Here is a 576,716-nt window from a genome sequence, read left to right on the forward strand (position 1 = left end):
CGGAGGCAAGCCTCACAGAGGGTGCGGAAGGAACCCTACAGACACTCTTCCAGTTGGGGGCACGTCTCTGGGCTGAAGGAGTGCCCCTCTGATGCGGGAGAGGATTCCTGAGAAGCAGAGTGAGTGGCAGTGTCCTGAGCCTGGTCAGGTGCCCGCCAGCTCTTGGGGCGGCAGGGGACACTTCAGGTATGTGACAGGAACCATCTCTTGTCAGAGCTTGGGGAGTTTTTACATCTCTGAACTAAATGTAAGCAAATACATACAGCTCTATGTTTTTTTTAATTAACTGTTTTTCTTTTAAAAATAATATACGTGGGCTTCCCTGGTGGCGCAGTGGTTAAGAATCCGCCTGCGAATGCAGGGGACGCGGGTTTGCGCCCCAGTCCGGGAAGATCCCACATGCCGCGGAGCGGCTAGACCCGTGAGCCACAACTACTGAGCCTGCGCGTCTGGAGCCTGTGCTCTGCAACAAGAGAGGCCGTGATAGTGAGAGGCCCGTGCACCGCGATGAAGAGTGGCCCCCGCTCGCCGCAACTGGAGAAAGCCCTCGCACAGAAATGAAGACCCAACACAGCCAAAATAAATAAATAAATAAATAAATAAAAATTTAAAAAAAACAAAAACAAAACAAAACCGTGGTCTTCAAATTAAAAAAAAAAAAATCTTAAAAAAAAAGTCTCCTTTCCCCCCAAAAAACTAATAAAAAGGTAAACTATGTATTCTATATTAAAAAAAATATGTATATATACGTGCATGGTTAAAAAAAAAATGCAAACAGTGCACAAAGGTTTACAATGAGAGGTGGGTTCTGTGCACAGAGCCCCAGGCCCCCTCACTCCCCCACCCCATCCCTGCATCCCAAGGCATCCACTACAACCAGTTTCTAGTGCATCTTCCAGAATAGTCCATGGATATATGAGCACCTACAGGTTAGTACATATGTATTTTGATAAAAGGACACATCTTTGTCATTTAGTCATAGAGTTCATTTTGTTCATGTTTTCAGAGCAAACTCTTTGAAAATCTGAAAAACTCAGAATTGGTTGTGGACTCAGACAACACCACCAATTCTCAAAACCTCCCTGTCATACCCTCTTTGCCACATTCCTAACACTTTCTCTCTCACTCGGTGACAGAGGCCTTGGGATGAGTTGAAATTCTCAGCTGTGCTCAGAAAAGCCTCAACCCGGCAAGCGATCTCACAGGTGAAAAAAGGACTAGCAAGATCCAGCCTGGCCCGCCTGAAGCCCATCTGCCGTTTTAAGCTAATTTTATGTTCAGAGAAGGCGGGATCCCGCCTCCTCCCTGCTCACCAGAAACCGTCTCGGTCCACAGGGGGATGAGAATGATGACCTGTACTGTCGGACCTGCAGGCAGTTCTTCAGTTCCCTGCATAACAAGCGAGAGCACCTGCTGGGGAAGCAGCACCTGCAGAACCTCACAGGTAACCAGCCTCTGGTCAGTGCAGCTCCTTCTCTGCACCATGCTTGCTGAGTGGGCTGGGGCCAGTTACCTAACCTCTCTGTGCTTCCACTACCTCATCTGTAAAGTAAGGTCGAAATCGCCCGCCTCACAGGGCTCTTCTGAAGATGGATATCAGAGCCGTGTGCAGGCCTGGTTCAGCTGAGATGTCACCTCCCCCAGGAAGTCTTTCCTGGTTTCAGACATGGGGTGGGGGGCTCCTGAGGGTGTGACATGTACCCTTTGCTTAATAATTATCATCCCCTGCTACTGTCACCATCACCCTGCAACATGTGTGTGTGCACATACATGCAGAGACACAAGACACACTCACACACAGTCATGACTGTACGTGCACGTGCACACACACACACACACACACACGTCTGTTCTCCTGGAAGGAAGGAGCCATGTGGTTTAGGACATATCTCTTACCCATAGTAGAGTCTCAATAAACATTTGATGAGGGAATGCACACATGTACAGGAGGCTCACCTTTGTCTGGGGTTTGTAAGGAAATAAACTGTCTTCAGTAATGTCTTGTTGAAGGTGAATAATGGCAATGAAAGTAAAAATGAATCTCATTACCTGAAACTGAGTATAATGTGTGCACTCCATATGCCTAGAGTTATACTGTGTAAATTACCCGCTGGAGAGGATTACGGCTCATTTCAAAATCTATAAAATCATGTACTGGGGGACCATGAGGCTGTAGATACGTGTGGCTCTGATTCCATGTAACTCTCTGAGGGCCTTTGCAGTTATTTAAAGGGAAACAGACATGGGCACGCCTTGCTTCGTCTTCTCCCTAAACCGCCTACCAGTTTTATGTTAACAGGCTCTCAAGAGCGTTTCCATGTCTGCCTTAATTGCTGTGATATTGTTGGAAAGCAGGGCTTTGAGCAGCTGCGGTATCTGAGTCTCTGGGTCTCTGAGTCTCGGTCCTGATGGGAGGGGGCATTAGCCACTCATCCTTTCAGAGCAGGATCTCATGTGGCTCTCGTTGCCTGGGATCCCCCCAACCCCTCGAGATGAGAGTGAGCCCAGGGACCGCCTGCTCCTGCTGTCACCGCCCCAGAAGAACCTGAGCGGTCCCCTCCCCGGCTCTCCACTCCCTCTCAGCAAAACCAGGGTGGGGAGCAGGCATGCGGCAAGGTCCCAGAGCTCTTTGGTTTAACAGTGTTATTGAGATCTAATTCACACACCATAAAACTCACCCACAGAAAGTAGTTTTCAGTATATTCACAGATATGTGCAACCACCACTGCAATTACGTTTAGAACATTTTCATCACCGCAACAGAACCCATCCCCGTGAGCAGTCACTCCCCATTCCTGGGCAGCCACTAGGGTGCCTTCTGCCTCCATAGGAGGCTCTGGCAGTTTAATACTTGATGTCTCCTTTCTGTGGTGACAACAGTCATCCCCGCCTTGGTGACATCTTAGGTGGGCAGCACCCTGTCACCATTAAGGACCTGAGTTTGAATCCCTGCTCTGCCACTTACTGCGTTTATCACCTTGGCTGAACTCTCTGCCCACTGCCTTCATTTTTTCAAGTGCAAAATTGGGAATAATGATAATAATACTGACCTCACAGGGCTGTCATAAGGAAATGAGTTAATCCTGTGATGCCCGGCACACTCTGGGTGTCCACTGTGTTATTATTATGAGCTTGGGGGCTGTAGTGGATAAGCAACTCCCTACCTCCCCCCTTACTTTCCAGGAATCTCAAACTGCTAATGGTTCCCTGTAGCTCCCTGCTCTGCAATTTCTTTTCATCTCCCCTCAAGCTGCCCTTCTCCAGGAATGGGCTTCCCACCTCTGTGTACTGGGTCTCTCTCCTATTCATCCTTCAAAACCCTATCAAAAAGGTGAATAATAGCAAGTGCTGGGGAGGATGCGGAGGAATCACATCCTGATTCCTGCTGGTGGGAATGTCAAATGGGGCAGCCGCTTTGGAAAACAGTCTGGCAGTTCCTCAAAAATTTAAAGTTACTATATGACCCAGCAATTCCACTCCTAGGTATGTACCCAAGAGAACGAAATAGATATGTTCACACAATATTATGAATGTACATGACAACATTATTCTTAGTAGCCCCAGAGTGGAAACAACCCAAACATCCATCAACTGATAAATGGATAAACAAAATACGGTCCATTCGTGCAGTGGAATATTATTCAGCCTGAAGAGGAATGAGGTACTGATACGTACTACAATGTAGATGAACCTTGAAAAAAACATGGTAAGTTAAAAGTCCAGTCACAAAGGACCACAGATTGTATGATTTCCTGTATATGAAATGTCCAGAATAGGGAAATCTGTAGAGACAGAAAGCAGGTTTGTAGTTGCCTAAGGCTGAGGGAGGGTGGGGGACGGGGGGGTGATGGCTAAACGGAACCAGGGTTTTCTTGGGGAGGTGATGCATATGTTCTAAAACTGATTGTGGTGGTGACTGCACATATCTGAATATACTAAAAACCATTTAAGTATATATTCTTAATGGGTAAATTGTATGGTATGTGATTTAGATCTCAATGAAGTGGTTTGGAAAAAAGATACCCGTCTCAGTCAAGGACCCCCTCCTCCAGGAAGCCTCCCTTGCTGCCCTCCATCTGGCACTGGTCCCAGTACATTCTTCTTGTACATCTGGGGATCTGGCGCAGGGACTGGGGTTCGGAAGGGACGGACTTGCCCATATCTGGACAGAGGGCCAGACCCAGAGGAGCCGCTCATCATATGCTCAAGGGGCTGACCTTTGACACGGGATTTCTTTGCTTTTTAGGGGAATTTGAAAAAGATTCTGCTGAGTGCTTGAAGCGTCTGAAGCCTCTGGAGGGAGAGGTAGGTCAGAATTTGAACAAAGGGGACTCAGAGGAGGAAGCTGAGTGCCCTGATCCACTTCCACTCAGAGGCCTGATTCCAGAGACGAGTTTTGCTTCACTTGACTTATGTTTCTTGCAAGAGTTCATCTTTAAACTTCTGAAAAGTGAGTAGTCAAGTTCTACAACTCCCTAGTAACTTTGGTGACCGAGGGTTTTATAATCCTAGTAAGAGCACATAATAGGTTATAATATTAAGTGGAACAAAAAAAAAAAAAAAAGAAAGGTTGCAACTACGAGAATAACAATAAGTAAAGATAATAACCAGATGGGAAATAACCGAGGGCTTCCGGTAAGCCAGGCACAGGTCTAAGAAGTTTATACAAATTACCTTTTAATTGTGAGGTCGGTTATAGTATCACCTCCTTTTAAAGATGAGAAAAGTGCAGCATGGGGAAGTTAAGTAACTTGCCCATGGTTGCATAGACAGTGAGCTGAGATGGGATGGGTTCCAAGACCCATGTTCTTCATAACTTCCCTACAATCTCAACTATATTTATAAAACTATGCATATGTGAATCTGTGCCAATGTTAACAGTGGTTACCTCTGGCAGGCAAGAGGAAGGTGCTGTATTTCTTTATTCCTTTCTTTATTCCTTTCTTATTTCCCCCAATGGATAGGTGTCCTTTATATTATCAGAGAATGAAATAGGCAATATTAAAAAGGGTTTTGAGGACGCCCTGTACATGTCAGGGTCCCAGCTGTTGCCTGTGTGAGGTGCAGTTCAAGCAGAAGGGGAGGTTTTGATGGAAAGAACAGATAAAAACGGCCTTCTCTCCCCTTTCCTCCCAGTCAAAGAATTTGAGCTCAGAGAGCTGAGGAAGACTTTAGAAAGAGCTCAAGTAGAGCAGGAGGCCCTGCAGAGGCAGCTGCTGGAGTTCCAGGTGAGGCTCTCGGGAGGGAAGCGCCCAGTCCCATCTCTGTAGTCCCATTGCTCAGCTCAGGGCCCCACCTGGTGGGGTCGGGAAGCAGGGGAAGAAGACCGTGTGGTCCGATTGAAATAACGCATCACAAACCAAGGTGCTACTCGCCTCCCCACCATTCCTGCTAGAGCATACTTGTTATATATTCTTGTAAAATACGGAGTGTTTGTGTTTTCGATGTAGAGAAATTGTGCTGTGAGCCTTCTCGTGCTGCATGCTTGCTTCACGCAAGGCTCCGTGTTCATCCACGCTGCCCCGTGGCATTTGGCCTGCTACTTCTGCACCCACTGCATGCCCCTGGCCCACTCCCCTCGTTGGGGGCCCCGGTTTGCACCAGCTTAGGGTGTGACGAGCATCCTTGCTCGCATCCTGTTCCATGAGAGGTGGTCTGGACCACATACCGCAAGGAGGGTTGCCTTGTGTGGATTGTGAATAATTTTCAGTTGGCAAGTGTGTGCACATTTATGCATTGATGGGTGGTACCTGTTTTGATGAAAGCAAAGAGAAGATGAGGTGAAACCGTGCATAAAGTCACAATTTTTAAATGTGTTATTTTATTCTGATTACAAAATTAAGTTATATTCCTTGAAGAAAATTTTGAAATTTCAGAAGAAATTTTGAAATTTTTCAGAAAAATGAAATCCAATCATTAGAGAAGCATCATTAACATTTGAGTAGCATCTTCTAGTCTTGTTTTCCACAAATATCTAAATCTGTTTACATAGATAAATATATTTGTATATTATCTATATATTTATGTATCTCTGTATTTATCTAAATAGGTAGAGATAGGTAGGTAGGTAGGAAGAGAGACAGAGACAAAGGAAAAATTGGAATAAAAACCACACAGTTTGATTCCTACGGTTGCCATTTCATTCCATGGTAGGTAAGCATTTTCACATCTCCTTCCACGTCCTTGTATGAATTGCCTCTCGTGGCTGCAAAATATGTCATTATGTGGATGAACCATAACGGATTCCCGTTTCCCAGTTGGTGGGCATTTTGGCTACATCCAATCATTGTATTATAATAACGCTGTGAACACTCTTGTCAGTCTTTACACTCGTCCTTGAGCTCCCTGGGGAGGGAGTCCTAGAAGTCTGATGCTTACTTAACAAGCACAAGCCTTAAAGAGGTCCAGAAAGGAGGTGGCATCTGCTGTGGTTCCGAGCACAGGCTCTCGGGGTTGGAATCCAGGCTCTGCCCCCAGCTGTGTGCCTCGAGCTCCCCTCTTCATTTCTTCACCTCCCCGGTTATCAGTCTCTCCATGCGCCACTGGGGGGAACAGTAGGTCTGCCCCGTGGGGTGGTTGTGAGCGATTAAATGAGCTGATCCACCTGGCAGGGTACCAGTGGGCATCACAGCATCGCCCTCTGGGGCTGTCCCTTCCCATGCCTCCAGCAGACTCTTCATCCCACACTTCTGTGCACCCCAAAGTTCCACCGCCATTCCTGTTTCATTTGAGTGTAGTTTTGTTAAAGAACTTTGAAGAACAGTGAATGGTTAAAAAAAAAAGGAAATACCCCAGTTATCTGAAGCCATCGTGCAATGACCCCCCTGACATAGGCCCCTGGAAATCAGCCCTGCCAGGGCTCCTCGCTTAGCAGCCTGGGCGGCAGGGAGAGTGTGTGCCGGGGTGGGGAGGGGTGTCCCTTACTGTCCGGGACCTCCTTAGTAAGGCATCTCACTGAACTCCCAGCCCACATCTTAGAGGAGGACAACCACGCCTGCCTCCCAGGGATGCTGGGAGGGGTCGAGGGCAGGGCACACAGTCAAGCTTTCTTCAGGGTGGGAGCCCACCCACTGCACACACAGCCCTTGCCCTGGGGCTGCCCCATGTCATCCAGGCCCCCAGGGCCCTGCAGATGGCAGCATGAGAAGGGCTGGCTCGGAAATCAGGCCCAGCTGTGGGTCTGGGCTCCCCTCCGTGGTCAGGGGGCTGGGGCAGGCCACTGACGCCCCGGAACCTCGCTTCCCAGGCGGGGACACATCCTCAGCAGGAGGGTGAGTGAGATACTGAGCGATATGAAGGGTCCAGCACGAAGTAATAGGGTTTTTAACAAGTGGGGGCTGTGTCGGTGGGGTGGCTTTTTTACTTATTGGAGGTGGGGAGGGGAGATGATTGACTGTTTTCATGAATTCTGTGTGTGCCCTACAAGAGCAGCTGCAAGACCCTCCTTGTTTAATTGTTTATTTATTTGATTACTTATCTACTTGGGGCCTATTTACTTATATACTCATTTACTTTTAATTGTTTATTTACTTGTTCATTTACTTATTTACTTTCTTATTTACTTATATACATATTTATATACTTATTTATTCACTTGTTCGTTTGTTCGTTCATTCATTCATTCATTCATTCATTCCATTGGAAAGTCTTGGAGCTAGCTGCCTGAACACTTTGGTGTTCTTTTAGAACCGGCAGCAGAGGCTGGAGGTGGAGCTGGCCGGCCTGAAGACCTACGGGGTCGTCCTGGAGAAGGAGTTTGAGAACCTGAACATGGTCCTGATGCTGTCCCACTTCGGCCTGCGAGTCATAGACACGAGTGAGCCTGCCGTCTGGGGCTGTCCCTTTCCCCCTGTCCCCAGGCCACGTGCATGCTCCCTCCAGGTCCTCGCTGGTCTATAAAACCGAGGCCCAGAGGTTCCTGTCCATTCACTTATTCATGCCTGCGTCCCTCACTTCTTCACTCAGCATGCTTCCCGCATGGCCAGTGCGTCCAGGCTTGGTGCTGGGTGCTGGGGGATGTACGGAGATGAACGATGATACTGTGATCCTAAAGCCAGCACCCACTGGGTGCCAGACCCTGAGCTGGGCACCGCCAGGGGATGAAGAGGTGGAGAAGTCCCTGGTCTCAAGCTCTAATCAGGTGGACAGACCCTCAGTCACTAGACTGTTGGGGTACAGTGTCCCAGTGGGGAGCTGCCCTCCATGGACAAGATGCTGTGGGCACTCAGTTGGGAGGCAGTTCCCTATCTATGGGAGGTGGGCTTCTAGAAGGACTTGACAGAGGAAGGACCCAAGAGGACAGTCCCAAACTCCTGAGGCAAAGAAGGGGCCAGAGGCACAGCAGGCAGGGAGCCCCGTGTGTGCCAAGGCGGTGAGGGAGGGCGTAGAGCACATACGTGGCTGTGTCCTGTGCAGGCCTGGTGCAAACACTCTTCTCTTTGAAGAAAAAGTCATGAATACCATTTCATTGTAAAATGTTTAAATGTGACCTTTTGGAGAAACATAAAATGTGAACATTCCCCTTCACTCCCCACTCCCCTGCCCGATCCCTTCCCTGCCCTCCCTAGAAGCTTTTACTGTTTGCATCTTCCTGCATCTCCTTCCTTCCAGCCATTTTCTCTCTGTTTATGAATGGGGTAGTGTTAAAAATCATTAACAACAGGAATTTCTTGAGACATGGCTGGCCATGAGCTGAGAGCAGGGTCCCTGGGGCCCCTGCTGGACCAGGCCTTAACCCCCTTGGTTGCTGGATTGGGCAGCTCCTGGGCAGTTAGGGGCCCTTGGGCAGTGGCTGTTTACCAGTCAGTCTGGCAGATGTCAGTACTTTCAGACCTGGTATAGCCTCCCTGGTGCACTACTGGCTGGCCACCAGCACTGTGCAGGCGAGAATCAGATGGATTTGTTCACTGACAGCTTGTCTGTTTGCTACGAATGGGACAGCGCCCCAGTCCCCTGCTGATTCACGCTGGCTGGGACACCTGGGGTTTCACATCACGGTGAAGCAGTGACTCCAGAACACGTCACATCTGGGCACAGGGTGGAGCATCCCTGCTCTATAAATAGCGAAGCCTCAAGGCCAGGGGCCCCGGCAGTGAGACGGATGGAGCAGGTCCTGCTGCTGTGGAAATCTGGAGACCTGTCCTCTTTCCCTCCCGTGCCCTCTCCTCCCCATCCTCGCTTGAGAGCATTGGCCCTGGCCAGATTCCATGTGAATTTTTATACTTACATAGTGTAAGTGAGACTAGGGAGAGGTGGCCAGGCTTGAGCGCTCCTAAGAAAGGAGGATTACACAGGCTCAGGTTCCTACTGGATGTGGGAAGCAGGTAGGAGGTGTGTTCTCCAGTGTTGATAAGCCCATGGGCCCCAGCTCTCTCTCCCTCCCTGTGGCCTCTTTCTTTTCGTGTGAATTGGATCCATTTACTGCAGTCATGACACCGGCAGCTCTGGGGAGCAGACGAAGGATGCTATGGGAGTTGGTTAATGCCCACGTGTTTTCACGTGGTGTCCTTCTCAGGGAAGGCATGATGGAGGGCATTGGATGTGGTGCCTGGGCAGTATAATGTAAAGGAAACCTGGCTTTTAGAAAACATTTACTGATCATTGGCTCCAAATTTATCAATGCATCTGGTGTCAAGTAATGTCCAGAAAGTGGTTTTGCGGGTTCAGCTCCTTCTCTGCTCCCACCACCCTCTGTTTCCTGTGGTTCCCCTCAGCCCACTCACTTGGTTCACTCCATCCAGAGACATCCTCTGAGCCCGGGGCTCGGTGCTGGGAAGCCAGAAATTCCCGGAGACATTTTATGACCTCACAGAGCTCCAAGTCTCAGAGGGTGACACTAGGGAATAAATTGGGGCTGATGATGTGACCCAGCCATCCTGCCTAAGCCTGAGTCGTGTGCAGTGGAGCACCAGGTGGGCCCTCCTCTCAGACCCCCTTCTGCAGGACCCTGTCCGAGTTCTCTGTCCGGGACCAGTGCACAGTTGTCTCTGCAGGAGTGTCTGAGATGAGCAGAGCAAGCATGGATCATGCTTCATCTGAAGGAGCCCTTGGGCTCCATAGCTTTTTCCTGGCAGTAAACTGTCTGCTCTCCCTTTCCAACTCTGCAGCATAAAGCAGTGCCCACCCCTGCACCGACAGAACCCCAGGACGCATTCTGGACACACGGGGGTCAGCTTCCAAAGATGCATTTCCCTCAGTGGAGGAAGAGTGGAAGATCCTGGGGTCCTGCGGATGGGACAGCCAGGACGGCTCTACTGACCCAGGAAAAAATAAATTGTGCATGTGTGTTTGCAAAACAGATTCAATCTGTCTTTTGTCTGGGGCTTGGCAGTGTCTGCCCTGTAAGTATTCCTTTTACGGACTAAAAGTTGAGCAGCTTTAATCTGGGAAAATGTTGGTGGAGTGTGCCTGCCTCTGCAAGCACAGAGAATGAGTGCAGTGCACACCTGCTCGCAGAGCACACTGGGCCCGGGCAGCCCTGAGCCTCTGGCGCACTTTGAGCAGCCCCTCTCCTGCTCGGTCTCTTGGACACTTTGGTTTCCTCTGCTGAATTATAAAGGCAGTAGTGCTGCCCATCAGCCTCAAGGGATGGGATGAAGATGGAGTAACACAGTCAACTTGTATGAATTTAGGTCCCCTGGAAGCTGACCTTGAGATCAGGACCTGCATGAAGCAGGTTGTTTGGGAGGTGATCCCAAGTAGGGGAGTGGGGAAATGAAACAGGGAGGGGAGGACAGACATGAGAGGGTACAGTGTATAAGGAAGAAACTGTGGCTGAACCCCCGGGGAAATTCTGGGAGCCAGGGAAGGACCCTTACCTGAGAGCATCCCACCCAGTGGCCTGGAAGGTGGGGTATTTATCCACCAAGTCCCGTCCATCAGTGCTGGAGGATGGCTTCCAGGAAGGGTCGGTTCCTTTTCCTTCCAGCCTGCTGTGCAGGTGACAAGGGGTGGGCGGGCACAGGAGGCCAGAAGAGCCTTGAGCAGGGAAATGTACGCTGCAGTTGGAATGCTGGCCAGTGTGCCCCCTGGGGTGGCAAGGACAAGGGATGTGGGTAGGGCACCAGCAGTGTCTGTTATGGGGCTGTCGTAGGGCTTTATAGGCTATTAATTGATATACAGCTACAAAACGGGGGCAGGGGTCATGGTGGGTCCTGTACACACATGGGTGTAGACATCAGGGACCAGGTCTGCCTGCCTGAAGCAAAGACCCGACCACAGTGGCTTCACCACGTAACAAAAGGTCCAGCAGTGAGCAGCAGGGACAGGGACAGCAGCTACCCAGAGGGGCCCAGGCACCTCTTTCTACTCAGTTCCCTCCAGCATTGGCTCTTGTGTGTATATCCATTGCCCCCAGGGTAGCTCTCCAGCCTCCAGCATTGCTTCTGCACTCCAGGCATGGTGGGGGCAAAGGGAAGGGCAAAAGGGAGGCTCCAGCCGGTCAGCCTCCTTTTACAAAGAGCTTCCAGAGAGCCCCACTTTCTAGAAGAGTTTCCAGAAAGCAACTTCCACTTGTATCTCGGGGACCAAGATGGCGACATTTGGCCAAGACAGCTGCAAGAGAGGCTGGGAAATGTATTTTAGGTGAAAACAGGACCACCCAGAGCAAAGTGGTTTGGGTTAGTGAGGAAAAAGGAGTTAGAGAAGAAATGGGAGGGCAGAGGGCAAGCCCCAGTGGACACCATTTCTAGAGGAGGAAGCCAGCTTGTTGTGACCCTGTGGGGGTCTGTGTGCAGTCTGGCCGGCGTCCTGTGGAGGAGCCCAGCGTCTCTCTGCTCAGCAGATGATGATGGAGTGTCTCCGAGCCTGTTTATGGCAGCATTCAGCTGGGGTGATAGCCGCTACTCTAGTGCTGTTGAAAGCCTGCTCTGTACCTGGCGCTTTGTACACATTTCACTTAATGCACCCAATGCCCTTGCAAGGCAGCTCTGCTTGAGCCACTTACTTACTGATGGAAAGACAGGAGCCCAGTAATTGGCCCGAGATGAGATGCTGTTGGCAAGGGGGCCAGATTTGGTTTCCATCACAACTGTATCCTATGGAAATTCAGCGCTTTGCTTTAACTGCATGGGCCTACAGGACTGGTAGCTGCTTTGCAGGAAGAAGGTCATCTGTCTCTTTCCAAACCAACTCAGTCGCTCCCTCCCTACAGTCACCCTGTCCCACATTTACCTACAGCTCAAAGCCACACTCCCTGAATCTTGCTGAATAAGAACACCCAGATGATCCAAATTAGACCATCAAGAGGACTGCCAGATTTAGCAAATAAAAATACAGGACACTAGTTAAATTTGAATTCAGATAAACAATGACTTTTAGTATAAGTATGTCCCATGCGATATTGAGGACGTACTGAAAAATCGTTCAAAAAATTTTAACCGGACACTCCATATTTTATCTGACAGCCCTAACACGAATGCCTCGCTGGCTGTGTAACTCACAAAGCTCAGCCCCTTCATTTTATCGGCAGGAGAACATGTGGCTTTCTCCCAGGAGGATGCATGGCACATTGGTGGTGGCGCCTGAACTATATCCAGGTCCCAGGATCTGAGACCCTGACTTTTTCACCAAACCAAGAGAAGCAGGCAATGGCAGGTCCTAAGTGAGGCAGGGCGGGCCTCCTCGGGTGCAGGTGGAAACTTTACCCATGGATGGTGGGCAAGTTTGATTCTAGCCTCAGCTCTGCTTCCAAAACCCTGCGGGGCCTGGAGCCCATCCTTTCATTTCTGTTTTCCCACTTCCTGCAAGGGAGCTGGACTAGCCCGAGTCTAACACTTCAAGTCTGAATGCCCAAACACACCCTGACGTATATTATCTCCACTTAGCAGCTGTGGGATTCTGAGCAAGGCGTTTCCTCCTGGAGCCTCAGTTTTCTGCTCTGTAAAATGGGGATGTCAACACCTGGTGGGGTCACTGCCAGGACCAAGGAGCTGTGCCGTATAAGGCATCCTGCACAGGGCCTGCAAGCTGCAGGGGCTCTGGACGTGGATGTGCCTGTTGTCTCTGACAACCGCTCTGCCAGGATCCGTCCTGGAACTCATGGTGACAATAAGACCTTGACTGACCACCTGACAGGTGCTGAGTGTGTCGCCTGTCTCATGCTTGTCCCCGTGGCCGAGCCTCTTTGCTGAAGTGACTCCATTCACCAGGCACCATGGAGTCTGGCTTGGGTTTAGGTTTCTCACGCCCCTCCAGGGTGCTGGCAGTGCAGGACCCCATGCCACTGTCCTAGGTGGGGTGCGGGGCTGGGGTGGGGGATGATGCTATTGGGGTAGTCCTGATGCAGAGAGGTCCAGATGCAGGAGCTCAGTGGTGCCTCCTTCTAGGTGCCCCGCCCTCCTCAACCCAAGTCTTGGCCCGGAAATCTGACTCCCTCCAGATCCAGTCACTGAGGCCCTCCAGGAGGGTTGCCTCCACAGCTCCAGGCCCAGCCTCTGCATGAAGTACCCCAGGGAAACCAAATCACTGGGGGTGATGGGGCTCACAACGAGACCACGGTGCCCTCGGACTGCAGGAGTGACAACTGTACTGGGTATGCCCCCTGGCCAGCAGAGCTGAAACGTAATTATCTGAGCTGGACTTGCGTTCAAGGAGGCACAGAAAGAAATAGAATTGATGTGTGACCCAGCACACACAAATAGAGTTAAGACCAAACTCATGCAAAACAATAGTCACTCTGCTTCAGGGGTACACTCTGACACTTTGTCTTCTTTTCTATTTCACATTTTAAAGCGGTTGGGCACAGCCCACCAAATTGATTTCAAGACTTCCTAATAGGTCACAGCTACAGTTAAATAAATCTTTCTTGGGCATCCTCACTGCAGGCCCCTTAGGTATGATTACCAGAATCTATGACTGAGCAGGTTGGAGTTCTGGCCTGAATTCTTTCCTCTGTTCACTCTGGGAGGCAAGAAACCTGGGCTGGGCATCTAGCTCTGCCTGCCTGCAGGGACGGGCTGTGGTGGGTGAGACACTGAGGACTCTGAGAGTAGAGGTGGTTGATAATCCTCCTGCTGTAGAATGAGGTAGAATGTACAGCTGAGCTGTTAGGAGCACTGGCTCTGGAGCCAGACTGGGTGTGCAGACACTGCCACTTGCTAGCTGTGTGACCCTGGGTAAGTCACTTTACCTTCAGGACGCTCAGTTTCCCCATCTGTAAAATGGGGATGATAGCAGGACCTCATCGGATCGTTGTGAGGATTACATGGGTTCCTACACCAGGTCTGGCGTGTGGGGGGTTCAGTAAATATTAGCCAGGGTGGTCATCACGGCTGGCTTCACAGGTGTGCAACCTGTCAAGTCTCACAGAGTCCCACTCTCAGAAGGACTTCGTTTAATGCTTTGCTGTCGCCATCTTGAAAGTCTTAGTAATTTTTTCTTTGAACTTGTGCTTTGTAATTGACGTCTGACAGGACAACAGAGTATGCACGTGGGATGTGCCAGGTTGCAGTGCACACAGGCACAGTGGGCAGTGCTCCAAGCAGTTAGCTTGGTTGCTGGGCTACGTAGACACACATATGCCTGGGGTGGCCTGGGGCACTGTGGGGTCCTGGATAGGGGGTGGCCGGGGCTGGGACCTAGGCCTGGGTTGCTGGTGGTGATGGTGGCAGCAGTGAGAGACACTAGGAGAGATGAGGCACTCTATCCCTGGAGCCTGTCCTGGGGGGACCTACATAAATATTAACTCTCAGGCCTGAGGGCCAGGGTAGGAACTGCAGGGGCTCAGGCAGTAAATTATTACAGAATTGAAGTGCACACATGGACATTGCAATACAGCATGCCAGGAGTTATTAGAACTCTTCAGTGAACTTAGAATCTCTGGTTTTGAAAGCTATTGTAATGCTACAAATATCCAAAGGCTTATAAATAGAAATTAAATGTAAAGATTGTCACATTTGATGGTAAAAAACATTATATCCATATCAAGCTTTGATGAACCAATGATTAAAGAGGAAGACAATTTCAAAATAAATTTCCCTTGTAATTCAAGGTATAGTGAAAGAATGCATAAATAGGTGATTGAACTATATACAAGTCATGAAGCCACTTTTGGTTTCTGGTATAACCTCCACAAGTTACAGGAAATGTCAGACAGTAAACATTAAAATATCATTGTATACATTGATACATTTACAATGTATCATTGTATACATTTACATTTAAAACTAAATTCAGGCTTACATGAAACTGATTTGTATGAAGAGTTAAATCTTTTTAGAAAAAAACGTTCTGAGAGAATCATCAGCTCTAGATGTACTAGAATTTGTATTTCAAAATAATTTATCAGAAATGTATCCCGATGTGATCACAGCTTGTAAAATACTCTTAACAGCTCCAATAATGGTTTTATCAGCAGAAACTTCCTTCTCAAAATGAAAAATTATCAAAAATGTTTTGTGATCGTGCATTTGTCAAGAGCAACTGATGTCACTTTCCATTATATCGATTGAAAATGAGTTGCTAAAAGTATAAATTTTGATGAACCTAATACACAAATTTGCACAGAAGAAGCCAGGAAAATCTTATCACCAAGCTATCATGTTAATAAGATATTATTTGTTGTATTATATAAATTATGACACCAAAAGTTTATTTTTACAATTTGCAAGTGTATGTTGTTACTCGTGTGTGACTATTGTCCTTATAATATTGTGTGCATAATAAAATAGTCTAAAGGGAAACACTTTATATTTAATTCTTTTAACTGCACTTTTTCCCTGTTTTTGAAACAAGGGGCCCCACATTTTTATTTTCCACTGGGCCCCACAAATTATGTAGCCAAGTGATGCGAATGCAGGTGAAAAGCACTGTATAAACTGTAGTAAAACCAGAATTTAAAATGCATTCAGTTGACCCACTTAAATTTGGTGTGTTTTATTCTTGTCATTTTTTTTTTCTTTTTTCTGGTAATCTTTTTAACTGAATTACTAACCCGATGGAGAGTTCTACTCCTATTTAGAGACTTATACTATCTTATCTTTCTGTCATTAGGTTCACTTAATTTTTTATGATGCTTAGTTTGTATTATGACAGTAAATCCAACCTGATGGAGTTCTTTAAACTTTCCTAGGGTATTTATAAATTTACTTTGTTCTTGAAATACATAAATACTAACAAGGCATTCTATTTTATATTATTTTTATTAAATTAACTTTGGAATAAAAAGTCATAGGAAACATCTGTAGTGAAATCATATATTTATTAACTCCTTGGTTCTGTGTAGTCTCCACATATTTGTACCTTTTAATTTTTCTCTCATGTAAGACTATTCATTAAAAGAAGCAGGCAGGTGATGGCAAATCAACTTTTTAATGAAGTTCTAATCCTGCTAATTCCACTTTCATTTTGTTTGGATCATGGCGAGTAAGTACTTTAGGTCCCAGAATGCCAATAATTAGAGCTCCATTTGGAGCTGTGATCAAGATGGCTAGAAAAGCTATTGTCATCACATCCTTCGAATATGGTTCCAAATGGGGTGCACTGATTCTTGCTCTTTCTAGAGCCAGAGGACCTAATACAGCCTACATTTAGAGGAGAAAAAGATGAGGCATAAAGAAAAATGTTAAATGGAGTTAACATATAATAAAAGTAAATAGCCCTGTTAAAACAAATAACACCTAGCACTAGACTACTAGAAAAGAGACAAGACAAAGTGTTGAGGAATTTTCATAAATTACTCATCAATCCTATGTTCTTCCCAGCAAATATATCTGGAAGGAGAGTGAAAAAGTGACAAACCAGTGTGCAGACATTTGGGGGCTGTTTTTGTTTTCTTGTCATCTCAGCTTTCCCCTGTTTAAATATATTTTTTGAGTGCTCACATTATTTTCAGAACCTTAGGAGTTCACCTGAAACCAGAGATTTGCATATTTGCCTTTACCATGTACCACTAGGTTCCTGGCTACAACGAGACAACACAAAATGCTAAGGTTTCTTACGGTTCTTTAGGATTTTGTTGTCTGTCTTCTTGTTCTTACTACTGGGAGGCAGTGTGATACAGTAAAACTGACAAGAGGTTTGGAATCTATACACTGGGCACTGAGAGGTTACAAAGTAACTTGCCTAAGGTTATAGGCAAGTAACATGGTATTCAAAATAGGCAGCCTGGTCCCAAGGACCTGCTTTTCTAACCATGACATATAGAGGGTTTTGTTGCATGGAAACGCACAAGCTTCTGTTTTGGAATAACAATGGAGAAAATCTCAGGAAATCAAGACATTATATTGTCAGGTTAAACAGTCTGACTATAAGTAGCAATACCTTATCACTGAATCAGAGAGCAAAACTACAAGGTCTCCCTTTTCTCTCTCTCTTTCATTCATTCATCATTCATTCTTGTAGGCATGCAGTGCTTATTTATTGTGTACCTCCTGCATGTTAGGCACTGTGTTAAGTGCTAGGGGAAAAGAATAACAGAAAAAACAAGCACTGTTCCTATCCTTCCTATATAATCTAGTGGAGAGATTCAGTCATCAATCAAATAGTCATACAAATTAAATATATAATTAAAAATAATATATGTGCATTCATGTATGGTAGAGTGGGTGGCAGGCATAGGAAAGATATATTTTAAAAAGAATCAACATGTCTCTAGTTTAAAATCATAACACTTAGCTCTACAATATTCAGCAAAATGTAAAAATTCCAATTTTCAGATATACTCTTTTTTTTAAAATCAAAAAAAAAGGTGTTTTCTTTTGAAGATTTAAACAATGTTTTAAATATAATGCAAATCTGCCACCTCACACTCTGATACCTAAAGGAAAAGCGCTCCTCAGATCATCCTGCAGCCCCACAACCAGCCCCTCCCCGTGCACAAAGTTGCTGCTCCCTCCCCCCCACCCCCAAGTTCATTCACTTTCAGGGGCTTCTCATGTGATTTTGGACTCACAAATAAGTTGTAAAAGTAATACAAAGACTTTCTATATACCCTTCATCCAGATTTCCCAAATGTTAACTCTTGTATGACCACAGTACAATAACCAAAAATCAGAAAATTAATACTGATATAATATATATTATATATATACACACACACATACACTAATCTAGAGACCTCATTCAAATTTCAACAACTGTCCAACTAATGTCCTTTTTTTTGGACCAGGAGCCAACGCCTGAACTAAATCCACTGCATTTAGTAAGTGTTTCCTTGGTCTCCTTTTATGGGAGACAGATCCTTAGTCTGTCTTTGTCTTACATGACCTTGACACTTTTGAAGAGTACTGGTCAATTAGCTTGCACACTGTCTCTCACTTTGCTTTTGTCTAATGTTTTCTCATGATAAGATTGACATTATGTGTATTTGGCAGGAACACCCAGAAGTAATGCTGTGCCCTTTTCAGCGCATTCAGATATACTCTTATTTTATGTCTTGGGAAAATAGAAAAATGTTTTTGTAAGTTTAGGAAGTATTTGTCATTAAAACCACAATTTTCAATTTCAGAAAAATTGCTTTTAAAACTGAGTTTCTTAAAGATTACATTAATTTTAATGAGTAGTGACAATCAATCAAGCATTTTAAAAGTAAGATTAATGGCCCATATTTTGTGACTGGATGTTTTTTTCATTTAGAATTTTTTTAAAAAATCAACATTAAAATAATTAGAATGACTTAATATGTTCTTACTTGGACTGTAGCTTTGGGCATCCATGATAAAGCAATAAATATTTTCTCCTTAAAATTAAAACCAGCAAAAGACATCAATACAAATGTAAAAGAAATTCGAACCAATAATGCCAAACTCAGCGTAGCAACACAAATGCCTACAACAGATAAAAACAAACATAAATAACACAATATTTGGGAAGTAGTGGTTCTTTATGCCTAGAGATATGATTTGTAAATGGGTTGAAAGCATTTTAGGGCTAGTGTCTCTGTATATCTTTATTTTTTTAAGCAAAAACAATAATCATAAAAATACAAATATGATTGAGGCTTCTATGTAAAGTGCAAGAGATACTATGATGGTGGAAGTATGATGAAAAATAAGATAAATTACATTTATTTAATTCTGAGCTAACAGACGTTGAACTTTTACTATAAATGAAAGTATTCAAAAGGTGCTAATGGTATCCAATATTTTCCCTCAGAAAAATTTCTAATCCCCATTTCCTCAGATCACTCAGGGAAGATATTCAGGGTTGTCTTTGGTTACAAAGAGCATACAGGATAAAGGAAGAACAAATGTATGTTACAACATGTGCTTCTGAAGAAGGTCCTCGTAGCAGTCAAAGACATGTTGTAAATAAAAATAAAAATTATTCAAAGTTTTCTTAAATATTTTCAAATCTTATATTTTTGTGCCTCTAATCATTCTTACCAATAGCATTTGATTTAAGAGATGTGACAGATACTTCCGCTCCAACCAAACCGAAAAGAAGAGGTTGAAAAATATTCCATGCAGTTCCAATAATTTTTTGGACTCTAATCTGTAGAAAAGGGTAATAAATTTTCAGTTATTGTGACACATATAAGTATTTGCATTTCAGAAGTTTAAAGTCTCTCTTAACATTTAATAAACTTAAGATATTTTATTTGTAGAAGAAATGTTAAAACAATAAAAATTAAATGAGTAGGTTAATTCTTTTATACAAACACTTAGGTAGAATTTGATTAAAAGAAATCTACAAAGAGTAAAATAAAAATATTATTTGGTAATTCTGTCATGGAACAAGTAAGGTCTTTGAAGTTCCACACATGTTCTGATGGTACAGTAAGAGTTCTACCTTTTGTTTGTAAGGCAACTGAACAGAGATAGAACTACATCATGCCTGATGAGAACATACTCAAGATCATTCAGACATTTCAGCTCTCAAAAATGAGTTGGGGGGATTTCCCTGGTGGCGCAGTGGTTAGGAATATGCCTGCCAATGCAGGGGACGCGGGTTCGAGCCCTGGTCCGGGAAGATCCCACATACTGCGGAGCAACTAAGCCCGTGCGCCACGGCTGCTGAGCCTGCGCTCTAGAGCCTGCGAGTCACGGCTCCTGAAGCCCGTGTGCCACAACTACTGAAGTCCATGAACCTAGAGCCCGTGCTCCGAAACGAGAAGCCACCACAATGAGAAGCCCGCGCACCACAAAGAAGAGTAATCCCCGCTCACCGCAACTAGAGAAAGCCCGCGTGTAGCAACAAAGACCCAACGCAGCCAAAAATAAAAAAATAAATAAATACATTTATTAAAAAAAAAAAAAATGAATTGGGAAGACTTCCACTAAAAATTACCCTGGGACCGAATCCCATGAAAGTGAATCCTGATAGGTCCTAAACAACTAGGAAAAAAATTCTGGTAATCTGTTAGGCCTGCTTCCAAAGGACCCATATTGAAAACATCAAAGTTATTTTCTCCTTAAAACCAAACCAAAACATTTGGTTTTAAAACCAAACCAAACCAAAACATAGATTCTAACTTGGTTGCCTGCCTGGCTTCCCTTTCCGGGAATGAACCCCCCCAGTGCTGCTTCCACAATTACATGGTTATAGGAAAGGCCCCTAGTGACATCACAGTACTCTGGCTCTTTTCCAGGAATTTGGATGAAGAGATTTTAGTCTCAGTCTGGGTTTATCTTTTTTTACAGGTGGAGATACATAAAACTTTAATATCCTTTGTTTGAGGCATAAACTATCTTCATAACTACTCCCCTTACGACTAGGTTTTCTGGTTGCCGTTTATAAAAGTAAGTTTAAAAAAGGAAGTAACAAAGGAAAACCAATATTACTCCTTCTTCTTTGTAGCACATTATCCTATTTGTTACCTTTAATCTTTAAAATCTATTTATTCTTTACTTTTTGATTTCCTTTATCATGTAAAAACACTAGTAGTTTTCATTTATTTGTAATTTATTATTAGTGATTTAATTTCTCTTATAATTATGAATTTATCAGAATACTAAACAAAATGCCCATATGATTTTTGGATAGGGAAGTTCTCAAGCTGATTCTAAAATTTATCTAAGAAAGAATATGGGCAGGAACAGCCAAGAAATAATTTAAAAATAGGTATAATAAGAGGGAATCTTCTAAATTAGATTTTGAGACATAAAACTACAGTGATTTAAAATAGAGTGGTATTGGCATAGAAATAGATAAGTTTAAATAGATTCCAGAAGTAAATTTATATATATATATGAGTTTAGCACATGTTAAAAGAGACACTTAAAAAGTCATTGAATAATTAATGGATTAATCAATAAATACTTCGGCAAAAATAGACTATACACTTCATATGCATATATATATTAAATGTATGTATATATATATGTATGTCTATGAATACATATATATAAACACACACATGTACATCCTTACCTCACATCATTCACAAAAATAGATTCCAGCTGGATAAAAGAACTAAATGCAAAACAAAACAAACTACCAAAGTATTAGGTGATAATATATAAGATGTTATAATGTTTATAATCTCATAATCTTGGGTGAAAAAATCTTTCTTAAACAAGATGCAGAACCCAAAACCAAAAAGGAAAAACTGACATATTTGACTATAGGAAATTTTACTGCCATACAAAAGACATCATAAACAAAGTTGAAGATAAGCAAAAATTAACATGCAACATGTAGATAACAAAGAATTAGTGGCCCTAACATATAAAGAAACTCTATAAATTAGGAACAAAAAGGCCAATAAACCAATTTAAAAAATGGGCAAAGAATATGAATAAGTAGTTATAAAAGAATATATGAATAGAAGCTTACTCCACTACTAATCAGAGAAATATAAATAAAGAATAACAACGTAATATAGTTTCTTACCCATCAGATTGTTAAAAAAAAAAAAAGAACAATGGATAATACCCAAGATTGTTGATGGGTTTAGGTATTAGGGACTCTCCTACACCGTTGGTAGTAAACGGTGTAAATAAAATCCTTTTAAGGGATAATTTGGCAGTACCCATCAAAATAGAAATGTACAATTTCTAAATCCAGCCATTCCACTTCTAGAAATCTATTCCTTCAGAAGTACTCATACATTTGCAAAACCACACGAGTAGGATTGTTCATGGAAGTACTGTTTGTAATAACAAAACATGCAAGTGATCTAAATGTCTCCAGATAGAGGAGTGATTAGAGGAAATGATCTGGGAAGGGGATTTGATATTTGGCAATGGTGGGGGAAAGGGAGTCTTTTACATTGTATTCCACATGTGGGCCTTCTGTTTTATTTATTGATTTAATTTTTTTAAAAAAATAATTTATTTATTTATTTATTTATATTTGGCTGCATTGGGTCTTCCTTGCTGCGCGCGGGCTTTCTTTTAGTTGAGGTGAGCGGGGGCTACTCTTCATTGCGGTGTGCGGGCTTCTCATTGTGGTGGCTTCTCCTGTTGCGGAGCACAGGCTCTAGGTGCGTGGGCTTCAGTAGTTGTGGCATGCAGGCTCAGTAGTTGTGGCTCGTGGGCTCTAGAGCGCAGGCTCAGTAGTTGTGGTTCATGGGCTTTGTTGCTCCGTGGCATGTGGGATCTTCCCGGACCAGGGCTCGAATCCATGTCCCCTGCATTAGCAGACGGATTCTTAACCACTGTGCCACCAGGGAAGTCCCCTTCTTACTGTTTTAATATTTTATGAGCATATTTGCATGTATTAATTGTATAACTAAAATTTTAATAAATAAAATAATTAAATCAATAAAAGTTATATAATCATATTGCATTAAACTTGGGAAAAAGAGAGAGGTCTGGTGTGATAACTCAACTTCTGACTGCATTTTAGTCCTTCTAAATATTTTATTTCCTTGACTGATTCATTCACTTCCTTGAAGATACAACCTTATGGAATATCTTCCAACTAGAGTGCGATTTCCTAAAATGTCCATTATAGATGTAAAAAAATGCAGTTATTTTATCTTTTAATAAATGGTGTATTAAAAATATTCACCTTTTCTTTGGACCAACTTGTCCCTGCGACGAAACTCAATACTAGTGTGCATAATCCTCCAGCTGCATGCAAACCAATGCGATGGCTGCCTAAGACAGCAGAAACACACATACTCAAAATAAGAAATGCTCTCTTCACTGCAAGTTTTCCCTAGAATTTGATAGATATTTGGAAATTAATTTATGTTAAATATATAATACAATTACCATATTATCTATCATTTATTATTGACCCTTTGATACCATGTCTTCATATGTTGTATCAAATAATGTCTAAAATTTTGACTTTCTCACCACATATTTTAGCAAACTAGGTATCAAGTGACAAAATTTGCAATTACTGAGTTTCATCTTCTGCCATATCTCTGATACTAACGTCAGTAAAATGGTTATAATACTTTAACTGTAAGAGAAGAAGGAAAGAAAAGAGACCCATATAACCTGTAGTTCCATATAACATAACCAAAGAATTCTTAAAAATAAATGTCTGAATATCTTTTTAGCTAAGACAATAATTGCAGGGAAATTAAGATGGAAGTTACAGAAATCTAAGAGTAATGGCACATCCTTTAGGGCAGGAAAGGGTTGAGTTTAATAGTGTTTCCTTGGTCAAAGGGAGAGGGAGTGAATTTAAGTCAGAAAATATGCAGAGATAAATGGGAATATATTTCTCCAAAAATGTTCAACGTAAAGTTTGAGGGAAAAAGATTTTTTTTTTAAATGTCAGGAGTCAACAGGCAATTTAATGAAGAAAGGAGTGGGATGGAATGGAGAAGGTACTCTGAATTAAGTACATTTTTCTGATATTCCTTATTTGCCTAATCAGGAAGCCGGGACTTCAGTTAGGGCCACTGACCTGGATCAATCACAACTGTGCTCAGTTTTAAGCAGAGTAGGCATTGGAGGCCTCTTTTGGAGAAAGAGAACTAAATATTAAATTTATTATTTCATGGATCTTCTAAAAGTTCAAATTTTTGAAAGAAATGTCTTTTGAAAGAAATACTCTACTTCCAAACAATAGGTTATTTTTTATTTACCTGATCTCTACTTGGAAAATATCGAGTAAACATTCCCAAAACAATTCCTACCAGCACACCAACAAGTACATCCCGAAAAGCAGACAGGAGGTTGCTAAGTACACCACCTGTAAGGGCACACAATAAGAAAAACATTTCATACAGAAGTGTTTTCACATACCCAACACATTGGAAAATCAAATGTAGGTGATTCATAAAGAAAGGTATGTATCATAGAATAAATATACAAAAATGGACCTTTAATGTTCAAACACATGAAAACATATGCACATCTACTTGATAAACTGAATATGTACTCTCCAATGATTTAATACATATACACAACTCAGAAATGTTCATTGAATAAATAGGCCAGAAAACAAAGCAGTAATAAGCCACAATGTGCTCCCCTTACACACCCAACCTAAAAGACCAGGTGAGGTAGAAGAATGCACAGAGACTGGCAAAGGAGAACCTCTGGCACCTAGCACATGGTTGGTAATGTTTACCTCTGATATTCTATAATGATAAACAAATGATTTAAACATAAAAAGGACAATTTAATAACAACAACAACAACATAAAAAAAAGATTTAACCCAGGGTCAATCCTAGGAATATTCAAGGATCAACTGATTTTTCAATATAATGTCTCATGGATACATGTAGTATATTGTAATATGTTTTAAAAAATATCCAGAGTCACACAAAAAAGTTCAGCTATGCTCTGTGTATTCAACTCAATAAGGTATGTAAATATACATATTTTAGAACTATTTTCCCATTAAAAATAATAGAAGTGGAGGGTGACAACAGTAGAAGGTAGAATGGGAACCCCAGAACCTTGATCCCCTACAGAGACACCCATTTAACAACAATATACAGTCCAAAAGGCTTTCTGCTCATTTAAAAAATTACAGCAAGAGAAAAGCAACACATCATATATAAGAGAGCGTCCATAAAATTATCAGAGGCTTACATAGCAGGAACCTTATAAGAAGGTAGGATGATATATTAAAAATGTTGAAAGAAAAAAAATGCCACCCAAGAATACTATCCCACAAAATTGTCCTTCAAAGTGAAGGCAAAATTAAGACTTCCTCAGATAAACAAGGCTGATGGAGTTCATCACCACTAGACCTGCCTAACAAGAAATGTTAAAGGGAATCCTTCAAGTGGAAATAAAAGGATGTTAGACAGCAAGACAAAAGCATTAAATATAAACCTCCAGTAAAGGTAAATAGATGAATTCAGAATCCTGTAATACCTTAATGGTGCTAAGGAAATCACTTTTAATTCTGTTTTGGAATTTAAGATAAAAGCACAAAAGATAACTATAAAACTATGTTAATGGATACATAATATAAAAAATGTAATTTGTGATACTGATAACATAAAGTGAGGAGGCTGAGAGGTAAAGGAGTAGAGGAGTAGAGCTTTTGTATGCAATTGAAGTTGTTATCATTTTAAAACAGATTGCTGTAACTTTAAGGATGGAAAAAGATATTCCATGCAAATGGTACCCCAAAGAGAACAGGGGTGGTCATACTTATATCAGACAAATAGACTTTAGGTCAAATACTGTCACAAGAGGTAAAGAAGGACATTACATAATGGTAAAAGGGCCAATTGACCTGGAAGGTAAGGTTAGATCTCAATATCTACTATATTCCAAAATATAGACGCTTTGAAGATCTAATGCGTAAAATAAAACTTTAAAAGTCCTTAAAATTTTAAGAGACAGTTTACATAGTTATGTGGTGGAAGAGGATTTTTAAGCATGTACCTGCTTGGTTTCCACTTTTTCGGTCCTCCTCAAATTAGGTTTGGTCTCCTGTAGCATGTTCCCCTAGCATCTTATGCTATGTAATATTTATTACATCTGTAATTATTTGTTTCATATAAACCCCTTGAGACCATTGGCCACATGGTCTTCTCTGTCTGCTGTGTCGGGAGGCAGGATAGAATAGTAGTTAAAAGTGTGGGTCTGGGGTCAGACTGCTACGTTTGCATCTTGGTTCCCCTACTTATTAGATCTGTGACTTTGAGCACATAACCTCTGTTCCTTAGTTTCCTTATCTGCAAAATGAGCATAGCACTATTGTGACTATTGAGTCAAAACATCTACAGAACTTACAGCAAGTACAAAGCAATTACTCAATAAAAACTAATATTGTTGTTCACTGTTGATCCTCAGTGTTTGATACAGTAGCTGGTACAATGGAAGAGGAGCACAAAAAATATTTTTTGAAAGAATGACTGATACCAGTCATGAAGGAAAAGATGGCCAGATCTGACAATAAAAAATTTAGGACTTCTGAATGGCAGAAAAGAGATAAAGTTAAAAGTCAAATTACAAGAACCATAGGATATAAAACAAATGGTTATCATTCTTAATTTTGTGCAGAATCTTAACAAATCAAAAGAACAAATGATGAACACACCTATAGGATATAGACGAAATATTTCAAGAAAAGCAATCTATTAAACATTCCAAAATGCTAATGGCCAATAAACATGAACATTTGTTTAACATCACTAGTATTCAAAGTACTTCATTTAAAGAGACCTCACTCTTCACCTGTCAAATTAGCTAAGCTAAAAAGGACTAGTAAATACCTAATTTTGAAGAAGGTGAAGAGAAAGTGGCATGCTTGTGCACCCTGGTAGGACAAGATATTGTGGCAATATATTTCAAAAATCTTAGAATGTTATATACTTTTTAACTCAATAATTTCTCTTTTAAGATTAAGAAAATATTGGGACTTCCCTGGTGGCGCAGTGGTTAAGAATCTGCCTGCCAATGCAGGGGACACGCGTTCAGTCCCTGGTCCGGGAAGATCCCACATGCCGCGGAGCAACTAAGCATGTGTGCCACAACTACTGAGCCTGCGAGCCACAACTACTGAAGCCCGCGTGCCTAGAGCCCATGCTCTGCAACAACAGAAGTCACCTCAATGAGAAGCCCACGCACCGCAATGAAGAGTAGCCCCTGCTCACCACAACTAGAGAAAAGCTTGCGTGCAAAAACAACCCGACACAGGAAAAAATAAAACATTTTTTTAAAGTATTAAAAAAGATTAAGAAAATATTAAGATTAGGTACAACTATTTAGCTGTAAGATGTTCGACCAAGCATTATTTTAATAGTAAATATTGGTGTCAACTTCAATTTTCAACATGTTAAGTAATCATGATGCAGCCAATCGAATACTATGCAACCATTACAAATGTCATAAAAATGTTTACTGAAAAGGACCATGTTTGCAATACACAGGTAACTGCAAAACAACTCAGGTTATAAGAAAGTATGGTTAATATTCAATAATTTTATAAGAATATTGGGAGGGAGAGAAAGAGCTAGAGATAGATGGGGATGGGGGAGAAAAGGAGAAGTCTGGGTGAATTTACATCAAAAGATTCACAATTATTATTCCTGGGGGTATAACTATTACAGACTTTATTTTTACCTTTTCCCTTTTTTCCTTCTTATTCATTTATATCTTATGATTTTAAGAGAAACTATATATATAACTTTTCAACTTTAAAATGTTTTCGTGCTTTAATAATACAGAATATTGAAATTCGAACACTGGAAGATAATTAATGCATTATTAAATGTGGAATGTTTACTTTCACAATTTCTGCCAAGTGACATTCAAGACCAAATATCACCTTGGGATTTAGAATTGGTGCAGGATCTTGTCCTATCACTGCCAAAAAGACACACACTTGTCCACACTCTATATATTTAAGTTGGCTTAGTAACGGAACAACCAGTTATTTACAATGATGGCCAGAAAGGTACATCTCCAAAATATCTATTCGATATATTAGTAGTACTAATAATATTTCTGCCTAAATTTTTCTATTGAAAACTGTGATAAAATTCCAAAGCAGCAAGAGCAAATAAATGGTAATAATATGGGTTATCAAATTAATTGGAATATTTGGTTATTAAAAGGAAATCATTTGTGTTAAGTAGTGGTATCTTAACCCATTGAAATTCCTTCTCTGGTCTAGAATGAGCTGTCTATGAAGAATAAAAAGATGTTACATAGAAAAGTCTTCATTAATAAATGCAGAGGCAAAGCCACAAACCTTGTTTAAAGAATAAAAAAAGCAATGAATTATACGGTAGCTGTTGTATTTTTTTGTTTACCTGAGGAGAAGACTATGCTCAAGCATGTATTGAATCCAGTGATAGCTACAATGTCATCCAAACTGCTGGCAGCTATTAATAAGGTTGGAATGCCTTTCTCAACACCATATCCCTTTTCTTGCAAATGTAGCATGGAAGGGACAACAACAGCAGGAGAGACAGCACCGACTACAAAACTGAGAGAAAAATCTTTGAAAACCAACTTAAAAACATCCTTTTAACAAAACTGTTTTATAGTAAATTGTACAACAGATATATTAACCTTTACAATGACTTTTTTATTGGAGTATAATTGCTTTACAATGTTGTGTTAGTTTCTGCTGTACAGCAAAGTGAATCAGCTATATGTATACATATATTCCCTCCCTCTTGGACCTCCCTCACCCCCCTTCCCACCCATCTAGGTCATCACAGAGCACCGAGCTGAGCTCCCTGTGCTACACAGCAGGTTCCCACTAGCTATCTATTTTACACATGGTAGTGTATATATGTCAATCCCAATATCCCAATTCGTCCCACCCTCCCTTTCCCCCTGTGTCCACATGTCTGTTCTCTACATCTGTGTCTCTATTCCTACTCTGGAAATAGGTTCATCTGTACCATTTTTCTAGATCCCACATATATGTGTTAAATATACGATATTTGTTTTTCTCTTTCTGACTTACTTCACTCTGTATGACAGACTCTAGGTCCATCCACATCTCTACAAACGACCCAGTTTCATTCCTTTTTATGGCTGAGTAATATTCCATTATATATATGTACCACATCTTCTCTTTACAATGACTTTGAATGTAAAAATTCTGCTTTTGAGTGAATGTCATTTAATGGTGGTAAAAATGTTCACACATTCTTTAGTGCTGGTTAAAACGCTATAGAAATTTCATTCAAGATGTTGGGTCAAGCACAAATTGCAGCCTTTACCTCCATCTCAAAACCATTTGAAATGAAGACATGAAAATAATAGGAGTGGGAGGAACCAAGATGGTGGAGTAGAAGGACATGCTCTCACTCCCTCTTGTGAGAACACCAGAATCACAACTAGCTGCTGGACAATCATCGACAGGAAGACACTGGAACTCACCAAAAAAGGTACCCCACATCCAAAGACAAAGGAGAAGCCACAATGAGATGGTAGGAGGGGCGCAATCACAGTAAAATCAAATCCCATAACTGCTGGGTGGGTGACTCACAGACTGGAGAACACTTATACCACAGAAGTCCACCCACTGGAGTGAAGGTTCTGAGCCCCATGTCAGGCTTCCCAACCTGGGGGTCTGGCAACGGGAGGAGGAATTCCTAGAGAATCAGACTTGGAAGCCTAGTGGGATTTGATTGCAGGACTTTGACAGGACTGGGGGAAACAGAGACTCCACTCTTGGAGGGCACACACAAAGTAGTGTGCACATCGGGACCCAGGGGAAGGAGCAGTGACCCCAGGGGAGACTGACCCAGACCTACCTGCTAGTGTTGGAGGGTCTCCTGCAGAGGCGGGGGGTGGCTGTGGCTCACTGTGGGGACAAGGACACTGGCAGCAGAAGTTCTGGGAAGTACTCCTTGGCGTGAGCCCTCCCAGAGTCTGTCATTAGCCCCACCAAAGAGCCCAGGAAGGCTCCACTGTTGGGTTGCCTCAGGCCAAACAACCAACAGGGAGGGAACCCAGCCCCACCCATCAGCAGTCAAGCGGATTAAAGTTTTCCTGAGCTCTGCCCACCAGAGCAACAGTCAGCTCTACCCACCACCAGTCCCTCCCATCAGGAAACTTACACAAGCCTCTTAGATAGCCTCATCCACCAGAGGGCAGACAGCAGAAGCAAGAAGAACTACAGTCCTGCAGCCTGTGGAACAAAAACCACATTCACAGAAAGATAGACAAGATGAAAAGGCAGAGGGCTATGTACCAGATGAAGGAACAAGATAAAACCCCAGAAAAACAACTAAATGAAGTGGAGATAGGCAACCTTCCAGAAAAAGAATTCAGAATAATGATAGTGAAGATGATCCAGGACCTCGGAAAAAGAATGGAGGCAAAGATCGAGAAGATGCAAGAAATGTTTAACAAAGACCTAGAAGAATTAAAGAACAAACAAACAGAGATGAACAATACAATAACTGAAATGAAAACTACACTAGAAGGAATCAATAGCAGAATAACTGAGGCAGAAGAACGGATACGTGACCCGGAAGACAGAATGGTGGAATTCACTGCTGCAGAACAGAATAAAGAAAAAAGAATGAAAAGAAATGAAGACAGCCTACGAGACCTCTGGGACAACATTAAAAGCAACAACATTCACATTATAGGGGTCCCAGAAGGAGAAGAGAGAGAGAAAGGACCAGAGAAAATATTTGAAGAGATTATAGTCAAAAACTTTCCTAACATGGGAAAGGAAATAGCCACCCAAGTCCAGGAAGCACAGCGAGTCCCATACAGGATAAACCCAAGGAGAAACACGCTGAGAAACATAGTAATCAAATTAGCAAAAATTAAAGACAAAGAAAAATTATTGAAAGCAGCAAGGGAAAAATGACAAATAACATACAAGGGAACTCCCATAAGGTTAACAGCTGATATCTCAGCAGAAACTCTACAAGCCAGAAGGGAGTGGCATGATATACTTAAAGTGATGAAAGGGAAGAACCTACAACCAAGATTACTATACCTGGCAAGGACCTCATTCAGATTCGATGGAGAAATCAAAAGCTTTACAGACAAGCAAAAGCTAAGAGAATTCAGCACCACCAAACCAGCTCTACAACAAATGGTAAGGAACTTCTCTAAGTGGGAAACACAAGAAAAGAAAAGGACCTACAAAAACAAACTGAAAACAATTAAGAAAATGGTCATAGGAACATACATATCGATAATTACCTTAAACGTGAATGGATTAAATGCTCCAACCAAAAGACACAAGCTTGCTGAATGGATACAAAAACAAGACCCATATATATGCTGTCTACAAGAGACCCACTTCAGACCTAGGGACACATACAGACTGAAAGTGAGGGAATGGAATAAGATATTCCATGTAAATGGAAATCAGAATAAAGCTGGAGTAGCAATACTCATATCAGATAAAATAGACTTTAAAATAAAGAATGTTACAAGAGACAAGGAAGGACACTACATAATGATCAAGGGATCAATCCAAGAAGAAGATATAACAATTATAAATATATATGCACCCAACATAGGAGCACCTCAATACATAAGGCAACTGCTAACAGCTATAAAAGAGGAAATCAACAGTAACACAATAATAGTGGGGGACTTTAACACCTCACTTACACCAATGGACAGATCATCCAAAATGAAAATAAATAAGGAAACAGAAGCTTTAAATGACACAATAGACCAGATAGATTTAATTGATAGTTATAGGACATTCCATCCAAAAAAAGCAGATTACACTTTCTTCTCAAGTGCGCACGGAACATTCTCCAGGATAGATCACATCTTGGGTCACAAATCAAGCCTCAGTAAATTTAAGAAAATTGAAATCATATCAAGCATCTTTTCTGACCACAACGTTATGAGATTAGAAATGAATTATAGGGAAAAAAATGTAAAAAAACACAAACACATGGAGGCTAAACAATACGTTACTAAATAACCAAGAGATCACTGAAGAAATCAAAGAGGAAATCAAAAATACCTAGAGACAAATGACAATGAAAACACGATGATCCAAAACCTATGGGATGCAGCAAAAGCAGTTCTAAGAGGGAAGTTTTTACCTATACAAGCCTACCTCAAGAAACAAGAAAAATCTCAAATGAACAATCTGACCTTGCACCTAAACTAGAGAAAGAAGAACAAACAAAACGCAAAGTTAGCAGAAGGAAAGAAATCATAAAGATCAGAGCAGAAATAAATGAAATAGAAACAAAGAAAACAATAGCAAAGATCAATAAAACTAAAAGCTGGTTCTTTGAGAAGATAAACAAAGTTGATAAATCATTAGCCAGACTCATCAAGAAAAAGAGGGAGAGGACCCAAATCAATAAAATTAGAAATGAAAAAGGAGAAGTTACAACAGATACCACAGAAATACAAAGCATCCTAAGAGACTACTACAAGCAACTCTATGCCAATAAAATGGACAACCTGGAAGAAATGGGCAAATTCTTAGAAAGGTATAACCTTCCAAGACTGAACCAGGAAGAAATAGAAAATGTGAACAGACCATTCACAAGTAATGAAATTGAAACTGTGATTAAAAATCTTCCAACAAACAAAAGTCCAGGACCAGATGGCTTCACAGGTGAATTCTATCAAACATTTAGAGAAGAGCTAACACCAATCCTTCTCAAACTCTTCCAAAAAATTTCAGAGGAACGAACACTCTCAAAGTCATTCTGTGAGGCCACCATCACCCTGATACCAAAACCAGACAAAGATACTACAAAAAAAGAAAATTACAGACCAGTATAACTGATGAATATAGATGCAAAAATCCTCAACAGAATACTAGCAAACAGAATCCAACAACACATTAAAAGGATCATATACCATGATCAAGTGGGATTTATCCCAGGGATGCAAGGATTCTTCAATATACACAAATCAATCAATGTGATACACCATATTAACAAATTGAAGAATAAAAACCATATGATCATCTCAATAGATGCAGAAAAAGCTTTTGACAGAATTCAACACCCATTTATGATTTAAAAAAACCCTCCAGAAAGTGGGCATAGAGGGAACCTACCTCAACATAATAAAGGCCATATACTACAAATCCACAGCAAACATCATTCTCAATGGTGAAAAACTGAAAGCATTTCCTCTAAGATCAGGAGCAAGACAAGGATGTCCACTCTCACCACTATTATTCAACATAGTTTTGGAAGTCCTAGCCACGGCAATCAGAGAAGAAAAAGAAATAAAAAGAATACAAATTGGAAAAGAAGAAGTAAAACTGTCAGTGTTTGCAGATGACATGATACTATACATAGAGAATCCTAAAGATGCTACCAGAATACTACTAGAGCTAATCAATGAATTTGGTAAAGTTGCAGGATACAAAATTAATGCACAGAAATCTCTTGCATTCCTATACACTAATGATGAAAAATCTGAAAGAGAAATTAAGGAAACACTCCCATTTACCATTGTAACAGAAAGAATAAAATACCTAGGAATAAAGCTACCTAGGGAGGCAAAAGACCTGTATGCAGAAAACTATAAGACACTGATGAAAGAAATTAAAGATGATACCAACAGATGGAGAGATATACCATGTTCCTGGATTGGAAGAATCAATATTGTGAAAATGACTATACTACCCACAGCAATCTACAGATTCAATGCAATCCCTATCAAATTACCAATGGCATTTTTTACGGAACTAGAACAAAAAATCTTAAAATTTGTATGGAGGCAAAAAAGACCCCGAGTAGCCAAAGCAGTCTTGAGGGAAAAAAACGGAGCTGGAGGAATCAGACTCCCTGACTTCAGACTATACTAGAAAGCTACAGTAATCAAGACAATATGGTACTGGCACAAAAACAGAAACGTAGATCAATGGAACAAGATAGAAAGCCCAGAGATAAACCCATGCACCTATGGTAAACTAATCTATGACAAAGGAGTCAAGGATATACAATGGAGAAAAGACAGTCTCTTCAATAAGTGGTGGTGGGAAAACTGGACAGCTACATGTAAAAGAATGAAATTAGAACACTCCCTAACACCATACACAAAAATAAACTCAAAATGGACTAGAGACCTAAATGTAAGACCAGACACTATAAAACTCTTAGAGGAAAACATAGGAAGAACACTCTTTGACATAAATCACAGCAAGATCTTTTTTGATTCACCTCCTAGAGTAATGGAAATAAAAACAAAAATAAACAAATGGACCTAATGAAACTTAAAAGCTTTTGCACAGCAAAGGAAAGTACAAACAAGACGAAAAGACAACCCTCAGAATGGGAGAAAATATTTGCAAACGAATCAACGGACAAAGGATTAATCTCCAAAATATATAAACAGCTCATGCAGCTCAACATTAAAGAAACAAACAACCCAATCCAAAAATGGGCAGAAGACCTAAACAGACATTTCTCCAAAGAAGACATACAGATGGCCAAGAAGCACATGAAAAGCTGCTCAACATCACTAATTATTAGAGAAATGCAAATCAAAACTACAATGAGGTATCACCTCACACCAGTTAGAATAGGCATCATCAGAAAATCTACAAACAACAAATGCTGGAGAAAAGGGAACCCTCTTGCACTGTTGGTGGGAATGTAAATTGATACAGCCACTATGGAGAACAATATGGAAGTTCCTTAAAAAACTAAAAATAGAATTACCATATGATCCAGCACTCTCACTACTGGGCATATACCCAGAGAAAACCATAATTCAAAAAGACACATTCACCCCAATGTTCATTGCAGCACTATTTACAATAGCCAGGTCATGGAAGCAACCTAAATGCCCATCGACAGATGAATGGATAAAGAAGATGTGGTACATAAATACAATGGAATATTACTCAGCCATGAAAAGGAACGAAATTGGGTCATTTGTTGAGACGTGTATGGATCTAGAGACTGTCATACAGAGTGAAGTAAGTTAGAAAGAGAAAAACAAATATCATATATTAACGCATGTATGTGGAACCTAGAAAAATGGTACAGATGAACCGGTTTGCAGGGCAGAAGTTGAGACACAGATGTAGAGAACAAATGTATGGACACCAAGGGGGGAAAGCCTCGGCGGGGTGGGAAAAAAAATTCAAACTACCTCCTCATCCTCCTCTCAGTAAACGTGGACTACTATTTAAGATTCAAAATTATTTCCTATTTTGTCATTTTTAATCTTTAATTATTAGAATTGTGATGATATTTAATACAATTTTGAAATTCAAACAAACAAAAAACAGCATGTATGATATAACCCTAATTTTATTAAATATATATTATTAAAAAAAAAGGAAAAGAAAATAATAGGAAAGCCCATAACCTAGCTAGAACACAAAAGGGGAATCCTCAGTGGACAAGAAACTAAGTGTATACAGGAAGATTAGAGACAGACAGTTTAGGATTGAAAAAGGAAACCATGAGCCAAAAAGCATATAAGATTGCTACAAAAGATATGGTGTACTTTTAAAAATGTCCCAAGCCCAGAAATGGCAGATGCTGGGAGTAGGAGGCACCTCTGAGGAAATTAAATGGTAATTACTTAGAGCACCGACATAAGAATGGCCAGTCAGATGTAGTCTCCACACCATCCCTACCTCTTGAACAAGTCAGTAAGGAAGACATCTGCCCAAAAGAAGGAACAATGAGTGTGGGCACCTAAGTCACAAAGGCAAATGAGAAAATTTCTGGGGTGGTTGATGACACCCCTGAGGAATGGGGACATTCCTGCTCAGAATACCTTCTGTTGGTATATCCCATCCAGAACCTTGCCTTGTCTCTTCCACATTCACCTTCTAAATGCTGCAGTAGTGACGCGCGTGGTCCCCACCAGAACCCATTTGCCGGGCCAGTGTACATGTGCCCCAGCTGCTGCTTGTCGCCTGCTAACCACTGACAACTGCAGCTTTCTGGGAGCCTTGCCCTGATAACAAGAGCTTACCTGTGGATGCTAAGGAGGTTCACCACTTCCCCCTTCCAGACAGCTCCTGCCAATGACTGACTGATGTGAGGGTCTAACAGTTTAGCTCCTTTGCCTCTGGCTGTACAACCTCTCTGGTGCAGTTTATAATCAAGATTTCCCTAGGGACTCAAGAAGAACCTAGAATTCTCTGAAAACACATATTTGCCCAGTTCAGTGGTTCCTGAACTTTACTGCACATTGGAACCACCTATTTATCTGTTGCTGCTTAACAAATCATGCCCAAACTTAGAAGCTTAAAACAACACACAATTTATTATCTCACAACTTCTGTGGGTCAGGAGTCTGGGTATGGCTTAGCTGTATGCCTCTTCCTCCTCAAGGTCTCTCATGAGGTGGATGGGAGAAGATCTGCTTTCAAGTTTACTCACATGGCCGTTGATAGGTTCAGTCTCTTGCCATGGGGGCTTCTCCGCGAGGCTGCTTGCAACATGGCAGCTGTCTTCCCCCAAGACAAGCAATTAAAGAGAGTGCAAGAGAGAACAAGGAAGACAGAAGCCATTGTCTTCTTATGACCTAATCTTCTTAGAAGAAATATCCTATCACTTCTGCGGTATTCTGTCCATTAGAAGCAAGTCGGTAAGTCCAGCCCACATTTAAACAAAAGTTTAAATATCAGAAAGCAGGGATCACTGACAGTGATTTTACCATGTACTTGGGATTTTTAAAAAATACTAATGCCTGGATTCACATTCCAAGACATTCTGATCTGATCTAGGATGAAGTTTGACCTGAATACTGGGATACTGTAAAGTTTTTTAATTGTTGTAAAAAACACATAATATAAAATTAACTTTCTTTATTTTTAAGTGTACTGTTCAGTAGTGCTAACGATACTCACATTGTTGTATAACATATACTTAGAACTTTTTCATCTTGCAAAACCGAAACTATACTCATTGAACAACACCCTTTTCCACCCTCACCCAAGCCCCTGACAACCACCATTCTACTTTCTGTTAACATCATTTTGACTACTCTAGATATATCAGTGGAATCATACAGTATTTGTCCTGGCTTATTTCACTCAACATAGTGTCCTCAAGGTCTATCCATGCTATAGAATGAGACAGGATTTCCTTCTTTTTTACAGCTGAATAATATTCCTCTGTGTGTGTGTATGTGTGTGTGTGTGTGTGTGTGTGTGTGTGTATGTGTGTGTGCATCCCACATTTTCTTTATCCATTCACCTGTCCATGGATATTTGGGCTGCCTCTACCTCTTGGCTATTGTGAATTATTTTGCAATTAACATGGGCGTGCAAATAACTCTTTGAGATCCTACTTTCAGTTGTTTTGGATATATACCCAGAAGTGGCATTATTGGATTAAATGGTAATTTTACTTTTAGTTTTTTGAGGAAACTCCAAACTATTTTCCATAGCAGCTGCCCATTTTATGTTCCCAAAAGCAGTGTACGAATGTTCCAATTTCTCCACGTCTGTGTCAACACTTGTTATTTTCTAGCTTTTTAAAAAACAGTAACCATTCTAATGGGTATGAGGTGTTATCTCACTGTGGTTTTGATTTGCATTTTTCTAATCTTTATAAATGTTGAGTACTTTCAGATGCTTGTTGGCCATTTGTATATGTCCTTTGTAGAAATGTCTATTCAAGTCCTTTGGCCATTATTTAGTTATTTTTTAAAATCTGTTGAGTTGTAGGAGCTCTTTACATACTCTGAATATTGATCTCTTTTCAGATATATGGTTTGCAATTATTTTCTCCCATTCTGTGTGTTGCCTTTTCACTTTGTTAATTGTTTCTTTTGCTGTGCAGAAGTTTTCAAGTTTTATGCAGTCCCACCTATTTTTGCTTTTGTTGCCTGTGCTTTTAGCGTCATATCCAAGAAATCATTGTCAAATTCAACGTCATGAAGTTTTTACATGTGGTTTGCTAGATATAGTAGTCTTGGTTGGCCATTTTTTTCCTTTCAGCATTTTGGATGTATCATCCCATTCCCTTCTGGCCTGCAAGGTTTCCACTGAGAAATCCAACTATTATCTTATGGGAGCTCTTGCTTTTCTCTTATTGTTTTTAAGATTCTCACTTTCTGTGACTTTTGACAGCTTGAGTACAATGTGTTTCAGCATAGATTTCTTTGGTTTTATCTTAATGGGAGCTTTTTGATCATCTTGAATTTGTATGTCCATTTCCTTCCTCAAATTTGGAGGTTTTGGCCCATTATTTCTTCAAATAGGCTTTCTGACCATTTATTTCTCTCTTCTCTTTCTGAAACTCCCATAATGCATAGGTTGGCCCGTTAAATGGCATCCCACAAGTCCCTTAGGATCTCTTCACTTTCCTTGTTTTTCTTTTTGCTCCACTGATTCTATAATTTCAAATAACCTGTCTTCACGTTCACTGATTCTGTTTTTTCATCCGATCCAGTCTGCTATTGATCCCCTCTAGTCAAATTTTCAATTTATCATATTCTACAGCTCCAGAATTTATTTTTGGTTCTTTTTTTCATAGTTTCTATATCCTTGTTGGTATTCTCACTTTGTTCATGCATCATTTTCCTGGTTTCTTTTAGATGTCTGCAACATCTTTGAGCTCACTGAGCATTTTTATGATGGTTATTTTGAATTCTTTGTTGAGTAATACATTTCCATTTGTTTAGGGTTGGTTTCTGGAATTTTATTTTGTTCCTTTGATTGAGCCCTGAGTCCCTGTTTCTTTGTATGCCTTGTTATCTTTTGTTGGAAATTGTATATTTGAAAAAACAGCCACCTCTCCTGGTCTTTATGAAATTCTTCACTAGGGAAAGACCTTCACCAATTATCCCAGCTAAAGATTCTGGGAGTCTCTCAAACCTTTCTGGAATGTGCCTTCTCCAGGCTTTGGTGAATTATCTCCAGCTGGACTTCGGCTTTTTCCTACTCCAGAGTAACCCCAGGTATCTATCAGCATTACTGCAATCAATATCTCTGGAGTATAGCAATGCACACGACTCACCTTTGTTCTCAGTGGACCTCAGGCATCTAAAATGTGCCACTCTCTTAAAATGTGCCACTCTTTTTCCGTCAATGTTCCAAGTAAGATGAGACAGAAACCAGTGCCTTGGGCAGCCTCTTAAAAAGCCAGAATATAAGACACATGTTCCAGCTTTTTCTTTTCCTCCTGAGGGAGAACTCAAAAGTTGGGAGTTTCCTCCTGATTGCCCTTGCTCAGTAGGAGGGACGTGGGGTATGGTGGGTAAGTGCAATGGAATATTCTAATTGCTCCATTGTGCCTCTTCCTGGCATTGTGCTTGCATGGAATGCTATAACCTCTCAAGTGGTTTCTGGAGTTACCATAAAGGTAATCTGGTCCTCATATAGTTATGAGAGCGTCTCCATGTGGGAAAGTGAGCCTGGAGTTTCCTATTCTGCCAGCTTGCTGACATCACTCCTCTAATTTCTGGGATTTTCAAAAACTCCCCAGGTGATTTTAATGGGTAGCAAAGTTTTGGAACCACTGACTTTTCCCACACTCCTCTCTGGCTTTCTTCACTCAGAGGTTTCTACTGAGAGCTCCCTTAATAAATCATTTGCATAAGAATCTTAGGGAATTCCCTGGGAGTCCAGTGGTTAGGACTTGGCACCTTCACTGCTGTGGTCCAGGTTCAATCTCTGGGTGGGGAACTAAGATCCCACAAGCCACGAGGTGTGGCCAAAGAAAAATCTTAATCTCAGCCTGAGCGTCTAAGAAAACTTGCTTGGTAGCATGATTGGCCTATTTCCTGCAAGAAGGCAATAGCAAACAGATAAAACAAAACACAGGTTAATAGGAAGTTTCAATTAAAAAAATGAGTACCCATTAAAGTATCACCAAATATTTGGGGAAAGCCAACACTTTGAATTGAGGCACCATGTTCATTAAATGGAATAATTTATACCCAAGGAAAGAGATATACTAAGAAGAGAACAACAAGAACATGACTTCAGAATAACTAAATATCCTCAGAATCATGAAAGTGTACTGTATCTGTTCATAACACTTAACTATTGTTCTTAGAAATTAACAATTAATTGCCAAAGTTAAATAAATAAATAGGTGATATGGACATAACTGTAGAGTGAGTTAATAAGCTAGAGAACTGAGCAGAGAAAATTTTCCAGTGTGTACTGCAAAGGCAAGCAGATGAGAAGTATAAAGAAAAACTTAATAGATATGGAGGAGGGAGTTACAAAAGGACATAATAAAAGAGAACTGAGGAGAGATAAAAGATATATTCAAGACCTGGACAAAAACTGGATACACAATCCTTTGATTGATTCAAAGATTCCACCAAATACTGAGTAGATCAAAAAATTTTTTTAAATCACCTAAGGATAATAAGAAATTGTTAATTTAGTTAGAAAATGCACTTATCTTTTAGAAATGCACATGGCATCCACTGGAATGGATAAGTGGAGGCAAAAGTTAAATGGATTGAAAAACGAAAAGAAGCTCAGGATATAGAGATAATGATTATAGACTATTATTCTGAGGAATTTGGACATGAAGGGAAATGGATGGCGGATAATAATAGATGGGACATTGGATCTAGGAAAATAGCGTTTGCTGTTTTTTGTTATAATATCTATATCTATACAAAATATCTTTCATATATAATACATATATTACATATAATAGATACAGATTTTATATCTATGTACATATGGTGTATAAGGAAGAAGTCATTACGTTAAAAATAGAGATAGATTACAGTATAGGAGGAAAAAATAAATTGATGACGTGAATTATCTTGGCATTAAACATTTAGAGACTATGAATATTTGTTAAGGATACAGTGGATTTAGGACATGGCTCTGTTTCTGACCAACTGATTTCCAAGATTTTCTACCACTGTGAAAATAATTTTAATGATAAGCTTGTCTATACAATATTCTGAATATTTCAATAATTTAAAACCAAGAATTTTAACTGAATATTTTCATAGAGAAAAATGAGAAAAAGTTACCCTAATAGAAATCCCCATTGCCAGGGAAAATTCATAAGCAAGTGGGAAACAACAGCAGTTGAACATGCCTCTATGAGGCAAGGACCCATAGACAATCTTAAACAAACTCCTTTCAAATGCTTCAAAGCCTGAAATATAAACATAGTCACATTTAGACAAACCTATACTGGCCAATAAGAAAGTTATTTTAAGCAAATATTGAAATACATTCCAGATGTCCCACTGGGCTTTAAATGCTAATGCAGCTCATTTTATATGTCATCATATATTGGATTATAAACTATTTCATAGTTTATAAAACACTTGTATTTTAATTATTAAAAAAGACCCATTTCTCTGTGATTAAATAACTATTTCTGCCTCCCTTATCTTCTTAGTAAATAGTATAATGAAAGGATCCTATAGGTTTATTTCCATCAGTTAACTTGTAGAGATGAACTGTTTGATTAGCGGTAATAATTATGCCAAAAGAGAAAATCATTTAAAAACTGCAAAATTAACTGACAGGGAAAACTTTTAAATTTTCTTATTGGTTCAAATTTTCTACTGGATAATACAATAAATTATCACTGTCTATAATTATTTATGCTCTTAAGATACTTCCACCAGTCTTATATATTTGCCACATTTGTTATATCCTGAATAGCTGGTATATTCATGAATATCCATCTTTAAAAACCCAAATAGATTTATGATCCCTAGACAGTAATATTTTAAGAAATATTTGAAAAGATTAGCTTTTACAAAAATGTAAAGATAATCAGGAACATAGTTCTGTGGGAAAAATTCATGAAACAATAATATTATTGAAATTCTTAATCATTCTGAGAAAACAAAACAAAAGCAATAACCTTTTACAGGAGGACCTTATCCTTTGTTAACCGAAAAGTAAATAGTTCTCCACAGAAGAGCCACAACTCACAAATGATACAAATGTTGCATGCATAAGGGACATTTATGTCTATGTAAATAATTAAAGATTATCTCCAATAGAGATCTTATATCACAGAGATTTCTTTTCATATCAGTAATATAACCAGAAGTAGAAATTAAGGTGTCAATATTTCTGCAAAATCTTTGTTCTTTGTCTTAGTTTTGCTCTACCTGGAACAGCAGTAAGAAAAATTTTGCCTCTTTTTCTTTTCCACCAGCCTCTAATATTGAAAATAACTATACTCAAGGTATAATTGGAAATCTACCTGTGGATCGAGTCCAAGCCCAGCTTGCACTAGAATAATGGTAAGGGCAGTGTTTCTTAAAGTTGAAGACATTGTGTTACTAATATAGACGTGATCACTGAGGAATGGAACATTCCTAACGGTAAAACCAGCCAGTAACATCCCTTAGAAGAAAGAAAATAAACCATGTCTGATTCAGTTCATTTTCCCAAGAGAGAAAACAGAAATGCTTAATTTCCCTTCTTCAAACACACTATGTCTCTCGCTACTTTGGTGAAGGGCAGGTTACATGCAAGTAGAGGAAACAGCATAAATGAAGGAATGGATATAAGAAATGATATATGTCAATGGGGTGCAACAAGCAATTCAGTATTGCTGGAACATAAAGGACTAGGATGGGAGTGGGGAATGGGCTGGAGGGGCCAGATCATGGAAAGCTACCCCTACCCTCTACCCTCCCCTGTTTTGGCAGAGTAAGGCACCATGGGAAAGTTTTAGGCAGGAAGTGAGATAATGAGTCTTGTATTTTCTATGTGATGGTCTTGGCAAATTAGATAGACATAAAACTGAAGGAGAGACCAGACAGAAGGCTCTGCCGTAGTCCATGGAATGGTTAGAAACAAAGAGGCTGAGCTAGGACAAAAGCGGAAGTTTTGGAGAGGAGGAAAAAAAGATTCAGTAAATACTTGGGAGGTGCTGAATGGGTGTTATGAACACAGAAAGGGTGTTAGAGATAAGCGAGAGTGATTACCTCTATTGACAGTAACTAAATACTTGAATGTATTGAATACTTAGAAGATATAATACACCTCTGATAGAAGTTCTTCCACTAATTTTCCTCTACCTGGAGAATTATATAATAATGGTGATGAAGAAATAGGGGGTACCATTGTTTAGGCAGATGATGCATTGATGACTATACATAGTGGAGATGCTCAAACAGCTCACCCAAAAACTATAAAACCTTTTGGTGCCCTAGTCACTATAACATTTGAATCTTGTAATTGTATTTGAATTAGGTTATCTACAGAAAAATTCAGTTTTTTTCAAATTTTTCCTTTTCTACAATATATGTAAAGTTAAGTAAAAAATGTCCTATTAAATGATAAAGCAACCAGAATCATATGCTAAGTATATTTAAAGTATTTAAAAATATATTTCAGGAAAAATCTGTGTGTGTATAGAGAATAAATACTTCTATAAACAAGCTATATATACACATACATAATAAGTACACATATAAAAAAGCTATATAGATCATATACATTGAAATAGTTCTAAATTATATCTACTCTGACTAGAATATAGTCATAATTTACATGTAGTCAATGACAAAAAAATGAGAGCTAATTATTCACTTACCAAGAAGAGGGGGAAGTTGAGGCACTGAAGGTATTCTAATGATTTCCAAAAGTTTCCCGCCAATAACAGCACCATAAAAGATAATTAACAGTCCAAATAAACTTCCATCAGGAAGAACTTCAGGGCCTGAGAATGACCAGGTTACACACCATATCATAAAAAGTATAGCTCCTGAAATATAAAAAAGTGCATGTCTATATATCTATCTAGACGTAGATATATACATATAAGAGAGGAATTTGATTTCATCGAATATATTAATAGCCAATCCTATATAATGATACATAATGTACACTAATGTTGCTTGCTAGTGTAGTTAAAGAAATGTCTGTTTAACATATATTCCAAAGTCCTTGTCAATCTAAAAAAAGTATTTTTATTAAAAAATATTTTTAAACTATCTGTGAATCCTTTAAAGTGCTAAGCTTTCTCATAATATATGACATTTTAAAAATGTCATGGCAGTATGAAGAGATTTACTTCATTTTATGTTTTAAAGTAGCTTTTTCACCAGGAATAAGATAATTTGTTGTGATAACAGTTCTCAAATTTATTGAAGATCATAGTGGCAGTGTGCCACTTTTTTTTTTTTAACATCTTTATTGGAGTATACTTGCTTTACAATGGTGTGTTAGTTTCTGCTTTATAACAAAGTGAATCAGTTATACATATACATATGTCCCCATATCTCTTCCCTCTTGCGTCTCCCTTCCTCCCACCCTCCCTATCCCACCCCTCTAGGTGGTCACAGACAGTGTGCCACATATTTTAATGGCAGCAGACTAAATATTTGTATTGAAAGGATAACTCAGTTGATGTTTGGGTATAAATTATTAAAGGGGACAAAGGCTGAGGAAAAAGTAAACCTGGTCTTCGGGAGAATGTAAAGTATCTTAGATTATGTATAGGAAGTAGAGGTGGACAGGATGAGTAATGATAAGGTAGTAGCCATATTATTTCTGTCAACTAGGTACTAAGGAAAGTCCCTACTCACAGAGGGAATTCATAGATTTCTGTAAAGGACAGAAGGTTATACTGCAAACTTCCATCTTCAAATTAAATAGCTACCTTCATTTACTATGAATCATAATTTCTAATGTTTTTTTTTCAGGTCCTTAAAACAGCTTAAGTGTATTCTTTAGCTGTGACTCCTTTTTGGTGGCTCCAATCTGCCAAGGGTGAAAGAGGAGAATTTTGACAAACTCAGGGAAGGAAGTTAGAAATAAGATTCTTGTCCCCTCCTCTCTGACTATAACCACTCCACAAAATTGGAATACTTAAAGGACTGAACTCTTACTAAAAGAACGAACCAGAAATTATCATTCTACTGATAAAGGGAGAAGACAAGGCAGATTGTTTGTCTTAGCTGGTCTCCGGGTGGCAAAATCACTTCTGAGAATTCATACAGGCCTCAACTAACTTATGTTTTGGGCTCAAATTTACATGATTTGTATGGTTTAGGAACCCCCAAACCCTGAATTTGGCATAAAATGTATCTTCCCATGGAACTATTCCTAGGGCACTTGGTAGATTCTAGTTCAAAATATCCCTAATAGACACTCCTGATTCCAGACTGCATAAAGTCTCAAAGACAAAAGCCCACTGAATCTGAATTTATAATAAAAACTTACAAAATAAGAAGTAATCCCCATGAACAAAAGTTGATAGATACAACAAAGAATGGGCTTAGATATCCAAAAACTTCAGCTAACAGAACCAGTAGATAGACAATATAAAATATGTATTTTCAAAGAAACTCAAGACAATTAAAAAAATACTTAAGACATAAGAAAAGAAATACCTGGAAGCATTGTAAAAGACTCAAATACAAATTTAGAAAGAAACTATAATTACTGAAATTTTAAAAATCACTAGATACCTTAAACAGCAGGCTAGATACAGCTGAAAAGAGAAATATGGTAAACTGGTAGATATGAGGAAATTACCTAGAGTGTAGCATAACAAGAAAAATGAGATGGAAAATATGAGATATTTAGATTTTGGAAAAGATGTAAAATATATCTAATAGTAATTTCAGAAACAGAATAGAAAGAGTGAAAAAGAGACAATATTTGAGAAGAAAATTGGCTTAACAAATTTATAGAATTGATTAAAACCATAATCAATTCTGTATTGATTTGGACGCAGGACGTAAAATAAATTCTCACCAGGATTAAATAAAAATAAATAGATACTTAGACACAATGTTGAGAAACTACAGATCACCAAAAACAAAAATAATGTCTTAAAGAATCTAGAGGGAAAAACATAGATTAGTCATAAAGAAATAAACATTAGAGCAGATCCTCAATTCTCAACAGCAACAACAGAAGCTGGAAGATAATGAAATAAGGTCTTCAAAGTACAGAGATAAAATATCCAATGTTGAATTCTACAGCAAGTTAAACTATCATTCAAGAAAAGGACAAATGAAAGATATTGTCAAGCAAATATATCTAAGAATATATTCCATTTTTACTAGGGGAAAAACTATTAGAAGATATGCTTTAGGAATAAGGACATAGGACTATAAAGGAAGGAAAAACGAACAAAAAAAATTGTAAACATGTAGGTTGGTCTAAACAAGTGTTTGATTGTATAACAAATACCTAATCAAAATTGTTAAATCAGGGGATATAAAAATAAGTTGGATATGGGATTTCCAACAATGATAACATGAAGAAGTTGACAGTTTATTTCAATAAAAAAGTCTACATATAAAACTGTATAAAATAATAAAAGCAACCATTTCAGGACCTTGAAAACTGACCAAAGGCAGTTATCAAATTGAGAAGCATTTATTCTTGAAAAAAATGCTAGAGTTTTGGGTAGGATCACTGAGAGTCTGAGGCCTTCCCGCCTGGGATTGCTACCATTCCTCTCATCCTTCTCCCCCGCTTCAGCTCAGTTGGGAAAAACTAGTTATACCAGCATGGAGTTGGAAGTAAAAACCAGCAGCTTTCCTGCCAGAGGAGGTGGAATGGATTTGATATGGAGTGGAGGCAGAAAACCCATGACCTTGCTGGCTAAAAGTGGCAGACTGGTTTGGGAATGGACAGAGAAAACATGTAGTTTTGCTAGTTTGAGGCTGCAGTCCAAGTTGAGGCAAGTGGCAGACCAGCCAAAAATGGGACTGGGAGATACTGGATATGAAAGAGGTATCGAACAGTTGAAATAAGTTCTCTACATATCCATGGCTAATTGGGCAAGTATGCAAATGCAGGGAAGACTCAAAGAGTATGGCAAAAAGTGAAAAACGATGTGAGACCTGAGTACTAGCAGCAACTTTAAATGCATTCTTCAACCCATCTACAGATCACCTGGCAGAGGGTGGAAGACTTATTGGCCTGAACACAATGTCTCTCCCAAATCATTAGGTGACTACTAAGCTATGCAGACAAAAGGGAAACCACTGGGAAGATAGTCTAACAACAAAAAAATAAACAAACAAAAAATTGATAAGAACCACTGGCTGCTGCAAACCATGGGGCAGGTAAAAATCCACAGTTTAAGTACATGTGAATTACCAAAACAACAATAATAATAATAACAAAAACCCTAAAAAATAAAACTGAATTCAAAGTTGCAATAATGTGTAATTAAAATGTTTAGTTTTCAACCAAATTTTCTAGATGTGCAAAGAAACATGAAAGTATGATACCTACTCAGGAAAAAAGCAATCAATAGACATAGAGTGAGTCCAGGTGTTAGATTTACAAAGTGTTCAAAACAGCTATTATAAACATGTATAAATAATTAAAATATGATAAAAACTGTGCCATTTAATAGAGAATATCAATAAAGAGATAAAATTTACTTTAAAATGAAAATGGGCATGGGAGAAATGGGTGAACTGTTTTTGTTTTTAGTTTAAATAAATTGAATTTAAAAAATTATAAGAGATTATCTAATGCAGATCCATAACTTTAGGCAGGCCAACTTCCATTTTTTTAATAAAAAAAAAATCTAGAATTGAAACATACAACAACTGAAATGAAAAATTCACTGGAGAGGTTCAACAGCATATTTGAGCTTGTGAAAGAAAGTATCAACAAACTTGAAGATAGATCAATAGAGATAATCAATATGAAGAACAACAAGAAAAAAGGAATGAAGAAAAACATAAACAGAGCCTCAGACAGCAATGGAATACCATCAAGAGTATTAACATACGCATAAGGGGAGTCCCAGGAGGAGAAGAGAGAGAGATAAAGGGGGAGAAAATATTTGAAAATATAATGTCCAAATTTCCAAATTTAATGAAACCAAAGACAGCCAAAGACAAAGCAAAAATCTCGGGAGTGGCAAGAGAAATGACTCATTACATATGGGGACAATAATACAATTAATAGCAACATTTTCATCAGAAAAAACGGAGGCCAGAAGGCAGTGAAGTGACATTTCAGAAGTACAGAAAAAAAAGCAACAACTGTCAATCAAGAATCCTTTATGCAGTAAAACCATCCTTCAAAATGAAGCTTAAATAAAGACATTCTCAGACAAATAAATAAATAAATAAATAAATAAACAGAATTCATCTTTGCTGAAGAAACACTAAAGAAAATCTTTAAGTTGAAAGGAAATGACACAAGGTAATTTGAACCAATAAGAAAGAATAAAGGGCACTGAAAATGATAAATAAATGTCCAAGTATAAAAGATTGTGTATATATGTTTCTCTCATTTCATCTCAATTTTTTTAAAAAAAGCTTAAGATTTTTAAAAGCAATAAGAATAACAAAATATTGTTGAGTTTACAGTATATAGAGGTATATTGGCTCAAAGCTGCTATATAATACCAAATTACGTCAATATTAAACTGAAGTAGACTGTAAAAAGTTGAAGGTGATTATGGTAATTCCTAGAGAAACCATTCACACTAAAGCCTCTAAAATACAGCTAAAATAATAACAGAGAAATTGAAATAATACACTAAAAATACTTGGTTAAAACAAAAGAAGCAGTAGAGTAAGAACAGAAAAATAAAAAGATATGACAAATAAATAATGCAATGGTAGACATAAGTCTAACAATATCAGTAATTATGTTAAATGTGACTGGACTAAAATCAAAAGGCAAAGATTGTCATAGTGGATTAAAAAAATATCCAACTATATGGTGTCTATAAGAAACACACTTCAGGTGAAATGAACAGGCTAAAAATAAAAGGATATAAAATATATATCATGCAAATGGTAATCATGAATCAAAGAGGTAAACACAAGGGGATTACAACATGTCTTAAAGTGAATAAAAATGAAAACAGAATATATTAATATTAAAGGAATGTGATGTGTGAAGAGGGAAATTTATAGGTTTAAAAATATATTAGAAAGAAAGAAATAATCTAAAACTGACAATCACATCTATCTTAAAAAGTTAGAAAAAGATAAGTAAGCCAAATCAAAAGTAAGTAGGATGTATGAAATTAAAAAGATTGGAGTAGAAAATAATAAAATAGAAAATAGTAAAACACTAAAGAAAATCAATGAAACAAAAAATTGATTATTTGAGAAGGTCAGCAAAATGGATAAAGTTTTAGCTAGAGTGACCAAGAAAAATGAGAAAAGACACAAACCACCAAAATCAGAAATGAAAGAGGAAACATCACTATAGACCCTACAGAAATTAAAAGAATGTTAAGGAAATATTATAAACAACTTCAAGCTAAAAAATTAGACAACTTAGATGAAATAAACAAATTCCTAGAAAGACATAAATTACCAAAACTGATTCAAGAAGAAAGGAAAAATCCAAATAGACCAATATCAAATGTTTGCTATTTAAAAAATAAGAGTACTGTATACAGAACAAGTTTAGTTACTATGTTACTGGGAAGAGGGAGTAAAATAAGATGGAATTCAGTTGATTTAAGATCCAAAGATTCTTTGATTTTATGGTGTCCACCCAGATTATATCTGAGGTGATAGAGAAATTTGGGCTCTAAGGTTACTCATGAAATTGCAGCTCAATTCCTGAAAGAGGAAATAAAGGGGGTATAGTACAGGAATGATCTTCTAGGAGATGGATCAAAAATTTTTTTCAGTAAAGGACAAGACAGTAAATATTTTCGGCATTGTGAGTCATATGGCCTCTGTTACAAATACCCAACTTTGCCATTTTAGCACAATAGAACTTTATAAAACAAGTAGGGGACTGGATTTGGTCTATGGGCTGTAGTTTCCCAGCTCCCATTTTAACAACAAATAAAAAATTATACCTGGATGTAAGTGAAGAGCAGACTGCTTCAAGCAGAAAATTACTGTAAGGGACCTATGATGATTTCTTGGGTTCTATTCTTCCTAACATCTTTCTTCCAGCAAGGCTACAAAATTTTTCTCTGCATCATACATTTTTTCCTAAAGTTAGTAATATTTCATGAAATTTTACTAACCAGATATTTATTAGCATAACTAAGCACATTGTTTGAAATTAATCTTTTTGCTGTCTTGCCCAACACCAACCTGAGAGCTGATAAACTAAATGAATGAGAGTTTTGATTAAGTGAAGGAAGAAAAGGACATAAGAACAAAACCAAGCTAGTTCAAGATGGCAGACAGGGCACATAATGCTTAACTGAAATAAAAGTATAGAAATATAAAAAGGAAAAAACATATCACCATGAAGAGAATTGGGGGAGAAGAGATAGTGGTTGTCACACACTTCTGGGAGGTGAAAGCAGATAGGACCAGGTTGAAGGATGGAAACAGGTAGAGAAAGCTGCAGCCTTAAATATGCGAGGTACCTACAAAAGAAATCCATTTGACAATAGAAACTGGAGGAAAATCTGAGCTTAGAAATAGTATACAGCTAAAGGAAGGAGTGAGAAAAGGGGCCTAAAAAGGGGAAATTAATCAAGGGTTTGTACATGGTACAACAGCATCAGTCAGCAGCTCTATTCCTCTCTCCATTCCTGTGCTTAGAAACTGCTAACATTTATCATACTTTTAGTCATTGAATGGATTACCTAAGGGAGAGCTAAAGCTTTAAGAGTGATTGTTTGAGTTCCAGAGTGAAAACAACTCATTCTGGTATGTGGAAAGCCCACAACTTCATAGTCAGCTCTATGTCCATTGACCACAAACTAAAGCCCATCAGTCAATAAAGCTTTGTCCTGCCCTGTCCCAGGCAGAAGATAGTCTCAGAGCGGGGACCTGACAAGAAAACAGTCCTACCTTCACAACAGCATAGTATATCTGCGTAAGCTATTGAGACCTTCCTTCTTAAGTATCAGACAACCGAGGATCATTAACATAAAACAAAACTCAGCAGCAAGAAAAGGAAAAGTCAAGCAAAACAAACTGAAAAACTGTCCTCAGAAGAAACTGATAATTCAGGGACCAGAATGAAATAAAACAAAAATTTTAAATTATATTCTCAGAGATTTGAGAATGTACATGAAATAGGAATAGAATACCATATGAAAGGAACAATTAGAGAACAAAAAGGATTCTTGGAGATAAAATAAATATGATTGCTGAATGGGCTTCCCTGGTGGCGCAGTGGTTGAGAATCTGCCTGCCAATGCAGGGCACACGGGTTCGAGCCCTGGTCTGGGAAGATCCCACATGCCGCGGAGCAACAAGGCCCGTGAGCCACAACTACTGAGCCTGCGCGTCTGGAGCCGGTGCTCCGCAACAAGAGAGGCCGCGATAGTGAGAGGCCCGCGCACCGTGATGAAGAGTGGCCCCCGCTTGCCGCAACTGGAGAAAGCCCTCGCACAGAAACGAAGACCCAACACAGCCATAAATAAATAAATAAATAAAATTTAAAAATAAATAAATAAATAAAATAAAATAAATATGATTGCTGAAATGAAAAACTGGAAAAATGAAAGACTGAAAATGAAGTAAAGGAAATCTCCTAGAACAGAAAGCAACATAAAGTGGTGGTAAATATGAGATAAAAACCAGTCCAGGTTGTCCAATATCTGACCAGAAAAGAGAATAAAGAAAAAAAAAAGGAGGGGCGGGGGGAAATTATCAAGGAAATAATATGCAACTTTTTTAGTGTTCAGGTTGAAAAGGTCAACTAAATGCTCAATACGAAGCATGAAAAAAGATCCATACCTACACTTATCACTGTAAAATGTTGCAAAAGCAAAGATATAGAGAAGATGCTAAAATCTTCTAGATACCTTGAAAAAAGCCATTTCCAAATGAATTATAAACAGATTTATATACTATTTCTTAGCAGCAACTCTAGATACTAGAAGACGGCAGATAAACCCTTCCAAAATTCTATGAAAAATTATTTCTAATCTAGAATTATATACCCAACTAATCAGATGTGAGAGCAGAATAAAAACGTTTTCATATATGTGAGGTCTCTGAAAGTGTAGCTGTCATGTATCCTTTTTTTTTGGCACTTCCTTGAGGTTGTATGCTAGCAAAACCAGGAGGAAACCAGGAAGGATGAAGGATTTTAATCTTGGAAACAGTGGATCCAAACCAAGAGGGCATTGAAAGGAAGTTCTAGGATAACAGTCTTCCACAGACCTAGAAAACAACCACATAGGTGGAAGCAGAAAAGGAGGTCTCTGAGAGGAAAGTCTCCAGGAATAAAGAGGACTTCTTAAAGTTTATAAAACTATGAAGACAGTAAAAAAAAAAATCAGTGATTGCCAGGGGATTCCAGGAGGAGGGAGGAATGAATAACCAGAGCACAGGAAGTTTTTAGGGCACTGAAACTATTCTGTATGATACTGTAATGATGGATGCATATCATTATAAATATGTCAAAACCCACAGAACACAAAGAGTGAACCCTAATGTAATTTATGGACTTTAATAATAATGTATAATATTGGTTTATCAATTGTAACAAATATACTACACTAATGTAAGGTGTTAATGATAGGGGAGACTGTGTGTGTGTATGAGGGGGTAAAGGGTTAAATGGAAACTCTCTGTACCTACCACTCATATTTTAGGTAAATCTAAAAAATTGCTTTAAAATGCTATTAATTTTAAAAGAAAAAACCTATGAAACAATATGAAATGGTGTGACATATGTATAATTGAAGTCCCAGAAGAAGAGGAGAGAGAGAATGGAGCAGAATAAATATTTGAAGAGAAGATGACTTTTCAAAATTGATGAAAGACAATACACAGGTCCAAAAAGTCTAGTGAAGCCCAAGCAGGATAAATACAAGGAATAGTATGCCTAGTCACATTATAATTAAACTGTAGAAATCAAAGATGAAAAGAAAAAGTTTAAATCATCCAGAAAATATAGTCAAATTACATTTAGAGGGACAACAATAAGAATTATGCTGGCTTGTCATTAGAAATAAAGGAAGCCAAAAGACAATGAAAGAACAGCTTAAAAGGACTTAAAGGAAACAGGGCCTGTGAACTTGAAGTCTATACCCAACAAAAATATACTTGAAAAATAAAGGTCAGAAAGAAGAACAAAGGAGGTATCACGCTTGCTGATTTCAAACTATATTACAAACTTATTGTAATCAAATAGTATGGTATTAGCATAAAAACAGACACATAGATCACTGGGTCATTTGTCATTCTGGAGCCCAGAAATAAACTGATATATGGTCAATTAATTTATGACAAAAGAGCCAAGAATATACAATGGGGAAAGGACAATCTTTTCAATAAACGGTATTTGGAAAATTGAACGGTCACATGCAAAAGAAGGAAGCTGGACCTCTATCTACACTATACACAAAAATTAACTCAAAATGGATTAAAGACTTGAACATAAGACCTGAAATCATAAAACTTTCAGAAGAAAACATAGGTATTAAGTGTTGGTATTGGTGATGAATTTTTGGATTTGACACCAAAAGCAAAGGCAGCAAAAGTAAAAAAAAAAAAAAAAAAAAAGAAGGGCGGGGGGTGTGGACTACATCAAACTAAAAAGCTTCTGCACACCAAAGGAAACCATCAACAAAGTGAAAAGGCGACCTACCAAATGGAAAATATTTGCATACCTTATATATGATAAGTGGTTAGTGTTCATAATATACAATGAACTCATACAACTCAATAGCAAAAAAACCCAGACAATTCGATTAAAAATTGGGCAGAGGATCCGAACAGGCATTTTTCCAAAGAAGACATACAGATGGCAAACAGGTAAACGAAAAGATGCTCAGCATCACTAATCATCAGGGAAATGCAAATCAAAACCCCAATGAGATAACACCTCACACCTGTTAGAAAGGCTATAGCCAAAAAGACCACAGGTAATAAATTTTGGCAAGGATGTGGAGAAAAAGGAACCCTCATGCACTGTCATTGGGAATGTATATTGATGTAGCCACTATGGAAAACAGAATGGAGGTTCCTTAAAAAATTAAAACTAGAACTACCATATGATCCAGTAATTCTACTTCTGGGTATTTTTCCAAAGAAAACACTAATTCAAAAAGATGTAAGCATCCCCATGTTCATAGCAACATTATTTACAACAGCCAAGATATGGAAACACCTTAAGTGTTCATCGATGAATAAATGGATTAAAAATGGTAGATACATATACATATATATAGTACTATATATAGTATATATATGTATATATAATGAAATATTATTCAGCCATAAGAAAGGAGGAAAATCTTGACATTTGCTACAACATAGATGGACCGACCCTGAGGGCACTAGGCTAAGAGAAATAAGTCAGACAGAGAAAGACAAATACCATATAATCTCTCTTATATGTGGAATTAAAAAAAAAAACAATCAAGTTCATGGATGTAGAGAACAGATTGACAGTTGCCAGAGGCAGAGGGTAGGAGGGTGGGTAAATGGGTGAAGGGGGTCAAAAGGTTCAAACTTCCAGTTACAAAATAAGTCATGAGGAGGTAATGTACAGCATGGTGACTATAGTTAGGAACACTGTATTGCATATTTGAAAGTTGCTAAGAGTAGATCTTAAAAGTTCTCATCACAAGAAAAAAAATTTTAACCATGAATGATAGACTTACTGTGGTGATCATTTTGCAATATTTACAAATATCAAATCATTATGTTATGCACCTGAAACTGTTATATGTCAAATGTACTTTAATTTTTAAAAAGGCCAAATTAGACATTTTCAGACAAATAAAAGCTGAGAGAATTAATTACTAGCACAATTACACAACAAGAAACATTAAAGGAAGTTTTTTGGGCTGAAGGGAAAGAATCCCACATGGAAGCCCAGATTGCCAGAAAGAAATGTAGAGAACCAGAGAATGTAAACATGTGAACAAATATAAGGGAATTTTTTTAAAACTTAAAACAAAGACTTTTGGTTTTTTAAAGCAAAAATAATAAGAATGTAGAAGTAAAATATATGATAAATCTAGCACAAGGGCAGAAGAGGGATAAATAAAGTCATACTGTTGCAAGACTTTTCTGTGTCATCTTGATGTGAGCGATGGTTTTTGACAAATGTATACATTTGTCTACATTCATTGAGCTGTGTACACTTAAGATCTGTGCACTCTGTGGTGTGTTGACTATAATTCAATAAAGCACTATTAACAACAAAAATTTTATGAGATGATGGAGTGTTTGGAAAAAAAACAGGAGTATGATACAACAAACAGTGTAAGCAACCCCACCCCCAAATTTTGGCAGTTATGGACAAAGCTGCTATAAACATTTGTGTGCAGGTTTTTGTGGGCATAAATTTTTAGCCCATTTGTGTAAATAATACCAAGGAGAGAGACTACTGAATCGTATGGTTAGAGTATATTTAGTTTTGTAAGAAACTGCCAAACTGTCTTCCAAATTGGCTGTACTATTTTGTATTCTTAGCAGCAATGAATGAGAGTTCCTGTTGCTCCATATCCTCACCGGCATCTGGTGTCAGTGTTTGGGACTTCTGGCCACTCTAATGGATATGCAGTGGTACTTTGTTGTTTTAATTTGCAATTCCCTAATGACATATGATGTTGAGAACATTTTTATATGCTTATTTGCCATCTGTATATTTTCTTCAGTGAGGTGCCTTTTAAGGTCTTTTGCCCATTTTTAATCAGGTTGTCTGTTTTCTTATTGTCGAGTTTTAAAAGTTCTTGGTATATTTTGGATAGTTCTTTATCAGTTGTGTGTTTTGTAAATAGTTTCTCCCAGTTTGTGGCTTGTGTACTCATTCTCTTGACATTGTCTCTCACAGAGTGGAAGTTTTTAATGTTAAATAAGTTCAGCTAATCAATTATTTCTTTCATGGATTGTGCCTTTCCTGTTTTGTTTTGTTTTTTAAGTAATCACCATAACTAAGGTCATCTAGATTTTCCCCTATGTTAACTTCTATGAGTTTCACAGTTTTGCATTTTACATTTAGGTCTATGTCCCACTTTGAGTTAATTTTTATGAAGGGCATAAGGTCTGATCTAGATTAATTTGTTTTGCATGTGTATGTCCAGTAGATCTAGCACCAGACTACCTTTCTTCCATTGGGTTGCCTTTGCTCCTTTGTCAAAGGTCAGCTGACTATGTTTATGTGTATCTATTTCTGAGCTCTCTATTCTGTTCCATTAATATATTTACATCCTGTTCACCAAATTATACTCTCTTGATTATTGTAGGTTTATAGTAAGTCTTGTAGGGGAGTAGTGTCAGGTCTTCAATTTTTAATTTTTCTCCTTCAATATTGTGTTAGTTATTCTTGGTCTTTCGCAATATCTATATAAACTTTAGAATGAATTTGTCGACACCATGAAACAACATGTGGGGATTTTAATTGGAGTTGCATTGAATCTATAGATAGAGTTAAGATGAACTAATTTCTTGACAATATTGAGTCTTCCATGAACATGGAAAATCTATACATTTATTTAGTTTTTAAATTTCTTTCTTCAGAATTTTGCAGTTTTTCTCATGTAGATATTGTACATATTTTGTTAGATTTATATGAAGGTATTTCATTTCGGGGAGTACTAGTGTAAATGGTGATATTTTTTCATTTCAAATTCCATTTGTTCATTGTTAGTAAATAGGAAAAAAACCTGACTTTTGTATACTAACCTTGTATCCTGTAACCTTATTATACTCACTTTTTAGTTGTTGCAGGAGATTTTTTTCCCTAGATTATTTGGATTTTCTACAGAGACAATCATGTCATCTGTGAACAAAGGCAGTTTTATTTCTTCTTTCCCAGTCTGTATGCCTTTTATACCCTTTTCTTGTCTTAACTATATTAGCTAGGACTTCCAGCACAATATTGAAAAGGAGTGGTGAGAGAGGGCATCATTTTCTTGTTCCTGATCTTACTGGGAAAGCTATTTCCTCACAATTAAGTATGATGGCAGCTATAGATTTTTAATTGATGTTCTTTGTCAAGTTGACAAAGAACTTGTAATTTGCTGAAGTTTTTATCATGAATGAGTATTGGATTTTGACAAATGCTCTTCCTGCATCTATTGATATAATCATGTGATTTTTCTTCTTTAGCTTGTTGATGTGATGGATTACATTAATTCATTTTCAAATGTGAACCAACCTTGCATACCAAGGATAAATCCCACAAGGTTGTAAAGTATACTTTTTTTATATGTTGTTGAGTTCTATTTGCTAATATAGAGAATTACAACAAATTGAGAATTTCTGCATCTATGTTCATCAGCGATATTGGGTTTTTTTTCCCCCTTCTAATGTCTTTAGTTTTGGTATGAAAGTAATACTAGACTCATAAAATGAGTTGGCAAGCTTCCCTCTGCTTCTATCTTCTGGAAGAGATTGTAGAAAATTGGTATAATTTCTTTCTTAAATAGTTAGTAGAATTCACAAGTGAAATCATCTGAGTCTGATACTTTCTGTTTTGGGAGGTTATTAATGGTTGACTCAATTTCTTTAACTGGTATAGTCTTATTCAGGTTACCTATTTCTTCTTGTGTGCATTTAGGTAGATTGGGTCTTTCAAGGAATTGGTCCACTTCTTCTAAATTATCAGATTTGTGGACATAGAGTTGTTTATGATGTTCCTTTATTATCATTTTAATGCCCATGGAATCTGTAGTGATGTTCCCTCTCTCATTTCTGATATTAGTGATTTGTGTTTTCTTTTTTCTTAGTTAGCCTAGCTGGAGACCATCAATTTTACTTATCTTTTCAAAGAACAAGCTTTTGGTTTCATTGATTTTCTCTATTTCTTGCTTTCTATTTTATTGATATCTGCTCTAATTTTTATTATTTCTTTTCTTTTGCTTACTTTGAATTTATTTTGCTTCTTTTTCTAGTTTCATAAGGTGGAAACTTAGATAACTGATTTCATACCTTTCTTCTTTTCTAATATATGCATTCAATGCTATAATTTTCCCTCTAAGTACTGCTTTCAGTGCATCTCACAAACTTTGATAGCTTGTATTTTCATTTTCATTTAATTCAAAATGTTTAAAAATGTCTCTTGAGGTTTCTTTTTTGACCCATGTGTTATTTACAAGTATATTGTTTAATCTCCAAGTATTTTGGGATTTTCTAGCTGCCTTTCTGTTAATAAATTATACTTCTAAGTCCATTGTGGTCTGAAAGTTTATGTTGACAAATCCCCAAGCTCAGATTCTTTCCTCAGCTGTGCATAGTCTCCTAATGAACCCATTGAAGGCATTCATTTCTGTTACAGTGTTTTTGATTTCTAGCATTTCCATCTCTCTGTTTACATTACCCATCTGTTCTTACATGTTGTCTACCTTTCCATTGGAGTCCTTAGTATATTAGTCGGAGCTGTTTCAAATTCATGGTCTGATAATTCCAACTCCCTTGCCATATCTGGGTCTGGTTCTGATACTTTCTCTGTCTCTTCAAAATGTGTTTTGTGCCTTTTAATACATTTTATATATTTTTGTTTAAAAGGGAACATGATGTTCTGGTAAAAGGACCTATGGTAATGTGACGGTAAGTTGTAGGGGGAGAAGAAGAGTTCTATAGTCCTATGATTAGGCCTCAGTCTTTTAGTGAGCCTGTGTGCCCTGGGCTGTAAATTTCACAAGTTCTTTTTCTTTTTTCTTTCTTCTTTTTTCACCCCCTTAGGTTGTATGGGATGGCTAGAGAGGGCTGGAGTTGGGTATCTCTCTTCTCCTTAGTTGGTTAGGCTAATAAAGTTCCCAAAGGTTATACTCTGATAAAACAGTTTCTCTTGAGGGCAGGTTTTATTAAGAACAGGATGCTCTGGTGTATCTCACGGTGGTCACCGTTTCTCTCTCCCCGACAGATGGCTCTTGGAGGTACAACTCACAAAAGGATGTCCCCCAACACCGTGACTGGGCTCCTCCTGTAGTTTTTAACTCTCAGACTTGCCCACACTGAGCTTCCAGCTAACTGACGAATTTCCTACCCTCGCTACTGGTTCCCGCAGAGGTTTCTGCTCTAACTTAGGATTCTCTGCATCAACCTGTCTCTAATTTGGGGGGCAGTAATTTGCCCTGTGACCTCACTTCTTTGATGGAACTACGAAGAGTTGGTGATTTTTCAGTTTGTTCAGCTCTTTATTTGTTGTAAGGATGGAGTGATGATGCTGGACCAGAAACTGGAATTGTCTGGGATATTATTTTTGAGCTCTAAACTTCCAAGACTGCTTACTTTATGAAACTAGTGGTAAGATTTTAATGGAGAAATTTGGTTCCAAGATTATTTGAAAATCATAGTTGGATGTATAATAAAGCTTCCCTTTCACTTATTTAAAGGAAAAATAACTTAATGGAAATAAGTTAGTACCTTTATTCAAAGTAAACTGAAAAGAAACAAAAAAGTTAAAACCTAAACTTATTGCCCTAGAGTATCCATTTCTTTGCGATTAGGGAAGCCAACCTCCAAGTAAGATATAAACAGTGTGATTAAAAGTGATGAGACTGATTTCTACATGTGGTTGAAAGTTTAGATTTCTTATTTAATTTAACCTGTGTACACTGCAGGATTGTTGAATTAAACATGACTTGTTGACAAACCGCAGCTCTATTTCTTTCTATTATCCAGAGTATACACTCTTTTAAGAGTTTGTTTAGTTTGAAAATAGGGTGTGTATGTGAGAGGGGGAGAGACAGAGAGACAGATTGAAAAAGAGAGTACAAGAATATAGACCCCCAAGATAGAAACATGAAGCTCCTTAATTTCTCTAAATTTGCAAAATCAAAAATGAAGGAAAACAAAGGGGGAAACCAGTTAGAAGTATCAAAGTTTGTTGTTATAAAACTCCTCAACTAGTTCCTGAGCAAACCACAGTCCTCAACCTCAATGGATAATCTTTGGTGACCAATACATTTCCCTCTCTTCCACATGCACCGGCCCTACTTCTAACATCTGCTGCATAGAAACTGCCCCCTAAATAAGGTCATGGGGATGTGTATGTGAGACCTATGTGCAGAAGTTATATTTACAAAGGAGTCCAGTCACTTACATGGGCAGATGTTCAAGTTTACTTCAGATTCAGAGCCTTAAAAATACTGATTTTAATTAAAAAGCAACCTTTGCTAAATGAATTTACTACATCAATTAATAAAATTTTCAAAGTTTAAAGTTAGCAAGCAGCAAAGAAAAACAATGTAAACTTCAAATACTAATCCTTCATCATATTTTAATCTAATTTTTATTCTCTGTGAGATCTGTACTTCTAGAGGTCAAACACTCTCTCTCTCTCAAGTTTAATCATATAGAAATCTAGGGGAAAAAAAACCTTCTATAAATATTTGGTGACAATGAGATGCTTTAAAATTTTAGTGGGAAAGCAAGTTCTACACAACTCTTTAAGACAGCCTAAAATTTGGGGCTTAATTTAAATAAGAACCTTAATATTGGCAAAAGTATAATGTTCCTTCTAGCTACTTAAAACTAAATGTCAAAAGTAGGTTTTAAATAAAAATCTTTCTATCATTCTGTTTCTAATTTCCAAAATTTAACATAAAAAGTCATGAAAAAACATTAAAATATAGATCTGTTAAGCAATTATTATTTTTGACAGATTTAAGGAACTATTTCCTCTTTGTCCACATATTGCTTGTAAATAGGGCTGCTCATCTGATCTGGTGTATAGATTAAGCAGTGTCTCTGTTGGCTTGTATTTTAATATTTGTCAAATATATTTCTCATTTTCTATCCATTTACATATCTTATTTCACATACCATTTGTAATAGCTTTATTCAGTGTTCCTTGTGGAGGACAAGAACCCTTCTTTTCCATCTGTGGTTTTGTTTCCTCTGTTTTTGCCAAGACAGTTTCCTTAGTTTCTTCATGTTCATTAGTATCACTAGCTTTGAGGATCTGAAGTAAAAACAAGAAAGTCTTTTAAGAAATAGACTTGTACAATTTTATGAATGTAAGAGACAACCAAATCTCGTAATTAAATTCATATTATTACTGTGAACATGGAGAATTATACTTACAAAAGAATATTCATGCTCTATATCAATAGGTATTTGGGGAGGTAACAACAGTGTATTTTGTAGGGCACCTTGATTTAGCCTTTTGTAGATCTGCCTCCCTGCCATATTCATTTGTGATTTATGTAAACTGAATAAGTGCGCCTATAGTGCAGGCAGAATAATTAAAACTGTCCCTACTTAGTCTAACTCCCAAAGATCATTCAACAAAACTTTTGTAGAATTAAAATGCAACTAAATTGGAAAGGAGGTGAAATATAGTTGGATTCATTTCATTTGAAAAATTATATAACAAAGAAAAATGAGAAAAAACAGATCAAGCTTTCAGAAATTCAAGGTTCATGCTTTTTCCACTACTATTTATAGATAACATATTTAGATGGTTTATGGGTATACCTCAGTCTTCCAGTATTTAATGGTAGTTAGTCTAATAATGAAAACTGCTGATTTAGGGGGAAAAAAGACACCTTTAGTTTGTGAGAATATTGAAAGGCTTCTCCCAAGGTAAAAACCAAACCAAAACAAAAGATTAAAAAGAAACAGAACAGAATAGTTAACCATGGTATAGCGATATTCAAACATCCTTGCTGTTATCATGATGCATGTGTGTGTGCATATGCATGTACGTGTGTGGACATGCAGGCCAACGCTTTGAGTGTATTGATAATATTTTTGAGTGCAGTGGAGAGAGAACATCACATTGTCACAAGAAATGGTAACAAAGGCTAGAGAGCTTGGACAGATTAAGGAAAGGAAGAGGAAGCATTTAATGACTCGGGAGACAGACGCACCACAGCAGCTGATGTAAACGAATTATGTAGCTCTTTAAAATCAAAGTTCTTTAAACTGGATCATGATTAATCTGTTGGAGTTCTGATATAGAGACCTTTTTCTGGAAAGTCTGTCACTATACAAAAGGTCCAGGGTAAAGACACAAAGGTGAGTTTTGATTAGGGTGGGTGAAAGGTCATATACAATAAAACCATATTATTTTAAGTTTTATTATTTCAGAATTTACAATAAATTGACATAGAGTAAGATGAAGTCTTTACAGATAAAGTAATTAGAATCAATGGTGAATATTTTAAACATTTTTTAAAAAGGACTTTTTTGGCCCTTAAGAACCGTAGAAACCTCTATTTAAAAAATAAACAACTTATAATTCTAATTATGAGCAATTATTATTTAGTAAAACTAGGTCAACAAAAGGTCTAATGACTTACTCTACATACTTGCAAAAATAAAAACCTGGGTCTCCTTCGAATGTACAGCACAACATTTTAATTAATTTAGATTTTTCTTTACCTCTTGTACTCTAAACTACTAACTTTATTCTGGACATGGCAAGAAATAGTAAGCCAAATTTTCATTATTCCTAAAATCTGCCTCTTTGGTTCCAAAATAATCTATGGTCACCCCTTCCATGTTTTCATTCCTTTTGCCCATTTCCTGGGACATATTAAAACTAGCTATTTTAAAATGACCACTTCGTTGTGTTTTTTTTTAGCATGAATCGTTTATTTTTTAAATACCCAGATAACACATGATCATTTTAGAAAAACAAAAAATATAGATAAACAGAAAAAAATAAAGTCATTCCAAATCCCACTATTCGGAGTTAACCATTGCTAACATATTGATATATATTTATCTAGAAATGTGTGCATGTATGTAAAAGAGAGAGGGAGACTGAGAAAGGGAGAGAGTATGTGTGTTATTTATTAATAAAAATGTAAATATACTAGTGTTCCATAACCTGCTTTTTTACTTAATATGTCATGGATATCTTTCACATTCAATAAGTATAGGCTATGAATTCATTTTCTATGGTTTCATAGTATAAAATGACCACTTCTCACTTTTAAAACAAACATATAAAAAAACCTATTAAGTAAACTTTAAAAATAAATTTTAGCATCAGATGGTTTTCACATCATATGTTACAATATAGTTTTAATTTTTTACCTGAGGAGTTGTACATGACTGGATGTTTTTATCCTCCAAATGTTCATTTTTTGGATCTGTGATGTACATGCTAATGTTTAAAAGTAATTTGAAAGAAAGAAAAAAAAAAGGACTATAAGTCCATCTGAAAACAAACACGGTTAAGTGGGATTAATTTTTAAATAATTTTTTAGCATAAAGTTTCACCACAGTCAAGTCAGATATCTTTATAGTAAAAACAGTCCAAATATTCATTTTAAAGTTATTAACCAAAGTCATGTGCATAAATTTAAAAAATCATTATCACAAAACAATTTAATACTTCTCAGTAGTTCATAATCCTGGGCCGTATCTTAAAAGCATATATCGGAAAACTTAGTTCTTTATTTCATGCACTGAAATAATATGTCTGAGCTAATTTCCATCATTGATTTATTCTACTCAGTCAACTCCTGAATAAGAGACTCCAAAAAAATTTAAAATGAAATGTGATCAACTACATTAAAATCTACATCTATAAGCATGCTGTCTTTATAAATGGCCCATTAGAAAGGTCTGTGGGTCCAACACTTAAGTAAAATAAAATAGGTTTTATTTTGAAGAAGAATGAACTAGGAAAAAACAGTGAACTAGAACCATATCAAGAGGAGAATTAGTTCTGGAAACATTTATTTTAAAATATCTGTTGTTTCTACCTTCTCTGTGATCTTTGCTGCCTTTGAGTAGAGGAAGAGTATCTTTGCCTTAAAAATATCTTTCAATTCTTGAGTTACTGTTGGGGACAAAATTAAAGATTTCAAGTTTTAATTTTTAAGTACTTGATAATAATGTGTTTCAAGTATCTATATTTTTTAAAAAGGCAAGCAATTTTAATAATGAAAGTTTTTAATGAAAAGTAACATTAATATCTGAGTACCTACCATATGCTGGGTGCTTACATATATTGTCTCACTTTACGAAGTAAAATATTAGTGTGTAAAATCCTATAAGGAATCATAACTGAACTTATGATATTAAAACAGAAAATAACATTTATTTTTCAAAATTTGATGAAAAAATTAGATGTCTAAGTCCTTTTAAAGTAAAACTCCATTTTAGTTAAAGGGAATATCAGAATTATTAGAATGACTACCTGTTAGCTGTTAGACCAGAAGCTAAGTGTTAGTAAGCCCTATGAACAAGGAATGTGGGTGAATCACGTAAGCTGTGTCAGGTTCTGAAGGGACAGGCTGAGGGTTAGCACCATTAAAAAATCTGAATGCTAGTACACAAGAGTCAGGGCACAAAGTTCACCTACTCAGTAAGTTCTGAATGCCTACTCTTCTGGACTCTGAAGATAAAAGCAGCAAAACAAAACGGGAATATAGGTTTCTACTCTCATGGAGCTTATATTCTTGTAGGGGTGAAGGGAAAGACAATAAACAATATTTTCAGACTGCAATTAAATACTGAAGAAAATAAACCAGCATGATGTCACAGTGATCAAGGGGACATTTCAACTGCGACTTGAATGAGGACAAATTGTGAGTCATAACTAGGCAGATGGATTAGGAGCATGCAAACATAACATCAAGAATCACACAAGGAGAGGGCTTCCCTGGTGGCGCAGCGGTTGAGAGTCTGCCTGCCAATGCAGGGGACATGGGTTCGAGCCCTGGTCTGGGAAGATCCCACATGCCACGGAGCAACTAAGCCCGTGAGCCACAGCTACTGAGCCTGCACTCTAGAGCCCGTGAGCCACAGCTACTGAGCCTGCGTGTCTGGAGCCTGTGCTCCGCAACAAGAGAGGCCGCGATAGTGAGAGGCCCGCGCACCGCGATGAAGAGCGGCCCCCGCTTGCCACAACTAGAGAAAGCCCTCGCACAGAAACGAAGACCCAACACAGCCATAAATAAATAAATTTAAAAAAAAAAAGAATCATACAAGGAGAGATATCAAGAAACCAGGCAGCATATTTTAAGATCTGCAACTATGTCATGATTAGGATGGCAGGACTTGGGATCCAGGGGAGCAAACAGTGCATTAGAGCTTGAAAACCTAGATAAGGGGTCTGAATAATAAATTTAATAGGTTAGGAGCTATAAGAGAAGCTTGATAGTGTGTCAAGCAATATTTGTGACTGGCAATTACTCAAAACTCTCTTTACATATTTGCCAAAAGTGGAATTGGTAGGTGGTATGCATAGTAACTAAAAGCAAGAACTTTGAAGCTGAGATAGAAGTGATTTACTTCCCTAGGCCTCAATTTCCTTATCTGTAAAATAATGATATAATATTGCTTAATTTATTGGTTATTGTGAGGATTAAATGATATAATAACAGCTGACACAACTTGGACTGTTAAACACTTAACATGAATTATCTCATTCGATTCTCACAACTCTATGAATTATTTACTACTATTATCCTTATTTTACAGATGTTGAAACTGAGACCCAGGAATTTTAAGTAATTTTCCCAAAGTCACACAGCTGGCAAGTAGCATAGTTGGAATTTGAACCAAATACTCTTTAGTATTATTCAAATCCTTATTAACCTTGGTATCATCTGTCTTCTTCCTTTTAGTTATTCTGGTGATACTGCATTATGGATTTAAGTTGCATTTTCTTGATGACTAATATATTTCATATATTTATTGGCCATTTAAATATCTTTTTTAGTAAAGTATCTGTTTAACTCTCTTGCCCATTAAAAAAAATGTATTGGCTGAATTTTTCTAATTGATTTGTTGGGAGTTATCTATTCTAGAATGGATCTTTTCTTGAATATATAAATAGCCAATATCATCTCCTACTCTGTGGCTTGCATTTTCACTCTGATGATGTCTCTGAATGAACAGAAGTTTTTATTTTAATTTAGTCCAATTTGTTCTTTTCTTCTTTTATGGCTGGAGTTTTTATTGTTTTAGAAATCTATGCCAACCCTGAGATCATAAAGATATCTCTTTACATATTCTTCTGGAAGCATTAGTGTTTTGCCTTTTACATTTAAGTCTATTATCCATCTGGAATTGATTTTTATGTATAGTGTGAGAAAAAGATAAAAATTGATTTTTTTCCCATACGATATCTAATTGACTCAGCACCATTAATTTAAAAAGACCATCCTTTACCCATTGCACTTCAGGGTCACCTTTGTTGTAAATAAGGTGACCACATATATGTGAATTTATTTTTGGATTCTGTTCTGGTCCACTGGCCTATTTTTCTATCCTTATGCCAACATTACATTAGTGCTTATATAATAGGTGTTGATAGAGTTGGACTGACTCTTTGGCTTTTTGTATTTCCATATGAATTTTAGAATCAAGTTGTCAATTCACAAATACACACACACACACACACACACACACACAAAACCTGCTGGAATTTTGTCTGAAATTGTACTGAATCTACAGATCAATTTGGGGAGAACTTGATATCTTAATAGTATGTCAATCCTTCAACATTGTATATCCTTCCACTTATTTAGATTTTCTTTATTTTAATAACGTTTTATAGACTTCTAAACTGAATTTAGAGGTCTTGCACATCTTTCATTAGGCTTATTTCTAGGTAGGCTTATTTCTAGGCATTGATACTTTTTTGGATGTTATCAAAATAGTATCATTTAAAAAATTCATTATTTGTTTTTGCTGATATACAGAAATACAAGTAATTTTTGTTTATTTATTTTATATGCAGGCCTTAATAAGTTCACTTTATTCTAATAGTCTGTAGATTCTTTTGGATTTTCTAAGTATACAAGTAAGTATACAAGTTTTATTTATGCATTTAATCTCCTTTTCTTTCTTTACTGCACTGGTTGTAACCTGTCTTTATAGTTGCTCAATATACTTGATGACCTTGGTATCGTCTGTTTTCAGTATTTCTTTTACTATAGATCTGTTGACAATAAACCCTTTCATTATTTATTTGTCTGAAATGTGCTAATTTCACCTTCACTTTTGAAAGGTATTCTCACTGGATACAGAATTCTAGGCTAGAAGTTATTTTCTGTAAGCATTTAAAAAATGTTCCATTGCATTCTGGCTCCCATAATTTCTGTTAAGAACTTAATTATCATTCTTACCATGACTCCTTTGAAGATAATACATTTTCCCTCTCTTTGACTGATATTAATTATAGTTACTAAAAAAATTTTTTATTTTGATAAAAGATGCATGACATAAAATTCACCACTTTAAAGTGTGCATTTCAGTGGTATTAAGTGCATTCACATTGTTAAGCTATCATCACCACTGTCCATCTCCAGAACTTTTTCATCATCCCAAACTGAAACTCTGTATCCATTAAACAATAACTCCCTATTCTCCCCTCCTGAAACCCCCTGGTAACCACCATTCTACCTTCTGTCTCTACGATTTGACTACCCCAGGTACCTCATATAAATGGAATCATACAATATTTGTCCTTTTGCATCTGGCTTATTTCACTTAGTATAATGTCTCCAAAATTCATCCATGTTGTAACATGTATCAGAATTTCCTTCCTTTTTAGGGCTGAATAATATTCCATTGTATGTATATACCATATTTTGTTTACCACTTCATTTGTCTTTTTTTTTTTAGTGGTTCAATATTAATAATTTAATGATTAAGTGAGATAATCCAAATAAAATATTCAGCATAGTCCCAAGCATATGGTAAGCACTCCATAATGGTAACATACTCAGAAAGGAAAACAGAGTTGCTTAGCTAGTTAAAGGTAGAGAAGTCAGGAGGTCTAACCCCTGGTTGAGTGGCTTACTTATGATTTAGATTCCCATCCAATATGTAGCATGGAGAATTCAAATGGAGAAAAGCAGTCAGTTGCAGGAAAGAATGCTGATTCTTTTATTTTGCTTAGAACAAGTTAGAGATTGTAAGATTATAAGCTGGCAACATACTATAGTGTTCATTTACAATTTATTTTATACTCAGAACACATCTTGTTATTTATGTTTTTCAGATAGTTGTTGAAATCCAACAATGCTATGGAGCAATCTGCATGGTAAACATTTCTTTTAGGATTATCGCCTTTCTCTGTGTGCCCTTTTCCTCTTTTGCTTGTAACCTGTGCATTGTCCACTAGATGGCAATACACCAACATAAAATGCAAAGGAAATAGCCATACCGTAGCATCTTATTTACTCGATTTAGTGGGAGATGATCGTTTTCCTGGAATATTAGCCTGCAAGTAGTGGGTTAGGACTACATCCATGCTTCCTATTGTGGAATTAATTAAAACCAGTGCTGATGAATGAATAGATGCTGAATGAATAAGTACAATCATATATTTAGTGCTTACAATGTACCAGACCCCGAGATAGGTACTACACACATGATATGTGTCTGCTTTCCTCATATCACCACCCCCTCCCCCCATTGAACAGATGAGGACTCTGAGGATTGGAGGGAGGGTCAGTAGCTTTCCCAGGGTCATACAACTAGAGAGAGATGAAGCCAGGACTGCCCAGTGGCAGGGGAAGATGATGAGTTTGAAGCCAGTGGTCACATCCAAGTACCAGAATGCAATGGAAACATGGAATTCTACCTTAGGACTGGGCAAAAGCTATGAATTTAATCCCTTCATTTGTTGATGGACATTTGGGTTGTTTTCACCTTTTGGGCTATTGTGAATAATGCTGCTATAAACATGGATGTACAAATAACTGTTCAAAGTCTGCTTTCAATTCTCTTGCGTATGTACAAAGGAGAACTGCTAGATCATATGGTAATTCTACGTTTAATTTTTTGAGGAACTGACATACTGTTTTCCACAGTGACTGTACCATTTTATATTCACACCAGCGATGCGCAAGGGTTCCAATTTCGCCACACACTTGTTGACACCTGTTATTTTGTTTTTTTGTTAATAGCCATCATAATGGGTATGAAATGGTATCTCAATGTGGTTTTGATTTGCATTTCCCTAATGATTAGTGATGTTGAGAATCTTTTCATGTGTTTATTGGCCATTCGTGTATATCTCCTTTGGAGAAATGCCTATTCAAGTCCTTTGCCCATTTTAAAACTAGATTGTTTTTTGTTGTTGAGTTGTAGGGGTTCTTTAAATACTGTGGATATTAATCACTTATCTGATATCTGGCTTGCAAATACTTTCTTTCATTCTGTGGGTTGCCTTTCCACTCTGTTGATAGTGTCCTTCAATGTGCAAAAGTTTTTAATTTTGATGTTGTCCAATTCATCTATTTTTTCTTTTTGCCTGTACTTTGGGTGTAACATTCAAGAAATCATTGCCAAATCCAAAGTCATGAAGCTTTCCCCCTATTTTTTTCTTCAAAGACTTTTATAGTTTTAGTTCTTACAATCATAGTCATCTTAACATCTTTGTCTCCTAACTCAAAAATCTGGGTCATCTTTGAACATGTTTCTATTTTCAATTTTCTGTCTTGGTTTGTGGTCATAAAGTATTGTCTAAAAGCTAGCATGGCTAATAATTTTTATTGAAAACATGACGTGTAAAAGAAATGATACAGTCTCCAAATGTTATCTTCTTCCAGAAAGAAATGTGTGGTGGCGGGGGGAGTGCTAATCACTTTAAGCAAATCAGAGACTGAGCTCAGTTGAGATAGATTTGTAACACTCAGTTTTACCTCAATTTGTTCTGGCTCCTAGGGAATAGTTCTCTAGGAATTTTGCCTTAGATGATGCCCCCGACAAATTACAATAACCTCACTTGTTTTTCCCAGATCAGAGATACCTTATTTCCCCTTGGTTCACTCCTATTGTCTATGCTTTCCTATCCCGTAATAACTGGGTAACTTTTCCAAGGTCACAAAGGTATAAATAAAGGAGCTGGGGCCAAAATCAGGCAGTTTGGCTCCAGAGCCCACACTCTTAAAACTAAGGTGCTTATAATGTATCAGACATTGTGTCAGACATAGACAAAGCTCTCACAGGGTTTAGATGCTAACGTTTAGAAAATGGCCATTATAACTTAAATCTGTTTTTAAAAAAGAAAAGAAAATCTATCAAGTATCTATCTAACTTTTTGGTTTGTCTATTTTAGAAAAGAAAGTACTAAAAATAAGTGCCTTAGGAAAAACTTGAAAATAGGGTGTAAATAATGAATAAGTCAGAGAAGGCTAAGATTATTTAGAAATAGCTCATTGGAAATCAATTATAAAGGTGTTAAGATCCCTCTACGTGCCTCTTACCCTCCAACCCCTTTCACTGAGCACTCTGGAACTTCTGCTAGAATTATCAAACTCTCAACCTCTTATATTCTCAACCTCTTCAGAGCATTCTCTCAAATTCTGTGTCCTATCTGAAACCAAGCCCTTCCCTTAAGCATACTACTTCCCCTATAGTCCTCTTTCATAATAGCTGTTTATTTGCTTACTTCCTTCTGACAACTGCTATTTATATACATTACTTTTTAAAAAACCTTGCCTCTTTGAAGCTTGTATAGTTTGACAATACGGCTTTCTCCCTCTTCCAGTCACTGTTATTTACTGACCTTATCTTGGTCCCTTTCCATTATTCACCAAAGACATGAACAGCTGACTCCCAAATTTGTAATCCTTCTGAGTCTTAAACATATACCTGGGTAATTCATTTACTACCGTGGCTCCACATATAACCCCTCATTCTCAGTAGATAACCTTACCTCCAACTTCCATTACAAATCTTTCTCTCCCTCTTACATTAAAGGAAGTGTCTTCCTCCTAAGGCAATCAGAGCACTTGTATTTTGGACTATATTCCTTCTTGTATTCTCAAGAATTTTATATCATCAATGATCCTTCTCTGCCTGTATCAACTATTCCTCCTCTCCCACTTCCTTTCAACGAGATCCTTCCCAGTGACGTTTAAATGAGCTCATCTTCATAAAAGTTTCCTAGAAACCCACATCCCCATTCAGCTGCTCCTTCCCTTTACTAATAAACTTTTTGCAGAGTTGGTGGTTCTCACCACAGTCTTCTTTCCCTCACAAACCACTCACTCATCAATATTTGCCACTTGAGGTTCTACTCCTTTCACTCCACAAAATAATTCTCCTTAAGGTCATAAATAATCTACAAGTGAACATACGAAGTGATGAAACATTCTTCTTTTCACTCTTATTAAGCCACTCTCTTACCCCACCCCCCATCTTTCTTCTTATTCCTTTCCTGTCTTCTTTGCAGACCCATTTTCTCTCATCAACTGCTAAAAGTTGGGGGTCATGAAGGTTCTGCCCTCAATCCTCACTTCAGTTCACTGGTTGAGTGCCCCAATACTCCCTACTGGCTTTAGGATAAAGACAAAAATATTTAACATGGCTGTGTTCAAACTACTACAACAAAGTACCAAATACTGGGTGGCTTATAAACAACAGAAATTTATTCCTCACAGTTCTGGAAACTGGATGCATCCCAGCATGGTTGGTGAAGGCCCTCTTTTGGGTTGCAGACTGCTGACTTCTCGTTGTATCCTCATATGACAAAGAGACAGCTAGAGAGCTCTCTGGGGTCCCTTTTATAAGGGTACTAATCCCTTTTATAAGGACTCTACCATCATGACCTAATTATCTTCCAAAGGTCCCACCTCCTAATACTATCATTTTGGGGATTAAGATATCAACATATGAATAAACATCCAGTTAATTGCAATGATAATCCTACAGGATTCTGCACATGTAGTCCATGGGTCCCTCTCAAGCTTAATTTCATACCATTCCCCATTCATTTTTTTCATTCCTAGGCCACTCTGATGTTCTTACAGTTCCTTGAAATTGCTAGATTCCTTCTGCAGAGCCTTAATACTTGCTTTTCCCTCCAACTGAAATACTCTCCACCAACCTCCCCTTCATTTGGTTAACTCCTTTTTAATCCCTCAGCTCAAGGACCTCAGAGAAATATTTATGACACCACCGCTGCCCGTAGACTAAGTAAGGTCCAGTTTTTTATGTTCTTATAGAATGTTGATCATTTTTTTCAGAGCAGTTACCCCAGTTTGTAGTCATGTATTGATTAGAGTGACTGTTTACTGTGTTTGTCTCATTAGGCTGTAGACTCCATAATAGTGTCCCACAGGTCCTTGAGGCTCTGTGCATTTTAGTTTTCAGTCTTTTTTTCACTCTGTTTTTCAGTGAGAATGATTTCTATTTATCTATCATCAAGTTCATTGATTCTTTCCCAGTTCATTTCCATTCTGCTATTGAGTCCACCCAGTGAATGTTTTATTTCAGATACTGTACTTTTTAGTTCAAAAATTTTTACTTACTTCTTTTTTACTGTTTCTATTTTCCTGCTGTGAATGAGTATCTTTCCATTTATTATGACCATGCTTATCTTTACCACATGAAACATAGCTGCTTCAACATCTTTGTCTGATAATTCAGCATCTGTGTCATTTTTGGCTGGCATCTGTTGATTTTATTTTCCCTTAAGACAATCATTTCCTCGTTCTTTATATGTCAAGTACATTCGGAGTATATCATGGATATTTTGTTGCATAGACTCTGGGTCCTGCTAAAATCCTCTGAGGAATATTTATTTTTTGTTTGTTTTAGCAGGCAATCAACTTGAGTTGGTGTAGATCATAAGCTCTCTCTTAGTTTCTGTGGCCATTGGTTCCAATCTCAGTTGTTTCCAAAGCCTTTGTTATGCTGCCTTTGGTTTGTCCGATGAAGCCACTCAGGGGTTAGTGGCTGGGGTTAGTGGCTTGGGCAGTGTTTTGTTTTGTTTCTTAATATTACTTCAGTTTTTAAAGCCGTTGTGATGCTGCTTTGGGCCTGTCTCATGCATGCATAGCTGGAGGTGACCCAAGACACTTGGTTGGGTTCATGCACAGAATTAAGGAACCCCATTCTTCAGCTTTCTCCTTTCCTGAATCCACACCTCCTCCCAACTCTATTTCTCTCAAGGTCTCTTTCTGTGGTTTCTCTAATCAGAATATGGGGCTTTTCTCTGAGTTTTAGCTGTCCATAATTCCATAAACAGTGCCAGCCCTTGGGGAAAAGCCGCAAAAGGAAAACAACAGCAATAACAATGATTCCTCACACTCGCTTTGGACTATAGGGTCCATTTCCCCAGATCTTCAGGCCAGAAAAATAGGTTTTCTATTGTAGTTCTTGGCCTCCTGTGTGGGCTTTGCATGGCTGAATGACTGGGGCCTACCTTCAGGTTAAAGCCACAAGAGCAAGAGAAACTCACCCTCATAGTTTTGACTCTCCTTCACAATCTACCTGCTTTTGTTTACTTTTCTGAGTCCTCAGGTAGTTGCTGTTTGCATCTTATCCAGAGTTTTGGGTTGTGAGCAGTGAAAAAGATGTTGTAGTGGGTTTATTCTAGCTTGGATGGAACTGGAAGCCTGTGCACTTCAGGATAGCAGGGACTATATGTGTGTGTGTGTGTGTGTGTGTGTGTGTGTGTGTTTAACCCTTGATCTACACAGTACTTAGCAAATGGCAGGCACTCAATAAATATTTGTGGAATAAACTGAGAATAAAAAAATGCCAGATACTCAAAATGACAACAAAAACAAAAACATTCTGCATGGTTAACAAGAAGGGCATCTTTGATAGAAAAGTAAGAGATTCTAACATCTAGCATAAGCGTTTCAAATACATTAAGAAAAAGGAAACAAATTATAAAATGAGTAAGATCCTTAATGATTATGCTGTAAAGACAGACAAGAAATTAACAGGATAACTTAGAAAACAGTTCTGCTCTATAGAACAAAAACTTAAAGAGTGGAAGTTTTGAAGAATTAGGACTCTGACTAGGATAGATTTGGGGCATAACTTTAATGGGGGAAGTTGAAGAGGAAAAACCAAATACTTGAGTAACGTAGGGATTAGAAGCAGACTAGGCAGAATACATGGGCCTTAGCCCTCTCCCCACTGCCCCTTTCCCCCCTTTTTAATATTGTGCCTGTCTGCTTTCTTCTTTGCTCTAGATATCTCCTTATCTTTATTTTCCTTTGGACTTCTCGCTCTCCCTGGACACCTCTTTCTCTCCTATCTGACTAATTTTTAAAATGCCTATTTCCTTAACATAATATAAATTTTGTAATTTAAAATGTAGATTAAATTAAACTAACAAATTTTATCTTTCTCTTAAGAATTGGTTTTTTGGGGATTCAATTTCTTGATAGAAAAACATCTTGTTAACAGTTCTATACAATTACTTGAAATATACTTGATATAAGCAAAAGCCTTCCTGTGTAATTCAGGAGTAACTGTGGTAATCCAAGTGTCTAATGGTTACAGTGAATGTATTCTGTTAGGAGTGAAACCAAGCAGGACCCTGCGGGGCCTTCCCAGAGGCAGACCACCCCCTACTTCTTGTTTGTAGAAAAGCTTTAGCCTCCTAGGCCTTCCCCGAGTTCCAAAGAGCATATTTAATCAGAGAAGTGAGAAAATGCAGAAACAGAGGAAAACAGCCAAGCAAGACAAAATAATCATAGTTTAGCCATAAAACAAAGTCAAGGACCCTTAGTTCCTCATCAAAGGCTATAGATAATATTCTGAGCCATATCCTTGAGTTGTTTTGCAGATACTAAAGGCCCCACCAGGTGGAAGAAGTTAATGGCATGCTGCCCACAAGCTCGTAGACCCCAGACGGTTGGAACCAGAACGTTGATGATGCTGACTCCCAAAATACCACCCTGTTACCTCACCACCAACCAATCAGAAGGATGTACATGAGCTGACTATGCACCCGTTGACCCTTCCGTCACCTTGCCTTTAAAAACCCTTCCCTGAAAGCCATCAAGGAATTTGAGTCTCTTGAGCATTAGCTGCCTGTTCTCCTTGCTTGGTGCCTTGCAGTAAACTTTGTACTTTCTTTCACCACAACACTGTGTCAATAGATTGGCTTTACTACACGTCAGGTGAGCAGACCCAAGTTTGGTTTGATAACAGGAGTCCTCTCATTATATGTCTAGATAGCTGGCATAATGGAAGGAATGAGGGCTTTGAAATCAGAAATATACTACTTGTATGATCTTGGGTAAATTACAATCTCCTGTCATCTTTTAATGGGTATAGTACTATATACTTTTCTTACTTTGTGCTCACAGCTGGAGAAAGCAGAATAGTTATCCAAATTTGAGTTTACTGGACATCATGCTTTTTGTATATTAACAAAAGGAAGACTTCATTGTGATTTTTATTCCAGTATCTTACATTTATGACCACCTCAGTATTTAAATAAAATTTTATGCTCTATTTATTGAAATAAGCTTCTTAAAATCCTTTTTGGAATGAGGCAGAGTATAAATACATACATACTACATATCTTGCTATTGGGGATCAAGTGAGATGTTTGTACAGTTCATAGCAAAATCTATGGTATTCAGTTGATAATTTTTATTACAAGTATGTACTATCACCATATTGCTAAGCTTTGCTTTTAAAGTCGTGGAAAATTTTGATTGATTTAGAGGTTCTGTTTTCACCTGTTTTTATTAGAATGTCTCTTTGATTGTACATATAAATAATGGACACAGTCTGTATTATAGAAGAGCTGGGCAATCTAAGCTCTATGCTTTTAATCTGCTACATAATATTGAGTAAATTTCTTGTCACTTCACCTCCCAGTACCAAACCTATAAAATGGGGTAGGGAGGAAGGATGTTAGATGATCTAATGCCTTTATCAGTTTTAAGGCTCTGCTTCTATTCCCTTACGGACCCACTGTAAAACAAACAGGGTGACAGAATACCGATACACACTGCTTGGGAATTTCACATTTTACATAAATATCATGTATGTATATATCACTTAATAGAAACAACTTCTTGTCTTTCCCCAGGTGTATGTTCTTGTAGTGTATACTGTACTTTGGATTTACTCTTTTGCAGCAATGTTCAACAATAGTGACATCTAGTGACTACATGCTACATATCATTCAGCAAAAGTTTATGACCAATTCTTAGTCTTCTAGATGTGGACGATTCACTTTGTGACTTAGCTAATACCTGAAATCATTCCTCATATCTCCTCCCTATAGATTTAAGAAATATGAATTAAATTTGACAGTTGCATTAACAATTGGATACATAATAGCTGAAAATGTCTTCAAAAAATCATAATGCATACAAGATTTAAATAATAACTATTCTAAGGGAGATTGCAACTTTTTTCCTTCCATTGAGAGTGGCAGAACTGGGAGTTGAGTTCGGGTGTGTTTCAGTATGTAGTCCATGCCCTTAGCCACTATACATCACTGACACATAATAGCCATTTAACATATATTTATTAAGTGAGAGTTAGGTAAAGCATGTATGTCAATGTCTGGGTTTGTGAGTATGTATTCCTTTAGAATCTTTGGAACTATTGCTGCCTTTCAGATAGAAGTCTTTTTGAGTTTACATCAAAGATCATCAAGTAACAACAACAGTATAATTCTTTCTGAACAAATGAATTTGAGAGTTACGTCCACTGGAATACTCTTTATAAAGAGCATTGAATCTAGATCATTTTTTTTTAAGACAATGACTAGCTGACATTACTATTTAATTAGGACAATACAAATCTGGACACTACTACTCCAATTCAAATGGACTCTGCCACTATTAAAATTACTATAGTATTTAGTGTTTGTTCTCATTAATCAGATATTATCTTGAATTTTTATTCTTTTCAGGTGCCTAGATTTTGTTTCCACAATAAAATGGTAAGGTATTCCACGATTTGGAGCATGTTTTATATTCTTGTCTTTTTCTTAGTACCAAACACAATGGCTTTTCTCACCCATAGAATAAAGTTACTAACAACTTGTCCAGAATCCAAGGTTTTCCACAACATGGCATCAAACCATCTTGTCAGCTTCCTCTGTAGCTCTCTTGACCCTGTATTTCAGTCAAATTAAACTGTTAACTGCTCTCCTATGCATTATTTGCTTTCTCTTATTTGCTTGGAATACCTTCCCACTGCATCTCTTCTTTGCAAGTTATATCTGTTGCTTAAGGGTATTCCAGGAAAAGCTTCCTGCAAGGTATACCCAAAACTGGAAGTCATCTTCCCTTCTGAATTCTCACATCATTGTGTCACTTGCTCTACCTTCCTTCTCCCTCTCTAGTTGTCTATCTTTGGCCTTCTTTACAAGCTTCTTTTCCTTTATCTGTCCCTTAAATGTTGAGGTTCCTCGGGATTCTGCCTTCTGCCCTTTTTTCTTGTCACTCTCTCTCTATATTTTTTAAGATATTTATTTTACTCCCAATGACCAATAAGCTGATGAGCCTGGCCTAGAGAAGACCTCTTGAGATTCTAACTAGTATATTTACCTAAATATTGAATATCTTTACTTGATCACCTTTATAAGCATCTTAAGCTAAGCTCAATGTATGTACAACTGAACCCAAGACCTTTCCCCACCAAATCTATTCCTTCTTCAGAGAATTTCCTATCTCAGAGAATGAAGCTACCATCTACCTAGTTGCTCAGATTAGAAACTGAGGAGTCATTCCTTCTCCCCACTTTTCCTTTCCTGCTGACATCTGGTGAGTTACTAAATCATGATAACACAAGCTCCTAAATATTAAAAAATTTTGCCCACTTTTCTCCATATAAATTGCCACTATCCCAGTCCAGGCCATAAGCACCTTTCCCTCTAAACACTATAATGGTCTTTCCAACGGTTTTCCCCGCTTCCAGCCTTGGTCCTCCCCCCTGTAATTTCCATAATGCAGAGTAATCTTCTAAAATGTACAGTGATTACAGCAAGTTCCTGCTTAATATTCTTCAATGGCATCCCATAGAAGAGAAATGTCCAAACTCCTCAAACTCAGCTTACAGAGCCCTCTGTTATAAGGGCTAACTTTGTCCTTGTGTATCTCCTCATTCTTCACTTGGCATTCTAAACTTCAACCGTACTAAACTGTGGTTCTTCAAACTTGTCATGCCTCACATCCCCAAGACTTTATACATTCTGTATGTTGCCTCCTCACCCGACACCCCTGCTTTTTTCCCAGCTAATTCTACATAGTTTAAGAAGTCATTCTTGTAGAAGCTCCCTTCAGTATGCATTCTCATTGCAGCATCCACCCCAGTATGGTAAGTGCTTGTTTAACTACCATCATTCTTTTACTTGACAAATATTAATTGAGAGTGCACTACGTAACTGGTACTGTATTCTTTATATAGAATTTAGTCCGTATAGGGTATTGTGGAAGCACATATGGTACATGGGGTCCAAGAAATGCTTCTCAGTGACTCGCATTTCCGTTTATTTTCCTGGTAGATTGAATCAGTGCTGATTTCATAATCATTTCTGGGTTCTTTGCATTACCTAACACAATAGATGGTAGATAAATATCTAGTCCCATTAACTGTTGGATTTTAAACACATATAAAACGTTTTCACATTGTAAGTGGACTCCAGCCAGCCATTACTTTCTACTTAGCAGAGCTTTTCTTTGTTATCACTTTGGATATAATGGAGTGTAAAAAGTGAAGAGGCAAACTACTATAGTGAAAGATATGGGACTTATTGTCAGAACACCATGGTGAGTAATTCTGCCACTTTCTAGGTATGTGTCCTTAGTCAAGACACTTAACCTCTCTAAGCCTCAGTTTTCTCATCTGAAAAAGGTAGCTACAAAATCAAATGAGATAAGAGAAAATAAAAGCATAACATAAAATATAAAGGGGTATCCAAATGCAATTATTATTATTGTTATTAGGGTGACTACAGATCAGGTCTCCCTGTTACTTGTCATCCCAGCTCTACAGGCAACAGAAGTTCCAAATCTCATCCTTCACCTTCCCTTTACTATTTAAAAGGTAGGCTTTTGTACTTTAATAAAGACGTACTCATGAAAATGTTTAAAAAAACAAAAACAAAAAGACAAATACTGTATGATTTCACTTATACGTGGAATCTAAAAAATAAAGCAAGCTAGTGAATATAACAAATAAGAGGCAGACTCACAGATATAGAGAACAAACTAGTGGTTACCAGTGGCGAGAGGGAAGGGGGGCCAATATAGGGGTGAGAGATTAAGAGGTACAAACTACTATGTATAAAATAAATAAGCTACAAAAATATATTGTACTGCACAGGGAATATAGCCAATATTTTACAATAGCTATAAATAGAGTATAGCCTTTAAAAATTGTGAATCACTATGTTGTACACCTGAAGCTTATATAATATTGTATATCAACTATACCTCACTTAAAAAAAAAGTCAGATAACAAGTGTTGACAAGGATTTGGAGAAATGGGACCCTCATATACTGCTGGTGATAATGTAACATGGTACAGCCACTTTGGAAAACAGGCTGGCAGTTTCTCAAATGATTTAACATAGTTACCATATGACCCAGCAATTCTACTCTTAGGTATATTCTCAAGAAAACATATGTTCACACAGAAATTTGAACACAAATATTTATAGTAGCATTATTCATAATAGCCAAAAGGTGGAAACAACCCAAATATTCATCAATGGATGAATGGATAAGCAAAATGTGGTATATCCATACAATGGAATATTATTCAGCCATGAAAAGAACGAAGTACTGATACATGCTAAGATAAACCTTGAAAACATAATGCTAAGTGAAAAAAGTCAATCACAAAAGATCACATACTATATGCTTCCATTAATGTGAAAGTACAGTATAGGGAAATCTATAGAGACAGAAAATAGATTAGTGGTTGCTTAGGGTAAGGGGTGGGGAGGACATAAGGGTGTTAGCTCCAAGGTATGGGGTTTCTTTCTGAGGTGATGAAAATATTCTAAAACTGTAGTGATGGTTATATATATCTGTGAATACACCGAAAACACTGAACTGTATCCTTTAAATAGGTGAATTTGGTATGTATGGTATGGTATGTGAATTATATCTCAAAAAATCTGAGTTAAAACAAAAACAAAACACACACACACACACAGATAAACAGCCAAAATATTTAACAACTAAATATTAAAGGGACAAGAGAGTCAGAAACACCAGCCTATGAAAGTCTAGAATTTAGATGTATTGGCCAAAAACCATCAGGCCACAATTTTTTTTAAATGTTAACTGGAAGGGTAGGTGGCACAAAAGAGTAATGATCTGAACCATTTCTCAGTAAAATAGTAACCCATTGAGCTGGAAAGTCAGGGTATCTGGGTTCAAGGACTAGTTTAGCTACTAACTTAACCACTAATACCCAGGTAGTCTACCCACCCACCACTCTGGTCTTTCAGTTCCTTGATCTCTTTGGCTCCTATGATCTTTTTTCCACCGTATCTCAGCCACTCACTCACAAGGCCACAAATATGCAATGGCCACTCAATTCTGCCCAGCTATGCTACTATGTTTCTCTAGTGTTGCTACAGACTGAATATTTGTATCTCCTCAAATTCCATATGTGGAAATCTTAACCCCCAATGTGATGGTATTAGAAGGTGGGCCTTTGGTAGGTGATTAGTTCACGAGGGCAGAGCACTCACGAATGGGATTAGTGTCCTTATATGAGACCTGGCGAGCTCTCTTGCCTCTTTTGGCCATCTATAAACCGAGAACTGGGCCCTCACCAGAAACTGAATCTGCTGCCACCTTGATATTGGACTTCACAGCCTCTAGAACTGTGAGAAAAAAAATCTGTTTATAAGACACCCAGACTATGTTTTTTTAAATTGGTTATAGCAGCCTTAACGGACTAAGACAAGTGTGACTGCCTTCTATCTTCGAAATGACTATTTTATGTCTTTTCTTCACCCCTTAAACCTCTTACCCAAACATTCCACCTCTCTTCTACTGATCCTGCCTCATACTTTCTTTATGCTCATTGAGAAAAAGAGAATTAACTTCAGGCAGAAACCCTCTCATCTTCTGATCACTGAATCTACTCATGTATCTGCATCTCTACCTATACTCTCTTTCTTCCCATTACTATAAATTTTATGTTCATGTTCCTAAGCCAACATTTCTACATATTCCCTGGATCCCATCCCCTCTCACTTTCTCAAAGACTCCACTCCTAAGATATACATTTTCTCTCTTATACTATATTTTTCCCCTCTATACTGGGTCATTCCCATTAGGCTAAAAATATACTTAAGTATCCCCATCTTTAAGAATCCTACTTTGACCCCATATATTCTTCTATAACCTCCATTTCTAGTTCTTCTTCATAGTGAAATATCTCGAGATGTCTACAGTTTATGTCAATTTCTTCACATCACATTTACTCTTCATTATGCTTGTCAAAATTCAAGTCAGATTTCTTTATTTTACCTCATCTCGCATCACATTTCAGTACCACTGGCCATGCTTTGTAGTCTTGGCTTTTTAAGTCACCACACACTTCGGACTTTCTTCCTACTTCACTGGCTACTCTTTCTCCATCTCCTCTGCTTGCTTCTTTTCCTCTGCTTTACCTCTAATCATTGGAATGCTTTCTATGAACACACTATCCCTAGGTAGTTTTATGTACATCCTGATGTCTCTCAACTTTATATCTTTGGTTCCAGACACAGAACTCAAGACTCAGAACTTACTTTAGATTTTTAATAAGCAGACCAAACATAAGGTGAGCAAAACACAAACAGTCCTCCCTCTACACATTTTCTTCTCTAGTCTTTTCCATTTGGTAAATGGCAAAACCATCCACTAGGAGCTTCTTTTTCTCACCCCTATATTTAAAACATCACCAAGTCTGTAGGCTCTGCCACCAAATATATCTCACATCCATCCATGTTTATACCACTTTAGCCAAAACTATGTTCATTCCTTCCTGGATTACCACAAGGGTCTTCTGCTCTTAATATTGCTTCCCATCCCCTATGACCCATTCACCATGTAACAGGTGGAACAAACCTTTATACAATAAATCAGATTATATTACTCCCTTCCAAAAAAGCCCCTACTGGTTTCTTATCATACTTTAAATAAATTCTTAACTTGTCCCATGGGTAGAGCCCCATGGCCGATTCAAAGCCCTTTGGCCCCTACCTATGCTTTGGCTCCCACCTATCTCTCCAAGCTCATCTTGTCCCACTTTCTCTACATCCCAGCTACAGCATTCTTTATGATGTTCTTTGAAAGAGTCAAGTTCTTTCCTACCTTGGACTTCTGTAGTTGAAGTTTCCTTTACCTGCATTGCTCTGGTCCCAAATATTTCCATGGCTGGCTATTTTATATCACTGAGGTCTCATCACAAATGTCAGCTCTTCAGGGAGGCCTTCCCTAACCAATCAGTCTCAAGTAACCCCTCCCTGAGGTCCTCTCACCTCACACTGTTTTACTTCTTCACTGCACTCACCATTATCCAAAATTTCTTTGTTCACATATTGTTTACCTGTTTATTTTCTACCTTCATTACAATTTAAGCTCCATGAGAACAGAATTCTTGCCAGTCTTTTTAACCATCGTATTCACAATGTCTGGCAAAAGAGCAGATTCCCTAAAAATATGTGATGAATTCCTGTCCCTGAGCGAGTCACTCGACCTCTCTAACTCACATTTGTGGGCTTACTGTTGCTAGACTTACCTCTGGGTCTGGAGAATACAAAAGTGAATAAGACATGGCTTCTTGAAAATCTCATCCATTTATCCCTTTTTAAATATTTACTGAATGTATATTGTACTATGTTCCACGTACTGCTCAATCTCAGTGTTTGTTTAGTTCCTTCTTCAGTAAAATGGAGTTTTGTTAACCAACTCTATCTCATAGGCTATATAAACAGGATGAGTATGAAAATAATATACAAAATGAGAAGTGCTATAAAAATATTACTTTATATATTGCTATTGTTGCACCTGCCTCTTTCCTTTTGTCTGGTACTGGCCAGGAGTTTATGACAACAGAGAGTCAACTGACAAAACCAGTAGTATAAATTCTAGTACTCACAGAAGGTAATAAATATGAATATCCATTTCATAGGCAGATAGTGCCTAAAATGTCTGGTGCGTGAATTCTTAAATGTGATAGGAGTAAGTGTCAATTTCCTACACTTCTGTTGCAGTAACAGAATAACAATAACAAATAACAATACTATTTACCCCTATGAAAAATTACAGAGTGAGGTGTGACCTCTCTCGGTGCCACCCAAGCCAATCTTCCCTCTCCATCACCCCATCTGATCTTTCATAGACTACAGGACACACACAGAGGGGCATCAGTGACCAGTTATGGGCCTGCAGAGCTCTTATAAGAACTCCTACATGATATGCTTGACACATGGTACCTGTGCAACAACTGTCCTTAATCCTTCAAAAGCACTGATCTAAAGGGCTTGTCCACTGTGATAGAACAGGCGGGGTGAGGGGCGTGGGAGGAGGGAGGTGAGCCTTCCCAGGATCAGCAACCAATCCTGGAACACATCTCCAATCACAGGAGCGTACGAACGTTCATTTGCAGATATGCACCATTTGTACAGTAGTCTGCGCTTAATAAAATTAATTTTTCAGTCAGTCCTGACTGACAGACATTTTCTTACTTGCGAGTACCTGTAAAATGAAAGAAACGCAGGAGGAAGGGAGAGAATAAAGAAGAGAGATGTGGGGTGAGGGAGTAAAGAAACGAGTCAGGGAGAGGAGAGAAAGAGGTCTGTGACTGTTTCCCCAGCGCCGGGCAAAGGAGCCCCCTAGAACTACGCTCCCTAGAACTGAAGGGGACGGAAAGGCGTTCCTGGGGGCTACCAGAGACGAAAGACCGCGGGAGACAGGGGACTAGTGCCAAAGGGGAGAGTAAAGACAAATGGGCCGTACATACAATTCCTTTAGCATCCCCCGCTGCCCCGGGAGCGGCCCTGAAGCCCAGCAACCGCCGCAAAGCCCACGCGCAGCTCTGCGTTACAGGTGGCGGAATCTCGCAGAGCGCAGTGGGCTGCAGGCCAGCGGCATCTGGGCGGGGCTGACGACGGCGGGGCGGGGCTAATGGCAACGAGGCGGGACTAATGGCAACGAGTGGGGGCTGGCGGCGGCGGGGCGGGGCTGACGCGTTTAAGTGGCGTCATGGTCTCCCCAGGCCCCGGAGCCGGAGGGTTCTGGTGTTCTCCGCGACACCCCGGTGTGTTTTCAGTCTATTCAGCCCTTTCCTTTCCATGTCTCAGAACACTGACCTATGTGTTGTATAAGTCAAGGGACGGAGTTGACTTCGGAGGGGCATTAGCCAAAAAGCAGCGCCAGGGGCTGCGCGTGCCAGAACTAACTTGTCAAAACTCAGATCATATTTCCTCTTAACGTCAACTTAAATATAGTGCAGTCGTAAAAGAACATAGCCTCTGGGGTCAGGACTGCGCTCAAATTTCAGCACTGCCACTTTGTAGCTTTGGGACCACAGGCAAATACATAATCTCCCTGAGTTTTGGATTTTCTTATCTGTAAAGGATGTGGTGGTGTTGTGAGACTAAATGAATTGATGCCTGGTAAGTGTCTGCAACAGGGCTTGATACAAAGTAAACACACGATATCCTGTTATCAGTGTAAAACCTTTGTTTTGTTTTGTCCCCGGCACCATGAAGTCTTAAGTGGAAATCTTCATATGAAACAAATGAAAGCAGAACTGCTCTGGTTTAAGGTGGGCCCAGAAGCTTTGGGTTCTCAGTGCCAAAGGTGGACTTCAAGTTTCCTCTATGGAATCCCCAAGCTTCCTGCAATATAGACGAAAACAACTGTTATTGGAGAAAGTCTAAACTTCTTAAAAAGACAAACTGACCTTTCGTATTTTTTTCTCCTGATACTCCAAACAACTTTTTCTCCTGCACACGCTGTATTCCTTTTTGACCCCATGTTTTTTCTAAAGTCATTCCGTCTGTGCGGAGTGTTCCCTTTCTCCTTTTCTTATTTATCATTTAAGATCTCATTCAAATTACAACTCTTTCTGGGGCAACTGAGTAAAAATTCTCTTTTTATTGTAACCCCTTCCCACTTTCAGCATGGTGTAGACAGCTCAGCAAGGATTTAAAGTCATTTTCTTCCTTGTTTTAGGAGAGTAGACAAGGTCTTTTGTGATTATAGGGTTAAGGAAATGCTTTGTTCTCATGGTAGGGAAGGAAAAAGCAAGGCGATCCCCCAAGGATACTGGGATGAAGAACAAATGGTAGAGCTGGGAAGGACCTTTGAGAGGAATATGCTGGACTCTAGGACACTGCTCTGTGCCCCAGATGCAATGGATTGCTGGAGGTCAAATGCTTTAGGGTCTATTTAAGGAAGATGGAGGGCACATCAACAAACAGAGTTTCAGAATTCTCGCCAGGTCAGAGGGCTCAGGCCATATTTAATTTGAGTTAGTCAACTAAAGCATGTGATATCACTTGCTCCCAAAATGGCACGAAGCAATTCCCATCTGTTACAGAGAACTAAATTATTCATATAGAAATATAATGTTCTGAAACATTTCAAAAATAATGTCCTTCATTTATTTAAAGACAGTATAATACAAATTTAATAATAATCACTTAAAAAGCAGCTAAAGAAACATCTGAAGCTTTTTTGGTAAAAAAAATCAATAGTAAGTTAATAGTAATTAAATTGGTTATGTTTTCAACAATGCCATTAAAAGCAAAAAAAAAAAAACTTTTGAGGAACAAAGAGAACCTTATTCATTACAGCAGTTTTCACTAAATTGGATATGAAAGTAGTTTCAAAAATATCTTCTGTATAAATGGTTCTGTACTTCTGAAAGCACCTCAATAAAAATAGAAATTTGGCCAATGATCTATTTGGTATGATTTAAGTGCCAGTTTTCTTTTCCAGTCCTACCTCTCACTAATTCCCTTTATCAACCTTAAGTGTCAGCCATTTACCCCAGGCTTTACTGTTTTCACACTTGGCTAATATGCCAGCCCTGTACCTAGCTGTTCCCTTCTTCGCCTTACTCCCTAATACCAACTCATCAATCCAAATCATATCATTTCTTCAAGGTCCGGTTCAAGTATCACCTCCTTTAAGAAGGAGTTTCCTCACTGAGAACAGTTTTGAATCATTCATTTGGATTACAGCTATTTGTACACATCTTACTTCCTTGTAAGGTTCTTGAAGGCAAGTATCTTATTCATATTTGTATTCCCCTCAGAGTCAATCTCCCACTAGAATTCAAGTTCCATTAAACAGAACCCTTGAATATCTTCTTCATCACTGTATTCCCCAGCACCTAGCACCTAGCAAAACTGGCACATAGTAGCCAAGTTACAAGTGTATTCTGAGTGAGTGAATGAATGGATTTTAGAACATAACTCCATAAAGGCAGGGATTTATCTGTTTTATTCATTGCAAAATGAATATTTGAGTATTACCAGGTGAATAAATTATTTTTTGGAAGGCTTAGCATTCATTATATAAAACAAAAATTCTTCAATCTATATGCCTTCACAGAAGTCAAACGTATTTATGTTGCCTTTCACACCTACTTCGGTGGATGATATATCGTTCTGAAAATAAGACATCCCCCAGAACTGCAAGAGTAAAATTTAAAAGAATCAAAATAAAATGGGTGTTTACGTTAGTTTCAGTTCTCTTTATTGTGCTTTTCTGTGTTCTAAATTTTCTGCAATGAAAATGTATTATTTTGTAATCAGACAAAAATAATCAGTACCATTTTTAAAGACTGTAATGGATGAGATCACTTGCAAACATAAGACTGAGGACATTTTGAGAACATTGAAGTCCAATCAATGTTATATGGAGTTAATACCAGAGAGAAGAACACTGGACTGTGAAAATAACTTGAAGAGCTGAAACCTGATCAGTCTGCCTAAAGACAAACAAACAGACAATAAACAAACACTTCTCAAAGGGGAGATTGATGGCACCAACCCTAGGAAAAATAGGGGTGTTGAAGAACATGAATTTATAGTGTTTGTTTAGCACTGTCCTTGGAAGTATGACACCCTTGCTGTGCACTGAATTGTGTCCCCCCGCCAAATTCATAAGTTGAAGCCATAACCCCCCAATGTGATGGCATTTGGAGATGGGGACTTTGAGAGGTAATTAGATTGGATAAGATCATGAGGGTAGAGCCCTCATGGTAGGATTAGTGACTTTATAAGAAGAGACACCAGAGATCTTGCACACTCTCTTCCATCCCCATTTTTTCCCCCCACCATGTGAGGACCCAGCGAGAAGGAGGTTATTAGCATGCTACGAAGAGAGCCCTCATTAGAGCCTGATGATGCTGGCAACTTTCACGTTTGACTTCCATCCTCCAGAACTGTGAGAAAATAAATATCTGTTGTTTAAGCCACTCAGTCTATGGTATTTTGTTGTAGTAGCCCAAGCAGACTAAGATAGACTAAGCAGACTGACATCTAAACTGTTATGTGGCAGGTAGTTTTCTGATACTGGAAGAGAATCTCCTCACTGACTCAGTTAATAAAAATTTACTAAATGCCCACGGCGCTCCATGCCCTGTGCAAACTGCTGAGGATCCAACGACGACCAAGATAAGGTTCCCACCCCTCAAGGGTTAATTTAATAGGAGACAAACATATAAACAAACTGAAAAAAGGACTATAAGTACTATGACAGAAGTATGTATAGGGTACATACACTGTTCTTTCAGGCACCCAGAGGTTAGAGTAATGGTTTCTATCTGTGGTTGGGTGGGTGGAGTAAGTTTGGTTGTCTTGAGTCAACACTCTGTATCAAATTAACTCTGAGTTCACCAGCCAAGTCAAGAGCTGTGCCTTACGATGTGGTGACAAACCTGAGACTTCATGGTGAGCCCTGCAGAGACCAATACTGGACAGAGAGCCATAGAGATTTGGGTGGGGGCTGCTGACCGAGTAGAGGTAGGAAGTAGCTGCATGCTCTGAAAATGGCATAGGCTATGGCAGTGGCTTACTGTGCTCTTCAACTATTTCCACATTCTGTAAATTTCCATGTCTAATTCTTCTTTGGGGCCTTGAATATTTATAACAACATTCTCATTTACTTATACTAACTGTATTTTGTATTAGTTTAAAAGTATTCAAAGCCTGTTACATGGAGAAGAGCTACTGGTGAACATGGGAACCAGCACTAACTGCAGCACCCTTGGGCCTCACATGCCTTTTGCTAAGTCCTAATCATCCCCCATGTCCTAACCCGAGTCCTACTTTCTCTGGAGGCTGTGTCTAAACCGCACCTCCCCCTGGATTGATAAGGTGCCCCTGCTATGAGCTCCCTGGCGCCCCTCTACTTCCTGCATCATGGCACGTATCATACTGTTTTGCAATCTCTTGTTTAATGGTTGCTCTCCTCTATCAGACTGTCAGATCCTTAAAGATGGGAACAATATTAGTCTTCATGATGTGCCTGGGTCACCAAAGGCTTTCAGTTAAGTATTTGTTGGATGAATCTAGTTTCAGAGCTTGTGAAAGTAGAGGACCAGGTGAGCATTAAGTTTATGGTGCTACCACCCACGTGCACCTGGCCAAGGAAGTTCATCCATCTGAACTTTGGTATACATTAATCCAGTCCAAATTGAGAACATAAACACTAAGGGAATACAGTCCCAGAAAGTAACCAGAGTCAGGCTGACATACATAAAAATGAAGATTCTATGGCTTCGTAGTATGTTAGCTTAATGAAAATTAAGCTAGTTTTGAACAGAGGTGAATGTCATGGTGGAAGGGGCTGGAACAGTAGTCTAATGATAAGATTATTTCAATATGAGATGTTAGTCTAATAACTAAATGAAGGGTGTATGTACCCTATTCGCACTTCTGTCAGAGCACTTATATCCCTTTTTACAGTTTGTTCATATGTTTGTCTGCTATTAAATCAGACCCTTAGGTAGTCTAATGACATGTTTATTTAAACATGATTATTCTAACAACTAGGCAGGAGTTGACCTAGAGTAGAGGAACTTAATGGGTGACACACAAAAGCAGAGATGGTCTGTTGATTAAGTGGGATAAAATGTGACTTTTGCAGATACGCCTTTCTTGTTATCTTCTCTACTAGCATGTTGCAATCCCTGAAATTCCTGCCACAGAAGTCACTCTTTTGGTTAAAGTTACTATCTTTAGATAGTCCTTGTTAACCTGAAAGAATGTGCTATTAGGTGATGGCAACACCCAACACAATGGTACTTCTGGCTCTCAAATCTGATCTTTCCATCTCCCAGGAATGTGAACGCTTAGTGAGAGACACTTTCTCAGCCTCTTCACAGCAGGGTGTGGTCTTCACTAACATTATGTAAGAGGAGAGATGTGTCCAACTCCACATCACTTCCTTAAAAATAAATTGCTGGGGCTTCCCTGGTGGCACAGTGGTTGAGAGTCTGCCTGCCAATGCAGGGGACACAGGTTCGAGCCCTGGTCTGGGAAGATCCCACATGCCACGGAGCAACTAGGCCCGTGAGCCACAATTACTGAGCCTGCGCGTCTGGAGCCTGTGCTCCGCAACAAGAGAGGCCGCGATGGTGAGAGGCCCGCGCACCGCGATGAAGAGTGGCCCCCGCTTGCCACAACTAGAGAAAGCCCTCGCACAGAAACGAAGACCCAACACAGCCATAAATAAATAAAATTTAAAAAAAAAAATTGCTTGCCTTGGACTTTCTTTTTTCCTTCTTCCCGAGGATTAGAAAGGGGACAGACATCTATAACCTTTGTCCTAAGCTAGGGCATGGCAGAGCCTCAAGACAGAAGGACATGGGTCTCTGAGTAGACCGCATGAGCAGAGTAACCCTGTCAGCTGGTTTCATAAGAGGGAAATAAATTTCTCTATTTAAGTATTTCATGTTTCGTTTCTACATTATAGCAGCTTACCTTACCCTGATTAATGTGATATTCATGAGGCTGGTGTAGAAATTGATGAGGGATTATATTATGGTATTTTAAAAAAAGAAAAGAGGAGCCCAAAACAATTCAAGGCATGAGAGGCTAGGTGACCATGAATCGTGAAACTGTGATGGTAACAGTAAGTCAGAGCATGCTGTTGGCTAGCAGAACAGGACACTGAAATTAAATTGTGGTAGTACATTCAAGTGTATATGTCCCTATAAAAATTAAGATATAATGATGAATAAGTGTGTGAAAACAAAAAAAGAAGGTAGACATCAGGTTGGAGATGTAGAACATTACCCCCGTCCCCCCATATGGAAAGGGTAATGACTAAAAATGCTGTTTAAAGAAATAGCCACACTTTGGTTCTAGTATATTTTAAGCTTAAACATTACATATGTCAATAACCATATGGATAAAAGTAGCTTCTGCTAGTTGATAAAAGTAGCCTCCGAGAGCAGCTTTCTGATGACTATACTCAGCATTCTCTCTTTTCACCTCTAAACCTGTATAGAAGTCTCTCCTTGATCTTCTTCATCTTTATTTTGATGTTCAGCTTTCTGGAGAAGTCTGGGGCCTAGCAAACCAATAAGTAGACTTCCAATTGGGGCTGTGATGAGGATGGCCAAAAATGCCACTGTCAACACATCCATTCCATATCCTTCTAACTGTTTCTCTCCATGTGATCTTGCTGTGTCCAAAGCCACAGATCCTATTGCAGCCTATAAAAGTTTAAAGGTAAAGTTGGAAGCATGATAAGACAAGCACATAGAAAAGAAAGGTTAATTATTTTATCATTTGCAAAAACAAATCTCTTGTTCTTTTGCTCAACTGACAAAGTTCTGTTAGTCTTCTTTCAAAGTGTACTACAGTTGATTTTAATGATCTAAAAGCTCTCCCTGCCCTTGCATAGGGAAAGAATGAAGATTCATATGTACCAATTTGCGTAAGGTAAACTTACAAAAATATCAGGCAAATATATTTCAGAACACAAGGCAAATACAGACTTAGGATATTAATTAACTATAACAAGATTCTATATACTAAATTCCTCCTGAGTAAAGCTGAAAGTTACTGAATGGTCATTTCATTCTTTTGTCTTTAGGAATTTGGAATTAAGAAAGGACAAGATGAAAAAAATGCAGTGATACTTACTGGAAGATGGTAAAATTTTACATGAAAAAACATAAGAATATTGCTTTAGAGCCTAAACTAATTGTTAAACATCAAGAAACTTGAAAGTGGTAGGTACCTTTGAAACTTGAAGTTAACCTTATTAGGAATTTGATTAACTCTTTGCCTTAGGAGTTGGTGAAATGTTTTGTTTAAAATTTATCTACTGGGAAGTATTATGAAAACTCTTAGAGACAAAATGCAATATTATCAGTGCACATGGGGAAAATACATTAATCAATCTGATTATCCTCTTATTGGCACAGAACATAGCAATGAAACAGAAGAGAAAATACCAGTATGGATGAGACACAATGGCAGAGACTACTAATTGCCCACAAATATCTGAATGTCTCTTTTCCCTTCTGTAATAGAACTCCTGAGTTTAGCTGGTCACATTGCTGTCCAAATACAGACTTTTCTTCCAGTCTTCTTCGCAACTAGTCGAAGCTATGTATCTAAGTTCTGGCCATTAAGAGGTGAGCAGAAGTGATAAATGCTTCTTGTAACTTGTTCCCTGAAAAGAAATGGACACTTGTACCTTATTCTTTCCCCCTTCCCATTGGATGACAAACAGTGAAAGTTGGACTCATGGATGAAAGGCATACGCTGAGGACAGCAGTTACCCTGCCAGCTCTGGAATAATTCCCATGCTGCACTGCTGGTTAGAGAGAAATAAAAATCTATCTCATTTAGTCCGCGTGTTTGAGGGCTCTTTGCTATTTCAGATCACCTTGTGCCATAACTAATTCAACATTTCATGAATTCTCAGCAAGAACTGCACACATTATGATGTATATTTCTCTTTCAGCTCTCCGTCATTGGGTATATGTGTATGTGTGTGTATGTTTGGGGTTTTGTATGTTTGCTAAGTTGTCATTTAAAATATATTTCTGGGACTTCCCTGGTGGCCTAGTGGTTAAGAATCCATCTTGCAACTCAGGGGACGCCAGTTTGATCTCTGGTCGGGGAACTAAGATCCCACATGCCGCGGGGCAACTAAGCCCGCGCACCACAACTAGAGAGAAGCCCGTGCACGGCAACGAGGAGCCCGTGTGCCGCAATGAAAGATCCCATGTGCCGCAACTAAGACCTGACACAGCCAAAAAATAAATAAATAAATATTTTTTAAAAAATATATATATTTCTTATAGTAGGTCATAGACAAAAAAGTTTAAAGAACACTAATATGGAAAAAATGTATAAGAAAGTCTTGTTTCTTGTGCAGTGGCAAAAAAAGAAAATTGTATACAATACTTGCTTTGAGAACATGCACTATTCAAGACATCCTAGATAATTTCTCCTTATTTTAAAATTTGTTTTCATAGCAGGGAAGTGCCGTCTTTCAATTTTGATGTTAGAAACAAATCTTTCATACTAAAGCTACTAGAGCGATTATTTTGATATTTACCTACTAAAGTTACTGAAAGTAGTGTGGAGGCTGGAGATACTGTGAGGGAGAAACTGTTCTACTTACTGTGCTCTATTAACCTCACAGCATTCTTAGCCACTATGTCTCAGACACCTTTGAAAGTCTGATGGAAAGAAAAACTTCTCTGGAATAATGCCCCAATACCATAGCCACACAAAATCTGGCATATAGTTACAGAGCAGCACACTGAACCCCTCAAAGCTTCCTAAATTAAGAACACCTAATTTTCATTTCATGAAACAGAAATTTACACATTTAAATAATTGCAAAATAACCAAGGATGAAACAGTTCCATCTCATTTGTTGTAATTAGTTGGAGAATACACAATACAATCAGGGATATATTACATTTGCAACAAATGATGATCTATACAGTTCTAATTTAATGAGCAATTATAGGTATGCTACCAAATACCTGGTCAACCCTTTCGAGTACCTACTGGTTACTGCTTTGTTTATTAGAGTGCACAAATTTTGGGTCAAGTGATTGAGACGTTTGTCAGGAGGTTCAGGTGGTTTGAAAATTTAATATCAACTAATAATCTAGGAAATAAAGCATTTTCTGAGTTATTTCTCAATAAATCTTTCTCTATTAAAGACTGTGGTCAAGCATAACTGATCATCAATCATATAGACATTGAAGTATTTCCAAATACTAAGATGGGCTATGCTATTTCTGTTTCACTCTCTTCTTAGAAGATATTGAAATGAACAGAGTTAATAACTATCTCTTCGGGTTATTTTAGAGAGCTCTGACTGACAAAAATTCCAACTCTTCCCTCCTGCTACTTACTACTGCTTTCTAGTAGTGTAGGGATGTATTGGATTTTGAGTTGCACCCTGGTGATCTAAGAAAATTTAATGAGCTGTCATATTTAATGAATCAATATACCAAAAATAAAACTTTTAAAGCGTAAATTAGTATAAAATCTTACCATAATCAAACTTCAATTACTTATTTTCACCAAATTTGAACAAGCCCTCTTATTAAAAATTTCAAGGTATCATATAGAAATAGGAATTAAAATCCATCATTACCTGGACTGTGGCCTTTGGAAGCCATGCAAAAGAAATAAATATCTTTTCCTTAAAGTTAAAACCAGCAAAACACACCAGCAGATATGTAGCCAAAATTCGTATCAATACTGCAATGCCCAGGGTGGCAACACAAAGGCCTGTAAGAAATACTCAGTTTTTAGACATAATGAAATACTGGGGGAAAAACTGAATCACATGGTTACTGATTCAGGACTCTTTCAACAGAAGTCTAAAAACATTCACAAAATTAAAAAGACAAAAATGGCTAGGCATAATTTATCAAAACATCAATATTAAGTATCAATCAGATCACTTGTTTAAAAGAAATTATTTCCCCTTGATTTTTTTTTTATAGTAAAATGCAAAAGATTTATTTGCTCTGAAGAGAAACCAGAATATTCCCTTAAACTGAAAACAGAAATTAAACATATTTTAATTTCTACAAAGGAGATTTGAATGTTCTTTTAAGCTTTATAGCAAGAAACACACTTTCTTCCATGCATTTATTTAACAAGAATTTATTCAATAACTACGCATGGCAGGATCTGGACTAGGTACTAGTATCCAAAAATGTATAATGTACAGACTCTGCTTCTATGAACTTCAAAGACAGAGGAAGACAGAAACATAAAAAACTAATTAATATACTATAAGGTAAGTACAGTATAAACATACTGGTAAGAGGGCATAGAAGAAGAAAAAATTATTATTTTCATCAAAGTGGTTGAGAATTCTTTACAGAGAGTATAAGACCAGAGGTGATATTCAAAATATTTATGAGCCATTATGGAGGCAATCAGCCAATCAGAACAGAGCTCGCTGGGCAGTGACCAATCAGAACAGACAGTGGCAGTCTACAGCTGTTTCATCATACTGGTGTGTACACTGACAGCCCATTAGCCCTGGTTTTCGTATACAGCTACTGCATTCAGTCAGCATTTAGAATCCTTTGCTGGTAAAGGTTAAGTTCATCCTGAAGTGCAAAATAAAGGATTGTGACTTGGCCGCTGCAGGCTACTGGAATCTGAGAAAGGCACAGCTAAAGTGACTGCTAAGTTATAGGGTGATTTTTTTTAAAGTAACATTTGTTGAGCATTTACTCTGTGCCAGGTTCTGTACTAAGCTTTAAGTGCATTACTTTACTTAATCCTTACAACCTGTGGGGTAATTCCTCTCATTTTACAGTTGAAAAAAGTGAAGTTCAAAAAGGATAAACAACTTTGTCAAGTTCAAAAGGCTGGGTAAAAGGGATAGAACACTGCAGGAGGCTCTACTGTAAATCTGCAATATTTTTTTTTTTACCGAAAAGTTTTGTGGCTTTTTGTTGGAGGATATTTCTCCCAGGTTGGTAGATTTTCAAAAATATTTGTTGCTGAAGTACAAGATACAAAAGAGATGATCCCATTCCCAGGAGGGAACGTTGAAGGTTTGGGGAGAAGATGAAGAGGAAGTTTTAGACACACTGAGTTTTAAGTTTTGTGGGATTTACAAGTGGTGATGTCCAATCAGCCACTGGATTTATAGATTTAGAGATAAAGATTTTGGAATTACATAGTTTATAATCAAAGTCACTGAGTGTAGATGAGCTCAAGGAAGTGATAAAAGAGCGAGAAGCACAGAAGGTTTTGGAAAGAACTTTGAAGAGGAGCAGCACTTAAGCCATACATACCGTAAAGACTCAAAAGGCACTGGAAAATATGAAATTTCAGACTTCAATGTGAAAGTGTTTTAAAGAGGTCAGTAGTATCAAATGCTGCTGAGAGATCAAGTACAATAAAGACTGGTAAGTATTCAGTGGATTTAATAATATAACCTTGGTAAGAGCAGGGTTGGTTGTGTGATGGGGCAGAAGCTAAACTGAAATGTACTGAGGAAGGGAATGAGAACTGAAATGGAAAAGGGGAATATAGACACCCTTTTGGAAAAGTTTGAAAAGAGCAATAGAGAGATAGAGTGGTAGGTGAGGGGGGAAGTGAAATGGAGGAAGGATATATATATAGCTTTCATAAATATATGTGTGTGTATTTATTTAAATTTTGATTGTGATAAAATACACATAACAAAAATTACCATCTTAATCATTTTAAAATGTGCAGTTCAGTAGGCATTAAGTTAAACATTTACATTTTTGTGCAAAAAATATCCAGAAAGTTTTCATCTTGTAAAACTGAAACTCTGTACCTATTAGACAACAAATCCCCATCTCCCCCTTCCCAAAACCACTGGCAACCATCATTCTACTCTCTATTTCTATGAATTTGACTCATATAAGTAGAATCATACAGAAGCTGTCTTTTTTTTTTTTTTGGACCTTGTTAATTTTCTCTATTGTTTTCTACTTTGTTGATTTCTTTTTTTTTTTTTATTGAAGTAGAGTTGATTTACAATGCTGTGCCAGTCTTGGCTATACAGCAAAGTAACTCAGTTATACACATACAGACATTCCTTTTTTTATATTCTTTTCCATTATGGTTTATCACAGGATAATGAATATAGTTCCCTGTGCTATACAGTAGGACCTTGCTGTTTATCTATTCTATTTGCAATAGTTTGCATCTGCCAACCCCAAAGTCCCAGTCCCCCCCTCCCCCTTGGCAACCACAAGTCTGTTCTCTATGTATATGAGTCTATTTTTGATTTGTAGATAGGTTCATTTGTGCCATATTTTAGATTCCACATAGTAGTTGTCTTTCTATGATTGGCTTATTTTACTTAGTGTAATGTCCTCCAGGTTCATCCATGTTATAGCATGTATCAGAATGGAAGGATATTATTTTAAGATAGAGATTAAAGTCTGTTTAACTTCTGAAGAGAAGAACACTGTGACAAGGATATTTGAGGATGTATAAGAAAAAGGGAGGAATCTATGTGTAAGATCCAGAAAGAGGTGGCAGGGGATGGGATCCCTAGTATGGACGGAAGAACATTGTGATGCAAGGAAAGGAGGAAATGATGAGTATATGTGTGTAAATTAATTTTTAAGTGAAGTGCTATGAATTAAGAGAGTTTTAACATAATGGCTTTCAAATGTGTGAATGAATAAAAGAATGAAATAACAAACATTTTTATTCTATGGGTACATATTATAGAACTCACTAGTTATCTTTAAAATTCTGGCCCTTGATCAGGGTAAGGCTAGATGAACATTTTTATCCTTGGAAAAACACTTTAAGGCCTGCATTTTATTGATGGCAGTCAGCAGTGTCACTTTTCTTTACAAGGAACAATATTTAAAGGTATAATATTTACTGTCTTAGATTGACAAACATTATTTTCTAACGAACTGCTCTAAAAGACTTAGCTCGTTACTTTTTTATATAATTGTGACAATGGGAACCACTGAACACATACCTACTAAAGATATTTCAACTGAACATAAAAAGAGTTGATTTTAGCAAAATTCTTACCTACAGTTTCTGGTCTGAGAGATGTAATGGATACCTCTGCTCCAATCAGTCCAAAGAGAAGGGGCTGAAAGATGAACCAGGCAACTGCTATAACCTTTTCAACGTCTGCCTAAAAGGAACACAAACACACCCAAACAGACTTTCATTATATGAATTTAGAAGTTCTAAGAATTTTACTAATTTGAAATTTGAGTCAATTTGACCTGAGCTAGCCTTTACCTCTGTAGCATCTATAAATAAGAAGTTAGCTAGAAGAGAGCAAAAAATTGCGCAAAGATATTTCTAACACGATTAAGATATATGAGGTACTTTAGTGTTGGTTTACAAATAAATGTTAATTATAAAGAGTCTTACAAAGTAACCTTAGGACTTCTGCTTCTGAATACACAATCTGTGTGTGTGTGTGTATTATAATGAATAATATTATATTAATTATATTATTATTACATTATTGCATAGTTTAAAATTTTGTTAATTTTCATTCAACAATATGATTTAAAGACCTTATATCAGTGCATATATCTAGATATTCACCTCATAATTGCTGCATAGTAATCTGTGGTATGGAAGTACCATAGTTTATTCAATCATTTCTTTATCGATAGGCCTTTAAGTTGTTTCCAATTTTTTCTTTATAAAAAAATACTGTTTGTGGATATCTCAAATCATGCACAATGATAAAATACAGGTATAACAAAGTGCTGTGCCAGTTATTAATTTATTGCTCTTTGGCTCCAAATCTGCCTTTCCTTGTTTCTCTGCAGAAAACGGAGCTGGGCCCTTTAAATATTTCACCTTTGCCAGCTGGTACCATATTAAATATTGTCAGTGGAAGGTGCTGAAATATACTGCAAGAGAAGGAACTCTGCCTGGTTTCTGTGGCTCTTCCCAGCAAGATCTTCCAGCACAAGGCTCCTGCAGTCCAGGTGGCTTCTCCAGTGCCAGGCTTTTACCGTGCATGGTGGCCAGCAGCTTTCCCCAGCCGACACCTGGGGTGGTTTCGTAGCCACCTCCCTTGGGCCATATACCTCCCCATGCACCCTAGAGGGTGGATTTCCTATAAGTTTGGAGAGTAGATTTCTAGTAAATTTTGTAGGTAGGGCACCATGGTGATTTCTGTGTCACCCAGTGAACCAAGGCTCTAACAAGGTCTGGATTCTCAGCCCTGGGGGAGGGAGTAGTGAGGTGAGGAGGAGAGGTGGAAGGGTGTGCTTTATCTCAGCCCTAGGAGTTTATAGCTGCTATTCCTTTATTATTTAGGGGTCTCTTTACATCTTACAAGCCAATCCCTTGTTAACTGATCCCCAGGATGGTTAATAATAAGCTTCCCTATTCCACGTTACTATGTGATTTCTCTTTCCTTAGAAGACCCTATTTGATATAAGCATAACTTTATAACACATAATGCAAACATCCTAGGAAAAGACTGACACAGTTGACCATGCAAAACTAAAATGTCTGTGGCAAGATAAACCATAAAAAAGACAGTGACAAACCAGCAGAAAATAACTGTACTATGTGTAACAGAATAAGGAACAATGTCCAATCAATAAGAAAAAGATAGAGACCCTAGTAGAAAAATGGGCAATGCATATGCACAAGTAATTGTACAAGAAGAAACACAAATGGCCAAAAACCCTGAGACACTAAAACTCAGTAATCAGAGAAACACAAGTTAAAATGATATACCGTATTTTTGGGGGAGGGGGTAATCACACTGAAAAAAACACTAAAAAAGTTTTAACAATGTAAAGTATTTGTAAGATTGTAAGCAAACTGAATAATTGGTAGGAGAGCAAACTGACAATGCTTTTTTGGAGGGCAATTTAGCAGTACCCATTACAGTACCTAAGAATTCACATTTAACAGATATTTTCAATCAACATGAAGAATCTTTATTTTGGGGGACTTCCCTGGTGGCGCAGTGGTTAAGAATCCGCCTGCCAATGCAGGGGACATGGGTTCGAGCTCTGGTCCGGGAAGATCACACATGCCGCAGAGCAACTAAGCCCGTGTGCCACTACTGAGCCGGCGAGCCACAACTACTGAGCCCATGTGCCACAACTACTGAAGCCCACGTGGCTAGAGCCCATGATCCATGACAAAGAGAAGCCACCGCAGTGAGAAGCCTGCACACCGCAACGAAGAGTAGCCCCAGCTCGCTGCAACTAGAGAATAGCCCGCGCATAGTGACAAAGACCCAACGCAGCCAATAAATAAATAAATTAATTAATTAATTTTTTAAAAAAATCTATATTTTTGGACCACATTTTTACCCTTACAATTACATGTTCTTAAGGATATGCACTTCCATATATGTATGGAACTCTGACAAAGGAGGATTACATTGTTTCTCTATTTTCTTCAGTTATTATTTCTGATATGTTTATTAGGGTGAAGATTCTATTTCCTCTTAGCTTATAAAGACAGCATCTGTGAGGGGATTCGTTGATTTATTTATATAATTCTATTCCTCTATCATGAAAAAACAGTTATGTTTCTACATCATAAGGAATCAGATGATGAATGAGGTTCAAATTCTGCCACCCACTAACTGCAAGCCACTTGCCCTTAGCACCCCATTTGTCTCATCTGTAAAATGAGAGGTTTATATTAGAAAACATCCAAGATCCTTTATCATTTAATGACAGTGACTAGTTCTGCCCCAACAGGTCCAGTTGCCACCCTTCCACGTATCTTTAAATTTTACTTTTGAATTTAATTTTTAGAGTATATCGTAGCTAAAACTAGGACTTTCATTGATACCCACAGCTGTAAAGAACAAAATTCAACTATATTAACTTTAGGTTACTTAGCCTTTTGTTGCCAGGACTAATTGTTTAAGGAAGGTCCTCAAAAATATTTCATGTATTCAGAACTCCAATGAGAGCAGAAGTCCTAAAGAGTTTTCTCTATCAAATTATTTTTACTTCTAAACTGTAGACTAAAGCCATGATTTGTATTTTGATTGTAACATTTTAGACTAATTGAACATCAGATATAGGCTTACATATTATATAATTTAAGAAAGGGAGAAGAGTCACAATATATCTTCTTGTGGCTTTTTCATAACTTCAAAAACAAAATGAATTTGTTTATAAAGAAAATGGAGCCATAGAATAAGCTAAGTATAAAAGAAGATGAGCCAAGGGGAATGAAGATTGTGTTGTCCATTGAAAGTTAAGGCCACTTTATACATCTCTATGCATCAATGGTAAGAATCTTCAAAAATATAAATCACTTTCAAGGATGGAAAAAAGGAGAAAGTTAAGAGAAATGAAGGTTTCATCATGGGTTAAATATCTACGTAAGTGGACACTTCTCTTCTTAGACAGAAGAACAATTCAAGATTCAGAAGATCCAGAATATAACAGAAAACAAAATCCCATAACTATAAAGGTCATCTAGAAGCACTGAATTTGAAAATAGATGAAAAAACAGATGACAGGCTTAAAAAAGGTGAGTGCATTTGAATAAAATAAAACAAATGGCAAGATTAATGATTATATGGAAAACCAAGCAGAAGAGTAAGAAATAACATCAGAAACTACAGGCACAAATGAATTTTATAAAATATTTTAGCTTTTCAAAGTATAACTCAACAACAGTATTACTATAGCACTACTGAGTTTACAAGTGCTTCATTTCCATTTCCCCAAACAACAGCCACAATTCTTTAGATGTTATTACTAGTCTCTTCATATTACAGTTGAGAAAACTGAGTATTAGAGAAGGTAGGTGACTTTTTCGGGATTATACAGCTTGAAGCAGGATTGGAATCCCGGTCCCCATAACTTAAATTTTACGCTCTTTTTATAATGTTGTGCTGCTCTGGAGAGTGCCTGCCACATAATTGATTCAATGAAGATTCTTTTGCTTTCCTTTCTTTAGGGAACCAGTTTGATATATTCAAATTGTGTGTTCTCATCCTGACTCTGCCACTTACTGGCTTTGCGACTTTAGGCAGTCTATCTAGTATCTCTAAGCCTTGGTGTCCTCATTTGTAAAATGGTCTGATATCTACCTTTCAAGGTTATTGTAGAGAATACACGAGATGACGTATGTAAAACTTTACAAGAAAGACAACTTTAAGGAAAAAAAAGAACTATTGAGGAAAGGTCCTAATAAGAGATTCATAGATCTGATCACATGAAAGTATATGATATTTGAGTGTAAAAAATGAACGATATAAAAAGGCACAAAAATCTAACTTCATATGTATAGATGTGTGTATACACCACCAGGTGGTTCTGATGCATTCTCAAGTTTGAGAAACACTATTCTAAGCTGATGAGGGTGTAATGAGATAGGTACTTCATATATTACAGTGGAAAAGTAAATGGATACAACTCTAGAAAGCCGTTTGGTAATGCATGTCAAAAACCTCAAAATGTTCATATTATTTGACCCCAAAATTTCACTGTTAGAAATCTGGCCTAAGGGACTGATCAGAAATTGAATTTCAGCATAATTAAAAATAGCAGAGACTGGAAATCACCTAAATATTTAACTATAAGGAAATGGTTTAAAAAAATCATGGGGCACCCCTATGTGTGTGTGTATGTGTGAGTATGTGTGTTGTGTTTTGTATGTCTGTGTGTAGATAAAGAGATATACACAGGAGAGTAACCAGAGGTAAATATGAAAACAAGGTACCTAGTTCTTTCTCTGGGTTGTGGATTACATTGACTGCCTATGTAATCAACCAGGCTGCAGGTAATTCAGGCAAAGTTATGACAAATACATTCAAACAGATGCTTTGTTTCGGCTTTAACAATATTTTCCATATAACCCACACTATATTCTGTAGAACAGCGTAACTGAAACTCATCAAAGTTTCCCTTTCCCTCTTTGTCTTTCTATGCCCACAGCTAGTGACCACTTGTAGTAGGGATCAGTCTCCCCTTTGATTTCCCTGTTGCTAAAACTATTGCCCTATTCCAAATGACATGACTCTTTTTTGTTGTTTTTTAATAATCCTATCATTTATGAACTTAATTTTAAATTGCAAAGTGTAGAAGTATAACGTTTTTAATATATGTGATATGTGTTATTCAAATAGATGTCAAAATATAGAAATGTGCCCTGTGCAATAATGCTACAGTTGTATTATAAGGGTAGTACCAGTCGCTTTGGAGTCAAACCTGAGCTTAAATCCCAGTGCCACTTTTTAATTTTGTGACCTTGGACATGTTTTTTAAGTTCTTCTGATTTACAGTCTCTATAAAATGGAAATGGTAATACTTTTTCAAAGTTTCTTTTGTGAAAATAAGTGAGAATACTCACTTAGTGCCTAGTATAAGGCCTTACAGAGTGGCAATAACATTTATTAGTTCCTTTCCCTCCTTTTACCCATGACAGGATAATATGAGTTGGTTGTTAATTTTTGAAAATTTTTAAGAGGTGACAACAGATAGCATTTTCCAGTAAAATTCAATTTGAAGAAACTTACTATAAGTGTATTTGAAATTTTTCCTGTTGAATAAATGAACAGAAATAAGCCAAAATATTTAAATAGTTTACAGAGCTGTTGGCTTTAGGTAGAGGAATTGTAAACGATTTTTTCTTTCCTTTGCTTTCTGACTTTTTTTTATTTCCCAATATTTTAAAATGAGCGTATAGTACTTTCATACTCAGAAACAAAACTAATTTTATTTAAAAATTATTCTCTTTAGTAATTTATTTCTTTTAATACTGACAAAAGTTTACAATTAAGAAGTTAAGGGACAGACTCCAGTCTCAGTCACTATTTGGCTGCAACCTCATGAGCAACTCCAAGTAAGAATCACCCACCTGAGCCAGGTCTATCCCCAGAAATGCAAGACAAATTAAAACAAAACAAAATTGTTGTTTTAAGCCATTAAATGTTGAGGTAATTTGTAACCCAGCAACTGACAACTGAAATAAAAAATATTTACAACAGCAAAAAAGAAACCAAACAATATACAAAAAAAAAGAAGTTAAGGGACAGTTTGTAGAATGCTAATGGCTGGCAAACTTCCCAGGTGTTGGATAAGGGGTCACAGTGCAACTTTAGCTGCATCCCTTTACTGAGTGAAAACTGTGTTCTTGGTCCTGGGGCAAAGGAGTGGATCAGAGTGCTTCAAGGAGCAGGTGTATTAGTCCACAGCCCAGACTGGGGTGGAAGACAGACAGTGGTGAGTCCTCAGAGAGAAGCTAGGGAGGCAGCACAGTCCTTTGTCCCGAGCTGAGATTGGACAGAAGACTGACCACGATATGGGACAACCTTGCCTCAGCCCTCAAGAAAAGGGAAGCCATGGAAAAACAAATGTTTGATAAGAGCAAATGCTTATGAGAGATGAGGGATGACAGGAGTACCCGATTTATACGAGGACATTTATATATGTTTATATATGTTTACTTTTTAGCTTTGTTCTTGTTTGATGTTATATGAAATCAGAAAGTAGAACTGAATAATACAGGTGCTGCTGAAAAGAAAAAAAGTAGACCACCTGAAAGCCTTACAGCCAAGCCTCTGACAGGGTAACAAACCTAGGTGCCCACCTAGTGTCTAGAGCAGGGTTTCAAAGGGACTCTCTCCTTTTCCTCGAAGTTCAATCCATCTCAGCACACTTTCCTGTGGCCTCAGTACCCTTGTTCACACAAGGCTCCAGGAGCCCCTTCCAATCCTTCCCTCCTCTAAAGCAAGATGATTCACACTTATACTTGTCCTAACTTTATAATCACACTGTTAGAGAATGGAAGCCTCCAGCTGAATGCTATTTACCCACAAGGAAATTCTATCTCTAGTATATCTCTGCAGAGATTCCCATAATTGAATATGATTATTTATCTAATCTCAAGATTTATAACCTTCACATGTTTCCATATGGCATTGTATTAAGCTTAACTATTTTGAGCAGTTGTCTTTAGGTTTTCCAAAAGGATATATCTGCATTTAGTTTGGGTCACATACATCTAATTTCTTTATTAAACAGAATAGCACATGATCCTGTCAAGTTCAAATCTACAAAAATGTATTTTAAAATTAAAATAAATAAATGGCAATCAGCTAATTTCCATAATACATATTAAGAAAACAGATAACCTTAATGATCTTGAAACTTGGTAAGAAAAACCAAAATAATCTTATAAAAAATAGGCACAAGCTTTTGAACACACTGGCAAGTAAACATATGAAAAGATGATTAGTTTCACTCATAAAGAAATGCCAACAGATCAGCAATGAGATACATTTTTCACCCATCAGATTAGCACAATATCTGAAGACTGAAAATAGATCAGAGAAGCAGATTCTCTCACATACTGTTGGTGAGAATGTACATTGGTACAGTCTTTTAAAAGGGCAAATTGATATTATCAAAAGTATCAGTGTGCACAGTCTTTCAAAGAGCAATCCTATTTCTAGAAATGTATCTTATAAACTCAATAATATGCTATAATTTATTAAATTTTTTCTCATTTTAATATTTCTGAAATTAGGATATCAGTTTAATTGGCAGCATTCTTTTTCTTTCTTGATAGCATGCAAAATAATAATAAGACTGGATAGTGCCTTAGAGTTTACTGAATATAGTATATGTAAGGGCATTTTATTGAAGCGCTTTTTGTCTTAGCAAACTAGAAACAATCTAGTGTCTGTTAGTAGGAGACTGATTAAATAAGAGTATAGCACAGCTATACAATGCAGTACTCTGCAGCCCTTACAAAGGATAAGGAAGGCAGCATGGAAATAGAACCATGGTATGTTTTAAGTAAGTAAATATGTTTTAAGTAAAGACCTTAAGTTCTAGATTCGTATGTAAGGGGAAAAGGATGTGCGTGTGTGAACTTGGACATACATTTACAAATGTATAGAAAATAGCTTTTATGATTAAATAATTTCATTAATTTGATGTTAAGAAAGTATCTGGAAAGAAAAAATTAATCTGATCAGAAAGTGATCATGAGCAGAACTTAAAATGAATTCACCTTTGCGCTGGCCCATCCCTTGCCTGCAAGGAAAGCCAGGACCAGCGTGCACAGTCCTCCTGACCCAGGGAAACCAAAATACAGGCTGCTGAACACAGCCAGCACAGACAGCCCCAAGACCAGGAATGCTCTCTTCCACACGAGCTTGTCCTAGAGGAGGAGAGAGGTTGGTTAGCTCAATTATTTCATATAACTGATTTCTAACTATTGGTTTTTCCATATTCAGGGCTTAGTAGAAAATAACAACGTCTGTGTCTGAGCATATAAATGCATGACATAACATTTACTTTCTTTTCCTTAGTAAAAGTAGAGTTAGCACATGTACAAATGTTAGGTTCCTCTCCCAGGAATACCAGTTATCCTTCTCTGCAGTTATCAAAGCAGAATTTCACAGGGCTAAATGCAACAGCAGAACAAAGCACATAGGCTTTGGGGACAGAGAGATCAGGGATAAAGTTTCAGCTTTTACACCACTGACATATGTAGTTGGCCATATTACTTAAACTCTTCAAGTTTTCTTTCCTTGTTCCCGAAAGCAGTTACATCACAGGGATTCTGTGAAGGCTAAAGATATGATATCTCTATTATTTTTAGGTTCTCTGTTCACTCTTTAATTTGATACTCTCCTGGTTTTTCTTTCTAAATCCTTGAATACCAAGAAGCTTTAAGAGGCTGTAGACAGAGTAGTTTTTCGTTGTTGATTTTTTTTCAACTTTTTATTTTATATTGGAGTATAGCTGATTAACAATGCTGTGATAGTTTCAGGTGCACAGCAAAGCGACTCAGCCATACACATACATGTATCCATTCTCCCCCAGACTCCCTTCCCATCCAGGCTGCCACATAACACTGAGCAGAGTTCCCTGTGCTACACAGTAGGTCCCTGTTGTTGATTTTTAAAGTCTCAGAAATGTGTACCTCTTTCCCTTCACTTTTCCCTGTTTGGCCTTTTAAACTTCTTGATTGCTTTAGAAGGCAGGCAGGCTTTTAGAAGTGCTTGGCTTGGAGGCGTGCAGGCTCTGGCGGTGGGTTACCTGAGTTCATTCCCAGCTCCACTGCTTTCTAGCTATGTGACTTTGTTTAAATCATTTCTCCCTAAGCCTCAATTTCCTCATCAGTAAAATGCTCATATTAACAGTACTCTTTTCATGAGTTATTGTGTGGAGTGCACTAGATCAGCACTTTCCAACAGAACATTCAGTGACAACAGAAATGTCTGTATCTGCATTGTCTACGGTAGTGTTCTATATCTGCGACGGCCGCATGTAGCTAGTGGCTGCTATATTGAACTAGTGGCACTTTATTGTACATACCACATTATTTTATACACGGTAAACAACAAAATGTAAGCTATCATTTTTCTCTTTATTTTGCTGTTTAATTAGAAAATCCTATAACTTTCTATTATGCATTCATAAAATCTACAATCTACAATTGAAGCTTTTTGCACACAGTAAAAATTCAAACCAACATACATTCAAGTAATGTTAATATTAATGTTCTTATGTACAGTTCTACTTTAGTTAAGTTTCTAATTCCATTCAAAATGCTTTGAAATCTCAAAATAATACCAGTTCTTCTAGGAAAAAAAAAGACTTTTATATGTTTGTCTAAGAGACGAGGGGGGTAAAGGAAAACAAACAAAACCTTTGTTTATTAAGAAATCACTGTGTACAGTAAAGGACTTTGATATCTTTGGTGAGAAATGTTGAACTATATATGAGATGATAAGGTCTGTCTATTTGATAGTATTAGAATCTAAGGTATTTTGGGACTTCCCTGGAGGTCCAGTGGTTAAGACTTTGCCTTCCAATGCAGGGGATGTGGGTTCAATCCCTGGTCGGGCAGCTAAGATCCCACATGCCTCGTGGCCAAAAAACATAAAACAGAAGCAATACTGTAACAAATTCAATAAAGACTTTAAAAAAAATGATCCACATCAAAAAAAATCTTTAAAAAAAAGAAAAAAAGAATCTAAGGTATTCTGATACTAAAAAAAGAGGCCCCCAAAGCCATTTTATATCTTGATTTAGTTGAGTATTATGAGTAATAATAAAATTAAAATAAATAAAAATATTAAAATTAAGATAAAAAGACATATTGTATTATTTTAGAATTGATGTTATTTGTTTTTTTGGTTTTTTTTAAAATTTATTTATTTATTTATTTATGGCTGTGCTGGGTCTTCGTTTCTGTGCGAGGGCTTTCTCTAGTTGCGGCAAGTGGGGGCCACTCTTCATCGCGGTGCGCGGGCCTCTCACTATCGCGGCCTCTCCTGTTGCGGAGCACAGGCTCCAGATGCACAGGCTCAGTAATTGTGGCTCACGGGCCTAGTTGCTCCGCGGCATGTGGGATCTTCCCAGACCAGGGCTCGAACCCGTGTCCCCTGCATTGGCAGGCAGATTCTCAACCACTGCGCCACCAGGGAAGCCCCATGTTATTTGTTTTACAGTGAAATTTGAAGTGTACAGAATATAAATTAGAGAAAAAAATTCCAGGACCGCATTAAAAATCTTATACATCCAGCCATCTTCATAAATCTCATGGACAGCACTAATATTGCAATGAGCAGTTTTAAAATGGGGGGCCATTTTCTAAATCACATAATTCACATCAGCTTTCAGGGGAGCGCTCTAGAATGCTCCTCCAATGACACGTTAGAGCACGACTTACCCACAGATTATTTTTTTTACCTGGTCACTGCTTGGAAAATACTGAATAAAAAATCCAAGAAGCAATCCAGTTGCCATACCAATTACCACCTCCAAAACTCCTTTGAGGACATTAAAAACTGTGGAGCCTTAAAAAAAACATAAAAAGAAAAACTTGAGACAGAATTCTAAATCCATAAATGCACAGATGTTAATCATTAACATAAAGAGTCTAATTATATAGAAGGAAAAATGTACAGATCTTTCCTGCTTTCCACATTCTTAAGATGTCTAATAAAATGGGCCTACATTAAGAAAGGTATGCATATTATTGGAGATAAATTTAAAAGTAGGCATAAGCTATGATTTGTGTACTTTTTTCTATGTTTACTTCAGTATAAATTTATATAATTTATTATTTACTAAGAAAATATGAAAGATAAAATTCATAAATCAGGTCTAATTTGTTCTACTGTATTATATGCATAGGCTGGGTGAGCAGACAGATCTAGTATTCAAACTGCCATTTAAGAACCTGATTTTTTAATAATAAATGCATATTGATTTTAGTAGCTCTAATATATACAGAATACAGTAACTTAAGAATTTGGCAATAAAAGTAAAATCTTTTCTTACTGCAATGAATGTAGGGGACTTACTCCTTCTCAAATGTTATTTCTAAGATTAAATCTGAAAATAAATTATTTTTGAAATTGTTCTTGGAAGAGTCTTTATTGGTTGCTTAGCTTCTTTGAAATATCACAATATAGAGGTAAGTAAACTCTATTTTCCCCCATAGCAAACAGGATTTAGGAAACTTTAATTTAAAAAAATCTTTGCTAGCACATTGTACAGAAAATTATATTAAAATTGCTCAATATATAAAGCCTTCCTCACAAACCGTTCTAAGAAAATATGTACTAACCAGTTATGTGGTTTCTTGTTATTATAATTTCGGGTACAGCATATGCCACCCGCAAGGTATGCCACTTTGGCATAAGGATTATTTTGAGCTGAAGGCAACTGAGAAGAAACATATACAAGATAAGCTCTCTGCCTTCTCCCTATTTGCTTTTAAAAGAAGGACACAAATTTGTAAAGCTGTCCCTCTCCCCTCTCCATCAGGAATGACAGAAGTTAACCACTGAGGCAACGTGGAACCCTAATCAGCCGAGGGACAGCACCAGAGGAATCTACATAACGAAGTGCTGAAACCTGCCCTTATCTAACAATAGTTTGCTCATATATTTGCCTTTCCACAATTTGTTGCCTCTAAAAGCTCAAAGTCCTTTTCCTTTGTCTTGCACTTCTCTACAAAATTATTGTTCTTTGCTAAGATGCTTTATAAGCCCCAATTCTAACCACCCCTTGAGTTACTCACCACTGCGTACTCCAGTGTGTAAGCACGACGCACGCACATGCTAATAAACCTTTTCTCTTGTTAGTCTGTCTTTGGTCAGTCTGATTTACAGGGTCCCAGCCAACGAACCTAAGGTGGGTAGAGGGGAAATAGCTTTTCCTCCCCAACGGTTTCCATCATCTCTCTTATTTAAAAAAATAATTACCTCTGTAGTAATTTTACTTAGCTAGGATAGCTCTCTGTTAGGTAATGGTGTGACTGTCAAAAGCATCTAGCTGTGATAGTAGCCTATGTCTTGAGCAAATATGGTAAATCATTTGCTATAAATGTGTAGAAAGGAGCCAATTAGTTTCAGTCTCTGATATAGTAAGGTTGTTTAAAAAAAAAAGACTTCTTGGGCCCTACCTCTGAAAATTCTGATTCAGTAAATCTGGCAGGGCTTGGGATCCACATTTTAAAGAAGCTCCAGGTAGTTCCCATCCAAAAGGCCTAAGGACCACGTTTAGTGGGGCAGGGTAGAGGGAAAACAGCATTGCGGACTGGGAAGGTTCTTCAGACAGTCTACAGCCGGCAGCCCTGCAGACCCTCCTCATTGCCCTCCCTGCCCTGCTCTTCCCCATCCCCTGTGATTCTAATGCAAACTGTTGCTCTAGTCTTGGTTTCCATTCCCAGAAGTTCTAATTTAATTGGCCTAAGGCAGTGCCTACAAGAGTATTTTAAAAAACTCCCCAGGTAATTCTAGTATGCAGCTGAGGCTGAGAGCTATTGTTTAAAAGGTGTATACCAGGAAAAGAGTGCAAACATACTTTTGGATAGGTAGAGCAGAGTTAAAAGAGAAAAAAGTGTAGATTTGACTTAATAGATAAGAGGGAATCCTTACTGGTTCTTGAACAAGAAGGTAACCTTACGAAAGCCATGTTTTTCATAAGATTAATTTAACCAGTGACATATGGCAGGGACTGGATGTAAGGCAACTTTGGGGCAACAGGAAGAGGCGAAGTTCTAGGTGCTCAGCAGAAATCATATATAACCCCCCAAAATGGGCCAATAGCTACAGCGGGGTGGAGAGACTAAAAATACATGACTTTCTATGAAGGTGTGTTCCCACTAGATAACCTGAAGCTAAATTTAAGCTACAATTACATTTTGTCAATAATATGAAATTGCAAATCTTATTTCCCACTCTTGGACATGGATTAAAACATGAACTTAAATTTATGCTGTGCCAAAGGAGAGTAAAGGTACTGAATAATAGTGGGAGAGAAAAAAATGCCTTAAGTTCTTTTTCATTACTACTTAAAACATAATGCATCCATTTCAAACACTTGGTAAGTATGAAAAAGACGCCCATTAAAATCATTGCTGCTATTACCCACCAAATGTTAAAACCGTTCCTATTTTAGAAGAGTGCTGTTCCTCCCACTTGGCCTGCTGTCATTGTGCTCATTGAAAATCTACTCATCCCTTGTGTGAAGTCTCCAAGATTAAACTTTCCCAGAGGCTCCATGTAGAAGCTGTTTTAGTCCTTCTCTAAATCTTCTTTAAGTCCTTCTTTGAATCTCCCCTTACTGCACTTACCAAACTGCTTGAGCAGTCTATGTCTAGAGGGTGAAACTACTGGTCCCTTCCTAGTATGGAACTAAATCTTGGGAGGTGACTTTTTCTATTTTAATTTGCCTTAATTAATTATCAAGCAACTATGCCATGCTTGTAACACCACAATCTATGTTTCTAGAGTGCAAGAGAACAGCACATTGTGAATGGATCCCTGTACCTGTGGAAAAGGCCATGCCCAGGCAGGTGTTGAAGCCAGTGATGGCCAGAATATCATCGAAGCTGCCAGCAGCCATGAGTAAGGTCGGGACGCCTTTTTCAACACCATAGCCTCCTTCCTGCAAAAGGAGCATTGAAGGCACCACGACAGCTGGAGATACAGCACCTAAAACAAAACTAAGCAGGCAGCGCTTTAGGCATTTATGACAGTATCTTACTCATTATTATTATTATTGTTGTTGAAAGTATAATAACCTCTACTCTTTTAGAGGTTACACTTTGGACAACTAAAGTCTTTCAGATGGGAGCAAAGCACCAACCCAGAAACACATACATATATGCAAGTTCTATAGAACACTTTTTTCAAAGTATGGCCATGGATAACCTGTATTAGAACTACTTAGGCTGCCTAAAAAGTTATATTTATGGGTGGTATAGAGGACCTAATGGGGTAAGGCCCCAGGAATCTGCCTTTTTTTAAAAACGAAACATTCATGGTATGAGGTTTGAAAAACATGGCCATAGACTTTTTGGATTGGAAGCCAGTGACGTTAGGCCTTTTACCAGGATTGAGTATGTAAAGTAAGACAACAGATTAGAAGGAAAAGGCCATAATGACATTGACAGTGACATTCATAATGGCAGCAGTAGTAACACCAGAAAGCATTTTATAGTGCTTACTATGTGCCAAACACCATTTTAAGCACTTTACATATATTAATTTAAACCTCACAGTAACGCCATGAAAAAGCTACAATCATTATCTCTGTTTTGCAAATGAGTAAACTGAGGCACAGAGAGATTAAATAACTGGCCAAAGATTGCATAACGCAAAGTCATAGAGCTGGGATTTGAATCCAAGCAGTATAGCTCCAGGGTCCTAACCCTGAGAAATAAGAACTTCTTACTTGTTGCATACTCACTAGTACTAAATTCTAAGTACTTTCATATTTATTTAATTCTCATGGCTTTTAACCATTAGAAATAAGAACTGACAGTGGAAGGAAGAGACAGCAGAGCTATCTAATCAAACAGTCTGGTGACAAAAGAAGGAGGAAAACACTTCTGGGTGTTGATGACTGTTGATATATTTATTATCCTTTATACAGACTCTGAAGTGAGATCTGGCATCTCTCTCAGCAGTCTGGAATCACATATAGGTAAAAGGTCATTACTGCTTCAATAGTTTAAATTATTATAATCACTGCAAAAGCTAGACATACACTATACACAGATACTATAATTTGAAGTTATAATATTTAGATTATGCTGACATCAATGTTGTATTTTTTGATGTCCTTAAGAAAATGCTATTACGTGTTCTCTTGTAAGGAATCAGGGAAAGCCCTAAATGTCTGTGCATATTTTCATACAATAAAGAAAAACCATTACCCCAGCATAAATCCCCATTGCCACGGTAAACCCATGAGGAAGTGGGCAAGAAGAGCAGATGCACACGCCTCCACAAGACAAGGACCCAAGGATAACCTTACACAAACACCCTTCAACTTCTTCAGGGCCTGAAATAGAAACATAGACATACTAAAATAATTCTCTAAAGACATGCAGAGATTATGACGTTAAATGCTTTTGCTTCAATATTCAGCCCACATCTGGATCATCACAAATCTTCCAGGAATGTTCCACTTAGAACATCTAGTGTTCTAAGTGTTTAGAGATCGCTTATTTATTCCTTATAGTAGCCCTATGATATAGGTAATATTATGCCCATTTTGTAGATGTCCTCATCTAAAAAGGCTCAAGTTAAAGTGATTTGCCTATGATCATGACATTGGTGAGTTGTGGAGCTAGGTTTGCACCCAGGCAGGCTGCTTCCAGAGTCTGTGCTCATAATCCCCACACTAGCTGATTTAACCCTCTCAGTGTTAGCTTTATTTATAATTTATGGTCCCCAAATGAGGCTTGGGTGAAAACCTCCGTCCCCCAAAACATGCATTTCTAAATCAAAACATTCCAAAAATTCATTCCTAATGAAAAAAAGCATTTAAAAAAACTCATATTTGAGACTCATTCTATACAGGAGGCAGTTTCCTGAGCCAGTACAGTTAGCCCTAAACTCTTATATAGGGCTTCGCATGCCAAAAATATGATGTCTTCTCTCTCATGACCATAATTTATAACTGTGGCCCATATCTCTGTCAAAGAAAAGGGGGGGGCCTTTATTCTTGGTGCTGTCCCCGCACAGTAACTCCACCTTTCTCCAAGAAAGAGTATGGGAACATCTTCTGGGGAGAGTTCTGCATGAAACAGATTCTCTTCTCTTCTTGAGAATGTCATGCACAATGCCCACTTCCATTTCCCAAAGCTCAGTGATTTTAAACACTGGCAGTGGTGAAGGAATAAAATTCCCAGTCAATAATTAGAAATTTGTACTTCATACATTTGAATCAAGCCCAAGGCCAGCGCGAACCAATATGACAGCCAGGGCTATGCTTCTCAAAGCAGAAGACCACTTGTGCTTGATCTGTACGTTATCACTGATGACAGGGATATTTCTGATGAGAAACCCAGCAAGCAGCATGCCTAGAATGGAAAAGTCAAACAACTCTTTAGTTAGTTTTCAAGTACAGGCAATAGGTTTTGGCACTTTAGCTGTGAAAGAGACTACTCTATAATCCTAGGAAATACTTCCTTTTTTGCTTATTTGTTAGGTGAAATTAGGTTAAGCTTTTAATTAAAATAATATAATAAACTAGAGGAGCTAAGACAAGGCTTTAATATGAAGATAAAAACAACAGATTAGAATAATTAATAATTCCTAAATAACTGAACCTGAAAGGGAGAAACAGGATGCAGTATTTGGATAGAAAGTGTGATCAAATTCTAAATGTAAAATGTTTTAATACAATGTCCAGGGACTTCCCTGGTGGTGCAGTGGTTAAGAATCCGCCTTGCAATGCAGGGGACATGGGTTCGATCCCTGGTCGGGGAACTAAGATCCCACATGCTGCAGGGCAACTAAGTCCACGTGCCGCAACTAGTGAGCTCACGCGCTCTGCAGCCCGTGCACCACAATGAAGATCCCGCGTGCCACAACTAAGACCCAACGCAGCCAAAAATAAATAAATACAATAAATATTAAAAAAAATACAATGTCCAATTTAGTCATCCCTTTGTGTGCAACTAGCAAAGAGCTCCTGACATTTATTGGCTATGTCAGATTACCTGAAATGTCAATAAGTACCTATACGGATTCCATTTTACCTTCAAACGGGATAATTTAAGGAAAAAAAACCCCACATAACCTGCTCTGCAAAGGCTTAAGGTGAGTTATGATGAAATGGACATTGCTCTGTCATGTCAGCTGGTGACTCTTTTTTCATTCAGCCATTCAACATTCACCAAATGCCTTCAGTATTTTAGATACTATAATAGGCACTAGAGATATAATAATGGACAAAAACTGGGTACTACACCTCAACAAGCTTTCAGCCTCTAGGGGAGCGAGACAAATTGACAATCTGAATTTTATGGAAGCACGAGGAGGTACTGCATGAGCTGAGACGGGAGGGGTGAGTCAGAGGGGTGCAAAGAAGGAGAAAAGGGGTAAAGAGGCCGGGGAGTTGAAAAGTTTCTGAAAGAGAAAGCAGTTTCTTCCCAGGTATGAAAAAGAAGTGTGACATTCTAGGAACTGCAAGTAGCTGAGTGTGACAGAGGAAACTGAGTAGTTTGTGAGGGAATCCTGCCCTCAATGATAATACCACATGCCCATGCAAAGGGAAAGACTTCTCCGGCGGATACTGTGAGGCTTCTACCCTCGGTGCTCCAGCACTACCCTCTTCTCACCATGTCCTTATAAGCACCACCCGTTATATGACTGGACAAATTTACTAGCGTTGGGATGTTTTGAATGTAAGCTATGAGAATAGAAAAGAATTACCGGTGTGGCTTTTTGTGACTTGCTCCAGACACCATCACGTAAAGGAGCGTCACTCCCACACATCTTTCATCACTGCCACTTAACCTGGAAGAAGGTCTCTAAGCTCTGAATTCTGCAGTCATGGTCTTTCTAGAATTTGTGAAAACATAAACTAGCCTACAATAACTATTTTTAAAAGAATAATGAGAAGAATCATATATGCTTACGGTAAAATTAAAAATTACTGACAAGTGTAAAGTGACAAGTACATGCCCAACCCCAAGGGCAACTTTTGATCTTCATTCCCCAAAGGTTTTCATTGTTAAGGGTTATTTGTGCCCTTCCAGAAAGTTTCTATACCTATTTAAGCACGGCTGTGTGTGTCTGTGCTTTTGTGTGTGTGTGTGTGTGTGTGTGTGTGTGTGTGTGTGTGTGCTGGACACAAATGAAAGCATATTTATATACCATGGTATAATATTTCCCCATTTAACAATATATCCTGGATATATTCCCATTGATATATATATTTGCCTTATTTTATAATAGTTGTAATAGTATCTCATTGTTTGGAAGTACCATAATTTTGGAACCAATTAATAGACTTTAAGATTTTTCATTACAAACAGTGCTGAAATGAGCACAGTTCATACATCAAGTATTTATTAAGTGCCTGCTACATGCCAGACCCTTATGATACCCTGCTAATACAGATATCAGCTAGACCAACATGGTCCTTGTCCATATGGAGCTTACATGTTTGTAGGTTTGTGTAAGTATATCCACAGGATAATCCCTAGCAGTGGAAATGTTAAGCCCTAGGGTACAGGCATATTTCATTCTCATAGATATTGACGAATTACCAAGCCCAAAATGCTGCACTAACCTTATATTTCATTAATATGTCAATAGTTCCTTATTGAAACTTAAAATGTGGATCTAAACCAGTCCTAAATTAATTATAGCATATAACTACCTGGAATCAAAAAGAATAATAATCTAACAAGAATTCAAAAATATGTTAAGAGGGCTTTTTTGGAGTTTTAGGGGGGAAGGGAGCATTTTTTTGTTCCCCAAATGAATGTGAAAATTTCCCTGGGACCCAGTTTCCTTTGCCAATGGTCTGGGTTGCTCTGGCCACCTGATATGGACTTGGCAGGCATCTTCTTCTTGCCTCTGAGCCCACGTTGGCCTCTCCCTCTCACGTAGGTTGTGGAGGAAAGAACACCTCCTTTGATAGAGGACTATTCTTCTTTTTTTCTTAATTTGTATTATGGAAATTTTTTTCAATTATAATTTGCTCCAAAAAAACTTGGGAGTAGATGAAATAAGATTGGTTATGTATTGATAACTTTTGCATATTTAAAAAGATTTCCATAATACAAATTAAGAGAAAAAAGAATAATACCCCTCTATTAGGAAAGGTGTTCTTCTCCCCACAACGAAAGGAGAGGCCCATGTGGGCTCAGAGGCAAGAAGGGAACATCCAAATCAAAATCAGGTGGCCACATCAGCCCAGACCATGGGCAAAGGAAAGTGTTCCAGGGCAATTGTTTTCCCGTTCATTTTGGGAATAAATAATTCTCCTTCATCCTCTATCTCTAGCAATTATTTCAATGAGCTTATGAAAATATAGAACAGGCAATCATCACACATATTCTGTCTTAACAAGTCTTTATGGATTCAGATAATGTTTCGGTTTTGGTTACTGGCCCTACTACAATAAAAAGTGGTAAACTTTTTTCTATCACAAGTGTAACACTACAAAAAGAGATGCTAAGATATATAACGTATGTGATCTTTCAGAATAATTTCGGTTACCCCAGGAGATTTCATGTGATCTCAAAGCCCAAGTCTGTACCACTTGGCAATGTGGTATACTTAGTTTGTTGTAATATTAGGCATAGAATGGAAAAAAAAAAAGATGAGGTATAAAGGGTATTTTCATGGAGTCTAGAACAGCAGTCTCAACTTAGGTTGCATATTAGAATCACTTGGGGAACTTTTAAAAATTCTGATGCCCAGGGTATATGCCACATCAATTAATTCAGAATCTCTGGGCATCAGCTTTTAAAAGACTTCACGAGGTGATTCCTATGCACAACCATGTTTGAAAACTTATGATTAGCTTATTAAAAACGCAGAATCTCAGGCCCCACCGCCAGATCTGTTTAATTAGAATCTGCATTTTAACAAGGTCCCAAGGTCATTTTTCTGCATGATAAAGTTTGAGAAGCACTGATTTAGATGCATGAGTCAGCAAACATTTTCTGTCCAGGGTCAGATAAGAGATATTTTAGGCTTTGTGGGCCACAGGGTCTCTTTCACAACTTCTCAACTCTGCCATTGTAGTGTGAAAGCAGCCACAGACAATATGTGAATGAATGAGCATGGGTGTGTTACAGTAATATCTTATTTACAAAAGAGGTGGATTGCCAACCCTTTATCACAGCATACAGGCATATTTAGAAACAACTCATTTTAACAATAATTCAATTAATAACTTTAGAAAACAAAAAGCACTCATGATAAATAATATGAATTAAGCAAAATAACTTTATTTTTACCTAAAATTGAAAAGTATATTGAGAAATAGTGCATGGTCAAATGTAAATAACTCTACTTCTTTTTATATTTAGCTTCAACTGCTGACCACAAATTGAAAAGCAAGTAATTTTGGTCTTTGTTAGCCAGTATTGATTGTCCTCACTAACATAAAATAACAGGAAAAATTTTTACTCAGGAAATGTGTGCAAATATATATGTGTAAAAGATATGTGATTTTTAAATAAAACTTAGTGATTTATAAGTCTGTTAGAAATGGACACAAAATGCCTTTTGTGGTATAATGAAAGTGGTAAATTAAATTTTGTAATAGGGAATTCTTTGAAGAAACATTAAAGATATAATGTCCAGTGTTAAGACTAATTTTCATGTGTTTCATGTTTGGACAGTTCTCATGGCCTCTGGAAGAATATTTTTGGCTAAATTATTTTAATAAGCATGATAATACAATACCCCCAATGGTGTGCTGGTAAATGCTTAATAAGTAGCTGTCCAAAAAAGTGTGTGTGTATTTATATTTATATATTTACATATTTATTATAAATTTTACTGATATAAAGGATGTGCAGAATACAGTTTATAAATACGCAACAATCATCGCTGTAAATTCTATATAGCCAATTGATTCTCATAGAATGCTTTCATTGTGTTTCATTGTTGAACTCCATATCCATAACCAACTATGGTTGCAGTTCAACAATGAATTGACAAAATCAGATTACAAATAAATGCTTGACTACTATCTGGCTTAGCAAAGAAGTCATTCACATTATGATGAGCGAGTATAGTGTCACCATGAATATCGGTTGATAATTTTGTTTATGTTAATGAGTAAGACGAAAATGAACCAATTAAAATGCATGTTGGAACTTCACTTGTCAGTGATGTGAATGACTAACAATATAGTAAGCTCTGATTTGTAGCACTTGCTGATTTCTGTCTTAAAGATACTTCCACCATGGCTGATGTTAAGCTACCAACATGGTGTCAAAGAATGTGGATTTAGGAAGAGAGCATGAGAGGCACACCATTATATATTATTTCCATAATATGACTTAAATATGACTTACTCTGAAGAAAACAGGATGTGTTTAGCACTTACCCAGAAGGGGAGGCAGTGGAGGTAATGTAGGTAACTTAATGAGCCCCAGAAGTTTACCTCCAATGACGGCACAATAGAATAGGATTATAATTCCAAACAGGTTTCCTCCAGGAAGACATTCAGGGCCAGTAATTGACCAAACTATAGCCCACAGAAGAACCACCATGGTAACTGAAATAAACGAGGAAAACTAGTTTCTACCAACAAGTGGTCATCTGCAGGTTTTAATATAAACATTAAAAAAAATGAATACACATACAAATATTTATAATCATGTGTAAGTTTTAAAGAACATCAGTAATATAAAAAACTGGGTAATTTCCAACCACCTTAAAAAGTAGGATATTACCAGTGCCTTTGAATCCACCTGTGTGCTCCTCCTAATCCCATCGCCCATCTCCTTTCACACTGCCAGAAGAAACTACTATCTTGGATTTTTTTTTAACTATTCCCTTATTTTTCCTTATAATTTTACCATAAATATTCATTAGTTAATAAAAAGAGAAACAGTCACTATCTATATCCTCTTCGCAGAAACATGAGAACACTTTAACAATCACACTCCAGTATTTTAGTTCTGCCTTGAATTAAGCATTATTGTTTAATTTATTGTTTAACTATTGCTTCTTTTCTATTGTCGATGTTTGTTTAGAATTACCCACATACTTACCTTTTTTTTTTGATCATCATTCGTTATGGCATCTCAAACCTTTCATCTGGACAATTATTTTGTTGCCTGAAGTATTTCCTTTAGGAGAGGCATGTCTGTTAGAATGTGAAATATGTTTCCCTGTTTGAAAACCTTGTGTTCTACAAAACTGCACACTGACAATAGAAAGGCACGTGGAAAAAAGAGAGTTGGGCAGACTACTCACAACTCAAAACTTGTGACCAAAACACTAACAGGAACAACAACGATCCTAATAAAAGTACCAGCACAGTTAAATCTCCACTAATATTTGTATCTCCCATAGTCAACCTCTTCTTTGCAGACTTAAAACACTGGAACCGCACTTACTATTTCAAGATGCAGAATCTTGAGAGCATTTGCTCTAAACAGGGAGTAGTTCCAGCAAATCCTATCCAGACTGTAGCCTTCTCCATCAATCAAATGGTTTGTTGTTGTTAATGTTTTGCTTTGTTTTGTTTTTTATCTGAGGTCAGTGTTGGCAGCTTCTTCATCACATGTGGCTTCATTAGACAGCTTCATGTCGTGGAAAGTTTAAGTCTTTGACGTCCCTAAGAGAACAACTAACCGCCTCAAAAGAAGGTACTTACACAGGGTGCTCAGCTTTTTAAAAGGCTTTATCTTTAAAGTTAGCAAGTCTTTATCTTTAGTTGTAATAAAGTATATACCTGATCTTTTTTGGGGGGAGGGTTCAATTCACTTTGTACTTATCTGCTATTGTTCGATGATGTTAAATATTAATATGCCAGGAAAAATTATGTACAAAAATGCAAACTCCATATTACACTGACACAGTTCCCTATTTACCATCGCATATAAACTAATTCATGGTACAGAAACACTCTGTAGCAGAGCATGCTATATTTCTCATGAAGATCTGCTGGTAGCAAATTTTTAGTTTTATTTATCTGGAATCATCTTTATTCTCATTCTTAAAAGATAGCTTATCTATGTATACAATTCTAAGTTGAGAGTTACTTTCAGTTCCTTGAAAATATTATTCTTTGGTTTTCTGTCTTTCGTTACTGTTTTGTAAGTCTAATTTCAGCTCTTTTAGGGAATTCTTTTTCTTTGGTTGGTTTTAAGATCTTTCTTTTCCTTCAGCTTTCTGCAAATTCAGTGTATGTTTAGGAATGGCTTCCTTTTGGTTTGCTTAGGATTTACGCTTTTTATAAATTCTGTATTTCTTCAAATATTTTATCTCCCCCATTCTTCCTATTCTTTTTTTTTCCGGAACTATGATTAAACAGTCACACTCGCCTCTCCGCGTTGCTAACCCTAGTTTCATATTTCCCATCTTTGTCTTTGTGTATTGCATTGTACATAATCTCTTCAGATCTATTTGCTAGTTTACCAAGTTTCTTTCCACTTACTCTGCTGTCTATCCACTGTTTTAAATTTCAATTACTGTACTTTATTTTTCGTCTCTAGAACTTCAGTTTGGTTCTTATTAAAATCTGTTCATTTTTATAAAGAGTTGTTTTGTACTCATACTTGCTATTTCCTCTTTAGCTTCTTTACAGATATCAAAAATATTTTATATTCTATTTTCTGATAATGGAAAATATTGCAATGTTTCCTTGTGCATTTATTTGTGATTTTTTGTTTGTTTTCTTGCGACAGTGAGCTCTTCCTTGCAACTGTATCTCTGGGAATTGCTGGAGCCTTAGGTTGAGTCTGAGTTTTTCCAGATAGGATTTGCTTCTACCACGTGTTTAGATGCTTACAAACTGGGACCACTTTTAGATATATGTTCAGTTTGAGTTATTTTTCTGTGAATTTGGAGCACAAATCAGAATGAAGTTACCCATTTTTAGTGGAGACTCTCCCCTCCTCCAGCCAGCACCACAGTTTAGACAGACAGGTTTAGTTACTGGGCCCCTCTGCAGGGCAGGTTTACCTCAAATCCACCATCACACTGGGTTCCGACTTTGTGTGGGTGAGGGAGAATGATTTTTCCTATGATACTTCTCCCAACCTGGGCGGCTCTAGCAAAGCCTCCTGTACTCTCTTGGTTCTCAAAATAAATCTCAAGTTCATTGGTGTTTTGCAGAAGCCTCTGGAGAGAAGGCCAGCTTGAGTGTTTATTTATCTCTCCTACTTATAATTTGTTTTTGGTGTCCGATGACTTCCTGTTTTCTTGACAGATAAAAGGTATATTTAAAAAGACTTAAACTATTTTCAGATGTTTTCACTGGCATAAGTGAAAGGATTATTCATTGAGTCTCCTCTACATATTGCTAGAGATCATGTCCAATGTCCTGTTTTTTAAACCCTTACAGAATTGTTCCAGGTTTTCTAGGCTTATGATGCTATTACAACAAAATAACAAAGGGGCCTTCAGTATTTCCCAATTGGCTATAGGGGCTGAAATTTCTAACAGGGGCTGAAATATAATGGGAAATCAGGAATTGCCAGCTACTAACTTGTATCTTATCACAGCATAAACCTAGTTTTATACTAATTCAGAAAGGTAGAATTAAGGGTTTTCTTAATTACTTTTTTTTTGAATTTTATTTATTTTTTTATACAGCAGGTTCTTATTAGTTATCTATTTTATACACATTAGTGTATATATGTCAATCCCAATCTCCCAATTCATCCCACCACCACCCCACCCCTGCCACTTTCCCCCCTTGGTGCCCATACGTTTACACTACTTTTTAAAAAAAACCTCTAACTTTCCTTTTCCTTCCTCATATTCAAAATGAAATTCTAAATACATAGTGAGTGTACATGTATAAGGTTTCTCTAAATCATGTTTAATTCAGTTAATAATTTATTTCTTATCTACAATTTTGAAAAATAGTATTTTCACATGTAAGATTTACTTCTTAAGAAGAATACTTTGCATGATGAATGGTCACAGGAAGGAGTACAGGGAAAAAAAGCAGTCTTGTAAGTCTCGGAAACAGAAGTATAAGAAAACAAGTGAGAGGTGTTTATGTATCGTGAGTCCCCATTTCTCAGGCAGCTTTAAGGACAATGATTATAGAATTTTATAAAACTAGTCTCCAAATCACATCATTCTTTTATACCCCTTTCCTTAATGCAATCCATATCCGTTGTAGTTTATATGTTTTAACTAGAAATGTGCCATAACTTGAACGGTGAAAGTTTAAAAAAATAAAAAGAACAGAAAAGGTATTAAATTATCTGTTGCCTTCTCAACTAGTGTATATTCTGGAACCTGGTTTTCTCTACATGTTTTAAATAAAGTTTGAGATTTTTTTCTCATGCTAGTTTAGAAACTTACCTATTTTCATTAAAAACATATCTAGAGCCTGAAGTATAATATAACGTATCATACTTGGCTTCCATTGTCCCAGTGGCAAATGATAAAAATGTTTTTCAGAGCTCACAAATGAAGTATACATATAAAGAAGTGAGCCTGATTTTTCAGTAAATATAACTTCTAGATCAAACATGTTACATTCTTCAACATATTTACTGGGGGAGGCCATATATTTAATGATGCTGTCATTCCTCAACACAATTTTTGAAACTGTCTTCAAATGTGCCTTTATAGAGAAGTTTCAACCCCATTCTCCTTTTTCTTACGATATTACACATCCTCCAATATACATGCAGTATACATGCACACACACACTTCCTTTTTGAACAAAAACAACATTACTGAAATTGAACGTCCATTTATTCATCAAATTGATATCAGAATAATGTTGGGATGCCTCCAAAGACCAAATCCATTCCTAAAAGACAAATATATCCCAACCCTAACACATCAAAATAGTGCAGAGATAAATTCCCCCTCCTTAACCCAATTTTAAGTAATAGCAGCAATAAGTTGAATTGGAAACCAGGATCTTTACTTACAAAATGATGGATTTGTTTGGAAGTATAAATTGAGCTGTGTTTGCTCAAACATTAGTGGCATGACTTAACAGTAATAACAACCAGCATTTATTTGGTGCTTTTCTGTTTATAAGTAATTTCTCAGTCATTTTCCTCATTGGAGGCCTAACGTTATCCTGTGAAATTACTCAGATACAGAAAAGGAAAATGCCCTTGACCTCTGCTCTCTCCCTCTTCCTGCTAGCGGGAATGGTGGTGACAACGCTGCTCTTGGTAGCCCTGTGTTGAAAATGGTGGAGCCCTGTCAGCCTGGGACCCTGAATGACTATGGAGCAGAGCTACATACCGTTATGAATTGTTCACCTTGTAGTTTTTATGTGAGAGAGAAGTAAACGTTTTTTTGTCCTTTAAACCATATTACTTTGGAATCTCTCATTATAATGACTTCATCTTTTACCCCCTTGTTCTGAATTCATCCCTATCATTTACATACCATTTGTTATTACTCTATCCAGTAAACCACGTGGAGGGCAAGCAAATGTTTGTCTTAGTCTTTGCAAATGATTTGGTTCAGCTGGTGTTTCTTGCATTTTTTCATTGCTATTCAGTAGGTTACTTCCTTCTGTTGGTTCATTTCCATCTATACCTCTGGGGTTCATAACTGTTTCCTCCTGTGTTTAAAGCAATTAAAAAATCCTTAAAACTATATATTTGCTGTACATTTTTATAGTTACTGAGCCATCACATCACAAATCAAATTTCTGTTGCTAGAATCAAGGCTAACACTTTACAGAGGAAAAGCACAGCTTTATTACTAGCTAATTGGAGAATGCTCAGAATAAGAACAAACTATGGGAGGAGTATTTACCATTGAGTCACTATTTGTAGCATTATAAATGCTTGAGTCACATAAAATTTCATTATGATTGCCAATACTGGGTTTAAAAATTAGCCTATTTAAAATATGATTCAAGGCAATAGTTGGTAAATATGTCAGAGTGATTCAGAAAGAGATAATCATCTGTGGCGAAAACAAATTCACATTCATTCATTTACTTTAACTTAAGCAATAAAGAGGGAAGAAACCAGAATCATTCTATGGGTTAGGCTGGGAACACAAAGCACTTCACAGGCTCTCCATGTAGGGCCAGCTGCTAATGCCTATCTAGGAAAACTGGCAGTCACACCTACTACACCAGTTTGGGGACTTAAGAATGGGGAGAATTGTTAATTGAGTGATAGAGAATGAAGAGAACACAATTCTGTCATAGATTTGGAAACGTAGTCTCCTCCTTAAGGAAATGGTTGGGATGTTCTACATTTGATCATACCTGTTTTTTTTGACCCCTGGAGGCTGTGTGATTCACCTCTGTGGATGGTTCTGAATCTTCATGGTTAATTGTTTTATCTTCATTCTCCATGATTTATAATTAAGAATATGATAGAGGGAAGAAGAACAGGATCTGTTTTGAAGGAGAAAGAGTATAGATATAGAACAGCAATTTGAGATTTAAATGAATGAACTGTACTTATTTTTCCCCTTAGTGGCTAAAATATTTTAAATTAGACTGTTCTTAACTTTCAATTGCTAATCTTTTCTTTGATTACAATATATAATCCTAATTCTTACCTACCTTTTTACCTTTCTTGAAAAAGCCCTTGTTTACCATATTTTTATATGATTTCTTTCCTACCCTGTTTTCTGAGTTATACTGCAAATAATCCCAGCAATATTACTGTTCAATTGTCCTCTCTAATGGGCCAAATTGAAGCAGGAAAGCCCCAGGTAATTTTCCAGTGTTGATATGAGGAAATGAGTCACCAAAGAGAAATCTATGGATTCCATCATATTCAGAGAAACCAGAGTCACTAATTCCTGCCTAGTTCTTTTTTTTTTTTTTTTTTTTTTTTTTTTAAAACATCTTTATTGAAGTATAATTGCCTTACAACTGCCTAGTTCTTATTTCAAAATTGAAGTTAAAAAAAATACAACAACAATGATGGAGCAGCCACAATGTCTTAGACACTGTGATAAGTGCTGTGACAGACTCTTGGTAGTCACTGTGGGTAATTCAAAGATTACCAAAGCACATCCTTTGTTCTCTACAGACTTACAGTACACCAAGAAAAATAAATTTGTATGAAGTAACTAAAAACCCTGTAGGGCAGACCTGTAGGTTGCCTTCATAAACACCCACTTCAATCTCTTCTCCCTTGGCTTCCCATGCTATATGGGCTGAAAAGCCAAATATTCCAATTCCTAGCTACTTCTGCAGCTAGAGGTGGCCATGTGTCACAGTTCTATGCAATGAGATATAAGTGGGAGTCCCTGGGGAGGGCTTTCATTCCCAAACAATAAGGCAAGACCTTTCAAGGATCATACTGTTTACTCTTTGCCCTCTCACATTTCTTTCTCCTTCCTAGAATGTACATATACCTCCTGGAGGGCCAACAGTCATCTTTTAACCATGAAAATAAAAATCCCTATGCAAGGACAGTAGACAAGTAAGAAGGAGGACTGGTTCCTTGACGACATCATGAGTTGCTGAGTCAGTCTTGGACTGCCAAGGTTTGGAGTAATTGTATAAACCACTATTAGCCAAGTTTGCTTTTTATTAGTAACCAAACTTATTCCTAATGCAACAAGTACGATGAGTATTATAATAGAGGTACAAACTATAAGCATTGGCAGAACCAAAGAGAAATTATGTGAGAGAAGGGAAAATCTAATTCAATACACATTTGAGTGCCTAATATGTGCCAGACACTATGCTAGACCATAAAGACAGGGATAAATTAGCTAGGACCTCTGCCTCAAGGCATCATTTTCTGTTTAACAAAAATGCCAAGATGTTTGCATTTAAAATTTCAACGAAAATGATATCCTTTCCACCACCACCATCATCATTTTTCTTCCTTGCAGAATACAATGTTGGCCAGAGTGGCATCTCAAAAAGCCTTCAGTTTGATTTTTATTATGTATTATATAAAATAAATACAAGTATATAGAATGATACATTACATATGTGTATGTGTTTATGTATATGTATATATAGTTTTTAAAATGTAAATACTTCAAACTTTAGACTCATGAGAAAGAATGGCATTTTGACAGGAAAATGCTGGGTTCAGAGAACCCTTGCCTTAAAGTCATCGAGGCATGAAAGCCAGTGCGGTGCAAGGGAAAACTCTGTTAGAGCCTGTGGTGGGAGGCTATGGATAATGAGAGACGAGGCTGGAGAGTTAGGACATTGTATCCCAAACCATGGCACTTGGCCTTCACCCTCTGTAGAGACTGACCCCCTAATATAGTAGGTGACAAAGTCTATTGGCTCTGGATTTGGACAAACCTGGGTCTAAAGTCCAGCTCCATCATATACCAAATTTCTTAGGCTGTTTGTAAGTAATTCTCCATCTGTACAATGGAGACAAGAGTAGGTCCAACCATGGATATGGTAGGCATTCACTAGTGTTGGTTATTAGCCATTCATACTCCTCCTCCCTAATTATCATAAATCTCTGAGATTCTTTTTTTTTTTTTTTTAATTTTACTTATTTATTTATGGCTGTGCTGGGTCTTCGTTTCCGTGCGAGGGCTCCCTCCAGTTGCGGCAAGCGGGGGCCACTCTTCATCGCGGTGCGCGGGCCCCTCACCATCGCGACCTCTCCTGTCGCGGAGCACAGGCTCAAGACGCGCAGGCTCAGCAATTGTGGCTCACGGGCCCAGTCGCTCCGCGGCATGTGGGATCCTCCCAGACCAGGGCCCGAAACCGTGTCCCCTGCATTGGCAGGCAGACTCTCAACCACTGCGCCACCAGGGAAGCCCTCTGAGATTCTTTTTGCTTTTCCTCTTAAAGCAGGACAAGGTCTCCCCAGTCTTGAAGAATTTACTACATAATTCCATTCATTTCCTTTGATCATGCTTTTTTTTTTTTTTTTTTTTTTTTTTAGATCATGCTTTTAACCTCTTCCTTTCAAGGCAAACTTCTTGATTAGGGGACGTAACACTACTGGCTAAAATGAATTTGAGAATTCATTTTATTAATGTTATTCTAGTCCTTTTTAACATAAAAAATCAAAATTGGGCATGTTGTACAATATATGCTATTTTCGAGAATTCATATAGTTTTGTGTTTAAAAAAATGTCCCTATTCTCCCATAGTCTCCACCATGGATACCAAAGTACTGTTTGAGATCAGAGAGGTATTGAAGAGAGAAAAGGTAAAATAAAATACCAGTATTTTAATAAGTCCAGTAAAACAACTTACAACTGGTCAGCTCTGTTTGTTTATACTCTACTATGTTTCCATTTCCAAAAGAATACTTAAACCACTGGTCTCATTTCAAAACCCAACTTAAATTTAGAAAAATCACAAAAATGTAACTTAAAGCAACCATGTTCATGGCATTTATTGTTCATAGTCACTGGGTCTTGAAATTTACAATATTTACAAATTTACAATAGTATATCCCCCATTAAGAAGGCAGAAGAAGGTAAAGAAATCAGAAAATATGGAAAAATGAGCTTTTTAAGGACTGTAAGAAATATCATGAAGTCCATTAAAAAGTAGAAAGTTTATACTCCTTACTCATAGAGAGGCTCTCAAGTTCTCAGAGCGCATTAACTCTTATTTTGAAAACAATTCTAATGATTTTGCTCATCTGACTTCCAAACCCTCTTATGATGTTATACATTAAAATGTAGGAAGAGATTGTGATAGAGACAAATTGAGAGCAGCGTGAGTGACAGCTGACAATGAAAGAGATGGAAAAGATTGCAATCTAATGCTACAAAATGTGGGAATAAGTGTCTTTTTCATAGGGGATATTTATAGTTTTGGCCGGCCAAGCATCTTTCTCCCCTTGTTTTGGTCATAGCACACTAATTTTCTTTTGTGGAATCCATGCCTCCTCTATTCCCCATACACACGGTTCATGTGAGACTCTTATCCTTCCCTCTCTAATCCCCATGCTCCACCAATGCTCCAGAGATGAGGACACGCTTGGCCAGCGAGGGAACTCCTTCCCTGGTCACCTTGACCAGTTCAGGCATGAGCATGTGACCCACAGCTGGCCAATGAGAGTCAGGTTTAGGGTGTTTACTGGAACCATTAAGAAAGCGTTTTCCTTCTGACAGGGTTGCTAAGCCCAGACTTGCTGTTGACAATCGTTGTAACATACAAGAAAAGCCTTCTAAAGAATGAGGTGACTAACCACAGAACAAAGCAGAGTCTTAATATGGAAAGACAGAAAGAGAAAGCTCTAAATTAATAATCACATTGCTGGTACCCCTGAAAGCAGCTCCTTTTCAGTTAGGTGAGCCAATAAATTTCTTACCAGTTTGAGCTGGGTTTCTGTCACTTGCCACCAAATAAATCCTTAGTAAGAATTTTCATACCTGAATTGGCCCTGAAGGAGCCCCTGTATAATAACAGATGTTTAGAAAGGTGATTCTACATCTTTAAGAAAATGAAAAGAAAAAAATTAGGTGGAAATATTTTGTTTTAAAAGGCATTAAAATATACAGTACAGTTTAGAGCTTTTCTTTTTTTTTTTTCTCTAGAATTTGTTTATTTATATATGCATCAAAATGTGAACTCAAAAACTATACTTCTTAACAAGATCACTTCAATTCTTTTCAAGTTGCCTGGATGGTTCATAAATATTCAAACCTAGCATTCTGTGTTGGCAAATTTGTAGAGCTTCTCTTTAAAGCGAATGTTAAACAAAAGTGTTGTATTCAGTAAAATAGGTGTCAGTTACCAATAAAATTAAAGTGAAATGCCTTGTTTTTCAACAATGCTAGTTAAATGATATACTATAGTTAACGGACCCTAATTAATTTTTTTATTGTGTTCATGGAAGTCTTTAAAAGTCTTTGGGTCCAGTGAAGGTCCAACAGAGTTAAGAATCGATGTGAGATGCTAGGTGTCTGAGATGGAAAAGTTAAAAAGTGAGGAAATATGGAGAAACTAGATGGCTTCTAAGCAGCTAAAAATCACTCATAGTTTAATGGAATAATAAAAGTTGGAAAGGCCTTTAGAAATTACCTTGTCCAATCTTTTTCATATTTAAATAAGAAAACTAAAACTTAGAGAAGCTAAATAACTTTTCTCAGTGAACACAGCCAATATCAGCCAAGCCCCATAGTAAAACTATAAAAATCTGTGAAATGAGATAGTTCTTTATATCTTTGATTTCATGTCCTTTCTATCAAGTCACTGCATTATAATTTTACATTTTTGTTATATTTTGCTTAAAATTCTACTTGTATATACCCATAGTTAATTATAAGTTTGAAAACACATTCCACAAGCAAATATAAATATTAAAATTTCTATCTTTTGTTCAGCTCTACTTTTTTCCATTGTTATCAATGTTATAGAGTTTATTACAAACAAAAAATTTTTACTAATCCATTTAAGTTGTACAACATTGGTAACAAAATGAATGAAATAAGAACTTTTATTCTATTCTCTTGACAAATATTGCTTACATATTCTGAATTATCAGTTAACTGGCTAGGTGACAACTTGCCACTTAAATATGACTTAAGATTCTAAGAATTAAGAAGCTTTTCATTTAAAAAAAAATCCAGTTAAACTTAGATGGTTTGAGAGATTTTTGTGTATCAGAAAATTATACTGAGAACTAGGAAGGCAAGGTACATTTTAAATAAACAGTAAAAGGGCCTATACACAGAACCAAGTTTTTTCAAGTTTTTTTTTCTGCCTCTCAATCAGGATATTGCTTTATTCAGACTGATACACAACCTGTAAACCATATTAGAAAAAAATGTATTTTTTTCAAATGCTGAAATTTTATAGACTTCATAAATTCAGTAAACAATGTGAGTTTAATCTAAGTTCTCTGACTCAAATACAGATTTCAATAGAAGAATGAGGCTTGACGTAAGCCCAGGGACATGGCTGTTATGACTGTTGTGACTGCCCACTTGCTTATAAGTTAGCAGGTCAAGTATTTTCTAAAAACAAATGCAAAGGCTATTGGCCAATCATGCCTCTCTTTAGCATTCCCAGTATATGGAATTTCCTACAGGACTGATACACATACTTAAAAACCATCTTGATTTAATTTGAGCTTTATTTTCCAGTATTAGGCACATATGCCACCAAAATCATAGAGCTGTGGACTTCAAAGGAACAGTCTCCTTTGTCTTTCCTCCAAACTTGAGAGAAAACTGCAGATCAAGAATAATAGATCAAGAATATGAGCAGTTCTGGTATGTATATATACGTAAATAAATAGGAAAAAGTCTGTTAACAGTAGTTGCCTTTGGGGAGGGAAATGGAGTTGTTGGAATTTCATTTTTATTCTCTATGTTTCTTTATTGTTAGTATTTTTACAATAAGAAGATTTTCAGGGGCTTCGCTGGTGGTGCAGTGGTTAAGAATCCACCTGCCAATGCAGGGGACACGGGTTCGAGCCCTGGTCCGGGAAGATCCCACATGCCGTGGAGCATCTAAGCCCGTGAGCCACAACTACTGAAGCCCGCGTGCCTAGAGCCCGTGCTCTGCAACAAGAGAAGCCACCGCAATGAGAAGCCCTCACACCGCAACAAAGAGTAACTCACCGCAACTAGAGAAAGCCTGTGTGCAACAAAGAAGACCCAACGCAGCCAAAAATAAATAAATAAAAAAAAATTTTTAAATGCAATTTAAAATACGTTTAAAAAGAATTTATGCAATTCTTAGAGCTTTAGAGAAAAGATAACGATACAGCTTTCCTTGGTAATAATATTTTTCACAGATAGACTCTGGTAATTTGATTTTAGGTAACTTAATTCCACCACAGATAGACTCTGGTAATTTGATTTTAGGTAACTTAATTCCACCTGCCACAATTTAAGTCATTTTTTTGTTTTTGTGGTTTTCAAAGAAGATGGGGGAACTGCCTAGAATCTTCTACAGCAATTTTCAAATATTTTTTTAAGCCAGAGATCTTTTGCTAAATGAAACCTTATCCTGAAATCCAACAAATGGGACAGATAAAGGTGGGGCTGCAGAAGCCCTGTCCACTCACCCCCGTTCCTCCTGGCAAGTGAAGCACACTTTGAAAACCACTTCCGTAAATATGCTTTCATGTACAGAAAGAGGTTTGTTAAATCAGCCTTCTCTTTTTCAGGTTATCTTGTTAATCTAAGTGTTTAAAAGTGCTTTCTGTAATATTCCAGAGGAAATGAAAGAATTATCAACTTGCAAATGTCCACAGGCTCTTGGGCAAGTAAAATACACTTACTGCTATCAACTGAATTACTGCTGAAAGATCATTACATGGATAAAGACTGGTTGTTTGTGTTATTTTCTGTCTTTGGTAGGACAGGCTGGCATTTAATGGGGTGACTGTACTGAGAATTTACATATATTGCTGGAGTACTCTATGCACTGTAGTCATGCATTTGAAAAAGCATCTCCATGACTGTTCATTAAGTACTCTATAACAATTATAATAAAAATCTCCTGTCTTTGGTGTTCATCCATTTATGTGTTAAAAGTGTAGGGTCTCCATATCATACGGTATTTCTATGTAGAACATATTGAAACTTTCCAATTTCTGGATTCTGCTTATCAACTCTGATCTAATGCTCATTTCCCAAAAGAAGCCCTATTCCGTCAGTGAGGAATTCAGATTAAGTGAAGAGTAGGGCTTAAAATTTCCTTGACAATTAATTACTGAAATGACTAAGAATGTCTCCTTGAATGAGAACTACCTTATTGGAAAGTATTAAGTGTTCCAACTGCATGCAATCAAGTTATCAAAAGAAAACAACCACTATTCTATTTGGTTAATTAATATAGTGATTTGATTGAATCATCATGAAGTAAAACACTATGCAACGAGATAGGAATAAAAGGAAATTATCCCTAGGTAAGAAGGGACCCAATACTTGCTTCTCTTTATAAAAAATCTCTCCCCCCACCCAAAGGCAAATATGTTTAATTGAAAGTTTAAAATATTACTTTTAGGCTTACTAAACTCAGAATCTCCAGAGACTGAATCTCCCCAAGTGTGGCAATGTGACTTATTACCTACCTAAGAGCCATTGCTCAGGTATGCCAGTGGGTCCCTTCGCCACCCCTAGGAATAAATCATGACTGGTCTAAGTCAATCTCTGTAACATCATTCCTCTTTGCCAGCTGTTGGTTTAAGGATGAGCATGATTCATTTCTTGCCAATGAAATTTGCGGGCAAGGTTACTGCGGACCACTGGGTAAGATCTTCCTTCCTAATATAAAGACAGAGAGGCAAGAGGAGAACCCTCTTCTCTTTGTGTGTGTGTGTGTGTGTGTGTGTGTGTGTGCGCGCGTGTGTTAGCAGGGGAGGATGAAGCTGTGGATGGGGATTGTGTTTCTTGGAATTCTAGCAGCCATCATTTATCCATGATGAAAAAGTCAAGATTAGCTAATGGAAAGCAACCTGGACCTTGATATCAACGTGCTACTGAACAAACCCTGGATCTACTTACCTTAAGACATTTCGTCGTATGAAAAAAGAAGCTTGTATTTTTGAAGGCAGTTTTGGCTGAATATCCTGTTACTTATAGCCAAAAGCATCCTAACCAATACAACAGGTGACTCTGATGCAGAGCCGTCTCTGGGAAGCTCTGATAAGGAGCAGCGATGAGGAACCTTTGGCTTACACGTCTCCCTAGCTTCTTGACATGGTGCAAAACCTTCACAGAGGATGAACAAATATTGATAGAACACTGCCTTCGTATCGAAATTTCTCAAAAATGTCCAGAAAATAACATTTCAGTAGCTAAAAATCAGTGCCAAGGTTTTTAGCACCATTCTTTTAGTCTCTAGAGATTGTATAGCTTGTAAGGTTATGTATTTTTTCTGCCCTATCCCTGAAGTTTAGTTGTAATATTTGAATATTGAATTTTTAAAAGTTGGGCTTATAAACATATGATTGTTCCTTTCCACTCATGAAACAAAACAACAAGAACAACAAAACACAACTACCATCACTGCCTGGGGTTTCATGTTTTACTTCTCTACTTGGTAAAGTTCTACGAGTCATTCAAGATCTAACCCAAATGTCACCATCTCAGTTAGTATTTCCTAACTCCATGTAGACTCTGTCCCTCTTTTTTCTCTCTAAGGACTCATTCATTCAACAAACCTCTATTAAGCTCTTACCATGTTCTAGCCCTTGTGTTAGGGATTTGAATGTGAACAGTCTGACACAGTTCCTATACTCAAAGGTTGCAACCTAGTCAGAGAATGACAGATCATTCCCTAGGTAACCATAATGAAGTGTGGTTAAGTTTTAATTTAAGGCACATGAGATAAGCAACCCCATCTTTTCACAATCATTGAAGTTCATCAGCATTTTACTGGGTTTCTATGGTGTGTAAACACAAGAGACAGAAAGATGACTGAGATGCAGTCTCTGCTCTTTAAGAAAGGGACAGAGATTGTTATGTGTTCACCAAACCAGTTTCCTCTGCTGCCTAGACACACAGATAGTTGACATTTCCCAGCCTCCCTTGCAGGTCAGTGTGGCAAGTCCCTGAGTCTGGCAAAGGGATGTCGGCATAAATGATGTGTTGTACTTCCATTGCTGTAAGAAAGCTCCCATGTTTTACATTATGTTCTCTCTTTTCCTGTCCATTGCCTGGAAACTAAGGACTCCAAGGTCTTAGGGAATGGCAAAGCCATAATATAAAAAGAGTTAGCGTTCCTGAATCACTGAGGAGAAGGCTACCAGCTGAACATCTGGTTGGACTTTATATGAATGAGAAATAAGCTTCTATTGTGTTAAGTTACTGAGGTTTTGGAGATTATCTGTTACAGCAGCTAGTGCCACCTTAAGGTAATTTAATTATAATGTGAGAAGTGCAGGCATAGAGTTAAACAGGGGAGAGCAGATAATGCCCTACGTGGCTGATACTTGAATCAAGCCTTGAAAGATGACTTAGTCTCGAAAAGAAAATAAAGACCATTACAGGCAGAGGAACCACATGATTAAAGGGTAAGGGGTGAAAAGGAAAGTGCAGGTACGGAATTTTGTGCACATCCATGTCAATGAGATCATAATGAGCATCATATGCAAGCTATGTGGAGCGGTCAGAGGAAAAAGGACATGGAAACCCTGAGTGTAAATCCTTCTTGTGTCATTGCCTCCTAATTGGGCCATTTGGGGCAAGTTACTTAGCCAGTCTGGACAATTTTCTTCAACCGCAAAATGGTGATAATGCCTACGTCACAGAAAACCTTAAACTAGTACTAAGTACATCATGGAGTCCCAAAAAAGTCTCCCCAGTGCTTTATCTTCCTTTCACGAGATTTTCCTTGAGAAAGAAGCATACATGTACTGTACCGAAGAGCACAGATAAGGGACACTGGTAAACTCAAACCTTTCATTCCTCCTTATGACCCACAGAAACATAAATAATAGATTCCTAAAAAAAAACACACATAAAGAGCTTTTACCGTATTGGCAAGGTATACTTAATAACTTTATAAGGCTGTTCAAAACTCTTTCGAACTTATCATCATTGCACTTTCCTTAACATGTATGACCCAAGACTACAAAGAATGCTCCCTCATTACACAAGTGCATATACAGGGAGCTCCATCTCCCCACATACTGGTTTCCTAGGCTTTGTGTGAAAAAGACGTAAATTCCTTTTCCCCAGAGGAAAAATCTGTTCTACCATTAGGGTTTGGGTGCCAACGAAGAGTCAGTGGCCTCCCAATTATCAACAGGACTCGTGAACAGTTAGTTACGAACCAGATAGTCAACAATCTCTTGTGATATACTCTGAGAATGTTTTAAACGAAGAAATGTTTTACATTATACTTGTAGAGAAAGAGACTTCAGAGATAATCTAGTGTATGGGTAACAAACTCAAATACCTTCAGGGGGCCAACTCAAATACCTTCAGGGGGCCAACTCAAATGTAGGAGTCTGTAGCAACTAGAGAGGGCAGAGCCCAAATGAAGGCATTCAAATCACTGGCAGGCCCTGGATCTAATCTCATGGTTTCATTTCCCATCTAAAGAAACTGAAGAGGTTAGGTTTAGGTGGCTTTTAGAGGCTATACAGCAAACATATTACTCAGAGTCAATGCAGAAAACAGACATGATGCCAAGTATTTTAAGCAGAAAGAGATTTTATACAGAGAATTAAATGAATTGTTGAAAGGCTAGAGATTGTTGAAAGGGCTACAAGTGCAGGGTCTTGGCTGGGCCTCTAGGAATGACTTCTAGAACACTACTAGATGAGCCAACAGGGAATATACTATTTTTGCCACAATCAGGAGACCTACAGGAACCAAAGAGTTCAAGAACATACTGTACCTGTGACCCTGAGAAGCTGGGATCCGGAAGTTGTCTGGACAGGGAACTCAGAGTATGTTCACTACCTCCCTCAGCTGCCTCTTGACAGCCAGAGAGCTGGTGATTCAACACGGCATGCTGAGTCTGGTTGCTGTAAGTTCCTCCCAACACCCACAGCTCTGGAGCCTGGACACTGGCACCTTGTGCACCTTCCGTGCTAACAGAAGAGAGCCAAAAATATCAGGGAGGAGCAGGGAGGCTTCTGCCTTATCTCTGCCTTTGGAATCTCAGGCAAGTCATCCAGAACTCTAATTTACACCCAGAACTCTGACTGGAAGGGAGTCTGGGAAATGTTTTTAGCTTTCCTGTTTCTCCTGTACAAGAAGGCACACTAGCCACAGGTAAGAATGAGTGTGAGTGCCAAACTTCCATATCCAGCACAGCAACTTTCTGTGTAGGCCCCACGATTCAGACCTACATCACTGATTTTCCCTACTTATTCTATCATGCCTTCTATGGAAACCCTAAAAAGGCAAAAATCTAGTCAATAGGACTGTAATTCTAAAGACCTTAATATGCTAGAAAATATGTGAACTGGTCATTTTGCTCACATCATTAGTGTAGGGTAAATCACACTACCTAATTAATCGTTAGGTATATTCTGATCCATAGAATTTTGAGCTTCTGAACTGTATTCCATTCTTATTTGTACCTCCTGTCCCCAGGCTTGCTTGGCCCACAGACGATGCACAGGTATTTGCTGAATTGAAACGTTTCACTCTTGACTTAGAAACAGTAAACCAGAATTTCATGAGATACTGTATAGCAGCAATAATATCAGGTGGAGGGCTCATTATAGACGAATGGGGAAAGGGGGTTTTAGCCTTTCAGAGAAAACAGAGGTAGATCTGGCAAAGTAAAGCACCTGCTCTGTCTCTAGCCACTGGTGTCCTGGATTTCTTGATGGAAGGCTAAAGTTAGTGGTGTCTTCCTGCTATTGATCTTTTGGGCAACAAAACACACCAGAATCCAGGGTGAGATAACAAGGCTGACATAACAAGCTGATGCCTGGTAAGTAAAATAAAGCCACAGACTCAGCGTGCGCTTTGAGCAGGGGCTTATTTATATTCCCCAATCAGGAGGAACTGATTAGTCTTAGCACATCAGGGGTGCTAACCCAGGCCACAGTAGCAGCAACGTATGGTGGATTTTAGAACTAAAACAAAACGAACAAGAAAAACCTACTCCAATAACAACTAACGACAGGAGACACACACACACACACACACACACACACACCCACCACTCTGCGTACAACCAGAAGGCGCTGGGCGCTAGCTCCCAGCCTCTGGCCCGGCACTAGAGGATTGCCACCACGGCCGCCGGTTTAATTTACGCTCAGTGCTCTCCGGGGGCTACTCACCTAACGCTCTCCGGCTCAGGCAGCCGGCTCAGCCCCACGGATGCGAAAAGGGGCTCAAAGGCCTGCGGTGTAGCCTGGCGGAGCCGGTTTCCGGGTGGCGCATCGCCCCAGGCGGCGGCGGATGGGGCAATTATTGCAGATAACGGGGCACTGGGCGCGCCGCCGGGTGTCCGCGGCCCCGCCTTCCCCGCGGCGTGGGCGGTTCCGGGAAGGCGGCCGGGCGCGGGCTGTGTGGACCGCTCAGGGAGCCCGGGCGGGTTGGGACCCCGTAGCGGCCACCCCACGCGCTCTCCGCGGGTTTGGGGTCTCAGGGGGCGGGCGCGCGGCTTGACTGGGGGCCCGGAGCACCGCGGGTCCACTTCCCGGGACCTCGGGGCGGCGCCGCGCGGTGGGCGGCCTCGCCGGCCCCTGGGGACCGGACGAACGCGTCTCCCCGGGAAGCTACAGGGAAGGTTGCCCAGCGCGCGCCGACCCTGGCGACGTCTCGGCCGGCGATGACGAGCTCCTGGGCGAGGGCGCGCAGCACTGCCTCTTGCGGAGCCACGAGTGCGGCCCGGGCAGCCAGTTGCTGGCTTTATCGCTCCCTTCTACATTCTGGATTTTCACTCCACCTTTTTAGTTGTGCTTTTTAGAAATGTCTTCTCAGGTGGGGCGGGAAGACCTCTCTTCAGGTGACCAATTAAGTGGGATAAAAGACTTGTTCTTCTCCCTTTTATCGCTTAACACTTGCCCTTCTTGCGTTTCAGATTTTAACTTTTCCATCAGCATTCATTTAATTCTGCCTTCCATTTCCGTGTCTTCCTTTCCTCTATATTTCCCTCCCCCTCCCCTTTCAACTAAGTGTGTGTATATACGCGTGTGCCCCTTTCGGAAGTGAAAATTTTCTTACCTGTTTTTCACTCCTTTAAGCAAGTGCCAATTTTAATCGCCCTTTTGCAGGCAAGAGGTACAATGTCACGTAAATGTCTCCACCAGGCAGAAACCACTCATTCTTCCCTCTTAGGTCCTCCCTTATGGAGAGAATGGATGAACCTAGGCTCCGTCTATTAAGCTTCTCCAGAGCATCTAAAATGATTATTTTCCTAAACGGAACTCTTCCTCTCGTAAAGCTCGCAAAAGTTTCTAGTGACATCCAGCTTCCTCTTATAACAGGAATCAAATATATTTTTCCATTTCTTTCAGTCATATGATCATTGATACATCACATGATTTGATCAACACGACTTTGGAGAACATTGAACTTTTTGGCTAGTTTTTACTTCGTTTTTATTGTTTATAATGTTTTATAGTTTATAGTTATCTCTGAGAGAACTAACTCTGAGGGAGCATTTGTTAATATTTAAAATCCATTTTGCAGTATTCATCATGTGTTTATTTATGTATTTGGCTGCACCGGGTCTTGATTGCTGCATGAGAGATCGTCCATCTTCCTTGTGACATGTGGGATCTTTAGTTGCGGCACGCAGGATCTAGTTCCCTGACCAGGAATCAAACCGGGGCCCACTGCATTGCGAGCGCCGAGTCTCAGCCACTGGACCACCAGGGAAGTCCCATCATGTGTTTATTTAGAATTCATTTTTTCATAGCTTACATATACACGTATAATGGCTCAGAGCATGAAGTACTTCATAAAAGCTTAAAAGCTTCAGTGTTCATTACTTCACTTGATAAGAAGTTACAGCATTTTGATAATGATACATCAAAAGAAACCCAAGTCATTTGGCCCAACTCCCTAATTTTACAAAGCAAAAAACTAAAATGGAAGAGAAATTGGATGACTTAGGTTCTAGGTAACCAACCAAGCTACATGTGGTCCAGTAGTGGAATACCTGGTCCAGAACCCTAAAGCAAATCTTAAGATCAATGGACTCTTCAGGAATGTTAGTCAAAATATCCTTTGCTGTCAGATTTTATTTTATTTTATTTTTTGCTGTCGGTTTTAACTTACCTTCATCAACTGCATGTTCTTCCTCATACATAAAATTTTAAACTTTCATTGTCCATTTCAAAATTTTCCTTTTTAATGTTACAGTTCTAAGATGAAAGATTAACTGCTCATTTACTGAGTATCTACATGTGCATCATACCATTTGGTCTTTTGAGGTAACAACAAATAAAACACAAACATAAAACCCTGAAACTAAAAGAACAAGAAAAAACTTCTCCCTAGTAATCTGTTATGGAATTATTTTCCATGAATTTAAATTTCTTATTGAAACTTTTATTTTCTTTAATTTTATTTGTTTCCTGTTACATGATTTATTTCTGATTTTTCATCCAGAGACTATTGCTAAGTTTCATGTTCTCTTGTCTGTTATCTCAGAATTTGGTGAGGAAATCTATACTTAATCTAAAAAATATTCTTCAAACTGACAATACTGTAAGGTAGTTAACTATATGTTTCTTATGTCCATGTCAAATATTGCTTATTTTAATAAAGACTTTTTAGTTAGACTAAAAAAAAGTATTTACTTATAAGTGATGACATCCATTAAGTATAAACATCTGATGATTATTTTTCTTTTACATAACAGATCACCAATATATAGTCCTGAACCTAAACTCCTTTAAGTGTAAGTTACTGAAGCCAAACTCCTTTATACCTTTGGTGTTCACTTATAACCGTGTAAAATTTTAAAATTAGTACCCACATACAGACCAATGCAGAATCGTACAAAAATATTTGAATACTGCAAAACAGAAGTAAAATAGAAATGAATAGCTTTTTTCTTAAAAAAAAAAAACTTCCTTTTTTCTTCATATTCACATTTTAATTTTATATACTTAGAAATTGAGATTTATTCTTAAAATGTTCTTTTTGCAGTGAGTTCATTATCTCACCTATCTACAATGATTTCAGAAGAGATTAGAAAGAGATGAATATATTTAAAGGATCAGACTCTTGTGAACAATGACATCATCAAAAAGGTCTTGTTTTCATTAATATGCCATTAATAGGAAAGAGAGGATGGGTGAGTTTTCTTCATAAGCAGGTTCACTGTAGACAGGAACGGTCTGCCTTCCCAGCAAGGAGATCCTGAAATCACAAGCTCCAGCCTCCATCAATGATAATAGGATTACCTGTTACATAGGCAGACTGCAGTGATAAACACAAGGAGATAGAACAATTAACCAGGTTGTGTTTCTTCAGTTTTCCTGACTGAGATAGCTAAACAGTTTATCCTCATAGTACCAGCAAACCACACTTTTAACAACTAGAAATTAGGAAAGTCTGAATTAAATTTCAGATGATTTAAAACTGCTGAGTGTTCTTGTGATCTGGATCTGACTGGCCTCTGGCTGGTGTTTGAGCACATGTCACATCATTCTAAGAGTGTCTGGACTCAGAATCAGAAAATTAAGAAATTTTGTGATATAGAGCCATTCCCCGAATTAGGATAAAGTATAGGCTAAAACAGCACATTTTCATTTTGAAACTCAGAAGTATTCTAACTAGCTGAGTTTTATGCCACTGATAAACCTTTGAACATAATCAAGTGTGTCAGTAACAAAGTGGTAATGTCAATTACCAAACAGAATTTTTTTAAAAAGATGTATATTTAGTTAATCAATATACATGGGTAATTCCAGGAACTGAAGCACACTAAATGTCTTTTTAAAATTTATATGAGTAATAATTATTATAATCTATTAACCAAAAAAAAATTCTATACTAGTTTCAGACATACAAATCTGTACAAAACTAAAGGAGTTTAAAAATTACTGATTTTTTTCCCCATAGAATTTTTCATTTTCCAAAGAAAGCTGAAGTGATTCTTGTGGTAGAGGTTTAAAAATGTTTTAACTTAAACATGGATAATAGACTCAAATTTGTGTTCCTAGTTTTAAATTCACCTAAAGCCTGCGACAATGGAAGAGGCTGGAAGGAAAGACATCATAACAGGAGTACAGAGTGTTTTAAAGTTCAATATATATTGTATAGCACAGGGAACTCTACTCAATACTCTGTAATGGCCTATATGGGAAAAGAATCTAAAAAAAGAGTGGATATATGTATACGTATAACTGATTCACTTTGCTGTACACCTGAAACTAACACAACATTGTAAATCAACTATAGTCCAATAAAAATTAAAAAAAATAAAATTCAATATATGAAGACTGATCATATAAAGTAGATAAACTAGGGGGTTACTGGACACTCTACCAAGAAACAACCCCAATTTCTCCAAGTTTTTTTAAGAAGGCAAGCTTTCTGTTTTACATATGGACTCTTCTGGATCTTTCTAAAAGGATAAAGGTCCTTTTGTTGCACATTTCAAGCCAGAACATTCCCAAATATTTGGTAACCTAAGCTCTGGCTAAACCAGGGCCATTTAGCTTATCAGCAGTACCCGCAAATCAAATGAGCTCTTGTGAAGATACAGATTCAAAGAAATCAGAAAGGTTAATGTACTCAGTCATTCATAATCTGCCTAGTCATTTCCTCAGCTATGAACAAGTGTTGTTAATAGTTCTGAGAAGTAGTAACTGCTCTGTCACTAAAACATTTCAACCTCTGTATCTGTCACATTCACCACCACCTGGTGTGCACCAAGTTACACTGAAGAGGAGCTAACTGATCAGTAACACACCTCCTGACTCCCGCCTATTCCCCTTTCCTTCTCTCTTCTCTCTTACAGCTAGTTCCCTGGTCGTGTACTATTCACAGACATAAAACAGAGGGGATGTCCTTGTGCTTTATACCTTATAAGAAATATTTCTTATGAAAGAGTTTCTGCTTCCACAGCTGTTTGCCATTAAAAAATATACAGTAGCCATTAAGGAAAAAACTGATTACTAAATAGGTGCAAAGTGGAAAGAGACAGAATTAGGAATTTCCATACATGATGATAAATAGGTAAAAATTCATAGGGAAAAAAAAGAGGTACTGGTATTGTTCTAAACAAGTCACCAGTAAAACTGAAAACACCAGATGCTAATTCTGTGTCTCCTGGACGCAAATCTGGTTAACCCTTTCCCCATTTCACCTGAAGCTCTCATAATTTTGGAGGTTCACTGGTTTGATTTACAAATCAAATTTACAAATGGTTTCCCAAATTGTAATTTTTGAAAGTAATTATAAAATTGAGCAATTTAATTTTTTTCAATCCTCCACCACTTCATTTGCTATCAGATTCAGTGACATGTAAAGTTGAATGAGGAAGAGTTGGTGGCTCAGATCAAAGTGGCCTTTCTATGAGCAAATTAAATCAGAACTCATTCCTATCTTGTAAAAGCAGCATCTTAGCACCTACATGCCATCACTCCCTAAATCATACTATTTTGATGAGCAAATTGTGGCCAAATGTGATTGAGGATAACAAACCCCCTGGGAAGAACAGTGCTTACTTCATCAGAGGCCAGGTACACGCAGAGCAGGGCTATTTCTTCTGCAGTTGCAAATCTTCCTGTTTTCTGTCTCTTTAGGAAATCGCTCAGTGCCTGTATCCGGAAACCATACCGGACATCAGTGATGTGAGCTGAAGTAACTCACCTGCAACACCTTCAGAAGGTCAAAGGCAAGAGGAATCTACAAAGGTACCACTGGCTTGTTGCCTTGATTAATTATACATGATACAAGATACAGGAGAATATCATTAATATCATTAATTGTGGACCAAACAGGACTATGGTGACGCCCAATCTACTCAAACTATTTGTTTTATACTAAAACCTACAGAGACTGTGACAGACCAGAAAGATATTATTAAAGAAGAGGGCATTTTCATATTTTTTGAAAATGTGGTAAAATGCACATAATATAAAATTTACCATCTTAACCAATTTGAAGTGTACAGTTCAGCAGTGTTAGGTCCATTCATATTATTGTGCAACAAATCTCCACAATTCTTTTCATCTCGAAAAACTGAAACTCTATACCCATTAAACAATAACTCCCCACTCCCTCTCCCCCAGCCCCTGGCAACCACCCTTCTACTTTCTGTCTCTATGGATTTGTCTACTCTAGGTAAGGAAGGGGCATTTTTTTTTTTTTTAACCAGAGGATTTAAACACATTTAAAATAGCAGATATACCTCTTCAGGATTTGGTCTGGCTTGTATTCTTTCCTGCAGAGATGGGGTATCAACCGTTCCTAAATCAAAGGAGGGCATTCAGCTTGGTTACTTACTTAGACTGAAAAAGAAATTGATGATTAAATTTTAAACTTCCTTTCCATATGATACAACGATCAGTGAAAGCCTTCTCCATGACTTGGAGTGACAATTTCACCTCTACCTGCCTGCTTTTTATTTAATAGGCTCATAAATTCTTTAATAAATTTCTATGATTTTCAAAAACACAGACTATACTTCTTTGTGAAGTATATTAGGCAAAAAATGACACCCAGCATTCCCAGGACATACTTTAGTCACATCACATTGACATGATACTTTATGGATCTTAAGCACTGTTATAGGTATTATCTCAGTTAATCCTTGCAACAACCCTGAGATGTATTATAGATAACATCATACAAGCACTATATCAGTATAAGGACCCAGACTACCTAATGATCTCAAAAACATTCTCTGCTGTCAGGTTCACTCTGGGGGGATTCTCAGGGACAACTCCACGCCCATCATAGTCCTCGATAACGTAGGTGGCTCTTAATTTTCCTCATTATCTTGACTCTTTTCATTGGTTTTAAATTCCTGTTTTAACCATTGTTTCATATTTCTCATCAAAAAAATATAACTTTATTTTACTTAAAAACAAGAAAAATAATAATGACACTAAAAATTTTTAAATCCCACTTAGTTCACATTCCTTACAGAGCAATTTCCCATACATTTCTGTTAACTTCTGTGATCTGCAAATTCTCTTCCGAGGGCTTTCTTCTGCTGACCGTACTCCCAGAGACCTAAGGTCATAGCAAGTGATTTCACAGTCATACTCTCAGCTCCATCCTTAGACCATGCTCCTGGGCGTGCCATAGATTTGATGTTTGCTTGGAAATCATTTCTTTTTTTTTTTTTTTAAATTTTTTATTGGGGTATAGTTGATTTACAATGTTGTGTTAGTTTCAGGCGTACAGCAAAGTAAGTCTTTACACATATACATATATCTACTCTTTTTAAGATTCTTTTCCCATATAGGCCATTACAGAGTATTGAGTAGAGTTCCCTGTGCTATACAGTAGGTCCTTATTAGTTATCTATTTTATTTATAGTAGTGTGTATATGTCAGTCCCAATCTTCCAATTTATTATCCTCCCCGCCTCGGAAACCATTTCTTAATTTTATTATCATTTGCCATTTCTCTGGAGAGACTGGGAATCTTTGAAATCTGCAAATCCTGGCTCCTTTTTGTTTAACAGCCCTTTCCTTAGCTTGTCTCTGTGCTCTCACATTTCACTGTAAGTAGGTGGCACTTTCAACAGGCCGGGTGGGAGTTGCCTTGACTACATCACCTGGTTCATCAGGAATGTTTTCTACCCTCCACAGTTACTGCAGGCAATAGTGTTGATGAAATTTCTTAAACCACCAAGCAAAAATCTCTTTGTATCCAATTTCTGGTGATATTTTCCTCCCTTGCCTCATCAATAGCCTCCTTAAAGTCCACAATACTACCAACAGTGCGTTCAAGGCACCTTAAGCATTCACTTAACGCCCTCCTCAAAATCCTTAAATCTTTAACAGCTTCCTCCCGCTGAGGCAAATGCTCACCGCATCTTACATATGGCCGGTATTAATGACTATTACATGAAAACTGTGTAGCAAGCCTATGCCTCGCACTTAATTCCACTGTCACCTGACTCTGCTGTGTCCCTGGCACAGACTGACACACCATGCCACTGTCCACACCAGTCTGGTGTTGAAGTGTTGTGACTATACTATCAGCACCATCCCAGACACACTCATTCCTTGTCATTTTCTTCTGTGACTGGCTCAGTGAGTCACAGCTAGTTCCTTGTTCCAGAGAGTGGGAGAATATATTTTCCAATCTTCTGAAAAGTCCAGCTGCAAAACAACCACATGTTCCAAATCATTTTGCCATTTATTCCACTGGGAAAATGGCACCAAGAATAGCTAGACTCAAGTATCACCAATGTGTATGTTAAAACCCAGTGAAACTCTCTCTCCTGTAACCTCCTCTTTCTTGGTGTTACCTATGTTTACCTTTCTAGTCCAAGAAAAATTAAACAGAACACCTCAGTCATGGAAATTCTGTCCCTTGAAGGTTATTTAGTAGTGTCCCCCTTTAATAAGTCAGTGGTTTTCAACCTGAGGGGAGACCATGATGAATTACATCAGAATTTCCAGTGGCGCTTTCCAAACTACACACAGTGTTCCCCATCAACTCCTTCTCCAAATGCCGGCATGCCCCTCAGGTTTTGAAAGGTCCCACAGGTAACTGTGAATTGCTTCTCCTCCCCAAACCCACAATACCGGTTGCGAACTACTAAGAGAAACCTTGATGCTGGACATGCAGTATTGAATTTCTTTTCAGAGAGGAAGTTGATCATTCTTCTTAGGCAGACCTCATTTTACTCTACTTTACCTTGCTGAGCTTCACATTTGTTTTACAGATTTCAGGGCTGTGCAATGCTTCTTCGAGCAAGTCTATCGGCACCATTTTTCCAGCAGCATTTATTTGCTCACTTCATGTCTCTGTGCCACATTTGGTAATTCTCGCAATATTTCAAACTTTTTCATTACTATTATATTTGTTATGGGGATCTGTGATCAGTGATCTCTGATGTGACTTCTGCGAAAGGATTATGACTCCCTGAAGGCTCAGATGATGGTCAGCATTTTTTAGCAATAAAATATTTTTGAATTAAGGTATGTACATTGTTTTTTTAGACACAATGCTATTGCACACTTAATAGACTACAGTATAGTGTGAACATAAATGTCCTTTCTACTCACAATAAGTTCTGCTTTTCTCCTTTCCTTTATATGAGGGGCCAGCATACTTTTTGGTCAAAAGCCAGACAGGAAATATTTTTAGCTTTGAGAACCATTTGGTCTGTTATAACTACTCAACTCTGACTAGCATGAAAGCAAACTTAACCAATATAAAAGCAAACTGGGTGTGGATGTACTCCAATAAAACTGTGTTTACAAAACAGGTGGGAGGCCGGATCTGGCCTGCAGGTCACAGTTTGCTGACCCCCCTGTTTACAGCATAAAGGAAGGTATTAATCCCTCCTTTTTGTTTATGGGCCGCCCCAGGTGATGGACATGACTCAGTGTCTCCCTGTGTCTGGGAGGCTCCTCTTTCTTCCTGCCGTCCTGTGAGCATGGTCTACGTTTCAACTTTCCCCTGACGAGGCCATCCTGGGCTTGCTTCCAAAACACCAAGCCCTGGCCAGTTATGTCTCTCAACCACAGGGTTTGGAATTGTCCCCATCCACACAAGTAGCATTTAAACCTTTTGCATCTGTTAAATCAAAATGGCATCACTTGTGCTAAAGCTCATGATACCAAACCTACATTTAATGCCTAACCTAATTGCAGTTTCAACCTTTACCAGAAATGTAATCTTAATCAACCAGTCTGGAATTTTCTGGTCAGCACCAATGAGGTAATTGGGCCCCTGTGGCCCCTCTCTATCCCCCTAGAGGAAGAAGAGGCAACCTGTAGTATAAAACCTGTGCCATCCCCTCCCCCTTAAAAAAGAAGTCCCAGCCCAGAATAACCTTTTCTTTTCTTTTGCCAATGACCTCCTTGCCCCACCCTTCTTTCTATGAAAACCTTCCATTTTTGTATATGACTCCCTGGAACATCCTTCTAGCTGCTAGATGGGATGCCACTTGATTCATGAGTCGTTGAATAAAGCCAATTAGATCTTCAAATTTACTTGGTTGAATTTTGTCTTTTAACACATCTGTGGGTTATTCCTAATGACTTAGGATCTTTTTCCCAACTTACCGTTGGACTGTTATCTTAATAAGCCTGGACTCTTTTTTCTTTGGAGCTTTTCCCAATGACAATACAACATGTGGTAAACAAGCTTACATAGATACTTTTCACAGTGGCAGCCGGGAGGTCAGAAAGGACAAGTTCATAGTCTCACAGTGCCCAACTCACCTGGACACACACAGTTGCACCGGATACCCTGCTGGATGAAGTCTGCAGCAACAGACTTTGTGAGACCAATCACAGCCGCCTTGGTTGTGCTGTACACACACCTGTTCACAACTCCTGAGAATGAAGGGAAGTTCAACCATTGAAGGAATAAAAAAACACAGTCAACTTTAGGAAGCAGGAGACCATTGTCATGCTTCCTCACACTCCACCATTTTTAAGATTTTTTTTTTTTTGATGGGGACCATTTTAAAGAGTCTTTATTGAATTTGTTACAATATTGCTTCTGTTTTGTGTTTTGGTTGTTTGGCCTCGAGGCATGTGGGATCTGAGCTCCCCGACCAGGGATCGAAGATCGAACCTGCACCCCCTGCATTGGAAGGTGAAGTCTTAACCATTGGACCACCAGGGAAGCCCCTGCACCCTTTCTAAAAATCGATATCAGATTTTCTCCTTTAATAGAGCTAGTTTCTGAATCTGGGAAAATAATATCATTATTGGCACAATTCAGTTGAGACTTCGGTGTTGAGATGCTGCACCTAAGTGACAGCAGTGGCTTTAGTTTTTCATCATCAGTTGGTAGAAAAAAGAAATTTAGGGTAAAGCAAAGCAAAACAAAACACAACCCAAACAAACCCAGAGGCTTAGGCATTTCTTTGCATTCCTCTCCTGTGCAGGCTTACTGTGTCCATCCTTGCTAAGAGAAGGAATGTTATCTCAGCAGTTACTACTTCATTTTCAACTCGAAATCCATCTGTGCCAGACTGTGCCATTGTCCATCATCTCCACTTTTGCACTGCAATCTGGCCCTTCAACTTGACTTCTCATTTAGGGCTGGATCACATGTCTTTGTGAAGCACTCCCCCAATCCACAGGCAGAGTTATGTCCCTGCTATTGTACCAGCACTTTGTACAAAGCTCTGTTATAATCCTATCACACTGTAGAAGACGTGCATTTGCCTGACTCTCTCCCCCTTTTAGACTGTGAATTCTTTGGGGTCAGGGACATCTAGTGGGTGTTTAATACATCTTTTTTGATTAATTAAATGTATAAATGTTTCCTTCTCCCAGTTTGATCTTCATTTCCATATCCATTAGAAGGAATAAAAGGGAGAGCAAAGCAAACCAACTTGTATTTAACTTTATGACTGGTTCACATCTAAGGCAAAAGGACTGGTACTTAAGAAACTTTAGAGCAATTTTAAAAAAAGCAGTTTTGAAGTTATGTGTGGGTTTTATGATCTCTGCTATGCTTGTTCCCCAAACCCTTAGCTCTTGAAGGTGTGTGAGTACGTGTGTCATCATGCCCAGAGGAAGACACACCTACCTTTGATGCTTGATGCCACAGAGGACATGTTGATAATGTTGCCAGATCTCTGAGCAAGCATCTGCCAAAACAAAACCAAGACCAAAAAAAGATGCTATTCTGCAGGCTAAAAATACTACCTCTTTAAAAGATGTGCATTTACTTATGGTTTGCAGGACCATCTCATTAGCTATTAACATTAAGCACTGTTAAGCATGTTAAGCAGTCTTTTTTTTTTTTTTTTTAACGGATTTTATTTTATTTTTTCTTTTTCTGGTCATGCTACGCAGCTTGTGAGATCTTAGTTCCTTGACCAGGGATTGAACCCGGGCCTTTGGCAGTAAAATCACAGAGTCCCAACCACTGGACCACCAGGGAATTCCCTGTTAAGCAGTCTTAATGGTCTCACCCAATCATTGCTGGGAATTGATGGCTTGTGTACACATTGGCAGGAACATTTCCCAGGGGTTTACTGCCTTCCTGCGGCACAAAAGCATCAGCAAGACCAAGAAGGAACTCTGAGCTGAATGAAAGGCTAAAGAACGTTAATGTTACTGTATGTTCCTGATGGAAAACTCTGTCTCCATTCATCACATATTCAACATATAGTTGAATACCTACTGTGGTCAGGTATAGTGGTAGGTCCAGGAGATTCAAAGAGAAATGACTCAGTCCCTGCCTGCCTATAGAGCTGCCAGTCTGATTGAAGTGGCTGATATGATATAACCTGCATCCAGCAACAGGAAAGACTGTCACTGGGGAGGGGGCGGATGTGGAAAGAAGGGACCAGGCTGTAGGGCACTCAGAGGAGGGCTGATGTTTTGAAAGCTAGAGCGTTAATCAGAAAAATAAAAGAGAAGGGTATTTTCTTCCCACGGAAGTGAGAAGAAGGGATGGGTCTGGCTGGAAGACAGAATGTGGGAGGAATAAAGCTGCAGAGGCCAGCGGGGCTAAATTTAGGAATTTTGGCTTTACCCTGAAGGCAATTCGGTGGAGACAATGAGGGGTTTAATGCAGAGGGGGAGTGGCATGTTCAGGTTTGAAGATTACAGATTACTCTGGTATCTTGTAGAGGAGAGCACTGGAAGCCGATGCAGGGATTCAGGAAAGGAGTAATGAAAGCAGAGAGCAGAAATGTCTGTGGGTAACAGAGGCGGAGACAGCTGAGGTACATGAGCAGGACTTGGTACATGGTTACATGCAGTGAGGGCTGCTCCCCGTCTAGGGCAGCGTTTCCTAAGAATACGTCCTTCAGAATCCCGCACGGAAAGTGTGAAAGAGGAGGGTCTGTGGCTGTTCTGCCCTCCTAGACAGGGTACACAGCAGCCAGTCAATACATTTCAGGGAATCAAAACCTCTTGAGGTGCTAGGTCAAAGTGCAGATTGCTGAGCTCTGCCCCAGACCTAAACAAATATATCACTGAAAAAAGCTGGTATGAATTAAAAAATGTTTTCGGATGAACTTATATTTAATTAAAAGATGTATGTATGTTTTCAAGATGATATAAGTATATGCAAGGGCATGGGTATCCACCCATCAATGTTTCGGGGGAAGAAGCAAGAGTTGGAGAGAATTCCTGCCTCGTGGGCACTAACTTACTGAAATCAGAGGCTGCGGGGATGACCATAAAGAACAAGGAGGAGGTGGTGAAGAGTTGAAATAATTGCTGGGGGAGATGGAGAACAGAGGAAGGAGAACCAGGATATGCTCTGTCATGAAAATCAAGTAAAGAAAGAGCTTCTAAGAGGGAGAAGTCTCAGTAGGCAGTGTAAAGTGTCCAAGAGAAAAATCACTTCTGCTGGGGTGAGTTTATCCAGCAGCTTTCAAGGAGGTGTAGGAATGGAGAAGGTGAATAACTGGATGATCCAGGGATGAGTTTGCCAAGATTCTATTTTTCCTTATAGTATTCTTACTTTCTGTTTTGATACTTAGCTACTAATCGTACCTAAGAGCAGAAAGTCTAAAACAACTCTAAGGTATTATGTTGAATGGATTAAAAGGATAAAAGGAGAGGCTGAGGTGACCCAGTGAAATCCAGAAGATGGCAGGGAAAGAAGATATTGAACCCAACTTGTTTGTCTATATAATAAAGAGGATCATAATGAAATGGGGTCCTCATAAAAAAAGACCAGGAAAACTAGTAAAACATAACAGTGTTGAAAACTAAGCCTTAAAATTATTCTTTCTTATCCAGTTTAGCAAATAACATAACCCATTTTAATTAATTTATTTTCCCAGTTTCACTGAGGTATAATTGATAATATATACAACCCATTTTTAATACATATGGAATACATGTAGCCCAACTTAATATATAAAGATGGGCTATTAAATAAGTTCAGTCTCCGATCTTCTGAAATGCAATAAAATCCTCAGGCAGAACTTTAGAAAACAGTCACCTGGGAGGTGCTAGTGCTGCCCCCTAACACTTGGACTGTCCATTCAGCCCAGGTCTAGCCGCTGATTCTAGAGCCCACAGTCCTTGCGTCCTTCTGTGCTGCCTTCGCAACACCAGCTCAGCACCTGCTGTCATGGTGTGAATGCTCTTCTTGGCTCTGCATGCAACAGCCCTCTCTGGCAGGTACAACAATAAAGTGGAGTGCCTGGATGTAGTAATGCTGTCTAGGATTGATCTCCCAGAAGCTCAGGCGGATGCTACAAAGAGCTCGGAAGATTCCCTCTAGCTGCATCTAGTTAGTCCCACTGTGACGCAGCTCTTCTGCCCCCATTGACCAGAGCCCAGCTCCTAAACCTGGCAGACCTTGGCTTCTTGGGTCTTCAGTGATTCCATGCCTGACCTCCACCTGGACTGACAACCTAGATTCATTTCTTCATCCAGCAAATGTTTGCTAAGCAGCTCTATGTGCGAGAGACTCTTCTAAGATATAGCAAAGGAGGAGAACACCCAAATATCCAAGACCTCCCCGAACCCTTGTTGTAATGGATCCTCTCTTCTGGTGGACCTTGGATTCTACACTGACCTCTTTTCACAGTATTTTTAATTTGTTCTCTGCCTTCTGACTGCTCTTCCAGTCTTGGAATGGTTTTCTGTATGCTTATCCATGAACAAAAATTTCCTACAAGTGTTCCTATGTTTTGACCATCTGACCTTTCAAATCTGCCTAGACTCTAAATCCTGGCTTCCCCTGGAAAGTTCTATCTGGTATATGTGCGTCATGGTTAATGAACATAATTAGGGCTGGAAAGGATTGTGTAATCTATCACCCTCATTTTAAATAGAAGAAATAGACACCGAGAGAGCACAGGTGCCATCTCCCAGGTCCTGTGGCGAACTTAGGGGCAGAGCTCAGGCTGTTCCTAAGGTCTTCCAATGCCAGATTCCAAAATCCCAGGTGAGGTCGGTTAGGGTCACTTTAACAAGTGGCACCAACTCATTGACTCCTCATCCCAGTCATTAATAACTCTTAGGATTTCTTACAAATGAGTTTCATTGGCTCATATGGATTATTGTTAAGATGCTTTAAATCACAGACAAACTCACTAATTTGCAAGTTAATGTTTGATATTTTAAAAGTTAACACTTAACAAGTTTAAATTTCAGCTCCACTGTATCTCACACCTATGTCCTTCCCTGATATTTGTCAAGCATTCAGTACTACAAATGAGTCTCATATATGTGTAACAGTCTTACTCATTTGACCTGAGCTTTCCTCTTTTACCACAGCCTCTGCTTTTCCTCATATCCTATGCTAAGGATTAGTTCTCAAAAAATACATTCAAGTTCCAAACTACAGATTCTCATGAACTCCAAATAAGCAAAAAAAAGGCAATTTATATTTTTAAAAAATTTGCTAGTTCAACATTCCATGAGCCAACCCAAAGATTCCTTCTAGGGGCTAAACAAGTAGATTAAAAAAAATTTTAGTTTTTTTAGTTACTAAGTCAATTTCTCTAATTTTCCTTTTAGCATTCATCTGTATCCTTCTTGACATGAGGCTGAATGTCCAGAGCAAAGTATCTGCCCTGCCTTGCCATCAGAAAACTCTTCTCCTGCCCTGGGTTGGGCAGCATTCAGTATGTTGGTCATCTAATCCAGCTGGGATGGAAGAGAAGCATGGCTCTTCTGCATTTCACTCGGGTTCAACTTACAACCTTGAACTGAGCTGGTTCTGTACAAAGTCAACCTCGTTCATTGTCTAAGCCTGTGTTGTCTGCTACTACTGGCTTATAAGCTCAATTGAAGTCAATGTTTTTCATATTTATACCCCCCCACCCCCAGAGAACCTAGTGTGGTGCTTTCCATCAAAAGGCACTTAATGCTTGTTTGTAAAATAAAATGAAAAACAGTCAGGAGTTGTGTGAAGGCTGGCAAATTCAAGGGTAGCAGACTCAGGAGGAATACTGTCTCCTTAGCACACGCTGTCTCTCACCTCTCTGGTACCTCTGTGGCTCAGCTAAAAGCAGGAGTGCAAGGAGAATACTCGGGGTACAGAAAAGCAATGGGGTACATCCACCTTGAGATGGGGGGGTCTAGATACTGACATTCAAGAAGGGGCCCAACTTCAAGGGTTCAAATCCTGGCTCTAACCACTTGCTAGTTATATGACCTTGGGCGAGTTATCTAACCTCCCAGTTTCATCCTTCTGCACAGTGGCTGTGATAGTACCTACCTCATCGGACTGCTTTGGTCCCACATGCCCCCTTGCTGTTCCAATCCCTGGAACCCTCTTCCCAGATACCTGAATGGTCAGCTTGCTCACTTCATCGGGACCTCTATGAAAATTTCACCTTATTAATGAGGCCCTCCTGCTAGACCTCACTGATAGCCTAGCTTCTTTTTTTTTTTTGGCCATGCTGAGCGGCTTGTGAGATCTTAGTTTTCCAACCAGGGATTGAACCTGGGCCACCGCAGTGAAAGTGCTAAGTCCTAACCACTGGACTGCCAGGGAATTCCCTAACCTAGCTTCTTTTAAATTCACTGTACTTATAACCACCACACACGTTAGAGTTTATTTGATTACACATTATCGTATCTCGCCCCTCAAAATAGGACCTCCCTTATAGAAAGGACTTTGTTTAGTTCTCTGATGTGCCTTCTGCACCTGGAAAGCAGCCTGGCACGTGGTGCTTAATATTCCTTGAATGAATGAAGTGGAAAGTAAAGTGAGTTAATTTCTAGTAAATGCTTTGATATAAATGTTCAATACAGGTTAGTCATTATGTCAGCTATTATCACTCTTCAGAGGAGGGATCCTCTCCGGATATCCAGTATGGAGACCTACTTATCCAGTGGTACTTATCCTAGAGGTGGTGGTCACCTTACTTTGGGAAGAAACGCCTTGATCATCAGGTACATGCTGCGGATGTTGAGATTCACTGAGAAGTCCCAGTCTTTTTCCTCACAGTCCAGGATGGTTCCATGATGGACGAAACTGCAAGTGTGATTAAACAATGGGGAAAAAGATGATCATTTAGAAAAATTTCTACTTCAATTTCCTTATCCTTTTTATTGTCATTTATTGGCTTAGACCATTGTCCTTTCCCTTAGCAAGATTAACAATTCAAACATAGCATCACTGAGTACATTAGGTGAGGAAGTATCCCAACAACATAAGCTAAAAAAATTTATTTGAAGATAAAATCCTTCTTTTAAAAGAAGGCAGGAGTTAGAAGCCACCAAACATAAGAAACTCTATACCTGCTGCGCAGGAAACATCACTGCCATTAAAAACAAACAAATGAGAACAGGGCGCTTGTCTTAACTCCTATTTCAAGAGCAAGAGTGCCCTCAGGTGGCACAGATTTAACATTCTCAAGGGAAATCAAAACTGCAAGGAAAACAAGTGTCTCAACATCTCAGGGTAGCAAAGTAATACCCCTACTGTACAGTTCTAACATACGGAGTAAACAACGTAGAACAGGACAAAACCTTTAAAATAACCTTCCCTCTTTTTGAAGTCACACTTCCTCAAGGAAGCTTTCTAAACACTGGAGTCCTAACTGATTGCACTGTCCCCTAGGCCAAAATTATGTAATTAATTATAACATATTGTCGGCTGTGATCCCTATGCACCACTGTATTTCTAGTTCAACTGAATGACAGAAAGAACCACATGCTCTATTTCTGTATCCCTTACACTGCTGAAAATTTAACAGATGCTCAAAAACTAATGTTGCTAGTGTTTTTTTCATGGCTCTGGGTATATTCTCATATGAGGAATGAGCAGGTTATTTATAAACTAGATCATCACAATTGTTACTTTAATTTCCATACATTGTAACATATGATAAACTATGGATAAACTGAGATTTTTTTTTTTTTTTACTCTGAATCATGATTGGGAAGAACCACAGAAATATATTAGAAGGCTCTAGAATTTTTCTACCAATGCAGCAGTACAAATGTAACACTACACAAGAAAAGTGGGATATCGGAGGTATCTACTGAGTTCCTGGTTCCTCACATCTACTGTCATGCCTGAGAAGGGACAGTGGGTACCAGCACTCGCTGTATCTACATGTAGCTGCTCCAGGTCCAGCTTTTCATCATTCATGCATGGTTCAGCAAGCTTGGTACCACCCTAATAAGTTTAATTAAACCATTCTCTTTGTGCCGTGTATAAAGGTACAACGTGAACCTTCTTTTGCTGGGATTCATTGTCCCAGTAAGAAACACCGAGCTTGGGAGGTATAAAGGACTTACTAGAATATGCCAAAAAATTGGCAACATCGTCATTTCAATAAACTGAGTACTTGGCTTCTGGTATATATACTTCATTTTAAAGGCACTCTACTGGAAAACAGTTCTTCTTCTTATTTTATAAGTCCTGGTAGAGCAACAAGTCCATTGGTAGAGCAACAAGTCCATTGGCATGAGCCTGTTACCAGCCCTGGTAGAGCAATAGCGTTAGTACTGGTTGCCTTGCGTGACCTTAACTGCCTTTAGGCCCCAAGCCCATGTCAATGTCTATGGCTGTCTTCCTTGTAATAAAAATTCTGTCCAAAAGCTAGCCATATTCCCCAAGGAATATGTTATGGTTCACAGTGAATAATTTTGCCATATTGTCAAAATTCTTTTAGTGAAAGTTGCAGAAAGCTTTCTGTAAGGAGAGTGAAATTAAAAAGTTATGAATTACCCAGCAACATTAAAGAGAACATCAAGTCTCTCAATGTCATTGGCGAACCGATCAATTTGTTTCTTCTTTGTGACATCAAGGACCCGAGTCTGAATACCTGAAAAAAAAAACAAAGGACACTATTAGCCTATACTCATAAAGAATGGTTAGCCTTGAAGATTTAGCTGTTTCGAAGTGTGAAGAAGGCAATATCTGTCCAGTTGGGCTTTGTAGGATTGCTGACCATTCGTAGGGTCTTCACAATCTGAAGACTCTCAGTAAAAATCTTGAAGTCCTCCCCACTTTGACCACCCAATAACACGTCTCTTTCTCCCTCTCTCTATTCTCTGAAACGAATGATACAGGCCTTTTCTGAGTAAAGACTTCACAGTGAAGTATGAATGATCTACAGCAGATGCTTCTCAGTAAGCCAGCAGTAATAGCTGAGAGTTGGCTCATTTTAGCCCATTCTTTCCCCCGGAGGGTGAGTCAGTGCTACAGTAGTGCTGAATTCTGTCTGTGTGAAGGGGAAGGGCAGGGGCGGTGGATAAGGGATTGTTTCTACTTGCGCACTTTACCTTCATGTTAATTCTACTATTTTTTAGAAATGACTCTGTTGGCCAAGGGTACCATCACTTACTTCTGGACAAAATTACAAGTAGAAGAAATGAGAGGCCAGAAGAGGGGATGAAATACTTGAAAGCCAGACATGAGAGATCCGGCATGGGGTCTGAGAGGTACATACTGCACTACCTACGGAAAACCCCTGAACATTCTCTAATGAAAGTAGCAGTCATTATTTTTATGCTTTAAAAAAATAATATATAGTTTATTATTCTCTTTTGGATACAGAAAGAAAAGGTTATAAACAAAGAAAGACAAGACTGAAATTGAGTTTCAGAAAGACTTCTTTTCTTCTGTGCTTTTCTATTCCAACAGTTTGACGTTGACTTATAGGAATTATAATTCAGTGTAAGTCTAATGCAGTTAACTAGGTCAGTGAACTGATTTGTGTTTGATCATGGAACCTGTTCTATTTTGCTGGAATAGTCGACTTCCAGGTGAGTTCTCTGTTCTGCTTTCTTTCAGAGTAACTCAAACTGAAGTCCTCTGGTGTTGGAGTTAGGTTCAGTGTGGTGCTGTAAGGGGTAATACACACCTAAATAATCTGGGTAATCTCTTAGGGTTTCTGGTCATGATATTGAAACCAATATTCTTAAACTTAATTTTCACCTGTTTCTTTTAACATTTTAAATGTCAAGTTTAAATGTAAATTTTACTAGATAATTTAAAATTATGCATATGGCTCACATCATGTTTCTCTTGGATAGCGCTGCCCTCAGAGGAGGGGGTCACAGTTGTCATCAAAAGTTAACATAACAACTGTTAAGTGTTCACATATGATTTTGTAATTAGCTACTGAATCCTTCGACATGTTGGATAAATTAAAAATTTTAAGTATATAGCTTAAATACTTTGTTTACATTTAAGTGTACAGATTTTTGTCTCTAGGTTCACAGAATACAAATTTGATATCAGAGAATCAGGCTCTAAAAAGAAGGCCAGTGGAGCTGAACAGCTAAGGAATTTTCTTTCAACATGTAAGTACTAATGCTTTATAATCCCTTGTAGACTCTGAATCCCAGATTCAAGCTGCGGAGTTGCTTACCTGGGTACTTTTCCAGTTCCTGAAGTTTGGACTCATTGATATCTGTGGCTATGACTTTGGCACCTTCTCTTGCAAAAGCCTGGTAGACACAATGCACAAATACATCCTTTGTTTACATGGTTAAACTGCTCTCATGAACTGAAAGTCATTTAGCCTTTCTCTTTTATCTTATTTTCACTGTTGTTTTCCCTATAAAATGGGTGGAATTTCAAACTATCTAGTCTCACCTCATCCTTCCCATTGTTACTATTTTTATCATTAATTAGAACAACATGACATACATTGTGCTTGTCAGCCGACTTTGTCCCTTTAATACCAAATAAAACGTTTTTTAAAAAAAACCTAGGATTCTGTTATTAAACACCTCTCAAAATACTATTATCTTTTGATTTGATAGCATGCATTCTATTTCTGAGCAGGTGAGTAAACTCCAAATAGTAAGAGAAAAATGGGTTATATCAACACTTTTCCTCCTAATAACAGTGCATTATTAGCTCTGGTGGGGGGCTTCATGTGTGAGAAGTTGATATAAATTAGAAGGCAAAGGTAACTTGATAGTCCCATAACTCTGGAGTTCTATATCTGGACTGACATAATTTCAGAAAGCCATGCACTTCTGTAGGGTCCCTGCAGTAAATTTATTACGGTGCAGAGGAACTGAGGCAGAGAGAGAAGTTTCTCAGGTCAAAGGTTATCAGTGATGTCACATGTGAGGTATTCATTCCTTTATCTGCCTGGAGTTAGGAGTAGCCACTTTTCTTTTTGTAACTTAAGACAACAGAAGCAGAAGAAAACAGAACAGAAGAAAAAAAAAAAAAAGAGCAGAATTAAATACCCATGGAACCCGTCCACATAATTCAATACCTCAAAAGTTAGTAAGCAAACAACAAAAGATAATAACTTACTAAGGTAGCTGCCCGGCCAATCCCCTGAGCAGCTGCTGTCAGGACGATGACCTTCCCGTCAAGTCGACCCATAATGGAACCTGTGGTTTAATCTATAGACATGTGTATTTAGTGGCTTACACTGTAGCACATGGCCTTGTGCAGTATTGTCTAGAAGGAACGGTTCAATGCACTCCTTTAAGAACCTGAGGACAGCACCTCTGTACAAATACTCCTACCACTTGAGAATATTCCCATCATTCTCCAAGAATGATTACTCTAAATACCTAGCTTTGCATATGAAAAACATTTAGCAAAAACCACTGAAGTGATAACTGGTGACAGACAGACATCGGACTTTGACCCATGTTCAGGTTTTTTCAGTACCCGGAGAAGTCAGCCTCTGGTGCTGATACAGCAGCATCCCCTCACTACCACCCACCCTCCCCGCTGGCCCTCCCTGCACACACTGCTATGGCACTGGATGGGTCCTTACTACTTGGGGCTGTTTCTTGTTTCCTCTCTTGTAAACTTTTCTTGGGGTCTGCACTATTAATCATCTGTGTTTTTTCCATGTCCCTTGGGAAGATTTCACAGTTGGCCTCAGAGAGTCATTGAAAAAAAAGAGTTGGAAAATCAGATCATGTCCAATACCCCCATTTCACAGATGAGGGAACTGATTTGACCTGCTCAAGGTCATAGAACTGGTCAAAGGCAGAGCCAGAACCAAACTCAGGTCTCCTGACTCTTTTGCTATGTGAACATTCTACCCCACAACGCTGCTGATCCTGTTTTAAAGTTTAAGCATTCAGCAGTAACACTTTAACAGACGCAATCAGTAATTTTTAAAAGGAGGACTGAGAAATTCTGACATAGGGGAAATATGATGTGCAGAAGATATTTGGTCAGTGCTTGGATTGTAGATCTCAGGGTTAGAGGAATGGCTAGTGATGAGGTTGGGGGTAGTGAAGAGTCAAATGATGGTTAAATGAGGCTGTCTGCAAGGAACCAAGTCCCTTCTCTTACCCTGCTGTTCTTAGTGTGTGCCTCTGACCACACACCAACCACAAAATGGCTGCTTTCTCCCAAGACATCGTATCTGCATTCCAGGCAGAAAGAAGGAAAGGAGCAAAAGCCAAAAGTCTTTCAGAGGCCTCACCTTTCTATTCAAGGAGTAAGCCTTCCTCAGAAGTTCCAGCCTGTGTTTTATTGGCCAGCTCTAGCAGGGGAGGCTAAGAATCTGAGTTTGTTTTCCAGGCTTTACAAAGTAAAAAGGTGGGGGTGAGCGCGTGAGTTGGGTGGATGTTGAGTGAACTAACTGAAATAGCACATGCACAAAATAACGTCCACAATCAGTCTGCTCAATTACCTGCCTGATAAAGAGTACAGGTAGCTAGCTAGTCTTGCCTGGAGGGCTCACATGATCCAGTCATTTCTTTTTGAACTTATCTCTGTTCTCTTCAGCCAGACTTTGCTTTCTGCTGTACCCAATGTGCACTCACCCGATTTCAAGGCTGCACCCTTTGTGCAAGCTCTCCTTTCTGAGGGCTAGTTACTCCTGTAGGCAATGGGCAATGGGCAATGAGGTTTTTAAGAGCATGACATGATCAGATGTGTATTCTAGAAAGCTCACAGTGGAGAACAGACCTGGGGACGGTGTGAGCAGGCGAGAGCAGGGGGTTTCCTTCGGAGGTGGCGGCAGTGGTGCAGAGACAGTGGAGAAACAGCAGGGACGGAGAGCAGGGGTGGGTGAGGGAAGTGTTTTAAGAGTTGACATAGGGCCTGGTCACCAGTGCACAGACTTCAAAGAGATTACGTGGCTTGCCCAGTGTTTCACGGCTATGAATTCAAACCCAGGCCTCCTGATTGAGGGTCCAAGAGAAGACCTTGTGGTTCTAAATCCCCACGCGGCGCCAGGGGCCTGCGGAACAGGTGCCCGCTAACTGACCACGAGGCCGGCGCTGTGCTCTGAAACTCATCGGTGAGTTTGTGCAGAGGCCACCTCCCCCTGGCCTTTCCCAGCCGGTGCTGAGTGCGGCACGAACGCTAAGGCAGGCCCATTTCTGGGACACATCGAGCTTCTCCCGCCGGCCTTGCGGACCCTCCCGCGCCGTGAAGGATGCGCCCACACCGCCCATCCCAGTGTCCCTCGCTCCCTCCCTTGCGGGCAGACTTCCGTCGTGGTATGCTGGCTCTCCCAGCCTTACCTAGTTCCCTACTCATTTTCTCTCGCACCAGCATTTCCCCTAATAAATCCCGTGCGTGTTTAACTCTCGGAGTCAGCTTCTCGGAGGGCCAGACTAACAGCGCGTTTTTATAAGAGCTTACTCCAGGGACTAGCTTACGACTTCACTGATGGTCTCTGATTGACGGAGAGCTGGGCTTTTACAATGCCTGACCTACTCTGATGCAATGAATTTTCAGCTTTTTTCTTCTTCTTTTTTTTTTTCTTCTCTTTCCATGAATGATACGTTTTTACTTAAAACATGGTTAAGAGTCAAAACTCCAATAATCTTTACCCTCCCCCATTCTTGAGCATGATGTATTAAAAAGCTGCTATTTTACACTACTGCCATTAGTGACTTTTGGCCCATGGCACTGTGAAGGCACATTGCAAATGTTTCCCTAGGAGGCTTTGACACCCAGAGAAGCACTTACTAAACAACTGCTGAAGCACAGGGCAGCCGTTTTGCTCACTATGAAAACCTCCCCCGAGCTGTCCGCCCTATTTTCTGGGACCAGATTTTCGAACAAAAGCCTTACTACTAGATATAACTGCACTATTATATTAAAACGGATTTGTTTGGAAAAATGAGTGCAAACATGGGCTGAAATGGTGAAATGAGGCAACTTTCAATAAATCCAACGTGAAAACCAGACATGATGGATTTCTTACTCTAAACATTGGAATCAAAGTGTTAAGGTTTTTTTTTTGCCGTGCCGTAGGCCTTATGTGCTCTTATTTCCCCCACCAGGGATTGAACCCGGGCCCCAGCAGTGAAAGCACCAAGTCCTAACCACTGGACCACCAGGGAATTCCCTCAAAGTGTTAATTTTTGATTAGCAGAGACACAGAGCATTTTCAGGAACTCTTTCTTCATGAGCCAGGAAAACAATGTCCACTTTGCCACTGTAAAATCCTCTCCTTTGGCTACTTTGAAAAACCTACGGGAGTTTCAAACTTGTTAAAAACCCATCCTTATCCTGAACTAACTGCTAAGTTTAATCCTGAAAAAAGGTAATGTGCAAAACTAACATCTGAAAAGAAAACCTCTCCTTTTCCCCGGCCAAAGTTTCATTTAAAATATATTGGGAGTGCTTCCCTGGTGGCGCAGTGGTTAAGAATCCGCCTGCCAATGCAGGGGACACAGGTTCGAGCCCTAGTCGGGGAAGATTACACATGCCGCGGAGCAACTAAGTCCGTGCGCCACAACTACTGAGCCTGCGCTCTAGAGCCCACGAGCCACAACTACTGAGCCCACGCACCACAACTATTGAAGCCCGCGTGCCTAGAGCCCGTGCTCCGCAACGATAGGCCACCGCAATGAGAAGCCCGCGCACCGCAACGAAGAGCAGCCCCCGCTCGCCGCAACTAGAGAAAGCCCGCGGGCAGCAACGAAGACCCAACGCAGCCAAAAATAAATAAATAAATAAATCTATTTAAAATATATTGGGAAATCTTACTTCAGAGCAGCAAGTTGATGGCGTCCTCCAGATCACTGCGCGGGCAACAAACTTAAGACCTTTGTGCAAAAACAGGTCATGTGCCTAATGCATGTTGGGATTTGTAGTTCAGGTTCCTCGTTTTTAGAAAATGATTCGCACATTCACATACTTTATATGTAATGTGCTGCCATCTAGTGGAGCTCAGGTAGAACTGTTAACTCCAATTACGTAGAAGGTGAAAAGCAGAAAAGCATCTTACTTAGAATGTTGAAATCATTTCCTTCACTAATTTAACCTAAGTCCTTCTCTTTTATTAGAACCTACTATGTGCTGCTCTGGGAGCACTCAAAGATTGAATGAGCCAGGAATTGCATGTGGAAGTTAGCAACAAAATAGAAGGAACCCAGGTCATTGAAGATACTGGAGCCTTCCTTCCCGGACCCTGACCTAGATAGTTTAGAGGGAGGGAAATAAAAATTCTCTTGTGCTTTTTAAGGTATAGGTACAGTTATTTTGGCACACGCAGTCTATTCTAACACTAATATATACTTAGTGGCAGAATGCAGGCATCCTGAGTACACTGAGGGGGTTGAGTCCGGGGAACTTCAAAGTGCATTGTTGGGTAAGAGCAAAAAATCAGGTTTGGCTGAAGAGAACAGAAATATCAGATCAAAAAGGATGGACTAGATCCTGTGAGCCCTCTCTAGAGGCTTAGTAACTCATCACTTTATCAGGTGTGTAACTGAGCCGAGACTGTTTAGGCTATTTTGTGCATGGGCTATTTAAGTAGGGCTCACTCAACACCCACCCAACTGACTTTCCCTGCCTTTTACTTTATAAAGGCTGGAAAACAGCTATCAAATTCCTAGCCTTCTTTGCTACTAGAGCTGGCCAATGAAACATAGGCTGAAATCTCTGAGGGCTTCCTTCTTGGATAAAAAGATGATGCCTCTCTGAAAGGCTTTTGACTTTTGCTCCTTCCCTTCTTTTCTCCTGGAATGCATCTATGATGCCTAGGGACATGGCAGCCATGTTGTGACTTGGTGTGAGGTCAGACACATAAAGACAGCTGGGTGAGAGAAGGAACCTGGTTCCTTGAAGACAGCCTCAAGACAACAGCCCTAGACTAACTCCTCTGGATTTCTTATGTGAGAAAAATAAACTTCTTTAGATCACTTTTTTGCTCTTGGAGCTAAGTGTATTTATAATAGTCACAGGGGCTCAGAACAAAGGCTGTGAAGTCAGAAGGATAAAGGTAAGTCCCACATCTTTCCCTCACTAGCTAAGTCACTTAACTATAAATCTGTTTTCTCATCCTTGAAATAGTCATAGCATTTACTTCAGGGATGTTGTGAGGAAGGACTCAGCATTTAAAACCATCAGTACAGTACGTTACATTTGTACTTAATGATTATTACAAATTCAATTATAATGGATAGCAAATATTGCCCTTTAAAAATTAAAAAAAAACCCCAAAACCCTGACCTAGTTTCTGCATGTCTTTGGTAACTGAACCTCATTGCCCTACTCTAGCTTCTAATGTTGGGTCTAATGATCTGTAACCACATCCAGCTGTGCTCCTTGCTTTAATAACAATCCCTTTCCTTTGACTTTTGAAGATTTTGGAATACACATTTTATGAACATGAAAGTTCTCTAATCAAGGCCAACTCTGATACTTTCAGAGCTGCATCTTTCTTGATGCAACTTTCTTCAGCCTCCCTTCTTCACCCACTGATGTTCAACAGTAACGGTTACCTTTCCGACAGCCTGTCACATGGTAATGCAAATATTTGCTTAACCATCTGTATTGTCAGTGGACTAAATTTCTTCAAGGCTAGGGACTGTATCTTTTTCACCCTGTGATCAGCTCATATTAAAAGTATATGAGTTATTTGTTTTCCAAATACAATATGAGTTCCACAAAGGCAGTACCTTTTGGTGCCTAGACCAATGATAAGTTCATAGTATATGGTCTTTTAATATTCGCTGAATATGAATGGTAGGCTCTCAGTAATAATTCTGCCAGGCTCAAGAACATGTTTCTTATGAACAATAAATATATTTTGTCTTCTCTGGTCCTAATTTTGCTTTTCAGATCGTTTTAGTATTGTCTGACCATATTACTGCTTTTTAACCTTCTTGCAAGTTTCCATTGCTGATTTTCATTACCATTCCTTCACAAACACTCATCACAATATTGAAACTCAGATCATTAGAGGTTAGCAACATTCCAACATTGATGGAGGAACAGAAGTGCCAGCTCTCTTTCCCCGAGAGACACCGACTTAACAACAATATATGGACCGAAATACTTTTGTGAGAACTTCAGAAGCCCATTAAGAAATTGCAGTACCCTAGGTGAGGGCAAAGCTGAGGACAGCCACAGTGAAGTGGGTGAGAAGAGCCGTTTTTGACCTGCTACTACGCCTCTCCCAGGCTAGCACAGCTTAGCCCCTGGCTCAGTTTCCCCATCATGGGGAGTAGGGGGGAAAAAGGGGGAGAGTGGAAGATTCATCCAAAGTTCCAGCTTTTTGAGGGCTGCTTGAGTGACTGGTCACGCTCCCCTACTTGGAGTGCTGATGGAACTGGCACAGTTTGGCACCAGAGAGCCTGCCGTGCCATCAGAGGCTGGTGTGGCTCTGCACAGTCAGGACAAGGTGCCCAGCTCGAAGCTTCATCCTTGAGAGGGAGGAAGAAGAGTAGAGTGTGTGTCTGGCGTTCCAGCTTTTTGGATGGCTGCACAAGTGACTGGTTTGTGTTTCGCCTGACTTGGGGTGCTGATGTACTCTGGTTGCCTGAGGGCCAATGAGAAAAATGGACAGTGGGGTGGCTTCCTGCTGTAGCAACAAAGAACCCGCAGTACTGCAGACAGACACCAGAAGGAGGGAGAGGTTATGAGCTCCTGAAAAAGGCACTGGCAACCCTCTCGAGTTGGCAAGTCACACACACAAGCCCAGAGAAGTTGCAATCCCACCAAAAGGTTTCAGAGGACCCCAGCATCTATACACGAGCTCATTGATGGTGCTCCCCTGTACGAAGCTAGAAGAGGTGGCTGTTTTTTCAAATGCATAAAACCCAGCAAAAAGTCAGGAGGCACACAAAGAAACATGGCCCATTCAAAGGAACAAAATAAATCTCCAGAAACCAGCTCCAAAGAAATCGCAATCTAAGAAGTACCTATCAAAGAATTAAAAATAATAGTTTTAAACAAGCTCAATGATCTACAAGAGAATGCAGACAACTAAATGAAATCAGGAAAATGATGCAGGAGCAAAATGAAAATATTAACAAATAAATAGAAACTATTAACAAGAACCAAACAAATTCTGGCACTGAAGAATATAATAACCAAATTGAAAAATTCACTAGAGGGGTTCAACAGCAGACTTGATCAAGCAGAAGAATCAACAAAGTGGAAGACAGGTCATTTGAAATGATCCAGTCAGAGAAGCAAAAAGAAAGAAAAAAGTGAAGAGAGCCTAAGGTACTTATGGGACACTAGCAAGTAGACCAGAAGAAGAGAGACGGGGACAAATAGCTGATTTGAAGAAATCAATAATGGCCCCAAATTTCCCAAATCCAAGGAAGGAAATGGACATCCAAATTCAGAGAGTTAAGCAACATTCTGCTAGACTGGAAACCTGATGACTGATTATATTTTTAATGGTCTTTAAACTAGTTTTATTATTCAGGTGAACGTACCTACTAGACGTTGTAAAGAATCAAACCTGCAGTGCTGTTATAGTGTTCTGTTTGGGTAAGGGTGAAAAGGAGAAACAGGCCCGGGGGAGAAGATTATAGGAGGGGACACTTTCCCCTCAGCCCTAGTGAATTCCTGTGACAGTATGTTAAGATAAGGGAAAATATCCAATCCAGACTTTAGAATGATGGCTATGATGCAATTCATAATCTCTTCCTTTGAATAAATATTCTTACCAAAGAGCCAAGAATGCCTTGAAATCACTAACTCTGTTCTGAACCTTAAGCATCTTGCTGTTCTATGTGGTTTTTCAAAGTTATATGCTATAAAATATCAAATACTCTCTAAAACGTAGTTCATAACCTCTTGTAGGGTCAGAGACCCCTCTGGGAGTATGATAAAAGCAAGTATGGACCTTAGTACTCTAGAAAAATGAATCCACACACAAAAGTTAACATTAAATTTCAGAGGTTTTACAGCCTACATGAGGTCCACCTTAGAATGCCTTACGTTATCTGTGGGGACCCCAGGTTTAGAAAACTTTGATGGAAACTCTGGTTGCTGTTTCCCCATGTCTAAAGTGAAAGGGTAGAATAAATCTATGTGGTTCTTCCAGTTGGGAACAAATGTGCAATCGAGTACAAAGTCTAATAACAAACCAACCAATTTAGGGTGCTTGTATAGGGAGTGGGGTGGTTGGTAAAACACTGAAAAGTGAGAAAAAACTTTTGTAGCTTATTACAGCAAAAGGAAGATTAAAACTAGAAAATGAAGAGGTCGTATCACTTGCTATTCCTTAACAACCTAAGTGTGGAATGCATGTGTGTATTTTTAGAGCAAACTCCTGAAAGTCAACAAACCAGAAGAGAAGAGAGCCAAATATACCCTGAGTACCCCACCGAGAAACCATCAATTAATATTACATGGTGCTGTCATTCAGAACTAAGCAAACGTTTATTGAATGTTTAAGGAGTCTGTAATTTTGTTAATTAAATGATGTTTCATATTAATTTATGAATCATGCTTTGGAATTCTCTAAGTCATATGTGGATAACTTTACATTAATAAAAAAGTATACATTTTATGTATACATGGAAAGATTGGAAATTTCCTTCAATAACTTTATTCTTTACAAAACATATAAATAAATAAAACTATTCAACTTCTAAAGGATTACCACATTCAAGAAGAAGGTATTGCTATCACCATTCTAAATTACGGGAATGAATCCCGTTCCTTCACCTTCCAATTCTACCGGCAAAGTGAAAACAACTGAAATTAAGTTGGCCTGTGACATCATCGCCAGTGATAAACACAGGCATTTCCAAACATGGAACGCTGGGCCCCCAGAAAAGTGACAGAGAGGAATCTACTGAGTCTTGCACTCGGGCACATCTTTTCCAGAGGAGGCATGCCAAGGACCTGGCTGGGGATCCACAGTCTCTGCTCCAGCAATTTGTTCTTCTGAGAGGAAAAAAAAAAAAGAAAAAAAAATCAACAACAAAAGTAATCTTAGTAAAAACATACACAAATCCCAAATACAGCTAAAGTGAAAAGGATGTTTGGAGTAGAGATATAAGAAGAGATGTAAGAAGAATGAAACACAGCACTTAAACATGGTTCATTATTTTGCTTGTTAAAAAACTATATTTCACTTCAGCAGAGTTGAAGTGTTTTTTTTTTTTTAATAGATCTTTATTGGAGTATGATTGCTTCACAATAGTGTGGTAGTTTCAGAAGTTGAAGAAGTTTATTTCCCATTTTCTCATAAGATGAATTGTTAGAAAAACCATATTGTACATAAAACCAAGAAGTAATAAAGTCTTATTTGGAATTCATCAATTTGAGATTCAAAGTGAACCAAACACAGATTAACTCAGATTTCCTTTTGTCCTATTTTTTGGGAAAAAAAATGGTGAGCTGTACAAATACTATGTATTTTAAAGAATATTTAGCCATCTTTAAAAAGTTTTCTTTGAGCCTTTAAAAAGCACTTCAACTGCATCTTTGTTTATAAACAATATTTTCAAATTATTATATTCATGAAAGTAAATCTAGAATAACTGGTCTTGGAAATTATCTTAGGTGTTGAGATAATATAAATTTCCTTTTATAATTAAAATTTTTTTAGACTGATATTTTACTAATTCAAGCTGAGACTATGTTCTTTAATTCGGAATTGGTCAGTTTTTGATTTATATATCCCTCCAGACTACTCTTTTATTTTACTTAAAAGTTGTACCAGAGAGATCCACGTATTGATAAAAAGACTTAAGCATTTTTATTTGAGGTTGGATTACTTCATATTATGCACGTGCCTTTGGCACTGTCAGATAAAAATCAAAAGGTGATTATAAAACTTTATCAGTTTTTGAATAGACCCTTCTAAAATGGTGTGGTGTGTGTGTATACAGCAAAAGTTCCACGGAAGTGTTAGCTAATGGAATGTCCTCAAATGTTTGTTACATACTGTTCAATGAAGTGAATAGTTCAAAATTTTTTCCAAATTGCGTTGTTCCTTCCTGTATCTCTAACAGCACTGTCAGAGTGCTGACGTGATCCAATTCTGACGTGTAGTTGATGAGAACGGACTGATTCCTTCTTTGTCACAAAGTAGAGTTCTCATAAACCCTGGTAACCTTTGCTCAGAGCTTTAAATGATCTCTGGCAGCTGCCTCTCTTAATGTACAGTTTTGTTGCTTTAGGTTTCTACAAGTGCATAAAAGGGTGTTTCTGAGAGGCAGATACACTGTCACAAAGGGCTGTGGCCATACACACGTGGGCACATGATAAATGCTATGTGGTGAGAAAGACTGAGAAACGCCATATCACAGAGCTTCTCCTGACACGTTCCCCACCTCTGTGTATAGCACCTCCGCAGAGCTGGGGGCGATCCCTGACTCCACCCCAGGCCATCCGATCAGGCACCTAGCACTGCTCATTTTGCCCCCGAATCTCTCCCATCTGTCCACGTCTCTCCATCTCCATTGCACCTGCCCAGGTTCATGCTGTCACCCTTGCCCAGGCAACTGTCAAACTCTTGCTCCTATGATTTGTTGGTTACCTAACAGCTGAGGTAATGTTTTCAAAGTTTACAAGTCATCACGTTCCCCTGCTATTGTTTAAAGTCTTCCAACGGCTTCCTCTATATGCCTACAGGATCAAGTTTAAATTCCTTTACACTATCTACAAAGTCCTGCATGTCTGGCTCTGAGCTCTCTCTTTGGCTTCATTGACTACATCCACAGAAGCCTGTGTCCCTTGTGCTCTGGCCACAGCATATTTCCTTCAATCCTTCCCCTGACTGTGGTCTCTCCTACCCTGACTGCGGCTGTCACTGTTCCATCTGCCTGAAACGCTTTTCCCTCCCCTTTTTGTTAAGCTAACTCACATTAACCTCCTAGATCTCAGTTCCCTTTTTCAAGGAAGACTTCTGTAATATTTAAAAAACAACAAACTATTATAAGTCTCATAGCCTTTTGCACTCTAGAATTTTACCTTTTTTTGTCACTTGATTACTGTCTATACCTGTTAGACTGTAAGCTCTAAGAGGGCAGGGACCATATCTGGTTTTGCTTATTAATGTACCATTAGGGTCTAATATGTGACACAGAGTTGAAATAAAAAAATTCTGTTGATTAAATGAATAAGTAAATGATACAAGTCTATGATCTGGCTTGCGTAAAATGAATATAATCCTATAGGAAATACTGGCCTATTGAATTGATAAGAAAGTCTTTTTCAGTAAAACTGGTTTTGTTTATAAGGTAGTATCTTTATGTCCTTGGGACAGTTGCTTGTCCATTCCAGGGAAAAGCTGAGGGTTTAAGAGGCAAACTTCACTTGGGGTTGTTTTCTTGTATTTCTAAAGAAATAATATCTTATTTTCAGATTTGATTTGCTAAGCAATGGCTCACAAATAGAATTTTTACATACCAAAGGAAAGAAAAAAAAAAAAAGGCTTCACTTGGGGTAAAAAGTGACTACTGCACTTCAGAGCTGTGCTTTGGAGAAACTTTCTCCCACAGAAATAGCCATGAAGTCTGGGCACTGTGAGCCTGACCAACGCCATCCTCTCTTGTCTACACCTGCCCTGTGGGGACCACATATTAAAGAGAGGTTCCAACCGTTATCCGCCCCCCATCCCCGCCCCATTTCCAAGCAACCAGTATATTTACCTACCTGGGCAAAGGCCTAAACTTGAGTTATCAAAATAGTGAACTGGAGGAGGTACCGGCAAAGACTTTGATCGGCTATCAAAAAACCAGGATTTTGGCGATTCCTTTGGCACAGGATCTTGTAAATTCCGTTCCTTGCATTGAGATGACATATGTTGTCTCTTTTTAGAGGCTGTTCCAGTCACTTTAGGAGACTTTGGAGAATTCTCACAAGTTACTTCTTTGTGAGCCTCTCTTTTAAGGGTTCTCTCCTTCCACGTGTTGACCTCACTGGAAAGATGATGATTATTGCTTAAATGTGAGGGGTCAGGGCGGGGCGGGGGGGTAGAGGTGGAGAAAAAAGGAGACCATAAGACTGCAATTCCTGCAACGTACTCACGTTTAAGTTAAAAAAAAAATTGCTTTAAATTGTGGTAAAATATACATAACCTATAATTTACCATTTTATCATATTTATAGTTAAGTTTCAACCTAATGCTTCCTGTTTGGACCGTTTCCACAGTTCAGAAAATGAAATGAGGTCAGTATAATTTAAGTAATTGTAATAAACCTCCATAATCATGGAGTTTTGAAAAGAAAGCTCAGAGCATGACATCAGGTTTTTAAACAAATCAGTGATATCGTCCAGAGGTTTATCTGTTGATAATTTGGGGCCATAATTTGATAAATCAGCCTGGGTAGATGATTCTAATGTACCTTTGTTATTTTAAAAGAAATAATTCATGGTGCTTTTCTGGATTAGTTACAGTCTTGCTTCTCACGGGAAATGCCACCAGCGTTTATCCAGTTTCTCCAGAGAGAAACCTGGGCAACCATCCTAGGGGCCCTTCTCTCCTTTACGTGAGCCAAGTCTGTTGATACAACCTCATACTTATTTCTCAAATTCGTTTCCTTATTTTTATCTGCATTGGCACCGTTCCAGCCCATGCCAAAATTATCTTTTGCTTGGACAACAATAAACACATTCCTAAATTGGGGCCTCCTATACCGTGATGCTATCTGATCTCAGCAGGCCTTGGCTTAAAATCCTCCAGTGGAGTTAATCCTTCCATTACATTTAGGATACCACCCAAACGTCCTCCCAGTGACCTCTGGGGCCTGTGTAACCTGGACCAGTTACCTCTGGCATCTCATCTTGCACCTCACTGTCTCAGTCTCTATGCCCTGGCCACAGTGGATGTCTTTCAGTTCCACCAGCTGGTCACTCTTCCTGACTCAAAGCCTGTGCACCTGCTGTTCCCTCAGCCTAGAAGGCTTACCCACCTCTCCTTTCACCTGGCCTAATTTCTACTCATTTTTCACATCCAGTCTTAAGGATTAGTCTCTTGATCACCACCTCTCCCCATACTTAGATAAGGTTGGATCCCTCTGTAATATACCCTTTCATAATGTCCTATTTTTTGTTGTTGCTGTTTGCTTGATAGCACTCATTACAAAGGATTACTTATTTGTGGAATTATTTGTTTAATGCCTATTTTTCTCCTATTGTCTCATTGGTAGAGGTTAGCACAAGATTCTAGTCTTTGGTAGAAGCCAAATAATTAAATTTGTTAGAACTGTTTATAAAGTAAAACTAAGTAGGCTACGATAATGGACCTAAGGGGTTCCTCCTTGAGTAAGAGCCTAATTGACTTGGGTATATGGACTTGTGGTATATTTAAGCTGTTCCCTCAAAGATCTTTCTTTACTTCCTAGTTCTTGACTTAGTTAAAAATAGGTCAATTGATAGATAGCCAACATCTGAAATGGTGCTAACATATTCTTATGACTTTTAAAAAAGACATATTTTATGAAACTTAAAAATTACTTTCTCCGTATGTGTGAAGGATTGCCAACTGCAAAAGCTAGTTATGTATGTGTCTATATCATCCTCCCCGACATGTAAGACGTAAGTATAATTTCTATATCGTGTGAGCAGATCTTACCTTAACAGCTCATTCTTTTGCTTTATTAGCTGTTCATTTTGCTGCTTTAACTTGGAAACTTCCTTTTCCAGCCGTATATACTCACTCTTCAGGATAAGAGCTTTCGTGCTTTGTACAATGCCACTGCCACCTCCACAGGTGAAGGGTTTATTTGAAGGCTGAGGATCAGCGTGTTCTGATACCACTGTGGGAGGCAAAAATACAGACAGGTGATAATTTTAGTAGTTCCAAATAAAGAAATAAAGAAAACATTATGAAAGGTAGTAAGTCACTATAAAAACCAACGCACCACCATCTCCCTGGAAGTCATCCTTGCCCACCTCCTTCTCCCTTAACCTCACACGGCTATTTGGTCATCAATTCTAAACAGCTCTCGAATCCTCCTGCTTCTCTCCACCCACCAATTCCACTCTCATAATCCTGCGGAGATCGTTCACCATCACTGTAGTAGTAACAATCCTCCCCAGAGCTGTTCTCCATTGATCTATCTTCTATAGCAGTAGAATCACCTGGCGGGCTTCTTCCTACAGTGTGTGTGGGGTCCACCCCCGTCATTCAGCGCATCACAAGTATTCAACACATACCTGTTCACTACATAAACCTTAGAATGATACTGGAGCATATATTATTAAGTATTCTACACTGTGTGTGTAAAAGTAATATAAGGAACTGTTCCGTAAATTTTAGATAAAACTGCATACAAATGTGAGGTGCTTATGAAATAGAATAATCCACTGGGTCACTGACGATTTATAAAAGGGGGGTAAGGTGTGTGTGGGGAAGATACTCAATGTCCATTTCCTTTTGAATTATTCTGAATTCAGGGACAATATGTACCTGAAAGTCACTTACAAATCAAGAGTAATTATCCTGACCCTTCTGTAACAACAAGGAATCCTCAGTTCTATTTTTATCCCTTAAAGTTTTCCAGATAGGAGCTGTGATCATCTTTAACACTATCTCTAATTCTTTTTTTTAAATGAGTGGACAATAATACACATAAATATCATCTTACATTTGCTTGACCTTTAGAATTTTCAGTGTGCTTGCACACACAACTTTTAGTTTGATCCTTATTATATACATTGTTCAATGCTTGTCTTACTATACAAAGCATTTTCTCTTTTCAAATGAAATATAAGAGATAGAAATACAAAAAAAGGTATAGTTTGAGAGATATATATGCAGAAATTTGATCATTAAACTTAAAGACTGTTCCTAAGATAAATTTCAAAAAGTTTGCAAGTATGCATCAACTCTATATTTTCAGTATTAAGGACAAGTAGGATAATATTTAGTTATCTTTACTGTGAACTGATAATATTTTTACTGTGCACATGGTTACAATCTATTAAGACATATGCTTGTATTTTTATTGGGAAGTGTACTTCTACCCTGATAGTTAAGTCATTCTTTTGCAGTGCTGAAGATATCTTCACTAATAGGTAAAGATCTGATTATGCAAAAGTAAAATTTGTATTTTCTAAAAATCTATAATGGATAGACAGTTAAGATTACAGTAAACTAAGGAGATGTCACAGGATAAATATGAGCCCAATTAATTCATTTTAAAAATAGTTTTTTCTTGGGGCTTCCCTGGTGGCACAGTGGTTAAGAATCTGCCTGCCAATGCAGGAGACACGGGTTCGAGACCTGGTCTGGGAAGATCCCACATGCCGCGGAGCAACTAAGCCTGTGCACCACAACTACTGAGCCTGCGCTCTAGAGCCTGTGAGCCACAGCTACTGAGCCCACGTGCCACAACTACTGAAGCCCGCGCGCCTAGAGCCCGTGCCCCACAACAAGAGAAACCACTGCAATGAGAAGCCCGCGCACTGCAATCAGAGAAAAACCCCCATGCTGCTGCAACAAAGACCCAATGCAGCCAAAAAAATAAAAATAGTTCTTTCTAAATCAGTGATTAACTTAGCTTTATTTTTGACTATCATACCTGTAATAGCAGTCTTCAAAATATGTAAGTGTATTGAAGTAAAATGGAAAGATCGGGAAATATCAGCATTTTCTACTTACTTGAGGTATCTTGGGCCTGTTGATTTCTTCTAAGATTTTCTCTCAATAGCCTTATAACTTCTTTTTGATATTCCACAGTGGTTTTTGTCGAAGCGATTCTATTAAGAATAACAGAAATATGTAAAAGCCCAGAAACTAATTTTTAATGAAGGAATAAACACAACTGCTGTCAAGAATTTTCTAATAAGACACATCACATCAACACAATGTCCTGGTAGCAGTAGATGAGCCCTCATGATACCCTCCTGGTATCATGCACCTCACAGCTATAACACCACCAAATTGGAAGTATTCTGTTTGGTTGCAGCAGCAATTGTTTTTAACATTGAGAAATCAATTCTTTTTAAATTTCTGGAAGCCCAATAGCTATTAATCGGATAGTGTGTAAAATTATATCTGGGGGCACCATAAAATAAATAATTGGTCTGTTACCATGAGGTCCTAGAAATACCTTGAAGGTACAACAATTACCAGAGCATGAAAGCAAAAAGCAGCTTCCTTTCTACATTGTCAGGAAAGCAAACCCTGGCTGCAGCTCTGGTCTAAGGTGATACAGTCAAAGGTCAAATTCTACTCATTGTTCCCTCCTAGAGAAATTTTGTGAACTGTTTGCTTAAGCATTAATCAGCAATGATAAATCAGCAATGATACTCTGCTTTTCTTCGAGGCTGACAGTATCTGCCCATTCTATTCTATAAGTAAAATTGCTTTTTATAATGAAGATCTTAATAGACCTAAGTTTCACTTCTTATCACCGGAAGCCTGGTTAGAACGAATGAAGATTTAGAGTGCTACATTTTAGGCAAAATTAGATATCATCATTAGATATTTATTAAAGATTTATAGGAAGAATTAAAAGTGTTAGGAACCAGAAGGGATCTTAAAAAATCCTTTAATATAAACCTATCCTTTTATTGATTATGAATGTGAGGCCCAGAGAGATTAAACAGCTTGTGTAAGGTGATATATTCATTAGAGGCAACATATTTCTAATTTAGTTTCCCTGACACTGGCTAATGTTCTTTTCATTATGCTATACCACAAAGAACTTGAGGCATGCTATTACGTATGTAGTACTATATATAAATAAATCAATAAAAAGAGGATATGCTCTTGGGCATTAGGTATTATAATTTAAAAGGAAATACAACTTTTTCATAAAAACACGATGGGAAGAACAAATAAAATTAAGAGAACCAACAGAGACCTTAGTCAAATGCTAAATACACCACAGGTTCTTAACATTTACTCTCAAGCATAAAAAGGATATTTTAAAGCTATTTATATATGATTGAGCAAGAAGCATCCAAAGACATAGTGTGTTAGTAATCAGAATTGTGCTTATTTTAAAAACTTTGCATATGTAATGAGAATTTAATAGATTTAAAATCTGTGAATCTTTGTATTTATATTTTTAAAAAGCAATAAAAATATTTTCATATATTTTAAAAAGTTAACTAATGCAAAGAAATTTATATAGTTTTGAAAGGAAATTTAAGCTTTTAAAGTCATGTTCAATTAAGGCAAAGACATACTCCTTTTCAAACTCCTTGGCATTTTTCATCTTCTCTAGGTCTATTTTCACCAGCTTCATTTTGAGCTCTTCAATTTCTTCTTTATAGGGCTTAGCTCCTAAAGCAACTTTGTCCTAAATTTTTTAGAGAAAAGAAAAATAAAATAATTTTAGAGCAGTTCTGAAGAGTTGTTAACTGCCTTGATCTGGTAGAAACATTTTAAAACAGCAATCTTCAAATATATGAAAAGCAGGGAAGGCACAAATTTTAACACTGAAATGAATAACAAATAGATATACGATGTGAAGTATAACTTGAAGCTCTTGGAAGCTAATACGTACTTAGAAAACATATGACTTTTGTTTCTTAAAACAATTTTTTTCCCAATTTAAAAACAATCTACCTAAACAAGTGAAACAAAGGTTGAAAACAATGAAATGGGCAGACGAAGGTTAATCAGGAAAATGAAAGAAAAAAATGTCAGAACAGCAATATAAATATCAAACTAGAACTGAATTTAAGGCACAAAGTATTATGTAGCATTGTTGAGGATATTTTGTAGTCAAAGATGGTTCAATCCAGTGATATATCTACTTTCTACTCAGAGAAATAAAAATCCATATATAAATCTTTTTTTTTTAATGAATAGATTTCATTTTCAAAGTAATTTTAGGCTTATGGAAAAATTGAGCAGAGAGTACACAGAGTTCCCATATACTGTGCCCTCCCCCTGCCCCAACTCTCCTGTTGTAACATAACATATTAATGTGGTATATTTGTTACAAATGATGAGCCAATATTGATACAATACTATTAACTAAAGTTCATAGTTTACATTAGGGTTTATTGTTTGTATTGTATATTCTATGGGTTTTAACACTTGTATAATGACGTGTGTTCATCATTACTCTATCAGAATAGTTTCACTGCCCTAAAAACCCCCCGCACTCCACCTATCCATTCTTCCTCCCTCCCTCCCCTTAAACTGTTGGCAATTACTGATCTTTTTACTGTTTCCCTAGTTTTGCCTTTTCCAGAATGTCATATGGCTGGAATCATCCAGTATGTAGCCTTTTCGGATTGGTTTATTTTAATTAACAATACGCATTTAAGATTCCTCCACGTCTTTCTGTGGCTTGAGAGCTCACTTTTTATTACTGCTGAATAAATTGCTCTTTTTATTGCTGTACCACAGCCACACAGTGGAATACTATTAGATATTGAATACAAAAATAAACCCATCAAAATAGGAACCCAGAGAGCTCTCTATTCCTCTAGGCTTTCCCACTCCAACCCCCATAAAAACATCTGTACACACACGATGACTAGCAAAGACTAAAAAGATGCAAAGCTTCTAAAAATGACAGATGCTCAGCTTAAGGAGATTGATGACTGGGTCAGAGGAACCCACTGTTTGCTCAGTCAGAGCACCAGTTCACTACCCAGGCCTTCTGGACCAGATGCTGATATCAGGGACTCCCTGGGCGTGTGTCTGGCTGAAGTGGTGTCAGTTTCCTAAGAAACTGCCAAACTTTCCTGCAAAGTAGCTGTGCTATTTGCATTCTGCCATGATGACTGAGCGTTCCTCTTGCTCCACATCCTCACCAGCATCAAGCGTTGTCAGTGTTTTGAATTTTGGCTGTTACGGTATTTTGAGATACCATAGTGTGTAGTGTTATTCTTGTCATTTTGATTTTCAATTCTGTAATGACATGATGTTGAGCCTCTTTTCTTATGTTTATTTGCCATGTGTCTGTCTTCTTTGGTGGGGTGTCTATTCAGATTTGTGGCCTGTTTTTTAATCAGGTTGTTTGTTCTCTTATTATAGTTAGTTTTAAGAGTTCTTTGTATATTCTGGATAACAGTCCTTTATCAGATATGTTTTGCAAACGTTTTTCTCCCAATCTATGGTTTGCCTTTCACAGGGCAAATGTTTTTAATTTAAATGAAGTCCAACTTATCAATTTTTTCTTTCACGGATCGTGTTCTTGGTGTCGTGCCTAAAAAAGTCATCGCCAAACCCAAGGTCAGCTAGTTTTTCTCCTATCTCATCTTCTAGGAGTTTCCTAGTTCTGTGTTTTATATTTAGGTTTATGATCAATTGAGTTAATTTTTGTGAAAGGTGTAAGGTCTGTGTCAAGCCTTGTTTTTTCGCTTGTGAATGTGCAATTGGTCCAGCACCATTAGTTGATAAGATTATCCTTTTCCACTGAACCACTGAATTGCCTTTGCTCTTTTGTCAAAGATCAGTTGACTATGTTGGTGTGGGTCTATTTCTGTGCCCTCTATTCTAGTCCATTGATCTATTTGTCTATATACTGTTTTAAAAATTCAAAGAACTCCAAAAACAATTATCCATTTATGATATCAAAAATTTTTTTAATATATTCTATAAGTGTAGAAGTTACAGTAACTTTTTACCACAATATAATGAAATAAATTAGTCATATATAACATTGTTTAAAATAATTCTTACATAAAAAAAAAATCAAAATTGGAAATACTGCCTTAGAAATGAAAGACAATAAGAATTCCATATTTCAAACGTTTGGCATGTGATGAAAGCTGAACTCAAGACATACCAATCACCTCAAATAGTTTTTCTAATAAACTGAAAATACAATTTTTAGTTAACATGATCTACTTATCATCTATATTTTAGATGGATTCTGTTATGAAATTTTCCTTGTTCTACCAGAAAAAGAATTCCTTTGAGAGTATGAATTAAATTACATCAAATTTAGAAATTAATTTGGGAAAAACTGATGGATGTACAGTATTAAGGTTCCAAAACAGGAAACTGCAAGTTTCAAATCTTAAACCACACGTTCTCCTATATTACTCTTTGAAGTTTTGTTGTTCCTTTCTTATGTGTTTTCCTCATCTTTTGTTTAGTCTTCAAACACTTTATTTTAGATTCTGTGGCCATTATAAGATTTTTTTTCCTGTTGTGTAGGATGTCCATAAAGTTCTAGTGCAGTTTAAATTTTTAACAAATTCACTGCTATTTGACATAAACAATTTGTAAAGATACAACAGAGGGAAAATATAAAGATTTAAATGAAATTGTTAATGATTCATTTGTTCAAACTACTTTCTTCCATATTCCATTAATAAACCCTACATTATATTGGATAGGTATTTTCAAATAGTGGTAAATAGTTTTTAATTTTTTTATTATGCCAACTCTTGAGTTACATGCAAGAGACTGCATTTTATAGAATATTTATATAATACACAGAAACAAATTTTTCAAAAATTCAAACTGTACAAAGATTTTTATGGATACCCTGTATTTTGCTTTCTTTCCCCAAGGGTGCTGTACAAGACCCCCCAGACCCCGCTATATTATCTAAATGGTTACTTCTGGTATGCAGGAAAGATACTTGTCTCTCCATAATATAGGTATCAATCTATACTGAATGTGAAGTTTGCTGCTCACTCCCTCTTTCTTTATGCCCTTTCTTCACTTATATGAGGAAATTAGAACCACTCTCTCTTGCCCCCCACCTGCCCCTCTTTCTCTTTTACTCACGCCTGCTCCATCTCAGTGTCTTTTAGTTACTCCACATCTCTTCTCCATATGTTCATGCTCCCATCTAGTCTCATGACTTTTATATGCTGACAATTCCCCAAACTTACACCTCAAGTTTAGATCTCTCTCTCTCTCTCTCAGAGTCACATATCCAACTGCCTAAGACATATCTCAGCTTGGGTGTCCCCAGTAGGCATTTCAAATTCAACGTGCTCAAAACTGAACTCTGAGTCTGCTCCCATGTTTTCAAACTTGCTCTTCTGGCAGTCTTTTCTATCTCCATAAATGGCAAGTCCTTCTTCCAGTTGCTCAGGCCAAAAACTAGGGAAATCATCTCTGACTCCAAGAAATATGAGAGGAAGAGATGTGTGCCACTTCTGGGCCAGAGCCTTTGAGAGTAGAGATTTTATAGCTTCTCCATCTTGTCCCTTTCCTGTGAGCCCAAGCATGGACAGCTTACAACCTGGCTTTAACCACTAAGATGAAAACAGCACCCAAGGGCGTGGCAGAGAAACAAGATGGGAGAGATGTGGGCCTCTGATTGATCATGTGGAATGAAGCCATCCCCCAACCTGGAACTCAGGCTTTTATATGAGTTAGAGAAATAACCTTCCATCTTATTTGAGCCATTGCATTTTTGGTTCCTTTGCTGTAGCAGCTAGCATGTCACACTAACGCACCCTTCTGTATTCTATCTTCAAAGGGCAATTTAAAAAAAATTAAGTAAGACCATAATATCCTTTAGCCAAAATCCTCTGATGATTTCCCATCTCACCCAGAATAAAAACCAAAGTAGTCTGCAAGACCCTTTATGAGTTGATTCTCTGCTACTTCTCACCTTATTTCCCACCTCTATTCTCTTGCTCACTCTGCTCAGGAGACAATGGCTTTCTTGTGGTTTCTTAAACATGTCTAGACTGTTTCTGTGTTGAAGCCTTTGTGTTTGCTATTTCCTTTGCCTAGAAGGTCCTTTCCCTACCACATCACTCACCCCATCACTTCATGCCACCTTAAAGGTGTGGCTCTCCTCAATGCCCTTTATAAAGTCACATCTCTTTCCCTTATACCCCAACTCTCACTCAGTATCCATGTACCCTTGTCTGGCTTAATTTTTTTCCATTGCACTTTTCACCATTTGACACACATATATACTTCATTATTTTCTGTCTTCCTGAACAAGAACATAAACTCCTTGAAGGAAGGGAGAAACTTCTATTTTTTTTTCCCCATTGCTGTATACATGGCATCTAGAACAATGACCAACACACAGCAGGTACCCAAAAATATTTGTTGAAAGAATAAAAATGTGGTCATTTAATTATTTGAAATATTCAAAAATTACTATCAAAAATTCTAAAGCCTCACAGTTGATTTTCTTGGTTTTTAGCTATACCAACAATTGCTGAAAAACAAAACTGAGATTATTTTCTCTTGCCTCTCTGTTTCATGTTTCACTGAATGAACCTGAATTTTTAGAACAATGTTAAATAACGGAAAGAACAGACATCCTTGACTTATTCCTAATTTTAACTGCAATGAAGAGACACTGGAGCAGGAATAGCACAAATACTTATTAGGGCTGGACTCAAGTAGCAGAAGTGTGAGAATTGTCTGGGCTAAAACAAAAGGGAGTGGTAAGGATATGATGAATGAGGGTGCAAACTGTGTAATGGCATTCATGGTCAAAAAGATTTATACTACTGCTCTTTATAAAGAAAATAGGTCAGAGTCAGCCGAAAGGCTGGGACTCAATAACAAGGGATTAAGCAGAAGAAAAGAGAATTTTAAAATGCACTTATCTAATAAAGAATGTTAAATATTTAGATAGGAAGCCTTTTTTTGAAAAATAAAAAAATATACATTTTAAACTATAAAGAATAATATTTATATCTCTTAAAAATAATTTTTCTAGGAAGATAAAAATCATTATCTTGAATGAAAATATACTCCTGCATTTCATTTCTAAGTTGTCACTTGTTTTTTAAAAGTTTGAGTACTGAACTTCAGATATTCATAGATAATAGGAAGTTGAAGTAAAAGTTGAGTCCTAGATTATCTGTCAAATTCAACAGTAAAAGAAAATAAAAAAACCAAACCCTTTTATTTATAAAATGAGTTTGTTAAATTACCTGAAGTACTTGGATCATTTCTTTTGCTTTTTCAAGGCAATCATTTGATTCATTAACTTGCCCTTGAAGTTTTGCTATTATGTCATTAGTCATCTCAAGTTCTTTCTGCATCTTTATAATCTTGCCTTCCTTATGCATAGCGCTTTCTTTAGCTTCATGGAGTGACATTTCCAGCTCTTGAGTTTTCTATTAGAAAAAGTACACATGTTTAAGGTCTGCCATATAGACAGAGTCATAGTATATAAGTTTAAGACAAAAATAATCATATATAGGAATTAATTTTCACAGATTTCACTAACAAAGGATAGAAAAGAAGAGAAGCCAATGTCACTCAATTTACACATGTATTTTTTTTTATTTATAAGCTGATGTCTTTTGGATTAAAAAATGCCCACATTTTACATTATAAGGTTTAGCATTTATTTACTAGATAGCATGGTGCCAAGCATATTAAATAGGTACTCACATTTTAAATTAACACCACTTAGAGAAAGCACATTTGATAATTAGCTCTTTAAAGTAATACATGCCTTTTCCTTTATTTTTATTACCTACTTTTTAACTTGAAAAATACAAGCATATGGAAAAATTCAGAGGCATTTGATGAAGAGTAAGTTTCCCCACCTCAGAACCCTAGCTGACCCTGAATGAAGCAATGACTAAACTCTTTCAGGTGTATCCTTCCAGAAGTTTTCTATGTGTATCTAAGCGTAAGTGAATATTCAGTTCATAAAAACAGTCATACACACAGTAGGAAATAAATATATAGTTACTAAATATATAGTATACTAAATATATAGTTCTGCATTTAAAAAAAAATCTAATAATATATTTTCCAGATCTTTCCATTATCGATACACATAGATCTCTCATATTTGTTTTCATGGATACATACATCCTGCTTCACGGAGATCATCCACTAATGAACACTTAGGTTATTTCCAGTTTTCTCCAAGTACAAAAATACTGGAATTTAAATACCTGAATTTGTTCATATTTATAAGATTATTCACATACATATATACGCAGGTTTTCCTGGAAAATGTGTTTTTTGACCTACTCAGAATTTATTTTTGTTTCATGAGTGGGGTAGAAATCCAGACTTTTTTTCCAGATAGCTAGATGGTTGCTCTGAATCAAACACTAAGTAAATCGTCTTTTCCCCACTGAGCTGGCTGTTACCATTATCATATACTAAATTCTCATACTTATCTGAGTATGATGCTGAACTCTGTTCTGCTCCAATGCTCTGTTTACCTATTTCTGCATCGTTACCAAACTACTCTAGTTATCTATTCCTGTATCATTACCAATCTACTCTAATTTGGCATAATTACCAAACTAATAGCATATTATTTCTTATCTGATAGGGCACTTCCTGGGTCACTAAGGACGTAATTTCCCTCTGCTTCTTTATCTTATTGCTTTGGTAGATGGGTTTCAAATTTCTGCTATTTTATCTCTGCCAGTTGACTGAGGTAGTGTAGTGCAGCAGATCAATCAATAGTATACTAGTGACCTTCTAGTTTCCACTGGTAATGATTAAACTAGTGGTTGCTGTTTTATTATAAGTATTTATTTTGGTAAAAATGATAAGTTATAAGTTATATAAGTGTATAAGTGTATAAATTATATACACTCTTGGGTGCCCTACTAAGTCATTTTGTGTGCTAACAAAATAAAATAGCATGTTCTCTTTACAGAGTCCCACGTAAGGGTAGTTAACAAAGTAATTGAACTATTCAAATAACATACTGATTCTTGGATACAGGTTAATCCGCTTAAGAAATCTGTTATATTTTTGGCCTCTTCCATTTTGATCTTGATTATAACATTAACCAGTATGAAAGACACTGATGATAATTAGAGAAAAACTAAATTGCTCTTTCCCCCTAAACTAGTTCTGTATACAGACACAGATTATATTTTAATAGAAAGTCACATGATTTAGGAAACTTACACTGTATGGTAATAATACTTTAAGTGTCTGTATCTAGTAATCAAATTAAGCTATGAGTTACTTCTGTTTTATAATCCAAAGGGAAGTTCTTATATAATGTCTAGCTTCATATTTAGTTGAGTGATAGCCACGATAGAACTATATTTAAAAAACAAGCCCATCACACGGACACAAAGATGGTCCATGTTACTTAACACATTCAATACTATAATTTTGCTCTGAAATGTTATATAAGACATGTTATATATAAATGTTATATAAGATATTAAATGCATTTTTAAGTCTTTGATGAAGCTGCAAATTGAAAAACATAAGAAAGTACATACCTCTGTGGCTTGTTGTGTAGCTCTTGATGTAACATGAAGATTCTTATTGTCTTGTGTAGTAGGATTAACAAGGGCACCAGAGGTCAGGGAGATCTTCAAAGTTTGGTAGTTTTTAAACAGTTTTTCATTGTTCTCTTTCATTGATTTCAGATCATGTTCCCATTCTTTGGCTATGGTGGCATTTCTTTCTTCGAATTCTGTTGATTCATTCATTATAGCCTATTGGATAGTAAAAACACCATTATAGCTCTAAGATGAATTACATTAAAAAAAAACCCACTATGAAAATAATAGATTTCTAGGACAAGGCATATGCCGAAATTATTCAGAATATTCCAGAACAGCACTTTAAAAGAATGTGAACACTCTTTGTGGTTTGCGTCAGTTCCTGAAATTTCAAACGATGTTGGATGTTGGTGATGAGAATAAAAGAATAAAGGCTGGAGAGCATTCGTATTGATTTGCAAGATGATAATCTTACCTTATTAGATCAGTACTAATGTATGAAGAAGAATCTGAAGACTTGCGCAGGTTAAAGTTATTATGTATGTTATGACACATATCATGTCATATATAAACATTAACTGACATCTAATAGCAGAGCATAACCAATAAACTTAACAACAAGCTATTTTCATTCCAAACCTCAGTGGTTCCAGGGAAAATCATTCACTGACTTTTGGTAATTAATCTGAAAACCTTGTATTTCTGTGCAGGGAATAATGATCAACCAATGTCTTCTTTTACATCAAAGCCTAACTAACTCTGAAATTACTCATATCATCTTTTTACTTCCTAATTCCTAAGGGATGTACTTTTTTGCTCTCATCATGGATGCCTTATTGGTCTTACCTATAAATTTCTTTGTGGTTTTACGGCAATTCTGTCAGACTTGGATCCTAAGTTAGTTGTGTTCTTGCTGGCATCCTGGACCCTCCATGGCTCTAGACTATGGACCTCCCACCATACAGAATTACCAGTTCCTTCTTTCAGGGTGCTGGAAGAAGCCACATATCCATGCTGATCCATGCTGATCCCCACAGCAGGAATCCCTACTTTCTTTTCTTTTCCTTTTTATTGAAGTATAATTGATTTACAATGTTGTGTTAGTTTCAGGTGTACAGCAAAGTGATTCAGTTACACATACATACGTATCTTTTTTTTCATATTCTTTTCCCTTATAGGTTATTACAAAATATTGAGTATAGTTTCCTGTGCTAAACAGCAGGACCTTGTTGAAGGAATCCCTACTTTCTAATCACAACTGGGCCCTCAACATTACAGAACAACACGGAATTATATGGAAATTATCTTATCCAAACATCAGTTATGCTTTTCTCCATTGACTGTGGACTTTTTTTTTTTTTTTTTTTTAAACAGCTCATTTACTATTTTGCTTGGGGTATTCAACAAATGGATGAACAATCCAGCCACAGGAAAACATTTTTTTTTAAACATTATCTATATTTCAATGTGATTTTAGTTTCTAGATGAAGTTAAAGTCTTTGTCTGGAAATAACTACCCAAACATAGGAATATAAAACCAATATTAAAAGCTGTAATATTAATCCAGGCCCCTTTGTTCCAATTACATATAATGACAAGCAACTTTCTGATTACTGCATATTTTACTAAGTATATGAGATAGGGATTACTTCAGAAAGTAGAATGAATATTCTGATCAGTGGAAAGTAAAACAAATTAATAAACTGGTCGTAAGCAATGTTGCTTCTTACGAATCTGTCCATTAGGGCTGATCACCTTGGGAACAATGATTACAAACCACATTTTTGAACATCAAAGTTGAAGGATCAGGGCATGTGACAGTGACACTGCTGAGACAAAAAGCATGTGAGGCCTTATTAATAAAGCAGCTGGCTAGGCTTGTCCAGGGCTTTCCTACAGCTGCTGCCTGTAGCCCTGAAACAGGCTCATGTCTCACCTTGTCTGAGCCTACTTGGGGAAAAGGCTCAGTTCCTACAGAAGCAGTGAGAAGTGAGAAAAGAAAGAGGAGAATCGCCAGAGGATTCCAGATTTCACAGATTCCAAATCTGTGTGTAACAAATTGATTACTACACACCAAGATTTTGTTATCTTCTTTACAAGTATAAATATATATTTAATTATCCTAAGGAAGCATAATACATTGGAGGCAGAAGATGTTTTACACAGTTTTTTTTCACAAAGCATGTACAAATAAATTTTAAGAAAATACTTAAAATTAAGTTGCTCTAAGTCTTTTTACAAATGAGGTATAAAAATTAAAGCAGACAACAACAAAAAGAATGAGGTAGAACAAGAAAATTACTACTTACAATTATTTTGTTATTATAGAAGTTATTCACTTGAAAAATACTATCAGTTTCTTTCTGGATGCCATTTTTAAGCTTTTCTATATCAAAATGAGCATTCAACCACTCTTCCAAAAACCGGGTCATTTCTTTTCTATTACTTAGTACTTGCTGAAATTCAGTCTCTATGCTATGGCAATCACTTTCTGAAAAATCCTTGAGAATTTCCTGAGAAAAATAAGCATTGAATCACATGAACATTGGAAAAGTTTTAATCTAAATATCATAAAAAGGGGAAAACACCTTACTGAACTCTTATTCTTAATATTTTGAAGTACTGTAAATATAATTCTAATTTAAAACTTTAGTTATTTGATAATAAAATTTTGGTGTATAGCCTATAACGGAGGCACGTCTACAAATCTGCATGTTAGAATTAAAATCCGTCAAAACTATAAAACTGTGACTAATAGTCACAAAATATGAATTGTTTCTGGATGTAGTTTTCTGTGCATAAAACAGGCTGCACATGGTTTTGGGAATTGAATGCCAGCCTCATACTGCTGAGAGGGAGCAGGACACTTTATGCAGAGCTGTTGTAATAAAAACGTTTCTGACTCCCAGTCACAGATCTAGGAAGTTTTAGAAGGCATTCGGAAACTTATTCTGGGGTTCCATGAATTCCCACTTGATGATATTACATCTATTTTCTGTATCTTTGGGGTTCTGAAAGGAGGCTAGACTATTACTTGGCACTCTTTACATGGGGCCAGCTGTCATTCTGCAACTGATTTTTAATTTTTGATAAATAAAAATGACTCTAAACATATGAAAAAGTACTTTTCTACTTGATAAAAAGGCTTGAAATCTAATTAAACCCATTTTAAACAAATTGTACCTCAATATGCAGATCCATACTCTGGCTCAATTTGAGGTCCCTTAATTCTTTGGGCGGTACATCATAATCTTGTTGAAGGTGCTGTATTTTAATTAGCAGTTCATTTTGCTTTTCCACTTCATCAGTAAAAGCCACTTCAAGTTTATTGATGGATTCATGTTGTTCTTCCTTTATCTTTGTAACATGGCTTAACACATACTTGCAGAAAAACATTAAACAAATTGGGAAATGAAACTTGTACCACATTTAGATGAAGTTTTAAACCCCTGAGACTATGAGGCAGGATGGCATCTCTTATTATCTATATCCTCTGGTAAGTGAGGGAGAAGGAAAGAGCCTCTCTCTATCCCCAATTTTCTCTTCTCAGCAATTTGGGAGAATAACTTCCAGGCCTCCATCTAGTTCCATATTTCTTACTTGCCCCTGGATATACCTCATGGATGTCCTACAGTTACCTCAAATTCAATAGATGTAAAATGAAAAAAATAAAATAAAATAAAAAATAAATAAAATGCACATGATTCCTTTCCCTAGAAACCCATCTTTGCCTATTACCCCCCTTTTGGTTAATTATGTCATCAATCACCCAGTTCCCAGCTAGATACCTGAGATTCATTTTCAACATCTTCTGCCTATCTTGATTGGGTAACCAAAATGGGTATGACATGTCCCAAGATTTACCTGTCAAGCATATTTAGATGTTTGGCTTTAAGGTGACAATAATTTGAATGCCATATGCTTCACGGATCTCCTCAATAAGTTCTGGATATCTGATTGCCAGGGTTTGTGGAAGAATATCAGGGCGTAAGGGGCAATTCACCTAGGAAGGGCAGATACCAGCTCCCTACTTCCTTAACATCCACCATTCCTTAAGTCTTATAATTTGGCCTTTTCCTTAACTACTCTACTAAAACTGCTCTGACAGATGTCACCAGTGAGCTCTATTATCAACAAATTGAGGAGATCTCTTCAGTCCACATTCTAGCTGACTGAAGCATCTGCCACTCTTGACTACTTCATCTTTGACTTACTCTCCTCCACTGACTTAAGTAATAGCACTGTTGCTTGGTTCTTTTCTGTCACTTTGACTTTTCTAACCTTGAACCCATGAGTTGCTCTTTTCTGCTACTGTCTCTTGGAGAACTATCTTTTCTGGAGTTCGTATCTTATCCGAACTTATCCCCAAACTCTTATTCCTCTGTTATGTTTTCTGGGCGACCTTACACATGTTGTGCAATCTATCACCTATATGAATCCCAAATCTTTATCTTTAGTCCTGACTTTTCTCCTGACAAGCCTCAGACTCTCTACTAAATGCCTGCTTGGTCTCCCTTCTTAGACGTTCTGTCTTAGGTATCTCTCTCTACCTCAAAACATCTCAAACTAAACACCTCATCTCTTTTCCCTCTCTATCTCAGTTAATGGTACCACTCTCCACAAACGTGGCTAAGCCCAAATCCTGGGACTCAATCTAAACTTCTCTCCCGTACCTCCACCACCAATCACATGAACTACTATCTTAAGCTGCCAAATGTTTCTTTAATCTCGTCTGTCCTCTCCTTTCCTATGAATCCTTCCCTAGCAGTACAGTCGCTCATAATAGCTCATCTGGACCACTGTAACTGTCTCTTATCTCTTCTCTCTGACACTAGGCTTATCCTCCACAAACTCATTTCTTCTTTGTCTGCAGTGAAGTATCTAAAATGATAATCTGATCATGCTACTGCCACCACCTTAAAATAACTGTCCAATGGCTCTGCCTCATTTACAAAATGAACTCCAAGCTTTATTGTTTGAGTCTGTCTTCTACTACATACAGTCTTATCTTCTTTAACTTTTTATCTGGTATGTCATATAATCTAAACGTACTTCTATCGCGACACTTATTACCTGTTTATATGTCTGCCTAACTCACTATGAGATCCTTGAGATGTGATTCATACTTGTCTCCTGAACACCTGGACAGTGGCTAGGCCCATAGGCAAAGCTCAGGTTTTGTTGAATAAACAGGTCCTAGGTGCATTGAGGATCTTGCACACACTGTTCTTAGACCCACATAATCTTTTAATTCAGTAGTAAATACACTAAATAACAAATATGTCAACTCTCAAAGCAAGACTTAAACACTAAAGTTTGTAATGGAAATTTATAGTGATATTTACAAAGATATTACTAAAAAAGATGGTACCTGAAGTTTCTTCATGACTCTATGAAATTCCATGGAACATCTTTGGTTTGCAGTGAGAAGTTTTTGAATTTGCTTGCTTTGTGGACATGGAAGTGAGAGGTTTGCTTTTACTCTAATTGAAAGCTCTTTTTGTGTTTCGATTTCCTTCTTCAAGTCAAGAGACAATCTATTTAAGCACTCATAATGATTATCCATCTCTGAGTATCTCTTAAGAAGCTCCTAAAGAAAATTAGAATTTATTCAATTTACCAATTCATTCTAATTTAACAAGAAATAGTCTCAGCCCTAGAATTGCAACAAAACTTAATTCTTTAATACTTTTTGTAGGAGAAAAATAAATTACGACCTTTGTGTTTATAAACAAAAGCGAACTCTTATTGTTGATTTTGGATTATAGAAATTATTGTGGAAATTTAAAAGAATTTAAACAAATATAATAAAGAAAACCAGAAGCAACCATTGTTATCATTTTGCTGCATTTTCTTTTGGTCTTTTGAACATCCATGATTTGAAGGAGCATTTATTTACAAAGTCTGACGAGAAATGTGAGTGAATTCAATCTAGTATGTATTGTAGCTCAAGGCTGAATGCTGGCTTCTATTTACAGAAGGCAGTGTAAGTGAGCAGATAGGTGACTAAGAATCAAACTAGTTATTTGTCAACTTGGTGGAGCCTCTTCACACATTTCTATTATCTGCCTAGAATCCAAGTTTTCTAACCTTTTATCAGAGTTTGAGTTCAGGTTCTAGCTCTGCCACTTGCTGACTGGGGAAACATTGAGTCATTTTCACCACTACAAAATGAAGACCACAATAACTGCCACAAAGTTTTCTAGGGGATCAAATATTAAATAATATCTATATCTATGCAATCTATAAAATCTATAGACATTATAGTTTAAAGGAAATAAAATTATATTTGTAAAAATGCTTCTATGCCCAAGTTTTACTTTGTCAGACCTGGTTTCAAACCCTGATTCTACTAATTTACTACCTATGTGAGCTTGGGTAACCACTAAACTTCCTCTCTGAGCCTCAGTTTGTTTGTTTATAAATGGAACAATAAAACCCATCTCATGAGGTAACGCACCCAGGACAGTGCCTGCATCTGGAAGACACTCAGTGAGCCTAAGCCCATCAACACAAATGACGAGAGGCTAGGCAAGTGACCCCTTGGTCAGAGTACAGGTGGAAGAACACATTAAGTTCAAGTTGCCTCAGTCATGTAATAAATAACATGTTTAGTTCAGGGTGTTAAATTATAGAAGGGGCTTCTGACAACAACGAGCTCTCTTTTTTATAATTTAAGGAAAAGCTAGATAGATGTTCATTAATGTGGGATGTTGGAGGGGGGATTCTTCCTTTAGTCTCGGAATGAATCACATCATGGTATGGAGCAACACTGTAGAGTCATTCCTTTGTACTTTTAAGAAATACATAATGAATGCTGATTTCTGTCCGGAATTTTTCTAAGTGATACAGCCATAACCAACACAAAAAAGTTTTTAGGGACTTTGCATTCTAACAGCGGTGAGAGTAAATCCTGTTGGCTTTACCCTCAATATGTATTCAGAATCCGAACACTTCTCACCAGTTCCGCTGCTACCTCTTTGGGCTGAGCCACCATCACCTTTGCCTGGATGACTGAAATTAGTCTTTCACATGGCCCTCCTGCTTCCACTCAGTTTCAATAACATTCCTTTAAAATGTAACTCAGATCATGTCTCTCTGTATTCAAAATTGTCCGAGGGATTCTCCTTCTTACTCACGGTAAAACCCAAAGTCCGCTGAAGACCCCACAGCCTGCCTCTTCCCCATTAACTCCTGACCTCATTTCTAACTGGCTGTCCTCCTTCTTGATGTTCCTGGAACCCGCCAGGCAGGCTTCTGTCTCAGAAGCTTTCTACTTGCTGTTCCCTCTGCTTATACTGCTCTTTCCCTGTATACCTGTGTGGCTTGATCCTTTACCTTTTTCAGGTATTTGCTCAAACATCACCTTTCCAGTGAGGCCTTAAAATCACAAACTCCTCTGTTTTCTGTGTGTGGTGTATGCACGTATATATGTACACATATACATACTTGTACTAGATTATAAAGTTTAGAAAAATATTGAGCATTATCTATTCATTCCACATTGGGCCTTTGGAAGGGTACTACAAATAATCATTTGTAATATTAACAGGAGAGCACTTACTTTTATCCTGAAGCACTTTTCTCTCAGGCTTTCTATAAGGTGTTGGTTTCCATCACACAGTAATTTTTTTTCATATTTTACTACCTCTTCATGGTTCTGTTGCTTCTGCTTTGATACAAAGAAATAAGCAAGGCTTCAGCTGTAACTATATTAACATATAACGCCTAATCATATACTTTGATTACATTTTTATATCTTTTCAATAATGGAATTAAATATCACACATGTAACTCAAAAGCAATGTTAAAAATGCTCAGAAAATGAATAACAGTAACACTAAGTCTTATGCTGAGTGACCTCAACTCATTGGAAAAAGTGGGAAAACCACATATTTTTTGAAGATAGGATTTGTTGCTTTACTATCTATAGTTGCAAATTGGATTTTAGATATATCTCTGGTTCCTACTCTTCCAAATCTCTGTCTTAGAATCACTGCTGCCAACTCATATATGCTAGCAAAACCAAGTATACTACCTGTGGTGTTCCAAGCCCTGTTCAATATATTCTTTCCAGCACCTTGGAACAGAAAATTCATATCCTGTTTATATTTTGTATTTCTGATTAAAAGTGCAAAATAAAACATCGTTCAATAAATATTTGTTGAATGAAAAAGTCTATAAATTTAGTTAGAGCCCACATAAAGATGATTTCCAACTGTCTGAAATTTCTACTGAGATTACAAATGGTATTGCTTTCCATTTTATTATTTCTTTACTATGAGGTAATGATGAACATGAGAATGAAATATGAAAATAAGATTTTTATAGATTTCATACAATTTCTTATTTGTCTGAATTTTATAGAGGGATTCAGTTCAGTTCTTTAAGATATGTGATTCTGAATATCTATAAATAGACATATTAGTAGAACTTCCTTTTTTATACTCATCTTGCTTTTCTTCCTTCTAACTTCACTAACAAGAGCCTATGTTTAAAACTCTATCGTGTAGAGGTAGAGAAATGAGATATTTAATCTTTTACAAATATTTCTCCACTGAGAATAATGTTATTTCCTGGTTTAAAAACCCTTTTAAAAACTACACTGAAGAAAATAGTCTGCTTTATTTACCAATTTTTTTCTTAAAACTAAAGAATTGGGAGGGGAGTTTGGGGGAGAATGGATACATGCACATGTATGGCTGAGTCCCTTTGCTGTGCACCTGAAAGTATCATAACATTGTTAATAGGCTATACTCCAATAGAAAATAAAAAGTTAAAAAAAAAAAGGTATTTTCTAAAAAACAAAAACATTAATTCGAAAAGATACATGCACCCTAATGTTTATAGCAGCATTATTTACAATCGCCCAGATATGGAAGCAACCCAAGTGTCCATCAACAGATGAATGGATAAAGAAGATGTGGTATATATATATATACACATACACATACACAATGGAATACTACTCAGCCATAGAAAAGAACGAAAATTTCCCATTTGCAACAACATGGATGGACTTCTAGGGGAATGTGTTAAGTGAAATAAGTCAGACAGAGAAAGACAAATACTGTATGATACCACTTACATGTGGAATCTAAAAAATATAACTAATGAATATAACAAACAAGAAGCAGACTCACAGATATAGAGAACAAGCCAGTGGTTACCAGTGGGGAGAGGGAAGGGGGAAGGGACAATATAGGGGTAGGGGATTAAGAGGTACAAACTATTATGTATGAAATAAGCTACCCAGATATACTGCAGAACATGGGGAATAGACAATATTTTATAATAACTATAAATGGAGTATAACCTTTAAACATCGTGAATCACTATATTGCACACTTGTAACATATAATACTGTACATCAACTATACTTCAATTAAAAAAAAGTTCTTACCAAAAAAAAAAAAAGTAGTAATATCTGAAGAACACTCCCAAACTCATTCTATGAGGCCACCATCACCCTGATACCAAAACCAGACAAAGACACTACAAAAAAAGAAAATTACAGACCAATATCACTGATGAATATAGATGCAAAAATCCTCAACAAAATACTGGCAAACAGAATCCAACAACACATTAAAAGGATCATACACCATGATCAAGTGGGATTTATCCCAGGGATGCAAGGATTCTTCAGTATACGCAAATCAATCAATGTGATACACCATATTAACAAATTGAAGAATAAAAACCATATGATCATCTCAATAGATGCAGAAAAAGCTTTTGACAAAATTCAACACCCATTTATGATAAAAACTCTCCAGAAAGTGGGCATAGAGGGAACCTACCTCAACATAATAAAGGCCATATATGACAAACCCACAGCAAACATCATTCTCAACGGTGAAAAACTGAAAGCATTTCCTCTAAGATCAGGAACGAGACAAGGATGTCCACTCTCACCACTATTATTCAACATAGTTCTGGAAGTCCTAGCCACAGCAATCAGAGAAGAAAAAGAAATAAAAGGAATACAAATTGGAAAAGAAGAAGTAAAACTGTCACTGTTTGCAGATGACATGATACTATACATAGAGAATCCTAAAATTGCCACCAGAAAACTGCTAGAGCTAATTGATGAATATGGTAAAGTTGCAGGATACAAAATTAATGCACAGAAATCTCTTGCATTCCTATACACTAATGATGAAAAATCTGAAAGAGAAATTATGGAAACACTCCCATTTACCATTGCAACAAAAAGAATAAAATACCTAGGAATAAACCTACCTAGGGAGACAAAAGACCTGTATGCAGAAAACTATAAGACACTGATGAAAGAAATTAAAGATGACACCAACAGATGGAGAGATATACCATGTTCTTGGATTGGAAGAATCAACATTGTGAAAATGACTATACTACCCAAAGCAATCTACAGATTCAATGCAACCCCTATCAAATTACCAATGGCATTTTTTACAGAGCTAGAACAAATCATCTTAAAATTTGTATGGAGACACAAAAGACCCCGAATAGCCAAAACAGTCTTGAGGGAAAAAAACGGAGCTGGAGGAATCAGACTCCCTGACTTCAGACTATACTACAAAGCTACAGTAATCAAGACAATATGGTACTGGCACAAAAACAGAAACATAGATCAATGGAACAAGATAGAAAGCCCAGAGATAAACCCACACACCTATGGTCAACTAATCTATGACAAAGGAGGCAAAGATATACAATGGAGAAAAGACAGTCTCTTCAATAAGTGGTGCTGGGAAAACTGGACAGCTACATGTAAAAGAATGAAATTAGAATACTCCCTAACACCATACACAAAAATAAACTCAAAATGGATTAGAGACCTAAATGTAAGACTGGACACTATAAAACTCTTAGAGGAAAACATAGGAAGAACACTCTTTGACATAAATCACAGCAAGATCTTTTGTGATCCACCTCCTAGAGTAATGGAAATAAAAACAAAAATAAACAAATGGGACCTAATGAAACTTCAAAGCTTTTGCACAGCAAAGGAAACCATAAACAAGACAAAAAGACAACCCTCAGAATGGGAGAAAATATTTGCAAACGAATCAACGGACAAAGGATTAATCTCCAAAATATATAAACAGCTCATTCAGCTCAATATTAAAGAAACAAACACCCCAATCCAAAAATGGGCAGAAGACCTAAATAGACATTTCTCCAAAGAAGACATACAGATGACCACGAAGCACATGAAAAGATGCTCAACATCACTAATTATTAGAGAAATGCAAATCAAAACTACAGTGAGGTATCACCTCACACCAGTTAGAATGGGCATCATCAGAAAATCTACAAACAACAAATGCTGGAGAGGGTGTGGAGAAAAGGGAACCCTCTTGCACTGTTGGTGGGAATGTAAATTGATACAGCCACTATGGAGAACAATATGGAGGTTCCTTAAAAAACTAAAAATAGAATTACCATATGACCCAGCAATCCCACTACTGGGCATATACCCTGAGAAAACCGTAATTCAAAAAGACACATGCACCCGAACGTTCATTGCAGCACTATTTACAATAGCCAGGTCATGGAAGCAACCTAAATGCCCATCAACAGACGAATGGATAAAGAAGTTGTGGTACATATATACAGTGGAATATTACTCAGCCATAAAAAGGAACGAAATTGGGTCATTTGTTGAGACGTGGATGGATCTAGAGACTGTCATACAGAGTGAAGTTAGTCAGAAAGAGAAAAACAAATATTGTATATTAACGCATGTATGTGGAACCTAGAAAAATGGTACAGATGAGCTGGTTTGCAGGGCAGAAGTTGAGACACAGATGTAGAGAACGGACATATGGACACCAAGGGGGGAAAACTGCGGTGGGGTGGGGATAGTGGTGTGCTCAATTAGGCGATTGGGATTGACATGTATACACTGATGTGTATAAAATTGATGACTAATAAGAACCTGCAGTATAAACAAACAAACAAACAAAACAACTAATACTAACCTTTCATTGGGTTATTTGTATGGAAATATGTTAATATAAATGTTTCAGACATTACATGAAATTTCTAAAAATCTTATATGTTCTGGTATAACGTTATAAGTCATAATCCTAGTTATTACTTTAAAATGTATATCTCAGAAATAACTAATTTTCTTGTCAACTGCATTATTATGAACTTTCATCAAATCTTTAACCGTGGTCATTTTTAACTCTTTTGTCATTTACAGACAGTTCTGGGTGTACTCTGATGCTTTTGCAAATATGTTCCTATAAAAGGGTTTCATCTTCAAGAAATTCATGGAAAAGACTCTGACAAGTACAGGTTTCTGGTAACTGACTGTACTGCTGAACTGAATGAATAAGCATTTTCAGAACTCTAATGAAAAACTGATGAACTCATAAAAGTGCTAACAAAAGATCAAGATGAAAAAAAAATTAATTACATGGGACTGAGTGAACTGATGAGGATGAGTATAATTTTTGTGACTTTCTGTTTGAATTAAAAAAAATAAAAATCCCACAAGGACTCAGAGGCAAAGAATATACAAATCAATTTTCACTGCAAAGTAAAGGAGCTGTTACAGTGGAGGATTACTGGACTGATTGTCAATATTATGACATAATATGAGAGTGTTTCATGTTTGGTAATTGCAATCATTGTTGCTTTTGTTGTGGTCATCCATGTACAATGCTTGATGTCAGTCTATTTATCTCTTGTAAAAATAAAATACAGTGTGTGTGAAAAAAAAAAAAAGTTCTTACCAAAAAAAAAAAAAAAAGTAGTAATATCTGAATAACATCATTTTGGCTTCTTTTAAAACTGTATTTTCTATTTGTGTGAAAAATTATAATTAATAGTTTCCCTCATTATCCTTCACTGTTTGTAGATGTTTCCAGGAAATATAAAAAAAACCACTGTTACCCTTTCCAAGAAAGCTTGATTCTTATAAATAGTTACTAGATAGGGGAAGATTCTGAACTCACTCTAGCTATCATTTCTCTCAATGTTTCTCTGAATTGGTCTCTTTCCATTGTGAGAGACTCTTTTATTCTCTTTAGCTCATCTCTTTCCTTAGCTACAATTCTTATTTCTTCAAGGCTTTCATACAGTTTCTTGGTCAAGTGTAAGTTATCCATTGCCACATTTTGCACAGATAAATTTTGGGTCTCAAATTGCTTCTTCAATTGTTCCATTTCATTCACTTTTTTATGAGTTTTATTGACGTCTTCTGCCATTCTAAGAAGTTGAAGCTCTTTTCTCTGAAGTTCTGGTATCTTGACATAATTATAAAACAAGTTAGAATGCAAACAGAATTCCTTAAAGAAAGGAAAATAGTGTCTATGTATATGTACATATAGTATAGTACATGTACATATATATCTATATTGACATATCTGTATCTATGTCCTTTCTCATTCCATAAGTAATTTTGGGCACAGTTATTCCCCCAAAGAACAGAACAACACATACCTTTCTCGGTAATTCGTCTTTTGATTTATTTAAATCCTTCTGAATATTTGAAATCTGAGATGTCTTTTCTGAAACTCTCTCTCTGAATTTATCAATAGTTTCTTGGTGTTCTTTCAAATGCATATGGGCAATTTTTAGTTGCTCTTGTGTTTCCAGATCCTTTGTTATTAGAAGAAATTGAGAAATATGATATAAAGGCACATTACCTTTTCTTAACAATGAACTAGTTAAACAAAATCTTAAAAAACCCATGTTCATAGTAAAAAAAACCTCCATGGGGCTTCCCTGGTGGCGCAGTGGTTGAGAATCTGCCTGCCAATGCAGGGGACACGGGTTCGAGCCCTGGTCTGGGAAGATCCCACATGCCGCGGAGCAACTGGGCCCATGAGCCACAACTACTGAGCCTGAGCGTCTGGAGCCTCTGCTCCGCAACAAGAGAGGCTGCGACAGTGAGAGGCCCGCGCACCGCGATGAAGAGTGGCCCCCACTCGCCGCAACTGGAGAAAGCCCTCACACGGAAACGAAGACCCAACACAGCGAAAAATAAACATAATAAATAAATAATAAATCAAAATCAAAAAAAAAAACAACAAAAAAAACACCTCCATGCCACCCCCAAATTAGAACAGTACAGAAGGACATAAAGTCCAAGTCCCTGTCCCTAGCCTCACCCATCGCAGTCCTGTCACATGCTGAACTCTGCCACTTATTTTTCAAATTTCACACCACTTGGACATCTTTCTAAATCAGTATCACATAAAGAGTGTCCCATTCTTATGCTTAGTTTTCCACTATACAGACAAACACCACTTAGCCAGTGCCTTACTGGTAGATACTTGGATTGTTTCTGATTTTGTTCATCACAAACAATGTTGTAGTGAATGCTGCTGTATTTCTGTCCAGATATGTGAATATATTGGTAGGATGAATTTCTACAAAACTGCTGTAGCAAATGTATATGTTGATAATTTTTAAAATGCTATTGTCAAACTGCTTCCCTAAAAGGTTATAACATTCAAATTTTCACCAACAGTATCACTTATTTTCAAACTTCTTGCAGTAAAAACATGTTTACAAGACAGGAAGAAAGAGCACAACTCACTCTAGCTATGGCTTCTTGCAGGTCTGCCTTGAGTAGGTCTCTCTCCAGTTTCAGAGTCTCTTCTACTCTCCTTAGGTTATCTCTTTCTTTCATTACAGATTTCATTTCTTCAAGGTTTTCATGAAGTTTCTGAGCCAAATTTAAGTTCTCCATTTCTATTTTATCCAGAGTTAAACTTTGGGCCTTGAATTCTTTCTTCAGTCGCTCTATGTCACACATTTTTTTCTGTGTCTCACTAACCTCTTCTTTTAACTTAAAAAGTTGATGTTCATTTGCTTTAAGTTCTTGGACCTTAAGATAATCGTAACGTTAGGGTTAGATGGTTTCTTAGGGAGGGATAAAGAATAGTTTCTAAGCTGATTAAGACAGTTTTCCCATGTCACTCATTAATATTCTGTGTAATTCCATACAGGATTTACTTTTTTTTGTGGTATAATTTATATAACTACACACTAATCTTATGTGTATATGGCTCAACTATTCTTGACATATGTATACAGCTATGTAACTACAACTCAGATTAAAATACAACTCAGAATTAATACAGAACATTTACTTACCTCACCATAAGGTTCCTATGTGTCCCTTCCTAGAACAAACCACTATTCTGACCTTTTTCATCCCAGATCAGTTTGCCTGCTTTTAAACTTATAAATCACAATGTATTTATCCATTCTCCTGTTGATAGGTATTTGGGTTGTTTTCAGTTTTTTGCAATTATGACTGAAGTTGCTGTGAACACTCTTGTATGTCTTTACGTGGAAGTGTGCACTTTCTTCTCTTAGGTACACAGCCAAGGAGTGGAAATGCTGGGCCACAGGCAGGTATATGGTTCGGTGCTAGTAAAAGCTACCAAGCTGTTTTCTAATGTGGCTAAAGCATTTTACATCCCTCAGGGATTTTAGGCATTACTTTTTATTCTAGGAATAAATCAGGTATCCAAACATATAAGCGCCATGACCCCCTCAATACCTTTTCTTGTAATTTAGCACTTGAATTTTCTAAATCCATTTGCATATTTGATATTTCTTCTGTCTTCTCACAAACGATCCTTCTGAGTTTATCAACAATTTCCTGGTGCTCTTTCAGATGCACGTGAGCAATTCTTAGTTCCTCTTGTTTTCCAAGGTCCTTTATTATTAGAAAAAATTAAAAAACAATGACACAGCTTAATGTTAACTAGTATTTTCTTTTTAATGAAAGTGATACATTTTCTTAGTAAAAAGAATACATTTCTTATTTTTTACTCCGCATCTTTGATGTTGTTAGAAAGTTATCGGCTTTCCCTTCCCCTGTCCTCACCTCCCCACAATGTACTCATATTTTTCAGAGGTAAACATGCTATACACATACTATTCTACAACTTGCTTTTCCCCCTAAGAGTTATTTTGAGCTTCCAAATTAGAACATTCAAATCTATTTCATTTTTTTAAGGGTTGCACGTACCCTGACATATTGCTTCTATCTACCCAGTTTCCTTGTGATAGACATTTAGGTTATTTCCTATTTTTTATCACAAATTGCTATAATGAACAACCTTATGGTATATGTGTGTGTGCGTGTTATTAATATACACACACATATATATTTTTCTTTACCTTAAAAATTGAGTAAGTGTACATGTAGGGTAAAGTCCATGAAGAAAATGCTGGTTACAGAATTTAAAATTTTCAAAAATAATACCAAATTACCTGCCTAAAAGGTTGTATCCTGTTACTTCTCACCAAAAGTACCACTCATCTCAAAGAAGGGTTCACTGATGTAAGGAAAACATCACATTAACTCGCTGGGAAGAGGAACGAGTGTAACTTACTTTAGCTTTTGTTTCTCTGAGGATTTCACTGAGCTGGTCTTGCTCCATTTTGAGGGTTCCCTCTATTCTTCTTAAGTCATCTCTTTCCTTAGTAACCGATTTTATTTCTTCAAGGTTTTCTTGAAGTTTCTGAGTCAACCTTAACTTCTCTGTTTCTATGCTTTCCAGGGTTGAATTCTGGGCCTCTAATTGCTTCTTCAACTGCTCTGTTTGATATGTATTTTCTCTGAGATCATTTTTTACCTTAAGAAGTTGACGTTCCTTCTCCTGAAGTTCTTGGATCTTGAGATAATCATACAATAAGTTAGGATATAGATAGATATAGAGAAAAAGCTAATAGTTTCTAAATTGAATAGGTAAGTCTCTATGTATATTAGGCTAACTGATATCCTGTTTCATAACACAAAAGACTTGATTCAAACTCTCAGTTACTTAGATATTAGTAGAAATACCTGTGCTTTTAAGGCAGTATTTGTGTTTTCTAAAGCCTTTTGAATATTTGATATTTCATCTGTCTTCTCTGAAACAATTCCTCTGAGTTTATCGATAGTTTCTTGGTGCTCTTTCAGATTCATCTGGGCAATTCTTAGTTCCTCTTGTTTTTCCAAGTCCTTTATTATTAGAGAAAGAAAAATAATACATTCAGAATAATACAATTCAACCGTGTGTAGAAAGGTACAGGGTAAGAAGTAAAAATTCCCCTCTCTCCTTAGGCCTCCCAGTTCTCATCCTCTAAATGACTTTTAGATGTCAATATATTCTAGATACACTACTCTGTAACGTAACCCTTTTCTCTATCAGGATACTTCCAAATCAGCTCTATCTCGTTCTTTACTTGTGGGTTGGTATTCCGTGGTCTGAATGTGCTGTATTGATTCAACCAGTCTCTACTAATGGACAGTTAGAATTTTTCCTGTTTTGGGGTTTGCTTTATTTTGTTATTGCAACTTGTACAAATATCTTTGCACAGTTATGTTAATGTGTGTAGGATAAACAGCAATAACTGGACTTTTTGGGTCAATGCATACACTTATTGAAAACTTTGGAAGATATTATCATATATCCATCCCTCCAGGCTTCCCCAAGATTGGACCAATTTTACAGCCTCACCAACTCTATCAACCATGGCTCTTTTAGGACATGATGTCATATTTACTAGTTGGGGGAAAGATGGTAACTCACTCTAATTGTGGTTTCTCTTAGGTTTTCCTTGAGCTGGTCTATCTCTACTTTGAGAGTCTCCTCCACACTCCTAAGGTCATCTCTTTCTTTTGTAACAGATCTTATTTCTTCAAAATTTTCATGGAGTCTCTGAGTTAACCTTATGTTCTCCAATTCTGTATTTTCCAGGGTTGACTTTTGGGCCTCAAGTTGCTTCTTCAAGTTTCCCATTTCACATATTTTTTCCTGAGTCTCACTGACATCTTTCATCTTAAGAAGTTGATGTTCTTCTTCTTGAAGTTCTTGAATCTGAGAAAATCATAAAACAAGTTATGACATAGACAGAAAATTTTAGGAAAAAGAACTGTCTCTAAAATTAAGGTAATCATCTTTACATTTTAGTCTAACGTATGTATTATTTTCTTCCGTAAGGGATATGATGAACACAATAATCAGATGTCATTTTCCAACTTAAGAAAACAAGACCTACCTTTGCCTGTAATTCAGCATCTGAAATTTCTAAGTCTCTCTGAATATTTGCTCCTTGATCTGTCTTCTCTGAACTATTCCTTGTATTAATGGTTTCTTGGTACTGCTTCAGAAGAATGTAAGCAGCTTTTAGTTCCTCTTTGATTTTCTGTCCCTTTATGATTGGAGGAAAATTAATCAAACTTAGTAGTGAACATCATCATTATCACTTTAACACTATTTTTATATCCAAAAACATTATAAGAGGGAAACTTACTTCAGCTACAATTTCTTTAATGTTTTCTTTGAGTTGGTCTCTTTCCTTTTGAAGGACTTCCTGCACCCTTTCCAGATCATCTCTTTCCTTAATTATGGTTTTTATTTCGTCTTGACTTGCCTGAAGTTTCTCAGTCAACTTGAGCCTCTCGCTTTCTATTCTTTGTAGTGATGAATCTTTGGCTTTGAGATGTTCCTTTAACTGTTCCAGTTCATTCCAACTCACTTTTTCCTGAGTTTCACTGATTTCTTTTATGGTAATAAATTGTTTCTGTTTCTCATGAAGCTCTTGGGTCTTAAAGATAATAATAAAATAATAGCCAAAAATATACTTATGTGCACACACACATAAAAACGTGTGTTTATATATGTATATATATGTGTATGTATATTTTTTAAGGAAAAAAATCCAGTATGCTTTCTAAAACAATTCAGGAGGTAAACAGTAGTCTTTGTAATCCAGTTAGCTACCTCCCTTAAGTTTTCTCCCACTGTTCCTTTACTCTCAATTTACCTTTTTCTGTAATTCATCATTTGTTGTTTCTAATTCCTGTTGAATGCTTGATATTTCAGTTTCCCTCTCTGAAAGATCCACTCTCAATTTACCAATAGTTTCCTCCTGTTCTTTTAGGTGACAATGAGCAACTTCAAGTTCCTCTTTGGTTTCTAGGTGCTTCATTATTAAAGGAAATTGCAAGAAATTTATGAAAACGTTATAACCATTACACTGTAACTAATTCCTTTCCCCAAAGGTTTAGTTTTTACCAAGATATTTGCTTACAGAATACTAAGCACACACACACGAAAAAGGATGAAACCTACTTTAGCTACCATTTCTCTTATGTTTTCTTGGAGTTGGTTCCTTTCAGATTGAAGAACTTCTTGTAGCCTCTGTAGGTCATCTCTCTCCTTAGCTATAGATTTCACTTCATCATGACTTTCTTGAAGTCTCTCAGACCACTCAAGCTTTTCCATTTCTAGTCTTAGTAGTGCTGAATCTTTGACTTTGAATTGCTCCTTCAATTGCTCCATCTCACTCATTATTTTCTTAGTCTCATTGTCTTTTTCTTTCATATTGAAGGACTGTTCCTGTTTGTCTTGAGATGCTTGAATCTTAAGAGGATCATAAAACAATACAGTTGGTATCCAGAGATACTTTATTTTAGGGGAAAAGAAACAAGGATACTTTCTAAAACAATTAAGTCAGGGATTCAACAGCTCATTTACAGAACAATATTTCCACTCACCCACTCTTCCATTATTCAGATATTTAACACATTTATTGAGTACTCATTGTGTTGTCAGGATCCTATTAGAGGTTGGAGATGAAACGGGAAATGACACTTTACATGATCTACCTTTTTGAGACTTACCCACTTTAGAAGGAAAGATACATATTATACCAGATCTTACCAAACAGAGGTGCTGGGTTCTTTCAGGCTACCAGTGGCAAACCTAACCTATTGTGAGTGCTTAGGAAGGGCTTCCTAGGGGATGGAAAGCTTCAGTGGAGATCTAAAAGATGAGAGCACTTGTGAGGCAAAGAGGACTATGGAAATACTACAGGAAGGGAGACCAGAACATCTGAAAGCCATGAGATGCAGAAGAGCAACAGACGAGAGTTGCTGGAGCACAGTGAGCAGGAGGAAGAGTGAGGTGAAACAGGGCTAGAAACCAGCAAGGTCTGTGACCTAGGGTCTCAAAGCTCATGTGAAGCAGCACGCTGGTATGTACTTCAAGAGCAATGAGAAGTTATTAAAAGGTTTTAAGAAGAAAAGATCACTTGGGCTCAGAAAGGGGAATGAATTAGAGAAGTATGATATGAATGGGGAGACCAGGTAGGACGCTATTGCACAAAGCCAGAGAGAAATAATCGTGACTCGGATTAGGGTATCAGCAATGTGGAGAGAAGAGTGGGAGGATTTCACACACAGGCACACACCTTAAAATCAACAAGGTTTGGTTCTTGGATTATAGAGTGAGTGGGGAGGAAGGGATAGTAGTAGGAACGATTCCCAGATTTCTGACTGGATCAGTGAGGAAGATGGTAACGCGTTATGGGATGCTGGGGAAATAGGTTTAAACAAGGGAAGAAAACAGTGTTTTTGACTTTATCCTTTCCTGTAATTTAACACTGCTTTTTCTAAATCATTTTGAATATTTAAGAAAACAACTCATTTTCCATAGTTTCTTAGTAATTATGAGCAATTTTTAGTTGTTCTGTTTCCAATCACTTCATAATTAAGAGACATTTAAAGAAAATTGGTAGGAACATTATAAATGCCCCTTTTCCCAAAGACTTATTTATAAAACACTTATTAGAATGGGAGGAAAGGATGAAACTTACTTTAGTCAAAGTTTCTCTAATTTCTTCTTTCAGTTGGTCACATTCAACCTGAAGTGCTTCTTTTGTCATTTTAAGATCGTCTCTTTCCTTAGTGAGAGATTTTATTTCTTCGTGACTTTCTTGAAGTTTTTCAGTCAACCTGAGACTTTCCATTTCTACACTTGCCAGTGTTTTTGAATCCTTGGTTTTGGATTGTTCTTTCAATAGCTCTGGTTCATCCACTGTTTCCTGAATATCACTGACTTCTTTCACATTAGGAAGTAGCTCCTGCTCCTCATGAAGCACTGGGATCTTGTGATATTCATAAAATACCAAGGTTACTATCTAGAGAGTGTTATCATAATTTTTTAAAGGGAAAAGATGAGGCTACTTTCCATAGCAATGAAAGTGATTTTGAACCTTCATTGGCTACCATGGAGCACAAACTCCTATTTATTCATTTCCTCTTGATTCCTACTCAAGCTATTATTCATGACTTTTCTGCTAGTAATAGTCTGTCATAATTGTTTTTTTCTCCAGCTTACATCCAAAGTACACTTTACCAACAAATTATCAATCCAGTCAGTTGCATGCTTCATTTCTATACCAGTTCCCAAATGCAACAGGAGAAAAATCAGAATTGAGCAGATTATATCTCAATAAATGAATGGCCCCCATTCTCAGATGAATTCTAATGCTACTGCACAAATCTGTTATGTGTACAGATTGATTCCCCCTTTCCATGATCACTAGTGGTACCATGTAGCTTTGCACAGCATATTTCTGCATTTGTCATACTGGAATTGAGAGATTTTTGTATATGCCTATATTGGGGAAAAAGAACAATGTCTTATTCATAGCCACAGTCTCAATGCTTGGCACATAGTAGGCTTTTAACATAGGTTGGTCCAGTTACCCCAATGTTTCATTTTCTCCATAGCATTTGCTATTATCTAAAATTATCCTGTTCATTTGATTGCTTATTTATTGAGAACCTCTTTCCACTACAAAGTAAGTTCTATGATCACAGAGGTTTTGTCCACCTTGTTCCCATTTTATTTCTATAATCCAGGACTGTACCTGCTACATTAGACACTCAACAAATACTACCCAATAAATGAATGAACCATAACTCAGTCACTACCTACTGCTTATTTTTCTTTCAGAGAAAGAAAGGAAGAGGGGACAAGGAGCGAAGGAAGAAAAGACAAACCTTTTCTTGCAATTCAGTATTGGATTTTTCTAAGTTCTTCTGAATATTTATTATTTGAGCTGTCTTCTCACAAATGTTTCTTCTTAGTTCTTCAACAGTTTCTTGGTGCTCTTTTAGAAGCATGTGGGCCACTTTTAGTTCTTCTTTTGTTTCTAGACCCTTTATTAGCAAGTTAAATTTAAAGAATAATTGTAACAACATCATCCCAACATTGCCTCCCCCTTTCCAACTGACTCAGTTTTTAAAGAAACATTTAATAGATGAAAGAAAAGGGTATGACTTACTGTAGTTTCAATTTCTCTTATGTGTCCTTTAAGCTTATTTCTCTCTATTTCAAATGACTCCTGTAATTCCTTTAGATCATTTCTTTCTTTGGTTATGAATTTCATTTCCTCATAATTTTCATGAAGTTTCTGAACCAACTCTAGCCTCTCAATTTTTATACGTTCCAATGTTAATTCTTGGTTCTTTAGTTCATTCTTTAAATTTTCCATTTCATTCGTCTTTTTCTGAATCTCGGTCATCTCTTCTTGTACTCTAAGAAGTTGTTGCTGTTTTTCTTGGAGTTGTTGGCTCTTAAGAAATATAGTTTTTATAATTACCATTTTGTCTATATCCTCTTAAAATTCTTATGTAAAATATACTTTGCCAAACTGAAATAATCATTATCATAGCCCTGCCTACTACTCCAGTATAAACAGACAAGTAACACTAAAAGTAAAGTAACCTTTTAGATAGTGCCTACAGTGGGTCAAATAGTGTCCCACCCCAAATTCAAGTCTGCCCATACTCTGAGAATGTGATCTTCTTTGAAAATAGGGTTTTTGCAGATGTAATTACTTAAGGACTGAGAAGAAATATTCCTGGGTTAAGGAGGGCCCTAAATCTAATGAGAGGGTCCTTATAAGAGACAGAAAAGGACACACAGAGACACAGAGAAGGTCATATGTAGATGGAGGCAGAGATTGGAGAGATGCAGCTACAAGCCAAGGGTACCAAGGACAGCTGGGAGTCAAGGACAGGAAGAGGCAAGAAAGGATTCTTCCTTAGAGCCTTCAGAGGGAGCTTGGTCGCCAGCATCTTGATTTTGAACTTCTAAGAGCCAGAATTGTGAAAAAATAAATTTCTGTTGTTTAAAGCCATCAAGTTTATGGTAATTTGATACAGAAGCCCTAGGAAACTAATATAGTGTCACTAGGTTAATCAAAGAAGTGAAAATGAGAAAAATTAAAAAAGAGACTAAATATGCAGATATAACTGCCAAATAACTATAATTCCACTTCTCTTAAAAACTTGGATAATTTATTTTCATTCCCAATAAGGTCCATATGGGGTGGCCCAAACAAACAATGAGGCATTAACTTTTACATAAACTTACTGATTTCACTTATTTAGGAGGAATATGAAATAGATGTAAGGTTTTAATATATTCAGTTAAGTTACAGTAAAAAGGATGAGAATTAAGAGAACCCATATTAGGAAAAAAAAATACAGAAGCACAATGGAAATTACAATACTTTATCTGTAATGCATGTGGCACTACTCCTAGAATATACAGAAAGATCTCGGTGGGTGCGTTTTAGAATTACTTGGGGAGTACAATTGTTACAAGGGTCTTAGCTCTTCTATAAATTTTACAGTAGCACCTTATTGTAAATATCTAAGAGATGGTAATACAGTCATCCCTTGGTATCCATGGATCCCTGTGGATACCAAAATCGGTGGATGTTCAAGTCCCTTATATAAAATGACATAGTATTTGCATATAACCTAAGCACACCCTCCAGTATATTTTAACTCATCTCTAGATTACTTATAATACTGAATACAATATAAATGCTACATAAATAGTTGTAAATACTATGTAAATAGTTGCCTGTGTATGGCAAAATTCAAGTTTCACTTTTTGGAATTTTCTGGAATTTTCTTCTCCTGAATATTTTTGATCAGTGGTTGGTTGAATCCATGGAGGCAGAATGTGCAGATATGGAGGGCCGACTGTAGTGATAAATCTTACATTTTAGAGAATAACTAATACATCTCTATAAGGGCAGAATCTTTGTTTTGTTGACTAATGTATCTCAAGAGCCCAGAACAATGCCTGGCTCATGGTGGTACTGTATGAATGTACAGTACTTCATGAATGAATATATCAAATGATTCATTTAGATGAATGAAGGCCCCCTCTCTCATTTAAAGACTAAAAAAATATAATCCTCACAAAGGATGTTAGTTAACATCTCAGTAGGAGTTGAAATTATCCAAAATATTAGCATTAAGATCTGTTCATTGGCGAGGTATGTATTATTTCTGGAATTTAGGTCTGCTGGAATCAAATTTATTACAAAAAAAAGAAAAGAAAAGAAAAAGTTTAGTCAGAAAAAATGACCAGGAAGATAACTTAAAAAAGTCACCTTTTCCTTCAGCTTTTCTTCAACTTCTGCCAGTTTTTCACAGGTCCTAGAAAGCTCTTCTTCTTTCTTTATGGTATGGCTCTTTTCTTGTGCAACTATCTCTTGTTGCTTTTTAAGTTCATTTCCAAGAATTCTTAATTCTTCCTGGTTTTCAATGGTCTAGAATTTAAAAAAACGCTGAGATTAAAATACTAGCTTACATTTATGAAATCAGGTAAAAATCAGCATTTACCTTAGCCTGAAAATGAAGAAATCATGGCAAACTACATTGGAAAAGACTAATTAAAAAAAGAAAGTCTTAACTTAATCATATAAAGGTCAAGAATCTGCTTTTTTAATACTGTTTCTTTATTGCTCACCTTACATTCTTATCATGAGAATTAGAACGGGATTTTGTATTCTATCATGAGAGGTTTGCTCATTTTCTACCCCTAAGCCAAAAGAGACTTTCTAAGCTTTTGTTGACAATAGATGATATATGAGATATATATATATATATATATATATAGAGAGAGAGAGAGAGAGAGAGAGAGAGAGAGAGAGTTATGGGCTTTTCATATGCTGGAATAACTTTGGTTTTATACATTGCTTAATAGCAAGCTCAAAATGGCAGCATCCTTTGCTAGCATAAAGTGGGTTAATCCTAGTTATTAAGCTTAAACAGTGACTTTCTCAAGTATCAATATCACAAAAACATCACAAGCCAGAGACTGAGAAACAAATATGACTTTTGTCTGTATTCTTATTTACATTCAGCAATTTTAACCAAACAGACAATCCCAAGAAACATGGAAAACTACACAAAAGGTCAGGTTCTCCTGTGATTCACAGCAAACTTCTCAAAATATTAATTTCAATCTAGACACATTATATTGTCCCTAAATTTAGAAACAAAAAATAAAGTAGGTTTGAAAATATTGGCAAGCATTAACAACAAATAATTAAAAGTGAAATAAAAAAATTACAACAGCGTAAATAGAAGAGAAACATTTAGGAACAACTTTAACAAAATATGGGAAAGACCTGTACACTGAAATCTATAACACATCACTGAGACAACAGATAATTTATAGAAAGATACACAATGGCCAATAAGCCATTTCATGCTAATAAGCATGAAAAGATGCTCAATATCTTTAGTCATTAGGGAAAGGCAAGTGAAAACAATGAGGTACACACCCAATAGAATGGCCAAAATTAAAAACACCGATACTATGAAGTGTTGGTGAGGATGTGGAGCCCTCAGTATTCTCTTAATTTGCTGATGGGAATGTAAAATGGTACCAACTACTTTGGAAATCAGTCTAGGAAATTTTCATCAAGTTAAATATACATCTACCTATGAGCCAGCTATTCCATTTAGATAGGTACCCTAGAGAAATTAAAAAAAAATGTTCATAAAAAGATCTGTATATGAATGTTTACGGCATCTTTATTCAAAATAGCCAAATAGTGGAGATAACTTAAATTTCTACCAACAGGATAAAGTCTAAACAAATTGTGGCCTGTTCATACGATGGAACACTACCCAGCGATAAGCAAGAGAGTAGAAAGAAGACACAAAAGAGTGTATGCTGTGTGATTCTATTTGTATGACGTCCTAGAAGGGAAAGGCAAGTGAAAACAATGTGATTAAGTGATTAAGGTAAAAAAAAAAAGGACAGTGACTATATGGGGCAGAGGGTAAGATTAGGATCAAATAGATCAGAACTCAAGGGGACTTGTTGGGGTGATGGGAATATTCCACATCTTGACTGAGGTGGAGGGTACACAAGTAGAGACATTTGTCAAAAGTCATCAGACTGTACTCTTGTGTCAGATACATTTATTGCATGTAAACTATACCTCAATAAAGTTGGAAAAATCTAAAATGTACAAAGACAAAACTGTACTGCTAAGTATACAGTGCTAAATCCTACCATTTCAATGCTTTCCCTTAGGTCAGTCTTCAGTTGTTCCTTTTCTGCTGTAATACTCTCTAACATTTGTTGCAGTTCATTTTTCTCCTGTATTAAAGAAAATATCTTTCTCTGTTGCTCAATTAGCTCATTATCCTCAACATCTGCAATCAGTGCTTGGGTTTTTTTGGCTTCCAAATTTTGTTTTTTATCTATGCCAACCATCTAAAATATAAATACATTAAAGAAGAATTTCTTAGTTAATAATAATTTTAATAATAATAAAAATAGCCAACATATATTACTTATTATGTACTAGGCACTATTTTCATATATTGACACGTTTAATCATCACTATAACCTTATGAGGTAGGTACTAGTATTATCTCCATTTGACAGATGAGGAAACAATACCAGGGAGGATAGGTCACTTGCCCAAGGTCACCCAGGGAAGAATAACCAGGTTTTGAATCCAATGGTCTGGCTCCAGAGTGTGTGCTCTTGTGCTTGTTCACTGACACGAACTACCTGGACAGCTATAGATAATTAACAATTATCTTCATGTATGATGGGTTAACCTGACTTCATGAAAAAGTAAGCCGCCTTGAACTCTATCACTTTATTTTTTTCCTTAAAAGCTGGAAATCATTCCCTACCCCCTATTCCCAATTAATCTTTATTTTCAGAGGTAGTCATACTCACCAAAGCTGGAGTTTTATTACATGTAGAGGGCAAAATAATTTTGGTAGAACTATATCTCACATTATAATAGCATAATTCATCTTTTCTTAATATACAATTTTCATTTACTGCTTAAGAAAAGCATGTTATATAAATTCAGTTATCCATAAATAAGTCTTAACCAAAGGTAACTTAAAACGTGAACTCCTTGGTAAAAGGAGATAAAGACTGACATTATAATTGTTGGCATGAAATTAGAGTGTCACTATATAACCTTATACTAGCCCAATAAATGCATTCAGTTCCATACTGGCCACATATGTTTTAAAAAGTTTTTATAGTAATCTATAATTAACATTAGAAAAAAATTTGAAAAATAAAGAGAAAAAATGTCATCCAGTGTCACCAACACAACTGCTATTAGAGTTCTAAAATATTTCATTGCAGTTTTTTCCATTACCTTTTTTTAAAACATAGCCATCATAATTAATTTACATATATAGGATTCATTTTAGCTTTTCTTTTTCACTTAGATCATATGCATTTTCCCATACTGCTATGTAATCTTCAAATTAGTATTTTTAGTAGTTGCTCTATTCTCTAAAGTGGATATGGACAAACCATACTTTGTTTAGTTAACCTCTTAGTGTTGGCAATATTCATGAGCTTCTGACAATGGTGCGCACAGAGCTAACTACTGGGTTGGCCAAAAAGTTCGTTTGGTCAATGAAGACGTTGTTCAATACATTTCTTGGTGAAAATGAAAAATGTGTCTTTTATTTTTACTTAAAATCAAACGAACTTTTTGGCCAACCCAATACACAAGGTGGGGAACATATAGTCTTTGGGAGCAGTTTGTCAGATATTGTAATTCAGAAGCCTGCATCTTTACTCCTAAACAAAGGAATATACACAAAGACAAAGCAGACGGAGAGGAAGTATTCTATAATGATACCCAAGGTACATTTCAAAACTGAACTCAGCCTAGGAAGTATTTCAGCTACCGTGGTTATGAGTAAAATCTAATTTCTGTTGAGACACACTAGAGAAATTGCATTTCCAAAGAGACACATCAAGCAGGACTGAAAACGGGTACTCCAAGGGATTCCTGATAGACCTACTTAATGGAGTTCTGTGGTACCCAGATGAACAGAGGGGCCCCTGGAAATTCCCAGACCCACTCTTTTATCTACATGGGTGATTCCGGCACGAACAAGGTTATCACAAGAACAAGGTGATCTCAGACTTCCAGCCCAGGTTTCAAGATCTCTAATGAACAGAATGGCCCCAGAGAATCCCAACAGACTCTTTTATCAACATGGACACTTCTAGCCTGAACATAATACTACAGGAGCCAGTTGGTCCCAGTGAGTATAACTCTTCCTTTCCCTCACTTCTCCTCTACTGCCTCCTTCTCATGGGGTCCTATGATTGCATTTTTCATTTGTTTAAAAGCAGCTATACATTGTTGTATCTTATTCTAAAAAAACTATTCAAAAAACCTTCCCCTTGTGAAAGTAGAAGTTATAAATTTCAAATCAAGGTCAAGAACCTTTGGCCCATGGTTGATCCAAATTATAGATAAGCTGAGAACACAAGATAATAGTGGAAGTGAAAATGCTTTTCTAGGAGAGAAGGACTCAAGAATAGGGAGAGAGAAGAGAAAGCTCATTTTCCAAGGCAGGAATATTGTGTTCCAGGGTAAAGGGGGAAAAAAGAAGCTAATTAGACTATATCAAAATTTAAAGCTTCTGTGCAAAAAAGGACAAAATCAACAGAGTGAAAAGGCAACCTATGAAATGGGAGAAAATACTGGCAAATCGTATAACTGATAAAGGGTTAATAACCAGAAAAATACAAAGAACTCTTACAACTCAACAACAACAAAAAACCAATTTAAAAATGGGAAAAACCTGAACAGACATTTCTGCAAAGAAGATAAACATATAGCTTACAAGCAGTCTGTGATATTTTGTTATGGCAGCCCTAGCAGACTAATATACCTCACTTTAAAAGTCACCATTAGCATCCTAGTTTTTCTTATATATAACTGAATAACTAGTTAAGCAGTTATTCTCCTAAGGTCTCAGGACAAAATGAACCATTTTACCTAGAATGAATTATTAAGGCAAGATTTAAGCACCTAATAGTAAAATTATGGTGCAAACCCTAAAGATAGACACAAATACGATACATACATTGATTCTATAGTAAACTCTAAACAAATATAGTATACAAAATCCAACATAAAACAAATACTTTAGCCATAATTAATAATAAGCACTGAATCTTTCTTACATTCTTAGAATTCAGAGGGGCTTTTAAAGATGTGTAAATTACAATAGGCCTCAGAAAAATATCAGCTCAAAGTCCAAACTAGTATTTTTTTGTCTTTTCCTTTTCAATTGATTGTAAGCAGTTATATTTGAAGTTATTTCAAAGACATTAGACTTAAGCGTGTAAATTATTCTGAGTTATTACCACTGTGAATAATAAATAAGATTGAGATTACTATTCTGCACTTAAGTGTTTGAGGTTAAGGAGAAAGCTCATATACAAGCATATAAAAACTTTGAACAGAAACACCCCTTACCTTCTCCTGAAATTCATCCTTAGTTTCTCCTAAGTTTTCCTCTATATGCAAATTCTTGGAAGTTTCCTCAGAAATTTTCATTTTTAGTGTGTTAATCATCTCTTGGTGTTGTTTCAAAGACTCAAGAGCATTTCGTAGTTGTTCCTGGGTGTCTATATTCTTTGTCAGAGAAATAGAAAATAATTTCCATTAGAATGTGAAACAATGAAAATAATTTTATAGTTATTGCTTGATCATAAATAATAAATGATGGCTCCTGTAATGTTTTTAAAGAGGCTCTGAGATTTCAAAGTTTAATCAGGCAAAACCTTACCATGTTTATAGTATCCTGAATGTCATTTTTGAGTTGGTCCCTCTCAATTTGCAGGCTCTCTTGGAGTTGTTTTTGATCATCCTTTTCTTGGGTTAAGGTTTTTACTTCTACTAAGGTTTGTTGAAGTTTCTCGGTAAGCAGTGTTTTCTCCTTTTCTACAGTGTGCAGCCTAGAATCTCTATTTTCTAATTGTTCCTTCAGCTCTTCCACTTCTTTTAACCTTTTTTGATTCTCAGTTGTTTTCTGCTGAAGTTCTTGGGTTTTGTGAGAGAGCTTTAAGATAAGAAAAAGTAAATGTGAAAAGCAGAGCATTCTGCGACGTACACATGGAAGCCAAACCCCATTAAGACTAAAGATCATTTCCCTAGAGGGTGTCTTGTACCAACCTCTGTCTTCAAAGCATCCAAATTTAAACCAAGTTCTTGAGCTTCTTTAGAGAGACTTCCTATTTCCTGTTTCAATTTTGCATTCTCTTCAAGGACCATCTTATACTTTTGCTCAAATTCAATATGATGATTTTTAACATCTCGGAATTCTTGATCAGTGCTTTCGTAATTCAACTGGGAAGTTGCTAGGTCATTTTTAGTTTTCCCAATTTCTTCAAGTAAATCTTGAATTCTACTTTCCTTATGAGCTACTTCAGAAAACAATTTATCTTTTTCTGATGTTATTATACAGAGCTCTTCAGATTTATCATGTATCTATGGAAAAGAAAGCAAACTTAGCTATGTTAGCAATATATATCTACTTAAGCAATTTTCAGGAAAAAAGCTTTCTCTGCCTCACCTCAATTTCAAGACATTGAAATTAAGCAAAGGTTTGACTGAGGAAAGGCAATATTTTTATTGTGACATCTCTTTAACAATATATTATCCTGTTTAACTTTACCTTCAAAGTTTTGATTTCTAATCTCTGGTTCTAATAAGGATTGCATGGAGGACACTCAGTAGAAACACAGTCAGCATGTGCCTTTAATTCCTCATCTATCATTTTAAAGTGTTTTAACTTTCTGGTGTAGCAGGCATTTCATGGTTTTTCTTAGAATTTGACATATTTCTATTGCTAACAAACTGAGTCAGGCGTTTACAGTCTCTTGGCTGGTACTTTAAAATAAAATATGGCAAAATATTTAAGGCACTATTGCAAAGGTTTTTATTTCAAGGTAAGAGTTGTTTGCTTAAAAAAGTGTTTACCTCCTTCCTTAGCATTTCTACTTCTGAAGGTAAAGATTTCAATTCTGAGAGCAAATTAACTTCTTTGCGCAAAGCTTCATTTTCTTCGACTTCCTTATTCAGTTCTTTCTGGAGATGGGTAATTTTCCTTTCCAATTCCATATTAGACAGCAAATCTAGGAAATTTTTAGTAAGTTAAATAAAACAGCTTGCAGTTGTTGCGTAAATCTAAATTACATACATAGTTAGATTATTTAACCAGATTATATAAAATTTATTAAAGAAAGAGCCAGTGTTGGTAAACAACTCATCCAATTGTTAATCACCTTGTCCAAGATTGGGTTCAATTTATTTGAAAAATAACTTTTAGACCCTTATGGTTTGAGGTCCAAGGAAACATTTATAAATACTGATACAAAATGACATTAAAACTTCACATTAAGCTATTAAAAACACCAGAGAATAATGGATTTTTAATTATTTATTGCAATATAGTTGCAAAATCTTTTAGGTACATTTCTGTATAAAGTCAGATTTGCAAAGAGATAAGTCTGAAACGATAAAATACCTTTTGGAACTATGCCATCTATAAGGGAGCTGAGTTTTGTTATTTCATTAAAAGAAGATTGTAATTCTTTCTCCAGATCAACTTGCATTTTCTTTTTCGCCTCCAGCTGGCTTTGATATAACTCAATATCATTTTCCATTTGCTTGCATGTATGTGCAAGTTCTTTCTATTGAGAGAAACACTGCAGATTCACAGAAATGTACTGATCATTGTAACTGTTTTTACAAATATTACAAAAATAACTTACCATTTTTTCTTTCAGCTTTAGATTTTCACTTCTAAGAAAGGCTGATTCTCTCTTGGCATCAAGAGCTACAGTTTCAGCATCAAGCAGAGTCTGTTTCATTTGTTTTAAGTCTTCAGTGTTTTCCTATACACAGGACAAAAAGGATTTAGTGAAATCTAACTTTGTTAGAGTTGGAAAAGACTTAACACGTACATGTATGTTATTCCTAACAAATCAAAAATGGTTAAAATATGAGAATTGCCAAATGTATTTTTAGAATAGATTAAAAAAATTAACATTTCCAATAATAAAAATATTTTAGGGAATTCCCTGCATTCTAGTGGTTTGGACTCGGTGCTTTCACTGCTGGGGCCTGTGTTCGATCCCTGGTCGGGGAACTAAGATCCTGCAAGTGGCACAGTGTGACCAAAAAAAAAATATTTAAAAAATTCTGGGTATATTTTTCAAAAGGATAAAAGCATTATATAGAAGTACTATAATAATTCTGTTATTGTTTAAAAAGGTTAACACAATTGTTGCTCAGCTAGCCTGTTAAAGTTTCCTATGTATTTTTATTTTAAGTTACTCTCTGCAAAACATGACAGGTGACTCACTAATGGTTACAATTAAGGATGTTAAATCACAAATTAAAAAGAAAAAGATAAATAATCCAATAGAAAAATAGAGAAAAGATATGAACAGGCAACTCACAGAGGAGAAAATGCAAATGACTGATAAATACATGAAAAAAAATCCACCGTCTCATTTTTAGAAAGAAGTGGCATTTCAACATGACTTGCACTTACATGAATTCAACCATGTCCTTGGCAAAATATTAATGCAAACATGCATGCATGAATGAATAAATAAATTGGATGAATAAAGAGAAAGAAATAAACAACAATTTAATAAATGGGCAATTCTATTTGCCTTTCTATCAACAGATACTCCAGGATGATATGAAAGTGCCTTTCTTCCCAGGGCCTCAGAACAATGAGAACACTTTTAAAAAGAATCACTTGTCATTAATAGAGTACTAACAGAAGGTAACAAAAAGTACTCTGAAAAACTCAAATGAAAACAAAAGAAGAACAATAGAAACTAATATTCTAAACTTTCCAGCTAGTAACTGTTGCCTTTTTAAAAAAGTGTTAAAAACTAGAATCCAACTGATAGTTTCTTGAAGTAATCAGGTGGATTGAAAGCAAATAGAAAAAAAAAGTTAATTTCACCATGACATTCAATACTATTTAATGCCATGATCTTATACCAACTAAAATCACCTACAGCTATAGCTCTGAAAAATATCAAACTGTTAAAATAGTTACATAATTATAACGAGAATGCATTAATATCTATTAATGAAATTAATGAATTTATGAAATCATGCTCAATTACATGTTTTACAGTTCTAGCTACTAATCAATGTTAAGTGCTTACCTGAAGATATTGACTATACACTTCTGCATTTGTATAAAACAATTGAAAAACATTAAAATTTTTTGAATTACTGATTTTTAATGGAAGCTCATCTCTAACTTACTTACATTCAATCAAAGGATAATATCCTTAACTCTCTATGATTCTTTATCCATAAAATGGCAATGATACTAATAGTGCCTCTCTCATAGGGTTACTGACAGGATTAAATAAAATACTATATTTAGAACAATTAGAACAATGCCTGGCACACAGTAGGCTCAATATAAACATTTGCGATGATGATGATGACAGTATACTACAAATGCCAAAATGATGACACAACAAAATAAACCTGATTTTTACCGATGAGTATGACAAGTCCATTTCCATACTTCCTGACTTCTGAGAGTCTATGTATTTCTGTAGCTTCTTAATCTGGTCTTCCTTTTCTCTAAGCAGCTCTACTTTTGAACTTAGTTCATCCTAAAACAATTAAAGGAGAATTAAACAATTTAATTGGGTTTGAATTCTAAGGAATTAAAAAGAAATTACATTTAATTGTTTAAATTGGTAGATAGTAAAATTCAAAAAGTTGATATTTAAAGAATATAATTCCTTCTATTTTCTGAAATCATGTTCAATTACATATGATGTACGTTTTATAGTTTTTGTTCCTTATCAATAGAAATACCAACATAAATGCTCACCTCAAGATCTTGATTATACACTTCTGCATGCTTAACTAAATTCTTTAAGTTGGAAATTTCATGAATTAGTTGCATCTGTAAGAGCATGTGAACAGGCAACAGAGCAAACCAATAGTTAATAAAGCAAAAAAAAAAAAAAAAAAGATAGCATTCATTCACCGCTTTAGAATCACCCAACACAATAAGAAAGACTGGGAGATCAGTCTAGTTCAACTACCAGAGATCAACTGTTCAAGCTACTGCAATGAAGCACCTCGTTATTTAAAAATAAATAAATAAATAAAACCCAAACTCAACCAACCAAACGAAAAAAATCCCCAAACCCCACAAAACAAGCAAATAAGAAAAAAGCCTAAGCATGACCCCCAAAACAGTTACGTCATGTTAATAAAGCTACAGTAACGTCAAAAGCAAATTAGTACCCACCACTGTATAAGATAGAGTGGTAACCAAACTTTTAAAAAAAACATACTTTAAATAGATTTTTGTTTTGGGTAAGTGAAGTGCAGAAATGTATTTATTCTATAAGATTTTTTTCTCTTCCCATAAATTATCCACCTAGCTTTATACTGGCATACTTTTTAATGAGTTGTGACTTGGAATTTAGGTTTGGATTATGACAGTTTCATGTGGTACCTTTATAATATTATTACAGTTCACCAAAGCTAAAGACATATGTATGGCATTATCAACTATTACCTTGCTGGTTTTTTCTACAGGAAATATTGGAAAGATGATGCTATTGCTTTATATTGTTCAACTGTCTAAAAGTATAAAGAATACTTAAAGATACAAGTATTTCTATTAAAGTTTCCTTTTTATCGAAATATCTGTAGCATTAAATATTTGAGTACCAGAAACTTCTGTGTTCAAACGAAGTAAACTACAGTTTAACAAAGGTAAACATAATTTCCCTGAGAATTATTTAATCATAATCAGATGAGTCCTTAAAGAGTAAAAGCAAATTCTAGTCAAATGTAAGGGACTTACAAAAATAGAACGTTGTTTAAATAATATTTTCTGGATGTCTAATTCAGTCCTGACTAGTTTTAGATTTTAGACTGGGCTGGTTTGACATTCGTATTTTAGGTCAGCATGAGTCAACAGAAATATAATGTGAGCCAAATTTATAATTAAAATTTTTCTAGTAGCCACCTTTAAAAAAAGTAAAAAGAAGCAGGCAGAATTAATTTTAATATAATTTATCTAACCTAATATATGCAAAATATTATTTCTTCATGTAATCAGTATTAAAAAGTTAATGTAATATTGCATATTCTTTTTTTCATACTTAAGTCACTTGAGACTGGCCCCATTTCCAGTGCTCAATTGCCATATGTGATGAGTGGTTACCATTGTTCAGCAAAGTTTTAGACATCTGTATTGATTATAATTTAAATTGGCTCTATCTTTTACCTTTTCTTCTGTTTCTAACTTTTGTGCAAGGAAACCACATTTGTCGGAAATGAAGAACTAAATAATCAACCTTAATCTTTGAAAACATCTAGAAAGGAAAGTTCCCCCACTTCTCATTTGAAATCACTCTTCATTTTAAGTACTGGTTCACATAAACAGAAAAAGATTAAGTCACTTTTGAAAAGAGCTGAGTACACTCTCCCAATGATGTATTGTTTAAGATGCAGAGCATAGAGAAAGTACACGATATGATCAAGTTAATCCACTGTTACAAAGAAAATATTGCATATTTCAACTGTAATTTTCAGCAGGTGAAATGAAATAATTAATTCACTTCTTAAACATCTCCAAGTTGTGAAAATTATAAAATTAAATCAAGTTAAAATAGGTAGAGAGATGAAATTTCTCTTGTTCCCTGATCGTGATAATACTTGACCTTGTTTATTCCTTTCTTTAAAATTACTATTTAAACATCTTATATTACTGTATCCCCACTTGAAAATTATCCACAGCTTTAGTGATTTTTGACAAAACCCTTAGGAAACCAGGGCAATGGCCACATGTCCTAAGGCTGCAATTTGACCTTTACTCCATTTTGGTTAAACTTTTCCCCAAAATGTAGGTTTCAGAACATATTTTGTTGCATACACCTACACTTGTATTTGTAGTTTAACATGAAATGGATACTGTAAAACTGTCTTTGAACAGAGTAAGTTTAAATTACTTAAACTTTTAGGTTACCTCACAGAACCTAGAATTTCAATGTGTGTCCAAGTAAAAGTAAAGAGAATAGGATTATTTTCCCCCTTAACTGTAAAAAGGAAAAAAAAAATCGAGATGTGAGATTCAAGGCATATATTCTGTGTTATTCTGTCATCTTTTCGTGTGTGAGTCAATTCAGTGAGCTTTGCTTTTAATAATTAATTGAATGTATAAGTGATGTAAGAAAAATTAGAGAAATTACTGCTACACATATGCCCAAAGGTAATTTTATACCGTATTATTTATAAGATATATACAAAAAATTAGGTGAGATTTTGGAGTTAGAAGGGGACTTGGCAAGCTCCCGATCTAACTTCAAGGAGGAAGATACACAAAAAAGTAAGCCCTGAGAGATGTGATGACTTGCTCAAAGCCTTGCCAATAATTCATGACAGGCTCAAATCTGTGGTGAGCTAATAAACAGCAGAACTAGGGCTTCATTCCAGGTAGTTTGCTCCAGAGACCGTGCTCTTAACCACAACACTAGAGCACCCCCTCTCAATAAAACCGTTTATGAAGTCCACCGTTCTTTTCATGAAGTTTTACATTCTGTGAATTCACAAATTTTAAAACAAATTAAATGAAACTCTGTAGAGAAGTTATAGACTTTTGCCTCTCAGGATGTAATACCTATGAAATGTAGGAGTAAATGTAATTTGTAGGTAGAACAGAAATAATAGTTTTGGCACAGAATTTTTTTTTCTTTTTAAAAAAGAAAAGCAGGTGACAAACTATGATACTGAGGAAAAGGAACTGTGTCCCTTTGGGCTCTCCATACAGAAATAAGTAGCTGCAAATTAACTCATGTTTTACCTACATCAAAACACCAGCTCTTATTTTTGAGGGGATTCGTGGATCACGTCACAAGTCTGATAACAGCTATGGATTCTTACTCCACAAAACTGAATATGCACTCCAAAATTCTATAGAATAATTTCATAGGGTCTATGAACTTTAGGTTAAAGACTCTCCACACTAAGAAATTGCTTGAATCTTCTGGACAGTTACCAAGTCCCCAAATTCTGATGGTTTATGGATTATGTCCTCTTAACATGTAGCCTAATACTACACACTTGAAAAATTTAAGTGATCCATTTCATTTCTAAAAATTCCATTAAAACTATTTAGTATTAATTATACTAATTTTCACAGTAACTTTCTTATATGGAAAAAGAAATGTGCAAAATTAGCTTCCCTAGCTATTCTAATGTTCTACCTATTTAGGAAAATATTTTCTAAAGAAAACAAAATCCATTAATAGGTAGTATCCATATATAAAACATTCATCAAGATATTAAAATTCATGTCGGTCTCAGTAGGAAATGGCTACGTTCTAGGCAGGACTTCTGATATGCTAATAAATTAAATATTTTAATATACAAATTATAAGGAAATAACTTCTTCAAGACAAATCCATCAATAGGCACATTCACCAAACCTTCCTAAAGATGTTCTTAATTTCTTCTTCTTGTGCATAAGCACAAGTGAAACAAATATGATTCAACACTTTTAAAAATAGAAATAAATTATTTCTCAAATTCTCTAAATTGTGTATACATATGGAAAATGGTTGGATCCCCAATATCTCAACCTTAGAAATACCTTTAAGAGAATGATACTTCATTTAAATGTGTGGTTTTAGTTTAGTTTCGTATTTCCACATCCTTTACCTCTTGATCTTTCTCTGTTTTTCTTTCTAGAGCCTCAAATTCATCCAAATCATTCTTTTCTTTTAATTTCAATTCCATTTCTTCATTTTCTCTTCTTAGTTGTTCATAGTCTAACACCAGATTATCATAGTTAGCACGAAGTGAACTCAATTCACTTTCTAAGTTTTCCTATTGCAAACAAAATCAAATTTTCAAGTCAGAGAGAATTCCACTCATATATTGTTTGTTTCCTTAACAAAATTTGGATTAACCAAATAGTTAATTTAACCTTGAATCATTTGGTGGTTTAGACCATTTTCTTCTTCAATAACTTTTTAATGGTCTAGCTTGATCCAGAGTAAGATAAAGGATCTGCATTTTGGTAAACTGGCTAACTTAGAATAGAAGACGACTATTTTGAAAGGGTTAAAATTAAAAAAAAAAAAAATCATATAAATAAATTCTCTATCTGTGCCTGACTGGAAAAGTCGAATCAGAAGTAGGAGGTAGGGCTCATAATGGGATACAGATCCTTAAGCTCCTTAGTAATAATGCTGATAATTTAACTCTCCACCTGTCTGACTACTATCTTATTTCTCAGGTAGCTCTGAATTTAGGAAGTGAAACTGAGGGATTATTTATTGACCTTTAAAACTCTAGTGGCCTTAATTAGAACCAAAACTGTTACTGAAATTAAGTCCGAGCTAGAAATGTGTTACAACAACAACAATAAACCCTGATAACAAATGAATTTAAAAAAGAGTAAAAGGATAATGCTCTGTAAAATACATTTAAGTTACCTGACTTAGTAGCTTTGTTGCTGGATTCCACTCTATCTCAGTTAATGTATCAAGAGTGTTACTGAAAATATCAGACTCTGAACAGAGAGCTATAATTAGAGGGAAAAGAAATTTATCCATAAACTTGTTATTTTCTTAAAACTCAAAGATAAAAAAAAAAATCTGATCAGAGGTAATAAACTCAAATTAGCTAATATGTGCTCACAGTATGATCATAGCCAAGAATACATTAACAACAGATGTGATCATTTATATTATTGTGTCAATTAAGATCACTGGTTAGGATGAGTGATAACATATAGGGGTCCTTAATACAATATAGGTAAAAAGGACAAATTCTAAATTTGAGATTTGATTATTTTCAGTAGATTTAAAAATGCCCCTAAAAATATTTATAACTATGTTGGAGACATAATTTTGAAACGGATTCCTGTGTAAACACCATCCTTTCAAGGTTAGCAGAGTTTAAGGCTGATGTTTATTATATGGATACTAATTTAACTGGATAATGATTAGAATAAAAACATGTGTGTTTCAACTATAATGCATTATTCTTAAGAAATCTAGACATAGAGAACTTCATGAACGTTCACTTTCTTAAAATTACTTATTTTTATCATTATCTCCGTTGTAATTACACCTAAAATACATACATTTTATTTAAATGTTTATCACATTAACTGAGTTATAAATAAAGTCTTTCTTTATAGGGATGTTTTTATAATTAAAAGTAATTGAAAAAGTACTCACATTCATCAATTTCTCCTAAAGTTACAGCAGCCTTATGTGTTTTTGTTGTTACATTCACTGGCATATTAAATTCATTTACATAGTTTGAGTCCTTCATTTTGTTAATTTTACCAAGGCACCAAGTGACTCTTCGTTTTTTTTTAGCCTGAAGAGAAAGAAATCAAAATTACCTCACATAGATCTGGGCTCAAACATCGTAAACAAGGGAACTAGTTCCCATTTTAAAAAACCATTGGGACTTCCCTGGTGGTCCAGTGGTAAAGAATCCACCTTCCAATGCAGGGGACGCAGGTTCGATCGCTGGTCGGGAAACTAAGATCCCACATGCCGCAGGGCAACTAAGCCTGTGCCACAACTACTGAGCTCCTGAGCCTCAACTAGAGAGCTCCCACGCTGCAAACTACAGATCCCACGTGCTCTGGAGCCCACACGCCACAACTAGAGAGAAAACCTGTGCGCCACTAGAGAGAAGCCTGCACACCGCAACAAAGAGCCCACGTGCGGCAACAAAGAGCCCACGTGCGGCAACAAAAGACCCTGCATGCCTCCGTGAAGATCCTGTGTGCCACAACTAAGACCCGATGCAGCCAAAATAAATAAATAAAAACAAAAAAAAAACCCAAAACAAACAAAAAGAACCCATTGACTTGGCAGAATTTTTACTAAGTCTACTTTAATATCTTACCAGTTTAAGGATAACCTGAGATAAGAAAACATATTCAAACTTTTCAAATCAGTATTTAACCCCATAATAAATTTGATGAAACTACTATTTAAATTACATATTTTATTAGAAGGTTTACTTATAAGCTTTTCTGGAATGTAACTGAAAGGAATCGGTTGACTCTCAACTCTTCAAGTAATCTGATGTTACATGGAAGGGACAGCTGTTGCTGCCCCCTTACAGCTACCGAAAGCACTTTTGGGTACCCAGTTCTGCTCCCCTCAGTTATCTGTTCATCTGTCATCTTCCCTAGCTCCTTCCTCTCAGCTTTACGAATGCTCAAGCCTATTTATCTGCTTTTGATTTTAAAAAAAAAAACAATCCCTTGCCTCCTCACTTCTCTCTAGTTACCATTTTCTTTTAGTTTCTACATTGTCTTCTTCCTCATCAGCTATCTACATCTTCCTCATCCCTTCAGGGGCATTTCTGTCTCCTGATTCTTATCCCACCCAGCCAGCTGTCTTCATCTCTCACTCTGCTTTGCTGGTTTCTCTTCCCCTGCCCACTTCCTAAGTGTTTGTGTCTTTCCATATTTCACAGCTAGCATTCTTCTCTTGTGTCTCTACTAGTACAAGCATTATCTCATCTTATTTGATCCTCTCAACAATCCTCTATTACTACATCCATTTTATAGATGAGCTGGGTGTCCAGAAAGTTTGGAGAAGCTCAGTAGAGTCATACAGCCAACTGGAAGCTGAGCCCATGCCTGTTAACTTCAGAGCCTATCCACCAACCATTCTACCGCATTGCCTGTCAAGATTATCTGCTGTCCCCAGAATATTCTGCATGCTTTCATGCCTCTACCATATACTACCCTTCTGCTTGAAATAGCCAGCACTTTCCACGGCCTGCTCTGCAAAAACCTAGTTGTATATACATGTTTGACTCCAATGACCTTCACCTCAACTCCACGTGCTCCCAAAGCCACTCCTGGACCTTGCCGTTATCTCAAACTCATAAACCCAGACCTTCTCTTAGTACAGTGGCTATCCTCCACTTTCTTGATCCAGTTAATCCCATTATAGTTATTTAGCTTATGAGGCACCTTACTTTATTCCTGTTTTTCTCTTCCTATCATCTTAGATTCCATAGATCATCACTTCAACCATGTTTTTGGGTCAACCGCCTCGAATTATTTGACCCAATCTCTGTTCCCCAAACCTATCCCAACACAGTGTACACTCAGATGAATTACACTGTCTTTTAAGACTTTATCAGCCTCCTGAACACTGCCAGGGCATACAGTCAGAAGCCTGGTTGCCACCATCACCTGGGTCCTTAATACTTCCTGGTAAGACTTCTTTCCTCCTTGTTGGCTTTCTTTTCTATTCCCTATAAAGGCTATACTATTTCAAACTCTTAGCATTGTCTATGAACTTGTGTCTCCACCATCTCCTGCTATGACAGCAGAAAAATTAAACTTCCTACTTCAGAAAGACAATATAAGCCTAAACTTACAAAAGCATTACTTGCACTGATGCCTATCCTTTCCTCTGTCCTTGTTACAATGAATAGATGTTTCTCCTTCTATCTAAGGCCAGACCCTTCTACTGTATTCAAGATCCCATCCCTTTGGGTCATCTCAACCCACTGCAAGGTGGCTTTCACTACCAACACATACCTCAAAATTGCTTTTGCAAATGAGCTTCTTATTTCTAAATCCAAAGCATTTTTGTCTATGTGTATCTTATTTAACTTCTCAGCAGAATGTGACACTGCTGACCACTACCTCTCTGAAATACTCTGTTCCCTTGGTTACCACATTCAGCTGGTTTCCTTCTAAATTCTGAGCTAAACATGGGTTGCTTCAGGGATTCTTCTTTACTGCCTTTACCTAAAAAGTTGTTGTTTCTTGGGGTTTTGTGTTTGACTCTCTGTTTTTTCCATTTTCAACATGCTTCCAGAGCAAGCTCATCCGTTCCCAGGACTCTAAACTGGATCTGCAGTAGTTAATGCCAAATTGATACCTCCATCTCAGACCTTTCACATTTTCAACTGCCTAACATCTTAAAATGGAGATGCCCTGAATCGAACACTGAGCAGCTCCAGTGCTCTTCATTCAGTGCTCCTCAACTCAGTGAATACGCTACCAGCTCCCCAGAGAGCCTAGTAATGCCAGCAAGTCATTTTGGATCCCTCCTTCTCCCTTTCCCTGCCGCTGTGTCTACATAATCACAAAATCCTGTTGAGTCTACCTCCCAAATAGCTTTCCAATTTATCCAATTTCTTCCATCTCCAGAGCCACAATCATTGCAGAGGCCCAATCAATCTGATGCACATTGCAGCCGCACCTTTCCAAAATGCAATTCCGATTATGTTCCATACAAGGCATTTCCTTGTCCTTAGCATAATGCAACATTCAAATCCTTCACTGAGGTTTTAAAATGCCCCTGCCACCAGAAAGTCCAAGAAATATACTGTTTTTCCACAATTTTAAGCTTCTGTACATGTAAGTGTCTTCCTGAAACACTATTCCTTACACCTTCCACTGGGCTATTTCCCACTCATCACTCAGTCAACAAATTGATCTAGAGCATCTTCTATATACTTAGAATGGTGACCTGAACATAATGTCTATTAATAATTATCTTAATAGTATATATTTATTGAGGATTTGCTGAGCAGAAAGTATAGTGTTAAGCATGTACTGTATGTTACTTCACTTAATTCTCACAACAATCCTATGAGGTGGGGATCAAGCTATATATCACAGATAAGGAAACTGCAGCAAAGTCTATTTGAGACATTGCTCAAGGTCAAGTGTTAGGAATTGATAGAATGGGGATTCAAACCCAGGTAGTTCAAATCCAGAGGCTATCCTCTTAAAAAAATCTGTTGGATAAATAAATCCCTACCGTAGTAAAAACAAAAACCACAAAAACTGGAAGCCAGAATTTTGATCAGTATGTTGATCTATATTCTAGATCAATTTCCTGATATTAATATTTCTGTTTCTTTAAACAGAAAATATTCCCACATACTCTAGACATCTGTGGTTTCCAATCCCTAATTAATTTTATTTGAATTTCTTAAGAAGCATATTGCAAATAGATTCCTTGAATATACTCTAGACTCTAAACCATGAAAGACTCCAAATAGCCAAAACAATCTTGAGAAAGAAGAGCAAAGCTGGAGGCATCATGCTTCCTGATTTCAAACTGTATTACAAAGCTATAGCAATCAAAACAATATGTATGATAGTGCCATAAAAACAGACACATAGACAAATGGAACAGAGTAGAAAGCCCAGAAATAAACCCTACACATATATGATCAATTAATTTACAACAAAGGAACCAGGAAGATACAATAGGGAAAGGACAGTCTGTTCAGTAAATGATGTTGGAAAAACTGGATAGCCATATGAAAAAGAATGAAACTAGGCCACTATCTTACACTATATACAAAAATCAACTCAAACTGATTAAAGACTTTAATGTTAACACCTGAAACCATAAAACTCCTAGAAGAAAACATAGGTGGTAAGCTTGAATCCTTGAATTAGGACCTCTACATTAGGGATCAGTATTTTTTAATGAACCTCTTCTCTTAGGCGTTTTGTTGCTATATAGGTAAATAGCAACACAAAAGTTCTGGATTTCTTGAATACACTGTATCAAAAGATAAGAAATGCATAACTATGTAATAAACACATAGGAATACCCATTCTATTCTCTGTATACCAAGTTTAAGTTGTCGTCTTTTAAATTTTACCTTTAATTCCTGTTGTGATGTGAGGGAAGAAGAGGTCACCAGCATCCGTGTTAAGTTTTGAATTTTCTCAATCTGCACTTTTTGAAGTAGATCTTTTTCTTCCAAAAGTTGTGCCATTTGGTCTTTTTCCATTGCCTGGGCCCGAGTCTCTAAAGAAACCTACAGAATGTAATATTGGGTTATGTTAATAACAAATGTAGCTAGATTTTAAAACCTCGAAAGTAGCTTAAAAGAACAGAAATTTGTATGTGAACTAAGAATTTTAATTTTATTGAAATAAAATATATCCTACCTGCAGAACACCAATACACAGTTACCATAATCAGTAATTTCTCAAACTAAAAATAAAGTAAAATATACATTTCTTCTCATGTCACTATTCTATATGCCATTACAATGCTGTTAAAGCAATTCTATTAGTTGCCTAAAAATATATAAATAGTAGGCAGAGAAGTCATAAAAGCAGAGACTTGAATACCTACAGCAAAGGAAGAGATGTTTTCATAAGACTACCATTTGATATTTTAGCTTATTCCTAAAAAGATCACTAAAATGCAAGATTTATATAAAATAGAGGACCATAATAGTTAAAACAAACAATGACAAGTGATTATGCTATCTTATTAGATTGCTATCTCAGGGTTGGAAGAAAAATTCAAGTTAACGTGAAACTAGAGAAAGTAGTTTTAGGTAACTATACATGGTGTCTCTTTTTTAACCTAATTCCCTATGTATAATTTGTGACAATTAAAAAAAAATTATCTCCACTTGGCCCATTTGAAAATATCAAACTTTCCCCTTTGAAAATGAAAAACAAAATCTAAAATAACTTCAAGAAACCAAATCTTCCAGTTTATAGTAAATTAAACTAAAATTTTTATGAGTTGATTTCTTCTTAGTTGAAAACTGTTTTAAATTTAGGTTGCAAAACTCAGATATTGATGACTTAAGAATCTCTGGGCAATTAGGTAGATCTCAATTCTAAATCTGTCCCTACTCTTTACTGAAATACATGGTTCACACATACCTCCTCTAATTGCTTTTTAAGATCCATTATTTCTTTTCTGTATCTTTTCAGGAGAGCTTCATCACTTGATACCTCGTTAACGTAAGGAGTATTCTTCATATTTTTAGCAGTGCTGGCAAACTGGGAAAAAATACAAGAGTGTTATGTGCTCCACACACAAAAATTAATTAAATTAATAATATTTGGTCTTCCTGTAATTAAGTTTTGTAAAAAAAAAAAATCAGTACTCTTCCCAGGTAGTTTAATACTTTTGAGTACAGAGTGCAGTTTATGTCCCTGTAACAATTCTTGTAATGCTCCAGTCAAAAGCCTCTCTCCTTCCTTTGAACGCTATCCTACTTACTAGCTACTTAAGTATTAATCCAAGGCAATCATGTTGGAAGACAGGTCTTATCTTCCCTATAAGACTATACATTCTGTGAAGCCAGGGACTCTATTTTCTATCTTTTTTTTCTGACAGTACCTCGACCCAGTGCTCAGTAGCTATTCAAAGCGATGTTTCTTAGAGTATGAGTATCAGAAGTAACTTTAAGTGGGTACATGAAGGTATCCATTATATATAACATTGAATCCTTCATTGAGACAGCTATTCTACTGACAATTCAATTTCCTACTCGCCCCTCTCCTTTTTTTTTTTTTTTTAAACATAAAATGCAGGCCTTAGGCTCAGTGCAAAGGCAGGCAACAATTAGCTAGCAGGAATTTAGGAATTATTTTATTATAAGCACATACACATGTTTTTTGGGTCACCTTCTATTTGTTGCAAGTGATACTAGTTTTTCATTTATGGAACTGATATAACATTTCCTTTCATAATCAATTAAGTAAAAAAGTGAGTTTGTAAAAGAAAAATATCAAGTCAATTTCAGTAAAATAGCGTTGGATGTGGCAAAAATTGTGGAGGCGGGATATGAATGATTGAATTTTGGGAAAATTAAGAAAGGCTATTTAGTAGACAACACATCAATTTTATTTTAACGGGTATGTTATGTGAATTAAAAAAACTACCTACTTTTAGTAGGTAATTTTTCCTTCTTAAAGATGATATCCCCTCCTATTAAGTTGAGATAAAAATCACACTCACCTGGAGAGTAGTAAGAGTTTCATCAAAAGACACCGGAGTAATTGTGCAGATAATACGTGTTTTTGCATTTCCTCCCAAGGAATTCTGGAGAATTCGTGTTAATTTGCTATCTCGATAATTTATGAAACCACTTAGGGAGAAATGAGTTTGGGAAGAAAAAGAGTAAGAATTTTTATGTAACAAAAGTGGTTGGTTCTTAATGTAGAACCTTAAAATAGCTACAGTTAAAAAAAATAATTATTTACAGGTTACATGAGGCAGATCAAAACTACTAACTAAAAAATATTTAAAATATAGAAAGTAAATTTAGTAGGACACAACCATATGTATAAGAAGCCACGCATGATCACAGAGTCATGAAAGCTTTTGAATATATGAAATAAGAACATTTATTTGACTGTCACTAAAATATCACAATTTTCGACCTAATGAAAACATAAGCATTAACAGGTAGAGTACAGTGAGATAAACATACCCAACTTGTCCATCACTAAGTTTCTTGATCACTTGTCCCAAAATAAATAAGCTTCGATTTATATTACAGCCTTCTTTGAGTCGCAAACCTGCATTTATTAAACAAATATAAAAACTAAAATCGAGCCCTGTACTGGATGATGAACTTATCAGTAAATTATGAGAGAAAGTAGAAATTAAAGGGACAGATGTTGAAGTCTATGCTTTGGACTAGATCTGAGCCCACCTTTAATACCACTGATGGAGGAGCTCTCTCCCTAATCCTCCCCCCATTAGGTGAATCAGAAAGGTTATCACCTGAGACAAATGGCAAAATGAAAAAGATGGCTAAGAAAAGAATAAGAGGGAGGGAAAGCCCATTGCCTAAAAGAGCTCCTCTAATTCCTCCATTCAAATCTATTTTTTCCAAACCTTCAAATATAGGCAACTATAGGCTCAAAACCAAAAAGAGTTCTCATTTTAATATTGTGAATATGCTCACATGACTCTAACATTAAAAAAAGTACCCGGAAAAAGCTCTATTCCAGTTTTATGCCCCAACCAGTTAGTTAACCATGTTTATTATTTATTCTTCTAGATTTTTAGAAATACAAGTTCATATATATTCATTTCTCCCCTTTCTTTTTCAGACAAATAGTAGCATACTATACACACTATTTTGCACTTTGCTTTTTTCACTTGGCAGTATATTGTGCATCATATCAGTAAACACTGGTCTTTTTCATAGCATAGAATTCCATTGTACGGATGTATCAGAATTATTTACCTAGAACCCTGTTGAGGGATATGTAGGTTTTTAATCTACCATGTATACAAAAAATACTGCAACAGATAACTCTGAATAGCTGTTATTTCACAGGTGCATTATTCAGCTATTGCTATAAAATTGCTGCTTAACAAGCCACCTTAAAACAACAAGCATTTATTTCCTGTTCATGGGTCTGGTTTGGTGGATATAGGCCACGTTCAGCTGGTGTCTTTATGTCAGGCTGCAGGAATGAACACAGAGAGAGGCTTGACATCTTTATGATTTTGCACCTTCCCATCTAAGTATGCTTTTCCATTTTTTTAAGTATTTGGTTATGTCCTTCAGGTCTGTTTTGAAGTTTTCTTTATTTTGGCCCTGTGCAATTTTTGTTGAGTTTCTTCCTAGGTATTACATCTTTTAAGCCATCATTGTAAATTGAGTCTTTTTGTACACTAAATATTCTAACTGGTTATTTGTATTATAGAATTATAGAATTATTAATTTTGTATATTAATTTTGTGCCCCACTTCCCTTCTGAATTTTCTTACTGATATGGAAATTTAGATGGTTTTCATGGTACTCTCATGAGCTTTTCAGCTATACAATCCTATCAACTGTACAGTTCTAGTTTTTTAATTGATGCTATAGTAGCCCAAATTAGATAATTAGCTAGATACATAAGTTGCTTTTTACATGAAGGACTTTTATCACAAAATTATTACTGTCATTATTAGTTTCTAAAATGCATGGTAGCACTTTTATTCTGTGAAAGAACAGGAAGACACTCAGACCAACATATTTCATAAGTTTTCATTACCTTCAGCACCTGTTTGAGCAGCTCTTTCACTGCCGGCAAGATCAACCAAATTCTGTAAGATAGATGACAATAAACCTTTAGGAAGCATAATGAGATAAAACCCAAACTACTGAAAGAACATTTAAAACACATAGTTTACTTGAACACCCCATCTGTAGCCTCATCTTTCACCCCACTGTTCAGGCCTTCCCTTGTCAAACTGATCTGTAACCCTTGTTCCTTCTTTGTAATACATCCTCCATAATGCCGCCAGAATAGGTTTTCTATTTCCTACACAAAGTTCAAAACCTTATCATATGAATGTGATTCTTTGCAATCTGGCACTTGTGTGGCCCCAGCATTATATCTATTCATTACTTACTCCTAACTCTAGCTGAACTACTCACTACACCCTAAACGCCTCATGTACTTCTACACCCCCAGGTGCTACCTTTTGCCATTCTCTTTGTTACTTCTAAAGTTCTAGACCGCCCCTAGTCTTTATTCGGGACCAAAGGCAAATGTTACCTGCTCAATGTAGCTTTGCTGATTTTATCCTTCCTCCTCCCGTACCTTGAATGAGTTGCTCTTTTAACTGTACCCAGAGGTCATTATAGATATGACTCATTCTTACAGCACTTATTGTGTGGAGCTAGTCATTTGTCTCTGACTATACTGTAGCATCTTTAAAAGCATGGACCTCTTTCATTTCACAAATATTGTTGGAAAAAAGTGACCGTCAGGCTTCCCTCGTGGCGCAGTGGTTGAGAATCTGCCTGCCAATGCAGGGGACACGGGTTCGAGCCCTGGTCTGGGAAGATCCCACATGCCATGGAGCGACTAGGCCCGTGAGCCACAATTGCTGAGCCTGCGCATCTTGAGCCTGTGCTCCGCAACAAGAGAGGCCACGATAGTGAGAGGCCCGCGCACCGCGATGAAGAGTGGCCCCCACTTGCCGCAACTAGAGAAAGCCCTAGCACAGAAACAAAGACCCAACACAGCCATAAATAAATTTAAAAAAAAAAAAAAAAAAAAGTGACTGTCATGCTTCAGGCAGTATGTTAGGTACTAGGGATACGGCAGTGAATTTGACAAGTAAGCTCCCTGTCCTTATAGAGCTTATATTCTATATGGAGTGGTAAGAGGAGAGGAGGAAGTTGGTGAGAAGACAGAAGAAAACAGATAGGAAACATAATCTGGTAAATGTAATACAGATAATTTAAAGAGAGACCTGGAAGAGGAAAAAAGCGACAGAGTAGAGATTCTCTGGACTGAGTGGTAGGGGTAGGCTTCCCATTAAGCTAAGATCTGGAATGACAGAGGGAGGCAGCCATGCAAAACCAAGGGAAGCACAGTGTAGATTAAAAGAGCAGCCACAGTCACAAAACAGAAGTGAACTTGGTATGCTCAAAAAATAAAAAGGGCAACATGGCAGAGTTGGTGAAGTGGCGATGGGACAACATAGCATAAGAGAAGGAGGTAGGAGTCAGATTATGCAGAGCTTTGTAAGTAGGGGTAAGAACGTTGGATTTTCCAAGCACAATGGGAAGCCAAGAGAGGGCTTTAAGCAAAAGAGTGACGTATCTTGATTTAACTTTCTGAAAAATCAACCGTGGCACCCTAGATGGAGAATGAACTGGAGAGGGGCAGAGTGGCAGCAGTTAGCCCAGTTAGGAGGTTAGTGCAGGAATCTAAGTGAGAGATGATGGTGGCTTGGGCTAGGGACGTCGTAGTGGAGACAGTAAGTAGTGGAGGCATGTCCTCTTCATTTTTTAATCTGAGAGCCCAGTAAATATTCTTAATGCATTAAAAGAAAGTCAGAGATTTAAGTTACCGCTCTCTTTGAGGAGTAGGCAGGTAATTATGTACTCCTGCTTTACAGTCCTGTCTCAGATACTGCTTTATCTAAAATACTCAAAGAAGTCTAATCATTGTTATATAGTATCTACTACAAGTGATCTAGATATATAATAAAGGGGAAAAGTGGTGATGAAAGCATGAATTAAGGCAAAAAGATGAGAACAAGCATTCGTGTTCAAAGGCACTAAGAAGCTCAGTCTATCTATAAGAGAGGAGCTTATGTGGACCAGAAGGAAGCAAAGTAAGACTGGTTAAGCCAGATCTTGCCCAAGGAAATGCCACAACAAAAGTAGTGCTTAGTGACATTAGAAATCTGCATAACAGACCAAAGAAAGGAAGACCAGAGTCCTAGAGGCCAGGTTCAGGAGAATGATAGAGTAATTCAAGACAGATGAGAACCTAAATGAGTATGACACCCAAGGGAATGATGACAGGTAGAATCAGGAAGAAATGGTGATGACTGGAGAAAAGGGAAAGCAGGAAAAAATGAGCCAAAATTGACTTGGGTTTCCAGCCTAGGTGACCAGGATAATGCTAGTATTACTGGAAAAAGGAATATTCATTATAATAGGAAGAAATTAATTTGGTTTTAGACCCACTGAAGTTTGAGATAACAGTGGGACAATGTTTAGAAAGACATGAATTAGATCTCAGAGACTCAATGGTGAAAAACTGAAAGCATTTCCTCTAAGATCAGGAACAAGACAAGGATGTCCACTCTCACCACTATTATTCAGCATAGTTTTGGAAGTCCTAGCCATGGCAATCAGAGAAGAAAAAGAAATAAAATGAATACAAATTGGAAAAGAAGAAGTAAAACGGTCACTGTTTGCAGATGATGTGATACTATACATAGAGAATCCTAAAGATGCCACCAGAAAACTACTAGAGCTAATCAATGAACCTGGTAAAGTTGCAGGATACAAAATTAATGCACAGAAATCTCTTGCATTCCTATACACTAATGATGAAAAATCTGAAAGAGAAATTATGGAAACACTCCCATTTACCATTGCAACAAAAAGAATAAAATACCTAGGAATAAACCTACCTAGGGAGACAAAAGACCTATATGCAGAAAACTATAAGACACTGATGAAAGAAATTAAAGATGATACAAACAGATGGAGAGATATACCATGTTCTTGGATTGGAAGAATCAATATTGTGAAAATGACTATACTACCCAAAGCAATCTACAGATTCAATGCAATCCCTATCAAATTACCAATGACATTTTTTTACAGAACTAGAACAAAAAATCTTAAAATTTGTACGGAGACACAAAAGACCCCGAATAGCCAAAGCAGTCTGGCTGGAGGAATCAGACTCCCTGACTTCAGACTATACTACAAAGCTACAGTAATCAAGACAATATGGTACTGGCACAAAAACAGAAATATAGATCAATGGAACAGGATAGAAAGCCCAGAGATAAGCCCATGCACCTATGGTCAACTAATCTATTACAAAGGAGGCAAGGATATACAATGGAGAAAAGACAGCCTCTTCAATAAGTGGTGCTGGGAGAACTGGACAGCTACATGTAAAAGAATGAAATTAGAACACTCCCTAACACCATACTCAAAAATAAACTCAAAATGGATTAGAGACCTAAATGTAAGACCGGACACTATAAAACTCTTAGAGGAAAACATAGGAAGAACACTCTGACATAAATCACAGCAAGATCTTTTTTGATCCACCTCCTAGAGTAATGGAAATAAAAACAAAAATAAACAAATGGGACTTAATGAAACTTAAAAGTTTTTGCACAGCAAAGGAAACTACAAACAAGATGAAAAGACAACCCTCAGAATGGGAGAAAATATTTGCAAATGAATCAACGAACAAAGGATTAATCTCCAAAATATGTAAACAGCTCACGCAGCTCAATATTAAAAAAACAAACAACCCAATCCAAAAATGGGCAGAAGACCTAAATAGACATTTCTCCAAAGAAGACATACAGATGGCCAAGAAGCATATGAAAAGCTGCTCAACGTCACTAATTATTAGAGAAATGCAAATCAAAACTATAGTGAGGTATCACCTCACACCAGTTAGAATGGGCATCATCAGAAAATCTACACACAACAAATGCTGGAGAGGGTGTGGAGAAAAGGGAACCCTCTTGCACTGTTGGTGGGAATGTAAATTGAAACAGCCACTATGGAGAACAATATGGAGGTTCCTTAAAAAACTAAAAATAGAATTATCATATGACCCAGCAATTCCACTACTGGGCATATACCCAGAGAAAACCATAATTCAAAAAGACACACGCACCCAGTCTTCATTGCAGCACTATTTACAATAGCCAGGACATGAAAGCAACCTAAATGCCCATCGACAGACGAATGGATAAAGAAGATGTGGTACGTATATACAACGGAATATTACTCAGCCATAAAAAGGAATGAAATTGGGTCATTTGTAGAGACATGGATGGATCTAGAGACTGTCATACAGAGTGAAGTAAGTCAGAAAGAGAAAAACAAATATTGCATATTAACGCATATTTGTGGAACCTAGAAAAATGGTACAGATGAACCGGTTTGCAGGGCAGAAACTGAGACACAGAAGTAGAGAACAAACGTATGGACACAAAGGGGGGAAAGTGGTGGTGGGGTGGTGGTGGTGGTGGGATGAATTGGGAGATTGGGATTGACATGTATACACTAATATGTATAAAATGGATAACTAATAAGAACCTGCTGTATAAAAAAATAAATAAAATAGAACTCAGAGACTTTAGAAACAATAAATGTTTGACCATCATCAACACAGAAACGGTAACAAGGGCAAACAAGGGAAGAAAAGCCACAGAACACTCCTGTGCTTTGATTAGGAGCGTAGGAGGAAAGAAGCCACAAAAGGGAATAGAGGAGCAGAGCTAAGAGCACCTGGATGTTATTACTCCAGAAAGGCCAGGAGACACTCATAAAAAGACCACCTCCAAAGAGCCAGAAAAAGACTCTTTGGGGAAGGCTTCTTTCCAAGGTGATACTTAGAGTAAGCGGGAAGTCTGGAGTGTTGGACCAGACGGTATCTATGGTCCCTAGATGATGGAGCAGCAAATAATATAAGACAAGACACCAAACAGATCACTGAATATGTCCAGCTAAATTATAATTAAATTTAATTATAATTAAACTTAACTTATAATTAAAGCTAAACTATAAGAGAAAAGTTAAAATTGTAGTGATATATCACAGACCAGGTTTGGAAAACAAAACAGAAGTTAGGTTTTATGTTTTTCGTTGTTGTTAAAGACTAGTCTACTAAAATAAATGATATACTTGTATAGTAAAATAACTGAGGTGAACTAGAATTAGATACTTAATTAAGACTCTGATTTTTCAAAATCTGAAAAACAAACATAGATTTATTACTTTTTCCCCTGAAGTTTTCAAATCAAATCGAGAAATCTTACATCATATCCCACATCAAACTAAAGAATTTAGGCCTTGAAGACAGAGAATAAAGCAATAATGGTAAGCAATAGAAAGGAAGCACAAAAAAAGAGAAATGATACAGTGCAGCAAGGAGGAATGTTTGCATAATGCTTATATTCACTTACCAACAAACAGGTATTGAATATAAACTATGTACAATGTGTTGGAGTTACAAAGATAAAGGAGATATCACTCTTCCCTTCAAGGGATTTATAGTCTAAAACACTGTTTATAATACAAAGCTTATTTTCTTATTGCACTTAACTATGAACTTGAATAATCTGATTTATTTTTTAACTATCTCACCCAGGTTTTTGTTCATCTCATAAGTCTCAATACCATTGGCAGAGATCAAAAAAACCCTCAAACCCCCAAAACCACACACACACAAGAAAATCACCAAATTCCAAGATTACTTTAACTCTTAAATGTGCATGGAATCAACCCTTCCTCAATTACTAGTTAGGGAAAGCCTCAACTCCTACAGTTCTTACATCTAAAGTTCAGGAAATGGCAGCTGTAAGATCACAGGAAGTAAGATTCTCTGAACTCTTCCTACATATCCGCTAGTAATCTCATGTTAGTGATGAGACTAAACTACCAATTTATAGATGTTTTTGCCAATTAGTTAACAGTTCTCATGAAACCAAACATCCAGCAGCTAAATTAAATTTTGGTTCGGCTCATTTAGTACATTATCACGGTTCATCAATACTCACCAAATGGGACACCTTGACAGATCCTTCAAAATTAGAAGGTTCACCTTTCTCTCTACTTTCCAAAATCTAGAAAGAAAAGGCAACTTGTAGAAAAATTAGTGTATTTTTAATTGGAAAGACCAAATATAGAGAGAATTACCTACCATCCTAAAAATGGTATGAGAACGACTACTTCTTTGATTCATTTTTGTAATTCCATAATGCCTGTTCTCTGTAAAAGAGTCATATTTCAGCTGCGTATATTAAAATCCAAAGAAAAACACTAACTTGTATTTAAGTTTAGAAGTGAAAAGTGTGATTTAAAGCCTAAATACATTCAATTAAATAGTTTTTACACGTGTTTTGAAGAAATACAGTATAAAGTCTTACTTTCTCCCTTTGTGATCCACTTCAAAGCCATTTCTGATGTATAAACAACTTCTTCTGTGAGATCAGCCACATACACATTCCTCTGAAACAAGTTTAATTATGGGAAAAGTAGAGAAATATAAGTCACTTAAAATTTTGCATTTCAAAAAGAAAGTGCAAACTATTACAGAATTCATTTGTGGAAGTTGAGTAGAAAATGGGTACTTTTATTCTGTACAAAAATAACAACTAAATCTATGCTATTTACAATTTATTTCCTGTACCAAAATACACCGAATTCTAACCTGATACTTCCAGCTTGCTCTTTTTAGGCACTTATGCCACAATATTATAGCTGTCAATATTTAAAAACTATACATGTTACTTAAGAGATAATCTCTATAAATGTTTAAGAAAGAAAATAAAAAACAAACCATAGTAACAGGAGACACTTTAAAATATATAGAAATTAAAGGCAAATGTTCAAGAAAAATAATCTCAATGAGTAACTCTATTTTTTGAGCCACTCTGTTAACTCTGTTACTCACATTGAAGTCTTCCCGAATTATTAAAGGCTTCATTTTTTCAGTGCCACAGAGTAAGTCTGTAATGGTTTCATTGTATATCTCCATGTAAGACACACGTAAAAGAAATTCCCTATCAGGAAACTAGAAGAAAAAGATATGTGAAAACATATCAGAAAACATCAGAGATCATCCAATTATGAAAACCTAATAATGAATGCTTATGTGCTAATATTAAATATTAAAATATTCTTTGAGAAACTATCTTTTAAAAATTTTTATTTATTTTTTAGTTGATGTGTAGTTGACCTATTCCACTATGTTAGTTCCTGGCACACAACATAGTGATTCAATATTTCCATACATATCAAAATGATCACATGATAAGTCTAGTTACCATCTCTCACCATACAAAGATGTTACAATATTATTGACAATATTCCCCATGCTGCACATTTCATCCCTGTGACTCATTTATTTTCTGACTGGACATTTGTACCCTTTAATCCCCCTCACCTATTTCTCTCATTCCTCCAATTTCCCTCCCCTCTGACAACCACCTGTTTGTTCTCTGTATCTATGAGTCTGTTTCTGTTTTGTTTGTTCATTTGTTTTGTTTTTTAGATTCCACATATAAATGAAGTCATGTGGTATTTGTCTTTCAGGAAATCATTTTTGTAAAACAAACAAAAAACAAAACTTCCCCTGTGCTTCTATATTGATAATAACAAGCAACAACAACAGCAAAGCATTGTTTCAGAAATAATGAAAAGTATAGTATCATAGAATTATAACAGGAAAGTACCCAGTCCAATTCTCTAACCTCAAAATAAAACCTACATATATTCAAGAAATTAAAAATAATTAAAATAATGATGAAAAAACTAATTTAAAACCAACTCAACTAATTAGCTTGCCTATTCTGACCTTCTGATTCCCTTGTCTTTCATCTAGTCTACTTTTTACTGCTCCTTAATAATCACTGGTAGCTAAACAAAGGCAATGAGGACCTAATCATTGTGATAAGATTTTCCTGTTTCTTAATGCCCACTTTTTGGTGGGAGTACTGTTTCATGATTCAAAGGAAAGAATGAAAGAACTTTAAGCTTTGTAAGTTAGTAAGTTTGTGGGAAAAAAAATGAATGTATGCTATGCCTTCCTTCTTTCCTCATGGATAATAAAGAGATAACTATAAATATACTTCATCATTACAAGAGAACACTAAGGTTGCTATCCTATTATCACCACTTTTACCTGCATGTACTAGAAATTTAGCTAAATTATTTACCTTCTTAATTTTTTGGAAAATGTCATGAATTGCCCTGGGTATTACTCCCAAATAATCTTGTGACCCCAACATAGTATATGTTTTTCCTGATGCAGTCTGACCGTAGGCAAATATAGTACCTGCAAAAACAAAACACACACATGCAAAGATTAAAAATGAATCTATAATGTATAAAACTATCAATACTTGCTAAACAGACACCCAAGACTGAAATGTTTTTGCAGTGAATACACACCATTGTAGCCTTGTATGGCAGAATCTATGATTGGTACTGCTATTTCTTCATACACATTTTTAGTAGTTTCATTACTATGAAAGACACGATCTAAAAAACAAAACATAAAAGTTAAATCAAACAAATTAACTGTTTTCATTCTGAATTAGTAGTTGCCCACAGAAATAAAATCGTCAGGATATGGTATGATAAAAGATTTAAGACACAATATTTCCTTCAACTTATTGGTCCTCTGAAAATACTCTTCTCTTTAGGTAAAATGTGTTGGTCTTCACCCAGAAAAAATACAAGTCTGTTACCCTATGTGCTTTCAAGAGGCAGTAGGGCATCGTGGCTGAATATGGGGGTCCAGAATCAGACTGCCTGCAAATCTTGGTTCTGCCATTTACAGTGTGATTTTGGCCAAAGTGGTTGATGTCGCTGTGCCTCAGTTCCCTAACGTGTAAAATGGATATATATTATCTTCCTCATAGAATTATTGTGAACATATGTTAATACTTAGGAAATATAGACTATTACTATTCTTTGAGAAATGTTAATGTTTTTAACATACCTAGCAAGAAGGTCTAGCTTAAACGAAACCAAAAAATGCAGATATTTGGAAGAAAAGTACTGACCAAAGCTGAAGTGCTGCTAAAGGCTGGGTTTAGAGTAGCATTTGCACTGATGAATTCACAAGTCCAGGATGTGGTTCTCTGCTTTTGTTAGCACATTAAAAATAGACCACTCTTTTAGCGGTGCCCTCACATTAAAAAGCTCACAAGAAATGGATTTGTAAATCAGGAGGGAAATGTACAGACCTACAATGAGAAATTCAGTGATCACACTGCTTGCACCATGACCACACATCTGCCCTATCGGCAGGACAATATGGAAAACCAAAGTGCCATCTGAAGGCTGCTTAAGGGTCATGATTTTAGAGCACGGAGAAACGGCAGGATGATTCAAACTTTAATGTTATCTGTTTCAGACAGCTGGATGAGTCCAAAACCTTCACGGGCGTATATGGCTACTGAGAATCTGTGATACTTACGTTTTATAATCTCTGGCACATATTACCTTTTAAAAATTATGTTAATACCACCAAACATTCCTTTACCAGGAATCATTTTCTCTTCTACGTATCTTTGTGGCTTTCTAGTTAAACACTAATTTGACAACTTAATCACTTACTCCTGAGGTTGCTGACAGGCTGTCACTGTTGCTCTATGGTGCCTAAGTGGCAGCATGGTAGTGTGGCTGGAACACAGATCTGGAGCCTGACTCTTTCATTTGCTGGCTGTGTGACTCCAGGCCTCTCTGCTTCCTCATTAAGATGGGAAGGTACCAAATATATAGGCTTGTTAGGAGGATTAAATGAGTTAATATATATGAAGTGCTTAGAACAGTGCTTGGCATATTGTCAGCAGCACTATATACATGCTAAATCAATACACAAATCAACCTAGTCAACTGTTAGGTCCTCCAAGTCCCTTTGTCCTAGCTAGCTCTCACTCATCCTGCAGGTCCCAGTGTAAGTGGTACCATTTCAGACACCTAGATTAGTTAGATCCCTGCTATAAACTCCCACAAAGCTTATGTCATCATAAGTGTAAATACTTGTTTAAAGCCTTTCTTTCCACCAAATAAGATCCACAAAAGCAGAGGTAGGTCCCTGCTGTATTCTACCAGACAAAGAAGGAATATCTTCACTATTTATTCTTTAAAAAGTTTTGAAAAACAACTGAAAAAAAAGAAAAGAAAGGAAACAAACAACAACAAAAAAAGAAACAACAACAACAAAGAAACCAAACTGGAAGATCTTAAAAATGACTTGACATTAAATAACATATTTTGGGCTTACAGAGTTTTATGCCACAAGTACGTTGACGAATAAGAGGAAAAATGTTAATTTCAGTTAAAAGGCACTATGACTATAACTGTGTTTAATTTTTTATTTACTTATTATTTTTTTAATTATTGCTATGTTTTAAGTGTCAGTTTATTATCTTACTTAGCATACATGAATGGATGAACAATTTTTCAAAGTTTCCACTGAAGCAGTTTACTGAAGGCTTAGTTTGATCTTTAGTGACAAATCCAGTGTTACTCATAAGGCTTTTGTACTCATAATAGAAAAATGATACCAGGTTAACTTTTGATGCTGTTATAAACTTACCAAAATTGAAGGATTTACTCCCATCAACTTGATAAATTGTATTATTGTCAGTTTTCCAGTAAACTTGAGTATCTTTTCCAAGCGCCTCTTCTCTAAAAGAATAAAAAAACTGCATTTTAGAATAACTGGTCACAGAAGTTGTGTTACATGAAAGATAACTGAAAAGACCTCATCTTCTGATGAATATTTTAAAAGATGGTAATGACGTATACCATAAATAGGATAAATGTGGAAAATCCACCTTTGAGGGGTCAAAGGTGGATTTTAAATGGGGCTTCGTGACCTCCTGCACTTTCATGGGAGTTTCTTTGTGAAGCTCTTCACTTCCACCTTCCAACCCAGTACTGGCGGCTGAAAAGATACGTTGAAAATGCAACTCTGATTATGTCCTTCTTGCTTAAAGCCTTTAAAAACCATCTGAAATCCTTAATTTGGCACATGACACCTGGATCATTGTAATTTCTCTCTTCGACCCACATCTTCCTCTAAATTCCTATATACACCCTAACTCCATACAAATCAACTGCCTGAAGGTCACTCCAAAATAAGATTCGAACCCTCTCTGCCTGGAATACCCTGACTTATGTTTCCATTAACTAACTTAACTGTTCTTTCATTCATGAAAAGTATCAGGAGTTTCCTACACAGCCCTGTCCCTCCCCTAAACTGTCATCTCACTTAAGGACTGAAGACTCCTCTAGCAAACATTCTCCACCTGTCTATCATAACACCTGTCATGATGTATTATAATGCTTTCTTTATGTAGCTTTCTTCTAATGCATTAATAAGCTTCTTAAAAATAGGAAATTCCTCATTTTGCTATTCTTATTTATTAAACACCCAGTAATGGTTAACAAATGTTTCTCAAACAAAATGTGTCAGCATTCTGGGGCAAGGGCCCGAGACAGGCAAAGCAAACAGACTTCATTTTCATTTCTTCCCCTTCCTGCTTTTTCTCTATAGCATTTATTACTCCAGTATCATCACTTAATATTCTATATTTTTCACTTTATTTTCTGTCTACCCCTTTAGAACGTAAGATCCACTGGGCAACGATGGTAGTGTGTGTTTAGTACAGTACACTGTACTAAAAAAAAAAATCAATTTTGATGAATATCGGTCATTCAACATTCTGAACGTGGAGTTCAGTCACTGACTGAAGTGTTGAGTGTCTACTGAATACAATGCAACAAGACTGACTAGTTCTTGCGCTCAAGGAGTATACAGTAAAGGGGGAGAGAGAGTCAGTTAAATGTAAAATGACTAGCTGTGAAGAGTGCCAGTAAGGATTTTTCCTATTCGACCTTCCTGGGGGAGGGATGGGGAGCGCAGATGGGGGGACGGCAGTGCAGCGCAGGCAGTAGGGTCTTTAATGTCGGCGAGCCTGAGTTGTAGACTTAAGAGAATCCCACAGCCGGAAAGTATCCTCTAGATCCTCCGATCCTGGCCCGTCACTTTACACATAAGAAACCAAGGCACAAAGCGGGTCAATGGCCGAGTTTCTAGGCAGCGGAGCAGGAAGGAGCAGCGAGGACTCACTCCTCCGGCTCAGGCCCGGGCCGGAGGCCGCAACGGGAACCTGGGCAAGGTCTGGCCCACCTACCTGCTGTTGAGCGGCCGAACCCGCACGCAGACAGCGACGGCTCCTTCATCGGCCATCCTGCCGGGCTGGATCCCAGGAAACTGTACAAAAACCTCCGCGCCCTTCGCTTCTGAGCGTAAGAGCCACCCCGCCTTTAAATTTAAAATTTCCCAAACGCCGCGTCTGATTGAGCCGCGGCCTCGTGACGTCATAGGCCGTTCCATCTGCGTCGCGGCGCGGGGGACGCCAGGTCGGCGGCGCGTCCACGGTTAAGGGTTGGGGGAGCAGTTTTAAAGGTCTGGAGGAAAAGGAAGCTTGGGGGTCGCAGAGAGAGGGTCCGGGAAGCTCGTGGCAAGAGGCTCTCAAGGTAATAGCAGAGGTAACTATTGTTTGCTAAACGCCGTTGAAGTGCTGGCAGCCGTTTACAAACGCAATCCTCCACCCCACCCTTAAAGAGTTTGCAATCTGTGGAAAAACAAAGCCGAGAATTTTTTCTTCACTAACAAAAGAGAATTAGGACCTTTAAAGAATTACACTGTTTTTTTTGTTGTTTTTTTTAAATTTAAAACAAAACAAAACAAAAAGACACCTCAAATGCCGAGAGTTGAAAGTTACTGCCCAGCCCAGAAACAGAAGAGTCTTGTGCTCCTTGGAAACTCTTGAGTTTAAGTTTTTCCTTTCCCTCTCTTTTTCTTTAAACTCCTTTTTGCCATTTTCTGTGAGTTCCTAAGAGATTGACTTAGGAAAAGAATTATTGAAGACTGGAAGAACTCGTTTAGTAGTGAGGTGAAACTTTTTTTTAGCAGAAATGGGAAAGTGATTCTAAATAATTCTTTCCCAGAAATAGTGCTTGGTTTCCTTTGTTTTAAATATGTGTCATAGTAAAGTATTAACATTTTCTTTAGGAGTAATTTCAGTTTTAGTTGATTTAAGAAGGATCAAGAATCATCCCCTTTTCCCTCACCAAAAATATGACCTGCAGTTACTAATAATTGTTCATTATTTAGAGGATTAGAAAACTACTGATTTAGTAAAACTATTTTGGAAGGTAATCTGGCAATATCAATAAAAAACTGAATTGCTGTCCTTTATGCCAGCAATTCTGCTTTTAAGGATTTATTTATAGATGTCTGAAGAATCTTGCTATATAGCCATACAGCTATTACTGTAGTTGCAGCCTCACATATAGTAGCAAATGACAGGAAACACATTAAGTGTCAATTAATAGGAAATGGATGACATTTTATCACTACAATGAAGCATTATGTGGCCAGTAAAAAGAATGGTACAGCTCTTTATGTGTACTTTAGAAAGTCATCCAAGATGTTTCATTAGCTGGAAGAATCCCAAGATGCAGAATTGTGTGCACAGTATGGTGCTATTTGATATTTTCAAAGGATATTTATATGTCTGCATATGCATACATAATTTCTGGAAAGATACACAGAATATACCTAGTTTCCTTAGGGAGGACTAAGTTAGATAAAATACCTATTTTTCATTGTATACTATTCTGTAATTATTAATATTTTAAGCATGCAAATATTAAGTAGTTTCATTCAACTTAAAGAAACTAGCTGGTAGAAAAAAAAGTAAACAAAATGAGTTTGTTCATTCAAGATTTGTTTTGGTTAACCAAGAGTAGCCTAACCAAAATACTACCCTTTTTTTGTGGCTGAACTGTGAAAATACTTGGCTGTATCTAATAAGATAATACAGAGTTAAGAAAAGTGTGTTTTAACTGATTTTTTAAAAACGGTGGGCAAATATTGCACATTTTTAGCTAAAGGGAAGGATCCTGTGAAGAGGAGGAAGGGACATATACTTAATGAAAGAAAGTCTCTAACAACAAAAGGGGAATTGATTCAAGAGCACAGAGGAGGATTAGCCTTTCATATTTGTGCTCATGATTGATGCCATGGCTGTTTTTGTTATCATCATAACAGCTGACGTTTATTGAAGATTTACTATTGCCAGGGGCTCTGTTATATGCTCTACAGGCATTTTTTTCATTTACTTTTTCAAATATGTCATTAAGAAATTTTCATTGAGCACCTACTATGTGCCAGACATGGTTCTAGGCTTATGAGGCACAGAGTGAATAGACTAGAAAAGTACCTGCTTTCGTAGAGCTATTATTCTCTCAGGGGAGATGGATAATTCACAAATCTATGTCTGTATATCTGTATCTATATATATACCCATATCTATGTCTATATCTATATCTATATCTATATATCTATCAAGTAGTGATGAAGACTGAGAAGAAAAGTAAGGCCAGATCTGGGGAGAGAGGGAGTAATAAGGTGGGGGATAGGGGGTGCCAGTTTCTTATGAAACGTTCTTGTGGGAAGAAGCAGACAATGCATAATAAATGTGTAAGTAACTTATGAGGAGAGCATGAGCCACTGTAGATAGGGTACTCAAGAAAGGCCTAGGGGGGATGGTTGAGGCCTTGTATGATAAGAATTAGCCAGACTTGGGAGAGTGGGAGAGAGGGCTTACCAGATGGAGTGACAAGTAAGTCAAAGGACCCAAGGCTTGTATAAGTTTGTCATGTGTCTGAGGCACAGAAGGAAGGCCCCCATGGCTTGAGCATTTGGGGCAATGGAGAAAGGTCCTGTGGGATCTTGTCATGTTAAAATGTTATTCTAATGGTGAGGGGAAGCCTATAGAAGGTTTTATGCAAGGGAGTGAAAAGGGATTCACTAATTCCTTCAAACAAGATTTTCTTTTCTATTTCATTATGAAAATAGAAGCAGCCAGAAGAAACCTTGCACTGATTCCTGCCAACCTGTCTACCCACGTAACGTCTGTGCCCATTTACCTCGTCTTCCAGATTTTAGATAGATGAAGAACTGTCTGTCCTCCATTCTGAAAATCTCTCCACGTGGGCCCTAGATCCTACCCCTTTTCTCCTACTCTTGTCTGTCTCGCATAGTCATTTCCCCTGCTTTAATAAACTGGTCTCATCAGCAAACATATGCCTTTATTTCTCCCATCTTGGATATTTAATAAATACTACAAACTTTCTAATATCAAAACCTGCTAATATCAAAACTTTCTAATATCAAATTTTCCCCTCAAAACCTGCTTGATCCACCGTTTTCTGCAGGTTAGTTTACAGCAAATCCACCTTTCAGTTACCCAGGTCATAAACTATGGAATCATGATGCTTGACTTCTTTTCTCTCAGAGTTTACATTCAATGTGTCTGAATGTCTGTTGGGACTACCTAGAGAATATTCCAGAATATGAGCATTTATCACAACTTCTGCTATCTGCCTGGTCCAAAATACCATCTCTTCCTGGTCTTCATGTTCTACGTTTGTGTTGCCCCCTGCCACCCCCCAACCCTGGTCTATTCTCAACCTAGCAAATTGAGTGATCTTTTAAAAATGTAAGTTAGGTCGTGTTAATCCTCTCTCAAGACCCCCAGTGCCACCCTCACCCTGATTTTTTTCAGAATAAAGCCTGTAGGCTCAGCTGTCTCCCAAGCCTTACGTGATCTTGCCCCTTGTGGCCCCTCTGGCCTTCCCTGCTACCATTCTCCCTTTTGCTCTCTCCCCTCCAGCCACAGCAGCCTCTTGGTAGTTTATTGAATACTGGACTGGCTCCCTCTTAAGGCCTTTGCACTGGCTACTCTGACTGGTGGGCTCTTACCCCAGATTTCCATATTTTCTTCTTCCATTTAATTCTGGCATCTGCTCAGATGTCATCTTCTCAGAACTCTGTCTGTATAAAATAACAACTCTCTTGTCTACTACTTCTGTTTCTTTACTCTTCTTTTTTTTTTTTTTTTTAACAATTGACATTTTTATTACCGTTATCAGGCTCACTGTTATTTCTCCTCCAAACAGTTTTCACCATATATAATTCCTTTCATAAAAGATGAAAGCATTTTGAAAATAGGCTATTAACAAATATTTATTGAGCACTTCCTAAATCTTAATATGTTAAATAAGATCTTAGTCACCACAAATGTTTATGAGGTTTTTTTATCCCATATTTTTATAAATAAGTAATTCAATTTACAGAGTTTAAATGTCTCACTGAAGTTTATCCAGTTAGTAAATGACTTATCCAGAATATAAATTCAATATTTTCTTCCACTAGAGAATGAGCTCACTGCCCACTGACATCCCCAAGTTTCTCCCACCCATTCTCATTACTGTCTTTACTCTTCTTTTAAAATATTACTTATGTCTTTCTGATATAATATATATATATTAATTTATGTCTATGTTATCTGTCTTCTCCCACCAGATTGTCAACTCTGTGAGGTTAGCAACTTAGTGTTTTTTTTTTTTTTAATAAATTTATTTTATTTATTTATTTTTGTCTGCGTTGGGTCTTCGTTGCTGTGCGTGGGCTTTCTCTAGTTGTGGTGCACAGGCTTCTCATTGCGGTGGCTGCAGGCTCTAGAGTGTGGGCTCAGTAGTTGTAGCACACGGGCTTAGTTGCTCCGCGGCATGTGGGATCTTCCTGGACCAGGGCTCAAACCTGTGTCCCCGGCATTGGCAGGTGGATTCTTAACCACTGCGCCACCGGGGAAGCCTAGCAACTTAGTTTTTATTTACCCCTTATACCCTGACCTAGAAAGATACTTGCAGTTTAGTAAACATTCAATTTAAAAAATTGCTTATTCAATTACCCAATAAATTGATATATTTATTACTCAATAATATTGCCTATAAATTAAAATATTCAGTTGCTCAATAATATTGACATAATTTCTGAAAAGATACATGGAATACACTTAATTTCCTTTGGAGGGGAGGACTGAGAAAACAAACCTACCTTTCATTGTATACTATTTCATAATTATTAATATCTTAGTGAATATTACTTTCTCCCCAAATTAAGAAATTAGTAGATAAAAACTGTAAATAAAATAGTCTACTCTTTTGTATTCTATTCAATATTGCTTTGGTTAACGAAATGTGAGCTAGTATAGACTACTTTTCTTACAGCTAAATTTTGAAGATGCTGGGTATATCTAATAAGATAACACAGAGTTGGGGGCTTCCATGGTGGTGCAGTGGTTGAGAGTCTGCCTGCCAATGCAGAGGACATGGGTTCGAGCCCTGGTCTGGGAGGATCCCACATGCCGCGGAGCAACTAGGCCCGTGAGCCACAGTTACTGAGCCTGCGCGTCTGGAGCCTATACTCCGCAACAAGAGACGCCGCGATGAGAGGCCCGCGCACCGCGATGAAGAGTGGCCCCCACTTGCTGCAACTAGAGAAAGCCCTCGCACAGAAACGAAGACCCAACACAGACATAAATTTTAAAAAAAAAAGGCACGGGATGGAAAATCGTGTATTGCAGCAGTATAAAAAAAAAAAAAGATAACACAGAGTTAAAGAAGCTATGTTTTAATTTAAATTAAGTGGTTAAGGAGGGCAAAGAGATTTGTCAAAGATAAACAACGGCATATTAAAAATTTTAAGAGTTTATTTGATCAAAAGCTGATTTGAATCAGGCAGCATCCAGTCTAACAAAGGAGCTCCAAGGACCAGTATAAAATGAAAGACTTTTATAGGCACAAGGGGACAGGAAGTTATACTGGGCAAAAAAGCGGGTTGGTAATTGAAAAGTTACTTTTCTTTAGGGGATGGCCAGGTTCTATCAGTCAGATTACCTAACTGATTAGGCCATTCCTGATTGACTGGTTTACGATTCCATTTCTGGGTGAGCTAAAACTAATTAAGTTCAATCTCAGTTTGTGGATATGGGGCTTAACATAAGTGACTCCATTTTGGGCATGTTGTTCTGTTTTTAACAGACTAAAGAACTTGTCTGAAGTTAAGGAACTTCTGGAGAGAGAGCCTTAAAATTTGGATGCATACCGTTTCTTTAAAAGGTAATCAAAAGTTTTATTGATTAACTTTTTTTTCTTACCTGAAAGATTAATACATGCATGTGATGAAAAATTTAAGTAGTACCAGAAGAGTCACAGTGAAAAGAAATCTTCTTCCCACGTATGATCCCCAGGGTGCTAGTTTATCTCCCCAAAGGCAACTGTGCCATATTCTAGAGTATTATCCTCAAATTAATCTATAGATACACACATATATGTATCTTTTTCTATATTGCATATCTTTTTACACAAATAGGTACCTGCTATACATGCTGTAGTGCATTTTGCTTAAAATGTGATCTTTACATACGTATTTTAATTCAGTTTAAAAGTAAAGTGAATTTCTGAGGCATGTTAATTGCATACACTTCCATGCTGACTTTTAAATTACTGGGGTTTTTTTGTTTGTTTTGTTTTGAAATCAAATTTGTGTTTATTTCTGCTGAAGCTGCAGAGGGCACTGTAATCCTTCCAAAAGCATGACGTAGCCTTAGATAGTGCTGTGCAGTTCTTGAATGTGGTGTAAATTTTGGGATTTGGAGAAGATCCTGGTATTAAAAATATGCATCATTTCAAATTACTTACTTGTACTCAGTTCTTTTATGCATCTCATATAAAATTAATTGCAGTATATTTGTATTATGCCATCAGCTTCAACAGGAGTAATTTTTGTTTAATAGATACTATGTTTAATTTCCAAAGCACAAGTCTTGCTTTAGTTTTATGACAACTATTTGTGATGATCCCAGACATAGTATCCTTTTCTTTTTAATCATGGTTACACAGGGTTTGTGTGGCATCTTGGAAACTGCACTGACCTGGGTCAGTCTAATTCCACCATTTATAAACTATTGCCTCACTAGAAGATCATTTATCTCTGTGATTCACCATTTTCTCATCCACAAAATGGGGAAATTGTTATTTCTAAGGTTCCTTTCAGCTACAATAAGTGTATAACATCTTCATAAAAAAAGAAACTTGTTAAAATTGAGTATGGATGAGTGTCAAGTAGAATATGGACGTGTGAGGGGGTGGGAAAAGCGATCTAGGTTACAGACAAAATCTGAGGTAGTCATAGTGCCACAGAGACTGATGGCAATCCACCAAAATCCATTCCCCTCTTCCTGTCCAGAAGTAAGACTACCCTCCCGGCCTGTCTTACACCTTGTCTGCTACTTCTAGGACTAGATAATAAAAACTTCACAGGTGCACTTTTCCTCCCTCGTCCTTGGTGAATATCCCTCCTCTTTCCCTCATTGACTGTTCCAGACCTTGACCACTCTCCTCAACCCTGGGTCCCATCCTCAACTTTACTGAGAAATCACAGCTGTCAGGCAAACCATGTCTCATCTCCCAGCCCTCCCACCCCTACAGCCTGAACTCCAACTGATCTATATCCCCACCAATTCTTGCCACTTTTCATGCCCTTCCTGAGAATGAGGTGTCTGCCATTTCTGAGATGGATCCTTCCATTTATGCCCTCGATTCTTTCCTCTCAGTCTCCTCCAGGACTTTGCTTCAGCAATTATTCTTTATTTCAGAAAAATGCTAGAAAACAACAAAAATAAGAATCATCTGTAATTCCAGTACTCTAAAAAATTATCTAGGGCTGTCAAGTGAATATTCCTTACCACCCACCCATCAAATTTCATCTTCCCTAAAGTGACTTATGTTAATTAAGTTCCTTTCCAATCTTTTTTTGAATAGATGCAAGAAATCTATATAGAGAAGCAGCCACATTTATATTTTCAAGAATGGAATCATTCTCTACTTATTGGTGTGCAATTTGCTTTTTACACTAACAGATCAGCATGTAGATCTTCCTTATTTTTGTCTGCCTAATGTTCAATTTTATGGTTACATTGTAGTTTATTTAGCCAATTTTTTATGGAAATTTAGATTGTTGCCAATTTTTTCATTATAGCTTATAATACAAAATCCATCTATGTATTGATACATCTTTACACTTTCATGATTTTATTTTCATAGAATAGATTGCTAGAAGTTGAAATATTGACCCAAATGATATGCTTGTTTTGAATTATAAGAAGTACTACCAAATTGCTTCCTAAATAATTTGTATTACAGCCAAGAGTATGTGAGTGTTCATTTCTCCATTCCTTCACCATCACTTGATATTATCAGCATTTCTACTTTTTCAATTTTATGGGGAAAAAGGATATTTTATTGTTTTAATTTGCAGTTCCCTGACTGCAGATAGGATTGAATGTCCTTTTACTGCTTATTAGTAATATTTATATCTTATTTTTTGAATTCTCTATTTGGATTAAATAGTCCTTTGCTTCTGTGCCCATTTTTTAAAAATACGGATTATGTATCTGTTCAAATATTTTGCTTACTTTTTAAAATTTAGCTGTTTCTTTTCTTACTTTTGAGTCTTAAGAGTTATTTATATATCCTAGATACAAGTCCTTTACCAGATGTTATTTACATATATATGCTCCCAGTTTATGATTTGTCTTAACAATGTCTTTCACACAACAAATGTTTGTAATTTTTATGAAGCCCAATTTATCATTTTTTTCTTTTATGTATTGCACTTTTGGTGTCATATCTAGGAACTGTTGGCCTAATCCAGGGTCACAAAGGTTTTCTCCTATGTTTACTTTTAAAGTTTTATAGGTTTAGATTTTAAATTATGTCTATGGTCTATTTTGAGTTAATTTTTATATAAGATGTGAGGTATGGATTTAAGTTCATTTTTGGCATATGCATAGTCATTTGTGCCAGCACCATTCCTTGAAAATATTCTCTAGACTACATTGAATTGCCATTGTACCTTTCTAAAAAAGCCATTCGATCTTTTTGTTTGTGTCTGTTCCTGGACTCTCTGTTTCATTCCATTGATATATATGTCTATCTATAATTGTTATTGTTTTAAGCTACTAAATTTTAGGGCAGTTTGTTATACAGCAATATATACCTGACAGAGTCACTGTCGGGAACGGTGAAATGTCTGAGATTTTACCCTTCTTGTAAGCTAACAAGTTAGCCTGCCACAATTTCATGGATGCTGGTAGAAGACTTCTGGGTCAGGGATGAGGAAAAGTTTATTACTTATAAAAAACAAAAATTTATTACTTATTACTGCAATAACAGTAGCCAAAATATCAGCATTTTTGTACTGTTTTTTTTTTAATTTTTATTTATCTTATTTATTTATTTTTGGCTGTGTTGGGTCTTTGTTGCTGTGTGCGGGCTTCCTCTAGTTGTGGCGAGCGGGGGCCACTCTTCGTTGCAGTGTGCGGGCTTCTCATTGTGGTGGCTTCTCTTGTTGCAGAGCACGGACTCTAGGTGCGAGGGCTTCAGTAGTTGTGGCGCACGGGCTCTAAGCACGCAGGCTTCAGTAGTTGTGGCACGCGGGCTGAGTAGTTGTGGCTCACGGACTCAGTTGCTCCGCGGCATGTGGGATCTTCCTGGACCAGGACTCGAACCCGTGTCCCCTGCATTGGCAGGCGGATTCTTTAGCACTGTGCCACCAGAGAAGCCCCTGTACTGGTTTTTTAAACCCCAATTCCCACAAGACAGTGCAAAGAGGGTCAAGTGACACTTGCACACACAGTGGATTTAATCACAAAAGAGGAACCCTGAGGTTAAGAAATCTATATCTTTTATAATGGGTGGTAAGTATGCCTTTTCTTTGTTCTGCAATGAGACATCTTCATTTTCCAAGGCTTTTTCTTATACAGATATCCTTGAAAAGATATGTTGGAATAAAGGGTGCACAGTGCTTTACTTACAAGATCTACAGAAACATGAGATCTATGGAGAATTGTCTCCCTACATTCATGATTACTTCTTTCCTGAAATATTCTATGTCCAATAGAAATAAAATGAAAGCCATGATACCTACTAGCCACTTTCAAAAGTTAAAAAGAAAAACAAGTGAAATTAACTTGAATAACATTTTAGTTAATCAAGTATATCCAAAATATTATTGTTTCAACATGTAATCAATATACAAAAACTTTAATGAAACATTTTTACACTTTGTTCTTCATACAAAAATCTTCAAAATGAGTGTATTTTATATTCACTGTATGTCAAAATTCTGATGCTAAATTTTGATCAGAACACTTAATCTTGTTGAGAGTTTATAAAATTTATCATTAAAAAATAGATTCACATACTCAAGTTATCTTAAACATACTTAAAAGTTTTTTAAAAACTGAATCAATTATCAATTTTTATATTAAATTAAAAATTTAATTCCTCAGGTGCACTAGGAGCATTTCAAGTCCTCAGTAGCCACATGGGACTGGTGGATACTCTGCTGGAGAGTATAGCTCTGATCCCTTCGAGTCTAACATATGTCCCTTCCCTGGTTCCCTTCTTTCTGGCCATTGCTCTTTGGTCTCCTTGGTAAGCTCCTTATCTTTGCCTTATTCTTAGATGTTATGGTTCCCTGTGGCTTCATTCAAAGTCCTCTGCTCTTTTTATTCTCTGTCCCCATCATTGTTTTAGTTACCATTTGTAGGCAGATAACTCCCAAATCTATATGTCTAAACCGAAATCTTTTCTAAGCTTTAGAAATATACATCTGACTCTTTACTGAACATCACATGAACATCTCAAAATTTCCCAAACTACCCTCATACTTTTCATTAAATTAGCTCTGTCTCCTTTGTTGTAATTTTCAATTGGTTTACAACAACCCAGTTATCTAAGAGAAAAAAATTGAAAGTTACTTTTAACTCCTACTCTTGCTCAGAGCCCACAACTAACAAATCAACAAGTCTTATGGGTTTTTTTCCTAAGTATTTTTTGGACTCTTGCCTTCTTGTGCATCACTAATACCACTGATATATTTCAGCATCCCCTTCCTTTTGTGACTAACTCCTATTTTTTTTTCCAGAATCAGTTCAAACACCGTTTTCTAAGAAGCCTCTGGTTTCTTATCCTCTGTGTTCCTGTAGTACCATAGGTAGTACTTATAACTTGGAGCATCGTATGACTTCCCAACAGGCAGTAAGCTCTTTGAGAGTAGGGCTCAGTCTCATTTTCCTTATATCCTAGTTTTTAAATTATTTAAATGCTTGATGTATATCTTTTTGAAGCATCAGTTGATGACAGTTATTACGCCCTCAACATCTTCATGATATTATAAGAAGTGGAATACAGATACTTTAATACTTGTAAAAAATGATTGTCCCCAAAGAAGTTATTTCTTTACTGAGAGAAGCATGAAAATACCCATGGAGTAAGTTTCTTCCTGAAAATGTTAATTGATACACTACAACTAGAATGGACCATAATACATAATTTTTTTAAAAGATTTTTTTGATGTGGACCATTTTAAAAGCCTTTTATTGAATTTGTTACAATATTGCTTCTGTTTTATGTTTTGTTTCTTTGGCTGCGAGGCATGTGGGATCTTAGCTCCCTGACCAGGGATTGAACCTGCACCCGCTGCATTGGAAGGCAAAGTCTCAACCACTGGATTGCCAGAGAAGTCCCATAATACATAATTTTTTAATGCTTAGAGCCATCTCTGAAGTGCAATCTCTGAAATGAGTATATATCAGTAATATTGAGAACCACATCATTTTATTCCAGAATCTATGAAGGGCATTGCATATGTAATTAGCAGAACAAATTGACAAGTGGGGCACATACATAAACATTTGCATGGTGGGTAAGAGTGATTGTTTTGATTATGATTTCCATGTATCTGTTTTTTTGCTTCTTTGACTTTTACAATCATTAATGTATACATCCTAGTACAAGAGGATACACTGAATTTTTATAATAAAACACTTATTTAATTTGGTAAAGTGTAAGATCTGCTCAACAGTAAAACGCCCTGGTTTCACTTTATTGTTCATATGTTTCTCTAAGTATTTTGAGCGAAACTGTTCAGTTTGGTTTTTGAAAATTTATTTTTGAAGTTCTTTTGCAAATGTATGTGTGAGAACAGCCTGAATTTTCTTAGTGCACAGAATAGTAATGTTTATTTGAAAACCTAATAGTAGTACTCATAACAGCAAAACACTGACCTCTTTGCTAGAGTGTACCCTTGATTGTTTATTTTTCAATTTCTTCTAAACAAGTTTGTAATTAGAATTTTCTGTTTGTGAGATAACCTGTCATCTTATGAGAAACTATTGGAGAGTTAACTGAAAGTAGAAGCAACTCCCAAGGAACCCCTAAAAAATAGCTCACTCCTTTACCTGGCTTCTTCAGACTGAAAAAACCCCCAAATAAACCCACTGATAATAACCCAATCCTGTAGGAATTTATGCATCTATTATTTGGAAACAGAGTTCAATGCCCACATTATCTAGGTAAGATATTTGAAAGCAGCTGCCTCAGAGGAACAGGAGTGGGTAGTAGATAAGGAGTAGAAACTGCTGTTTCTGTTTTAAGCTTTTTCACACGATTTGATTTGTAAACTCGGTGCACACAGTATTTCAATAAAAATAAAACTTAACGTAGAACAAGAAAACTTATAAAAAGAAATTATCAACCCCAAACCTGGGCATTAGTTCCTGTGTTTTCTTATACACTAGATGTACACCCACTGAAAGAAAGCTGGAGTGGTTCTCCTTGAGTGGGGCTTCTCTCAAAGCCCTTCCTGGAGATCAGTGGCTGGGGCAGGAGTCAGTCATGAGCAAACAGCTGGGGGGAGTCATTACTTGTATCAAGGGAACCACAGGTGAGAGATTCCTCAAATACCCCCAAAGAGAAAAAGTTACTTCCCAATGTAGTCCTTTCCACTCCGCTTCCAAAAGCCAGTGTGACGGACTGATGTTTCCTGTCTAAAAGGGGAATGAAACCAGAAAACCACTACTTCTGGGATTCTCAGACATGTGTATCCTTCATAAAACCCTGGTATCTACTCTGTGAAACATTAGAGCAGAATCCACTTGCATCATCCATGTCCTTGATCTCCTTTGCTTGATAATTGAAGAAATAGTAAAATAAAATGAAAATAACTCTAGCTGGGTCAAATTACCATTCTTACTAATCTTTGTCCCTTGACCAGATTTTGTCATTCAGCTTAGCATGATTGATGCTGGGGACAAAGTTGCCAGAATGAATTCATGATTTATGACGAGAGCTGGGAAAAATGGAGATAAGGATAAAATTCCCCCTCCTTTGCCTACCTTCTGGGCATGGCGTGCTATGAGCCCGTTGCCTTTGGAGGCATTAAGCTCTGGGTTCTCATCAGTGAGATCCATTTGGGTAGCCAGACAACTCAGAGGAAGTCTCCAGGTAGAGTAAAAGGGAAAAGAAAGATAGAACTTTTGCTGGTTTCTCTAGATTATGTGGGGAGCAAGCTGTTAAGACAGAAGGCAACTCATAGATCTAATGACCCTCTGTTAGAGCAGGTGCCTCTAGATGGGTTATATCACCTTTTCCACATGATGACTGTGGATAGTATTCTCTGGAATTAGATTGTCTGAAAGTATTTTATTTTCATTTTCATTCAGGATGACTTCAACCTACTAATAAGTGAATATTGAGAAAGATCAGGAGCTAATGATTAGTTTACCTAATTGTACTTGTTATTTAGTTTTATTTCTTTAATTGTTCCCAAAGTAACACGAGCCTTGTCAACTGTATTTTTTTTTAATAAATTTATTTATTTTATTTATTTATTTTTGGCTGTGTTGGGTCTTCATTGCTGCGCGCGGGCTTTCTCTGGTTGCGGCGAGTGGGGGCTACTCTTGGTTGTGGTGCGCAGGCTTCTCATTGCAGTGGCTTCTCTTGTTGCGGAGCATGGGCTCTAGGTGCGCAGGCTTCAGTAGTTGTGGCACACGGGCTCAGTAGTTGTGGCTCGCGGGCTCTAGAGCGCAGGCCCAGTAGTTGTGGCTCACGGGCTTAGTTGCTCCGCGGCATGTGGGATCTTCCCAGACCAGGTCTCGAACCCGTGTCCCCTGCATTGGCAGGCAGATTCTCAACCACTGCGTCACCAGGGAAGACCTCAACTGTATTTTTTTTAAGTGACATTATTCTGTTTTATTGTCAAAGAGTATCAAGCTTTAAAAATAAATGTCAAGAGTCTAATCAAATTTAATCAGAAAGTCTTTTTACCAAATGTATAAATATATATTGTACATTGTATACAATGCTCACAAGTGTACATTATATATAATGCTCACATTGACATAAGATCACCAGCTCTATCTCAATACACCATGTCAAAATGGACATTGACTAATTTTCCTCTTCATGAATAGGTACATACATAGTGATCATTATCTCTAAAGTAGTATCAGTGAATTCTATCTTTGGGCTTCCTTCAGCAAAGAGCTCACAAAGCAAGTATTAGAGCCAAGCTTACCAAGTGTGCTACAAATTCAAACTGGTCAGAAACCATTGTCAGAAAACTCTTCCTTCCTTTTTGCCATTTTAAATGGTTCAGAGTACATACCACCTGATTCCTGATTGAGCTTTCCTGACACCACTGAATATCCTCACTTCCTCTTTTCATGTACAAAATTGAGGGCAATGAAGTTGAGGATCTTTTACCAAAATGACTCTTCCTGCTCTAATATGCTCCTCCTTTGATTTCCATGAGAATATTTCATTCTCTTACAAAATTCTTTTTAAAAATGTATTTTAATTTTAATTTTTAAATTAAAGTATAGTTGATTTACAGTGTTGTGTTAATTACTGCTGTACAGCAAAATGATTCAGTTATACATATATATATTCTTTTTTAAATGTTCTTTCCTGTTAGGGTTTATCATAGGATATTGAATATTGTTCTCTCTGCTATACAGTAGAACCTTGTTGTTTATCTATTCTCTATATAAAAGCTTACATCTGCTGACCCCAACCTTCCACTCCACCCTTCCCCCAAACCCCTCCCCCTTGGCAACCACCAGTCTGTTTTCTATGTCCGTGATTATATTTCTGTTTCATAGGTAGGTTCATTTGTCTCATATTTTAGATTCCACATATAAGTGATATCACATGGTATTTGTCTTTCTCTTTCTGACTTACTTCACTTAGTATGATAATTTCTAGTTGCATCCATGTTGCTGCAAATGGCATTATTTCATTCTTTTTTATGGCTGAGTAGTATTCCATTGTATATATGTACCACATCTTCTTATCCATTCATCTGTCGATGGACATTTAGATTGTTTCGATGTCTTAGAAATTGTGAATAGTGCTGCTATGAACATAAGGGTGCATGTATCTTTTTGAATTGTAGTTTTGTCCAGGTGTATGCCCAGGATTGGGATTGCTGGATCATATGGTAATTCTGTTTTTAGTTTTCTGAGGAACCTCAGTTTTCCACAGTGGCTGTACCAACTTACATTCCCGCCAACAGTGTCGGAGGGTTCCCTTTCCTCCACACTCTCTCCAGCATTTGTTATTTGTAGGCTTTTTAATAATGGCCATTCTCACTGGTGTGAGGTGGTACTGCATTGTAGCTTTGATTTGCATTTCTCTGATGATTAGCAATGTTGTGCATATTTTCATGTGCTTTTTGGCCATCTGTAGGTCTTCTTTGGAGAAATGTCTATTTAGGTCTTCTGCCCATTTTTGGATTGGGTTTTTTGTTGTTGTTGTGTTGTATGAGCTGTTTGTATATTTTGGAAATTAAGCCCTTGTCTGCTGCATTGTTTGCAAATATTTTCTCCCATTCTGTAGGCTGTCTTTTCCTTTTGTTTATGGTTTCCTTTGCTGTGCAAAAGCTTGTAAACTTGATTAGGTCCCATTTGTTTATTTTTGTTTTTATTTCTATTGCCTTGGGAGACTGCTTGTCAACTGTACTGATGAGGTCAAGATACATTATATCAATTACATATTCCTGACTGATCCTCAGTAACTGAGTATCTCTTTATGCCAGGAACTAAGAACTTAGGATACATCTTGATCAAAATAGATAAAAATAGATTTGAAATTCAAGAGATTTGAAATTCCAACTACATTTCCATTCCCTGTAGACCTATTTTTCTTCTCCCTGCCCCCACATGCACACACTATTTAAAATTTAAACTATTTCATGGTAAATGTTGAAATATAAATATATTTTTAATTTGATTGTTTCCTATCACTCCTACTTTTTTTCTGGTAAAGGCCATCAAGTATATTCTTTTTGAATTTTTGTTAGGTTTGTTTATCATTTTTATTTTAGCTAAGATGTTATATTCTAGGAGATGTTCTTAGCCACTAGATAGCAAAAATTAAATGATCATTTATAAGATTTTGATTCTATGTCTCTTAAGCAAGATGATTTTGCTTCTGAAGCATTACGTACACTCCATTTTATTTCTTTAAGTAGTGATTAATAAAGATGAATTTTGTCTTATATAGTAACGAAGATAGTTCCCTTCTATAAGAAGTATTATCTAATAAATATAAATAGAGGGAGCAGGGATTATAAATTCCTGCTTTGGGGCATTCCCTTACTTCACTCCACTGCATCCAAGCATATTATTCATGATAAATATACCATAAGAGAAAATTAAAATAAAATAAGAATTTCTATAAACCAGAAGTGACACAGCAGTATACACGAATGAAAAGGATGAAGCCAAGGATCTGCTGGGAGTTCAGCTCTTACGAGGTAAAGGGAAGAGGGCAAAAAACCAAATCAGGTTTGGTTTCAATCCAGGGACTAAAACAGCAGCAGAGGAGACTGAATATTTACTAGGATCCCTGCCTGAGGTTGTGACTTATGCAAAGCCTGAGTGGAGGTTTCTGGATACATGTTTTTTTTTTTTTGTTTGTTTGTTTGTTTGTAATCTCATGCTAAATTGTTTATTGGCATTGTTATATACAGAATCCTGAAAGAGGTGTTGTTCACTTAAAGGGAATGTATTAAATTGGGAACTCTGCAATCATGTTTTCTATGAAGAAGCCGAGTAAATTTGGAGCCTCTGATATCATATTCTTTAGGGTTCGCGTGATTTGATTTAAAGACTATTGTTTCTAAAAATCTTTTCTGATAGAAAACTAAGAGACTAATAAATATGAGCGAATTTAGTTTCACTCCCTCTAGTGAAACTGTTACTAAAATAACTTAATGAAATAACTTAATGAATAACTTAATGAATAACTTAATGAAATTCTGAATTGTTTTGTTATTTGTACCAGGCATATGAGTGGCAGAGTTAGCTTTCTTCCTTCTGATGTTTATTAAGGTCTGGAGCCAAGCTTCCCTCTTATGCAGCAAATTGATTTTCAGTATGCCCAATATTATTGGGTGGCAGGAGCTCTGAGCAGCCAGTGTGCTCTTTGGTTCTGGACTGCCAAACTATTGGGCAAAAGAGAGGTGAGCAGAGAAAACAGAGAGTCAACAAGAACCTCCAACTAGAGAAAAATCTCCAAAATCCAAATTCCAAAACATGTGGAAAATTAATTTTAGGAAGCACATCTAACAAAATCAATAAGTGGAAGATGAATTCATCCTAGATGCATGAAAATAAAAGAATAATCCAAAAAGTCATTCAAAATAAGTATGTTTAGGATCCTCAAAGATACGAATAAAGGAATAATGCAGAATAAGAAAAAAGAAAAAAAACTACAGGAAGAAATGAAGTAAGAACATGTGGATATGAAAAAAAATAGAAATTTTGGAAATGGAAAGCACAGTAATTGAATAAAAAAAAATTTAGTCTTGGGAAAAAAGAAAAGAAATATAGGAACTGGTGGAAGGCCTATGTGGTGGAAGTATAGTGGAAATGGGGATAGGCTGGTGATGTAGAAGGAGGAAAGGATTATGTTCGATCCTATGTATGTCAAGTTATATGAGTATATGAAAAATCAAAATAAATGAAATAAAACCCTTATGAGCACATAGGATAAACCCTAGACAGGTCAAAGTCAAAGAGAATCATTGAGCTGTAAGATCATACTCAGGAATTTTCTCAGAATTCAGTCTAGATAGATAAAGTAATTTTAAAAATATGACTAATTAAAGGAAGTGGAGGAAATGGAGCTAAAGAGGCTCCAACATTCATACTGAAATCTAACAGGAATTCCAGAAGAAGTGAGTAGAGGAAATAAGAAGAAATATTCAAAGAGGCAATGGCTGAGGAATTTTCAAGAATTGAGAAAGGTGGAATTCATTAGATTGAAAATATACCCCATAAGGTGGGGGGGAGGGATAAATTGGAAGATTGGGATTGATATATACACACTACTATATATAAAATAGATAACTAATTAGGACCTACTGTATAGCACAGGGAACTCTACTCAATACTCTGTAATGGCTTATATGGGAAAATAATCTAAAAAAGAGTGGGTATATGTATATATATAACAGATTCACTTTGCTGTACACCTGAAACTAATACAACGTTGTAAATCAACTATACTCCAATAAAAATTTTAAAAAAAAGGAAAAAAAAAGAAAATATACCCCAAAGGGCAAGTAAAGTAATTAAAAGTAACTCTGTACCTAGCCATAAATTGTGAAATGGGGGAATATCATGAACAAAGAGAAAAATCTTAGAATCTTCCAGAAAAGAAAAAGAGGATTAACAATTAGACTGAGAACAGACTTCTCACTAGGAATAGTATACAACAGAAGATAATAGAGTATCCTCAAAATGCTGGGGTAAAATAGCTACCATGTAGAATTTCATGCCTAGTTAATCTATGACAAGATTATGGGTAAAAATAGAGATATTTGCAGATATAGAGATAATAAGAGAATTTATATACCTACAGATATTCACTGAGAAAACTACTAGAGCATGTGTTCTAGACGGAAGAAGTGGAATAGAAGAAATGACAAGTGCTGGAAGGGGCAAATAGTAAAATATTGTTCTGTTCTTCTGAATGAGAAAATATATATCAGGCATATGCTTTACATACAGTAAGTGCTGAATTAACATTAGCCGTTAGCACTTACTGTATGTAAAGAAGCATATGCTTAATATACATTTTCTCACTTAAAACAATATTTTGTATATGCATGGTTTCTAATTCAAGGGACAAAACATTTTCTATTATCTAGGTTATAAAGGCTATTCTATCATTGTTAATGTTTTAGCTAGCAGAGGTAATGAGTGGTATTTTAAAAAAAAAACTATGTGCCTCAAAAAGATACATACATTTACCAGAATGGCTAAAGTTAAAAATAACGATACCACTAAATGTTGGTGAGGATCAAAGAATTTGAATCACTCATACATGGCTGGTGGGAATGTAAAATGGTTCAAGCACTCTGGAAAATAGTTTGGCAGTTTCTTAAAAAAATTAAATGTGTACTTACCATATGTCCCAGCAATTGCACTTTTGAGCATTTATTACAGGGAGATGAAAACAAGTTCACACAAAGTCCTGTACATGAATGTTCTTAGCAGCTTTATTTGTAATAGCCAAAAACTGGGAATAACTCAAAGGTCCTTCAACAGGTAAATGAATAAGCAAATTGTGATACAGTCATACCATTCGGTACTCCTCAGCAATAAAAAGGAACCAGTGATACATGCAATCACTTGGATGGATCTCAGAGTAATTATGCTGAGTTAAAAAAAGCCAATCTCAAAAGGTTACATACCTTATGATTCCGTTTATGTATAATTCTATTTATATTGGAATACAATTATAGAGACAAGAAACAGATTGGTGGTTGCCAAGTGTTGGAAATGGGAGGTGGGAGTAGAGTGGGTGTGCTATATACAGAGGTGAGGGGGAGCCTTGTGGTGATGGAACAGTTCTGCATCTTGATGGTGGTGACCACACAAATCTACACATATGATAAAATTGCACGGAGCTCCAACCACATATGAGTACATATAAACTAGTGAAATCTGAATGAGCTCTGTAGATTGTACCAATGTAATTTTCCTGGTTTTGGTACTGTACTACTAAGTTATGGAAGATGTTATCATTGGGAGAAACTGGATAAAGGGTACAGTACAAGGTAGCTCCCTTTACATTTTTTTTTTTTTTTGTGCAATTTCAGGTGAATCTACAATTATTTCAAAATTAAAAGTTAAAAAAGCGATTTACTCAATGTTTAGCAGTTTCACAATGATTACCCTAATCTTTGTGCTAAAAATTTTGAAAGCAGCCCTGAATCAATATTTAACAAGATAAGTTTTTATAAATGTAGACGGTGGACTCTTCATGCTCTAGGTAACACAGTCATAAATGATTTTCTTAAAAAAAGAGTTTTTTTTTTTTGCTTGTTTAAATAAAGCCACATTGCTTTAGGAAAAATAATTTTTTTAATTTTCAAAGATTGCCAATTATGTAGGACTTCAAGGTGGGACTGTGTCTTATTCATCTTTGTTTGCTTCCACAGGCAGTAACAAACAAAACACATTAATCATTTCAGATAATCAACATATTTGCTGATTTCTTAATTTTGCTGCCCTATTCTGCACTGTATCACTCCAGATGTATAACAACTCCCTTTTTCCTTGATGTTCATGGAAAAAACAATTTGACCAATTTACTATCAAAGGCATTTGTGTTGGCAACTAATTTTTTAGGTGGGAATAAATTAAGATGGTTTACATGACATATGCAACTTAATATTGAATATTTAAAATTTCTCTTTTTAAAAGTTCTTTGGTGACTTCTCTCATAGGCCAGTTATTTTTGTAGTCTTTAGCCTTCTTCCATGTAATCTTATCCCTTTCTCCCCATACTCTTTACGCTTCTCTCTTTTATATTCTTTCTTGCCCATAAATTTCTGCATTAAAAAAATGCAGAGCCATTTCTTGGTTTCATTGTCTCTCTCCAACTTATACTTCCACAGTTTCACCTTTCATTTCTAACAAAGCTGATTCCTTCATCAGTGGAGCTTGAGAGCTGCCTATTATAATACTTCCAACCTGACTACTGGAATTTAAAAAACTGCCTATAATACTTTTGGAAACAGTTTGGGGTACAAATAAATAAATAAGACAAAGTTATGTATATACCACACAGAAACGTGTACATGTGTGCATCAAAAGAGACATATAAAAATGTTCGTAGCAGAAGTATTTTCAATGGCCAAAAAAGTAGAAACAACCAAATGCTTACCACCAGTAGAATGAATAAATAAACTATGGTATTTTCATATAATGAAATATCTAATGAAAATGAATGAGGTACTGCTACCTACAGTGAGGTGGGTAAAACAAATTCGATGATGAACACAAAAAGCTGGACACAAAAGAATACACACTTTTCGATCTATTTTAAATAAAATTCAGAAATAGGTGAAACGAATCAATAGTGTTAGAAATCAGGACAGTTTTTTCTTTTGGGGAAGAGGAGCATTATAATTGGAAGGGGGTTTGATGGGGACTTCCAGGATGCTGGTAATATTCTTTTTCTTGATATTTGTGGAGATTGCAAAATCTCAATGTACATTCACTCTGTGAATGTACACTGAGCTGACCCTTGTACTTTGTATATTATGTATATTATACTTCAGTTACATAGTTTATTTTTAAAAAGATGAGTTAAATATTCTCATTTGTTTCACAGTTGACTAAGCTAAACTTAAAAGATTGAGTTATTTGCTATTGAATCAGAAGTGGAATGCAGGTCCAGTGCTTCTGTACCATTAGTACCGTTTTAAACTTTTTTTTGACACTCTTTACCCTTTACTTTTTCTCTAAAAGACCATGGCCATATAATTTAGGGTTTGTGGGCCATATGGCCTCTGTTGCAATTACTCAACTCTGCCATCAGTGTGAAAGCAGTTATAGACAATTTGTAAATGAATAGGTGTGGTGGTATTCTAATAAAACTTTATTTATAGACAATGAAACAAATTCATTTGATTTTTATGTATCATAAAATATTATTCCTATTTTTTTTTGTTTTTAACCATTCAAAAATGTAAAAACCATTCTTAGTTCCTGGGCCATACAAAAATGGGTGGCAGGCTGGATTTGGCCTGTGGGCCTCAGTTTGACAGCCCCTGTTGAAGAAGGTCTGTTTGCAGTGTTGATATGAATTGCAATTTATGTCCATAATTTATGTATTTCTTTATATACATGGGCATGCTACACTGTGAGGCTCTTTAAATTGTAAAATTTCCAGTTTATTTAGCACAGTCACTAATTTCATGGCTCATAGGTTAAGCTAGAAAGTTTTCTGAAGAACAGTTTTGTCCAAGGTCTCTCTCTTGTGTTTTCTTTCATTTCTTCCTTTTGCATTTAATGTGAATAAACAAAATGTTCTAGAATAAGAACAAAAGGATTTATCAAATGTCAACAGCTGTTGAGCCATCTGTTATTGAAAAAGAGTTTGATTAGCACCCTGGGGCAATCAAGCCATTTTAGCTCTGGATGTACTAGAAGAAAGAGGAAATAGAAGGTATAGCTAACCAATGATAAGTATCACTATTGACAGTATCTCATTTGGAAAAAGATTTAGATAACAAAAGAAATAGTAATTTGAAGACTTCTGATAAATTATTCTTATGAATTTTTAAATTCATTTTGGTAAAATGAAAGGAAGTCATGGCATATGAAAAGAAAGAGCTGAGAAAATTACTTATAAATTTGTAAAAAAAAATTTGATGGTCTGTACGCCATTGATTCTCAGTTGGTTTCCTGGGGCATACATGCTATAAATCTCCTACAAACATGGTCCCAGATTTTGCTCATTGAATTTTGGTTACAACTGAGAATAGAAACTATTTTATCAAATGTCTGGCAGACTGAACCCGCAGCTGTATCATAAGATGTGGTGAGGAGTGGGGTACAACTTGCTGCAAGGAACATATGAGAGGTAGTGTATATTACCAAGTTGACACAAAGGAAATGCTCGTGTTTATTGGAACAAGTGAGGATTTGGCCTGGTGAGGTTATAGGATAGAAGTCAAGGCAGTAAACACTTCAACTCAAACAGCAAGATGGTGCTGAAGGTCATTTAAGGGCATTCTGTAGTAATAGGTGGATACAGTTGCATTCCTTTGAATATACAGCCAAATATTCTAGTATCCAAAGTGTGCTGTGAACACAGTCATTGTTTAAACATGTTTCTCAACATGGCCACTATTGGGACTTTTTTTGCTGTAAGAATAACCTCACATGCTTTGCAGGATGTTTATCATCCCTGCCCCACCCACTAAATGACAGCAGGATCCCCAGTTATTGGGACAACCAAAACACGTTCGCATTCTTCCAAATGTGGTGTGGTATCACCACTCCTGGCCCTGAACCATTGGTTTGAAGACTACAGTTCTGTGTCACCAACTTTACTGACAGTGGACCTTTGCCAGACTGTTGGTTAGATGGCTTATATACCAGAGTTTGCAACAATAGACAACTTGGCAATAACACATAAAGATAGGAAATGTTTCTTTCACCCTTCAGATGAACAAAGCAAAAAAGACACATTAAATAAAAGATGTGCTATCCCTAAAATTAAAGTACATTGTTCTTTATTCTTTCTCTATATATAAGGCTGGTACAGTAGAAAGTTGTGTATGGCTATTTCTAATAAGCACAGCTTTTCACTAATTTCAGTACATTGATCCTACTCTTCCTTTGTGGATGATACATTTTTTTTGTCCTCTTTTGTCTTTTTTTCACGTCAGCCCTTCAGACATATGAAATATTTAATTATGGCTTCCACAGGTAAATAACTTTTAGTTGTTTAGTTCACATGAACTAATACCTTATGTAAAGTAGTTTCCATACACTTCATTGTCCTTGTCACTGTTATTTGTCAATATCCTTTCTAAAGTCTGGTGCCCAGAATTAAACCAATCAATGTGGCTGTTCATTGTTAGGTTACAGTGAGTATTGAGTACTGTGACCCTCTTTGATCTGGATGTTAACTTCCTGTCAACGCAAATGAAGAATTGTGTTTTGGATATCATGAGGTATTATTTCTTAATGTTGTAGTTTTGGTAATTTAAAACTTCTTTGGTTGTTTTTATGGGAATTACTGTTACTCTTTTTCATCTTGTACCTGAGTTACTAAGGTTTTATTCTTGTGTTTCAGACTTTATGTTTTCCTTTCATGTTGATTTTTAGCTTACTTAAATTTATGAGGAATAGTTTGAATCCTCATTATGTCACCCATTATGTTAACAATCTCTCTTATAGTCAAGTCAAACACAGTTTTGAGAAGCATACTTTTATGTCTTTATTCAAATTATCCATAAAAATATTGGACAGGGTAGAGCCAATAATAGAGTTCTCCAGCAAATCAATAGACAACACTCTCCAGGTTGACACTAATCAGCAAACTAGTTATTATTGTCAATAAGCAAAGTGTTAACAGTGATTTCCTCTGAAGAGTAGGCTTTGGGAGGAGATGGAAAATTTTAACTGTCTATATTTGTTGGTTTGATGTTTTTCAGTGGCTGTTTATTTATTTAGAATAAAAAAATAAGAAATTAGAAAAGAACCTAGACACTGTTCTTTTTAACAGCTTATGAGGTAAAATTTATATGCAGTGACATGCAAAAATATTAAGTTCAGAATTCCATGAATCTTGACAAATGTATGTCACTTGCATAAACACAAATCTACCAAGACAGAGCATTTCCATCACTTCAGAAAATTGGCTCCCCAAGGTATGCTTTTACTATCTCCTTTTCTGACAGGGCTTCAGTTCTTTCTCGATGGTGTGTGTTTTACTTTTCTGATTCACAGTAATCTATGTTTCCCTAGTCTACATCAATCTAAGCTAAAAATAGGAATTCTCAAACATAATAAAGAAGTGTTCCAACCATTATAAGGGAAAGCTACACCAACTCAAATTCATCTGATATTTAGTAAAATAGTAGGTTATGTAATCAACAGGCAAAATCAATAGCATTCATAATTACACATAATAACCTATTAGAGGACATAATAGGAAAGGAAGAAGATCCTGTTTATGATGAAAAATGGAATGAATTTAAATAGAATATCTAGGCATGAACTTAACAAGAAATATTCAGACCTGTATGAGGAAAACTATGAGACATCTCCAAAATGCACAAAATTAGATTTGAACAAATGGAAAGACACACCATATTCTTGCCTAGAAAGACTGAATATCATATATATAACACTTTTTCCTAAGTTAATTTATAAATTTAATGTTATCCAGATGAAAACTGGAGCTATACTAGTTGATAAAAATTTTTATTTGGAAGATCACTAAGCAAAAATAGCCAGGAAAACCCTAAGAAAGAAGAGAAATGACTGGAAAGCTAGTCCCAGCAGATATTATTGCTGCATGAATTCGACAGACTAATGTAATAGACAAACTAATGTAATTAGACTAATAGAATAGAATAAAAAAATCCAGAAACAGTCCCCAATGCATACAGAAATTGATATAGGATAAAGATAATATATCTAAAGCAGTGCTGAGAGGTGGATATTTTAATAAATGATATTTGCGGGCTTCCCTGGTGGTGCAGTGGTTGAGAATCTGCCTGCTGGTGCAGGGGAAACGGGTTCGAGCCCTGGTCTGGGAAGATCCCACATGCCGTGGAACAACTAGGCCCGTGAGCCACAACTACTGAGCCTGCGCGTCTGGAGCCCGTGCTCCGCAACAAGAGAGGCCGCGATAGTGAGAGGCCCGCGCACCGTGATGAAGAGTGGCCCCCACTTGCTGCAACTAGAGAAGGCCCTAGCACAGAAACGAAGACCCAACATAGCAATCAATCAATCAATCAATAAAAAAATAAAATAAAATAAAATAAATGATATTTGCATAGCTGAATAGCTATATGGAAAATGATAAAATTTGATCCTTCCTTAAAGCATACACCAGGATGAATTCCAAATGTATCAGAGAAATCATGCTACTAATATGGGAGAATTCCTTTATAATTCGTAAATGGGAAGACTTTCTTGGTTAAGATTTTAAAAATCTAGAAGAAATAGGGTAAGGACAGATAAGTTTGACTGCACCAAAATAAAAAAGAATTCTTGCACGAAAAAAGCTATAAGAAAATTAAAATAAAAAACAAACTGGGAAAAGTATTTATGAATTATATTACAGATAAAGGGTTGCTATCTCTAATATAAAAAGAGCTTCTAAACATACAGTAGAAGAAGACCAGTAATCCTAAGAAAAATTGGCAGAAGTTAACTAATAAAAGTAATAATAAATGCTAATGGTCCTAAATAAAATTAAAAGATATTCAACCTCACCTATAATGAGAAATGCAAATTAAAATTACACTGACAATTTCTCAACCATCAGAAAAACAATAGTAAAAATTTTGGCAATATACTCTATTGGCTGGTAGAAATGCAGAAAGATACAAACTCTATGGAGGGGAATTGGCAATATGTAGCAAAGTTGTATTTGCATTTTTTCTTTGACCCAGCAACTCCAGTTCTCGGAATTCATCTCAAATATATGGACATTGCAAAAGTAAAAAAGAACACATACACAGAGCTTTTCATTTTAGAACTATTTTCAATAGAAAAAGATTCAAACAAGTCAAGTATCCATGAATGAGATAATAGTTGAATAAACTATTATGCATCCACATAGTAAAGTACTATGCTCCTGTAAAGAAGAATGAAGAATATATTTATACACTGCTTTGAAATGAGCTCCAGGGTAGATAATTAAGTCAAAAAATCAAGGAGAAAACTGTGTATATTATGCTTACTGTTTATCTAAGGAAGTAAATTTTTTTTTTGGCTTGTATTAGAAAAATGAAAGAGCAACCCAAAACTGAAAGGAAAAAGAGTTATATAGAGTAGGATTTCTCAACGGCAACACTATTGAAACTTTGGACTTAATAATTCTTTGTTGTAAGATTGTCTGGTGCATTGTAGGATGGTTAGCAGTATCCCTGGCCTCTACCTGCTGATGCCAGCAGCTCCTACCTAGTTGTGACAATCAGACATTGCCAAATGTTCCCTAAGGGGCACTATTTTCTCACTTGAGAACTTCACTGATTGTGAAAGAGACAAAGTGGAAGGGTGGAAATGGAAGCTGGACTTCTCAGAATATATCCTTTTTTTTTTTTAAGATTTGACTTTGGAACCATGTAAGTGTTTTATAATAACTATATAGTAAATTAGTCCAAAATAAAAAGCAGTTCCTAAAAATTGGGAGCAAAATGAAACAAATTGAGTGGCTAGGTTAACCACACAGAGAGTAGATATTACAAGTGACTTTAAAACATAATAATTTTTACTGTACAAGTCTAATGAATGTACTGTAAAGAGAAAAAGAACTGCAAAGAGACATTAATTTTTCTTTTTTTAGTAATCAGTGTTAGCCATAATATTGATACTGTTGTTCAAAACTAATGAATAACTAAGTATGTTAATGCTGTTAGGAACCAAATCTTTTTAGCAAAAGAGAAGAGACATCTAAAAGTACAAACAAAAAATTAAGTAAAAACATCTTATCCTAAATTTAGGTTGGAGATATTAAGATGAGCTCATGATATATTTTCTCTTAAAACAAGTGTTTCCTAGCCCTGTCTACTGAAAAAGTCCTGAGACATTACTTTATAGTACCCAAGCTGTGGTCTTTAAATAATTCTTTCCTCATAAAAGGGAACCAGAGTTTCTTGCAGAAATGAGTGTTTCCAGGTCCAGGGCAGAAAAATGTACAAAGAGAGTCTGAAAGATTTTGCATACCAGAAACCGAGGAAGCACCAAATCCTACCTATGAACAATGATAAAAATGACAGAGAAGCCAAATTAAAGAGGCTTCACCAGACAAGGAATAATAACTGTGTTAGCTTAAAGCACAACAGATATGTTAAACTTCATGACTTCATAACGATGCTCAAATTAAAAGCTTCATTGGTTACTTTTGGAGAATGTTACGGAGCCAACTCATTATTCTGAAACTTGGTAAATAAAGGAAAAAGGTTCAAACATGCATCTGTCTTTGCTGTATGAAGAACCTCAGAGTATTAGCCATATAGTTAATACGGGAATGTTTTTCTTTATTGAAGCATTCTAAATAATAAATTTAAAAAATCAAATAATTAGAATATTCTCATTTTCTAATCTCTAATGAGAAATAGATCTAGGCAAAGACCAACAGTAGATGCAAAAAATATTTTAATGAAAGAATCAGGCCAGCAACACCAAAACTCACAAAAAGAGGGACAAGCGAATATTATATACATCCTAGTAGATGTACGTAACACCAACTATGATGTTTTCTTGAAAACATATCGACCTGAATGTGAACAGACTTCTATATCTGACTACCCATTTACAGGAAATATAGGAGACAGAATGGCATACTACTAACTGACACCATGGGGGTACAATCAGCAAAATCTAGAATGTGGAAAACTCTACAGGAGTAGCAGTCTTGTTTCTTCAAAAAAAAAAAAAAAAATGCAAGGAATAAATGAGGGAGAAGGAACGTATGAATTAAAGAGATTTAAGAAAGTCAACCAAATGCAACATTGAACCTAGCTTGGTTCTTGATTGAGACTAATCAGCTCTAAATAAAACACTAATGAAGCGATTGGAAACATTTTAACATTGACTAGACATTTGATAATATTAAAAATAATATTGTTAATTTTTTTGGAGGGGGTACCTGGATTATTGTTGTTAATTTTAAAGAGAGTTATAATGGTATTTTTTAAAAATATTTTTTTAATTAATTAATTTTTAAAATTTATTTATTTTTGGCTGTATTGGGTCTTCATTGCTGCACACAGGCTTTCTCTAGTTATGGGGAGTGGGGGCTGCTCTTCGTTGTGGTGCACAGGCTTCTCATTGCAGTGGCTTCTCCTGTTGCGGAGCACAGGCTTCTCATTGCAGTGGCTTCTCCTGTTGAGGAGCACAGGCTCTAGGTGTGCGGGTTCAGCAGCTGTGGCTCGCGGGCTCAGTAGTTGTGGCTCATGGGCTTAGTTGCTCTGCGGCATGTGGGATCTTCCCGGACCAGGGACCAGACCTGTGTCCCTGGCGTTGGCAGGCAGATTCTTAACCACTGCACCACCGGGGAAGTCCCAGTGGTATTTTTTAATACAAAATAATCCTTTTCTTGCAGACACATATATTAAAATATTTATGGGTGAAATGAAATGTCTGATATTTGCTCTCCATTGGAAAGGACTACTTAGTCCTGCCTTATTGGCCCCCCAGAATTTGTTTAGAATTTGTAGTTGGTATCTGAACAGCTCAGGCAAGTTGGGGTAACATATTCAGAAAGATTGTACTCGCTTGGAGAAGATAAAAATGAAATCATTTAATGGATTTTTCTGCCTTTCCTTTATTATCCATTAACATTCTATTATCTATCTCCAGCAGGGAAATAGACATTCCTTATTTATTGCTCCCCTGGAATTAGGTAAAAACATCCCACTTGTTTTCATGTTTCCCAAAATTTCAGGACATTTTGGGCTTAAACCTTTCTGGAGCTATTTAAAGGTTTTATGTCACTTCTGTAATGTTTGTGTTTAAAACTTTGAGATCCTTTCATTTCTCAATAGATTTTAAAACCTGCAGTTTGACTGTATTTGACGATGTCCAGTATGTCCAGGATTTCCTTCCTCTGCTATTATTTATTCCAAAATGAAGAGGTCATTTCCTACCTAAATTTCTATCTTGTATATATCACAAACTAGTTTAAAATAGAATGATAATAGCAGTTTAGCATATGTTTTCAATTTTGTGCATGAGGACATTATCAGAAAGGCAAGAAATGGGAGAGAGAAAGAGAGAGAGAGAATTTCTGATGCAGAGTATTTTTTTTAAAGAAGGATTTGACGTTAGCAGATATCCAGATTATCGAAACACCCTATCACTACCGTCTTTTGCCTTTGTGCTGGATTTGCAACCTGCGTTAGGGATGTGTCACTCCTTTCTCCCATGTGAGAATCTGTAATGACATTATTTCTTTTTCTCCCTCATCCAAATGCCCTCGACTAGACTGGCATAGTAGGGCTTATGAATTAGCAAACCCTGTTCTTGTACGACATCTGGGTAGCTGCTGTTCAGTTTTCATTTCCAGAATCATGATCTTCAATAGAAGCAGAAGGAGCAGCACCACCTGTGCCCCCAAACCCTCCATTTTCTAAGTAGAGTTTCAAGGTTGCTCAAGCTGAATTCCACTACCTTCTGACCATGTTGTTTTTCACAGTGAATCAGCAGAATTGAGTCTACATCCAACATGGGTTTTATATTTTGCCTGACTTGCTTCAGAACTATTTCTTCTGTATTAGATTTAAAAAAATAATTATTGTATCTCTGTCATGAATATTATTCTGTAATAGTTGAGTGATCTAACTAATGGAGGCCCTTTAATTCCTTGTGTCAAAAGTTTGAATTGATTTAAAAATTTTAATAGCCTTTATTCCATATACGATTATGGAGAGGCAGCGCACTTTAATAGAAAGAACACCAAAAAGAAAAAAAAAAAAGGAAAGAACACCAAAATGCATGTCAAAAATAAATGCTGACATTCTGGCTCCAGAATTTACCAGCAGTGTGACTTGCTAGTACACCATTAAGCTTCTCTAACACTGTAAAGTAGGAATGATGATATTTGAGATTTTTATTATATCAAATAAAAAGAAAATGCAGAAGTAATTTGCAGACATTTTTGGTACATATGCAACTATAAGTTGGTGTTATTACTATTGGCATATCAGTCCTTGAGGCCATGGTGAATTTTTTGTTGTTGTTCTTTTATTGTTTCCTTCCTGCTCACGATTAAGCACCATCTCCATCAGGACCTTTCATTATTGGTCAGACTTCTACCGTAGAGACAGGGTGCTGAGACAGTCTCCTAAAGTTGGGTTTTCATTTTGTTCTATAATTTACTGATTATTTCCTCATTGGTCAGGTTCTCATGGGGTTGTCATGAAGGTTAATAGAAAGGTGATAAAGCAATCTAGATTTCTTGTATTGGAATCTCTCCTGAACCCAGGTATTGGCTCTCTATGTCCATGGGCTCCACGTCCACAGATTTAACCAACTGTGGATGGAAAATATTAGAAAAAAAATTCCAGAAAGCTCCAAAAAGCAAAACTTGAATTTGCCACACACTGACAACTATTTACATAGTATTTACATAACTATTTACATAGCATTTACCTCGTATTAGGTATTACAAGTAATCTAGAGATGACAAAGTATATGGGAGGATGTGTGTAGGTTTATGCAAATACTACACCATTTTACATAAGGGACTGGAGCGTCCTCAGATTTTGGTATCCTTGAGGGACCTGGGGATGACTGTAGTCCCTCTTTGGTTTTCAGTATTTCCTCTAACTCAAGTTCTTTAAAATTGAAGTCATTTTCTTACATAGATGTCCCACTGTGTTTTCTGTCTTGATGAATAACAGATGATGCACCAACTAGCCCAAGCCAAAAATCTAAGATTCATCTGTATGTTTCATCACTGATTAAATCTTATTAGGTTGATTTCCTTAAATTTTTTTAAAGCTTGTGATTCTGTATTCCTCTTATCACTGCCTTGGTTCAGGCACTTGCCCTTTTATTCTTGAATTATTTCAACAGCCTTTTAACTCTTTTTTTGTCCTGTAGAATCCTTTGTCCTGCCACCAATTCATTCTCCTCATTGGTGCTGGTAGGTGCTTTTTGGAATGCATATCTGATCATCTAACTCCCTTGAAATGTTAAATAGTAATGATGATGAGCAAATGGCCTTATTCCTGACTTGTGCAGAAATTCATCTAATGTTCTCCCATTAAGAATCAGGACAGATTAAAGAAGCATCCAATGAGTCCTGTTTTTTTTTTTTTTCTTGGCTGTGCTGCGCTGCACAGGGGATCTTAGTTCCCTGACCAGGGATTGAGCCCCTGCCCCTTGCAGTGGAAGCACGGAGTCTTAACCACTGGACTGCCAGGGAAGTCTCGAGTCCTGTTTTATTAACTATTTTCTTCTTTTTTAAAATCCCGAATTGCTATTAAATTTTGCTAAATGCCTTTTCAGCACCTATGGAGATATTTATATGATTTTTCTCTCCTCTGAGCTATTAGTGGATTTCCTAATACGGAACGATTTTTGCATTCCGGGAATAAAATTTACTTGGTCATCCTGTGTTTTCCTTTTAGTGTAATCTATTAAGATTCCATTCACTAATACATTATTTAAAAATTTTTACATTGATAATCATAAATGGGATTAGTCTGTAGTTTTTTTTTCCTGTATAAACTTTGTAAATTTAGGTATCAATATTATCCCTAATTTTTAAATGAAAATTTAGTTTTTCTCTCTTTTATATGCTTTGAAACAGTTTAAATAGCATTGGAATTGTATGATCTTAAACTATATAGTAGAATTCTCCTCAGAAACATTTGGGTCTGGTGCTCTTTGTTGGGGTAGCTCTTTTATATTTTTTTCTTATTTCTGATGGAAATTGCCTTATTTAGTTTTACATTTCTTCTTTCTTTTGTCAGTTGAGTTAAATTGGAATTTGCTAGAAAATTTTGCATTTAAATTTTAAGTTTTAAAGTTGATTTATTGTTCAAAGTAGTCTTTTAAGATTTTAAAACATATATGTATTTATTTATACATTATCATTTCTTATTTTGGGTATTTATGCTTTTCCTTTTATATTAAGCTATTTAGTATTTTAAAAAAATACTTAAAATTTTTTGGTCCAAATATCAGCTTTTTATTTATATAGTGGCTCTACTGCTTTTTGTTTTGGTTTGATTTTTTGCTTCCTATCTCATCAATTTTGAATTGATACTTAAAGTGCACATGCTGGATGACTATAGATGCACAAGTTTGGCTATAATATTCATGACATAATGCATAAAAAGGTATATATTCAATAAATATTTATTGAGTGGAATTTTGATCTTTGGTATATTGGAAAATATTTGAATATATTGCATCCTTAGAAAATACACTTGATTTTTCTAGTATATCATCAGGTTTGCCTTTTCTGTTGAGTGGTTAATCTGTCCTTATTTTCATTTAAGTATTTCAGATATAATTTTGGGAGGTTAATATTTCTGGACTGGAAGGTGGTAGCTTCAGTGAAAAGTGTTCCAAATTTGCAGCCATACTACTTTTGGGATATTTGAAAGAAAGAAACTGGTATTAAAGGCTACTTACAAAAAAAAAGATAATAATAGGACATATTTCCAGATGATATGATTAAAGTTTAATGGTATTGGTGGTTTCTCCATAGATATTTTATTTTTATTTTTATAAATTTATTTATTTAGTTTGGCTGCATTGGGTCTTCGTTGCTGCACGCGGGCTTCTCATTGTGGTGGCTTCTCTTGTTGCGGAGCACGGGCTCTAGGCGCACGGGCTTCAGTAGTTGTGGCTCGCTGGCTTCAGTAGTTGTGGCTCACAGGCTCTAGAGTGCAGGCTCAGTAGTTGTGGCGCACGGGCTTAGTTGCTCCACGGCATGTGGGATGTTCCTGGACCAGGGCTCCAACCTGTGTCCCCTGCATTGGCAGGTGGATTCTTAACCACTGTGCCACCGGGGAAGCCCTCCATAGATATTTTAAATCTTTTGGTTTAATATAGGAAGAATCACTATGAAGTAATTGATCAAGTAATGTTTTATGTGGCTTATAGCAAATGTGCTACTGTACTCAGAAATGATTCTAAGAATAAAGAACCCATGATGAGAGTACACCAAGAGGTATACAGAGAAGCATTGTAGCTAATAGAAAGAGAATTGGAATAAGGGTAACAGGAGTTGGGTATAAGCACTGACTCTGCTAACTGCTGGCCGTGTGAATGTGCACTAATCACTTGGCATCTTTTACCTGTAAAATCAATGGATTGTCCTAGTTGATCCCTAAGACTCTGTTTTATGTATTATGATTTTAGGTTTTAAACAATTTTCATGACTAATAAAAATGTTGAAATGATAATCATTCAAATAGCTAGCTAATCAGCTCAGAATGATTGATGTCTGAAAGATTAAGTGTAGATAAAGGTTGTATGTGTGTGTGTGTGAGAGAGAGAGAGAGAGGGAGGGAGGGAGAAGGAAACTTGAAAAGGATGACTATTTCTGTAAAATGCAAAATGGAAGTAAAATTATGCCATAATCTAATTTGAATTTTATAATTGAGTTACTTTGCAAGTTTCACTGAAATTGAAAAATATTTGGATCAAATCTAAAATGATATAAGCATCTCCAAATTCTTTTTACATATATATATATATATATATATATATATATATATATATTCTTTTTAATATTCTTTTCCATTATGGTTTATCCCAGGACGTTGAATATAGTTCCCTGTGCTATACAGTAGGACCTTGTTGTCCATCCAGTCTATATGTAATGTTTGCATCTACTACTAGTAGAACTAATAGTAGTACTATCTACTACTATTTGCATCAAATACTTTTTTATTAGGTTAATTTTTATTGGGTTAAAATTCAGGTGGAATGAGATGGGAAAAGGAGAGTGTGGAAAAACACTGGAAGAAAGCTGAAGCTAGAGGTCTTAGAAGCACCATTTAATTTGCTAATTCATCTCTCTTGCCCAGTATCTGTCACAATGCCTGGCTCATGACAGGTGCTCAATAAATTTCTGTTGGATTAAATTGTGTTGATAAATGTAAGTAAAAATAAAATATGGAATATGTCAGCCACTGTTTTAATGTGATATCTATTCTCAGATATTTATATTTCTGTAGTACATGTAGTTAAATTTTTTTTTTTTTTTCGAAAAAAGAAAAGCAAACTAAATCTAAAGCAAGAATGTAAAAGGAAGTAAGTAGTATATACCAGAGTGGTAAGTAATAAAATAAAAAATAGAAAAACTATAAAAATTAGTGAAACCAAAAATTGTTTCTTTGAAAAAAATCAACAAACTTGGTAAAACTTTATATAGATTTCCAAGAAAAAAGAGACAAGCCTCAAATAACTAGATCAGATATAAAAGAGGAGGCATTACTATGGGCCTTATAGAAATAACAAAGATTATATAAGGAATACTATAAAAAATTGTACGCCAAGTAATTACTTAGGTGAAATGAACATATTCCTTGAAAGATAAAAACTACCAAAAGTATTTCAATAATAAGAAATAAAAATAAGACAGTAAACAACAGAAAACATGAATGGACCTATAGCATGTGAAGAGATTAAAATAGTAATAAAATAGTTTGTATTTATTTAAATAGTTATTTACTATTAGTAATAATAAAATAGTAATTTATTTATTTATTTATTTATTTTATTTTTTTTTTTTAGGAAAGACACAGAAAGTCTTTATTTTATAATGATGGGAAAATATGCATGTTTCTATCCTGGTATATTTACACACCTCCTCCATTACTCCCTGTCCACCAAACACATACACACTTTGTTCATTCTCTCCTCAATAACTTAACAAGTCATGTTTTTGCTCTCTCTCTCCAAATTGTTCCCACCCCCAGCCTGAAATGCTCATTCTCTTCTCCCAAATTATTATTATTATTTTTTCTATGTCATAATATTGACATTCAGTCCAGTAATCCTCCACTGTAACAGCTCCTTTACTTTGCAGTGAAAATTGATTTGTATATTCTTTGCCTCTGAGTCCTTGTGGGATTTTTTTTTTTTTTAAATTCAGACAGAAAGTCACAAAAATTATACTCATCCTCATCAGTTCACTCAGTCCCATGTAATTAATTTTTTTTTTCATCTTGATCTTTTTGTTAGCACTTTTATGAGTTCATCAGTTTTTCATTAGAGTTCTGAAAATGCTTATTCATTCAGTTCAGCAGTACAGTCAGTTACCAGAAACCTGTACTTGTCAGAGTCTTTTCCATGAATTTCTTGAAGATGAAACCCTTTTATAGGAACATATTTGCAAAATCATCAGAGTACACCCAGAACTGTCTGTAAATGACAAAAGACTTAAAAATGACCACGGTTAAAGATTTGATGAAAGTTCATAATAATGCAGTTGACAAGAAAATTAGTTATTTCTGAGATATCATGTAGTTAAATTTTGCTTTGCAGTACTAACATTTAAAGTTTTTAAGGTTTTTCTAAAATGAAGCATGCTGTTTTAAGCTGGTGGTTGGTACTTTAGTCTAATTCATTCAGTGTTTTACATAAAATACAGATTAATTTTTCTTTTTATCTAAAAATGTAAAACACCATGGTACATAGCAAAACTAAATAGTAAGGGAAATATTTTTTACAGTGTTTTTATGTTTTACAGTGTTTACAGTGTTTTACTGTATTTTTACAGTGTTTTTACAGTGTTACAGTGTTTTACTGTATTTTTTACAGTGTTTTTATGTTTTACAGTGTTTACAGTGTTTTACTGTATTTTTACAGTGTTTACAGTGTTTTACTGTATTTTTTACAGTGTTTTATGTTTTACAGTGTTTTAACAGGATAAACACAAACTTCTATAATATTTGGTACTCTCCTCCCTAATTCTTATTGTTATTCACTTATTCCAACTACAATTTCATCCACAGACTCTAATTGGCATGCATTTAGTAATACATTTGAAATACTTGGAGTGGTAAGCCCCTCTTGGATGTCTGCAGTCCTCTGGACTGTCAGTCACTCTGGGTAAATGCTTCTGTACGTCTTCCTGGCTACCACCTGTGGGTAGTAATCAAATCAGTCCTCTGACTCTATCTTCTGTTGAAGTAATTCCTCACAGATTTCTACTTCTCTCTCTTTCAGAATTCTTTCAGCTTTTGTGCATCATAAACCAAAATTCTCTACTTTTCAAGAAGAGTGGAAGCTAGTCATCTGTTTTGTTCATTGACCTTTGCTTAGAGTCGTTAACGCACTATTTACATTTAATATAATTGCATGCCCATATTGCTCACTCATTTTTTATGTTTTTAAAAATTTATATAAAATTCAAAATTGTTGAGTAGAGAGGTTATGTGTCGCATGAAGTTTTTGTATTCTCAACAGCATTTATTAATTGAGATTTACTCAATTTATAACTGATATTTGTTGATTTACAAGTGAAGATGGTTTCAGGTTTTCCTTACTTTTCTTTTGTGAACCTGTTCAGCAGCCTGTAATGAATATTTATTAATGGCTTTCAATACTGCTGATTTGACTGACAGATTTAGAGATAGTACATAATCTCTCATCCAGTTTCTCTTTGACTGCAGAATGGATGAACAAAGCAAATTCTTTATTGTGCTTGGGTGACTCATTAAAATATTTTATAAACATAATACCAGAAATAATAAAATCATAAAAACATAAGCCTGGCTATTATTTTGAGGAGCTTAACATTTTTTTCTGTACTTGGCTATGTCAGAATGTCATTCCAGAGAGAAAACTTCTATTTCTTTCTTCATAGTTTATAGAGGATGAGTCTTGTCTACAATAAAAATGTTATTTTCTTTTCTTGTTAAAACTCTGTTACTGGCAGAGAGTATCTGGTCTCAGTTATACATATGGAAAAAACTAATCTTTTAGAAAATTTATATTTTACCCAACCTGATTTCTACTTAGTTTTCTGTGTACCACATAGTTTACCCAAATACAGCCACTGTTTTCTCTGAAATGTTTGAAAGGCTCAATATTGTATGTGGTTTGTGGTGTATATTAGTTAAGAAGCTTGCAAGTATAAGAAAGTATATCATACTTATTAATTATATATCCTCTTTACTTGCTCCAGTTTTGCTGTGGAAGACATGGAATGTTGAGAGTAATTGGAATACTAATATAACATATTTTCATATTTTTTGCATATCCATTACAACTTAAGTAATTTTCAGTTGACATTGCCAACAATTCTCCCATTATGGATTGTATTTGTCCATAATCATGCATACAAATGACAACTGTTGGACACCGATGCTCTCCGTATTAGGTGCTAGATCCTTAAAAACTCATGGCCTGCCAAGTTTTGAGATATAGCTGGGAATCTAATTTGAGGATGTCTGATGAGAAAGTTATGCTGAGGATGATGATGATTATTACTATTTTTATTATTGCCAGGATAAACTATGCTGTGGCTGAATCTCAGGTGTTTTTTCTGCCTCTCAGCTTTTTTTTTAAAGATGTGTTTTTTTCCAGCTTTATTGAGATATAGTTGACAAATACCATTAAGTGTTCCACGTGATGATTTGATACATGTGTACATTGAGAAATGATTACCACAATAAGGTTAGTTAACACCTCCATCACCTCATATAATTACCTTTTTTTGGGGGTGGGGAGGTGAGGACATTTAATATCTACTCTCTTAGCAACTTTCAAGTATATAATAGTATTGTAAACTATAGTCACCATGCTGTACATGACATCCCTAGGAAGTATTCATTTTGTAACTGGAAGTTTGTACTGTTTGATCAACATCTCCCTGTTTCCCCCACTCTCCTAGCCCCTGGTAACCTCTAGGTTGGGTTTAGTTTCTACCCTGCTACTTACTAACTCTGTGACCTTGAGCAAATTACTTAAGCCGTGCCAGTTCTCTGTGTGTATTTTTTCACTTACAGAACTCTGGAGTGGATATTAAGAGGATTTTGGGAAAGTCCTTGCTATACAACAGACATTGACTAAATGTTATTTGTTTCCTTCCTAGTCTATACTACTTCTTGTAGTCAAACTATTTTTGTTCCTTGGATGATACCGCAAATTAGTAATTCATCTCAAACACAGTGCGTATATGACACTGCGTTAGTGCTGAATGTCTGATGTGAAAATGAAGCCCTTTCTTAGAATCACGGTGGGTTGTTTTCACATATCTTAGGCTCTTTGTTTTACCTATTGACTACTAGACAATTAGGATCATTTACAATTCAGCCTTGAACAAGTTCAAAAGTCACTGAACTTAAGCTGAAAGACTAATGAGCTTAATGAGTCTGTTAAGGATTTGTGAAGTTAGAACATTTTATCCTGTAGAAATTTTATATCCCAATTATTGGGGTTATAATAGAGCCAACGTATTAACTTGGATTGGAAAATGAATCGTTTTCAGCCATTTTGAGGATATTGAATTCCAAAGATGTATCAGACTCTTCAGAACACTTATGTTAATAATAAATTAATGATTGAGAGGGAGTTAAGGGAGGAGGTTCACCAAAGAGTAGAAATCTTTTTCAGTTCTTTTACTCCTCCCCTTACCTGGTTCCTTCCCACCCTGCCCCTCAGCCCACTGTCTTTTATGGACATATATTCTTTTGTTGACATATCTCAATAGATGTTGCCAGGAGCAGAGAAATCACTATAGGGGATAGTACCACTACCAAACAGATACTTACATCCAGATGATTTTGTAATTATTCAGGGTAGATATTTTTGAGTAAAGAGCTCTCTAGTATTTCTAGTCATCTCCAGATTACAATCTCCACACTGTAATAGTCCGGTAGACCAGGTAGTTTTCATTCAGTTCCCCAAAGTGAAGGCACATACCACTTGTAAAAGAGATAATTTTAGATAGTATACCTGAGGGACATGGCATCAAGAAAATATCAAAATCACAGATTTTTGAACGTTAACAATTCCTCTAATTAGTGAAGAAAGAACCTCAGTTTGATGGCAGCATATATTTAATAACTAGTACTACATAATGTAACTTTTTATAAAGGGAGAGCAGGTCTCAAACTCTGGGCTTTGGCAGCTAAAATTTAACAACACAGTTTACTTTTCATTCCTTTTTTAATGGTTACTTTTAGGTTTGGCGAAGTGATGCCGTATTTCCTTTTATGGCAGTGATATAAAGTTTCTGTTTAAAATACATTTAAGTTAAATGGTGATTTAGTTGATTTAAGCATAAATGTTAAGAAAATAATTGTACAGATCATTTAAAGCACAAACTGTGAAGATACTGTTGACAGCAATTTAGCTTTAACCTGTATTAGCGCTTTCCTTTACAATTAATGTATCTTGTCACCTGATACCCAGAACTGGACACAATGCTTCTTGAGTGAAGACTATGATGCTACTGTTAGCAACTCGGTTCTGCGAAATATACTTCTATTAATACCAGCTAAGATTGCATTAGCTCTTTTGCAAAGCTCGTTATGCTTTTGTCTCATATGAACTTGAAGTCAACTAAAATCCTTAGGTACTTTTCATAAGAACTGCTGCCAAGCTGTGTTTTCTCCTCAAGATACCAATACAATTGATTTTTTGAAGTCTAGGATACAAAATATCTCAATTACAGTTAAATTTCTTCTTGATTGCTACACACCAATGATTCAGCCTATTCAGATCCTTTTGGATCTTGATTTCCCTTTTTGATTTATCAGCTATTATCCCAGTACTGTCCTACTGAAAGTTTGTTAAGAATGCTTTCTTTGTTTTCATACAAGTAATTGCTTTTTTTGTTGTTGTTTTCTTTTTTTTCCTTTTTATTGAAGTTTAGTTGCTTTACTATGTTGTGTTAGTTTCTACTGTACAGCAAAGTGAATCAGCTATATGTATGCATATATCCCCTCTTTTTTGGATTTCCTTCCTATTTAGGTCGCCGCAGAGCACTGAGGAGAGTTCCCTGTGCTATATAGTAGGCTCTCATTAGTTATCATTTTATACATAGTATCAATAGTGTATATATATCAATCCCCATCTCCATCTCCCAATTCATCTCAGCCACCCCTTCCTCCTTGGTATCCATATGTTTGTTCTCTCCGTCTGTGTCTCTATTTCTGCTTTGCAAATAAGATCATCTATATCATTTTTTTAGATTCCACATATATGCGTTAATATATGATACATGTTTTTCTCTTTCTGACTTACTGATTTTAAAAAGTCAAGCAGGAAAGAGCCAAGGGTTGAAAACTACTGTATTTCATTAGAGACTCCCTTTAGGTTGATGCCAAACTTTTGATCATGGGAAAATTCCTTTAAATTTATAGATGAATAAACTAACAATTCAGTGCCTCTATCTTTAGTTGTACAGGTTGTGCAGTGCACAAATCTGGGTGTGTATTCACATAGATTCAAATGCACCATTGTGTACAGCAGTCCAGCTTTGGATGACAGTTTTCAATTACTGTAAATTCACCTATGTAGTTGTTTCACTTAGGTCACATTTTCCTACTTTAGTCATTAAATATTTTGTCAAAAGTCTTGTTAAAATTCCAAAATGTAGAAAATCAGTAAGATTCTCCTCTTTCCCACTTCAGAAGGAAACTTACCAATGGAAAAAAATAGGTTAGTTTGGCATTATTTGTTTTTGACAGACACTGGTTGGTTATCTCTTTGTAATTGCTTTTTACTTTTTAAGTCATCTATTGTCGTGTGATAGATAATTTAGTTTTGAATTTTGTTGAGAATTGACATTAAGCTTTCACACTTTTCTGAAGCAAATTATTTCAAATAAAAATAATGTCCAACAGGTTTTTAAAACTTCCACAGAGAATATAGAAATTATACACAGAATTAGTTAAAAATCTAGAATTTCTATCTTGTTTAGTAGTTTAGGTAAACTTTTTGCTTTTCCTGCCCCCAGAAAAAAATAAGGATTATAAGGATAATATGTCGATGTAGTCTACCTCCTACAAATTATTTGTGTTAGTTTTTGATTTTTGAGTTAGATATACATATGACATAAATAAGTAGGTAATAAAAATTCATATGACGTTTTAAATTGTGAAAATTTTTTCTAAGTTTATGTTTTCAGAGCATTAGTAAATAACATCTATTGAATGTTTATTCTCTTCCAGGCACTGTGCTGGGCAGTTTGCTTATATTGCTTCATTTAATCTTCTCAAGGATATTTTGTGAGCTAGCTCTATTTCACAAAGAAGAAACAAGTAGAGTCAGTGTTCACACTTAGCTATGGTGACTATAGAATTCATTTTCTTACCTACTGTGATATAGTAAAGTGCATTATCTAAAAACAACTTGCTACCAGCTTTTGCCAATAGTCTTTTGAGATGGAATTTTCTCCCATTTTGTTAGAAAAGGGTCAGGAAAAAAGCTTTAAAATGTACCTCACTTTAGTATTACTTTATGGAGAATGACAAATGAAAGCCAGTAATATTTAACACAATAGAAGTTTATAGCAAAAGACCACCTCTTAGAGCTTGTTATTATGAAGTTATCACCACAGTAATAAAAGAGACCCTTCCTGAGTACCTGCTGTGTGCCAGAGAGTTCATATACATTACTTTTAATCATTATAACACCCATGCAAATTTCATATCTTGATTTTACAAATGAGGAAACCAAAGATTGGAGAGGTTTACTGGCTTGTCCAGTACCTCACATGTGATGAGAGCTGGGATTCAGACACAGTTGTGTCTGATTCTGAAACCTGTGCTCTTTTCAGTACATCAGGCTGACTGAAAGCCCACACCAAAGTGAAGCAAAGTCTGTGATGTCTATTTCTATTCCCAGAATTGTACCATGGTGAGAAGTTACAGATTTCAAGAAAAAAATCTCTCTCATTCTCTAAGAGGTGTGTCTTTTCTGTTGAATAAAGTAAAGGAAAAGGAGAGAAAAGGCAATGAGCTAGAAATTTTATATCATGAATTTCCTAAGTGTCTCTTTCCTGGAATATAAAATCAAGGTGGTATGTGTCTGGAACACTGGGTTAGAAATTGTAGTTGCTGTTGTTAGATTAGTTGGGTTTTGTTGTTTTGTCTTTCTGTCTGAAATAGTTTTTGACTTTATGGGTCTTGATAAGACCAAGAATTCTGACATTTCTTTTTGTCATATTTTGCTTTGTCTTATATAATTTCTAATGACTCAGGCTCTTTGAAAATCTTTATAGAAAAACATTTCGAATTATTTAACTGCAGTAAAAATTGGGCTTTGGAATCTCAAAAATATCTTTATTCATTGAGTAAATATTTCTTGAGTGTATAGTATGTGGTAGGCTCTATTCTAGGTGTTAGGATTATAGTAATAAAAAAAATTAGAGAAAAAAATTAGAAGAAAAATCCCTGCCCTCATGAAGCATGTATTCTAGTAGGTAGATAATGATAGCAAACAAATAAGTAAAATATATTGTATATCAGATGGAAATAAGTACTGTGATGAAGAACAGACAGGGACAATAAAGAGTGCCAGGATATCCTGGGAGTAAGTAGTGTTTATAATTTTAAATTGAGTCCTCAATAAACGTCTAACTACAAGAGGATTCTTGACAAGGACTTGAAAAAGGGAAGGTAGACATCTGGGTAAAAAGCTTCCCAGACAGAACAACCACACCTTTGAACTTCTTATAATGAAATTTAATTTCCATGTTAATAAGAGCTATCTCTAGTATGTACCAGGTGGTTTATATACATTACCTTTAATTCTTACAACAGCCAACGAAGGCGAATATTATTTTAATTTTATAGAACAGAAAGACATAGTTAATGCATAGCCCCAGAGATAGAAAAATATTTGATATATTAAAGAACATCAAAGAGATCTTTATGGGTAGAGCAAAAGTGAGCAAGAAATAGAGGAGAAAGAGATTAGATTAGAAAGGTGTGTGAAAAGCAGATCCTTTTGGTCTAATAGGTGACTCTAAAGAATGAAATTTACTCTGTCATAGTTGAATTTTGAGCAGAAGCATGGCATGATAAGATTTTTGTTTTAACTGGTCACCCTGGCTGCTCTGTAGAGAATCCTCTCTGGAAGCAGGGAGACCAGCAGGAGGTTCCAGCAGTAATCCAGATGAGAGATTAGGGTGGCTTGGACCATAGCAGTGTCAGAGGAGGTAGTTAGATGTGGTTGGGTTCTTGATAAAATTTGAAGGTTGAACATAAAATTTCCTGACAGGTTGATTGTAAGGTATGAGAGAAAGAGAGGAGTCAAGGAATGGCTTTAAAGTTTTTGGTCTGAACAACTGGAATGATGAATCTGTCCCTGACTGAATTGGAGGAGAATGTGGAAGAAGCAAGTTGTGGAAGAAAGTCCAAGATATCTGTTTTGAATATGTTAAGTTTGAGATGTGATTAGGTATCAGGAGAAAGTTCTGGGAAGGAGACATACATTTGGGTATCATCAACATATATTTAATGTTGAATACAATACTGAATTATATTACTAAACAATAAGTATAGATTAAAAAGGGAAGGATCCTGAGGAATAAAACCTGGAGAATTCCAATGTAGAAAGTGGAGAGAGGAGGAGTAATTTCCAAAGGAAACGGATTCTGAGTGTCCAGTGAAGTAGGAGAAATACCAGGAGAGTGTGATGTGTTAGAAGTTGTATTAGTCTGCTTAGGCTGCCTTGATAGACTACCACAAACTGGGTGGCATAACCAACAGAAACTTGTTTTCTTACAGCTCTAGAGGCTAGAAATCCATGCTGAAGGTGCTGGAAAATTTGCTTTCTGGTGAGGATTCTCTTCCTGGCTTATAGATGGCTGCTTTCTTGCTATGTCTTCCCATGGCCTTTCCTCTGTGTATACACAGAGAGAGATACAGCACATTAACAAATTGAAGAATAAAAATCACATGATCATCTCAAATGATGAAGAAAAAGCTTGTGACAAAATTCAACATCCATTTATGATAAAAACTCTCCACACAGTGGGTATAGAGGAAACATACCTCAACATAAAAAAGGCCATAAATGAGAAGCCCATAGCTAACATCATACTCAATGATGAAAAGCTGAAAACATTTCCTCTAAGATCAGGAATAAGACAAGAATGCCCACTCTCCCACTTTTATTCAACATAGTATTAGAAGTCCTAGCCACAGAAAAATAAGTTAACATAGTATTGGACGTCCTAGCCACAGAAAGAGAAATTAAGAAAACTATTTTATTTATAATTGCATCAAAAAGAATAAAATACCCAGGAATAACTCTAACTAAGGAGGTAAAAGACCTGTACTCGGAAAGCTATAAGATACTGATTTTAAAAAAAAATTAAAGGACACAAACAAATGGCAAGATATACTGTTTTCATGGATTGAAAGAATTACTGTTGTTAAAATGACCATACTATCCAAGGCAATCTACGGATTCAGTGCAATCCCTATCAAAATATTAAGGGCAATTTTTCACAGAACTAGAACAAATAATTTTAAAATTTGCATGGAAACACAAAAGACCCTGAATAACCAACACAATCTTGAGAAAGAAGAACAGAGCTGGAGTTATTATGCTCCCTGATTTCGAACTATACTACAAAGCTAGAGTAATCAAAATAATATGGTAGTGGCATAAAAACAGACACATAGATCAATGGAACAGAATAGAGAGCCCAGAAATGAATCCATACTTATATGGGCAATTAATCTATGACACAGGAGGCAAGAATAAACAATGGGGAAAAGGCAGCCTCTTCAGTAAATGGTGTTGGGAAACTGGACAGCTACATGCAAAAGAATCAAACTGGACTACTTTCTCACACCATGTACAAAAATAAACTCAAAATGGATTAAAGACTTAAATGTAAGACCTGAAGCCATAAAACTTCTAGAAGAAAACATAGGGATTATGTACTTTGACATCAGTCTTAGTAGTGTTTTTTTAGGATATGTCTCCTCGGCTAAGGGAAACAAAAGCAAAAATAAACAAATGGGACTACATCAAACTAAAAAGCTCTTGCACAACAAAGGAAATTATCAACAAAATGAAAAGGTTGCCTACTGGATGAGAGAAGATATTTGCAAACAATATATCCAGTAAGGGGTTAATATCCAAAATACACAAAGAACTCATACAACTCAACATCAAAAAATAAAAAATCTGATTAAAAAATGGGCAGAGGACCTGAATTGATATTTTTCTACAGAAGACATACAGAGGGCAAACAGGCACATGAAAAGATGTTTGACATCACAAATCATCAGGGAAATGCAAATCGAAGCACAATGACATATCACCTCACACCTGTTAGAATGACTGTTATCAAAAATACAAAAAATAAGTGTTGGCAAAAATGTGGAGAAAAGGGAACACTTGTGCATTGTTGGTGGGACTGTAAATTGGTCCAGCCACTATGGAATACAGTATGGAGAATTCCTCAAAAAATTAAAAATAGAACTACCGTATGGTCCAGCAATTCTACTCTTGGGTAGTTATTCAAAGAAAATGAAACACTCATTACAAAAGATATATGCACACCTATGTTTACATTATTTACAATAATTACAATAAGGTGTTATGTACGGTAGCCAAGATATGGAAGCAACCTAAATGGAGAAAGAAGATGTGAGATACCTAGATGAAGGGAATTAAGGCATACAAACCTTCAGTTATAAAATAAATAAGCCACAGGGCTGTAATATAAAGCAAATGGAATATAATCAATAATATTGTAATGGTTTTGTTGGGGATGATGGTTACTAGATTTATAGTGGTGATCATTTCATAATGTATATACCAATGTCAGATTACTATTCAGTACCTTTAAAACTAACATAATATTTTACATCAACTATATTTCAATTAAAAACCCCCAAACCTAGATATGCTTGAAACCATTGAGTAATAGAAAGTCTGGGCAAAAAGCTGAAATTCTCAGCAAAGAACTAGAAGATATAAAGAAGAACTAAATGGAAATTTAGAACTAAAAAGACCAATAAGCACAATAAAAAAACTCAAGGAGTAAGTTCAATAGAAGAATGGAGAAGACAAAGGCAAAAAAAATCGGTGAACTTGAACATAGAACAATAGAAATTATCCAGTCTGAAGAACAAATATAAAAATAGATGAAAAAATAAATAGAGCCTCAGGTACATATGGGACTACAACAATTCAAGTCCCTGTAGTTCCAGAGAGAGATAGGAGAGGGTGTTTGTTGTTATTATACAGAAATACAATTGATTTTTTAATGTTAAACTTGTATCCTGCCACCTTGCTTAACTTATTAGTTTTAGGAGGGTTTTTTTTTTTATTAATAGATTCCTTGGAATTTTCTATGTAGACCATCATGTCATCTGCAAATAAGGACAGTTTTATTTCTTCTTTTCTGATCTGTTTGTCTCTTGTTTCCCTTTCTTGCTTGTTGCACTGGCTAAAACTTCCCATACTATGTTGAATAGCAGTGGTGAGAATGGACATCCTTGCCTTGAACCCACTCTTAGGAGAAAGCTTTCAGTCTTTCACTATTAAGTATGATGTTAGCTATGGGTTTTTGTGGATGTTCTTTAAAGTTGAGGCAGTTTTCCTCTATTCCTAGTTTTCTGAGATTTTTTATCATAAATAAATGTTGAGGCTGAAATAAAAAATACAATGCCATTTACATCACTCAAATACTTAGGTGTAAATTTAGCAAAACATCTGCAGGACTTTATTCTGAAAACGACACAATTTTGATGAAAGAAATTAAAGAAGATCTAAATAAATGGAGAGACATACCAAGTTCATGGATTAGAAGAATCAATATAGTAAAGATGTCAATTCTTCTGTAACTGATATAAAGTATTCAAAATCCCAAGAAGACTTTTTTATAGAGATACACAAGATTACTCGAAAATTTATGGAAAGGTTGAGGAACTAGAACAGCTTAAACGATTTTGAAAAAGAAGAATAAAATGGGAGAAATCAGTCGAACTGATTTCAAGACTTATTATCTGGCTGCAGTAATGATGACTACGTGGTATTGGCAGAGGGATAGACATGTAGATCAGTGGAACAGAATGGAGAACCAAGAAATAGACTCACACAAGTATCGCTGGCTGACTTTTGACAGAGTGCAAAAGCAATTCAATGGTGGAAGGATAATTTTTTCAACATAGTGCTGAAGCAATTTTATATTCATATTATCCACCCCCCCCAAAAAAAAACAAACAAAAAACCAAAACCAAAGCCAAATTTCAAACTAAATCTCGCACCTTATGCAAAAATTAAGCTGGAATGCATCATAAATTTAGGTGTGGAATATAAAATATACAACTTTTAGAAGAAAGCATAGGTGTAAACTCTTTGGGATCTAGGGCTTAGTGAAAAGTTCTTGGACATGACACAGAAAGCACAATCCATAAAAGATAAAAATCAATAAATTAGATGTCAAAATTAAAGACTTTTTCTTCTGTGAAAGATCTTGTTAAGAGGATGAAATGATTAGCTACAAACTGGGAGAAAAGATTTGCAAACCACATATCTGACAAAGGACTCATTTTTAGAATATATAAAGAACTCTGAAAACTCATATTAAAAAACAACAATGTGTACAGAAAATAGGCAAAAGACCTGAAGCGATATTTCACTGAAGAGGATATATGGATGGCAGATAAGCACATGAAAAGATGTTCAGCATCACTAGCCATTAGGGAAATGTAAATCAAGACCACAGTGAGGCATTACTACATACCTATAAGAATAGATACATTTGAAAATATGACAATACCAAATACTAGCAGGGATGCTGAGAAACGAGATCTCTCATACATTGTTGGGGGGCATGTAAAATGATACAGCCAATTTAGAAAATAGTTTTTCAGTTTCTTAAAACATTTAAACATACGCTTACCCTATGACACAGAAACTGTACTCCAGGGCTCTGATCCCAGAGAAATGAAGACCACGTCTACACAAGCAGCATTATTTACAGTAGCAAAGATATGGAAGCAACCTAAATGTCCATCAACAGATGAATGGATAAAGAAGATGTGAAATTATATATATATATTAGCCATAAAAATACAATGGAATATTAGTCATGAAAGGAATGGAATTCTGCCATTTGCAACAATGTGGATTGACCTAGAGGTTATTGTGTTAGTGAAATAAGTCAGACAGAGAAAGACAAATACTGTATGTTATGACTTATATGTGAAATCTAAAAAATAAAACAAACTAGTGAATATAACCAAGAAGAAACAGACTCACAGATATAGAGAACAAACTAATTGTTACCAGTGGGAAGAGGGAAAGGGGGAGGGACAAGGTACAAGCTACTGTGTATAAAGTAAATAAGCAACAAGGATATATTGTATGGCACAGGAAAATATAGTCATTAGTTTGTAAAAGCTTTAAATGGAATATAAAGCTGTACAACTAGTGAATCACTATGTTGTACACCTGAAACTAATATACCATTATAAATCAACTATACTTCAATAAAAACAAACTAAAAAAAACCCTATGTCTGCACAAAAATTTGTCACGTGGTCACTTATAACCGTTTCATTTATAGTAGCCAAAACTAGAAGCAATTCAAATATCCTTCAGTAGGTGAGTGGTTAAGCCGACTCAGGTACATCCATACCATGGAATGTTACCCAACAAAGACCCAAAACTGAAATAACAACAACAACAACAAAAATGAATGAACTATAGATACATGTAATAATTTGGATGAGCATTACACTGAGTGATAAAAAAGTCAGTCTCAAAAGGTTACATATTGTATGGTCCCATTTATATAACATCCTTGAAATGTCAAAATTATAAAGATTAAAAAAAATTAGTGGTTGCTAGGGGATTAGAGGTGTTGGGGTGGGGGGAAAGAAGTGGGTGTGACTGAAGGAGGAGCATATGGGGGAGATCTCTGTGGGTGGAATAGTTCGGTATCTTGATTGTGTTGGTAGTTACATAGGTCTACATAGACCATAAAATGACACAGAACTACACCTCATATATTGTATCAATGTCAAATTCCTAGTTCTAATATGGGACTATAACTATGTAAGATGCAACCATTGGGGGAAGTTTAGTGAAAGGTAAAGATCTCTCTGCACTATCTTTGCAAATATGTGTTGTGAATCTATCACTATTCCAAAATAAGATGTTAAAAATGTAATCGTCAGAGGGAAGCCATATATTCATGCAGTTTCTGTGCTGGTGGGAGAGATGGAAAACAAGTAGGTAAGTAAATACATACGTACGTACGTAAACATATAAATACATACACTCTCATCTTTTCCTTGGAATGGATAACCAAGGTTGTATATGATTCGTAAAGCAGTGCTTTTCCCCTAAAATATCTTTTTAAATTAAAGTACTTAAAAAATCTTCTTTTTAATAAAGTGACATTCATTAGACATATTAGGATTTATAGAAATACAACCACCTATGTATAAACGTAAACCTTTGTCCTTAAACTATTCCCTATCACTTTTAATCCTGTTTTTTTAATAGGAATATCTTCTTTAGTAGATGTCAGATATTTCTCAGAGTACTGTATCATTCTAGCTTATTTTTCATATGGCTCCATTGATAAGAAGGCAAATATTTTGAGTGTAAGTCTCCTGCTCTGATGGCCTCTTTCTAATATGGTGGTGTTTACCCAGAGAACAAGGCAATCATCACTCAATACTAAACAAGTCATGGGTGACATATTACCATGGCAATAATTCCCTTAATTGAAGCAATTTTTCTTTAAGTTCTGAAGTCCTACTTTAAGTCCTTTGTTTCAAGTTTTTTTCTTAAAAATTTTCTTTCTGAACATATAAAGGCACAACTGAACAAGATTCACAGTATAAATGTTACAAGTAGACAAATTTTGGTTCAGCATAAACAAAAATTCTCTGATAATCAGACATATTCAAAGATGGGTTATGCTGTTTTGGGAAGAAGCAGTTCAACTAGAGAAACTTTCAAGTCCCTTACAACTTCAAGGTGCTATAAATAAAGAAAAGCTAAAATGTATACAGTGATTTCCTCAGGAGAGAAATTTTTAAAATGGCAAGAATTCCCTTTCAAAGAGAAATTATGCTAGCTGAAATCACATAGAGAAGATGCCATAAATGATTAAAATTATACCTGTTATTAATGAATCCATTTATCCATTAATTCAACAGATATTTTTTGGATGCTACTATGTTCTAGGCATGAGTCTAGGTTCAAGTTTAGAGGATTTAGGATAAAGCAAGTATCTACTTTTATGGGGTTAATATTATAATGGAGGGAGGGAGACATATACATACAAATAATAAGGCATGTGATAATTAGTGCATAGAGAAGCAAAAATCAGGATAAAGGGATAAGAAATACTGGGGGGTGGGGTGACTTGCCATTATTTAAAGGATGTTTATGAAGGCAGCCTCTTTGATTAGTTGATATTTTAATTGAGACTTAAAGGAAGTGAGGATGAGTGAGTCATGACAGTATGTGGGGAAATTAAATTGTAGTAGGGACAGCAACTGCTGCAAATGCTCTTGGGTAGCATGATGGTTAATTTTATGTGTCAACTTGTCTGGGCTAACAAATGCCCAGATAGTTGGTAAAACATTATTTCTGGGTGTGTCTGTGAGGGTATTTTTGGAAGAGATTAGTATTTGAATCAACAGACTGAGCAAAGATGTGTGCCCTCACCAATGCCAGTGGGCATCATCCAATCTGTTGAGGGCCTGAATAGAACAGAAAGACAGAGGGAAGGGCAAATTTGTTCTCTTTGCTTGAGGTTGGGTGCCCATCTTCGCCTGACCTTGGACATCAGTTTTCCTGGTTATCAGACCTTCAGACTCTGACAGAGATTTACATCATTGACTCCCCTTCTCAGGCCTTTGGACTCAGACTGAATTACATCACTGGCTTTCCTTGTTCTTCATCTGCAGACAGCAGATCATGAGACTTCATGACTTCCATAATCACATGAGCCAATTACTGTAATAAATCTCTTTTATATATCTGTGTATATCCTATTGGTTCTATTATCTGGAGAATCCTGACTAATACAGGTGGAAAGCAGTTTGATATATTGGGGAAATAGCAAGGAGGCCAGTGTGGCTGGATGGAGTAGAGGAGTAGTATAAGAGGTTGGAGAAGTGTGGTAGAGCAGAGGGTAGAAGAATTATGTAGGAGACTGTGGATCATGGTAAGTTTTGTGGCTGTTACTATGAATGGGATGGGAAGCTGTTAAAGTTATGAACAGTAAGGGATATCATCTTTCCTATGTTTAAAAGGATTGTTCTGATTGCTGGGTTGAGAACAGATTATAGGGTATAAGAGTAGAAGCAGAGAGAGAGTATTTAGGAAGGAGGTTCTTGCAATACTTTAGGATGGAGATGGGTAGTGGCGCAGGTAAGAAGTGGATTCAGCATGTAATTTGAAAATGGAGACCGGGGGTTTTACTGGTGAATTGGATGTAGAGTCTGAGAAAAAGAGATAAATCAAAGATAGAAGTCTCAAATTTTTGGGCTGAGCAATTGGAAGATCATAACACGATATTTGATAAAATACATGACTGAAAGCTTCACAGGTGTTGAAGAATATGTCTTTGTGTTCAGTGAGCCTCAACATATGGCTCTTGCTGCTCTTTGGCTCAGATTTGTAGACTTGATGAATATATTTACCTTTTCCTTCTTGCCAGTTGCCACCATATATGTGCCTGGGTTTCCCCATAATTTATGGAGGGTGAATATTAGCCACAGCTTGCATAAGTCATACCAGTGACATGAATTTAAATATTATGAGTGCAATCAAAAGCACTCAGGCAGGATAATTTAGAACACCTGTCATTTTGTAATTGGGTTTTATATCATTGTGTGAAAAATCTTATATGACTGATTAACTTGGCCCATTATTCTTTTTGTTCCCCTTTTGTCTCTGACTGTCACATTCCTGCCTACCTCTACTTCTAAGGCTAGGTTATCAAAGATTTTCTTTCCTTAAAATACACCTTCCAAACCAACAGAAAAAGGCTGGAGGCTTCCTTTTAGAAAAGCTAGCATATGTCGTCTTTCAACGTGTCCAATAAAACGTTATTGTCTAGGGTAAATGACAGTATCAATTTTTTACACAGAAGGGCTTTAGCTGTTTTCTCTGAATGATGTTTTTGGGTTTCTCTAGGGCATATTCTGAGTATTCTGGATATTTTAATTTTAATTTGCACAAGAGTTTAACAGTTTTTTGCATGCTTGTTTATATGGGTTAGTTCTACTAGAAAATCTGTGTAGGAAAAATACTTGTTCCTAATCTCATAAGAATTGGAGTACAGTATTGGACTTTAGGATACAGTGAGAAAGAATATGAGTATGGGTTCAGGGGAACAAGAGAAAAAAAGAACCCAGAAATAATTAGAAGGAATCAAGTTAAACATACAGTTATATATCAAGACCATAATAATGTATAATGCAGTGTTGAAGTAGATTTTTAGATTGGTCCTCAAGACCATTAGGAATAGGGTTGAAAGCAGAACTCCAACATAGAAACAAATGTAAAGGTTTCAATGAATGAATGAAATAAGATCAAAATATGTACTTCAAGCAGGTACTGTCAAGAATCATGACTGTGAGCAAAATTAGCAGCTGTGGTCCAGCAACAGTGGCAAGAGCTCATTATCACAGAATGGTGTCATGTAAATTGATGGGTGGGCAGTGAGGAGGGCACTGAGAACTCCCCTGTTATCACAGTGTAGTTAGAGATGCTGTTCTTTAACTTCGTAATGGCATCACCATGACCCACTAATGAAAAATAGCAGAGCAGTCTCTGGAGTGTATGGAATACAGGTGGTTACCTGAGTGCCATGCTTTGAGGAGCCCAGTGTAATAGCTCAGTGGATAGTACTTGAGGAAGGCTGAAAAATTGTGATATTTGATCCAAAAGTAATGGGAATCTCATTCTATAAAATCATTCTGGGAACTCCACTCAATATTCTGTAATGACTTTTATGGGAAAAGAATCTAAAAAAGAGTGGAGATATATATATATATAAAACTGATTCACTTTGCTGTACAGTAGAAACTAACATAACATGTAAATCAACTATACTCCAATAATCCCCTGAAATTATATGCAAAAATTTTATTTTGCAGTTATAAGCTGTTCTTAGGGAAAGAGATTCCAGAGACTTTCATCAGGCTTTTAGAGAGTTCTGTAAATTCCCCTTCTCCAAATGATATGAAGCTTGTTACTAGAAGGTAATGGAAGGACGTGTGAGTTTGCTAGGGCGGCCATAACAAATACTACAGACTGAGTATCTTAATCAACAAAAATTTATTTTCTCACAATTCAGGGTCTCAGAACGGTTGGTTTCTTCTCTTTGGTTTGTAGATGGCTGTCTTCTCCCTGTGTCCTCACATGGTCTTCTCTCTGTGCATGTCTGTGTTCCAATCTCTTTTTATTATAAGGACACCGGTCATATTGGGTTGGGTCCATGCTAATGACCTCATATTAATTAATTACCTCTCTAAAGACTCCATCTCCAAATACAGTCACTTTCTGAGACATTGGACGTTAGGACTTCAACATATAAATTTTTTGGAGGAGGGAGGACGCAATTCAGCCCATAGCAGAGCACTAGTTTGAAAATTAAAAATGAAAAAGTAAAAACTGCATTCAATTTGTTCTAAAACAAATTTTCCCTAGACATAATCTACTTGTACAGTTCCTATTAGCCTGCAACTGAACAAAATTTCTTTTTCAAACTGATGGCTTCTGTGTGAGCTCTCTGGACCACTGGAGCCTGAATCAATCAGTCTGCAATATTTATTTAGTACCCACTGTGTGCAGAAAGCTGTACCAAGAGTTATAAAGTCTGCAATATTGATTGTGCCTGCCAGCCATGGTCAGTTTATATTGTGAAGTAACTCTAGCATTTGCTTTGTGCTGTGAAAGGGAGCAGAAATATGGAGGTATGAATTGGGCATTTTAAGCCCTGAAACTTAAAGGTCCTTATTGCAGGAAGGAAGTCTCCAAAGATGTCTTTCATCCATCTTTTCTTTAAACCTATGGTTTAGATACTGATGGTGTCTGTAAGCAAAAAGGGATTAGAAGTTCTTTGTGAAATATGCACATTAAAATCCATTCCATTTACAAAGCATGTTCACAGCTGTAGTAAAGAGAAAACACTGTATATATTACTTTCTAAGCTAATTCAGAGTGTTTATCTCAAGGAGAGAACTGTCTTTATTTGGGGACCTACATTAGTGGATATGTTTGATTACCAAGATGAGGTCTTCTGGAGTGCAGTAAAACAGAGATTGATGAACTGCTCTGGCTAAGAAAGAAAAGAAACTTGGGAGGTTCGGAGCAGAGTGATCCAGGGAGGAGAGAGGAGGAGAGAAAAGGTGGGAGGAAGGTGGAGAATCTGTAGAATGATTGGGAGACTGGAGCCTGGGAAGACACAAGTATTGAAAATGCCTCTGAGGTGGAAGTGACAGAAGGGAGGTCTAATCCTTAATTGTAAATTGTTGGCAATGCTGTACGGTGCTGTGAGACTGATCTGCTCTTTCCAGATTCCTGTGGAGTCTCCTGCAGGCACAGCTTTGAGTCTTTGGTTGCCGAAAGATAAAGGTTGAGGCCAGATGGAGTGAGAAAAAGGAAAAAAATGTAGTAAGCAAATAAACACATGAATCTACCTAAACTAGGGGATAGTATTACCAATAATGTCGAGGCTGCCTTTGCAACATTTTACTAAAGCAAGCAGCAAGTTTCCCCAAATTGAGAAGCCAGCAGGGTATGTGGTCGGGGCAGCGGCAGTGGTTGTGGGGTTATATTTCTTAGGCCTGGGTGAGTGAAGATTTGTCTTTAGCTTGGTTTAGGAGTGCAAAGTGAGGGGCTGTTTATCTTATTGAGGTAGTCATTTTCATCTGTCTTTCTGATTCTGAATGTGCGCACGCGAAGTTAATAATGATGTGGGAAAGGGCAAGCCCTTGTACCTGCTTCTGACGATTCTTTCCTAAGAGTCCTTATGCAGTCAGACTGGGGTCTTGAATCGCTCATTTTCCATAGGCAAAGACTCATATTTCAAGGCTTGATAAGAGTCTTCAGCTTAGCGATATGAATATGACACCCCAAAGGGGACTGTATGTGCCAGGGTCTTGCCAGGAAAGAGATGGCACACTCAAACTGGGTAACTGACCAGAGTTGAATAAAAGAACAAGTTATAAATGTGTGGGCAGGGCTTAATGAAGACCAGAGAGGGTAGTGCAGCTCCTTTGGGAGCTACACTATACTACACTAGAGTATTTGCTGGGAGCCTTTGCCCTCCTAAGCTGAAAGGGGCAAGGGAAGAGGGTGAACCCTGAACCTGGTGAGAGAGCTGTGTGGAGATGGTCCTATGACAGGAGCTGGCTGTTGCGAGACAGACACAGATAATCTGGGTGGCCAGCAGGGAGGAAGCTGGAACACGAAAGACTCTGACCTCCTTCTCCTCCTGCCTTCAGCGGTCCTGCTGGTGCCTCAGGTTGACTGAACCCAGCTGGAAGCTTGCTGCAGTCGACACAGGCCAGTCTCCCAGGGAAGAGACCAGGGTGGAGAGGGTGGAAGAGGATCTGGAGAGAAAATCAGAAGAGATCAACCTATGGCCACATTATTTTTCTGTGTTTTGAGGGTTCAGGCATTATTCAAGTAGTAGGCTGTCTCATATCCAAGGAAAGCCTGGGTTACTAACTTTAGCCCTGCTAAGTGCCATTTCCTCCAAGAAGGCTTCTTCCTAAGCCCAGGCAGAAAGAGCCTTGCTATCTTTTGAACATCTCTAGTACTGTGTTTGTCCTAGTCATTAAACACAACAGATACTGCTTTGGCTTCAATGTGAATGAAAACTTCTCTATTAAATTTTTAGCTTCTAAGGCAGAGTTGGTATCCTGCTCATATTTGTTTCCCCCAAAATGCCTTGCACTATGCCTTGTCTCAACTTTTTTCATTAAAAGTTTTTTGTTTTTGTTTTTGAAGAGGCCAACCCGACAGCAGCAGGAAGAAAAATTATGCCATTTCAAATATGACCAATGTTTGCCTCCTGTTTTCACTGTCACTGAGTTGGTCCAGTCTCTACCTGGATGGAAATGACAGCATTTTTTTTTTTAACATCTTTATTGGAGTATAATTGCTTCACAATGGTGTGTTAGTTTCTGCTTTACAACGAAGTGAATCAGCTATACATATACATATATACCCATATACCCGTATCTCCTCCCTCTTGCGTCTTCCTCCCACCCTCCCTAACCCACCCCTCTAGGTGGTCACAAAGTACTGAGCTGATCTCCCTGCGCTATGCGGAATCTAAAAAAAAAAAAAAAGGTTATGAAGAACCTAGGGGCAGGACAGGAATAAAGACGCAGACGTAGAGAATGGACTTGAGGACACGGGGAGGGGGAGGGGGAGGGGGAAGGGTAAGCTAGGATGAAGTGAGAGAGTGGCATGGACTTATATATACTACGAAATGACAGCATTTTTAACATGATTTATGCCACCATCCTTCCATGCAGTCTCTAAAACATACAGCAGCAAGAGGAATCATAAACTTGGAACGGTATTCAGGTGATTATCTCCCTAAATGGTGTTGATATGATTGTTTCCCTTGTTCTGAAGTCTCTTGCTGTTTACCTGCTTCCTGCCTTAACAGTTACTGCCAGATTATTCTCACCAGTTCTTTCCTCCAGCCGAATTCCTCTTTCCTCATTTCTCATTACCTCAGGCTTTTTGCTCCAGTTTAGCAAAGTTGCTTGCTGGCTCCTCAGCATGAAGAGCATAATTTGCTCTGGTCCTTCACATGCATCTTGTTAAAGGTCTAGCGCACTCTCTTTTTACCTCCCTGGGTAAAAAGGAAGTTGGTGTTGCCCTGAGGAGGTGGGCAAGAATCTCAGCAGAATTGTAAAAAAAGACTTAGTTTCCCTAATTTTGCACTTATGTTTTTGAATTTTGGAATCTGTAAGTAGTATTGTAGATTTTTCCTTAAAAATTAAAAAAATCTTCCTGACAGGTTTATTAGTATAGGCTGTTGCATATTTTGGATCTTGACTACACTCTCAAACATATTACTTCTCCAGTTCTGTTTATTTGTAAATTTTATAAACAGATAGTTAAATTTTCCATCCAAATGTTGGTGAAAGCATCAAAGTAGACAATTTATTATAGATTGAATTTGATCAATTAACCAACACTCAGTTATCATTATTCATCCAGCTACTAAATTCACTCACTTGTAATATTATCCATATCACATTTCTCCATGGAATTAGTAAGTACATACTTAAAAGTTTCAAAGGTCTTGCTGCAACCCCAATATAACATTTTATGCTGGCCTGGTAATTAGGAAAGGATATTAGGTTAATTTGCGTGGGTTTTTCTTCCTAAGGCCCTGCTGGCTCCTAGTCATTAACACTTAAAAATTTCACACACCCTATTAATGATTTGTTCAAGTTTATTTATTTTTTGCCAGTGGTTGAAATAAACTTTCTAAGTCTGTAGCTTCCAGAAAATATATTTGGAAAACAGAACATTGGCTTGATAATCTTCAGTCTTTTGCCATTCTCATTTATTGACTACAGTGTCTCAAATGCTGATGTTTATCTTGCATTGCATTTGCAAATTCTTTTAGTATTCAGGGATAAAATTCATCCTGGTTAGATCCACTTGAACTGAAAGCAAGCAAGCCCTCCCCCCCCACACACACACAACTAAAAAACTAACTAACCTGATGGAAGCTCTTCAACTCTCATGTCACCAATTTTTGATTTCAATTCTTTTTTTTTTAATCATGTGAACATTGAACTTACTCTCTGTTAGACTCGACAGTAGTCTGTCTGTAAGTTAAGATGAAAAATTGGATGCTATCTAACATCCACTGTGAGGGAAGGGTAGCTGTCAAATTCAGGCACTATGTTTAAGTCTAGCTCTGAATTTGAAATTCGAATTATTTAAAGACCCGTTTACTTACAAGGATACTGAAAACACAGAAATGAATTTGTTTTTAACAGAGGCTCCTTATTAAAACCCACACTTCTATAAAATGATGTCTTAGATTTGCTGAAGAGGTAAAGGAGCTTCATGGTCTTCATGGTGATGTATTCCTACTCTCATCTTAGACTTGAGAAAACAATGAGTGAAGGGGAGTGCCAGTCTAAACCCCACCTGACACCAGCTCACTCTCTTTGCTACAGTATGCTTGTGACCTTATGTGAGGAATTAATAAGTGGACAGAAATAATAGCAAGCTAGTTATCACATATCCGTTATATTCCTCAAACAGATTTGAAATAAACTTTGGAACTCTTGCATTTTATATTATTTAAAAAATTATTTACTTAGTTATCTTACGTTTTGACCCCTTTCACCCATTTCTCTCACCCCATCCCCCCCACTTCGGGCAACCACCAATCTGTTCTCTCTATCTATGAGGTTTTTTTAAAAATGATTTTACATATGAGAGATTGTACCATATTTGTCTTTCTCTGTCTGACTTATTTCACTTACCATAATGCCCTTGAGGTCCACCCATATTGTCACAAATGACAAGATTTCATTCTTTTTTTATGACTGAATAATATTTCATATATATATATATATATATACACACACACACACCACATCTTCTTTATCTATTCATCTGTTGATGGACACATAGGTTACTTCCATATCTTGGCTATTGTAAATAATGCTGCAATGAACATAAAGGTGTGTATATCTTTTCCAGTTAGTGTTTTTGTTTTCTTCAGATAAATACCCAGAAGTGGAATTGCTGGATCATATGGCAGCTCTATTTTTAATTTTTTGAGGACACTCCATACTGCTTTCCACAGTGACTGTACCAATTTACATTCCCAGCAAAATCAAACCGAAAGTGTTCCCTTTTCTCCATATCTCGCCAACGCTTGTTATTTCTTGTCTTTTTGTTAATTCTAACAGGTGTGAAATGATATCTCATTGTGTTTTGATTTGCATTTCCCTGATGACTAATGATGTTGAGAGCCTTTTCATGTACCTGTTGGCCATCTGTATGTCTTCTTTGGAGAAATGTCTGTTCAGATCCTCTGCCCATTTTTTAATTGGATTGTTTTTTTGTTTTGTTTTTTGCTGTTGAGTTGTATGAGTTCTTTATGTATTTTGGATGTTAACCCCTTTTCAGATATATGATTTTCAAATATTTCCTCCTACTCAGTAAGTTGCCTTTTCATTTTTTTGGTGGTTTCCTTTGGTGTGCAGAAGCTTTTTAGTTTGAAGTAGTCCCACTTGTTTATTTTTGCTTTTGTTGTCTTTACTTTTGGTGTCAGATCCAAAAAATCATCACCAAGACCTATGTCAAGGAGGTTGCCGCCTATATTTTCTTCTAGGGGTTTTATTGGTATCAGGTGTTACATTGAAGTCTTTAATCCATTTTGGGTTAATTTTTGTTACTGGTGTAAGGTAGTGGTCCAGTTTCATTCTTTTGCATGTGGCTGTCCAGTTTTCCCAACACCATTTATTAAAAAGATTGTCCTTTCCCTGTTGTATATTCTTGACTCCTTTGTTGTAAATTAATTGATCATATTTGTGTGGGTTTATTTCTGGGCTGTCTATTCTATTCCATTGATCTATGTGTCTGTTTTTATGCCAATACCATACTGTTTTAATTACTATAGCTTTGTAATAGAGTTTAAAATCAGGGAGTATGATGCTTCCAGCTTTCTTTCTCAAAATTCCTTTTTCTATTTTGGGGACTTTGTGTGTTTTTAAAAAGTTTATTGTATCCATTTTTGTTTAAAGATTATTCTCCTTAAAGCAAAGATGAAAGCAAAACAAGAGGCCTAGTTCTCTCTATTCTGTTATTTGTTAGTAATGTATTCTAATGTAGTAAATGGTTCCAAGTAGTGAACTTCTTGCTTTTTTGCTTTGTTGTGTCTATATTGTTTATAATCTCCTCACCCCTCAAACAATGACAGCAAACCAAAAATTCCTACAATAAACCAAGCCAAAATAAAAATTAATAAAAAAAAAAAACAAAGTAAAAACAATCTTCTTCAACTGGAAGGTTTGGTTCTGGGTAGTGAAAGCCCAGAGAGCAGGGCTTCTTCTAATCTGACTCTGGAGTTCACATGACATTCAGCTATTTTTGTAGTGTTTATTCTGCTCTTTTTATGTTTATGCACCTTTAAAATGTATTTAGATGACTTTTAAGTATACTAATAATATTCTTCTTTTGTGGGTTAAGAATAAAACTGTAGTTGTCCCAAGAGCCCAGACCTGTAGTAATAATAGCAAGCATTAACAGAGAGGTGTTCTCTTGACTCTATTTACCCAATATCAGTTTGATTTGATAATATCACCATAGCATCATTTACAGGTCATAGTATTAGTTACTTCCTTTTTAATTTTACCTCTCAAAATTTGACTCTTTTGCTTTCCTCTCAGTTCAAGACAATAAAATTCCAAGTCCTATTTTAAAAGAGTCTTTCAACTATGACATCTAAGGAATTTAGCATAAAGAAAAAAGTATGTGCACAGAAAGGTTATATTATGCTCCTTCATTTGTGTTATGTTTATTGGTGTGTATGTCCTAAGTTTGTATCTTTGATCCAATTTGTTGATTTTTGTAAACAGTGACCTTGATATGGTAAACCAGTAGAGTTGTGCATTCATTAAAGATACTAAAACACAGCTGCTGAATAATAGGAGTACTTGGTCTTCTCAATGATTCTACCTCCTGATACACAATTACTGGAAACCACATTTTTTCTTATCAAACTGAACACTGAGGAACAATTTAATAATGTTTTCAGCTGTAAGAAAATCTTCTAAGCAGAGTGTGGTGTTTGTTTATCGTGCATTTTCTGCTGAAGAAAGACAAAAGAGTTGATGTTGAATTACACCTGAAGGACTGAAATATATTTTGAGGAATAAGCCTCAACAATGAGTGTAATTCAATATTAGAAGGATATTAGAAGGAAATTCTATCTGCTTTTGGGGAAGTCAGGTGAGGAGAGAGAAGGTAGAAGTGGGGTCATTGAGAGATAGTATTTGGGGTGAGAAATTATATCCTATAATTTTCAGAGGGGCTTTCCCAATAGGCTATATTGAAAGAAGTTTAAACTCTCTCTGGGAATTCAAGGAGGATATTGGAGAGAGACTGGATAACAGCATTTTAAGATCTTGGTTAATATTACAATTTTATGATTAACTAATCCTTTTAATAATTCAGTTGCTGGTCTATTTTACAGAAATCACATTTTCTGTTAAATCAAAGCATCACTTAGGTGTTGAACACTGTTATGCAAAAGGCTCTTTTGGGTTCATATATTGCTAAATTCAGGCATTGGTGTTTAACAAGTGAAGCTGGTTTGAATATGATTTTCCAAGGTTGAAGGTGATTCAACTTTTTCTTCTGTTTTTCATATTTAGTGTATCTGTCCTGTATGTTAATTCCATAGACGGCTAGTGGTAAAGATGACCACTTTCAATACTCAGGGTTTACTTGTGGAACTTCTTCCACTCCACCCAAACTCCCAACTTCCTGTCTTATTTTGTAGAAGTTTAAGATTACTACATGGGGGCTAGTCTCCATGTATAGTGTTTAAGGCAGTCTCACACACAGCAGCTATTCTGTGTTGATCATGCACTATCTGAAATCCTCCAGGCTATATAGTAATCTCTAGTACCACCCTTAAACTCAGACAAGAGAGACCCCTTCTTTGGGTTTTGTTATGGGCTGAACTGTGTCCCCCCAACTCCCAAATTCATATGTTGAAGTCCTGATCCCCAATACCTTGGAATGTGACTGTATTTGGAGATAGGACCTTTAAAGAGGTAATTAAGTTAAAATAGGGTTAGGGCAGGCCTGAATCTAATGTGACTGGTGTTCTTATAAGAAGAGATTAGGACACAGAGAACATAGATAGAGGGACAGTGAAAATGTGTTCATCTGCAAGCCAAGAAGAGAGAACTCAGAAGAAACCAACCCTGTGACACCTTGATTTTGGACTTGTAGCTTCTAGAATTGTGAAAAAATAAATTTTTGTTGTTTAAGCCACACAGTTTGTGACATTTTGTAATGAGAGCCCTAGCAGAATAATATCAATATTATGATTCAGAATGCCTCATTCTGGCTCTTCTCCTGCCATTTATCTTTGTAAGGGACTAGAGGTCTGCAGGACCGAGGGGACATGCCCACTTGAGAGATGGGACCATCTGGTACCTATGCCTGCCTTCTAAACTACGTATGTGGACTTAGACCCTGAAATTCTATAAATAAATGGCCTGGGTCCCCTTTCAGGGCTTGAGTGGGCCTCATACCCTTGTCAGTTCTCATGAAGGCAGATCTGTCCACTAGAAGTTGTAGCCTTAGACCCAGGCTATAGCTATGTAAGAGGATTCTGGGGGAGCTTGAACACGTGGGCTGGGATATCCACACACAGATGTGCAAGATCCTTTATTCCAAATGTGCAGGAATGGGCTAGGGATGGAAAAAGTAGGGGTGGGGGGAAGCCCTGGATGGGATGGAGGCAGAGAAAAGGGAACAGTTCTCTTAGTGTCTCTGTGTTCTGATGTGGAACTTTGAGGACTATGAGAATTATAAATTTGAACCTATCTTTCCAGGTTTTGGTAAAGGCATATTTTTCAAGTAGCAGGATATATTTTATTTAGATGTTTGTAAGCTTCATGTATAATTTTAAATATTTAATTGTGTGTTTTGTGGATCTCCATTTGTACTGTTATCTAGCCTCCACAATATGTTAGGGGTGGGTCTGGTATCACCAATTCTTCTATTGTAATTTTCTTCTCTCCATGTTAGAAACAATATAAGGAAACTGGATTTGTGGTTGATATGAACAGTATAATCAAATAATATATTTGAACTTAGTTTATGCCAAGTTTGAGGAGAGATGTGAAGACTTTAGTCACTGAAGTCAGAGATATGGGCAGAAGGAATCCGGAGTGTTAGCACCTGGAGAAAGGAGGCACTGTTTATATGTCCAGATTTCTGGGTTCAGATTACCTTTGATGATTTTTAACTTCAGTATTTTTGGACCATGATTGTGTCAGCTCAGGTCCTCTAGGAAACATATGTTAAGATGAAGTTAGAAGTGTCAGAAATTTATTGGAGAAATAGCCTGGGGAAGAACAGGGGCAGAGTAAGCAGGTGCACGTGGAGAAACACTTCAGAAAATGCTATTGCTCTGAGACTGTGAAGGGAGAATGGGAGGAAAGAGAAGAGGGTAGAAAGAGCTTCAAATTATAGAGCAGTTCTGAGAAACCTCAGCCAGCCCTATGGGGAGCTTCTGTGCACAGGACCCACAAAGGAGTCCTGATTTGGGAAGAAAGGGACAGGCCCTAGTACCCCGACCAGGCCCAGTCATTGGCCGGGAACTGCTGGGGAGGGCATTGCTTCAGCTCAAATACTGTAACGATTCCTGAAGGTGTTATAGCTGTTATCAGCAGAATGCACTCCTCACGACAGGTTCTTACTTGGAACAGACCTGAGGGGTACACTACGTGGCTGTTACATTTATCATTTTTTTCTGGTTGCAAGTATAATTTCATATTTATCATGAAAACTTCCTAAAACTAAAATAAAAACCAAAAAGTTTCAGAGAAAGTAAAAATGACCCATGATCCCATCCTGCATGGATAACCATGAACATTTTGGTAAATGTATTAGTCAGGGTTTGCCAGAGGAACCGAGAAAACAGGTTATGTGTGTGTGTGTGCGTGTGTGCTTTATGTATGTTTATCATAAGGAACTGGTTCATGTGGTTGTGTAGGCTGAGGAGTCCCACGGACTACCATCCACAAGAAAACGCGGGAGAGCTGGCGGTACATCTCCTGTCCAAGTTGGAATGCCTGGGAACCAGGGGAGCCAATGGTGTCATCCCAGTCTGAAATCTGAATACAGAAGAATAATGTTGCAGCTCAAGCATTCAGGAAGAGAGAGAATTCCCTCTTTCTCCATCTTTTTGTTCTATTTGGGCCCTCAACAGATTGGATGATGTCCACCCACATTGGGGAGGGCAATCTACTTTACTCAGTCCACTGATTAAAATGCTAATCTCATCCAGAAATACCACGATTATTATAAAGAAATAATGTTTTAATCTGGGCATCTCATGTCTCACTCAAGTTGACACATAAAATTAATCATCATGGTAAATATCTTTAATTATAAAGATGCTTAAAAATTAAATTCATATTGTATTCATATTGTATATATTATTTGGCAAACAAGAATTTTCATTTAGGCATTCTATATTTTCCATGTTTCCACATGTCATTAAATATTCTTTTCCAGCACAATTTACTGATTACATAGTAAAGCATTTTATGACTATGCCAGAATTTTTTTTTTTAAAGTATTTATTTATTTATTTATGGCTGTGTTGGGTCTTCGTTTCTGTGCGAGGGCTTTCTCTAGTTGCGGCAAGCGGGGACCACTCTTCATCGCGGTGCGCGGGCCTCTCACTATCGCGGCCTCTCTTGTTGCGGAGCACAGGCTCCAGACGCGCAGGCTCAGTAATTGTGGCTCACGGGCCCAGCAGCTCCGCGGCACGTGAGATCTTCCTAGACCAGGGCTCAAACCCGTGTCCCCTGCATTGGCAGGCAGATTCTCAACCACTGCGCCACCAGGGAAGCCCACTATGCCAGAATTTATTAACCAATTTATTTCTTATTTTTGAACATTTAGTTTTCTAGTTTTTCCCTATTACTATTAAAAATAACATGATGAGTATCCTAGTCTACAGTAATCTTAAAATAATTGACAAAGATGGAATTTTTTGGTCAAAGGAAATTTCATGTTTAAGGACTTTTGTTGAGTGTTGCCTGAATGCCTTCCGGAAAGGTTGCAGCCATTTATGCTTCTTTCTGAGTCATGTGAGAGCTACCTGTTGCCACTCATCCTAGCTCACCTGTGGTATTTTTTTTTTTTTTTACATTATATTTTAACCCAGAAAAATTAAAAATTCCATTTGCATATTCAACTGAAACCTCTTTCTGTGCTTCTCGACACTCTCTATGCCCTTTATACTATTAACCCATTTGCAGTCTGAGAGGATAGTCATGTTAGTGACTGCTCAATCCCAAACAACTGAGTATTGGACTGAGAACAGAAGAGTAGACTGGGGCCCACCGGAATGAAGTGATTTGCTCAAGATAGCTGAGCTTGTTGGTGACAGCTTGGGTATCAGAACCGAGGTTTCTCAACTCTTGTCAGTGTGTTTTCTCTGTACTGGAAACTAATGGATAAACTTTAAGGAAAACTTGGAACTTGGACAAGTTTTATTTATTGAACACAGTTTTACATAGTATTTCTTATGTGCCAGACACCACTCTAAGTGCCTTAGAAATATTTGACTCATTCAGTCCTTATAACAACCCTATGAGGTGTAGTATTAAGAATTCTACTTTGTATATGAGAAAACAGGCACAGAGAGGTTCAGTAATTGCTCAAGATCACACAAGGTAAATGGTAGAGAATTTGAACCCAGACAGTATGGCTCCAGAGATTATTCTCTATTCTTTAAATTACAGGATATAGAAGAGAGAGCTAACTTACTAGCATATTTTATCTTTTATCTAAAAATGTATGTTTTAAGAATGTCCCATGTGCAATGTTATTACAGAGAGTGATTTCTATTAGTTTTGTTGGCGGGGACTAATGGTGTTTACGTTCTACTCAGACATTGCCTAGTATTTCTTTGTTTATTGTGGATCTGTCCCATCATTCATCAGTAAGGGAACTAGTCTGTCTTATTCACTGCTGAGCCTCAGGTACCTGGCCCTCAATACCTGGAACAGGACATAACAGGTGCCCCAAAGCATTATGTGATTTAATGTTCAGGGAAATCTCTCTGATGAAGCTTTGATTGAGACCTAAATGCACAAAGGAACCAGACATACAGCTATGTCAGGATAGAGTTAGCTGGAAGAAGGAAGGTCAAGTATAAATACCCTGAGCAGGAACATGCTTGACATGTTTGGTGGACATAAAGAAGTTTCTGTGGCTGCAGCACAGGAAGTGGTGTGAGATGAGTTCAGAGCAGTGGGTGGGGTCCAGTTCTTGTTGTGCCTCATGGGCCGACACAGTTAGGACTTTAGATATGTATTACAAGGGGAATGGGTAAATTTTGTGTGGTTCTGAGCAGGAGGACAGTACCATCTGAGGTGGGTTATCAAGTGATTTCACTGGCTCTGGTGCAGTGAAAGGATTTCCTTCAAGGGTAGCAGTAGGGACATTTCTAATCCAACCTACTTCATTAATGTTAATTAAAAATCTGCCATCAAATTGTGTTATGTTTTATTTACATAAAATCGAGTTCAGAATGATTTCTAACCTTATTTTGAAAGCGCAAAACAAAGTGTCCCTAAGAAATTACCTCCCAGTCCCTCCATCTCCTTAGAAATGCAATTGTTTATCAAAGCTTTACTGAGATTAGCAAATGATCTTAAAATTCGATTTCACTGATGAACCTAGGGTCAGGACAGGAATAAAAGGACGCAGGTGTAGAGAATGGACTTGAGGACACGGAAAGGGGGAAGAGTAAGCTGGGACGAAGTGAGAGAGTAGCATTGACATATATCCACTACCAAATGTAAAATAGGTAGCTAGTGGGAAGCAGCTGCATCAAGCAGGGAGATCAGCTTGGTGCTTTGTGACCACCTAGAGGGGTGGGATAGGGAGGGTGGCAGGGAGATCCAAGAGGGAGGGGATATGGGGATATATGTATACATATAACTGATTCACTTTGTTATACAGCAGAAACTAAAACAACATTGTAAAGCAATTATATTCCAATATAGATGTTAAAAAAATTTTGATTTCAGTCTTTATTTTTCCAAGTATACTAGAATCAACAGTTTTATTTGCCCCCCCAATACTCTTTTTAATGTTATTTTATTGGAAACATTAGTATTAGTTACTGTGTTTTTATTAATATATAAAGTATAGTGTGTAGCCCTCCTTTAATTTTCTGTAGGTGGCATATCTATTTAAAATACATTGGGAAATTTATTAATACAGTTGAATAGTTCTGAATTGAATATATCAAATATGAATACATTTAATAAACAGATTTATTGCCTTAAGTATAAAGATATTGTATGCTGAGGCTTTTTTCATTTTGGAAAATATGTTTACTTAATAAAGAAATATGTGTTCCTAATCATCACCTCTCAGAATTTAGTGTTCTTGGTAAAAGTAAGATAAACTTATTTAGTCTGGTTGTGCTTCTTTTTTGTCATGTTATTTTACTTTCTTTTTCTATTTTTTCTCGTTGGTTATGTAGACCAATATTATATAAATCATATTTTACTTACATTTTCCCAAGCAGCACTTTGGTATAAAGCGCCAGTAATACTCTTATTTAACAAGGTATTTCCGTGTAATTATAGTGTTAATTATGTGATCAAGAACACAATAAACTGACCTATGGTATCACACACACACACACACACACACACACACACACACATCTCTTATGCTTTACTTTAAATGGATAATTCCTGTTTGTGATGTTGAACTTACTTTTGAAGGTCAATTCAAGAAATTGTTTCTCAGATTTCTCTGAGTTAGGTATATTTAGGGATATTTTTGACATTTTGGCAACAATACTTTTATAGAGACAGTCATATAAAAATCAAGATGAAATAATACCAGTCATAAACAAAAATATGTGGAAGTTGTGGCCTTGAGAAATCTATTTGGGGACTGGAACATGCTCTGAAAACAAAACAGGCTACCATACATTTAGATGTGACAAGGGAGAGAAATAGAAAAACCAGTCTGAATCTTTGGATGTCCAATTGATATGCTGTGTCTAATTGTTTTCTAATTGATTATAAAAGGATTTTTTTCAGAAAGAAGTACTGTACAGATTTTTCAAAAGTTAAGTCTGAGAAAGATTCTCTTTTGTTTTTATTTTTGCTATGAGTTTAGAATAGCTGGAGGTGGCAAAGTGACCAAAGAGTGCCTTAGGATTTACACAAAATTTAATAGCTGTTTGACTCATAAGTGCATGGTGCGGTAAACCTATGCCTAGCTCATAATATAACAATATCTGAGCTAACTTTCTAGTGTATATTACACAGAGTTATTTATTTTCTTTTGCTCTCCCTAGGTGGGAGAACGTACACAGTAAGAATTATGATTTCCACTTTTCCAGTGTGGGGGAATTGAGGCTGAGAGAGGTTGATGTAATTTGCTAGGGATCACAAATACCATATGCAGTTGTGCCTGGTATATTACCCATCTTCTCATGAATGTTTCTAACCATATTGAGTATGAAAATGTCTTGTTCAAAACAAATCACCATAAAAATATTACATGATGTAGAAAGTCAACCTATATATTAATGTACAGTGTATCATTAATTTAGTTAGCAAATATCTGTTGAGTGCCTCCTATATTTCAGGCACTGTTCTGATTCTGTATATTAATCAGTGAACACAGGCAGCAAAAATTCCTATCTTTGTAAAGCTTATATTGTAATTGTAGGAGATAGATAATAAACCATAAAATAGTAAATAAATAAATTATGTAAGATGTTTGGATTGATAAATGTTTTGGAAAAAAATAGAAGAAACTAAGGGGAATTGGGAATCAAATACAGGTTGGTCCGATGTTACCCCATTGATGAAGTGACATGTGAGCCAAGACTTAAAAGAGATATGAGGATGACTCATGTGTCATGAGGATGACTCAGGGAGAAGAGCAGAGATAATGGCTAGGGCAAAACATATGAGGAGGCAGATACTGGTGGGAAATGCAAGAGGAGCGAATGAGAAGAGAGAATGGAAGATAAAGTAGAGGAGTGGAATTGACAGCAGGAATGAGAGAGGAAGGTGGTGGATAGCCTTGGGGGTCCTTACAGTGACCAAGACTTTTTATTCTGAGAGAAACATGGAGCCGTTGGAGGGTTTGAGCAGGTATGTGCTGTGTTCTGACTTAAGTATTAAAAGGAGTACTCTGGTTGCTTATGTTGAGAACAGGGTGTAGGGAGCCCAGGTGGAAGCAGAAGGGGTGGTTAGAATATTACTGCCAAAATCCAGGTGAGAGATGCTAGTGGCCAGAACCAGGGTGGTAACAGTGAGGGTGGTGAGAAGTGTCTGGATTTGGAATATTCCAGTGTTTTGAAGAGACGACCAATAGGATTTCTGGATAGGTTAGATGTGAGATGTGAGAGAAAGTGAGGTGTCAAGCATGACTCAACATTTTTGGTGGAAGTACAGAGCTGCCATTAGCTGCAGTGGGGAAGATGCAAGTCAAACTGGTTTTAGGGGAAAGATCAGGAATTTCAGCTTGAGATGCTCATTACTATCCAGATGGATATAGTGAGTATTGTTTAAATATAGGAGTCTAAGCCTGGAGATATAAAATTGGCGTTGTATTTAAAGCCATGACACTGGCTAAGATGATCTAGGGAATAAGTGTAGACTGAGGAGAGAATAGGACCAAGGACTGAGCCCTGAGCATTCCAAGCTTTGGAAATGGATTCAAGAGGTTGATGAGGAGGAAGGAGCAAAGGAGACTGAGAAGGAGTTGGCCAGTGAGGGAGAAGGAAAATCTAGGGTGATGTCTTGAAAGTCAAGTGAAAAAGTGTTTCCAGGAGGAGAGAGTGGCCTAAGACAAATGCTGCTGACAGGTCAGGTCGCATGAGGACCGAACATTGACCTCTGGATTGAGTAATGTGGAGGTCATTTGTAACTTAACAAAAGCAGTTTTAGTGGAGTGGTATAGGCAATACCCTGATTGCAGTAGATTTAATAGAGCATAGGAAGAGATTCATTGGAAACAGTAACTATGGTCAACTCCAAGGAGATTTGCTATAAAGGAACATAGGGAAATGCGTAGTTGCTGAAGGGAAAAGAGGGCACACGAGAGTTTTTTTTTAATGTTTGTTTTAAGATAGGAGAAATAACAGTATTTTGTATGTTGATAAGAAAGATGCAAGATAGACAGAAAAATTAGTGATATAGGAGAAAGAAGGGAAATTTTATGTGTTTTAACAAGTGAAAGGGGATGGTGTCTGGTGTACAAGTAGGAGGGTTGCTAATGGAAGGAGCACAGATGTTTCATCTACATTCAGGAAGAAAGGCAGACATAAGGATGCAGGTGCTTGTAGGATGCAGTGGTAAAAGGAAAAGCCCTCAGATACCAACTCTCCAAAACCCTACTCCCATAACCTATTTGGTATGTATTCTTGAAGATACTTCTGGGAGGGGATTGATATTTTCACACCAGAACTCAGATGTGTGAAGAAATTGAAGCATTTATTTAATTTTACTTTTATTTTTTGGCCATGCCAGGTAGCTTGCAGGATCTCAGTTCCTCGACCAGGGATTGAACCCGGGCCATGGCAGTGAAAGCCCAGAATCCTAACCACTAAGCCCACCAGGGAACTCCCGAAAAGTATTTATTTTAAAATGAATCTTCATGAGCCTCTGTCAGACTGGAAGTGGGGGACATGACTCAAGCACAGCCTCTATCTGTGGTTCCATGTTCCTGTGGTCTATACTATGTGGTCTTTTTGTGTAAATCACAAATGGCTCTTTTGTGCCCCTACTGCTATCATGTTCTCAGTACCACTGCATCCCAACAGTGTTATATGGGAACTTCTGGTTCCCCATATGTTCTCAGTACAGACTACTGAGTTTCTGGAGCTTGGACTCAGGCAAAATCTAGTGCCCTGATTAGCTTGTGTCATACTGTTAGAATGAGCTGCTGAACTGACCGCAGGATTTTTCCTAACAGGGTGGTTGTGAATATCGAGTAGAATTGCATAATTTAGAGTCAATGTCAAAAGATACTGGGCAGATGCTAGGAGGTAGGCCAGGGCATCAGTATTTTAAAAATCTCTTTAGGCATTTCTGAAGTACTACCAGAATTGAGAATCACTGTCTTCAAGACCTGCAGAATTTCTAAGGCTTAGCCAGGGACGACTTCTTAACTCCTGCTGTTTTCAAGGTCATCCCCATCTACATATTTCTGTGCTTCCTACTCCAAGGTGTGGCCCTGAGGGTGAGTATAAACAGGGGCCCAAGCAACTGACTTTTTATTTCAACCCTTCATCTCCTGGGCTAGGAGGGATGGGATTTCCATGTACTCTTCTATGGAGGGGATCCCTTTTAGGTCATATTTGCTATCTGGGGGCACAAAGCTTCACAGTGCATCTGTAATGACAGAAGGAGTAACCCTGCAACACTGAGGATCTAAGTGTCCTCTGTGTACACATGTACACACACATATACAGGCCCAGACTTTCCAGTTTCAGATATTGACTCCATCACCACTAGTTGTGTAATCTTGGTCAAATTAACTTAACCTTTGTACTTTACTGGGATAAACTCAGGGCTGTTTTGAAGGTTAATGTGAAAATACAATAAAACTCTTTAAATAATGCTTTGGAACACTAGAATTAGTCCCTGAAATATAGTAGACATTGACTAAATGCAGCAATTATTTTTATATTTGCCTATAACTATCTATGTAGATATCTAAGGAAGGTAGATTCTAAGAACAGAATCATTTTTTCCCTAAGTGGGAGTTAAGTGAATGAGGTTCTAGGGGTGAAATACAATGTTGGAGACCTGCTTAAGGAAAAGGAAATACATAGAGAGATTGGGAAAGACACAGAAAAATAGGAAAATCTGAAACTAGGCAGAAAAGAGGGCTTCTGTGGGGGGATGTTTGAAAGAATGATGAGGTGAATGGTATACAAAGAGTAGTTGTATTAGTTAGGAATTTTATTCAACTATTGATAAAAAATTCAATAATGGGGACCTATGCAAGACAAGGGTTTTATTTTTTTATTATATAACAAAGAGTCCAGGTATAGGTAGTTGTTGGAAGTGGTCGTGGGGTTCAAGATGTCAAGGATGAAGTCTCTGTGGCTTTCTTGGCTTTCTGTGGTTGTCTTGAGATTGCAAGATGGCTGATCAACTCAGAGCATTGCAGATTTATAGGCGTCCTCTTGGTCTGCCCGTCCTTTAAGGCGTCTGTCACAAAGACCTATCCTACAACTTCTGCTTATATATCATCACCCAGAATAGTGCCACGTGGTCTCTAGATGCAACGGTGGTTGCATAATTTAACTTCTAAAAATCTGGGTTTGCTAATAATGGAAATGTTGAGAATTGACATCAGGTAGTCTAGACTCCTTCAGCTACTTAATATTCATCCATGCACACTCTTCTTGCCATATATGGAACACTCATCCTTCTTAAGCGAGACAACTCCACGATCTTATTCAGCCCCTGCATCCAGCTTAAAGTTCATAGTCCTCTCCATTGGATCCAAAAGTGGCTTTAACATTTAAGGGATGTTCACTGTTCTATAAACCAAAGGGCAAGTTATCTGGCCCCAGTACCCTCATATTATATTGGTGAGAAATAACAAAACAACCACATAAAATCGCTCGTAAAAGGGGAGAATGGGAAATACATAGTAGTCACTGCCTGTAACAGTGACCAAATGACATTGGGCAGGAATATCAAGGACTTCCTGCCTTAGCTGAGGGTTAAGATCCTTGGTTAGGTCCTCTGGCAGACCCCAGTTCAGATAGCTGGGAGAACTTCTCTAGTCCACTGTCCTTCCTTACCTTCTAATGGATTTTAACCATTTTCTTGACTTGTATTATTACAAAGAATATTCAATGAACATTCATTTTTACTAGTTCAAGTGTACATATCTGAAGAATAAGTTCCTAGAAGTGAAAAATCTGAAGGTTAATGCTTTGAAAGTTTAATAGATATTTCCAAATTTTCCTATAAAATAATTTATATTCAATGTTAGAGACCTCCTGTTTTGAAGGATCTCTTCTTAGTGTAAAGAATTTCATGATCCCATATATGGCATGATTATACTTACAGTTTTTGTTGCTTGTCATATAGCGATATCGCTGCATTTAAAAAGTTTGAATTTTAGTTCTCAAAATAGCAGCATCCCATATTTAAAAAAAATGTTTGTGTATATATGTACAAGATGACTTAGTTGACTCGTTATGAGTTAGTTGATTAATTATTAGCTGGCAGATATGAGTTAGTTGACTGCTAAAGCTTGGTTTATGTACCTCAGTGGTCTGCTGCTCATAGTTTGGGAATCATGACACTAGACCATGAGCTTATCTAGCTTCAGGCTTATGCTTTGGCCTCCTATAGTATTTGGCACTAAATTTTGCACATGGTTGATCTTCTGGAAATATTAGTTGATTTGTGTACTTTTCATGTTCACTATTAGTTGTTTCAAATTAAGATTTTTCTCTTTTCAAACTCACCATGGGGGAGAAAAGCAGATTCTCACAGCTTTCCTCTTACATCCCTTCCTTAAAATGAGACTTTTTGAGGTTTTCTAAGGATTATTTTTGTTCCTTTTGTTTTGGTGTCAACCATTGGGAAATAAGAAAATAGGGGAAAATCCTCCCATTTTCTGGTTGCCTCCAGTTAATTGACATTGGGATTGGGAGTAGCAGTGAGTCTAAAAGGGCTAGGACAGGAAGTGTTGGGGACTGGAGTGAATTGTATGTCAATTGTCATGTGAAAATATAAACCTGTTTTTTGCCATATTTTGCAGTTATTTATGAGTAGCCAGAAATATGGATTTTATGTTCCATTATTTTAAAACTAAGTAAAAATAAAATATGTCATGGACCAAACAAAGCAAGTCTATGGGCTGTATTTGGTGTGTAGCTTACAGGTTTATAACTTATGTGCAAGGAGATCTTTAGGCTCAGGCTTATATTTAATGCCATTTGACTCCTCTTTATTGCAAATAGCAATCCAAATCTCACTACCACTCTTTAATAATATCGTGTCATTCACATGAAGGCTTATTTCTGACAGCTGTATTCTATATTCTGTTAGGGAAGAGACTGAGACCACTTGGCTTATTACTGTGTCTGGTCCTATTATAGTCAGTACTCAATATTTGTTGACTATATTACTGTCAGACAGAAAATTGGATTTCCAAATTTATTGGGTAAATACTGAGATGGGTGGCAATCATAATGTCTAGTAGCAGTTGACATACAAAATATAAAATCTTCCCCAAAAGTTGATATTATTTCTTCATTTTATGCATTATTTGAATTTCTTCATTTCTCTTTTTTCCTTTGTATTTTATTTTGTTTGTGTTTATTTCTTTTAGTTTTTATAGGAGAGAAAAATATTGGATATAGGTTACTTAGGGCCTTTCAGAACAATGATTTTTTTAAAAAGGTTTTCTTTGTGCTCACAAAATATAGGTGTCTTTAAACAAATATGGACTTAAAATGTTCTGCTCCATTTATTATAAACTACCTAAATGTCTTGGCAGTTCTAACATTTTGGTATCCAGGCTGCTTCTTGCTCTCAGAAATCACACAAAAGAAATCTTTGGTCAAATTATCTTCAATCTTAGTTTTGAAAATATGGTCACCATTTGTTTTCCTACCAAATCATGCCACTTTCATGCTTTCTTATTTTCCTTTTTTGAAACCAATTCAACTATTTGGTTGAAGGCACTAATTATACCTTCCCTCATTATCATTCATTTTCTTTCCAGGAAACTGGCTCTCAAAGTGTGGTCCACAGACCCTCAGAGGTACCTGAGCCCTGATTCAGGAGGTCTGTGAGATAAATTATTTTCATAATACTAGTAAGCCTTTTTTGCCTCTTTTATTGTGTTAACATTTGCACCAATAGTGCAAAAGCAAGGGTAAATGAAACTCTTGGAATTTAGCAGGAATTAAGGCACCACACACTTGGAGTAAGAATTTAAGACAACACTAAAATAGAGAATGTCCTTCCACTACATATCAAAGTACAATGGTTGTGTAAAGAAAAACACTTTTTTTGACTCACAAACTGAGGCCTTCCAAAGTGATTTGGAATTGCCTTTTGCTTAGGGGGGAGAGGGAGTTTACTGGAGAAGCAGAGAAGCAGTTCTTGGTTCAAGGGCTCACTAAAGATTAGGGTTTAGTGCAAGGAAAACAATGTGCATTTCAATTATTTTTAGTAAATTTATATATTTGTGTAGACATCACCACAATCCATTTTTAGAACACTTCCATTACTCCACAGATTTCCCTCATCTTTCTTGCAGTTAAGCCTAATTCCAACCCCCTCAGTCACAGGCAATTACTGATCTGCTTTTTGCTTCTTTAAATTTGTCTTTTCAGAATATTTCATATAAATGGAATTATATAACATGTAGTCTTTTATGTCTAGCTTCTATCACTTAGCATGTTTTTGAAGTTCATCTGTGTTGTAGCATATATTGGCATTTCATTCCTTCATTCCTCTTTATTGTGAAATAATAGTCTTTTGTGTGTATATGCCACATTTTATTTATCCATTCATCAATTAATGGATATTTGGATTGTTTCTAGATTTTGGTTCTTACGAGTAAGGAGACTATAAATATTCACAAGGTACTATTTTAATTCCTTTGTTGATTTTTAAAATTCTATTTTAAAATATAATTTTCAGTTATTATACTTTCCATCTCCAGAATTTCCATTTAATTTCTAGTTCTATATAATTTCTTGGTCTTCGTTGAGATTCTTTATTCACTGTAATCTCAAACTGTCCTGAAGTGGGGTCAGGATACAGGGCCTCTTTCAAGAGAAATACTGTCTTATAAGGGACAGAAAAAGTTAAAGGTTACTTTTTAGGTAACTTCTGATTTCTTGATACCCTCTGTCCAAAGACTGTGTAGTTTGGGATAGGGTGTTTTTAAAATCTGTATTATTTCAAAGTTATTGTATCATGAATGTTATGCCCTGAATCCATCACAGTTTGGGATTTTGATATCCAAAAGTTTAAATTTTTGAAACTCAAAAACCCTTTGCTCCCCAAACTATTTTTTCTGCATGAGTTTCAGAAAGTTATTTCAAAACTCCAAAGCTATGATTCTATTTCTTTTTATTGTTTTCTGTGATGAAATACTTGCCTTGAAGTAATAGGAATTCTGCTTGAGTGAGGAGGAAGAACATGGGGTAAAATGAATAACCAGGACTGAAAATATAGCAATTAATATAGGAAAACATTATTTCACCATACATATGTTCCAAAACTCTGAAGAGGTCATGGTTGAAAAATATGGGAGTCTTCTGTTTTGTGACATGGATCATGGATGACAATAAAAAATTACGAAGCAGTTGAAATGTTTAAACTATAAGAATAGTTGTTCTTTACCCTATATTCCTCCTTATAACTCCCTTTACCCAATTTAGGGCACCAAACCTACTTCTCCCTACCTCTGTCCAACACACCAGGTAGATTTACTGAGTATATTTTCCTTGTTTGACACTTCATATTTTCTTTTCTTTTTTAATTGATGAGCTTACACTGACACATTATAATCACCCAAAGTTCATAGTTTACATTATGATTCACTCTTAGTGTTATACATTCTATGGATTTGGACAACTGTATAATGACGTGTATCCATCATTATAATACCATACATAGCAGTTTCACTGCCCTAAAAATCCTCTGTGCTCTGCTATTCATCCACCCACTCTACTCCTGGTAGCTACTAATATTTTGTACAGTCTCTATAGATTTGCCTTTTCCAGAATGTTATATAGTTGTAATCATGCAGTATATAGCCTTTTCAGATTGGCTTCTTTCGCTTAGAAATATGCACTTAAAGTTCTTTCATGTCTTTTCATGGATTTATAACTCATTTCTTTTTAGCACTGAATAATATTCCATTGGATGGATCACAGTCTATTTATGCATTCACCTACTGAAGGACATCTTGGTTGGTTCCAAGTTTTGCATTTATGAATAAACCTGCTATAAACATCTGTGTGCAGATTTTTGTATGCACCTAAGTTTTCATCTCATTTGGGTAAATACCAAGGAGTACAATTGCTGGATCAAATGATAAGAGTATATTTAGTTTTATAAGAAACTGCCAGACTGTCTTCCAAAGTGGCTGTACCACTTTACATTCCCACCAGTGATGAATAAGGGTTCTTGTTGCTCCACAACCTCACCAGTATTTGGTACTGTCAGTGTTCTGGATTTTGGCCGTTCTAATAGGTGTGTTGTGGTATCTCATTGCTGTTTTAATTTGCATTTCCCTGATGACATATGATGTGGAGCATCTTTTTGTATGCTTATTTGCCATCTGCATATCTTCTTTGGTGAGGTTTCTTTAACACCTATGACCCATTTTAAAATCAGGTTGTTTGTTTTCTTATTGTTGAGTTTTAAGGGTTCTTTGTATACATCGGGTAACAGTCATTTATCAGATGTGTCTTTTGCAAGTATTTTCTTCCAGTTTATGGCTTGACACTGTCTTTCACAGAGCAGAAGTTTAATTTTAATGAAGTCCAGTCTATCAATTATTTCTTTCATGGATTATGCCTATGACATTGTAACAAAGAAGTCATCGCCATACCCAAGATCATCTATGTATACCCCTATTTTATCTTCCAGGAGTTTTCGTTTTGCATTTTACATTTAAGTATGTGATCCATTTTGAGTTAATTTTTGTGAAGGGTGTAATGTCTGTGTCTAGATTTATTTTTTTAATATATTATTTTTAATTGAAGTATGGTTGATTTACAATGTTGAGTTAGCAAAATGATTCAGTTATATATGTGTGTGTGTGTATATATATATATATATATATATATATATATATATTTCTTTTTCAGATTCTTTTCCATCATAGTTATTACAAAATATTGCATATAGTTCCCTGTGCTATACAGTAGGTCCTTGTTGGTTATCTATTTTATGTATAATAGTGTGTATCTGTTAATCCCAAACCCCTAATTTATCCCTCCCCCCCACTTTCCCCTTTGGTAACCATAAATTTGTTTTCTATGTCTGTGAGTCTATTTCTGTTTTGTAAGTAAGTTCGTTTTGTATCATTTTTTAATTTTTAATTTTATTAACTATTTGGTTGTGCCGGGTCTTAGTTGCAGTTACGGCACGCGTGTGGGATCTAGTTCCCCGACCAGGGATTGAACCAGGGCCCCCTGCATTGGGAGAGCGGAGTCCTATCCACTGTGCTACCAGGGAAGTCCCCCTGTATCATTTTTTTAGATTCCACATATAAGTAATATAATGTATTTGTCTTTCTCTGTCTGACTTACTTCACTTAGTACGATAATCTCTAGGTTAACCCATGTTGCTGCAAATGGCATTATTTCATTCTTCTTAATGACTAATATTCCATTATATATATACATCACATCTTCTTTATCCATTCATCTGTCCGTGGACATTTAGGTTGCTTCCATGTCTTGGTTGTTGTAAATAGTGCTCTATGAACACTGGGATGCATGTATCTTTTTGAATTAAAGTTTTCACCTTTTCTGGATATATGCCCAGGAGTGGGATTTCAGGATCATATGGTAACTCTATTTTTAGTTTTTTAAGGAACCTCTATACTGTTCTCCATAGTGGCTGCACCAATTTACATTCCCACCAACAGTGGAGGGGAGTTCCCTTTTCTCCACACTTTCCCCAGCATTTATTATTTGTATAGATTTATTGTTTTGCATGTGGATGTTCAGTTGTTCCAGGACCATTTGTTGAAAAGACTATCTTTGCTCCATTGCATTGCCTTTGCTCCTTTATTGAAGATTGGTTAGCTATATTTATTTGGGTCTATTTCTGGGCTGTCTATTCTGTTCCATTGATCTTTTGGTCTGTTCTTTTGTCGATACCACGCTGTCTTGGTTACTGTAGTTTTATAGTAATTCTTGAAGTTGAGTAGCCTAAGTCCTCCCACTTTGTTCTTCTCCTTCAATAATGTGTTGACTACTCTGGGACTTTTGCCTATTGATATAAACTTTAGAATCAGTTTGTCAATATCCACAAAATAATTTGCTGGGATTTTGATTGGGATTGCATTGAATCCATAGATCAAGCTGAGAAAATTGTCTGACATCTTGGCAATATTGAATCTTCCTATCCATGAATATGAAATATCTCACCATTTGTTTATTTCTTTGATTTTGTTCATCAGAATTTTATCTTTTTTCTCATATAGATTTTATGCACATTTTGTTAGATTTGTACCTAAGATTTTGTATTTTTGAGTGCTAATGTAAATAGTATTGTGGTTTTAACTTCAAATTCCACTTGTTTATTGCTGGTATATAGACAAGTGATTAACTTTTGTATATTAATCTTATGTCCTCAAACTTTGTTATAATGGCTGTTAGTTCCAGGAGTTCTTTGTCAATTACTTCAGATTTTCTACATAGACAATCATGTCTTCTGTGAACAAAGATAGTTTTATTACTTCCTTCCCAATCTGTATACCTCTTATTTCCTTTTCTTGCCTTATTGCATTAGCAAGGGCTAAGAAGTAGTGAGAGGGGACATCCTTGTCTTGTACCTGATCTTAGTGAGAAAACTTAGTGGAAATGTTTTTCACCATTAAGTATGATGTTAGCTGTAGGATTTTTGTGAATAGTTTTTATCAAGTTGAAAAAGTTCTTCTTTATTACTAATTTACTGAGAGTTTTTATCATAAATGCATGCTGGATTTTGTCAGATGCTTTTTCTGCATCTATTGATATGGCCGTGTTATTTTTCTTTTTTAGTCTGTTGATGTGATAGGTTACAATTAATTGATGATTAATAGATGAACCAGTCTTGCATACTTAGGATAAATTTCACTTTGTCATGGTGTATAATTCTTTTTATACCTTGTTGGATTTGATTTGGTGATTTTGTTGTTGTTGTTGAGGAATTTCACATCTATGTTCACGGGAAATATTGGTCTGTCATTTTCCTCTCTTGCAGTGTTTTTCTCTGGTTTTGGTATTAGGGTAGTAGTGGCCTTATAGAATGAATTAGGAAGTATTCCCTCCGCTTCTGTCCTCTGAAAGAGATTGTAGAGAATTGGTACCTCATATTTTCAACCTTCATTTTTCTTCTTTTCTTGTTTTTAATTTCCAAGGTATCAAAGAGGTAAATCCATGCTAGTTATTGAATGTTGATAATTAAAAGTGTGCTGTATGTCTATCCCTTCCCAGATAATTTGTACAGATTACAAAAGTCTTTTGTATATAATGCTGACATAAAAAAGAGAATTTCATTCCAGGTTTCGGGTTAAGAGGGATCAGAGAGAGAGGAGGGAGAACTATGGCAGCCAGCAGAAGTTTTGGTGCAGGATTTCTTTTGTGATACCCACATTCTATCCCAATATGTTACCTGACTCTTATTCTGCTGGCTTGGAGCCTGCTTTATGTACACCTCTGAAGCCTTTTGCATTTGTTATGTTCTGAATGTACTTCCTAATCTGTGTTTCAAAGATATTTACTTATATTTTTTTCTTTCTTTACAAACTTCATTTAAAACATCCTCTTTTGCTGTCTTAGCCTGTAATCAAGCCTTACAGTGGGAGAGACTGAAAAACTCTGTCAACCCAAAAGCCATAATTTCCATTTATAGAAACAGAGCCAGTTTTTTGAAGGTATGTAATTCCTATGTGGAAGGAAACAGGCTTGTTTCCTCTCTTTTTGGTATTTTAAAAAATTATTTGTATATTTATTATTTTTTGCAGGATCAATTATATAACCATTCAGATAATTTAGATCTTTCCAAACTTGACTTCTGAATATGCTAGTTGATTGAGATAAAGACTTCCCCCATCAGTTTATCTAAACAACAGCTTTAGTTCTATTTTGTATGATACGTATGTCTTACATGGAGGAAGTATTCAATAAACATTTGCTGAATTGATGAATGAATACCTGTTCTTGCTAGATGTTTACAGGGTAGAAATGATAAGTGAACATGAATGTTGTTACTTTCATTGAATGAAATCTCTCCGCAGATCCTGTGGTTCAATGTTTTCTTTGACTTAGGAGAGAAATTAAAGAATGACATTTTAAAAGTCTCTGGATTAGAGCGCTACCAGTGCAAGATTTGGAAGGTCAGCTTCATATGCATCTTACTTCTTACAGGGCAGCTCTGTTCTGTGAGGTGGCCCAGGGATGTTAAGTACCCCTATCTTGTTGCTTCACTGTCCCTTAAAGCAGTGCTTCTTAAACTTCGCGTGTATATACACCACATAAAAATCTTATTTAAATGCAAATTATGTCATTTATTAACCAACTGTAGGCCTGGTATTCATTGTTTTGTCAGGTACTTTATGCTTTGTCTTAATGCAGAATGAGAGCCTGGTGAAGCTTGTTATTTCAATTTATTTTCTTAAAATATGAATAATCAGTAGCATAAATAGCTACATTTATTTCTCCCAGAGGCACAGTTCAATCTTTGGGTTGATTATGAAGCACTAAATCTTCTCGTTTGGATACTGTGGGAATAATTGAGTGCCATTAATGATCAGTGAAACTAGTCTGTGTGCTGTCCTTTAGGGCCTGTTAGAATAGGCTTGTATACTAGTTCAAATCTCCCTTTGTGATTTATTTATTAAACTGAACTGTAGTTCAGGCCTTGGTATTTTGTGGATATCTTTGCCTCCATAATAATCTTCTTCCAAACTCTAACTGCTGCGTTCGTTATTTCATTTCCGCTGACTTTAAATTGTTGATGTCTGCCAACCTTTATAACTTCCCAGAGAAGAAAGGGAAATTAAACATGAACCATAGTGCATTTGAACAAAATACATGCTACTGTTAGAGGTTGAGTGAATAAATATATACTAAGAAGTCTCTAGGTATGGTCTCTTATTAAGAGTCTTTGGTTTATTTGATTCTACATATTCTTATTTTAACATATCAGATTCTTTAAAAAGGTGGAATTTTTTACTATCACAGGCATTTTTACCCAGATGAGTATTTTATAGTAGAAAAGTGGCCACTTGCACAGAGAGTTTAGCAGTTGGCCATGTAGATAATAGAATGACAATTGCTTCTAGTTAAACAATTGACTATAATACAGTAGACTTACTTGTGAAGGTAAACTTGTAATTGGCCTCAATCGTGGGGAACTCAATTACTACATTTAGGGAGGTGTTCTTTAGACGTCTATTACATTTCTTCCTTTGTGAAACGGACTCCATGAGAGTTTATTGCTGGAATCTCCAACACTAGAACTGAAGTGAGACCATTCTGGGAATATGATGAAATCCATAGCACTTTTTCAAGAAAAATATGCACATATAGATACATTTAAATTTCTAAATGTAATTTTAGGGAATTTGTAGAACTCAAAAGTAAGATTAAAATTAACTGAAGCTAGGAAGAGAAAAGGGTGCAAAAATCAGGTTGAGTTAAAAGGGGAAGGTTTCCCTGTGATGCCACTGAATGCAGAGTTGGGAAGAAATGTGCACAATTGGCTCTCTTAAGATGCAGGCCACCTCCAGCGTACCACTGAATTATGAATCACCTGTGGTCTCATTTTAATGCAGATTCTGATTCACTAGGTCTAGGATAAAGCCTGGGAATTTTCATATCTAAGAAGTTCTTAGGTCATGCTGCAGCTGCTGTTCTGGGGACAGTTGGAGCAGGTAGGTTGTTGAATAACATCTGTCGACAAGGGAAAAAATGTTCCCAATATATTCCTATATGAAATTAAAACAGGAGACAAAATTGTGTAGGTTGTTATACTATATTCTAAAGATATATATATATATATATATAAACATATTGTGTCACATAAAATATTCACATATGTCTTTATAATATGTATATGCCCAATAAGTTGATAAAAGCATAACTTGTAGGAATGGAATCAAAATGAAATTTTATTTTTGTCTCCTTCAGCCCCTTTAAAATTAATTTAGTGGAGAAAGTTTCTCCCCCTGAATGTTAACTTAAAAATGAACTGTCTAAATTACAAAACACAGTATGGATTTAGAAAATAGGATGTGAAGTTTTAACGATCAAAACTCCAAACTTTAAGATCAAATCTTCTCTCCTCTTTCAGCCAGCACAGTGTTCAGGTGGGCTACCTGCATTTGGGAAGGGTGTATGGATAGCTTCTCCTCCTCCTCCTGCACTTGATCTGAAGTTTTCCCACTTGATGTCAGGCCCTTTCGTGACTGGTGCACGTGGGAGAAAGGAAAGAAAGGGGAATAAGAAAGTTCTCAGTGGAACCCGTAGTGTTGTAAGCTGGCTTTGGCTCTCTGGACAGGCAGATGGTTGACGTGTGACTCTTCCATGGAGCACTTTGGTGGATTCCTCAGATCCTTGTATCTGGGACTTCTTGATGACATGCCTCAGCATGCAAATTGCTATTCTGTGTGATCTTCCAAGATGTTTTCTGCAATCCCTAGGAATTCTGAGTCCACCTTCAATTTTTCATTGCTGGAGTCTCTTCACCCTTCTAGAGACCCAAGGCAATTCTAATCCCTGCACTTTTTCACATGGGAAATTTTCACTTATCTTTAAACCTGAGCAACTCAGAAAAGTAGAGGCCAAGTCTCATGCAGCAGTGGCTCACCCAGCTCCTCCATCAGAGCAGTCAGCCTTTTCACCCTCTAGATTTTCCCAGGGGAATGTCAGACTCCACCCCCACTTTGGGGTCACATATTAAACTCTCCTATTAGTTCTATTGAAGCGGGGTTCCCTCCTTCATCATTGAGCTTTAGGCGTGAGACAGGCATTCCCAGTGCTTCCCCCTTGGGTATCAGTAGAATGCCCAGCATTTCAGTATCTCTCTCCCCAGATCTTCTCTTGAAAGCCTTCCTCTCTCCTGTTTGGGTTTCATTTTGCATCCCTGATTTGGTGAAAAATTCTAAAAGGCTCGAAAGACTCCTCTTCCTTCGACTTTTTAAAAATAAATAAACTATACATTTGAGTCTGACCCTTCTCTCTGGTATGCAAGATCAATCATGTTTTGGTCTTGATTGAAATTCAGCTTTAGTAAACATAACACAAAACAGAAGGATGTGCCTCAAAATACTAACATTGGCTATGAAGAGGTGGTGAGGTTATGGGTGTTTTCTTTTGAACTTGTATTTACTTTCCCATTTTTTGTGACTATATCACTTTTATAACTTAAAATGTATTATTGAAAAGCAATGCATTTTTTACTTTTTGGCTTTTTAAATATAGCAGTACATTAGTTGTTTTTATAACTAGTTTGGCTCTTATTTCTTAGTTCATTCTCTAAATGCTGCCCTAATTTATGCCACTGTTAGGAAAATATGTATAAATGTCATGTTTTTAAAGAGCCAGTTTAATATCCGAAAGAGACAGTGAAAAGCTTAGAATTTTATATTATGCATGTATAAAAATGACTTTTCTTGTTGAAGGCAAACATTGCCTGATTTAATGAAAGTTCTAAAAGCTCTGTGTAACCCTAGGTTTGTCTCTGTCTAGAATTCCCTTGTCTTTTTGTGTACCACCTTCTCTAATTTATAAAAAATGTGAAAGAAATAATACTTTTCCTCCTAGTTAGTAGCAACACACCAAATTTCTCCATGGTTAGGGGAGATGATGGAGAACAGGGCCAGAGTAGGGTATATACAGAATGAATGAATGAATGAATGAATGATGTCATCTTAGCTGGCAGGTGGAGCATAGCTTGGAAATCTGGAAGCAAGTGACACTTGGAAATACAGGCAAGGAGACATTGGTGTCAAAACTCATTTGGTACCATGTATTCTCTAACCTCTGGGCTAGAGGTTAGGATCAGAACTCTAGTCCATAGGGCCTTGGAAAGGATATAGTATTCAAGGCCTGGTTTTGGAAATGTTGTTTTTCTGGGCATTTTATAGAATCAAGATTCTAATTCACTTAATATATCAAACAAGGGGAGTCTTCTCAGTATTTAGTACCAGTGAAAAGACTGGTATGAAGCAGTTACAAGGACCAAAAAGGGAGTAAGAGAATAATCTCGTTATTTGACTTCAAATACAAGATCAGAGTTGGACCAGAAGTGAGGATAATAGATGCTGAATCCTGAGAATCAGAATCCTTAGATTCTACCTGCAGGAAGTTAGATTTAGCTTGGAATGAGGATGGTGGTGAGAGGTTTGAGCTTACAGAAAGGAGGAAGTGTGAAGATAGATGCTGGGACTTAAAGTCAATTAGGTTTGTGTTTCTCAGTATGATCCTGAAATTACTTACATTTGAACCATTTTGAAGCCTTTCTGAATGTGGATTTTCAGACTCTCTGAACTCTCTCTCTGAGTGTATGTCTATGCTGCATGGCTGTGAAGCATCTAAAGTGTGATTCTTATGTGCTCTGGAGTCCAAGAACCATTAAAACAGGGCATGCCAATCACCTCACGATGAGCCTTTGGCTTGGACTGTCTTTTGCTTTCAGCTCTGCTGATACTCCCTGCCTTTAATATTCAGCTCAGATATTACCTTTGGTAAAGCTATTCTTAATTTTTCTAGATGAAATGAATTACATACAAAGCCTGATGCTTTTATGGCACTTTCCCTTATTGTGTTTTGGGGTAATATCTTATAGTATAGTTTGTTGTATGTATGGTTCTACCTCTCTTTGGGAAGGGCAGTATGCATTTTGGTCAAGAGTCAGTCAGCCTGGATTTAAGACTCAACTCCACCTCTCACCAGCTGTGTAATTTTAATCAGTTGCTTACTATTTTTTTTTTTTAAAGCTTCACTTTCCTTCTCTGTAAAATGGTTTTGAGAATTGGATGAGTTAATGTAAGTAAAGCACTTAATAGTGTGTGGCATACCCTGTATGCTCCAGGAACTTTTGCCATTATTATTTGCTGGGGGCAGATAGCATGTCATATTAATCTCTGTCAGGCACCCAGTGCAGAAGTAGGCGCTCAAGAAAACCATTGAAATTGAATTGAATTCATCTCACAAAGCAGTTATAAGGTTAGACAGGACAATATCCAAGTGGGAAAGACTCACTTGGTTCTCTGGAAAAAATGCCTGAAAGCATGCAATGCAATATTTATGCTTTTGGATTTGAGAGCATGAAGGGATTTAATTAAAGATACCAGAAAGAAAGCAGGGCAAAAGAATTGTCAGAGTTTTCAAAACTAACTCTAAAGTGTGTTCAATATGCTTGTAGTGTATGTCTTGTAGACTGCACCTGCTACTCTAAATGATCTGTGCCTTTCCTGATTTTTCAGAAGGAGAATACTTAAGAGGTATACCACGTAAGTGAATTCATACCTACTAAGCAATGCCCTATTTCCCATTTGACTTCTAGGATACTTGTGTATAAGACCTCAGTTTTCAAGTAACAGACATTTAATGAATAATAATAAAAATACATACAAAAATGTATAAGATGTGTGGGCTATGCCTGATAATCAGATTTAAGAGTAAACAAATACCAAAAGTTTTAAATTTTATCTTCTATTCATTTACTTACTTATATTTCTTCTTTTTTCTACAAAGGATTTGTAATCACTAAATAGATATTTTGATAAAAGACAGTCTTTTTCCAATGTCCTAAAATTCAGCTTCAGAAGAACATTCTTATAAATGAATCCATTTATATTTTCCACAATCTAGTTAGTCAAAGCTTAGTATGCAAAATTCTTTGCTTTTTAGGTTTATGTTTATTGTGACTTGTCAAAAAGCTGAATACAAAATAAATCTCATGTAATTATATGCATAATTATATAAAATATATAAATATATTATTAAATAAAAGACCAAGGCTATTATTTTCAACAATAAAGATACTTATGGCTTTTTCAATCAAGAATAATCGAGTGATCAGTTTCAGGAGATCAGTGGATAATTTTGTTTGTTGTTAAGTGATTCAGTTGGCAGTAACTGTTCATTTCCAAATTTGTAAAAGATTTTATATTATTTAAAATATTCTCTTTGTGTCATGGATGATATACATTGTTTGACAAGCATTGTGAGTGAAAGCACTTGAATTCTTACAATAAAATGTTCTTTTCAGGTTAAATTTTAAGACTTCAGGACACAAATCTAGTAAAGTGTACTAATGAAACTATATTAACGTTTTAGCCTGTGCTGCAGTATGCAGGTCTAGGTGGTTCTGGCTTGTAGCAGAGGATTTGCCTTCTCAGGATTTTTCTTTTTTCTCACAACAATCCTAAAAGAGAATTGATTCTCTCCAGAGAAATATCACAACCATGTCTCAGTGTAAAATACCAGTATTCCCACTTCTAGCTTCCAGTCATAATGGAGTAACAGGGATTTACTCTCCTGCCTCTAACAATTTTAAAAATGGACAAAACATACAGAACAACAATTTTCAAAGTGGCCAATAGTCAGCAAAAGGATAATCTTTGAGGGAAGGAAAAAAAATTAGATAAGCCTTTGATTCCTCATATTATTGCCTAGAGAGAGCTTACAGTCTATGGAGCAGTAAAGGTTAACCCACACAGAACCTGGAGACATCTCTGAGTTGAGGAAACAAGGTTGAGAAATTGCAGAATATCAGCTCAGCTAGAATTCACATGATGGAATACCAGGAAAGAGAGAGTTGCTTAGTTATATATTCTAAAGATTTATTCTCTAGAGGATTTATTCTCCTTGAGTGTTCAGCTGAGTATTGTGTATTACATATGTGTGAGGAAATTACCAACCACTGGAAAGGAGCTAGTAGAGCAATCCTTGGAGGGCCCAGAGAGCTGGGATAGTTTGTGTTTCCACCTGCCAGAGTAGAGAAATACATAGTTAGAGTACTCAGAAGGGTAGTGCATCAATAGTGGGCACAATTAGTCTTGGACTAAAGGCTGTATTGTTCTTACCTAATAAAGCCTAAAATCAAGCGTCAAAGGGATGAACTTTTCCAAATAACTTTTCTTAGAATAAAACTTACGAACATTCAGTACTCAACAAGGTAAAATTCATAATGTCTGGCTTGCAAAAGAAGCAGAAAAATAGGACACACAATGAAGAGAAAAATCAATCAATAGAAACAGACCCAAGTTACCATATGATCCTGCAATTCTACTCCTGGGCATATATCCAGAGAAAACTCTAATTCAAAAAGATACATGTACCCCGGTGTTCATAGCAGCACTATTTACAATAGCCAAGGCCTAAATGTACATCAAGAGATGAATGGATAAAGAAGATGTGGTGTATATATATATATACACACACACACACACACACACACACACACACACAATGGAATATGACTCAGCCAGAAAAAAGAATGAAATAATGCCATTTGCAGCAACATGGATAAACCTAGAGATTATCATATTAAGTTAAGTAAGTCAGATAGAGGAAGACAAATATCATATGATATCACTTATATGTGGAATCTAAAATATGACACAAATGAACTTATCTGTGAAACAGAAATAGACACACAGACATAGAAAACAAACTTATGATTACCAAGGGGATAGCGGGGCAGGGGGTGGGGGGAAGAGATAAATTAGGATTTTCTGATTAACAGATACACACTACTGTATATAGAATAGGTAAACAACAAGGACCTACTGTATAGCACAGGGAACTATACTCAATATCTTGTAATAACCTATAGTGGAAAAGAATCTGAAAAAGAATATATATATGTGTAACTGAATCACTTTGCTGTACACTTGAAACTAACACAACATTGTAAATTAACTATACTTCAGTTTAAAAGATTAAATAAAAAAGAGACCCAGAAATGACTGAGATGAAATTAATAGACAAAATCATTAAAACCATATTAAAACTCTATTCTATATGTTCAAGAAAGTAGGAAAGTAGGAGAAAATGAGCATGTTAAGAAAATAAACATAATATGTAAAAGAGGCCCCAATAACACTTTCTAGAGGTGAAAAATACATGGTTTAAGATGTATACATTGGATGGGATTAACAGTAGATTAGACACTACAGAAGAAAAGATGAATGAATTTGAAGATGTTGCAATATAAACTATCCAATATTAAACACAGAGAGAAATAAGTCTGAAAGAAAGTGGACAGAGTATCAGTGAGCTGCAGAACAACTTTAGGTGGCCTAATACATGGGAAATTAGAATCCCAAAAAGAAAGGAGGGTGAGAGGCCAGGACAGAAAAAAAATATTTGTAGGAATAATTGCTGAAAGGTTTATCAAATTTGATAAACACTACAGATCCAAGATTTTTAACAAGTCCCAAGCACAAGAAACAAAGAAAATTACCCTCCAGGCCATATAATCAGAATGTTTAAAAGCAGTGATAAAGTAAAAATCTGAAAAGCAGCCAGAGATGGTGAGAGAAAACACACTATGTACAGAGAAATGAAGTAAAGGATGATAGTGACTTTTCATCAGAAATAATTCAGGGTAGAAGACAGTGGAGTGACATGTTTAAAGTACTGAAAAAAAAAAAAAAATCTATCAACCTAGATTTATATACTCAGCAAAAATATCTTTAAAAAAAAGGCAAATGAAAGACATCTTCAGACATAAAAACTAAATGAATTTAACATTATCAGAATTTCATTATAAAGAAATGTTAAAGTGTTGTGCTTCACAGACAGAAGGAAAAGATACCAGAGGGAACTCTGAATCTACACAAAGACATGACAAGTATATTCAAAATGGCAAATATGTGGATAAATATAAAAGATGCAAAGGGAACTCTCAAATATTGTTGTTAGAAGTGTAAAATGTTTTATTAACTAGTTTGTTGTATTTTTTAAATTCCACATATAAGTGACATCATACAGTATTTGTCTTTCTCTGTCCGACTTATTTCACTTAGCATAATGCCTTCCAAATCCATCCATGTTGCTGCAAATGGCAAAATTTCATTCTTTCTATGGCTGAGTAATATTCCATTGTATATATATACCACATCTTCTTTACCTGTTCATCTGTCGATGGACACTTAGGTTGCTTTCATACCTTGGCTGTTGTAAATAATGCTGCTATGAACATTGGGCTGCGTGTATCTTTTTGAATTAGTGTTTGTTTGTTTGTTTTTTTTTGGATATAAACCCAGGAGTGAGAAAGAAACAGACTCACAGATATAGAGAACAAATTAGTGGCTAACAAATTAGGGGGAGAGGGAAGGATAGAAGGGCAATGTAAGGATAGGGGGAGAAAAGGGTTATTATGGGATTATATAAAATCATGTCTGAAACACTTGAAAATTGTAAAGCACTATAGAATTAAAAGAATCTTTCAGTCAATAAGCCCCAAAAAATTTTAAAAAAGAAGTATAAAATGATACAATAACTTTGGTAAACAGTTTGACAGTTCTTTTTTTAAAGTTACATATCACTTACGGTCTGAACCAGTCATTCTATTCCTATGTGTTTATTCAAGAGAAAAGAAAGTATCATAGCATTTTTATTAGAAATAAATGAAACCTGGAAACACCCCATATGTCTATCAGCAGGTGAAGGAATAAACAAATAGTGATGTATCCATATGGTAAATTTCAATAATAGTGAAATATAAGTATCAATAAATATCAAATAGTACCACAGTAATAAAAAGGAATTATTGATAAATGTAAAAAATGGATGAATCTCAAAATTCATTTTTGCCTATAATAGGCTAGAGTACATATTTTATGATTCTATTTATATAAAATTCTGTAAAATGCCAATTAACCTATAATGAAATAAGATGGGTTGTTGCCTAGGGATTGGGAGTGGAGAGAAAGGACTGAATTATAATGGGACAAGAGGAACTTTTAGAATTTGTATATGTTTGTTTTTCTTGATCATGGTGATGGTTTACCAGGTGTATGAACATATCAGAATTATGTGGTAATGGAGGGTTGGTTGATTTTGCAATAGGAAGATGAGGAAATTCTCTTATGATTACTTCTGTTTTCTCAGGGAATTATAATGCATTACAATCTGCTAAAATTTGAGAGGAAGAGGAGGTTATGGAGGTTTGGTAAGAGAGGGAAAGGTGTAAAATAGTCATTTTGAGATAGTGAAAGCTCTTTTGAAATTAGTTGTCATCAGTGGTGAACAGGGTGGGGATAGTGGGAGCTGTCCTCTCTGAGTGCAGGCAATAAGGAATGAATTTTCTGTAGAAAATTTTTAAAATAATAAAAAAATTTAAATTTAAAATTTTAACTAATAAACTTTAATTATAAATTTAAATAAAAAATTTAAAATTTAAATTAAAATTGGTTTAAAAACCAATTCAAAGTTGGTCTGCTTTTTATTATCACCTTGTGTAGGCAGTTCTAAAAAATGTCAGTGATAAAGTACTCCTCCCTGGAAAAAAATGTTTTATTGGTCTAAGTTTTAATCTAAACAATTGCTGTGATTACTCTTGAGTTTTAATAGCTTCAATTTAGCACATGAAAATGTGTTGGATTGCTAATGACTTTATTCTTTAATACATATTCTATTCTACGTGGAAGTTATTTTGGAGAACTCTTATTTAAAAATTACCCCCTGAGCTCCAACACAGAGACTCTACTTCACCTCCTTTAGTAACTTAAAATGGGTTCAAAATCATTTGAGCTTGCTTCGGGCAAGTTTGCTAACATTCTATATATAACGGAGTTGGGAGAAATGAGCAAATAAAATCTAAGTTACTACTGTTAGTTTGGTTTTGCTTGCACCCATAGGCTAGTCAAGACTGGAAAACTTGGGTTATACTTATTTGTGTTATAACATCTTTATGAGAAGTAAATAGAGGCAGATAGCCTATTCATCTTTGAGGCATACAAGGGCGTAGGTAAAACACTTAAATATATCCAATTAGTAAAACTGATAAATAGGATTTTAATTCAGGCTTTATTATATTTCTTTTTTAGTGGCTCATATATTAAAATAAGTCAAAGTACGTGGTATGTAGGAACTATAAGATAAACTTTTTTTACTGAACTCAGTATCGAGATGGTCAGTAAACTAATACATCAACTTCTCTTTTTTCACAGCTAGTGACATGTACAAGTCTATTCTGGAGCCTCTAGGGGAGAATCCCTTTGCTGGCCTTTTCCAGTTTCTAGAGGCTGCCTTTGGCTCGTGTCTCCCAGCCAGCAATCACATCATTTTAAAATCTGCTTACACCTGAAACTAACACATTATAAATGAACTATACTCCAATAAAAATTAAAAAAAAAAACAAAATTAAGGGAAAAAAAATCTGCTTCTATCCTCACATCTCTATCTGACTCTTGGCCTCCTGTCTCCTGTCTTCCTCTTTCACTTATAAAGACCCTTGTGCTTACACTGGGCTCACCTGGACAATCCAGAATCTCCCTATCCTAAAATCCTTAGTGTAATCACATTTGCAAAATCCCTTTTGCCATGTAAGGTAACATGTTCACAGGTAGCAAGGATCAGGATGTGAACATATTTGAGTGGCCATTATTCTGCATATAACACAGCTCAAGATCTCTGACTTATCTGGGGCTCAGGCTTTTGGAAGCCGAAAACCAGAGAGAAGAATCAGGGTTTTTCTATTTTCTTGTAACGTTCCTGCTTGAATGAAAGGAAAGCAAAATACTGAGAGAAAAAAACCCAACAGTCACAAGTCAGTATGGAAAAAAAAATTTTTTTTTTATCATAGAAGACGTGTATTGAAAGAACTTGATTAGCTTAATGGAAATGTTTAGTGGAAGTATAAATATTTATTATCAAATATTCCTGTTATTATTTAAAAGGGCACATTTACTGTTCTTTTTCTCCACTGAAGAAAATATTGAGGATATGAACCTCATACAAAAGATTACATGTTAAATAAGTGGAATAAGGTAGATCCTATAGTTTCCTTCCCTGAATGTAGGAAAATACCCATTTGGATATTCAAGCATGATTCTCATATGGTAGGGGATTAAAAATTTTTTTGTGATTGATATAGCATTTTGTTGTTAAAATCATTCATGATAGGAATTTCAATTTTAAAAAGCGGCTTTAAATATCCTTTAACTTGTCTCCCTCATCCCCTGGAAGCCTCTAATCTGCTCTTTGTCTCTGTGGATTCTGGATATTTCATATAAATGGAATCATATGATATGTGACCTTTTGTGTCTGGCTTCTCTCTCTTAATGTTTTCAAGGTTCATCCAATTGTAACATTGTGCCTTTTCATGGCTGAATAATATTGCACTTCATGGATATACCACAATTTATCTATTCATCAGTTGATGGACATTGGGTTGTTTCTACCCTTTCAGCCATTATGAATAATGCTGATATAAGCATTTTTGTATAAGTTTCTGGGTGAACATATGTTTTCATTTCTCTTGGGTATATGCCTAGGAGTGGAATTGCTTGGTCATATGGTAATTCTGTTTTTAACTTTTGAGGGAACTGCCCAGTTGTTTTCTACTGCAGTTGCTCCATTTTATATTCCCACCAGCGATGTACAGGGGTTCCTATTTCTCCACATCCTCTCAGTACTTGTTATCTTCCATTGTTTTGATTATAGCCATTGTAGTGGGTGTGAGGTGGTATTTCACTGTGGTTTTGATTTGCATTTTCTTAGTGATTAATGATGTTGAGCATCTTTGCATGAGCTTGTTGGTCATTTGTATATCTTTATAGCAGTTTTTCTATGGTAGTCTAAAAGTTAGTATGTCATTTATTTGTGTTTTAACATGATTTATATGGGAAAATGAACAAAATATTGTTTTGTAAAGAATGTGATATCTTTGACGTGTCATATTTCAGTATAAACAAATATTTAGCTCTGTTTATTTTCTGTACTGTCATGCGGGTGCCCTGGATGATACACTAGTTACAAATAAATGGAAGCAAGATTGAATTCATATAATACTGTTTTGTATGTTCTTTTATCCTTAAGTTCTTGATTACGTTAATCATTTTGTTAGGAAGGTTTTAAAAGGCTGTATGATCAGTCTCTTACTTATATAGATACTGCTATGTAACAAGTGTGAATGTGTAAAATCACTTTCACCAATAAATCATAAATTTAAAAAATTAAAAAATTAAAAAAGCAGCTTCAGCTTGTCATAATAAGCTAAACCACTGAAAATATTGGCATTGTTTTGAGTCTATGTTTTCACCTCTGAGTGAATTAGAAAATTTCAACGTTAAGATAGTTTAGGAATCTAAACTATGTTATGATAATTTATCAACTGTACATTTACCCGAATCAGTCAAAACATTAGAAGTAAAACATTTTCCAGATCTTTTATTAATATGACATTATTTCAAACTAAAACTGCACTGTGTTTTGTGTGATTCTTGGGATATATAAGGTTCTTAAATGCCCTAGAACAGTGGTCCTAATCAATTGTTTACCAGCCAACAGTAGATGAAAGGATCTTCAAGTTTATTGCCTCTGCCATGGTTTGTTTTCTTTTCCCTAACATTTGGTTTATCTAGATTCATTAAATTTAGGCAATGATATTCTTTCACAGTTGGACATTTAAGATTTAAAGCTGTGAAAGGGAAAGTTGATTTGCTCAAAAAAAATCAGTTTGTAGCTTTACCTTATACTAATCACCAGAATAAATTTTAGACGTATTGAAGAGTTAAGTATAAAAAAATTATAAAAAATGCTAGAGAAAATATGTGTGAAAATTTATCTCAAGATAAGAAGGATTTTCTGAGACAAAATATGTGAAAGGAGTAATAAAGTGATAATTCATAGACTTAATGCTGATTACAGATTTGCACACAATTTTTGAACATTAAAAGACTATAAATTAATTAAATGCAAATTATAGATTTGGAAAATATATTTGCAGTAAATGTGGTATTTTATGCTAGGGTTTAGCAATATTTTCAATTTTTTCAAAGAAACATCTGCCTTTGATAAATTTTTGATTGTTTTTTATTTTACTGATTTCTGCTCTTTATTATTTCCTTCTACTTTAAGTTTCATTTGCTCACCTTTTTAAAATAATCTTCTTATGGAGGATATTTATTTTTTATTGGGGTGTTATTGACATATAACCTTATATTAGTTGTAGGTGTACAACATAATGATTTGATATTTGTGTATACAGCCATGTACTGCATGACATTTTCCAGGGAGCATTGCCTCAAATTCATAGATTCTTGATTTGTTTATCACAAACAATCATCAACCAGGGACATCCTGCGAAAATCATTCTATAGATTATAGATAAACCATAAGTCTCTTATCAACATGGTTACAGGAGATAAGACTAGGTCATCTCCCTTTTTTCTTTCTTTCCTGTTAATGAGAGATAAATCTATTACAGGCCAGTTACTAAACTCATTCCTTCCCAGACATAAACTAAATTAGAAATTGTTAGTCCACCTCCTTGCAAGAAACAAACGTACCAACTAGAATAGGATGAAGTATCAAAATACTCTGTTCAAAAATTGTTTCGATTAATTTTTCCTATCCCCGCAACTCTTTAGTGTGGTTATGTTAATCATTTAAAATACAGATAGATTCATTTGTTTCTGTTTGCATTTGTTTCTGTTTGTAATCCATTTCCCCCTGATCCTTGGTGATTTTATTTATTCTATCTATCTATCTATCTACCTCTTGATTTATTTATTGATGGCAGATAATATCCTTTATTATTACAAAATTCTACTCTTAATCTCATTCTTCCCTCTCCCTTCATCTTTCCTTTGGGTTTTTCTTGATAGGTACATCTTTGTCCATTCTTTTCATGGACAATCTTTTCAAGTCTTTTTGCTTTAGATATTTCTTATATTTAGAACATGTAGTTGTGTTTTCTTTTTTGATTTAACTCTAAAGGGTCTTTGTATTTAATACATAAATTTATCCTATTTACATTTATTAATATGACAGCTATGTTCAGTCCTAATTATGCCATTTTTTTCCTTTTGGGGGATGGTTACTACATTCTTTCTTGATAATTCCTTTTATTTCTGATTTTTAAAATTTCTGTGTTGAATTTGTACATCAATTTGGGGCATATTATCATCTTAATATTAAGCCTTCCAAGCCATGAACAACAAATTACTTTTAATTCATTTAAATCTTGATCCCAAATAACATTTTAAAAACTGTCCATTTATTTTTCAATTGTATCCTTAAGAGAATTCCCCTAATACACACAAGAAACTGGTAATAGTTGTGGTATGGGGGAGAGACCTAGGTGGTGTGAGACAGAAAGGGAAGAGGACTTATATTTCACTTTATACCCTTTTGCATCTTTTGAATTACATACTCTATATATGTAGAAGTTAATTAAAATTAAATTTACTGAAAATTTGCTCCCAGTTTCTTGAGGTGCAATAAGATGTACAAATATGGAATAAGGTATTGGATGTGTCAGGTTTGTGTAATTAGTTTCTATTCTGCTTTAGTCTCACCTGAACATTGTCTTACCTCTGGCTATTCTATTTCTATTTCTAAACACCTTTCAATTTCATCTTCTTTATCCTGACACACATTCTATTCTATTTCGTGGCTCTTATTCCTCCCGATATTTTAGTAAGTCATTGGCTAGTTTGCTTTCTGCTGGCTTCAGTCGGGTACTTATAACAGGTATAGACATTCTTTGCTCCCTTTTCAATTCCCGCCTATACCCTGCTCCCCACTTCTCCCTAATAACTCTAAGATACTTGCAATTTTATCTTTTGTAGAGTGATGCCCTGTCCTAGAAAGACTGTATTTCAGGTACTTTTTTACTCCTTTTGAGTCATTAATTTGAATTTCCTGATTCCTTCCTTCTATGACTCGAATATTGCAATTTTTTTAAAAAAACAAATGAGTGTTTTTTAGTAGGTAGTCAGACCACATACTCTCTCTGTAAAGTGGATTTTATTTTAAAGCATATGCATATTAGAATACGAAATAAAATGACTCATTTATTTAGTTTTTCATTTATTTTTATTTTTATTTTTTTTTAAACATCTTTATTGAAGTATAATTGCCTTACAATGGTGTGTTAGCTTCTGCTTTATAACAAAGTGAATCAGTTATACATATACAATATGTTCCCATTTCTCTTCCCTCTTGCATCTCCCTCCCTCCCTCCCTCCCCATCCCACCCCTCTAGGTGGTCACAAAGCACCGAGCTGATCTCCCTGTGCTATGCGGCTGCTTCCCACTAGTTATCTATTTTACATTTGGTAGTGTATATATGTCCATGACACTCTCTTACCCTGTCACATCTCACCCCACCCCATCCCCATATCCTCAAGTCCATTCTCTAGTAGGTCTGTGTCTTTATTCCCGTCTTGCCACTAGGTTCTTCATGGCCTTTTTTTTTTTTTTTCCCTTAGATTCCGTATATATGTGTTAGCATACTGTATTTGTTTTTCTCTTTCTGACTTACTTCACTCTGTATGACAGACTCTAACTCCATCCACCTCATTACAAATACCTCCATTTCATTTCTTTTTAAGGCTGAGTAATATTCCATTGTATATATGTGCCACATCTTCTTTATCCATTCATCTGTCGATGGACATTTAGGTTGCTTCCATGTCCTGGCTATTGTAAATAGAGCTGCAATGAACATTTTGGTACATGACTCTTTTTGACCTATGGTTTTCTCAGGGTATATGCCCAGTAGTGGGATTGCTGGGTCGTATGGTAGTTCTATTTGTAGTTTTTTAAGGAACCTCCATACTGTTCTCCATAGTGGCTGTATCAATTTACATTCCGACCAACAGTGCAAGAGTGTTCCCTTTCCTCCACACCCTCTCCAGCATTTATTGTTTCTAGATTTTTTGATGATGGCCATTCTGACCGGTGTGAGATGATATCTCATTGTAGTTTTGATTTGCATTTCTCTAATGATTAATGATGTTGAGCATTCTTTCATGTGTCTGTAGGCCATCTGTATATCTTCTTTGGAGAAATGTCTATTTAGGTCTTCTGCCCATTTTTGGATTGGGTTGTTCGTTTTTTTGTTATTGAGCTGCATGAGCTGCTTGTAAATCTTGGAGATTAATCCTTTGTCAGTTGCTTCATTTGCAAATATTTTCTCCCATTCTGATGGTTGTCTTTTGGTCTTGTTTATGGTTTCCTTTGCTGTGCAAAAGCTTTTCAGTTTCATTAGGTCCCATTTGTTTATTTGTGTTCTTATTTCCATTTCTCTGGGAGCTGGGTCAAAAAGAATCTTGCTGTGATGTATGTCATAGAGTGTTCTGCCTATGTTTTCCTCTAAGAGTTTGATAGTGTCTGCCCTTACACTTAGGTCTTTAATCCATTTTGAGCTTATTTTTGTGCATGGTGTCAGGGAGTGTTCTAATTTCATACTTTTACATGTACCTGTCCAATTTTCCCAGCACCACTTATTGAAGAGGCTGTCTTTTCTCCACTGTATATGCTTGCCTCCTTTATCAAAGATAAGGTGACCATATGTTTGTGGGTTTCTCTCTGGGCTTTCTATCCTATTCCATTGATCTATATTTCTGTTTTTGTGCCAGTACCAAACTGTCTTGATTACTGAAGCTTTGTAATATAGTCTGAAGTCAGGGAGCCTGATTCCCCCAGCTCCATTTTTCATTCTCAAGATTGCTTTGGCTATTCGGGGTCTTTTGTGTTTCCATACAAATTGTGAAATTTTTTGTTCTAGTTCTGTGAAAAATGCCAGTGGTAGTTTGATAGGGATTGCATTGAATCTGTAGATTGCTTTGGGTAGTAGAGTCATTTTCACAATGTTGATTCTTCCAATCCAGGAACATGGTATATCTCTCCATCTATTTGTATCATCTTTAATTTCTTTCATCAGTGTCTTATAATTTTCTGCATACAGGTCTTTTGTCTCCTTAGGTAGGTTTATTCCTAGATATTTTATTCTTTTGGTTGCAATGGTAAACGGGAGTGTTTTCTTAATTTCACTTTCAGATTTTTCGTCATTAGTGTATAGAAATGCAAGAGATTTCTGTGCATTAATTTTGTATCCTGCTACTTTACCAAATTCATTGATTAGCTCTAGGAGTTTTCTGGTAGCATCTTTAGGATTCTCTATGTATAGTATCATGTCATCTGCAAATAGTGACAGCTTTACTTCTTCTTTTCCGATTTGGATTCCTTTTATTTCTTTGTCTTCTCTGATTGCTGTGGCTAACACTTCCAAAACTATGTTGAATAATAGTGGTGAGAGTGGGCAACCTTGTCTTGTTCCTGATCTTAGTGGAAATGGTTTCAGTTTTTCACCATTGAGGACAATGTTGGCTGTGGGTTTGTCATATATGGCCTTTATTATGTTGAGGAAAGTTCCCTCTATGCCTACTTTCTGCAGGGCTTTTATCATAAATGGGTGTTGAATTTTGTCGAAAGCTTTCTCTGCATCTATTGAGATGATCATACGGTTTTTCTCCTTCAATTTGTTAATATGGTGTATCACATTGATTGATTTGCGTATGTTGAAGAATCCTTGCATTCCTGGGATAAACCCCACTTGATCATGGTGTATGATCTTTTTAATGTGCTGTTGGATTCTGTTTGCTAGTATTTTGTTGAGGATTTTTGCATCTATGTTCATCAGTGATATTGGTCTGTAGTTTTCTTTCTTTGTGACATCTTTGTCTGGTTTTGGTATCAGGGTGATAGTGGCCTCGTAGAATGAGTTTGGGAGTGTTCCTCCCTCTGCAATATTTTGGAAGAGTTTGAGAAGGATAGGTGTTAGCTCTTCTCTAAATGTTTGATAGAATTCGCCTGTGAAGCCATCTGGTCCTGGGCTTTTGTTTGTTGGAAGGTTTTTAATCACAGTTTCAATTTCAGTGCTTGTGATTGGTCTGTTCATATTTTCTATTTCTTCCTGGTTCAGTCTCGGCAGTTTGTGCATTTCTAAGAATCTGTCCATTTCTTCCAGGTTGTCCATTTTATTGGCATAGAGTTGCTTGTAGTAATCTCTCATGATCGTTTGTATTTCTGCAGTGTCAGTGGTTAACTTCTCCTTTTTCATTTCTAATTCTATTGATCTGAGTCTTCTCCCTTTTTCTCTTGATGAGTCTGGCTAATGGTTTATCAATTTTGTTTATCTTCTCAAAGAACCAGCTTTTAGTTTCATTGATTTTTGCTATTGTTTCCTTCATTTCTTTTTCATTTATTTCTGACCTGATCTTTATAATTTCTTTCCTTCTGCTGGCTTTGGGGTTTTTGTGTTCTTCTTTCTCTAATTGCTTTAGGTGCAAGGTTAGGTTGTTTATTCGAGATGTTTCCTGTTTCTTGAGGTAGGCTTGTATTGCTATAAACTTCCCTCTTAGCACTGCTTTTGCTGAGTCCCATAGGTTTTGGGTCGTCGTATCTCCATTGTCATTTGTTTCTAGGTATTTTTTGATTTCCCCTTTGATTTCTTCAGTAATCACTTCGTTATTAAGTAATGTATTGTGTAGCCTCCATGTGTTTGTATTTTTTACAGATCTTTTCCTGTAATTGATATCTAGTCTCATAGCGTTGTGGTCGGAAAAGATACTTGATACGATTTCAATTTTCTTAAATTTACCAAGGCTTGATTTGTGACCCAAGATATGATCTATCCTGGAGAATGTTCCATGAGCACTTGAGAAAAATGTGTATTCTGTTGTTTTTGGGTAGAATGTCCTATAAATATCAATTAAGTCCATCTTGTTTAATGTATCATTTAAAGCTTGTGTTTCCTTATTTATTTTCATTTTGGATGATCTGTCCATTGGTGAAAGTGGGGTGTTAAAGTCCCCTACTATGATTGTGTTGCTGTCGATTTCCCCTTTTATGGCTGTTAGTATTTGCCTTATGTATTGAGGTGCTCCTATGTTGGGTGCATAAATATTTACAATAGTTATACCTTCCTCTTGGGTTGATCCCTTGATCATTATATAGTGTCCTTCTTTGTCTCTTGTAATAGTCTTTATTTTAAAGTCTATTTTGTCTGATATGAGAATTGCTACTCCAGCTTTCTTTTGATTTCCATTTGCATGGAATATCTTTTTCCATCCCCTCACTTTCAGTCTGTGTGTGTCTCTAGGTCTGAAGTGGGTCTCTTGTAGACAGCATATATATGGGTCTTGTTTTTGTATCCATTCAGCCAGCCTGTGTCTTTTGGTGGGAGCATTTAATCCATTTACATTCAAGGTAATTATCGATATGTATGTTCCTATTCCCATTTTCTTAAATGTTTTGGGTTTGTTATTGTAGGTGTTTTCCTTCTCTTGTGTTTCTTGCCTAGAGAAGTTCCTTTAGCATTTGTTGTAATGCTGGTTTGGTGGTGCTGAACTCTCTCAGCTTTTGCTTGTCTGTAAAGGTTTTAATTTCTCCATCGAATCTGAATGAGATCCTTGCTGGGTAGAGTAATCTTGGTTGTAGGTTTTTCTCCTTCATCACTTTAAGTATATCCTGCCACTCCCTTCTGGCTTGCAGAGTTTCTGCTGAAAGATCAGATGTTAACCTTATGGGGATTCCCTTGTGTGTTATTTGTTGTTTTTCCCTTGCTGCCTTTAATATGTTTTCCTTATATTTAATTTTTGACAGTTTGATTAATATGTGTCTTGGCGTGTTTCTTCTTGGGTTTATCCTGTATGGGACTCTCTGTGCTTCCAGGACTTGATTAACTATTTCCTTTCCCATAGTAGGGAAGTTTTCAACTATAATCTCTTCAAATATTTTCTCAGTCCCTTTCTTTTTCTCTTCTTCTTCTGGGACCCCTATAATTCGAATGTTGGTGCGTTTAATGTTGTCCCAGAGGTCTCTGAGACTGTCCTCAGTTCTTTTCATTCTTTTTTCTTTATCCTGCTCTGCAGTAGTTATTTCCACCATTTTATCTTCCAGGTCACTTATCCTTTCTTCTGCCTCAGTTATTCTGCTATTGATCCCATCTAGAGTATTTTTAATTTCATTTATTGCGTTTTTCATCATTGCTTGGTTCCTCTTTAGTTCTTCTACGTCCTTGTTAAATGTTTCTTGCATTTTGTCTATTCTATTTCCAAGATTTTGGATCATCCTTACTATCATTATTCTGACTTCTGTTTCAGGTAGACTACCTATTTCCTCTTCATTCGTTAAGTCTGGCGTGTTTTGACCCTGCTCCTTCATCTGCTGTGTGTTTTTCTGTCGTCTCATTTTGCTTATCTTACTGTGTTTGGGGTCTCCTTTTCACAGGCTGCAGGTTTGTAGTTCCCGTTGTTTTTGGTATCTGTCCCCAGTGGCTAAGGTTGGTTCAGTGGGTTGTGTAGGCTTCCTGGTGGAGGGAACTAGTGCCTGAGCTCTGGTGGATGAGGCTGGATCTTGTCTTTCTGGTGGGCACGTCCATGTCTGGTGGTGTATTTTGGGGTGTCTGTGGCCTTATTATGATTTTAGGCAGCCTCTCTGCTAATGGATGGGGCTGTGTTCCTATCTTGCTAGTTGTTTGGCATAGGGTGTCCAGCACTGTAGCTTGCTCGTTGTTGAGTGGAGCTGGGTCTTGATGTTGAGATGGAGATCTCTGAGAGATTTTTGCCGTTTGGTATTACGTGGAGCTGGGAGGTCTCTTGTGGACCAGTGTCCTGAAGTTGGCTCTCCCACCTCAGAGGCACGGCCCTGATGCCTGGCTGGAGCACCAAGAGCCTTTCGTCCGGCTCAGAGTAAAAGGGAGAAAAAATAGAAGGAAAGAAAGAAAGAAAGAGGCTATAATATAGTGAAGTAAAATAAAGCTATTGTAAAGCAAAGCTATACAGACAAAATCTCACCCAGAAGCATATACATATACACTCACAAAAAAAAGGAAAAGGGGAAAAATTAATATATCCTGCTCCCAAAGTCCACCTCCTGAATTTGGGATGATTCGTTGTCTATTCAGGTATTCAACAGATGCAGGCACATCAAGTTGTTTGTGGAGTTTTAATCCGCTGCTTCTGAGGCTGCTGGGAGAGATTTCCCCTTCTCTTCCCTGTTCGCACAGCTCCTGGGGTTCAGCTTTGGATTTGGACCCGCCTCTGCGTGTAGGTCGCCTGAGGGCGTCTATTCCCCGCCCAGACAGGACGGGGTTAAAGGAGCAGCTGCTTCGGGGGCTCTGGCTCACCCAGGCCGCGGGGAGGGAGGGTTACAGAGGAGGCGGGGTGAGCCTGCGGCGGCAGAGGCCGGCGTGACATTGCACCAGCCTGAGCCGCGCAGTGCGTTCTCCCGGGGAAGTTGTTCCCGGATCACGGGAGCCTGGCGGTGGCGGGCTGCACAGGCTCCCGGGAGGGGCGGTGTGGAGAGTGACCTGTGCTCACACACAGGCTTTTTGGAGGCGGCAGCAGCAGCCCCAGCATCTCACGCCCGTCTCTGGGGTCCGCGCTGATCGCCGCGGCTCGCGCCCTTCTCTGGAGTTCGTTTAGGCGGCGCTCTGAATCCCCTCTCCTTGCGCGCCGCGAAACAAAGAGGCAAGAAAAAGTCTCTTGCCTCTTCGGCAGCTGCAGACTTTTTCCCGGTCTCCCTCCCAGCCAGCTGTGGTGCGCTAACCCCTTCAGGCTGTGTTCACGCCGCCAGCCCCAGTCCTCTCCCTGCGATCCGACCGAAGCCCGAGCCTCAGCTCCCAGCCCCGCCCGCCCCGGCGGCTGAGCAGACAAGCCTCTCGGGCTGGTGAGTGCTGGTCGGCACCGCTCCTCCGTGCGGGAACCTCTCCGCTTTGCCCTCCGCACCCCTGTGGCTGCGCTCTCCTCCGTGGCTCCGAAGCTTCCCCCCTCTGCCACCTGCAGTCTCTGCCCGCGAAGGGGCTTCCTAGTGCGTGGAAACCTTTCCTCCTTCACAGCTCCCTCCCACTGGTGCAGGTGCCGTCCCTATTCTTTTGTCTCTGTTATTTCTTTTTTCTTTTGCCCTACCCAAGTACGGGGGGAGTTTCTTGCCTTTTTGGAGGTCGGACGTTTTCTGCCAGCGTTCAGGGGGTGTTCTGTAGGAGCAGTTCCACGTGTAGATGTATTTCTACTGTATCTGTGGGAAGGAAGGTGATCTCCGCGTCTTACTCTTCCGCCATCTTCTCTCCTCCCCCCTCATTTATTTTTATACAATTTTAAAGGTTACTTTCCATTTACAGTTATTACAAAATATTGGCTATATTCCCCATGTTGTACAGCACAACCTTAGCCTGTCTTACACCCAATAGTTTGTACCTCCCACTCCTCCACCCCTATATTGCCTCTCTCCACCTTCCCCACTGGTAACCACTAGTTTGTTCTCTGTATCTGTGAGTCCACTTCTTTTTCGTTATATTCACTAGTTTATTGTATTTTTTAGATTCCACATATAAGTGATATCATACAATATTTGAAATGATTAATTTATTAAGTAGATATTTATTGATAAGAAAGATGATTGTGAGATTAAGATACAGTACCTAATAGAGTAAAACATTTAAATGTAAAGAAAATACAAACAGAATATTCTAAGCAATGTATGAACTAGATTTAAACAAATATTTAAAGAAGTTCTGTGACTCTATTCTTGTTTGTAATAAAATTAGTTTTATTATAAAGTAATTTATATTTGTTATAAACAAGTCCGAACATTACAAGTATAAAGAATATAAGTCCTATTATTCTAGTCTCTAAAGGTAGCTTTATTAATGGAATTTTTTTTCCTACATAAGTACTAAAATGTATCAGTAGAGAAAGCTTTCTGCTGAAATTGAATACCAGACCTTTCGTGCCTTAATCATTTGTGATGTTGAGTTATTTCATATAATCAAGGAGCCTGTAAGAGAAGTGATTCTAGGGTTGGTGGGACCGCTCAGGGACGTAGGCACCTAGCCTTCTTTCCCCTGCTTTTCTCTACCTGATGGCTTTTCCCCCCAGAGGCTTTTTGTTTCATGATTATAAGGTGACTGCCACAACCTCAAGTGTTACGTCTTCATTCAAGGGCATTACTGGCAGGAGGAAAAGGCTGAGTGAAGAAAGCGGTCTTACTTTCATCAGGGAGAAAAATAATTTCATAAATCTCCCATACTCTCTTGGTCAGAACTAGATATTTGGCTCATTTGCTATAAAGAAGGCTGAGAAAATGATTATCTGGCAGAGGGTCATGGAATTGAATGGATATTTTCACCCACTTATGATTTTTCTTGGGTCTAGGAAAGTTGTTTCTAGAACAGAATTATAATTTTTTTTTTTTTTTTTTTTAAAGAAACAAGAAGAGAAAGGCTCCTGAATAGGTCACTAACAGTAGCTTCTATACACGTTGTATCAATGTGTTTATATAGAATTGGTTTGCCTGTAAGTAATACAGACCCCAGATAACTCTGGTTTAAACAAGAGGGAAATTTACTTTTCTCTTGTAAAAGTTTAGAGCAGGTAGTACAAGGAGTGAGATTCCTTTCAGACTCTACTTTGCCATCTGTAGAAAATGGGCCTCATTTCCATGGTTTGAAACATTAATTCTATTTCAAGCAGTTGCATGAAAAAAGGATAAAGTCAAAAGGAGCCAAAAGGGCATGCACTGGCCGTCATTAAGGTTAGGTTCCCTGAAGCTGCTCTGAAACTTTTGACTTCTATTGCATTGTCTTATTCTTAGTCATCAGACCACACCCTAGCTATTAGGGGAGGCTGAGAAATTCACCTTTTATGATGGGTGGCTATGTACATAGGTAAAAGTTAGTGCCTATTAAAAGAGAAGACTTAAAGAAAGAGTGGAATGAATATAAGAGATTGCTGGTAGCCTCTGCCATGTATAGACATAAAGGAATATTCAATATTATCATTGTTGTAAAAATGGCATCATTCTGAACATATTTATTAGTGTTTTCTGTTTATTTAAAGGAATTGTTTTAAGATAAGGCATGTGTAAGCTGTGCAAAGTCATACCTTTTATTTGTTTTATTTATGCCTAATTTTTTTCCAATTTAGTATTATATTTTGATCAGGACTAAAGAAAACATTTCAGAAAGACACCGAGTTTTCCTAGTGCAGACATTTAAAGAAAATTTTTGGAGCTTATATTTTGGGCATGGCTTGAAATATTAATCATTTCCAAAAAGGATATGGAGAGAAGGACTGAAAGATTTCTCAAAGGCCTTAACACTCTTCAGGTCTTTTAAATCTGTGAAAGCTGTGTGTGTAATCCTGTCACCACAGTGTAAACTGTTGGACAGAGAAAGTCTTCCTTTTTCAAAATTTTCTTTCTTTATTCTTTCTGAATGATTACACTCCATATATTAAGATTTTATTGAACAGTTTTGTGTGTGAAAAGAAAAGCCATGGTAATCTCTTTTATGTGTATTTGTTTTTGAAATTGCTTCTGCATAGATTAAATTTTATATCTAAGCTTAGAGGTTAAAAGCAAGCTAGTAATGTAATTGTCCTTTGTCTAGCCTTGTCACAGCCTACTGCAGAAAGCTCATTCAAATATGGATATTTCAACATTTCTGTCAGAAAATAAAATCTTGTTCACATAAATAATGCCATGCCACTGAATCTTTATTAATCCTGGCTTTGTGAAATGAAGTTTTAAAATCTACTAAGTATCCTCTAGTTCAAAGAATTGCTTTAGAAGAAAGAGATAACTGTTTTATTACTCAAAGACCATGTGTCTATATACAATGTGTTTTCGATCTCTCTGTCATTGCTTCATTGGTGGAATGCTTGCTTTCAAAAATAAACGAGTTCACTTTTATAACTTGTCCACCAGGCATTCCTCTGAATGATGTTGGTGACCAGCTGTCTGAGAATCTTACTGAGGGTTGGCTTCTGCATGGCACATGACGTCTTCTTCCTAATACTGTGTAAGTCTACAATATTCTTTATGGAGTCCCTTAATCACTTCATTATTCCATGTTGCTAAGCAGTCAGCACCTGCTGGCTGCCTAAAGGAGAATTTGCTTCACATATTTTGCACTACAGTTAACTAGGCTTAGATTTTTGTAATATCACAAATGTTGTGGAATAAATAAGAAGGTCACATAGACTGTGGTAAAATTTGGACTCTGCTTTCAAATGGGATTTTTGAAGCCCTTCTCAGTGGCATTGTTTGATATGAGTTTATTTGCTATTTTTTCCTGAAAGTCGGTTACTGTATTAAAATATTAATCATTTACATTCTACTGTATGCAGTACATTGTTCTGGGCACTTTGAGAGGTACCACTGAACAATAAGATAGGATTTTGTCCCCATTCATTCATGCTAACTCATGAAATAATTGTGTGGGATATAATAAACATTTCTCTTTTTTGCCCCAAAACCACCTCCAGTAGTTGAAGCCTCTTCTACCTCATGAGATTGTGTGTCTCCTACTGGAGAACCTCCCTTCCCAGCCTCCCTTGCATCTGGCCCAGCTCTGACAAGCAGACACACCTCCCCAGATGTAAGATGGACCACTCAGAATGCATTTTGGTGAGGTGAGGCAGTGGCCGCCACTGCATCCTCTCTCCAGAAACAACTGACAACGGTGATGGAGAGATAGTAGGAGTACCTAATGGCTAGCACTGCTGGGGTTGGTGGGATAACCTAAGATGTCTGCATCGGTGGGTAATAGATATGATGTCTTCATGAAAACAGTTTTATGATATGAGTTTGGGCATTTTCTTTGTTAGGAAATCTCCATGACTAGTTGCTGGACTCTTTCAGATTCTGTGAGTTACTCAAAATATTTAATATGGTGAGAATCACTTTCTATTGCTTGTAACTCAGGACATTGATTGATATAAGAGGCTAAAATCTATCCACCTTTAATGAATAACAAAAGAGTAAAACCCCAAATTTTGGGTTGACATATTAATTTAATATGATGGATATGGACAGAGCTGAAAAAAATAGGAAAGATTCACAGAAAAGGTAGATGTTGAGTTTTGGGGTCTTAATCCACTCAACAAATATCAATACTATGAGCTGTTGATATATACCAGATATGGTACTAAGTGCTTGGGATAATAAAGTGAGCAAGAATGACACAGTTCCTGCCTTCATGAAGCTTACGGTCCAATACAAAAAATCAATCATCATTACAACAGCTCTGGCAACAGCTCCATTGGGAGAATAAGAGGATACAACATGAACTTTTATCAGGAACAGTCAGGTGAGGCTTCCCAAAGGAACGAGAAACAACCTGAATGACGTGCAAATTAAAATGAACTGTTGGAGGAAGGTTTTTGGGTAATTAGTGTCCTGTTAAAGACATTAGCATTTGTAAAAAGATTTACAGTGAGACACAATATAGAACATTTGAAAAATTGAAAAATTTTCTGTGTGGTTGAAATATAGAATATGGAAATGAAAGCAGCTGAGATAATCTGGAGAAGAACCAAATATTTTTCTTCTATATTTAACTGTGATCGTTACAGAGAGTTTACTGATGTTAGTGCTTATAAAAGATAAGATCGAGCCTGAGAATAATATGCAATGTTACGGTGTTAGTATTATTCTTCATAAATAAAGATGATTGCTGATTCTTCAATACACCGTATTAAGTCCTGATATTCTATATAAAGTTGAAATACAGCTTTATATGGGTTTATGCCTGGATAAAAATTGATATGATTATCTGAAGAGGATGAATCATTCTAAACAACTCTGAGTCAAGCTATTACAGAGTTGTGCAATCAAGAGATTCTTAACACTTGTTTTTAAAATAGATGCAGAACTGACTAGCAAAGTTTGGGAAGGTAGATTTTCTTATCTTAAAATAGTTGGGTGTATGTGCAATTTGTGTGATGGTGTACTGGACCAGAATCCAGTATACTGCTTCCAGGCCAGTAGCAGTGTTCAAATGGATGAAGAGAAACAGACATATTTAAGATATATTTAGGAGGATTTGGTCATTGATTAAAAAGATAAGTGAAGAAGGGGATGCAATCAAGATGTGGCTCCTTCAGGGAGGAATTAAGATTCTGTTATTTTAAGTACTTATACTACTTATACTACCTATGAAGTGCTATACTGTTATTTAAAAGTAAATTTGGATTATTTGTAACTGTATATTGAAAACCCTAGGGCAACCACTTAAAGAAGTAAAAAGAAAAGTATAACTAATATCCTAAGAAAGGAAAAAATGTGTCAGTGTAGGTTCATCAATTGTAACAAAGGTACCACTCTGATGGGTGATGTTGATAATAGGGGAGGCTATGCATGTGTAGGTTTAGGGGGGTTTATGGGAAATCTGTGTACCTTCCTCTCAATTTTGCTGTGAACCTAAAACTGATCTAAAAAATAAAGTCTTTAAAAAAAAAAGATGTGGCTTCTTCATTTGAAAGACACATACTTCTGGTTCCTAAATGATCTTTCTGTCCACCTGTGATTGATTACCCAGCTGGTATTAAATAAACCTCATAATGTTTATATTTAAACATATTTCAATTTAATTTTAAAAGTTCAACTATCTTTGAAAACATAATAGTAATATGTCTGAATCTGTTCTTCTTCTCTGTTTTCTAGGAAAACTTTAGGAAAAGACCCAGGAAGCATTTATTTTACTCTAGTGTCTGTGGCAAAATTTGACATTTGCTTTAGATAACACTGGATTTGAATAACATTTAGGCATGTATTTGAAGAGTTGTATGTGATTTATTCATGGCATATAACTATGAAAAATATTCAATAATAATTTACACTGATATAGCACTTTGTATTTCTTTTCAAAGATTTTCTTCATTCATTATTTAACTTTATGCTCACCAAAACTCTGTGAAAGGCAAAATTATCCCCATTGTGCAGATGAGAACACACTGGCTTTTAAAGATTTAATAACTAAGTTCATCCAGGCTACAGGCAGCAGACGTAGACAGAATCTTGGCTTTTCAGGTCCTCATTCAGGGACAAGGAGAAGTGTTAAGCATTATTTTTACATGGTGATAGCTTTCAGAAGGCCAGGGATACATGCTACATAAATGAAGACTCCAGGATTTAGAAAGGAGAGAAGACATATGAACTGCTATCTAGGTATCAAATCACTTAGTTATAATTTGGTAGGTCATTTCTTTAATGTATGTACAAGCTTTATCTAGTCAAGCAAAGTGAGATAGGTGGTTGATCAATTGTCTTCTGAATGTTATTAAGTAAGGGACAATTAAGGGCATCCGGGCAATATTCCTTATCTTATTCCTTAGGGTTATTTTTTGCTTGGTTTTTTATTTGAACCCACATTGCTCCCTTAGGCTAAGCTAGAGTTATTCTTTGTGCTTAAGGAGAAGACATTATTTTCTACTATTTTGCATTTGCCTGAAGAGCTTGTACAATACCTAGTTGACTGCACTCAAAACTATGAGGAGCCCAGGAGCTCAAAGATGTAAATGCATAAGAAATGCCTTTCAAACCCCAGCTTAGCTTTAAAAGGTAACTTGCTGGGAAAATGCTTATAGCAATGGAATGACATTTTTCAGCTCTGTGAGGTGCTCACTGAAAAGCTACAATGTCATTGCTTGAAGGACTGTGTTTTTTTATAGATGGACAATTACAAGTAGTTCGGAGGGCTGAAATTTTGTGAAAATATCCACTTATGTAGGTTTCCTGGTTGGCCTACTTGTGTACGTACAAACAGGTTTGCTTGGCATACAGGCCAGAGGACTGGTGATAAAGTTGTGACAGTTAGACAAGATATACGATTACTAATGATCACAGTTGGCTTTTGTCAGGTTTAATTAGTTTGAAAAAAAAATTAGAGGAGACCTTCAAGATGGTGGAGGAGTAAGATGTGCAGATCAACTTCTTCACCACAAATACATCAGAAATAAAACTACATGTGGGGGGCTGCCCTGGTGGTGCAGTGGTTGAGAATCTGCCTGCCAATGCAGGGGACACGGGTTCGAGCCCTAGTCTGGGAAGATCCCACATGCCGCGGAGCAACTGGGCCCGTGAGCCACAACTACTGAGCCTGTGCGTCTGGAGCCTGTGCTCCGCAACAAGAGAGGCCGCGATAGTGAGAGGCCCACGCACTGCGATGAAGAGTGGCCCATGCTCGCCGAAACTAGAGAAAGCCCTCGCACAGAAACGAAGACCCAACACAGCCAAAAATAAATAAATAAATAAAACAAAACAAAAACAACTACATGTGGAACAACTCCTACAGAACACCTACTGAACACTGGCAGAAGACCTCAGACTTCCCAAAAGCTGTGTGACTGACAGGGTCATGGGTGCTCCAGCCGGGTGTCAGGCCTGTGCCTCTGAGGTGGGAGAGCCGAGTTCAGGACAATGGACCGACAGAGACCTCCCGGCCCCATGTAATATCAATCGGCAAAAGCTCTCCCAGAGAGATCTCCGTTTCAATGCTTAGGCCCAGCTCCACTCAACAACCAGTGCTGGGCACCCTATGCCAAACAACTAGCAAGACAGGAACACAGCACCACCCATTAGCAGAGAGGCTGCCTAAAATCATAATAAGTTCACAGACACCCCAAAACACACCACCGGACGTGGTCCTGCCCACCACAAAGAAAAGATCCAGCCTCATCCACCAGAACACAGGTACCAGTCCCCTCCACCAGGAAGCCTACACAACCTATTGAACCAACCTTACCCATGGGGGGCAGACACCAAAAACAATGGGAACTACGAACCTGCAGCCTGCAAAAATGAGACCCCAAACACAGCAAGTTAAGCAAAATGAGAAGACACAGAAACACAGCAGATGAAGGAGCAAGGTAAAAACCCACCAGACCAAACAAATGAAGAGGAAATAGGCAGTGCACCTGAAAAAGAATTCAAAGTAATGATAGTAAATATGATCCAAAATCTTGGAAATACAATGGGGAAAATAGAAGAAACGTTTAACAAGGACCTAGAAGAGCTAAAGAGCAATGAAACAAGGATGAACAACACAATAAATGAAATTGAAAATTCTCTAGAAGGAATCAATAGCAGAATAACTGAGGCAGAAGAATGGATAAGTGACCTGGAAGATAAAATAGTGGAAATAATTACTGAAGAGCAGGATAAAGAAAAAAGAATGAAAAGAATTGAGGACAGTCTCACAGACCTCTGGGACAACATTAAATGCACCAACATTCGAATTATAGGGGTCCCAGAAGAAGAGAAAAAGAAAGGACTGAGAAAATATTTGAAGAGATTATAGTTGAAAATTTCCCTAATATGGGAAAGGAACTAGTCAATCAAGTCCAGGAAGCGCAGAGTCCCATACAGTATAAATCCAAGGAGAAACACACCAAGACACATATTAATCAAACTATCAAAAATTAAATACAAAGAAAAAATATTAAAAGCAACAAGGGAAAAACAACAAGTAACATACAAGGGAATCCCCATAAGGTTAACAGCTGATCTTTCAGCAGAAACTCTGCAAGCCAGAAGGGAGTGGCAGGACATATTTAAAGTGATGAAAGGGAAAAACTTACAACCAAGATTACTCTACCCAGCAAGGATCTCATTCCTATTTGATGGAGAAATTAAAACCTTTACAGACAAGCAAAAGCTAAGAGAATTCAACACCACCAAACCAGCTTTACAACAAATGCTAAAGGAACTTCTCTAGGTAGGAAACACAAGAGAAGGAAAAGACCTACAATAACAAACCCAAAACAATTAAGAAAATGGTTATAGGAACATACATATCGATAATTACCTTAAATGTAAATGGATTAAATGCTCCAACCAAAAGACATAGACTGGCGGAATGGATACGAAAACAAGACCCATATATATGCTGTCTACAAGAGACCACTTCAGACCTAGAGACACATACAGACTAAAAGTGAGGGGATGGAAAAAAATATTCCATGCAAATGGAAATCAAAAGAAAGCAAGAGTAGCAATTCTCATATCAGACAAAATAGACTTTGAAATAAAGACTATTACAAGGGACAAAGAAGGACACTACATAATGATCAAGGGATCAATCCAAGAAGAAGATATAACAATTGTAAATATTTATGCACCCAACACAGGAGCAGTCAATACATAAGGCGAATGCTAACAGCCATAAAAGGGGAAATCGACAGTAACACAATCATAGTAGGGGACTTTAACACCACTTTCACCAATGGACAGATCATCCAAAATGAAAATAAATAAGGAAACACAAGCTTTAAATGATACATTAAACAAGATGGACTTAATTGATATTTATAGGACATTCCATCCAAAAACAACAGAATACACTTTCTTCTCAAGTGCTCATGGAACATTCTCCAGGATAGATCATATCTTGGGTCACAAATCAAGCCTTGGTAAATTTAAGAAAATTGAAATTGTATCAAGTATCTTTTCCGACCACAATGCTATGAGACAAGATATCAATTACGGAAAAATCTGTAAAAAATACAAACACATGGAGGCTAAACAATCCACTACTTATTAACCAAGAGATCACTGAAGAAATCTAAGAGGAAATCAAAAAATACCTAGAAACAAATGACAATGAAAACACGACGACCCAAAACCTATGGGATGCAGCAAAGCAGTTCTAGGAGGGAAGTTTATAGCAATACAATCCTACCTGAAGAAACAAGAAACATCTCAAATAAACAACCTAACCTTACACGTAAAGCAATTAGAGAAAGAAGAACAAAAAAATCCCAAAGTTAGCAGAAGGAAAGAAGTCATAAAGATCAGATCAGAAACAAATGAAAAAGAAATGAAGGAAAGGATAGCAAAGATCAATAAAACGAAAAGCTGGTTCTTTGAGAAGATAAACAAAATTGATAAACCATTAGCCAGACTCATCAAGAAAAAAAGGGAGAAGACTCAAATCAATAGAATTAGAAATGAAAAAGGAGAAGTAACAGCTGACACTGCAGAAATACAAAGGATCATGAGAGATTACTACAAGCAACTATGTGCCAATAAAACGGACAACCTGGAAGAAATGGACAAATTTTTAGAAAAACACAACCTTCCGAGACTGAACCAGGAATAAATAGAAAATATAAACAGACCAATCACAAACACTGACACTGAGACTGTGATTAAAAATCTTCCAGGACCAGATGGCTTCACAGGTGAATTCTTTCAAACATTTAGAGAAGAGCAAACACCTATCCTTCTCAAAGTCTTCCAAAATATAGCAGAGTGAGGAATACTCCCAAACTCATTCTGTGAGGCCACCATCACCCTGATACCAAAATGAGACAAAGATGTCACAAAGAAAGAAAACTACAGGCCAGTATCACTGATGAACATAGATGCAAAAATCCTCAACAAAATAGTAGCAAACAGAATCCAATAGCACATTAAGAGGATCATACACCATGATCAAGTGGGGTTTATCCCAGTAATGCAAGGATTCTTCAATATACACAAATCAGTCAATGTGATAAACCATATTAACAAATAGAAGGAGAAAAACCATATGATCATCTCAATAGATGCAGAAAAAGCTTTCGAAAAAATTCAACACCAATTTATGATAAAACCCTCCAGAAAGTAGGCATAGAGGGAACTTACCTCAACATAATAAAGACCATATGTGACAAACCCACAGCGAACATCGTTCTCAATGGTGAAAAACTGAAACCATTTCCACTAAGATCAGGAACAATACAAGGTTGTCCATGCTCACCACCATTATTCAACATAGTTTTGGAAGTTTTAGCCACAGCAATCAGGGAAGAAGAAGAAATAAAAGGAATCCAAATGGGAAAAGAAGAAGTAAAGCTGTCACTGTTTGCAGATGACATGATACTACATAGAGAATCCTAAAGATGCTACTGGAAAACTACTAGAGCTAATCAACGAATTTGGTAAGGTAGCAGGATACAAAATTAATGCACAGAGATCTCTTGCATTCCTATACACTAATGATGAAAAATATGAAAGAGAAATTAAGGAAACACTCCCAGTTACCATTGCAACAAAAAGAATAAAATACCTCGGAATAAACCTACCTAAGGAGACAAAAGACCTGTATGCAGAAAACTATAAGACACTGATGAAAGAAACATATACCATGATCTAGGATTGGAAGAATCAACATTGTGAAAATGACTATACTACACAAAGCAATCTACAGATTCAGTGCAATCCCTATCAAACTACCAATGACATTTTTCATAGAACTAGAACAAAAAATTTCACAATTTGTATGGAAACACAAAAGATCCCGAGTAGCCAAAGCAATCTTGAGAAAGAAAAATGGAGCCAGAGGAATCAGGTTCCTGGACTTCAGACTACACTACAAAGCTACAGTATTCAAGACAGTATGGTACTGGCACAAAAACAGAAATATAGATCAATGGAAGAAGAAAGAAAGCCCAGAGATAAACCCATGCACATATGGTCACCTTATCTTTGATAAAGGAGGCCAGGATATACAATGGAGAAAAGACAGCCTCTTCAATAAGTGGTGCTGGGAAAACTGGACCGCTACATGTAAAAGAATGAAATTAGAACACTCCCTAACACCATACACAAAAATAAACTCAAAATGGATTAAAGACCTCAATGTAAGTACAGACACTATAAAACTCTTAGAGGAAAACATAGGCAGAACACTCTGACATAAATCACAGCAAGTTCCTTTTTGACCCACCTCCTAGAGTAATGGAAATAAAAACAAAAATAAACAAATGGGACCTAGTGAAACTTAAAAGCTTTTACACAGCAAAGGAAACCATAAACAAGACGAAAAGACAGCCGTCAGAATGGGAGAAAATATTTGCAAAGGAAGCAACTGACAAAGAATTAACCTCCAAAATTTAGAAGCTGCTCATGCAACTCAATACCAAAAAAAACCAAACAACCCAATCCAAAAATGGGCAGAAGACCTAAATAGACATTTCTCCAAAGAAGATATACAGATTGCCAACAAACACATGAAAGAATGCTCAACATCACTAATCATTAGAGAAATGCAAATCAAAACTATAATGAGGTATCACCTCATACCATTCAGAATGACCATTATCAAAAAATCTACAAACATAAATGCTGGAGAGGGTGCGGAGAAAAGGGAACCCTCTTGCACTGTTGGTGGGAATGTAAATTGATACAGCCACTATGGAGAACAGTATGGAGGTTCCTTAAAAAACTAAAAATAGAACTACCATATGACCCAGAAATCCCACTACCTGGCATATACCCTGAGAAAACCATAATGCAAAAAGAGTCATGTACTACAATGTTCATTGCAGCTCTATTTACAATAGCCAGGACATGGAAGCAACCTAAGTGTCCATCGACAGTTGAATGGATGTGGAAGATGTGGCACATATATACAATGTAATATTACTCAGCCATAAAAAGAAATGAAATTGAGTATTTGTAGTGAGGTGGATGGACCTAGAGTCTGTCATACAGAGTGAAGTAAGTCAGAAAGAGAAAAACAAATATCGTATGCTAACACATATATATGGAATGTAAAAAAAAAAAAAAAATCGTTCTGAAGAACCTAGGGGCAGGACAGGAATAAAGAAGCAGGCATAGAGAATGGACTTGAGGACACGGGGAGGGGGAAGGGTAAGCCGGGATGAATTGAGAGAGTGGCATGAACTTATATATACTACCAAATGTAATATAGATAGCTAGTGGGAAGAAGCCGCATAGCACAGGGAGATCATTTCGGTGCTTTGTGACCCCTAGACGGGTAGGATAGGGAGGGTGGGAGGTAGACGCAAGAGGGAGGAGATACGGGAATATATGTATATGTATAGCTGATTTACTTTGTTATAAAGCAGAAACTAACACACCATTTTAAAGCAATTATACTCCAATAAGTATGTTAAAAAAAAAAAGAAAAATAAATTAGAGGTGGTTTGAAAATCTTATGACATATAATTTCTTGTATAGAAGCCAATTAGTTTTTATTTTTTAAAGAACAGAATTAAATGATAGCCAATCAAATACAGAATTTAAATTTCATTATATGTTAAAAAACACAACCATACACATATACACAAACAGATAGCATCCATGTGTATATGTTTATTATGTAGTGTTTAAATGATCTCTAGGGAGCCAAAGCCTGTTCTACATATGTCAACAAGATGAGAACCCTAACTTGACCGGTAGTCTATTTATAAATTTGAAAAATGGGTTTAGAAGGATGTGATGGTGGGAAGAAAAATGAAGTGCCTGACCTTAGTGTGTAAGAACATCTTGCTATATTATTTAATTAGATTAGAGATGTTGAAGACTTTGAGACAGAATTTACTTAGGAGAAGCAAGTCTTGTTTTCCTGAATAGGAAATTTTAGAGACAGCATGTGTTATGACTGTGTTAATAAAAGTGTCATATTAAGTACCGTAGGCTTTCTTGCATCACTGAGATTCAAGGAAAAATTCCATAACTAGTGAGTCAGAAAGCTTGGCTTTTACTGAAAAATGATTAAATAAGAGGGAGAAGACTGCCAGCTAATTAGTTGGCTGGACTTATATGGACATTATCTTGAAAGGCCATGATAGGAAACCTGAACTGCATGGTCAGACCTTAGAACTGTTTTGATCTAAAACTAATTTCCTAGAGTGAATAGTAAGAAATTGCTTTCTTGTAACAATTTCAAAAGGAATGAAGTAAAGAAGTGGGTTCATCAAATGAAGGGCAAATGGTCTGATTAAAAAAAAAAGCCACACACACACAAGGCATTAGTCCCTCCATAGAGGTTAGGAGAGGTTAAGGGAAGAGAATAAGAAAGAAAAACATTAGTGATCTTCATTTTTGCTTTTCAATATTTATTTTTAAATTACCCCAGAAAAATTGTTATCTTTATTCATCTTTAAATGGATTAAATTGATATTTAGTGGTATATCAGCTATTTTAAAAACATTATAGAATAATCACCAATGAAGACATAGTTTGGAGACTTTTGTTTATTCATGAGACATTTTCTTCTTAATAAAAAATGTTGGTGCTTCTTTGGTCCATTCAAGAAGCTCTGATATGATTGCACCATTCAACCTAAGATTCAAAAAATGCCTTTTAACTGCGTATCTGTTGAACAACATAAGGTAACTCAAAGGAGTTAGAATGTCAAGACTTATTTGCAGTGACAACCATCATTACTATTTATTAAAAAATGTTTTTTTGGTGTTGGACCATTTTTAAAGTCTTTATTGAATTTGTTACAATATTGCTTCTGTTTTAAGTTTTGTTTTTTTGGCAGCCAGGCATGTGGGATCTTAGCTCCCCAACCAGGGATTGAACCCACACCCCCTGCATTGGAAGGCAAGTCTTAACCACTGGACTGCCAGGGAAGTCCCCTATCGTTACTATTTAGAGCCTTTGTTGAGACGATGAAGCTGCCATCCTTTTTTTGAGAGAAAATTGACTTAAAGTGCCCTCTGAATATTCTGTAGAGCCTCCTGTTTCTGTCCTATTTCCTTACTCTGTTCCCTGCAGTGGTGACAGTTGTATTGAAATTCAGTGCCCAGGATTTCAATTGCTGTATCCAGATTCTTGAACAGTCTCTTAATTGCCTGCTCTGCTTGAGTACCTTGCCAAGATACAGGAGGGCAGCATCAGTCAGAGAGAGGATGTTTTTCCATGGATTTGGCTTTAGCTTGTCCAGGCTCATGAGCTCTTAGGCTTGTTTCTTTTGTGACTGCTTTCCCCAGGAGGCCGCCACGCAACACAGTCATGAAAGTATCAAGAAGTACCAGAGTAAAGATAAGATTTCCTCATAAGAAAGACTTTTTTTCTGAAAATAGATACTAGTCTGTGTGAGATATTATTTAAGATTCTTATTAAAAGTAAAAGGTTGTATAAACCCACTTCCTTTTAATAGGTGGTTCCTTTCTACTAAATCTGAAATTAAAATTTACAGCTCAGAATATTCTAAATTTGGAAGATAAATATGAAAGATACTAGGTATAGAAGATAATTTTATTATTCTTCCCTTGGACAAAATTTCTCACCTTTAAAAGACATTTTAAATTACATAGTTTAAAATATTAATGAAGTAATGTATGAAGACATATTAAATCATCTTTCTAATATGTGAGTTTGAATGATGAGAAGGAAACAAGATGCTGTCCATATGCTAAGGAGCTCTAGCTGCTAAGTATTTACTGTTAGCAAAACTGGGGTATATGGTAATTGTTACTGTGGGTGTTAGAGACTTAGTCAAAAGACCTACTACAAGAACCCTGATTCTGGTCTCAGGCTGCAAGGAAGCAGAGGGCTTGGAGAACTTGACTTTCATCTGGCCTGCATTGCATGCTGAGGTAGATGGCTCCTTCTTCAGATAGATTTGAAAACCTCTTAGCCTGAAGAAAACAGTTTCTACTTCCATTCAGGCCAGACACTCTAGTCAGCGTCTAACAAAAAGATCCTCATTTTGTGAGCATCTGACAAAAGCCTCTATTAGTATAATTCATCTGGCTCTGGTTGATACTTCTAAATTTGCTTTAAACACATTTCATTGAATCTAAGACACCAGTGGCTCTAAGATTATGCATCATTTAATGTATATAATAGAAAAAAAGATGACAGTGCTAAGACCCAAGTGTCCTAAGACCCTAAAATGCATCTCTATTTCAGAGATGTGCATCTTAGAATAGAAAAAACACAGTATTGCTGCCCTCCTCCTCTGCACCTGAATCCAAGTCTTTCCGAGTTGGGGAGGCCTAAACCTCAGTGAAGCCTCCGTGAGTTATAAACTTGTTATGAATGTAGCCATTCTGGAAAGGTAGAATTTCTAGAATGTTTAACAGAAAAAAAGGTTTCAGGCAGCATAGTGGGTTCTGAGTAGCATATGCGTATGTGGATTTAAGGGAGAAATATTTCATTGCTTGAATTTTTCAAACTGAATGTATTATGCTTTACACTAGACATTTTAGAGATCTTAATCTCTCTCCCCATGTTAGCCTGTAGGAATTAGGTAACACAGGAGGTTGTAATGTAATGGGAACCTCAGCTTTCCATGTGGGGGCAGATCGTGGCATTTTTTTCCCCCTTGGATACTTTGTTTGATAATAAAAATTGTCCTTTTTGGTAAGATATAATTGATCTTACCAATTCTTTCCTTAGGCCCTCTCTAAGAGTTCTTCATGGGAGAGAGTACCTAGTTTCCTAGGTTTCTGACTTGGCATCTACACTGGGTTGCAGTCTTCCTTGATGACGTCTTTTGCTTCTGAACAGTTGATATAAAGCTGCTTCCTCCCTCCTGACCAATATCATTCATTCATTTAACAATTATGTTTGGGGTGCCTTCTATGTTCTAGGCACTGTTATATTATGGAACATAACACATAGAACATTACTACTGTGAGTAACAGGAATTGAGTGTATTTGAGCAAAGACATGAAGAAACTGTCAAAGTGAGCCATGTGGGTATCTGATGGAAGAACGTCCCTAGGAGGGAATAGCAAAGGCATAGGCCTTGCAGCAGGAATATGAATGGCATGCTTGAGGAACAAACCAGTGAGGAATAGCTGGTGTGGCCGGAGTAGAGTGAACAGGAGGAGAGTGGTAGGAGATAATAGCAGAGAGCTTGAGAAGAGGATAGGCCAGTATAAAAGACTTTGGTATTTACTCTTAGTGAGATGGAAAGGCACTGAAGGAATTTGTACAAAAGAGTAACATACTCTGACCTTATTTTAAAGGGATCTCTTAATCCTATGTGGAGAAAAATACCTGTAGCATGGAAGCGTAGAAGCAATGAGACCAGTCAGAAGGCCAGTGCAATAATCAAAGAGAGAGGACCTTGGTGGCTTGTGCTAGGGTTCTGGTGGTAGAGGTGGTAAGAGGTGGCCTGGTCCAGGACATGTTTTTGTAGGGAAAGCTGCCAGGTTTAGATTGACTAAGGGATGGAGAATGGAGAAGGATGACTCAAAGATTTTTGGCCTGAGCAGCCTGATTAATGAAGTTGCCATTGAGTGAGAGGGGGAAGTGGTGTAGGAAGAGCAGTTTGAGGGGGTAATTAGGAGTTCAGTTTTGGACATGTTAAATTTGAGATGTTTATTAGATATTCAAGTGAAGCTTTCTGCTGTGTAATGCTGTATGAAAATCTTGCAGAATGGCTAACATAGAAAGTGAGGTTTATTGCTTTAATTAGGCTTCCATATGTCATATTCCACATGTTTAGGAGTGAAGGAGGGTTAACTTGACACTAGATACTTCCCACTGTGTAAACAGGATATAAGAGATTAACCTCTGGTGATGGCTTTGTGAACTGGGCTAGGTCATGAATATGGATCATACAAATCTTTTATTTCATTCTGTTGGCCATGGTATCAGTTTCCATGAAACACACCCACATAATAATTATACATTACTTCCAATTAGTAGTAGTTGCTTGTACGTCTAATCTTGTTAGCACTCTTTTCTAGTATTGCCACTCTTTTCTGTATCGATTATTCTAAATTATGACCAGTTGTTATTTAATCCTGTTTAGGTATTTGGTGTCTTTAAATCTTGTTCTACATTTAAATATGTGAAGGCATGTTAATGATTTGTTAATTTTTTTAATGTTACTTGAATTGCTCTATTAAAAAATAGAATGTTTGGATCATATGCTGTGATCTGACCATCCATTATCCAGGCCCAAAGAAAGTCTTGGACCATTCAGCTGTTTCCCCACAACATACTTAGTGACACAATCCAACTTGTAGATATAGTACCAAGGGGACAATAGGTGTAAAGTAACAATAGTAAAGGCAATAGTAGGGCAATAGTAAAGGCCTTTTAGGAAAAGCAAATATTCTGCAGCAGACATAAAAATAATGAAACATTACCTTTATAATCAGGTAAAAATTTGGGCAAAAATGTTAGACCTCATTCACATTTATGACTGTTCAATACAAGGATGAGCAAGGAGTAATTTTATTAGTGACATAGAAATTTTTAAAGCCCTAATTTTGTATTAGGTAGAAGTTCCAGCTTGGGCTCAAGCTGTGTCCACCAATGAGCCTGAATATGTCTGGAAAACAGAGAGTAGGTCCACCGTGCACCTGGGGAATGAAGGCTGACATGCCTGACTCAGTAACAGGCTTTGTGGTATGAGGAGAAGTGTGATTCTAGGAATGAAAGGGTAGTTTTCTCCAGATATATTATTTTTCTCAGACCCCTTTCAGTTTATACTTGGGTTCAGTATAGGGACAGCTGCAAGTAAAAGTCAAGAGTGCATCAGAAAAACCTTGTAAATCAATAGTGTGCAAGTTCATCTAATCCTTGCAGCAATCTTGTGAGGTAGGTACTATTACTACCCCCCATTTTCCAGAGTTTTTAAAAGTTCCAAAGGTATAAAACTTCTCCTACAATGCTATTTCAATATCAGGGTAGATCCTTGAGGTTATGGCAGCCATTATCAAGATCACATTTTTTTTTACTTAATTTTAGAGTCTTAAATTTCATAGAACAGCTATTGCCAGATATTGGGAACTGGTAGGTCTATTTGTATTTATTTATTTATTTTTGGGTCTATCCTTATTTTCCACAAAGAACTTAATTAAACCTTGCTTTTGATATTTATAAACTGGGAAAGTCAAGGTTATTAGGAATCAAGGAAGAGATCACAAGAATGGTATGACAGATACAATATTTCTTCAGAATACCTCTGCAATATAGTTTGCGGAGAGAGAAAAGTGAAATCAAACATTTCAGGCTTTGGAACTTCCACCCCATCAGGGGAAAATGGCTAATGTGAAGGAGTAATTGTGGAAGAGAATAGGTCCTAGCACGCTCTGATGGCTTCTACTGAGTCCTGAAGTGGAATTTTTGGAGTAGGTTAGAACTCCTGAACCCAGCATAGGGGTTTGGGTGTGGGAAAGAATACTCTATGGAGCTAAGTATGTTAAATACAGGTCAAAGGTTGTTTTTTTTTTTTAAATTGCAGTTTGCTCTGTATACCTTAAGAGAACATAAGAGATGATAGAAGCTACTGTGTTCAAGTCTACTTTATGTCTGATGCTCTATTGTTCATTTGTTCTGTATTGGATCTGTAGATTTACTCAGTTCTGTTACTCTCTTGCCCTTTTGCTTGCAGCTGCAATAGCAGCATCTGCATCTCTTGTACTAAAGCCTCACCGACTACACTTATGGAGGCTCTGGCTCCTTACACACCCAGGCTCAGATGAAGCACTGAACCAAGGGCCCGAGATCTGGCTTCTCCAGCATCTGACTGGAGGCACTGGGCAAGGATCAACACTCTGGAATGAGTTTTGACCAATGAGATACAAGAGATGGAAAACTGGCAGATAAATTTCTTTCCCTTCCTCTATCTGAAGGACTTTTCCAAGGCACAATGATTCTATGGAGGCTATCTGGACAAGTCCTTCATGATAAGAAACCGACCTTTATTTTCTTTAAAGCTATGGCCAACTAAGTAATTCACCCCTTGCATTTGTTTTGCTGTCTCACTTCCTTTTCTTCCACATATTCTGGATTGAATGACCCCATAAAATATTAGTAGATAAGCTTTAACTCATGGTTTGTTTTCTGGGAAACTCAGGTTAAGTTTCATTCATTCATTCAGCAAATATTTATTGAATGAACATTTTCTTAGGTGAATATTATCATTAGGTGCCTACTATGTGCCAGGCAGTATTTAATGTGCTTAGGATGCACCCATGAAAAAAGTAGATGAAAGTCCTTGCCTTTGCAGAATTGCTTTCTACTGGAGAGAAGAAATCAATAGTAAACATAGTAAGCATGTAGATTTTAACATATGATAGAAAGTGATAAGAAAGAACTAGCTTCACTTTCTGGTTTTTCTTCTCTCAATCTTTTCCTCTTCCCTCCATTCCATCTTCTACACTGCTGCCAGTAATGTTTCCAAAATATAAACTTGAAGTCTTCTCTCTTACCATTTCCTTTCCTTTCCTTTACACTCTAACGATGTTGAATTACCTGTAGTTCCCTCTCCCACTGAGGCATCCCTCATTACTGTTTTTCATGTCTATGCCTTTGTTTAGTCTGTGACTTGGACTGGAATGCCCTCCACGTTTTCTTTATCGACATAGCTGATCTGAGATTCAGCTTAGAATCATCTTTTCAGGAAATCTTACCTGACCTCTTCCCTCTGCTTTTTCCAAGCTATTTAGGGGTCATTCTGAGCTTCCGTTATTCCTTTCTAAATATCTCTGTCATTACACACCCATATTATTTTCTAAGTGTAATACTTCTGTGTGTCTTCCATTACTCTGAGAGTTCATTGAGGACAGAGACTGTGCCGTGCTTACTGCTGTGCTTCTGACACTTAGCATAGTGCTCAGTAATTTTGTTGTAAATAAATAACTAAACTAAAATACATAGAAATCAGGTTCAAGGATTGTGAGGCATAGAAATCTCACAATTAAGGTCCCACTGGAAGGGCTAGAGAAGCAGGATATTTGGAGACACGAAGTAAGTAACATCAAAGAGAAGTAGGAGTAGGTTTGGGGTTGGTTCAGTGAATAGTTGGCTTCAATTTCTAGGCTCTGAATAAGACCTTGTGTAGATTAATTGCCAAAAAGGGCCCCAATTCTCTACCGCATTTTCCTGTTACAATGCTTGCATCTCTTCCATTCCATGAGTGGTGTCTTTTTCCTCACCTCTTGAATCTGGGCTGTACTTTTGACTTGCTTTGGCTAAAAGAGTTCAGTGGAAGTGACTGTTTTGAGCCCAAACCACAAGAGGCTTTGCCTCTTTTAGACTTTTCCTCCTGTCATGAGAGCAAGCCTGGGACGGCTTGTGGCAGTGGAGGTGGGGCCAGGTCATCCCAGCTCTGACCAGTCCCCAGCTGACCCACCAGCTGATTAAAGAAGCACGAGCAAGCCCAGTCAAGATCAGCTGGACCTGTTCAGACTAGCAGAAGTACCCACCTGACCCATTGACTCATGAAGGAATAATAAATGGCTCCTATTTAAAGCTACCAGACAGTATAATCAAGACAGTATGGTACGGGCACAAAAACAGAAATATAGATCAATGGAACAGGATAGAAAACCCAGAGATAAACCCATGCACCTTTGGTCACCTAATCTATGACAAAGGAGGCAAGGATATACAATGGAGAAAAGAGAGCCTCTTCAATAAGTGGTGCTGGGAAAACTGGACAGCTACATGTAAAAGAATGAAATTAGAACACTCCCCAACACCATACACAAAAATAAACTCAAAATGGATTAAAGACCTAAATGTAAGACCAGACACTGTAAAACTCTTAGTAGAAAACGTAGGAAAAAAACTCTTTGACATAAATCACAGCAAGATCTTTTTTGACTCACCTCCTAGAGTAGTGAAAATAAAAAAAAACAAAAACAAATGGGACCTAATTAAAGTTAAAAGCTTTTGCACAGCAAAAAAAACCATAAACAAGATGAAAAGACAACCCTCAGAATGAGAGAAAATATTCGCAAACAAAGCAACGGACAAAGGATTAATCTCCAAAATAGACAAACAGCTCATGCAGCTCAATATCAAAAGAGCAAACAACCCAATCCAAAAATGGGCAGAAGACTTAAATAGACATTTCTCCAAAGAAAACATACAGACGGCCAAGAGGCACACGAAAAGATGCTCAACATCACTGATTATCAGAGAAATGCAAATCAGAACTAGAATGGGTATCATCTCCCACCAGTCAGAATGGCTATCATCAAAAAATCTACAAACAATAAATGCTGGAGAGGGTGTGAGAAAAGTGAACCCGCTTGCACTGTTGGTGGGAGTGTAAAGTGATACAGCCACTGTGGAGAACAGTATGGAGGTTCCTTAAAAAACTAAAAGTAGAACTACCATATGACCCAGCAATCCCACTACTGGGCATATACCCTGAGAAAACCATAATTCGAAAAGAGTCATGTGGGCTTCCCTGGTGGCGCAGTGGTTGAGAATCTGCCTGCCAATGCAGGGGACACGGGTTCGAGCCCTGGTCTGGGAAGATCCCACATGCTGCGGAGCAACAAGGCCCGTGAGCCACAACTACTGAGCCTGCGCGTCTGGAGCCTGTGCTCCGCAACAAGAGAGGCCGCGATAGTGAGAGGCCCGTGCACCGCGATGAAGAGTGGCCCCCGCTTGCCACAACTAGAGAAAGCCTTCACACAGAAACGAAGACCCAACACAGCCAAAAATAAATAAATTAATTAATCAATTAAAAAAAAAAAAAGAGTCATGTACCCCAATGTTCACTGCAGCACTATTTACAATACGACATGGAAGCAACCTAAATGTCCATTGACAGATGAATGGATAAAGAAGATGTGGTACATATATACAGTGGAATATTAGCCATAAAAAGGAATGAAATTGAGTTATTTGTAATGAGGTGGATGGACCAAGAGTCTGTCATACAGAGTGAAGTAAGTCAGAAAGAGATAAACAAATATCGTATATTAACTCATATATGTGGAATCTAGAAAAATGGTACAGATGAACCCACTTGCAGGGCAGGAATAGAGACTCAGACATAGAGAATGGACATGGGGGGAAGTGGAGGGCAGGATGAATCGGGAGATTAGGTTTGACATAAATACACTAACATGTGTAAAATAAATAGCTAGTGGGAACCTGCTGTATAGCACGGGGAGCTCAGCTCGGTGCTCTATGATGACCTAGATGGGTGGGATGGGGGCAGTGGGAGGGAGGTTCAAGAGGGAGGGGATAGATGTATACATATAGCTGATTCAATTCATTGTACAGTAGAAACTAACACAACATTGTAAAGCAATTAAACTCCAATAAAAATACTATATAGCAGTAATAAACAACTAGTGTTTATTAAGGAAAAAAAAAAAGCTACCAGATTTGAGGGTAACAATAGCTAAGCCATATAGAATGTGAAGTGGCAGAGTTGCTTCACGACACTCATTGTGGTACAATGTATTTTCTGATTTTTTAGAGAGTGACTTTATGTTTTTGTAAAAATGACACATATGCTCGTTATAAAAAACTTCAAACAGTACTGAACAATACAAAAAAAAGTATAAAAATCACACGACCCACAGTTACATATCTGTTTATATTTGTTGTTATACATACATATTTAAAACCATATGTTATATAAAATATGATTTGTAATGTAAATATTGCCTCTTCACGCTTTAAGAATTAACTTTATTCAAAGTCTTCCGTTGTGTATTTGATATCAATAATTTGTTTTCATTGTTAGAACCACTTTCTGGGGTGCCTAACAGTTGTCCAGAGAACAACATGTTGACTGTAAGTTTGTCTGAGACAGAACTCTGTGTAGCCCACCCAATGCTGTCACTAGAGACTTTTTCAAAAGTCTCAGTATATATTTCCATATTATTTGGGCAAGTTGTTTATTCATTTACCTTGTATATATTTGTGATCTCAAAAATGTTAGTGCTAACTATATTGATTTTAAGTTTTTTAAGGTAAATATTAATTGAATAGTAAATGATTTTTATAAAATGTGTGAATATATTTTAAAAAATGATAACAAGGACTACCTAATTTAAGGCATAAACATTACCTTTGTCTTTGAACGTTATGTCTGATCTTCCTCCCCAATCTCATACCCCTTTCTTCATTCTCAGAGATAACTACCATATTGAATTTGTTTTTTTCTGCACATTTATTCTTAAACTTGTTTGCTTATTTAGTTACTTATTTTAGTCTCAGTAATCGTACTCCTGAGATTTCCCCTTGATATAGTGTGTACCTATAATTCATTAATTCATTCATTTACATTGCTGTTTCGTATTCCATTACATAAGTACAACATGATCTATTTATCCATTTATATTAGTCAAGGAAGTAGTGCTAATTCCTGTCACAACCTCAACATCACAGTTGCTAAATATAATACAAGATTATTGATTTCTCATCTCACAATCTGATGTGGATCAGTTTGTGCGTGTGGTGGGAGGAGGGGTGGGAGGAGGGGTGTGAGTAAGGTCTGCTCCATGTCGTCATTCAGAGGCTTATCACGCATTATCACGAGGCTGAATGCATGTCTTCAGAGATACAACGGCATCACCCAGGCAGCAGAGAGAGAAAAGCAGGAGCATAGAGAAGGGATACTTGCTTTTGACTGCTCGAAACATAGAACTCTGCTCACTCTCTCTGATGAGAAATAAAGGTCCCATTTTGATGCAAGGAGACTTGAAAATATGTTTTACGTGTGTGTGCTCAAAAGGAGAATAAAATTGTTTAATGAACACACAGCATTGTTTCTTCCGCCTTCTCTTCTAGTCACGAAATATACGTTTTATTCTTACTCTTATTCTCACTTTTCTAACAGGAGCAATCTAAAGTCCTGTCAAAGCTAAAAATCCACTTCCTTATTCTGTCTTTTTCACAAGGCTATGTCTTAAAGGGCTTTGGTCCTTCAACAACCTTCTCTATGTTATGTCTTACTATTTGGTTTCTGGAAGTGATCAGATTTTCCAATTTTTCAAGACTCCAAATTGTTGACTCTATTTCCTTGCAAGTCAGCAAATTCTCTCCTAGGCTTATCTATTTCTTGTAATAGTTAGCTGCCCTCATATAATTGTAGCCAACACACTGCTTCTTTATTCTAACTACTTTCCATTATGTGTAAGGCTCATTGTTTTTAACCTCTGATATCAGTGGCCTCACCACTCAACATCTAACTACTCAGCTAATGACGTATATTTAAGGATTTGTCAAGGCAACATCTCATTTCAAAGTACCAATTACTGTATTAGTCAGAGTAAGCTAATTGTTGCCAAATAAATCAATGTGAAAATCTCAATAGTTTAACGCACTTATTTTTTACTCACATATCAGTCTAATTGGATGTTTGGTGGTAACCTTCCTTGTGGTAATGGAAGAGCTCAGCTTCTTACTTCTGTGGCACTGCCATCTTCAACATGTGGCATGTGTAGAATGGGAAAAGAATATGGAAGATTGCATGTGGCCAATGGATCATTTTTATCATTTTTATCCACAATGCCTCTATGTTATAAAAGGTCTAAAATGATAAATATTGAGTGTTTCTCTCTGGGGGGTGGCTTTATGAGTATTTAAAATTTTCTTTCTTTTTTGCTTCTTTAATTGTTCCAAGATTCTTGGAGGAAAGATTATGTCCCTTTTGTATCAAGGAAAAATTATAATTGGGTAACTTGCCTCAGAAATAAAGGAGTAAATTTTACCCTGTGAGCTAAGTGTCAAATACTAAACTGGTTAGAAAGGTACATTTGGAAAAAGCTTTTGCCTACTTGGATATTTTAGGTAAAAAGTTGTTCATGTAGTTCTTCACTACTGCAGGCATTACCTCGTTGATTTCAGACTTCAAAAAGGGACACTGGAAAGTATTAACAGTATTAATGCCTTTTGTTTTCGTCCTTGTGTGCCTTTGTAGATCACATGCTTAACTACTTATCTGCCAGGTACATTCTTGAATCCTTTGTTTCTACATTTCTTAGAGAAACTTCCCCCTTCAGTAAAAGAATTACTTAATGCCCATTGTAAGCTTATTACAGTGAGGGTTAAAGTAGAAACGTAGGATGTGTGTCTTCTCCTGAAGACCCCCACAAAATGAATGCTGTTATATGTGGGGTGTGAAGAAGGAAAGCACCAAGTGTGAAAATTATAATGGGCAAATTAGCATTTAAATGGAAAGTTACGGGTGTGGAAGAATTCTCCTGTTTTAGGATTGTAAAACATGTGTCCTTGATTCCCCTTTTTCACTTGGCCTTATTACATCTTTCTAAAATTTTATTTTTGCAGTCAACATGCAAAAATGTGTAACCACATTCAGTGACATCATGAGTTAGTTTACACTTTGGCAGGTATCAAGCAAATTTTGTTGTTCTTGGTATTGATCAGGGTGGACATTGTCCTTTGTGACTTGTTTCTTATCACAGAGTGTAGCAGAGCAGGAAATGATCTGAGGTATTTATCATGTTTTGTGTAGTAATGTGGGAGGATGCGAGAGACCTTGAAAGTTTGATTGGAGTTGCCCCCAATTTCTTGTTTCATTTCTTCTGAGGGAGCTAGCTGTGCTTGTCCTGTTATCTGGAGGGGACCAGAAGGACCCAGATCTAAACTCAGAAAAGAAAAGCCAGCTACAAGAAATGGGAGGAAGTCTGAAAGGAAAAAATCTCCAGGATGGTGGACATATTATACTTAATAAATATTTTTTGTTTCAAATACTTATTAAAAGTGCTTAATAGGGGATTTTGCATATATATGGATTTCAAGTAGAGATGGATGCATACTCTTTATAATGTCAATTATACCTGAATACAAATAAGGATGAGACTATTAAGATAAAGTAACAAATATGGGAAAAAATCATGAGTAGTTCCATAGTAAGGTATCCGGCTGTAGAATTAATTTAGCTATTTGCTGGTTGAATCAAGCCTCTTGTATTTGCAGTTACATGTAGTATAAATTTCTCACCATGAGACTGGAAACATTTGACAGGTAACTCTGGTCCTGACAGCAGTTTTACAATGGGATGCCCATCTATTAAGAAAATAATGCTACAGAGTATGACTTGAACACTTTCAGCTAGCTGCACAGATACCTATTTCATAGCTTTATAGCTTTTTTCTTGAGCAATAACAAATGTTTTCAATGCATACATTATATGTTTCTCTTTGATTTGTATTACTGAAGCCTATGAATCAGTAGTTCTAAACTTGTTTTTAGATCAAGAACCCTTTTGAGAATCTGATGAAAGTTATGCAGTTCCTCTCTAGGAATATATGTAAATTTTTATAGCAAATTTCTTATAGACTATTCCCAGGAGCCCCTTTCAGACTTCAAATTAGGAAACTCTACTCTCAATCCATGATTTTTCATGCTGGCTTTGAAAGGTCTGGGGAAAACTACAGCCTTCAGTGTTGCCCCTCCTCACCCATGGCATTCCTTGTTCCTCTCTTAGTGCTGTCTGCAACAAACAATGTGGAGGTGGAAGGGAAGTATTTAATTTGAGGCTGCATTTCTCTCTAGAATAAGAATAGAAAATCATTTACTTATTTATCCATCTGTTATACATTTAGTGGATAGTTATTATACAAAAAACACTTTTGTTGGCACTGGGAGACATGTGATATATAAGATAAGCAAACCACAAGAAGAAGCCCAGAAGTATTATCCATACTATTAGTTTATTTAAAAACCAGAGATTCCTAGTGTTATAAAGGTGGAATTATATTAGGTACATTTACTTATACTGATGGCATGTTGTATGCAGAAATGCTTCATAAATTTTAAAATGTCCTTCAAATATTTTAATTGTTACCTTGATGCTGGGAAACTGAAGCCAATGAAGATCATAGTGAGTAAAGGAGCTGAGAGACTTTCATATACAAAATAGGATTTATGAACTCACAGGGACCCCAAAACAAACCTGAGCTAAGGCAGAAAAACAAATTGATTATGGAATTGTTAACTACAAGACTTAAAAAATACTTTCTGAATGATAGTATAAATTAATATTTAGCAGACATCTTGTTCAAATATAAAGCTTAAGAAAGCCAGTTATAGAAATATAGTTGAAAAATGCAGTTTAACTGCAGAATATAGGTGGGTCCATACTCTTTTATTTCATAAAAATAATCATCCAGGGAAAAATAGGTCAAACCTCCCAGAAAATTTCACACATGGCAAAATGTGTTATGGTAGATTTTCTTAGTGTTAAAACCCTAATCTTGAGAGCTACCAGGAAACCAACAGAAAGAACACTCAAATTAATTATAGAAAATATGCATTACTATATGATGTTTCCTTGGGCTGCCATAACAAATTACCATAAACTTGTTGATTTAAAACAACAGAAATTTATTCTTTCACAGTTCTGGAAGCTAGAAGTCCAAAATCAAGATGTTGGCAAAGCCGTGCTCCCTCCAAGGGCTCTAGGGACGAATTCTTACTTGCCTCTTCCTAGCTTTTGGTGGCTCCTAGCAATTGTTGGTGGTCCTAGTCTTCTAGCTGCATCACTTCAGTCTTTGCCTCCATCTTCACATGGCCTTCTTCTTCGTGTCTCTCTGTGTCTTCTCCTTTTCTGTTTTTTTATAAGAGGCCCACAGTAATCTGGGATGATTTCATCTTAAGATCCTACTTTAATTGTATCTGCAAAGATCCTTATTCCAAATAAGGTCACATTCTGAGGTTCCATGGGGACATAACTTTTGGGGAGCACTATTCAACTCATTATACTATACCACTGATAAACAAACAAAAACATTTTTATACTGATTGTCTGACTTCTGGAAAGAGAGGACAAATATTTTATTATTTTAAAACTCAGAAGTTATTCCTACAAATTGGCCCACCTGAGGAGTACGTGAAGGTGAAATGACACACGTTTCTATCTTGCAAAAGTTTCAAAATCTTGTCATATAAATTCATGCATGTAATTCATGCACAAAGGCAAGGGCTATCTGGATAGATTTTGGCACTGATAAAATGTGTGCTTATGATTACTGCAATGGAACTTTCCAGTTGAACTCTACTGTGCTGTAAATAAAAAGCTTATCTAAATCCATTTACATTATTAAGAATATCATGTGGCAGTAGTGATTGAATCTTCAAAGCAATATTTAAGACTTGCTTTACTATAAAATATGAATCCTTTTTTGTTTAGGTGGGCTAAATAGTATGATCAAGATATTATTATATTGCAGTGACAGAAACCCAAATAAACTAGTTTTAACATGAGATTTTATTGAATCATGCATGTAACCAAGAATTCCAAGAGGGTAATATTGTCTTTAAGAACACTGTGGATTCAAAGAATGATATTTTTTCTTGGTCTGTCTCTCTGGCCCATCTCTTCTCTATTACTTGGTTCTGTTTCTATTAGAGTGTTGGCTTCCTACAATAGACTGGCTTTCTCCGTGTGGTGAGGGAAATGATGGCATAGCCACAGAGAGCTTCAAAATTATGTCATTCCAGTTTAGTGACCCATGACTGAGAAAAGAGATGGCGCCCATTTATACAATTTCATAGAATAATTCTGATTGGCCTGGGTTATGTCATCTTCTAATTTTCAGGTCAGTTATGTGGTCAAGAGAGCCTAGTCTACTTTGTTAGACTAGGCTTACAACATCTGTTACTATGGAAGAGGGTCGTCTGAAGTCAGTTTAGGCTGCTATAACAAAGTACCATAGACCGGTGGCTTATAAACAGCAGAAACTTATTTCTCACAGTTCTGGATCCTGCAGGTCAACGATCAGGGTGCCAGTATGGACAAGTTCTGGTGAGGGCCCTCTTCTGAGTTGCAGATTGCTAACTTCTCTATTTTCACATGGTAGAGAGCAGAGAGTGGAAGCAAGCTCTCTGTTGACTCTCATAAAACCATTAATCCCATTCATGGGGGCTCCACCCTCATGGTCATATCTAATCCTAACTAGCACCCAAGGGCCCCACCTTCTAATACCATCACATTGAGGGATAGGGCTTCAACGTATGAATTTTGGTGGGATACAAACATTTGCTCCATAAGAAGGGTTTAGTGAAATGTCATGGCTGGAAATATGTAGTCATAGAACAGAGTATAACTAAGTCAGCCATATTGAGATTCAACATATGAAAGTGTCAGCTTCTCACTGATAACATTAAACATTTTCTATGTTGAACTTTGTGAAGATTCTCAAGTACTGATAATGAACTTTCCAAGTGCATGTCTAAATAGCTCGGCTATTTTTTTTTTTGAGAGACCCTGAGCTAAAATCACTATGCTTCCTCTAGCTTAGACATGACTTTTGGAAGTCTTCCTTTGAAAACATTTAAAAACATAACTGTTAAGAGTGGATTAACTATGACACTTGGAAACGTCAGAGGTAATTTTGGCTATGGCAGTACTGGCCAAAGCATCTCACCTATACAAAATATAATTTTGAGGGCCTGGGTGCTCACAACATTGCTAGACATCTTCTCTTTGTCTGTCCTGTTTCAGCAAATAGGTTTTAGCACTGAAGCAGTCCACTCCTTACAAAACAATTATCACTAGAAAATGTCACTGCATAAATTGTAGGATAGAAGAGGCAAAGAGATCTGATTAGTGGCTGACTCAGAAGAGGAGAGCTCATCCTAGTAAAGCAGAGTGCCAGGAATCAAGAACTCATATCCTGTTTTTCATTTCTGTTGAACTAACCTTGTTAGAGGGACAGATTTGAACAATGGAATGATTGGTAGGATTTTCCAAAATTCTCTTCCTACTCAATAGGAAGAGAAACACTTATAAAATTTGTTTAAAAATAATTATAACTGGTATGTTTTGTTTTATGCAATTGATGCATTCTGGAACATAGATATGGATTGAAGGAACGAACACTTAACTAACTAACTAACATTTATTGACTACTTCTAAAGACCAGGTTCTGTGCCAAGTCCTTTATAAATCTATTATTATTAAATCCTCATAGAATGATTATGTGTAATGATTTATATATATATATGTGTATATATATATAATTCTCATTGTACAAATGTGAAACTCTGAGGCAAGTTTTGTAAGTTTTCCAAACTGACCCTGCTAGAGTGGAAATGAGATTCATACCCAGGTTTATTTGACTCTGTTATATATTAGGCAAGCTTGCTAAATTTTACATATCTGTATATTGGATTCTTTTGTAAAGCAGTCATGTCATTATTCATGTGCAGGTTTGATACTCAAAATTAAATTGCATTTAAACCAATTGTTGATATAGATCATACTTGTAAATTTTGCCTCTATATATAATCTGAGAGATGCAGTGATAGCTGGTTGTTGGCTTCTTCCTCTTTTTTCAAGGTCAGCAGTTCTTTGGCCCAAGCCTGCACACTTAAATAATATGGAAGATGAGTTTTGAATGCTGCTCTAGAGAGGTATTAAAATTCCACTGGAGGTAGGGTGAGCAGATTTAGCAAATAAAAGTATAATTACATTTGAACTGTTGTTTATCTGAAATTCAAATTTAGTTATATACCTTTTATCTGGCAACACTAATTTGAGTTCCTCCAACTTGAATATCTTTGCTTGTGTTCTGCTTGAATTCCTCTTTTTTTTTTTTTTAATGTACAATTGACCCTTTTATTTATTATTTATTTTTGGTTGCATTGGGTCTTATTTGCTGCGTGCGGGCTTTCTCTAGTTGCATAGAGTGGGGGCTACTCTTCATTGCGGTGCGCGGGCTTCTCATTGCGGTCGCTTCTATTGTTGCGGAGCACGGGCTCTAGAGCGCAGGCTCAGTAGTTGTGGCACACAGGCATAGTTGCTCCGCGGCATGTGGGATCTTCCCAGACTAGGGATCGAACCCACGTCCCCTGCATTGTCAGGCGGATTCTTAACCACTGCACCACCAGGGGAGTCCCTTGAATTCCTCTTTGAGATTTTAATCCTCAGTAGTTTAAGTTCATCATCAGTCAGCATCTACCAACCTAATTTCTTACTTCAAGCTTTATTTTCTGGCTTGGACTCTGAATCAAAAATTCCCATGTAAGGCATGTAGTGTTTTATTGCACTTTGGCTATTATCCACTGAAATCTAAAGCAAAAGAAGGAAGGCAAAACAGGAAAGAATAAGGCAAATTGAAAGGAATAAAGTCAAGAGCTTCTTACTAGAATAAGTAGCTTGTTGGAGAAAATGGGATTAGGTACTAGGACTAGCAGATGAAGATCAGGTGGTTGAGAAGCCTGGCTGCTCTTGAAAAACCGAGGTAGATGATGCAGAAGATGAGCTGGTCATGTACAATAGCAGTGATTCTCCTGGGCCAGAGGTTTGGATAATCAGAGATGGATCGTGAGAGGTCAGGACTCTCAGGAGCTGCTTTGTCCAGGAATGGCCCTCTTAGTTTTAAAGGTACAACAACCCCTAGGAAGATGCAGGGTTCTGCTAGAATACTGTACCAACGATTTAGAGAAAAGCTCTTCACTCCCATCCACATTCTGATAAAAATGGCTCTTGCTAAAGAAGAGTCTGTTGCCTTATTTGGAGAAATAAAAATTCATTGAAGATACTTAGACCATAATTTAGTTTGATATATGCCCGCCTGCAAGCCCATCCAAGGAAGAAAGAGGCTCCAGAGGAAACTTAGTGTAACATGATCTCACCTGTAAGGGCTAGCGTGGCACAGACCCGTGAGCAGCAACATAGGGAGAATAGAGTGCTTATCTTACCTTTATGTCTGTGTGAGTTACACACGGACACAGACATAAACACACTCAGTTTTCATCCAAAAACATCAATATTAAATACAAATGTGAATTTTTTTAGATTCTCCTCATTCACTGCTAGCCAACTTCCACATTCATCCAGTTTCCACGTTGGCACTGACTCTTGATCCTTCTCTTATTTGCATCCTCATTCTGCTTTTTTGGACAGACGTATGCATTTGGTCTCTCTGACTCTAGACTTTCATTTCTTCTCAAGAGATTTCAGACCCTCAGTATTCATGAATTAAGTTGCGGTAGATAAGTTGGGGATATTATACGTAACAGAAAAGACCATAAAATTAGAGTTTTTAAGTCAGATTGCAGAGAGTCACCTATAATATATCACTGCATGGGAATTCTGAGAATAACAATAAAGAGTTATTTTTAGAAAATCACCAAATCATCAATATCCTACCTTCTAACCAAACACATTGCTGGTTAAATAATCTTTGTTACTAGGTCTTAATTTTTTTACACGAGCATTCTGCAAATTGCTTTAAGAATAAGTAAACATTGCACAAAGCACTTTGAAAATCAACCTGTAGAAAGTTAAATAGAACTTAGCATAGCTTATTCACTATGACAGAATTTAAGACATTTTTGTGTGTGAATCATAAGGAGATTTTTATAGGGGGATGATGTTGGAGTACAAATACTCACGGTCCTGTTACCTGCAGTTAGAGCAGGTAGAATAGCAAGTGTCTAGCCAAGATCCCCAATGCTATGGAAAATATTGTAAATCGTGACCCCTCCATATAAAACACTGAATTGCTTTTAGGGTAAAGTCCAAAATTCCTAACCTGAGTTTTAATGTCAGTCATAATATGGTCCCTGTTTATCTCTGTATCTATATCTTTCTTCACTTCCTACTTCTACTTTGTATCTCAGTCACACTCATTACTTCAGATCTACTTGCTGATTCTCAAATTTGAAGTATTCTTCTTCCATCTTGGCCTTACTGTAATGTATTTTTCTGACAGAATACCATATCCCATCCCACTCAACACCTCCTTAACTTTCAGGAGTCAGCCTGTTTTGTGCCCCCTCTGTTCTTATCCCTACATTAATTTATTCTATATTTCTATATTAATATCTTATGATAATTATGCTATTATTATAAGAATGTCTTCTATATTAATCTTTGAGTGTTTTTTGAAAGTAAGTACCTCTTAGTCTTCATTGTGTATCTAGGGCTTATGAAGTTTCCCAGCCCACAGCAGGAACTCAAAAACATATTTATTGAATTAATGGGGCAAGCAAAGATGGACAGAACCAGCTGCAGCTGTGTGGAGGATGTACAGTTTGTAGAAAGACCATGATATTCCAAGGATACACTAATGTAATTCAGGTATAACAGTGCCAATGGGCAGCCTCTGATTTTACTCTACAATCTTAAAACAAGACTAAGTACTTTGTCATATTTTATACACACACAAACAATACACCCACACTCTCCCACCAACCCTCCCACATACATCCTTTTGTCTCCTGCAAGTGTTTGGGGAGGGGAGATCATATGACTGTGTGAAACAGAAGGTGTGAATGAGAAATACAGATTTCTAACTGCTCCTCTACAGATAGTTAAGTTCTATTTTTCCATTCTGCTAATAAAACAGTTGGCTTTCCTGTCTCTACTTCCAAGCTTCTAAAATTTGAGTTACATATATTTTTTGTGTGTGGTATCCTGTCCTCTCCTATTCTCTTTGTCCTTGTGTATTTTAATTTTTTTTATTACTTCATGGGCATTTTAGTTGATCTTGGGGACAGGTAGAAAAAACATGTGTATTAATGCCATCATGCTTAAACAGATACTTTCTGCTTTAGTATCTTACCTAATTTTTAACTTGACAAACATCTTCCTAATATTTAGGTGGTTTTGAAATATGTATTGACGTTAATAAACTCTGAATCTAGTTGCCAGGGATGAGGATATCATGTGTGGTGTAGGGAAGTCAGCTTACAAGAGCTGATTATTAATTAAATGGTTAATTTTCATGAATTTTGTAAACCAGTTATATGCACAGCCATTATTAAAGTTATATAACCTTATTGTTAAATAAAATATATTAAAGCAAAGTTAATAAAAACTCAAATTTCATCACTTCCTCATTATTTTACTATATTTTCCTATTATCTTTGTTCTTGAAGTTATTTATATCCATTTTATTTGTAAGGTAGACATACCACACAATGGTGTACTACTGTGTATCTCTGCACAGTGACATCACATTGGTAGCTTGAAATGGGTTATGGTGGGAGTATCTACGCCACAGGAATCTGCAGATGCTAAAAATAAAGCTATTTTTTCCCCTCCAGAAACCTGATTGTTAAGTATTTACCAACAAGTCACTGTTACATATCTTTCAAAGTCAAGGAGTCAAAATACTCCTCACTTGCACCTATCACCTTTTATTTAGAACTTCCCCACTTCCTTTCCTTTTCTCCTTACTTCTTTTCTCCTCCCTTTTTTCTCAGTCCTACTTTCCTTCTATCTTGCTCTTCCTCCTTTCCTTTCTTCCTTTTTTCAGAAGCAGAACTCTTTGTAATGAAGTTAACCATCCATTAGCTAAGGTATGGCTAGAAATGGGCAGGTTGCCTGGAACCAGAGCATCACGAGGTCTTTCTCTACTGCTGCTTCCACGTGCTTAGAATCAAGGAAGATCACCATGACCTTTGCACACTCTCCCCTGGATATTCTGGTTTTGTTCTCAAAGGTCACCCATTATGTTTGTATTAGGTTTCATATCCTTCCTCTGCATTTCACCCCTCCTCACTGGCTTATGTTTTTGGGCCTGAACCTTCTCCCATCAGGACACAGAAAAATGAATAAGCATTTCATGCATTTTAAGACAAATCTTGCTTCAGTCACAGGTCTGAATGGAAATAATGCTATATGTCTTTGAAAAGAGCCTTTCTCTGCCAAGATGCAAATGATTAATTTGTAATTTTCATTTTATAAAATAGACACCTGGATCATTGTTCTGGGTGATTTACCCCAAAACCTGATTTGTTATTGATATCATTAATAATAATTTCATTTTGTCTTGGTAAAAGAATTTTTCTTGGAAAAGGCACAATGCTGCAGGTGGATTGTAGATTAGTCTTTAAATTTACATGAAGAGAAATTGAAACTAGTAAAATGAAACAAGGCAGATATTTTCAGGTTATATATGTATGTGTGTGTTCTTGTGAAATGAGTATTGAAAAAAACCTTTTCTTGAAAAGATCTATTACTTTCTTTTTCTCAAGTATCAATTATGCATTAGAGTTGAGAGTAGTATAATTCTAAAGTGTTTTCTTTCTCTTTAAGATACAAAGCAATTCAGTAAAATATACAGACTCTTAATAATTCATAAGTTAAATAATAAGGATATCCATGAGATTAATAGAAACATAAACCCCGAGAGTTGGAAGGATCCGTAGTTATTAACTAGTTGTAGTAGACATTTTTGATTGTTTATCACTAGTTCTTTTCCCACTCCCCACTTCCAAATAGGACACTGAATTTCTCGGGCAAGAGGATTTGCTGTAAATAACCATCTGCAAGTTGTTGGACTGTAAGCTGTCTAAACCAAACACCTTAACTCTTTCTTCCCTGCTGAGTGCTTGACTTGTTAACTAAGTTAATGGTTGGGAAAAGACAAGCTCACCTATCCTCTGGAAGTTGAGATATTCAGATGTGGTGCCTGGAATTCTTGAAACCATTTTCTACCATGAAGGGGCCGACCTGAATATACAGCTGACACAGAGAAGAAGGAAGGGACAAGACAAGTGGAGCCGGGGTTCTGATCAATTATTCCTGAGGACTGCCTCACATTTGGGATTTGCAGTCATGGGAGTCAGTGCATTCCTAAGTTGTACATTTTAATCCATTTTATTTCAGTTCTGTGTTACCTACAAGTTGAAAAAAAAAATCCTAAATAATACCGGCTCCTAATCCTCTTTCCCTAAATGAAAAATGTTTGATTCAGAACAATTTAGTATCTATTGCTAAAGGTTTGGATCCATGATTTTAACATTCTTTTGTCGCGTTCCTACTATGTGCCAGATGTTGTGGCTGGTTTCGTTTTTATAAAGATGCATAAGACATGCTCCTGCTCTTGAGGAACTTAGGTCCCATTGGGGGAATATACATGCAATGATTATGTTACAAGCTAAAAAGTACTTATGATAGAGGCACAGAGTGATGTGGATACATCAAGGAAGACAACTGTTCTGATTGGGGTGGTGGGAGGAGTAGGAATGTCTCAGATGAGAAGAAGGGATAAGACCTTCCAGAAAGAGAACTTTCCTGACAAATTGAAAAGCTATAAAAATGCACAGTGTATGTGAAGATACCTTAATATATGGCCTGAGTGTACATTGGATGTATGATGGAGGAAGGAATAGGGAATGAGTTGAACATATTACATGCTATATGCTAAAAAATGCAGGAGATTTTAGCAAAGTTCAAGCTGTATTTTTATCAAAAGTCTTCAATGTAGATGTTTATGTAGATCAAAATACATCTACTCCAAGGGAGCTAGCTGTTCTCCATGTATATGAAGAATCAATGCCATATTCTCTCTTTTCAGCAACAAATTAAGAATAATTTTGAAGAAAAAGAATAAAAAGAAGATGTTTTCCATTTTAGCTTGGCATTTGGTACTACTGCAAATAAGTTAACAGTATCAGTAAAGTAGGTTAGTGATATAATGAAGCAAGCACTGAATGAGGAATTGTGAGTTCACCCTCTCGGTCTGTTTTAGTTTAACATTCAAAAGGCATTTATCTTCTCTGGATATTGGTTCCTTCATCTATAGAAAGAAGGAGGTTGTTCTCTATTTTTGAGATACCATTTCTACTTCTGAAAATGTATCATTTTATGTATTATAACGTCATGCTTTTTTTTTTTTTTTTAAAGTGGGGAGAATAGTATCAGCGTTTTTAAAATAAATTTATTTATTTATTTTTGGCTGTGTTGGGTCTTCGTTTCTGTGCGGGGGCTTTCTCTAGTTGCGGCGAGCGGGGGCCACTCTTCATCGCGGTGCGCAGGCCTCTCACTATCGCGGCCTCTCTTGTTGCAGAGCACAGGCTCCAGACGCGCAGGCTCAGTAGTTGTGGCTCACGGGCCCAGTTGCTCCGCGGCATGTGGGATCCTCCCGGACCAGGGCTCGAACCTGTGTCCCCTGCATTGGCAGGCGGACTCTCAACCGCTGCACCACCAGGGAAGCCCCCGTCATGCTTTTGTTTAACCTCAAATGTGGTTCCTGTTGGCTCTTTGAATCATTTTTATACTTGTTTGAGTATGAATTCTTATGTAAATGTTCAGGTGGAAGATGTATAGAGTGAAAGAAGATGCCTAAAGCATTGCTAGACCCTCGATTTATTGTTCTTATTAATATTCGCCCGTATGTCTTCTTGTATAAGAAAGATGCCCCTAACTCCCCCCAATGCAGAACATATACTTTGACATATTTTAGGGATTTATTTAAGCTGAGTGCTCATTGGGCCCTATCGAGTTTCTCTTACATGGCAGTCAGTGACCAAGGGACAGAATGAAACCAACTTACTGCTTTGCTTAGAATTACTGTAGAAGGACTTCTCGGGTGGGGACAAAGTTAATATCCATTCTTCTCTTCCTCTCTATTAACAGATCTTTAATTTTATTTGGAGCTGCAGTGAATCCAGTTAAAACTCAACATTTCCCAGGTTGTTTGCAGGTAGATGTGGCCACATGATTAAGTTTTAGCTAGTGAAATATAAGTAGAAATATATGAGATTTCTCAGAAGTCCTAACAGGAGGTTGCAAACTTTTCTTTCCTCTCACCCTCCTGCCTGCTACCTGTAATGTGGTCAGAGCTTGAGTCACCATCTTGAATGAAGAATAACAAGCTAAGAATATTAAAGGAGCAATAGAAGAAACCTGGATCCCTGTATTACTTATCTGTAGATTTAATTTATATGAAATAGAAACAGTTGGGAGGTTGGGATTAACATGTACTCAGGGCTATATTTAAAACAGGTAACCAACAAGTACCTACTGTATAGCACAGGGATATCTGCTCAGATCTGCTCAATATCTGCTCAGTATTCTGTAATGACCTAAATGGGAAAAGAATTTGAAAAAGAATAGGTACTTGTATATGTATAACTGAATCACTTTGCTGTACACCTGAAACTAACAACAGTGTTAATCAACTATACTCCAATATAAAATAAAAATTAAAAAAATACTTTATTGCTAAAAATAAAAGAAATAGAAACAAACATCTATATTGTTCAAGCCATTTTGGGTTTTCTGCCAAATGTACCTGAATCTAAATCTTAACCAATACTGTGCAAAATTCAGCACCAAACTCTATCATGTTTTCTTTTTATATTTCTTAACTCTGTTCTTTTTTCTCTCTTCTCTAATTTCATATTCCTCACCACCACCACTGCCAGCACCATCCTTAGCCTGCCACCTTTGCTGATCACCTAGATTGTTGCAGTGGTTCCTAAATAGTCTACACAATCCAATCTACACCTCTCCAGTCTGTTTTCCACATTGTGATCTAATCAGTGTTTTCAGAAAATAAATTAGGTCAGATTATTACGCACTCCTTTTCTAGGCTGAAATTCTTCAGAGGTACTATGGTCTAAATAGTTTGTCTTCCCACAAATTTTATATGTTGAAATTCTGATCCCCAAGGTGAAGGTATTAGGAGGTGGGGCCTTTGGGAGATGATTAGGTTATGAGGGCAGAGCCCTGTAGGTGTGTTTTAGTTCAACATTCAGAAGACATTTATCTTCCTTGGATAAAAATGAGGGTAGAGCCCTCAAGATTGGGATTAGTGCCCTTGTAAAAGAGACCCCAGGGAGCTAGCTCCTCCCTTCTGCCATGTGAGGTTACACTGAGAAGATGGCTGTCTAGGAAATAGGCTCTCACCAGACACTGACTCTGGTGGTGCCATGATCTTGAACTTCCCGGTCTCCAGAACTGTGAGAAATAAATGTTTGTTGTCTATAAGCCACCCAGTTTGTGGTAGTTTTGTTAGAGCAGCATGAATGGACTAAGGTAAGAGGTTTTCCAATTACAGTTAGGCTAGAGGCCAAAATCCTTAACATGGTTGTATTATTTTTCTGGGGCTGCCACAACAAAGCACCATAAACTAGGTGGCTTAAATAACAGAAATATATTTCCTCACAATTCTGGAGGCTAGAATTTTGAGATTAAAGTGTTAGCGTAGTTAATTTCTTCTAAGGCCTCTCTCCTTGGCTTGTAGATGGCTGTCTTCTCCCTGTCTTCACATGGTCTTCCTAGTGTGCATGTTTTTATTCTAGTCTCCTTTTCTTTTAAGGACACCAGTCACATTGGATTAGGGCCTACCCCAATTACATAATTTTAATTTAATTACCTCTCTAAAGACCCTGTCTCCAAATACAGTTACATCTTGAGGTACTAGGGGGTTAGGACTTCACAATATGAATTTTGGAAGATACAGTTCAGCCCATAACAATGCCCTGTAATGTCTGAATCCTGTTCCTATGTGCTTGTACGCCTCTGAAGCCCCCATGCAAAGAATACCAGGAAAACTTACTTATTATACAAACTTTCTGGGCAAGGGAGCCTCAGTAGTGTCTTAAAAGGGAAAAGTTTGAAGAGTGCTTATAAAGGTGGTCTGGTAGGAGTTGGTTAATAAATTTGTAAACTAGGCAAATAGCTGCAACAACCAATATTTCTTTTGCTATAACACAGGAGTCCATTATGGGTTGGTATTAAAAGTGTTAAAGTATTTGAGCTTAAAAGTATTGTTATGTTCCATATGGTTAGGTACAATTTAAATGTTTTCATAGTCATAATAAAGTTTTACTATGTGCGGTTTCCGTGTTTTTCTATTTTATTTCTCAGTGTCCCTCTCCACTTCTGGTCATTCTTTAGCCTAAGCTGAAGAAAAAGTTATTGCTTTCTGGACATGTGATTGATACAGATCTGTATTGCTATTCAATGGGTTGTGAGTCATTTTGATATCTTCTAGTGTCAAAGTTTCTTGCCCTTTTTGGTATCATGATCATCTGGCATGACAGTGGTGGCAGTTGCTTGGTGCAACACAAACAAACACCAAGACAAAGATTCCTATTAGAGTTTGTGAAGCACTATGAAGCTATGAATATAGACTTACCGATACAGGTCATGAAATATTCCCCATAATTTATTTGGATCTTCCTTATATAAGCCGTTAGCTTTCCCCTTTAATTTGGATGTTGATTTTTCAGCTTTGCCAGTGTCTGAAGATTTAGTCCCAAATCTGGTGTTTGTCAAGGATAAGGGTCTTGGCAGTAGCACGGCTAAAGAATGGAGGTGGTTACTGGCAATTCAGAACCTTGAAATAACAGAGAGGGAAGAATGTAGCAAAGATGATAGGTCTAACTTTATCATTCACATGGGCACAAGCTGGGCAAGTCACCGAGCTTCTCTTATGGAGGAATATAATCTTCTTTCCAAAAATGAGATTTGCAGGAATCTGAAAAATGTTTTGTAAAAACGCACTCCATCTCTAAAGCCACTATGATAGTTTAAGTTAACATTGCTACTCATGCCCAAAGTGAGAATAAGAAGCGCTAAGTATCCAACATTCTGATAAAAGCTGCTCTCAAGTCACTAAAAATTGGCACCAGGTACCATCTCCCTGAGGTTTATCAGGGACAAGGCCCAACTAGAGTCAATCACCCTGCACCCATCCTCCATTCAGCCCCCAAAACATTTAAGGAAAAGTCTGTGTAGGAGAAAGGGAGGATGCCAGAATACGCACTTCAGTAGGGAGTGTAGTACTTGTGGCGAGAGGTTGTTCCCTTCCATTTTGGACGCAAAGAGCATGGGCTGAGGGTCCAAGAGAAATCACTGATTGTGGCTGGAGATGCCTGCATGAAAAAGAATTTGGTAGATCATCTCCTGGCTGTGGCTCATCTGCTTAGGGCATGGCCATGTTGATCTGCGCTTGTATCTATCTGATCAGAAGAGAAGAGTGTTGAAGAGAGAAGAGAAGGGGCAGAACTGGATTGGCAAAATGTGTGCGTTTCTTATAAATATAATGGATTGTGCACATAATAGTCAGGCTCAAGCCCGCATACCAGAAGTGCACCAAAGAGGGCAGAGGTGTATAGCTGGGTGCAGGACTGAGAGCTGATGGAGGAAGGTGATCCAGAGCCAGATCTTATTTTAAGGAATTCTGCAGTGGGGAGTCCCTGCAGGGCTCTTTTGAAGTATTCATGTATGTAAAGGTCAGAGTATGGACACTTGTAATACAGGGAGGAGAAATAACAGCTGTCAGTGCCAGCCTAGAGCATCAATGACCTGTAGGCAGAGTTATATGATCTCATCCAGGTAAGTACACGACATATGTAATTTCCCAGAATTCTTCTACCTGTCACAATAATGACTTCATTCAAACTTCAAGTTGAAGAGGAGGGTGAGGAGTGTTAAGACTAGACCACCCCCTCCTTTCCATGTAGCTCATAAGGCCCAGACCTATTCTCATTGGAGGAAAGGGAAAACTTGGAATTGGATATGATTTTGGAGGGTTTAAAATGGACTAGACTAAGTCTAGATAACCAAAAGTGCCTGGAGAAAAATGAAATACTTAAAATATTGTTAATGAACAAGAAAGAGGGATTCGTCAATGGATTTTTTAAATTAGAAATTGGAAAAAACTGTTTTATTTTTATACCTCCAAGAGTTGAATCAACATACTAGTTGCATAATGCCCTTCTTGCCTTGGTTTGTAGAAGTCAACACATCCTTCCTTATCTCAGAACCCTGTGCTACAGACCCTCACAGTAAAAGTTGACATGGGAATTATGTTTCTTTTTGCACTTCGTGGTCCCAAGTGGTGGTACAGTTTTTAGCTGAACAATTTCTGATTGAGTTTAGGAATAATTTTCTAGCTCTACTCTACCTAACTTCTTTTCAGAAACCCATCTCAACAGTATCTCTCCCAGAGGAGTAATGAGAAAAGGTTGCAGATGTATTTTATCTGACAACTGTGAATGATTTATCATTATATTCTACATTCCCCTCTATGCTTTGTCTTGCAGCCACAATAAATCCGTAAGCAACCCATTTCTTCTCAGTCATACATGAGGTATGTTATATGCTAAGATAAGAGAAAGATTTCATGATATTGTCTCAAAGTCCTGAAATGTAATTTGCCTAACCAGAAGCCTGACACTTACTTTAGGGAGCTAAATGCTGTCTTGCATTTTTTCCTTGGGCTTTGATTTCTGTATACTGGCAGGTTTTATATCTTCAGTTTTGTAATCTTTATTATTGACAGAGAAAATAGGATAAAGTGTTGCTTTCCTATTGCCAACCATCAGGACACTGTTTGTCCTCAAAGCAGATCTTTTGTCCCCCTTGTTCTTTTCCTGTTTCTGAGCATGTTAAAAAGCCTTGTTTTTGCGGCCTCGAGCTGTCTTCCCGATCAGCTCATTATGGCTTTAGCCTTTCTGTGACAATTTTTACAGAATGATACCATACTTTAATATTTATCCTTTGATGTGTACCTTGTTTATTTGTATTCTTTGGTATTCTGAAGATGTTGGATTGCTTCTAGTAAACTACTACTTCTAAACTACATTGTTTTTGCTTTTCTCATATGCCTAATTAGCCATTTTATAGTTAAGATTTCTCATTTAGATGCCTAATCCCCTTAGACTGTGTTATTTTTTTCAGTCTCAGATACTGAGCAAATTTGCCTCCCTATCTATCATGAGCCTTAAGATGCTGCCATTACTTTCTGGCAAATTAAGATTGCTTATTGAAACAGGCTGATTTAGAGTATAAATTTTAACAAATAAGCACACAGTTTTGCAAAAATAGTTGGAACTCGCTAGATTTGTAAAAAATGTGTCATTGCCTCCTGCTCCCAAGTCTTCTGGTCTTCATCTCATACTCTGCTTCTTTTGGCTCAGAAGGCACCCATGCATACCTCTCTGGATAGCATGGTTGATACAAGCAAATCTACGCAGGAGACAAAGAAATCTGTTAAAATTCAGGGATAGAGAATGGATAACAGATAGTTAAGCAGGAACATTATATTATAAAAGTGATTTTGGAGCAAGTTTATATCAACAATTTGGAACATAATGAACTTTGGTTGGGAACTGGAAAGGCAGTGGAGGCAGAGAGAGCAGACACCTGGGAGAGGCCATGACATTCACAAGTGTGTGAGGTGAAAGAGCCTCTGATGGAGAGGGGGACTGAGGAGAAGGAAAGAGAGGCCAACCCCAGGCAGCAATAGAGCAGCAGAGAGGGGGCAATTGCATGTTGGAGACACAGAGGAAGAAAAAGAAATGTAATTCCAAAGTCTGGAGAGAGAGTTCAGAGAGGTGAGGAAAATTGGGAGGGCATGTTTGTTTAAAGTAGATGAAGAGATAAATAGAAATATTTAGTTTCACAGGCCAATAAGACATGTTTCGGATATATTTGTTAGTATATATTTCACTCAAAGTCAGTAACTTTTATTCCAATCCCTCCTTTTTATTTATCCTGCTTCTGACATTCAGTAACACTGTATGTTAGAACACTTCAGCCATTATCACATCACATGGATAAAAGTTTACTTCAGCATTTTTTGTATGATGTAAAGTGCTTTGCAATCATAAATAAATAATTTACTTTAGACTCAATGATAGAGCACATCATACCACATAAAAGAAATGAAAAAGGACAAGAGAAATTGAATAAAGGAAACAAACAAAAAAAAAAAGCAAAATTATCCCCCAAAATTCTACCTTTTGGAAGAAGATCAAAGAGGGCTGAAGAAGATTGTAATCCATTGCTGTTATGTTAATTCTAATTTTTAGGCAAATGTGAATTTTGAATCACAAACTTTTCTGTGAAATAATCCATATGTGAATAAATGCTGGAGACATTAATAAAATTATGACTTTAATTGAATGATTACAATTAGAGATTTTGCTTTAATAATTTAATGATTACAATGGAAATTTTGCTTTTAATAAAGTCAATTTAAGATAACTAACCTTACAAACCGATATCAACAAGTACCATAAATACCAATAAATATAAAAGAACATGTTGTGAAATTTCTACTTTCTGTCAGAACTCGTCTTATAGTTGACATCTTTGACTCATGGCAGAGTATGATCATATAAACTCTGTGAAAACATACTTACAGCAAAGATGAACATAAACCACTTTACACTTTTTATTTTATATACTTTCATTTATCCAGAACTATGTATAAAAATCCTATATCCACTTTCATCAGCAAGTCCCATATTAAGTGATTAAGAACCCTCCTGGACAAAGAGAACCGAAAAGATTTCAGGACAGTTTGATTCTGACTCCATCACAGTTTCCTGAATGCTTATTAAATAAGCAGATGACTGGATGCTACCCAGATCCATTGAATTAAAATTTGGATTTTAATTCTGGGAATCTGCATCTTTAATAACTGCTTTAGACAATTCTTATGTTCCCTTATGTTTGAGAACCTTTGTTCCAGAAATCACAACATCTAATGTGAGCAATGATTAACATACTTGAACAGGACATAAAATAGTGAATAAAATCATTTTTAGACGATAAATCTTTTAAATTACATTCATGGCTTAGCCCATGAGTGAACTCATAGTAGATGCTTAATATTTGTGTGATATCAGAGTGTTTATGTGTTAGAATACTGAATCACCATGGCGACCTAAGTACTTGCAGTTTTTAAAGAAATATCTTGAATTATTTTTGAATACAAAGAAAGGAACTGCTCTTTACTTTTTAGTTTTGCAATGTGACATAAACAAGTTTGTTTTTCATGATTTTAAAGCGATGAAAATCTTTGAAAGTTCTCATGGGAGAATAAATACGTATAGGTCCTAAAATACGCTTAAAGACTGACTTTTAAAAAAATGAAGACAATCCATAATCTACCCAAAGTTCCTTCTGTGTTCCCTGTCATTCTCTTTAATCTCACAAAGTGCTCTACCCACTGGAAAAGGGAGGGCAGCAGATGTAATAAACATTTCACTAATCATTTAGTTGAAACTCCTAAAATCCAACGGAGGCTGATTCTACTCTGACAAAATGAAATAAAGATTGATGCAATTTGTTAAGGTCTTAAGCCTGTTAGGAATGAATTCAGCTATATTAATCAGATAGGGTTTATTTTCCTCACATGACAAATCTCTAGGTGGGTAAGGGCTGGTGTTGGGTCAGCTGTTCCACAGTGTCCCTATCTTTTCTATCTGTCTGTTCCACCATTTCAGCTTTCTTTTTCTGACTTCAGCACTTAAGGTGTCGGCTGCAATTCCTGGCTTTATGCCAATAGCCAAGGCAGAAAGAAGGGAGGAAAGGGTGGTACTATCTATTGCTTTTTAAAAAAAATGTTAGCAAATGAAATCTTTTCCAAAAACTTTCTACTAGATTTCCCTTTTTGACTTATGGCTTTTTGACCAGAACTCTGTCACATGCAACCTATTGTGAGCCTGGGGAAATGAGTATCTAGCTTTTGGATTCTCTAATAGACAGCAATGGAAAGGAGAGTTGGGAAATGACTTTTGAGTTGGCCAAAGAACAGCATCTGCCACAATGTCTTCTCATTCCTGGTGTCCCTGGCGCTGGACACTTTGAGAACAAGATTGCTGGGAGCTTTAATATTGAAAAGGCATCTTAACTACCATGTAGGGCTTCCTGAAGTTCTTTCAGAACCTTGCTTCTGTATCACTTGCTGTTTATTTTGGCCCTGCACATGATGTTTCCTAAACTATTTCTTATTCCGTCTCTTTTCTGACCGTATGGTTTAGTAGTGGGGAGTATAGGATCTGGAGGTGGATGGCTCAGGTTTGAATCCCAGCTGGGCTACTTTCTAGCTGTTGTAATGTTGAGCTGGTTATTTAACCTCTGTGGGGCTTCCTATCTTCATTTGTCAAGTGTGAATAATAATGGAACCTATCCCATAGAGTTGCTGTAAAAATTAAATGACATAACCGCATGCTCAGCATATGCTAAATGCTTGATAAATGTTAGTTGTTATTGTTAATTTGTTATTATTTTGATTTCTCTCTATATCTTACCAATATATGTAATTACAATACTTGACATATAGAAGGAGCTCAGCTAAGAATTCCCTTACAGTTTCTTTGTGCATAAATGACATACTTTAATGTAACGGTGTGTGTGTATTATGTTTGTGTGATTTGTGGAGGTGGGGTGCAGCTAGAATCTTTTCAGGGAAATGTCCTGGACCCCAGGATTTCTGCCTCTTTGAAAAAAATTCCTTAAGTGAACTATATTTGCAAAGACGAATTTCTAAAAGAAACCCAAATTTGCAAAAACACATTTCTAACATCTTTGTGTTGTCTTTCATCAAAATGTCTGCTTCAGCAGAAAATGACGAAACATCTACATCAAGAGGTAGTGGATAAGCTAATAAAGGAAGGGAAGTGCACACCTCTGCCTCAGCCCTGGGGCAAGGAGGAGCCTAGGCCCTAAGCAGAGCAGCTGCTGACAGCTGCAGGCTGATTTTCACGTTCTCTCTTCTCCCCTGGAAAGAGAAGAAGGTTTTACTTTGAAACCTCTTTGTGAAAGTGTCTAAAAATAAAAAATTGCTCCATCCTAAAAAAAAAAAAAAATTTACCTGGCATTATTTCTCCTGACGTATAACCTTCAGGGACATTGGGATTGAGAGGAGGTAGTGGCAGATACTGTTCTCTGGCCAACTCAAAAGTCATCTCCCTACTGTCCTTTCCATTGCTGTCTATTAGAGAATCAAAAAACTGGATACTCATTTTCCCAGGCTCACATTATTTCTCCTGACATATAACATAATACTCTCCCTCATTTTGTTAGTGCTTTCCCAATTGTTTATTTTTATGGAGTAGGTATTGATAGAAGATAAATTTGTACCCCGAGAATATTTTTTTTCAAGAACAAAATACACGGTTTAGGGGGAAGAATAATCTAGCGGAAGAATGGTTGGTAGGAAGGTGAATGTGCCTCAGTGGAGAGGATGCTGATTAGAAATGTGGAGGCAACTCTGAGGCAAACTGTTAACTTTACAATTTTACTCCTGTTCAGCTCTGGTTTCATCTTTTGATTAAGAGGTACTCACTTTATGGTTTACAGAACACTCTTTCTTGCCTTTGGTATTTAAGTAATTGAAGTTAATCTCTTTGAAGAAGGTCTCAGTTGAATTAATGTAAGATTGAAAAAATCATTAAGAGAAAATTGATAAGAGAAAACACTTTAGGGTGAGTAACACAGATATTACAGTCTTAGCACCTGTAATCTGACCCAATAGACAGAATAAGCTCTAGCAAAGTAAGGAGTATGAGCCAAATGTTCAGCTTCTCTCATTAAAAAACAGGATTATGCAACAGTATAGATTTTGCAAGGCTATCGTTTTAAGAAGGAATTAAGCAGAATTTGTTTATCTGCCTTATTATCATACCACAAATTCATCCTGGAGGACTCAGCTCCTAGATGTCTCCTGAAATGTGGAAGAAATATCCGTGCTTCTTATAAAAGCTTAGCCAGAGATTGGAGTCTGAAAGATGGAGAGGAGAAAAGAAAGAAAAGAGACGGAATGACTCGGGGAGGAAAGTAAAGCCATAGGACTTTTGCATCCTCATTTCCTGTCTCTAGTTTTTGGTTTCCAAGGGGATGATGCAAGGCACAGGGAAAGAGAAGGGCCTTTTTACCTGCTCCCCCATTTGTAGAGTGACAATCCAATTTATTATCCAGAGTGCAACATTTTTTAGAGTGAAAGAAATCGCACTGAGACAATTGGCAAAATTGATGATTTTTTTGGACAACTAGTGTATATGGTTAACCTACTCTGTACCTAGAAGGTGTGCATAAGCAACCTCCTTTGAGGATATGGTGCCTCCTGATAGAGTGAGTGCCCAGATGGCCCTCTTGTGTGTCTCTCTTCTGTGTAGTTTTATTTTTTTAACTGTTTTTAAATTGAGGTATAGTTAATGTACAATGTTGTGTTAGTTTTAAGCAATTCAGTTATACATATATATATGTCTGTTTCTGTTTCGTAAATAAGTTCATTTGTGTCATATTTTAGATTCCACATATTAGTGATATCATATATTTGTCTTTGACTTACTTCACTTAATATAATCTCTATGATAATGCCATGTTGCTGCAAAGGGCATTATTTCTTTTTATGGCTGAATAATATTCCATTGTGTATATATACCACATCTTCTTTATCCATTCATTTATCGATGGACATTTAGGTTGCTTCCATGTCTTGGCTATTGTAAATAGTGCTGCTATGAACACTGGGATGCACGTATCTTTTCAAATTATAGTTTTCACTGGATATATGCCCAGGAGTGGGGTTGCAGGATCGTACGGTAGCTCTAGTTTTAGTTTTTTAAGGAACCTCCATACTGTTTTCCATAGTGGCTGCACCAATTTATATTCCCACAAACAGTATAGGAAGGTTCCTTTTTCTCCACACCCTCTCCAGCATTTGTTGTTTGTAAACTTTTAAATGATGGCCATTCTGACTGGTGTGAAGTGATACTTCACTGTAGTTTTGAGTTGCATTTCTCTAATAATTAGCGATGTTGAGCATCTTTTCATGTGCCTGTTGGCCATCTGTATGTCTTCTTTGGAAAAATGTCTATTTAGGTCTTCTGCCCATTTTTTGATTGGGTTTTTTTTTGATATTAAGCTGTATGAACTGTTTGTATATTTTGGAAATTAATTCCTTGTTGGTCGCATCATTTGCAAATATTTTCTCCCATTCCATAGGTCGTCATTTTGTTTTATTTATGGTTTCCTTTGGTCTGCAAAAGATTTTAAGTTTGATTAGACCCCATTTGTTAATTTTTGTTTTTATTTCCATTACTCTAGATGGATCCAAAAAAATATTGCTGCGATTTATGTCAAAGAGTGTTCTGCCTATGTTTTCCTCTAGGGGTTTTATAGTATCCGATCTTACATTTAGGTCTTTAATCCATTTTGAGTTTATTTTTATATATGGTGTTCAAGAATGTTCTAATTTCATTCTTTTACATGTAGCTGTCCAGTTTTACCAGCGACTGTCTTTTCTCCATTGTATATTCCTGCCTCCTTTGTTATAGATTAATTGACCATAGGTGGATGGGTTCATTTCTGGGCTTCCTATCCTGTTTTATTTATCTATATATGTGTTTTTGTGCCAGAGCATACTGCTTTGATTACTGTTGCTTTGTAGTATAGTCTGAAGTCAGGGTGTGTAATTCCTCCAGCTCTGTTCTTTTCTCAAGATTGTTTTGGCTATTTGGGGTCTCTTGTGTTTCCAGACAAATTTAAAATTTTTTTGTTTTAGTTCTGTGAAAAATGGCATTGGTTCTTCTGTGTGGTTTTAAACCATGATTTAAATTTGATTAATTACTCAACTTTTCACAGGCTAATAATACATTTTCTTAGCTAGATTTAGAATTATTTAGTGTTTTCTAATTGATTGTCTCATGTCTGTGTTTCTCACCTCATTGTCATCTTTAGAATTACCCATTCATTTAATAAGTTCTTATTAAGCACCTATTGTATTTCAGGAACTGTTTTAAGTTTGGACCATATGAATAAATAAAACTGATAATGATCCTTATCCCCTTGGGACTCTATTCTGTTGATGGAGATCAAAAATAAACAAAATGAGGGAGGAAATTGTAAGATAGGATAGAAGATGATAATTGAAATGCATAAAAATATAAACCTGGCTACATGGAGTTGACAATGGGCATGGTTTGCTGTTTTAGGGAAGATGATAAGAATAGGTCCATTGAGAAAATTCCATCTGAGAAAAGCCTGAGGAAGTGACCTTGCACATGTCCAGAGGAAGAGCGGTTCACATGGAAGGAAATAAGCAGTGCAGGGCCCTGTGGTTTGTGTGGCCAGAGAAAAATAAGTAAGATAATGACAGAGAGAGAACAGTTGGGGGTGTTGTATGAACATATCTTATAGGAACTTGAAAAGTCATTGTAAGACATTTGACAAGATTGCAATAAGACTTCTAAATAATTTCATATTCCTTGTTAACATCCAGTAGGGCTCTAAGCACACACTTCTCTTTACTACCAGATGATGACTTTACTCTTTAAAGTTCTTTACTGGCAGATGGTGACATCTAGACACATTATGTTTATATTTTTGTTGATGAACCATAATCTCCCATAGATCCCTCTATTAGACAGTTAGTAGTTTGTTTGCCCAGAAAGTGATTTTTAGGACTACTAAAAGTCACAGAGTTCCCCCTACTAACTTTGACTAATTGGTTTGCATCAACTTTTTTTTAAACCTCCATAAACCTCAAGATCAGGTAACACCATGGACGATAAGATTTCAAGGGTTGTTGTTGTCATTGTTATTTATTTTCTTTCTTCCCACTCTTAAAATTTTGCTTGGTGACTGGGAGGAAGGAGTTAAAGTCAACTTTAATCTCTTTATCAACGAGGCCCCAGAGTAAAAAAGAGTAAAAATTGTATTTGGTAGGAAGAAAAGCCTTATCTTGGCAATGCCGTCAGCATGATGTCCAGGCTTAGCAAATAAAACTAGGATTAGGAACTTGGAACCCTGGAAAATGTCTCCTAAACTATGGAACCCTCTGGGGTAAAACATGAAGATGTTTTATGATTGAATGCTCCCACTGTGTGAGGACGCTGTGAACCTCTCTTAGAGACCTCATCCATTCTTGCTCAGAAGGGTGGACTGTCCTAGCAAGGAAGGACCTGGGGAGCCACTCTTGATGCCCGAGATTGTTCTCTGTTTGTCTGATCCTTTTAATTGAAATTATTTACTAGAATGTAATACTGGTTAAAATCTCTGATTCATATTAGTCTGATCTAACTATCTAATCCTGTGTTAGCTCAGTGATGTAAAAGGAATATTCAAAAATTATTATTTATAAGAAAGGACCAAATTTATCACAGTTTCATAGACTGTTCTTTGTAAATCCAGGGGAGCAAGCATCTTCTTAATACAATTATTTTGGAGAAATTGGGTTCTAAATATTTTGATTGGAATCTAAAGATGAGTGGCATGTTACTAAGAGACAAGAAAACAAATTTTTAGCAAACATAGAGGGAAAAACATGAATATTCTTTCAGATTTGATAGTTGGGGACTAATAGCTTATTCAAGAAATTCTACCATTTTTTTGAAACTTCTGAAATACCTTTTCTAAGAATTGTTTTGGGAAATCTATCTTTAAAAAATATATTTGTGAAAAAAAAATATATATTTGTGGTATATCTTTATTCTTTGGTCATATATTTCATTTTTAGAAAAAACTTAGAAGCTATTTATAAATGAGTGCTCTGAATATGGTAGATATTTGAGAATTTTTAAAAAATGTGTAAATATATAGTAATGTGACTTGTTTTCTTGAATCGTTTATAAACTGAATGTTTAGATAATCCCCAAAGTAAAATACAAAACTATCTGGTCGAAATAGCTTCATTGGAATAAATTATACTTTCCCAAGGTGACTGCTTTGTAGGACAGTACTCATTTGGCTGTTTTTCTCCTGATCATCTACACTGATCATCCTATTTAAGATGCTTACTTTTATCACTTTATTTAAAGTAGGTATTTTTAATCAAGATCTTGGTTCAGGAGATTTTTTCCCCTATGCTATTGCTAACAATTACTATTTATGGAGAACAGAACTGTCTTAATATGATATATTTTAGTTTTCTCCTAATGACAGTGGGGATGGCTCAGAGCAAAAGACTGTAATTTTCCCAGTATGCATCCATGGGAATAAATGGTTTTTTGTTTTGTTTTTTATTAGCAGCCTAATGAAAACCTATTGCATTGTATTTATACACAAAAACACCACATTTTACAAATAACTAATGATTACAAAAAATAACACTCTGCAGACTTTCTCCTGTGTAAACAAGGATTTTGCTTACTATATTCTCTTTATATCCAAACACTATGATTTAGTTTCTGTTGAAGTGACATGATTTCTTTCCTAACGAAAAAGCTAATAAATTTGGGAGTAACTTACATAAAAGTTGAGACGAACTAAATAGTCCTAAAAACTGAAAAGTACTTGTTCTGCTTCATGCTGTGCATGAAGTTATCATATGTGCATATGTGTCTGTGTATCTGTGTGTATGCATGGATATTACACGCACATTATTTTTTAACTCAAATATTATAAGATAAAATAAAAATTATTGGGTGTGTGTGTGGGTATGTGTGTGTACACTATTATGGTCAAATTAGAGTAGACACAAGAAAATCCTCTATCGTTTAGAGTCTACTGTTTTGTAAGATATTCTGATGTTACAACTCATATAAACAGGTTTAAAAATCTTGCCTGTCTTTCCTTGGAAAAACTACATGTTGTTACCTTATTTGGGGCCAATTTAAAGATATTTACTTTACTTAAATGTCCCATCCTCCTGATGGCAACAATTCTTACTGTCAGGACTGGGTAGACTTGAAGACCATGAGAGACCTGGGAATGGGCATCCTGGAATCAAATGCCACACCACAGAGTAAGTACAATCATGCCCACCACACTCGTTTTCCTTTTCATATTTGGGGTAGAAGACACGAAGAAGGGAAAATGAGGGAGACTTAGCAGTGGGTTCTATGGAATAGATAGTTTATCTTTGTTCAGAGGTAGGAAAATAAAAAGAAAGCCTCTGAAAGAAGAACTGGATTGTGATCTTTATTTCTCTGATCATTGACTTACCCACAACAGGTGTATCTAACACATTAAATGGAATCAGATATCATCTCTAGAAGAAATATTGGTAGCATATATTACTAAACTTTATTTTATTAATATTTAAGGTATTTTAATTTTATTAGTATTTTATGAAAATTTTAGTACATTAAAGACTATAGTACCAAGAATAGTATAAAGGATGGGTCATCATAACAAAAAGGCAGATATACAGCTGGTAGAGAGTTTCATAAGTCAAAAACTATTTTTATGCTGGAGAGGGTGTGGAGAAAAGGGAACCGTCTTGCACTGTTGGTGGGAATGTAAGTTGATACAGCCACTATGGAGAACAGTATGGAGGTTCCTTAAAAACTAAAAACAGAACTACCATATGACCCAGCAATCCCACTACTGGGCATATACCCTGAGAAAACCATAATTCAAAAAGAGTCATGTACCACAATGTTCATTGCAGCTCTATTTACAATAGCCAGGACATGGAAGCAACCTGAGTGTCCATCAACAGATGAATGGATAAAGAAGATGTGGCACATATATACAATGGAATATTACTCAGCCATAAAAGGAAATGAAATTGAGTTATTTGTAGTGAGGTGGATGGACCTAGAGACTGTCATACAGAGTGAAATAAGTCAGAAAGAGAAAAACAAATACCATATGCTAACACATACATATGGAATCTAAAAAAAAAAAAAAAGGTTCTGAAGAACCTAGGGGCAGGACAGAAATAAAGATGCAGACGAAGAGAATGGACTTGAGGACATGGGGAGGGGGAAGGGTAAGCTGGGACAAAGTGAGAGAGTGGCATGGACATATATACACTACCAAATGTAAAAGAGATAGCTAGTGGAAGCAGCTGCATAGCACAGGGAGATCAGCTCGGTGCTTTGTGACCACCTAGAGGGGTGGGATAGGGAGGGTGGCAGGGAGATGCAAGAGGGAGGAGATATGGGGATATATGTATACATATAGCTGATTCACTTTTTTATAAAGCAGAAACTAACACACCATTGTAAAGAAGTTAGACTCCAATAAAGATGTTAAAAAAAACCTTTTTAATTGATTTCACACACTTCTGCTAAATTTTTTTTGTGCCTGTGGAAAAAGTGAAAACCATATATAACACATTTTGATATAAAACACAGGAATATTTGGGTTTATAGATGTTTTTCCTTCAGAAAAATACTCATCTATACTTCTGTGTTCTCATCAAAGGGATGTTGATATCATTTTACATATCATTTTTGAAATACATAGTTAATGCACAGTTAAATAGGTATTTCACATGGTCTAAAATGGTTTATGAACCTATGATGTTCAGAACACCTTCTCAATTAATCAACAGATACTTAAGACTCAGACTTTGGAATGGCATTGTGTAGCATACACAAGACAAATATGGTATAATCTTTAACCATTATGAACAGCTAAACTACTTGAAGGTATAAGAAAAATGCACAAAATACAAAGAGATACTGACACAAGGCTGTGTACATTCAAGGGCATAACTGCGTAGTTTCTAACCATAGTAGCGGCTTAGAGATGGATGAGTTGGTTGGGGTTGTTATAGAAAACATATGGAGAAGGTTGGATGTAAGCTGGCCCTTGGAAAATAGGTAGGTTTTGAATAGACAAAGCAGAAACAACAGAAATAGCCTGGACATGCTTGGAGACACCAGGCGGCATCATTGTTTTATACAGACATTTAGATGAATGACTGATTTGGATGAATGACTTATGCTTGGAGCGAGAGGGGAAATAATGTGCAATAATTTGACTCTGGAGCCCAGATTATGAAGGTCTTGGGGTTAGATATGGCATAAAAGGCAATAAGAAGTTATTATAATAATAAAATGTAATCAGAGTAGGTTTCAGTACTAACCCAGGCATAACTTGAGGTTTCCCCTTCTATTCCACCACTTCTCTGAGGATTCAACTCTTTGTTTTAGGAAGCTTATGAATGTTCTAGACTGTTGAAAAAGCTGAGTTCACAAGGGAGAGTTTGGATGGGACTCAGTAAATTCCTAGCTGTTGGAGGGTGTCATTTCTGCTGACAGTCCTGTGAGAGACATGCAGACAGACCACTGTTGATGCAAGGCTCGCACCAAGCAGCTACAAAGTGCACACTAACAGGGCTCCTTATCACAGGGATGGTCAGTAGGCTTGCCTTGGCTCCCTCTACCTAACCCTTTTTGCTGGTGCCAGATGATTCTTGGCAGGCTCTAGACGCAATTTCACTCCTCTCCTGGAGTCCCCAGTTCTTGTCTTTGGCATCTCATTCCGTGCTTTATAGACATCCTACAAGTTCCTATGTCATTGAATCATCCTTCCTCCTGAGTCCAATAATTCTCTAAAATTTAGTCTTGCCTGAGTAAGATAATCAGGGTCACCCTATAGTCTTTTATGGATCTATTTTTATGGCATGAACTCTGTGCTCTGCTTCTTTCTGGGCCTTCCTTTCTGATTCTTGAAAGTCTTTTCTTCCTTTAATAATCTTGGTTCCTACAAATAAAAAAAATTGTTTGCTTTGTTTTTATTTTCGATATGAGTTCAAGAGCTTATTTAAAATTCAAAAACAACAAGAACAAAAATTGAACATTGGCACTTTCTTTTAATTTTTATTCCTGCTTCACAATTCTAATCTATGACTGGCTAGAGAATTACACATAAGGAAATAAGAGAAAAAGAGTAATATTTCAAGCTGTGTTCTCACTATATAATAATGATAGAAACATTTATTGACCACGAGTCTGTGCCAGATCCTGGGACAATACACATGGATTATCTCATCTTGATTAAATAATTAATGATTTGATTATTCAGTGTAGTATTAAGTGTTATACACTGTTACATATTTTAAGAGTAAAGATAGTAGAACTCTGAGGAGTTAAATACCTTGTCAAGCTTGTAGAGCTAGTAAGTCAATGGTCAAGCTAACTTTCTAACCCAGAAGTCTACTCCAGAGCCTGCACTTACTTGGCTGTGCTCTCAAAATATTTTCTTTATCAAGAAATTAACATAATTACAGAAGTATTTTTGGAAGATTAGTTTGGCATATGCATAAGAGCCTAGAGAGAGGATTATTATTTTGAAGTTTATTTTATTCAGTCAAAGCTCCCAATACTTGATAGGCTCAAGCTTTTAAAGTTCAGCTTTAGAATTCAATTTTAAAGTTGGGCTTAAACAATACATACTTGGGGTTGAAAATTCTCTTCAGGGTTTCTAATGGCCTGGAGAAATGAATGTAAGAACCAGTTTGACAGTAAATAATATCCGAATATGTAGTTTTAATAGTTACTAAGCACTTGGGAATAGAGACTTCTAGTTCAGAATTCACCAAGTGAAGTATTAGGTGAACTCATGGCAGTCCTCTAAAGGTAAGTCTTTTTTTTTTTTTTTTTTTTTTTTTAACAGTTAAAAACACAGTTGTTTTTCTTTGTTTACTTCCCAGATATTTTTAGTATTATTAAACATTTCAGAGAGGTCTTCAGGGATGCAAGTACAAAGTTCTTTCCCTAAAATAGCACATGTTACCCCTAAAGAAGCCAATATTATATCTAATGCAACTCTATTTGAACCACCTATGTCCAATTTCATGAACTTCTTGGTCGAGGAGTTCTTTGACCCTAGTGGCATTATCTAAATTGCCTGTTATTTTCTCAGAATTCCCCTAGTGTAGTTAACATTTCAGTTCTTAAATCAGAGCCCAGTTTTCCTCTTCTTGAATTAAACTACACACTTATCTCTTTTTCCTAAAAGACAACTCAGTGGGCCAAAATGGACCCAGAATGATGTCAGAGATCATCTTGAAAGCTGGTATTAGTTTGCCAAGGTAGTGAGTTCCTGTCCAGTTTGTGCATAATAGTCAGTAGGCTTTTATGCCACAAATCCATTACCAATCACTGGGGGAAAACCAGTGATGTATCTTTGGCAAAAATGCCCCTGTGGAGTTGTCAAATAATACTGTAACATTTTGAGACCATTCATAAAGAATGGATTGGCACCAGCTTGTGATTTTGTATGACCAAGCTAATGTTTAAAATAATAACTAAAATTATGACTGATAACTACTGTTGCCTATGTCAGGCAAAGCACCACCAAGACTCTGATAAATAGACCCATATCAAGGCCAAGGAGGGTACTGACAAGTCTCTAGTTGGTTCTCCTATAGAATATGGTTTCTGAAATATTGAAGCATTTTACCTACACACATTTAACCTGGAGAAAGCTGAGGCATCTTTTATGATTTGACAATTCTTTCCATGAAACTCATCGACAGTATAATATAAAATAATTTAAATTATTTCTGGCATCTCCCTTTTTACAGTGAAAGGATGAATCTTCATAACTTTTCAGGAACCCTCTGGGAAATCCCAAAGATATCTTTGAAAACAAAAGATATTCTGAAAGTTATTTTACTCCATTTTATATTTAGGATTCAATATTAGGAAGAAAAAAATTAAAAATTGTCAGGAGATTTGAATAAGTAAGACAGAAATGTGAATGCCTGAGAAACATTTGGCTACTCAATTGAAAGTAATGATGAAACATTTAAAAATAAACGTAGGACCTACCCCAACATAATAAAGGCCATATATGACAAACCCACAGCCAACATCATTCTCAGCGGTGAAAAACTGAAACCATTTCCATTAAGGTCAGGAACAAGACAAGGTTGCCCACTCTCACCACTATTATTCAACATAGTTTTGGAAGTTTTAGCCATGACAATCAGAGAAGAAAAAGAAATAAAAGGAATCCAAATAGGAAAATAAGAAATAAAACTGTCACTGTTTGCAGATGACGTTACTATACATAGAAAATCCTAAAGATGCTACCAGAAAACTACTAGAGCTAATCAATGAATTGGTAAAGTAGCAGGATACAAAACTAATGCACAGAAATCTCTTGCATTCCTATACACTAACAACAAAAGATCAGAAAGAGAAATTAAGGAAAAAATCCCATTCAACATCGCAACAAAAAGATTAAAATACCTAGGAATAAACCTACCTAAGGAGGCAAAAGACCTGTATGCAAAGAACTATAAGACACTGATGAAAGAAATCAAAGATGATACAAACAGATGGAGAGATATACCATGTTCTTGGATCAGAAGAATCAACATTGTGAAAATGACTATACTACCCAAAGCAATCTGCAGGTTCAGTGCAATCCCTATCAATTTACCAATGGCATTTTCCACAGAACTAGAACAAAAAATTTTACAATTTGTATGGAAACACAAAAGACCCCAAATAGCCAAAGCAATCTTGAGAAAGAAAAATGGGGCCGGAGGAATCAGGCTCCCTGACTTCACACTATACTACAAAGCTACAGTAATCAAGACAGTATGGTACTGGCACAAAAAGAGAAATATAGATCAATGGAACAGGATAGAAAGCCCAGAGATAAACCCATGCACATATGGTCACCTTATCTTTGACAAAGGAGTCAAGAATGTATGAGGGAGAAAAGACAGCCTCTTCAATAAGTGGTGCTGGGAAAAATGGGCAGCTACATGTAAAAGAATGAAATTAGAACACTTCCGAACACCATACACAAAAATAAACTCAGAATGGATTAAAGACCTCAATGTAAGGCCAGACACTATAAACTCTTAGAGGAAAACATAGGCAGAACACTCTATGACATAAATCACAGCAAGATCCTTTTTGACCCAGCTCCTAGAGAAATGGAAATAAAAACAAAAATAAACAAATGGGACCTAATGAAACTAAAAAGCTCTTGCACAACAAAAGAAACCATAAACAAGACAAAAAAACAACCCTCAGAATGGAAGAAAATATTCGCAAACAAAGCAACGGACAGAGGACTAATCTGCAAAATAGACAAACAGCTCGTGCAGCTCAATATCAAAAAAGCAAACAACTCAATCCAAAAATGGGCAGAAGACTTAAATAGACATTTCTCCAAAGAAGACATACAGACGGCCAAGAGGCACATGAAAAGATGCTCAGCATCACTAATTATTAGAGAAATGCAAATCAAAACTAGAATGAGGTATTACCTCCCACCAGTCAGAATGGCCATCATCAAAAAATCTACAAACAATAAATGCTGGAGAGGGTGTGGAGAAAAGGGAACCCTCTTGCACTGTTGGTGGGAACGTAAAGTGATACAGCCACTGTGGAGAACAGTATAGAGGTTCCTTAAAAAACTAAAAATAGAACTACCATATGACCCAGCAATCCTGTTACTGGGCATATACCCTGAGAAAACCATAATTCAAAAGGATACATGTACCTCAATGTTCATTGCAGCACTATTTACAATAGCCAGGACATGGAAGCAACCTAACTGTCCATCCACAGATGAATGGGTAAAGAAGATGTGGTGCATATATACAGTGGAATATTACTCAGCCATAAAAAGGAACAAAATTGAGCTACTTGTAGTGAGGTGGACGGACCTAGAGTCTGTCATACAGAGTGAAGTAAGTCAGAAAGAGAAAAACAAATACTGTATGCTAACTGTATATATATGGAATCTAGAAAAATGGTACTGATGAACCTAGTGGCAGGGCAGGAATAAAGATGCAGATGTAGAGAATGGACTTGAGGATACGGCGGGGGGGAAGGGGAGGCTGGGTTGTCATGAGAGAGTAGCATTGACATATATATACTACCAAGTGTAAAATAGAAAGCTAGTGGGAAGCTGCTGCAGAGCACAGGGATATGAGCTCGGTGCTTTGTGATGACCTAGAGGGGTGGGATAGGGAGGGTGGGAGGGAGGTTCAAGAGGGAGGGGATATATGTATACATATAGCTGATTCACTTTGTTGTACAGCAGAAACTAACACAACATTGTAAAGCAGTTATACTCCAGTAAAGATGTATTAAGAAAAAAAACACGTTGGAATCAACATGATTATCAAGAACTGTAAGTCTTTCATGAGTGAGGAAGTTTTACTTTCTTGAATAAAGACATATAAAAACCAAAGGAAAGCACAGAAAATTATTCTGGCAAAACACAGAATCTTTTCTGTCTAGGTAGATTTACACAGAAAAAAAATCCTTCATATTTTAGGTGAAAGCAGGAAACAGTAGACCGAGGGATTAAACCCATCAAAATTGAGCAAAATTTGATAGGATTTTAACATATTTCTTTTCTTGTCAGACTCATTTTTTGCACCTAATAGAATCTGAGAAAACTGAAATTCCCTTTCTGTATTCCTTCTACTACATTCTATATCCATCAGTTTTTGTCCTTTGTCATTCTTTTCCACTCTGGAACAACCAGTCATTTCACTTTAAGAAAAAATGATTCCTTTTTTCCTTAGAATAAAAACAAAAAACAAAAAACATCTTATTACCTTGCACATAAAGTCGTGCCTCTCTGCCAAGAATGTTTATGGTAGAGTCTTGTTAAAGTATATTAATTACAACTTTTAACAAAAGTGATTTCTATTTCACAGAGAAGATTCAGGGGATGGATTATTGTAACTGTCACAGACTAGCATTTTATTTTTTAAAATTTTATTTATTTTTTTCTTGCAGTTTTTTCTTCTTTTTCTTTTTTTTATTGGAGTGTAGTTGCTTTACACTGCTGTGTCATTTTCTGCTGTACAGCAAAGTGTATCAGCCATACGTATACATATATCCCCTCTTTTTTTGGATTTCCTTCCCATTTAGGTCACCACAGAGCACCGAGTAGAGTGCCCTGTGCTATACAGTAGGTTCTCATTAGTTATCTATTTTATACACAATAGTGTATATATGTCAAGCAGAGCTTATAAACACACATTAAACAACATTCTACAGACACAGATAACCCTTATACAACTTCTCAAAATAGACTAAAAAATATAGCCTCTCTGTTTATAGTGATAAACATAAGCAAAAGTACATGAACCTAAAACTCTATTTAGTAATCATCTATTGTTCTGTCTTGCTTAGAAATCATCTTGGCATCAAGTTAATAACCATTAATTAACTCAGCTTCATAATAGTCCTAAATAAAGATCTTGCACATTGATCTTCTAGCTTACATAATATAAAATATAATTACTGCTGAAACAAAAATTTTAGAATAATGAATCAATTTGGTTAAATGCCAATTTACATTTTTCAAAGCTTTACACAGTAAGTAGAAGTAGCAGCAGCTTATTTCATCAGTAAGTCTGTGTAAGTTTAGGAAGAACATGCTCAAATAGACGAAAAATGTAAGCTCATATTATACTTAATCTGAAAATCAGAGAAGACATAGCTATTTTTATTAAACAGAAATAATAGACGTCTTTTTAAAAATTTATTTATTTATTTTTGGGTGCATTGGGTCTTCGTTGCTGCTCACAGGGTTTCTCTAGTTGCGGTGAGCGGGTGCTACTCTTCGTTTTGGTGCGCCGGCTTCTCATTGCCGTGGCTTCTCTTGTTGCAGAGCACGGGCTCTGGGCACACGGGCTTCAGTAGTTGTGGCTCGCGGGCTCTAGAGTGCAGGGTCAGTAGTTGTGGCACGTGGGCTTAATTGCTCTGCGGCATGTGGGATCTTCCCTGACCGGGACTCGAACCTGTGTCCCCTGCATTGGCAGGCGGATTCTTAACCACTGTGCCACCAGGGAACTCCCTAGACTTCTTACTTGCAAAATTTTACCTAAAGTATGGGAACTTGGATTCTTAAAACATTTGAGTCAATTTTCTGTGAGTATACTCTTTTTTTTTTTTTTTTTTGGCGTTTTGCAAGTAATCGCTTAATGACCTTACTTTCTAGGACTTTTTAGGAAGATTCAGTATATAAGCACTCATTTATCTCCATAAGCCACTAAGAAGCGCTCCTTAATCTTTAGAGAGACTTTTCTTTGAGTGTTCCTTCTGAGCACCTCATTGATTAATCATTTCATTTTTAACATATTTTCTCTATTTTCTTAGTCAACAGAGAAAAAATTACCCCCATGTCCTTTCTGTTTAGAGTATCTACAGGTATCTTTATTAAGACACTCCCCTTCTTTAGGGTTGAATGACTGATTTGGGAGCATGTAGTTATTTTATCTGTAAGGGCATATATTCATTCAGGATTCTGCATTTTTTATTGATGTAACTGACATATATTAGTTTCAAGTGTACAATATAATGATTTGATATTTGTCTATATTGCGAAACAATCACCACAATGAGTCTAGTTAACATCCGTCATCATAGATAGTTAAAAAAATATTTTTTTCTTGTGATGAGGACTTTTAAGATCTACTCTCTTAGCAAATTTCAAATATGTGATACAGTATTATTAACTATAGTCACCACGCTCTACATTACACCCCCATGATTTATTTATTTTATAACTGGAAGTTTGTACCTTTTTGTACCCCTCCACACATTTTGCCTAACCGTCATCCCCACTTCTGGCAACCAGCAATCTGTTCTCTGTATCTGTGAGCATGATTTTGTTTGTTTGCTTGTTTGTTGTAGATCCCACATGTAAGTGAGATCATACTGCATTTGTCTTTCTCTGTCTGACTTATCTCACTTAGAATAATGGCCTTAAGGTCCATCCATGTTGTTGCAAATGGCAAGATTTCCTTCTTTTTTATGGCTCAATAATATTGTATATACTATACATGCATATATATAGTATATACATATACTAGTATATGTATATACATAGTATATACATATACTAGTATATGTATATACATAGTATATACATATATGTGTGTGTGTGTGTGTGTATAAAACATTTGCTTTATCCATTTATGCATTGATGGACACTGTTTCTGTAGCTTGGCTATTATAAATAATGCTGCAATGAACATGGGGTTGCATGTATCTTTTTGAATTAGTCTTTTTGTTTTCTTTAGATAAATTCCCAGATGTGGAATTACTGGATCATATGGTAGTTATATTTTTATTTTTTTGAGGAACCTCCATGCTGTTTTCCATAATGACTGCACCATTTACATTCTCACCAACATTGCACAAGGGTTCCATTTTCTCCACATTCTCACCAAGACTTGTTATTTCTTGTCTTTTTGGTAATACCCATTTTGGCAGGTGTGAGGTGATATCTCATTGTGGTTTTGGTTTGCATTTCCCTGATGATTAGTGATGCTGAGCATTTTTTCATGTGCCTAGTGGCAATCTGTATGTCTTCTTTGGAAAAATGTCTATTCAGATCTTCTGTACATTTTGTAATTGGATTTTTTTTTTGCTATTGAGTTGTATGAGTTCTTTATATATTTTAGATATTAACCTCTTATCAGATATATGATTTGCAAGATTTTTCTCCCATTCAATAGGTTGCTTTTCATGTTTCCTTAGCTGCGCAAAAGCTTTTTACTTTGATGTAGTCCCACTTGTTTATTTTTGCTTTTGTTGCCTTTGCTTTTGGAATCAAATCCAAAAAATAATTGCTAAGACCAATGTCAAGGAGCTTACCACCTATGTTTTCTTCTAGGAGTTCTATGGTTTCAGGTCTTACATTCAAGTCTTTAATCCATTTGGAGTTAATTTTTGTGTATGTTGTAAGACAGTGGTCTAGTTTCATTCTTTTGCATGCAGCTGTCTAGTTTTCCAAACACCACTTTTTGGAAACACTGTCCTTTCCACACTGTATATTCTTTACTCTTTTGTTGTAAATTAATTGACTATATGTTTGTGGGTTTATTTCCGGACTCTCTATTCTGTTCCATTGATCTTTGTTTTTGCTTTTATGCTAGCACCATACTGTTTTGTAATATAGTTTGAAATCAGGGAGCATGAATTCTACTTTTTTTCCATCATAAAGTGTTTTCAAAATGCTCATTTCAAAATTCTCTCCTTGTATTGGAAGCAGAGCTTACCTTTTGTTCTAATACGTCTCTAAAAAATGTTGATCATATCAAAAGTTTCCTAGAGTGGCCATTGTAATTCTACATGATCTTTGGTGAAATCATGCCATTTAGGAACTTAAGCACATGAATTTGGGTTATATTGTAAATACTTGAAAGAAACAGGAATCCTTCCTGGAGGAAGGATTTATCCCTCCCCCATTTCCCCTTTGGTAACCATAAGTCTGTTTTCTATGTCTGTGAGTCTCTTTCTGTTTTGTAAATAAGTTCATTTGTACCCTTTTTTTAGATTCCACATATAAGCAATATCATATGATATTTGTCTTTCTCTGTCTGACTTCACTCAGTATGGCAATCTCTAGGTCCATCCATGTTGCTGCAAATGGCATTGTTTCATTCTTTTTTATGTCTGAGTAATATTCCATTGTATATATGTACCACATCTTCTTTATTCAGTCTTCTGTTGATGGACATTTAGGTTGCTTTCATGTCCTGGCTATTTTAAATAGTGTTGCATTGAACACTGGGGTTCATGTATCTTTTTGAATTATAGTTTTCTCTGGGTATATGCCCAGGAGTGGGATTGCTGGATCATATGGTAGCTCTATTTTTAGTTTTTTAAGGAACTTCCATACTGTTCTCCATAGTGGTTGTACCAGTTACATTCCCACCAGCAGTGTAGGAGGGTTCCCTCTTTTCCACACCCTCTCCAGCATTTATTGTTTGTAGATTTTTTGATGATGGCCATTCTGACCCATGTGAGGTGATACCTCATTGTAGTTTTGATTTGCATTTCTTTAATAATTAGTGATGTTGAGCATTGTTTCATGTGCTTTTTTAGCCATCTGTATGTCTTCTTTGGAGAAATGTCTATTTAGATCTTCCACCTATTTTTTGATTGGGTTGTTTGTTTTTTTGATATTGAGCTGCATGAGCTGGTTGTGTATTTTGGAGATTAATCCCTTGTTGGTTGCTTCATTTGCAAATATTTTCTCCCATTCTGAGGGTTGTCTTTTCAACCATTTTGTTTATGGTTTCCTTTGCTGTGCAAAAGCTTTTAAGTTTAATAGGCCCCATTTATTTATTTTTATTTTTATTTTCATTAGGAGGTGGGTTGCAAAAGATTTTGCTGCAATTTATGTCAAAGAGTGTTCTGCCTATGTTTTCCTCTAAGAGTTTTATGGTATCCGGCCTTACACTTGGGTCTTTAATCCATTTTGAGTTTTTTTTTATGTGTATGGTGCATGAGCTTAACTTTTGACTGAGGTAAATCCATGAGAGTTTAGGAACGTTTGATTCAAAAATGCTCTTTATGGACCTCATGTCTTGGGTGCTGGAAACTAATGCTTGGATCATACAACTTTAAACCTCCCACAAGGAAGGATGAAAATGTTTGAAGAGGTGTTCCTTCCCATGTCTCTCATACAGACAAAATGAGACAAGATTGAAAAAAGTTCTTGTAAGGTTTTGGTGACTAACCTATGGTAAAATTTTTACAAAGATGGTGATCTGAGAAGGAAGCTTCTGAACTTCTTCTTTGTCCCCTGGGTTGGCTTGAGGAACAGCTTATTTCAGGATCTACTTCCATCTTCTTCCTTATGAACTTTCCTCTCACTAATGAACAATAGGAATGACAAGAAGAAGCATAGACAAATAGTGCTAGTAACGAAGCATATTTCTACTAAGGATAAGCATTTTTTTCAAAACTGGTCAGACACCCTTTCTTCAGGTAGGATTCCTGCTTCTTACATGCATTCCATGCACCTGGAATGGGAGTGGAAGGCATGGATAAGTGAGAGAGCATGACGTGTTAGTGAATGAGTGGCAGTTTGTATGTCCAGAGTGGCAGGTTTAAGGAGAATGTAAAAGATTAGCCTAGAGAGTAAGCTGGGACCAAATCATGAAGGTTAAGGGTTTTGACTCATCACAAAGGCAGTTGAGAACAATAGAATTTTGTGTTAGAATAATGAAATTGGAAAATAGTTTGTAGGCAGATATCTGGATGAGACACAATAAAGGAAGAAACCAAGGCAATGATAGTGGGGATTCTGAGCCTGAGTCAGATATGAGAAAGATGGAGAATGACTTCGTGATTGATTGGACTTAAGAGGTTAGGGAAAGGCAGAAATTTAGGATAATTCCTAGGTTCCTGACTTTAACAACTAGGTGAGTAGTGAGATAAGGCATACAAGAGAAGAAATATAGAACCAAGGCAAGTTCAGTTTTCAACATACTGAGTTTAAGTTGCCTGTGTATCATCCAGATGGAGATGTTTGATAGAGAAATCATATATATCATACATATTTGAGAATAGACAGAGAACCCTTGGAAAATTCTCCTCTAAGCCTAGGCTTCTTTTGACATGCCATGTAATAATCTTCACCTGGAAAAATTGAGAAGAGAGTCTTTCCAGGCTTGTATTATTTTGTTACCCCCAAATAGTTTGTATGTTACAATAAGGCAGGGAGAACAAAGGCCTGGAATATTCTGCAAAGTCTTTATATCTGGCCCTTTGTTAGAATTCCTGCATGATTTCTTTATTTCTATTAGTGACTGGAGAAAGTTTGCCTCTCAGTGCCCAAAATGAAAAAAGAAAAGTAATTAAATGTCATCACTGTCAGTCATCTCAAAGGTGAAAGAGGAAAGCGGGTCTGGCCTATGGAGTTTGACATTATTATTTTTTTTTTTTATTTTTTTACATCTTTATTGGAGTATAATTGCTTTACAATGGTGTGTTAGTTTCTGCTTTATAACAAAGTGGATCAGTTATACATATACATATGTTCCCATATCTCTTCCCTCTTGCATCTCCCTCCCTCCCACCCTCCCTATCCCCCCCCCCAGGTGGTCACAAAGCACCGAGCTGATCTCCCTGTGCTATGCGGCTGCTTCCCACTAGCTATCTATTTTACATTTAGTAGTGTGTATATGTCCATGCCACTCTCTCACCCTGTCACATCTTACCCCTCCCCCTCCCCATATCCTCAAGTCCATTCTCTAGTAGGTCTGTGTCTTTATTCCCGTCTTGCCACTAGGTTCTTCATGACCTTTTTTTTTCCCTTAGATTCCATATATATGTGTTAGCATACTGTATTTGTTTTTCTCTTTCTGACTTACTTCACTCTGTATGACAGACTCTAACTCCATCCACCTCACTACAAATACCTCCATTTCGTTTCTTTTTATGGCTGAGTAATATTCCATTGTATATATGTGCCACATCTTCTTTATCCATTCATCTGATGATGGACACTTAGGTTGCTTCCATGTCCTGGCTATTGTAAATAAGAGCTGCAATGAACATTTTGGTACATGACTCTTTTTGAATTATGGTTTTCTCAGGATATACGCCCAGTAGTGGGATGGCTGGGTCATATGGTAGTTCTATTTTTAGTTTTTTAAGGAACCTCCGTACTGTTCTCCATAGTGGCTGTATCAATTTACATTCCCACCAACAGTGCAGGAGTGTTCCCTTTTCTCCACACCCTCTCCAGCATTTATTGTTTCCAGATTTTTTGATGATGGCCATTCTGACTGGTGTGAGATGATATCTCATTGTAGTTTTGATTTGCATTTCTCTAATGATTAATGATGTTGAGCATTCTTTCATGTGTCTGTTGGCAATCTGTATATCTTCTTTGGAGAAATGTCTATTTAGGTCTTCTGCCCATTTTTGGATTGGGTTGTTTGTTTTTTTGTTATTGAGCTGCATGAGCTGCTTGTAAATCTTGGAGATTAATCCTTTGTCAGTTGCTTCTGGAGTTTGACTTTAGCTGATGTTCTTTTTTTTTTAACTCCTCCTAAGGCTTGATGGGGTAGGAGAGAAGGGGGCATTAAAAACACTTTGTAAATAATAATTTTGAATTTACAGAAAATTTACAAATGATAATACAGAGGGTTCTTGCGTACCCCTGAGCCGGTTTTCCCTATTGTTAACATCTTACGTTACTATGGTATATTTGTCACATATGAGGAACCAACATTGGAATATTGCTAGTAACTAAATCTATACTTTTTTTCAGATTTCACTAGTTTTTCCTTTATGTTCCTTTTATGTTCCATGAGCCCATCTAGGATGCCACATTGCATTTAATTGTCATGTCTCCTTAGCATTCTGAGGAGTATTGCTTAGGTATTTTGTAGAATGTCCCTCAATTTAGGTTTGTCTGAGGTTTTTTCCTTTTATTAGAATGAGGTTACAGGTTTAAGGAAGGTCGATCACAGAGGTGAATTGCATTCTCATCACATCCTATCAAGAGTATGTTAACCTTAATAAATGGGCGGAAGTAGTCAGGGTTGTTTTTTTTTTTTTCTGTCAGGATTCTCTACTGAAAAGTTTTACTTTCACTACTCTACTTGTTGGAAGCAAGTCACTAAGCACAGAAAACACTCAAGCGTGGCGGGGAAGGGAAGGCTAAGCTTTACTTCCTGGAGTGGAGAAAGTATCTATATAACTTGAAATTCGTCTGTACTGGAGATTTGTCTCTTTTCTTTTCCTTCCTTCTTTTATCCCTTCCCCCCTCCCTCTCTCTCTCTTCCTCCCTCCCTCCCTCCTTTCCTTCCTTCCTTCCTTCCCTCCCTCCCTTCCTTCATTTATTTATTCATAATAGTTTATTTTTTCTCAGCATGGACTCACAGATAAGGTATTTTATAATTTGGGTTACAATCTAATGTTACATTCTTTTATTGCAACAATTGTTCCAGCTTCAGTCATTGGAAGTTCCTTCAGATTGGCTCCTGTGTTTTTTGACATGCACCATCCTTCTGATTTATGAAGACTTCTTTACTTTCTGACACCACAGGATGCTCTAGACTCATCTTGTATATTCCCCTGCCCTAATTCTAGAATCAATCATTTAGCCCAGGGTTCCTTGGTTCCTTTTACTGGAGAATAGTATTTAGAAACCATGAACTGGGCACTGTGTGCCTTTTTAGATTTTGAAATGAGAAACCAGTGCTGATAATATATGTTAGTTATTTATGTTAGTAATAATAGAACATATAATAGTAAGAAGAAAAGAATAATCTAAATAATAATAAATAAAATATGTAATAATAATAAAAACATAAAATTATAAAAACATATTTTGTTTAAAGAAAAAAAAAATCTCACTGAGAGCCATCCCTTGGACTTTTGAAACATTTACTTATTGTCTTACAAAAAGAAACATTGAATTTAAGACCTGGCCCTGGCTATTGGAAATGACAGTCTTACAACCAATGGCCAAGTGTTCTCTGAAAATAAGAAATCATCAGCAAGTAGGTGTTAGCTGAAGCTAAGGGCGTATGTGGAAGAGTGAATTACAAAAGAAGAGTGCTGAGATGGAATATTGGCAATGCCACAATCTAAAGATTGTCACAAGAAGGGGAATATATAATGGAAATGGAAAAGGAGTACCAGAAAAACATTGAATAACCAGGGGAAGATTGTGAGATGGAACAAATGTAGAAGATAGTTTCAAGAAGCAGAGTAGAGAACTAATATAAATTGTTTGTTGATGGCTTCAAGAAGGCTTCATAAAATTCTGGGAAAATATGAATCAGTGATACATAAATAAGTTTATGGTAAGGCAGGGGAATTTTGGTTTCCAATAACACTGCAGTTATATCAGTGTTATGACCCTATATCAGAGGGTCATAAAAGTTGAAAGTAATTTGACTGCTTTTATGTTCAAGAAGAAATATTGAAGAGTTGACTACTTAAAAATGAAGACCATGAAACAGTAAATAATTAAATGCAAAAATAAACAATGGTATACATAAATTCTTTTTATGGTCAAGGGAGAGAATGTCTTAAGAAAATGGATTAGGAAGAAAAATATTCTTGACAGGTGATGGAGATGAAGGTGTGGTTGGGGATGCTGGTAACTGGATTGCAGAGCTGGTCCCTGACTCCATGACTTAACTTCTGGGATTTCTCACCAATTCTACCACATTCCTACCTTCAAGCAGTTGCATTTCCACTTTAAAATATACCCAAGTGTAGAAAAATTGCTTTAATTTCATGATTTAAATTACTTGCTTTAATATCTTGGAACACATGGTACTTATGTGGAAGACTACAGAGAATACCAGGGACATAGGTAATCTGGCCTTGAAGATCCTGCTCTCTTACCTTTAGATTATAGTTCACAAGTTCATGAGTTGCTAGCCTCTCTCCAAAGAGCTAATGCCTTTTTTAATGCTGTCCAAGATGCCACTCACAGCACTGTGTACGAAGTGTCTAGAATCGTGTCTAGAGCATATTAAACAGTCAAGAAATATTTGTTGAATGAACGAATGTATGAATAAGTGAATTATTCCTATGTCATCTTTCAGTACTTTAGAAAGATGCCATCCCATAGTATTAGCATCCTTGAATATCATATTATAGCTCTTGGGATTTTAGATTTTGGATCTATCCTTTTCCAAACTTTTACTCTTTCTCTTCCTTTATTTTCTCCTTATGTGTATGTCTCTCTTGCTCTCCATATTGTCCTGTGTTTCTTTATAAAGTATTTGACAAAATTGTTTAGGCTTCTTGCCTATCCTCAACTTAAAAAATTCTACTTTCAAATTTTTCTAGATTTCTTCCCAGTCTGTTTTCTAAAATAGATCTGTGTGATAAATATTTTGGAGGAGGTATTCTTTTCCACCATAACAAGGAATAGGAGAATTTAAGTGTTACAATTATAATTTCTATGGAATATGTTTTACTTATCAGTACTCCATTAAAAACCAAACAGTTGTTCCTATTAACTTGATGCTACTTGTTAGTTTAAATGAGGAAATTGACTCTGGATATTGGGAAAATCCATGGTAAATCTGTAATACTACTTTCCTGTGCTTCGCCTAAGGTTTACTAGGGAACACTTGTTACAGATAGGGCTTCACATGTTTTTCCTTGAGTCCCATAAGCATCTTCCTTCTTTCTGAATGTACTTAGATTAGCAAAACACTTGGTGGATGTCCACCATGTAGATCAATGTCAGTACCAAACACATAAGATTTTCATTTAATTGAGGAGAAAGATGTAAAGTGATCCAGTGATTTATCTATGTTTCCATAGTTAGTGACAAAAGTAGGGTTAGAATCTGTCTCTTTGGACTCCGAGTACTTTTTCCCACTATATACATGGAAGAAGCTGGGTTTTTTGTAATTGGAGAATATTTGCTCTCCTTTGGCATCCTTGTGGCTTGAACAATAATTCATGTTCTTTTTTTGTTTTCTTTCTCTCCGTCTGGAATCCCTAAGATCTCAAAAGATACACTTTGGTCATGATGACCTCCAAATCCAAAACTGTGTTTCTCTGAGCTCTGAGTTTTGGGGTAAAAATCCCTATGTATGTTAAGGGTAAATTATTTTAAAATTCTCCTTAGTATTTGGAATAAGAATTAAAGTTAGGGAAGTTAGGCCTAATGACATTTGAAGTAAGCTTTAAATTGGATTTGTAATATTTAGAAATATTTTAATTATTTAACCACTGGTTACTAATTTAAAATAAAGTATACATGAATAAATATAATATTAGACCATCAAAAGCCAAGGAACCTAACCATTAAGACAAACTTAGGAGAATCATGGGAAGTTTTGCAGGTACTGAAGATTTTGAATTGAAAACAAGAAATTAGAATGTGTGGTATTTGAGTAGATTCTTAGAAGTAAGAGAAAATAGTTTTTGCAAATCTTTCAAATTCCAGAAAAAAATTCATACCTGTTTATGAGAGAAAACCTTTTCTAAAAGATCTTTTAAATTGATTTCCCCATTGGGAGAATAACTTTTCTAATAATATCTGACTTTGAATAGGTTGTGAGGGTAAGGTGACTTCTGAAAAGTCTACCAAGATTGTATTGTGCAAGAGATTTATTTATAGGGTTAAATTTGTGTAAAAATTTTGCTGTCATCTCATATAAATTAATTTTATAAATGGAAATTAAACTTTTAGTGTTTACTATTGAATAATGATATAACTATTAGAATGGCTAAAGTTAAAAAACCTGACAACAATAAATATTGGCAATGATATGGAGGAAATGGAAGCCTCATACATTGAAAACGTTGCAACTATTGTACTTTGGAAAACACTTTGGTAACTAAGAAGTTAAATGGAGTATTTACTATGCCATTTTATTTAAAGGACTTGAGCATCTGTGGATTTTGGTATTCTCGGGGGTCCTGGAACCAACACCCCGTGGATACCAAGGGACAAGTGTACTTGAATGAAATAACCTTTGAGGAGAGCAGTATCTAATAAACAATTTTAGGATTTTTATTGAGACGTCATTCTGACCCTTTTATATTTATTAAAGTTCATTTCATATATATATATATATGATTGTGTGAGTTTTTTTCCTATCTTGCATAGGTATGTGTGTGCATATATGTATGTGTGCTTCTGGGCATGCATATGTGTGTGCTCGCAAATGTGTGTGTGTGTGTGTGTGTGTGTGTGTACATGCACGTGTGCACGTGTGTGTAATCTGGTAAAGATTAATGCTCTTGATTAGATAATCTCTTTGAGGGCTAAAGACAGCAAAAGCATAACCATGAGAACTTGTATCCCAGCAATCTATATACATTTTGGTGATATTTGACTTCCTTAGGATGTAAAATATGGTTTCTATCCATAATATTTATTAAATATCTTATAAGGATAGTCAACCTTAGCTGACATCCAGGTTATTATAGCATTAGCATCCTTCAAGGAGACACAACTAGAAACATCTTCATCATCAATTATTCATTTTATCATTTAAAAATATTTATCGTGTGATCTGTTTACTAGTACTGTGTTATTTGTTGAAGATATAGTGGAGAACAAAACAGATATATCTTATTTATTATGCTGTAACAAATCATTCTGAAACTTAGTGGTTTAACAAACAACCATTTCATTTGCTCACGATTCAGTGGGTCAGCAGTTTGGGTTTGGGAACTAAGCTCAGCTGAATGGTTTTTCTGTTGGTTTCATCTGGGGTTCTTCATGTAACTGTATTCAGCAGGTGGCTAAATTGGGAGCTGGTTGATCTAAGGGGTCTCAGGTGAGATAGCTTGTCTCTTCTCCACATGGTCTCATTGTTAAAGAGGCTAGCCTGGCTTCTTTATATGGTGCCAGAAGGATTCCCAATGAACAGCAAGGCAGCCAAGCTGGAGAATGAAAAATATCTTTAAATCCTCTGCTTGTATTACATTCGCTGGTGTCTCATCAGCCAAAACATGTCACGCTGCCAATGGCTGAGCTCAGGGTTAATGTGGAGGGGACTTCACAAGAACATGGATACAAAGAGGTGTCATTCATTAAAGGCCATTACTATAATAATCTACCGTAATCAGCATGCTCTTTTCCCCTCATTAAATGTATAGACCTCGCTTCCATCATTAAACTGTTTAATTTCTTCTTTAAAATTATTCATTCCCTTCTTTTCATTCCATGTGCCTCTGCCTTAGTTCACATTATTAGTTCACATTTTTACTTTCCTGGACTCTTAGAAATGCCTCCTAATTCGTTTCTCTATGTTTATTCTTTTTCCTTTCTAAGCCCACCCCACCTTCATTCCACCACTGGAGTTATTTACTTAAAACTGGATTTATTTTAGCATTATGGGTGGTTTGTGCTTTGGACTCAGACTGACTGTGATAGGAATCTCTCCTTGGTCACTTCGCTGCTTGATCTTGTATGAATCATTTAAACAAGTTTACTTGTGTTTAAAATAGGTATATAATTAGGAATTAATACATAAATAATGAAATGATATATGAAATATCTTAGCACAGTATCTGATGTGTAACAGTCAAGATATTAATTTTAGAAAAATTACAGGGTCAGTTCAGTGAAATTAGATCAAGGCTGAATTCTTTCAAGGAATGAGATGGTTTCCATCTCTGTCACTTTTTGAGGATATAAGACACTTGGTGTGGAATGGGGAGGTCAGAAGAGAAGAAGCAATTGATATTGTATTGCTGATTTAAGGCACATGGAGTTATCAAAGTGATGAGGAAGTTAGAGTAACACAGTCATCTCATACACAGATACACTTTCTGGCTCCCGACTCAAGTATACATTATTTAGGCATATGGACAGAGAGAAACAAAACCCAAAGCAATGTAGTATGCGACCAACTCATGAATAAAATGTATATGATATACCTTTTATGAATTCATTTGATGTAACAAAAGATTCAGCTTTTTTTAAAAATAAATTTATTTATTTTATTTATTTATTTTTGTCTGCGTTGGGTCTTCATTGCGGTGAGTGGGCTTCTCATTGTGGTGGCTTCTCTTGTTGCAGAGCACAGGCTGTAGGCATGTGGGCTTCAGTAGTTGTGTCATGTGGGCTCAGTAGTTGTGGTTCACAGGCTCAGTAGTTGTGGCTCACTGGCTCTAGAGCACAGGCTCAGTAATTGTGGTGCACGGGCTTAGTTGCTCTGCAGCATGTGGGATCTTCCCGGACCAGGGATCGAACCCATGTCCCCTGCATTGGCAGGCGGATTCTCAACCACTGCGCCACCAGGGAAGCCCAAGATTCAGCTTTTTAAAATAGCAAAACAAAAGCAAAACTAGCAAAACAAAAGCAGAACAAACAAAACCCCAAACACTCAGTATTTAATTCCAAGAGAATTTTAAAATAGATAACCCAAGATGTGGCACATATATACAATGGAATATTAGCCATAAAAAGAAACGAAACTGAGTTATTTGTAGTGAGGTGGATGGACCTAGAGCTTGTCATACAGAGTGAAGTAAGTCAGAAAGAGTAAAACAAATACCGTATGCTAACACATATATATGGAATACAAAAAAAAAAAAAAGGTTCTGAAGAACCTAGGGGCAGGACAGGAATAAAGAAGCAGACGTAGAGAATGGACTTGAGGACACGGGCAGGGGGAAGGCTAAGCTGGGACGAAGTGAGAGAGTAGCATTGACATATATATATATACTACCAAATGTAAAATAGATAGCTAGTGGGAAGCAGCTCCCATGTTTGTCATATTATAAGCAAATGCAAACGATTCTCTCCTTGTCCATCCAACTTAATGATTTCAAAATATCAGTTCCAGAACTGTTCCTTCTAATACTTAAGGCTAATCTAATAGATTCTAAACAGAGGTTACAAACTCAAATGCCTCAGGTGCCAGCAGGAGAGATTAGAGAGCCATCCCATTGGAGTGGGCACTCTGTCTAGACTGAGTTCATGCCCTGTTTATAGAAGGCAAATGCTTGCTGTTGTCTGGGAATGGCAACAAGTGAATGTCCAATATTATTAAGTAGTCTGATTTTGAAAGAAAAGACAGAAATGTTGATGTCTTTATTTCTACATTGTTAAATTTCAACTACTTACAATTTATAAAAGCACTTTGTAAATTAAACTGATTGGTAGGCCAGAGTCAGCTGTTGGTCTGCCACTTTGCAACTATAGTAAAATAGGGCAGTTATAACTGTTTTTCTGGTTGAGTGCACTCTCTTCTTCCCCTGCCGTGGATTCACTTATTTTTCCAACCACGTTTTTTGCTCAGGTCTGGGCTTCCTGTCTGAGAAGCCCTCTGTGACCTGGCCTGACTCTGCCATCCTAGCTTAGCCTGCTTCTCCCATTAAAGTGGCTTTCTTGCAGTCCACTGAACAGCTTTGGCAATGTTTTGCCGTACAGTTTTACTCCTGAAGTTGCGTCTACGACTGTGTCACGTAGTGCAAAGAGACTGGATTTGGATTTAGATAAACTTGTGTTTTCATCCTAGCTCAGCCACATTCTCTTTTTGAGCTTCTAGTTAAGTTTCTTTACCCCTCTGAATCTTAGAATCCTGACTCTACAACAGTATTAACATTCTGAAGTCTAAATAAAATAATGTAATGAAATAACCTAACATAGTGCTTGACACATAATATGTGGGCAATAAAATATGCTCCTGCATCTATAGATCCAAGCTGTCATTTTTAATTATCTCACACACATTCTATCTTCATCTTAATGTCTTCTCTGTCAAGCCACTCCCTCCTCTCTGAACTGCTGTAGACCTTATTTTCTCCATGGTATATTTGCCATCTTGAACAATTATGTAACTTCTGTGCCAGCTTTTCCCATACTTGTCATCACTCTAACCACAATGTAAACTTCTGAAGACAGAAATAGCAATAAACCATTTTGAGTTTCTTGAAATACCTTATAGTCTTTTATACATTCTCTATATCTAGGTATATGCCAACTAGTTTTTCTAGGTCTTAGAGCCTCCAAATTGTAGGATAGAAAGAAATCTTAGAGATTATTACTCCAACTGATCATTTTATAGCTGAGGAAATTAAGTCCTCCTATCAAGGTGCCATGGATGGGGAGGGACAGCACTGTAGAACTGGAGTTAAACATTAAAACATTTCAGTTTGTTCACTCTTAGAATAATCTTAGTGTAATGATTCATAGCATTGGCTCTGGAGTGAAATATTCCATTTTAACTCTCCCTTTACCAGCTGTGTGAACTTGGGCAAGTTATATAATATTTATGAGCTTTAGTTTCTTAATTTCTCAAGAGCGGTTATTAAAACCTAAGGGTTTTTTTGAGCATAAATGAGGTAAAATATTTAAAGCATTCAGCACAGTGCTGGTATATACCAAACATTCAGTATATTCTTCAATGATGATAAAAATGAGAATGATACCAGTTCTGCTGATGTATTTATGTTTGCTGACTCTGTCATTTAGGGAATTAGAAAATGATTGTTGCCATCCTTTGTTTTAAAGACTCTGCACCTTTACAACATAATTAATTATTTTTCAACCTTTGGTTCTTCAGGTTGAAAAGTTTCGGCTCACATAATCTTTCCCAAGATATAAGATTTTCAAACCCGTAATATTTTTATAGCTCTTCTATAAACTTTCTTTACAACTTTTTCTCATTCTTTAGAATAAAGTACATTATATTTTAAAGCAGGGTTATTGCACTCATTGTTGGTATGTTCTAATTCATTGTTTATAATGATTGTTTTAACTATCTATGAATCTGAGTTTTTGGTTTGTATTTATTTTGATTTGTTATTATTATGACCTTTTGATGGTTGTAATACCAAGTTGCTGAAAACTTCTGCTGAAGAATATTAAGTAGCCACTAGTCTGTATTCCCATTTTAAAGTGTTACTGGTATAAACATTTCTTGATACTCTGGAATACTGAAGATGCTTTCAGCCAAACATAGATAGATTTTCAGAAAACTAGACCCTGAGCTCTGCAAGAAAACACAGTAGGCCATTCAGAATAGAGAGATCCATTTAGTTTAGAAGTAGCTTTCATTGTCATGTAAATATTGTCAAGTAAACAGTTCATCAGTAGCCTCAAGCATGTACTTCCTGTGTGAAAGGCTGAGACTTTGGAAGTTTGAGGGAATAGATTAGATTTCTCAACCTCTTCCTTTCCAGTGTGATTCCCTTACACTTTTTTTCTACTCTTCCCATTAATAATCCATAACATTTAGCTCTGTCTATTAAAATACTCAATAAATATTTTTTGAATAAATGAATCAATGAATAAATGTATAATATCCTAACAATTTCTTCACTTCTCTCTCAATTCTGTCTATTCCCATTTTAGACATTAAGGATATTTACACATGCTACTAATGTACAAAATACTATATTTTTCTATTAAATGAACACATACTCTAATTCTTTAGTCTATTGAGATGCTTGAAAAAATTTGACCTTTCTGGTCTAGATTTTTGTGAAAAATATGTATTAGCTGGATCCCCCCAAATCTGGCATATTTTGAAAACAGTGTGCTCAAAGGGAAGAAATGCCTCAAATTCCCAAAGCACAACTTGAAGTACTGTCATTAACTTGTGATTTGCTGGCAGAGGAAGGCAGAGGGAACAGCAGTATGCCATACAGAAAATATAAATGGAACGGGCTATTTTCATAGAAAATAGAGATGGAGTGGACCAGCAAAGTCAAGGCAAGTCTGGAAATCAAAGTGATCAAATGGATGGATTTAGAGGGTAATTTAAGAGCACAAGCTTTGGAGTCAGAATGCCTGAATTTGTACTCTCTTTTATACCACTTGCTAGCAATATACTAGCTATGCGCAAACTTCTCCTGTTTTAGTTTCTGATCAGTATGGTGGGAATAATAGTACTTACCTCATATGGTTGTTGTAAGGATTAAGAAGGCACATAAAATACATAATAGAATACCTGGCACATACTAAGAATTGTTCTTTTTATAGAGGCTATAAATCAGAGGATTCTCACACTTGAGATTTGTAAGTCTTCTCTGGTGAACTCACGTATATAGAGCAAGATCATTGGAAGCATCTTTGCATATAATTTTGTGAAATGAATATATTTTTGATTATAGCTTTCAAGATCACGTAGCTATTAAGCCTTAACTAAATTATTCTTACTTTCTCTCCTTTCTCCTCCCCTCCCTCCCTTCTTTCCTTCCTTCCTCCCTTCTTCCCTCCTTCCTACCTTTTCTTCCTGCCTTCCTCCTTCCTTTTTCCCTGTCTTCCTTTCTCCCTTCATTTCTACCAGCATTTACTACTTAACGAATATGTTCCAGATTATCCTAGGTACTGAGAATACTTGCTTTCTTTCTGTCATTAATCTCTCTCTTTTTCTATTTATCATCAGCCTAAATATATTTATGAAAAAGGAGTGGCTAATTCTAATTGAGTCATTAAAAGACTTCATAAAAGAAATAATGCTTAAATTAAGCCTTGATTTTTGTGTTCTCCAGTTGGTTGGTAGACTGAGGAATGGAATGGGGAAAGATGAAAACGGTAGAAGGTACAGAATTACAAGGGACAGAGGGCATGAAATAACACGGTGGTATTTAGTGGTATGGGTAGAAAAAAATGACTTCATTGAAGATTTTGGACATTATCTTGATGATCATAGTGTTTTCAGTGGGAGAGTGACATGATCAGGTTCACCTTCTGGCAACAGTATAGAAGATGGATTAGAAGCAGGAGGATGATTTAAGGATATTACGGTAATAGTTCCAATGAAATACTCTCTAGTCAGAAGTAGTCAGGATGAAGAGAGTAAATAGGTGCTGGAAAGGGAAAATAGGCAGGATTTGATAACCAGTTAAACCTACAATAATTATATACCATCTATCAGACGGTGTTTGCCTGTGGGAAGCCAAGAGCTGATTCCCATGTGCACATGCTTGACTCTCCTTGACACGGGGGTGATTCAAGGTCTCTGCCTCCACCTGGTACTGAATAACCTCCTTCCCCCACTGTTGTTCTAATCAATATCACCAGCATTGCTGGGGTCTCATTTGTGGCTTTAGCTGCTCTTGCCCCTTCCCTTGGTCTAATTTTTGTGGCTGTTTCTGCTGGTTCTAGTTCAACACCATTATTATTGTTGCTGCTTTTGCTGGCTCCAGTGCCACCGTGGTCACGGGCAGTCCCCAGATTTTCCAGGACTGTTGTGCTGATCATAATTGAAGCCTCCAGCTCATCTGCAGTAGCTGGCCCCGATCTTGTTTTACTATGAACATGGAATATAGAAAAATAATAAGCTTTTCAACCAATAAAATTGAGATTTCATTCTTAAGTCTTCCATTTACTAATTTTGTGACACTTGGGGTAAGTTACTCAAACTCTGAGTCTTATTTTCTTTATCCTTAAAATTAGGGTAATACTACCTATCATATAGGGTTGTTCTGAGGATTCAATGACTTAATGTAATTAAAATTACTGACATACCGTTTATATATAGCGTGGTATAGGGTAACTACTTTTTATTACTATCTTAATACTTATCACGGGCCTACTTGAGTTCCATCGCCACTTTTACTCTGTTCTACCTACCAAAGCTGGCTGCAATTTTGTTTCCCCAAAGCTCTTGCTTCCCCAGAGTTCTTCTTGTGGATAACAGGTTAAAGAGATCATTTACATAACTCCAACTAGAACAATATCTGTAATATATGGTTGCCTGATAAATGTTAATCTCTCTCCCATCCCTGTTGTAGCATACTCTCATTGGGTTGCTTTTCCTTAGGGTGGTTTTCCACAGATTCTGTCCTTTGGTACTGTAATCCATCTGTTTGCATTCTCTTGTGGAGGTCTGAATCTCAATGTACAAATTCATCCTGTCATGTAATACTAATGACCAAGTAGTCATTGATTAAAGTTGATTATAATTATAGTTATAGAGGGGAATGGGATGGAAGCCAGGCTGAGCAGAACTGTGGTTGGAGAAATTAATTGGGTTATACCAGCTGAACCTTGAGGCAGTTGAAGGGTTATTCAATACACTACCCAAAGAGAGTGGCAAGCTCAAATGGGATCTGGACACTTGTTCTAAGCTGGAAGGCTAATATGCTGATTCTAGTCATAAGAAAAATGCAGTCATAGCTGATGCCTCAAATCAAGTGGGCCATAGCATTAAAGTTTAGAGCCAGTACTATACTCATAGAAGAACCCTAGACTGTGACAGACAGCACAGGAACTGCATATGGGAGATCCCTCTCCATGCCAGGTGAGCACAGTTGTCAAGAGTTAATATGGTCTCGGACACCCATAAAGGCAAGAGTACAAGGAAGAAGTCATTCCTAATGAGGCACAGTGTAATGCTTAGGAGCGTGGTCCCTGGGGCTAGATTACCTGGGTTCAGATCTCAGTTATACTACTTACAGTAACTTTGGGAAACTTACTTAACTTCTCTGTGCCTCAATATCCTCATCTGTGAGATGGGGATAATGTTACCTGCTTCATAATGTTGTTGTAAGAATTTAATAGATTAATGAATGTTAAATGCTATGGAAAATGCCCAGCATATAGTTGACACTCAACAAATATTTGCTATATTATTATTACTTCCACTAGGTAGGGAACCAAGATAAAAAAGCCCCAAAGATGGACTCAGTAGATTCTTTGAGTGGAAGAAAAAGAAAATTCAGGGGAAATTTGCAGCCTGAAAACTGCTGGAGAGTACTCACATCTGGCACAATAACAATCACATTACGTTGGTGGGGCCGAGGTTGTTGTTGTACAGTTGACCGTTGAACAACGTGGGACTGAATTGCATATGTTCAGTCACACACAGATATTTTTCAGTTTATATATTGGAGATTTGTGACAATCTGAAAAAACTTGTAGTCAAATAATATAGCCTAGATGGGACTTCCCTGGTGGCGCAGTGGTTAAGAATCCACCTGCCAATGCAGGGGACACGGGTTCGAGCCCTGGTCCCGGAAAATCCCACATGCCTCGGAGCAACTAAGCCCGTGAGCCACAACTACTGAGCCCCCATATCACAACTACTGAAGCCCGCGCGCCTAGAGCCCGTGCTCCGCAACAAGAGAAGCCACCGCAATGAGAAGCCCGTGCACGGCAACGAAGAGTAGCCTCTGCTCGCCGCAACTAGAGAAAACCCGCGCACAGCAACGAAGACCCAACGCAGCCAAAAATAAATAAACAAATAAATAAATAATTTTAAAAATTAAAAAAAGAAGTCATATAGCCTAGGAAAATTGAACAAGTTAAGAAAAATTAGGTGTGTCATGAACGCATAAAATATACGTAGACATACATAGCTTTATATAGGCATAAGGTGAGTGATGTTTGGTACAAAATTAATAACGTGTTAGTTTTCTTACGGTTTTATAACTTTGCTTTCAAAGAATTATGTTATTGCACAGGATGCCTCTCATAATTGTGGAAACTGTGTATAAGCCTATCATCACAGGTAAGTGGCTTTCTAAAAAAATGTAACAATGTTTCTAAAACTGTACTATGAATATGACTGTAATACCATATGCCATATAATTTTTATAATGATTCATTCATTAGTATATAGGTTAGGCTATGAAGCAATAGTATCAGTTGCACTAGGGTACCATAAGCAATCATATTGCTGCTTCCTTGTTATCAATGCATGCATGATTGTAAATACACATACATTTCTTTTCACATTATCTTTTCATTTTTGATGTCTAGTGTTAGTAATACATATAACATCTACAGTGTTTTGTATCATATGAGACAATATTGATGTAGGTACTGACAGGAAGACTATTCATCTTGTAAACAGATGATGTAAACTTACGGTATTGATAAATACAATACGGTAATGTAAAGGCATTTTCTTTTCCTTATGATTTTCTTAATAACATTTCTTTTCTCTAGCTTACTTTATTATAGAATACAGCATAAAGTACATATAACAAACAAAATATGTGTTAATCAACTCTTCGTTATTGGTAAGGCTCCTGGTCAACAGTAGGCTATTATATAGTTCAGTTTGGGGGAGTCAAAAGTTGTACATGGATTTTCGACTGTGCAGGGTTTGGTACTCCTGATGCCTGTACTCAGATAGATTCACAGTATTTTGTTTCTTGGGAGTATTTTTGGACGGAGCAACAAGTAAACTTTATGTTCTACATAAAAGGGTAATGCTAAATAGTCTAAATTAAGCAATGCAAAGTAAACAGCTTTAGTACAGTCTCAATACAGAAATAATATGTAAAACTCCAATTTTTTTATTATTATGAATATATTTAAGATTCTAGAGTTTATAAACTACCATTGATGATATCATTAAGTTACAACATTGCTTTCTCAAGTGGTTTGACTATTCAAAAGTGTTTAAGTTAGATTATAAGTTGGCAAATGTTATCATACACATTGTTAAAAATGTTTAATATTTTCAGATGTCACAAGAGAACCTGGAACTGTAATATCAAGCACTGCACATTTGGGATTTAATTTTGTAGTTCTTTGTAACATTTACCTTGCTAATCTTTGGTACTAATCTCCTTCTTTTTGGTTTGATTTGCTTTGGGTAAATCTTTAAAAAATATTTTATTTTGTATAAAATCTATAGTTTATATTTGAAACATAGAATTTCTACTTTGGTTTCCCGGTTGTATATGTATATCAGATCACTGAGGTTTTCAAGCCTGAATTATACATAGAATAAATTTATCTGAAATAAATTTATTGGATAAAGCCAGCTAATATGGTCCAACGATGTGATTTACACTTTCACATACACATTACTGTATTTTTAATTATTTTCTGAATGTTTAACACAGTTACCTAATAGAGTATAAAGAAAATTTTAGTAGTTTTCATACTAATTTTGCTTTCTTGTACTGTGTGCCCACACTCCAACACAAGTTGTGTTTGTTTTTTCAGGGAAATTTTAAGATAGAAACTTGAATATTTTGGGCTACCAATTTTAATTTCCTCAGGAAGTACTATCCTCACAGGCATCTCAAATATTTTCAATTTATGACTATAATATTGATTTATAATATTTAAGCAATGCTAAAATATTTTCAAATCTCTATGTTGGCATTTTGAAAATTATTTTATTCTTTAGTACCTATACATAGATTTTTCTTGGGAAATATTTTATTGAAAAAATTTTCACTTTCAAAAAATCTACAAACAATAGATGCTGGAGAGGGTATGGAGAAGAGGGAACCCCCTTATACTGTTGGTGGGAATGTAAATTGATACAGCCACTGTGGAGAACAGTATGGAGGTTCCTTAAAAAACTAAAAATAGAACTACCATATGACCCAGCAATCCCACTACTGGGCATATACCCTGAGAAAACCATAATTCGAAAAGACACACACACCCCAATATTCATTGCAGCACTATTTACAATAGCCAGGTCATGGAAGCAACCTAAATGTCCATCAACAGAGGAATGGATAAAGAAGATGTGGTATATATACAATGGAATATTACTCAGCCATAAAAAGGAACGAAATTGGGTCATTTGTAGAGATGTGGATGGACCTAGAGAGTGTCATACAGAGTGAAGTGAGTCAGAAAGAGAAAAACAAATATCGTATATTAACGCATATATGTGGAATCTAGAAAAATGGTATAGATGATCTTATTTGCAAAGTAGAAATAGATACACAGATGTAGAACGAACAAATGTATGGATACCAAGGGGGAAAGGGGGGAGTGGGAGGAATTGGGAGGTTGGAATTGACATATATACACTATTGATAATATGTATAAAATAGATAACTAATGAGAACATACTGTATAGCACAGGGAACTCTACTTGATGCTCTGTGGTGACCTAAATGGGAAAGAAATCCAAAGACTGTATATATATAGCTGATTCATCTTGCTGTGCAGTAGAAACTAACACAACATTATAAATCAACTATACTACAATAAAAATTAATTTAAAAAAATAAAGTTCACAATATTGTTATGTAATAATACACTTGCATATCTCAGTATTTGGGACCACAATGCCTAGGTTAGAATTTGAGCTCCACTACTGGCGTGCTCCATCTTGGGAATGTTACTTCATCTTTCTAAACTTCAGTTTTACATTAGAAAGTGAGGAAAATAATAGTACTTATTTCACAATATTGTTATAAAGATTATATGACTTAATATATGTAAGACAATTAGAGGAGTGCCCGGAACACAGTAAGGGCTATAGAATTGTTTGTTTTGTTACTGTTTTTTAAAATTATTTGGGAAGGCTTAGGAGAAAAGGATATGAATTATAAACCTGCAGAACAAATTTCCTACAGAGCAGTATTATAATAATCTCCGCCTGGAAAAGGGTACTAAGATTTTCACTAATCAAGATTAGATTTAACATTGATGTACAATGAATCAGAGAAAATTTTGCATTGATCAGTATGAGATGGTTAGAAGAATCTTTTAATATCTAAGTAATAACTGTTCTACTGAATTCTGCCCCTTAATAAGGCAAAGTATTGGAGAAGTTATAATTCTTTGCTATCCTCGTTAGTATCAATAGGTCTTAGGTGAAATAAACCAATAAGCGCTAAGCTGCTAATTCTGCTGCAGCAGAGGGAGATTGATGGATTACTAAGGAAAGGGCCTGTTCCTGATGGTCACTGGCCAGGAGTGTGGCAGAAATATAAGATGCCAGGCTCTCTCAAGGTTGGGACTCCTGCAGTGCACAGCACTGTTGTACTTTGAGATCTAGCTTGCCTTTGATCGCTTACTATATGAGAAACATATGTGGGTCCAGGAAAAGTGACTCAGGGTCCAAAAGGGGGTGTTAACATTATAAACATGTCTAGTTATTTCCATCCCAAGGAAGAGCGCAGAGTTGTAATCGTCTCTTATCTTGGGGTCAGGGATGGAAGAAGAGAGGGACGATTTACCCCATTTTTCTTTTTTCTTTTAAAAATGTACTGTACCCAATGTGCTGCGCTTCAAGTGTATTAACTGGGTTGTGCCATGCTGGTGGACTAAGGGGAGTTAGATAAACTAGTTTAGAAGTCATTTCTACAGGTGCTATTTTAATTTTATAAAGCATGTCCTAATGTGATACCCATTTGTTTCAAACAGGTATCTCAGACCTCACTCATATTCCCCTCCCCCACCAAAAATTGTTTCTTTCGTATCATTCTTGATTAATATTATCACTATCCATCCACTTTCAAGGCTACAAATCTTTGTAATTCTATTCAAATTCACTCTTTTCCTCATTCTCTATATCAAATTCATAGTTCACTCTACCATGTGCCAGACACTGTTCTGGGAACTAGGAGATACATCAGTGAAAAGAAATCAACAACAACAACTAAAAGAGTATCTGTCCTCATAGTGTTTATTTCTAGTGGGAGGAGGCAAATAAATTTACAAATAAATACATAATTTAACCTAGTGGAATATTATTATGTTTTGTTATATTATTATGATTTGTTTCAAATTGTTGTTGTGAATAACTCTTTAGAAGTAAAAGTTAAAAAAAATCTGGAATTGAAACTGAAAAGTATTAAAAATGAGTAGTATCATCAGAAAACATTACAATGGACCAGAAAAAAACAAAAACATATTTTTGTTTTGGAAAACAAACATAGAAAAATTATCTTGAGCTTTGGGAAATTTAATCAAGAAACATTTATTAGAAGCCTACTATTTACGTACTCATCATCCCACAAATATTTCTTGAGAATATCCTGGGCACTGGGACAAAATAGTAAACAGAATAAAATCCCTGCTCTTGTGGAGTTTACTTTCTAGAAGAGACAGATAAATACCACCCCCCACCCCCCCGCCACCCTGCCATGCACTATTTTCTAACTATTCTATTTCCTAGCTCTCCCAACCTGCTCTCCACCCCCCCCCCAATAAAATCTTTGCTACCAGGACCTTAGTGTGGGGCACTTTTCAGCCAAGGATTATTGTGTTTTAACTGGTCTCAACTCCATCATTCACATTGCCACAGTCATCTTTCTAAAACATAGAGTTAATAATTGCATTCCTCTGCTTACAAATATTTTGACTCCCTATCATCTGCCTTACGATTTTATTCACATTCTGGCCCCTATCTATTTTCCAGCCTTATAACCTGTGTAACATTTCCTTTCAGCTGACCCTCCAGCTTTTAGCTGAAGAGCTGCTCATACTTTACTGGGAAAATAGAAACAACCACATAGGAGTGCTTTCATCTTAGCTCGATAGCTGTAACCCCATCTCCATAAGAGAATATGAGTCATATTCTTTATCTTCCTTTAAAGCCTATCATGACCAATACTTCTGCTTGTGGTACAAACCCCAGCTTCTCTCAATTTTTCAAGACCTTTTGAAGAATTGTATCATAATAGGCTTCCTTTCTAGTGAATTATTTTCACCTTTATTTGATATGCTCTTATGTCATTCATTAAAAAGTCTATTCCTTGATTTCATTTTCCCCTAAATATTTTACTCTAGTTTTCAAAACACTGTTGTCTTAACTTGTTCTATTCTTCACCTACCGTTTGCTCATCAAAATCTAGTGAACCTTCTCTGTACTCATCTTGCTGTACCACGCAGCAACATTCAATATGATTCACCTCTCATTCCTTAAAAACTAGACTCTCTAGGCTAGTTCCTCTTTTTCAGTCTCCTTGTGCTGCTGGTCCTTCTCTTCTACCTGAAATCACCATATCCATACCTTCTAGCTAGGTGATTTCATTTAGACACAATGATTTAAATGCTAATAATTATGAAATATATCTATCCCTATCTATACTCTGAGCTCCAGATTTATACATCCAAATGCTTATAGGGCATGTCCATTTGAATGCTTAATAGGCACCTCAAACTTAAAATTTTCAAACCAGAACCCTTAATTGTTCCCCACTCCTCAAGTCTTCTTCAGGCAGTCTCCCCCATCCCAGTAAGTGATACCACCATCCACCCAATTGCACAAGTCCCAAACCTAAAAGTCATATATTATTTCTCCATTTTTTTTTCTAGTCCCTCCTCACAGAATCCATCAGCATGTTCAGAATATATTTTAAATCTGTCTACTTCTTCCCATCTTTACTACCACCACCTTGGACTAAGCCACAACCATATCTTGCCAGGACAATTGGAGTAGCTTCTTAACTACTGTCTTTGCTTCCTCTCTTGATTCATGCCCACATAGTTGCCAGATTAATTTTTATTAACGTATCATCAGATCCTGATGCTTGCTTAAAGCCCTTCAGTGGTTCCCCATGTCATTTAGAATAAAGTCCAGGATCTTTACTGCCAAGGCGGCTCTGTATGATTTGGCCCTGGGATACCTCTTTGAGATCATCTCTTAACCTTTTACCCTCTAGCTTATTCCATTCTAGCCATTCTGTCCTTTTTTCTGTTCCTTGAGTAAGCCAAACTCTTTTCCACCTCAGAACATTGTCACTTGATATTCTCAACATTTAGGATACTCTTTCTCTGGCTTTTTGCATGGAAGTTTATTTTTCTTGAATCTTAGCTCAACTATCACCTCCTCAGAGAAGCCTTCTTTACCCTTTATTCAAAATAGCACACTAGTCTTGTGGGGAGTTCTATGACAAACATTTGCTAGATACAAATACATTTAAGACATGTTTATATATTACATTGCTTTTTTGGAATTCATATGCACAGTAGCACATTGTAACTTCATTCATTTGTTTATTAATTCATTCAGCTAATATTTATTGAGCACCTTCTGTGTGCCAAGAATTATTCTGAGTGCTTGAGATACATCAAAAAGTAAAACAGATATAACTCCCTAACTTCTAGCGAGTGAGACAAATAAATAATAAATAATAAATATAATGAAAAGTAAATTATATAGTGTAAGGAAGGCCATATATGCTATAGAAAAAAAGGAGAGCAGGGTAAGGAGGATTGAGAGTGCTGTGGAGGTGAGGGGTGCTCTGAGAATTGTGCTATAAAGTAACCAGCATTTCCCCAACTTATTTGACTATAGAACATGTATTGTGAGCTTATGAAACTAATCTTTTAAAGAACACAACTTTACCTACTTTCTGTCTCTTCCCTCCTGCCTGTAAGGCGCACACATCATTTTATGGAGTAGAAACCTGCATTCTAGAGACGCTATCTAAATTTCCTTAAGTCACAAATCCTTCCTAGAATTTTAAGATATGATCTATGTGTTACAAAGTTGATTATGGGGATTATGATAACAGAAACAATAAGTTGCACACCTAGCATATTTGACACTTCAAACAGCTATTTATAAGACAAAATTACTTCCAGTAGTAGTCATGTAATAAAGCAAAAATAATGGTTAGGAAAAAAGGGAGATCATGAAAATTTTCTTTTCATAAATTGTGTATAATCATACCAATGAAAAATAATAATAAATAAAATTAATATTATAGTACAAGAATGGAAAACAATAATGGATTAATGTTTTAAAGCTACATTAATGTATTTTTTTTAAAAAGAAAAAGTTATATATATGCTGATTGTTATGGATTGAATGTTTGTGTCCTCAAATTCATATGTTGAAACCCTAACTCCCAGTGTGGCTGTATATGGGGTATGAAAGTAATTAAGGTTAAATGAGGCCATAAGGATGGGACCCTGATCCAATAAGATTAGTGTCCTTATAAGATGAGATTTCAGAGCGCTTACTCTCTCTCTTTTTCTGTGAGCACACACTGAGGAAAGACCATGTAAAGGCAGTGTGAGAAGTCAGCCATCTGCAAGCCAGGAAGAGAATCCAGAAACTGAATCAGCCAGAACCTTGATCTTAGATTTCTACTTTCCAAAACTGTGAGAAAATAAATTTCTAGTGCTTAAGCCACCCAGTCTATGGTATTTTGTTATGGCAGCCTGAGCAGACTAATACACCACTATATTGGTCTGCTACAGTAATTAATATATAATAATACAGTTTTTGTTATTGAAACTTAACTTCTAAAAATTTGTCAATAGCTTTATGAAAGTTGATTTTCTTTATATGGTCCTACTTAATAGATTGTGTAGCCAGATTTGCGTATCTATCTTTATTCATAATAGCTGGAGAACACTTTTTATTCACTTTTTTTTTAACTTTAAAAGTTTTGTCACAAAAAGCAACAAATATAAAACTAGAAAATATCCTGTCCAAGATTTTCTTTCTGGTCTAGGGGACTTGGGGCTGGCTGTTCAAGTTCTTTAAAAATATTGGCTGAAAAACTTGAGTTGGGATTGTGTGTGATGGAGGGGAAGAATGCATGGGGGTAAAGGGAAGCCTTTCTAGCTTATTTCTATTTATTTAAATCATGCAATCGTGAAGCTCCATTTCACTCTCTTCGTAATGGTTTACCTCAATGTTGGTTGATAACATCAAAATATGTAATACTGGTAAAAGTAATCATATTGTTTTCCTATATTCTTTAAGTTATTATTATGGAATCACACAGTGTACCTTTGTTTCTCTACATTAATCATCTTGGAGAACTTTCCTGCTGTGAATATAATAATAAAAGTTATTTTACTTCTTATTTAGGTACTAGAGGGAAATTGTTTTAATTTTTTCTTTTTCAACCTTATTTTTATTATGAAAAGAGAAGATATTTAAATTTTTTTCTTTATTTTATGTTATTTTATTTGTTAAATATGTAACCTTGGTAAACATTTGGTAATTCTGTTGTTTCCCATATCATATTACTCAAAAAAATCCTGCCTGCGAGTATGCAAGAACACCAACATCAGCCTGTATTTTTCTAGCTTATTAACTTGTCTGCTCTACTCAGCCTCCTCTATCCTACGGGGCCCCATCTGCACTTTAACAGTATTGATGATTAATTCTACAAAGGGTTTAAACTGCAAAGCAGAACCTGGAACTAAGCCAGAGAGTGGCCATATGCTCTGAGACATCTCTACAGCATAGAAAAGAATGTTTTCCGAAGAACATTTCTGTTATCTTGCTGAAAGACAGTCTAGAAACTCCTGCCCCAAGTGGTTCTGGAAGGCCATAGTAATAAGTTAGATGATTGTAAACTTGCAGTAAAAACGACCCAGTTAAGGCCCTCATAGTGACTGCATGTTAGATTTCAGGAAAGCGGAGTATTTCTCATACTCAAAAAAAGGAGACCATTTTGCCTTCCATATAATTTGTTAAATTTTTCTTCTGGAACTCCTTTTTCCCCTTAATATTTGCTGTCACCATATCACTGTACATGGCAATATGAGTATTTTCAATGATATCTCAGCGATACAGAATGATACCAGACTTGAAATTATTATTTCTACCACTTATGATTCATGTGATCTGGAAAATAGCTTATTTTTTAGAAATTTCAGTTTCTTCTTTTGTAAAATCCTCCTTCTCTGGATGGTTGTAGAGCTTAAACAAGACAGTGCATATGAAAGTATCCGGCACAAAGCATCAGATCAGGGTGGAATTGGAAAGGCAACGTAAGGTTATAAGAATTCCCTGAGTCTGTAGAGCATCTATATTCATAGCTGTGTGATGTGTTATTACTGAATTATTTGGCATTTAAAAGTCAAAGGGGAAAAACTTACATCTTTGATAAAATAAGGAGTAGCATGTATATTTTAAACTTTAAAAGACACATTTGCTTAAATTAGCTAAAACAAGGTAATTATAATTTAGGTGTGTCTTTAACATGGACAAAGTTGTTTATTTAGTATTAAATTTATTGCAGACATTTAGAGATGATTTGTCTTAATGACGGTTTTTATTGCTAATGAATTATTTGTAAAATACAGGAGGAAAAGAGAGGCTTGATTTGATTATATGGAATAATTAAAAACAGGGTATAATATCAGCATTGGTGATTATATTCTTAATTCTCCCCAAAATAACTGTCTCTTACCTGAAATCATCTTTATTTTGCTCTTGGTTTTGTTTATTCTCTATTGTCATGAATTGTGGAAATAAAGAAGGCATTACTAAAACCCCCCATTAAATCCATTAATATGATTTTCATATTTTTTAATTTAAAGTATTTGTATAATTATAATGGTTACTGGTGTATGATTATAAAATGGTTAATAAAATAGTTTTAATTCAATGGGATTAAGAAGTCCTTTTACTAGTTTTATGTTGGGAATTAAGAAAAAATTTGCCAATATTCCCAAATTCCAATCATTTAATCATGCAGTTTTGTTTACTGTGCCTTTCAGACATTTCTCAACTCTAATTCCACAGCCAGCATTGTTGTTTGGTCTTCTTATTGGTCCTTTACCTTGACTGTGTAAATTGTAACTTTCTTATACTGTCTTCCTACAATATTTTCCACTCCAGTTCCTGCTCCACAATATAACCAGTCATTTTAAAAATAAGATCATATAAATTCTTTCTTTAATACCATTATATGGTTTCTAATATCTAGAAGAAAAAGCCTGAACTTCTTAGCACTGTGTAAAAAAGCCTTTATAATGTCCCCAACTTTCATTGTTGATGTGTCCCCAGCACCCAGGGCCTAGTGCGTTTAAGCTGCTCAGTGCATTTTTGATGAATGAGTGAATGAACCTCCCATTTTAGGCTTCTTCTGCTTCCATACCCTCTAACCCATTCCCACACTCAAATCTTGCTTCGCTTTGAATAATGCTGTTTCCTTCCCTGTTCCAACTACATTTAAGCCTGCAGAAAAGGCTTAAGTAAAATGGACTAAAGGGGTTTTTTGTCTGTGAGGCTCATAGGAATGAGTTCAGGCCATAATCAAGTGCAGAAGATGGTTGGCATAGTTACATATTATAAAACAAAGGACTCGTGTAGGCACTGACGAAAGCATCACAGTGTTTATAAATGGAGCTTTATTTTAATTCTGTCCTTATTGTCGTTTAATTTTATGATTCTAGGAAAGCAAAACCGGTAAATGAAATAACACTGCTTCATAATGATGAAATGAAATTATTTCTCTCTCGGGAGAAATCCCACAATGTTTTGGAAGAAATTATTTGGAGAAGAGAGGAATGTGAAGATATGGAATAGTTCTGAGAGACAAGAGAGTTCTGAGAAAGAGCTGTAAGAAGAAATGATAGCTTTTTTACCTTCTAGAATGAATAAGAATAAGAACCTGGGGGGAGCAGGATAACAGCGGAAGGCATGACTGGATCCTGAAATGTAGGAAGGAACCATTGAGACTGGAAATGAAAAGGGAAGGGAAGAAGGAACATTTAAGAGCCTCTGGAACAGGGATGGCTACTCAGGGCAGTCTGCTGTGTGTGCGACATTTTGGTGTGACTTGTTTTATTTTCTCGCATAGTAATAGTCATAGGATCAAAGTAATTAAATGGAATAAAAGTAAAGGAGAGGTGAAAATAATGATTCTGAAGGGTATTTTTGAATAACATATTTATGTTTAATGAATGAATTCCTCTTGGAAGATAATTTGGGAAATTTTAGTTATCTATTAAGAAATGAACAAGATCAATATAGAATTTGAAGAAGAGAAACTAGGGAAAGCAGAATACACCCATACATCCATAGCACCACAAAAATAAAAACAAAACCAATTCACATAGGAAGGAGTGATAAAAATAAAACAAAGGAAAAGTAACAGATTTTATGAATGGAACTTGAACAATGTGGGACAATATGGAGAAAGATATACCAGTTATGACTGGTTGTGAAGTTGCAATGATAGGCCAAAAGCTTTCTGTACAGAGAAAGAGGACATTCAAGAATATGACATATCAAGGGCTTGGATTACCACTTTACTAATAAATATCAGTAAAAGGTAAATACCAGGTGCATACACTGCTTAGTAGAGGGAACAAGGTCTACTTACCTAAAGAAATTAGAGAAAGCTTATCCAAAACACATGGCACAGGGATGGATCAGCAACGTTTTCTTTGGCAGAGGGAGGTACAGGATCCCTGGTCTTAAACTTCACCAGGAGATACATAATTGCACATAGTAAGGTCTAAGTGACTGAGGATCCCATCTAGAAGCATAATTGTCTCTATTTAGGTCTGCACAGTGGAGTAGTCCTGCCTGTAACCTAGTCTAATACTTGCCAGATACCACCTCAAGGTCCAGCTTAATGATCATGGAGTATACACAACAAAGTAAAATTACAGGGTAGAATATATTCAGAAATCAGGAATGCCCTCATCTATTATAGACTTTCCAGGCTAGTAGGTCCTGGTTCCAAGTACATTCCTAAACTTAGTGCTGCAGTCTCAAATCCATTCCCCCATAAGCGCCTTAGAGACCAGTGAAAAAAACCTAGACCAGCCACGGGTTCTTCTTCAGTTCCTTAGTAGATTATTTTTAAAAGGAACTTTAAGAATTGGGAAGAATTGCAGGTTTAGCAGTAACAATTACAGAAAGCACTTACATGCACTTACTATGTGCCAGGCACTGTTTGGTGTGCTTTGCATATGCTAATTTGCTTAATGCTGCTACAGCCTTGTCCCATTACTATCCCATTTTCCAAATGGAGAACTGGAATCTACAGAGGTTGAGTGATTTAAACCAAGGTCACACAGCTAGTGACTCATGGGACTATGATTTGAACTCAGGCAGACTGGTGCTAAAGACTGTCCCTAACCATTTGGCTACACCACCTCTCTATGGCAACTAACTGCTTAGCACTTTATTCTTACCTACTTACTTGTGTCCTTTACTCTTTTTTCCATATAAAGAAACCAAGAGATGGAGTGGTTAAATCCAAAGTCACATAATAAATTTGGATTTTTGAACTCAGGTTTGTCAGATTCTGTTGACTATGCTATATTTCATTCTGATCTTTGGAGTACAACCCATTGCTGGATTTTTCTGCAGGTTGGCTTATTCCAGGATGGTCAAGAGAAAAGGGCACAATGAGCTTCCTTATGCCTGACCCAGGCAATGGCATATAACCACATTTTTCTAAACTTAAATCCTTTTGAGGAGAAAATTTCATTTTCTGGGAAATAATAAATCTTTACATATAAGTGGTATATCAATTTTATACTTGTAAAATTAAAAATATAAAATAATGTATGAATGAATGCTTGTTTTAAAAATGTCAATAATTTATAAAATGTATACAAGGTAAAATATATTTCCTATTTATTCATTCCATATTGTTATATAATTTTTTGGTTTGTTTGTTTGTTTTTACTGCAGGTTCTTATCAGTCATCAATTTTATACACATCAGTGTATACATGTCAATCCCAACTGCCCAATTCAGCACACCACCATCCCCACCCCACTGTGGTTTTCCCCCCTTGGTGTCCATACGTTTGTTCTCTACATCTGTGTCTCAACTTCTGCCCTGCAAACCGGTTCATCTGTACCATTTTTCTAGGTTCCACATACATGCGTTAATATACGATATTTGTTTTTCTCTTTCTGACTTACTTCACTCTGTATGACAGTCTCTAGATCCATCCACGTCTCAACAAATGACTCAATTTCGTTCCTTTTTATGGCTGAGTAATATTCCATTGTACATATGTACCACAACTTCTTTATCCATTCGTCTGTCGATGTACAGTTAGGTTGCTTCCATGTCCTGGTTATTGTAAGTAGTGCTGCAGTGAGCATTGTGGTACATGTCTTTTTTTGAGTTATGGTTTTCTCAGGGTATATGCCCAGGAGCGGGATTGCTGGGTCATGTGGTAGTTCTATTTTTAGTTTTTTAAGTAACCTCCGTACTGTTCTCCACAGTGGCTGTATCAATTTACATTCCCACCAACAGTGAAAGAGGGTTCCCTTTTCACCACACCCTTTCCAGTATTTATTGTTTCTAGATTTTTTGCTAATGGCCATTCTGACCGGCGTGAGGGGATACCTCATTGTAGTTTTGATTTGCATTTCTCTAATAATTAGTGATGTTGAGCATCTTTTCATGTGCCTCTTGGCCATCTGTATGTCTTCCTTGGTGAAATGTCTATTTAGGTCTTCCACCCATTTTTTAACTGGCTTGTTTGATTTTTTGATATTGAGTTCCATGAGCTGTTTGTATATTTTGGAGATTAATCTTTTGTCTGTTGTTTCATTTGCAGATATTTACTCTCATTCTGAGGGCTGTCTTTTTGTCTTGTTTATGGTTTCCTTTGCTGTGCAAAAGTTTTTATGTTTAATTAAGTCTCATTTGTTTATTTTTGTTTTTATTTCCATTGCTCTAGGAGGTGGGTCAAAAAAGATCTTGCTGTGGTTTATGTCAGAGTGTTTTTCCTATGTTTTCCTCTAAGAGTTTTATAGTGTCTGGTCTTCATTTAAGTCTCTAATCCATTTGGAGTTTATTTTTGTGTATGGTGTTAGGTAGTGTTCTAATTTCATTCTTTTACATGTAGCTGTCCAGTTTTCCCAGCACCACTTATTGAAGAGACTGTCTTTTCTCCATTGTATATTCTTGCCTCCTTTGTCATAGATTAGTTGACCATAGGTGCGTGGGTTTATCTCTGGTCATTCTGTCTTGTACCATTGATCTATATTTCTGTTTCTGTGCCAGTACCATACTGTCTTGATTACTGTAGCTTTGTGGTATAGTTTGAAGCTGGGGAGGCTGATTCCTCCAACTCCGTTTTTCTTTCTCAAGATTGCTTTGGCTATTCGGGGTGTTTTGTGTTTTCATACGAATTGTAAAGTTTTTTGTTCTAATTCTGTGAAGAATGACATTGGTAGTTTGATAGAGATTGCATTGAATCTGTAAATTGCTTTGGGTAGTATAGTCATTTTCACAATATTGATTCTTCCAATCCAGGAACATGGTATATTTCTCCATCTGTTTATGTCATCTTTGATTTCTTTCATCAGTGTTTTATAGTTTCTGAGTACAAGTCTTTTGCCTCCTTATGCAGGTTTATTCCTAGGTAATTTATTCTTTTTGTTGCAATGGTAAATGGGAGTGTTTCCTTAAGTTCTCTTTCTGACTTTTCGTTGTTGTTGTATAGGAATGCCAGAGATCTGTGCATTAATTTTGTATCCTGCAACCTTACCAAATTCATTGATTAGTTCTAGTAGTTTTCTGGTGGCATCTTTAGGATTCTCTATGTATAGTATCATGTCATCTGCAAACAGTGACAGCTTTACTTCTTCTTTTCCGATTTGGATTCCTTTTATTTCTTTTTCTTCTCTGATTGCTGTGGCTAGGACTTCCAAAACTATGTTGAATAAGAGTGGTGAGAGTGGACATCCTTGTCTTGTTCCTGATCTTAGTGGATATGCTTTCAGTTTTTCACCATTGAGTATGATGCTTGTTGTGGGTTTGTCATATACAGCCTTTATTATGTTGAAGTAGATTCCCTCTATGCCCATTTTCTGGAGAGTTTTTATCATAACTGGGTGTTGAATTTTGTCAAAAGCTTTTTCTGCATCTATTGAGATGATCATATGGTTTTTATTCCTTAATTTCTTAATATGGTGTATCACATTGATTGATTTATGTATATTGAAGAATCCTTGCATCCCTGGGATAAATCCCACTTGATCATGGTGTATGATCCTTTTAATGTGCTATTGGATTCTGTTTGCTTGTATTTTGTTGAGGATTTTTGCATCTATGTTCATCAGTGATATTGGTCTGTAATTTTCTTTTTTTGTGATATCTTTTTCTGGTTTTGGTATCAGGGTGATGGTGGCTTTGTAGAATGAATTTGGGAGTGTTTCTCCCTCTGCAATTTTTTGGAAGAGTTTGAGAAGGATCGGTGTTAGGTCTTCTCTAAATGTTTGATAGAATTTGCCTGTGAAGCCATGTGGTCCTAGACTTTTGTTTGTTGGAAGATTTTTAATTATGGTTTCAATTTCATTACTTGTGATAGGTCTGTTTATATTTTCTAATTCTTCCTGGTTCAGTATTGGAAAATTGTACCTTTCCAAGAGTTTGTCCATTTTTTCATGGTTGTACATTTTTTTGGCATATAGTTGTTTGTAGTAGTCTCATATAATCCTTTGTATTTCTGCAGTGCCAGTTGTGATTTCTCCTTTTTCATTTCTAATTTTATTGATTTGCGTCCTCTCCTTTTTTGTTTTTTGATGAGTGTGGCTAAGAATTTATCAATTTTGTTTATCTTCTCAAAGAACCAGCTGTTAGTTTAATTGATCTTTGCTATTGTTTTCTTAATTTCTATCTCATTTATTTCTGCTCCGATCTTTATTATTTCTTTCCTTTTACTGACTTTGGGTTTTCTTTGTTCTTCTTTCTCTAGTTGTTTTAAGTGTAGGGTTAGATTGTTTATTTGAGATTTTTCTTGTTTCTTGAGGTGAGATTGTATTGCTCTAAACTTCCCTCTTAGAACTGCTTTTGCTGCATCCCATGCGTTTTGGGTTGTCATGTTTTCATTGTCTTTTGTTTCTATGTATTTTTAAATTTCTTCTCTGATTTCTTCTATGATCTCTTGGTTATTAGGTAGCACACTGTTTAGCCTCCATGTATTTGTGTTTTTTACAGTTTTTTTTACTGTAATTCATTTCCAATCTCATAGTGTTGAGGTCAGAAAAGATGCTTGATATGATTTCAATTTTCTTAAATTTTCTGAGCCTTGTTTTGTGACCCAAGATGTGATCTATCCTGGAGAATGTTCCATGTGCACTTGAGAAGAAATTGTATTCTGCCACTTTTGGTGGAATGTTCTATAAATATCAATTAGATCTATCTGGTCTATTGTGTCATTTATAGCTTGTGTTTCCTTATTTATTTTCTGTTTGTATGATCTGTCCATTGGTGTAAATGGGGTGTTAAAGTCCCCTACTATTATTGTGTTACTGTCGATTTCTCCTTTCATGATTGTTAGCATTTGCCTTATGTATTGAGGTGCTCCTATGTTGGGTGCATAAACATTTATAATTGTTATATTTTCTTCTTGGATTGATCTTTCAATCATTATGTAGTGTCCCTCCTTATCTCTTGTAACAGTCTTTACTTTAAAGTCTATTTTATCTGATACGAGTATTGTTACTCCACCTTTCTTTTGATTTCCATTTGCATGGAATATCTTTTTCCATCCCTTCACTTTCAGTCTGTATGTGTCCCTAGGTCTGAAGTGGGTCTCCTGTAGACAGCATATATATAGGTCTTGTTTTTGTGTCCATTCAGCCAGTCTGTTTCTTTTGCTTGGGGCATTTAATCCAGTTACATTCAAGGTTATTATTGATATGTATGTTCCTATTACCACTTTCCTAATTGTTTTGGGTTTGTTTTTGTGGGTCTTTTTCTTCTCTTGTGTTTCCTGCCTAGAGAAGTTTCTTTAGCATTTGTTGTAAAGCTGGTTTGGTGGTGCTGAATTCTCTTAGCTTTTGCTTGTCTGTAAAGCTTTTGACTTCCTCATCGAATCTGAATGAGATCCTTTCTGGGTAGAGTAATCTTGGTTGTAGGTTTTTCTCTTTCATCACTTTACGTATATCCTGCCACTTCCTTCAGGCTTGCAGAGGTTCCGCTGAAAATTCAGCTGATAACCTTATGGGGGTTCCTTTGTATGTTATTTTTTTGTTTTTCCCTTGCTGCTTTTAATATGTTTTCTTTGAATTTAATTTTTGTTAGTTTGATTAATATGTGTCTTGGTGTGTTTTTCCTAGGGTTTATCCTGTATGGGACTCTCTGTGCTTCCTGGACTTGAGTGAATATTTCCTTTCCCATGTTAGGGAAGTTTTCAACTATAATCTCTTCAAATATTTTCTCAGACCATTTCTTTTTCTCTTCTTCTTCTGGGACCCCTATAATTCGAATGTTGGTGCGTTTAATGTTGTCCCAGAGGTCTCTGAGATTGTCTTCAATTCTTTTCATTCTTTTTTCTTTATTCTGCTCCTCAGCAGTTATTTCCACCATTTTGTCTTCCAGCTCACTTATTCGTTCTTCTGCGTCAGTTATTCTGTTATTGATCCCTTCTAGTGTATTTTTCGTTTCAGTTATTGTGTTGTTCATGTCTGTTTGTTTATTCTTTAGTTCTTCTAGATCTTTGTTAAACATTTCTTGTATTTTCTCAATCCGTGCCTCCATTCTATTTCCAAGATTCTGGACCATCTTTACTATCATTATTCTGAATTCTTTTTTAGGTAGATTGCCTATTTCCTCTTCATTTATTTGGTCTTGTAGGTTTTTACCTTGCTCCTTCATCTGTGACATAATTTTCTGCCATCTCATTTTTTTTTTCTTTTATGATGGGATTGTGTTCCTGTCTTACTGGTTGTTTGGCCTGAGTCTTCCAACTCTGGGGTTTGTAGGCTATTGGGTAGAGCTGGGTCTTGGTGCTAGATGAAGAACTCCATGAGACCTCACTCCGATAAATATTCCCTGGGGTCTGAGGTTCTCTCTTAGTCCAGTGGTCTGGTCTTGGAGCTCCCACTGCAGGAGCTTCGGCCCGACCCCAGGCTTGTGAACCAAGATCCCGCAAACCACTAGGGGCAGCAAAAAAAAAAAACAAAAACAAAAAACCAAAGTTAAAAATAAAATTAGACTAGGAAACTAACAGATATGTTAGGAAGAATATAAATATAAAAATATAGATGAATCAACAACCAGAAGGTACATCAGTACCACAGTAGTAAAAAAGAGGAGGAGGGAAAAGAAAAAAAAAGGTGGGAGAAAGGCATTTACTGTGGAGGGTGGGGCCAATACTCAGGACCCACAGGGCTATAAAAGGCCCAGGGGGCTGTGAGGGGTGGGGCTTAGACTCAAGGAACAGAAGCGGCCCAGGTGTGGGCCCCACCCCTGGTCTCAGAGGGCAGGGGACCTCACCTGGGAGCCCAGCAGGCATTCTGGGCTCAAGGGCAAACACCCTCCTCTCCTCTCTTGCTCCTCCAGTCTGGGAGGGCCCCTCCTGCCTGCCTTTCTTGATCTCTCCCACCTCCCTCCTATGTCCCCAAGGACCCATGTGGCCTGGAGGGGCGTTTGGAGGGCAGGGGACCTCACCTGGGATCTCAGCAGGCTCCCCATGCCCGAGTGGGCAGGGCAATCACCCTCCACTCCTCTCCTGCTCCTCATGATCTCCCTGGCCTCCCTGCTATGCCCCCAGGAACCCACGCAGCCTGGAGGGGGTCCTGGAGAGCAGGGGACCTGAATGGGAGCTCAGCAGGCTGCCCATGCCCAAGTGGGCGGGGCAATCACCCTCCACTCCTCTCCTGCTCCTCCTGGAGGGCCCCTCCCACCTGCCTCTCCTGATCTCCCCAGCCTCCCTCCTATGCCCCCAGGACCCATGTGTCCTGGATGGGGCTTTGGAGTGGGGGGTACTGGTCTGGGAGCTCAGCAGGCTCCCCGGCCCAAGTGAGCCAGGCGATAGCCCTCCTCTCCTCTCCCGTTCTTCCTGGAGAGTCTGCCTCTCCTGATCTCCCCAGCCTTAGGGGTGCTGATCCTGTCTGGCCTCCACTTCTCCTCCCTGCTCAGTCCCTCTACGACCTACCAGTTCACTTTGGGGTTCCTCCCATCTCCTTAGGCGTCAGAGTCCCCCACCAACGGCTGGCAGGTGCCCTAGCTGTGGGGAGATGCTAACTCATCATCTTCCCATACCACCATCTTGACTCCCCACCTTCCCCCTTTTAAAATGACCTGTCATCATAGTTCATATTTTTTCGATAAACTGTCTTTTCTGTCTTCTAGCTATTTTTCTTAATAGAATTTTCACAGACAGTTCTTCAAGTTTGCCTTTCAGAAAAGACATTACTACATAAATTTTTCATTTTTAGGAGGTATAATTCTCAGAAAAATGACATTTTTAAAGTTTGTACATCCATGAAATTTGGGTAATAAAATTTTATTTAGTTAAACATGAGACAGAATTACTCCCTGACAACTTTTCTAAGAATTTTATGACTCTCATTTCAGATTTTTTTTCTGAAAGATATAAGCTTTCTCCAACAATTTAGTGCATTTTCCTAACAATATTCCACTTCTGCCCTTGGATTTGCTGATAGGGCACAAAGGACTTTCTGTGGTGCTGTGAAGAACTTATTCCTCCATGTGGGCTGTGCACGTTGCAGGACTGTCATCACTGTTATCACCAGGAGGCGCCTAAAACACTTAGGATAGAGGACAGGTTTTCACTTGGTTTAAACTCCTCCAGTTTCTCATTAGTACCTTCCTTGCCATTAATCTTCAACCCCTTCATAGAATCCTAGTTCCATTTGTTCCTGAACTCTTCAGATGTTCTTCTGCTTTTACTCTTGGCAGTAGAGCCCAATGAGACTCTCTTTTGTGTTACACACATGGCTGATAAGAGGATTGTAGATGTACTTGTAAACTACCATTGTCAGCTTTTCACCCTGATAAAACATATAACATCTCTACTAAAAAATTACACTTTCAGTCATCCCTGTTTTCAGACAGTATCTGGAATGACAAGATAAAAAATGGACCCCAAAAAAAAAGCCTTCTAAGGTGATATTTAAAACAATATTTGCTTAGAGGAAAAAACTGAACTGAACTGAACAGTTTCCTGAATTGCTTTTCAAGAGAATACACTGATTACTTTAACAAAAACATTGCTTTTTACCCTCATTACCTAGAAAGAAAGCCAGAAAGTCTGAAGGCTCTACTGAAAGATGTAGTAGGTTGGGAAAGTTGCTATATCTCCCTGAAAGTTGCATCTAAATCCACAGCCTTATGAGCTAAGCATAATTATTAGTTGTTTATTTAATATGATAATTAAACATGGGTAATTTTTATTTCTTATCTGTCCTGGCACTATTTTCTAAATCTATTTTATTTTATTTTGTAATCAAGTGTTGGATCAGTGGACATCTGTCAGTACTAGTTGGGAAATTACTCAGAGCCAGTAGTGAACTGATAATGAGTTGATATTTTTTAGGGTGTTTAAAATTTTTTTATCAAGATGTAGAGATATAGAGTAAAATGCACATAAGTGTACAGTTCAATGAGTTTATAAAAAGATATACAGTGAATATATCCTAAGCAGACAGTTCAACAAATTTTAAAGATATGTATATAATATATAATCACTAATCAAGATATGAAAGATTTCTGGCATCTCAGGGACTTCCTCATGCCAATGTCAAGTCAATAAGACTACCACCACAAGGAAACCACTTTTCTGACTTTTATCACCATAGATTAGTTTTGCCAATCCTTGAATTTTAAATAAATGCAGTCATACCATATGAACTCTTTTATGTCTGGCTTCTTTGACTAACCATTAATTCTATGGTGTTTATTTATGTTATTACATGTACTAATACATTTGTAATTTTTACTGCTCTATATGTATGAATATACCATAATTTATTTTACCATTCTACTGCTATTGGTCATTTGGATTGTCTCCAGTTTTGTGCTATTACGAGTGAAGCTGCTCTAAGCATTCTCATACAAGTTTTTTTGGGGGAACATGTGTAATCATTAGTCTGGAATATACACAAGGTGTATACACAGGTGGATACCCAAGACTGAGTGTACGTGTCCTCCAAAAGCCTTGTCGAGAATGCTTATAACAGCTTTACTTATGGAAGAATAGGCATATATTTAGTTTTATTTTCAGTATTTAAATTTATTTAGCCTTTATAGAGACTGTCATTTGTCTATTTTTGCTTTTGTTGCCTGTGCTTTTGGTGTTATATCTAGAACATCATTGCCAGGACCAATGTCATGAAGTTTTTCCTCTATGTTTTCTTCTAAAAGTTTTATAGTTCAGGGCTTATATTTAAGTCTTTAATCCATTATGAATTGATTTTTGTGTGTGGTGTAAGATGACAGTCCAATTTCATTTTTTTTTTTTTTTTTTTGCATGTGGATATCCAGTTTTTCCAATACCATTCGTTGAAAAGACTGTACCCATCTTGTATTTTTAGTAAGCTTATTGAAGATCAGTTGACTGTGCATATGCATGGATTGATTTCTGGGCTCTCTAGTCTGTCCCATTGGTCTATATATCAGTCTTTATGACAGTACCATACTGTTTTAATTACTGTAGCTTTGTAATATATTTGAAATCAGAAAGTGTAATCATTCAATTTTGTTCTTCTTTTTGGGGGTCCTTTTTGGTTACATATAAATTTTAGAATTATTTTTCCTGTTTTTATAAAAAAAATACCATTGGAATTCTGATGGATTGCAATGAGTCTGTAGATCAATGGACAGTTGAACAATATTTAGTTTTCCAATGCATGATCACAGGATATCTTTCCATTTATTTGTGTCTTCAATTTCTTTTGTCAATGTTTTGTAGATTTCAGTGTGCAAGTCTTTCACCATCTTAGTTAAATTTATTCATAAGTATTTTATTCCTTTTTTGTGCTATTCTAAATTAGATTATTTTCCTGATTTCCTTTTCAGATAGTTCATTGTAGTCCATAAAAACAAAACAGTTTTTTGTATGTTGATTTTGTGTTCTGTAAATTTACTGTTTCTGTATTAGTTCCACCAATTTTTATGGAGTGTTCAGTGTTTTCTGTATCTGAGATCATTTCCTCCACAAACAGGAATGATTTTACTTCTTCCTTTCTGATTTAGATGCTTTTTATTTTCTTTTTCTTGCCTAATCTCTTTGGCTATGACTTTTAGCACTATACTGAGTAGAGGTGGTAAGAGTGAGCATCCTTGCCTTGTTCCTGTCTTTGAGATAAAGGTTTCAGTTTTTCATTGAGTATGGTATTAACTGTGGGTTTTCATATATAGCCTTTATTATGTTGAGGTAATTTCATACTAAAAATCTTCTGCATAACAAAGGAAACAATCAACAGAGTAAAAAGGCAACCTACAGAATGATGGTAAGTATTAGCAAACTTTATATCTGATAAGAGCTTAATTTCCAAAATATGAAGAACTCCTACAACTCAACAGTAAAATAAATCATTACCTTGTTAAAAATGGGCTAGAGACTCGAATAGACATTTCTCCAAAGAAGACACACAAATGGGCAACAGGTATATGAAAAGATACTCAATGTCATTAATATTAAGAGAAATGCAAATCAAAACCATGAGATATCCCCTCACACCTGTTAGGATGGCTATTATCAAAAAGAAACAAACAAACAAAAAAACAGGAGACAACAAGTTGGTGAGGATGTGGAGAAATTGGAAGCCTTGTGCACTATTGGTGGGAATGCAAAATGGTGTGGCTGTTATTGAAAACAATACAGAGATTCCTCAAAAAATTAAAAATAGAACTACTGTATAATCCAGCAATCCCATTTCTTGTATTATCCAAAAGAATTGAAGTCAGAATCTCAAAGAGATATTAGGGTTAGTGCTGTTCATTACAGCACTATTCACAATAGCCAAGATATGGAAACAACCTAAATGTTCATAGATAAATGAATGGATAAAGAAAATGTATTATATACATGCAATGGACTATTATTCAGCCATTAAAAAGAAGGAAATTCTGCAATATGTAATTATGTGGATGAACCTGGAGGACATTATGTTATGCTAAGTGAAACAAGTCAGACAAAGAAAGTCAAATACTGCATGATTCCACTTGTATGAGATATTTAAAATAGTCAAATTCATAGAATCAGAGAGTGGAATGGTGGTTGTCAGGGGTTGGGGTCAGAGGGAAATGGAGAGTAATCAATAGGCATAAAGTTTCAGTTATGCAAGATGAATAAGTTCTAGAGATCTGCTGTACAACATTGTGCCAGTGTACTGTATCATACACTTGAAAATTTGTTATAATTTATAAATAGTATAAATAGCTCTTATGTTACGTGTTCTTACCATGATAAAAAAAATTTATATAGCTCTTATGTTAAGTATAGCTAAGCTATACTTAGCTAAGTATAGCTCTTATGTTAAGTGTTCTTACCGTGATAAAATAAAATTTAAACAGAAAAGAGATTGCCATAGATTTCAAAATGGTTGTACCAGTTTACACTCCCACCAATGCATGAGTTTCTGTTGCCACTCTTGACAACACCAAGTATTTCAACCATATTAATTTTAGACATTCTGGTGGGTATGTAGTAACGTATCCTTGTTAACTTTAATTAGCATTTTCCTGGTGACTGAATATGTAGAGCATAATTTCACATGCGTTTTGGCCATGTAAATATCCTTATTTAAAGTATCTGTTTGAGTCTTCTCATTTTAATAGTGTTGTTGCCCTAGTAATTTTTATTACGTTCTTTGTCTTTTTATTCTTATTAATGTGAAAGAATTATTTATGTATTTTAGAAACTACCATTTTGCTTATTTTGTATAGTCTCCTCCCAGTTTGTGGCTTCTTTTTTTTTTTCCCACTCTCATTATGTATCCTTTGGAAGCATGGAAGTTTTTTTAAGTTTAGTGAAGTTGAAGAAATCTGTGTATTCTTGTGCCTTATATAAGATATCTTTCTTGATCCCCTCAAAATAAAGTAATAGATGTGCATTTTTCTTTCAAACTTTTAAAAAAGTTTAGCTTTCATATTTGTCTTTAATTCACTTGGAATTGATTTCTGTATATACCATAGTTAGAGGTAGAGACTAGGTCCATGTATATTTTTCCATTAGAATATCAGTCGTTCTAGCATTGGATATTTAATGGACTGTACCCTATCGTCATATTTGCAGTACCAAGCCTGTGGAACATTGGGTTTCCATAAAGGTTTGAGTATGTCCCTAGATTCTCAACTGTCTTTTCCTGTGTCAGTAGAAGGCTGTCTTAATTACTAAAGCTTTATTATAAGTCTTAATGTTTAGAAAGAAAATCCTTGCTATTTTTGGCCCCTTGCTCTTTCATATAAATTTTAAAATTTTTTTGTCACGATATAAAAAGAATAATATGCATTTTAATGGGAATTGTATTGATTCTATGAATCATTTTAGAGAAAATTGATATTTTTCCAGTTTTCTGTCTCCCAACAATGAATTTATTATGTCTGTATTTATTTAGGACTCCTTTAATGTCTTTCAATAAAGTTTCACAATTTTATTAAGTTCTTATACATCTTCAATTATATTTATTTTCATATTTGTATTTTTTGTTGCTACTGTTAATAGGAGCCATATTTATTACATGTTAAATTTTATAGTTTGATTTTTCATGTCTTAGCTAAAAGAATAGTCAGTAAAAATTTCTTCTATCAAATCTACTAGAAATTAACCTATTAATCAATGTTAACCAGTTTACTGAAACTTCTGATATATTTTATTAAACTAAAATATTATTAAAATAAATATTAATAATATTAAAAATTCTTATAAAAGGAGTTCTCATGATTCCAATTAAAGACTTAAAAATGAAAGTGGAAATCAACAGAAGCAAAACCTTTGTACAATGCTTTTTCTTTAGTATATTGTCAGAGGATGTTGGAGGTTTCAGAACTATTTAAAAGAAAATTTCTTTCTACATACTCCTTTCATTCTTCTTCATACTCCTTTTTGGAAATCCATATTTGTTAAAAGTACCCAAAGAAGTTAGAATTGGCACTTTAATCTGTGGACTAATTATTTTGGTTCTGTTGTTTTAAAATATTTTTTTATTTGCATTCAACTTCAACAGTACACAGCACACTTGACAGAGAGTTGGATTTTTATTTTTGAGAATTCTATATTTAGCCTATCATTAAAGTTCCAGGTTGCTGTATTTCCTCCTGATGTTGTCACAGAAATCTTATCAGATATAAATATCACTTTACATTACGATTGACTCCTAACACTGTATTTCCGGATAACTACTTTCCCGATTAGATCGTGCTCACATGTTACTTTAAGCTTTCTACACTAAAATCACAGCTATAGCCGCCCTTCATCGTCCTTACCTAATCCTAACTAGTTCCTAGAGACAGAAACTAATTTTTCTGGGTGACTTCAGTCATTCCATGAGGGCTCTACAATGCACTCATGATTTGCTGATTGGAAAATGCCTATCTTCTTGTCTATTCTGGCTTGGGTCTTATCTTTCACAAGAATACTATACTCTGATTATTTGATTGCAGTTGGCTTTTATGAAAAACTCAATATAAAATTATTTCTAAAGTCTATGCCTTTTCAGTGTTATTTATTATTAGCTCTTTCTATTACTTTCTGGTACTATACACTAGACATGATATTAGAAATTTTTATTAAAAGAGAAAGTAAAACAGAAATTGTGTTCTAAGGTTCTGATGATAGAATAGATACTTATGAGCACAATGAGCAGAACCAAATATTTGGACTTCCCTATATTAAAAATTTAGTAATAAAATATTTACACTAAAGAAATTGAAGCATTCTATTTTTGCATAATTTAATATGCTATCAAAATTTTCTCTGATTAATAAACAATATAATTTTTAAAATTTTTATTGGAGTATAGTTGATTTAGAGTGTTGTGTTAGTTTCAGGTGTACAGCAAAGTGAATCAGTTCCACATGTACATATATCCACTCTTTAGATTCTTTTCCCATATAGGCCATTACAGAGTATTGAGTAGAGTTCCCTGTGCTATATTAGTGTGTCCTTATTAGTTATCTATTTTATGTATAGTAGTGTGTATATGTCAGTCCCAATCTTCCAATTTATCCCTCCCCCGCTTACCCCCTGGTAACCATAAGTTTAATAAACAATATTTTTAATGAGGACAGTCATATAGTTAGCAAGAAAGTTTTATGTTAAATGGTCAATGACATTGCTTTAGAATGTAAGTCATTTCCAAGTTATAGTATTCTACCTAGCTATTCAAAGATAAAATAGAATAAATTAAAATTTTCTTTTTTTAAATTTGTATACAGGATTCTTTATTAGAGCACATTTTGAATTTTCAAAAATACCTAAAACCTCTGGACATTAGTAAGTTTACTAACACTAAATTAATTTAAAGTTAATATAGGTAACAAGAGAACTGTCTCTATTTAGTGTTCAGTGGTTTAATAGAAAATGATGGTAGGATATCCTGGAAGAGAGACCCATTTACAATTCTCATTTGGCTATGGATTAGTCTTTCACAAAAGCAGTAAACTTTTAGTTATAAAATATTAGGCTCAGTTATAAGGATTTTGCCCTATCTCACACTGACTTATGAACCAAGTCTCTACTGCCAAAGAGAAATAGAAATTGTTTGCAGTTATTTGACAAATTTTTATCAGCCCATGGTGTACTGGAGCCATCTTGTAATGAGAGCTGATGGTGCTCATCTCTGTAACTCTATGTTCAGTGACATTATGGGTAACTTGAGATCAGCCATGGAGGGAGTATTTATACCATATAAATTGGCAAATGCTACAAATCATGTTTTTATTAACTAGAAAACTGTTATTTAAACATTACTAGCATACCACTGATATTGATCCACATTTTATCTCGTTTAATCTTCAGAATAAGCAAACAGTGTAGGTTGTTATCACCATTTTATAAAGGAGGAAATTGGGATTCAGAAAGACTAAATAATTTTCTGAGGATTTTATGCACAGTACAGTCAGGATTCAAACCCAAGTCTATTTGATCCCAAGTCTATTTTACTCCCATGGATAATTAATTTGTAAACTTTATCCTCTTTCCTTGTTGAGATGGGTGTTTAGGCCATATCTTAATATTACTCAAGTCCTACCTTGAAGTAGTTACCTATTCAATAATATCATAGAGCTGACTTTATATAGGATATTAAAATTCTTAGGTAGGCTTAAAGAAAAGAGGAAACTAGAAGAGGAATACAGCCTAAAGCTTATTTTGATAAATCTATATACAGAAAAAGATGGATGAAGAGCTGAACTGGGGAAGCATAGATCATATCTGCAGTGTGAATACCTGATTGTTTGGAAAATTGTTCTTGTTAACTCTGAGCACTCGATGAATGATCTAGCAATCCAGTATAAAATAAATCAATATTAATATTAATATTGCACTACAATTGTCATAAGTACTAAATTACTATCATTGCTATTACTGCTTCTATCATGTTTTGAGTTTTTACTATGGCCCAGGCTTTGTGCAAAATGTTTTAAGTAGCAGTATCTTATTTGAATCAATCATTCAAAATGTATTTAACACCTGGTCTGTGTAAGGTATTGTTAAAGTCTCAAAACTTTATAAAGAGGTGTTATGGACTGAATGTTTATGTCTCCCCCATATTCTTAGGTTGAGATCCTAACCCCCAAAGTGATGATGTTAGGAGATGGGGCCTTTGGAAAGTGATTAGGTTATGAGGGTGAAGCCTCAGGAAAGGAATTAGTGCCCCTACAAAAGAGACCTCAGGGATCTCTCTCTCCCCTTCCACCATGTGAGGACACAATCAGGGGATGGCTGTCTATGAATTAGGCAGTGTGCCCTCACCAGACACGGAATCTGCTGGCATCATGATATTGTACTCCCCAGCCTCCAGAAATGTGAGAAACACAATTGTTGTTTAAGCCACCTAGTTTATGGTATTTTTCTTATAGCATCCCCAAATGACTTAAAACAGCATGTATTATTGTGTTGTTGTAAAATGGGGATCCATTTTATAAGTGAGAAAAACAAGCAATAGAGAAGTGTCCCAAATTGTTTAATATTGAAGTGTCTAGACTCTCTCCTAACCTTACCTTATTAATGTGTAATTTACTAAACTTCTGGAATTGCCAGGCAGTTTTCTCTAAGACAATACAACTGTGCATGACCTATATGAATTATCGACCTGATAGGCCTTGGAGTGATACTGGGGAGTACCATCATATCTACACTTAACTTCTGAGAGGGGGATTTGAGGACTTGCAAATCCATGTGAAGCTGGCCAAAGGGTGACATATAATAATGCAAAACCTTCTCCTTTGGCTATGTGAAACCAAGATGTAAATTAAAATTCACATTGACAAAATCCACAGATTTTTAATCTCTCTGTTTCTACAGAGAATGAAATGGGCCACAAATACTTGGAGAAGATGACACGGGATCAACACGTGGGAAATGATTAAACAGCTACTGAACAGTTCTAATTGTTCTAAAAGCTGTGATGAAAATTAATAGCTTATACATTAATAAGTCCAGTAGGCATTTTCATTTCTAATTTTGGTGGGATTCTGAATTGGAGCCATGACTTTACTTCTTAAATTTTCTTTGTCTAACACTATAGAAAATGCATTTTATTCAATGAAATTACCCAAGATATTAGTTTTTTATTATTTTTCATTTGGCTTCTCATAATAAAAATGCCATATTTATTTCAAAACTGTGTATTGTTACTTCAGCCAATACATACTAAATGTAAGGTTTTCGAGCAACATGGTGATGACAAACAAGGCAATTGAATGGTCTCATGATTCAGACTTGAAGCAGCCGAGAGTGAATGTTATACAAAACCCCATCCTCAAACTAAAAACCGTAATTAAATTGTCAATTCTAGGTATATTTTCTTTCTCTAGGTATGTGTCTCTGAAAATAATTGCAGTTTTGACTTTCATAGGAGTTTTGATTGCTCTATATCTATTGGAAAGCACATAATTCTTCAGCTTTCACAGCTCCATTAGAGATAAAGGGGAGCATGCAAGGCAGCAATTTGAGAACAATATACAAGACTGGATGGAGCTAGCGGCATGATGTACTTACACTTTATAATAGAAAAGGCATCGCAGAGATCATTGAGTTTAAGTCCCTTCTTCTGAAGCTCTTCATAATGCTTGTAACAGAACTGCAGGAACAAACTAGAATAAACTAAAAGAAAAAGAAAATGATCATTTAAAATCCTTTTTTCTTTGTTATTAATAAAAAATAGTAGGGCATATAAAACCAAAAATATGCCTTGAGTGCTTTCGAGTTTTCAAGTATTGTTTCTATTAATAATTAATGATGACAATTAGTATGTGTTGAATGATCATTACTTGTCAGACGCTGTTTTAAGTACTCTATGTAGATTTTCTCATTTGAAATTTCTATTGTTATTAGCAGAAGCTTCCATACATATATCTGCAAGAATATTATGATCAAATAGATAACATCTGAGTTGCCTCACAAAATTGATCTTTTGAATAATGATTTATTTTTTCAACATTTATTGAGTGTTTGTTAGCTATATAAAACATCCTGTTTAAATTCTAGGTAATTGGAGAGACTAAACTTCTGTCCTTATGTACCATATATTCTAGATGGTGAGGCAGGAAATAAATAAGTATATAATATTATGGGTAGCAATAAATGAAATAAAAGAAAGTAGAATGGAGTGATGGGATAGTGAGTGATGGGACTGCTATTTCAGATAAGTTAATGAGAGAAATTTTTTCCCTGAGAGGTGCCTTTTGAGGAGAGGTGTAGATGAATATTTAGGGTGAGAGTGTTCAGGGAAGAAGGCACAGAAAGTCCAAAGACTCAGAGATTAGAATGTGCAAGGAGGCCAGGATGGCTCGAGGGGAATGGGCAGGGAGAAGGTGGTAGGAAATTAGGTCAGAGAGGCAGTCTGGGGTAAGCTGATCAAAAGCCTTTTAGGTCAGGATCACACAGACACATGCACTTTCAACTGCCTTGCCTCTCTTTTGTGTGTTTGTTATTGTTTGGAAAAACCATATTTTAGTTAAATAAAAATCTATGTCTACTTCAAGCCTGAATTGCTTTAGCTGAAATCTGGAGAAAAACATGAGCATTATTCTGACTGATCTCATTTTAAATCCATGGTCACCAGCTTCAGGTGAGTGGGATCAAGAATTCTGACATGAACTTGTTAACTATGAGATGCTTATTATAAATTCAGGTGGAGGTGTAGGATTGGATAAAAAGTGAGGAGTGTGGGGTGGGAGATGTGTGGTGATGGTAAAAAGTTGGCAGTTACTTCTGTGCAAATGGCATGTGAGGGAATAAACATGGCTAGAAAATAGTCCAAAGACCGAGTCCTCAGGGACACCAAAATTTAGAATGTAAACAGAAGATACAGCAAAGGAGCCTAACAGGGTGATGATCTGAGTAAGAAGTAAATCAGGGGTTTCGGGCATCCTAGAAGTCAAGTGAAGACAGTGTTTCAAGTAAAATGAAGCGATCAACTATGTCAAATACTGTCGGGAGAGTTGGGTAAGAAGGGATTGATCATTAGATTTGGCAATGTGGACATCTTTGCAGGGGCAAGTCTAATTGGGACAGGTTTGAGAGGATATGGGAAGTGGATAGGTGGAGTTTGCAAGTTTGAACAACCCTTTCAAGGAATATTGTTACAAAGGGGATCAAAAATAGAGTGGTAGTTAGAACAACATATAGAATCTAGGGAGGATGTTTTTTAATGGGAAATATTATAGCATGTTTGTATGATGATTGTAATAAGCCAGTAGAGAGTGTGAAAAAAGTGATGATGAGAGAGAGAGGGTATAACTTCAGAAGCAAGTTCTTTGAGTAGGTGAGAGGAGGTGGGATCCAGTGCCCAAGTGGAGAAGTTGGCCTTGGACAGGATCCCAGAGAGTTTGCCTTTGTAATTGGACATTCCTGATAAAGGGAATAGCATGAGCAAAGACCTTGTGTAGTGGGAATGAACATGACCTGCTTGAGAAACTGAGACAAGAGCTATGTGGAAGGAACACAGAGAGAAAGGGGGCAAGTGGTTGGCACTGAACTTGGACTGGTAGGTACGGGACAGGCTATACAGGGTCCAGGTGTCTACGCTGAGCTTATTGGTCTTAATTCTAACATCAATGGAAGCCATCAAAGGGTATTAACCATGGCAGAAGTATGTGTGACATGGTCAGCTTTGGCTGTATTGTGAACAGATTGGAAGCGGAGGAGTAAATGAATGCAATGAGAAGCAGTGGTGTGCTGTTGCTTTGGTTTAGGTGAGAGATCATGGTAACCTGAGAGAGTGGTCAGACTGGAGATGGTGAGAAGTGAAATATTCCAAATATATTTAGGAGGTAAAAGTCAAGACTTGTTGATGGATTGGATATGGAAAATGTCAGAGAAGAAGGAAAATTCCTTCTTCCTTTTAGGTCAAACTGCTTCTTACCTGTTAAAACTCAGTTCAGATATCCCCATTCAGGTTAGCATTTTCTAACTATTTCAGTAACATTAAAACGAGGTTCATGTCCTTCAGGTTCTTTTGGCACAATATTCAGATCTCTTTATGGCACATAAGGTAATTTCTCTGCTGAAGTAAGAGAAACTGTATCTTCAATTAACAGCAGGCTTCTTAAAAGCAGTGACCACACTTCATTCTTTGTATTCCAGCATATGACATCATATCTTTCAAATAACAGATGTTTATTGAAATTTCTTATTGACTAGATGATAGAATAAATTAAAATGTCATAGGTAAATAAAACCAACATTCATTAAGTAAGCACAAATATTTCAATAACTAATGCAGATTCATTTTTTTGGTAGACATATCTACAAAGATAGGCTTACTCCACTGAAGGAATCAGGAGATCTTTAAATCTGAACTCTTAGAAAAAAAATTTTAGTAGTGTGTACACTTTCTATAATTATGGAAGACAGCAAATTCACAATTTTCAGTTTTCATTCATTATCCCATATTTTTTCCAGTTCTTCTCAAAGAACTTTTTGCACAAACAATAACTGCACAAACAATACATTAGCAAATATAATAAAACAATTTTTTTTGGAAATGTATTTAAAAGTATTTATTCCACTGAAAAGTGATGTATTTCAAAGTCTTGAAACTACTTCGGAAATCCTATTAAAACTATGAAAATGATATACATGAATGAATATGTTGTAATGGTGTTTAATATTCCATTTAATTGTTTTCCATATAAAGTAATTATATTCCCTTTAAGTATTAAATTTTTTTTATACTTAGGATTTTTGTAAGGAATTTACATACTTTTGTCTATTTTTCCATACCATGTAAAATACAAGTTATTGAATATATTATGTTAGATATTTTGTTATTTGATATTTATTATTTTGAATTTTATTTACTAAAATTTATTGAGTGCCTGTTGTGTGCAAGGTGCTGTTTAGGTGCTAGAGGTTCAAAAGTTTGGAGTCTCCAAGGGTAGGAGATAGAGCCTTCCCATTCAAAGGTCAGATATTAGAGCAAAGCATGAAGAAAGAGCTGTAGGAACATGGAGGAGGGCCTGGCTGACTTATTCTTTCTGGGGAAATCAGAGCAGCTGTCACAAAGAGGTAACTCTTGAAATGTCATGAAGGAATTGAGGTCTATGAGGCGGAAGGAGCAGCATGGTCAAAGGCCTGTGTCATGAACTGTATATGCCCAAGTAATTAGGAAATGCTAAGTATGACGAGAACAAAACGTTCATATCGCTTAGTGTCAGAAGATGAGGCTGTGTATTCTTTTGGTCTTCTCAATAAAATGAGCAACACAGAAAAGAAAAATACTTATTATTTAATGAAATAGGATTAGTCTTTATCATTCAAAGAATTAACAGTAATGACAAAGATAGTCTCAACTCCAAACCATCGACCATCAGCTGAACACTGTGAAAATAATTAAGATGTTATAGGTAGAATATGACAACATTAATTAAGTGTGCAGTCTTATTTTTAGTATTAGTGAATGTGGGCCTATATGAGAGAAGATACTAAGAGATTATTCATAACTTCTTAGGTCCCAGGTATGGTGATGTCTCTAAAAGTAAGTGCTTCAGTTCTGAAAGATTTCTTTAATACTTCTTTTCTTAGTTTAGAGCAACAAGATCTGAAGTGTAAAAGGGCTCTGGAAACATGGTAATGTCTCTAAAGAGACTTAGCTCTACACCATAGAAACTACAACATGGTTGGGGATGTACAGGGAGGGACCATGTCACCAACACACAATTGCTATCATCTTTAATGTAGCCTTCCACTGAAGAAGGATAAACAGCATCACTAGATTCAATATGAAAAGAGTGTGATTTAAGGAGCTTCCGTTAGGTCGATCTCCTAAATTCTGAAAAGCAAGGTGAGTCATTCCCCTAGGAAGAGGATGAAAGAAGTTTGGTAGTAGGACATTCCTGACTACAAAAAAGAAATGTAGTTGTAAACCTTTCCAGGCAGTTCACTCTTCCTGGGCCAATCCCACATTTGTGGAAATAGCCAAACAGATGTCTAGATGGAGCAGGACATATTCAAAGAAAAAAAAGATGAAATATAAGCAGGAAGGAATCCACAGAGGATCTATTAAAAATGAAAGGGAAAGTGAAATGAAGGAAGGAACATAAGCAGAAGGGATGTTGACATTTAAAGGTAGTGATTTTATTGTCTAGTTTTTAAAAAATGATATACTGTAAGTGGGTCTCATTAACAGTGCTTGTGTGTTGAGATTAGACTTTAGGGTAGGGCACATTGTTTTTGCTAGTTGTTCTCAGGTGTTAACAGTCTATATTTTTTATATAAAAAGACAAGTCCTATCTAAATTGAAACCTCAATCTCTCTTCCATTTCCAACCCCCACTGTGTCCCCACCTCAGCTCAGGCCAGACCTTGCAGTCCTGCGGAGAAAGAGGGTGTGATCTGTCCTTTCCCTCTTTTCCACCTGTTCTTCCACTCCCTCCTCACCTCACCACATCCTTTCACCTCCAGCATTGGGACAGGGAGGGGCCTAAGAGGAAATGGTACTGTTGTTATTTGGCTTTAGGCCCTCTGTCTGCCAGATGCATAAAAGTTAGCTTGCTTTTGTGGGACCTTTTTGTGGGTTCTTGAAGAACTCTATCTACCCAGCTTGGACCTTGTATCCTCTACTTCCTGATGCATTGACTTCTACCAGCTTCTCATGGCTCTTGCTCAACAGCTGTTGAGGTGGCATAGGCCATGCTGCTTCTTTCTGCAGGTTATTATCCACAGCCGATTAGTATCCTGGAAGGACGTCCTTTAAAAACTGATCAAGCCTGGCTAAATTCCAGGGTATCCCTTTTGGTTTGTGGAAATTATGCATTTTCATGCTCCTCTGCCAAGCTCTGGAAGTTCAAGCCTTTCCCCTATACAAGGGAATATTTGTTGGAGAGGATAGTATTAGGCCTGGGACTTTGAAAATTGCAATATATTAAAGTTATCATATCTATTGTATTTCATAATTATGCTCTTTTATGATTCAAGAAACATTTTCTCTCGGTTTGTGAGATGTACAATTAGACTATTCAAAGCATCCACTACAGAAAGTAAATAACTTCATATGAGGGCAGTACTAAGGAGCAAAGTCCTTCTTTCACACACATGGGAGAAGAGAATGCAATTTAGGGACAGTCATGGAAGTTTGCAATTCTTATTAAAACTAAGTTCAAATATGTACTAAACTGCAGAGCAGAGGATATAAAAAGCAGAGTAGGAAAACATTTTCTGTTGTACTTAGCAAAACTTAAGGAGAAAGATAGAATTTGGTGAACAACAGAAGAAAACATCTTGATCTATAGGAGTGCATACTGGGTCACATAATTAATTATCAAGCCAGCAAATATGTAGATAAGTGGCAGTCCCAATTTATGATCCACTTAGGAACAATTAATGATAAAAAGAGAGAATTAATTGAACTATGTGTTTCTGTAATTACAGGCTTAATTCTCTGTTATATCTTTGGGCATTATGTGCTTGCAGCAGGCTTTGCATGTTTTGGAAGGCAATTGAAGGGTGCCAGAAAGACACCTCCAAAATCTCTCTACCACCCAGATCCTACAATGCTTCGCATTTCACTATTGTGTAGTTGCTCCTTTTGGATTGAAGGCTTGCTCTCTCCAGGGAGAGGGAGTGGAACTCTTTTTAAAATAAACATATTAAATCACAGTATCTTTAGCTGGATTTTAGCATATTGCTGACTTCTTTCATGGGGACTAGGAATAGCAAAAGAATACTGTGAATTCACAAGGGAAGCACCTATGCAAGGGGAAATGATATAAAAAAGAAAGTTGGAAATTACTGACAACTTTGCCTTCTTTCTTACAAGTTGGGGGGACAGTGCCCTGCTCTCCTAGCCATTCAGATTTTCTCATCACTCAAGACTCAGAGCCACTCCAGGGAGTGTAGAATCTAACAGTCTCCATGTTCTTTCCTAAAGCTGGAAAAGTACTGGGATATAGGGCATTGTACAGGACTGGAAAGTATACCCAAATACTGGCTGAAACAAATATGGAATATGAATAGAGATGGAGAATTTATAACATGACATTTTTCCAACTATTTAAAATATGAATGCATATGGACAAAGACAAGATCATAATATGGGAAAAAGAAAGGTATTAAGATAGAGGTAGTAATTTTACTTTTTAAAAACAGTTTTGTTTTTTTTTTACAATAAAACAAGAAAAAATGTCTGGGGGATGCATAAGAAAAACTGAAATTCTCAACAAACTCAGTTTTCAGAGCAAAAAAATCACCTGTATTAAATTCACTTGTATAAAGGAAAAGGCAGAAGGACAATTAAGGAGTTCTCAATAAAATTTGAATCTTGTTTTTCCTGAAGTGTAAGAACATAAATATGAAAAATCAAAAAGACTGTTTCAGTGTAGGTCATGATTTCTTATAGAAATACTCAGAAAAATAAATATTTTGGAATATCTGCTCCTGGAGTTCAATTTTACTTTGTAGTATTGTTCCAACTCAGATATGTTAAAGTACATAATAATTTATTTATTAAAATTTTTTTTGGAGTATAGTTGATTTACAATGTTGTGTTACTTTCTGCTGTACAGCAGAGTAAATCAGTTATACATATACATATAACCACTCTTTTTTAGATTCTTTTCCCATATAGGTCATTGAGTATTGAGAAGAGTTCCCTGTGCTATATATAGGTCCTTATTAATCATCTATTTTACTTTATTTTATTTTTTATATATAGTAGTGTGTATATGTCAGTCCCAATCTCCCAATTTATCCCTCCCCACCCTTGCTGTCCCCTCTGGTAACCATAGGCTTGTTTTCTACATCTGTGACTCTGTTTTTGTTTTGCAAATAAGTTCATTTGTAAAGTACATAATAATTTAAATTCTGATTTCCAGTATATGAGTTGCTATGGTTACACGTAAGAAAGAGTCTTAAAAATAGTCTGTATAGGAGAAGTGAATTCAAATTTTCTTCCAAAACATAGAAGCATTTCCTCCAACAATGAATGAGAGTCCTGTTGCTCTGTATCTTCACCAGTGATTATATTGTCAGTTTTGGGGATCATAGCCATTTTATTATTAATTAATTAATTAATTAATTAATTTTGATTATAGAGCAATTACAATATTTATTAAGTATCAAATTGTATTATACAATTCTGTATTTCTGTCTTCTGAATTATTTTTTCAAATCGAAATTGGTTTTGGTCTTTTCACTGCTAAGGAAATTTATATTACCTCATGCTTAGTAATAACTTAATATATACATATCAGTTTAAATCCTCACAGTCACCATATGTGAAGTCCTTTTTTCTCTTTCCCTGTCACTTCATGGAGGGTCTTCATCTTCCATTAGATTATTATTATTTTTTAACATCTTTATTGGAGTATAATTGCTTTACAATGGTGTGTTAGTTTCTGCTGTATAGCCATTTTAATAGATGTGTGCGTAGCTGTATCTCGTTGTTCTCCTTTGTAGTTCCTAGTGATAAATAATAATGAGCATCTTTTAATATGTTTGTTTGTTGTATGTGTATCTTCTTTGATGAAGTGTCTGCTCAGAGCTTTTGCCTATTTTTAAATTCGGTTGTTTCTGTATTGTTGAGTTTTAAGAGTTTTTTTGTATATTTTGGATACAAGAGTTCTTTGCAATTTTGGATATAACTCCTTTATCAGATATGTGTTTTGAAAATATTTTCTTCCAGCCTCTGGCTTATTTTCTCATTCTCCTTACAGTGTCTTTTGCAGGGTAGACTTTTAAACTTGATAAAATCTAAAGTCAATTTTTTCTTTCATAAATCATGTTTTTGGTATATGCAAAACTCATCACCAAACCCAGGGTTATGTAGATTTTCTTCTGTGTTTTCTTCTAGAAGTTTTATAGTTGAGCATTCAACACTTAAGCCTAAGATTGATTTGGGGTTAATTTTTGTGTACAGTGTAGATTTATAAGGTTTTGACTTGGGTAACTAGGTATGTAATGGTAACATTTACTAAGATGGGGAGGACTGAGAGAAAAGTCAGTTTGGGGGTTGGAGATCAGAATCAGGAAGTTCAGGTATGTACATGTTATATGACCCCGTTTGGCAAACATATGGTTATGTCAAGTAGGAAGTTGCATAGAGAAGAGTCTAATTCTCAGTTGTCCATTCTCAGATGTCCATTCCTAATATCAGGAGGTTCAGGAATCTGGTTTATACCTTAACCAGCACCTTGAACTCCATTCTTCCTCACCTCTTCTCCTTCCTAACGTAATTGAGACAAGGTTCCAACTTTCTGTTTTCAAAAATTTTGTTGCTTATATAAAGTGTGCATAAGTTAGAGTCTCTCCCATCTGAGTCCTATTTTGGTGCTTAGTATGTGCTAGAGAAGCACTGACTAGTTGGTGAAATTTGACCTTGATGAGACCTATGGGATAAGAGCAAACCTTCCAGATACTGGGACCGGTTTAACCCAGAGGCATAAATCTTTGAAGGTTTGCTGTTTCATCTGCTGGTGAGGGGACAAGAGTGGAAGGATACCCAGTCAAACTTGTCAGGTGCTTTTGGATTACAATTCTTTTAACCCATGAGATTTGCTCTGAGGAATAAAGAGATAACGTGTAGAGCACGTGGTAAGCTTGTACTAACTGGTTGGTTCTCTCTCCTTCCCCATACGTGCAACAATGTGCGCTCAACATCTGAAGAGCAGTTGTTCAAGTGGAAAAGAGTGGCATAATAGATTTCAGATCAATCTTATGAGTACAGTGGGAAATACGAGAAGTGCTAAAAGCTTAGCTGCAAAGATACAATGAAAGACGTTTGCTGTAGGCAGCAACTGAATATATGAGGAGAATATTTTGGTACAATCATGGGATTCCTGTGGCTCAATTATAAGTTAGAAGTAAAGTATAATTTCTGTTTCTATTTATATATTAAAGTAGAAGGATACTATGATTTAATTAAGAAACTTGTAGTAGATATTTGTATAGTTGTACTAATGGCTTGGTTTGTCACAGCTTCTAATTTTGAGGGGTTACTGGGACAGTACAGGTACTTTAACTACAACTTACATTGCTCCAGATATACCCATTAGTAGAAATAGTTTGAGAATGAAAAGATAAATTTCTTTTTACCACTCAGTGAAAGAGCATTTAACTGTAAGAGCTCATCTCATGTATCCCTGTGGCTTCAATTTTCTTTTATATCTACCACACTCATATTTTTATTTCCAGCTGAAATCTCCTTTCTGAGTTCCATACCTGTATAGCTATGTACCCACTAAACATCTCCACTTGAATTATTCACAGCCATCTTAAACTCAATCTGTGCAAAGTGGAACTAATGTTCTTGATGTTTAAATTTGCTCCTCAGTGTTCCCTGTTTTGCAAATTGCATGACCATTTGCATTCAGTAACTCCAACTGGAAACTTATGATATATCACTGACTGTTCCCTCTTCTTTACATCCGTCAATTGCTTCCAGTTCTTATTATGCTCTACAAGATTCTGCTTAAAATATCCCTTTCTCACTTTTCCAGTTTGAGTAAACTAAACCACTATAACAGGTAGACCTCCAAAAGTAAGGCAGTGGAAATTTATTTCTCAGTCTTATAACAGTCCAGGATTCGTATTCCGGGTGAATTCTGCTCCACACTGGGACACATGCTGATGAACTCAGCAATCTCTAATGCTTGACTTCCAAGGTTGTTCTGAACATTGCCTGGCAATGATGACTCCTGAGAACAAAGAGTGTAGAAAAGCATGCATGGGGTGTTTTATAGGTAAGGCATGGAAGTGGGACACCATTAGAAAGAATGTAGCTACATACCACACTTCATTCCAAGGGAAGATGGGAAATCTAGTGCAGTTGGGCATTCATATATCCAGAAACTATGGGGCAAAAGTGGAGAATGGCTTTGGTGAATCACTAGCAGTCTCAGCTCCATTTGTTGTTCTCTCCTTCATTCCTTGTGGTCAAGAGACATTGTTTTAGTTCCTTGATTGTTCTTTCCTTCCCTGAGGGTTTAGCATATGCCATTCTTTCTGCTTCATAAACCTTTCATCCTCTTCTTCACAAGCTGAAAAATATTCAGAATTAAGAGTACTTTATGTACCTGCAGAAAGTTGCTGTCTCCTTTGTAACACTAGGAGAACTTTAATAACTTGTTCAATGACTGTCTGCCGTGATGGAGTGTAAGATTCAGGAGTAAAAGAACTCCCAGTCTTGTTCTCCACTGAATCCCCAGCATCTGGCGCATAGCAGTTGCTTGATAAGTGTTTCTTGAATGCATACATGGATGGATGAATAGATGGATGGATCAGTGCAAACATAGGTAAGTTTGGGGATAAATGGGAAATAAGCTAATACAACTCCAGTGCGACATCTTTGGTTTTTGCCTATGAATGACAACTGCAAAGGAAGCGTAGGTGGTTGCTGGAAGAAAAATTGAGAAGACTGGTAAAATTTTATGTTGTTACAAAGAAAAATGATGAAGGAAGATTAATGAGTAAAACAAAAACTAGTTGGCCAATAATGTTGAGTATTTAATTGTGTTTGAAAATCACAGCTCTGTAGTGGTAACTAACCATTACGATTTTCTCCAGCATTGTATAGTTTCAGAGACAATGCATTTTAAAGACAATATGGTTAATAACGGCTACAATATATTGATTCAGGTATGAGCTTAGCACTTTATATGTAATGTTTCATGTAATATTTTCAACATTTTCCTTATTTTATAGATGAGAACACTGAAAATCAGGAAATTTAAGGCCTAAGCACATGCAATTATCAATTAGAGAAGGTTTGATTTGTACTCAAATCTATCAGTCCTCCAGGATAGAGATTTATGAAGCAGGCTGGCAGAGGTGTGACTGTCACAGGAAAGTAACAACAGTGCTGTGAGGATGTCCTTGAAGTGCTGGTTCCTAGGGTCAGTTTGAGTAAAGAAGGTATAAGTTCTCATGGATGCTTAGTGGGAAGAGATAGTGGTAGAGGTGTAAACATAGGTGTGCCAATTATATTTTCAAACTTCAGATCAGAAAATGAATTTGGGAAGATGACAAGGCCCAAAATATAGACCTTAGTAATGTTTTGTCAGAGCAGAATGGGAGTGAAGTTTGTTAGATGGTTGTTCACATGGACATTGTGTTTCAGAATAATGACAGGAGTTGGTAGAATAAAAGACTATAATCAGGATACTAAAGGTGATAAAAGAAAGTGGAGGCTACTTAATGGCTGGGATGAAAGTGAGAAGCACAGGGTATAGCTGAATTTTTAGGGGCTCAAATAAGGAGGGATTTTTGGATGAATATCAAATGTAATAAGAATGTAATTGCAGTGGGTAAACAGGAGAAAGATCAATGTATTGTCTCACTGTGAAATACAAGGAGAATTAACAGCTTCTGTGGAGGACCTTTATATCATTAGAGGAGAACCAGGTTATAGTTAGGGCAAGAGGTGGAAGGAATTGTCAAGATGTTGTGTATTATAGAGGAGTTTCTTTAAAATAAGATGGGATTTCATGTAGTTCCAGTAAAAAGAGGTGGAAGTAGAATCAGCAAGATAACGATAGCTTTGGGAGGGAGAAGATATAAATTAGATGGAGGGGTTTTCAATGTGGATTATAGATCAAAGGCACTAGAAAGGCAAGGAATACAGAGGAAGTATTCCTCTGTATTGAAAGTAACATACTAGCCTCAGGGTTCCAGCTGCGGCTTTGATGGCAAGTTGTTTTGTTGCCACTGTAAATTCAGATCCAAGCATCCTGGGGGAGCTAAAGAACAAGAGGCGAATTGCAAAATAATATGAAGGGCTACTAGAGTGACAAGAAACTAGGATAAAAATAGAGATTAACATTTATCTAGGTTGAATACTTTTGAAAAGGGCATGGCAATTTGAGGGAAAAATGAGAAAAATACAATTTTGGTAGCTCTTATTAAGTCCAATGTGCTTCTCATAATGTATCACCCGTTTTCTCCAGCTTTGAGGCATTAGCTGAAATTTTGAGAAAACAGGAAAAGTTCTATTTTCTTCAACTGCAAATTTGATTGTAAATTTCTTCCTCCTTATCTTCTAAATATACAAACATGCTTAATTTTCATTTAAGTGTAAATAACTCACAAAGGAAAAAATTGGAAAAGATAAAAGAGAGATTAGAAGACAAACTCACATTAAAACAAAACAAACTTGGAATTCCCTGGTGGCATGGTGGTTAAGAATCCGCCTGCCAATACAGAGGACACGCATTCCAGCCCTGGTCCGGGAAGATCCCACATGCCGCAGAGCAACTAAGCCCGTGCGCCGCAGCTACTGAGCCTGTACTCCAGAGCCCACGGGCTACAGCTACTGAAGCCCACATGCCTAGAGCCTGTGCTCCACAGCAAGAGAAGCGACTGCAATGAGAAGCCCGTGCACCTCAATGAAGAGTAGCCCCCGCTTGCCACAACTAGAGGAAGCCTGTGTGCAGCAACAAAGACTCAAAGCAGCCAAAAATAAATAAATAAATAATTAAATTTATTAAAAAAAAACAAATTTAAAACTTAGTCTGCTGCTCTGCTTGAATAAAATGTCACAGAACTGGATAAATGTCTAAGAATCAAGGATTAGATTATATAATCTCTAAAAGGCATTCAAATATTATTTTAATTACCTTTAAATCCTTTTTATTTCACAAGGGTTGAGTTTCATAGAATTCTTCTACAAATCAGAGAGGTTAATGTACTCAGAGAAGCTAAAAAATCAAAATCTGGGTGTGATCACCCTAGGACACCATTTGGAGCAAGCTAATGGTATGTTCTGCCCTAACTAAGAGTTTGTTTTGCAGGGAAACACATCACTAGGGTCAATTTCTAAAACAAATCTGATTTAAAACCTATTTGAGAGTTGATATTTCTTGAGAGCCCGCTGTGTGTCAGGCTTTGGCCTGCCTGTAGGGAGACAGCAGCAGAATGAGACCACCAACAGCAACTGGCTGAGAGGAGCAAAACACTGATGGGGAAGAATGACACTAAGCAACTGTGTGGCTGACAGGGTCTTGGTGCTCCAGCCGACTGTCAGGCCTGAGCCTCTGAGGTGGGAGAGCCAAGTTCAGGACATTGGATCACCTCCCAGCCGCATGTAATATCAATCAGCGAGAGCTCTCCCAGAGATCTCCGTCTCAACGCTAAGACCCAGCTCCACACAACGACCAGCAAGCTCCAGTGCTGGACACCCCATGGCAAACAACTAGCAAGACAGGAACACAACACCACCCATTAGCAGAGAGGCTGCCTAAAATCATACTAAGTTCAAAGACACCCTAAAACACACCAGCGGATGCGGTCCTGCCCACCAGAAAGACAAGATCCAGCCTCATCCACCAGAACACAGGCACCAGTCCTGTCCACCAGGAAGTGTCTACACCCCACTGAACCAACCTTACCCACTGGGGGCAGACACCAAAAACAACGAGAACTACAAACCTGCAGCCTGTGAAAAGGAGACCCCAAACACAGTAAGTTAAGCAAAATGAGAAGACAGAGGAATATGCAGCAGATGAAGGAGCAAGGTAAAAACCCACCAGACCAAACAAATGAAGAGGAAATAGGCAGTCTACCTGAAAAAGAATTCAGAGTAATGATAGTAAAGATGATCCAAAATCTTGGAAATAGAATGGAGAAAATACAAGAAACGTTTAACAAGGACCTAGAAGAAATAAAGAGCAAAGAAACAATGATGAACAACACAGTAAATGAAATTAAATATTCTCTAGAAGGAATCAATAGCAGAATAACTGAGGCAGAAGAACAGATAAGTGACCTGGAAGATAAAACAGTAGAAATAACTACTGTAGAACAGAATAAAGAAAAAAGAATGAAAAGAATTGAGGACCATCTCAGAGACCTCTGGGGCAACATTAAAGGCACCAAAATTCAAATTATAGGGGTCCCAGAAGAAGGAGAGAAAAAAAAGGGACTGAGAAAGTATTTGAAGAGATTATAGTTGAAAACTTCCCTAATATGGGAAAGGAAATAGTCAATCAAGTCCCGGAAGCGCAGAGTCCCATACAGGATAAATCCAAGGAGAAACACGACAAGACACATATCAATCAAACTATCAAAAATTAAATACAAAGAAAAAATATTAAAAGCATCAAGGTAAAAGCAGCAAATAACATACAAGGGAATCCCGATAAGGTTAGCAGCTAATCCTTCAGCAGAAACTCTGCAAGCCAGAAGGGAGTGGCAGGACATATTTAAAGTGATGAAAGGGAAAAACCTACAACCAAGATTACTCTAACCAGCAAGGATCTCATTCCTATTTGATGGAGAAATTAAAACCTTTACAGACAAGCAAAAGCTAAGAGATTTCACACCACCAAACCAGCTTTACAACAAATGCTAAAGGAACTTTTCTAGGCAGGAAACACTAGAGAAGGAAAAGACCTACAATAACAAACCCAAACAATTAAGAAAATGGTAATAGGAACATACATATCAATAATTACCTTAAATTTAAGTGGATTAAATGCTTCAAAAAAGATATAGACTGGCTGAATGGATACAAAAACAAGACCCGTATATATGCTGTCTACAAGAGACCCACTTCAGACCAAGGGACACATACAGACTGAAAGTGAGGGGATGGAAAAAGATATTCCATGCAAATGGAAATCAAAAGAAAGCTGAGTAGCAATTCTCATATCAGACAAAATAGACTTTAAAATAAAGACTATTACAAGAGACAAAGAAGGACACTACATAGTGATCAAGGGATCAATCCAAGAAGAAGATATAACAATTGTAAATATTTATTCATCCAACATAGGAGCACCTCAATACATAAGGCAAATGCTAACAGCCATAAATGGGGAAATCGGCAATAACATAATAATAGTAGGGGACTTAACACCCCACTTTCACCATTGGAGAGATCATCCAAAATGAAAGTAAATAAGGAAACACAAGCTTTAAATGATACATTAAACAAGAAGGACTTAATTGATATTTATAGGACATTCCATCCAAAAACAACAGAATACACTTTCTTCTCAAGTGCTCATGGAACATTCTCCAGGATAGATCATATCTTGCGTCACAAATCAAGCCTCAGTAAATTTAGGAAAATTGAAATCGTATCAAGTATCTTTTCTGACCACAATGCTATGAGACAAGATATCAATTACGGAAAAATCTGTAAAAAATACAAACACATGGAGGCTAAACAATACACTACTAAATAACCAAGAGATCACTGAAGAAATCAAGAGGAAATCAAAAAATACCTAGAAACAAATGACAATGAAAAAACGGCGACCCAAAACCTATGGGATGCAGCAAAAGCAGTTCTAAGGGGAAGTTTATAGCAATACAATCCTACCTCAAGAAACAAGAAACATCTCAAATGAACAACCTAACCTCACACCTAAAGCAATTAGAGAAAGAAGAACAAAAAAACCCCAAAGTTAGCAGAAGGAAAGAAATCATAAAGATCAGATCAGGAATAAATGGAAAAGAAATGAAGGAAACGATAGCAAAGATCGATAAAACTAAACGCTGGTTCTTTGAGAAGATAAACAAAATTGATAAACCATTAGCCAGACTCATCAAGAAAAAGAGGAAGAGGACTCAAATCAATAAAATTAGAAATGAAAAAGGGGAAGTAACAACTGACACTGCAGAAATAAAAGCATCCTAAGAGACTACTACAAGCAACTATATGCCAATAAAATGGACAACCTGGAAGAAATGGACAAATTCTTAGAAAAGCACAATCTTCCAAGACTGAACCAGGAAGAAATAGAAAATATGAACAGACCAATCACAAGCACTGAAATTGAAACTGTAATTAAAAATCTTCCAACAAACAAAAGCCCAGGACCAGATGGCTTCACAGGTGAATTCTTTCAAACATTTAGAGAACAGCTAACACCCATCCTTCTCAAACTCTTCCAAAATATAGCAGAGGGCGGAATACTCCCAAACTCATTCTACAAGGCCACCATCACCCTGATACCAAAACCAGACAAAGATGTCACAAAGAAAGAAAAATACAGGCTAATATCACTGATGAACATAGATGCAAAAATCCTCAACAAAATACCAGCAAACAGAATCCAACAGCACATTAAAAGGATCATACACCATGATCAAGTGGAGTTTATCCCAGTAATGCAAGGATTCTTCAATATACGCAAATCAATCAATGTGATACACTATATTAACAAATTGAAGGAGAAAAACCATATGATCATCTCAATAGATGCAGGGAAAGCTTTCGACAAAATTCAACATCCATTTATGATGAAAACCCTCCAGAAAGTAGGCATAGAGGGAACTTTCCTCAACATAATAAAGGCCATATATGACAAACCCACAGCCAACATCATCCTCAATGGTGAAAACCTGAAACCATTTCCACTAAGATCAGGAACAAGACAAGGTTGCCCATTCTCACCACTATTATTCAACATAGTTTTGGAAGTGTTAGCCACAGCAATCAGAGAAGAAAAAGAAATAAAAGGAATCCAAATCAGAAAAGAAGAAGTAAAGCTATCACTGTTTGCAGATGACATGATGCTATACATAGAGAATCCTAAAGATGCTACCAGAAAACTCCTAGAGCTAATCAATGAATTTGGTAAAGTAGCAGGATACAAAATTAATGCACAGAAATCTCTTGCATTCCTATACACTAATGATGAAAAATCTGAAAGTGAAATTAAGGAAACACTCCCATTTACCATAGCAACAAAAAGAATAAAATACCTAGGAATAGACCTACCTACGGAGACTAAAGACCTGTATGCAGAAAACTCTAAGACACTGATGAATGAAATTAAAGATGATACAAATAGTTGGAGAGATATACCATGTTCTTGGATTGGAAGAATCAACATTGTGAAAATGACTATACTACCCAAAGCAATCTACAGATTCATTGCAATCCCTCTCAGACTACCACTGACATTGTTCACAGAACTAGAGCAAAAAATTTCACAATTTGTATGGAAACACAAAAGACCCTGAAACACAAAATACTAGCCAAGCAATCCTGAGAAAGAAAAACGGAGCTGGAGGAATCAGGCTCCTGGACTTCAGACTATACTACAAAGTTACAGTAATCAAGACAGTATGGTACTGGCACAAAAACAGAAATATAGATCAATGGAACAGGATAGAAAGCCCAGAGATAAACCCACGCACATATGGTCACCTTATCTTTGATAAAGGAGGCAAGAATATACAGTGGAGAAAGACAGCCTCTTCAATAAGTGGTGCTGGGAAAACTGGACCGCTACATGTAAAAGAATGAAATTAGAACACTCCCTAACACCATACACAAAAATAAACTCAAAGTGGATTAAAGACCTAAATGTAAGGCCAGACACTATCAAACTCTTAGAGGAAAACATAGGCAGAACACTCTATGACATAAATCACAGCAAGATCCTTTTTGACCCACCTCCTAGAGGAATAGAAATAAAAACAAAAATAAACAAATGGGACCTAATGAAACTTCAAAGCTTTTGCACAGCAAAGGAAACCATAAAAAATACGAAAAGACCACCCTCAGAATGGGAGAAAATATTTGCAAGTGAAGCAACTGACAAAGGCTTAATCTCCAAAATTTACAAGCAGCTCATGCAGCTCAATATCAAAAAAACAAACAACCCAATGCAAAAATGGGCAGAAGACCTAAATAGACATTTCTCCAAAGAAGATATACAGACTGCCAAAAAACACATGAAAGAATGCTCAACATCATTAATCATTAGAGAAATGCAAATCAAAACTACAGTGCGATATCCTCTCACACCAGTCAGAATGGCCATCATCAAAAAAATCTACAAACAATAAATGCTGGAGAGGGTGTGGAGAAAAGGGAACCCTCATACACTGTTGGTGAGAATGTAAATTTTTACAGCCACTATGGAGAACAGTATGGAGGTTCCTTAAAATCTAAAAATAGAACTACCATACGACCCAGCAATCCCACTACTGGGCACATACCCTGAGAAAACCATAATTCAAAAAGAGTCATGTACCACAATGTTCATTGTACCACATATATATAATGGAATATTACTCAGCCCTAAAAAGAAACTAAATTGAGTTATTTGTAGTGAGGTGGATGGACCTAGAGTCTGTCATACAGAGTGAAGTAAGTCAGAAAGAGAAAAACAAATACTGTATGCTAACTCATATATATGGAATCTAAAAAAAAATAATAATAGTTCTGAAGAAACTAGGGGCATGGCAGGAGTAAAGACGCAGATGTAGAGAATGGACTTGAGGACATGGGAAGGAGGAAGGGTAAGCTGGGACGAAGTAAGAGAGTGGCATTTACATATATACACTACCAAATGTAAAATAGATAGCTAGTGGGAAGCAACTGCATAGCACAGGGAGACCGGCAAGGTGCTTTGTGACCACCTATTGGGGTGGGATAGGGAGGGTGGGAGGAAGACGCAAGAGGGAGGGGATATCGGGATATATGTATACGGATAGCTGATTCACTTTGTTATACATAAGAAACTAACACAACAATGTAAAGCAATTATACTGCAATAAAGATGTTTAAAAAAAAAAAAAACAAAAAACCTCTTTGAGAACATTAGCTGCTTTCTGAGTCTCTTAAGACTCAAACAAACTAGAAGCCACATTTATTTTCTCTTTAACTGCCAATAAGCTTATGATATTTCTATTCTGGTCTTTCCAGTGTCCTGTGAGCTTGACAACTCTGGGCAATGGACCCCAGTTAGGACTTCATGAAACTGATTTCTGCATCCATTTGGGATGAGATTTTGACCTGTGTGGGTGTGTGTGTGAACATAAGTTTATTTCTCTTGCATAAAGAGCCAGGAGAGGGATTTTTGAGTCATACAGTGTGTTTTAACTTTATAAGAAACTCCCAACTGTTTTCCAGAGTGACTCTGCCTCATGCATATTCTCCTTTACTTGGATTTTTTTCTCTATACCAATCATATGCTGATAACGAGGACCTCACAAGAATAAGAGAATTATGATAATGAGGACAATGCTGTCTGCAGGATAGGATTAGAAGGGAAAGCAGCCTTCCAGATGTGGGTTCCTGGAGCTGCAAGCAGTATAGCAGTGGAAATACATGCCCCTCATTTCCAGGTTAGTTCAGACTTCAAGCACGGACATAGCCACTGGTTTTTGGCATCCAAAAGAACTCTGCTAAATTTTCTTTTATAATAATAAGTAGCACAAGAATTGTTATCAAGTTATGTATTAGATTTTTTGTGGTGGAAGACTATATTATTTTTTAACTTAACATCTTGAGGCCTGGTTCAAGATCCTGCAATACGCATTTAGCCATAATTAGGGTTTATCTTGGGACTTATTAACTCGAAGTACTCAAAATTTGTAATTATATAAGTATGCTTCATCTATACTAGAGTTCCATTGCATGGAGCTCCTTTAACTCGAATTAATGAACATTTACATAATGCTTAACAGTTTCACCCTTCAAAATAGTCATTTTTGTTATTATCTCTTCTTGTAGGAAAAGTAAAATTTTGGCTCAAGGTAACTTCTCCTTGGAAGTCTAGCTGCAGGGGTCTAAGGAGGGCTAAAAGGAGGCCCTGATAAATGAGAGCTAAAGTGTCAGTTGTTCACCTTGGGCTCTCATTTATTTGATCTTTAAGGGGAAAAGGATGATAATGATCTCTGCTAGATCCAACAAAGGTCATCCATGTAAGACATCAGATTAGGGTCTAAGGCACAAAATCAAGTCCATTCCCATGCTTAAACCCTTTACTCAAAGAAAGCAAGCTTTTACTGCAATTTTCTTAAAATTCTCCATGTTCATTTGGGGGTTCAAATCACCTTGTTCTTGCTGTGGTGCTGCCTTCCCCTCTTCTCTCTGGCTAATTCCTTATTTACCATGTTTCAGGGCAGAGCCCAAGTTAAGCTTCACGATGAAGCCTTAGCTCCTCTGCAACCTGACCATGTGCTGATTCATACTGTGATCTAACTTTGATTTCTACTTGGTGAGATTAAGATTCTATGTAGTATTGAGCACAAAATAGCTAGTCATTACATGTACGTTGAGTTCAAGAAAAAAATACCACTTCCAAGACAGTCTTCAGCCCTTCCTCCTTTGCTGAATATCATCAACTTCAAGTTGCAAGAAAACAAACAACAACAAAAGAAAAGGTTGGGGATAGAGTCTATGTCATTTCTACTTTCAAGCTTTGGTGAGTGATAAGGGTATTTAAGTTTAACAGCTTTCTATAATTTGACTCATTATACTTCATAAATATCCCTATTGTATCTTTGAATATCTATGATTAATCTAGAAAAGGTACTGACTAGAAATGAGATAGTATTTGAATCTTTATTCCAACTTCAGGTTTACCATGGCCCCCTTGGCTGCCTAGTTTTTCTCTCTGCCAAAGACTGCTGGTAAACTATTGAATACATCTTTCCCTCAATCTCTTTAGATTTACACTAAGTTAAAAAAATGACAAAAACTTATTTTCCTTAGCAATTATCTTCTCATCTTAAAATTACAACTTTTGCAGAATGAAGTTATCCAGGCAAGCACAAGGTAATACGTATCAGCTCATCAATATGTAAGCTTATTAGTAACTTTACTAAAAATTTTAATTTCCTAAATTAGAGTAATAACTTTTACCTTTCTGTGAAGGAAATAATTATTGAATTAAATTCATTAAATACAAAGAAATAATTGTGTCTGCAGTTACTAAAATTTTAATTTTAAAATGTTAATCTCCATGTAGTAAAACTATAATCGACCAAATCTGCTTAAGAGGCTGTCATATAATTCTTTCTCTTTTAGTAGAAATTGCTTTAGTATATATTTAGTATAATACTGATCCTAGTGAAATGCAATAAATTAATCTGCAAAGATCATAAAGTCTTAATTCAGTTTGGAAGCATCCTCAGTTACATGACTTTGATTAATTAGTATCAGCTCATTGGAGTGAGGAGCTCTGGAATTTAATGCTCTGAATTTTACATGCCTATAATTTTGTGAATTTTGAAACACCTATTTTCTCTGAAACTACTTACTCTAACTTTTATTTCAGATGTTTTTCTGGAGGATAAATTAATTGATATGTTGATAATCTTTGAATATTATTTTCTCCAATAAAACCATTCCCCTGCACTGAAATGTGAGATTGATATTATCATTTTTCCTATTTTAGACATAGATTTCTATCAGAGTTTTCAAAATTTAATGCCCAGATCTCTCAGGAAAGAAAAACAGGAATGGTTGTGTATCAGTTATGATACATTTGGCTTCAAATAACAGAGAACCTGATTAGTAGTGTCTTAAAACATAAGGATCATTTTAAGTCTCTTTAATCAGAAACTCATACATGGATGGTCCTAAGGTTGGTTCAAAGGTGTATTTGTCTTTCTCTGTGTGACTTATTTTCACTAAGCATAATACCCTCTAGGTCCATCCACGTTGTTAGTGGCAGAATTTCATTCTTTTTTAAAGACTGAGCAATATTTCATTGTATACATATATACCACATCTTCTTTATCCAGCAGTGCTCAACCTGCTGATGAACACTCAGGTTGCTTCAATGTCTTGGCTATTGAAAATAATGCTGCTGTGAACATTGGGGTTCATGTATCTTTTTGAATTAGTGTCTTTGTTTTCTTTGGATATATTCCCAGGAATAGAATTACTGGATCATATGGTAGTTCTATGTTTAGTTTTTGAGGCGCCTCCATACTGTTTTCCATTGCAGCTGCACCAATTTACATCCCCACCAAGGGTTCCCTTTTCTCTACATCCTCACCAGCATTTGTTATTTGTGCTCTTTTTGATGATAGCCATTCTGACAGGTGGGAGGTGATATCTCACTGCGGTTTTGATTTGCATTTCTCTGATGATTAGTGATGTTGAGCATCTTTTCATATGCCTGTTGGCCATCTGTATGTCTTCTTCGAAAAAATGTCTATTCAGGTCTTCTGACCACTTTTTAATGATTTGTTTTTGATATTGAGATGTATGAGCTGTTCACATATTAACCCCTTATCAGTCATATCATTTGCAAAGATTTTCTCCCTTTCCCTAGGTTGTCTTTTCATTTTGTCGACAGTTTCCTTTGTGGTGAAGAGCTTTTAAGCTTAATTAGGTTTCACTTGTTTATTTTTGCTTTTGTTTCCCTTTGTCTTAGGAGAGAGATCCAAAAGAATACTGCCGTGATTTATGTCAGAGTGTTCTGCCTATGTTTTCCTTTAGGGGTTTTGAACGAAAGACTCAAGCCAGCATTTCATAAAAGAACAGACCTGTATGACCAATACATTTTTTAAAAGGTACTCAACTTCATTGGTCATTACTAAAATACAAATTAAAACAATAAAGGACAGTTAATGTGAAAAACAGACAATCCCAAAGTGGTTGAGGATGTGGAGCAAATGGGACTTTTGTAGACTGCCAGTGAGAATATAAATTACTGCCACCACTTTTGAAAACTGTTTGGCAGTACCTACTAAAGCTGAACTTACATATGTCCTACAACTTTATGATCAAGGCACCTAGAGACAAATATAAGAATATTTCTTACATTCTTACTCTTTGTAATTACTCTTTGTAATGTCTCAACACTGGAAATACCCCAATGTTCAACCATAGAACAATGGAGTACTACATATACAGCATTAACCAATTTCAAATCTCATGCAGCAAAAGAAGGTCAGTGGTTGCTTTCAAATGTTACTTAAAGTCTTGAATCCACTATTGGGTTTTATTTTTGGTGGTGAGCTATTGGACTTGACATAGTCTTATAACCTAAAATAGAACACCTTCTACCATCATATAGTACATCATATGTTATATGTTGGAGATGGTGTGAAGGAGAATAATTTGGGGGAAAATGCTCAACATCTGACACATGTTCGGTTTAAGTGTTATATATAAATCCATAGAGACAATCATGTTTCATGATAAAATTAATTTCCTTATTAACAAATGTTGTCAAATACATATTATGATCATTTCTCAAGAATGTGAAATACATAGCATTTGCAGCTCAAAAGAGTGAGGCAAGTTAAATTGTCTTTCAGCTTTTTAAAACTGTGTGTTAATTTGCTTGACTCTTGTGATCCCAAGCATCTATATAAATTTTCAATGTGGCACTACAGCACTATGACTTTTGTATATTTCTACAGAATTGTACTGAGGCTTAAACATAGTTTGAGAGACACGATTTAAAATAAACAAGATTACAGTTCAGTCAAATAAAGTGTAAAGGGAGCACTGCCTCTCTTACATGCTTCTTATTTACACCTTACTTATTTTGCTATAATTTGAAGAATAGATTTTAACTAGAAGCTAAGGAAGTTATACAATTTCTATTCAATCCTCTTTAAAAAACTGTCTAGTAATTGAGTAATCTGAGTGAATTAGAATTTTGTAATTCTGATTTTACTTCCTTCTTCTGTGTGTTGTCTCAAGATTTGTTAGAAGCTGACTGAAGCCGACCATGTCTGTTTCATAACGGTTTTTATTATTATGTAGGTCCTACATTATAGGAATTGTTTAGAAACATAAAACTCCTGATATCTAATTTAATTCCCAGGAAACCCCTGTGAAACAGTTATTATTCACATTCTACAGAAGAAAACTAAGATTCAGAAGGATCACACAGCTAGTGGGGTTGGAACAATGGCCTGTATTAAGCCAAACTTTATGCTTTAACAACTGCTTTCCTTTGCTTCATTCATTTTTTCTTTTTTTTTATTATTAATTAATTAATTAATTAATTTATGGCTGTGTTGGGTCTTCGTTTCTGTGCGAGGGCTTTCTCTAGTTGTGGCAAGTGGGGGCCACTCTTCATCGTGGTGTGCGGGCCTCTCACTGTTGCGGCCTCTCCTGTTGTGGAGCACAGGCTCCAGACGCGCAGGCTCAGTAGTTGTGGCTCATGGGCCTAATTGCTCCGTGGCATGTGGGATCTTCCCAGACCAGGGCTCGAACCCGTGTCCCCTGCATTGGCAGGCAGACTCTCAACCACTGCGCCACCAGGGAAGCCCCCGTTCATTTGTTCTTTTAACCATTATCTATTAATTTCCCATTATGTATCAGGCAAGGCCCTGGATACTGAGATTATGCTGGTAAATAAGCCAGTCAAGGTACTTGCTGTCATCAGCTTCCAATCTGGTACAGGAGACAGATATCAAGTAAATGAGGAAATAAATAAACAAGAAAGATATCAGATAGTAGATGTATGAAGAAAATTAAAATAAGGTGATATGGTGGAGACTGAGAGATCAGGGAATATATCTAAGAAGAAATGTTTTAACTGAGATCTGATTGACAATAATTAGCCAGCCATGACAAGATCAGAAGGAAACTCTTTCCAGGCAGAAAGAACAACTAATTTTATTTATTTATTTATTTATTTATTTATTTATTTATTTAGGCTGCGTTGGGTCTTCGTTGCTGCACGCGGGCTTTCTCTAGTTGTGGTGAGCGGGGGCTACTCTTCATTGTGGTGTGCAGGCTTCTCACTGTGGTGACTTCTATTGTTGTGAAGCACGGGCTCTAGGCACACTGGCTTCAGTAGTTGCGGCACATGGCCTCAGTAGTTGTGGCTCACGGGCTCTAGGGCACAGGCTCAGTAGTTGTGGCGCACGGGCTTAGTTGCTCCGCGACATGTGAGATCTTCCCGGACCAGGGCTGGAATCCAGCTCCCCTGCATTGGCAGGCGGATTCTTAACCACTGCGCCACCAGGGGAGCCCAGAACAACTAATTTAAAAGCCCAAAAGCAAGAATTCTAGGGAGAGATGAAGAATTTAGTTCTGTGGTTGAAAGAGAGTGGGTGATGCATAGCATAAGACAAGATAAATCAAGGAGGCGAGCAGAATCAAATAATTTAAGACTTTGTAAGCCAGGAAAAGAATTTATATTTTGTTTTAAGTGTGAGGAAAAACTACTAGAATTTTTTTAAACTGGCTATTGTGTGAATAATGAATTTTTCATAGTAAGAGTAAAGGCTAAGAGTCCAGATAGGGGGTCACTGTGGTGATATAGGTGAGAGATAATATTAGCTAAATATGGGAGGTAATGCAGATGGAAAGAAACAGACAGTTTTGGGTTACATTTTTGAGGCAGAGTTGACAGGACTTTCAAACTGATTAAATGTGGGTAAGAGGGAAAGAAAAGAGTAAAAGATAGCTTATTGACTTAAGCAACTTGTTGGATGGTAGCACTATATATTGAAATGTAGATCAGAAGGAGTTAGTTTTGGGGGTATTATGATGACTGCCTATTCATCCCATGGCTGAAGGAGAGATCCTATGCCCTAAATCATAGAAGGTGGTCAAATATACAACACTGACACTAGACAGATGAGATCGACAATTTATTAGTCATGTATTCTCACAGCCCAGGCAAGAGGATAGCACATGCCATGCCAGGCCTAACAGGTGTTTCAGTCAGGGGCACAGTGAACCAGAAGGGGCTGTGGAAGGCAGGTCTTGTAGTAACAGGAGGGTCAGTTGCCCCCTGGTTCCTGCAGGAGGATATGATTGCTTGCTTAAATAATTTCATGGGTTGGCAGCCAGGTGAATTTGTTAGCTTGAGGACCAGGTTGTGGCAGCTAGTTCAGCTGATAGGGAACTAGTCAGGTGGGAAACATTTTCCACTGGGTAGGAGCATTTCTGGCAAGAGCAGGGAACTCACAGCTAGACCTTTGGGCCCTGTGAAACTCAAAGATGTCAAGGCAGCACTTGAAATGTTAGATCTTATAATACAGCAGGAAAGTCAAGTTCCCTTTGGTCATATTATTTTTAAGATGCTTATGTGAAGATTCCATCAAAGTGTAGATGTCAAATTGTATATACGCATCTAGAACTATGAGAGGTCAAAGTTGGAAGTAATGATTTAGGAGATACGGGTATTTAAAGTGATGGGTCTGGATGGGAGAGTATATTGATGGAAAAGAGAAGGGGGCCCAGGACTTAACTTTGGATACATTTCCACACTGAGAGAAGGAGCGTCAAGTAGACTAGGAAGAGTAGCTGATGAGATAGGAAGAAAACCAGGAGGCTGAAGTTTCTTGATCCAAGAGAAGCATTCCAAGAAGGAAGGGATCTCTGTGACAAACGCTCCTGAGTTGTCTTGTTTGTAGTGAGGTTATCATGTTTTAAATCCAATGATTACTTATCGTACAAGACAACTCAGGAGCGTTTGTCACAGAGATCCGTTCCTTCTTGGAATATGACGAAAGTCTCTGTGGAGTTGTGGGAAATGGAGATGACATTGGATATTCTTTGTTGGTCCTCATTTAGAGTTTAGTGAAACTGGTAGTGTCTACTGTTCTCTAGCCTCTAGTTATTGTTTAATGTTGACAACAACAGCAAATTCCCTGTGGAATCTGAGGCACACAGATACAGTAAATAAGCATGGAGTTTCCTTCCATAGGAAGTTAGTGTCATCTCTCTTTCAGAGATGGATGTAAGAATTTGTGGGTTGGGTCTTATCTTTTAAGGTAAGTACTTATCACCTGAGAAGTCACAACAGGCAGAGGTATACCAGCCAGCACATGGCCTTGCTTTCCTTTCATGTCATACTCCCTCAATGTTTACTCTGGAGCCTTGATAACCTTCTTTTAGTTTCACAAGCAAGACGAGTTCCTGCTTCAGAGTGTTTGTATACACTTTTTTCTCTGCTTGAAAAAAGAATCTCTCATTTTCTTCTGGATAATCTCAACAGGATCACCTTAGGTTTCTGTTTAAATGCCTCCTTTTCGAGAATCCTCCTGCCCCTCTCAAATGAGGTTTCTGTGCTATGCATTCTCACTGTGAATTTTTCCTTCACTACTCTTCCATGGTAATAATTAAATGCATATCCATGTAATTATTTGAGTACTATCTCCTCTACTTGACTCTAAGTTCTATGATGTCCTAGTCTCTGTTTTGTTCTTAATGATATTTCAAGTGCTTGGCACAAGTGCTGGTATAATGTGAATGAAAAATAAGTATTTTGATTATGGTCTTCTCAGTCTTAAGTGGAAATGGAAGCGATTCATCAACAGTAAGGATAAGGACAAAACCCATTCTAAATATTTTTTTCATTTCACCTTATGCCTAGGATAGCTTTTTAAAAAATTGAAGTTTAATTTACAACGTTGTGTTAGTTTCAAGTATACAGCAAAGTGATTCAGTTGTATGTATATATCTATTCTTTTTCAGATTCTATTCCATTATATGTTATTACAAGACATTGAGTATAGTTCCCTGTGCTACACAGTAGGTCCTTGTTGTTTATCTACTTTATATATAGTAGTGTATATATGTTAATCCCAAACTCCTAATTTTAGGATAGCTTACTGGAATAATTTTATTGAAAATATTAATATGTACTGCTGAACTTCTGTGTTGAACTTCACTCTTTAAAAAAATCTATTTAAAGTTTAAAGAACTGTAATATTGAATTTTTAAAGAACTGTAAAATTTAAAGAATTTTTAAAAATCTTTAAATCTTTAAAATTCTTTAAAATTCTTTAAAGAATTTTTAAAAATCTATTTCAAGTTTAAAGAACTGTAATATTGAATTCAACTGTAATATTGAATATTTAAAGAACTGTAATATTGAATTAAAAAATAATAATTCCAAGGAAGACTACCCTAGTTAATATAGTTCTTTATCAAAGTTATTTTATCTATCTATCTATCTATCTATCATCTCCCATCTATCTTTGTAGCTATTTTTATATTGCATCTATCTGCTAAATATTAATAAATGACAAATATAGGGAAATTTTATTGGTGTTGGAATAGTGCCTCAGAATTATTTCTTTTGTTATTCCATGGACATAGGTATTAGTAATCTACTCTTGAGCAGTAGAAAAGGTTCTGAGGAAGGACACTTTGACCCTGGGTCCATTACCTTTACTCCATACATGGTCCTCACTCCAAATTTAACTCATTCTGAACTTGATGTCATTCCATTCTTGATCTCTGTACCTTTATTGCCTCCACCTTAAGCCCTTTATCTCTTTATTCATACCTGACTCTCATCTTTTCCTTCATTTCATCCCTGACCTTAAGTAGTTAGTCTCAGACATGGTGTAAGCACATCTGTTTTAGATATTAAATGGCAATAAAAGAAAGCTGAATATTTTATATTAAAGTCTTCCTGAAACAAAAATGATTGTGTTAATGTTGTTGGGTTAAAATAAAATGTTATGTATCCAGTAGCTCCAACAGCTTGTACAAATAGTGTAAAATAATTAAAACTTTTTTTCATTACTTGTATTGATTTAGGGAATACACTGCACACTGAGTTTGATCTGAAATGTTACAGACAGGAAATGCCTTGATCATTTGTAATCAGATTAGTGTCCATTGTTATGACTTTGATGCATGGTTGGGAGAACCTAAAGAGGATGTGAGGAGGGTGATTTGTGTGAATCTAAATTGATGTTATAAAAGGTAACTGGCTCTGCCTGGCAGAAGTAATTTATTATTTGACATTGTCAAGCCTCAAGATAATTTTAGTGTTGCCTAATGATGTACCATTAGCTTTTTTTACTTTTAACTTTGAGAATAATTTAGCAGTTAGTGGGGGAAAATGTGGATTTTTTTAGGTCTCCTTGGCCCTTACACTCTGTTCTCTATGCATGACTTTTTCTTCTCTTTGGAAAAGAGATTTATCCTTCGGGATTCAGTTCAAGCCTCACTTCTCCTGTGAAAGTTATTCTCTATACATCTCTTTTTTCCTCCCAATGTTCCCTGGCAGACAGAGGTGTGCTCCCCAATCTGTTCCCAAGGCACCTTATACATACATTCTTTAATCATTTGCTATATTGTAGTGAAATTATTTGTTCACAAATGTAACTGGGGCTCAGCATTTTGAGGATTCAACAAGATAGATTCAAAAGAATAGATGCTATATTCATCAACAGTGTCTTAGTCATAGATAAGAATTGTCCAAGGAAAAACATATAGAGAAAACTAATAAAAGAAAATTACTATATTATAACCCTTGTCCAGATTCCATGCTCAATCAATTTCCTGAATAATTATTTTTCCATGTAGGAAGCTAATATGCTAGTTAGCCAATATTATGATATCTTCTCCAGTTGCCTGTGAGATTTACTAATATTACTTAACTAATCTGATTTAGAGTCAACTCTGGGACACCACAGGCTTAGGATAAGAACCAGGACTGACATTTATTCCTTGGAATAACTAGACCTCAAAAGATGTCTCTCCATCTAACTGGTCAGGATCTTCTCTGAAAATATTACATGTTTTGATGTTTGGTGGTAGAAGTTCATCTACTTCGAAACCACCAAATGCAATGTATAGTATCCACACTTTAAAGATTACAATATCAGAATGTGTCAGGATTTTTTGTTTCCTAAGATTGTATCAGCATCAGAGACAGACATACATAGCCTTAACTGTACCAGGTTTATGTGGCTGGATCTCACAAACTACTAGTCAAAGGTGTAGGTAGCTTCTGGAGTCAAATTCCCTGGGCTCAAAGCTTACTTTCACCAACAGCAAGCTGTGTAATTTGGGGAAGATTGCTTAAATATCTGTGTTTTAATTTCTTTACTAAATTAATAAATAAATATGGGGATAATATTCTACTTCATAAGGCTGCATAAAAAATTAATAAGCTATGCATGATTTAAGAATACAGTCTAAGTGCTTAAATTGGTAATAGAGGGTGAAGCTGATTGAAGATGATGATGAATATTATTTGCTGAAATAAATGTGTTAACTTTAAAACATTTTTTACTAAATTGAACACGGTTTTCTCTTGCCTTCACACAAATGTTTTCTGTTGAAAACAGACAAAATAAACAGTAATTTCTAAGTCTACATGGCAAGGAAATCCTTATGTCCTTGGTATAGTATTATGGGCTATTGTGAATGTTCTATGCCCTAATAGTCTGTATACATTCACATTTTCTGAGAATGATCAAAATGATCAAATGAAAGATTACGGTTGTCTCTACTCTGAACAATGAAATTTCATATGATCACTGAGGGGTATTAGCAAAGCAATTATATAATGTTTAGATAATTTTTAGCTGCTTTCACCTCTATCCATACAGGGCTATCCTTAATAGTCTGCTCTTCTGTTATCATATGAGGTAGGTGGACTACATTTTATACTTGACCATGATCTTCATGGACTTTGACAGGCATAAAAGTGAAATGGTTGATTCATGTTTGCTGGAGTTCCTTTGATTCCTGAGAGAAATCACGAGGTGAAATCTAAGAGAAGTTAAGCCATAGAGAGGAAGCAGCTATCTCTTTGAACTTGAGATGGGGTGATAGGTTTTTCAGCCTGAAGAGAACAGCTAGCATGTGTACTTTAGTTGTCATACTCAGGGTCAAAAGAACTTTCAAAGCTGTTGCTTGATTTTGGCTCACTATGAATCTGGAGCTCCAACTCTGAAAGAAGGTTTCCCATAATCCAAGGACAAAGAAGGATACTTCCTATAAAATCCTTCTTGTATTCATACTTACAAAACCTAAAAACAAAACTTTCTGAAATACTTAAATCTTCTATATTAAAAGTTTTATTCTTCAACATTTAAACAAGATGTTAAAATATTTGTTCATAACCTAAGAAAGTACAGTACCTTTCAGTATGTAAGCATAAGTGATCGAATTGCAGAACAGAATATTAAAGGAAAACTTCTGCATAGTTGGTGAAAAATAAGTGTAATTATTAATTATTTTGTACGTTTATACTTTTAAGGAGTATTTTTACTTATTTTGTGTTTTAACATCCATAGTCAATAGTAAAGGAAGCTAACAATATCTCATTTTTCCATTTGATTCTATACATATATTTGTGATGCATGTGTTTTCAGATGACAGCCATTAAAATCAGATACTGAAATACTCCACTGCCAGGAACACACAATACTTTTCCTCTAGAAATTCATCATTGCAAGAACCAGTGCCTGCTGTGTGCTTCCATTCTTCCCTTTTTTGAATTTAAGTTTGTAGTTATATTTATTCTGTCCCTTCTCCACCACTGTGTGTTGGATGTGGGGTGGGACAAATGGCTTGTCATTTTAGATTGTAGATCACAGTACCAGGAATAACCCCATGCAGGTCAGATGAAGAGGGCTACACACCACCTGGATATCCTGATCTTTGAGCTGGATGCAGTAACTGGGTGCCATTACATGATGTCTGCAATGGGGTGTGTGGGGAGTACATTCTGTGTTGAGCACAAACAGTGCTCATAGACATTTAGTGGTCAGATGGGTCATCTGTGTCAGAGGCTAGATTTCCATCAAAGAGTTACACTGTCCTCCCATAGTGCAAAGCTGTTGCTGAGGAGTAGCTGCCTAGACAAGGTCAATCTTTCTCTAGCTCCCTTGCATTTAGGTGGTACCATGTATCTAGCTCTTGTCTGTGGAATATAATTTGGAATCAGACATACCCAAACTTGTTTCCCTCATTCTTTGATTCAAGATAACACACTCACTTTGGAAGCTGAGTTTTGAAGATACCAGTGCCACAGAGGGAAAGAGCTCAGTTCATTGACTCAGCCTGGAGGAGAACCACATCTTCTAAAGTAGGAATTCTATCTTTAAACTTCGTGTGAAAAATAAACTGTTTAAAAATATTATACATTTTTGGTATCATACATTTAATTGATCATTACTTAAACTAATGCAAATATGTGTTTGATATTTAGAAGTCAAATTCTTCAAATAAATACATTATTTAACTTTTATTTTTTAGTGACTTTGAATTGACTGTGTTTGTGAGGACTATTTTCAATTTTTATCATTAAATGTATAGCACATCTGATTTTTAAAACTATTGTTCGCTTTTAAATTGAGGTAGTTAAGCTACCAACTTTAGCAAATTCATCACAGATCTATGTTTTCTATACTATCACCTTGTTCTTTACATTTTAGAGGACTAAGAAACCATTTGTCCCTTATGTTCTTTCTAAAGCTTTTGAGTTTGCAGACAACTATCTCTTTGCCATTTCCACTATTAGTATTGCAGACCCCAGCTTGGGCTAGTGTAAAGGTAGGATAAAAGCAGAGCACTGACTTGCCCAGGGGTGGTACAGGATGTCTGGGTGGAGGAGATGCAACATGAAAGGATGAGGTGGGATGAGATGGAATTCCTATGCAGCAGCAGGGTCTACTTTGGTGAGTAGAGAGATACATTTCACAAGTTTTTGGAGCTCATTAGCCTGAGTGACTATTCTTAAGTAAAGAAACAATGTTATTCTGACCTGTACTTTCAAGGCCTTGAAATGAAAGGGTAAAGATTACTGGCTGGGAAGTTAGGTTCTTCTTCTCATGCCCTTATTGTGTACGCAGAAAAAGTTTAACTTCAGTCAAATCCCTTCATTCCTTAGTAAGTATCTGTATTTGTCAAGATTTGCATTTTAGCATCAATTCTTTGAATATATGAAATATTTTTAAGTATGCAAAATTGTCTTTGAGATGCCTGGATTCTTTCCCTAATACCCAACATTTTTGAGTCAGTTTCTCTTGCTTACAACCCTCATACTGCTTTTCACTGATCCAAGGTCCCCACTGGACCCCCACTAGGTCTGTTGCACTTGGTTTCAACTTGCCTAATTCAGGTTCTCAGCATCTTCTTGGGTGCTCAGCATTTGTTGCTATCATCAGTGCATATTTTGAGATCAGTTCATTCATCTGAGCATCTTGCAAACTGTCTCCACCCACTACACTTGTGTATCTAAGTCTTCTTTTTTTTTGGCTGTGCTGTGTGGCTTGCGGGATCTTAGTTCCCCGACCAGAGATCGAACCCGTGCCCCCTGCAGTGGAAGTGAGGAGTCCTAACCGCTGGACCGCCAGGGAATTCCCAAGTATCTAAGTCTTAATGGTGCTCTGCTGAAAAAAAGGGCCATGTACTTTTGGAGTCTGCCTTTTAGGAACACAAAGCTGAGGTTTTGCATGTTTTAGTGCTTTCCTTAGCCTAGTGCGTAAACACATGCTCAGGGGTTGAATCCATTTAAAATGCATTCCTCCTCTCAGGCTAACTAGGACTTCCCACACAGATCCACTCTTAGGGTATTTGGAGGTTGAAGGAAGAGGAACCCAACAATTGAGACCTCTGGTACAGTTGACAATTCTCATATAGAACATAGGACAATATTCTGATGCCTTTTGATTCATGCACTAGAATCCTTTTCTACATCATTTCCAATACATTTTAGAATGAACTGTGGGCATCTTGTTATAAACTGAAAAGAACATTTCATTGGTAATAAATCATAAAGTTAATTAAAAGAGGTCTTCATCTCATCCTGCTGAAATCTCAGACCAGGTAGAGGTTCAAGTTCTTTAGGAGGAGATTGGGCCATTCGTCACTGCTTGTTTGGCTTGTCAGAGTCACAGGAGTTCCTTTGTAATTTATACAGTGCTTTTATAATGCGACATTATATCTAGACAGTAATTATGTCAATTTCCCCTAATTGTGATATCATTTGACTATCAAAAGCCAAATATTCTAACCTTTAAAAACCTGTAGCAATTGTTTTTCAAGTTTGCAAAGCATGGTAACAATAACTTGAAAAAATAGAGACATTTCCTGTGAATTCAGTTAAAATAGAAAGTTTCACTCTTTTCCTCAGTATAATACTCTTAAAATTTTTATTATTTGTGCCATGTATGCTTACGAGGGAAAATATGGTTAACACAGAACAATAGAACAAAAATTGTAAGCTGTGCTTCTAGTAACCAAGAACATCTACATAATATTTACGTATATTTTATTTACTCAAGGCACTTATAACAGACATCTGCTGTTCTTATTGAACGCCTATCTATGTTTGGGGAATTTCCACCTTATGAAGCAGATCCTGCCTCCTATTTTAGAAGCACAAAATCCATTACTCATTTTCAGCTGGCCTTGGCGTTAAGGGCAAGCACATAGCCTAGGCTACACCAATCTAATGCAGCCATCCTGGGCTTTGGATTGAACGCTATTGAAGCAAAGCAGCAGAGATACAGGAGAACCCATTCTAATGAGGGTGGTACCTCAGTGGCACCAACATCCAATCTCCAGAGGCTGAAGCAGCGGTAGTACTAGCGGCAGCACCGGGTGCCTGGTTTTGGTGACGAAAGTTTTGCAAGTAACAGTGATTGTGCCCAGCAGTTCTGGTGGCAGTGTGGCTACTTTAATGGCTCTGGGATGCTATTTTATATATTGCCAGTGACTACATGGCCCCAGGCTTGTTCTTCCAGCTCTCAAAAGAGAGTTTGTGGATTACCTAATATGTTTTATAAAATTTGTTTTGACTAAGATTACCTGAGTTATTTTCTATTGCTTGCAACTAAAGACACTGAATCAGTGGATTATTCTTTTTCTATACATATTTATTGGAGTATAATTGCTTCAGATTATTCTTTATTATATGATTGGAATCGTATTTCAACATGATCCTGAGTCTGGGGTAAATGCTACCTGTGGGCTAGGATTTTTTGAAGGAAATTCTTATGTTCAATTTCAGTCTTTTGGGTTCCTGGACCCATTTCCCATGTGCGTGTGTTGGTGGGGGCTGGGTGGGGGTGGGACTTTCCACATAACACCAAGCAATTCTCAGACACTAGGAGGGTATCTGAGAATTCAACTTAATTCAACTCCGTTCTGACACTGTCTATCCAAAGAGAACGTCAGATTCCACAGGTAAAGGGATCAGTTCTGAAAGACTGATCTCCCCGACCTGAGCACCCGCTTCAGCTTCAGTCACCAGCCGCAAGCCCAGAACGTTACGTGTGCTTCTGATCCACTGGCTGCACCCTGGAGGTTCCAGCGACCCCCTGCAACTCAGGATGCCAGTCACAAGTCCAAGTTGTTTCCTGTCCTTCTAACTGACTAGCTGTAAATGAGAAGTTCCCGTGACCTCCTCCCTTGCTTTTGATTAATTTGCTTGAACAGCTCACAGAACTCAGAGAAACATTTTACTTACTAGGTCCCCAGTTTATTATAAAAGGATATAACTCAGGAACAGCCAGATGAAAGAGATGCGTACGGAATGTATGGAGAAAGGGCAGGGAGCTTCCATGTTCTCTCCAGGTACTACTCTCCCAGCACCTCCACATGTTCACCAACCAGAAGCTCCTTTTGGGCTTTTTATGGAGAATTCATTACATAAGCATGATTGATTAAATCTTTGGCTATTGGCAATTGATTCAACCTCCAGCCCTTCCCCACTCCCAGGAGATCAGGAGGTTGGACTCAAAGTTCCAATGCTTTTATTACCTGGTTAGTTCTGGCAACCAGCTCCCATCCTTAGATGGGGTCCGAAAGATAGCTGATTAACATAACAAAATAACTTTTTTCAGTCTCATCACTTTGGAAATTCCAAGGATTTTAGGAGATCTGTGCCAGAAACGGGAATGAAGACCGGATATACATTTATTATAAAGCACAATATCACACAGGGTTATGCCCATAATAAGAGCAAACATTATAAAAAAGTCAGTTGCATTTGTAAAAGAGGAACCAATCCTTCCACTGTTTTGTAAGTTGCCTGTTAAGACCTGTTCAGTCAAATGTTTTTGTGGCTGATTTGATGGATTTTTAAGGACTCTTTTAATGATATAGGTTATTGACTTTCCCATTAGACTTTTTGTCCATAAATTCCCTATCCTTTTAAATTTTTTTTTAAATTAATTAATTAATTAATTAATTTTTGGCTGTGTTGGGTCTTCAATTCTGTGCGAGGGCTTTCTCCAGTTGCGGCGAGCGGGGGCCACTCTTCATCGTGGTGCGCGGGCCTCTCACTATCGTGGCCTCTCTTGTTACGGAGCACAGGCTCCAGACACGCAGGCTCAGTAGTTGTGGCTCACGGGCCCAGTTGCTCCGCGGCATGTGGGATCTTCCCAGACCAAGGCTCGAACCCGTGTCCCCTGCATTGGCAGGCAGATTCTCAACCACTGCGCCTCCAGGGAAGCCCCTTTTTAATTTTTAAAACAGTTTTATTGATGTATAATTTATACCTATTTAAAGTGTACAATCCAGTGCTTTTTAGTATATTTACAGAATTGTGTGACCAACACAATAACCTAATTTTAGAGCATTCTCAACATTCCCCAAAGAAACCTGTACCCATTAGCAATCACTACCCATTTCCAGCCCTTCCTCTCCCATTTAGCACTAGGCAACCAGGCAACAGACAATCTACTTTCTTTCTCTATAGATTTATCTATTCTGTTCATTTCATATAACTAGAATTACACAACATGTAGTGTTTTGTGACTGGCTTCTTTCACTTAGCATAATGATTTTGAGGTTCACCCATGTTTGTAGCACAAATCAGTATTTCATTTCATTTTATAGATTACCAAATAATATTTGACTTTATTGAAATACCATGTTTTGTTTATTTATTAATCAGCCAGAAGGCATTTGGGTTGTTTCCACTTTTTGATTATTATGAATAATGCTGCTATGAATATCTATATACAGGTTTTGTGGGGACATATGTTTTCATTTCTCTTGGGTAGATACCTAGAAGTGGAATGGCTGGAATACCATATTTAGGTATTTACCATACCTAAGTATGGTAACTCTATATTTAACATTTTGAGGAATTGCCATAATGTCTTCCACCACAGCTGCACCATTTTACTCTCAATTCAATTTCAGTTTATCCACATTTAATTCATCCAGTTTTTCCACATTCTTGCCAAAGTGTGCTATTGTCTGTCTTTTTGACTGTTTCCATTGATGGAAGAAATTTTCACATATTGAGGTATGGGGTAGTCATTCTGGCTTATACATGATATGACTTGAACTTTATGCTAACTAGGACAGCCTGTCTTATGGCTTGTCAAACGTGCATTGTACATCTGCTTTAACCATTAAAGAAAAGAATGCATTTAAAAATCTCTATGGTTCAGACATTCAAAATGGAGCTGGGTGGCCATTGTGGATGTGGTTGTAGACACATTCTTGCATCACTGAGAACTTGAATTTTCTGAACTGTATCAAACTCAAGGACACTACCAGCCATTTAAAAAAAATATCTGCTAGCAGCTGCCACCTACAACGTTATGGTCTCAAGCTTTCCCCCTGTAACTGTGTAACTATTTTGGACCACAACCAATACCTGCTTAACAAGCACCCTTACTTCTTGCCAGCTCCAGCCCTAATTCTTTTTTTTTTTTTTTTTTTCCTAATTCTTAACAAACAATTTATGTAACTTTGAATTTTTTGCTTATCTAAGCCTCCCCTATTTGGTAGTATGGCAGAATACAATTCAAGTGCTCATTGGCTTGAATAAAACTCTTCTATTCCTATTATAGATTGTTTATTATTTGCATCTACACCATCCTAGTGGATGTGAAGTGGTATCTCATTGTGGTTTTGATTTGCATTTCCCTAATGATTAGTGATGTTGAACATCTTTTCATACACTTTTTACCCACTTTTATATCTTTTTTTGGGAAATGTCTATTCAAATCCTTTATCCATTTATAAACTGGGTTGTCTTTTTGTTGAGTTGTAGGAGTTCTTTATATATTCTGGATATTAAACCCTTATCAGACATATGAGCTGCAAATATTTCCCCCCATTCTGTAAGTTGTCTTTTCACTTTCTTTTTTTTTATATTTGAATTTTATTTTATTTTTTTATACAGCAGGTTCTTATTAGTTATCAATTTTATACATATTGGTATGTATATGTCAATCCCAATCTCCCAGTTCATCCCACCACCACCCCCACCACCTCCTGCTTTCCCCCCTTGGTGTCCATACATTTGTTCTCTACATCTGTGTCTCTTATTTCTGCGCTGCAAACCAGTTCATCTGTGCCATTTTTCTAGATTCCACATATATGCATTAATATATGATATTTGTTTTTCTCTTTCTGACTTACTTCACTCTGTATGACAGTCTCTAGGTGTCTTTTCACTTTCTTGATAATGTCCTTCGATGCACAAAAGTGTTTAATTTTGCTGAAGTTCATTTTATCTATTTTGTTCCTTTGTTGCTCATGTGTTTCGTGTCATATCTAAGAAATCTTTGCTAATTCCAGTGTTATGAAGATTTACCTCTATGTTTTCTTCTAAGAGTTTATTGCTTTTAGTGCTTATATTTGGGTTATTGACGCATTTTGATTTAATTTTTGTGTATGGTGTGAGGTAAGGGTTCAACTTCATTCTTTTGCACATGGAAATCCAGTTCTCCCAGCTCTGTTTGTTAAAGAGGCTATTCTTTCCTCATTGAATTGTCTTAACATTCTTGTCAAAAATCAACTGGCCATAGATGTATGAGTTTATTTCTGGACTTTTAATTCTATCCCATTGGTCCGAGAAGATATCTATTCTTAGGGTGGTACCACACTTTTTTGGTGACTATAGACTTGCACTAAGTTTTGAAATTGGGAAGTGAGAGTGGGGCCCTCCAACTTTGTTCTTCTTTTTCAAGATTGTTTCATCAATGTGAGTCCCCTGCAATTCCATATGGATTTGAGGACTAACTTTGTCATTTCTGCAAAAGAAGCCTGTTTATAACTTTGTTGGGGATTGCATTGACTCTTCACATTGCTTTGGATGTATTATGTTAATTTTATATTTTTCAAGCCATGAACATAGAATATCTTTTCATTTATTTGTTTGCTTTTAACTTCTTTCAGCAATGTGTTGTAGTTTTCAGTGTGCAAAGTTTTCACTTTCTTCATTAATATGCTGCTGGATTCAGTTTGCTAGGATTCTATTGAGGATTTTATGTCTATAATCATAAGGTACATTAGTCTGTAATTTTCCTGTGGTGTCTTTTCTGGCTTTGGTATCAGTTTAGTGCTGGCCTCATAGGATGAGCTAAGAAATAGTCCTTCCTTTTCTATTATTTGTAAGAGTTTAAGGTAAAATGCTTTTATTCTTTGAATCCTTGGTAGAATTTACCAGTGAGGCCATCTGGTCCTAGTCTTTCCTTTGTTGAATTTTTTGTTTGTTTTTTAACTGATTCCATCTTTTTGTTTGTTATAGGTATGTTGAGATTTTCTATTTATTCTCAAATAATTTTAGGTAATTTGTGTATTTCTAGGAATTTTTCATTTTAACTAGATTATCATATTTGTTGATGTGCAATTGTTCATAGTGTTCTCTTATAATCCTTTTTATTTCTGTAAGGTCAGTAGTTATGTCCCTGCCTTCATTCTAATCTTACTTATTTGCATCGTCTCTCTTTTTTCCTTGACAGTCTAGCTAAAAGTTTGTCAAATTTATTGACTATTTCAAACAACAAACTTTTGGTTTTGTTGATTCTCTCTGTTGTTTCTCTATTCTCCATTTCATTTATTTCCACTCTAATCTTTATCATTTCTTTCCTCTTGGTAGTTTTGGGTTTAGTTTGCTCTTATTTTTCTAGTTCTGCAATGTGTAAAGTTGGATAATTCATTTGAAATATTTCCTCTTTTTTAATGTAGGCATTTACAACTATAAATTTCCCTCTGAGTACTGCCTTCACTGTACCCCATAAGTTTTGAAATTTGTTTTCGTTTTCATTCATCTCAGATATTTTCTAATTTCCCTTGTGATTTCCTCTTAATCTTTTGGTTGTTTAAGAACATGTTGTTTAATTTTCACATATTTGTGAATTTTCCAGTTTTCCTTCTGTTGTTGATTTCCAGCTTCATTCCATTGAGGTTGGAGAAGATGATTTGTATGAGTTCAGTCCTTTTAAATTTTGAGACTTATTTTGTGGTATAATTTATGGCCTTTCCTGGAGAATGTTCTATGTAAACTTGAGAAGAATATCTATTCTACTGCTGTTGGGTGGAGGGTTCTGTAAATGTATGTTAGGTCTAGTTGGTTTATAGTATTTTTCAAGTTCTCTATTTCTTTATTGGTTATCTTTCTAGATATTCTGTTTATTATTGAAAGTAGGGTATTGAAATATCCAACTATTGCTATACAACTGTTTATTTCTCCCTTCATTTCTGTCAGTTTTTAATTCATGTATTTTTGGGCTTTGTTGTTAGGTGCTTATATGTTTATAATTATTATATCTTCTTGATGAGTTGAGCCTTTTATCAATATATAAAATCCTTCTTTGTCTCTTGTAACAATTTTTGACATAAAGTCTATTTTGGTTATTACATACATGAAAGATATTTTTCCATATTGAGTCATTTCTTGTTTTCAAAATTTTCTCTTTATCTGTGGCTTTCAATATTTTAACTTTGTGGTGTCTGCATGTGGATTTTCTTTTGTTTGTACTACTTGCAGTTCACTGATCTCTAATTAATTTATTTTTCAATAAATTAGTAAATAAATTTGGGAAGTTTTAAATCATTATTTCTTCAAAAATATTTTTTGGACCTATTTCTTTCTCTTCTCTCCTTCTGGTACTCCCATAATGTGTATGTAGGTGTGCTTCATGTTATCTCACTTTTTTTCTGAGACTTTATTTTTCTTCACTTTTTTTGTTTCTATGTTCTTTAGGTTACTTAATCCCTATTGCACTCATTAAGTTCACTAATTCTGTGTTCTGCCAGCTCAAACATACTGCTGACCCTTCTAGTTAATTTTTCATTTTGTTTATTATACTTTTTAACTATTGAATTTCTATTTGGTTCATAATTTTTATTTCTTTATTGATTTTACCTATCTGTGCTCTTCCTGTCATAATCATCATTACTTGTTCAATATATTGTAATCCTCAGAATATTTGGGATTTTCTCTTTTGACAGGGCACATTCTTTCTAGTGAAAGGCCACAGGTCCTCTGGGGATAGCCTTGATGGAATACTTACAATGTATACTTGTGGTTGTGTTGCAAGGTTCTTCCTCAAGGGAAACTGTCTTCCTCTTTCAATGAACTATGAACATAACCGATGTTGTAATTCTGCAACCCACACAGTTAAATTTTAGGAGTAATTTTTAGTCATATCTGCTCTGTGGTTGCCTAAAATAAGAGATTATTTTAGGGCCCTCTAATAAGACTGATGGTCTTCCAATAATTACTTGTGCTAAAAGTTTAAAGGCCTAAGCTCGTCATTTTCACTGTGTATGTTTTCTAGTGTAGATATTATTAGAAATACTACTACCTCCCCTCCTCAGTCATTGTAATTAATAATCCCACAATAAATAAGTACAGCTGCCATTCAACTTCCCAAAGTCTTGCCTTCAGTAGGCCTTTCATCCCAAGTAACAAAAGGTGATAATTTAATCATGATGACATTGCATGCCATTGATTATTAAGGCCCAATTTTCCATTGATTGGGGGTTCAGATGGTATTCGAGATCAAAGACATAATTAAACTAAACCAGAATCCAAGAAGTCCAGTAAGGAAAAGGTAAATCACATTAGCTATTTCAAGCAGAGATTTTGGTTCCATAGATGTTAGAAGTCTGAAAGAGCAAAAATCAGGTCTTGATACAATGCAGAAATTCATACTTGCTGAGGAATCTTGGGATACAAAAAAGTAAGAGGAGATATTGCTAGACTCTGAGAACTCAGAAGAGGGACCTCAGTGGGCTGGTGCTTGGGACTCTGTGAAAATGTCATAGACCTTCTGGTGAGGGAATGTGGTGTGGTTGGTATCTGATCATTAAAGGGGCACAGTACAGTTGCTACTGTTATCTTGGAGGGTGCATGGAAAGCTAGTGCTGGGGGTGTTGAAGAAGGTAGAGGTTTGCTGCTGCTGGAATACCACTGACCAGAATTTCTCTCCTTCTACACTCGGAGTTCCTTCTAATGACTCCCATTACAGAACCTAACAGAAAATCAGGCAATAAGGGAGTCTGGAGAGTGTATTTTACAAAATACCAGCACTGGCATCACAGTGAAGAGTGTACACAGGGGGCTTGATGGTATGAGACAGTAGAAAAATGTCATCTGACATTCTCTGACATTGAGAAATGATGGCTTTATGAAGAACTTCAATCTCCACTATACCTTGCATCAAAACTTTTTTATTCACTCATTCATTTAATGATTATTTAATGAGCCCATTCCCTAGTAGAGCTTGTACATCTATTCAGGGGAGTAGATACTAAATATAATGAATGAGTAAGTTATATGGTATTCTAAAAAGTGATTAATGCTGTGAAAAAATAAAGAGCAAGATGGAAAATTGGGAGGAATAGTTTGGGGTGAGGGTAAGGATTTGCTATTTTAAATAAGGTAATCAATATTAGCCTCACTGGGCAAAGATTTGAAGAAAATGATGGAGTTTGTCATGCAGTTATCTCGGTGGACAACATTCTAGACAAAAGGGATAGCCAGTTCCAGAGTCCTGAGGTTGTAGCATGCTTGGCACATGCTAAGAAAGAAGCCGATGTAGATGGATCCATGGATCTCAGTGAGCATGGAAGAGAAAAGCAGAAAAACTAAGAAAGGCCGCATCACTAGGCCATTGTAAGGATTTTGGCTTTATTCTGAGTGAAATGGGAAGCCACGAGAGGGTTTTAAGCAGAGGTGAGAGATGATGTGATGCAGTTTTAAAAGAATCTCTCTGGTTGCTTTCTTGAGAATAAACTTTAAGGAGAGCATGGGGTGGAGGCTATTGCAATAATCCAGGCAGGAAATGATGGCAACTTGGACCATGTTTGTAGCAGTTGATATAGTGTGAGTCAGTAGAACATTGGATATCTTTTAAGAGCCTAGAGGATTTCCCAATGCTTTAGATGGGTGGTGGGCTGGTGAAGACCCCTTGCTCTTTTCTCTCCTTCCCGCTTCTTCAATGAGTCAGTAGGATAGGTTAGGGAATGCTTGTATCTAAATGGGGTTGAGGGACTGGATCAAATAAGATGTCCTTGCAGCTGGTGGAGATGGAGAGTTAGTGTGGGTCATTGCTGCCACCTGACCTGGAATTGTCCCTGAGCACTCTTCCTCAGAGCATGGAGGAGGAGGCCCTGAGAGAGCAGTCAGTGATGCTGCCAAGGAAACCAGAAAGAAAAATTTCTGGTTTTCCTCCGTCATCTACTATTTTCTGAAGTTCAACATTTTTATTTTTCAACCTAAAATGGCTGCACCTTTCCTAAGAAGTGAGTTTAGTTTCACATGTCTGAAGCTACTCCTTCTCTTAATTGGCCATTTCTAACCCTTCACCTGTGTAGCTTTCCCTGCTCAGGGCCCATGGCCAGATGGCAAATTTCCAGAACACTCATGTAATCCCTGAGATCTTGTGGGGACTCTGAAAACAGCCCAGGGCTCAGGGATAGGAGACTATAGCCTCCTTATGCCCCTCAAAGAGCTTTGGATAGGGGCAGAATCATATGGGCAACAAGGGTTTCTTTAATCCCCCCATGCACACAATGATACTAAAGATGTTTTTGAACATTTATGTAATGTTTGGCTCTGCCTTATTCATGAAGTGGCTCATTCAATCCTCACATTAGCACTTTGAAGAAATTATTATTTTCTCTTTTTTATTGATGAGTTAAATGAAGCTCAGTGCAGAGAATCACTTGCCCCAGGTCCCCCAGCTAGCAGATGGTGGGGCTTGGATTTAAACTGGAGTCTGTCAGTTGTTATAGCTCTGATGCCATGGCTCTAAGATGCTCTGCTCTATACTCAGCTACATGCACTTTTCAGTCTATGTTCCAATTTACCTGCTCCTGCTTACTACTCAGAATATTCTTCTGCAGTTTGATACCTTTGCTCCGCATAGATGCTTTTTCCGAATCAAGGTAACTTAGGAAAACTAGACATTTTTATGAAGAAAAATAAAGGAGGAAGCGCAATATAGTTTTGAGGGATGGTTAGGTGAGTGTGTTTAGACAAGGTAGGACTTTCCATAACATATGTTTTGCTAACCAGTAGGAAAATATTGACTGCTTTTATTTTTAATATTATCTTTAATGCTTTTAAAGGAAAATAAAAAAGAAATCAAATCTGTTACATATTACCACATATACAAAGGGTAATGAATGTATTAAATCTACTCAGTATAATTATCACAACTTGAAAATACTTTATTCACTAGCTACAGACATTATATACATTTATTTCTTATGTACACAGAATTTTTGCCAAGCTATTTTACAACACACAGTTACTGAACTTGTTCAGAACTATTGGACATTATTCTCCATTCCTGCTTGTCCCGAAGGAAAATATTACAACCTGGCCAGTGTCATGCTTGAATTTTCTTAACTTTTGGCACATGGACAAAAATAAGTGGGAACTCAAATTGTTACTGGTAAATGTGAGAAATTGTTATAATTTTCCTGCCTTTGTATTTGATGGAGTAATTTACCAGACACTAATCAGAAGTTTTCTGATGAAATTCTGCATTAACAAAAATCAAATTCAAATTCTGAGCTGGCCAGCATTGATTTTTCACATTTATTTTGTTCTTCTGAGGTATGATACTAAGCTTCTTGGAGTTCTTCTGTGTGCATTGTAAGGGTGGAGTTCACTTTGAAGTGCATAGGATCTCTGTTTATAAGAGACTGGCAGATTCTGGAAAAGAATATGAATCTGGCTGCTGGGTCAGAAATGTCATTGTCATGAAGTTGGGCGATAGAAAAATGCAGCAGCATACTGAGCTTGCTAAAAAAAATGAAAGATGTTTGATTGGATTCTATAGTAATCATGTTTGCTTTAATTTTTTCCCATGCAGGGAATTTCAAAAACACTTTGTCCAGATGCAAAATAATGAAAATACAATGTTTATTATTTTTGTTTTTAGAAACAGTATTTAAAATGATGCAAGGTTTTTTGAGTCTTTTAGAATTCTCTCAAAATAGTTTGTATTTTTCTGCTGTTGATCTAAGTACAAAAACACCTAGGATGTTTTGACCATCTGCCTGGTATTTCTAGCCACTGTTTGCCTACAAACAATGAAAAAGATTCACAGTGAACTTGAACATCAGAGGGTAGAGTGAATTTTGGAGGCAAATTCTTCCAAACCCTGACAAATATGAAACTACTGGCATAGCTTTATTTAACATGACTCCTACTAAAGCTGGTTTCCATGTGTATTATTCTACCGTTCTCAGTGTCAAAATTCAAACAAAAGGACTAAAATCTTATCTCTTTCATTTTTTCATATTGTATTCATTCATTTTATTATTATTACTTTTCAAAGTTTTGAACCTAAAATATTCTGCTTCATAAGGTCTTGGTTTAAGAGTCATGAGTATTGAGTAAATGATGTCAGTTTTCCCTAAAAAGTATTAAAGATACTTTCTGGACCTCAGGTATTTCCATCATGCCAGAAGGATGATACTTGGCAAACAAAGCAACAACAACAAAAAGAGTACAAACAAAACAGCTGATTGGAGCAATATTTTTCCTTAGATGTCCTGCTAAATTATACTGAGTTTCCATAATGTGTGAAGGCAGGAGTTATGTTTTTCAGATGTATTAATGTATTTTTTTTAACATCTCTATTGGAGTATAATTGCTTTACAATGGTGTGTTAGTTTCTGCTGTATAACAAAGTGAATCAGCTATACATATACATATATCCCTATATCTCCTCCCTCTTGCATCTCCCTCCCATCCTCCCTATCCCACCCCTCTAGGTGGTCACAAAGCACCGGAGCTGATCTCCCTGTGCTATGCGGCTGCTTCCCACTAGCTATCTGTTTTACATTTGGTAGTGTATATATGTCCATGCCACTCTCTCACTTTGTCACAGCTTACCCTTCCCCCTGCCCGTGTCCTCAAGTCCATTCTCTATGTCTGCATCTTTATTCCTGTCCTAAAAGACAACCCTCAGAATGGGAGAAAATATTTGCAAATGAAGCAACTGACAAAGGATTCATCTCCAAAATTTACAAGCAGCTCATGCAGCTCAATATCAAAAAAACAAACAACCCAATCCAAAAATGGGCAGAAGACCTAAATAGACATTTCTCCAAAGAAGATATACAGATTGCCAACAAACACATGAAAGAATGCTCAACATCACTAATCATTAGAGAAATGCAAATCAAAACTACAATGAGGTATCACCTCACACCAGTCAGAATGGCCATGTCAAAAAATCTACAAACCATAAATGCTGGAGAGGGTGTGGAGAAAAGGGAACACTCTTGCACTGTTGGTGGGAATGTAAATTGATACAGCCACTATGGAGAAGAGTATGGAGGTTCCTTTAAAAACTAAAAATAGAACTACCATATGACCCAGTATTAATGTATTTTGGTGAGGGATGATTACATTGATTTTGGGGGCCAGACTTCACATTCCTATTCTACAGCTGAATATGGTCCCATGTATCTAGAACGTTCATTAATGCTAGTCCCACAATCATTTATAAATTTAAGAAGAAGAAATGTTTACTTTAAAATATTAGGCTTTTTCTTGACACTTTCACATTGTATGATAAGCATTTACATATTTTGGAATGAACACTTAAAAACATTATATTCAACGATTAGGTACTAAATGATAATACATTTGCTTATCTAGAGCATGCATACAAGCTTCACAGGCTTTATTGAACTGTTTGTGGCAACTCTGTTATGGCCACTACTATTTCAGCATTCAATTTTGAATTTAATTCTTTGAAGTTCTTACATACATTAAACAGACTGTATGTGTCTGCACACTTGCATGTGTGTGTATGTATGTATGTGTATCTATTTGTTTATTGGTGTAATCAGAAGAAATTCAGCTTAAACACATATGATGAGGGGTGTGTAGACTTTTTAACACCTTGTAACAATTTAAATATTTCTGACTTCAGGTCCAAAACAGGGTAGGATTGGAAAATTTGATGTTGTAGGAGCAACAGACCGTGATATTCTCTTGAAATAATTGCTTTTTTCTTGTTCTTAAAAAGAATAGTCGGTTCTGTATTGATGGAGGCATAACAATCCAGTAAAGTGTTACAGGTAATTATTTTAGCTGGATAGCTTTAAAAATCTAACTGACTATTTTAAAGGAGAAGTTTGTACTATACAACCACATTCTCAGAAGGTTTCTGCTTTCTTGAGCAGGAGTGACAGTATCCCTAATTCAAGAAAAGGTGGTTTATAAGCACTGAGGTCTGGAAGATAAATTCTACGCTTAATGGTGTACCTTGTTTTGTTATGGGTTTCAGAAATGTGTCAGTATATTTTTGCTTGTAGTAAAACAGATGCTTCTTTAGGACCATTAGCTCATTTCTTTCTGGAGGAATTTCTGAATTATCTAAGCAGACAAAAGGAAGGCTCTCTCTGTGGAAAGATGTATATTATTCTTGTTCGCCTGGTATTAGTTCACATTTATCCAAGTATTGTCCAGCTTTCTATTCTAACAGTTGATTCAGCTTTCTACATCTTACTTGATTTACCTATAGGTACTAATATACATATAGGTAGTACATAAACTTTTTGTCCTAAGGCTTTGCATCTGAATATATTTTCTGATACTTTCCCCTAGTCCTTACTCTTTTTTTCGGTGGGGGAAGGGGAGAGAATAAGGGCACCGTACAATTATTAAGTTGACATCCACCTTAAACTTTTTCCTTGGGTTATGGAGGAGAAACACATTTCCCTTTGGAGCTAGTGGATGCTCTTGTCTGCTGTCATAACTATGAATTACTATCTTTAATTCTTGCCTAAAAATTGGTAGTCAGAGATTCTTCCTTTCTTCATTAGAAAGCATCTTTAGTGTTTTGTAATCTACCTATCTTTTTAAAAATTTTAAAAATATTTGTGAAAAATAAAATAGGGAGGATCATAAGGATTTGCTTTGTCATTTTAAGGTCCTAACTTCGTTTCTTAGCTTGGCACTTTAATATATGTAATGGTCAAAAAGTAAATAATTATTTTTTTTCTTTTGAAGCCACTTTCCCAGAAAAAAATGTAAAGAAAATAATATGCACAGATACCTAATAATTTGATTAGATTTCTTTTTCAATTACATTTCTTGGAGAAAATCTTTAAATCTCAAAAAAATTTTATTCCACAGAATTAGTTCTCTTTTGCAAAGATTTTCATTAATTTTTACGCCTGGAGGTTAATTTTCCATCATTCTAGTGGTAAAATTAGTCATATAAATTTTTTTCTGTTTTATAGCTATAGATGAAAATGTTTCATTTTATAAAGGTTTTGTTTTTATTCATTCACATAATTATATTTTAAAGGTTCTTTAATCTTTTGGGAAAATCATGCCACTTTAGTGTCACAAATGTATATTGTAGTTTTTCAGTGAGAAAAATGGAACACTCTACAAGTATTTTTCAGTATATTTTTCTGTTACATATAATAATTCAGTTTTCAAAGCATAAATTTAAAGGCCATTTTACTTTTGAGGGGGCAAATATCTGAATAGTGTCTTTGTTACACTTATATGCTACCTTTCTCATTTGAAACATAGTTGCCTAAAAATTGCTCTTCTATTTCCAGAGAGTATGTAGGACAGGGCTGACCAACAATCAGGAGGGTGTGGGCCTATGGTGGCACCATGATGGCCTCACCCTACTCTTTCAGCTGAGGAAATGGATTTAGGAATATTCATCCACAGAAGTATAAGGTGAGCTTATGAAACTTGAAGTGGTGGAGGCAGATTTGGAATTCCGGCGGGAGCAGCCATTGAAGCTTGGGTCTCTTGGAGGCACTCTGTTCTTCCGACTGGATTTGGTCTTAGCCGCATCATTGGGGTCAAACACCACTGTCATGGACTCCATCCTGGTCGCAGTGTACAGGCTGCTTTGCCGAGTCGGGTGAAACCTGGTGGTCTTGAGCTCCAGCTCATCATAGCTAGAAACTCTGATGAAAGGACACCAGCGGAATGCTCTCTTGAAGCCAGCTCGAAATCTGAGGAGAAGCAGGCCATGGGAAGAAAAAGTCATGTTTTCAAGTGGAAATTTCCTTCAACTGGTGCAGAAAGCCCTACTTAATGCAGTTAAGCCAACTCAGTTTTTTAATTTAATTTTCTAGTCAAACTCTTAGAATTTATGCCACAGTATTGGTACTAGTCTTCTACGTTCTTCTTGTTTGAATTGAATCTTAATTTTCCATCAATGAGAAGCAAGTCATCAAATAGTAAAAGCACATATCAGTAATCAATATGCCAAAGAAACAGTGTACATTTCTTCAATAATTTTATACATTTACATAAGTGAATTAAGCTTGCTGGGTAAGGCACTTAAAAATGACATATTTCAAAATAGCTTCTTACAGAAATAATTACACATTTATAAAGTCTCATTTAATATTAAAATTAATTGCTCATGTGGATGGTTTTTATCTAATCATATATGAAAGTGCAAAATCCTTGGCTTTGTAAACCATTAAATGAAGTTGATTAAAAACAGATGTACTGCTTATGGAGTGGTTTGAATTGATATATGGCTTATGCACTTACTGAAAAAAAGCAAGAATTAAGTAGTTTTTAACAAACTTGAGGAACGGTGTGGTAGAGGTCCAGCTGGAAAGAGAGCTTAGAGTTTAAGTCATGTAGTTACTTACATGAAGTTCAGTTTCTGCTTGTGCTAAACCACATTGGTTTATTAAGGAAATTATTAACCCTATGAAATTTAACCCTCCTCCTCCATGTGCTGACCTTACAACTAAGGTGTTTTTTATCTGGAAACCACAGTTTACCTTTTTTTTTTTCCAGTCTTAAGTTTAACTGTGAATATTTCTACTTTTCTTTCCAACTTCACTTTAAAAAATAGCCCCCCCTCCTCCAGAGGCTGCAGCCTGTCTAACTCGCTGAACTCATTATGCTGGAAGGAGGATTGTCATCCTTTTCCTTAGTGTTGCTTCTGTTGCTGTCACAACGCCTTCTGTTTTGAAGTCTATTTGCAAAACCTCCTTTTTAATAGAGTCCGCTCACATATGCCATCATCTCTCCGTCTGTGCATTTCTACGAAGTGCCTTCATTTCTTCGAGGACTTGAGCACATTTTCAACTCTCCTCCTTTAGTAACAGGGCATTTCTTTTTCTTTGGCAAGTATAATTCTAAAGGGTTTGGAGAGAGAATTTGGCCTATATAAAAAACCACCCAGTTAGAACCCCTAAAAGCATTGTTTTGAGGAGGTAATTGTTAAGGTGAGCTATTTCATTAAATAGGGAGGAGTCTAGAAAAATATCTAGCTCTGTGCTCCTCTCAGTGAATTTTTCAATTTTCCCTTCCTTTTGAATTTTAAATGTGCATCAGGGAGCTGGAACAGCCTTATATGCTTTCAGTGAAGTCAGAAGTGACAAGGAACTTGCATTTGGTAATCTTGTGTTTACCTCTGATTCAGACAGCAGTAGATGATGGGGTTGTACATGGTTGAGCTCATTGCCAGCCAAAAGCTAGCCAGGTAGACCTGCTGAATATATTTCCACCTATTTAGTTGTTGATAGATCGCGGTGAGGATGAAGTAAATATGATAGGGCAGCCAGCAGATGGCAAATGTCACCACGACAATAATCATCATTTTTACGACCTGGGAAGACAGAAAGAGGTCATTTTTGGCAAATATAAAAGTCATTATATCTATTAGTTCTAATAGCTTACTGCAAATCGTATTTTTCTGCCAATACAGTTAAATACATAGCATGCCTAAGAAATAGTCAATATATTAAAAAATGGCAAGGTAATATAAGGATAGTTACCTAAGGTAAGTTTCAAGAAAGCGTGCTTGTGTCACCTAGTGAATGGGTGGCAATCACTCAAACAGAACCAAATATATTTTAATTGGCTTGAAGAAAATACGTGTTTATAAAACATCAAAAAGCCTGGGAGAGAAAGAAGCAAGAGCTAGGATTTGGCTGTGCTAGCCTGAACTGTAAAATAGTGAAGACATTATATCTAGAGAACTGACTGTTGAGTCACCAGGGAGGTATATCAGGCTGTAGTGGCTCAGCGCGTGTTCTTCAGTATTTATTATAGCCTGAGTATAGCTTATGACTATTTAGATTTCTTTAATACCATGCTCGCTGGGAAACCATCTGAATGTTACCTTGGTTTCTTTTCTAATCTGATATTGGTAAAGGTTCCTCTGGATAGTGATAAAGGATATTCACATTAGTCTGAGAAAATATCACTACTTTTAAATTTGTAAGTAGGCAACTGGCTTATACAACTGGTTTATACATCAATTTCTTTGAGTTTGGTAAGCATGGGTCATTTCCTCTGTTCTACACTTTTGAACCACAATACGCTGGAAAGCTCTAATCAAAGTAGAATGTCAATATCTATTTCTCCTGCACTAGTCTTTAAATTCCTAAAAGACATAGAGAATGTCTTAATTATATTAACGTCCCCAGCATCTACCACAGTCCCTAGTGTATTGCTGGAGATAGATAATTAGATATAAAATGAATGAGTAATGAACGACAATGTACAATTTGTAACAGGAAGTTGAATGGGAGGATGTTTTGTGTGTCTGTAAATAAGGTAAAATCTGTTCCATTGTGTCTGTAAGAAAGGTAGACTCAAAATTATTGAACACCGTGAGCAGCTTGGCTTTCTATGTGAAAGGAAATAATAATAACATCCTCGGATAACCTCATTTAATATTTCTCATTACCAATCTGTCGAGTAAATTTGTTCATACTTCTTTTGGGAATTTGTAAAAAGTTTAGAATAATAAATACTAAACAAAATATTTTTGAGGCTTAACCACAGTCATATTAGAACACCAATCAGAGAAGGTCCTGATGTAAACAGCCTATGTAGCATCTTGAAACTATGAAAATACATTATTTAAGTACTGGATTCATTATTTGATTGCAAGTTGGGATTCAGATGAAAGTTGACAAGATTAAAAATCATGAGAGACATGATTCTAGAAATAGACAAGGCATGAAGTGGGTCAATGTGGAAGGCAAAGCTTTCCCAAGGGCCTAATCACGTTAGCATCCAGGTATTTAGTATTAGCTGATGGTAATTGGCCATCAGAGCTGAAAATCCAGGTCAGTAGCTCACAGAATGTCATCATTGGCCACACCATGCAGTGTTTTGATTTTCTCAATGTTCTGTCAGTTGCATTTTTTCTGAATAACTGTGTTCAGAATTCTGCGTTTTATCTCTCCTATTCTTTATTCATATATTTGTAGAGTACAAGTAAGGAGCCTATTTGATTATAATTTTACATTTATACAATGTTTCACACATCTAACAACTTATTAATTGGTTTTCAATTGCACTTTAGGAAGCTGAGGCAAAGACCAAAAAAGATTTGATGACTGTGATTCATGGAATCTAAGATTTTTAAAACTCAGCCTGTTAAGTCTGTTTTTTCTGCTTACAATTAATAAGATTTATTGAATGCCTATTGGGTCTAAAATACATAATAGAGAAAAATAATGAGTAGAGAACCAATTCCTTATCCTGAAGAAGATTATAATATAATGAAAAATGCAAAAATGTAAATTAAAACTGCATAGGAATGGGGATGCAAATGTGTAAATAAATTGAAAATATTTATGAGAACTTACTAGTTTATTATAAGCAGGAATGAAACTTACTACTTTATTATAAGCAGGAATGACTCAATGCATGTTACCTGTAGACTCAGGGAAGTTTAGACTGAAGGACATGGATTTGGTTGATTTTTTTTCATTCTTGAATATGTGAACATCCTATTGCTCCTTGAACATGGTACACAAGCTCCTGTCCAAGATTATTCTCCCTGGCTCCTCCCTCTCCCTCTTCCCCCGGTTATTCTCACTGGCTAGCAACCTCATCTCATTCAAACCTTTGCACAGTTGTCACTTTTTCTATGAATCATTTTCTGACCAGCCTATTTAAAATTGCAGTCTGTCCTTCCAGCACCCCAAACCCCTTAGCTGGCTCTTTATTTTCAGTTGGTTGTGTTTATTCTTTACTCTGTGTCTTCTTATGCTAGAATACAAAAAAAGCAAGAATGTTCTGCTTGTTTTCTTTACCTATGTATTTCAGGCATGTAGACTGGATTTCACACATAATTGGTGTTCAAAGTTTTGAAAAATAAGTAAATGAAACTGAATACAAAAAGAAACTAAAAGACATGTAGTTGGTTAAGTGATGTTCACAGTTTTACTCTGTCATGAATTACTGGTATCATTTGCCCTCCAACTTTAAAATGAGCATGTGTATATAAAATGAACTATTTCCCTTTTCTAGGCAAACAAATTCAGGTAAAGCATATTAGTGCACAAACAGTATTACTGCTATATTATTTTGGATGCATGAAAGCATTGCATTTCGTTCTGAATAAATGTTAAGGGCAAGAAAAATATTTATGACAATGTGAACATGGTACAAGCTACTATGTTAAATACAGAATCAGCAAATGTACATAAAAGCTTATTTAATTGCTTTTATACAGACTAACCAGTTTCCCTTTGCATGAAACTGTCTTTCAACAATAGCTGAAGAGCTGCAAAGGCTATCAGAGTCTTTTAATGTGACTTCCTACCATCAATGTGGAAGAAGTCTGGAATGTGGGAAAACTAAAGTGCATGTATAGAAACAGAGTATCAGATAACTTATAATTCACATATATATGGCCTTAAGGACCCTGTTGCAAAACATTTAGAAACCTATTTGAAGATTTTTAGGAGAAATCTAAAAGAACCTAAAAGAAAGGATCTTTTATTGTGAAACAACAGCTATATTTTATTGATTTATTGCTCTCAAATACATTTTACCCATTACCTTGGGTCTCTGCTCATAAAATCTTCTGGAATGATTTCATATATCAAACTTTCAGGCCCCCAGGTTTGATGTAAATGCAAAAGTAGGCTCCTGGGTGGACAAAATTGCCTTGCTTTGCGAAACGCTGAAATCAAGAAATTGTAATCATCTTCCTCGTAAAAAGGCAAGGGAAAGAGCACTTTGAAGCACAAACCTTGAGCAATGATAGATGTGCAACTGCTCAGTTCCCCTGTGTCTCGTGGCTGGACAATGGCACTAGCTCAGACAGGCTACATATGCTAAGCGGGAAAGTTGGTGGACTTTCTGAAACTCCTGATATATTTTAGGCAAGAGACTGGGATAGAGATGACTCAAATCTTTCACCGTGCCTTAACAAATTTTATTGTAACTTGATACACAGATTGATCGATGTTGGGTACTTCTTGAAGCTGGAAGACATATCCAGCCTCTGAGGCGATTGGATTTACTCTCCATGGCAACATGGGTAGTTGTGGCCATCCATTGTCCTTGGCACAGGGACTTACCAGCTGAGAAAGAAGGGAGGTGGGACAAGGGAGGTAGCTCTTATAGCAACATTGCCTCTTCTTAATAGTTTGGAATCCACTTTCCTCACATAGGCAGGATGGAAATGCATGTCATAAGTTAGTGAGAATAAGCTTTGGGCACCTTTTCTTCAGGTATCAGGGAAAAAAATCTTTGACTTTTTATCCTGTACAGGTTAGACTGGAATGCCTGCAGCTGTTCTTATCTATCATATTAAATTAATGCAGGATGGATGATTTTGAGGTTTTAAGTTGTAAGAGAAAAAAGAATCAGTCTAGGAAATTAAATGAAATATTGCCAACCTTAAAAAAATCTAGGAATTATATTCTTCAAGGGGGAATTTATTCTTTTTAAATGTCTGAATTGGAAATGGTCAACTCTGTGTGAGAAGAAACTTCTTGTTTTGATTAAAACCTCAGAGCATGTTTTGAAGAACCATCCCATGGACTATACCCTACCACTTCTCTGTACCTTTTATCTGCACAAATGTTCTTAAATAACCATTATATCTCCTTAGGTCAAAATTACAGGCCTGCTTATTCTAACTTCATATCAGCAAATTAAAATAATATTCTCAAGAGTAAGATATGGAAAAAAATTAATGACAAGCATCAAAATCTGAAGTACTACTTCTTGGACTATTTAGGTTGGGCTTTTGCTGCTTCAGTTTAAAAGAACATGCTTAAAAATTTCAGTCCCAAGTGAGAAAAAGAGAACTAAGTAGTAACACTTGTGAAAAAAGTTCAGGATAGTCCAGAAGATGGGTTGAATTTTGCCAGTAATTTCAGGATTAAATGTGATTATAGGTGTATTTTCTTAGTGTCATCCAAGAAATTTGACACTGTTGCCAAATCCAACTAGCATGACTATCCAATTAACATTAGCTTAGAGCAATGCCTATAAGGAATTATGTCAAGGTGAAACAAATGAGAAAACCCTATGTGTATATACATGGAATGTAGAAAATATTTCTGTGTGAGTGTGTGTGTGCAGTATTGTGTTTGGATTCTACTTCTTTACACTTCATTGGTCATGCTTCGTTTTTAATGTAATTTCACTTTTCCATTGGGAACTTAGAATTTTAAAGTATTGTAAGATTTCAGGTTTATGATGATCTGAAGACATAAAAAGGAATGCAGCCACAAAAAGGAAGACAGGAGGACATTAGAATAGGAAGTCCATTAAGGCAAGAGGAAATAAAGATTGATGTTATGGGATCATGGTTAAAGATAAAAACTTATAGAGGCTTATTAAGGACTCAATTATGTCCTCACCACCACATTTTTTAACGTTTATATAACTTTTTATTTATTAAAAGTTTCTTCTAGATTTATTGAGGTATAATTGGCATGTAACATTGTGCAAGTTTAAGGTGTACAAAATAATGATTTGATACATGAATCTATTGTGAGATGATTATCCCAGGTGGGTTAGTTAACACCTTCATTACATCACATAATTACCCTTTGTGTGTGTGTGTGTTGAGAACATTTAAGATCTACTCTCTTAACATCTGCAAGGCATCCCCAGTGGCCTGTGAGCTGGCTTCCTGATGGAGTCCGTGATGGGTTAGTAGGATCCAAGTCCCTTTGATACGTTCAGTTTGGAGCCCGGCCTGCCGTTCTCCCAGCTGCTCACTGTCCCCTGGGTGTGCAGATCTCCACAGTCCTCTGGATGGAGGGAGACAGAGATGGGCATCTTTGGCAGGGTCCCACACATCCGAGGAAGCCTGACACTCCCCCGTCACATGCTCATATTGCCCCCCCAGGGAGAAATCACAGCTGAGAAGGCCCTCTTGGCACTGAGCTGTGTCACCCTGGGGAAGAGGTGATGTGTGTAAAGTCAGTTTGTTCCTCTTACTCTTTCCAGGGCATCCAATTTCAGATTTTTTTGTGCTGGAACTTCTCTGTTGGACTCCTGGACTTCCACAAAGGCTCTCTGATCCTTGGGTGACTGTCTAAATCACTTTTTTCAAGGGACTCCTGGTTCACAGCTAAGGCGGGGGCAGAGCTGGTTCACGGGACACTCAGGGGTTCAGAGCCAGACAGAGGTCTGTATGTCTATTATCTGTCTTCCTGTGGGCAAGACTCTCCCAGATATGGTGCTGGTGATGGAACCAAAGCCAGATGGGGCTGTAGCCAAGTCCTCAGAGGTATGGAGCTGTTTCTGGATCTGTAGCTGAGACGGTGGTAGGCCAGTCAGCCGCCAGGGTGCAGGTCATTCTTCTCAAAATGACTCTCCTCATTCTTGGACTGCACTGTGGTTTCACAGTCTCCTACCTGGATCTCCCAGTTTCTACAAAGGCACTCTTGCCCACGGATAGATGCCAAATTGTTGTTGTTGAGTGGGGCTATGATGAGGGATGTCTTATTTGGCCATCTTGCTGATGTCACTCCCCCAGATTAATAGATTGAAGTCCTAATCCTCAGTACCTCAGCACCTCAGCATGTGACTGTATGTGGAGACAGGGTCTTTAAAGAAGTAATTAAGTTAAAATAAGGTCATTAGGGTGGGACCTAAACCAATACGACTGGTGTTCTTAAAAGAAGAGGTGATTAGAATACAGATACACAGAAGGAAGACCATGTGAAGATAGAGGGTTACAGCCATCTGCAACGTAGCGGAGTGGTCTTAGAAGAACCCAACCCTTGACGACACCTTGAACTCAGACTTCTAGCTTCCAGAATTGTGAGAAAATATTTCTGTTGTTTAAACTACCAGTCTATGGTATTTTGTTATGGCAGCCTGAGTAGATTAATACAATGTTTAAAATGCTAAGGAGAGTATATTACATATGGCTTAATTCCAACAAAGTAGGAGGCAAAATACTATACAAGTTCCCAGTGAAAATGGAGACTTCCAGAGAGGTTTTGATTGCCTGGAAATTGCTTTCAGGGAAGTAAAGGATAGACCAGGATCTCTATTTCCAACACTTGAGCCTCTCTTAGGTTATATATGGTCTTCCTCACAAGCACTGTTTTCCATGATAATTCCTTTGTAACAGAAATGACAAGCACAAAGAAAGCTTACTTGCTGGGCAAGGTGATAGATTCTTTGTGGTTGTTATACAAGTCAAAAATCCAATTGAATCTGTCACTTGAGCTTAGACTGAAGAGTGGTTCCTTTGATTAAGGCAAAAGGCTTCTTTGTTATCAAACTTAGGTATTCACTTCTGAAGGAGCAGATCTGGCTTGTTAGTATTTAGAGGAAGATAGTTAAAACAGAAAATAGCCAGAAAAAGTTTCTATGGTTTATAAAACAATAGAAGCAAATTTATTTACCAGTATTTCAGCTATTCAAATAAATAAGACCAATTTCAACAAGAATTAACAAAAACCAAATTGTCACATATTATGAATATTGGGGCCAAGTCATGTTTTTGAGGCTTCTTTTATAGTAGAATAGGGAAGAATGTCAAAATACGGTTTAAAAATGTGGTTTACTTTAAAGGTATACATCTAGCTAATAACACAAAAATGTAATAAAATTATAGTACTCAGAACATATGGACAAAATATATAAAAGTATCATTCATAATGAACTACAAGGTTATAGTTTGGTAATAGGCCTGGAATTTGAAATTGTTTGATCAATTTCTTCTGCTCTTACTTATTGAGATGGCCTGGGTTGTTACACTGTAACTGGACAGCAATAGAGAGCCCATTCCTGACTTTACATTTCAAATTTCTCTCTCTTAAATTCTGGAAGGTATAGCAGTGTTTTACAGTTTCTCATTCTGTGCTCTACTTAAGGACTTTCTTATCTTGTCCTTCAAAACTTCTATTTCCTTATCTTTCCCTTTACTACCTTTCTGTGCTAGTTTGTGATGACACAGTTTCTGTGCTACAGAAACAATGCTCGGCTTGCTGGAGTGATGCACTCAGCCAGGTAGTTCTAACAGTCATTTTGAGAATCACTAAAGGAAAGTCAAGCTGATAGTTACATTGTCGTTTGAGAGAGGTATGGCCAGTGGATACATTTGAGGGCAGAAGTGGTGTATGAGTCAGTGCAGTTGTGTCCCTCTTTGATTTTAGTAAAAGGCTTAGTGCTTTTTATATTCATTTTAAAACTTTCAAATATATGTATTTATTTAAACTCCATGACAAACCTTTGACCATATAGTTTCTCCATTTTATGGATGAGAGACTTAAAACCAAGGAGGGAGATGATTTCTTAAGATCCCAAAGGCAAGTTCAGAGCTAGGATTACTGGGCCTCTTCATTCTTCATTAGCTAGGGATCATTTTGTATACATTCTGCTTCTTGAGACCCTGAAAAATAGCCTTTGCTTCTTTCCTCACGTAGCATTCTCAGGGGATGCTTAAGTGAAGGGTAGTCAAAGAATCTTACTCCACTAAGGGACAGCTCAAATGAGATTTATGTGATATGAGATATTTTTCTAAATCTGGAAGGGGAAAGAGTGAGAAAATAAGTTGGAATGGTGGAGTGGGCCCGAGAATTTGAGGTTGGAACCTGGCTTATCTAACACTACATGAATAAGGACAGATTTATCATAGTACTAAAACTATGAAATAGGGACTCAATACTTCAAATATTTTATGTGCTCATATGGTACCACTTACTTCCACATTATTTATTTATGTCAAACACAGTTAAAGACAAATGGAAAAAAAGTATAAATCTTTGACAATATCATATATTCATTATACCTAGAAACCATAAAGCAAGTCTGCTGAAAGGGCTGTTTTAGTCTCAAATAAATAGTTACTGTTAGGGTTTAGGATCTTTTGACAGACAGAAGTGGGGGAGAGAGTCAAGAAGATTTCTGTCTCAGTTACCCTTCTGGGGAAGAGGGTGTAAAAGAGGAAAGAGCTGCAATCAACTGCCAGGTCATCTCATCCTTCTCTGTTCTAGAAGTTGCAAGGAGGGATCTGGTATCTTGAGAATGTGCCTGGCCAGGTGAAGGGCTAGGCTGACATCATTTGCCAGCACAGCAGATTTTTTATGTCTTGATATGTGTTTATATATCTTGTCCTTTTAGAAACACAGTGTTGTTAATAAATTGTGGTCCGAAATGTTGAGCCAGCAGTGTCTTTTGCAGTTGGCTTTTATCTTAAAGGTGTGCATACTTTAATTGTTTTTTGAAACAGCATGAATCTAGAATATTTAAGATTACTCTTTTCTATATTTCTATAGAAAATAAGATCAGTCACTGAAAATTAATTTTTTTCTCTACAGTATATGACAAACTAAGAAAACATGGTTTATAAATAAGTGTTGTCCGTATTTGTAGTTACCTTGAAATAAATCTACATGATTTGCACATGTTTACCGCTGGAATGCCCTAATCCAATTTCTTTCCCCGTAAAATTTTCTCTCCATCCTTTGGGAGAGTACCTCAAGTTCACCCTTTGGAGTAGCTTCCCTCATTTCTTCATGCAGGTAGGGTTAGATACTTCCTAATTAGACTTAGCATATTACACTTATAACACAGATACGTGTTACAGTCAAGCATGTTTCTGTTTTCTTCTGTCTGGATATGGGGATATGCATTATTCATCTTTGTGTCTCCAAAACTTAGCATAGTTCTTGACATTCAATAAATACCTATCGACTGAGGATATTTTAATTTTACCACCCATTTTATGAACACTTTAATTGCAAAAAATATCATTTATCTTTGTCTTACCAGTGTTTTGCCCTATCATCCACATAATAGGATTTCAAAAATATTATTTCAGAGAATAAAACAAAAACACCTTTATATATTTTAAACCAAAATTAAAATCATTATTATTGTCCTTGGCTTTTGTATTTAGCAGGATATTTGGAAAGAATAGCTATATGAACCATGTGAAGGCACAGCTTTAAGAAAGAAGTTCAGTTATGTTTGGTTACTTAATCTATTATATCCTTAAATTACAATTGTTCTACAATAATGCCACTTTTCTAAAGAAACCAAGGCCCTAGGCTCTCGAGATACAGTGCTAAGTTAAAAAAGAAAAAAAAAGTTGTCTATTTTCACAGAACTTACATCCTATTAAAGACGTAGTCATTAAATAATAAATACACAAATACATATGAAATTACAAATTATGATGAATTCTATAGAGAAAAAGAATTATATCTAGGTTTATGGAATGCAATGGAAGTTCTATTTGAGGAAGTAATATTTAAGCTGGAACCTAGAGGATGTACAGAGAGAAGAATGAAGGGCACATCATTCTATGTCCTGATAATAGTGTGAGTGAAGACTGAGAAGTGGGAGAAACTTTGATGTTCTAGAGCAGCTGAGAGCAAGTGTCACTGGAACATAGTATGTGAAGAGTGAAGTTTCATAGAATTAGATTGGCAGAGTAAGTGGTAGCAAGATTCTGCAGGATCTCATAGGTTATTTTGGGGGTTTGCAATTGCTTTGATCTATTTTCTTAACTATATCGGGGAACCATTGAAAAACTAGGCAGATTGCATGAGTTGATTTAGAATTTAAAAACATCATCTTGTACAGCATGGTGACTATTGTTAATAATACTGTACTGTATATTTAAAAGTTGCTAGGAGAGTAGATCTTAAAAGTTCCCATAATAAGAAAAAATTATAACTATGTGTGCTGATGGATGTTAACCAGACTTACTATGGTGATCATATAGCAATATATACAAATATTAAGTCATTATGTTGTATACCTAAAACTAATATAATGTTATATTTTAAATTATATCTCAATAAAAAATCTTGGATGCTGAATGGAGAATAAATTTGAAGAGAACAAGTGTAGATCTGGGGAAATGAGTTGGAGAGGCAGTTGTAGTGGACCTAATGGCTGTTGTAATGATAGTATCTTGGAGAATTATTTCAATGGAAGTGGAGAGAAGTACAGAGATGGGAGATATTTTTAGGGAGGAGATTCATTAAGATTTAGTGATGAATTAAATGATAGTGAGAGGGAAAGGGAAGTTTAAAAATGACTCTTTTCAGAATTTAATATCTGGGTGAATGGAAGTGCCAACTACTAATATTTGGATGACTGTAGAAAGAGTCTGCTTTTATGACAGACATGGAGACTTAAAGATCAGTTTTGTATATTATAATCTAAAAATACCTCAGAAATAGCCAAAACAAAGACATCAAGTATGCAGCTGATTATTGCATAAACTTAGAGCTCATAGAGGAAGTATTGATTTGGAATATATATTTGAGAGCCAGAGATCTATAGATGATACTTAATGTCATGGAAATGAATGAATATAAGAATGAATATAGAAAGATAGGAATGAATATATTCTGTACTATTGGTTCTGTTTCTCTGAAGAACCCTGACTAATACTGCTATATATCAATTATACTGCACAGCTCCCTATTGTATACTCCATATTTTTGGCCTTCCTAGAAGTAGTCCAATTTCTGAGCACTTTCATTTTTATATAAAAATATATTTGATCTAGGGGAGAATACATTTTTTTCTGATCATCTAATCTATTCCTCATCAGTTTAGCTAATGGCATTATGGCATTGCTTCATACATTGTTAATTCATTGATTCTGCAAATATTTATTGAGCGTTTTGTATATATATGTATATATATGGTACTGGCTCAAACAATTATTGAGGCCGAGAACTTCCACAATTTGCCATCTGCAAGATGGAGACCCAGGAAGGCTGGTGGAGAAAATTGATGTCACAACTTAAGCAGTCAGGCAGAGAGCAAATTCAGCCTTCTTCTGCTTTTTTGTTGTATTTAGGCTCTCAACAGATGAGATGATGTCCACCTACATTGGGGAGGACCATCTGCTTTACTTATTCCACCAATTCAAATGCTAATCTCTTCTGGAAATATCCTCACAGACACACCCAGACATAATATTTAACCAGCTCTCTGGGTATCTGGTGGCCCAGTCAAGTTGACACATAAAATGAACCATTACAATAGCATAGGCTTCATTATGCCATTGAATTGAATTTTAGTATGTTACTAATAGAGAAAGATAGATACATGTCTGGATTGTTCATTGCATTCTATTTCAGTGGTGGCTAAAGAAACTATTTTCAAACACAAACGTTTTTATGATGTGTGATATTATGTCAGTGTAGATTTATTTATACCCTAAGGTAAATATAAGTCAAAACACATATTCTAGAAGCTTGTGCTTTCTCCCCTTAATTTCAGCAATGGTAAAAAGTAAGAATTTGCTTTTTATTGAAAGGAATAACTCAGAAAAGATAACAATATGTAGGTACATTTAGTTTTATAAGACTGTTTAAGAAAGAGGATAATAAATAGATAAGTAAATTAATAAATAATAAATAAAATCTCAAAGAGTTAAAGTAAGGGACAAACAGTTGCCTCTTAAGACAGAAGGGAAACTAAAATTTGTTGAGGCCCTGTTATGTGCAAGGTACTGTGCTTGCATTGTATGCATTATATGCTCATTTTAATTAATGCCATTGGTATGTATTGGAGGTGCCTAGCTGTGTTTTAATTAAAGTGAAATGTCTAGTAGGAAAGAATTTATTTTCTAACAGGGAGTGTTGCTGATTCTGGAGGTAAAGGTAAATAGAACGTCTCTCTGTACACTAAATTCTATTCAAGTGAATGACTCCACATTGCTAAGCTAGACCTCTCCTCTAACCTTCTGTTATTTTTTCCCTTGTGATCCTTAGGTGTTTTGCATATCTGTTTGTGTTTTGATATATTTCTTCACTTTTCAATGGTGACATCTTCTTTTTCAACAATTGGAGTTTTAAATTTAAAAATGATACATTTAGTCTCATGATTTTCATTCCATAATTAAGAGATCTTATCTTTTGTGTTTTAGTCCATGAAGTACAGATTATTCTAAGTGCTCTGCTTCTTTGTCTTGTTTCTAGCAGCTGGGTTCCCTAAGGTTTGTTTTTATTTCCTTTTGCCAAGTCTAGGCCCTGTCTGTCTTTGCCTGTAAAGATAAACTGAGTGTTCTTTTCGGGACTGCAAATCTGACATGACAGAGGGAGCACAGTCTTTCCTATTGGTCAGCTATGTGTCCTTGGAAGATGGAGAAAGACAGTCTAGTCTGCCCCGTGTGGCCCTAGTGGGCGTATTAGCACTTTCACAGTCTCAGGAATAATGAGGTTGATGCATAAAACCCTGTGCTTTTCTCTCCTTGATTGCACCACTTTCTGGCTTCACACACCCCTCTGAGCTCTGCCCACTCTCCTATCACAGTTGCTGCTTCACTCAGAAGACTTAGCATGTGGCAGATGAGAAGGTAGAACTCAGGCCACCATCTTCCCCAGATAGGTAACCTGTCTGAATATCTCAAAGACATCTCAAATCTTATGTATTAAAAAAGTTCCCTGCATTCTCCACTCCCCCTCCCCACCCCCCCTTCCAAGGCTGTTCTTTCTGTGAACTTCCCTATCTCTGTAAGTGGCACCACCACCCATCCAGACGTTTAGAAGTCATGCTTATTTCTTTGCATCCCCTCATTTTCACTGCCCCATTCAATACCTAGGCAAATCCTGTTGGCCAAGTCACCAAAATATGTCTAAATCTTTTTGTCTTGTCATCTCTATTACTATAATCTCTGAGAAAGCATCATTATCTTTCTCCTGGACTAATGCAATAACCACCTAATTGGACTTTGCTGTCAAAGCTATTGTTATATTTTAATAGCTAATAATAAAATAATAATTGTCTTAATTAGCTCAGGCTGCTATAACAAAATGCCATCAACTGAGTGGCTTCAATAACATACATGTATTTTCTCACAGTTCTGGAGACTGGAAGTTTGAGTTCAGGGTACCGGCATGATTGGTTTCTGGTGAAGTTCTGCTTCCTGGTGTGTAGGTGGCCACCATGTGTATTTAAGGAGAGGGAGAGTGAGTGATCTCTCTGGTGTGTCTTCTTACAAGAACACTAATCCTATTGGATCAGGGCCCCATCCTGATGACCACATTTAACTGTAATTATCACTGTATAGACCCTATCTTCAAATACAGTCATATTAGAGGTTAGAGCTTCAACATATGAATTTAGCAGAGACACAATTCAGTCTTTAGTAATACTAAATGTAAGACATTATAATATCAAGTTCTTATTTGTCAATGTGTTTAGGTCTATTATTTTCTAGAGTTTCCCTTTGAGTTGGTAATTACCTATTGATATTTTCCAGAAAGTAACATTTTTCTTTTGATATTAGTTTTAATATTTCTATTAATATACCATAATTCATTGTTTGGCCTGGGAAGAATAATTCCCAAATTGGAAGAGACACACAACTTATTTAGGGAGTTGTTGAGAGAAATTCTTTCCCTGATATTTTAAAGTATAAGTTTTAAACTTGTTTCTATTTAGTATTGAGGCCAAGAATTTAAATGGCTTATCAAGTGGCTGATCAGTGGTGTACATTTAAGCACATAACTTTATGGAATAGTTAGAAGCGAACTTTGAAGTTCATTACACAGTAGTGTACAACAGTGTCAAGAGCACTGGACTCAAAGACTTTGATTTAAATCTAGGCCCTGATTGTAAACAGCTATGTAACATTGGGTAAATTACTTAAATCTTTCTGAACATCAATAGTCTTATTAGTAGAGATAAGAACACTCATCATACAAGGGATTGTGAGGATTAAATGGAAATGAGAATGCCAGGCTCATAAAATACTCAGAGCATGCTGAGATATTCATTTTTACTTCATTCCCAAGATCTGACTAACGTATAAACATATTTTAAATTATTGGTACTGGGGCCTAAGTTGGTTATGAATGTGCTTTTATAAAGGCAATGGAGGGCTATGGTGGTGGGGTGGGGGACAGTGGGTAAAATGAAAATTGGGTACTGGAGAGCCAAGGTCTTCTATCAAATTTTGTGGGAGAAGATATGCAAACAATAGGAGTTTTAAAATCATAATTCCTGCTAATCTGAGTTTGTGTGTTTGTGTGATTGTGAACAGAAATAGAGATAGAGATAGAGAGATATGACATCACTCCATGTTTTCCATTACAGCTTAAAACATAACAAGCCCAATCATTCTATAGTCACAATGGCTTTGTCACGTCTTCAACACAGCATATTTCTATAAAATAACAACATAACAGATGTTCCTTGAAAATCTTTCCTATAGGAAAAAAATGATTAAGATTATTACCAGAGGAAGAAAAAGAATAATAAATGTTTTGTTCTTGATTTATATTTTAGTTTTATAACTGGAGAATTAAGAACTTGAAATGTATTTAATAAAATATTAATTGAACAATAAAAAGACCATAAATATTTTTAAAAAGTTAAAAAATACCTAGACTCGAATGCCCATTTAACTGTTAACTATAATATTTAGAGCATAAAATTAATCCAAGGCATATAATCTCAGTATCTTTTTTATTGGTATTTAAGATCTCAATTTGTGTGCAAAGTTCATTTGAGAAAAATAAAAATAACCTGTCTATATATTTACTCCTTTAGATGCATGAATAATTTCTGGGAAAGAGAAATATCCTTTACTCTAACAATTCCAGAAATATATTTTCAAACATCAAATTTAAGTCGTCCTCATGATATGTCAGGAAAACTGGTGGTGTTCCAGAAAATTAAATTTTATGGGTTCAGTTAGACTAGTAATGTCAGAAATTAGTGACTTGTGCTAGAGGAAACTCCTAGAGAGGATATTGGGAGACTACTGAATTATAAGTGAAACATTAGTATAAGTTTGTGGGTCACTACAACGCATGAAAGATACAACCAAAGAAAAAGGACAGTATATATTATAAAGATCTTTCTAATATCAGAAACATCAACATATTGTATAGTTTGTAGATACTGTATAGAGTATATAGAGTGTATATTGTATATAATATATACAGAGTAACTTGAGTGTGTATATGTATATCTATCTATATCTATCTATCTATCTATCTATCTATCTATCTATCATCTATCTATCTACCTATCTATCTATCTATCTATCTATCTATCTATCTATCATCTATCTATCGATCTATCTATCTTTTTTCCCTAAGAACAACTATAAGCTCTGGAAAAAGTATAAATTACAATAACAACTACAAAACTGTTTTATGGCACTGGAGAGTGGTCAAAAGTATGCTGAAACTGGAGACTACATAACCTGGGTGAGATTCATACATATATAAACTTCTCCGAATTCCTTGGCTTCCCCTGCAATGCACAAGACAAGGCTACGAGCATCTTAGGAGGTGAAAAACAGCTGAAAGGCTGTAAGAGGGGAGAGATTTTAGCAGCTACTCCTCATAAGAGAGACAGAGTTTAGAGTTTGAGTATCTTCAAACTAGAGTCTCAGTAGACAACTTGGGTTTTCCCACAAGGTCTAGGCCTTAAGATTAAATACTATGCCTAGGATTAAGAAATTAACCTTAAAACTAAGGGCAAAACTAAAATAGATTCATCCTAACGAAGTACCAAACCTCTGCAAATTTGAATGATCTACCAGCAACTTAACTGCCTGCTCAGAGAAAGCACAGCATTTTTCAGATGAATGGCACCCTGAGGCTTAACATCATATCTCACAATACCCAGTATACAACTCCAAATTGTCGTACATGCAAAGAAATATAAAAATGTGACCCATAATGAAGAAAAAATGAGTCAGTAGGTTTTGCAATTAATAGGTAAGGTTTTTAAATAACTATGAAAAATATGTTAAAGTATTTACAGAAACAGATGGCTTAAAAGATGGAGAATTTCAGGAGATATATGAAAATTGTAAAACTGTAAAAAATTCAGATGGAAATCTTAGAACAATATCTGAAGTAATTCAATAAAGTGTTAGATGTTTCATTTCAATTCTGACTATGTAAATATTTGATAAGTACTTGATAATGCTTGATCCATTTTGTCAGTATCTCTTATCACTTTCCAAGATTATACTCCTAGAATAAGACATTCCTTTTGTTTCTACTACTACTAGAAGAGAAAAATACTTTTTTAGGACCATTAAACTAGCAAAATCATTGAAGTGCTGAGTCCACATTAATTGCTTCTGTTTCCGGCTAGAGTCTATTTTTGCTAGCAACTCACAAAACACGAGAATTGATGTACAATGCCTTATCAAAAATGAAAACCAGATTTGGAGAGCCAAAATGAGTCATGATCTTTTAATATTAATATTTTATTTGAGTCATAAATATTAGAAGACTGTGAGTCATTTGAGTCATGGTTTAAGACAAATAAGCAAACAAAGAAATAGAAAACTTTAATTCATTTTGAAATAGTCTGCCTTTTATAATAAGTATAAACTTTCATGTGTAATAATAATTATTTTTAAAGTAATGATTCACTTGAGCCCTTCAGCTTTGCAAAGTTTGTTGGAAGAGATAGTTAAGCAAATGGATGTTTCTTATGTAAAGTTGTAAGTTGCATGCTAGAGTTTGCTGTGTGATGTAATGGGAGCACATGGACGAACACTGAATGCAGATTGGGAGTGGAAGTTTCAAAGAGGCTTTCTAGAGGAAGAAGTGCCTGTGATACAGCTTTGAAGACAAATAGGAAATATCCAGGTGAGAGGAGCAGAAAAAGGAGTGGGAGAGTGGGGGGAAGAGTGTCCTAGTCACATAAATAAAATATGCAAAGCTCATACCTCACTCTAGTACTACAAATAGTTTGACTGACTGGGGATGTAGCGCATAATATAAGATATGCTGATGAAGAAAGTAAGAGAAATGGATTGAAGTGAGATTAGGGAGGGCCAGAGAAGCCATTAAAGGATTTTAAGGAGAGTATTAATACATTCAGATTTTAGAGAGATTACTTTGAAAGCAGTGTAGAATCGATTTTTTTTGAATCAGATTTAACGGAGGCAGGAGGATCTTTAGTTGATGAGTATATTAATCTAGGTAAGAAATTATGTAGTCTAAACAAAAGTAGAGCAGGAGCTTAGGAAAGAAAAATATATATTTATATTTGAGTGCTTTTAGAGTTAATTTGAAGGACTTTCTCATTGACTGAGTTTCAGTTGAGGAAAGAGAGATGTTACAGATTATTTCCAGTTTCTTTTTTCTGGTCACTTTGTGGATATTAGTAATATTCTATGAAATGGGAAGAAGACTTTCAAAGTCTCGACAAAGACAGTTATTTCATTTTGACACGCTTATTTTGAACTGTCTGTTATACATAGGGTTAGGACGAGAGATGGTTAATAGAATTTTAACCTGGAGCTCAGAGCCTGAACCTCAGAAGAGAAGTCTAGATATGGGCATAATGTTAATGTCGATTTGGGAGGAATTTTCAAAGATGTTGATGTTGTGAGAGTGGATGAAATTATCCAAATAAGACTGTATGTGAAAGCTATAAAAATATGAAGAATGGCCCTCCAGGGTAAAGAGTAGCATTGAAGTCTAGGAAGAAAAGCCAGAAAAGGATACTAAAGAGGAATATCCTGCAGAGAGAAAGGAGGCAAATTCCATGGAAGGAGAGGCTTCTCAAGTGGTGAGTGATGAAAAGGTATCTACTGTGTCAATCTGATCAAGGACTGAATATATCCAATGAATTTACAACAAAGAAGGCACAGGTATCTTTGTCAAGGGTAGTTTCAGCAGAATGATATGTTGGAAGTCACAAAGCATTAACAAGAGGAGCAAAAGATTGGTAAACAAGAGGAGAAAGCAAATGTAAACAACACAAGATGGAAGAGATGTGAGTGTGCTTACATTTTGGAAGAGAATAATAGTGAAGTGAAAGAGGTCATGGTTCAGAAGAGAGATGGTTTAATTGAGAGATGACTACTCTTGAGAAGGAGGCGCCAAGGATCTAGAACACAGGTAATGTATTGATGAAAAACATAAGAAGACAGTGATCAGAGGAAGATAGCAGTAGCTGGATGACGTGTGCAGACAGTGAGCCTAGTCAGCAGTCTGTGGCCACTTGAACCCCCACCCCCGCATTGAAGTGAATCCAAATATAATACTGCAGAAGAGCTGTGTTGTTGTGAAGACGTGGAGCTCAGTTGCAAGGAACAATCAGACCTGGAAGAGACCAGTATCAACGTGACTGGGGAAGGATATTCATTCATCAGCTTTAAGGAATCACACTTACAAAAATAAAATGAAGTGCATATTAAAGTTTTAATCAAAATGAATTGTAGGGAAACATGACCGATGGGAATGTTGTGAGGTCATTTGCTAGATCTACCTGCTCTCAAATTGGAGTATACCTACAATTTTCTTGGATAAAGGATTCAAAATGAATAGATTAATTCTCTCTCCTACTACTTAAAGTTAATATAAATAAAGCTATAAGCTTTTTCCCACTCAACTAGTATAACTTGGTACTTTAGTTGGATGAAAAAACTGATCCATTTCAGAGAAATGAGAATCTGATCTGTGCTGTTAAATCACCCAAAGCCAGAGACTCTGTGACTTTCGTCTAAAATTTTAAAATAACATTAATAAATTCCTGTGTGGAAAATAGTCCCTTTTGCTTATAACAAAATTTTTTGGCTTGTTATCACAGAATATAACAGAGTAGCCATTGATATGCCTTATATACATTAAGAAATGAGATCATTACAGCAAAATGTCCCTGAACTATGCCTCCATCTCAGGCTATGAGACTTGAAGAAGGTATGGGTATACACCTTTACCTTTGAATCATTTGCTCAAAGCTGCCTAAATTCTCAGATATCTTATAGGAAGAAGATAAGAGAGCAATGGAAATGGAATTGTAAGGCCTAGGATCTCCCATTCATTGTATTACAGATGATCCTTAAGTAAATGTAAGCTGATTTATTTATTGCCTCAAAACACTGGAGTTTGTGCTCACTGTACTGAACACTTCCTAGTGAAAATATGTCGTCTGATAATGAAATGTTCCAGGAGATGCCTCATGAAATCTTATGTCTAGAAGTTAGATTGTAATGTTCCAGGTATTGTAATGATAGAGACCTGGCTTGTATTCTCAGTCAAGTGAAAGAAAAAGTGTCTTCTAGTTCTCCATGAAGCCTTGTCTAAAATTGAACACTCTCTCTTGTTCAAACTGGATTAACTGTGGCATACAAACTTACTGTCACCAGTCATTAGTTTTCAATTTCCTTGAGGCACTGTATATGAAGGGAACTATTATCTAATACTTGATCTTCTGCTTTTTAATCAGCATGGGTAGCATTTGAAGGACCTGTTGTTTATTCTAATTATTACTGGAGTTCCTGTTCCCTTGGTTTTGCAACTACTATTCTGTCCATTGTTTTCAGGTCTTTTAGGATGCTTTTTTCCTTTACAGATTTAATATGTGAGGCATGTATATGTTCCTTTAAGGTGTCAGTGAAAATCATTCTTTTCATCTGGGCTTAGGTGGCTGTGGCAAAAGGCTTTAGGAATTTCTATTTCAGAGACTTTTTATAATTTTCATTTCAGATCATGTTGGAGAATGATGAAATAATTAGGCAGAAATAATCTGACGCTAATATCTGAGAGTCCAAAGGTAAGAACTATTTACAGTATATTATTTCACCGATCTAAATATTTCCAAATAAAAACAGGTTAAAAACAGGTTTGGGAGAAATACAAATAATTTGAAAAATCCATAAGTTTGGAAATACACCGCGTGAAGCACATATAAGTACAGAGAATCATAGTCCTTTGGGGGATCTACTACTTAAGCAAAGTAGTAGAGGTGAAGGTCTCTCTGAAGTCTTTTCAGAAGTGAAATAAAAATGAAAACAGTAGCAGAAAGACATCTGAAAAGACTTGGAGCAAGTAATTAGAATCACATGCATAAAGGGTTCATGTGCAACCTGGTGTGACAGAAACAACAATAACAACAACAACAACATTAGTTTTCTATTTATAATCCTCTCCTGACTTGAAGGAGAGTGAAATTGGGTCTATGGAGAATATTGTGTTTGCTGAGAAGGGTAACGGATGTAGATGGGGATTGCAAGTTTGGAATTATTTGAATCATAGGGTCTGTGCTACAGTTTGGATTATGGGAACTGCGCTGGATTTGTCTTGAAAAATAATGGGTGAATAGGCTTTCTGAGGCAGAGAAATAGATCAAGGAGAGGCTGCAAGAAGGAAAGGTGAAGAGGGAGAAGGAAAGGGGAAGGAGATGAAGAGGGAGAGAGAGACACATACAATTGCCTGGGAGCTGACTTGTAAAGAAATGCCAAAAGAGTTTTATGTTCTGGGAGGCAAATTCTCTCTTTGGGCTAATGTACAAAATCCTCAGTAAAATTTACGCCTGTCATTCAGGATACATGAAAATGAAAAAAAGTGATATATACGAAGTTACTTAAAATCTGGGTCATATGAATAGTGGTAAATGAAAACAGTAGGTTATCGGGAACTAGCTATCGTACAAAATCAAGAGTCAGAAATACTTATAGAGCACTATGTGTGGGGCAGACAGGTGTCATTCTAGGCACTTTTAAGGACTGCACTGCCCCTTGTTGCAAAGATTATGTAAAGATGGAACGGCAAAATAATTTCGAAAGGAACTGTCTCCTCTAAGGCAGGAATGAAGAAAGAGGAGTAAAGGAGAAAGGGGAAATAGAAGGGCTCTCAAAAGCAAACAGCCAACTGGGGATGAGATAAGGGAGTAAAATGTTCAAGTTGAACAAACAGAAAAACAGTTTCCTCGGTTTTCTTTCTGTTTAAGGTTAAGCCTGTTAGAATGAAGTGGAGAGGAGCACTACCCTAATTAAAGAGCTGTCTCACTTGCCAGGAAACTTGCATCTTTATAGCAGAGCAGAAATCCTCCTCGGTGCCAGGAAGCCCTTGACTGTATCAACCCCTGTGTCCTAGCTGTCAAGAAAGAGATTATTCATGTATTCTTTGCACTTTAGAAAGGATTTTTGTTTTTAGGAAAAATATTTTTAGCTGATGTTACCAGCTGAGGGCCTGGGGTAGAATGGGAGGCTCGTGGAAATATTTGCTGGGCTAGTAAATCTGTTTTGGAGATATGCACCACTTAAGCCTAAGAGTATACTCCCTGCTATCCATCATTCTCTTAACTTAACCTCTCTATTAATTATTTTCTTGATCAGGCAGTTTATATTTGATGTTGATAAAGTTAGTTTTGCAAAACACTGAAGTGTTATTTTCCTCTATGAAAGAAAGGAGGCATTTTTTTTTTCAGCATAGTTTGATGTTAAGGGAATTTGGAATTTTACAATGAGAAGTATATGCATGGAGGGGCTGTGCAACTAAGGAAGAAGAGCTAGAATCTCTCTTCATGGCTATGCAAACTGCAGAGTTACACCTCCACTGGTGACTTCCTAAATTCAATGCCTGTGGAACATCTGAATAGACAACAAGTGTTCCTGCAGCTGAGACGGGTCTGGCTTTAGCAGCTGTGGGCTTTGTGGGCATGTACATGCAGGGGTTATGCCAGGCCAGAGTCTGAGCTGCCTCAATAGCTCCCACAGCAGGTCCAGGTGCATGACTAGTGCAGTCCTGGAACCTGACCTCAGTAGATCTGCACCGGTGGCCTGGTGAAAACAACACCTGTGAGTCACCAGGACCATCTGCCGGCATACCCAAGGTTAAGGTGGGACTGACAGCAGTGCCAACAACAGTGTACTTTATGAGCCTGCACAATGCATGAAAGGGGACACAACAGAGCACACTCACAGGTGAACAACCCCAGAGGAGGAATACTCAGAGGATTCTCTCCCAGTGGGAGTACTTCAATCCTGCCTACCTCGCATCAGATCAGAAACACAGCTAAGAAACATATCTCAGGGCCTATACTTCAACAACTAGGGAGCACACCATACCCCTGACAGGGCAGTGACAACCACAGAGCAAAGGGGAGGCCCAGCTCAATATCCAGCTCACCCACCAGGGGGCAGAAACCAGAAGCAAGAGGAACTGTGATCCTGCAGGCTGTGGAAAGGAGACCATAAACACAATAAGTTAGACAAAATGAGATGACAGAGAAATCAGTTGCAGATGAAGGAGCAAGATAAAAACCTACAGAACAACTAAATGAAGAGGGGATAGGCAATCGACCTGAAAAAGAATTCAGAATAATGATAGTAAAGATGATCCAAGATCTCAGAAAAAGAATGGAGGCATGGATTGAGAAGATGCAACAAATGTTTAATGAAGACCTAGAAGAACTAAAGAACAGACAAACAGAGATGAACAATACAATAACTGAAATGAAAAATACTCTAGAAGGAATCAATAGCAGAATAACTGAGGCAGAAGAATGGATAAGTGATCTGGAAGACAAAATGGTGGAAATCACTGCCATGGAACAGAATATAGAAAAACGAATGAAAAGAAATGAGGACAGTCTCAGAGACCTCTGTGACAACACCAAACACAAGAACATTTGAATTACAGTGGTGCCAGAAGAAGAAGAGAAAGAGAAAGGGCGTGGGAAAATATTTGAAGAGATTATAGTCGAAAACTTCCCTAATGTGGGAAAGGAAGTAGTCACCCAAGTCCAGGAAGCACAGAGAGTCCCATACAGGATAAACCCAAGAAGGAACATGCCACGACACATATTCATCAAACTAACAAAAATTAAATGCAAAGAAAAAATATTAAAAACAACAAGGGAAAGCAACAAATCACATACAAGGGAATCCCCATAAGGTTATCAGATTACTTTTCAGCACAAACTCTGCAGGCCAGGAGGGAGTGTCATGACATGTTTAAAGTAATGAAAGGGAAAAACATACAACCGAGAATACTCTACACAGCAAGGCTCTCATTCAGATTCAATGGAGAAATCAAAAGCTTTACAGACAAGCAAAAGCTAAGAGAATTCAGCACCACCAAACCAGCCCTACAACAAATGCTAAAGGAAGTTCTCTAGGCAGGGAAGAAAAAACCTCAAAGAGACCACAACTAGAAACAAGAAAATCACAAATGGGAAAGCTAAATGGTAAAGGCAAACATACAGTAAAGGTAGGAAATCATCCATAAAAAATATAATGTTAAAATCAGCAACAGTGAGAAGAGAAGTGTACAAATGCAGGAAATGGGAATTGCATTTGAAACGAAGAGACCAGCAACTTAAAACAACCTTGTATATATATAGACTGCTTTATCAAAACCTCATGGAAAACACAAACCAAAAAACTACAATAGATACACACACAAAAAAGAAAAAGCAACCCAAGCACAAGACTAAAGATGGTCATCAGATCACAAGCGAAGAGAACAAAAGAGGAAAGGAAGAAAAAACACCTACAAAAACAAACCCAAAACAATTAAGAAATTGGCAATAGAACTACATATCAATAATTACCTTAAATGTAAATGGATTAAATGCTCAAACCAAGAGACTTAGACTGACTGAATGGATACAAAAACAAGGCCCTATATAGGCTGTCTACAAGAAACCCACTTCAGACCTAGGGGTACATACAGACTGAAAATGAAGGGATGGAAAAAGATATTCCATGCAAATGGAAATCAAAAGAAAACCGGAGTAGCAATATTCCTATCAGACAAAATAGACTTTAAAATAAAGACTGTTACAAGAGGCAAGGAAGGTCACTACATAATGATCAAGGGATCAATCCAAGAAGAAGATATGAAATTGTAAATATTTATGTATGCAACATAGGAGCACCTCAATATATAAGGCAAATGCTAACAGCCGTAAAAGGGGAAATCAACAGTAACACAATAATAGTGGGGGACTTAAACACCCCACTTACACCAATGGACAGATCATCCAGACAGAAAATTAATAAGGAAACACAGCCTTAAATGACACATTAGACCAAATAGACTTAATTGATATTTACAGGGCATTTCATTTGAAAGCAGCAGAATACACTTTCTTCTCAAGTGCACATGGAACATTCTCCAGGATAGATCACATCTTGGGTCACAGATCCAGCCTTGATAAATTTAAGAAAATTAAAATCATATCAAGCACCTTGTCTGACCACAATGCTATGAGGTTAGAACTCAATTACAGGAAACAATCTATAAAAAACACAAACACATGGAGGCTAACCAATATGTTATTAAATAACCAATGGGTCACTGAAGAAATCAAAGAGGAAATCAAAAAACACCTAGAGACAAATGACAATGAAAACATTGATCCTAGATCTATGTGACACAGCAAAAACAGTTCTAAGAGGGAAGTTTATAGCAATACAATCTTACCTTAAGAAACAAGAAAAATCTCAAATAAAGGACCTAACCTTATACCTAAAGCTACTAGAGAAAGAAGAACAGACAGAACCCAAAGTTAGTAGAAGGAAAGAAATCATAAAGATCAGAGCAGAAATAAATGAAATAGAGACAAAGAAAACAGTAGCAAAGATCAATGAAACTAAAAGCTGGTTCTTTGAGAAGATAAACAAAATTGATAAATCTTTAGCCAGACTCATCAAGAAAAAAAGGGAGTGGTCTCAAATCAATAAAATTAGAAATGAAGAAGGGGAAATTACAATGGATACCACAGAAATACAAAGATCATAAGGGACTACTACAAGCAACAATACACCGATAAATGGACAACCTAGGAGAAATGGACAAATTCCTAGAAAGGAACAACCTTCTAAGACTGAACCAGAAAGAAATAGAAAATATGAACAGACCAGTCACAAGTACTCAAATTGAAAGTGTGATTTTAAAACGTCCAACAAAGAAAAGCCCAGAACCAGGTGGCTCCACAGGCAAATTCTATCAAACATTTAGAGAAGAGTTAATACCTACCCTTCTGAAACTCTTCCAAATATTGCAGAGGCAGGAACACTCCCAAGCTCATTCTACAAGGCCACCATCACCCCGATACCAAAACCAGACAAAGATATCACAAAAAAAGAAAAGAACAGGCCGATATCATGGATGAACATAGATGCAAAAATCCTCAACAAAATACTAGCAAACAGAATCCAACAACACATTTAAAGGATCATACACCATGATCAAGTGGGATTTATCCCAGGGATGCAAGGATTCTTCAATATACGCAAATCAATCAATGTGATACACCACATTAACAAACTGAAGAATAAAAACCATATAATCATCTTAATAGATGCAGAAAAAAGCTTTTGATAACTTTCAACACCGATTTATGATTAAAACTCTCCAGAAAGTGTGCTTAAAGGGAACCTACATCAACATAATTAAAGGCCATATGTGACAACCCTACAGCTAACATCATACCCAATGGTGAAAAGCTGAAAGCATTTCCTCTAAGATCAGGAACAAGACAAGGATGTCCACTCACCGCTTTTATTTGGCATAGTTTTGGAAGTGCTAGCCATGGCTATCAGAGAAGAGAAAGAAATAAAAGGAATCCAAACTGGAAAATAAGAACTAAAACTGTCACTGTTTGCAGATGACATGATACTATACATAGAAAATCTTAAAGATGCTACCAGAAAAATACTATAGCTCATCAAGGAATTTGGTAAAGTTGCAGGATACAAAATTTATACACAGAAATCTCTTGCATTACTATATACTAAAAACAAAAGATCAGAAAGAGAAATTAAGGAAACAATCCCATTTACCATCATATCAATAAGAGTAAAATACCTAGGAATAAACCTACCTAAGGAGGCAAAAGAGCTGTACTCAGAAAACTATTAGATACTGATGAAAGAAATCAAAGATGATACAAACAGATGGAGAGATATACCATGTTCTTGGCTTGGAAGAATCAATAATATGAAAATGACTATATTACCCAAAGCAATCTACAGATTCCACACAATCTGTATCAAATTACCAATGGCATTTTTCACAGAATTAGAACAAAAAATTTACAATTTGTTTGGAAACAAAAAAGACCCTGAATAGCCAAAGCAATCGTGAAACAGAGGAATGGAGCTGGAGGAATCAGGCTCCCTGACTTCAGACTACACTACAAAGCTACAGTAATTAAAACAGTATGATACTGGCACAAAAACAGAAATATAGATCAATGGAACAGGATAGAAAGTCCAGAGATAAACCCGCGCACCTATGAGCACCTAATCCATGACAAAGGAGGCAAGAATATACAATCGAGAAAAGACAGTCTCTTCAATAAGTGGTGCTGGGAAAACAGGACAGCTAGGTGCAAAAGAATGAAATTAGAACACTCCCTAACACCATATGCAAAAATAAACTAAAAATGGATTAAAGACCTAAATGTAAGGCTGGATACTGTAAAACGCTTAGAGGAAAACATAGCCAGAACACTCTTTGACATAAATCACAGCAAGATCTTTTTTGATCCACCTCCTAGAGTAATGAAACTAAAAACAAAAATAAAATATGGGGCCTAATTAAACTTCAAATTTTTACACAGCACAGGAAACCATAAACAAGATGAAAAGACAACCCTCAGAATGGGAGAAAATATTTGCAAACGAAGCAACCGACAAGGGATTAATTTCCAAAATGTACAAACAGCTCATGCAGCTCAATATCACAAAAACAAACAACCTAATCAAACAATGGGCAGAAAATCTAAATAAACATTTCTCCAAAGAAGACATACAGTTGGTCAAAAAACATGAACAGATGCTCAAGATCACTCATTACTAGAGAAATACAAATCACAACTACGATGAGGTATCACGTCACACTGGTCAGAATGGCCTTCATCAAAAAATCTACAAATAATGAATGATGGAGAGGGTGTGGAGAAAAGGGAACCCTCTTGCACTGTCGGTGGGAATGTAAATTGGTACTGCCACTATGGAGAATAGTATGGAGTTTCCTCAAAAAACTAAAAATAGAACTACCATATGACCCAGCAATCCCATTCCTGGGCATATACCCAGAGAAAACCATAATTCAAAAAGATACATGCACCCCAATGTTTATTGCAGCACTATTTACAATAGCCATGATATGGAACAACCTAAATGTCCATCAACAGAGGAATGGATAAAGAAGAAGTGGTACATATATACGATGGAATATTACTCAGCCATAAAAAGGAATGAAATAATGCCATTTGCAGTGACGTGGATTGACCTAGAGATTGTCATACAGAGTGAAGTAAGTCAGAAAGAGAAAGATAAATATCGCATAATGTGGCTTATATGTGGAATCTAAAAAAATGGTACAGATGAACTTATTTGCAAAGCAGAAATAGAGTCACAGATGTAGAAATCAAACTTATGGTTACCAAGGGGGATGGGGGGAGTGGGATGAATTGCGAGATTGGGATTGACATGTACACTACTATATATAAAATGGAAAACATACTGTAATGATAACCTACTGTATAGCACAGGGAACTCTGCTCAGTGCTCTGTGGTGACCTAAATGGGAAGGGAATCTGAAAAAGAGTGGATATATGTGTATATATAACTGATTCACTTTGCTGTACAGCAGAAACTAACACAACATTGTAAAGCAGCTATACTCCAATAAATTTTTTTTTTAATTAATATAATCATTATCACCAATAATTAGCACCCGTTTATTGACCACAAAATACATGTGTTAACGTCTAGCAAACTTATATAGAAAACCCTTGTAAAAACAAAAGTATATGCATGGTGTAAATTCTTTTTACTAACATGAATTTTTTGTTTACTGGAATACTATATCAATAATCTATAATGGGGAGAGTCCTATATTATTTTACTAGTGGCAGGGCTAAGAAATATTTTTATTTAACAAAATATGGAAAACTTTCAAGAACAGTTTCATTTATTCAGCAATAGATAAGTAGACCTCATTTTTGGTCCTGAGGATATAATATAATCCTGAAGACATGAACTTTGTCCTGAAGATTCAGACTAAAATCTTTCCTCTGTGTGCTGGGTCTAGGGGCAGAGTATCAGGTTGGAACTCAGGAAGCCTAATTTCCAGAACTAGTTCTCCGTTTAAAGATTTTTGACCTTTAGCAAGTCACATCACATGACTGCATTTTCTTATGTATAAAATGAGAATGCAGCTGATTCACAAAACTTTATTCTTTCAATCATTTATTAATTCACCATCCATCCATCCAGAAATCATTATGCTAGGCACTGAGGAGACAATAGTGAGTACAGCACTTCTCTTGTTCAGTAGTCTACAACAGATTTGGGAATTTACCTGTGATAAAATGCCCCACATTTCTTAGGGACATTACCAATCATCATTTTAATTTAACCTAATTTTAAAGTACCTTATTCTTTCCTCCTTTATTTTTTTGTATACTCTAACAGTACTTGAACTTATTTTTAAATGAGGTTTAATTATAAACTGAAGAATTGTAAATGGATATTAAATGATATATTGTTGTTGAGATAAGTGAAATTTCAATTATTCAAACAGTCTAGTTAAGACTATTTAAGTCTACATTAAGAACTACTTAAGCAAGGTAAAAGAGCTTGGGTTTCCTGATTTGTTAAAAATGGAAGAAAATAGTTTCCACCAGGCTTACCTCCTGGGGATATTGTGAAGATTAGTACAGTCTATGTATGAGAATACAACTTGTATAATATAAATACTCAGAAGTAAAGTATCATTCTGAAACCTGGTCCTTTGAGCCAGTTCTCTAAAAGAACTCAACTCTAAAAACTTTTGTCCAGGATTCAAGTCCAAGTTCTGCCACTTATTAATTTTGTGAGTTTGAGATTCAATTTCATTTTTATGTAAAACAAGAAAAAATCACATAGATACTGTGAGAATTAAATAATATTCATGTGAAAGTTATTTAGAAACTGACTCACTGTAAAATGTAGGTCAATATTATGTTTAAAAAGATAAATGGCCAGTTTTATACCTCTTTACTTTTCTACCACATGATGCTTTCTTATCTTCACAGTACTGGCATATATATTCACAGTAAAGTGCCTAAAGTAACAGGTACCATTTACTGAGAACAGTTCTATGTGCCAGGCACTTTTTGAAGTACTTAACACGTATTGCCTCATTTAATCCCTATACAACCACATAGTATATGCATTATTATTATTTTCATTTCAGCTTATAGGGATTGTAACCTCTCTGAGGCTCAGATAGGTTATATTCCCCAAGGTATGTGCCAGAGCCAGCATTTGAACTTGGCACACTGAATAAGAGTCTCTGTTCCCAGTCATGACATTAAATTGTCTAAGAGTAACATAAAAGAATGCCATTTGTTTATCCATTCATCAACCCATTCTATGTTTCTCTGAATATGTATTTTCCAATTCTCTCAAAGTTAATAAATATAATCTAATTCCATAAACAAAAACTCATTTTTAACTAAACAAAATGATTTTATGAATTTTTATATGTAAAAATAAACAAGAATCACTGAGAAAATTCTGGGAAAAAAAGAGTAAATAGAGGTGAAGAGTTGCCCTATCAGATATTAAAGTACATATAAAGCTTCATTAATTTAACCAGTATGGTGATAATGCATGAACAGCCAGATAAAACAGAGTAGAAAGGTGACTGAGTCTCAAACACATTGGAGAACTTAGAATATGATAATTGTAACATTTTAAGTTAGTGTTGGAAAACATGGGTTACTCAATAAATGGAAGTAGATATAACAGGAAAACATCTAGAAAATAATACTGGAGTCTCATTCCACAACTTACATAAATAAACTTCAGCTACATCTAAATTTTTCACAACAAACACATTATGAAACCACTAGAAGAGTTTGATTTAATCTAATCTATCCATATAAAGAGTGATTTTATAAAATCGACAATAATTGATACTATTCTCACACACAAGAGCATGTTCTGAAGTATTGAGAATTGTAAGATAGTGGTCCAGGTTCATTCTTTTATATGTAGCTGTCCAGTTTTCCCAACACCATTTATTGAAGAGACTGTCCTTTCTCCATTGTATATTCTTGGCTCCTTTGTTGTAAATTTCTTGAGCATTTATGTGTGGGTTCTTTTCTGGGTTCTATTCTGTTCCATTGATAAATGCATTTGTTTTTATGCCAATACCATACTGTTTCAATTACTATAGCTCTGTAATATAGTTTGAAATCAGGACGCATGCTGCCTTCAGCTTGGTTTTTCTTTCTCAAGATTGGTTTGGCTATTCGGTGTTTTTATGTTGGTCCATACAAATTTTATAATTATTTGTTCTATTTCTGTAAAAAATGCTATTAGAATTTTGATAGGAATTGCATTGAATCTATAGATTGCTTTAGGTACTATGAGCATTTTAACAATATTAATTCTTCCAATCCATGAACCCAAAACATCTTTCCATTTATTTGTGTCTTCTTCAATTTCTTTCATCACTGTCTCATTGTTTTCAGTGTATGGGTGTTTCACCTCCTTGGTTAAGCTTATTCCTAGATATTTTATTCTTTTTGATGCAATTGAAGTGTTATTGTTTTCTTAATTTCTCTTTCTGATAGTTTGCTGTTAGTGTGTAGAAATGCAACAAATTTCTCTATGTTGATGGTGTACAGCACTTGTTATTGATTTCATATGCTAAACTTAATTTTCTTTTGAGAAATCCACATTGTGTAAACTTGGTTGCAATCTTCCCTGCACCTATAATTGCAGCATGAGAAATATTAATGGGTAATCCATAGAGGAATCTTTTCAAGTGATTGCCACGCACTAAAGGGCTGCAGATATTTCCTCCTAAAGTGCTATCTTTTCTTATATTTTTCGAAAGGAATAAACATTTCCACTTCTCAAGTACTGTAGCAAACTCGAAAGGAATACACAGAAACTTTTCTAGGCTTTTCAAAATAATTCCTATCCACTGCCACTTAGGGAGAAGGTTTAATCAAAGCAAGTGACATTTGCAATCAATGCAAAGCTTAGAGGTAGGCGGTACACCTGATTGCAGGTTGTATCCCTGGTGGGGTAGAAGTTAGAGAGAGGGAACAAACAGCTATTAGTTTTCTTTACACTTCACTGCTTCAATTAGAAGTATTTCATGATAATATTATTCATATCTGTTATAAATTTTAGGTGTTTTTTGACTTTGTTTTGATTTTAGTTATTTTCCTTTAAGACGATGGGGTTTTGAAATACCCAGTTGGATAAATTTTCATTATATCCTGATGAATTAAACTGTTTATATAATTTCAGAAGTATAAAAAGCAGATATGTTCTAATGGTGTTCTTTGATTTATCAGCCAAAATACAAACTTTTCTCAAAATATCTTAATGAAAAATACTTGGTAAAAAATTAGGAACTTCTATATAAAAGTGCTTACAATATTTATTTTTCTTTGTTGGGGAAATATCGTGTTATACATGACAGAAACTTAAAAAGATAATTTCATGGTTTTTGACTTTAATTTCCCTAGAAAATCTACTACTAAAATGTTGGTTTTATACCTGGATGATAATATACATTTTTTAAAACAAATTTATTTATTTATTTATTTTTGGCTGTGTTGGGTCTTCATTGCCGTGTGCAGGCTTTCTATAGATGCGGTGAGTGGGGGCTACTCTTCGTTGTGGTGAGCAGGCTTCTCATTGTGGTGGCTTCTCTTGTTGTGGAGCACAGGCTCTAGGCGCATGGGCTTCAGTAGTTGTGGCACACGGGCTCAGTAGCTATGGCTCGCAGGCTCTAGAGCACAGGCTCAGTAGTTGTGGCACACGGGCTTAGTTGCTCCGCGGCATGTGGGATCTTCCCGGACCAGGGATCGAACCCATGTCCCCTGCATTGTCAGGCAGGTTCTTAACCACTGTGTCACCAGGGAAGTCCCGATAATATACATTTTTAAAAGAAAGTAGAATACACAAGGTATGTATTTTTAAAGTATGGATATATTTTTAAAGGGATATATGGTTTTATGATTAATAATATGACAAATTATTGGATAAAAATGCCTGGAAATAAGTGGTAGTGTGTCATGGAGATGTAGAAATGAGAGAAGGACACAGATAGGTAAGCCATACTGCATTGTATATAAGCTTGTACATCTACATAATGTATTACTATTTGAAGTATAAGTCATATGGATAATTCTAAGTATTTTTTATTGCAACATAGTAAGCAAAGTACAAGAGATAAAGAACTTGGTTATGGGGAAAATTAGACAGAAAAATTCTAGTTTATTCTCAAGGTCAGCATTTCGGCAGATTCCCAAGTGCTCTGACATTTACCACTGCTGGTATTGCACAGTAAGTGCTCTCTTAGAAAAATATATACATTTTATGTTACTTTATTTGCTACAGCTGGATAGTAAAGGAAGACAACGGTTAAGAAAAAAACTCAGATTAATATCATAAAATGTGATGTAAATATTAAAACACAGAAAATAAAATATGGTATCAAATTCTTGATTCACCTTTTTAAAATGGATATTCTCCAAGAGTAAGGGCTTTTATAGGCTAAATCTGAAAAATTTGAAAGTAACTGTTTTTTTTCCCTCCTTCCTATGGTTGAGATGTTTTAACATTAGTTAAATGTCATCACAGGAAAATTGCCATTTGTATCTCTTGTTAAATTAATACATAGAAAAAAACAAGCAACTTTAGGTCACTTGGAAACTGATTCTATCCTTAATGTAATTTACCTTCACTATAAATCTTGATAAAACCTATGGCTGTCTTAAATAAAAATTCTTTATTAATTAAAAGAAGTAAAATGAGAGTCAGATATAAATGTCTGGAAATGAGTTCTACATTCAATTTTACACTGAATTTGATTTTAATTTAAAAATTTTAAAGAAAAAATAATATTGATTTGCAATATAAACAAAGTCCTGTTACTGGTTTGGGATATATACATATATACACATATATATATATATGGCAGGTCACAAATTTCCTTCATAAGATCATAAAGCAAAACTGGCCACCCTCTTGGAATATCCTCATTTACACAGATCTGATGCATTTTCCTGTTTTTTTTTTTTTTAGTAAAAAATGAGAGAGAAAGAGCACCATGTACAGGATGGAAGCTTTTTGCCAGTTTCTTGACTGTGGCAAGATTTTAATCTGCTGCCTTAAAGAACAGCAGTAAGGCAAGGGGTTCATGAAATTTTAGGTTCTGATCAGATCTACCATTCTAGAATAGGTCTTTTCAAAACTGCAAATGTATTTTAAATCAGCTTGTGAGTTGAACACTATATATTAAAATCTGACTTTTCATATGCCAACATGTGGTATATTACATAAAGAGAGAAGGTTTCAAGTTTTGCTGTATAATTATTATGACTTTAATAGATAGCTTTAATAATAATTTTCATTTATAGTATTTTAGCCAAGGTTTTAATAGGTAGCCAAAATCTGTGACTATATCTGACAATAAGTAAAATAAAATACACAAAGGTCAGTTTCTTTTTCTATGCACTAAATTATTCTCACACTGGAATGTAAGCATTAATACAATAATGCTCAGAAAAGAGAATAATGTTAGAAGAGCATTCTCTCCTAGAAATTTATAAAAAAATTATAATTTTAATTTTCAATTTGAATTTTATAGCAATCTACTGAATAGTACATATTTCCTGAAGGAGAGCTTTGGCAAGAATATTAACCAATTACCACCAAAAACAACAGAATTAACCTTAGCCAAGGCTTTGGGGATTGTGTGATATTAATTGATATTTTATATTTTTCTACTATCTGAAGATACTGTTATTTAAAGTGCAGGGATTCTGAAGTTAAAGAGGCATTATTATTTCAATATACATATTTAAGTAGACATATTTAAAGCCAATGGGTACATAGCATACAGGGTCTTAAAACTCAGAAAACTTACTGTAAGTTAAGGATACCTTTGGTTCAGTTATGAGGTGTACAGAGTGCTTTGAAATTGTAAAATACATCATATAAGAAAGAGTATATTACTGTGCTTGCTAACTCTTTTGGAAAGACTAGTTCTACACATGGGACTTAAATGTTAGACAGTCCTACAAATTGCCTCCTAGAGTTTAATAAGCTGCTTGCAGCCATAGAATTTTAATACTGATTTTCAGGTTCAACATTCCAATTTTAATGATAAGCACATATTTCTAGAGGTATTACCTTATTTCTCCAAACTAATATTTAGTCTTTTGACCTGGTACTGGCTAGAACCACTGGTATTATTTTCAAACTATTTATATACTTAGGCAGGACAAATGTAAAGTTTGAGTGGGGGCAGTTAATCTTAAATTATCTGAAAGTTTCATATTAGCTTCAATTTAAGACATGCTAGGTTCTAAATAACATAGACCTGTAATTTAGTTCTGGCTGTTCTTCAGAGAATTTAATCTACAGGGCTTGAAACTGAACACACTTCCTGAAGATTGTGGGAAAAGAGAAATGGAAGCAATGTTTCTCAATAGTTGCAAAGATCTTTTCAGTGATTTGACTAAAATGTCTTAAGCTTTTCTTTATTCTTGTTCATGTATATGTGGGGCTTCCGTCAGCAACTGCTATCCTTTTATTAGTATTACGCTGGCTCGGAGTTGTTTATGGAGTTGTTTTTCCCAACTGTCATGAGGAGTTTGCACTCTTGTAACCAATACTCTCTTAACTCTCAAGTCCAATCTGTTAATATCAAAGATGTATTCTCTAGGAGAGGGCATATAATTAAATGGCCCATCCAGGGTAAGATGCATATCTTTGACCTAAGTAGTCATACTAAAATATGAAAAGAGCATGATTACTAGAAATAACTGTATTCCAATCCATACCAGACCATATTTAAATTTTAGATTAAAAAAGAAATTAAGAGAAGAGCTGTCTTTATTGTGAAATTTTAAATTTTTGAGCAGAATTGGTGTTATTTCTGAGATACTGATGGTAATATCAATGTGACTGTGAAAGAAGTACAAGGACAAAGTGATTTATTATGAGAAGTCCATGTCATAAATGTCATTTTATACTATTTCAGCCCAGAACACAATCTGAGAAAAAGAAATATGGACAAGAACTTTTAAATGTCTTAATTTTTGAGATATTCTAGAAGAGTCACAGTCTCAGTTTGAATTGATATTTATACTTTGAAATTATAAAGTAATGAAGTAAAAATGGAATACTTATGCCTTACTCTCATCCGTTATATGGGGGCAAATGCAAAAACATTCCCTCTTTCTTTTGTTCCCTCTGGGACTCAACTCAAAAATAAAAAGGAGCACTCAGATTAAATTTTCATTTCTTCCTAGAAAAATATTACATGACTATGAAGGAAAAGGAACTATAATCTATAATTACTGGACTTATTTTAATTTTACTAAAATTAAACATGGGAAAAATATTTTAAAAATACTTAAAGTAGTAGGAAAGAAATAAAAGACAAGAAACTAGGTGGGAAATACAAAGACAAATTATTCTGAAAAATAGTACGCAGACCATCACATCAGTTATTTAATGTGATTATGCCTAAAACATAACTGTTAGAATATACTGCCCCTCCAAAGAGTATCTTTCAACATGAGTAAGATGTTAGATAATGAGGGTCAAAATTATAAGATGATCATGTTACTGAAGTTCTGCTAGTTCTATGATTTTTTTTAATGTGGTAAAGACATTGTACACTGCATTTTAAAAATATTTTGTTTTATTGAAGTGTAGTTGATTTACAATGTTGTGTTAATTTCTACTGTACCACAAACTGATTCAGTTATACATATATATATACATTCTTTTTCATATTATTTTCTGATATGGTTTATCACAGGATATTAAATATAGTTCCCTGTGCAGTAGGACCTTGTTCTTTATCCATTCTAAGTGTAATAGTTTGCATCTACTAACCCCAAACTCCCAGTCCCTCTTCTACCACCCGCCTTGGCAACCACAAGTCTGTTCTCTATGTCTGTGAGTCTGTTTCTGTTTTGTAGATAAGTTCATTTGTGTCATATTTTAGATTCCACATATAAGTGATATCATATAGTATCTGTCTTTCTCTTTCTGACTTATCTCACTTAGTATGATAATCTCTAGGTCCATCCATGTTGCTGCAAATGGCATTATTTCATTCTTTTTATGGCTGAGTAGTATTCCATTGTATATATGTACCACATCTTCTTTATCCATTCATCTGTCGATGGACATTTAAGTTGTTTCTATGTCTTGGCTACTGCAAATAGTGCTACTATGAACATTGGGGTGCATGTATCTTTTCGAATTATAGTTTTCTCCAGATATATGCCCAGGAGTGGGATTATGCACTTCATTTTTAATGAAATAAAATGAAATTATATATATATTTTAGGCTGAAATGACTAAATATATGTGAAAAAAAATTTGTTTTCAAATACTAGACATCATGATAAAATGTTAACCCAACATAAGCTTTGTACACTTGTCAATAACAGAGGAAACACATATTAGTGTTAAAATAGAATTCATTTTCTATACTAGATTTTTAAAACCTGATTGATTGTTGTTAAGTGAGTGTTTGTAGGTAAGTGTCCATGTCATAATTGGAATAAACAGTAATTGCCATAATCAGTATGTCTCGCTTATCCTTGGAAAAACTTCTCTGACTTGCACTAGGTACTCATCAATTGGAGAGAGGAAGATGGAATAGATGACTTTAAGATTACTTTTAACTGCACAAATTTATTAAAATATCTCACTCATTGAATCACATAATGATAGTCAGAAAAAAACTAAAGGAAAAAAATAATCCTAGTAAAATATCACTATGATAATTTTTATAGGTTTTCTTGTTTAATGTGAATTGTTCAAATATAGGTTTTATCATGTCACCCAATAAGTTGTACAAGGGTTTTAATGTAACTTCATCTCTTAATCAGACACCAGATGAGGGAAAGGGGAGGAACGGTGAGGAGGTGTGGAGAAGGGAAGGAGGGAGGGATAGATAAATGGATATTACAGAATTATAGCACATACTAAGAAAGATACCATTCCTGGGATAAATGAAACTTCTGAAAGACTATATAGTACATCAGAGGCATTCTGTTCAATAAAGGACAAAGGTAGCTAGAGCTGCAGAAATACAATCCACTGGGACTCCAACAGTGAAATTTCAGAGGTTTCACGTGGTGTAATTAAGAATACTCTGCAAAAGGTAATAAAAAGTCTTTCTGTAAGGAAGTAACAATATCCCAGACTGATATTGTACATGGCCAGTGGCTTATAGAAGATAAAAGGAAAGTAAAATTAAAAATTGATAAAAAGAAAAAAACAGGAATAAAGTAGGAGTCAAGCATCAAATCATATTATATTAAAATGCCATAACTGGGTTTTTTCCCTTCTCTTTACACAAATGCTGGATAAATTATATGAAACAGTACCTTCCTTTTAGCCTTTAGCTGCTCATGATACTTGTCACAGGTGTCCCCTGGGATCTCTCCTCCCCAGAGAGTGATTCCAACAATGGTGTATGTGATACCCATGATGAGCAATGGGAAACAGTACACCAGTATAATAACAATAATATGGTAACTGTAAGAAATAAGAAAAATATGTGCTGAAGAGCGTATTGGAATGAAACAGTAAGACTTTGAATTCATTCCATTTTAAGTCATAATTGAACATGCCAAAGATTATTCCCACATTTTCTCTAAGTCCTCATTTCACAAATCCATCACAATACTATGCTATTGTCACTTACAATCATCCAAATGCTACCAGTTGATCTTTGCCAATCTTCACTTAGTGCATGAAAACTATAGCTGAACTGTAGTGCTCATTTAAACTACACACGTTCTCCCTTGCATAGAAGCTCAGGATGAGTGCCTTTTCTCTGCTTGGTAGTCATCGAGCTAACCTAATTAAATGTATAATCGGAGGAAAAGAGATGGGACAGATTAAACTGATCAATTGACATATTTTCTCCTATGTAAAACTATTACATATATCCTACAACATCAGTCATATTTGAAATAAGTCATTCTTCATCCAAATGAAAAAAATGTGACTAGATGCTCTGAGTCACATTGGCATTTTTCCAAAGTCATGGTACATTTGATTGCATCATTAAATTTGGTAAATAATATACAGGTGTGTTAGTCACATCAAAATTGTTATACTATAAATTATAACTAAATTTTGGGATTTCATAGCTTTCAATAAAAATTATAAGGATGCAATTAGGGAGGACTAGAAGGGCAACCAATAATATAATAGCCAAATTAGAATTTGTATAAACTTTTGGGTGGCTTCTACTATCTTATGAAGGCTTTAAAGTAATTAAAGAGTTTGGTATGCTAGTCTTCTCAATCCCAGTTTTGTTTTGGTTTGTTTTTTTCGGTAAAGGGAATCTTAAATCTTCTTGACTTCTGTACCCTGATAGCTTATTAAGTATTAACTTAAAGCCAATGGGGAATTAAGTCAACAAATAATTTAATTTTATTATTTTGATTAAATTAATTTTGTTATCATACAACCTAAGAATTATTAATAGTATATAATGGATAGAATGCAGTCCTCAGTTTAATAACTGCTGCCTGCTTTTCCTTTAATAAGTACTTCTTAATGTTTTTCTTTAAAAATCTGGACTCTGAGTAGAGCAGAGTTTGATAAAATGGCTGCTTTAAAAGATGATCACTGTATTTGCGTCATTTGTTATTTTTAACGGAAAAAATAGTTCACTAAATAAGAATTTTTTGAAATAAAATTTAAATGGTCAGCATAAAAAACAAAATGCAAACAATTGAACAATTATGTTTTTTTTCATTTGCTTTTCTTAAGGTGGGTTCAAATTATGAAATATCAAATTCTATCATATAGCATTCCTATTTCCTTTCTAACCTAGTGCTTAAGTTTCTTTAATGCTAAAACAAAGGAACACAACCAAGAACCTACTAAGACTTCCTTTCCCTTCAGCCAGGCTTCTTAAAAGAGCAATCTACACCTTTGGGTTTCAGTTCCTCCCTTCTGGCTCGTTTCTCAGTGGATAACAACCTGGCTTTCCTTTGCACTTTCATTTCCAGTGATCTTATCAGCTCCTCCAGAAACTCTCCAGAGCTACCCCACATAGAGGTCTTCACATTTTTCCAGTTAGAAACCTTTGTAACTTATACAAACTAATTGACTATATCATATTGTAGTATAGTATTTTTACGTGTCTCTTCCCCAAGTAATGTGTGAGCCCTTGAGGGAAATGTCTATGGCTTATCTATGTAGTTGTTGCTCCCAACCTGTAGTTCATTAAGTGTTCAATACATTTAGTTGAAAATTGTAATAGAGCGTTAACTTACGTGAAATGTTGTTTGGGACCTTCTGGCCATTGCACATAGCAAAGAGTACGGCCCGGCATGACTTTGGTTTTGGAGTAAAGACACTGAGGGAAGGCAAGTAGAAATGCTAGAATCCAAATGCCTCCAATGACAATCTTGGTTGCAGTTGCAGACAGTCTGGGTTTCAAGGGATCAATAATGGCCATATACCTATATAAAAACAAACAAAACCATTTTGTTGGCCATCTTGTTAGTGGAGTTTAAAATGAGTTTCAGAGGAGTTTCTAGGGTCAGGGTTATTATCTCTTCTGGTAAACAAACTGAAAAAGATTTTGCTTGTATAAAGGCAGCATAGAATAATTATGGCATAGTCTTAGGAATCAGGTAGATCAAGGTTCAAACCCTATCCTGTCACTTATTTAACTTTTTGAACTCCATTATTTTTAAAATAGAAATAAGAACACCCCTCTCTTAGTGGTGAAGTAACGATCAATAGAAATAATGTAAGTGAAAGGTATTGATTATTTGCTGCTGTGCCTAACACATTATCAGAACTCACATGTCTGCTGGATGGAATTGGAAAGATGCGTATTAAGTGCTTAAAAATATGAATTCTGTACCCCAAGACCTCCATTTTTCTTATGTATGTTTAACTTTTTAAAAAGAAAATTCTAGACAACTAATATGGATAATGTCTACATGATTGACAAAATGAGGAATCCCTCAGAAGGATATTGTCAACATAGCCATTTAAAAGCATCCAGAGACAAGTTCAGGGTTTAGATAAGGATGAATAAATCAAGTTTGACTGAGGCTATGCTTTCCTATTACCTCTAAAATTGAATTCATACTGTATCATATAAATCTCATAGTATTTATCTATGTAACTATATATAACATAATTGTTATAGGAAAATATATTTAAGGCTCTAAAATATTTACATATGATTTTTAGAGTGCAACTTTTTGAGAAATTAGAAACTGTTAGAATATGGTAACAGAAGTCAAGCTTTATTCACTTGGTAAAATAGTAAGAATATGTCTGGGAGAATTAAATTCCAGTTTTAAATTGGATAAAATGGCTAATTGCCAAATTATGGCTAATACTCAGAGTAGAAAATAACGTACATCAAATGAATTATATTTTGGCATTTCTATCAATAAAGCACATTATTTAATTGTATTATTTTTACTATTGGCCATTTTGTGTTTCTCAAATATATTTTTATTTATGAAAATTTTTCAAACGTAATATTTTTATCAAAGAATGAGTATTACTTAAACCAAAAACATTTAATCTTATGAATGTAACTATTTCAGTGTAAGGATAATTCATTAATTTGCTTACTGCTCTTTGCTTTTGTAACTATTAGGCAGAATTAGATCTTCAGTAGATATATTGGAACTTACCTACCTACTATTCATAATATTAAGTTTAGTTGTAATTTACGTAAAGGAAGTACTCTTAATTTATTATGTATGACAGCTATTAGGCAAAAGTGAATGTTACATATGAAAAAAATAATCATAAAATGGTACCTTGGTTTAGGGAAATAAAGTGAACCATACAAAGAAAATAAAATACACATGCTTGAAACTGAAAACTGTTTAAAATTCACCTCTCATGCTTATGTTGGTAAAGATAATAATAGCAACATATATTGATTGCTAAGCATGACTAAACAACTTATTGCACACAATATATATACATATATATATACATTTAGTATCCAGAAAAATTCAATAAATCAACTAATATTATCTCTATTTTACAGAAAAGAAAACTGAGGCTTAAAGATTAAGTAAATTGTTTAAAAATGTCCCAAATAGTAAGAATTGGAATTCTAAACCAGTTCTGCCAATCCTCAAAGTCTACATAGGTACAGATTATGGCTTTGAATATGACCATTCATGTAAGGAATTGTGGAAGAGAAAGAAAAATATATAAGGTAGATGCCTTGAAGAGGATCAGAAGTCGCATCTTGTCTCTAAATTCAAAAGCATTTATGTGCAATATTAAAGATGAAAGTCAAATATATAAAGGCAATAATTGTGATTGGTCATTTCTGTTCCCATTGCTATGGACTATAAATCACCACAGCATTTCTCTCATTACATTGAACTGTTGCTTTATGGTGTTTCCAGAGTCAGACACAGTACTTATCAATAAATTTTGTTGTACTGAACTGACTATTCCTCAATCTTATCATAATCTTTGCTTTTTTGCTTGCCTGGAAATTTATGAATGCTATTTGAATATTTAGACAGCTGATTTTTTGAGACTGTAATGAGAAGTTGAGTGACGTGAGCAGGTTTAGAGTCTTGTACAGCTACTACAGCATGGACAATTCAAAATAAACTGCAAATTTCTTATTGATTATTTTGTCAATTAGTTTAATGTTAGAGAAATTCTTTCCTGACAGGTAGAATATTGTTTTATTTGAATTGTATGGAAACAGTCAATTTCTGTTCTCACTAACTAACACTTTAGTGAAAGTAGAAATTTTGAAACTTCAAGCTGACATTTTTGTCATTTCTTGTCTGATCTGTTATTCATTCATTCAGCCAACATTTCTTGGATGTCTACTGTAGTATCCCAGATACTGTAGTAATACAACAATGAGAAAAAATGACCTTCACAGAACTCACAGTCTAGTGAAGTAGATAGATACTAATCAAATAATCTCGCCAGTAAACATAAAATTACAAATATAATAAGTGTTACAAGGGCAATGTTTATGGCTGTGTGAGTGCATTTACTGGGGAAAACATTTAGATTGTGAATCAGTCTTCCCTAAGAAAAGCATTCTGGGTTGAAACTTGAAAGGGTGACTAGGCAAGGTAGCAGAAGGGTGAGGGTTGCCAAGATTTCTGGGGGAACAAACAAGATGTGAAAAACTCCTGTGTTAATGGTGGGTTTTTATGGGTTGAATTGTGTCCCCCTAAAAAAGGTACATTGAAGTCCTAACACCCAATATCACAGAAGGTGACCTTATGTGGAAATAGAGTTTTATATAGGTAATCAAGTTAAAATGAGGTCATTACGATGGACCCTAATTCAATATAAGGTGTAAAGGAGAACTTTGGAAACAGAGAACCACACAGAGATTGCCACATGAAGATGGAGGACTGAGTGGTGTATCTACAAGTCAAGGAATGCCAAAGACTGCCAGCAATCCACAAGAAGTTAGGAAGGGGCAAGGCAGAATTTCCTCATAGGTTTCAGAGGGAGCATGGCCCTTGCCAACACCTTGATTTCAGACTTCTAGCTTCTAGAAATGTGAGACATAAATTTCTGTTGTTACTCAGTTTGTGCTAGTTTGTTACAGTAGCCCTAAGAAAGCAATCTGATGGGTAAGGGTGGGTGCATTGTGCACTTGAGGAACTAAGGGCTAATGTAATTGAAATGCTGAAAGTGAAGGGGGAAAGTGATTTGAGACAAAGTTGTAGTTCAGGTTATAGAATTTTGTCCTCTGGAAAGTAATTGAGGTGATTCAATCAGGAGGGGAGAGTAATCAGATTTTAGTCTGGAAAATGGATTGAAGGAGGGAGATGATAAGTTACCTCATTATTGTTTTGGTTTGGGTGAGAGATGATTGCTGCTTGGAATAGAGTATTACCACTGGAGATTGAATTACATTAATGATTGAGGAAAACAAAGAAATGTTGAAATATTGTAGAAAGGGAGAGCCAGTTGACCAAAGAGGTAGGTAGAACTTCCAGGCACTGCTGAAGACCAATTTGAAATTGGTGATTTAGAATTCACTGTGGCATCAACATTTCCTATTCTGTGGCTCTCTCCTGGAATAATAATTTGCTCAACAGTAGGCGTGAAGAAAATGGATCCTTAGGGTCAAATAAATACCCTCTGGACCTTGAGAAGAAATGATCAAACCCAGGATACAATCTCACTCAAATGATTGTCAGTACTTTATTCTTCCTTTAAAGAAATATATATCTTTGATATGATCACACTAGATTTTCCTAGGTGTTTGTCTGAGCTTCTCATTACCATTCTTCCCCACCAAATAGATTCTCAAATACATTAGAGTCTCCTTAGTCTGACTGTTTCACAAAGAATAGCTAAGATTGGATTCTTTCCTCTTCCAATTGGCATATCACCTAAACAAGTTTTAAAGTCAATTTTGTTGTCTTTCATAGAGGAAGAAATTCTCAGAAATATCCATCAGAAGCTCACATTACAATGCCATCTTTTATTAGTTTTCCTTTTCACTCTAATACAAGACCAGTTTCCTTTACCATGTACTTCTTTTCCTGACATAATTGAAGGGGTCTTTTTCATCAAAAAGATGATGTCTTTTGCAAAACAATTTTTTGACATAATTTTACTACTCTCAGTAAGTAAGCCTTTCCATTTTGTAATTGTTCGTGGTATATGGTATAATTTTTCCTTTTGGTAGCATTTTTATTAAGCTCTGTTTCTGGATCTTTACATGCTTATATACATTTAAAATTTTTGGTATAAAGACAGAGTGCAGGGCTTCCCTGGTGGCGCAGTGGTTGAGAGTCTGCCTGCCGATGCAGGGGACACGGGTTCGAGCCCTGGTCCGGGAGGATCCCACATGCCGCGGAGCAACTAAGCGTGTGCGCCACAACTACTGAGTCTGCGCGCCTGGAGCCTGTGCTCCGCAACGAGAGGCCGCGACAGTGAGAGGCCCGCGCACCGCGATGAAGAGTGGCCCCCACTTGCCACAACTGGAGAAAGCCCTCGCACAGAAATGAAGAACCAACACAGTCAAAAATAAATAAATAAAGAAAGAAATTTATTAAAAAAATAAAAAAGACAGAGTGCAGTCTTCAGATGTTTACTTGATTATATTAAGTAATATTTGCCTGAAGTAATATAGATTTTACTGTTTTCCAGTTTGCTTCTGGCCACAGTAGACACTGCTTTAGTCTGTAAATTCAGGATCCTATAATCTGAAGTGAGGAGATGAAGCCTTAGGAAGGAGCACTTGGTAAGAGATATGTATACAGCTGGAGACTTAGCCAATTTGCAGCAATCCTGAAAGGCAAGAGTGGTAGATATATCCCAAAGGCACTCTTCTTCCTCCCATCCCCTCCAGAGGTCTCCCATTAGGAAAAGCCAAGAAGAGACCCAAGAGTGAGGGACCCTATTGATACAGTCAGTCTACAGAAGTAGTCAGCCTGGTGGGCAGGGGCAGAAAAAAAGAGTGGAATAGATAGTGAGTAGATATGAACTGAAAAATGGAAATTATCCAGCTCAGATAATAATTTCATGTTTTTCACATGCTAGTTTCCTTGCTGAAGTGATTTTTCTTTTGCTTCATGTGTTATTCTAAAGTTCTATGACTGGAAAACTTCTAACCATCCTTTAATTTCCACTCAGATTACAAACTGATCACTATAGATTCTTCCCCTCTCTCTGTGCAGAGTTAGTCTTTACCTCCTCAGTGCTGCAACAGCATTATGCTCATAATGATTTTAGCTCATTGGAGATATGATTTATTCTTCTCTGTGTTCTGTAGCACCTAACAAAGTATCTATAGTAGTCAAAATCATTGTCGAATAGTGACTGCAAATAGTTGTTGAATATTTGGACAGATGGATGGGTGAATAATTGTTTACAAATAAAAACTTCAGCGTGTACACAATTTTTAAAAGGAACAGTTTTCTTAACTTTGCTAAATGGGAATAATAAACATGGCGTAGAGTATGATAATGAGGTTAAAATGACATTACATAACACAATGTATTCAAGGAGACTTAGGTAATATCAGGCACAGTAGACACTCAACCTAAATCACTCTAAAACTATATTGAATAAAATGAAATTAACACTTGAGAATTTTAAAAAATTTGTTGTGGTAAGCTCGAGACAAAAATAAGCAAAGATAACTTATTTAATGTGGTTCTTAGCTAGTTGTGATCAGAGTAGAAAGAAAAATAAGTTCACGCCAGAATTCTGATCTAAGGATTAAAAAAAACCAGACTTCTTTTGATATTGTTTTAACTTTTCAACAGAAACTGTTCCATCAGGGTAGTGCATTATAGGTTATTTCTCTTTCAAATCTCTCCTTTTAGAAGAATTTCTTGTATGGAGAGTACTATGGTCTTCTATGTAACATCAGTCAGGGCAACTAGTGCTCAGTGGTTCAATGATTAAATAGAAATGTTCAATGTTATACTTGGAGCCTCTGTAAGTTCTTTGGGTGCACTAGGAATTAATTTCCTTCAATTATGTTTAATATGGCCTATACCATATTAAACTCCTTTTTGAAGTGGCCTGTGGCAGTTCCACCCTGTTATCCTTAAACTCAGAAAGATGATGTTGTCCATCAAGCAGAAGGAGTACCCAATCTTCAGGTATTTAAGCTGTGATGATGTAAATGCTTATTTAACTGTGCAAATGGAAGAAAGAAGGTATAGATAACCTCTAAACTGGGATAATAATATATTCTTGGATATATACTTAGATAATAAATATATTCATAGCATCTAGGATAATGACTGCACGTATTTGGCACCTGATACATATTTATTGTATGACTAAATTAATGAATGAATGGAGGTGATTTTTAAAATTGTTTTTCAGTCACTTTCTATCATTGAATAATTTGTGCTCAAATTACCTTAATAAGATATCATGAAAATATAATTAAAGAGAAAAATCAGATATGAAAAAAAAACAGCAAACAACAGCAACAATAACAACTACAAAAAAAAGAAAGAAAGAAAAGAAATAAAAGGCATCCAGATTCAACAGGAATACTGTCTTTATTACTGACAGAAGTAATACTGTTTTTATTAGCAGATGAAATGATCTTCCTAAGGAATCCTCAAAACCCCAAACCCATTAGAATTCATAAGTTCAGCAAGGTCACAGAATACAAGTTCAATGAATTGTATTTCTATATACTAGTTATGAACAATCTGAAAATGAACTTCAAAAAAGTCTATTCAGTAGCACCAAAAAGAATAATTTAATAAAGATAGGAAGAAATTTAATAAAAGAATGGAGACATACATTGAAAACTACAACGCATTGTTGAAACAAATTAGAGAAGACCTCAATAAATGGAGAGACAGTCCATGTTCATGGATTGGAAGACTCAATATTGTTAAGCTGACAATGCTTTCCAAATTGACTGAAAAATTCAACAATTCCATATAAAATTTCCTATTCTAATTCCAGAATTTAAAAAACTGATCTTAAAAATAATTTGGAAGTACAGAGCTTCTAGAATAGTCAAAAAATTTGAATAATAAAAACAAAGGGGCTTCCCTGGTGGCGCAGTGGTTGAGAATCTGCCTGCCAATGCAGGGGACACGGGTTCGAGCCCTGGTCTGGGAAGATCCCACATGCCACGGAGCAACTGGGCCCGTGAGCCACAATTACTGAGCCTGCGCATCTGGAGCCTGTGCTCCGCAACAGGAGAGGCCGCGATGGTGAGAGGCCCGTGCACTGCGATGAAGAGTGGTCCCCACTTGCCGCAACTAGAGAAAGCCCTCGCACAGAAACGAAGACTCAACACAGTCAGAAAGAAAGAAAGGAAGGAAGGAAGGAAGGAAGGAAGGAAGGAAGGAAGGAAGGAAGGAAGGAAGGAAGGAAGAAAGAGAATTTCTTAAAAAAAAAAAAAAAAAAGTTGAAGGACTTATACTTTCCAAAATTTATTACAGGGCTACAGTAATCAAGACAGTGTAGTACTGGCATAAGAATAGGCATGTAGATCAGTGAAGCAAAAATATCAAGAGTCCGGAAATAAACACTTACATTTATGTTCAATTGATTTTTGACAACTGTGCCAAGGCAATTTAATGGGGGTAAATTGTATTTTTTCAACAAACAGTGCTAGGACAATTAGATATCCACATACAAAAAGATAAATTATACTGTTATCTCACACCACACATAAAAATAATCTCCAAATGTATCACATATAAATGTGAGATCTAAAACTATAAAACTATCAGAAAAAAAACATAGAAATGAATTTTCACAACCTTGGAATAGCTAATGATTTTTTAGAACTGACTACAAAAGCACAAACAATAAAAGAGAAAAATGATATGTTGTACTTCATGAAAATTAAAAATTTTTGTTTTTCAAATACGAAATGAAGAAAGTAAAATGACAAACCACAGACAAGGAGGAAATATTTGCAAATAATATGTCCAGTAAAGGACTTGTGTTCAAAATACACAATAACTCTCACTATTTAATAAGAAGACATATAACCCAATTAAAAACAGAGAAAACAATTTGAAGTCTATGCAAAAGACTATATGTGATATAAAATGATTCCATTTATATCAAATTCCAGAAAAGTCAAATCTGTAACAGGAGAAAATAGCTTAGTGGTTGTCTAGGGCTGCGTGTAGAATGGGGAGTGACTACAAAATTGGAAGTGAGGTTTCTTTTTGAGGTAATGGAAATGTTCTAAAATTATATTGTGTTGATGGTTACATAACTAAAAACTTACTAAAAATCATTAAATCATATACCTAAAATGAGTATATTTTATGGTATGTAAATTATAACTCAATAAAGCTGTTAAAAATAAAATCTTAATAGTAAGAAAACAAACAATCCAATTTAAAAATGGGCAAATGGCTTGAATAGGCACTTCATCAAAGAAGATGCATTAATGACAAATAAGCACATGAAACTTGTCTAATATAAATATCCATTAATGAAATGTGAATTAAAAGCACATCAAGATACACATTAAAATGGATAAAATTAAAACAAAAATACTGACAATACCAATTGCTGATGAAGATCTGGAACAAGTAGAACATTCATACACTGTTGGTATGAATACAACATGGTATAGCCACTGTGGAAAACAGTTCCACAGTTTCTTATAAAGTTAAATATACATCTACCAAATGGCCCAGCAATCCCACTCCTACTTATTTACTCTAGAGAAATGAAAACTTGTTTTCACACAGAAATCTTTAATGGATGTTTATGATCTATGAATAGATCATAATTGTTCAAAACTAGAAACAACCCAAATATACTGCAAAGGGTGGATGAACAAATAAACTTCGGTGCCTCCATACAAAGAATACCCTCAGCAATAAAAAACGAGCAAACTTTTGATACACTCAACAACTTAGATCTCAGAGATGTTATGGTGAGTGAAAATAGCCAGTCTCAAAGTTCACATATTGTATGATTATATTAATATGATATTTTCCCAAAAAGACCAGACTACAGTGGAGAAAGATAAATCAGTGCTTCCCAGGTTTTAGGGCAGAGAGAGGGTATGAATACAAAGGTATAGCATGAGGGAGTTTGTTTGTAGTAATGAAATTGTTCTGTGTCCTGATGGTGGTGACTGTTGCATGAATAGATTCATGCATTAAAAATCCTAAATCTGTACATCAATTAAAGTCAATTTTAGTACATGTTAATTTAAAAATGAAATAAAGTTACATAATTAAAATTTACATTTCCACACATCATGGGATCAAATTTGTGACTTCTAATCATATTAGACATTCTTGGTGTTAAAATGTTTGTGTGAAAGGGGTTACCATGTAAACACTAACCAAAGAAAAGATTGGCTAGAGACTGTCATACAGAGTGAAGTAAGTCAGAAAGAGAAAAACAAATATTGTATATTAACACATATATGTGGAATATAGAAAAATGGTACAGATGAACTGGTTTGCAAGGCAGAAATAGAGACACAGATGTAGAGAACAAACATATGGACACCAAGGGTGGAAAGCTGGTGGTGGGTGGTGGGATGAATTGGGAGATTGGGATTGACATATATATACTAATATGTATAAAATAGATAACTAATAAGAACCTGCTGTATAAAAATAAAATAAAATTCAAAAAACATCACAAAAATTAGGCTTTAAGGCATGAGGTGTCACTAAATGTAAAGAGGGACATTTCATAATGATAAAAGGGATAAATTCATAGGAAGGCATAGCAGTCCTAGATTTGTATAAATAATTGCTTCAAGATATACAAAGCAAAATGGACAAAACTAAAATGAGAAATACATTCCCAATCATAGTTGGACTATCACACTTTTCTCAATAACTGATAGAAGAAGACAAAACAACAACAACAACAACTAGTAAAGATAAAAAAAGATTTGAACATAACAAATGTGATGTAATTATAGAGGAGCATTCATTATTTCAACAATTCTTTCCATTTATTTTGAAACGTTGTATATGTTGCTTGTAGTTTTTCATTTTTTTTGTTTTTACTGAATGAACCCTTTAGAATGTTCTCCCCTAAAAATTAGCAAATGGAAAAATTAACAAATTAAACATATCCAAATAGAAGATGAATGGAAATTACTATGCAAAGGTAATGAAACTCAGGATGAGTTGTATGGAACAGGTTACAGCAAAGGCAGAACGATTGTCCAGGTTTCTACAAGTAAATCAACAACAGAATAAAAGAGTAATGAGGAAGCATATGAACATTTAGATCTTTCTACAAAGTAAAATTGTGGAAGAATAATTTTGTCCTGCTTTATAGAATGTTACATTTTCCCCTCAGATTATTAAATACACATTTTGGAAATATAGCAGAGGCCCCTCACAATACTGTGAGTTACTTCCAGGAACTGGACCATGATCCCACTGTATATATCAGAGAAACACCCCCTCAAGATTCTAGCAGGATGAAGGGGAAAAGGACTATATTTAAACACATCAAAGACTATTCTTCTTAACACAGATGTTTCTCTCCCTTTAGATGGGACAGATGTCTAGAGTAGGTTAGAGTTGGCTATTTCCCTTCACCCAAGTGGAAGGCTGATGCAGCTGGACTGGAGTATATCCTCCCCTCAGGACAGTTAGTCTCCGATAATACCCCAGCAGATTAAACTCTGGCCAACTAGTTTCCTCTGAGGGCAGTCCTTGTTAAGAAGAAGTAAAAAACAAACTTATGGTTATCACGGGGGAAAGAGCAGGGGAGGGATAAATTGGGAGATTGGGATTGATATACACACACTATACTATATGTAAAACAGATAACTAATAAGGACCTACTGTATAGCACAGGGAACTCTACTCAATACTCTGTAATAACCTATATAGGAAAAGAATCTAAAAAAGAGTGGATATATGTATATGTATAACTGATTCACTTTGCTGTACAGCAGAAACTAACACAACATTGTAAATCAACTTTACTCCAATAAAAATTTAAAAAAAAATAAAGGGAGAGAAAAAAAACGAGAAACACTTGTGAAGTTCACAGAACAGAGGCATAGGCTCACTAAATGACTGAGACCTAATTATAGGACTCTAGAATGCTTCCCCTTCCTCCATACTTCACCACCACATTACTAACAGTCTATTTAGAGCAGTTCCTTTTACCCAGAACATCATGTCCAGCTATCAAAAGACAAAGAAAACAAAACAAAACAAAACCTGAAGAGATGAGGCAAGCATCAGAACCAGGCATAGAAGGGATGTTGGAATTATCATACTGGGAACTTAAAACAACTGGATTAATATCCTAAGGGCTCTAACTGATAAAGCAGACAGCATATAAGAATAGCTGGGCAATGTAAGCAGAGAGATGGAAATCCTAAGAAAGAAAGAACCAAAAGAAGTGCTAGAGTTGAAAAACTCTGCAACAGAAATGAAGAATGCCTTTGATGGGTTTATTAGTAGACTGAGCATGGCTGAAGAAAGAACCTCTCAGCTAGAGTATATATAAGCAGAATCCATAAAAACTGAAAAGCAAAGAAAACAAAGACTGAAAAAAACGGAAGAGACTATCCAAGGACTGTGGGACAACTACAAAAGATTTAACATATGCATAAGGTTCCCAAAAGGTTCCAAAAACCTTAACAGACACCTCACCAAAGAAGATATGCAGATAGTAAGTAAGCATACAAAAAGATGCTCCACATCATACATCACCAGGTAAATGCAAATTAAAACAACAATGAGATACCACTACACACCTATAGAATGGTGGAAATCCATAACACCAGATGCTGGAAAGGATGTGAAGCAACAGAAACTCTCATACATTGCTAGTGGGAATGCAAAATGGTTCAGCCACTTTGGAAGACAGTTTGGCTGCTTCTTAAAAAACTAAACATACTACTACCATATGATCCAGCAACAGTCGTGCTCCTTGGTATTTACCAAATAGAGTTGAAGATTCATGTCCACAAAACAAAACAAAACAAACAAAACAAAAACCCACAAAAAACCAAAAAACCAAAACAACAACAACAAAAAACAAACAAAACCCTGCACATGGATGTTTACTGCAGCTTCATTCATAATTACCAAAAACTTGAAAGCAACCAGGATATCCTTCATTAGATGAACGAATAAACTATGATATTGGTTTGGCCAAAAAGTTCGTTCGGTTTTAAGTAAAACTAAAAGGCACATTTTTCACTTTCACGAATAACTTTATTGAACAACGTATTCACTAACCAAACGAACCTTGTGTCCAACCCAATACATCAGATGATGAAATATTATTCACTGCTAAAAAGAAATCTGGTATCAAGCCGTGAAAAAACATCAGCAAATCTTAAATCCATATTACTAAGTGAAAGAAGTCAATCTGAAAAGGCTACATATTGTTTGATTCTAACTATGTGATTATGGAAAAGACAAAACTATGGACACAATAAAAAGATCAGTATTTGCTAGGGGTTCAAGGGAATAGGGTTGAATAGGCAAAGCACAGAGAATTTTCAGGGGAGTGAAAATACTCTGGAGGAGACAATAATGATGGTTACATGTCATTACACATTTGCCTAAATGCATTGAATGTACAACACCAAGAGTGAAGCCTAATGTAAACTATGGACTTTGGGTGATTATGATGAGTCAGTTAGGTTCATCAGTGGTAAAGAATGTACCACTCTGCTGGGAGATGTTGATAACAGGGAGGCTATGCATGTGTGGGGGGCAGAGGATATATAGGAAATCTCTGTACCTTCCCTCAATTTTGCTGTTAACCAAAAATTACTCTAAAAGTAAAGTCTTAGAAAAAAATATAAAGGTATCATGAGTAGTTTGAATAGTGTTTACTTTATTCTTTCATATAACATATGCAGAGCCAACATGTTTTCTATACCTTGGAAGAGTGTTGTATTCCTTTGTGAGTTTGAATCAGCTTCCAACATTTTATCCTTGAACTTTGAAAGTGGTGAAGTATCTGAGAGTTTTTTTTTTTTTTTTATATGAAGATTTTTGCCAATTCTCTTCCTCTGGGACATCCTCATCATTTGTCACTATCATTTTCCTCATTCATGTTGATAAATTCACCTTCACTAATTTCCTCTGGCTGCATATTTAGAGTCTCTTGTAAAGTGACTGTCAACATTCCCTTATTCAGCTATTCTTCTTCATCTTCACCTATATTGGATTTGAATTTCACTTTCAGTGTTATCACTTTTTATTTCTTCCTCTTTGTTGGCAAGTCCTTCTCTTGATTAGCCATTTTTCTAAGGTGTCATTTGAGTTTATCATTGAAAGACAATGAGGCAATGCAACTATGTGCTTTGCTGTCTGTGCATGAACTAAGATAATCAGTGACCAATCAGTAACAGATTTTGGGAAATAGGAATATGATTGGTCACTGATTATGAAGTGCATCTGTTATTTGTGGAGTGATTCATGAGAGCTTAAGAGCTAGCAGCTAATTTTGTACTTTATGCAAGTACTCACAGTTAATGTGACATGGTAAGAAAAACTTGAGCCATGCTGTTGAGGGGACTGGTGTTATATAAATAAATAATCTTGGTAACTGAAATTTGTGCAAAGTAAGGATTGCATGTATTGAATTGTGCATGCATAGAATTGGGTATGTGTGTGTGTGTTCTTTGGCATATGTGTTCTATTTTTTAGCTGCTAAAACTTTAAAATGGTGTCCTTTTATATGTTTCTAAGGAGACCTGTTTCATTCTTGCCCATTAAAGATAGTCTCAGCAATGGTTTTGTGACTGGTCAATGGGGATTGTTAGTAATTTCTTACATAGGAAAGCACTGTAATCTATTATTTAAAAAATATTATTACACTAGTTTGTGAAATACCACAGCCTTCAACATGAAATTTAGCTTATGTAAATCTTTGTTGAAGAGATATTGAAAATATTTTTATTTTAGGAGTAAAACATTTTAAGTTAATGAAAACATGATGTAAGTTTAAGAGTTTTGAATTTATTTTATACCATGTAGTTAACTTAATGGGGAAAACGGCCTTCATATATTTATTTAATTTGAAGGTATAAAAATCAATACATATGGCACTGTGATGTCTTTTAAATTCAGTAAGTTTATTCATCTAAGAATTCTGAATTGTGATTAGTAGTACATATTCAACATAAACACTCAATTGGTGAGTTTTTAATTTCTTCAAAATTGTTTCCTCTGCTCATTTGAAAATCTCCTAATCTTTTTCTTTATAGATGATTCAGTTTAATATGATAATCACATATTAGGTTGCATAGAATATTTTAAATGTTTTGTTTTTATTTAAATAGTAACTACTCATAGCCAATTTATTAGGAGATATTTTCTATACTTCTATAAAATAAGGAACTTTAAAAATGCTTCTACATTTCTGTGTTTTTCTGCTCTAACACTATAAATGTGCTTTCCCCAGCTATGTGTTCCCAGTTACCATAGACTCTATCTATTCTTCATTTACTCAGTTGAGACACAGGTCTAGCCTTGTCCTCATGGAACTTAGAATCCAGTAGGGCAGACATACAAAAAACAATAAACATTGCAGATGAGCTAATTATATAGTATTTTAGAAGGTGATACATGTGGTAAAGAAAAATTTAAAGCAATTGCAAATAGAGTAATCAGGGTCCAGAAGTAGTACAGGTAATGAACAATGTGTCTGGAGTAAGAGTGTTTCACACAGAGTGTAAGATCCTGAGGTGGAAACACACTTAGTATATTGATGTAACAGAGGAATCCAGTGATGGTGGAGCAGAGCGGTGGAGTGTAAGTAGTAGGAGATAAGGATGGAGAGTAACAAAAGACCAGTTACTATAAATTCTTATAGACCATTGTAGGAACTTTGATTTCTACCCTGAGAGAACTGAGGTGCCATTGGAGGATTTGTAGAGGGGATATATGATCTGACTCATTACAGGGTCTCACTGATTGTTGCATTGAGAACAAACCAAAGGGGAACAAAAGCAGGGGTAGGGAAACCAGTTAGGTGAGAAATGATATTGACTTGGACTAGGGAGGCAACGATAGACATCTTAAGGAGTGATTAGATTCTACATATATTTTGAAAGTAAAAGTGATTAGATTTTCTGATTGATTGGACAGAGAGTATGAAAGAAGAGATGAGTGAGAATACTTCCAAGAGTTCTGACCTAAGGTTCAGATTTTTGACCTCAGAAGATTGTAGGAGGAGTAAGTTTCAGAGGAAAATCAGGAACTCAGTTTGGAGCATGTAAATTCTGAGATGCTTAAACTTTCAGATGTTGAATTTCAATAGATTATTGGATTTAGGACTCTGGACTACAGCTGAGGGATTCAAGTGAAGATATTAATTACAGTTTCATTAGGATATGGGACATGTTTGTCTTGTTTATTCCAGTGTGCCCCGTATCTGTACAATGTTAATACTTAGAAGGTACTTAAGAAATAGCTATTGAGTGAATGACTACAAATATAGTGATTTGTGTGTTGGTAAATGTTTAACCACAAGCACTCTAAGGAAAAAAAACACAGAAACAAAACAAAACTCATGACGTCTAGCATTTGCAAATTTCTATGGTGTAAATACTCCTACCATGATTTTAAGCTACCAAAGTAACATCTCTAAATGCAGAGTTGAGAAGAAGTGTGCACAATTGATTCCCTCTAACAAGTATAAATCAGCTCCAGAACACAATTGAGCCCTTTGTTGCTTAGTGATAAAATCAGATACACATTTTCCTTACTTACAGGTATGCATAAAAGAAAAACTTAAATAACCTTGATACTTGGGCAGATTTGAAGGTAAAAAAGAATCATAGATGATAATACAAACTCAAAATAGGGGACTTCTTAAGCAAATATTTAAAAACTTTTGTCATATACCAGTCTAAATACTAGAAATACTGAGCTAATTTATCCCTGTATCTTTAGGCAGTCTTCTAAATTACTCCACATAGGTGTGATATCTTTATATAATTCCCAGGAAAAAGATTTCACAGTTTACAAAATAATCCATTGTAATGTTAACAGTACTCTTTTGCCAGAGATGTCTTCATGATTTCTAAATTAGCCTAGAAAGTGTGTTAAAAATGTTGCCATAAAACATCTATCACTAAAAATTTATACAAAATTTAATCAAGTTGTTCTCTCCTTGAGTCCAAACTCTTTAGCATGTATCTCAGAGTCATTATTAGGTCCTTAAACAGTATTTATTTATTTAATTAATATTAAAAATTTTTTATAGTGATAAAATATACCAAACAAAATCTACCATTGTAACTATTTTTAAGTGTGCAGTTCAGTGGTACATTCACATTATTGTGCAACCATCACCACCATCCATCTTCAGAACTTTAATTAATTAGCAGTGTATTTTGTTTCATGTAAAAGAAGTACATTTTGTTGTAGATAATTAGAAAAGGAAAAGTATAAAGGAAAACAAAATTACCCAAAATCTCAGCATTCAGAGAAAATCAAATCTATATCTACCTTATTGCACATATAGAATTATATCAGACTGTTAAATCCATAGTCTAAAAATTCATCATGTGTTAGAGATCCTGCTGAGTCTAAAGTGGGATTCAGACTCTGTGTCTAATGAAGTGGTGGGGCTTCAAACCCCAGTTGTATATTTTGTACCATTTATCCAACGTACCAGTGAGCAAGCCTCAATAAGAATGGTTTATTCTCAAAGCAATGAGGCATAGGGAAGTAGGGAAACAATTCCTCATCCTGGACATGTGGTTTAGAGCTGAGCCCCAGGGAGAGAGAGTTGCAAGTAGAAGATGAAGGAACACCGGTCTTTAAGAATTTGTTAATGGAGCAAAGATTAGGGACAAGATAATTCCTCCAAATTCTATTTGGAACATAAATAGACATCACAAAAACTTCAGGCAGAGGGCAGTTTGTAATTTATGACTTCTGCAGATTTGGATGCAATGTGCCCAAAACAACTGGAGAAAGGCATGGCTTCTTCCAGAGACACTATTATGTTCTGTACCAAAGTGTTGACATTGCTGTTTCTTTCTTTCTCTCTCTCTCTCTCTCTCTGGCCAGGGTATGGTGAGGAGAATGGAAGTGCTAAGGAGGACTACTGATGAACTCTCATCAGACTTCCCTAGGGATTCTTTGAAATAATTGGAGACTAGCAAGAAATGGTTTAAAAGCAAAGGTTATGGACTAAAAAAATTTGGATATGCATGTTAATGTTAGCACATTTATATACATGTGCCTAGAGACTTGAGAGAACTGATGTTATATTCAAATGTAATTTTAAAATTTCTACATAGAATTTCATTTTTAGATGCCTCATCATTCATTTCTTTTTGTTGGGCTTTTTAGTTGTTTTCAGTTCTTTGAATTTTGATTTGAAAAATATCTTTGAACATGTTGGAAAATTGCACCCTGAAATATTTTTGACAATATATACCCAACTGTTAGATTAAACCATATGAAATATTAATTGACATTTTAAACTATAAAAACTGGCAATTACATATGGTTCAGTCTAAAATCATGTGTTAAAATGCCATGTTTACTACAACTTAGCAATCTCTGCCGATTTTATTGGAAAAAAGTTATATCTCATCACTTTAATTTTCATTTGATTACTTTTATGATTCTTTTATTCAGGAATCTGGATTGTGTGCTTACCATGTGCAAAACAGTATGATGGGCATAAGGATACAATAAAGACTAAGAACAGAGGGAACTTGCTTGTCTTTATGATGTTTATAAGTTTATTAGAGGAAATTATTAATCAAGTATTCTTAATTTAACATATAAAAATGCTATGACTAACATGTGCTAAGAGAATCTACAAAGTGACATTTAATTTGAATTGGGAGGCTTGTGGAACATTTCCCTGTGAAATGAGATTCAAGCTGTTATCTAAATGAGGAGTACATTCAACTAATGAGGAATGGGCAGAAGGGAATTTGAGACAGAAGGAAAACTGTGTTTAAAGGCTTTATGGCAAAAAGATAGCATCGCACATTTAGGGACTTGAAAGAGGATCAGAGTGGCTATAACAAAGATTAGGAAGTTGAGGTATGGTATGAGTTGAAGTTGGACAGGTCAAGGAACCAGGCTATACAAGGTATTATTATCTGGATTAAGAATATTCTTCTTCTCATAACAGCAATAGGAAAACATTGTAGCATTAAGTAGGAGTGCAGAAACATCTTCTTATATACACTAAGGTGGATTAAGATTGGATGTGGGGAGACCAATTAGGAGGTGTTTTTAGTAGTCCAGGAAAGATATGATAGTAGCTTGGACTAGGGAAGTGGGGGTAGAGTCAGAAAGAAGGTAATAGATTGGGAGCTATTTGAACAACTGAATGGATGCTTGTACTGTTTATTGAAATGGGAAACACTGGAAGAGGAAAAGGTTTGGAGGTAAGATAATGGGTTTGGAGGACTTTGAGGAGCTTTTCAGACACCCAGGTGGAAACGTCAGGTACATGAGCAGAGCTCAAAGAAGGTTTAGAGGATTTTAAGCCGGTGATCCATTTACTTTTTGAGTTTTAAAACATATGTATGTATTATTTCTATCTTACATGTACTTACTGTAATTTAAACAATTAAAGTAAAAATGTTATAGAGTAAGATAAACATCTATATCTTCATAACATATAATGTCCAAGATTTATAATTTGTTCAATAAATTTTAATAACCCTGTATGGTAAATTTAAAATGACATGATAATGTGGCACTATTTTAGTAATTAAAAAATATATCTTTATTTATGCATGTACATAATGTAATATGTGAGATATACATGTCACAAAAAATGAGGGGAGAGTTGAAATGTGAATGTGAAGATCATAGATAGGCTATATTTGGGGTGTAGGACAATTACAGGTAAATTTAACTTTCTAATATTTCTATTTTTAATTTTTTTCACTGTGCATGTATGATCCTTATAATGAATGAGGGGGAAATAAGTTTAAATAAGAGACTGGTATAGAGGATGAATCAGGATCAGAGATTGGGGACTGGAATGAGAATGATTTGTAGAGCTTTTGCCGTATGTTACAACTTTGAATTATCTGATTCTCTAGCTATATCCAAAGTTCCGGTGAAAAAAAATACTTTTGGAGGAAATACATTTTATCCTTTTTCGTAGTTTTTTCAATGCAACAAACCAGACCATCTGGAAACTGTGCTCAGATAGAGGTTTTACCCTGAGAACATCATTCACTGAGTTCTGCTTTGGCATATGTCTTTGGCCTACTCAGAGGAATGCTAAGCAAACACCTATGGGAAATCTTCTTTTGCATTTGCCACACTGTGGTTAAAGACACTGTCCTCTTAATTACCCATACAAAGAATTTCTTGAAACTCAAATATCAGAAATTCCTAAGCCCTTAAGGAATGTGTATATATTGTTTTTACAGACAGTGTAAACAAATTTACTAATTGTATTTCCTTTTTTGTGTGTTCACTAAGAGGCTCAGAGACATATTTGAAGCTTAACTTTCATAAATGATTGGGAGTCTTTGACCTGAATGTCCATGTTATAACTTCACTCCCATCTTGTTTTTATTTTCTCCCTTTCTATTTTTTCCAGTTTTAATTTTTCATTCATTTATATTTGTCCACTTTATTGTATGGATTGTTATGTGTCTTCTATAATTCAAAAGAAAACCAATTAGATAATAGAAAAAATGGAAACTGCTCATTCAAAAGTGAAAAATGAAGCTGTGGGTTTGAATGAGGTCACTTAGAAATAGAGAATAAAGTAAGGACAAAATCAGGTCCAGGATTTGGTATTGTGGAACCTATGCATTTAATTACTACATAGAGGCAGAGAATTAGAAATAATTCTAATTATTGAGAATTAATAATGCCATGGAAGAGAGGTGGAGGGGGTAGGAGGTGATCAGGACAGTCGTAAGCCAAGAGGCAATAGCCACCTGTGAGGAATACTACTAAAAGGTCAAGGAAATTGAGGACTAAATGCTCACTGAATTTCTCAATAAGGCTCTTTGGGTAGAGTGTTGGGAAAAGAGTTCAGATTTGAATGTCTTGAGAAGCAAATAACAGGTGAAAAATGGAGATACAGAATATAAGCAATCCATAATTTAATGTTTGTTAGACACTTTTATTTCTTCTTTTGTGAATTCTCTGTTTGTTACTTTTGTTCTTTTTATATTAGAGATATATATTTTTATTAGTGTGTAAGAATATGTTATATATTCAGCATTTTTTATACTGTGTCTGTTAAATATGATATAAACTCCTTTTTCTCCCAGTGTTGTTAATGTAACATTGATATCAACTGGAGTCCTGCTAGTTATCTAAGAGACACTTCTGATTTCACCTTACTTTGTCATGATTTTATGTTTCACTCATTCAATTAATACACATTTGTTGCTTTCATTATGTGCTCAGGATTAATTTTATAAGAATTTGCACTTGAATTTGTATTTGTTTGATAGTTTTAATCGAACTTTCACAGCACACTACAGCAGTAATTTTAGTGACTGCAAATGGGATATTTTAAAATCCTTGAATAAGAACTACAAATTGTAAAAAGAGCTAAAGATTCATAAAAAATTTTCTGAAAGTAATCTTTTCCAAAGCATAGTTTTAGTTACTATTTTGCAAAGAATGCAAATGTAAAGCAGTTTATCTTAGGCTAAGCTCATGCAGTTTATCATCTGGGCTAAATAATGAGTCAAGTCTTACTGTAATAAAGAATATAACTGCATGGGCAGTGGCTCTCCCTAAAGTAGAGAGGAATGAGGAGATGGGCTCAGGCACTAGAATTAAAGACTGACAAAGATGTTTTTAAAAAAAATTTACCTAAGTATTTATAACCATAATATTTAAAGCAATGGTAAAATTTACCACAATACATTTAGATAATTTGTTACCACATTGAGGCCTTATGATTTTTTATGACTATATATTTTCATCTGTCCATAATAAGCTTCAAAAAAATAGAGGTTCTATGAATACTTTGCATAACAGCTTTATGAAAAGCAAATTTTTTAAAGTATAGCATATAAGATAAATTTTTATCTATTTGGCTAGAAATATAACTTACTTCAGTTAGATTAAATATTTATTTTACTAATTATTTATGTCAGATGTCCCTGGGTTTGAAGAATATAAAGTTTTTTTTGCTGTGTTTGTTAATGCTTTTGAATTATTAAATAAAACATATTAAATTACTTCCTTAAGGTTTCCAGGTAAAAAACAGTGACTGTCACTTAAAAAATTCTTTAAATATTTTAATCAATACTGGACCCTATGCCCTGAAATTGTCCCTTACTATATGTTAATAAACTTTCCTAGAGTTTCTAACTTAACTTCAAAAATGTGCTTAGAAAATGGAAGAAAATATTTTCTATTTTCTAATATCCCTGTATGTCAAGTGGGATATGCCATAAATTTTTAAAAAGATAATATTTCTATTATAAACTGTTCTATTAATTTTCTAACATCTGCATTCTCAATTAAAACATAGGTAATATATATGTAAGATGTGTTATATCTACATGTAAGACATATAGCATAAACAAGTGCTAAATTCTAATTTAAACGTGTAGTCACCACAACTCCTTAGGAACTATAAGAGAGTATAGAGGTTAAGAATAGTACAGGTCCTGTAGTGGACTGCGGTGGTTTGAAGCTCTGCTGAATGATCTTGGAAAAGCTGAGCATCTTTTAGATAAATGTTATGTTTAAATGTTACATTTCAAAATGGCAAATTTGGGAAGGATGGTGGAGAGAAACAGTGACTTCATTGGCAAATAATTCCAGTGTGTTTGTGTGTGTGTATGTGTGCGTGTGTATGGTGAAGTAGCCTTACAGGCAAAAAGGAACTATGTAGAACTTAAAGGTGATTTCTTGGCCTATAAAAACATAGTTTTGCAAGAATTTCTAACAAAGCAAAAGGACAGGGTGTTTCAGGATAAGATCAGAACCTATGAACTCACATTCAAATCTTTAGTAGAGTTATCAATAGTACATAAAAAATGTGGAATTAGAAATCAAGCAATTCTCCCAGTGCAGAATGAGTGCAAAACACTTAAAGGAAAATAACGCCTTTACTCAACAAAATGTGTGACTGTTGGCTTGAGTTTCTCCATTTGTAAAATACAGGTGTTCATTAAGGAAGCATCTACAATCCTTTCAGGTCTAAGATTTCTGAGGTCATAGGAGGTTGCAAGCATTTTGCTGCAGCTGAAGGAAAGCCATAAGTGCCTGAGTCAAAGCTGAAGTAGTTTTAAACCTCAGAAGATCTTTTTGATTTTAGGCAGGGGGACACAGTGGGTTCAGTACATTTTCCATTTAGGCTGGGAGGATACAATTCAGTTTACATTAAATGGGATTAGAAAACACTCACAATTCGATAATCAAGTGTTAGTATCACAGTCTAAATGATGTATTCCTTTATCAGTTAAGACCTAATTAGGGTTTATATAACTATATGGCTATTTCAATAAAGCATGAATTATATAGGGAAAGATAATTTCTTGAGCATATACTGTTAACTATGTTCTATACGGGGCAGGGAGTCCATGCAGCCATAACCAAAGGCACCATGACTCACCTAAACTTCCTAGGATGGGTCAACCTTGCCAACTTGAATCAATAAGATTACTGCAGATACCACAGGACTAGTATTTTCAGTTCATGTTTGATAAGACACCAATGCAGAAAGATTCTGTGGACTGGTAAACTATTGAGAATTCTGTTATATCTGTATACCCTTTGATTCTAAAAATTATCTCTATTTTTGTAATCCTTTTTTGTCAGTTGCTCAAAGGAAACTATTTTTTAAGCTTATTCTTTTTTTTAAAATTAATTAATTTATTTTTGGCCGCGTTGGATCTTCATTGCTGCCCGCGGGCTTTCTCTAGCTGCAGCGAGCGGGGCTACTCTTTGCTGTGGTGCGCGGGCTTCTTACTGTGGTGGCTTCTCCTGTTGCGGAGCACAGGCTCTAGGTGTGCGGGCTTCAGTAGTTGTGGCTCGCGGGCTCAGCAGCTGTGGCTTGGGGGCTCTAGAGTGCAGGCTCAGTAGTTGTGGCACACGGGCTTTGTTGCTCCGTGGCATGTGGGATCTTCCCAGACCAGGGATCAAACCCATGTCCCCTGCTTTGGCAGGTGGATTCTCAACCACTGCACGATCAGGGAAGTCCCAGGAAACTAATTTTTTAATTAACAGTTTTAAAAAGTTTTTCAGTATCTGAACTGAGTATGCTTCAGATTTTGTTGCAAATTGTACGCTCCTAAATTTTGAATAGTTTTGGTAATTGAATAATGTTTTCTAGTAAAGAAATAGGAAAGAATAAGTAGTATTCATTGATTTCAAACCAGTGAGTGTGATGAAATAGCATTACATTATCAATTAAAATAACTCCAAGACCATTTCAGATTTTGTATAAATATTGGCAGAAAGTGATTGGGAAAATGACCTTTTTTTCCCCTCGCAGACTTGAAATACCAAATTCACACACTAAATTTTCATCAAATTTCATAATGTACCATTAACATTTCAATAACATTGTGAGAATTTTATAACATGCTATGCTAATGCCTCTCCTCCAGATCAGAACAAAGAAAAATAAATAAAACAAAAACAAAAAATAAAGATGCTCAAACCAGTTATTTGTAGTGAGGTGGATGGACCTAGAGTCTGTCATAAATAGTGAAGTAAGTCATAAAGAGAAAAACAAATACCGTATGCTAACACATATATATGGAATCTATTAAAATGGTACTGATGAACCTAGTGATAGGCCAGGAATAAAGATGCAGATGTTGAGAACGGACTTGACGACACAGCAGGGGAAGGGGAGACTGAGATGCAGTGAGAGAGTAGCACTGACATGTATACACTACCAAATGTAAAATAGCTAGCTAGTGGGAAGCAGCCTCATAGCACAGGGAGATCAGCTCCGTGCTTTGTGATGACCTAGAGGGGTGGGATAGGGAGGGTCAGAGGGAGGCTCAAGAGGGAGGCAATATGGTGGTATATGCATACATACAGCTGATTCACTTTGTTGTACAGCAGAAACTAACACAACATTGTAAAGCAATGATACTCCAAAAAAGATGTATTTAAAAAAAAAATGCTCAAACCAAAGAAACATTCCTTTCTATCTTGGCAGAGCAAGATTAGAGGCAATTTCACTTGTTCTCCATCTTGGGGCTAATTTTATTTCTTCTTTGTACTCACCTCTGTCCCTACAAAAATGAAGGGGTGAGATACTTGTGGAAAATCAGAGATAAAGGGGAAAGGAAGATTGGCAGTTTCAGAGGCTTTTAAAATGTGGTTTTATGCTCCCTTATCCTAGTCAGTGGCAACTAACCACTGCTCCTTCAATTTAACCCCCTGGGCGTGGCATTTGAAAATTGTTTCTAAAGCTTTATGTCATCAAGACCTCTGTGCTCACTATTTCAAAATAGTAAACACAGAGGATGAACTTATGGGAAAAAAAAGTAGTTTTTTCTTATTTTTTTCTCATAATGGTGGCTTAATGTAGTAAGAATTAATATTAAGCCTCATTTTATTTTGAACAAGTTTGTTAATATAGAAAAAAAGTGTTTTTTTCTTTTCACAGATGAGAACATTGTTACTTGAAGTTAGAGTGACTTCAATCCCCTCCCCCCGCCTCCATGCATCCCCCTTGCAAGCTGCCAATCACAAAATGAAGACTAAAATCAACTGGTGTGTTTCTTTTTTAGCATAATATTGAATTAAAATGTAACTATCAGTAACAGGTAGAGGTTTACCATTGTGTTAACACAGTATGCATAGTCCGAAATGTTCAATATGAGAAAGAAAATACACACGGAAATTTCATAAACTGGAACATGAGGACAACTGTTGGAGGTCTCTCCAGCTTCTTAAAATTGCTTGAGAATCTCAGAATCCCCACTTTAGATGGGGGGACATTCTAAAAGATTATCTTCAACAGTTACAAAGTGGTGTGCCTCATTTCTTAACCACTTATTCTTTGGGCTTTTTATTGCCCATCATCTGAATGATTTGGATGCCATCTTCCAGACACAGGGTTTACCCATCTCATGGCCTTCACAGATTACTGGAAGTGAAATCTACCTGAAACACTGTGGAAACTGCTAGCTGACGTCAATCATTTGGAGGGAGCTTGTTGCCTCTGATGGATCCTCCATAACTGAGAGACCAAACCAGTGTTGGCCTTGGGGCAAGGATGGGGAAGGGGTTGGGCGGTGATGAGGACCAGCAAACCAGAGGAAGGAGAAGGGTAACTTATTATTCATTTCTCTGACAGAATAATGACTGACAGAAGGAAGGCCACAAAGTACATTTTACAGATAACATAATTTTTGTGGCAATTGCTTAAAACCATCTGAGAAAATGTGAGAGTACTAAGCGTTTCTAGCTGAGTTTGTCCTACTTGGAATGACAGATTTTCCCCGTCTCTCTCATTTGGCTTCTTCAGTCCTTCTAGATGCCCTTAATGGGGATCAGGGGATTAGGGTGGGAGTGGGGAGGCCATAGAAGCAGAAACCAGTTCAGCCATTAGAGGACTACAAATGCGTTAGTGACCTTCTTTCTTCAAGAACTTTTTCCTGGTCCCTTTCCTTTTATCAAACCCATTTTGTCACTATTTCCTTTGTAACCTTATCCCACCGCCCAGCCCCTCTCTCTCCCTCCTCCTCCTCCTTCCTCCCGGTCTTCTCCTCACCTGTCCACTGCAATGGCAGTCATAGAGTAGATGCTGGCGAACACCGCTGTGATAGGAAAGAAGTTCTGGAAGCGACAGTAGTTGGCGCCAAAGTACCACTCGCTGTGAAGCGCATAGATGAAGTTGACCAAGGTGTTGAAGGCGGCCATGGAGGCGTCGGAGAAAGCCAAGTTCACGAGGAAGTAGTTGGTGACGGTCCGCATGCGCTTGTGGGCCAGGATGATCCAGATGACGATGAGATTCCCGAAGACCGCCACGGCCACCACCACGCCGTATGCTAGGGACCAGAGCGCAATGCGCCAAGACGGCTGCACGAACTGGTTGGTGAGGTTGGCCCGGAACTGCGAAGGCGCCGCCGAGGCCGCGGCCAGTCCCAGCGTGGAGGAGGAAGCGGAAAGATTGCCGGCTTGGACGAGCAGTTGCAGCCACTCAGGCTCAGCCTCTCCCGCGGCTGCCCCAGCCTCGAGCGCGGCACTCGGGTTCCCGGCGTCCGCCCGCGCTGTTCCCGAGTCCGTCCAGTTCGCGGCTACGGGGAGCGAGACCATAGCGATGGGTCGGCAACCCGGCTCCCCCGACTCACCCGCTGTCCGCCCGGGCCGTCTCCCTCGAAGTTCTTCTCTGCTTCCCGGTAGCTTTGCTGCTGAGTGGACCTCAGCCCCGCCCGAAAGCGAGGTAGAAAGGTACCCACAGCCCTTGCTGGTTAAGGTATGCTTTGAACCTGCAGGTGATGGGGAGAAGGGAGGCACTTTCTCCGAGGAGTCTGCGAATCTAGCAGGCAGGAAGGATGAGACAGTCGGAAAAAGAGATGCTAAGGGCTGTCGCCCGTGGAGAACTCCGGGGCCGCCCCTGCGCGAGTTCCCGGGCACCGGCTGGAGCGCTGAGCATCGGGGGCTGCTGCGAGCTTTATAGTTTGTCATAGTGCCCTGCTTCCGTGACGTTGTGCGGAGCTGACGAGCCCCTTCTTGGGATATGATTGCCCTCCTTTCCTCCACCCCCGCCCTTTGGGTTTCATTCATTCGCTACTCGGCAGGTTGATACGCTGAAGGAAGGGCTGCACTTTTTCATACGTAATTAGAATCATTGCAAGATTGTTTTTCGTCTTTTAACTTCAAGATATTTTGCTGAGGTCCCTGCTTTCAGACATTTACTGTGGACTATTCTTTTCTAAACCAATTAAGCCATTCACCCGTAAAGCAAAGGCACGGTCCCTGGAGATTTTTCAGCTAGGGCTAGAGCATGTGTGGGTGCAGCCGGCTGCGGACTGTGGGCACCGAGAGCCGCGCGCTTTGTTAGGTGCCACTGGTTTTTGGAATTTCACTCAACTTTCTGCTCGTGTGTTTCTATTCTCCCTTCTCAGATCCTGTTTCTTCTCGTTCCCCCTTCCCAAATCCACCCATTTCCCCTCTTCCTCTAATCTCTATCACCAGAAATCCGACCCCTCCTCTCCCCCAGGCAGAGAGAGACTACGGTTTTTCCTAGAGGATTCTGCTCAGGTTGGAATGCCATAAAACAATGAGGGTAAATCAGAAATTCCAAGATGTAGATTTTCTTGAAACACGAGGGCAAGACTTGAATTTCTTCATTTCTCTGGGATGAAAGTATCCTGTAAGCAATCTAAATACATACACATGGCTATACGGTTTTGGACATTTGGAGCCTTAGTTTTCAGGGCCTGACCATGAGGACACGCTGATGAGGATGCAAGAATAACCTTAATTTCCTGGGCAGACAGGCAGGCCTGACTTCTGAGCTTTGGGTGAGAGCAGGTGAGCTGGAGTGTTCGGTGGAGTGCAAGCTGGAGCCTGTGCTTAGGTGGATCTCACAGGCAATTTATTAAGATGTTCTGGGGCCAAGACTCTCTTTTATTAGTCTCTTGGGGGGCAGGTGAGAAGAGGTTTAGGGTTACACGTATTTTAGCAATCCCCCCAAAACACTTGAACTCTTTTTTTTTTTTTCGCCACTTGAACTCTTTGAGCTTTGATTTCCTCACTTGAGAATGAAGATTTTTAAAAAATCTAATTTTCAGGGTAATGATGGGGATGAGTAGTTTCAATAGCCTTTCGACAATACCAGGCAGGAGGGAGACCTCAATAAATGTTAGTGCCCTTCTCTCTTGTTACAATGTGCATTTCATCTAAACATTGCCAGGTAAGATGTATTTGAGAGCAAGTTTTATTTGCTTCAAGAGAAAGTAGCTTGTGATTTGTGCACACTGTATTCTTTAGTTTCCCAGTTAAGTACCTATTCTTTAAAAACCTGGATTATTGCATAAGTGAACTTAGGGTGATTGGTAATAAGTAATATTTTCCTTCTTATATTTTTTATGACAAAAAGTGTATAGAAGTAAGTTTGAGGCAACCTGATAATAATTCTGTGGACACAACCCTACTTCAAAATAAATGCATGCTGAAAATGATAATTATCAAAGGTTATTATTTGCTATTTCTTCCCAGAAAGACCTGCAAAAACATGTGATAAATCATAAGTTAACAGACTCCACACTTCCTGCTTATTAATTCTAAATTAAATTGTTTTCTTTTGAAAGGCAAATTACTTCTTTCTGTTAATTCACCATCTTGGGAAATTACTTGAGTTACAAGTGAAAGCCTCTTTCTTCCCTAATGAAATCAATGGAGAATTGTTAAAAAAAATTCCTTTGTATGAAACACACCATTTATCAAGATTACAAAATGGGTCATGATGTGGTTTGGTAATTATGCATATTTTGATCAAATATTTACAGTTGTAAAATTAGTTGTGTAGAAATCTATTCAGTTTACACTGCTGTTTTACTTATCCATACAGAGCGTTATAAGTTGTGATTTTGTCCTTATTGGACTTAAACATGAGTAGAAGATAGGACAAAAATTGATTGGTGATAGAATTAGAAGTTACAATGAAAGGTGTTTAAAGAGTTGTTTTCTTTCAGAGGAAGAGAGGGATCCAGCTCATGGCTTTCCTTTTACATCTGCCTTACATAGAGAGACTTTCCCTATGTCCCAGTAGAGTAGTTATTGCTCATGCATTGCTTCAGTCATTCCTTCAATGTGTATTGAGTGTACTTCCTTCCAAAGCTGTACCAAATACTAGGGATGTAGCAAGGAGACAACCAGATACAAACCCTGTCCTCATGGAGCCTGTAGTCTAGTAGTGTTTTTGACATTAAAGCAAGTGTTAAGGGTAGTAGAATAGGAAGATGCAGAGAAAAATGGGAGTATGTAACTAAGTAGGAGGATGTGTGCCTACTGGATTCTGTTAACTTTGCTTAAAACATTTCTTTGTGAGGATAAAATGAAGTGCCAAAAAGAAAGATAGACTTAGCAGAAACTTATGCCTTGAAAAACAGGAAGGTTTAGGAGATAATGGTTAAGGAGGAAGTTTCCCAACTAAGAGAATTTGGTGAATAATCTGACCATAGTAGCTCCAGAATCTGAATCTTACTCTTATCTGAGCCTACTCTTCTTGTTTCCTAATTCTTTCTCATCCTCTTTCACTTACCGTAAGAACTCCAAAAGCCTTAGCCTTGGACTACTGAGGAAAGGAGCAGGGAGGCTGAGAAAATGTTAACCCACTAGAAGGTAACTTAGAGAGAATCCTATGCTCCCACATTTAAAACCTGGGAGTGTGTGTGAGTATGCACCTATGCAAATGTATGAGGATCCTGGAAAATAAGCCAAGCATGGTATCCTAGGAGACATTAATAGGTTTTAGATAATAGTGTGTAAATCTTGGTTTGACTGAATAATTGTAATACAAATTACGATCATTTATGTGAGTACTTGCAGTTTATTCCTAATGACCAAGAAATATTAGCCTATTTTATTATGCATAATAGATTACATTTCTTCCAAATGTTATTTACTCTCCATATTTTTGCTTAGAATACATACTGGTGATGTGCCCCAGTAATTTGCTAACAATTTATATTAATAGAATGGATGCTGGTCATATATGAATTATTTTTTCCTCTTTTACAACTCGAGGAAACAATATGGCATATTTCATGCTTGTGTTTTTATTTTAACAGGCCTCCTAAAAATAAACATATCAGGGTGGAATTTCGGGTAGTGTTGCTGGCTAGTGGAAGAGTTATTTTCGGAAAGAAAAAGTCAAATTTCCAGATTTCTGTCTGACAATAATCTTCCGTGTGACAGTTCTCTCACACTTTTAGCTTCAGTGTGTTCATTGTTTCCCACTATGTTGAGATATTTTTTTCTTTTTACCAATGTCAGATCCTGATAGTCCACTCTTTGCTGCTTGCTTTATTTTTGTCCTTTATTATTTCATCGTACCTGCTTTGCAGTTACACTGGCTCATTTCCACCCTCTGAGTTATGGACTCCGACAATCAGGCTGCGGAGTATTGCTGACAATCAACAATTGATCATCTCCAGTTAATTGTGTAGACAGCTACTTAGCAATTCTTGCTGTCTACCGGACCCTCTTTCCATGTGGGCCTGTGATCGGTTCTCAGCTGTTCTGCAATTCTCTTTCTTCTCCATCTTCCTCTCTATGCTCAGCAAATGATGTTATTTACAGTTTATCTGATAAAAGTAAGACCACCAGCCAAGAACTTCACATTTCTGTGCATTTCATCCATCTTTAAGTCATTTATTATTGTCTCTGTGAAAGTGGTTTATCTTCTTTCATCTGTACTACGTGTTCTTTCAACAATTCTTATCCTTTCTCTCTCTCTTGAACACCTCTTTTCTTTTTTTTTTTCTTTAGGATTGAGACATATCCAAGAATCTACATTAAATAGCCCTTTCCTGACCACATTCCATTTTAGTTACCACTTTTCTCTCTCTTCTTTTATTTCTAGATGAGCTTTTTAAACAAAATAGCTAAATTTGATATTTCCACTTCCTCACTCACAATATCTTGAGGTATTAAAATTCTTAATACTCTTTTGTCAGTGCTCTGTCCTATCAATTACCTGCATGTTAAACAGATTTCCACTTTCCATTCTTAACTTTATTGACCTCTCTGTAACATTAGCATTTGACATTTGCATTAGTTTCCTAGGGCTGTCATAACACATTACCACAAACTGAACAGCTTAAAACAGAATTTATTCTCTCACAGTTTGGGAGGTTGGAAATCTGAAATCAGGATGTAAGCAAGGCTGTTTTTTTTCTGGAAGCTCTGAGGGAGAACCTGTTCCATGTCTCTCTCCTAGTATCTGCTGTTTGCTAGCAATCTTCAGTGTTCCTGTGTTTGTAGATAACATTACTCCAATCTCTGCTTGTCATCACATGATATTCTTCTTGTGTGTCTTTACATCACCTCCCTGTGTGTTTTTATGTGTCCAAATTACCGTTTTCTTATAAAGACATCAGTCATTTAATTAAGGCCAACCACAAACCAGTATACCTCATCTTAACTTGCTTATATCTGCAAAGACCCTATTTCCAAATTATGTCTTCACCTATATAAAAGATGTTCACTTT

General features: G+C 36.5%; 5 protein-coding genes and 1 long non-coding RNA gene across 12 annotated transcripts; 1 reads left to right on the forward strand and 5 right to left on the reverse strand.

The window, feature by feature from the left end:
- Positions 1 to 16,307: 16,307 nt before the first annotated feature.
- SLC9B1 (solute carrier family 9 member B1) lies at positions 16,308 to 62,551 on the reverse strand. The gene is made up of 11 exons (XM_068542291.1): positions 62,483 to 62,551; positions 60,260 to 60,398; positions 43,198 to 43,368; positions 41,857 to 41,999; positions 40,658 to 40,785; positions 28,069 to 28,244; positions 23,930 to 24,036; positions 22,894 to 23,043; positions 19,323 to 19,431; positions 18,629 to 18,765; positions 16,308 to 16,520 (listed from the first exon to the last, which is right to left on the reverse strand). Exons 1-11 carry the CDS (start codon positions 62,549 to 62,551, stop codon positions 16,308 to 16,310), a joined length of 1,542 nt encoding a protein of 513 aa, XP_068398392.1.
- A 22,420-nt stretch (positions 62,552 to 84,971) lies between these two features.
- SLC9B2 (solute carrier family 9 member B2) lies at positions 84,972 to 136,127 on the reverse strand. Its single transcript, XM_068543247.1, has 12 exons — positions 135,666 to 136,127; positions 123,266 to 123,397; positions 122,428 to 122,605; positions 117,431 to 117,601; positions 112,288 to 112,430; positions 111,279 to 111,406; positions 109,888 to 110,063; positions 106,796 to 106,902; positions 104,103 to 104,252; positions 96,150 to 96,258; positions 92,743 to 92,879; positions 84,972 to 89,821 (listed from the first exon to the last, which is right to left on the reverse strand). Exons 2-12 carry the CDS (start codon positions 123,353 to 123,355, stop codon positions 89,600 to 89,602), a joined length of 1,611 nt encoding a protein of 536 aa, XP_068399348.1. The 5' UTR covers positions 123,356 to 123,397; positions 135,666 to 136,127; the 3' UTR covers positions 84,972 to 89,599.
- Positions 136,128 to 138,531: 2,404 nt separating this feature from the next.
- Positions 138,532 to 160,390, reverse strand: BDH2 (3-hydroxybutyrate dehydrogenase 2). The gene is made up of 10 exons (XM_068542293.1): positions 160,323 to 160,390; positions 156,660 to 156,751; positions 155,755 to 155,833; positions 154,107 to 154,203; positions 152,294 to 152,402; positions 147,030 to 147,090; positions 145,706 to 145,819; positions 141,704 to 141,762; positions 141,018 to 141,110; positions 138,532 to 138,762 (listed from the first exon to the last, which is right to left on the reverse strand). Exons 2-10 carry the CDS (start codon positions 156,729 to 156,731, stop codon positions 138,709 to 138,711), a joined length of 738 nt encoding a protein of 245 aa, XP_068398394.1. The 5' UTR covers positions 156,732 to 156,751; positions 160,323 to 160,390; the 3' UTR covers positions 138,532 to 138,708.
- Positions 160,391 to 165,066: 4,676 nt separating this feature from the next.
- Positions 165,067 to 241,641, reverse strand: CENPE (centromere protein E). 7 transcript variants are annotated; one of them, XM_068543254.1, is made up of 51 exons: positions 241,541 to 241,641; positions 239,938 to 240,029; positions 237,780 to 237,869; positions 237,545 to 237,663; positions 236,281 to 236,400; positions 235,754 to 235,835; positions 235,528 to 235,595; positions 235,385 to 235,450; positions 229,369 to 229,420; positions 227,805 to 227,892; positions 227,330 to 227,459; positions 226,246 to 226,365; positions 225,219 to 225,377; positions 220,781 to 220,925; positions 220,031 to 220,119; positions 219,252 to 219,419; positions 215,404 to 215,478; positions 215,060 to 215,179; positions 213,296 to 213,418; positions 213,049 to 213,214; positions 212,502 to 212,656; positions 211,695 to 212,009; positions 211,309 to 211,581; positions 210,996 to 211,154; positions 207,743 to 207,946; positions 205,824 to 205,982; positions 203,694 to 203,984; positions 203,410 to 203,568; positions 202,218 to 202,508; positions 200,693 to 200,983; positions 200,385 to 200,543; positions 199,872 to 200,165; positions 199,617 to 199,769; positions 199,148 to 199,435; positions 198,418 to 198,576; positions 197,966 to 198,247; positions 197,125 to 197,283; positions 196,153 to 196,443; positions 195,051 to 195,209; positions 194,564 to 194,854; positions 189,175 to 189,279; positions 186,982 to 187,200; positions 184,794 to 184,991; positions 183,920 to 184,123; positions 181,605 to 181,823; positions 179,319 to 179,504; positions 173,676 to 173,788; positions 172,141 to 172,238; positions 170,110 to 170,293; positions 168,189 to 168,475; positions 165,067 to 165,470 (listed from the first exon to the last, which is right to left on the reverse strand). In XM_068543254.1, the coding sequence occupies exons 1-51, from the start codon at positions 241,594 to 241,596 to the stop codon at positions 165,376 to 165,378; spliced, it is 8,568 nt and encodes a 2,855-aa protein (XP_068399355.1). In that variant the 5' UTR covers positions 241,597 to 241,641; the 3' UTR covers positions 165,067 to 165,375. The 7 variants fall into 7 exon arrangements, with proteins under 7 accessions (XP_068399355.1, XP_068399350.1, XP_068399351.1 ...); XM_068543249.1 differs by lacking the exon at positions 194,564 to 194,854 and having other exon boundaries at positions 165,069 to 165,470; XM_068543250.1 differs by lacking the exon at positions 194,564 to 194,854 and having other exon boundaries at positions 165,069 to 165,470; positions 168,189 to 168,454; positions 189,175 to 189,282.
- A 182-nt stretch (positions 241,642 to 241,823) lies between these two features.
- LOC137763834 (uncharacterized) lies at positions 241,824 to 347,924 on the forward strand. The gene is made up of 3 exons (XR_011073855.1): positions 241,824 to 241,886; positions 247,305 to 247,382; positions 347,847 to 347,924. It is a non-coding gene; the product is annotated as an uncharacterized lncRNA (long non-coding RNA).
- A 155,909-nt stretch (positions 347,925 to 503,833) lies between these two features.
- TACR3 (tachykinin receptor 3) lies at positions 503,834 to 571,812 on the reverse strand. Its single transcript, XM_068542294.1, has 5 exons — positions 571,268 to 571,812; positions 545,425 to 545,613; positions 543,517 to 543,667; positions 505,572 to 505,768; positions 503,834 to 504,146 (listed from the first exon to the last, which is right to left on the reverse strand). The coding sequence occupies exons 1-5, from the start codon at positions 571,810 to 571,812 to the stop codon at positions 503,834 to 503,836; spliced, it is 1,395 nt and encodes a 464-aa protein (XP_068398395.1).
- Between the last annotated feature and the right edge of the window lie 4,904 nt (positions 571,813 to 576,716).

This window comes from Eschrichtius robustus, chromosome 4 (assembly GCF_028021215.1).
Source record: "Eschrichtius robustus isolate mEscRob2 chromosome 4, mEscRob2.pri, whole genome shotgun sequence".
In the NCBI taxonomy this organism is placed as follows: domain Eukaryota; kingdom Metazoa; phylum Chordata; class Mammalia; order Artiodactyla; family Eschrichtiidae; genus Eschrichtius; species Eschrichtius robustus.

Excerpts from the sequence above, each read along its gene's own strand:
- SLC9B1 (XM_068542291.1), bottom strand. The coding sequence starts at position 62,551 with ATGTACATCACAGATCCAAAAAATGAACATTTGGAGGATAAAAACATC. Across the intron at positions 43,369-60,259 it reads GAATAAAGCTATTACAAATG|GAGCTATACTTTTTATGATA; the intron begins GTATGTGAAATA and ends TTTATATTTCAG. Across the intron at positions 18,766-19,322 it reads TCTTAAATCAAATGCTATTG|GCATTTGTGTTGCTACGCTG; the intron begins GTAAGAATGATT and ends TATCTGTTGTAG.
- SLC9B2 (XM_068543247.1), bottom strand. The coding sequence starts at position 123,355 with ATGGAGAATGAAGATAAAACAATTAACCATGAAGATTCAGAACCATCC. Across the intron at positions 110,064-111,278 it reads CAATGGGGATTTATGCTGGG|TTTTGTTTTAGGTGCTGTAT; the intron begins GTAATGGTTTTT and ends CTGCCTGCTTAG. Across the intron at positions 104,253-106,795 it reads ATTTTCCAAGCAGTGACCAG|GACAAGCTCGTGTGGAAGAG; the intron begins GTAAAAAAAATA and ends CTCCTCCTCTAG.
- CENPE (XM_068543254.1), bottom strand. The coding sequence starts at position 241,596 with ATGGCCGATGAAGGAGCCGTCGCTGTCTGCGTGCGGGTTCGGCCGCTC. Across the intron at positions 236,401-237,544 it reads TTTTCCAAAAAATTAAGAAG|TTTCCTGATAGGGAATTTCT; the intron begins GTAAATAATTTA and ends TTTTTCTTCTAG. Across the intron at positions 225,378-226,245 it reads TTAAAAAGCAATTAGAGGAG|GTTTCTTTAGAGACTCGGGC; the intron begins GTATGTGTGAAC and ends TACATTCTGTAG.
- BDH2 (XM_068542293.1), bottom strand. The coding sequence starts at position 156,731 with ATGGGTCGACTTGACGGGAAGGTCATCGTCCTGACAGCAGCTGCTCAG. Across the intron at positions 145,820-147,029 it reads TGTGGCATCAAGCATCAAAG|GAGTTGTGAACAGGTGTGTG; the intron begins GTAGGTGTGTCT and ends CTTCATTCTCAG. Across the intron at positions 138,763-141,017 it reads TGTACCTGGCCTCTGATGAA|TCTGCCTATGTAACAGGTAA; the intron begins GTAAGCACTGTT and ends TTATCACTGCAG.
- TACR3 (XM_068542294.1), bottom strand. The coding sequence starts at position 571,812 with ATGGTCTCGCTCCCCGTAGCCGCGAACTGGACGGACTCGGGAACAGCG. Across the intron at positions 545,614-571,267 it reads ACTGCCATTGCAGTGGACAG|GTATATGGCCATTATTGATC; the intron begins GTGAGGAGAAGA and ends GTTTTTATATAG. Across the intron at positions 543,668-545,424 it reads GGTCCCAAACAACATTTCAC|TTACCATATTATTGTTATTA; the intron begins GTAAGTTAACGC and ends TATTTCTTACAG.